The following is a 453920-nucleotide window of genomic DNA, read 5'->3' as shown; positions in this document are numbered from 1 at the left end:
CCATTCGGTAAAAGTACATCAGCACCCTGAGTGCAAAAATGCTTGAAAAGTCTTAAGTATCCTTGGAGATGGGTGTTTTATTATTTTTAAAAACAAAACACTTTCATGTGGCTGTGAAAACACTGCTATTATGGTTACATACATTTTCTAAAAAGCTTTGAAAAGGTTGCCGCCAGCCTTATTCTGCCACTGTGTGGGCCAGCAGTTTCCAGCCCAGCACATGTTGCCAAGAAAGAAAGAAAAAAGATGAAATATTGGAAAAGGACAAAACAAGAAAATTACCTAAAGGAGCAAAATTTTTACAGAATACACAAGTAAATACTGTAGATGTGACCAATTAAAACGCAGAACTCAAGAACTGCTGGTTCACCATTTCTTGCACTTCAGCAATTTCTCTTAAGAAGTCTTTATTCATCCTAAGTGAAGAACTGCAGTCAAAGCAGGGTAAATATTTTGTCTGGGAAATTTGGCTAGATATGAATGGAGAAGCCATTAACATCCTACATTCTGGCACTTTCTAGAAGATCTAATTAGACACGTCAATGTGCTGGCTTAATCAGGATCGACTCCCTGCTGGTGTCGCTCTCTAGAACCTCCGTGTGGTGTTTTGACTTTCTAGAGAAAACAATTCCAGTTTGGTTGTGTGTGGTGAGGTGAGGATGCTGGAACCCAAAGTCACACCAATGATTAATTTCCTGCCACGGTCATTTATGTAGAGTATAAATTTTAGGGTAAATGTCCTTATGCTCCTGGTTGACGTATGTTTTTGTTACACAGAAATGATCACTTGGAGTAAGAGAGGCAATACAGAGGCAGCATCAATGGGAGACAATTGTAGAGGCAAGACTCAGTCCAGGCCTGGACCTAAGCAAAAGCTGTTAGACTCAGCTTCCTTTTATGTAGAAGGGGACAGTTGAGCTGGACTAGAAAAGATCAAGATTTTTCATCTGGGCTTCATATTCTAGAGAAGTCGAATTAATTCTTAACCAAATCTAGATAGCTACCATAGAGCAACGAATCTCACTGTCGTAACTTGTCCGAGAGCTTGCCCCTCAAACTGCGCTCTATTGAAAAGAAAGACAAGGCTTTCCACCTACTGCTTCTTGCCTGTCATCCTAGGGAGAGCCTACGTGGTGGACTTTTACCCAGGGAGCCAAACTCATGGGGTCTCACGCCAGCTGTCTTGCCATCTTGATAGCTCCTGTTCCATTTGGAGCAACCAAAGGATTGTATTAAGCCATATTGTTTTGAAAAGTATCTTAATTGATGAGCAATACTTTTTTTCTGTAAATATGGGAATGTTTTTCATTCTGACCTGTTCTTGCAGTGACTACTGGAGAAATAATTTTATCAATATAAAAACATTCAAGCTATGCAATACTCTTATTGTCTGTTGACATTTTTATTCTTCTGAATGTTTGGTTTCTGCTTCATTTCTTATTTTGCTTGCTTGCTTTCCTCTCCACACCCTCCCTCCCCAAATATCAATCAACTATTGAAAGAGAATCTTTTTTCTTCCCATCTCACGTTCTCTTTGGTTAGAAGCATGGGCCTACCATCCCCAGTCCCTATCTCTCCTTTGATCTTGTAAGGCCAATTCCACATCAGCATTAGATCCCATGGTCATCAGAGCAGTAGCTTAATCAAGGAACCAGCTTATCCTACAACATGTAGGGCTACAGGGTAGTTCAGCAGAGTCTTGTTGCTCTGCCATTCTCAGAGTACAACCTTTGTTCATATGGCAGCTGGGCCATGTTCATATGCCAACTAAGAATTGAAAGAAGGAGAGGGTAAAAGCAAGACTTTTACCCAAGGGATATCACCTGGATGTTCACCATCCCATTGATTAGAATTTCATCACAGGGCCATACCTGCTGGGAGGGTAATTTTTACTCAAAACAACCATGTGCCTAGCTACAATTTGAGAAATGAGAAAAGAATGAACTTGAGGGAACAACCAGTGGACTCTGTTGTAGCTCAGTCCTTTGCTCTTCTTCCCCCCACAAGGAACCTGTCCATCTTTTCCCCCAAAGGAACAGCAAACTATACAAGAAGCTAAGTAAAATCATTTAGGGGGGGTTATTTTGAGGGGTGGTTCAGATGACTTAAAAAATAGAATATAAGCTGGTCTAGCATGCTCAAGGCCCTGAGTTCCATCCCTAGTGCCACAATAAATAAATAAATACAGACTAGTTCTCCATCCCATCCTCACTCTATAAACAGCACTGAGTAGGAGAAGAACAACCACTGAAAACTCACTTGTGAGGTGGGAAAGTGGGAAGTTTGAGCCAGGGAATTCCTGCTACAGGCTACCCAGGGTGGATAAGGAGACTTCAGAGCAGGAGTCTGCCCCCTGAGTAGACACCTGACCTCAACCTGTCCTGGAGCTGCCTGGCTCACACATACAGCCAAGAAGGTCTTGCTGGCCCAGCCGTCTCCCTCTCTTCAAGGCCACTGCTAATAGCTACATTTTAGAGGACAAACACAGTTGGCATTTTCAACACTTCGGGACTTTAATTAGCTGAGTGCAGCCTACAAACCTCAGTTCCTAGGGCAGAATGGGGCTCACTCCCTGCCCTCCTTTGGTGTCTGCAGTCTGTCTGGCTCTAACCCAGGCTCACCTCACTCTCATAGGACCTTGTGAAAGGCAACCTGGAACCATCTTCACACCTTTTCCTCTCCCACCATTGCCTGTGGCTGAGGCCTCAGCATGTGGTCCCTTTTTCAAGATCCCGTGGATGACAGTCTCGTCAAATGTTTTGTCATTATCTGAGACAATATGTGCCTTCGCCATCTTCCGACCTACCAGTTCATCACATTTAGGTGTCATCTGCAGCATCCCAATTTTCAGGTATCAAATTCTACATCCAAAACCTAAAATAAAAGCCAAGGTTATAAGGCTCAAGCCTAGCTACTTGGGAGGCAGAGATCAGGAATCTTGCTTCAAGACCAGGCTAGGCTCTTATGCCTACATACACTTCAATCGATGGCTGGGTGTGGTAGTGTGTGCATTTTTACCCCAGCTATTGGGAAAGCACAATGGCTAGGCTGAGTAGTGCATGCCTGACATCCCAGGAACAAAAGGAAACACAAATGGGATCATAGTTCTGTCCCAGGTATAAAGGGATATCCTACCCCCACAAAAAACATTCAGCAAGCACAAAACACTGAGTTCAAATCCCAGTACTCCAAAAAAATATTGAATAACTAAAGGTATCTGATTTATTTTTTGTTCATGTAAATATTGACAGTCCCAAGCTAGTACAGTGGCTCCTCAATCATTAGGAAATCATGCTCCTCCTATTTGGTCACTTTGTTTCCCTCAATATATTATTTTATGCCTTCCTCTTGGTCCAATATTGTTCTGCCTCTGCTCATCACATCCGCATTTGGGTCAGAAAAAAAGAGGAAAGGCATTTTTCCTTTATGATACTTCCTTTTTCCTTGAAGGTAACTCCTTAAGGTTTTGTATTACTCTGGTTTACATGCATTTCACCACAATTTTTTAGTCATGTGGGTGCTGACTAACTACAAGAGAGGGTAAAACTTGTCTGTGTTCTAGATAATACCTTATATACCCCAAACCCAGGAATTTCAATGAAGAAGCAAGATGATGATTTGGACACATCACAGCCTCCTCTGCATTTTCCTTGTCTTCAAATCTACTGAAGGTCTAACCTATGAGGAATTACCCACTGAAGACAGTACACACAGAATCAAATACAAATCTCTCATTGAAGCAAAACTGGCCCTCCCTACTCTCCCCTTGAAGTTCAGCATTTCAGCCAGAGTCAACACCATCATGGGCACACATCGTTTAGGTAGGAATGGACTGATGACACAGACAAACCTCTTCAGGAAACTTTACCATCCTACCCAGGGGCCCCTCACATGTGCACCACCCGCAACTTATGCAAGCCAGTCTTCATCTCTGTGTACTCTGGACACTTGGGGTATTTGTCCCTGAACTGCTGGATTCCTGTTGTGATCGGGAAAGTGTCCAGGATTTCCCCCAAGCTGCCCTTAGGCTTCCAGCAGGACTGTCCAAACCAGAGGAAGAGTGAAGAAGAGGAGGCAGTGACTGAAAGTCATGGGGATACAGTAGCAGGAGGAAGGAGGTAAATGCTGTAGCCCAAACCTATCTTCCAGGAGAAGGAAAAGTGATGGTTGATGGCTGACAGGCACATACAGGCAGAAGCCAGGACTAGGAAGTTTTCCAGTTGGCAGTTGTGTAGATATGGGTGCCACCATATGTAGGAAAGTTGGTGAGCTTAGTCTTTGCCCCTGAAGTACATTAGGGACGTACTTAACCAGTCTCAGGAGGCTCATGCAGCTATGGCTGAAGATGAGCTATTGTTGCAGACACTAACAAGATAGCTCCAGTAGTGACTGTCATGTTCGTCCTATTTACATCTTAATTTATTAGAAATATTTCTGTAATCAGATCCACCCATTAAAACAGCCTCTCTGGAGTGAGTACATGATTATCATAGTCTGCTTTCCCTGCTATAACGTAACACCAGAGCCTGGGTGACTCGTAGAATGACATTTCTTTCTCACTGTTCTGGAGAGCCTTTCAAGGTCAAGATGCTGGCTGATTTGGTTGCTGGCTGGCAGGCTGCTGCCTTCACACTGTGTCCTCAAATGGAAAAGTAAGCAAGTCCCAGTCTCTTTTTCTCCTTGCTTAGTGGCCTTATGACCTTGTCCAAGCCTATTTATCTCCCAGCTCCAAATATCAGCCCCATGGAAGTTATGGCTGCAACCTATGAATGTGGAGGACATGATTCTATCCATTGCAGCAAATTCTCAATTGTATTCAGAGGTCCTAGCTGCCCCTGAACTTTCTCTTCCTTCTCAGCATGCCCGAACTCCCAGAAGCCTCCCTTTCCCCAAGAGCCCCTGGAAACACAAAGAAGAGAGCCTGGCTCTCTAGAGCGAAGCAAGGTGGGGCCTAGAGAGAGGCCAAACCTCAGGCCTCATGTCCTGTGCAGATGGGTGGTCTTGGCACAGGTACTGTATGTGGTTTTCTTAGGTAGGGTTCAAAAGTGTAAATGGGGAGCATGCCCTCCTCAAACCTACCACACCCCTGTCTGGTCTGAAGTCTGCTCCCCTCACTCAGGTAGATCTCCATCTTTGTCCTTCTCTACATGACACTGAATTGAGCCCCTAGCACTGTGCAAGCTGACAGTGTGGACCATTCTTCCTCACATAAGACATGTTCTGTTGTGTTCTGGAATCCACACAGAGCTTGGCAGTGCTTGTAACTTTTTGGTCTAAGCTGAGACCTCTTTGCCCTAGCTGGAACTCTTTCCATCTCTTGGATGGGAAACTCTGGGGTAAGAATCTGCACTTCTGTTGACTTTCAGAACTGCTTGGTTACCCCCCAAAAGCAAGTCCATGAACTGACTGAATACACATTTGATAAGCATAAGCCTTGTGTGCTAGAGGCCTTCACTTGCCTCTTTTCATTTAATGCCAGACACAGATAACTATGAATAACAGGAGGAGCTGTCTCTTCTGTAGCCTCTCCTATGTCCACAAACAAAATGCATGTGTGCATGCAGGCATGGGGACACTTCTAGAATGACGTGACCAGGAACAGTGCCAAAAATCCCACCCACACATTCTCCAAAGGCTCTATGCCACTGCCCCTAGGCACAGAGCCTTGTGTGAACCATTGACATTACTGGACCCACTCTATCAATGGCCCTTCAGCGGCCACCTCCCTGGAACTAACTATTGCAGTATACTCCTTAGCCTCTCTGAGTTCTGGCCAGACTGGGCTGGGTAAGGATAGGGAAGGGCAGATGCTTTCCACTGGCAGAGCCTAGCTTACATGCATACACCTAGCTGCAAGAGAGGCTGGAAATGGCACTTTCTTGTACCTGTAACATGATATGCGGGAGGTTATCCTCCCTCTGTGGTGGAGGTGTCTCCAAATGTAGATGAGTGAACAAAATCAAATGTCTCTCTAGAATCTACTTCTTTGCCATCCAATGTTTTTCAGGTTTCTAAAGTTTAATGGTGTTCTTGCCTGACATAGCACAACATGAAGTCTCCTTACCCACAAGGGGTCAATTGCACAAATCCCACCCTCTGTTCTATTTGATCAGCCTCCTATCTAATTTCTGTGTATGGCATGTATTAAGTCGTGTGTGACAACTATCAACATAGCTGATAAAACTGAATGGTGAAGGGGGGGAGGTGCAAGAGATAAAATACTTTAAAATACTCAAGACATACCCAAGACATAGCCCTGCTCACAGCAGAGCTGCTGCAAGTCTCGGGCCCTGCTGTGACATGACTTTGACCTAGGCCCCTGGAGCTCCAGAGAGAAACTGAACTCTCTCCAATTTCCCTGAGACCAGAGAGGCCCACCTGGCAAACTCAGAAGGGGTGTAAATGAGAACAACCTTGATAATAATCCATGCCAGTAAGTCAAGTTTCTAAACAAAAGACACACTATTTATAAGCCACCAGAAAAACTCGATAACCTGAAATGGAAGTAACTGAGAGGAACCTAGAGGAACGCATTCTAAAACAAATGCTAAAGTGCATCAAAAATAGCTTTCCCCAACTGCAAAAAACTTGTAGGATTTCTATTATTTGCCTTGTTAGAAGAGTACAGTGACCAAAGAGCTAACCTTTTCCTTCTAGATACCCAGCCTCCAATCTCCTCTATTACTATTCTTTTCCTACTTATACGCACACTGGACTCAGGTAGGCCCTCCCAGGAAAACACTTTTAGCCTGTTTTCAAACCTTTCTCCTTTACTTCAGGAAAGAGGTCTATCTTCCTTTTCCTTCATGCTATTAAGAACTAAAAAGAAGTTTAGAACAGAATTCTTCATAGGCCAAAAAGTAGAACCAATCCACATACCCATTACCCAGTGACTGGATAAGCAAAATGTGATATATCTACACAATGGCACATTACTTGGCCATTAAAAAAACACAAAATAATGGAGTACTAATATTGTGTTAAATTTTCGATATGAAATGTCCCCAAAGGCTCATGTGTTGAAGGCTTGTTTGTACAACAGCACTCAGATATGCAGGTCCTTGGTTAAAGTTACCTAACCTCTCTAAGCCTGCTTACCTTCTGGAAGCTTTTCTGAACTTCAGTTGCTTGTCTATGTATGGGAGATAAGGAGTATCATGAAGATTGATTTATGTGGAAAATCAAAGTGCTGTGTTAATCTATTATTGTTTTAGATGGATAAAAGGTAAACTGCTGATCTAGATCAAAAGCAGGTGATACAAAGATGATGGATAGGTGGTAGATAATAGATCAGAGATGGATTGGTGGATGGATGGATGGATAAAGATAAAGTGATATAGAGATAGGGAAAGGAAGCTGGGAGAATGTCAGCGTGGCTACTGTGGTTCAGAGTGGCTTTATCCAGAAGGGTTATAGATGGGTGTTCCTTTCCTCTTCTTGTTTACAATTGTAGTGTAAATTTTTATAATGCTTATTATTTGTATACATTTCAAGGTTGAAATAGTGCTACTAATGCATGTATTAGTAATAAGATCTTAATATTAATGAAAAAGTAATATTAGTGAAAAACATTTACCCTACCAGCAAAATCAAATGTAAGAGCTACTGATGCAGGGAACTGGACTCTTGACTCCTTTTGTTTCTCATAGTCTTCTTTATTTTTTGATGGCTTCAAATGACCTAGTATATTGTGTTTCAGTCTCTAAAGTTCCAAAATAGAGAGCACTCCCTCCATTCCAACTTAGTGCTGCTTTGTGGAGTGTTTTGATTGGAGCATCTCAGGTTAAATACTCACCCATTGGAACAATCACTGTAGCCCAGTGATGAATAGCAAACCACTTGATGACTGGACTCAAGCAGCTACAAAGCTGGTTGCTGATGGCTCATGCCTGTATTTTTATCTGTTGAGGAAACTGAGCTGAAAAGGATAAAAGTTCCAGGCAACCTGGGCATAAAAGTCTGGGAGATCCTATCTCAAAAACAACTAGCAAAAAACAAGGCTGAAGGACCTGTTCTAAGAGGTAGAGTACCTACCTGACTGCCAAATACAAGGCTCCAAGCTTAAACTCACAAGTACTACCAAGAAGGAGGGGGACAGTGAAAATCAGCATGTCAAGGAAAGAGAGGGATATTTGGAGAGAGCTATACTCTAGACTAAGGCACTGATGTTTTGGTCAGTTCTGTAATGAGCCTGTCAGACCAGAACACTTGGCATGCTGCCCTGAAGAGTGTCCAGAAGCTTCATCCAGATATGCAAGAATTACCCAGCTCCAGCTCTGTGTTATTTGAATTAAAACTATATTACTTCAAAGTCAGATCTTCAAGAGTAGTAAAATCATTCAAGAACTGGAAATGTTGCTCAGTAGTAGAGCATTGCCTAGCTACTCAAGGCTCTGGCGAAGCTAATCATCTTCCTTTTTCTTTTCTCTTTCTTTCTTCCTTTCTTTCTTCCTTTCTTTTTTCTCTGTCTTTCTTTCTTTCTTTCTTTCTTTCTTTCTTTCTTTCTTTCTTTCTTTCTTTCTTTCTTTCTTTCTTTCTTTCTTACTTTTTCTTTCATTCTTTCGTCAATCATGGGGCTTGAACTCAGTGCCCAGGCCCTTTACCACTTTACCACTTTGAGTTACAGCACTACTTTTGGTTTTCTGGTGGTTAATTGGAGATAAGAGAGTCATGGACTTTCATGCCCAAGTTGCAATCCTCAGATCTCAACCTCCTAAGTATCTAGGATTACAGGCATGAACCACCCCTGTGGTTCCTATGTTATTTACCATCCTGTCCTCATAGCAAGAAGTGTTTTAAGGGCTGTGGATAAAAGGATAGAATAAGATTTCTAGAGCTTTCCACACCACAATTCAGAGCATCATAAACACAATTAAAACAGTAATCAAGAAACGGATAAAAGTATTTTCAATAAATATAACATTAAAATGAGATGCCATTTTTAACTAAATCTAGGTGAAATTGAAGCATATGTAATGATCATTTTTATGGAAAAGATATTTGAATAGCGAAAGGAAGTCAACAATATTAGATCAATATTGTGTTTTAAAGAGTAAGGAAGCTTTTGTTTTGAGACAGGGTCTTACCTTATAGCCTAGGCTGGTCTTGAATTTATGATTCACAATCCTTCTGCCTTAGCTTCCTGAATGCTAGGATTATAGGTATTCACTCCAATGCCCAACCTTTAAGATTTCTGAAAACTTTTTATAGGAAATTTGTTTTTTGTCTTTTTTGTTGTTGTTGTTAGTCATGGGTCCTGAACTCTAGGCCTGAGCACTGTCCCTTAGCTCTTCAGCTCTAGGCTAGTGCTCTACCATTTGAGCCACAGCACCATTTCTGGCTTTTTCTGCTTATGTGGTGCTGAGGAATCGAACCCAGGGCCTCATGTATGCCAGGCAAGCACTTTACCACTGAGCCACCTTCCCAGCCCTTGTTTTGTTTTTTTAAATTTTGTTGATTTCTGCATTTTAAAAATAATAAGCAAGACTTACATACATAATCCAAAGAAAAATACAAGCAGAGCTTGATGGCATGTGCCTGCAACTCCAGCAACTCAGAAGGCTGAGACAGGATGATGTCTTAAAACCAGAAGTTTGAGGCAAGCCTAGGTATCATAGTTTCAAAAACAATCCAACAACAATAAAAAAAATATAGTAGGCCAGGAGCTGGTGGCTCATACCTGTAATCCTACCTACTCAGGAGGCTGAGATCTGAAGATCACGGTTCCAAGCCAGCCCTGGGAGAAAAGTCCTCAAGAGACTCTTATCTCCAATTAACCACTCCAAAACAGGAAGTGTAGTTGTGTCTTAAAGTGGTAGAACTTGAGCAAAAGAGCTCAGGGACTGTACCCAGGCCCTGAGTTCAAGCTCTGCTACCACCACCAACAACAAAAAAAAAATACAGTAGGTGCAACCTTTTGCTAAATTCCCTTTAAGGGTCAATGTTGGACCAGGAAATGGATTCATCCAACTTGGGGGAATAGGGCCAAGGGAAGAGGGGGAGAAAAATGGTGGAAAGAAGGCTGGGAGAGAATGCAGTCAAGAATTAATTGTATATACAACAAAATTAAGAAAAGTAAGTGAGGGTTGGTCAAAGGTGGGGAGAGAATGTTGAAGAGGTGACACTGATCAAGTTGCACTATATTCATAAACTGTTTTATTATATGGCACCTCCTTTGTGCAACTGCTTAAAGGTAGTAAAAAATTTAAAAGAATTTAACGTTGGTAAGGGAGCAGCAAAACAGGAGTATTGGAGTATAAATGAGTACAACCTTCTAGAAGATTGAATTCAAATTCTCTAGCCCAACTTGTAGTTATCAATTCTCATGGCTAAAATAAAATATGCATAGGAAAAACTACTTGTCACTGATTCTAATGATGAAAATTAAAAGTGACTAGGAAACAAAACAGGATTTGGAACTGTGATTTATATACAACAGCACTCATTGCTGAGGTTTCTCAAATATGGAAAACTTAGAAACAAATGTATAATATTAAGGATGAAGGTCAACACATTGTGATGTGATCATGGCACAAGATTACTGCAATCATGAAAATACTACTTACAAAGATTGTCCAAATAAAATAAAACAGGATTATAATACAGTTTTCAGGGCAAAAGACTAGATTAAAATAACTAAGCAACCGAGGACCAAGGGGCGCTTGTGTATATGTCTAAACACAAAAACAGGCTCTGAAGATTTATGAGCATCTCTAGGAGCAGCTTAGGTCTTTCCATAATTGCTATGTTTTGTGTTTTATGATTCTTTGTTGTTGTTGTTGTTTTATGGTTTTTTTATCATGTGAAAGAAAAAAATTCTTCTTCAAAAGGTCTCCATGACTTTTGTGTAATCGGTTAGGTATAACCTCTATTGCAAATGCATTTGGCTTTGTCCCAGCAATTCAACATTCAGGAACAGATTCTCCATCTGTAGACTGAGCATCCAACATCGTAATGAGGCATGGTAATGGTAGGAGAGAGGGAACAAGCTGGATGCCTATCATACACGTCTAGTTAAATAATGTTTGCTGCTGTGTTTCTAGTGATTGAGTCCAGCATCTTGAGCATGCTGAGAAGTCACCCTATACGAAGCTACAGCCCAGCCCTAGTTAGAGAAATTATGACATTCCTTCCCTGGAATATGCTACAGTCACAAACAAGAATGAGGAAACCTTTTGCTCCTTCATTATTTTTCTTCTGAATCATTATTTTCTTATAATATATATTCTTCTATAATATACAATCTATTATTCTGTATTGTTCTTATTTACTAGTAATAGTCCACATCCTATATTATTAGTATTGCTTACTACTCTAGAATGCTCTCCAAGAGCAAATGGAAACAACAAGATACAAGAAAACCTATCAAGGAAGGTTTTGAGAGTGCATGAAAATGGGGATAAGAAATATCATCTCTGTAAGTACATGTGTCTAACTTCTGACCACTTGTGACTGTAGGCACAAATAACTCTGTAAGTTTCCACAAGACCCTGGGAGCTCTGATTGCCTGAGAGAGAGGAGAGACTGAGGTAGGAAGGGGACATTTTATTCTATACTTCAGGAACCTTTGAAATCAGTTGGAGGTTGATGACCCCTGTATTCAGTACCATCTAATGCCTGCAGTGATCATGGACTGGATACCTGCTAGCTCCTGAGCACCATTGTTGAGAGCCTGGACTATGGATTCAACTGGTCTTGATTTAAACTGCAGAAAACTATTGGGTGACTTTGTCAACATTAAAGAAGCAATGCTTTGTAAAATGGAGGTGATGGTAACCCCTACTGTGAAAGGTTGCTAGAAGGAATCCATGAAATGACACCTGTAAAATGCTTCCGTTTCTACTAATGTTGCCGTTTCTAATAATACTGGCATTCTTAATAGAATTATTTTTCCTTGACTGTCCTAGAAATAACTGCTCCATGGGTACATCTTGTAAGTTCCAGACCATCTTAGGCTACAGAGGAAGACGATTCAGAAAAAGAGCAGCAGGAGGAGGAGAAAGGTAGAGAAGAGGAGGGGGAGAGGAGAAGGAAAGGAGAAGAGACAGAGGAAGACCGGAAGAAGAGGTAAAGGGAGAAGAGAAGAAGGGAAGGAGGAGGGAGAAAGGAAGAGGAGAGGAAGAAAGGGAGAAGAAGAAAGAAGAGGAAGAGAAGGAGGGGAGGGAGAAGAGGATGAAGTGAAAAGGAGGAGGAGGAGAGGGAAGAGGAGGAAAAGAAGAGGAAGAAGAAGAGCAGTGTTACCCACTTAGTAGAGCAGCCAAGCAGATGAAATGCAGTAATATATTTGCAATGCCTGAAATAGTGTCTGATCCTCAGAAGACTAACGATTTTATCATTAACAAAAACATCCTTTGAAAAGCCATGTCTTTTTCCCTCCAATTTCTGGCCTCAAGGTTTCCCTTAATATTGAGAACTGTATTACATTGTTCCTAGAATTTCTGTGTAGATGTTCATCAAGCCTGCTTATCCTTGTTATTTTGTGCTGCTCTTGCTTCAGGGCTTGAAGTAACTGTGTCTTCAAACGTTTTAAACCTGCTTGCCTCAAGCTTTCAGGTTATGCTATATTGTTCTTGGGCTCCAAAACTCAATTTGTGGCAGCTGCTAACTGTGTATGGCTTATTTGCTCCTGTGGGATTGTAAATGTATCGCACACTCACTTTGGAGGATTTCTTTGAGCACTCCTGACCCCTGGCTGGAGGTTTTCCTGTATTGTGGTCTCAAGAGTCCTCAGATCTCCTAAGTTTTATCTGCTCTGAAGAAGTTTTTACATTCATTTCTCCACTTAGAATCCCCATACCTCACAGGTGATACAAACTCAGCCCCCACATCTGCATGTGGCCAAGAAGACAGAGAAGGAATGTTTCTCATCCTAGTTTCTTTTCAACCGTCAACTTGTTCCCATCTCCCTGGGGAAGCACAGAGCTGGTGGCTGGACTGTCATTTTAGGAGGGAATGAAATCTCTAACCCCAACCCCAATCATATGAAATATTAAAATTCATACACTGACTAGCTTATAAGCCATAGAAAGCTATTCCTCATAGCTCTGGAAATTGAAGTTCTATGATCAATGTGCCAGCATATTCTCTGTCTAGTGAGGACTCACTCTTCTTGTTTCTTTTTTAAAAATGATATTTTTATTAACTTTAAGTAGTTATACAAAGGAGTTTACCATTCAACAAAGCATGAATGACTACATGAGTACAACGTGTCTTAATATCAACCCTGTTAACGTTCTCACCCATCCCTCCCAACCCACCCCTTCCCTCACTTTTCTTTTCTTTTCCTTTTCTTTTCTTTTTTGTTGATTGTGGGGCTTGAACTCTGGGCCTGGGCACTGTCCTTGAGCTCTTTAGCTCAAGGGGAGCACTCTACCACTTGAGCCACAATGCCACTTCTAGTTTTCTCATGTTAATTGGAGATAAGAGACTCATGGACTGACTTTGGAGACTGCATGGGCTGACTTTGAACCATGATCCTCAGATCTCAGCCTCTTGAGTAGCTAGGATTACAGGTGTGAGTCACCAGTGTATGGTCCCTCACTTTTCTTAAAGGACTCACTTTCTAGTTCACTGGCTATCTTTTCACTGATTTCTACCTAGTGAAAGGGAAGAACTTTGGTCTCCTCAGCCCTTATAGGGCACTAACCCTGTTCATGAGGACTCCACCCTCATGACCTAATGACCTCCCAAAGCAGTACCTCCTAATTCCATGGTGGTGAGGGTGGTTGGGCCTCCATGTATGAATTCTGAGGGAGCACAACATCCAGACCACAGCTCTGTCTTTATGCACACATGATGGAAACAGGCCAGCACTCATAAAGTCTTAACTGTACTGGTACTGAAAGAGAGAAATGGACCGAGATGTTTCCATCCTATCAGTGCTCATTAGCCACCTGTGGCTAGTGCCCACCATCGTGGGCCACACAAGTGATAGGACATTCCCATCATTGCAAAGTTCTTCCTGTTGGACAGTGTTGCCTTAGAAGCTGATCTTCAAGCAAGCATCTGTCTTGCTCTTTGTTGTGACCCCAACCCTAATCACACAACTTGTGCTCAGTAAACGGTTATGGAATGAACAAACTGATGAGCAATTTTCCATTGACAGAGGTTCAGAGAAGTAAACTTACTTAAGTATCACTGGATTTAAATAGCAGCATCAGACTAGGCACTCTGGTAGTGGGCAGCATCCTAGATAGCAGATAACACCTCTGGCCCTATCTTCTACAACTTGAGAGATGATTAAGGCAATGAAAAATGGAACTGTGGGACCCTTGTTTTACCTCTCTCAGGTAGGCCCACCTGCAGGAGGAAAGGCTGCTGCAGGGATTTGAGGTACTGGTGGTTGCTGTAAGGTGACCTAGAGAAATGGGAGAAAATACTGAGTGGCAGGCCCCAGCCCATGGTTTGGAAGCATCTGTCCCAGGGGCAGGCTGAGGGCTCACTGTGGAGGAAGTTGTATCCTGGAAAGAACAACAGGACACGACGGATGGTCACCTCTTTTTCACTATGTTCTGGGCTCTCCACTGCCTCCTTCCCATGATCCTTCTCTGATATCTAAAATCTGAGTCTCCTTGAAACTGGGCAGGGCCACCCCCACAAAGCTTCATTCCACACATACCCACTTCTCACCCTGCCTCCTTGAAACCTTCACTCCAAATCAAACTGGTTTTCTCCTTAACAAGAACATAGGGGCAGCAGCCCTACCTTCTTCTTGGTTGGACTCAGCATCTGAATCTCCCTCTTTTTTTTTTTTTTTTTGTCAGTCATGGGGCTTGAATTCTGTGCCTAGGCGCTGTAGCCCCTGAGCTCTTGAGCTCACGGCCATCACTCTACCACTTGGGCCACAGTGCCACTTCCGGCCTTTTCTGTTTATGTGGTACTGGGGAATCAAATCCTGGGCCTCATGAGTACAAGGCAAGCCACATTCCCAGCCCTGATTCTTCCTCTTAACCTGGACTTTCAGGGGCTTCATTCACATTCACTCTGAAGCCAACTATCCTTTAAAATATTCTGGACCCAAGGCTTGGCACAGTGATTCACACCTACAAGCTTAGCTACACAAGAAGTATAAAAAGGGGACTGGGAAGGTGGCTCAGTGGTAGAGTGCTTGCCTTGCATGCCCGAGGCCCTGAGTTTGATTCCTCAGAACCACATAAGCAAAAAAAGCTGGAGGTGGTGCTGTGGCTCCAGTGGTAGAGCACTAACCTTGAGCTGAATTGTTGAGGGACAGCACCCAGGCCCAGAGTTCAAACCCCATGACCAACAAAAAGAAAGAAAAGAAAGAATAAAAAGAAGGATCATGGTCCAGACTGGTCTAAGCATGAACATGGGAATTTATTTGAAAAACAACTTTAGCAAAAAGGGCCACGGACATAGGTCAAGTAGCATTGGGCCTGCATTGAAAAATGCAAGGCCCTGAGTTCAAGCCACTGTGCTCCACCCAAAAAATACACTAGACTCCTTTCTCACACCACTTCCCCACCCCTACTCTTCCTTCTGATAGAGAATCCCTAGGGCTCTGACATTCTTTCCCCACCCTCTGGACTCCCCACAGGCAATTGGTGCAGCAGTTAAGTCCTGGCACAAAGGCATCAGCCTATAGGATTGCTAACAGCTTAGGAGGGCTTGACTTGCTAAGTTCATCAGTTTGCCTATTGCAGGAATTTGAATAGAAATACTCAGAGAAGGAGTTCAGAGTGGAGATAAAATTGAAAAGCCATTTTATGATAACATCAGGATAGGTGGAGGTCCTGATGGCTTGGCTAGTCAGGAAGCAGTCATGTAAACTATTGCCAAAGGAATTGACCATTTCTTTGGTGAGGGCTGTTTATTGAAGCTCCTACCATTAGTTACAGTGACTACTGCACTCATTAAATTATAGGCATGCTTGTGATCTCTTTCTGGAGGATCTGAAGAGATTTTTCTCTTTGAGATAAGTAGTAGGTATTCATCTTCTGGCTCCCATTCCAGCCCCTACAGAGCCTGAATCATAAAGTGCGCTCATTAAATATGTGTTGAATGAATTATACGTGAATGAAACATTCTGCTTGATGTTTCTATACTACCAGCAAACACTTACTAGAAACCAAACAAAGCCTAGACATTTCTCGAGCTGGGATTGGAACTCAGAATCTTCTCATTGCAAGTCAAAGGGTTTGGATTTTTTTTTTTTTTTTTTTTTTTTTTTTTTTTTTTTGCATATCACCATTATGGATGAATGTGAATTGACTGTAATGTGTGGCGGTTCAGCAGACAGGCCATCTGTGTGTGGCTTTCTAGGACAATGATTCTGGAAAGTCTTTTCTGGGAAAGGCCCCAAGAATGTGCACGCAGCAGAGGAAAAAGACTTCTTTAAACGTGGATTGCTGCCGTGGCTCCTATCATGAAGCTGTAAACAACACAAGTCAGAGGCTTCCTTGGGGACAGAAGAACATCTGTCTCTTCAAAACTTTCAACATTCCTATTAAACAATTTCTTGGGGATTAACAAAGGGGAGATTGAGCACAGGGAAATTCTTAAGATCGCTCAATTCGACTCAAAAAGTCAGTATAAGTTCAAAGCTGGGAAAACTGATTTTTATGACAGCTCATGTGAATATCTGAATTAGCTGCAAACTTGAGACATCTGTGTGTGCCAGGTACCAAAGGGGGCTTTCCATACATTAGCCTTTCCTACTACATACAATATGGTGGAGAGTGAGGGTGTGGATTTGTTGTTTAATAGGCACAGAGTAGTTCAGCGTCCTCTTCAAGGTCACAGGGCTGCTCAACAGTTGATTCTGAATTCAAACTCAGCTTTTCTTTTTTCTTTTCTTTCTTTCTTTCTTTCTTTTTTTTTTTTTTTTTTTTTTTTTTGGTCATGGGGCTTGAGCTCTGGGCTTGGACGCTGTCCCTGCTCTCTTCAGCTCAAGGCTGGTGCTCTACCAGAGCCACAGTGCCACTTCTGGTTTTCTAGTGGTTTATTGGAGATAAGAGTCTCACTGACTTTCCTGCCCAGGCTGGCTTTGAACTGCGATCCTCAGATCCCAGCCTCCTGAGTAGCTAGGATTACAGGCGTGAGCCACCGGCCAAACTCAGGTTTTCATCCTGGAAGCCCAGGCCCTCCACATTGAAATGTGGCCAATGGAATTCTTTTACTTGAGAATTGGTTTAAAATAAAGGGACTTCATTAGTTCACAGAATTCAGGAAGAACAGAGTAACAGTCCCCTGGAGGAACAGAGAAAGCGCTGGGCTTCAAGAGTAATGGCAACCAGATGCCTGAATTCTACCACTCCTCATCTTTCTGTTCCTCCCAGGATCACTTTCATCCTTTATCCCATCCAACCTACTTCAATTACCTGGCAGAAAACATGGCTGCCAGGATCCCCATATCTCGTATTCCCTTGCTCCTGGCAGGAGAGAGGAGCTACTTCTATTTGGAACTTCCAAGATGGGAATCGAATGAGTCAAATACTTCCTCTGTGCAATCCACACTAGCTTTGGAATTGGGCCATTGAGAACAAGACAAACCCTCATTTGGAGGAAGAGAAAGTATCTTCAAAAGAAACAAAAATGGCCCAAGGAAATATAAAAACTTAGTTTGAAGCAGAGAACACTCGGTAAGGGGAATATTCCAGTTATCTTTCAACATCTGAAGGGCCCTTAAGAGAAGGATCGAGAACATGCTCTAGGTTACTAAGGCACCCATAGATAGAAGTTTCCAGAAGAGCTGGGTGTGGTGGTACATGCCTGTAATCCCAACATTTGAGATACTGAAGCAAGAGGGTCATAAGTTCAAGACTAACCTGGACTACATCGTAAACCTCTATCTTAAAAACAACAACAACAACAAAATAGTTTCTAGCTGCATCATTCGGGGACTTCCCATGTGTGAGGTGTACACCGTTTATTCCCATTTGTGATGTCTTCTGAGAGTCACAATGAATCTGTTAGATACATGCCTCTGCTGCGATTTTACACATAAGAAAACAGACCAAGACAAATTGTCCAAGTGGCAGTCATTGTTTTTAATCTCTGCTCTTCTCATCACAGCACGCATACTCTCCCCCCCCCATAAACCATTTTTGTTCAAAGAGTTGGGGTTTTCCAGGAGTGGCGAGCAGGTTGCCTATGCCTAGAGGTGCCAATGAAGAAGCTTAATGACTATCTTCCCAGCACCTGGTAATAATATACTTTAAAATTGAAGATAGATACAGTTAGACTAGAAATCCCCTAACATCCAAACTAGCTCCATTGAATCAATTATTTGAGTTTTTTTCCCCATAAATCCTTTTTTAAAACTCTGCTCTGGTTATACTCTATATCCCTCACCCTCCATCTATCCTTTTGCCTCTTGCTCTGGGCCTCCTAATTCAGACCCTATGCAGTGTATAAGCGTCTAGCTGGTTCTGTCTAGTAGGGAGCCACAGGAAATCAGAGGAAAGGATCATTGGATTTTGACTGCCTGTTTCTTCAACCGAAGGTTCGGTTAACTCCTTCCTTGTCTCTCTTCTCTTCATCTTAAGGATGGTTGCTGCCAGATCAGAGATCCTACAGCATCCCCTGCATTCCCATGCCATTGTGTTTAAATTTGTTGCCAACCATCCTCAAAATGTAAGTTGTACTGGGCTCAGGTGGCTTAAGCCTGTAATCAATCCTAGCTACTCAGAAGACTAAGATCTGAAGACCACAGTTCAAAGTCAGCCTGTGCAGGAAAGTCTATGAGACTCTTATCTCTTAATTAACCATCAAAAAGCTGGAAGTAGAACTGTGGCTCAAGTGGTAGAACACTAGCCTTGAATCTCAGGGACAGTGCCTAGACACTGTTCAAGTCCCAGGACTGGTACCAGAAAAGAAAGTGATTTGAATGTGCTTCTTGTTCCCAATTGAGGCCCTGAATGAGAGAATGTTTTACAGATTTTATTTATTTATTTATTTACTTATTTATGTCATGGGCTTGAACTCAGGGCCTGGGCACTGACCCTTAGCTCTTCAGCTCAAGGCTAGCGCTCTACCACTTGAGCCACAGCGCCACTTCTGGTTTTTTGGTGGTTTATTGGAGATAAGAGTCTCACAGACTTTCCTGCCTGAGCTGGATTTGAGCTGTGATCCTCAGGTCTCAGCCTCCTGAATAGCTAGGGTTACAGGCATGAGCCACCGCTGCCTGGCATTTTACAGATTTTAAATGTTGTACCTTTAATAATATTTTCCTACATGTTCAATATGGGTCTTTCCAGGATGGTCTATAAAATGAATAAAGTCATCTATACTTCATGTGTAGAAAGCACAAACATTTTGGGACTCTTCATTTCACCAGTTTCTTGTGCACAACTTACAGCTATTTTTACACTGTTTGTATCACAATGCATATTCAATTTCATTAATACAATTGTGTCATGACCATTTCCTTATATCATTAAAAAGTCTTGATAGTCATATATTCCGGTGTTTATCATAATATAACATGATTGTTTTCCCCTTGGCAGTGTAGATTCCTTATGGATCATCAGAACTAGAGCTTGAACTCAAAGTCTCACACCCTTGCCTTGTTTTATCTACTCATAGCTTGCACTCTACCACTTGAGCCATGCCTCTCATTCCAGCTTTTTGCTGTTTCATTGGAGATGTGAGAGTCTTAGAATTGTTTCCTTGGGATGGATTTGTGCTTTGATCCTCAGATCTCAGCCTCCTGAGCAGTTAGGATTGCAGATGTGAGCTTTTAATAATTTGCTGTTGGGGCTGGGAAGGTGGCTCAGTGGTAGAGCACTTGCCTTGCATGCCTGAGGCCCTGGGTTCAATTCCTCATAAGCAAAAAGAAAAAAGCCAGAAGTGGCACTGTGGCTCAAGTGGTAGAGCTCTATCCTTGAGCTGAAGAGCGGAGGGACAGCGCCCAGGCCCAGAGTTCAGACCCCACGACCGGACCAAAAAAAAATAATAATAATTATTTGCTGTCATAAATATTATTGCTCTTGGCTAGGGAACTGGTTCAAATGACAAAGTGTTTGCCTAACAAGAGTAAGGTCCTATGTTCAAAAATAAGTCCTATGTGAAAACATGAAAACAAACAAACAAATATCATTGTTATGATGATCGTTACTTCTAAATCTCAGTCCAAAATTCTTCAGAATTTTGATGCTCAAATTTTTCATGCCCAATTTGTTGTAAACACTAGAGGGCTCCAGAGAGTCCTTGGAAACAAAGGTTTATTTCTGTGCCCTGGTGAAGAATGAAAAGAACCTGCCAGGACTGGCAGAAATATTGAAAGCATTTGAGGGTTTCCCTCCACTGCAGAGAACGCTATGCCTGATCTCATAATAAAACAATGTGTACATTCTCTTCCCAGGCTTGGTTCCATCTTGGGTTGGGAGCAGAGTGCGGCTTGTTACTCTGAAGACCAGTGTGGTCATGGATCTTTTGATCTGTGGCTAACCACTGGGGTGACCACCAAGACCACGCTCAGTTAATGAAGAAAGTCAATGTGAGGAGGCTCTGAAAGAAGGCCCCACCCCAGCCCCGAGGAACCACAGTCCCTGAGTGTGTTGCCAGAGCCGCAGGCTGGACCTGATTGTAGAACTCGTTGTACAAGTTCTCAGCAGCTGCTTGAGAGACTGTAGTGGGTAATTGTCCTCAGCCAAAGCTCAGGGTCACCAGCAAATGAGTGGGTGGCAAATATGTGAGTGGGGGAGGGAGAGGAGAGGGAGGAAGAAGAGGAGGAGGCAAAGATCTGTACTTCTGAGCCTGAAATCCTTCTCTGAGTCCCCTTTCCAGAAAGTTCTGCCCAAGAGAAAGCCTGTCATAGTCCATGATTACATGTAGCCAACAGCAGCTGGGCTAGTACAGCTGAGGAGAGGGGGAAAGCTCTCAGCAAAAACCTGCAATATGAGATGCTAGCATGTCAACTCTGCGTCTCCATGGATGAAGAGGGCACCACCATCCCCACCCCACAGGCGCTAAGCATTTTGTCCCTTTCTCCTGGGGCACACTTACGGAGATTTTAATCCATGATCGATGGGCCACATTGCTTTAACCTGTAGTGCACATCAAGGTCAGATTGTATGTCAGGGCAAAACCATTCACCTCAAGACTAGAGTACAAATGAGAGGAGAAAGGGGCTGGAGTCTCTCTATTCCCTTTCAAGGTCGTGTCTCCGGTTACTAGAAAATCTCCCATGAGACCCTACCTCTTTAAATGTCCACCCCTTTCCAATACTGCTAGAGGCTGAGGACTAACCCTTTAACAGACAAAGCCTGAAAGGGACATTTAAGATTCAAGGCAAGTACAGTGGTACAGGTCTGAAGTCCCAGCTTTTCTAGAGGCTGGGCATGAGGTTTGAATTCAAGAGTTCAAGACTAGCCTCAGCAACATAGTAAGACCCTGCTTTAAAAAAGAAAGGAAGGAAAGAAGGGAGAAGGAAGGAAGGAAGGAAGGAAGGAAGGAAGGAAGGAAGGAAGGAAGGAAGGAAGGAAGGAAGGAAGGAAAGAAGGAAGGAAAAGATAAAGACTGGTCCAGCCTTTGAACTATAAGACTATATAGCAGGTCTATACATTCAAATGTTAAAAGCAACCAGTTTGGGGCTAGGGCGTAGCTCAAGAGGGAGAACACTTCTGTGACGAACATGAAACCCTGAGTTCAATCCCTATTACCATCACACACAAAAAAAGAAAGAAAAGAAAAGAAAAAGTAACCCAGATGAGAGTAAGACAAGACTTTCCCTTTATACCCACAGCTCTCAATCTTAATTGTGTGTGAAGTCATTAGGGTTTTGTTTTTTAATTAATCCCAAATCCAAGGCAGTCACATCGGCATCTCTGGGGATGGGATCCAGACTTCAGTGTCTTTTGGAGCTTTCCAGGTGATCCCAGCATGTAGTTAAGGTCAAGAACCACTGGCTTTAATGGGCTAATGAAAAAAGAATGCATTGACATTGACATTGACATTAATGCATTGACAACCATATAAATGTATAGCTTAAAGTCTGCACTTAGGCATTTTACTTCGTTAAGTCTTGCTTTATACTACATGCTGGCCTCCATTTGCAAAGTCAGTTTCAGATCTACACATCACTTACAATTTCTGAGCTTAAATTTAATGAGAAAAGCCATTTCTTGTGTCACCCGTGTTCTGTTGAGTTATTTATTACTGGCTGGCAAAACCAAGGCTACCTTTTTTTTTTTTTTCACTGAGCAGGCAGAATGACCTGGAAGAATGGGAGGAAAGGTCAGAGTTCACTGAAGCAAATATTGAAAGATAGTAGATGGAGATTCAGGAGGATCAGACACAGACTTGGGTGGGAAATTTTGCATTGTAAGTGCAGAGGCTCATTGGGGCCAGAAGGGTCAGTAACTTACCTGAGTGGCTCTCACATTTGAAGAGTCTCTTTGACATGACTTTGATTTGCATCCTAGGCAGGAAAGCCAAGAGTCATCGAATTCCAGAGCCACAAAATTCAACCTTCTATTGTCTGCATCCTCATCTCTCTTCAACCTCAGCCTCCTTCCTCTATGGATTTTAGGGACTAGTGTTAGGGACTCAAAAAAAAAAAAAAAAAAAGCAGGATTACATAGGGCATTCACAACCTAGCTCCATCACCTACTGGCTGTGTGATGGTCATAAGAATTTTAATTTCTCAGCATTTCGTCTTATGCCCATGAACTGAGTACAGGGGCTGCTGCTGTGTAAATGTGACCTTACTTGTGGATTAAGATGGCCCCACCATTTCCCCTCAGATGAAGGACTTTGCCTCTTTCTCCTGGGTCCGTCTTTCTGGGAGTGGCCTCTCCTGGCAACCATATTTGCTTAGCTCATTTGTCCTAGTCAAGAGATAAGGTCAGGGAGAGAGAGGGGGTCAGGGAGACATCTGGAATGAGGAAAGAGGGGGGCCCTCCTCTGAGCACTCACTCTCTTTCTTTCTTTCTTTTTCCTTTTGTCTGTTGGGTGAGGAGTTGATGGCCAAAGACATCTGGAACATTGCTTCTTTTTTTAGGCCATACTACAATGGACAAGACCCTGAATTCCCCATATAGGATCCACCAGGGCTGGTCCTCAAATTCATTTTCTTAAGAATGGATTGCATTCTCTCTCCTGGACCCCAAAGGAAGTCAAGGGGAAAGAAGACAAAGGGGTGGAGGTGGGGGCAGAGGAAGGACATTCTGAAAGTGATTCACAATAGACTCAACTCAGAGAGGAGAAGGGAGCTGCTTTCCTAACCCTGCCACAATTCAGCACGGAGTATGGGAGAGCCTAAGAATTTTCAATCGATCTTGCTCTCCCATGTCCTTGTGAAGATATTTGGTAAGTTAGTTAAGAGGACAGCAGGTGCCTCATTTAATACCTTGTTACTTACTTTTTACCTTAAAAAAATGTCAAGCCTATAGTACTTGGTCCTGCAGGTATTATAAGCAGGAATGGAGAAAAAAAATATGATCATTTAGGTGTGTGCAGCAATAAAAGTATGAATTCCTACAAAGTAGGTGCTCGGTAAGGATTGTTCTTTCCTTCTGGCTCTTCAGTATTATTTCTTAAAACATGGCACTGAAAAACAAAGAAGGAAAGAAGCTAGCTAAATGTTCAGCTGCAAAAGAGACCGTTTCTCTTCTTTGCTTTCCAGAGTGTAGCTGGGTCCTGTACTGACACACCCGGGGCTAGCCTGTCCTTCCTACTCAGATGCTGGTTCCTCAGCCAACTGTGACCAAACAAATGACTCCTGTGCCAAGCAGGAAAGGCCACGTTTCCTTCTGAAGCGCCTCCTGGGGAAGTAGCCTTGGGGCTTAGCAAGATCTTGGGGAAGGTACACAGTCTCCACTTTGGGGATCCAGAGAGCTGTGTACAGAAGCACAAATGGTACATGGCAACTGGTGATGGTCCATCAAGGACCACAGAAGTGGAGGTGGAGGAGTGGGGGTAGCCAGCCTATCAAGCCCAGAGGTCCAGCCTTTGGAGAAACCAGACTTCTCTGATAATTTGGAACCAGCAGAACTGGTTTCCTGTGCTCTGAAGTAATGCAGATTTGCTGCTATATCTCAATTGACTTTGTACTTTGAAAATCTGATTTCTGTATTTTAACCAGTAAGTAGGAGTATGCTAAGCAATGAGAAACCAGGGCTGGGTAAAGGAAGGCAGAGCAGGCAAGGAGCAGGCAAAGAGCTCCAAGGGTGGAGGAAGTGGTGGGGTCAAAGGGAAATGAAGTTTACAGCCCAAAGAGTGAGGAAGAGCTGGAAAGAAAGGACAGAAGGCAGTTGGATATATAGACTTGGTCTTGATGTGTTCTGCTGTTGCGTCAAGGAGAAAACGTTGGATTGAGGAGAAAATGCTCCTTAGATTCTGTAATAAGACTTGTTTTTTTTTTCTGTTATAAAGGGGAAGTTTTTAGGAAAATTTTTAAATTGCTATTTTTAAAGGTTAACTAATTATTTAATCCATTTATATATTGGAACTCTTGCTGATCAAGTTTTTATCTATGTACTTATCTATAACAGCTGTGTATTTTTAAACCACCTGAAACAGTTTTTACTTCAAAACAAAGCAAACAAAAATTTTTTTATAAATCATAGGAGTCTATTCAATAAGTTTATGTCCTATTTATCCCTAAGATACAAACACCGCCCCCCACCAAAAATCACAATTAAATGAAATGTCCCAGAAAATTCAAGTTCTCCAATAAAACAATATTATAAATACTTTCAACTTATTGAAATGCTGATGAGGCCTGCAACTTTCAGAAACAAGATACACTCAGAGCTGGGGTAGGCACAGGTGGCTCATGCCTGTAATCCTAGCTACAGGAGGTTGAGATCTGAAACCAGCCTAGGCAGGAAAGTCTGTGAGACATTTATCTCCAATTAACCAGCAAAAAGCCAAGGTGTGGTTTAAAATGGTAGAGTGCCAACACTAGATGTAAAATGCTAAAGGATAGTGCCAAAGCCTTGGGTTCAAGTCCCAGTGTACAATAACAAAAGCAAGCAAACAAATAAACAAAAACACCAAAAAATCCATTTAGTTCTGAGTCTGGTCCTCTAGAGTAACAATTGCCTTAAAGATCTGGAACCAATTGCACCGAGACAAAGCACAGACATGTTTTGATTTGTTCTATGCCAAATTTTATCGGAAGGACCTGGGGATTAGCCATGCAGTCAATTCACCTCCACACCCATCCGCACCAACACATCCTTTATTTTTACCTGTCTTGCCCCTTATGTTAAACCCAAGTTGGCTCATTTTGATGATGAAACACTGGTCTTTTATACTTGATGTTGGTATAAAAGCAACATTGTTTATTTGCCAAATCCCCAAGAGGCTAAGAACTAATTAATCTATTAAGACTTTTCTTGGAAAACAATCAAAAATGTTCATATGGGAAACCTGGACAGATCTCATCAAGGTGTTTTGCAACTGAGCTGGCCAGATTGCCCCAAATGATCCAGATGGCTCTGCTTAGTGCATGCCACCATTCATGCAAGCTGGGGATAACACTCTAGAAATAACACTCTAGAAATGCAGAGGGGGGGGGGAGGTTTTGTTTGGGGACCTTACACTGGATGATGGCCTGCAGTGTTCACCAGGTCAGTGCCAATTATTCTCTGCAGTGGGACAACCATGCTAATGCCTCCAAGCAGTGACTACAGGCAGGTGCAGCTGAACTTGAATAGCATGCCCTTGTAATCTTCCCAATGGATCTGAAGACTAAGGCTCAGCTCTGCTGAAGCTTCCTTTCTTCCTATCTTTCGTTCATTCTTTCCTCTTCTTTTCTTTCTCTCTTTTTTTTTTGGCGCCAATATTAGGACTTGAACACAGGGCCTAGATTTTGTCCTTAGCTTTTTAGCTTAAGGCTGGTGTTCTACCATTTGAGCCACACCTCCACTTCTGACTTTCATTAATAAGGAATAAGAGTCTCTTGGACTTTTATTCCTCTGGCTGGCTTTGAATCTTAATCCTCAGATCTCAGCCTCCTTGAATAGCTAGGATTTTAAGTGTGAGCCATTGGTTCCCACAGGCATGACCAGTTCATCAAGATGAATATGATGATTATTATTCTACTGGAAAAAGATGGAAAAGGAGAAACCAATGTATGCTGGCTCCCTGCAGATGAAAAGAATGCCATGAGCATTCCCTCCACAACGCCAAGGGGTGGTGGCTTCATGGAAGAATGGGAATGTCTCCTGAGGGCCTTCATGACACCATGGCGTGGGTCTGTTTAGATCTCCAAGCACAAATGCTGAACTGCCCAGAGATTTCCAAACTAGCTTTTGGCAGCTGTACTCACAGGATGGTCACCACGTGTAACATGCAGCCGGGGAGGAGAGCCAGCAGGAAGAGAGCAAGGCTTACTCCAGAGGTCTCCCCAGCAGAATTTCCTGTGGTGCTGATGAGGTAGATAGATAGATAGATACTGAGTTAGATACTGTCCTGCAGTATCTAACATGGCACTGCCCGACACACGTGGCTACTGAACACTGCTGAGGAACCAAGAATAGAAAATTTTAAATTAAATAATGGCAGCACACCAGTCACCCCAGCACTTGGGAGGCCGAGTCAGGAGGATTGGGAGTTGGAGGCCAACTTAGACAACACAATGAGATGCTTTCTCCAAGAAAATAATAAATAAGTAAATGAATGAATAAAGGAAAGATAGGAAGAAGGAAGATGAAAGAGAGAAAAGGAAGGAAAAACAAAGCAAGTAAGCGAGAAAGAAAGAGAGAGAGAACTAGGTGCTGATGCCTCACACTTGTATTCCTAGATACTTAGGAGGCTGAGATTTGAGGATCATGGCTCAAAGCCAGCCTAGACAGAAAAGTCTCTCAATTAGGCACCAAATAATCCAGAAATGGAGGTGTGGCTCAAGTGGTAGAGTGCTAGCCTTGAGGGGAAAAAAAAATCTCAAGGAAAGTCCCTGGCCCTGAGTTCAAGTCCCAGGACTAGCACCAAAAAAGGAAGAAGAGGAAGAAAGAAATAAAGAAATGAAAGAGAGAGAAAGGGAGGGAGGGAGGGAGAGGGAGGGAGGGAAAGGAAAGAAGGAAAGAAAGAAAAAGAGAGAAATAGAAAAAAGAGAAGGAGGGAGGAAGGGAGGGAGAGAGGAAGAGAGAAAGAGAGGGAGGGAGGGAAAGGAAAGAAGGAAAGAGAGAAAGAGAAAAAGAGAAAAAGAGAAAGAAGAAAGAGGGAGGGAGGGAAAGGAAAGAAGGAAAGAGAAAGAAAGAGAAAAAGAGAGAAAGAAGAAAGAGGGAGGGAGGGAAAGGAAAGAAGGAAAGAGAAAGAAAGAGAAAAGAGAAAGAAAAAAAGAAAGAGAAAGGGGGGAGGGAGGGAGGAAGGGGAGGAAAAAGAAAGAAGAGAGGGAAAGGAAGGGAAAGGAGAAAGAAAGAAAAACAGATAGCTAGTGACTATTACATTAGACAGCACAGCATCTGGCTGTGATGCTGAGAAGGACAGGCCTCCTGGCCTCTTCCTAGGCTCCTTCTTTTGCATCCTGGCCATTGGGACTTCTCCTTGTGCATCTTTCTGGCAGCCCCATTGCCCAGGCCTCTCCTCAGCTAACCCTGGCCAGACTTCAGCAAGAAGAGACACTCCACTCTCTGCTTTGAAAGTCTGTACGCATATGACTTTCTCTGAGCAGGATGAGCTTGCCAAGGATTGCTGAAACTCAGTGTGATATTCCAAACTGCTAATTTGTAAAAATAATTTGGGAAAGTGCTACTTAAAACACTAACGGGAGTGAAAGCAATATTGCTGAAATTTGTGGGAGGCCAAAGTCCAGGCCGCTTGAGGTTATGTTTGCTAATTGTCTCAGTGGTTGCTTATTAAATGGCTATGGGATATTTATTTCTCTTCATCAGAATACTTGGCCCAAGAAGGCAGTCTTATTTGCTGAGATTTTCTATTACCATTCAAGCTGAAGATTCAGCCTGGACCCAGGCATGGTGGTTCAGTTCTGTAATCCCAGCACTCAGGGAAGTTGAATCAGAAGGACTACGAATTCAAGTTCAGCCCGCGCTACCTAGGAAGACCTGTCTCAAAAAATCAAATTAGCTTGATTTCTTGTCAGCTGGAAATTTGGAATCATAAAATTTGCTTCCCCCCACCCCCACCAAACAAATTGTCCGTACACGGGCCCCAGGAAAAGATTCAAGGGAGCACTATGGCACTGCTCTGCTCAGTTACCTCTAGTTGATTGGGTCAGGGCTGGGCTTTGATTCTGAACACCCATCTTTATAGACTGCCCAATGACCTAGCACATATACACTTGCACATCCCTCATCCCAACTGTGTTTTTCCTCTTTGGAGGAAAAACTATGCTTTTATTGTAGACTATTGTGTTCGAGCTACCCTGTAGGTTATGTTTTTAAAAATGTTTGTACTATAGTTTTTTGTTTTACCTAAAGAATACTGTTTTCATAAATAAATTATATATACATAAATGTCTGAAAAGATGCACAGTTGACCTCTATACCCCCAGGTTTTGAATGTAAGGATTTAATAAACTGCAGATCAGAATATATTCTGAAAGGAGCTATGGGTGGAGTTCAGTGGTGGAATGTATACTTAATAAGAGCAAGGCTCTGGGATCCATCCCAGCAACAACAACAAAAGAAAAACAATTATTTTTTGATGTTGTTGGGTTTTGTTTCTTTTTGATCGTGGAGCTTGAACTCAAGACCTGGGCACTGACTCTGAGCTCAACACTTACATTCTACTACTTTGAGCCATAGCTCCACTTCTGGTTTTCTGGTTTAATTGGAGATAGGAGTCTCACAGACTTTCCTGCCTGGGCTGGCTTTGAACTGCAATCCTCAGATGTCAGCCTCCTGAGTAGCTCAGTTCTTTTAAAAATTATTGTGTTGTTGAGCATGTAGACTTCATACATAGGTATGTTTTTATGTCTACATAGATAAAGATATAACAACTATTTTCATGGCATTTACATTGCATTAGTTATTGTCTGCAATCTAGAGATGATTTTATGGTATACAGAGGATAAGTGTTAGTTATATGTGAATACTATACCATTAAATTTTTTAGATGTTCTTTTATATTCCATTATTAATATTATATTCATTTATAGTCTACCAATAATAATCATATTCTTTTATTATTAACATTGTGAATCCCTTATTAGGTACATGGTTTGCAAACATTTCTCCAGTTCTCTGGGTTGCTTATGTGGTAGCATCCTTTGATGTACAGAAATTTTTGTCATTAAAATTATAAAATAGTGAAGTCCATTTTCTTTGCCTGCTTTTGGTGTCGTATCTAAGAAATCACTACCAAACCTAATGCCATGAACATTTCTTCTAAGAGTATGGGCCATTTTGAATTAATTTTTGCATACTGTGTAAGATAGCAATCTAGCTTCATTCTTTCGTAGATGGATATCCAGTTTTCCCAGCACTGTTTGTCACAAAGACTGTCCTTTTTCACACTGAATGATCTTGGTACCCTGGTTGGAGCAGAGTTTCTGTTATGGCTCTGATGGGCTTTGGGTGGTCAGACATTTTTGTAGGAGAGTATACCCCCAAAGCAGCCTGTGTCTCTCTCCCAGACCCAGAAGGGTTGCTATAGGCCAGGCCTCAGGAGACCCTCCCTCAGGAGACAGCGCCTCCCAAGTAGGAGATGCCTTAGGCAGCACCCAAGGGAAGCGGTGCTAGCCAGGCTGCTCCCTCTGGATGCCGGCCCAACCAGCTGACACAGCCTGGCTCCAGAACTTCCCTGACCGGTTTGCAGGCTTTCTGTTCCCTACCAGGGAGCTGGTTCCCTGGTATCAGCTTGCTTGGGTTCTCTCTCTCTCTCTCTCTCTCTCTCTCTCTCTCTCTCTCTCTCCCTCCCTCCCCCTTCCTCCTCCTTCATTCCCTCTCTCTTATTTTCCTTCCCCTAGCTGCATTTCTTCTTCATTTCCCTCTCTCCAGTGCTTCCTCTCTCTCTCTTTCTCTTCTCCCCCCCCCAGCTCCCCATTCTTCTTGCCAACCCCACTAAGACCACAGGCTCTTAGTATCTGACCTCACAACTCTCCTGCCCAGGCTTGGGCCCTTCCGGCCCCTTGGCCCCCTGCCAGGCCAGTCAGCCTCTGATCTAGAAGGTCTCTGGGTTTTTAGTGGATATAAAATTATCGATAATAACATGACCAGTTGTGCTAACAATAACAATTCACATTTATTGGGTACTTATTCCACATAGTTTACATGCTTCACATTGTTTACCACCCCCATCCCCACCCACCCACAGCTGACCCGTGAGGTCAACACTATTACTATCATGCCCTGGTAACAGACTAGAAACTAAGGTGTGACGGCTCAAATTCTGTGCCCAAGGCCACACAGCCAGTGAGTGGCACCGTCAGATTCAAATGCTACCTGCTAATAATGCGTCTGGACCTGCCAGTCTGATATCTACTCTCAATTTTTTTTGGGGGGGGGTCTGTGTGTGATTACAGTCATTAAACTAACAGCTCTATGTGCCTTTGTGTGTGTGTCTGTGCATGTATGTGTGTGTAGATGTGTGCATATGTGTATATGTAGGTGGGGGGGTAGGGTATGTGGAATAGGGACTTATACCAGGGAGAAGTGACAAGAAATGACAAGTTCAAGAGGTGATAAGCATGGGTAGTTCTATAAAGTTTCCAAGATAGTTTCCAGCCCAGCACTTTCTAGTGCCTACAAGACATTGGCAACCTCTATTCGGCTAGGGGGGAGGTAAGATAGCAGGGCAGAGGCAGGCAGCCAGCAACCAAGGCTACTTGTAATGGAAGTTCTCTAGAACTTCTCAACACCCCCACTACTCATCAAGCTAAGCTGGAGCCTCTGCCTGTGGTCTCCCAACCCCTTTGGCTGGACTCACTGATACTGTTCTCCTAGCAGGTTCAAGCCTGCCCCATTCTGAAGGAATTCCCTCAACCAGAGCTGCGCTTGAGAGCCAATAAAGTGGTAAACAAGATGTGCCCCTGCCTTTAAGGGGCTGGGAAGGAAGGGGACTGGCGTTAGACAAGAGGCGAACAGGACACTGGCTTCCTATTACCAGCACATCACAGGGTGACCTCTTCTTCCCTCCATTTTCTCCCCTTCCATCTCTACACTAGCTCAAGCCTCATCCTTTGTGATTGCTGAACACTGTCACCTCTTAGCATAGAGAGGCTGCCAGTGTATAGCAGAGGGAATGCATGTATTCGTGGTACTGTGTGGAGAAAGTCAGAAAGGCCCTTACAGAGAAGGCCCACCCGGGTTCTGCAGGGTGAATATGAGTTTAACACTGGGAAGATGCGAAGATGTATTCAAGGAGACAGAGTATTTGAAGAGCAATATTTTAGGGTGACTAAAGACTAGTAACTTAGGACGGGGCTGCAGCAGCATGGCCAGCCTGAGAAGGCCTTTTCCCTGCAAGCGATGGACTGCAACAAGACAGACCCACCAAAAGGGAGAGAGAGAGTTCTGGCTTAAACTGTGTTCAGTCTCTCCAGAAAAGCCAGGCCAACTTAAAAAAAAAAAAATCTCTATGTGGCATTTGTCCAGACAGACAATAGAGACAGCCCAGGGCCCCTTTCCAGACTCCTGCAACACTGTTGTCTTTCCTGGTGTCCTCTGTCACCAGTCCCACTGGATCATCATAAATAGAACAACCTGGTCCGTTTCCCTCCAGAGGGGTTGCTCTAGGTGCTAGATAGGAGAGAATTCAGGGGGTGGGGGCGGGGGGCAACAGAAGCAGTAGTCCAGGGGCTCAAGTAATGGCTATGGAAAAGCTGGGGATGGGGGAACCGATGTTGGAGAATGAGGGAGAAGAGGAAGTAGACGTTTGTAGCATCAACTTTTGCTCAAGAAAGGCTCAACCCAACTCCCCACATCAGGAACATCAGCTGCCCACCTCTCAGTTCTCTGGCTTACAAGGAGAGCACGTTAATCTGATGGGTCCCATTCCAGCACAAGGGTGAGGCCACGTTTTCTTATGAGTAGGGTCACTGAGCGTAAAAACAAAACCAAACACAAAACAGTGGCACACAAGAATGTGGTTGTTGGGTCCTTACACCCACACCTGAGTACATTTGCCTTTGCCACTCCAGGGGTAGCTACTGTCCTGGGGAGGAGAACAAGGATCCCGGCAAAGGCAGGCACTGAGAGGAAAAGAAAGGGCACTGGGCAGGCCTCGACAAACACTGTGGTGGGTCCATTCCTTGGGAATCCCAAGGGTAGAGCAGGGAGTGGCCACGCAGGGGTGTGCTGAAGATGCTCCTCATTTAGTATCATCTAAAACCACTTGCCTTTATTTCTAATGGCTTTTTCAAAGGGAAAGTGCCAAATTGGAGGCTGGGCGGGTTTCAGAGCAGGGATGGAAAAGAGGGTGGTGTCTTACAGGCCAGAAACTGGCCCTGGGGAGCAAAGAAGGCCCCCCCTCCCCACCTCCCGGTGAGTCACTGCAGGTGGAGCCGGGTGTGGCCAAGGGAAGAGCCAGGTTTCAGTCTGGAGAGGGAGGGGATGAGGGAGGGGATGAGAGAGGACCAGCGAAGGGGTTGTGGGATCTGGGGTTTTCCATCCCAGTCACGCTGCTGCTTGGCAGCTGTGTGACCCCGGCCTGTCTAACTGCTGCCCTGAGCCCCTGTTTCCTCAGCAGACACTGGAGACCTGAGCACCTCACAGATAGATAGGGGTGTTGAAAAGAATGATTACATGTAGTCATGTCTGTGGCTAGCAGTTAATGTCTCTGCACAGGATTACAGGGGAGCCCTCCTTTTCTTTTTTTAATGATTCTCTTGGGAATGAAAAAAAAAAGCAGGGTGCCTTTGTTAAGCATTTGTCTGTCCCCGTCACTGTCTCTGGCCAATTTTTCCCTCCAGCTTCACAAAACGTCATGGGTTCTATTCTCCACCACCATCCCCTTGGCTCTCCCCTCTCCCCTGGCCTCTTCCTCCCCCCCCCCCAATAGGTATCAGCTGCATCAGTATTAAAATCAAAATTCTGTCTCCCAAACCTTTTTCATGAGCACTAAACCCCAGCTCTCCTTGCTCCTTTTTCTGGGATTTTGCAGCTTATGATGCTCTGTTTGGTGATGAACTGAGGTTGATAGTGCTCCCATTTTATGTATGAGAGGAGGGAGTGTCAGCAGAAGCCTTAACTTCTTTCTTTCAGCGAGACTTTGGCTTTATGATACAAAACTCTTTTTTTTTTTTTTTTTGGCTACGGAGCTTGAACTCAGGGCCTGGGCACTGTCCCTGAGCTTTTTTTTTTTTTTGCTCAAGGGTACTGCTCTACCACTTTCAGCCACAGTACAACTTCTGGTTTTCTGGTGGTTAATCAGAGATGAGAGTCTCATGCATGGCCTTTCCTGCCCAGGCTGGCTTGGAACCACAATCCTTAGATCTCAGTCTCCTGAGTAGCTAGATTACAGATGTGAGCCACTGGTGCCTTTTAAATGAGTGATAGGGATTTGCTCTTGTTTCTGTTTTCTCTTAAGCTCATATAGTCCTTTCAATGTTCCTCTACTGTAATCAAATGAAGGCTGAGTACAGCATCTCTAGCTAGTCTAATTCAGAGGTCCCTTCATAGGTGAATTCTGTTTTCATGCTTCACTAACATGCATCTGACTCTACCTATGTCCTTATTTTTCTTCATCCCCACTCTTGTCTTGAACCAGGACTTTTAGTGTACAATGGAGACAGAGTAAGAGGATTGCTTTTGTGCCAGTGATTTCTATTCTTTGGCTATGTTACTTGGCTCAGTTGAGTCTGGGAACTCTAACTTTGGAAGGTTGCTTCCATGGTGAGCTCTGACTTGTGACAGAATTTCTAAGTCACTGTCTATAACTACCAGCAGCCTACTTGCTGAAGACTTTCCTGGAAAGAACAGTCATCTTGGTTTTGACCAAGTTGGCAGCATTAGTATATAAGATCTAATGGCAAGTAGGATCAGAGCTATCATATCTTGTAATTTGCCACATATAGAAAGATTAATGTCAGCTAGTGGTCTGGGACACAGCAAAGAGGTCTCTACATGAAGCTAAATCCACACATTGGGAATGGAAAAAGGACAAGGGAGATGAATTTAGCAATAGGTGATGGGATTCCATATTCTTGCCTTGTCCAATATGGCAGCCATCAGATTCACATGACTATGGAAATTTAAATAACTTATAATTAAGTATTTAATTCCTTGACCATACTAGCTACCTTTTACGTGCATTAAAAAATGGTGGCTAGTAGTCAAATGGCTGCCATATTGAATAGAATAGGTATGGAATGCTTCTGCTATGGTAGAAAGTTCTACTGGATTTCATTTTGTTTCATTGGATTTCTATTGGAATAGAAAAGATGGAAAAGTGAGAGTACAGGACAGGAAATTCATTAGGGAAGCCCAGTCAGAGGGCAGTTAGCATGGATAACCCAAGGCACAGTTACATTAGCTGAAGGAAGTACCAGCTTCATCTAGACCTCTAGGCCTTTGAGTCAGGGTGCAGTGGTTCTATAAATTAACCCAAAAAGAAACAAAAACAGAGATTAACCTGGCAGAAACCAGAGCTACCTGCTGTGTGGTCTTTAATTAATGATAGTGGAAAGGTTAAGCTGGCATTTATTAAACAATTTCAACAAGGCTTTGCACCACACCATAAGTTCTGAACACATGTTATGGAAAGAACAAAATAACAAGGGAATAAGTGGAAATATACACCGAAGTGTAATCTTGTTCTGGAGGTGGGAAATAGAGCCCAATGGAATGTGAGCACAACTGTTTTGTTTCAGAAACAAGCCAGCAGAGAAGGACAGGGATAAATGGCACATTTCTATAAAGGAGCTCCTTAGAGACAGGCCCAAGGTCTATTTAATTAACATGTAAAACTACTGGGAAGAAAGAAACTACATAGGCACTCTCCAAGATTTATTAATGGCACACAATGCTTGACTGGTGATGGGAAAGATAATGGAAAGTTCTCATGAGCAGAGAAAGTAGCAGCTGAATATTGAGGAAGTGGGTCAAGATACTGCTCATGACTTAGGAGAGAGGACCTAGGAGTTAGGATTGACTGTTTCCTGAAGGGTCAACCAAGATGGTTCCAGACAGAACGGGAGGAAAAATCCTGGTGAGTTCTGGAGTTCCAGAGTTCTGGAGGCTGCAAACCTAAGATCAAGGTGCCAGCAGGTTAAGTGGCAATGTCTGTCTCCTGGTTCCTAGACAGCACTATCTCATTGTATTTTTACATGGCCAAAGGGGCAAGGAAATCTCTGGAGTCTCTTTTATAGACACTGATATCTTGGGCTGCAAACATAGCTCAATTAGTAGAGTACCTGTGTAGTAAGCTTGAGGCCCCAATTTCAAACCCTAGTATGGACAAATACAACAACCAAACTAACCAAGAACTGATCTCACTCATGAGGGCAGAGCTCTTCTGACCTAATCACCTGCTAAAGACTCTACCTCCTAATTCTTTTCTTTGTGCATATGTGTGCCAATCCTGGGGCTTGAACTCAGGATGTGGGCACTGACCCTGAGCTGCTTTTGCTCCATGTATGTGCTCTGTCACTTGAGTCACAGCTCCACTTCTGGCTTTTCGGTATTTTACTACTCAGCTGTCTGACTAGTCTATCTCCTAATTCTTGAGGGTTAAGATTTCAACATACATTTTTGGAGGGACACAAACATTCAGATCACAACACTGGAGGTTCCAAATAATAGTTTAAGATCTCTTAAAAAGTGATATATTGGTAAACAGGGCATATGTCTAGCTCTAGTCAATTCACTTTTGAAAGGGCTGATTTTTATATAGACGTTAGTTAACACAGTTAGGGCTTTAAGGTTTGAAAAGCATTCTAATGAGAATGGGGTGACATCTGTTTAGTGATAGTGCCTGACACATATGAGGAAAGGTAAAACTAAAGCAATCAGGAGTACCATTCGTGCGACATGGTACTGCCCACAGGATGTAAAAGCATGAGCCACTGAGTGATGGGAATCCAGGCTCCATTTCAGTTGTCACTTTCCCATATCTAAACAGTAATAAGAAAACCTACCCCCAGAGGCACGATGAAGATGAAATGAGATCAACAAACACTCCAGAAACACTGACTCTTACCAGTGGCAAGCTGGTAAGGAGGAGATGGCCATGTATAATCTCAGACTTGTATGATGGTTACCAGGAGAGGTGTGGCACCATGAAGATTTCAAAGGAGATTGTGGAAATGGAAAGGCTTTGGAACTTGTAACACTCTAAACTACTATATACTGCTCTTGCAACCATTTCTTAATGCTGCTAAAATGAACTGTCACAAATTCAGTATTATAGCTTTAAAACAATGTACATGTTTCAAAAAGTATAGGAAATGCAACAAGGTTTTTAATTCTTTGTTGGTGTTTTTGTTTTCCTTTCTTGTCTTGTTCATTCTTTTATTTGTCTTTGGGAGGGCAAGGGAGGCATAGAAATGGAGGGGCAATGAGTGAGTAAGTGCAGCAGTGGTACTCACTAGACACTATGTGGGAAATGAACTATATAACTTATGGGTGGAAATGGGAGGGAAAAACTGAAAGAGAGAGAAGGAAGGGGTGACATTGTTCAAAAAATGTACTTTTTACCTGACTTACATAACTGTAATGCCTCTGCACATCACTTTTATAATAAGTGTATTGTCTTACTATATATATGACATATGTATAATAAATATAAATGTGTTATCTTATAATTCTGAAAGTCCTGAGATAATCAAGGCTGAATTCTCCTAGGATCTCTTAAATATTTCATCCTATACCTTTTCCAGCTTCTAGAGGCTGCTTACACCCCTTGGCTGTTGGATCCATCACTATGGCACTTGGTGCCTTTGTCACATTGTTTTTTCTGACCCTGACCTTCTTGCCTTCCTCTAATAAGGTTTCTGTGATCACATGAATTACTACCAGGTTAATATCACCTCAGCCTCATTCATACTACAAAGTCCCTCTAGAAAATATGGTGATATAGTTACAGGTTCCATTTATTATGTGGACATCATTGAGTGACTGTTGTTTAGTCTGCTGAAGTACCCTTGGGCTAGATGGCAGGAAATAGGCTATCCTTAAAAACCAGTAAGCAGTTGGGTTTATCTTTGAATGCCAACTTGCTGGTGGCATCTGTTACATCTAGTAACAAGGGGTAGGGAACAGAGCATCTGAGGGTTGACTGCAGATGGCCCCTTGGAGTACATGGGAGATTCCATCATAAAAGGGAACACCAGGCAAGAAAGGAGGGTATGGGCTGCTGTCATCAGCATCTCTGAGTCCCTCTAAATTCCAACTGCATTTCTCCTTTGCTCTGTCTCTTTTGCTGAAGCCATAGCCTTCCCCAGGCTCTCAGAAACCTTCATTCACTAGCTTGGCAATCATGCCACATGCTTTAGAATCTGCGCTGGAGCTGGATAAAGAAGTCTTTGTTAGGCACAGACTATCAGTTAGTCTCCGAAATTTTCTAAGCCTCAGTTTCCTCTTCTGTCCAGTGGAGACAAGAATGTCTACTGAACCAGGCTGTAAGAAGGCTTAAGCAAGAAGCACAAGATTAAAAGCCAGATACACAGTAGTGTTATTCTTCCCAAGAGGCCTGACCTCCTCTCAGCTCTGTCTTCCACATTCCTCACTTCGCAACACCCGACAATCCACTTGTCTCTGAAGCAGACCTTGAACCTGTGGGAGCGTTGCTTGTAAATTGTGCCTGCTGTCTCCCACATTCAGACTTGTGCTATCCCTATTCACTCCCAGATCCCTAGTTCCACCTTGCTTCAGGGCAAAGTACCATCTCAGGGATGCCTAAGAAGCAGAACTCTCCCTCAATCCTGGACAAGAGAGAGGTTCCCCCGAGGTAAGCAGGCTCTTCAGTTCACTGGAAAACCACTTCCCTCCGCTCGTTATCCGGAGTACATCTGTTGGACTGGAAAGCTCAAGCCGCGTCCAGCGCCGAGCTCTTCCACCGATGAGATTTAATTAAGTGGCAGGGTCCTTCTGGGTCCTTGTACCTCGTCCACCTCTTTGCTCTTCCAAAAGCAGCCACTTGCACGTTCATCTCTGGCCTCCGGGAGCGAACCCTCCGAGAGGGGCGGGCGGTCAGCGCGGCTTTCCTAACGACGCGAGGGGGGCCCTGGACATCTCCAGGGCTGGGGGCGCCGGAAACACGTGTGTGCTCACCTACGTGTACACACGTGAGCACACCTACAGCAGCAGGGGGCTCTGGGGCCGGCAGGGGGCAGCACACACCCGATTTGCAACTGCCCGGCGCAGCCCCGAGGGAGGAGGGCGTGCTGCAGTCCCGGCGGCGGCGGCGGCGGCGGCGGCGGCGGCGGGCTGGAGGTGCAGCCCTCCCAGGTGGGAGGCGGGGGCTGCGGGCGGGCGCAGGAGAAAGGCGCCCGGCGAGCGGGGCGCGCGGCGTGGGGGGAGCCTCCACCGGCCGGGGCGCGGCACGGCGAGACGCGGCGGCGGCGAGCGAGTTGGGAGCGAGCGCGCCGGGAACACGCAGGCGCTCTGCTCCGGCTGGTCCTCGGCCGGCGCGCGGCGCGGGAGCAGCCCGCAGCCCCCGCCCCCTGCGCCCCCCCTCCCACTGCGCCCTCCTGCCCCCCCCCACCTCCCCACCCCCCCGGCGGCAGCAGCCGTTCCGCTGCCCGGGCCAGACCGCCTACCCCCGCGCACGCGGCGGCGGCGGCGGCGGCGGCGGGACGGCCCCCCGGGCTGTCCGAGCGCGCCCTCCTGCCCGCGGCCAGTCGTAGTCGGCGCTGGCCGGGCCGACGCACCCCGCGGGCGGCCGGAGCGCGGCCTCGGCCTCGGCTTGGGCGGGAGCGAGCCCCGGGCCGCGGCCCGCGGGAGGTGACGCGGGCGGCGGCGGGCACTCACGGCGTCGCGGGGCGCTCCCGGGCGGCGCAGCGGCGGCGGCGGCGCAGGGGGCGGAGGCAGGGGGCGCCCCCAGCCAGGATGCTGCGGTTCCTGCGCCGGACCTTTGGCCGCCGCTCTATGCAGCGCTACGCGCGGGGCGCGGCGGGGCGCGGGGCCGCCGGGCTGGGGGACGAGCGTGACGGGGGGCTCCGGGGGGGCCCGGCTGTCGCCGTCGCCTCCTCGGCCCTGCCCGCTGCGCCCGGGGGCAGCGTGTTCCCGGCCGGTGGCGGGCCCCTGCTCACCGGCGGCGCGGCCGTGCACATCTCCGCCGCCGGCGCGGCCAAGGCCACCCTCTACTGCCGCGTCTTCCTGCTCGACGGGACCGAAGTGAGCGTGGACCTGCCGGTGAGTGCCGGGGAGGGTCCGGGCCACTGACACCCGACGGCCCGCGGGGCAGCCCCCCCCCCCGCCCCCAGGGCTTCCCTCCGGGACGCTCCCCCAGCTCCTTTCCGGGGATCCCCTCCCCCCATCGCCGCCTGCCAGTCGTCCTTAGCCTGGCGCCCTCGGGACCGCGGATTCGGGGCTCCTCCAGGGCCTGGTCTTTGGCCCCGCTTGCCCCCACCCCCCTGGCTTGGCACGCTGCGCCGCAGGCTGCGTCTTCTTCAGCGCCCACCTAGTCTCTGCGGCCTCGCCCCCTGCCCGGCGCGCAGCGTCCCCGCCCCTTGGCTCGGGGTGGCTGCCGTTCCCGCCAGGATTGCCCCCCACAGACAGGGGCCTTCCCGAGGCTGGGGTTGTCATTTCAAAGCCATGCGGGGCTGCCACGGGGCGTCCCGCACCCGCCCGCAGGCCTCTGAGAGAACGTGGAAAGAAGCTTCGCCTGCTACCCAGCAGGTGCCCCCGAGATAGTGGGAGGGGACTGTGGGGACGGGGGGGGGGGATACAGTTTCTCCTCGCCGAGGATTCCCTCCTGGTGGTCCCCGTTCCTATTCTAGAGTGTCCCCCTTCCCGGACGTCGCTAGGAATGGAGCTACTTGAGACCTAACTCTGGTTAACTTTGCTCTGATCGAGACCTTGGGGTGCTTGGGAGTTGGCCTGGGGCTCCCGCGGGCCTGGCTCACTCGACTCCTCCCCACTCCCAGCAGCGTGCGTGGGGCCGGCCGGGCACCAGAGGACGGCAGTGCCCGGGCCTGCGTCCCCGACAGCCGCCCACAGGTGGTTGCACCCGGGCCGGTCTCTCCAGCAGAGAGCTAGGCCGGCGCTGCTATCCCCGGCAGGGCGTCCAGCCACCACCGTCTTTCTGGCCCAAGGGGCCAGTCCGATCCAATCAAGCCCACACTTCAGCCCGGCGCCTACGGTCACCCGGGCGCTGCGGCAGACGGTGCCTTCGGGACTCTCTGGGCAGGACTGAGGACACCGCAGTAACTGAGCTTTCCATGAGTTAACAGATCATCCCGAGGGGTTCAAGGGAAGGAATAACATACCCCGACTTGCAAAGAAAGCATGGAGGCCTTTCCTGGGCGGCAGGAATTCTTTGTGGAGTTCAGGAGAGCGCTGGGTATCAGATGAGAAAATGAGAGCTGGCCTGGCCTGGGGCTGAATGCTGCCCTGTGTAGGTTTAATTTTGAGACCGTTTCGATTTATGGCGTTTTTTATTTATTTTTGTACTTTCCTGTGCGCCCCATGGATATAATTTCGTTATGCAAACACTCTTTTCAGGGCCTTTCTATTCATGGGAAAGGAGCCAACATCTCCATGCTTGGAGATGTGGTCTTTAAAATAGCATTAAACTGATAACTGCTTCTCGAGTACCGACACTATCAAGCTTCTCCTCCCCCGCGGACCCCCCTCCCCCTCCCCCTTCCCCTCCCCCTCCCCACCAAGCTGGTAGAGGAGGCTGCAGAGAAGGAGAGGAGAGAAGAGGTGAGCAGGCTGTCTCCAGAGTGGGCAGCTTGGGTTTGGAGAGAATGTGGCGTAGTTTGAATCTGGGAAAGGAAAGCTATCCTTGGGAAGTTTGACAGTGCTCCTTGCCAGTGGTTTTGTGGTCTGTTCCCCAGGGGATAATTCGTTGATAAAATGTATTGCTACTGTCAGGTTTGTGAGACAAGCTTAAGTGATGTTTCGGAGATGAAAAATGCAAACGGAGTAAAAGTGCATGCGTGGTAAATAGACCCAAACAGGTAGGCAGAGGAACAGACTGAGATGGGAATGCTGGTTTACTGCAGCTGGTAGAGCCCTGGCAGGGAGCAACGGGGTGGGGGTGGGGGTAGGGGGAGAGGATTTGCATCCTCAAAAGCTACAGAGGAATTCATCCATCCCAGGATTTCTTGTGATAGCAGATTTTTGGATGCCTTTAAGATGTGATTTAGTGAACCCCAGAGTTTTATTTATATACACAGGCATATGTCTGTGCACCTTGTCCAAAGGCAAATAGAAAGCAAATGCTGGCTTTTGTCATGTGAGCTCTCTGGGAGGAAAGATGAAGAAAAATTACCAGTGAGCACGGCTCATCGATTTAAAGATTTATTAGATATTAGAACTGCATTGCTCAGTCTCCTCCACTAATCTTGCCAGATCAGAGTGTTAGTTCCTGTAATTAATTCTCCCAGTTACGAGTGTGACCGCCAGGCAGCCTACCCTGGGGAATCTGTAGCGTTTGTGCAGTTCCTCTGACGCACTCTCCTGTGTCCCTTCTTATGCTGTCTCTTCAGGCATATAGTCTCACTTGTCTGTAGTTTTTGACTCCCCCCCCCTTCCTGGGGTCTGACATTGCCTAGATGCTTGTCACACAGATAGGTTTTACCTTTGACCTCCATACTCCTAAGCTTCTTTTACTGTCATGTCCATGTCCATAGGCATCCATGGGCCTGGCCATGCTGACTGTGGCTCTTTTGTAATTTAAAATACAGAACAAAAAAACCCTCTGTGGCATTAGTCTCAAGAATACATTTACTCAACATACAAAAGTGGTAATGTGTTGTCATAAACCTTTTTATTAGCCTAGGTCAGGACACTTGGGTTCTGAAATTGCCTGGTACACAATAACACCCTCAGTGTGACTGCTCTGTGGCACCTCCGTTGAGTTAGTCATCATTCATTGGGTGTCTTTAATGTGTCAGACTCTGCTGGGGACACCAGGCTGAGTGAGACATGGCCTGGAGGCTTCTAAGGAGGCACAGGTGGATACATGGTTTTTTCTTCTTCTGAGAGGTGCTAAGTGATAAGATGGATAGACCTGGTTGACTAGACCTGGTGCCAAGGATGGATGGTATGGGGTAAATAGGCCCTCCTGGAGTTTTTGACCCTTGAAATGATTTCAATTCCAGTGTCCCTTGGCAAAGCCATGGTCCAGTTATTATGTGTAACAAGGAAGAAGCCGTTGTTCTCCAGCAAGCCTGCGCTGACAGGCTTGGAGCCCTAGCACTCCCGGGTGTCCTTAACCTTTGCAGTGGGCAGTCACTGTTTTCTCAGTTTGATAAAGTGTGAATAAAAAGGTCTTTCCTAAAAGTGCATCTGTGGCATGCAGTTCAAAATGGGCTTGCTGTGGACTCAGCTCCCAGGTGCGTCCTTGGCTTACCTTGCAGAGAAGGGGGTGGGGGTGGGGAGTACCACCCTGAGCCATTGCTCCTCAGAAAACTTGGTTCTGCCTTGGTGAGCCTCTTCTTCCTGTTAGCCCAGCCCAGCCATGCCCAGACTCAGGTGTGGTCCCTGTAGCCTCACCATGCCTAGCCCTCAGGGGTGGACCTGTGAGGGCAGGGCCTATGGAGAGAGCCAAGCACTTTCCTTCTATGAATGCGGCTGAAGACCCATTGGTGTGCTTTGGCAGCAGCACCCACTGTTGACTTGTATTAGCGCTCTGTTGACTAAATCCCTGGCATCGCTTGTGCTTGGGCGGCTGCAGCTCTGCCCCACCTCCATTGCCTGCGTGTGCATGCAACCCTCTAGTAGCAACTTGGGGGAAGCTGTTTGGATATGTGTCTTGCCGATTAGCATTTCTTGCCATGCCTTGCAGGGGACACCTGGTTGGCCAGCATAGCATCCAGTGTGATTGTTCTCACTGTGTCTGCCGCTCAGAATTTACTTACGATGCCCAGAGTCCCAACCTGCCTCTGCCACCTTGGGCAGCTTCAGCTCTCTGAGCATTGATTTCCCAGGCTCTCACACAGGAGGATTAAATGATGAAAAGGATATAAAAAGCCTTAAAAAATTAAAAAAGAAACAACAAACAAAAACAGCAAGATGCAGGAGAGTTGCGAAGAGGTTGTAATTTTGTAAATGTGTGGTTCTTACTCTTTGGACTGTGGAAAGGATTTGGGGAAAAAAATCTTCTAAGACTGAATATTATTAAAAGCAAAAAGTTGTGGCCAAGTGGAGTAGCCATTGCTTGGCTCTTCTTTAGTGGAAATTGAAAGTCAGATGCAGTAGGGATGCTTTAAAAAAAAAATCTCACTTTGGATTAGAAAAGAATCTCCTGTTGGGGTTGTCAAATGAAGGGCAGGTTGATAGTAGCTACTCAGCCATTGTACGTATGGGACGCTGAGACCTGGGGCTTGGTGACTTCCTTTAGTCACTCTAGTGAAAGAGTTACAGTGGGTTACTTTAGTAACCCATTTAATAGCCTTGCAAAGGTCAGCTCTCCCTCGGAAGGGTGAGGCATGTTCCTGTTGGAAGTAGGCTAGATCTTCCCAGTCAGTGGGAAACTATTGCAATATGACATTCTCACCTTAGTGTATATAGGCAGGGGCTTCCTGTGTTGTCCAGGCTAATCTACCTCAGTCACCCTAGTGCCATGACCACAGCTGTGTGCCACTGCATCCATGCAGCTCATGTGTAACTTTTGCCCTTCCAATTAAGTTTTCCATGTTCTTACCCTGCCCCCGCCCCCCTCGTCCACCCAATTCCTGATCCAGTAGTTGAGGAATCTGGGCTTCTCACAAGTTCCTCACTGAAGATGATTCTGGTACCAAGGGTTCCTTCACCCTGTACACTCTGGTTCTAGAACACTGAGGCCCAAACCAAGGGTGGCTGCACTACTGTCCGTTGAAAATTGCTGTTGAGTCTTTGAGCCCAGGATGGACTTGGTTTTGCCACAGTAGAGTAGAGGTTAGGTCAGAGATTCTGGTTGCCACAGGTACCTTGTTTATTCACAGCACCCCTCTGGGATCAGTATTGGCTAATGGTGGCCCCGTCCAGTCATGAATGTACTGTAGGGAGCCTTGGCTGTCCATAAGGATCATGAATTTGTATTATTTCTGCAAATACCTTTCTGTGTTTTAAAGGGAAAGTTGGAGTGGATGATGAATGAACACCCTTCTCTCAAGGAGTATACTAGAGCTCTAATTCTGGTTCATCCTTGCTGGACCACCAGTGTTAGTACAGGGAGAGGAGGTTAGTCTGCATGTGGGGGTGGGGTCTGGCCGGCCTGTCCAGGGCCAACATGACCCTACAGTGGTACAAGGCTCTGAACAAATATTAACCTGCTAAGCATTTCCACGTGCATAATAATCTCATTGAATTCTGTGCCTGCTTTTGAAATAGTAGAAGGCTATTGTGTATGGGGGTGGGGCCTTCTGTTAAATTCTTGCATGAAGATTTAGAAAATATTCACCCTAGTAACCACAGACAACCTTCACCAATACTTCTTTCTCCAGAGGTGGATTCCATCCATTCCCACTGCTGGGCCCTTTTGCCTGCTAGCTGTCAGCTCTCTGCTCTGCCAGACCCTGACTGTGCCTGCGGCCAGTGTCAGCTCCTGATGAATCTGTGTGCGCAGCCCATCCCCACCTTTATCTCACATTTAGGCTGGGTTCATGGCAGAAGGATTAGCTTGTCCAGAGAGACAAGGGACATTAAAACAGTATCTGAAATGCCATTAGTGGTTATAACTACTGGTAAAATTGTGTCCATCTATGCTTTCCTCCTGCTTTAGATACAAACATGTAATTCAAATGATGATTGTATATGGGTTGCTCAAAGTCTCTCCCTGTCATTTCAACACGGTTGAACAGGGACTGTAGATCGTTGATGTGTCTTTAGGGTGAGGCTTGTGACCCTCATCTTTGGCACGCCTGGGAGGTCCTGGTCATCTGAGCTGACTGCCTCTTCCTGCTCCTGCTGGGTGAGAAGCAGGCTCTGATCCCTTGAGACCTCAAGTCAGCTCCTCTTTCTGGGTGAACTGTGGGGTAGGTCGGAGGTGGTTTGATTATCCAGATTGACTGGTGTTGTTTCAAAGGATGCATAAGAGGGCAGCTGTTAGATTTTGCCAGAAGGTATCTGGACAGCAGGTGCAAACATGGTGAGTGGGAGTCAGACAACCCACTCACTTCTTGGGCTCTGGGCTCCTGTGGAGGGGGGATTGTGGGTTCCAGCTGTGTCCTAGGGAGTTAGGGGTGTTGAGGAAGCAAATGAACGAGGAGGCTTTGAAGTGCAGTGAGCTATACTGGTCACTCTTACCGAGCATCTGCAGCAAGCCGGGCCTGGTACTGTGCTGAAGGCTTCCAGGATTATCTTGTTGAATGCTCACAAAGTCTGTGCTGGGCTTACTGTTGTCATCCCTGATTTGTAAAGGAGAGAATCATGCTTAGACAGATCAAGAAACTCGCCAAAGCCTGTGGGGGCAGCTAGTGAAGCTGAATCCCGCTTCAGGCATCGTCTGGCTAGAGGAGATGTGTGGGCCAAGAAGTAGATAACAGCTGGATGGGGACCCCTGAAGCTCAGAGTGATTTCAACCATTGCGGGGTCATCTGGGGTTTCCAGAGCCTGGATTTGCATCTTGATCAGACTGGTTGAATGCAGTTAACTCAAAAATGCGTTCTGGTTCAGTGGCCATAATTCTTCAACACCCAAGTTCTCAGGAATAGGCTGTTTTTGAAAAGTACTTAAGAGAACAACACTCAAATTATCATCAAGAAAAGCATTTTTTTCTGTATCCCTGCCAGATTCTATAGCAACTAGTGGTTTCACTTCGTTGCTTTCAGAATTGGAATACATGTTTTATAAGTATGGTGTATATTTTTTGTGTGTGTGTGTGTGTGTACACTCTGGAGATCAAACCAAGGGCTTCATGCTAGGAAAGTGCTCTACCAATTGAACTTAACTCTGGTTCTACCCTTTTCTTTTTAAACTGCTCCCCGCTCCCCAACACACACACCTTACAAACTTCCTCACACACTTCTCACCCATTTGGAACCATCTTTGCGCTTATTCTGGGAGACTTAAATCCAACCTGTCAACCTACTTTCTGTCTGTCTGTCTGTCTATCTCTCCTACGTCTCTGCCTGTGGCTTAGGAGTTGGAAGTGGGCAGTCATAGCATGTGGTCTCGCACCTACAACTGTTGGGCAACCCTTGACAGGCTTCCAGAATTCCTGTTGTTTCTTTTAACAGACAGTGCAGAGCAGGAGTTGTCATCTCCTTGCAGGGGTCTCAAAGCCATGGCTGAAGTCCACACCTGATGAAGTGCAATAGAACAGATCCAGTCCAGGTGTCCTTGTTCATTTACAGCACTCCCCCACAGCCTAGGCTGAGCACACACAATTTCTCCTGTGTGGTCCTGGGATCTCCCTGCAGCTATCATAATTTTCTGCAGTGCCGTGGCTTTCCCCCATCTCTCCTGCACCATTTTGCCTTTCATTATTGGGCATTTAAGTTCTGTTTCTCCAGTTCTTTTATTTATTTATTTATGTCAGTTTCTGCAGGTTCTTTTCTCCAAGGTCATACCTCCAAAAGTTGTATGCCCGGCTTTTCTTTCTTGCAGCTGAGAACTGGAGAGGTCCTCAGGTTTCTGTCCTACCATGGAATCATCTCGTTCCAGGATGGGGTTAGCTGTGAGAACAGCTGGTGGGCAGGTGCTGGAGCGTGGGCAGGTGCCTGGTGGGTGGGCCTCTCTTGGCTCCAGATGCAGATGTGTTTCTTATCTGATCTGAATGTCATTCTTCATACCCTGACATTCAGTGACAGTGAAGTGACATCAACTATATTTACTTTGTGCAAAAACCAACCTTTACCACCATCCATCTCCAGAACTGTTCTCAAGCTGTCCCTATTAAACACTAACTCTGCATCTTCCCTCTCCTGGGTTCCTGTAACTTACGATTCTACTTTTTGTCCCCATGAAATGACTTTTCTAGGTTCTCATGTAAGTACAGTCCTAGAGTATGTGTTCTTTCTGTCTGGCTTCTATCATTTAGTATATTGTATGTATGTGTTATAATGTGCCAGAACTTCATTCTTATTTGTATATATTTTTTATTGTAAAAATACTATACAGAGGGGTTACAGTTATATGAATAAGGTAATGAGTCCATTTCCTATTCAGCATTGTTACCTCCTCCTTTGTTTTTCCCCTGCCATCCCTTTCCTCCACACCTCTCCAACTTCTTCCTTTGTACCCTGCCCCCCATGTTGTAAAGTTCACTTTCAACATAGTCTTGTATATCTCATTGTTACAATGAATCAACCTGTATCCTTATTTCAGCATTTTGTTATTTCCTTTCTCCTCCCCAAATTAGAAAAGTATATATACAAGATGCAGGGCACCAGAAGCAAATACAGTGAAAACAGGGGTGATACCATGGAGGAAGAACCTACAAAAGAAACAAAAACATCTCATGGTACATTATAAGTACATTAAAAATAATAGCAAGAAAGATAAAACCACTTGTGTCTCTATCTTGGGGTTCATTTTGCTTGACATCATCTTATATGGTCATATATGTACAAAGCTTCTGAGCTTTTCTGCTTATCCTAGACATATACTAGTTATTGCAAATAAGGGAAACAGTGGGATCTATGTGTCTTTGGACCTGGCTTACTTCACTTAATATAATTTTTTTCCAATTCTTTCCATTTCTTAATAAATGGATCAGTGTCATTCTTTCTGATGGAGACATAGAATTCCATTGTATAAATATACCACATTTTCTTGATCCATTTATCTACTGAGGGGCAGCTGGGTTGGTTCCATATCTTAGCTATGGTTAATAATGCTGCAATAAACATAGTTGTGCTGGTAGCTTTAGTATAGTCTTGTTTGTGATCATTTGGGTAAATGCCCAAAAGTGGGATTGCTGGGTCATAGGGGAGCTCTATGTGACTTCATTCTTCTTTAAGGCTAATGTCCCATTGCCTGTGTATATCACATTGTTTGTTCATTCATCTGAATTAGGGAGTGGATGAGGTCTAGACCTTGTTAACCGAGTCCTGTCCATTTCTTAGTGGAGATGTGGACATTCCTGGCCCCTACCTCCTTCTGTTATTCTTGGGATTCTGACACCTTTCCCCAGGGACTTAGTTGGTACTGAGCATCCTCTGGGGCTGTCTGGTCTCAATTTGGAAGCATGTGAGGGGCAAGTTTTCTTTTCCCCCTTACATTTCTGTCCAAGTTTCTCAGTGTAACCAAGTTCTCTATACATAAAAAGTATATATATTAAAAAAGTATAATAATGATAAGCCAGAAACCCATGGCTCATGCCTATAATGTCAGGGGACTGAGATCTGAAGGACTGAGGTTTGAGGTCAACTTAGGCCAAACCTGTCTCCACAATAACCAATAAAACACAGGGCCTGGAGGCCTGGCTCCAGTCATAGAGTGCCAGCTTAGCAAGCACAAATCCCTGAGTTCAAATCTCAGTATGATAAATAATATAAATATTGATGATGAAATAAAAATACAAAAGGCTTTCCAACATGAATAGTTAAAAGAAGACAACGCAGTGAGCTTCCAAAGCCTCCAGATGGTTCTCCACAATCACCTTCCCTCCCCTCCTGTCTGAAGCTCATCTTCATCCTTCATGGTTTTTCCTCAATGACATTGTTAATTTTGCACATTTTAAAGTATTTTTTTATTCAGCATTGTGATTGTGAGGTTCACCCTTGTTAATAAAGTAACTATAGTGTGCACCGCTCTGTAGGTAATCAGATGCAGTGAGGTCCTAGAATTCATCTGGTTGTTCCTAGACATTTGGGCTATTTCCCAGTGTGGGCCTATTTGGAAAAAAAAAGTGTTGTTTTGAATTTTCTGCAGTTGATTGCTTGGTGAACAAGTGCAGACAAGGGTGTACCCAGGAGGAGGGGTGGGCAGGGGCCTCTTACCATCATATAGCAAGATAGTTTTTCAGAGACCCTGCAGCATGGGAGAGACTCAGTCCATTCCACAACACTTGGTAGCATGTCACTTCTTTGCTTTATTTTAGCAGTCTAGCAGGAGTGGCACTTGTCTTTGCCTCATTATTGATAGGGTTGAGCATTTCACAGGCCTGCCGGTGTATTTCTGCCTGGAACGCTTGCTTCTGTGAAGTTTGCCTTGATTGTACACACATACACACACACATACACACACGCATGTACATGTGTGCGTATGTATGCATAGATATGTACTTCTCTTCCTCTTCCTGATGGCCTCAGTGGAGTAAATAAGAGACCACTTGAAGCCCTCAGGCTTCCTGGCCAGCATGTCCTCATTACGTAGGCACTTACTTACACTATGAGGGTGAGCAGCTGCTGGTGGCTTTGTCTGAGAAATAGTAGATAGTCTATACTCTTCATTTTGTCCTGCCCACTTAAAAAAAAAATATCTCCATTGAGAAAACTTCTAAACATACTTAGAAGTAGAGAGAGCTGTACAGTGAACCATAAGTACTCATTGTCAGTCTGCATTATTTACCAGGCTGTTGCTACTCATTCAGACCCTCACCTTTGGCCCCTCTGCAATTGCATTAAAATAAATTCCACACATGTAATTTCAAACATGTACTGCAAGTTTGTGTCTCTATACAAAAGTAAAAGCTGGTGGCTCACCTCTGTAATTTTAGCTATTCAGAAGGTTGATATCTGAGGATCATGGTTCAAAGCCAGCCCAGGCAGGGAAGTCCATGAGACCCCTCTCTCCAACAAACTACTTAGAAAAAAGCTAGAAGTGGTACTGTGGCTCAAGTGGTAGAGCACTATCCTTAAGCACAGAGAACTCAGAGACAGAGGCCAGGCCCTGTGTTCAAGCCCCAGGACTGGCAAAATAAAATAAAATAATAAAAAAATAAAAAGATAAAGGCTGCATTTTATGTATTTATTTTTAATTATATACATATCTATTCTTTTTTTGATAATAACACTTGAACTCCGTCACATGCTTGTTAGGTAGATGCTCTACTACTTGAGCCACATCTCTACCCCCTTTTTGCTTTAGTTCTTATTCCAGTATAGTCTCATATTTTTGCTTGGGGCTAGCCTGGACCATGATCCTTCTATCTACACCTCTCATAGCTGGGACTACTGGTGTGTGGCACTGGTTATTGATTAAGATGGGCTCTTGTAAAAACTTTTTGTCTCAGCTCATCTTGAATTGTCTTCCTGCTGATCTTTACCTCATGAGCTCAAATTGTAGGCATGAGTCTCCATGCCAGGACTAGGGTTGTATTTTTTTTTTAAATCCACAATACTATTAAAACATCTAAAAAAATAATACAACCATTTTTTCTGGTACCAAATATTTAGTCAGTGTCCAGATTTTTATCTCTGGTTTTCAGCAAGGTCGGTACCTAACATTGTGTTGATAGTCTAAGTAAAGCTCAATCTGCAGCCCTTCTTCAATCTTGGCTTGTTTGTTTATTGCAATTTACCTGCTGAAGAATTATAGCCATTTGGTCCTGCATAGTTTCCTGCTTTTTGTTGTCCTAAGGAAGGACACATAGATCATTTTTCCTTTCCATTTTTTTTTAGGGGGGAGGCGTGTAAGTTCCTTGTTCTCAGGCAGATTCCGTGGAGATAAACACACCTGGTCTAAAAAATGGCAGTAAGTACTTTAAAGAAGCTCAGAAGGAGACGTAAACTGGAGGCAGGGAAAAGGGGAGATGACTCCAGGATGAATAACCTGGAACATATAAGAGAGAAGCTGTAGGCTCTGAGGGTCAGTTGAAGAACAGCCTTCTGGAAGGAAGAAAGCACATAGAAAGGCACTGTGGCTTGAAATACCCCCACTCAAGATTCCTGCTCCTTGCTCAGCACCTGCAAGTAAGCTTGACCAGTCTCTATCTTTTCCCACTGATATTACTTCTTCGAAGAGGTCCAAATTGTATATCTTTGGGAAGTTTTCAGTAGACTTGTTCCTTCTGTATCTACCTTCTGTTTCTCGAGCTCCTTGACACTAGTTTTGACCTTGGGTTTCTTCTTTGTCTAGCCTAGTTCTGTTTGGGTACTGTTTGTACTTGCAGGAGACCCTTAGTACAATGAGAGTGTTTCCATCTCTTCTGGTTGGAGACACCAATGAGACTTTAGGGAACACCAAGTAGGTGTTCCCTATAAAAGGAAACAGGTCAACTGTGGGACTGCAGGAATGACTGAGTGTGATCCCCAGTGGAACCTCCATAAAGACCACCCTTTCCTGGCTGCATTGGAATGCTCATCAGTCCCTGCGGACATGAGTGATAATGAGGTTGTAGTGAGTGCAGCTTTCTGCACGGAGCCAGGCCTGGCTCCTAGGTTCCTCCCCCAGCACTTGGTGGGGGTTCTTCTGCCTGGGAACTGGATGTGGTATTCATCCTGGAATGCCTGATAAGCCACAAAGGCTCAGGAAGGTTAGTGATTAACACCCAGTGCACTCTCAACTGCTTGTCCACTGACTCCAGTCCTTTTATTGGTCCTGCTGGCTTGGGCCTGAGAGGAAGGCCCAACCACTTGCTCAGTCAGTTGCAATCTATGTACAGTGGCCTTAGCACCACTTTGATGACAGCAAGAGTGGTTGGGCAAAGTCCAGGGAGGGGCACTGACTGGCTGGGAACTGGTCCAGGCCGACACTGGAGCCACCCGTGGTAGATCCGGTGGGATGTTCAAGGGTGACGGCTGCAGAAGAAGATGCATATTGTGGTGGGGCACAGGGAGTCCGTGGTGTTTGTTTAGGACACCTCTGTATTCTAGAGCTTATGGTTTGATTTTGCAGTGCGTTGGCAGTGAAATGCTTTATGAAAGCCTGGGCCCTCTGGAGAAGGGAGAGACTACCATCTCTCCTTATTTACTTTAGAGCAAAATGAATGCATAGTCTCTTCATGAAAAAGACTGCTGGAGAAAATGGGAAAGATTCTGTGTTGTCTTTTAAAAGAAGAAGGATTGCCTGCTCTAGAGGTGCAGTCGCGTGTCACTTGGCTTTAACTCACCTTAGGGATTGAGCCCTTCGCTTTCCAGAGAGCGCGTTGGTTCTGTTTACAGAGCAGACCTGCTTTAGTCCAGCAATTTCACATTAGTGGTATATGCAGAAAAGAAAACCATAGAATATCCAGTTTACCAGGGATAGGAGATGCTAAAAACAAAAATGTGGGCCCTGAAAGGAGTCATTTAGGTGGGGCATGGACAATATTTTAATAAAGAAAAGAAAGGGGGGCAGGGAACAACCAAACATGGGTTGGAGGCATGACTCAGTTGGTAGCCAGTGAGCAAAAGCATCAGATACCAAGTTCAAGTCCTGACCTTGGACCTCCCCTCCCCCAAAAAATAAAAGAATAGGTGGGGCATAGAATTGGACTTGATAAGCACTGCATATCTGCAGAGGACAATGAAGCCCTTGACCTTGGTAGCCCAGGTAAGCCTGGCACATGCTCATCCCTGACCTGATCTGCAGGACTCCAGTTCTTTGTTCAGACGTTGCAGTGCTCAGCCATGAATCTTGTCCCTTTTCGGTGGCTTCAGGCTTCTGATAGTCTTGGTCTTCAGGTTGACTCTGGGTCATTTGCCAGCTTTATTCAAAGCATCAGTGTTTTATTCCCTGGCTTTGCTGGAGCTGACTAAGGAGTTATAAGTAGTCATTTTTCAAGGTTTATTGTGGTCTAGAGTATTGTAGGGGACTTTTCAAAGTCCGGCTTCTGAGGCACACCCCACACTACTATCCTCAGGGTTACTAGGTGTGGGAGGTTGGACCTTGTCACATCAAATGATTTCCAAATGATTCTTGGGCACAACCATGTTTGAGAACTAGTGTTTTGACAGAGTCACATCCCTTACAATCATCCTTTTATCTTTCTTGTACCTCGGAGAGAGAGTAGTGGATATTCTGATATTATTCAGTGGTTTTATTCCCAGTGTCCTACAGCTAGTACCTGGCAGAGTGAGACTTGAAGCCACTTCTTAGGTTTCAGTTCTGTTTCTCCACAGTTCGTTCTTCTCTGGGACTGTCACTCAAGCATCTTCAGGCAGGTCCCTCATTCTTACCCAGTACCTTGGCTTGTGTTGTTTTCTTCATTTTTGATTGATTCTTTTTATGCTTCAGGGCTGGTCTCATATACCACTATATTTATTCACTTTATTCCAAACCACCCATCCCACCTGATTCCAAGTTCCCTGGGAACTCCAAGGGCACTTTGCCTCAGTGGGACCTGGTGCTTTTCTACTACTTCTAGGTTTCCTCCTCCTCCTCCTCCTCCTCCTCCTCCTCCTCCTCCTCCTCCTCCTCCTCCTCCTCCTCCTCCTCCTCCTCCTTCTTGTCGGGTGTGGGGTTTGAACTCTGGGCTTGGGTGCTGTCCCTGAGCTCTTCAGCTCAAGGTAAGCGCTCTACCATTTGAGCCACAGTACCATTTCCGGTTTTCTGGTGATTCATTGGAGATAAGTGTCTAATGGACTCTCCTGCCCAGGCTGGCTTTGAACCGTGATCCTCAGATCTCAGCCTCCTGAGTAACTAGGATTACAGGTGTGAGCCACCAGCACCTGGCTCTTCTTTTCTTTTTTCTTTTCCTTTCCCCCTCTTTCCTTTTGTGCTGGTACTGGGGCTTGAATTCAGGCCTTTTTTTATGCTACACTTTTTTTTTACGAGCCACACTTCTACTGCAGGCTTTTTGCTGGTGAGTTGGAGATGAGAGTCTCATGGGCTTTTCTGTCCAGCTGGTTTCAAACTGTGATGCTCAGATCTCAATTCCTGAGTAGCTAGGATTACAGGTGTGAGCCATCAGTGCCTGGCTCTAAGGTTATTTCAAATAATATACAACACTGTTGACTTTTCTTGGGAAATAATTTTTTATATAGGTGGTCAAATATGATGTGAAGTTTACCATTAATAACATTTATTTGTATTCACCTTGCTGCACACCCATTACCACTGTCTAGCTTCAGAGCATTTTTAGCACCTGAAACAGGAACCTTGCTTCCATTAACCTTGCTTCCCCACCTCTTCCCTGCTCTTGGCACAGCTAATCTCTGTCCACCTTTCCACACAGTAGAATCATGTAGCACATGACATTTTCTAGGTGGCTGTTTTCCCTTCACATAATGCTTTCAAGGAGTGCTGACCACTTACATTGTTCAAAGCCCCTTGTGTGGCTGGGTTTGCTTCTCACAGCCCTGTAAGGCAGATAGCTCCTAGCAGCATCTTTGTTATACAGATGAGTAGACTGAAGTCCAGAGAGACTGAGCACCCACAGATCACACAGAGCACATAAATGTCTTGGCCCCTACACAGCATAAGAACATTATATGCTACATACAGCTTCAGGCCCAGAAATCACCCAGAGGTATCCCTTGGGGTACTGCAGGACAGAATTCCTATGAAGTTCTTGGCTGAATTGAATGGGTTCAGTTCTGTGGTAAGTTTCCCACTAATGTTAAACACCCAGCATAGAGCTGTGCACCCAATGTCAGGAACCATTTGACCTTCCAGGATCCCCACATGCAGTCTGGGAGCTCACTCTGAGTTTGCATAAAGCCTTTTCAAGGTAGCCTTTGCTGTGATGTATGGAAACAGATACAAAACAGGTAACTTGTCTTATCTGAAGTTTGTCTTGGAACTACCATTGTGTGGACCCAGGAAGCCTGACTTCAACCTTCATGTGCTTCATCATTTTTCTTTATTTTTTAATTATTATCTAGGTATAGATGAGAGGATGGCAGTTTGAGGTTAGCCAGGACAAAAGTGAATGAGACTCTAGTTCAAAAACAAGCCAGGTATGGCGTACAGACCTGTGGTCACAGGTCCAGAGGAGGTGGAGGTAAAATGATCATGGTCTGAAGCCAGCCCCAGGCAAGACTGCAAGAACCAACCTGAAAAATAAACTAAAAGCAAAAGAACCACAGGTGTGGCTCAAGTGGTAGCACATTTGCTTAGCAAGCTGAAGACTCAGTTATAGCTTTGGTGGTGATGACAAAAGAGTAGCTATAAATATTTAATTTTCTGTTTTTTGGAATATAACATACCTTTCCAGAGGCAATGAAGAGAAAGCATCCTGGCTACTAGACTAGGAAGAAAAAAAGAGAAAAAATAATGGGGAAATACAGGTTTTATTTAAGAAAGAAAGAAAGAAACGAATGAACGAAAGAAAGAAAGGTTATCCTGTCGAGTTAGTTCTGGGCTTTTAAGTCTATAGGAAAAAGTATTTTTCCACAATTAAAAAAATGAGATCATACTATGTAAACCTTTAAATAAGAAACTTGTGGTAAATATCTTCATAAGATACTGCTTCATATGTGTATGTACGTTGTATGTACACATGTATGTATGTATGGGGGAGTTGAACTTGGGGTTCTGAGCTTACTAGATTAGCACTCTGCTGCCTGAGCCACTCCACCAGCCTTGAGTTTTGCTGGTTATTTTGGAGATAGAATCTTGCAAACTTACACCTGGGCTAGCCTCAAACTCCAGTCCTCTATTTCTCAGCCTCTTTAATAGCTAGGACTACAGGAATGAGCCACTAGTATCAGCTCATCTCTTACAGTTGAAGAAAAGCTTATGGAGACCTGATCCTTATGGAAAGAATTTTTAACAGCCAACGAGGTAGCCATACCATAGTTTATAAGGACCCCAAATGACCTTGGTAGAAAAAGTGCTTTGGGGGCCTTTATGACTTAAATACGACAGAACTTGGCCCACTGGTTATAAAGACCTATTAGATCTTTCTGTCCTTTTTTGTTTTTGCTGCCAATCCTGGGGCTTGAACTCAGGGCCTGGGTGCTGTGCTGTCCTTGAGTTTCTTTGGCTCAAGGCTACCACTTGAGTCACTGTGTCATTTCTGGCCTTTTCTGAATAGTTTATTGGAGATAAGAGTCTCACAGACTTTCCTGCCCAGGTTGGCTTCAAACCATGATCCCCATATCTCAGCCTTCTGAGTAGGTAGGAGTACAGGCATGAGCCACCAGCACCTGGCTTCCTATTGAATCTTCTTGTGTGTTCCCATTCATCTCAATAGCCCTCTGAGGTCAGGTCAGCAGAGCGGCTACTGTTATTTCCATTTGGCTGAGGAGATCACTGCCTTGAGTGAATTATGTTATCTGTCTCCTTCAAATTCACACATTGAAGTCCTAGAAATGTGACTGTATTTGGGGATAGGGTCCTTCAAAAGGTGACTAAGGCTAGGCACCGGTATGACTCAGCCTGTAGTCCTAGTTACTTGAGAGTCTGAGTTGGGAGGCTAGAGTTTGAGGCCAGCTGGAACAGAACAGTTTGAGAAACCCCCTTTCAATCAATAGCTAAGCACTGTTGCTCGAGCCTGCTGTCCTAGCTATAATAAATAGGATGCCTAAAATAGGTGGATGGTGGTCCTGGCATGCACTTTTGAGATAGGAATTGAGACCTCCCTCTCCACTCCTCCTCCCCGCCCTTTTTTTGTCAGTCATGGGGCTTGAACTCAGAGCCTGGGTTCTGTCCCTGAGCTCTTTCTCTCAAGGCTAATGCTCTACCACTTTGAGCCATAGTGCCACTTCTAGTTTTTGAGTGGTTAATTAGAGATAAGAGTCTCATGAGGACTTTTCTGCCCTGGCTGGCTTCAAACCATGATCCCTGGGTCTCAGCCTCTTGAATAGCTAGGATTACAAGTGTGAGCCACCAGCACCTGGCTTGAGACCCTATTTCTTTTTTAAGGGGCTAGAAGTGTGGCTCAGTGGTAAAGCACCTACCTAGCAATCACGATGCTCTGAGTTCAACCCCAGTACTGCCACAAACAAAAAAGGTGATTAAATTAAAATGAAGCCATAGAGAAAGTCTTTGATCTCATCTGAGTGGTATCCTTCTAAGGAGAGCTTATGACACACAAACACAAAGACTAACCATGTGAGCACACAGAGTAATGGCAACCTAGAAGACAGGGAGAGGCTGCAGAAGAAACCATTGCTGCCCATACCTTGACTGTAGATTGCCAGCCTCCAGAATTGGAGGAAAATAATTTTCTGTCCTTTAAGACATTCAGCTTTGTGATATTTTATTATGGAAACCCTGGCCAATGAATGCAATAGCTAAGGCCAGATTCTGTTTGTGTTTTGACTCGTGTTCTTTGCTGCTTCCCTATGCTTCTTAGGTCACCATAGTTCGAGGCAGGGTGATGTAAACACTGTCCTTCTGGACAAATGTTGCTGGCTGGGTTTGTTGACGTGGAGGAGGTGGAGTTTGGGGATGGCTTAGAGGAGGTGTTCTAGGCTGGCTTGGATCCCAAGCAGTGGAGAACTGGCAGTCCAGGTGGAAGAGCAAGTAAACAGACTCCTTGAGGAGGGCCCTTGGAGAATACTTTGTTTGGGAAACAGAATGGGAAGTTGGGATGCTGAGGTGATGGAAAGGAAGGCTAAGGCCATTCCTTGTGGTTTGGAGCAGTGGCTTGCAGAGTGCTTGAAGATGAGCAGTCAGGGGCTACTAGCTATGGTAGCTCTCAGTCTGGTGCTCGTCCTGGACTGGTGCATGTGCAGCAGAGTTTGAAGATTCCAAATGCAGTGGATTTGGAGGCTGGATTTAGGAGTGGGATTGATGGTAAAGGATGGTTCTGGCCCCACGTTTTGTATTTAGCAGGTTGGTGAGATTGAGAACCCATGGGTGGAACAGCCCTAAGGAGGAATCCTACCACTGTGTTCCCTGAGTCTGTGTGTAAAGGTAATAGATGTGACATACTTTTATATTTTCTATCTTTCTAAGATAATCTCCCCTTCCACCACCCGGGTTTATTTCTGGTTAGTTTAGATGAGGCTGGAATGTGAGGCCAGCAGGTCAGACATATGGAGAGGGGTCTGTTCCTGGCAGGGACAGTGTAGGAAAGGCAAACAGAACGTAGTTGTGGCTGACTTTGAATGCTCTCTCCCTGCCAGGCTGAGTGAACTCTGAGCTTGCCAAGTCTTTACAGGTAGGTGAGGGTGCTACTGTTGCTAGCTAGTGCAGGCCAGGGCAGTGGCTTGCTCTCTGCTCTGTGGTTGCCTTCCACCTGGGAGGAGTCACTATTTGCAAGAAGAGAGAATAACAAAGAGTCAGACGTTTAATGAGAGTCTGCTGTGTACACAGAACCAAGCCAGGTGCCAGGCAGCTTCAAGGCTGAGTCAAAGATTCCTCTCTTCTCCCATGTCACTGCCAGCATGATGAGATGTGGCCTTGGTACATGCGGAACATTGGAAGTGTTGCCTGCCTTTGCCCAGTTGTCTTGCTCAAAGTGGGGAAAGAACCAGGGTATGACTCAAGAAAACAGATAACAGTGGTTCGCTTTGTTTCTCTGAGGATGCTAGAACCTGCTCTCCTCAGAGCTCTGCGGGGTAGTTGTTTCCACAGTTGTTTAGGCACAGAAACTGGTGTCTTCCCCTGAGGAAGAAAGCAGAACATGAGCAGTTCATTTGCAGATTGTGTCCCTGAAGCCCAGGGATTATTTTTTATCTGAACTGCTTATCCCAAGGATTTACAGGTTATCACAGAGATGGATGGGAAGGATGATATAGACGTGTGCATATCAGATTGGCTCAAATGGAATTGTGTGTTTATTTGTTTATTAGACACACCGTCTTGCTATGTTGCCCCAGTTGGCCAGTCCTCTCGGGGCTTCAGAGATCTTCCTGCCTCGGTCTCCCCAGCCAGCACCCCATGTGCCACCATGCCATCGAACCGAATTTTGAAAGCTCATTTTTGTATTCATACTCTATATGCTGAGTGAAATTAACCTCAATGGGAAAGGGTAGCCTCTGCTTCCATTTATACACAGTTCTGGAGCGGCAGAACTAATCTGAGGAGGAAGCAAATCAGAATCGCTATTGCCTCTGGGTAGGAAGGGGCTGTGGGTTACACAGATGTTTCCATTTGTCAAGCTGGAACAGCTCAGATTTGTGCATTTCAATATCAGTACCCTTTCTACCCTCCTCTGAAAAGAGGTATAAAAAATACGAATGGAGGGTTAGGGGAATGGAGAGAATAGAGAACAGATGATACAGAATGTTGATCATTGCCAAAGCTGAGTGACAGGTGTTGACTATTCTTTTTTGATTTCATTTATTTGAGCAATAAGCAGGGCATTTAGTCCTATTTATTGATTCTTCCTTTCTGGTATCTACCTGCTGTCCCTGGGGAGAGTCAGGGTCTCAGACACTGGGCTTGGGCCCAGCCTAAGGTTTGCCTCCTGGTGTCCATGACCTTTGGCTTCCTCTTCCTGGCACCTGCCACCCCCATCCTATGCTGTTCCTTTCATCTGGGAGCAAACCCTCCTGCTGACTTTGACCTCCCCAGCCCCACCCACCACCTAGCCTCTTCTTATCTCTGACTCCTCCCTCCCTGTGTGGTTCCAGGTCTTCCTCTGTTGTGGTAGCAGAACGCACAAAAGGTGAATTCCCTGGCTCTCATTTCCCTTCCATTTAGAATTGTAAAGTGCCACCTGTGTGCCTTTGTTCATGATTACTGGCTCTGCTGGGAGTGGAAGGGGTACCTTCCTGACGCTCACATGATACCTGCTGTGTGACTCCACTGGTCGACATTACAAACAGGGCAGAACAAGCTTGGGAAGAAAGGGAAAGCTGGGAAACAGCAGAAGGGGCTTTAGGAGCCGGGAAGTTTTGTTGGTGGTGGTTGCCAGGCTTTGGGGAACTCTTGAGTAGTTTATGGCTGGCCTGTGCATGTATGCTATGCTTCAATTTAATAATAATAATAATAATAATAGGAAGTAGTAGTAGTAGTAGTAGTAGTAGTAGTAGTAATAGTAGTTCTGGGGTATTGGGATCCTGTATTAAGGCTTTCAAAATGAATCAGTTCTACATCACCTGAGGAAAATAAAATTTAGCTTATGACCAATCCATGGCAGTAACTGCATTTGTTCACAACTGCATTGTGGTTCACAACTAAGTTCCTATTTGTGCATTCTGTTTTAAAGGAGCCTTTCCTTAATAGTTCCTGGTTAATGCTTATGCCCTGTGTGGCATTCATTAATTGCTTTGCCCAATGCACATAAATGCAAAAACACATTGGGAAGTGTCTTCCTTTCTTGATGGGTAAGGAAAGGCTAACCAGCCACGATTCTAATCAGTAGCCACTTGCTACAGGAAAATGATCTAGATAGTGACATTCTTAGAAATCAAAACCAAACTAAAGGGAAGGCTACGTGCCTCATACCTTGCTTTTTTCCATCTGATGTGTGTGTGTGTGTGTGTGTGTGTGTGTGTGTGTGTGTGTGTGTGTTACATCTACATGTTTAAACACTCTGGGGATGCTGAGCAAACTGTACCACTGAGCTGCAGCCCCAGCTCCTCTCTGCCTTCTTGCAGGGAGGCAGTGACTTTTTTTTTTGAGACTACTGACTCACCACTACCCCCCATAAACAAAAGGGGAAAAAAATCAAAGGCAACCTATAAAGAGACAACTTTATTTGAGTACCCCTTCATCAGATGAATGGATAATGGTGCCTCAGTTGTAGTTTTATGACCCTAATAGCCCAGCTCAACCACAGGCAGGATTAAATGGAGAAAAAGTTTATGGGCTTTTCCACTCATTAACCTTTTTTGAGAATCTTGATGAACATGCAGAGCCAAGTAAATCACCCTAAAATTCTGTGTCACAGCAGTTTGGGTGATTGTTGGAAGGCAAAAATCCTCTCTGGGTTCACTGGCCACCCTGATGCCAGCCATGGTGGGACTCAAGTATCCCAGGGGTCTAGACTGTATTGTGGCCCAGGGAACTTTCCAGGCTCCCCTTTAGTACTGGGAACACCTTGTAAGTGGCCAAGGGATGTTGTGGGAAATCCTAGGATGAGAAGTAAAGTCCTGGGAATACACCTCAGGTCTCCAGATGGCCAGCTGCAACCGTGCTCAAGGGATCCTTGTGCTCACACTCTCATTGTGCCCTCTTGTCACTCCGCAGCTGTTTTCGTCTCTGCTTTCAGTCCGGAGTCTTGAAGGGGCTGAGTCAGGGTCCTAGCTAGCTGCAGGTGCACCTGCTCCCTTATACATGAAGGCTGTTTCTCCCTCTTGTTATTTCTCCCTCTTGGCCAGAGCTGCCCTCACAAAGTGCCACAGACTGGCGCTGTAAACAACAGCAGTCTGTTCTCAGTGCTGAGGCCAGAGGGCTAAGATCAAGGTGCCAGCTGGGTTGGTTTCCTTTGAGGCCTCTTTCTCCTTGGCTTATGGATGGCCACCTTGCTGCCCTTTACCCTCCGTCTTCACATACGTGGTCTGATCCTGGTCAGACTGGATTAAGCCTCATCCTAACAGCCTTACTTTGCTGTTATTACCTCTTTAAAAGACCTCCTTTGGAAGTGGTGCTGTGGCTCAAGTGGTGGAGTGCTAGCCTTGAACTGAAGAGCTGAGGGACAGCGCCCAGGCCCAGAGTTCAAGCCTCACCACTGACAAGAAAAAGAAAAAGAAAAGACTAAAAGACCTCCCTTGACACTCCTCGGGGAGGAACATGGAGGTGCAATGCTGCTGTGCCTCTGATCATATAAAAATAATGTTTATTTGAATGAACTCCCTGAAATGGAAACAAGAGTTTTCTTTTTCTTTTTTGTTTTGTTTGTTTGTTCTTCTGTCTTTGAAAGGAAAGGGAGGGACATAGGGTGAACAAATGCAGCAGTGGTATTCAGTAGAAATTATATTGAAAATAAACTATACAACTTGTGGGTGGGGATGGGAGGGGAAAAACAGAGAGCACAAAGGAAGGGGTAGCATTATCCAAAAAGAAATTTACCCATTATCTGATATACAAAATGGTAAACCCTCTGTACATCACTTTTATAATAACAATTAAAAAATAATAAAAGACCTCCTTCCAAATATGGTCATATTTTGAGATATTGGGCCAATATTAGGACTTCAGCATAAGAATTTGGAGGGGTCAGGATGAAGCACCCTGTCCTGACACAATGCTGTCCTGATACCTAGTCCCATCAAAGCCCATCTCTCCCTTCGGCCAAGAGACAGCTACCTAGAGTGAGGCCTTCTCCATCACTGGGTGTGTCATGGGAGCAAACCCTGAGTCACACCTTGTTAAACTCATCATCTCACTTGGTATAATCTTTAAAAATATTCCTGACTGGGAGCTGGTGGCTCATGTCAGTAACCCTAGTTACTCAGGAGACTGAGATCTGAAAATCATGGTTTGAAGCCAGCCCTGGGCAAGAAAAGTCTTTACAACTCTTATCTCTAATTAACAGCAAAAAGCTGAAGGTGAAGCTGTGGCTCAAGTGGTAGAGTGCCAGCCTTGAGTGAAAAAGCTGAGGGACAGAATGTAGGCCTTAAGTTCAAGCCCCAATACTAGCATAAAACAAAACTCTACTTGAGCTGAGTAATAAGCGAGGATTCAAACCCTGTCAGGAAACCCATGCCCTGCACCTACAGATCCCAGACTCTTCTACCAGAGCGAAAGGGTTGTACAGGTTCCATGGGGACAGTCCCTACAGCACTGGAAGTATAGGTAGGCTTTGGCGCCAAGGCGGGCCATTAACATACCTCACTTTTCAAATTTAGTCTCCATTCCTGAGCTGCAGCATGGGTGAAAGCAATCATCCACCCAAATTTAGTTCTTTCTGTTCACGTCTCTTGGCTGGGTTTCCTGGGAATTTGTTTCCTATTTATTGGTGTAGAGTTATTTGCTTTCAGAATTGCATGGGGGTGGGGTGGGGATGTGCAGTCTGGCAGCAGAAAGTCATTTGGCAATTTATTTCCAGGGCTGCCCTTCTTCCAGTAGCTTGTTTCAGACTCAACCTCTGGCACAAAGACATCCATCATTTTAATTGCATGTTACTGTTTAGTCAGGCACAAATTTGTTTCTTTCTCTTTTTTCTTTTTCCTGTGGTGGGAGATTATTTTGTGTCCCCACCCCCACTCCCTGCCTTGGTTCACCACAAAAAAAGGAAAAAAAAGAAGCCCAAAATCCTTTTTTACCAACCAAGCACTTTTTATAGGCAAGGAGTTTTTAGCACGGAGATGTCTGGCTTTTTTGGTGTTGCCTATCTGGTTCTTAACCTTTCAGGTGCAGAAAGGCGAAGCATGACTTTTCCTTTCCTGTTCAGGTAGCAACCACAGGCAATCAGCTTGAGATAGTCCTAGGAAAGAAAAATGCTTTGGTCTCAGGATCAGAAGGCTCACAGTCTATTCCTGGCCTTGCAGTGGCTACCTTGCACTGTGATCTGCCTTGTACCTTGTTTTTCCCATCTGTAAAATGAAGGACTTGACTCTGCAGATTTCCAGAATGTTCCTGTGTTTTTATCTAGTATCTTGGATAATATTGGCCAGGCCTGGTGACTGTGGTTTATCCAAGGATGTCCACTGAGGAGTTTACCCTGTTCCACATCATGATGTCTGATTGTTGAGGATTGTGATGCTTTAGTTCAAGGCCAGAGAAATCAATCCTATATTCCTTAAAAGACCTTTGAAGGATAAAGATGTTTCCATGAAATTAGATTAGATGTAACGTTAACTTTGGTGTGCCCCAAGCTAAAAGTTTAGCTTTTATTGTGTATACTTTGATTCTTTCTGTTAGTGTTATTTGTGTCCATTGAATTAAATACTATGTACAGGGTACAGCCTGTAAGATGCACCAGGATTGGGGGTAGAGGGCAGTGGATGAAATATAACCTGACATCATAGAGGGGCTGGGTACTGCATTTCATCTTCACGACGTATAGGAAAATCAATTGCCATAGCTTGGAGTCCTTTTTCACCAGTCTGTATCCTGAGGCGTGTTCACTCTCACTATGGGCATAGGTGGGGCTCCTCATCCCAGTCAGTGTCCCTGCACTCCCAGGGAGGAGGCAGGCCACTGAGGGCTGACACCTCCAGTCCCCATTCTTTGCATGTTTCAAGGTTTTGTTTACATTTTTATTATGGGAAATTTCAAATAAAGTTGAGAGACTAGTATGATGATGAAACTCTCAAGGGTACAATATCCATTTTTATTTTCTGGGATATTTTACTTTTTTTTTTTTTTTTTTTGCTACTTGGGGGAGGGAACTTAAAACCAGGGCCTTGTGCATGGTAGGCAAGTATTCTACAACTGAGCTACCTCCCTAGACCAGTACTTTAGTATTTTTAAACAATCGGAGACAAGGAATTTAACTGGTTCACAGAGCTACACACACGCACACGCGCACACACACACACACACACACATACACACACACACACACACACACACACACTGTATTATATGGAGCTACAATGTCATCCTGCTAAAAAAAAAAAATGCAGTGATTCCTTAAGGTTATTTATTCCTATGTCCTTGACTGGTTTTGAGTTCATTGCCAATATCTTTTACTAGTTTGTTTGAATTAGGAGCAACTGAAGAATGCATATTGCATTTGACAGTTATGTTTAATCTACTTCCCTCCCCTGATACATACACCAGGGATTGAACAATCCACAACCTCACATAGTTACATGTGTTGACAGGTATTCTACCAAAGGCCCATCCTCAGCCCCACAGATACTTTCATCAGTCTGGACAGCTTTTCTTCACCCACTTTTTCTGCAATTTACTGAGCTCTTATTTGTAGTTGGAGCATGGTGCGGGCAGCCTTTGTTTTGTGCCTTTCTCCAAAGAATAGCCTTCAAAAAATAATTGTTAGTACACACACACACATACACACACACACACACACACACATGCACACACACACACACACACACACACACACGGAAATAGGCAGGCTCCACTGATAATGTATGGAAGGGAGGGCTAATGAGGGGACATATAAGAGGATAAATCCAGTCAATCGTTTGTTTGCAGTGTGAAAATAGACCAGTGAAATCTGTTGAAGATATTTTGGGAAGCAAGGAGAGGGTTAAGACAAGAATAGACCTGATGTGATTATTATATTATATTCATGTGTAAAAAGTTTACAGTGGAACCCCCTTTTATAACTAATATATTCTAAAACAGTTGTTTATCTTTTTTTTTTAATTCTCCTTTCTTGTTTCTAAGCAGGTGATACCTAAATTAGCATTATAGTATGGAGACTTCCTAAGAAACATGTTTCAAAGTTTTGAAAGACTGTATGCATATTAAATCTTTATGTATACACATATGTGATGCACATTTGCAGTGTCTGTGTGTATGCAAGATTTCACATGAGTTATATGTTATTCTGTAATAAACTTACCTAGTGTTTAGTGGCTGGGGAACAGCCACCATTTATTTTGGTTCCAGGATTGTGTTGGTCAAGAATTTGGGCAGGGCTCAGCTAGAAAAGGAAGGTCATTCAGGGGTACTGGGCTATAGGGTCCAACATGTGTACACATGTGTCTGGCACTTTAGCAGGAATGGTTGCAAGGCTGGCCTAGCTGGACAGTTACTTAGAACATCTGTTTATAGTTTGGCAAACATGTCAGCCTTGGGTATTTGTCACACTGGCTGGTTCTTTCCCCATAGCTAGCATTCCAAGAGAACCATCACCATCCCTTGAATATCACAAAACATGTCCAATACCATATTTGTTTTGGTTGAAACCATACCAAGTCCTTCCAGATTCAAGGGAAAAGGACAAAGGTAAAATAGGAGCCTACTCAGTAAGGTATGCTTGTGAATACCATGAAAAAAAAAAAAAACAAAAAAAAGTTACATGAAAACCAACATAACACCTTAGTATTTGCCACCTGCTGATTTTTAAGTCATCATGTACTTGCTCCTCTTTTGAGGTAAGGTGGAAGCCACTGGTGTGGAAGCGTCTACTTTAAAGGCCACTCAGGGTATCACATGTCTCACTCCCTGTGTTCCTGTTCACTAGGAGCTGAGAGGACTTATTTGGACAGGAACGTGGTGACAGGTCTCAGCACACCTGATAGTAAAGACAACTGGAGCTGACTCCAGTCCAGAACCTCAACAGTTCTAAGGGACTTCTGTATTAGGAATAGTGCTGGATACTTCATACATGTCGCTGTCAGTGGGGACAATATATAAAGTAAGGTACTGGATGGTTGTGTCACCAAAAATTTGACAGTCCTCACTCAGATCAGGAAGACAGTATTTGAAGTGTTGGCTGAAGCCAGTTTTTAGGGCAGCCAAAATCAAGTAGCCTTTTGTGGCCTTGACTTCCTTCAGCATCTTGAGGAATCCCTGAGACTGACTCATGAATAATGGGAATCAGCATATTTACACAGAGGTATAGGTAGACAGAGCTTGAGGGCACTAGCACATGTAGGTTTTTCTGGTTGATTGAAAGGTTCAAAGTGCACAGGATGTAGCTCAGTGGCAGAGCACAGGCCTAGATTCAGTGAATCTTTGGGTCCCATCCCAAGCATTGAAAACATAAAATAGGAGGAGACTAGGAAGAGAATTAATGAAGTAGAGTAGGAGGAAGAAGAAGAACAAATAGGAGGGGAAGGAGGTTATTTGTAGGACTGTGGTCATGTGCTCCTTATAGCAGGCTGTGAGGAAGGTAGAAGAAATGAGAGCCTTGAATCTCTGCTGAGGTCTGAATAGAGCTAGACCCAACAATAGTTTATCAGCCTAGATCAGAAGCTGGAGGACTAATCAATAGTTAATCAACAATGCAGCACAAAGTCTTAGTGTTTTCCATTGATCTATGCATTAGTTAAGTTAGTGTGACTGTGGGTATAGCAGTTACATCTTGATACCCATCTCACATTGAGGAGTCCTGGCCTGTGGAGGGCATTATTTGTCCATGGAACTTACCAGCACTGACTCCCATACCAAGATGTCAGTCACCTTTTAAAAATGGTCCTTACTTCCCTGTTGATCAAAATGAAGAGCAATTGTTTATGTTATTTCCTCTGATTTCTAGGAGGTTGTTAGCCAGGCAAGCCAGGAAATTAATAACACGTGCTCTGTTTTACCAGAATTGAATTTCCGGGAGCTACCCAGACTGTTGCTGTCTCCTCACTATAGTGTCTTGGCTTTGGTGTCAGTTTGTGAGCAAATAATCTACTTTGCACATGGCTTTGATTTGCCTGCCCTCCAGACAAAGCAGGAATTGCCTTCCCACCATGATCTCTATTGGATGGAACCTGGGTCTTGTAAGCCAGCTGCAGACAAACCTAGGCATACAACGCTTGTGTATTTGTGCTTGTATTGGGCTTTACAAATATTTCTTGTTTGCAGGGTACAGTGTAGGTGTAGCTAAAGAATGGAAGAGATGATCAGGGAAGCCAGTGGAAGTGGGGAAAAACTGTGTCCTAAAACTCAGGGTGCAAGCTTGGGGCCCCTTACTAGTTCTGTCACTTAGAAGCAGTAAGAACTTACAAAATTTCTTGTGGGCTCCGTCTCCCTTTGCCTTTGCAAGATGGGCATATAGAACCTTTGTAACCATCAAAGCACTCTTCAGCCTGCAGGTGGAGTTTATCAGCTTGGTGGCTGCAAGTCTAGCAGGCTGTGGACACTTCTGTCCAGTCTTTGCATTACTACACTCCAGTTTTGAGTCACCAAATTTTGCTGATGGCTGAGATGGTATTGGTCTCATGATAAAATGTCAAAGTGACTTATTTGGTAATTTGTTTGTATTTACTATATTCTGGAGTAAACTGTTTACATTTGTTCATGACAATTTAACCATATTGGTGACAGTCCTCCATTCGATATCATGACATTGCTATAACAAAATACCTGAAGCAATAAACTTAGAACAGGTTTGTTTTAGCTCCGTAGCAAAATCATGGCCTGTTGCCTTGGGCATGTGGCAAGGATGGCATATCATTGTGGGATTGTCTAGCAATGTGGCTTCATGAGCCAGGAAAGAAACCAGCAGGAGGTGGCCTGGGTCCCCCAAGGACATGCACCTAATGACCCAAAGACTTCCCATTGGGCCCCACCTCCTAAATGACCATATCACCTCCCCATAGTGCCATCCTGTGGAGCAAATATTTAGTGCTTGGCTCTTCAAGTGTTACTCAATGAAACCATAAGCAGGGATTGACTCCTAGGCCACCTGAGAGAGGGAGGAGGCAATGTCTGCCACACAAAGCTTGTTTCCTACTGAGGCTCATAGAAACCTGGCAAGTTCTAGGAGGAGAGGGACAGAACTGGTAACTAAGCATGAAATTGGCGCTTCTTAGAAACAGCTGGAACAAACCTGAAGGCAGGTGCCTTCTGGGAACCCTGGTGTAGGAAGCCAACTTAGCTCCCACGTGGAGTTCTGAGACAGGTTTAAACTTTAAGGAAGGAGTTCATCTTTAGGGATCTCGATGAGTCTACAAAGGTCCCCAAACCTCAAGTTTTCTTTTAATGGGATTATTAGACCTCACGAACTTGATTTTTATTAAGTGTCTGACAAATGGCAAATAGTGTTATTTCTATGGGACGTCTGAAGTTTGGGGTGAAAGTGTTCATTCCTTTGCTGGTATATCATCCACAGTTTATGGTGCCCACTTATTTGGATTCTTGCTTTTTGTTGGCAGTACTGGGGTTTGAATCCAGGGCCTCACATGTGCTAAGCAGGTACTCTACAACTTGAACCAGGCCTTTAGCTCTTTTGCTTTGGCTGTTTTTCAGGTACAATCTTGCTCTTTGTCTCTACTGGCCTGAACCAAGATCTGCTTATTTATTTACACTTCCTGTGTAGTTGAGAAGACAAGCATGAGGCACCGAACCCAGCTTTTTACTAGTTGAGGTAGTCTCCATAACTATTTTGTCCAGGCTGACACCAAACCTCAGTCCTCCTGATCTCAGCCTCCTAAGTATCTAGGATTATAGGTATGAATCACTGCACCTGACTTGCTTTTTAATTATTTCAAAAAATGAATATAATAATCTGCAAGTTTAACAGAGCAAATGAAAGTATTCCAGTTTTTCAGATGAAGAAACCTAGACTCTCAGGTACCAAGCTCATCATGGTCATGTTGCTAGAAAGTGGGAGAACTGGGTTTCTAGTCGAGCATTTCTGCCTGTGAGGGTCCTAGGGTACAGCCCCATGTGTAATTCATAACGCAGCTGCCCTTCTTGAGGCACCTCAGAGGCCGAGGTAACACCACCAACAGCACCATGCCCTACTCAGGACTATCTGTGACTATCCCCAAGACAGGACTCCTAACAGGAGAGATCATAGGCCACTTTCAGGACGATGAAATTTTAGTGTATTGTCTGTCTGTCTGTCTGTCTGTCTGTCTGTCTGTCTGTCTGTCTGTCTGTCTGTCTGTCTCTGTCTCTCTCTCTTTCTCTTTCTCCTCTCCTTTCCTTAGTTTTAGGGTTTGAACTTCAGGCCTTTGCTTGCTAGCCAGGTTCTCTATTGCTTGGGCCATGCCTCCAACCCAGGAACATGAAATGTTCCTAACCTTAAGGTTAGAAACTATTGCCATTCAGGCTAGGGATGTACCTTGAGTTGCTCCAAGTACATGCTTAAGGTGATTTGATGAACAACACTGCTAAAATTTCTTTGGTTATGTTCTTTTAAACTCTTGAGTAAGAATTCAGACCTTATTAACTTTTTATGTGAAAAAGGCATGACCTTACCTAGTGTCTCTGAGACAGTTGTAAGGGATGAATGGGTGGCCTTCCATTTTCATTAGCCATTGGATAGGTCAACATGGGGTGTGGTTTCTATGACTCCAGCATTCTAGAGTGCATCTGGAGCAGACATGGGTGTCTAGAAGAGATAGATACTAGTATCAGAGTTCTGCACCCAGGTCTTGACCAGCTACAGAGAATTCACATCAGAATTGAAACAGAAAGATTAGCTTTCTCAACCATGGATGGTTTGAAGACCTTTTTGGGAACTGATGATTCTTCATAATCGATACCAGTGTCTGTGTTTGTTTCAGCCTCCAAAAGTCAGGTGGCAGAGGAGCAAATAATGGACAGGGTAGGATACTGTCAACAAGAAGTCGACTAATGAAGATTGTTACTTAGAATTGGCCCTGGAGATTGGCTTGCTGCAGGTATAGAATGGGATAGAATGGTCCAGGAGAAGGCATCCCTGGCAAAGGAAGGATGTAAACCAAGCTGGAGAGATGGGCCCTGCTATGTAAGGTGGGGTGAACCACCATGTTTCACAGCTTGACTGAAGCCTAGGGTATACAAGGACTCAGAGGAAAGGTAAAACTCATAGGTTGGCAACAGTGATTGTGCAGAGTCCCAGGTACCAGGCTAAGGTTCATTCCCTACTGGATACTGGAGCAGAGAAATGACTGAAATGAGTGCTGTGTTGTGTAAGGAATATCCTTTGGAAACACAGGGGAGATGGGTGATAGTTGGTGGACACCAGAGGTAGTAGTACCGCTTGGGGCTGTTCCTGTGGTACAGGCAGGTGATGCTGTGTTCTGAGCCATGCTGGAACTGGAAAGAGAGGCATTCCTGGAGGTAGGCACAATAGGACAAGCCATCTGATGTGGTGGGCAGGTAGATGGGGGAGAGCTGTGTGTACCTGCAAAAGAGGCTCAGGCAGTCACATTCACTGCCCAGATGCTATGTTTTTCCAATTTAGATTGCAGCTAGAATCTGAAACACCCCAAGCATACACAGATTACTTCTCCCATTCAAATCTACTTGGGTTGCCTGCATTTTATGCTTTTGAGACTAAATGAGATTTGGAAGGGTAGGCTTCTATTTTCTTTGTTCTCCCAGGACTAGACTTGGATGTTAGTGTTATAGCCAGGCCAGGGTGTAATAGTAAGTATAGCCAGGCCAGGGTGTAATAGTAAGATGGTGCCAGCAGCATCTTATCAAAGGTCATGTATTCACTTATTGGGGAAGGGACAGCTATGATATCAGCTGTCCAGTAGTTTCCCTTACCAGGAACATGGCTGGGAACCGGTAAGCCAGCAAAACAGCCGCCCCTGACTGAGCAGCAGAAGAGGGCAGTGTCCATGCCTTTGTACAGTGGCTGCCTCCGCCCCAATGTCCATTGGTCACTGTGGGCTCTTATTTCACACATGGTTCTAATGAGCATGGTATTTTCAGGTTATAGTCAGATCAGGAGTCGCTGCAGAGAAACATTTGGACTCAAAACCACAGGTTGCTGGTCCTTGGGGAAAGGGATGGCTTCAGATAAGAGGCAGAAAAAGTAGGAAACATGGGTGTGAGAATTCAGGGGTACAGCTTACTAGAGCCTGCCATGTTTATGGGAAATAAAAACACCATCATTGGATTCCATAAAGGCAACCCTGGCTGAGAGGGCCTTATCTGCAGTTGAGGCTGCAACAGAAAGCAGGGGCAAATTCTGTTGAGACCTGTGAATTTGAGTCTCAAACTGAGATGAATGATTTGGGTCCCTCAGGAAGTACTTGCTCACTAAGAATTTAGTTTAGCAAGAGGAGAATTGCTACCTCCCTTCTAAACTTTCTAACCACTCCCCTCCCGACCCCATATTCCCCAGTACCTGTAGTAGTGTTTGTTAACTGATAGTTGGCAAATGTTTGTTAAATGAGTGAATGAATGAATCTATCACAGAGGAGGGGACTGAGATAATGCTAATGCCAGAAGGAATGGCTTTCCAGCCTTTGTCACATTAACTTATCTCCTACTGTAACCACTGAATAGCACTTCACATAATAATAACAAAATTGTGTTTAGGTAAATGGCCTTGGAAGTTCAGTATTGTTCTCTAGGCGCTTGTTCATGGAATACTTAATGTGAAAATATTTTAATGAGCATGTTTTCATGTTTAGGCCTGCGGCTTGTGAAGTAGCATTAGTCAGTTGTGGGTGCTTTAGCATGGCCCATTTGGAGCATCACTTTGTCTTGGCCCCAGACCCCATCACCTATCCCCTCCTGCTGTCCATTCATGCAACCAAGTCCTTTATAGAGTGCCCACTGTGTGCCAAACAGGGGCTGTGCTTTGGGGAGAAAGGGACAGAGATGTAGGCATTCAGGTAAGCCTTGCTGACCCTGCCCTCAAGGAATACTCAATCCAGAGTAAGGCTCTGGGTCACTGATGTGGCAGTACAAGGTGATCCTGTCAAAGCACAGCGGATGGAATGTTGTCACATGCCTGGAAGAGGGAAGGTTTGGGTTAAGCTTCTAAGCATTGCTCCAGAAGTGAGATGTCTGGATCCAAAGTGAGGGTGAACTGAGTTATCTGAGTCTCTATAGGTTTGAGAGTGGGTACTGCAGGCTGGGAGGAAGGAGGGATACAGGAGCAGCAGCCTCGATCCTCCCATCTTCATCCTGCTCAGTAGCCTACTGAGGCCTCTGGGTTTTTGAGCTCTTACAATTTTAGCAGATTCCTTTGGGAGCTGGCAAGGGCCCATGGGAATGTGCTTTTCCAACAGAGGGGTCACTTGGGATGTGAGTATGATGTGCTTAGAAATGTATGGAAAACTACCAGCAGGAGTAGGAATGCTATTTCCTGTCTGCCAGACCCTGTATCTCCCAAGTCCAGTGTGTGTGAGGGTCTGGCAATGCCAGAAGAACTCCTTTCCTCAGCCTTCATTGGGAGCTCTGCTGACTTTACAAGCCATGTTAGGAAGACAAAAAGGTGCCAGTTGGGATGGCTAGACATGCTTGTGCTGACCACTGCCTTTGTATAGAAGTAGAACTGTGATTTTAATTTAAAATTTTTATTTTATTTTATTTAGCATTGTATAAGTAATGAAATCATACCCAGATGGTAAGTCCTGAACTCAAATAGAAATTCAATGGGGAACAGATTGGCTTTGGGGCCAGATGAGTTTTGTGGCTCTGTTTATGCAGGGCACCGCACCAGCAGCTGGCCATGGGACAAGCCTGGGCTGGTGGTAAGGGATTTGGGGAAATTATGAATTGCTTAAGGTCACACAGTTGGTGGCTTATTTGGGCCCAGGGTACAGGTGTTTTGCTCTTCCCAGCCTGGTTCTTTCTGCTTTCCTGCTGCTAAAGCTTTATTTAACTAGTTCTGTCCCATCAGGGAAGCCATTAATAAAGCACTCGTGCCACAATAATAGGTGTTGCTTAGGGTAGAGAGGAAGAGGAAAGATATCCAGAAGATCCCTTGTTAGGGGCAAGAAGGAAGTGTGCCAGAATACTGTTATTACTGTTGTTTTTAAAAATGTATTTGTTGTTTGACAACTGCCAAAAAATCAGTGTTAAAGAAAAGTTGGACTAGCCGGGCACTGGTGGCTCACGCCTCTAATCCTAGCTACTCAGGAGGCTGAGATCTGAGGATCGCGGTTCAAAGCCAGCCAGGGCAGGAGAGACCGTGAGACTCCTATCTCCAATAAACCACAAGAAAACCGGAAGTGGCGCTGTAGCTCAAGTGGTAGAGCGCTCGCCTTGGGCTGAAGAGCTGAGGGACAGCGCCCAGGCCCAGAGTTCAAGCCCCATGACCGACCAAAAAAAAAAAGAAAAGAAAAGTTGGACTGAGCACCAGTAGCTCACACCTTTATTCCTAGCTACTCAGGAGGCTGCTCCCTTTTTATTTTCCTTTGTTTTTCAGAAGATCTTTTGCTTTTGCCTATCCAGCCTGGAGTTGTGATCCTTCAATCTCTGTCTCTAGAGTAGCTGGGATCACAGACACAAACTATCACTCTTGGTCCTTTTTCAAATCTGATTTAATTTAATGATGCCCAGCCCCTTTCCTCACCTTTCCCCACACCTACTTTAACTCTACTCTTCCCTTTATTCTGTTTGTTGAAGTAAGAAACTAGATTCTTTGCCCCAGGGAGTTTGTAGAATTTCTCCCTGAAAGGACATTGTGGAGCAAGTGTGACTTGGGTGCTGGGAGTTCTGCATCAGGGGACACACAAAAGCTAGCTGCCTTTCACATTTTCTGGGTTGTGAGTATTCTTTGGTTCTGAGCTTGGAGTAACAAAATGTTGACATTGCATTTGTCTTATCCAGTGATTTGTTGGCATATTTTAGTATTCCTTACTTGTTCCAATTATTTGTTAGACTATTTCAATAAAGAAGAATGCCACCCATCCACGTGTGTGTATGCATGTGTGTGTGTGGTGTGTGTGCATGTGAATGTGTGAGTGTGTGCCAGTCCTAAGACTTAAACTCAGGGCCTGGGTACTGTCCCTGAGCTTTTTTGCTCAAGGCTAGTGCTCTACCACTTAAGCCGTAGCTCTGTTTCTGGCTTTTTTGATAGTTAATTGGAGATAAGAGTTTCATGTACTTTCCTGCTTAGGCTGGCTTGGAACAGTGATCCTCAGATCTCAGCCTTCTAAGATGTAAGGATTATAGTCATGAGCCACTGGCTCATCTACTATTTTTTAATAGCTTCGCTGAAAATCATATCATCATTTACTTCACCTGTCTGGAGTGTACTGAATTCAGTGGCTTTTAGTGCATTAGCAGAGTTGTACATCTGTCACCACAAGCAATTATAGGACATTTTATTGGCAAAAACCCCACTCTCACTGTAACCATCTTCCCCCAGCTCCCAGCGCAGAGCAGCCACTAATCTAATTTCTGTATGTTTGGATTTTCCAACTCTGGGCATTTCTCACAGTGGGATCATACAATGTGTGGCCATTTGTAGCTGGCTTCTTTCACCGAAGCATAGCATTTTCCAGGTCCGTCTATGTGATACCTAAGTGCTTCATTTCTTTTTTTTTTTTCTGGACAAATAATACTCTGTTAAGTGCATATATTGTGTGTAGTTTATTCTTCAGTTGACAGACATTCTGGTTGTCTCAGCTTTTTGGAGATCATGAATAATGGCTGTTAAGAATATCCATACAGATGTTCTTTCATGAACTTAACATTTTTAAAATTTCTCTTGGATATATACCTAGGAATGGTACTGTTTATAATCACTTGAAAAACTGCTGGGGTGCTTCCTCACATACTGTGGTTGCACACTTTTTTACTGCCATAAGCACTATATGAAGATTCCAGTTTCTCTAGCAAGTGTCTATATATATATATATATTATATACATATATAAATATATATATAAATATAATAAATATATATAATATATAAATATATAATATATAAATATATATATAATAAATATATATATAAATATATATATATATATATATATTAGTCTTCCCTTTTTATCCCATCAGGTATAAAGTAGTCTCTGATTGTGGTTTTTATTTGTATTTCCCTAGTAACTAAAGATGTGGAGCATCTTTTCCTGTGTCTTGGCTGTTTGCATATCTTTGGAGAACTACCTACCCATATCCTATGGCTGTTTGTGGGTGTGGGTGTAGGTGCACATGTGTGTGTATGCACATGCGTGTATGGGCACACACATGTGCGCACACACATGTGCGCACGCACATGCACATCAATTCTTGAATTCAAGACTTGGGCACTGTCCTTTGAGCCATACCTCCATTTCCCACTTTTTGGCAGTCACTTGGAAATAAAAGTTTCACAGACTTTCCTGTCCAGGCTGGCTTCCAACCACCATGCCTCCTAAGTAGCTAGGATTATAAATGTGAACCACTGATGCCTGATTCCCTATGGCCATTCTTAATTGGGTATTTGTTAAGTATTGAAATACAGTTATTTCTATTCTAGATAATGTTGCCAATCAGATATACTTTAACCTCTATATCCGCGTAGTCAAATGACTGTGGATCCAAACTATTAGAAATATTTGTATCTCCATTGAACATACACACACTTTTTTTTGTCATTGCTCTCCAAACAGTATAACAACTATATACCTAGTATTTATATTGTATTATGTTGTATTAGGTGTTAAGTAACGTAGGGATAATTTAAAGCATATGGGAGGATCTGCCTGTGCAAATATGCTCTTTATAGAAGGGACTTTTTTGTTGTTCTTGGTCATGAGGCTTGAACTCTGGGCCCAGGCATTGTACCTCAGCTCTTCAGCTCAAGGCTAGCACTTTACTGCTTGAGCCACAGCACCACTTCCAGTTTTCTGAGTGGTTTATTGGAGATAAGAGTCTCTAGGACCTTCTTACCTGGGCTGGTTTTGAAGTGTGATCCTCAGATCTCAGCCTCCTGAGTAGCTAGGATTACAGGCGTGAGCACCCGGCTAGAAGGGACTTTTGAGCATCCAAGTATTTGGATATTCTTAGATTGTCCTGTAAAAACAATCTCCCTCAGATATGGAGAGAACAACTGTATATGCTTGACAATAATTTTCTGCTAATCTGGGTTGTCTACACATTTTTGACACTTTTTATCCCATGAAGTGTGAAAGTTTTACCCCTGATGACTGTTTTTTGCTTGTACTTTGGTGCATATTGATAGGGTAAATTAGACTTTGCCAGAGAACCACGCAGACATCCAGGTACAGAGAACAAAGAAAAATTTATTGCCGGGAAAGGGGCCGGCAAGACCCCTTCTCACAAGGGAGAAGTGAGAAGCATTGGCTATTGTCTGAGGTGACCTATAGAACCTAGGAGGTTTAGGAGGGACTAGAAGGGGCTAGGAGGCGGAGACCCTGATGTGGATGTGTGGGCCAGGGGCTTCATCATGGCAGACTAGGATTTATGGCTGCTGTCCAAATAGTAGATAAGGGCCCTGCAACTGCCCAGACCTGAAGGTCACTCTAAGGGGCCCCTGTTGCCTTATATGGTGGTAGCTGCCCCAGAGAAGAGCCATCCCAAGGTAGAGGGGGCAGAGACTGATTATTTATTGCCTTTACTAAGAGGGCCTAGTGTTCCCTAGGAAGGGAACATGCTAAGCTGTGGAGAGGGGCAGGAGTATACCAAACTATGGGAAGGGAACTCATTTCACTAACACATATCTTACAGGTCATGAAGCATTGTGCCTATGTTGAGCATATTTTCTTGTGTTTATTGGCTGTTTCTGTATCTTTGGAGCACTATGTATACATGTTCTATGATCATTTTAAAATTAGGTATTTATTGTTGAATTAGAATAATCTGGTTTTAGTAGTTTGTTTGAGACAGCATCTCACTCCATAGCCCAGACTGGCCTTGAACTGACAATCCTGCTACCACCTCCAGAGATCTGGGATTATAGGCATATACCATTATGCCTGGTAGGGCCTGTTTCGTTCTGAGAGTTTTATATTCTCAGAATGTGGGAATTTTTAACTCTCACAGTTAGGCCTGTGATCCATTTTTAGTTAACCTCTGTATATGCTGCTGCTACATTTTTGGTTCCCCATGCTTCAATTAAAGGTCATGTCAGTGCTGGGTGCTTTCACATACCAGGTTTTATAATAAAGACTTGTTCTCTAGTCAGTGAATGAAGTTATTGTTTATTTTCTTTGATACTCAGATTTTAGCATATTTGCAATGATATGCTTACTTTTTCTCTGAGTCTTATGCCTGTGTTCTGCTTGAGTGAGTACTAATAAGCCTTTTGTGTGTCAGAGACTTTAGTCTTCCTGGAGAGGCTCTCATTTGAGATCTTCTTAATCTTCCCAAGGAACAGGAGGAGGCCAGGAAGAGAAGCAGTAGGAGAAATACCTGTTCCAGATCACACCTGCTAAAAGCGGCAGGTGCAGCCTCTATGTCTGGACTCTTCTTTTGTGCTCACATCTCATTTAGTCAGAACCTTGCAGTGTACTTGGAATTTGGAGTTGACTTCCAGCTCTCTGAACTACGATCTATAGTGGGCTTTTGTTTTCCACTTGCTCTGTGGGGCCACAGGCCAGAAAGAGCCAATTCATCAGGAGTAGCAGATTGCCTGAGGCCTCCTCACTGGGAGGTGGTGGGGATTCTGCTGTGCTGGAGCAGAGCCCTGCATACCTCTCCTCAGAATTGCCTGACGTAGGCTTTGTCCCCAAAAGCTTTTTTTTCTGGTAGGGAGAGGAGAGACTAGCAAGGCTTAACAGTGCTTATCTGGGTATTTAACATCATACTGTTATACTGCATTTGAATTTCTCTTATTAGGTGTTTGTGTTTCATCTAAATAAGGCCAGTTAATTTTTTTTCAATTGTGCACATGTATGCAATTTATAGAGAGAAGTGGTGTTTAAAAAAATGTTTTAGTTACTAATCCTGCCGTCATATTCTAAAATTGTCATCTCTCCATTTGTCTTGCAGAAACATGCCAAAGGCCAGGATTTGTTTGATCAGATCGTGTACCACTTGGACCTCGTGGAAACAGATTACTTTGGCCTCCAGTTCCTCGACTCTGCCCAGGTCGCGGTATGTTTTGCTTCGATTCATTTCAGGACAGATTGGCTTTTCACGTTAATTGCAGATCCACAGTTGCTGGAAATTGGTGGAGAAAAATAGGAATGAAACTGTGATATTGTTCTAGTAATGAGCATTGGCAGGTGGTGATGGTGCTCCGGTGAAACGCATCTGTGGTGCTTGTTGTATCTCCCCATCCTTAAAGTGGCCAAAAACCAGGGGAATTGGTGCATAGTGTATAGCAGGAAACATTTCTAAGCATAGGGTTGCATTATGGGCACATTTCTAGAGTAGGTAGGAAGAGGAAGACATATCATTATAGAAATTCTCCATGGTGCTGCTTTTAGTTTTAATCAGCAGAAGAGACTGTGTTACCATCTTCTTGTGGAGTTTGGCTGGGTAGGGAGCAAGTGATGTGAATGCAATTGAGTCCCAAGCAGGTGGCAGGGATGGGGAGCAATCAGAATAGGCCGTAGCATTGCATAAGAACCAGCTTGCAGGCTCTCATCAGCCTGGATGTCCCTTGTTTTCCAAGAGGCAAAGCTACTCCTGATGGAGATTCAGGGATGAGTGTCCCCCACAAAGATTAGAACTCCTGTTTTGAAAGCAGGAATGACTTCATAGTTTCCCTTCCCAACAAGATATCCCAAAGTGATTTATTCAACAGTCTTAAAGTTAGCTCATTGAATGCCTATTGTAATCTGTACCCTCTTCTATGCCTTGTAGATAAAGAAGTGAATGTAGATGATATGAGTACCATGACAGGTGGCAGTTAGAGTTGAGAATAATTAAAGGCCAGGCACTGGTGGCTGATGCCTATCATCCTAGTTACCCAGAAGGCTGAGATATGAGGGTTGTGTAGTTCAAAGCTAGCCTGAGTGGACAAATCCTAAGACTCTTATCTCTACTTAACCTGTAAAAAGCTGGAACTGGAGATTAACTCAAGTGATAGAGCAACAGCCCTTAGTGAATGAGAGTGGTAGGTCCTGAATTCAAGCTCTTGTAGTAGCACCAAAAATAAATAAAATAGTAATAATAGTTAAGCAGAGGAAGGTAAGAAAAGACAAAAGACAGAAAAGGATGCTTCTTTAGACAGTGTCTTGAAAGTTGGGGTCCTGGAGTTTGAGCTAGAGACTTGAGCTCTTTATGCCTGAAAGATGCTTACCAGATACTTCCTGGGGACTCCAAGTGACAGCTGTAAGATAAAACTGCTCAAAATTGGTTTCTGGGAATTGAGTCTGCTGGAGAATGTCAGTGGGAGGATGGACCCTGAGGTGACAGAACTTAATCTGGATGTAAATGCTCCTGGCTACAATCCTCCTAAGGGAACCCTCCATAGGTGTATGCATCCTCTCAACACCAGCCACTTCCTCTGTACCCTCAGGACTTCCTCTCTGTGCTCAGCAGATTCCTTCTCTCCCCTTGCCCCCCATAAACACAGTTACTGCGTCCTTGATTGGCCGGTCCTGATTTCTTTTCTGTTTGTTAGTTGGAGATGCTCTGTAGCCTACTAGGCCCTGGGGAGGCACATCCCTGCTGCCTTCGTACCCAGTCCTGCTTCCTGGAAGTTGAGCTGCTTCTCCTGCTCTTCCTCTCAGCAACCTCAGGATTCAAGTGCCTAACCTTTCTGATTATTTATTCCAGACTCTTTCCTTTCAGCTTCATTTGAACAAACCTCAAGCAGATTCCCTTTGGTCCTGTTACCCCTCACCATCCTAGAATCTGTCATTCCCTGTTACAGGACAACGTTCCTTGATTTCATTCTTCGGGCCCCTCTCTTGGCCTCAGTCCTTACAGGCCCCTCCCATCTTACCTCCTCTCCCAGTGTCTTCCTTGCCTTCCTCCCCACCCACTCCAAGCCTCAGCCACCTAACATGTATCCCACCCAGCTTTTGGTTCTACTGCCCTGTTCTCTGGCTTCCTCTAAGATGCAGGCTCATGGATTTCCTCTCTGGCTTTTCCCAGGCTTTTGGAGAAAGGCACAGAGCAGATCACAATTTCAGCCAACTGGAAACCCCCAAACTGCACCTTGAAGCCTTTTGGTCTCTAATTAATGCCTTGATACCAATGGTTTTCTTTCTGATTCATGACCAAGACCTCTAGGCTAGTCTTTACAAAGGCTGTCTAGTAGCTGGCTTCATCTACTGAAAAGGCTGAAGTCACTAAGCAAGAACACCTTGAACTGTCTTGCTCTGCACTTCCAGGTTCCCTTTCTTCTCCCTGTCTGTCCTGTCTCTGTCTTAAGAGAGAGGACTCTGCCTACTTTTATGTTTCCTTTCTACACCTGTACCCACCTGTTCTCCACTTCCTCCTCTCTGTCCTCAATGTCTTATGGCTGTGTCTCTGATATTCTTCAGCCCTCTGCCTTCCCGAAACTCCCTCCATTCTGCCTTCTGTGTTCTGTCAACTCTGTGGTGGGTTTTGTGTTAAGATATCTACGACCCAGAGTCATCCCTGGACCCTATTCCTGACTCTGCCTCTGACCAATCTTATGAACCACCTTTTTCCCTTGCCCTCTGTTGCCTTGTGTATAAATTAGAGTTCTTAAGCCTGAACTCCAAGTCTTCTTCCAATTCTGGCCCATAACTGAGTTTGAAGAAGCTGTGCCTATACCCAAGTCTCCTACAGTTAGAAAGAATGTCTCCGCCATTTCTGCCATTAGAACCAAGTGCCTGTTGTTTTGCTGGCATGTCCTCCTCCTCAGGTGACTCTCAGTCACTCAGCCTCCCTCATATCCATGGATATGAGTCCGTTACAAAAATCTTGGTCGTGAGCCTCTTCTGATTTGGCCAGCAGGCCTTCCTACCTGCCAGTGCCCTGCTATGGTACAGCAGAAGGGATGTTCACAGCAGGACCCAGGCATCCTTCCCAGGGCAGACACCTGCAAGTACCAGACTCAGTGGGTCCTCAAGACTTTCCAGCACCTCCCTCTAGGGGATGAACTATTTTTCCTCCCTGTACAGACCTATTTGGGGGTCCTAGCCTGCCCTTAAGTTAGAAGATGTGCAGCAGTGGCAGCACACCCAGAACCCATCCTTCCTCCCAGTGTTTGATTTCTTAGCTACATCTTACTGATGCTTACTCTTATCTATGCTGTTGTGTGTGCTGATCCTCCCTTTGAAAGGCCCTTTTTACTCTGCTTATGTATCTGTCCATACTTCCAAGATAATCTCGCACCCTCTCCGCACCCCCCCCCCCAGCAATTACAAAGCATGCCCTGAGTTCCCAAAGCATTTTTTCTCTAGGCAGACTTCAGACCCTATTTTCCTTTTTTTGGCAGTTTGTTCACATGGCATCAAGTTCCTTGTTGGCCTATATAAAACAGAACTTAATCCTAGATCCTATACTACAGCCTAAGACTTTAGACTTCCTCCTTTTCATAACTCTTGGGGGCAAGGCACACAAGCTGGCACATTTTTATTTAGCCTCACAAGGAACCTTAGGAGATACAATTATCAGATCTTTCCATCTGTTAGATCTTGGCAAGTCTCTTAGTGAGTAGCACAGGTTAGACTCCTACTGAGGCAATTCCGGGTATACGTGCTTGTCCTACTACACTGGGTCCTTGAGTTCAAGGTTCCTAAGTGAAAAGTAGAGTAGTAACATCTATTTTACTGGGAAATTGAAGAGAGTTAGTGGAATTGGAAAGGTTTTATAGTCTGGAACATGAACTGTGAGTCTTTGTCTTAATCAATTTTGTGGCAATAACCAAGTACCTTACTTTATATAGCTTTATATAGGTTTATATAGCTCATAGTTTTAGAAGATACAGGTCCAATATCCTGTGGCCCCATTTGGTCAGCTTTTGAACTGCATGGTAACATGACGGAAAGAAAAGGAAAAAGTTGCATGCAGAAGGGGCCACATATGGGGATGGCCTAGCTTTAGAATAGCCTACTCACTTGAGATGGAACCCAATCTCTATAGACCTGACCATTCCCCCAAGACAGGCATGATGAGGGTGGAGCCTCCATAACCTAATTTCCTTCCACTAACCTTGGTGTAAGCTTCCAGCTTTACTCCCCTTTAGGGACAAACCATAACCAGACAATAGTCTCCTCTCCTTAGCTGGGCAAACTGAGGGAAAAACAAAATCATTAAGGTAAGCCCTCTGAGAAGGGGAGGAAAACTTTAGCAGATTTAAACTCAAGTCCTTTGGGAGTATCTGCTGAGGTGGCTGCTGATTTCATTGATTTGGGCAGTATCTGCAAAGTGATTGGGTATCAGAGGAAGGATTTGTAAGGAGATTGGGGTCAACTGGAAACCCAGAGTAGTTCACTTGGCCATTGGCTTATGGCTCCATAATTGAGGTTCCTCCAAATATCCATACCAGCTCTGATGTGAGAATCAGAGGACTGGCAGTGCAGAGCTCTTGGCATGACTCTCTGTATGCCTAGCTTATAGCTCCAGCTCCCTGAGAATAGCCAGGCCTGGTTTCCATAGTGTCTTGCCCAGCCCTGAAGCAACTGTCAAAGCCTGTTGGCATCACCTATTTTTAGCAGTTGGAGCTGGGACCTCCTGTTTCCCTTTCCCGTATCCAAGAGAAAGGCCCTGGGACCCACTCTGCAGATTTCACTTTGGTAGAGCTCAGAGCACAGGTTGGAAGCCTGATCTTAACACATTCAAGCTTCTGAGAGCAAAGGGCTTTGGCCTCTCAACTTTCCTACTGCCTAGTCCTGATAGCTGCTGTTTACTAAATTCTGCTGTAAGCCCGGCGTTAAGCTTAAGGGTTTTGTATAGCTCTTGTTAACGTTTGTCCTTGATCTATAAAGCTGGCTATAAAACAGATCCATTTTATAGGTGACTGAGCCTGAGGCTCAGAGACATTAGGAACCTCCTAAAGGTTAAAGTAAGGACAGAGCCTGGCTTTACAACTTGGTCTCATTCCAGAGCCCAGCTTTTTCTACTGGACTTCACAGGTTCTGTTCCACACATGGTGTATGCATGCACACACACGCACACAGACATGGGAGGGAGAGAGGAGACACAGAGAGAGAGAGACAGACAGACAGAGAGAGAGAGAGAGAGAGAGAGAGAGAGAGAGAGAGAGAGAGAGAGAGAGAGAGAGAGAGAGAGAGAGAGAGAGAATATATTTGTCTACTTTGATACCCAATGCTGAGTTCTTTGGTTGCAGACCTGAGCTGGACACCATCAGAGTTGGGGGTGGGGGAATGACAGACAAGTAGTCGTATGGAGAACAGTGTGGTCAGTCTTCTCACAGGGTGTCCAGGCCCCTGTGAGCCAGAGGAAGGAGTGTATGAGTATCTTGGATAAAATGAACAAGGCACAAGAGGAAGGGTGAATGCTGATGTGATCCGCAGAGGGAGAGGAGCACTTGCCATGTGGAGGATGGGCAAGGACTGGGGAGGACAACAGTCCCACGACCAGGAGCCATCCCCTTCTCTCTGGGGCAGGTATTTTGAAGTGTGGATTTGGTCACCTTCCCAAGCTCCTTCCCAGCCCCAGTAGGGAGCTTTTGTATGGAAGTATATTTTGCAGCAAAGAATCTAGAAGAGACAATTTTTGTCTTTTGTCTCAAGATTTGTCATGTGCTTTGCAGCATAGAATCTGACAGTATGAGACTCAGAATGCATAGTGAGGTTAACACCCAGATGTGGTGGCTAGAGGCAGGGCTCTGTGGATGCTGAAGAGCCTCTATGCTCCTTGGGTTCATACTACTGATAACTTGGAAGGTCACATTTACTACCTGAGCAGTGCCTGGCTATTTCACATGCAGTTGTAAGAAGAAAAGGGATATAGGGGATGTAGTTCAGGTAGAGTGCTTATCTAGCATATGCAAGGCCCTGGGTTCAATCCTTGGTGCCGTGGGGTAAAATAACCTCTCAATACAGGTAGAGGGGGAATAGAATGTAAATGCTAGATTTGGTATTTGTGTTTCAGCTGAAGAGAATCAGACAAAGCCTCTTCTGTTTATCCATCTGTTGAGTGGTTCTGTAGTTTCTCTGGATTTCAGTTGAACCTTCAGACAATGTATTAGGAGACTCAGGAATAGGGGCTGTGCTCATGGCTAGACACTGATGAGTAGCAGAACTGGGACTTGAACTCTGATCCTCTACTTCCTTCAGTAGTAGAACAGAGGGTTAACACTTGGGCTCAGGAAGTAGCCCAGGTCTCCCGCAGCACATCTTTGAATGCTGGCAGTAGAAGGCCAATGAATGTTTTCCTGCTCATGTGCTAAATGGAAAGCTAATAAAGGGGGTTCTGTAGTTGATTTAGACAAATCCACAAGGATACCTCAGATAGTTGCTATGAGGAGGAACCTTTCCAGCCAGTGGAGATGGTGTTTCAAACCTATTTAAGGTGTAGAAACCTTGACCAACAGATCCTGATGGAGTTTGAATACTGCTGACCCTCTTTTTAGAAATTTATATTTAAGTGCTGGGAAGGTGGCTCAGTGGTAGAGCGCTTGCCTTGCATGCATGAGGCCCTGGGTTCGATTCCTCAGCACCACATAAGCAGAAAAAGCCAAAGTGGTGCTGTGGCTCAAGTGGTAGAGCACTAGCCTTGAGTTGAAGAGCTGAGGGACAGTGCCCAGGCCCAGAGTTCAGGCCCCATGACCAAACAAATATATATAATTTTAAGTAGCTATACAAAGGGGTTACCATTCAGTAACAGGCCAGTTTGTAAGTATAGTGCATCTTGATTGATTTTACCCCTTTCATCATTCTCCCCCATCCCTCCAAACCCTTCCTGCTCCTCAGAATATTCCTTCCTTTCCTTTTCCCTTCATCTAGTGATTGTAATTATCTCTTCAGTTTCCTACCAGCTCTAATGGAAATGAAAATCTATAGGTATTAGAAACCCCATTATGAATTCCCTCACTCAGGCTTAATGGCAAGGGCTCCAGGTAGGTTCAGACAAATGATTTTAGACCCTTTTTAACCTCTGGCGTTTCCAGGGCATTGTGGTCCAGTGCTTCCATGTGAGTTTTAGACCATTAAATCCTATAGCCAGCCTATGAATGTCATTTTCAAAACTAACGTACTGTCAGGACAGATGGGTTTTTCCAGGGCCTTCTCATACATCTTGATTTATGGCAAGGGTTTTGCCAGGTGGACCTGGATAACAAATTCAGATCAGAAATTACCTTGCCTAACACCCACTAGAGTACGAGTGAAATGTCTTGCCATTTGAACTTAGAAATGCATCTGTCTGTCTGCAGTGACTGGTTTAATGGTCTGTTGAGAGGACTACAGCCATTCACCTTAGCCTTTACTGACAGGCAGCCTGACTATATTTAGCTAGGGACACCGGTGAACATCCCTGACAGGTCCTGCTGCTGCTGAAGGCAGTGTTCAAAGCTGCTCAGGGAATACAACTTACTAAATGTCACATTGGGCTTTTATTGCCTCCAGTACTCAAGTCACAAGGGGGGTCTTGTGGGATAAAATATGAGTTATCAGACCCCCAGTAAGCTCCTGCAGCTGTTGAGAAAGTCCAGGGCATTTTGAGTTGGTTGGATATATGATACAGTTTTATTATCTTTCATGTTAGGATTGTGACTGGATTTCTTATGGTCTTTGCTGTAGCCAATAGAAACAGATCTGAAAACCCCCAAGAGTCAAGGGACTTTCAAAATAATGAAGCTATTTCTCATTCCCTGCTCAGATTAGCAAGTCCAACTTTTCATAGGCCTTCATCCTGGCAAGTCCTGCTTCAGGCAGAAAAGATGGAGCCCAGCCTGGCAGCATGAGGAAGCTCCATTAGTCGTGTAGCCCCAGGCCAAATCAAGTCTGCTGCCCTGCCTGTAGGAGCATCTGGTCAGAGCATCTGGCAACATATGCCTGTGTGAACCCTAGCCACAGACATTTGACCATTTCACCTCTTGCTGTGGCCCATAAACCCTGAAATTGCATGAAGTTTTATAGAACTCAGTAGTCCCATTTTCAGAGGGGTTATGGATGACTGGTGATTTTCAGGGCTTCTTCCTGGGTAGAAAAGGATGTTAAAGACCTCTATATTAAATATGAAGCCAGTCACACCGGAAGCACTGATTCTTCCAGACTCTTTAATGGATTTTGATGCACAGCCAGGGTGGAAAACCTAGGCCAAGGAAGCTACACAAGTTGAACTTGGTTGGAGATGAGAATGTGACACAGTACAGAGTGAGGAAAGGTGGACTTAAACTCAAATCTCTTCAGAATAATGGTAAGGACTTGAGAAAAGAGATAAGCTTCTTTAAGCTCCTTAGACTAGGAGGCTGGTTGCAGAGAGAACTTTCTATGCATGGGTGAATTTAAGGACAGACTTAGTCATAGCCATTAGCATGGTATTTGACATGGGAGTAAATATGCTAACACCCAGTCTGTAAAGCTCTCCCAGGCCTACGTTACAGGATTTGCAGCTTGGTTGAGGGCAATAGTGATATTTAATTCTTAGGGTACAAACTCAGTCAAAGCCTACATGACAGCAAATGATGAATAAATATGAAAGTGACAGCCCAACTCATTCACCCTCACAAATAATAACTTCCTTAAAATAAACATGTTATCAGAATAGCTGGGCTTAGTGATGTATAACCTGTAATCCCAGAACTTGGGAGGCTGACACTGGAGGATCTCAAGTTCAAGACCAGCTGGGGCTAAATAATGAGACCTTGTTTAAAACAAAAGAAAAAGTTATACATAAAAGCAAAAACAAAAAGGAAATGACCTTCTTTAGCTGATAGTAAGCATAGCCTTACCATCCAGAAATAACCCTTACAAATCTTTCTGAACATATCTTGATAGAAAACAATAATTTTCCATTAATGGGATCCTGCCTGCTTTTTCTCCTCCTCTGATATTGGACTATGGCTCTTTCTTGTCACATCAATAAGTATGGGCCTACATCTGTTTAAAATAGTATTTCATTATATGGATGAGCCATTTTAAAATCTCTTTGTTGATGGGCATTCAGGTCATCTTCAATCAAAGCTATTAACAATGAGATAAAGCACCCTGCACATGTGCCTTTGAGATAGGCACCCTGCAGTGGTGATCTGCTGCTTTTATTACACTGGCCTAGCCTGGAGTGGAGGTGACAAAAGCCCAGGGTCCCATCCTACTGCCACAAGCTTATTGTATTATAATTCATCTGTTATTTGCTTTTGTTTCCTCATCTCCCCCCACTCTCCCACATAATCATCATGGGCTCTGTGGTTAGGTGTGGAGTACACTGTGCTCATTTGGCCCCACCCTTTCTCATTATTAGTGTGTGCAGAGTTTAGATTGCTTCTGAAAAATCCCTGGCAATCAGCAGAACAGCCTCTGGTTGGGAACAGCTGGTGAGAAACCCACTCAGGCTGTGCCATTCCAACTGTTTTTCTAACGGTGAAGTTCCAGCATGCATTGGGGTTTATTTATTGTGATGGGCAATGTCTCTAACTTGCCTCCCTTAAAAAAAAATCATACTTAACATTTATTTATCTCCTAATCTAATAAAGGCCTGCTGAGGACCACATTGTGTGCCTGTCACAGGACACACAGTAAAGAGAAGGCACAGACTCTGGCCACACAGGGGCTCATAGTACACCCAGTCCCTGACTTGCGATGGTCTCATTTTATGATGGTTTATAAATGATAGATGTTCAGTAGAAACTGTACTTTGAATTTTCAGTTTTGATCTTTTTGGGCTAGTGATACTCGATAACAATCTAGAGATTCTTCAGCTCCTGGGCTATGGCAGCTAGCCTTAGTTCCCACCTAGGTCACTACGCAGTCACAAGGATAAATAGCCAGCACTCTACCATGTGCTTATGGCTAAGCAAGGATGGGCAAGGTTAGGTGTGTTACATGTGTTTTCAACGTATGATTGATGAAAAAAATTTTTTTTCTCCTCCATCTCTCCCAGCTCCACCCACCCCCTCAATTTTTCTAGTTTCATTTTTACATATGTAAACTTATGATAGGTTTATCTGGACTTAGCCCTGTGGTAACTCCAGGAACATCTGTATGATGTTCCTAAATGTTGCTTTCTGTAGAAGTCAGGCTGTCAAGCCTCCTCAGAACTTTGGCATTCTAAAGAAACTTTTATTTAAGGGAAATGATTTTATAATCTCCTTAGTTGAAATGCCTACATTGACCACAGCAAAATCATGTCGGGCAGATCCTTGCCTGCTTTCCATCCAAATGTGGGTCATTTTCTTGGCAGAAGAATAAAGGGACCATGAATTTGCTTTATAATTTCAGAGTTAGTGTGTCAGAATGACAAAATTTGATGTAAGATGAGGGAGTCTGGACATTCTAGCTTATACTTTTTGCTAGATTAATGGAGACTTGGAATTAATTGGGGAAGGTCAGCTGTCATGTGAGGAGCTCAGGGGTTGGCAGTGGCTCTCTTGACTTGAAGGGACTTCACAGCCTTGGTAAGGGATTTTAAGTGCTTTGGGGACCCCATCTCAGAAATGTGCTTATATACATAGATGAGGATTTTTAATATGGGAACAAGCAGTTTGAAGATCCCCAGTGAAGAACTCATGACCTGATCCAGTCCCTGGATTTAGCAGGTAGAATTACCGAGGCTTGTGACAGAAGATAACCATAGGCTCTTACTATCCTGATACTCCTAAAGAAGCATTTTTCTTTCTTTCAGCACTGGCTGGATCATTCCAAACCTATAAAGAAGCAGATGAAAAGTAAGTAAAGAGAGTCTAGTCTACTCATTTATTTCTTTTATCTAAGTAAACTCCTTTGCCAAGGTTTTAGAGTTTTATGTTTTCACTAGAACTTGAAAGTATTTTTTAAAATAGACTCAACCTTAAGTGGTTGATTTTTAATTTCTTAATGCTGGCCAAAAGTTAGTGTTTTAATTTTTACTGTTTTTAGAAGATATTAAAAATCCAACTATGCTCTCATTTGAAATTCAACACATCTGGGCTGGGAAGGTGGCTAAGTGGTAGAGCGCTTGCCTTGCATGCATGAGGCCCTGGGTTCGATTCCTCAGCACCACATAAACAGAAGAAAAAAAACCGGAAGTGGCGCTGTGGCTCAAGTGGAAGAGTGCTAGCCTTGAGCTGAAGAGCTGAAGGACAGCACCCAGGCCCAGAGTTCAGGCCCCACGACCGGACCGCCCCCCCCCCAAAAGAAGTTCAACACATCTGCCAATAAGATTTACATATACTCTTTGCTTCCAAATAATTTACAAAGTAGACTCAGACAGTAAGAAAGGAATGGGGTTCTTCAATGGTCTGGTCCTATTCACTCCTTTAAACAAGTGTGTAATCCCATTTTTCTAATGCTGTTTATGCTTGGGTTATAAATAATACATTCTCTTAGAAGTATATTAAGGCTAGATGCTGGTGGCTCATGCCTAATACATACATACATACACACATATTCATTTCTAACTACTCAGGAGGCTGAGATCTGAGGATCATAGTTCAAGCCCAACCTAGACAAGAAAGTTTGTGCAACTTTTATCTCCAACTAATAAGCAAAAAGCTGGGAATAGAGGTGTGATTCAAGTATGGTGGAGCACCAGCCTTATGAGAAAAAGCTAAGCAAGAGAGAGAGCCCCCTCAAAAAAAATACTAGCTCAATACCAGTACACACACATACCCTTATCTGTCTCTGTCTCTCTCTTTCTTTTTCTTCCTCCTGCTCTCTCTCTCTCTCTCTCTCTCTCTCTCTCTCTCTCTCTCTCTCTCTCTCTCTCTCTCTCTCTCTCTCTCTCTCTCTCTGACATACATCACACACACACACACACACACACACACACACAAGTATATTAAGGAATTGTAGCTTTAGGCAGCAAATCACTTTGCTATTTATGTACACTTTCCTTTAGCCCATCTCATACTTCATAAAATGTAGGTATCAATTTAGAGTATCTTGGAATCAGAGGGGAAAGTATACGGTAAATGCCAGCTCTTAGTTAATCATCTGTCAGAATTAAGTTCCCAGGTAAGCCATCTTAGTCAACAACAACAACAACAACAAAAAGCACATTTTCATTTCTAAGCTAGCATGAAGAGACTGTACTAACTTTGCAAGTTATGTCTTGCAAATGGATCAGTGGCTATGCTATAGATTTAATGTGTTTTTCCTTTTGTCCATTCTGTGATCTTCAAACTGGGGGAAAAAATCTTCAACTTTCCTTCTCTTTATGTTTAGTTGGACCTGCATATGCTTTGCACTTTCGAGTTAAATATTATTCTTCAGAACCGAACAACCTTCGAGAAGAGTTTACAAGGTAGGACATAACACACACACACACACATACACACACACACACACACACACACACTTCCTCAAAGCACTTGGCTTATATAAGATATATGAGTTTTCTACATCATGGATTTTTGCTACTCTTTCTCACATGGTCTATGTTTCAGAGGAAGGATAACTATCATTCTTTCTGTGTTTCTTACTCTCTTGTAAATCCAAATCTTTGCTTGGTTTTTCTTAGGAAATAGAATTTAGATTTATTTTCTTGTTCGGTTTCTATTTTCTTGGAAGTTGGGTAAATTGGTTGGTTGTTCTGTGTTCTGTGTTCTATTTTGTCTCAGTTGTAATAATGAAAAACAGAGATCTTGGTGCAGAATTGCTATCTTACTTTTATAAGAGGTGGTAGAACATCCCCCTAATTGTTGTAGTAGAAGGTATCCCCTTTATAGACAAACCACACTAGTTACAACAAAGTTATTAAAATACTGTTATTTTGCTTTCCAGCCCCACTGCAGTTCTTTTTTTTTCTTTTTGCACCAATACTGGGGCTTGAACTTGGGGACTAGCACTCTATTACATCAGTCACAGCTCCACTTCTGTATTTGTTTGTTGCTTAATTGGAGATAAGAATCACACACTTTTCTGCCCAGGCTGGCTTCAAACTGTGATCCTCAGATCTCAGCTTCCTTAGTAGGATTACAGATGTGAGCTGCAAGTGCCTAACCCCCACTGAATAATTTTATGTTGTTCTGTATTTTTTGTCTCTTGGATTTCAGAAATAATGTACAAGAAAAAGAGAACTTTAAATAGCATTTCTTCTGTCCACATCAGCGTTGTGTGACATTTGATTTGTACACACAGGTCAGTGTCCTACGTTTCAGAAGTGGAGTTCAATTATTCCAGTGTTCCTCTTCAGGAACATGCTGCTTCTAGCTGTCACCAAAGCCAATGGTTTTTAAGATGGATTATGTGAATCAGAAACACCTGGGAAGCTTTTGAACAAGTCAAATTCCTGGGGGCCACTCTTGCATGTGGGATTAGCTCTAGGCATGGAGTAAAGTGTGGGCAGTTTGGTTCGTACAAAGCACTGTAAGTGGTGCCCACATCCTCCTGCTAATAAAACTTGAAGTGAAGGCATTTGTTTGTTTATTTATAAGTAAACCCTGCTTGTGCCATTTGCTGCCTTTTTCTGTTTGTTTTTTTAATAACTCCTATAGCCTATAACAATCCCTTTTCAGGATTTTCTTGTGTGTGTGTGTGTGTGTATGTGTGTGTGTGTGTGTGTGTGTGTGTGTGCTTTGTGTGTACACAGGTACATTTATATTATTGGATACTTCTTTTACAAAAAGGAAAATAAAGAAAAGGAAAAAGGACAAGAGTCTACAGTTAGACTGTACCAGGAAGAAAAGCTTCAAGCTGTTGCTGGCAGACTCCAGTCAGCTATAAACTTTTTGATAGGATTCTGAAATCTGCCAGGGAGAATTGGCTGAGGGCAAATGTAGTGGTTCTACCCTGCACATTTTCTCGGATACATTGCATGCTTCTGTGCTAAGATCTGTGTATCTGATCTGTCTGGCTTGCTTCTCAAACACTAGAGGGGTCATAGAGGCTGTCATTGGACCACTCGGTGTTCCTTATTCCATCCTACAAGTATCTCGGGAACTCCCTAGGTATACTTACCTGCCTAGCAAGGCCTAAGAGGAGGTACTTCACTCATGTTCTCATTTGCTTTGGACTCCCTTTTGACAATGCAGAATTCTAGACTGTGTGCAGAGTGGTCCTTTTTTGGGAAGTTTGGGATTGGAGGTGGTTGGGAAAAGGGTTTAACCCTCTGTTGACTTTTGTATATGTTTGTCAGGTACCTGTTTGTTTTACAACTCAGGCATGACATTCTTTCTGGAAAGTAAGTATGTTTTTGTTCTAACTCTTAACCCAACATAGATCATAGTTTACATCAAAACAATTCACTGTTTTAACTCTTTTACCCTTGTTCCCTTTTCAAAATTCAAAAAAAAAGTGCACCAGGCATTGTAAAGTGAGTCTTTATACTTGTATCACTGTCATTATCATTCTATTTTAAATGATTATTATATGGCTTGAAGCATTTCCAAGAGCATTTAATATCTTAAGTGATGTGTATTGGGGAATAATTCTCTCCCTGATCACATCACTGCCCCATTCATAATGGCTTTTGTTGTATTTGCAAGCAAGATGCATTATTAGTATGTATACACGTACAAGTATTTGGACAGTCCAAAAGTCTCATTCATCACCATCTATATTGGAGGAATGTAAAGGGGCTATGTTCTGACTCTGCTAGAAAGAGGTTTAGCTATCATCTCATTTCCTTTCCCTTCTGAAAAATGGTTTTTTAGACTTCTGTCTACAAACAGTGATTATTGAGCACGAGAAGCAGTATCACCAAAGTGGTTGATTTTTTTTGCATGCAACATTAATTTATTTTAAAGATAGAGATTTCAGCAGTCTTTGTAGCTTTTACGATTGCATCATTTTCCAGCATAGGTATTAAGTATTTTGTTACGTGGAGAAGAAAGGCTATATCAAGTCTAAGAAGTAATACCTGATGCTATTGTCAAGAATGCATTCTGATTTTGAATGTAATCTGAAGAAAACTTAAAATGTAATTTCCGAATTTGCAAACTCTCAATAGAGTTATGTGCAACAATAATTTCAGTAGAATAATGCTCTCTAGAATGAGTGGATTGTACAGTGTATACATTTGCCCTATTCAGCCATGCAATACAGACCTTTGGTTGGTGTGTGTATTATGAGTGTGTGTATTTTTATCTTTCCATAATGTGCTCCTCATATGAAAGGCCTTGTAACTGTAGAAATTGTCTTCAGATTGGAAAAAATACTAATGGCAATACTTTGCATTTGTACAGCACTTTGCAGTTTATGTCCACTTCCTCATGATTTGCTATACTTCAAAGCAGAATGGCATAGTAGGCCCAGCACTGCCTGTTATCAGCTAGATGACCTTGGGCAAGACCCCTGAATACTCTCTGCCTCATTTGTGAAGTGGGAGATTGGGGGACATTGGCCACACCCTCCTGAGGGGTCTACAGACTCCAGGCACTGACCAAATTGGATAATACATCCTAAAGGCTTTGGAACTCTGAAGTGCTATACCAGTGCATGTCATTATTATTTTTCTGCCTTTGGAACTTTAAGTATGAATGAGATCACTAGATTTGTAGTAGTACTCCCCTGTGCTATGCCTCAGTTACACTTACTACAATGCTGAGTGCATCCAGCTGCCCTGGTGGTGTTAGACCTTGTGTCTATGTGTTTATTTTTAACACGATGACCTTGTTTCAAGAAAGATTTTAGGCAGCTTGAAAAGATGCATGTACTGTCTCAAGATAAAATAAATTTTTTACAAGTTTTAAAACAAGGCAAAGGGATGCCTTTTCATTCTGTTTTGGAAATTTCTCTTCTTGCCAAATTCAGTTAAAAAAACAGCCACATGGTTGACAGAAAGTGTATTTATATTGAATCATTTTGCTATATAATGAAAACTGACTTTGGAAATTTATAGTGTAAGTCAGTTTGCATGCATCCTTTAATGTAGGCCATTAAATGTGTAGATCAAAAATTTGAACCACTAAAAACCAAGTCATTGTTTAGCTATCCCTATCTTTTAAAGAATGATTTTTATGGACACTTTGAAATCTCAGGAATATGTGGCCTCAGATTGAGAAGTACTTTCTTTTCTTCTTTATTTTTTCAAGATTGAAGTGCCCCTATGAAACAGCTGTGGAACTAGCTGCTCTCTGTCTGCAAGGTACATTCTCATGCTCAGCAGTAATTTGTGTTTTAAAGACATTGTTTTAATTTCAACAAGTGTGTATGTGCTGAGGTTCAAGCTCCATGCTCTCTTTGGGCACAGGATAGAAATAAATAGAATAATGGTTTCTATGCCCAGCAGCTTGTGATCGAGTGAAGAAAAGCAGATTCAGATGCAGTTCCTCCAGCAGTGAAGACAAAGGTGCCTTGGAAGAGGCAGGTCTGGGTTGGAGGGAGGAAGGCAGGCTGCAGAGAAGAAACTTAATCAAGGAACCGAGGCACAAAACAAATATGCAGAGCAGGGATGGAGGGTAGTTCAATGGTAGAGAGAATTTTCTTAGTCTGCATAAGGTTTTGGGTTCAATACCTAATATCTCAAAACAACAGCAAAACCACACATAGTTCAGAGAAGTAGCAACAGTTGAATGGCAAGTGTCACAGAGTAAAGTTTGGGAAACTAGATAGGTGAATGGCTTCAGGCCCTATTGGAAGGTATGAACTTCTTGTAGTCATCAACAGTGCCTTTGTTGGCTCTTGAAGACGCAGAATGCATATTTGGAAAAGCCAACCTGACAGTAAAGGGAAAAGAGGCTGGCACACGTGTAGCAAGTGTAGGAATTGGTGAAGGGTGCTGCTGTAATAGAGGTAATAGGAAACAGCAGGGCAAATGATCATGCACATGCCAAATCAGTGCAGGGAGCAGAACTTGAGTGTTGAGGTTTGGGTGTGAGAGACAAGTCAGAGATGACTCAGGCTGCTTGTGAGGGTGGATGATGACAAGGGAGAGAGATTAAGAGAGTTGGGCTCTGGTGCAGAATCACCGTGTGGTCCTCTGAGCTGAGAGGTGTCAAATGGCAGCCACTTCTCTGGTGTGTATGAGAATGGTTCATCCCAAAGTCAGGTTACAAGCAGTGCTGTTGGGGTCACCAGGCTATGGGTGGGAACTGAGTGGCAAGAGGTTTGCCTGCAGGATTGTCCATGGTGCCTGTTCATCCATAGAGACTCCAGTAGGATCATCACTTAAAATGCATAAGGATCTTTGATTGGAGTCTCCTGCATTAATTAAGAGAATTCTAATGTGTAGCTGCATATACAAGAGATTTCATTAGCATGCAGATAGACATATGTTGTAGATTCACTTAGCTTCTATTGGTTTATGAATTAGGATGTAATCATTTACAAGTTGCACTTGTAAATATCATGAGATTTAGCTTCTCACGTTTGTATTTCACCAACTTTTAAAATGATGAGCTGGGGTGTTTTTTGTTTTGTTTTTTTTAATGACAAAATTGGTACACACTAACATAGGAGGATCATGACATTAAAATGGGGCAAATCAAAGGAAAGGAGTGATCACTGTCCTGCAAGCAGTTTCTATTTATGAGTTTTCAATGGATTTTTTGAGAACTGTAGATCTGATTAGAGTTACATACAATTTTTTTTGTTGTTGTTGGTCATGAAGCTTGAACTCTGGGCCTGAGCGCTGTCCCTCAGCTCTTCAGCTCAAGGCTAGCACTCTACTACTTGAGCTACAGCGCCATTTCTGGTTTTCTTGTTTATTAGATATAACAGTTTCACGGACTTTCTTGCCCGGGCTGGCTTTGAACCGTGATCCTCAGATCTCAGCCTCCTGAATAGCTAGGATTACAAGTGTGAACCACCAGTGCCGGGCTACATAAAATTTTTTGAATACTTTTTTTTATCTTGGCGCTTTTAGTAAATGTACACTCATAAAGATGGCTTTGTATGCGTGTGCCTACATTCAGGCCTGAACTCAGGGTTTAAGGCACCATCCCTTAGCTTGTTTGCTCAAGTCTCTCACTCTATCACTTGAGTCACAGCTCTACTTCTGACTTTTTTGTGGTTAATCAGAGATAAAAGTTTTATGGGCTTTTCCTGCCCAGGCTGGCTTCTAACTACAATCCTCAGATCTCAGCTTCCTGAGTAGCTAGAATTACTGGCATGAGCCACCAGCACCCAGCCTTAAATGGCTTTGTGGGGGGGGGTGAGGGGGAGGATGCTGGTACAGGGGCTTGAGCTTGAGGCCTGATGCTGTTCCTGAGTTTTTTTGCTCAAGGCTAGTGCTCTACCACTTGAGCCAAAGCTCTACTTTTGGTCTTTTGGTGGTTAACTGGATATAAGAGCCATGACTTTTTCTGCCTAAGCTGACTTTGAACTGTAATCCTCAGATTCCAGCCTCCTGAGTAGCTAGGATTACAGGTATGAGCCACCAGTGCCCGGCATCAAAGATGGCCTTTAACAGCTACATGATACTCCTGTTTCTGAATACTTTATTCCTCATTGAGTATCCTTTATGCCCTGTTATCTACCACTTGGGCTTGCTGTATTATAGATGATCAATAAATGCAATGAAGGAATGTGGCTGGAGATACACTAAGGGACCTTGGCTAAATACAGTGCTTAGTGCTTCCTACCCATATATGGCAGGCCATACTCATCTGTGGCAGACCTTGTGGTAAACACCTGCACCTGCAGAGCTGAGGACAAGGCAGCAGCCTTTCCTGTGACCAGGTACAGATTTTCTCAGTGTAGCTGGAGGCCTTCATCCACCCTGGAGCTCCAGAGATGCTGGAGTCCTTGCCACTATTACGCTTAGCAGCCTTCAGGAGATGTCAGGGTTTTCAGTATAATAAAAGCACCCATGTCAGGCCTGGGGCCATTAGTCACTGGAAAGGTTTTCTCCTAAGGCCATTGGAACAATATTGCAAGCTTGTTATGCTGAATGATTAGAGGGTGACACGCACACATCACTACACTCCTGCTCCCTGCGTGATGGAGGGCCAAACCACACTTATAACATCCAGCTCTAGTTGAACTGTGTGTCTTGCCAAGATTAGAGCAGCTGAGAACAAGGTCAGCTGTCTGTTGGCCTTTCTTGGATAAATTAGTCATTTGAGTTAGAACTCTATCATTAGTGTAATTTAATATGTAATCAATATGTCAGGTACAAATAAAAAGACTTTGAAGACTTAAGCATAGACAGGAAGAAACCTTGTCACATTGTCCCTCCATGTTTCCTCCCACCCATCTCCTGGGTCAGTGCTCCAGCCTGCTCTCTGCCTCAGCCCAGCTGACCTGCTTGCTCTGGGCACTGAAAATCACTGGAGCAGCTCTGTGGTGTGAATAAAATGAAGAGTTGTGCTTTTTCCCCATGCTTGGGCTTTGAAGATATGTCTTGCTGTGGATATCCTTGAGTTAATGGTGCTTCCTGAGTTGTGATACAGTGGCCCAGCATGGAGGCTGTGCTCTTTGGGAAATACTTTTGTGGTACATTTGAAAATTCATTCAAGCAAAAGGGGGAAAGGAAAAAGGGAGGAGGAAGAATGAAAGTGAGTTGTCATATGTCATGTGGTCTCATTTCATCCTCATACCAAGATAGGGAGCAGAAAGATCCAGAGTGGTTAAGGTACTTGCCTACAGTCACACAGATAGCATATAGTATAGGTGGGATTCAAGCTGGCCTGTGTCTGAGCTGTTCACAACATCCCTCCACAGCCTCCCAGGAGCTGGAGGTTTGCTTCAGAGCGGGTGGGCTAGTCAAGTGTAAGGTCCTTCCCACAGATTCTTGGAAGGCAGAGTAGTGTCTCTGGATCACTGGGGCTTGTTTCAGTACAGTACAGGTGAAATTGATTCTGGCCCTTTACCCAATGTGAATACAACTGTCCTTGCTTTGCTTGATGATGAAAGTGGTCTGGTTAATCCTGCTCATCCAGATATACCACTGAACACAAGAATCTGAGACCTCCCTTAGTCTCACTTAGTGGGTATAGGGGTTCATATTATGAACCCTCTAGCCTTTTCTAGTTCCAAACTGACCCACTTGGTAGCCTCTAGTCTGGAGAAACCAGACCTAGTTTTTCTGGACAGACACTTTTTTTCCCGAGTGTCTTCATTTTTTCCTTTACTAGGCCAATGTAAGCCTTGACATAGACTCTAAGTGTGCAGATGAGGGTCCACAGCCAAGTGGGGAGGTACTCACAGTGCCCCATCATTACACAAGCGGCTCACTGTCTCCCTGGATTAGATTTTACTGTTGCAATCAAATGCATAGACAAGGACTTTTTTCCCCCTTTGAGACAATGTCTCACTATGTAGCCTAGGCCTCCAGAATGCTGGTGTTACATGCATGTATTTCCATGCCTATTACAAAGACATTTTATCCACTTTGGCAAGCTAACTGGAGCCCTTTTTTTCCTTGAACAATGGGCTGTGAGATGGGGACTCTCAGAAGACGTGTGCTGGCTGGGTTTACCTTAATGGAGGAATATAGTCAGCTGCCACTCTCTGCCGGCAGGCAGGCAGGCAGACATGGTCTGGTGTGGACTCGATGTGTGAAGCAATGATTCTCCAAAAGATGCTTCCCAGGTTGTCCACATCAGCATTGCTGGAGGATTTTGTTAGAAATGCATAGTCTGGCCTCATTCTATATCTGAATCAGAAACTCTGTGTAGAGTCCAGGTCGTGGTGGGAAGGAGGGGGTGTCCATGCTGCAGATCTTTACAAGGACTACACCTTGTAAACCAGTTGTTAGAGGAAATTGGAAAATTTGTTTTCATTCTGGGGTGTTCAGAAGTGGAGTGTGGAGAACAGATTTTTTTTCACTCATACCCTGCAGGGCTGGGGCCACCTGTGTCCTCAGGTAATCCATTCTGTGGGCAACTTAGCAAGACTAGGCAGCACATTTCAGGCTTTGTGCTGGGCTGGTCCTTATCACTGCTTTCCTTCTGCACAGCTGTGTCCCTCCCAGGCTCTGCCTGACATTCCGCAGTCTCTCCTGCAGCCTGCTCACCCCGCCTCTCTCCTCTTCTCTCCCTCCCTCCCTCCTCCCATCCTGCATGTACCAAATTCTTGGTCCAGCCTCCCCAGTACTGCAGACCCTGAAGCATTGCTGACCCAGACTTTAATGAGGCCCGTATAGTGGGTGTTTCTGGGCAGATCCTCATTCCCTGCAATTGCCTTTTATTTCAAATCCCCACTTCTCAGGGGAATGTAATCAGGGCCTCCCTGGCTGGGAGGAGAAACAGCAGGGAGGAAGAACAGTAGTAGCTAAGATGATGGTGTGCCACCTGACAGGAAGGGCATTAGAATGGTGGTTGGGGATTCTGAGCAAATAGATGGCTACCAGTGAGAGTACAGTCTTCCTGAAAGGAGAGTGGTAGAGTACTCAAGGGGTACCTGTGTTTTATAATCATGCAAAATGCCTTTGGACTCAGTGACAGCAATAACCATAAGTGTTCTGTGTCTCCTGTTTTTCTCCCTTTTATGAACTGCAGCGGAGCTTGGGGAGTGCGAGCTTCCAGAACACACACCAGAGCTTGTGTCTGAGTTTCGGTTCATTCCAAATCAGACAGAAGCGATGGAATTTGATATCTTCCAAAGATGGAAAGAGTGCAGGTACCTTGATGCAACTGTCTCACCTTCTGACATATTTATTTTGTCCTATGTGTTTGTTGAGCTCCTGTCTACCATAGAACTCTCAGCTGATGACTAAAACAGTTTCTCTAATAGTAACTTGTCTTGTTTGCCTCTCTTCTGTTTACCCACACCTAACTTCACAGGACAGGTCACTGTCAAAATTCAGGGACAGCAGGGAATAATACATCAAATTGCTTTCAAGCTTTGTGTATAAGGAATATATGAAGCATCAGTAGCTTTCAGAGTTAGATTCCACTCTTATCCACAAGTCGTCTCTCTTATCTAAAATCTGAAAAAGGCTGAAATCATAAACACTGCTGGTCCCAAACATTTTGGAAAAGGGGGACCCCCGTTGTGTAGAAACATAAGTTGAGGCCATATACTATATGGCATTATATTCCAGGAAATGTGGGCATCACACCAAAAAACAAACAAACAAACAAAAACCCAGCCATGTTATTTATCTCTACGGGTACCTCCTATGGCCACCATCCCTGACGCAACACTTTTGCCCCAGGGTCGACTGCCTCTCTCTTAGTTTCCTAGGGGTCACCTTTTCTCTTTCCTCTCCCCAAATACCATCTACTCCTCGCCCAGACCCAGAAATTGGTGTGGCCTTTGACTATCCCTCAGTTTTTTTGAAGAAGGACCAATGATTTTTTTTTAAATGGAGTTCAGTTTAAAATGGAGACAGAACATGAGTTACTGTCTAATATTGAAACAAGAAACAAGTGTGTGGAGACAGAGTTGTTCCAACAACTTCACAAACACACAAGCTTCTTCCTTCCCACAGGGCAAAGTCTGTTGGGTCTTTCCAGCCTTTTCCTTCGTATTTTTGTATACTTGTCTATACATAAAAGCACCAGCTTATTTTCTTAAATGATTCTACTATAGACACTGTTATGGGATTGTCCCATTCAATTACCAGTGTGTTCCTGGAAATCTTTTCCTGGTACTTCTCTTTGTTGTAATTGCTGCATGACCTTCCCTAGTGTGTATGGTCTGCCCCTCAAACTCCTGTGGTGTATTCATCCCAGTTTACCTGTGTTTCCATTGGTCTTTCTAAGGGGAAAGAGCCCTGCCCAGGCGGAACTCTCCTATCTGAATAAAGCGAAGTGGCTGGAAATGTATGGGGTAGACATGCACGTTGTCAGGGTAAGAACTGTGTACATTTGAGTGATTTCCTTTTGCTGTTACTGAACAATATGTAGTGGGCCAACAAAGTAACTTGTGGTGAGGAAATTGTTTTTGCATTCTGCTCTGTGACGACCTGTTGGAACCCTCTACCGATTGTCACTTCGTTTGTTTGTAGGGAAGAGATGGCTGTGAATATTCTCTTGGACTGACCCCGACAGGCATATTAATCTTTGAAGGAGCTAACAAAATAGGCTTATTCTTTTGGTAATTTAGTTTTGTCTAATATTAAAAATGTCTTTTCCTATTTTGTGGTGGAAATCTATGTGATGGATGATTACTGAGGGGTATTGGCGACACCCAGATTCATCTTAAAAATCTCACCATCCTTTTGTTTGTGGGTGTTTGGCAATTGCCCTTACACTTCTGGATAATCACATTTAAATGAATGAGTGATTCTTTTTTTTTTCTTAGCCAATCTAAGCTTTAAAAAAAAATGTAGAAAGGAAACTGCTGTTTGATGTGTGGTTTTACTGCAGATTATGCTTTTTAAAGTGCTTTCTCTCTGACCAGGCCTAAGATTACCAAAATGGATTTTAAAAAGAGCAAACTAACACTCGTGGTGGTGGAGGACGATGATCAGGTAGGTCTTGCTACCATTTCTCTTCTTTTCTGTGAATAACCCTACATCCATGTGACATATTTCCACTTTGCTTCCTTCCAGGGTCGTGAGCAGGAGCACACCTTTGTGTTCCGGTTGGACAGCGCCCGTACCTGCAAGCACCTGTGGAAGTGTGCAGTAGAGCATCATGCTTTCTTCCGCCTGCGCACACCCGGGAATGGCAAGTCCAACAGATCTGACTTCATCCGGCTGGGCTCCCGCTTCCGGTTTAGGTGGGTGGCTACTTGTTTTTTGAATGGAGGGATGGGTTTGAATCTCAAGATTTGAGTCTCCTCCTCACTCACACACATACACACACCCCTCAACTTCTTTCTTTAGAGTCTGACTTAGAGGAGACACAAGTTTTTATGGCCTTCATATCCTCTTTGACAAAATGGAACTAATACACATTAAGGGTCTCTTATCTGAACTGCTTGGGACCCAAAGAAGTGTTAACAGATTTCAGAGTCCTTTGGATTTTGGAATACTTGATATTTGATACTGCAAATTTCTAATGATTGGGCTCCAAAAGTCTTGGGTTGGGAAACAGACTTTGTAATTTTGAATTAAGGATGCCCAGCCTATAACAGCACAATTGTTACTAGCTGACATGTAGCTAGAGTTATGCTATCTAATACATGCGTATTTATTGAGTTTTAAGATGTAGTCCCTTGGTCTCTCTTTGGCCACATTTCAAGTATTCAGTAGCCAGCCACATGAGGCTAGTGGCTACCTACTAAGCAGGTAAGACATAGGACATAGCATTAGAGTAGCACATACAACCAGTAAGGAATAGTACAGGGGTGGAGATTCAATCCCAGACTGTCTGACTCTTGTATTTCTTTTTCTGTTGTTGTTGTATTATTGAGACAGGCTCTCACTATGTATCCTAGACTGGCCTTAAACTCTCCATCTTCCTTTTTTCCTACTTCCCAAGTGCTGGTATGATAAGCATGTGCCACAATACCCAGCTTTGGTTCTTATATATCTAACTACTACCTATATCTCCTTTTCTATCCCAATGTCAGGAAATTTGGTAATGATTAAGAATGACAGCAGGTGTGTATGTGTTCTGTCTATCTGTCCCAGGGTAGTCTCAGTAAATATTTCAACCTGAAAGTAACCCTAAAGAAATAATAAGCTTATTCTGATACAGTTTTGTTTGTGAATCTAAGACCCAGGTCTCTTAGGTACAGGCAAATTCCTTGGGTATTTGTTAAAACTCAGATGTGTGGCTTCATCCAATGCTCTGGTCATCAATGTCTGTGAGTGTACACATGCATGTGTAAACTGTGACAATATGCATTTTATATGCACATATACAGGTCTGAGAATCTTGATTACAAGATACAGAACTTCACTTGGTTTCATAACCTCTACCCACACATGGCATGTCCCTGAACTCTTTTTAAAATGCCAAGAGACGGGCTCATTTCAGATTTCATCTACTGTGCTAGGAAATGGCTGTGCACTCTGCTTAAAGAAATATTTTGTTTGAATATATTTTTAAATGTACCAAGGACGGGGGAAAAAGTACCAAGTCTTTTCTAAGGAAGAATTAAAATCACAGGGCTGGGGATGGAAATGTTAGTGCCACAGAGGTTTAAGAAGCTATTCATGATCGGCTGATGTCCCTGCCAGCTAGAAAAGAGGAGAAGACAGTAGGGGTGATTGCAAAAGCAGGCTTTGCTTTCCAGGGGCAAAATGTCCTTGGTTTTGGCTTTGACCTAGTCTCTGCTGCTCTTTAAGGAGAAGTGTAAAAGGAAGGGGGTGTAGAGATAAGATTGCCTCTTAGACGCAGGGGAAGGTAGAAAATGGCTCCTTTCCTTCTGATAAAGTAAGCATGCCTGGATTGGCACAGTGATGAATAGATCAGCAAAGAACAGTATCCCTACCCAGGTATGGTGACTCATACTTGTAAGCCCTAAGTTTGAAGCTCACCTGGGTAAAGTTAGCATAACAGTATCTCAAAAATCAAACAAGACCAAAAGAAAAATACAAATAGAATGGCTGAGAAAAGTGTTAGAATATTTGCCTACCATGTGCAAGGTCCTGGGCTTAATCCCCAGTACTGCAAAAATAAATAAGTAAAAAAGAGCAGTGTCCAACCTGTCGTCAGAGCTGGATGTCAGTCACAGTGGCTGAGTCCCAGAGTCCCAGCAAGCCTGGGTGAAGTAAATAATGTTTCTCTTGGCATAGCAAAGTAATCCAGGGTTTAGTTAAGGGGCCATTGGTAACAGCCTCAAAGATGGGTTAAGTGTCTCTACGCACTGTGCTCCATGAAAGGATATTTGTGTGCTAATCCATGTTCTAGTTAAGTGTTCCAAGTACTTGGACCTGCTTGGATTTGTGAGGCTGAGTGGCTGGTACTTAAATTGCAGGTTTTACTCTTCAGTGGAAATCCTTATCCCTGTTTGGCAAAGATTTTATTTCCAAACAGAAACCTTAAACTTAATGTCCAAGCTAAGTTGAAATGTACACAGCCTTTGAAAATAAAAATTCCCAATAGGTATGATGTGCTGAGATTCTGATATTGGTAACATGCAATTAAATATTTCCTTCCCAGCGGGCGGACAGAATATCAAGCTACACATGGCGCCAGACTGCGAAGGACCAGCACCTTTGAGAGGAAGCCTAGCAAACGTTACCCATCCCGGAGACATTCCACGTTCAAAGGTTGTGTGTTGATCAAGCAGCGTGTGAAGGAGCTTGTGCAGTTCACTAATTTGTCATCCAGAGGCAATCTTGTGATGGGGCTTAGGCCTCTTCTCCTATCCCCCAGTTGTTAATCTTCTTTTGGATGTTTTGTCTGCTTTTCCCCTCATCCACCACTCTTTTCCTATGCCTCTTTGCTTTTTGTGAACCTGGGGAACCTCAGCAATACTATAAATGAACACCTTCTTCTGTAACCCTTTCCACCATTTTGGTAGGGACATTCTCTCATGCTTATCTAGAATTCTGACCACATAAGAGTAGAGCCAGGCTCATGCCTGTAATCCTACTCAGGAGGCTGAGCCTGCGCAGACAATTCCAAGCCAATTAAATGTGCATGAACATGAAGAGATTTGGCTCAGGTCTCCCCAGTCAGCCCAGACATACCCATCCTTGAATGTAGCCTTGTGGAGGACTAATACCCTTCCCACTACTTGGATTCTCCTGAAATGTATCTGTCCCTCACTGCAGTGACTCATATCTAAGTGAGGCCTGGAACTAGGGCATGCTCAGTGAAGGAGCAAATCAAACTCAGCTCATTTCTGTGTAAACCCAGCCTTCACATCCCATCCCATTGCTCTTTTTTCTCCACATTGAATGGCTCCTCCATTCAGCACATCCAGGTTAGCACTAAACTGTTGCCCTTTTATAGCACTGCTCTGCACATAGTCCTCCACAGCCCTCCTGTCCTTTCCTTGTGACCATTCTATATGTTTTTTCTTGCATAGCTCAGGACTTAATGGGTCTCTGTGGAACCTAGTTCCTCTATTTGTGCCTTCCTAGAGTCTTTAACCTTTGTCCCCTCATTCCCTTCCTTTATAAACTAGCAGCACAGTAGTGTGGCATCCAGAAAGTCTTAGTCATTCTTAACTGCTTTAGTGGAAGAAAAATACCCAGAGCCCAGAAAACATGGCCCCACTGTCAAAAAAGGCTAGAGGATAGGAGCAAGTCCACAAAAGGGGGATGGACGATGAGCCATTACAGCGATTATAGAGCGCACTGGCAAGAACAAGAGCTTTCTCTAGTCTGAGGACTATTAACCTCCCATAAGCAAGATCGTGCTTCTGTGTATGTAGTCCAGTAGATTGTAGACATCCAGATACAGTTATGTATAGGGAATAATATTTCAAACATAAAAGGCATCCTGTCCCTACCAGGAGGAAGGAGCTGTCCCACAGGGGATGGGCAACCTATAGCCTGACTCCACCAGATGGCTTGAGTGTTTCTAGACTTCTGGTCAGAACCAGGAGTTATAGAAACTCCCTCTTGCTCCTTCCTGTTCTCTAGCCCCTTTTTCTCCTCCCTCATTGTATATTAACTTTTTTTTCTACCTAGAGGTCTACCATCTTTTAATGAAGCTTTTAAAGATTTTTCCTACCTTACCCTTTTTAAACAAAATAAAGGTTGGAGATGTACTGTATAGACAACTTGCATTGCAGATCCAAGGCTGTGGACTCTATCCCCAGCACTACTGAAAAAAAGGAGAAGAAAATTAAATTTGAAAATGGAGGTAGATGAGCCTGGTGCTGTTGTTTCATGCCTATAATCCTAGCTACTCAGGAAATGGAGAGCTGAGGATCAAGGTTTAGAGACAGACAAATCTGAGAGACTCCTATCTCTAATTAACCAGCAAAAAGCTGGAAGTGGAGCTGTGGCTCCAATGGTGGAGTGCCAGCCTTGAGCAGAAGAACTAAGCAAGACTGAGTGGCCTTGAGTTGAAACCCCAGTACTGGCACCATCACTGCACCCCCACACACTCCCTACCCTACCCCTGCAAAAAAAAAAATAGAGGTAGATGAAGAAGCACCATCTCTTCCTCTGCCCTCTTAAAAATGTCTGGCCCAAATTCTTCAGCATAGACTGCTGGTATTTCATCCTTTATCACCTTAAACTATTTTTACTTCTCCTTACTTCTCATCTTCATCTCAAGACCATGAGATCCTGGAGAACAGTGGCTCTCTCTCTTGTGGTTACATCCCAGCATGTCTGCATTCCAGCCTGCCCCACCTGGGCAGAGCATTGGAGGGATCAACAGTGAGGGATGAACAGAAGAAGGCATGGTTCACAGCCTTAGGAAAGCAGCGGCCACTGTGCAGATCTGCCTGGGCTGAGGGGGAAGATTATTCCGTGATCAGAGAAGTCCCTTCTCAATCTGCATGGTGAAAATTATCAAGTTTCCTAGGTAGCGACTTTCTGTTTTTTCCTTTACAGCAAGCAACCCAGTGATAGCTGCTCAGCTCTGGTAAGTACTTCTCCCACCTCCCAGACACTGGAGTATAGCTCTCCTCTCATTATTGTTTATTTGCTATGTTGATTTTTTCCTTAATACAATTAAGTCAGAGTGACTCACCTGAGAAATTTGTTTTTCCTTTTTCTGCTGCCTGACTACACTATCCTCCTTTCAATACCTTTCAATAAGTACACAACAGAATGTTCCAAGGCAGCTTGTTTTGCTGGGAGACACAGTTGCTCTGGTTGAGTAGTATAGTGCTTTGTTGTAAGGCAACAGGAGGATGTTAGATGCTAGGCAGTGTGCCTAGCATGCCTGTACTACTGGCATGGCAGGCAGTAGTGCGAAGAGAGGCAGGCTCTTGAGCAAGGGGTCCTGAGCACTTGCTGGTTTTCCCATTCACCCATAGAGCCGCTAGAATTCCTGTAGGAAAAGAACTTACCTCAAGACAGAAAAATCTCCTGCCCAGGACTCAGCAAATGCTCTCTAAAGGGTCAGAGAAGAAATATTTTGGGCTCTGGGCTGTGACGTCTCTTTTGTGACTATTCATTCAGCAGCTGTGGACAATATGTAAATGAAGGCGCATAGCTGTGTTCTAATAAAATCTTCATCACAAATACAAGGAGCCACATTTGGCCCATGGTTTTGCCTGTGCATTGATATCATCTGTGAGCTCTGAAACAGCCCCCGATCCCCCTAACTCCCTGCTGGCCAAGCCAGGCCCTGGGTAAAGAGAATCACCTGTACTCAGGTGTGGGCCCAGGCACCATTCTTCAGAGCTCCCTAGGTGAGTCTAGTTGCGAGCCACTTATCTGCCTGGTGTCTCTCCTCTCTCTCCCACTGAAACAGCTGTGCTTCCTAGTTGAGTTTGGGTGGCCGGGTGGATAACTGTCCTGTGAGAGGACTAGACTCCAATTGTTGGGCCCTTGGTCTGAACTCCAGGCCCAGCCCTCAAAGCTGCCAAGGAGGGTAGCCATTGAGATGGGCCCAGCTAGGCTGTGCTACTCACTCAGCCAGGACAGCTGGCCAACAGGGCACATGGTAGGGCGGGCTGCCACTGCTCTGGCTAATGACCAGAGCCCTGGCAGAGGCCTCAGAGCCCTCTCTGCTGGCATCAGTTTTTGCTAACCCACCCTGAAGCCTTAGGCCTTCCCATTTCTTGGCCTCCTTTTTTCTCATTTGCAAATGAGGAGGTTGGAATAGATGACTGTTTTCCCAATATTTTTTAAACCTCAGAGTTTCACACCTATACACACCTCTGACACACACACACACACACACACACACACACACACACACAGCCTGACAAAAGCTCAACAGACAAAAGCCAAGCTACTCTGGAGGAAGCCACAAGGGTCATGGGCTCCTCTGGTTCCACCACCTCCTCCAGGCAGCTCTGAAGTACCTTCACAAACCCCAGGTGTGGAGAGCAGAATCAGTCCCTCCAGCCATACAGCTGCGAATTCAGCCTTTGCCTCTGGCTCTGAGCTGTGCCAGCAGTGCTACTGTGCCTCTCCTCTGGATTCAACTCTGCATGTGGACTCTCCAACCTCCTAGCCCCCACCTGGTTGTTGTAGGTCTGTGGCTATGCCCTGTGTCTAGGATCCTTAAGCTACAGCCTTTCTTCACCTGTCAGGTGTCTTGCTTTTAATTCTCAGGACTGTAAGCTATAACATTTCTTACTTTTGCTCTCTAAGATGATTGTTTTGTTTGTTTTTTCCTGATAAAATGACTTTTTCCTTTAGCATCTAGTGGAGATTATATATTGGGAATGAAAACAAACTTTAAAACAAAAAAACTCCCACCGGAAAAAAAAAAAAGCCCCAGTAAATATACCCTTTAGGAACAAATGAGCTAATAACTGCTGCTTGCAGCTGTTGAATTGCTCTTTGTAACCTGTGGGATCCCAGGGTGAGGAGAATTGCTGTGGGAGCCATGGATGAAATTGTGCCCTGGGCCACAGAGATGCCACTAGAAAAACAGCACCTTGCAGAACACTTAACCTACCTGCTGAAATTCAGCCTAGGCAGCCTGGCCTTGAGCCTAGCTCCACTTACTAGCCGCCTCTGAAAACTGGAAGGTAGAGCCAGTTAGACCCTAGGTCAGACTCATACAAGGATGGCTCCCTCTCATTGTTGCAGAAGCAATAAACCTTGATTCTAAGCAAACCACCCTAGCAACAGCGACTGACTGATAATTTGGCCAGTTTGTGGGTTTTTCTGGCAGATACTGAGTGTGCATTTTAAACATTGCATTTTATACCAACCACCTCTCTAATTTACTTATTTTTTGGCCAGAGTAGTTCTATTAAAGCTTCTATCAAAACAGCATCATACATTAGGAGCGCTGAAAATTCCTTTTAGCTCTCTGAGACCCTAGCATAGTATAGTGGAAAGATGACAGATAGGCTTTGAGATTGTGCAGGTATTGAATTAGCCCTGTTTCTGCCATTGACTGGCAGGCAGCTTTTCTAGTTCCTTATTAGGCACTGGCCCTTGAACTCTAAAGTGAGGTGATAGGAAACCTTGCTGTCTTGAGATGAGAAGTAAATAGTATCAGATGTGAAGTTCCCAGGACAGATGCCTGGGTGGAATGCCCAGGCACAGTGGTGGTCAGGTGAACAGCAGCATTAAGAACAACGGATCACAGGGGCTCCCACTGCAGACTCAGGGGTAGATGTCGAATAGTAGCCTGTCTATCACTAGTACTCCCTGGTGTGCTCATTGTGGAACTACCCACAATGCCATGCAGTGCCCACAGTGGGAGTTGAAATAACTGTGTTTGCACAATGGAAAGGAACCTTTCTGCCACCAAAATATGGCATCACCTCTGCATTGTTCACTAGTACCTGTGAGTGTAAATTTGTAGGTTTTTAAGTGAAGACTGCAAGTTACTGTTGTAGTTTCTCTAGCTATATGTTCACATAGGTATCCAGTAGCCAAAAAAGAAATAGTGTATTCCTAGTGAAATAAGTGGTACATAGGATTTGTTTTTGATTGCTTCAAAAAATCCATAGCAATGCCACTTAACCTGTACAATTGTAACTGTTCTTTTTCTGTTTTCTTTTTAGCGCTAAAACAAATCCTGAGGTTCACAATTATCAGGTGAGACACTGATTTTCTTTTTAAATTATCTTAAGTAGTTGTACAAGGTCAGCATGAGTACAATGCATCTTGATCAACATCACTCTTCCAACATATATATTTATTTATATTTATTAAATATATTTTAAATATTATTAAATATGTTTATATATTTGTTTGGTTCGTATGTTAGAGCTTGAACTCATGGCCTGGGCACTGTCCCTTAGTTTTTTCTACTCAAGGCTGGTACTCTACCACTTGAGACACAGCCCCACTTCTGGCTTTTTTGCTAGTTAATTGGGAATGAGAGTCTCATGGACTTTTCTTACCGGAGCTGACTTTGAACTGTGATCCTCAGATCTCAGCCTCCTGAGTAACTAGGGTTACAGGCATGCATCACTAGTCATACTAGTTTTAAAGGTTTTTTTAAAGCTTCTAAATTTTCACAATAAGCAGTCATTATGCTTAACATCAGATTTCCAAAAAACAGCAATGCATGTTTTTTGAGACTTTTGCTTCCTCTGATTTCTGCTGCTTCTTAGTCATCCAAACTTCCTGTTTCTCCTAACCTTGTCAACTGGCAAGTGACATGTGTCTTAAGTTTCTAGGTGGTCAAACACAGCCCTTAGCAGTATTCAAGTGAGACAGCTTTTTGTCAAAGTGTGTTGCAGGCCTAGGGAACACAAGTGCCTTGAGATGTGCCTCTAAGTCTTTGGAAACCATATCCTTCATTCCCCTCCTTAGACTTTACAGTGCCCATTGGGAGCTAAAAGTACTGAGAAACCTTGCAAGAAAACGGTTTTTAATCCAGTGTTTCCCAAACTAGATAACCTTACTCCCCTTTTCACAGTGAACTTACATAATACGGATGGGTCAGTGATGGCTGGGTTGCACTGCATAGAGCACTGTTAGACTCCTTGTCTAGGGAAGGTATGATTCCATGGATGGTATGCTGCTCTTTCACAGGCTGGCCAGCCAGCCAGAGTCTACCTGCCCACCCACCTACACACTCACTAGTGCCAAAGCCTTGGGTAGCCCAGCCTCTGCAAGCCAGCACCTACCTCTCAGTCCATCCATAGCCTTCTACGACCTACCTCTGATTTTTCCACTTATTTCCTACCATTCTTCATCCCATACCCATTGTTCTGCTCACAGAACAATTGCATAATTCCTGCCCTCGAATTTCTTCTCACTGTTTCTTTGTTCATGCTCATATGTGTAGATCCTCTGACTACTAAAATACTCTCCAAAGACCAACTCAGAAGCTCCCCCTTCCTCATGATTATCTCTGAAAGCCCTCAGCTTCAGTGGCTCTCAACTCTACTGAACAATAAAAACACACAGCTAGCATTAAAAAAAAAAAAGCAGCTAGTACTTGGGTCTCATCCTAGAAGCTTAGACAGACACTTGAAGGATAGGAACTGGGCATCAGTAGAGCTTTAGGGGATGGTTCTAACAAGCTAGGCAGGCAGGAGCTCTGGATGGATGATATGCACCTTGCTTTCCAAGGTGGTACTTTGTTTCTGCTATGTGGCTCAAACTTCCAACTTGGGGGTCATGTATTAGTCTTTTTTTTTCTGTCGCTTGTAACAAGATATCTGATGCTGATTACTTTATAAAGGAAAAGAAGTACATTTAGCTCATGGATTCGGAGGTTCAAGAGCATGGCTTCCGCTCCCCTGAGGGTCATTCAGTGGATGGCATCACAATGGTAGGAACGTGAGTGGAGGACAAGATCACATGATGAGCCAGGGCAAGAGAAGGGTTGGGCTTGCTCTTTTCTAACAACTCATTCTTTACTCACAAGGGTCCTACAAGAAATAGCTTCATCATTTGCAGTGGCAAAGCCCTCAGAGACCTAATCTAGACTTCCTGCTAGATCCTGCCCCACTTCACACAGCCTCTCTCTGGGACCAGTCCTCCAGTCCTTGGAGAACAGATGATATTCAGACTGTCACAGGCCAAGTCTCTTGTCCTGGGCAGGTATAGGTGTTTCAAGGCTGCTGCTCTCCCAGGTGTCTGCTCTGCTGTCTGTGAATGTCACAAGTAACAAAGCTCTTTCTTAAGCGATATCACTTTGAAGCCTTATTCTAATTGTTCCCTTTCCTGGTCTTTGCTTAATGTAGATACTAATTGTTTAGATGGCACAGGGTCTCAATGTGTATTATCCCTTTGAGGTTTCCAAAGAATTTGGTGGCGATTGGCTTACACACATGAAGTCATATTCCCAAGTGTGCAAAATCTGGAAATAACTTCCAAGTTATAGGAACAAGTAAAAAAATCCATATCCCTTTCTCCTTTCCTTCATTGGCTTCTTGTAGCTTCTTATTCACAGACTATTTAGGTTAAGGAATTTTTGAGTATAACCGGAATGCAATAGGGAAAGGGGAAATTGTTGACAAGTGATCAGTACTAGGAGGAAAGGAAAAAGACTGAGAGTAAATAAAGCAAAGTGCCTGTGTCTTCTTCCGCCTCCTCCCTGGGTGTGTCTACCCCAGCCTTTTCTACTTGCAGTGAACACCCAGTGTTTGTTGAAATCGGATCTTCAGAAACTTTTTTAGCCATTGTTTTCCCCACATGGTTGGCAGCCTCTGGCCCTTTGCACCTGGTCAGTTCCAGCAGTCCTGTGTTGTTTTAGCAAAGTTTAGGGGGTAAATTGACCGGGAAGAGGATGTCCTGAGAAGTGGCCTGATGGCATCAGAATTCTGTGGAGGGCTTTCAGGAGGATGGTGTTACAGCATTTTAGCTTGTTCCCAGCAGAGCAAGGTCAGCCAACTGCAAAGGATGGATGGCTGTGTTCTCGATGAGGACACTATTGGCATTTGAAGAGGGACACTCCTTCATTGTGTAGGACTGTCCCCAGAATTGTAGGACATTTAGCTTCCCTTTTCTCTGTCACTGTGACAACCAAAAAGGCACACAAGCATTTTCAGTTGTCTCCAGACAGACATGACTGCCCCAGTTAAAACAACCACCTGGGTTGAAATAAAAATCCTCCTTGACAGCTCAGAATGTGAATAAATTGCTGGAAGAGACTGAGGAAGGTTCTGGAGTTTCCTTTTCTTAAGACTGTGATTGAGGTTCTCAGATCTCTCTGAGCTGATTGTATTTAAAGACAGAAAAGACTGGAGAATCCCATTGCAGGTTAGTCATCTCTTGTTGACGTCTAAAGGTGTTGAATCTCATTTGGGGCTTGGCTGTGTAGCCTAATCATCTGGAGCCATTTGGCTTTAGACAGATCCTCTGCACTTGGTGGGTTTCTATGCCCCTTGAGAGAGCAAGATATGAGGAGGTTTTCTCAAGGAGACTCTGAAGTCATGGTCAGCACTCAGATTCTCCTGCTAAGATGTTTTTCTCCAGATTTATTTTCCCTGCAGCATGTCTTGGGGGCTGTAGCCTCAGCCTGCTGACAGCCCTCTTTGAAGGAGGAATACAGAATAGACTATGAGGGCATCTCAGGTCCATGAAAATTAGATGAACAGAACTGCTGGGAATTTTCTGACACAGAGAGAAAACTACTGCACATTAACCAAAGCAGCAGGAGAAAGAGAAAGAAAGGAAAAAATAATTATGAGATTAATGGTCCCGAGACTGTAGTGGCTTTAATGTCGAGAGGGCCTCATTTACCTCATAGCAAGTTCAGCCTTGAGAAGACTCTTGACTTTTCCAATGTCTAGGACTGCTGCCCTCTGCAGGCTACAAGTGAGTAAGCAGCCTGCTACCTAGCCCGGCCCATCTGGTCTTCACCCTTGCTCACTGGTCAGGAGCTGTTTTCTTATCTTGCAGTGAATAGGTCCCTCCCTTCTTCCCTCTCTCCCTCCCTTCTTTCTTCCCTTCCTCCCTTCCTACCTCCCTTCCTCCCTTCCCCAGCTTCCTACCACAGGATAAAAAGCACTCTGGGTGGCTTTTTGTTGGTTTTACATTGCATTTTGGAAAATTATTTGCATTGTTTATACCAGAGCAAAAGAAACAAGATTTACACACAGCTCTGCTACTTTACTTAGCATCTCTGTCTAATCCTATGTGTGAACATAACTATTCTGCATAGCTGTCATCATCTCAGCAATGACAAAAAAAAAATTGTTCTTGAAGACAAAAATCCACTCGTCCTCTGGCATCTGTTTCTTGGGCGAGATGAGTATTGCCTTTCCTAGGCACACTGGATGACCCTTGCTTCCGGAGTCAGCCTCCCAGACGCTTCTCAGGGCCCATCAATGGAAATAATGCTTTCAGAGACAGGCGTTGGCTTCCAGCCCCACCAGTCATTGTCAGTAAGGAATATGATCACCTTGGGAAAGGTCCATGCCCAGCCCAGCTAGGGCTCAGTTACCAATTTTCTATTCATAGCCCCTTTGCCCCTGAGGTAGGTGCCGCTGGAAGAGAAAGTAAATGAGACCATTGAAATCTGAAGGCCACTGAGTAACCAAGCTTGGTGTTTTATTTCTAGCCTCCGTACCATCCTAATGTCCACTCCAGCCAACCCCGGTGGCACCCCCACTCTCCAAATGTCAGGTAAGTGCTTTGAAAACTTCTCCTTTCTCAGGAAGTTCCCATTCCACTTGAGTATGCCTTGGAAGTCTGTTTCAAAGACAAGCCTAAGAGTAGCATGGCTGTGATCAAAATGAATCATTTGAAAAGCAAAGGAAGCCACAATCCAGTCTTGGTGAAATAAAAGTGAATTGGTTTTCTTAACATCATCCTAACCTCAAATATTTGGGGGTTGGCTTTATATCAGAGATGTCACTTGAATTTTCTAAGTAACATTTTTCTGTTCTGAAAATTTATTTACTTTGAACATGATTAAAGCTTGAGGCTTATTGTTATGGGGTTTTGTTTCTTAAAGGATCTCCCCCCCCCCAGGGATGGGGCAGCATTTACTTTGGTTGGCAATAGGTCTTTATTCCTAAATCTGGGGTCAGAAAACTGGTGGTCCCTTTCACAACCACTCAGAGTAGTTTCCCTCTGAGGTGTGACTAGCATTGTTGTCTGAAAACAGCTACAGATAATACATCTGTACAAGGACATGACTGTGTTCCAGTGAAACTTAGAAAAATGGTAATACCTGAAGCCAGGTGCCAGTAACTCAGAACTATAATCTTAACTACTCAGGAAGCTGAGATTCAGAGGACAGTGGTTTAAGGCCAACCCAGGCAGAAAAGTCCATGAGATTCTCATTTACAAAATAATTAGAAAAAAAGCCAGTTTAGAGACTTGTCTAAGTGGTAGAGGACCAGCTAAGCAAGTAAGGTGAATGACTGCATGAGGTACAGGGGTTTGAATTCAAACCAAGTAAATAAAGGTGGGATTTGATGCCAGGCTTCTCACTGATTGTCACTGGCTGTCATGGTCCTCCCAGATGAGCTAGCACCAGCTATGCTGTGTTTATAGTTGGCTAGAAAGTTCCTTAAATGCCATTTTTGTGAGAGCAATCCTACCTTTACAGTTTGCATGTTTAGATCAGTCTTAACTGGTATTTATATGCAAAGCTATTTCAGAAACATAGCTGATAACTCAGTGTGCATAAAGGTGAGGTTTCTACCCTGGTTCCCTGAGGAAGAACAGAGAACCAAGTGGTAGAAATAAGTAAGTCTACCAACAACAAATTAAGTGGTAGTTTATTTGGGACTTTGTAGTGTTATTTTGTTACTATAAACACTTTGATGTTTGTGTCACTCTTTAAAGCAAATCAGACTATTGGAGTGATCATTGTAAATCTTTCCATATTTCAGTGGTGTTTCTTTTCCAGACATGAGAAACACAGGAGGTTTATAGGAATGTTATTTTATTACTTCTTTTGCCAAGCATCATACGTAGTATTGCCTATTTTATCAGAGTAATTTCCTTCTGAGCATGACCTAGGCCTGCTTTTCACAGGGATTCATTCAACAGTCCCCTCAGTGCCCTACCAAGTAGTATTAATGGGTCCCCAGGGACCCATTGGAAAGGTCACTTCTCAACTCCACCCTAGACCTGCTGCATCAGAATCCCTGAGGCAGGGGATAGCATCGTGCAAATTAGCAAGCTCTTCAGCGATACCCCATGAGAAGAGAGTTTATTGATGCAATACTTCTGACAAATGCTATATAAGATCTGCTCACTGTGCACACCAGCTTGGTAAAGGAACTTCTCCCCTTCACCCGGTTTTCCCAGACTGACTTGACCACACGATGCCCTTTCAGAATGACTCAGCCTTTCCTTGACTTGGAATGTGATAGATGATCCTCATTGACATTGTTAAGATATGAAAGTAGTGAACCATTCATGTCCATGTGTAAGCCATCCCCGCTCATTGTTTCCCGACCCATTTCCTGTGTGTGTGTGTGTGTGTGTGTGTGTGTGTGTGTGTGTGTGTGTGTGTGTGTGTGTGTGTGTGTGTGTGTGTGTGTGTGTGTGTGTGTGTGTGTGTTGTCTTGCTCTCATTCTCACTTGTCTTCCATTTTCCCACTAATCATTCACTCTGCAAACACAACAGGCCACCTTTTCAGGATGACAGGTTGCACTGGAAATCATCGCCCAGTGGAGATGACAGCCATTTTGACTATGTCCACGACCAGAACCAGAAGAACTTGGGAGGGGTGCATGGTGTGACATATCGGGACAAACTCATGACTGCACTTTGAGAGACAGAAGCATCTTCCTTCCAGTCATCACCATAGATTCACTGCATTCCTTGAGAAGTGTCTTGGCCACCTGGGGATATCCTAAAGGAGTGGTTCCGAGGGGTGTTTGCAGTGTCTGTGTAAATATTTGAAGATAACCATGATAGTCATGCTCTACCATTGACTGCATTCTCAATAAAATGAAGGGAGTTAAAGGCTCAGGAATCATTTTAATATTCTGATCTTAAAATTGGAGTAAAAGTCTGTGCTTCTCATCTCACTGCATACCTGATATTATTTTGTTATTAAATAATGAGACCAAATAAAGCCAAAAAAGCTTGGGGAAATTGGTTGGCATCCACTGCTGTGGTAGGGTTGAGATTGCTCACATCCATCCTCTACCACTGTATGACCTTGGGTGGGTCATGCTATGACCTTTGTTGGCCTCATTTCCCCACCTGAAAATAATGGGTTAGACTAAGAGATCCCCAAGGTTCTTTCGGACTTAAGATTTTGTGATCTGTTGAAATTTAATCACTTATTTCAACTGAGGACTAACTTTCCAACTAAACTTCGCATAAGGAAAACTGCGATAATCCCCTTCTGCAGTAGAAACTCAATAAAGTACATTAACTTATTCAATGATATATGAAAACAGGGAGACCCGGAATTTTCTGTCTCAAAGCCATTCAGCCACTTTGAATTTCAGCCTTGATACTAATCATAAATCACATAAATCGCATCTTTTTTGATAGAATTTGCTGCTCAAGTATATGAATAATTTTTCATGTCTTAGTGATGGTGCTGCTCACTTGCATGATTTCAGAAAACATCATCATGAATACACGCTATTGGAGTGAAGGGTTGGTTTTTTACTCTTGACTTCATTCCTTCAAAGGAGTGATGCACTTGGGGCTCAGATGAAAGCCTGTGAGGTATAGGGGTTGTGCCAAAGCACTATGTATCATAGGATGGGCCATGACCTCGACTTTTTGTAGAACCAGAAAATAATGTGTTGTCTTTTAGAATGAAATGTGTACAAAAATATTTATTTCCCCCATTTCAAGTCATGAGGCAAGCTTTTTTTCCCTCTCAATAGATAGATCTGAGATATATTTTGACTAGCGTTTTTGTATAATTGGTTAATTATTGTGCCACTTTATATATATATATATATATATATATATATATATATATATATATATAAAATTGCAATTTGGCCCCTTTTTTTGCCCTTAAAAATGTATTGAAGCCAGGCATTGGTGGCTTACCTGTAGTCCTAGTTATTCAGGAGGCTGAGATTTGAGAAACACAGTTTGAAGCCAGGCCAGGCAGCAAAGTCTAAGACTTTTATCTTTAATTCACCACCAAAAAGCCAGAAGTGCAGCTATCTATGGCTCAAGTGGTAGAGTGCTAGCTTTGAACACAAAAAAACACAGGGACAATGACTGGGCCCGGAGTTAAAGCCTTCAGATCAGCACACATACCCCAAAAAATGTTTTGACATCCTTTGAAGCATTTCCATGCTCAAATCTGATCTCTTTTGATTACCTCAAAAGTGTATTCAGGAGGAGGGAGTCAGCTGTATGTGTTGCATGGTGAAATCAGCCTCCCATCAACTCTTCCCGAGACATTTGTTTACAGGTGTGTTTCATTTTAGCAGATGTGTTTACCCTCAGTATGTGCTACATCCATACAAATGTGTTCTGAATCTTTTCATCTCTCTGATAACATTTTTACCAATGTGTTTCCAAGGAATAAAGATTATTCTTGCTTTTATTTGACTCCATCTTCATTTCATCAATTCTTTTACGCACAAATATCATCTTTGCACAATCTGTTAATGGGAAATTGGCATCTCTGAAGGTGAGCATTCAGTTAACAACAAGCAGCAGGAGCAGCCTAGAATGAGACCACTCTTGATGAGAGTGGCTCTTCTTGTAGACAGAGTGGCTGAGACACTGCTTCACCCGGGGAAGCAGGTGAAAGTTGTAGTACCCCATCACAGATGCTGAGAGGAATGAAGTGGTAGTAGGGGGCCTATTCCCCAATAACAGTTCTACACTGAGGGTGGTGTTTACCTCAGCTACTTTTCCCTACCTGGCTGAAGACATCCAAACTTCTGTGTGCAGTCTTCTGGAGTCTGTAGACCTTGCCCCATCCCCTCTAATAAATAAATGCTTTTCTGCTGAAAGTCACTTGAGTCGATTCAGTCATCTGTAAGCAAGAAGACTGCAATGTGTGCGCTTATGACTTAATGAGGTGTGTTCTTTGCACTCCTCAATCGTTCTTTCTCCTCGGCATTTGACAGCTGCCTTCTTCTTACTAGCCTCCTCTCTTCTGTCATCCTGTCTTGGTGTCTTCCCAGGGTCTTTCCTCTGCTTACTGCTCTTCTTGCTGGTCTACTTGGATCTTCTCATCCTGTCGTGACATAGGTGCTCTTGATTTGGAAGCCATCATCTTTAATACATACTGTTCCTGTGAGATTTTAGACCGATGTGTCAAACTAGACATCTCATTTTCATGTTAAACTCCACATATTTAAACATCCTCTTTTACTAGGCTTCTAACCCTCAACTTTTTTTCTGTTTTTCTCATAGTAAAAACGTATATACCATCCCCAGCTCCCTCTTGCCACCATCTCCAGGTGGTCCATGCTGCCTCCTTGTATTTAGCCTTCCTTTCGCTTTTTCCCAATACTGATCTTGCAGATGCCTCTTTCTTCTTGCTCAGAAGGCCCACACTGAACTCCTTGACTCCTGACAAACTTTCCCTCACAGCCACCAGCATAATCTTTGTAATACCCCACTGACCACCACTCTGATGCTGGCCCTCTGCCAGGGTTCTTCATCACCTGTATGATGAAGTCCAAGGCCCTCTCCATGGGTCTCCCCCTTGCTTCATTTGTCCCATTCTTCAGCATTCCCACTCCCTAGTTCTCACTCTCCTGTTTAGAAGCCTAGAGTACTAAACTGCTTGCAGTTCCCAGCATACGCCGCACCCTGCTGTTACTCACATCTGTGCCTTTGCAAGTGCTACTCCTTCCACCTAGAGTTCTGCCACTCCTACCCTTTTCCCCCAACTCCTGTTCATCCGTCAGCCTCCGCTCAGACGTCATCTTCTCCAGGGACTCTCTTGACAGCCCCCACCTCTGCAAATTGGGTTAATTTCTATGTTCTGTGTTCCACTACCACCTCCCTCTTCCACCCCCAAATACAGGAACATTGTACTCACAGCTTTGTGTTTAAACAGCCTCTTTTGTTCATCTCCTCCTGGAGCCTGTATGCTCCTCAAGTATGAGCTGTGTGTCTGACTTGCCTTTGTTCTCAGTGCCTGACAGATAGAAGGTACTCAATGAATGTCTGGCCAGTGAATGGATTCGTTCTAAATGGAATGTCTAACCAAGCAACAGGCTGTGATATGTCATCTCCGGGGTGGTCTGAAGGCATCTGATCAACCTTCCCTAGCCTGGGCCCATTGCATTTTGTGTAGGACATGGACCCACGTTATTTGTAACTATTACTCAGTGTCAACTGTGTTCTCATTTGAGGCATTGCAAGAACATTGAGCAGGGCAGGAGGCTGATGTTGGAAACCCTGGCAGGTTGCCGCTGGTGCACAGTGATATACAGGGGTTAATAACCAAGGGCTGTGCATCAGACTCTACATGTATAACTTCACTTGATCTATTGACTACTCACCAAGGTGTGTGCTATTGTATTGTCACAGGTAGGAGCTTAAACCCAGGTGCCAGCCAAGCACTGTGCACATGTCATGTCATAACTCAGAACCTTGGCTCCATCGCCTAGATTATCAGCCTCTGAGCTCAGTGCCTTACCACCAATCATTCAACCATCACGATTCTCTTTGATCCATACCTCATCAACAACATCAGATGATAGTGCAGTTTACTACACTGATGATTGAGTCACCAGGGAGCTACTGCTCAACATCAGCTATCTAGTACCCCTATCCACTACCACCATTAGGAGAGGTCTGGTAACTGTCCATATTCACACACCACACACACACACACACATCAGTGGTCCAGTAACCCTCTTTACCATGATCCACAAGTCTAATAATCCAGCCACATAGTTTTGTTTTCAACAGAGTAGAGATTAGGTGTAGCTCTTAGTGAACCACACCTTATTTGAGATGTTCCACTTCTTTCTGTCCAAGAACTCAAAAGATAACTTCTTTTGGAAGTTATCTTTAGCTGCCAGCAAAATCAAGCTCAGTATTCAACAACTAATGGAATTAATGTTTTACATTTTTTAAACGTATGCCCTTACCTGATCTTCTATCATCCATTCACATTTCTGTGACTTCTCAGGACATCTGACATGTAACTGACAGTGTCATTGGATTGATGTAATTCATGTGGGCCAGAAATCTTGAAAGCCTGCCAGGTAATTATCTTGACCTTCAAAACCTTCTGGCCTTGTTTCAGTGCTTGGTCAACCATTTCCATTGAAAATGGTCCTTCTTAACAGCAAAGATGGAATAAGGACAGTATGAGAATTCTTTTTTTTTTCTTCCCTGTTAAAACCATCCACCATCTTTCCAGGTCAGTGACTCTAGCCTCCTGGGTCTTTCTCTGAACACAACTAATGACAGAGCCTTCAGTTGCCCTTGACTCTGTGGCTTTTAACTAGTCTTTTCAAATCCAAGCTCATCAAAGAACTCCCTGGGCAGCCATATCGATCCCTTCGGATCAATAGTTCTCAAACTAAGCTCTAAGTCAATCCTTTGACTGACCAAGTCTTCCAAATGTTCCAGGTAGGTGCCCTAAATTGGCATAGGATGCTTTACTTCTGCCATCTCCCACCAGGAGGCCTTGAGCAAATAGAGAGGTGAGGCCTAAGGACAAAGATAGAGAAAAGGCAGACTGCTATTAAAGGAAAGTCCCCAAAGGGAAAACTGGCACATTTTGAGAAGCCCCAGGGGTATCTAAAAGGCAAACAAAGCTGAAGTTGGCATTTAGCTGAGCCTCTGCAAAAGAAATCAATAAGTCTACAAGTAGGCCCGTTTCCCCCAAAATTACCGAGCCAAACAATGGCTTAGACAGCTTGATTTAAAATGTCGATTGCTGGACTCTCTTGAAGTGGTTGGGGTGAGACCCGAGAACTCTTAACAATTACTCCAAGGGAACCCAAGATGGGCAAGGGCCTGACCTCCCGTCGGAAAAGCACAGCTGCTTGCCTTCCTTGTTTCTACAGCTCATTTTTAACTCTTACTGAAGGCATACCTATTTTTCAGTAGGTATAATGTTAAAAATCAAATGGGTGGATAGATGATGAATTGTCCCATCTGTCTGTACAAATTAGGCTTGTCCTTCTTTGGTGAAGAGAAGAATCTTTTAGGGGCTTAATGGCCCCTCATATGGAGTTAATTTCAATACTGTCACCCTCCCCTCAGTCTATCAAATGTTCCTCACCCCTGAGAGAATTGCAGCTGGTGGACAAGGATAGGGTATGTGCACATACCTGTCTAAGGACCTGTGCCAAGACTAGGGCTCATTGTGGGGAAACAGGAGTTTGCAGAAACAAGGTGGCAGGTCACTGCCAATTAGTAAGCCAAGTGAGGGAAGGAAGGACTAATGGCCCTACATGCTGGTTGTGTTCAGGGTAAGAACCTCAGGGTTCAGTGAGTAGATATGATGTTTCAGCTTCAGCTTTGCTACTTACTAGCCATTGTAGTCTTTGGCTGATTTTTCCTTGTTTCACTCATTTCCTCATCTCCAAAGAGAATGTTGCTATATTTTATTGTTAGGAGAATGAAATGCCTTATTTCTGTAAAGTACTGTACAGTTTTTGATTGCTAGTTGATAGCAGGTTTTAGTGGGTTTGGGGATGCAAGACTTTAGGAGTCCATAGGAACAAAACAGGCAAGGAGGGTCATCTAGTTTAAGGGCTGTCTGTGTCTCACAGGCGGGTGAATAGAGAGGTGTAGGCTAAGTTTAACAGTAGAGATGAGTATCTATTTCCAAAGGATAGAAAGATCCGGTGCATGAGGAGGGCAGGGGTGCAGTACAGAAAGATACTTTCTGAAACTGATGGGCTAAGAGCAGAAACACCCTGTGGCTCTTTTGAGAGGGAACAAAAGGAGAACTAGAAATGATATTTCTGTCTGATAATCCTCTGAAATAACTGTCTGGGCACAAAGTAGACAATGGTTTCCCACCTTTAAATGGCAAAGTTGACATCAGGTGAAGAATCCATTCTGCTGGTCCAGTGGGAACTCCAAGAGTTTGGAGGATTGAAACAGAGCATCTGCTCAGCTCCTAATTTATCTAAGTTGGGAATTCATCTCACACAAAGCAGAGGAAACTTTGACTTGTTAAGAGACTGAGCAGAAAGTAATAAAGGGAACCATTGTACTAGGATGTAGTTGTGCTTTCTAAACAAAACAAAACAAAACAAAACACAAGAACAGGCAATACAGGCAGTGATAAAAATACAAACAAATTATTTTTCTACCATTCCCTGCTTCTCAGAGGTAAACATTGTTAGCATTTTTTCTTGTCAGTCTCAAGCTAGTTTACATATAAACAAGCATATATATATATATATATATATCTCCACTGATCAATATTGATAGACACAGTTGCACCAACTCCCTAATAGTACATTACATGCCATTCATGTGCATTCTGTTTGTGTGCGCTTGAAAGAATGAATTTAGAGAATAACATCTGAGCAGTAGAATCAGGTGTACAAAGGCATGTGTGTATCTACTTTGGATATTGCCTTACAGAATTTCTCTCCAAAGATATCCTGTGTGTCTACATCCTACATGCACACCAGCATGATACTGATGCTGTGATGAACCCACAGGAAGCCAGCTCATGTCCTTGGCCAACTTTTTCAAAATTTTCTTACTCTGATGGCAAAGCCAGATTTTCTGTTTTTGTTACACTTCTCAATGACAAGGTTGCACACCTTTTCTCCTGCTTGAGTGCCGTTTGTTACTTGTTTTCAGTGAACCATTGGGCCCTCTTTTCCTGAGTCACACCTGTTTATAAAGATTGGGTTGCCAAGATACCATTAATCATGTCACCTTAGTATCTATGATAATGAAGAAAGAGAAAGCTAAAGGAGTTGATTGTTCCTGGACACTTTTTGAAAGCTGATTTATTCAAGTTCAGATAACAAACAGCATGATAATACCCTGGAGAGCCCAAGAGAACCTAGGCAACATAAAAACATCCAAAGCAAAGGGATTGATTTCTGATACCTCTTCCTGTTTGAGAATGTATTGAGAGCTTTCTACTTGGTCAACTTAAATAACCAACTCAGACATCCTAAATTCTCTTGTGCATTTGATCAAGGAAGGTAAAATTTAGCTACCAGTACCTTTCTAATATATTTGGTTTAAAATCCTAAATGCATCCCAAGACCAGCCAGTGGTTTTATTAGAGGAATGGCTGCAGAATTTAACATACCAAAATGGTTGTAGTCTAGGCAATCCAATAAAGAGGGTGAGAATAATTAGAGGACCATCCCTGCAGGCTCATGTTATAAGAAACCCATAGAAACCTACCTAATCATTCCCCACTGAATGGTGAATGGTTTAAACGACCTCTTTCTTCAGCAAAGACCTCAGAAGCCAGAGGCGTTGCTAGGCTAACCACCTAACCAGCCTTATTCCCAGGCTAAATAAGGGGCATTGTACCTGTATTAAAGGCAATTAAGCCAATAAATCCTGAAAAATCACCCGATGTATGTCTGGCCTCAGAGAAAAAGGATGTTTATAACAGGCTTCTGAAATGCCTACAAAAGTTGGGGAACTGAGAAGACCTTTGAAGAGATTTTTAAAGCACTAATGAATTCCAAAATGGATGAATCCTTACTTTTGACACTTCAGAAGCATGTACCCTGTCTTGAGCTCAGACTCCAGTTCACAAAGGTATTTTGTGTAATTAAAATGTCTAAAACCTACCCTCTACAGGGTAAGTTTTGAATTTTCACTCAGCTAACTTGGACTTGAACGTTTTCATTTCACTTCGTGAAGTGGGTGGTATTAGGAAGTGGAGGAAAAAAACCTCACTCCCCCCCTTCATGCCTGAGTCTTCCTCTGGCGCACAGACTGGTAAACTGGCCATTTCGATGGTATTTTACCTTCTAGCAGCCAGGTTTTATGACAAGGATTATTTTGTCTTGCAGTCCCTTGAGGTTCCTGTATAATACAGTTTGGAGACATGCTTAAAGCAGCCATTAAGGACAGGCATGTGCATGACACTCTTTCTCTAGAAGAAAACAATACTCATTTAAAGCAAAGTGCAGGCACTGGAATGCAGATTTAAGAAGCACAGAAACCTGCTATAAACCAAGAGGAAAAGCATTGTGAGACTTAGCAGAAGTGAGTGTTGCAAAGGAAAACAATATATTTGTATCTGTTTTTTTTTCAAGGCAAGAAAATATTGATTAAAACTCCTAGACAAGAGCCCTTGAGCAAAAATGAACTATAGACATAGTGATTCTCTAGACTCAAATCCTGAATTTATCAGAAATTACCAACATCCTTGGTCTTACCATAATCATTCAGAGCCTTCCCTGCCTTTTATATGAATGCACATGTATGCACGCACACACACACACACACACACACACACACACACACACACACACACACACACACACACACACACACACAGAGGCAATGAGAAAGCCATTGAAAAATGTAGAAAAGATCATACCAAGATAAAATTTTCTGGCAGAGAATTTTCAGGACTTGCTTAGCTATTTATTGCCATTCATTAAAATAATGTAATAACAGTAATTCCAAAGGAAATTTGTAGATTCAACTCAAAGATAAAGGCACTTACTCTACTCTGACACATAAACAGGAGAGCCAAGTGCCGTTGAACTTTTAACAGCTCTTCTTATGATATGCAATAGTTTACATGCAGTTTGCAGGGATTAAATTTGTCACTAGGGACTAATGGGAATATATAACTGAAGTAAAGCTTTTACAGGTAGATCTTTGATAATTACCATGGGAAGTATAAATTTTAATTATTAAAACTAACTCATTGGCCGGGACTGGTGGCTCATCTCTGTAATCCTAGTTACTCAGGAAGCTGAGATCTGAAAAAAAAAAAAATCACAGTTTGAAGCCAGCTCTGACAGGAAGTCTGGGGCACTCTTAGCTACAATTAACCATTTGAGTAAAAAAATTAATCACTTGAGTAAAAATATTAAGGGAACCTGGGCGCCGGTGGCTCATGCCTATAATCCTAGCTGCTCAGGAGGCTGAGATCTGAGGATCTGGTTCAAAGCCAGCCCAGACAGGAAAATCCATGAGACTCTTATCTCTAATAAACAACTAGAAAACCAGAAGTGGTGCTGTGGCTCAAGAAGTAGAGCTCTCGCCTTGAGTTGAAGAGCTGAGGGACAGAGCCCAAGCCTAGAGTTCAAGACCCACAACCGACCAAACACACACACACACACATATAAAGGGATAGTGCCCAGGACAGGACACACACACACACACACACACACACACACACACACACACACACACACACACAAGGTATCTAAACCACATCAAAAAATGTAGCTGGGAGGGGGTTTCTGGAAATGGAACACAGGGTCTTGAGCGTGGTGAGCACAAAGAAAAAGATAATTTTGATCTTTTTAGAAGAGAAAGATGAGGCCGAGTCATCTTTCTCTGTAGTCATTTTTCTAAATGAAACTAAATTATTACAAGAACTCATCTCTAATTAACAGAATTAACATTTGTAATGTGTCACATTTCTAAGATGTTAATACAATTTTCTTCATTATGGGAAAAGTAGTTTTTCAAATATATATTCTACTTAACTGCTAAACAGCACACTTGTTCTCTGTTCAGTAAGAACTTTTAACAATATGTTGGCCTGTTTAGTATCTACTAGATCATGACAGATATTGTGGAAGCTAGAATGAGCAAATGTATTTCCTGTCATCTTTCAGTCAGATCAGAGATCGAGTTCATGTAAAAAAAGGAAAAAAAAAAAGCTTAATGTCTCAAAGTGCTGTGTCTTAGATCACAACAAGTGAACTGTGTCTCCTGTGGCTACAGCCAAACAACACAAAGCCAAAGCTACGTACTAGACAGCACTCTTCTGTCATTATCAGACTTGTCCTGACATCCAGATGACAAGCAATTGCCACTCATTTCTAAAGAAAGCTGGGTGTGTTGGCTATGCTTGAAATCCTAGCTACTTGGGAGTTGAATGATGGATGGATTTTGGTTCAAGGTCAGCTTGGGCAAAAATTTAGCAAGACTCCCATCTCAACCAATAAAAGCTGCATGTGTTTTTGTGTGCCTGTCACTCCAACTACATGGTAAGCATAAGTAGAATCATGGTCCAGGTCAGCCTTGGGGAATAAATTTGGGTTTCTATCCCAAAAAAATGCAAAAAAAAAAAAAAAAGACTAGTTAGAGTACCTGCCTAGCAAGTACAAGTCCCTGAATTTAAAACCCAGTACCACTGAAAAAGAGAAAGAATGAATAGGGCTCTACAGTCAAGTTGCCTAAGTTCAAACCTAGCTCTGCCATTTACTAGCCATGTGACTTTGTGCTCTTGTATCCTTACCTATAAATAAGGATAGTAAGTCTTTTTTTTCATGGTTGTGGGAGATTACATAAATTAATGGCACAGGGCTGAGTACTCAAAATGTTAGTTTTTTTTTCCTCTCCATGAGTATTTAAAGAGCATGATTAATGCAGTAGTGTTTGGTCAGCCTGATGCCATCTGTTATAAGAACACAGTTCTTGGGTGGGTTCTTTCATGGAGATTCCCAATTGGAGAACTACAGATCTGGACCAGGGGACTGAATATGGACTAGAGATAGTGTTTCCCAACTTTTTTTTAGGTCTTGGACACATATGGGAAGTGACATGTTTGTAGTGCACACTGGGGTGAGTAGATGAGGCTGCTTGCAGCTGCAGACTTCCTGAGTCTAGCTACTTCCTCCAAGGATTGGGAGGTTAAAAGTTGGCTATATTTGCAGCCTGTCTGAGGCCTGTCTCTCCTGGGATATTTGTCAGACTCTCTCTGGTGTTTTAGCTGCAATGGGGCATGTGGAATTGTCCTCACATGGGCTAAAAGTAAAGCAAGAGCCAGTTAGTTCCAACCAGGCTTCTCTGAAAAAGGTTTGGAGGGCTGGGTGCTGCTGGGTGGGTTGCACAGACCCTGATTATGTCTTCAAGACCCCCTTACCACAGAGATGAGTCACACCAGGAGTAGGTGAAAGAGGAGCTCCAAGTATAGGCAGCGTGGTCCATGTGCTGTGAGTAATCCAGGCAAGAAGCCAGGGACTTTGAATAAAAGACATTTACCAGGTTTACCCAAGGAAAGAAGATGCTACAAACTTTTAGGGACATCTTAGCCACCCAGACATTGGCATTCTGTTAAAAAGCAGAGCATCTTTTGACTGCTTGGCCTACCTGCCTGCAGATTTAGTTGTTTAGAAGGCAGAAGACATAGGGCAGGGATTGGTCAGTTCTGATCAGCAAGGAAGACTTAGGTTAAAATATGCATCCACTGACAACAGTCATATACTCTCCCTGGTAGGAAATCAGATTTCAAAATGTCAAAGACTGGATCCACCTAAATGGGAGTAGTCATCACATAGACCAAAATATAACAGATAACCTGAAACACCAAGGTTTGCAGGGGCCTTTCAGAACAATTAAAAATTTAAGACAGAATTAGACGAGAAGGAAGATGGAACACATGACCAAAAATAAAAACACAGCTTTTCTGAAAGGAACTTTAAAGTTTTATACATGCACACTTGGTTAGAGCAAAAAAGATGAGCAGTGCAATGTCAGCCATTGTTGAAGCTGGCACATGAGATCAACAGGGCAGAAAATGAGCCCAACCTCAACCTCTGTTATTTTCCTTTTTCAATAAGGAATATACCAGAAGGAAAAGAGAACAGAGAAAGAAATTGAGTCCAAGCAGGACATACCTGCTTGCTTTGTGATCAGTTCTTTAGGCTCAGAAAAATTCTCCCCACCCTCCCTACCCAGTTCCAGGAATTTTCACTTATCATTGCTGAGTTAGCACTGGGCACCCTTAAAAACCCACAGTCTTGGGGAAATGCCAGAAGAGTAAAAAGGAAAGTTTCATATGGTTTCTTGGAAAATGAATTCCAAAAACTGGACTGGTAAGCTTGATGGTGACACTGGCTGAGGACAGAGTCTTCAAGGACCTAGTGAAAAAGGAGTGTAAATGAAGGAACAGCACATCCACTTAGGCTGGATCGAGCTCATCTTTAGAAAGTTGAAAGTATCTAACAAGGTAAATGGGGTGTGTCAGGAGCCACACTTAATGTTGAAACACTTGACAGTTCTTAAATTTCAAAGCTAAAGATGACTGCATGTACATATTCAGAATTGTTCTAGAGGCATTATGAATTCAAGAAGTCAAGAAAACAAAATAGAAATAAATACTGGAAAGGAAGAACAAAACTCAATGATTGAGCTAGGGACGTAGCTCAGTGGCAGAGCACTTACCTAACACACTCAGGGTTCTGGGTTAAACCCAATGCTGAAAAAAATTATATAATTATCTTAAAATTCAGGTGAATTCCTACTACTAAGAGAGCTCAGTAAAGTAACTACAAACAGAAATATCCTAAATTCAAGGCAGTTTGTATATCTAATCATTAAAAATTAGGAGTACAATAGTGAATCTCATTTTGAAGTGTGACAAAACTATAAAGTACCTAGGAACTAGGTTAGTAAGATACCTTCCATGCCTTCATCAAAAAATTAAAAATGCTTACTGTATGACATTTTCTAAAAATCTGAATAAAGGGAGAGAAATATATTTTTATGAAAGAGATAGTCTTTCAAATCCATAATATTTAATGTTCCAAATCATAACTCCAGTGGGATTGTTTTGGTAGTAGACTCGAATTCTAAAGTATCCTGGAAGATGCAGTACATGATTACAGCCAACCGGAGGAGAAAATATGATGTGGGAAAGAGAATAGCATTTGTGTGATCACATATTTCTCAAAACACAAAAATAATTAAGGTATGCAATTCTGGTTTAACAAAAGATAAAACAGATTATTATGAATGTAAAGCCAGAAATTGGTTGATACCATGCATCAGTAATCATGAACAATGAATCAGGAAAACTGAAGGCATTTCTTTTTTTTTTTTTTTTTTTTTGTCGGTCGTGGGTCTTGAACTCTGGGCCTGGGCGCTGTCCCTCAGCTCTTCAGCTCAAGGCGAGCGCTCTACCACTTGAGCTACAGCGCCACTTCCGGTTTTCTGGTGATTTATTGGAGATAGGAGTCTCACGGTCTTTCCTGCCCGGGCTGGCTTTGAACCACGATCCTCAGATCTCAGCCTCCTGAGTAGCTAGGATTACAGGCGTGAGCCACCAGCGCCCAGCTCTGAAGGCATTTCTTACAGAGGGAACTTAACATAAGGAATTGGTTATACCAAGGGTAAGAGAAACTAACAAGCTAAATTAGACAGTGAAGCAATCCAGAAATGAAAAACCAGAATCTTCTTATAACTTTCAGGCTAGAGAAACAAAAGGACAAAGGGAGATGACAATGAGATGCTGATGGCTTATATCTGTAGACCTAGATACTCAGGGAAAAAGTTCATGAGACTCCAAAACTTAACAAAACTCCAACTTAACCAAATGTATGTCTCTAATCTTTACAGAAGACTGTGATCAGGAAGATTATGAATCTAGTACAACCCAACCTTCCCACACACATAAAAAAAAAAAATCCATGAGACTATCTCAGATAAAGAAGCTGGCCAAGGAGGCATTTTCTTGTTGTCCTAGCTACCATGGGAAGCCTAAGATAGGAGGATCCTTGTACAGGTTGGACCCTCTCTCCAAATGAACAGTTCAGGAAAGGGCTGGAAGCCTGGCTCACCAGTAGAGCATCTGTCTAGCAAGAGCAAGGTTATAAGTTCAAACTCCAGTACCAGCCCCCCCCCAAAAGGAGGAGGGGTGGATAGAGAGATTAGCAATGTTTTAGTACCCAGGAAGCTGGGGACACAGGAAACCAATGAAGTGGGAGCAAGAGCCACAGAGAACTCAAGGCTGTTTCTGGAAGCATCCCAGAGACGCAAGGAGATGGAGGAGAAATGTCCCTGTTCTCCTACTCAGGCAACCCCATTAGGCTAATCCTATGCAGAAACTGGAAGGGCAGGAAGTCCAGTCAGACTTGTTGAGAGTATGGTCAGTCAGGAGCAGCTGAGAAAGGGGCACTCTGCAATGTGCCCCGCACAGCGAAGTTGGCATTTCCAGTTTACGAAACAAGAATAAATTGTTCGTTGGGGTCTGTTGAAACCACTGGAGCTTCATTTCAGAAAAAAAAAAGTTAGAACATTTCCTCACAATCGATGCATAAATCCCCAGTGAGCTCGAAGTTCCAAATATAAAAAAAAAAAATGAAGTGCTGATACAGGAAGCTTGGTCTTGTGTCCTTAGTGAACTCTGCTATATCCTTCAACATCTAGGGTTAGCACTGCCTGAGCATGTCAACTTGTATCATTACACCCTGGAGCTGCTTCTTCTCCAACTCTTCAGGCTATACTGAGTGTCCCTCCCATGCTCACCTTAGGTAACGCAGCACTGAACTCCTTAAGGGCAAAGTCAAGGTCAAGTATAGTGGTACTTACCCTCCTGACTAGCACTGAGATGTTTATCCAGTGCCCTAAGATTTCATCCTGCTGTTAGTCTGGCCTGTATTAGTTGAGTGCCTGCTATGTGCTCAGCATATTTCTTAGCAGGGAACCAAATGCACGTGGAAGTCTCTGTTCCTACAGTGCTTCCTGCATGGCTGGGAAGCCAAGATGTGTGGTTGGGCATACAAGGATGTCACAGCCCGGAGGTTCTAAGGAGGACTTGGATTTTCCTGACGAATGCATTTTGCTGCCTTAAATAGAAGCCAGGACAGATGGAAAGATGTAGCAGATGGACAGCACTTAGGGTGGCGGGTAGGGAGGAGGGAGTCCTGGACTGTGTCCCAGGCTCAGCTAGTTTCTGACAGCATGACCTGTTCACCTCACTTCCAATAGTGGGACTATGTGCAAGATGAGAAGGGCAGACATTCTCAGCTCTGGCCACAGGTTGGCTTTAGAGATGGATGACAATATTATTGGTGCAGAGTAGGGCCTGCATGGATACTTCCCAAAATCTCCCCTAGAGTTTTAAAAATCAGCTCTATTTTGACCTATTTCCTGTGCCATACAATTCACCAAATTGCACAACTTGATGTTTTCTAGTATTTTCACAACCATGGCTACAGTCTGATTGTGGAACATTTTCATTCCTCCTCAAAGAAGCTTAGTACTAGTATTAGCAGTCAGTCATTCACTCACTCATTTCCTCACATCCTCTCCAGTCCTTCATAACCACTAATCAATTCTGTCTCAAACGTTTCACGTACAAGGAATCATATAACACATGAACTTTGGTGTCTGGCTTCTTCCAGGGAATACTCATGATCTCAGAGTTCATGCAGGGTATATCATGGATGGATAGCTCTTTTTCATAGCTACATAATTTTTCATGGTATGGATGTCCCACATTTTATGTATTTGTCAGTTGATGGACTTTTCGATTGGTTCTACCTTTGGCTGATCATGAATAATTCTGCTATGCATATCCATGTACAGATTTTTGTATGAATGTACTTCCACTTAGTTCTCTTGAGTAATACTTATTTCTAAGAGCAAAATTGTGTTAGGTCCTACGTGATTCTATTTTTAAGTTTGAGAGAAACTTCAGGCTGTTTTCCAAACTGGCTAAGCCATTTTTTTCCATTCCTCCAGCAGTGTCCATGGGTTTGCCTAGTGATTTTGATATTCATCCATAGTTTAAAACTACTGAGTCAGAGGATATCTGAAGGGCTTGATTTCTAAATCTCTGCAACTTATTATCCAGGAGTAGATCCTCAAGGCTGCTCTCCCAATCCCAGGTTGCTGGAAAGGTAGCTGGACTCTACAGCACATGATTGGCTCCTCAGAGCACTCTGGTCACTTGGCCTGGTTTTTGAGAGACAGCCTGGGTTCTAGTTTGGCTCCCTCCTCCATCCTTGTCCAGCACTGATGGTTGATGCTGAAGGCTGCTGGACCAAGCCAAATCCCACGTTTATGGGGAGCCATGCATTTGACAGGCTGAGATCCTAGGTCAATGAGATTGGAGGCTCTGGCTTGGAATGTGTGTGGAATGAGGCAGGAAGGAAGGAGCCCCCACCCATGGGCATTCTGGACAGCTCACCCACCTCTAATTCAGTCAATGAAGGCTCTAGGACACAGGTCCGGTGGGAGCATGGCTTCTTCAGAGCTGAAGGCAGAAAGGGAGCTGGTCTTTCCCTGAGAAAAGGGAAAGGGGGACTTGGAGATCTGATTCAAGTCTCTCTTTGTATTCATTGCCTAACAGGGGACATTACTCATCCTCCCTGATCCCCAGTGTCACACAAGGCATCAGCAGCAGCCGGGCTAGAAAGTGGTGACAGCTAAACATTAAAGGGCCACCCACCACGCTGGGCACATGGCAGCCTCTTCATTCATGTCAGGTTCTTTCTTATTTTTTACTCATGAGAGAAGACTAAAGCCTGCACAGTCCTCCTTTAACACCCACTCTGAAACAAGTATTTGCGTCTTCTTTCCAGAATACCAGACACCTCCAGAGCATGAATCTCCAAAGACAGTGAGCACAGATCTGTCATGGTCTCCAATGTCCCTGAGGCCCGGGGGTGGAGCTGGAGGGGGATGCTGTGTGCACTCAGCTCTTCTGTGGTGGGCTGCGCCTTCTCTGAGGTCAGCAGGACGGATGCTGTTGACAGCGCAGCTCATAAGAGTGGCAGTTCCTGGTATTCTGCAGGGAACTCTCTGTGAGGCCATGATCACAACCCCACAAAACTCCATGGTAGGACCTTCAGGATGTAGGAGCAAGTAAAGACTTCCAGATCATTCCACTGTCCACTTAGGAACTTTTACTCATTCAGAGACATTTAATCCAGCAGATTCCTGAGTCCAGCCCCAGGCATCTTCTCTGACCTTCATCGATTTCTCTTTTCACCCTCCCCCTTGGAGTAGTAGATGAAAATCACACACACATGGGATGGGGAAGGGGGAGGGGGATGAGCGGTGTGAACTCAGGGCCTGGGCAATGTTTCTTCACTTTTTTTTGCTTGAGGCTGGCGCTTCTTGAGCCAAATCTCCACTTTTGGCTTTTTAGTGGTTAAATGGAGATAAGTGTCTCATGGACTTAACTGCCCAGGCTGGCTTCCAACCAACATCCTCATATATTGAGTAGCTACGATCATAGGTATAAGCCACTAGCACCCAACCCACACACATATATTTTCACTGTGTGCTATTCACTCTTTGCCTTTCCTTAAAATACAAAAAAAAACACACTCTTAACTTACAAAGACAAGTATGTGATACATACCTCTGTACTCTCCCACGTCCATGGCAGGTATTACTAATCAAACAGCACTGTCTCCCTGAGCTGGGTGCGGTGCTCCTCCATCTTGTGCTCCAGTCAGGGAGTAAGGATCGATTAGTGCTGGCATCAGTGACGGTGTCTATTTGTTATCCTTCAGAAACTCCTACTTAAAGCTTCCAACTCCACTTGTCGTCCTAAATGGATGCCAGATCTTTGTTCCAAGATGTCTTTCTTTGGCTGTTCATCCCATTTGAAGTTCAAGCATGTCAAAGAAGGCCTCATTCTCCACAGCCTTTCTCCGGTTAATGACATACCATTTGCCTGGTCCTCCAGTCCAAGAAACATAGTTTCCTGCTCCCTTCCTGTCTCCATGTTCTTTCCTTCTCCAATCCAGCCAGTCACCTACCTGTCACTCTCTTCTTTTCAGTGCCCCTCTGGTCTGTCTCTCCAGCCTAGGCAGTCCCACTGCCCATGCAGGTCTTTAGCAGGCAGGAGACGGTGAGCCTTAAGCTCACAGCCTCTTCAGTCCTCCAAGCAGAGGACATCTTCTTTCTTCTGAGCTGCCCACCTTCGTACCTCTGTACAGCAAATAATGCTAACACAAGTCCCCAGAGCTGTTGTCCAGTGCCAACTCCAAACCCACTAGTCCATTTCCCCTTGCTTCCCTCCCACATTTTTCCCTTTTATCCCTCCCTCTTCCTCCCATTCTTCCTCCTTTCTCTCTTCTGCCTGTCTTCCCTCCCTCCCTCCCTCCCTCTCTCCCTCCCTCCCTCCCTCCCTCCCTCCCTCCCTTCCTTTCTTCCTTCCTTCCTTCCTTCCTTCCTTCCTTCCTTCCTTCCTTCCTTCCTTCCTTCCTTCCTTCCTTCCCAGTTAAAGAACACAGATCTCTTCATTACAAAATCAGATCCCTTTGGTATTATAGCTGGCACTGTTGGGAGAAAGGATGATTCTCAGATCTGAAATACGCCTGCCAATCACCTCGCTGATGGCATGCTGCAGAGGAGGGGGACAGAGCAACTGTCCAAGGTCCTGCTGCAAGGGTCAGGGACAGGGCTCAACCTAGAGCCCAGCATTCACTTCCAACTCAATGCACTTTCTGCTACCCCTGTGGGGAGGAAGGATACCTGGGTTATTTCAAGGTGGAGAGGTGAAGGTAGAGCAAATCTCTGTCACAAGCCAAAGTCATGCCTTCTTCCTTTTTTTTTTTGAGGGGAGAGGTCCTAGGGTTTGAATTTTTTGGTTGAAGAAAACATTTTAACATACTGTATCAATGTAATCACTTTTTATATAGACATTGTCATGAAATACAATTTCAAATTGTTTCTTATGAAGAAGGGATGACATTCAGGTGCTGGTGGCTCACACCTGCAATTCTAGCTACTTAGACAACTGAGAACTGGAGGAATACAGTTTGAAACCTGCCCAGGCAGAAAAGTCCTTGAAATGCTTTCCCCAACTGATGAGTAAAAAGCAAGAGCCATAAGAATGGTTCAAATGGTAGTGACAGCCACGAGCAAAGAAGTTAAGTGAGCACAAGTTCCTGAGTTTAAGCCCCGGTCATATGAGATGAAAGCAAAAGATAGTTTCAGCCCTCAAAAGTCGTGAAAAAGATCCTGCCACAACCTTTGTTCTGGTTTTCAAGTATTCAATCTGAGGGACACCTCTGAGTCTGTGATTGGACCACAACCCAGAATAAATCAGTCTTCCTCCCCAGACTGGAGTCTCAGCCCAGCTAAAACCACTACATTGCAACAGTCATGGAACTGTGCTAGGACATGCAGTAAGGAACTTCTAGTTTGTAGCCTAGTCTTACCAGATAATATCTGAAAGATTATCACTTACTGTTGTTTCTATTTCTCCCTCCCATTTAGAGAATGCCTCCTTAAAAAATAAATCTTTCTATTCCATTTCAAAGTTAAGATTTTTTAGGGTACAAGCTGTCAGGTTTCTGAGATAGATAGATAGATAGATAGATAGATAGATAGATAGATAGATAGATAGATAGATAGATAGATAGATAGATAGATAGATAGATAGATAGAGACATAGATATATTTCTCCTTTATTGTTTTCCTTCAGATATCAAGTGGCAAAATCCATTTTAAGAGAGATTTATTTGTTGAATCTGTTTCTCTTGGTTTTTGATCCATACCTAGAAAGTGTCTTTGAACATCCATAGAGGACTTTTACTAAATCCTACTTTTCCTCAGCTGCAGTGTTGTAAGTCTATGATCCCAACACTTGTGAGATTGAGGCAGGAGGATCGCGGGTTCAAGACCAGCCTTGGTTACACAGTGAGACCCTGACTCAAATATCAATCTATCAGTTAATCATTGACAACAACAAAAACCCTCCTTTTCTAACACCTGCTCTTGTCATCCCACAGCTACCCGCTCCCCTCCCCTTTGCTCAGTCCCTCGGACCGGCTGCCCTTTGGCATCGAGGAGAACGGGGGTACACCATTCCCTCCAAAAGCTTCTGGAAGACATCACCACCAGCACCAGCATCATTCCAACTATGGCCTCTCACTGACCCTGGAGAACAAAGAGGGGCCATTAAGGTCCCCAAACTCCAGCAGCAAGTCCCTTACCAGTGAGTGGGGGCAAGGGGCAGGGGGTTCAGAGCTGGGGGTTCAGGAGAGAAGAGTAGGGCTGGAGCTGAGTCCCCAAAGCCCAGGGCAGGTCCTGGCCCATACCCATGCAGCATGAGGGCTGGTAGCGGTATGCCAGTGGCCAGGTTTGGACAAATCAGACTAAAGGCTGAGCAACTTAGGGAAGGCAATCTAGAGAGAATGAGGGCTCCAGCTCGATCACAGGGTGCAGATCTGTGCAAAGGAGGAAGGTCAGAGGGAGGTGGTGGCTGGCTTTCCACTGTTCTGATTTTAGGAAAAGCCATTCTGACACCCCTCGTCTGAGAGCAAGGTGGGGTCAGGTGGATCCACAGGGTCTACCTGTAATGCCAGCTCTAAAAGGGAAAATCACAGAAATAGAGGCAGCAGTGAGAAACACGGTTCGCAGCAGTAGGAAGTGAGTTAACATCTGTTAGACTTCATAAAAACTGGGCTTGGGCTGTGATCAGTGGCTAATGCCTGTAATCCTAGCTACTCAGGAGGCAGAGGTTGGGAGGATTGCAGTTCTAGGCAAAAAGCCCATGGGACTCCATCTCTATGAATAACTGGGTACTGTTGTGTGCTGCTGTCATCCCAGCTACACGGGAAGGGCAAATGGGATTTATGCACTTCACAGAACTCTGCACCCTCATGTCTGCCCACACTGCCCTTGTCTGAGGAAGATCCCAGGCTCATCCTTTTGTACCTGGGTAACTGCCACAGCCTCCTAATGCAGCTCTCCCACTGCCAAGTCAGCATTTAACAGAGAACATGACCGAATGCCTCGAGACCTTGCCCTCCTCTTCCCCTATCATGGCATAAAGGCCTCACTTTTGAACATGGCCACAGGCAGACCTGCATAGCCTGGTCTCTCCCAGCATCCCCACCTCCTCTCCCCAGCACACTCCAGCTACACAGAACTACTCTCTCCTTTCTCCAAAGCCTGTGCAGTATGAGCCCTATCCATCACATACCTGCTGTTCCCTCTTCTGGATCGCTTTTCTATGCCCTAGTGAACTCTTACACATCCCTCAGGAGCCAGCATAAATGTTATCAGTAAAATATTCTCTGTCATCCATCCACTCTTGCCAGCTTTTGAGTGCCTTGTCTCTTGCTCCTATAGAAACTAATTAAACCCTTTATTACTTTTATTTCGAGTGCTCTATATGTTCTAGTCTCAGAATTGTGTCTCATTTGCCTCTTTATTTCAGCTCCCTAGGTCGCAATTGATAACAATACTTAGCACAAGTTTTACTAGGTAATGAATATTTAAATTCAATGAATAGTTAATAGAGGGGAAGGAACGATGACACACAAATTCAAAGTAGTATGAAAGGCAAAATGAATTGGTTTTATATATGCAATATAGTATGTATATGTGTGTGCAAGCGCATACATGCATGTGAACACATGTGCACCAGTCCTGAAACTTGAACTTAAGGCCTGTGCACTGTCCCTGAACTTTTGCACTCAAGGCTAATATCCTACCACTTGAGCCACAGCTCCACTTCCAGCTTTTTAGTAGTTAATTGGAAAAAGGGCACATTTATATGTCTATCAGCCTGAACACTAATCTTTCCAGTTCATGTGGTGATTTTCCATTTTTAAAGCATCTGTGCATGCATCAATCTCACTTAATACTCACAGCAGCCCTGCAAGATAAGACATTCTGTTTTCATTTTTCAGAGGCTCAGAGAGGTAAAACAACTTACCCAGTCCCACCTAGCATCTCTGTGGAAGAGTAAGAGTGGGTTTCAGAAACTCCTCCCATTAGGCTGGGAGGAGGAGGAGGAGGAGGAGGAGGAGGAGGAGGAGGAGGAGGAGGAGGAGGAGGAGGAGGAGGAGGAGGAGGAGGAGGAGAAGGAAGAGGCAGTGGCAGAAAGGGTGGGCATCTGGCTGTGGCAAGTGTTCCCAGCCCCCACTATGTCTACCTGTCATGTCACCCTGTCCTGATTCATTCTCTCTGGCTGTTTTGCAGAACTGAGTCCAGGAGCACCTGCCCTGTTCAGCGAAGCTGCTGCCCATCTGAAGAAGCTGGAACTGGAGACAGTGAAGGCTGCTGGGCCATGGCCTGCTCTGCATATCAACATCAATAAGGTGTGGCCAGGCCTCTGCCTGGAGTGTGGGCAGGGTGCTCATGTCCAACCTATGACTCCCGCTTCCTAGATTATGTGCCTGGGCGGGAAGGGATTTCTGCTCTGTCTTGCTTGAACATTCGCTGCTCAGGTGCTATTAGAGCAGAAGCACTCACCTTCCTGTTGGGTTAATTGCAATGTTAAGCATTACCTAATGCTTAACATTACCTACCCCAGCATTTGCTTGCTTTTTCTTAGTCTCTTGGTTTTCGACTTTTCTTCCACATGGCCCATGATAACTGATTTTAAAGCCTTTTACCCAGCGTTTGACACTGTCCTAAGCTGTTTTGCAAGGAAATATAGCATATTGTGGCACAGAGAGCTCCCAGGCCAGTAGTGATGCGTGGTTGCCATGACTACTAGTGGGAAGCTAAGGGGAGCTGCTTGCACAGAGGAAGGCAAACCTAACAGGCCTGTGGGTTATATAGCAGGTCCTGGAGTTCAAACTAAAACTTCCCTCCTTTCTCCCTCACCCATAGGAGTGCATAAGGGGTTGAACTTGCAGGTCAGTGGTAGAGCACCTGCTTGGGCCCTGGGTTGAATCCTCAGCATCACAACAAACAGTAAAAATCAGCAAGTAAGGTAGAGTGATATGATTATCCACCACACATGAGCAAAGCATATTACTTCATGCTGGTTCTGTCATTAATAATCATATCTTTGCCCCAGAGCTCTCTTGTTGCCATGACACCACGATTGGGGACCATTGGCTTGGATGGCTTTTAAAGGTGTTGTTTCCACCTGCTCCCCCCCTTTCCCCTCCCAGCCTTAGGGACCAAGCATATTCAGATTCTCTAAGGTTTTGATATTCTCCTGCTCTTAATTTATTAATGAAAAGCCCTTTTCACTACCCAGTTCTAAAGTGGTACCCAAATTCATCACAGGAATTTAAATTGTATTGGATTTCAAGTGTGTAAAAATTCATCGCAGTGGTCATTTCTTTACCCCCAAATGATATTCTCAGATGGCCTCATTTTAAATATAATGCTAACACCCAATTCTCATTCATTTGTATGGGTTTTGTTGTTCTTGTTGTTGTTTGAATTTTAGATATTTTGAGACCAGGTCTTACTACCTATATAAGGCTGGATTGGATATATATGAATACATGGTTCTATGTACTCCAAAAATGGCCTCAAAAGGGTGATTCTCTGCTTCCAAGTACTGGGAGCACAGTGTACATCACCATCTCTGGCTCATACCTGCATGATTTGAAACCTGCATTCCCATAATGAGTAATGAACTTTCTTTTGACAGTTCAAATTGAATATAAAAGATAGAAGATGGCCTGTTAAAAAAAACAGAAAGCACAATATTCTTGGGCCTTCTTTGGAGCTGAAATTGGGGTCTTGTAATCTCCCACAGAAATATGCTTCTTTTTTTGCCAGTCCTGGGGCTTGAACTCTGGCCTGGGCACTGTCCCTGAACTTCATTTTGCTCAAGGCAGGCATTACCACTTGAGCCACAGCGCCACTTTTGACTTTTTTGATTAGTTTATTGGAGACAAGAGCCTCATGGAGTTTCCTGCCTGGGCTGGCTTCAAACCATGATCCTCAGATATCAGCCTCCTGAGTAGCTAGGATTACAGTATGAGCTACTGGTGCCCAGCTCAGAGATGCATTTTTAAAGGAAAAAAAAAACCACATCACACACTGAAATAAAAGTCCATTCTCAATATTCAAACAAACAAAAAAATGCACAATACACATATTTTAAACATTTTAAATTGGCCGTTTCCTGAGTCTATGTGGAGCAGATTTCTTGTCCAGATGAATAGTAACAGATCAGCTTGAACTTTATGTCCAAAAAAGCTGTTTAGAATTACTCAGATTCAAGGAGGAAATCAGTGCTGAGTTGCCATTCTTTTCTTATTTTAGCAGCATTTTTTTATTTTTTGGTCCGGTCGTGAGGCCTGAACTCTGGGCCTGGGCACTGTCCCTCAGCTCTTCAGCTCAAGGCTAGCGCTCTACAACTTGCGCCACAACACCACTTCCGGCTTTTTTCTTTTTGCTTATGTGTTGGTGAGGAATCGAACCCAGGACCTCAGGCATGCAAGGCAAGCGCTCTACCACTGAGCCACCTTCCCAGCCCCAGCAGCATTTTTTTTTGAAGTAGGTTTTCAGTCATTACTGTCAGTATAACCACATTCCCTTAAGCAACTGTCAAAACCCTCAAAGGAACTTTATAACTAATTTAATTCCTGTATCCCAGCATGACTTTCCCCCAAATGAAGCTCTAATTAAAAATGAACTCTTCATATATCAGTGAAAACATCCATCTCCATCTCAGTGTGAAACAAATATCTTAATATAACTGCATTTATTTACAAACACAAAACCAATTCTCCAAAGCCTATACTGTAAACCTCACCTTTCAGAATAAGTAAGTTATAAATAAGTTACCTATTTGCCTAAAGACCCCTAGGGTAATGAATTCAGTCAAATGAGCCAGTTTTCCAAGTCCTGCTCCATTGTTTAGGGTCAGTGTTCTTCTCCTATGGTAACCATTTTTCTTTATTTCTTCCTTCCCTCTTTCCCTCTTTCCCTCTTTCCCTCTTTCCCTCTTTCCCTTCCTCCCTCCCTTCCTTCCTTCTTTTTTTTTCAATTTTCTCCATCTCTACATATCTTTCTACCCACTTTCTACCCACTCCTCACCCCTCCCCTTCTTTTTCTCTCCCCTCCCCTCCTCTCTTCTCTCTTTCTTTCATCTTTGGGATTGAACTTAGTTAAGCAGGCACCACTTGATGTACACCTTCAGCCCTTTTTGCTTCATTATTTTAGGTATGATTTCACACTTTTTACTTGGTTAGCCTTGGACTGTAATTTTTCCTACTACACATCCTGCCTAGCTGGGCTTACAAGAATATGCCACCACACCTGGCTCTGTAATTTTTTTTTCTTTTTTCTTTTTTGGTACTGGGGCTCGAACCCAGGACGTTGTACTTGCTAGGCAAGTGCTTTGCCACTGAGCTACATCCCAGCCCATCTGTAATTTTTTTAATCAAAGCATCTAGCCTGAAAGTGTCATTCATATCTTCTTTTTCCCTCATTTGAACATCCTAAAAAGTATATAATCAGTCAGGTGCCAGTGGCTCATACTTGTAAACATAGCTACTCAGGAAACTGAGATCTGAAGATCACAGTTTGAAGCTAACCCAAGTAGAAACGTCTGTGAGCCTATTATCTCCAATTAACCACCAAAAAGCTGGAACTGGAGGTGTGGATCAAGTAGTGGAGTGCCAACACTGAGAGAAAAAGCAAAGTAAGAGTGCAAGGCCTTCTATGAAAGCCTGAGTGCTGGCACATATACAAAGAAATCTAATAAAGGGGAAAAACTGACATAGACAGGTTAAGGGAAACTGGCATGGTAAAGTTAATGTTAATAGGTTGAATGAGCTCTGGTTGAAGGCTCTGGCTTTAGAGTCAAGCAAAGTCACCATTCCTGGGTGAGCATCTCATGACTTTATACTGCTCTGCTTCCTTTTTCTCACGTACAAAATGAGGTTAATACTCTTCTGATTTTTCTTCAGATCACATAAGACTTTTACCTTTTACTAAAACAGATATGATCATAGTACCTACCTCCAAACAAGATGGAAAATGAGACCACTCAGTGAGGTGTATCTATGAAATATATAGTCAGAGCTGGGTGTCATGCCACACACCTTGTAATCCCAGACCCTGAAGGAGAGGGAAAAGGCAAGAGGATCTCAAGTTTGAGGCCAGTTCAGAGAAAGTTAGCAAGACCCTTTCTCAAAATAAAAAAATAGATGAAAGTGCTCAACCGTTAGCTTGCTTGTCTAGCAAGCACAGAACCTTGGGTTCAACCCCCAGTACTGAAATATATAGGATAAAATAATAATAATACCCTCTTAGTAATATTAGTTATTGGCATTACTTTTATCATCATCATCATCTATTTTTTGATGAGGCTAAAAACTGATGCTCAAATCCAGAGCTTCTACCCTGGCCTGCCTTAGTATTAAATGAAATGGTTGAACTGGGCTTGGGAAACTGTATTCTGTGCCTCCTTATCTTTATTAAATGATGCTCCGTGCTTCCTCTATGGTTTTCATAAGATTCCCACAATGGGTACCAAGTTGCTCAGTGGGACTGCTGCTATCATGAATAATGTCAATTTCTGAACTTGAAGAACTTCAGTACGATTTATTCTTGCTCTGGTTCCTTGTGGTTGACATGCCACATTTGGTTTTGATGGCACTGAGGTTTGAATTCAGGGCTTTGTGCTTGTTAGGCAAATACTCTACCATTTGGGTGATATCTCCAGCCTATTTTGTATTGGTCATTTTCCAGATAGGGTCTTGCTCAATGTCTAGCCAGCCTGAGCTGTGATCCTCCTATTTGGGTTTCTGTGTGTTGCTGGGGTGACAGGTATGTGTCGCCATGCCCAACCATTGGTTGAGATGTTGTTTTCTTTTCTTTTTTGCTGAGGCTGGCCTTAAGCCATATCCACCAATTGCTACCTCTCAAGTAGCTAGGATTATAGGCTTGAGCCTCTGTGCCTAGCCTTAAATGACTTCTAGGATCATATGCTCTTATGACTTTCCATCTCTTCTGAAAATAAATGCCTAACATAATTGTCTTCAGTAGGTATTGATTGGAAGCCTGTTTGGCTTTAAACATTGTGTTGCACTGGGATACATAATAACCTCAATAGGTATGATGAGCAATAAGAAGTTATTTCCCAGAAGTGGTGTGTGTACCATTAAAGATTATTTTAGGCTGCATGCATGGATGAGTACTTTTTATTTTAATAGTTATGTAAATATCACCATGTCTATTATAATAAATATAATAGTTATAGAGCCTCTGATTTCAAAGGTATTATTGCTTTGAACATGATCAGATATGACTATGTAGTCTTAGGGTAATCCTCTTTCACCGAGTCACATGAATTAGGTCCACATTTGACACATGGGGAGTTGACACCAATAGCAAAGGTAATCCAAATTCCAGAACTCCAAGGCGTCCTACACTAATGTAACATAGGGACTGCAGGGGTGTCGTGTGCCTGAGGGGTGGATGAGTGCTTAGCGTGTAACCAGGAGCTGGGTTTACATCAAGATGAAAAAGGAAAGCTGGGCACTGGTGGCTCATGCCTGTAATCCTAGCTACTCAGGAGGCTGAGATCTGAAGATTGTGGTTTGAAGCCAACATGGACAGGAAAGTCTGTGGGACTCTTATCTCCAATTAATTACTAGAAAGCTGGAAGTGGCACTGTGGCTCAAAGTGGTAGAGCACTAGCCTTGAGCAAAAAGAGCTCAGAGACAGCACCCAAGTCCTGAGTTCAAGCCACACAACTGACCCAAAAAAAAGACAGTATCAATACAAATTCCTTGTTGAGAACCATAGTTACCAGCAAGATTAATTATAAAAAATATCAACAAGTGCTTTTCACTTTTCCCTTGACCCTACAAATCATACCATTGTGTCTTTCTATGTCAGAAGTAGTAGCTATGGGAAATATAACACCTTACTGGGCATAGGGAAGTTGAGTCCTGGTGCGTGACTCTGAACCTTCATTCACACTCCTGACAGGTCCCCTCACTACCTCACAAGAGAATGGGAATCCTTTTTACAGTAAAAGGACACAAACACAGTTGCTGGGGATGAGGGAGAGCATAAGCTGGCTGCAGAAGCCAGTCCCTTCCTGCTAGTGCCTCTCCTGGCAGAGCAGAATGAATAGGATTGTTCTCTGGTCCAGTTCCTCAGGCAGAAGGAAGAAGAAATGATCATTGAATAACTGCCCTTACCTAGATATCTAGTTTTGTGTCATTTGAAGTGTAATTGTTGGGAATTTTTAATGTGCATCTTCTACCCCTTTTTATAAACTGTCCCTCCATATTCTTCTTTGTTTCAGGCTGAAGAGAAGAAAGTTTCTGAGAAGACTCTGCAGACCCCATTGCTGCCTTCCCCCGTGGCTGAGCATGTTAAGTGCAACATCTTGAAGGCACAGTTGGAGAATGCTTCCAGGGTGAATGCTCAGGTATGTGGCCATGCATTTCTTTGCTTTCATGTCACAGGATTTCCTTGATGGAACAGAGAGGACTGCTACATGTTGTCAGCAATCTGAATAATTCAGATTATTCTATGAGAAACAGCAGAAAAACCTTACAAAAATAGAAAAAAAAATCTGGACCACTGGTGGCTCACTCCTACAATCCTAGCTACAAATGAGACTCAGATCTAGGGTGGGAAAGTCCATGAGACTCATCTCCAACTAACAACCAAAAAGCCAAAAGTAGAGCTGTGGCTCAAGTGGTAGATCACTGGCCTTGAGTTCAAGCCCCAGGACTGGCTCAAAAACAAAAACCAGCTAGAAACAGGAAGCAGTAAGGTCTATAATAAAATCTTTTTTTAAATTTTATTTTATTTGTGAACATACTGTACAGAGTGGTTACAATTACATGGGCAAGATAATGCATACATTTCTTACCAAGGTATAATAAAATCTTGAAAATCAGATGGTCAGAGTTTGAGTTTACCTACCATTTCTCAAACGTGCCATCTTAAACTTGCTTGTCAATCTTCCTGAGCCTCTATTTCCCCTTATGTAAATTTAGAGATTACAGTATCTACCCTTAGGTGATTGTGAAGATTAAATGAGACAACCCGTGAAGAGAGTAACTGGCACAGTACCTGTGCTCGATGTGGAGATATTGTCAATCACAAATGAAATGGTAGGAGTTCTGCTTGTCTGCATGTAAAAATGGTTGCTACTGTGACTTGAACTTAGGGCCTCACACTCACAGCTCTACTGCTTGAGTTATGCCTCCAACCTGGCTTTTTACTAGTTAATTAGGGATTTAGAGTCCCTCAGACTTTTCTGCTCAAGCCAACCTTGAGCCACAGCCCTCTGGGTCTCAGCCTCTTGAGTAGTTAAAGGTGAGCCCCTGAACCCTAGCACAGAAGCTCTTTGTATAGCATGGGCAGGCTGACTCTCGTCTCACACTCAGTTATATCAGAGGGACAATCACAAATCCTCCTTGTCCTAATTCTACCACTATCATTGTTTTAAAATATGTCATTTTATATGCTCACAGAAAAAATTAAAGTGACATACACATCACAGTTTACCAGGCTGCTATTACATATGTTAGAATGTTCTTATGTGTATCACTTGTGGTGGACCCTTGGCTTCTGCACCAGTGAAGAAGCACAGAGTATCAGAAATGCTGCCTTTTGAAAAAGGTGAGAGACACACACAAAGAAAAGAAAATGTCCTGGCCAAGCAATCAAACACAGAATGGCCTAAAGGCAGGAAAGGAAGAGAGAGAGAGAGAGAGAGAGAGAAGTGAAGGTCAGTGCAGTATTATTGGGAGCACTGTCACCAGTCATTCTGAGAAATGCCACCCACCAGACTCCCTAAAATGGTCCAAATGCACACTAGTACCTTAAGACTCTGAGAAGTCCTACATCAAAAGAAAATTCATTTTGCTTTCCTTCATACCTAATGGCTAAAGAACACTTTGTGAAATAGCTTCCACTGTCATCTGCCAAACTTGTGTTCCTGGGAACACAAGAACCTGCTTTGGAGATCCCTGGGTTAGCATGCTTTGAAGGGCTGTGTGGAAAGGCATGGGTGCATAGCCAGACATACCACCCAGGGCATCATGTCAATTCCTGTGGGCATCAGTGCAAGACAAGGATATAAGGAAAGGAAGCAGAAGCCCAACAGGCCAACTGTGTTATGTGTCCTTGAAAGCATCACCCCACACGTACTCAGGCCAGAGGCCAACCTCTACAGGTTGTGATGAGTGGCAAGAACCAGGGGCTGCTTTATCTTTCATCCATCAGCAGTGTGGGGCACTCTACTGGCCTGGCTGGCTAAGGAGGTATCTCTTCTTCCTCTTCCATTCTTTGGGACTCACCAAAAGGAGGGAGACCAGGCTTCTATCCAAATCCAAAGAAGAAATTCCTCTTTGGCTTGCTATGCTGATATGAAAGATAGATTGCAAATGCCTCTCTGTAGACTGTAAGTGCTATGTGAGTATTGAGCTCATTATGATTCATATCTCAACCCTGAGCCTTGGCTTTTCCCACACCATCCTTTCTCATTCAGAGAGCAGACTCGATAAATGTATGAATACAAGAATTGAATGCATCTAAATGATTGTATCTTAATCCTCATAGTGAGGATGACTCAAGAGAAGTGTTTTTTGTTCTCTTATATAAACACTAGCACAAGTTGGCTCCTTGATTAATTACCTTTTGGGTCCAGCTTTACGCATCTATAACCCTTTGAATGTAAGAAATATGAAAAAAAGAAATTTAGAAAATACTCATTTTGACTAACCTGACTATTTTCTTTAACAGATTGGAAAAGAGGAACCAACGTTTGTAAATATCAGTAAGAAATCCAGTCTTCAGGATGCTAACGTGAGGTCTGTTACTTTTGGTTTGAATGGGCATGGGATACTCTGTGTTGTCAATAATATCCTGGGAACACTGTTCACAGGACAGCTGGTGGACAAAATCAGAGAAGAAAAATTAAACTGAGAGCTACACACACACACACACACACACACACACACACACACACACACACCAAAAAAAACTTTAAAACTTCCTTTAAGCCATGTTCCCTATGAAGTCTTATAAAAAGCTTTGCCCTTAGAGTGGTGACAGGCCGCTTTAACACAGTGCGGGAGGCTTTTCCTTCTTGTTTCTTTAAAGTCCCAGGCTATAGCTTCCATCTCATCAAAACTGGAAGAAACCCTCTTTCCCCAGAAGGCACAGACTGAGGAAGCAGGAGTCTCTTCAGTTGAGTAACAGCAGCTTCATTGCCCCCACGGTAGTCTACCACCACTTTCAGAGGCTCTGTGTTAGTTACTTTTGTCATCATTCTAGTAAACTACCTGATGGAAACAACTTAGAGAAGTAAATATCCATTTGGCTCATGAATTCAGATTTCAACCCATAGTCCTTGGATCATATTGAGTTTGGACACACGATGAAGCACAGCATCAGGGCCTGAGAGAGAGCATGTGGAAGAATCTCTTCATCTCATGGTAGACAGGAAGCAGAGAGCAAGGATAGCTCTAAAGACCAGCTGTCACCTTCAAAGACACACCCCTTCAAGACTTACCTCCTCCATCTTGGTCTCACTTCCTAAACTTGGTAGAATCTCCCAAAATGGCATTATAGCTGGGACGGACCTAGCCAGTAACACATGAGCCTTTGAGGGGAAGCAGAGGAGAATAATCATGACCAAACTGTAACAGGCTCTCTCTGATAGTTTCCTCAAATGGGTCCAGAGACCACTACACAAATCTCTCATTCAAAACATTTTTTTCTTTTTGTTTGGCAATACTGAGGATTAAACCCAGTACTTTCTGTGTGCTAGACAACTGCTCTAACATGAATCACATCCCCAGCCTTAAGTTCTACTTGACTTTACAGATTGTGTGTGTTTGTGTGTATGTGTGTGTTTGTGTAGTGGAGTGTACTGATTTCTGTGGGGACAGAAATCAGTATATTAAGTGATAGAGAATTCCCTAGGGAATTCTTAGACTTGATGCCCAAAATAAAGGTTAACATTTTCTGTATTCTCTTAAAATTCCAGATCTACATTGTTGGTTATAAATTTGTCTTCTTCCAGGGACACATACCCTCTCTTGAAATTTTCAGAGACTTACTTTGAGTTAGGGTGCTCATTGGTAGAACATTTGCCTAAGCATGTCTAAGACCCTGGATTGTATCTCCAGCATGCAAACGAACATACAACATATTAAATCATCTCTTCCTCCCTTCCCTTGTTTTCTGATCTTAGTATATGGTATCATTACCTTCTTACCCAATCTTGAAATCAGAAAGTCCTTGATTCCTCCAGCCTCATCCCCTCATCTAACAAGTCTGTTCGTCAATTTGACTTTCGTGCTATCCCCCCATTCCCACCTTCCCTGAGTTAGTATTGTAACAGTTAGCCATGCTCTCATCATTCTCTGAAAACCTTTCTAATATACCAAGTCTCACGGCACTACTACCCTGCCTTAATCTTTTAGAGATAGCCATTGCTTTCCTTTGGGTGCAAACTCCTCAGCCAGAGGCTCCTCATGACCTGGCCCTGCTTTCCCTCTAGCCTCATCCCTTGCTTTCTACTGGGATCTACTTCTCAGCAGTCTGGTGCCCCGCGTTCAGCCAGGCTTCTACTCTGTCTCCCACCTTGGTAGTTCCCTCCATTAAGCTGAGTGAAGCTTTTTACAGGTAAACAGCCATTGCACGTAGGCAAGATGATATGTCTCCTAGGAGACAGTCCTTCAAGGAACAATATTCAGTATTCTAAGGTCTCAGCCTGAGTAAAGCGTGAAGGTAGCAGAGGTTGATTCCCACTCCTTATTTGCTCTTCCTATATTCAACAATAATTTATTTGGTACTAATCACATACTTATCACATAATTACATACTGAATAGAAGAGAAAATGGAGCCCCAGAGGTGTTAATTGATTTGTAAGGGCCTCAACTTATTTTGATTCCCTTTTGGAGCTAGAAGGTAATTACTAACTTTTAAAAGAATGCAATCAGTCATGATCACTACAAAAATATGTTAAAGTTTTTCCTTAAAATCATTATTCTGAGTAAGGCCCATCTACTCTCTGGCATAAATGACTGATGAAATATAAGGATAAAGAACTTAACTTTTAACAAGCACATGTTAAATGTACATAAAATGGAAATGTTTCAGAGTAAATTCTAAAGATCTTTTGACTGTTTTTGGCATAAAATAGATTGGGTTATTTATTTTATATTTTTACAGGCTCTGAAGCTTAAATTTAGGGCCTTACATTCTCACTTAGCTTTATTGTACAAGGCTGGTATTCTACCATGTGAGCAACATCTCCACTTCTGACTTGTTCTAGTTAATTTGGAGATAATAATCTCTCAAATTTGTCTGCCCGATCTGGCTTGCAAGTGTGATAGGTGTGAGCCACTGGCTAGATTTATCTTCCCTCCTTCTTTCCTTTCTTCTTTCCTTCCTTCCTTCTTTCCTTCCTTCCTTCCTTCTTTCCTTCCTTCCTTCCTTCCATCCTTCCATCCCTTTCTCCCTTCCTTTCTTTCCTTTCCTTTCCTTTCCTTTCCTTCCCTTCTTTTTTTCTCTTCTCTTCTCTTCTCTTCTCTTTGTATGTATGCCAGTACTGGGGCTTGACCTCAAGGTCTGGGTGCTATCCTTTAGCTTTTTCTGCTCAAGGCTTGCACTCCACCACTTGGACCATAGCTTCATTTCTGGCTTTTTGGTGGTTACTTGGAGATGAGAATCTCAAGCTGGCTCAGCCCAAGCTGCCTCCAAACTATGATTCTCATATCTCAGCCACCAGCACTATTGAGCCAGCAGCACTTATGCCAGTTCTTTATTTTTTTTAAATAAGTAGTCTATGCTAGATTTAGAATAGTATAGCTAGGGATTATTGGTTAGTAAAACTGAGTTGCCCATAAGTTCCTCTTCATTTATTTTACTGCCAAAACTGGTTATGAACCAAACCCTTGTCTGAGAATGGTTGGGCTGGTGGTTGGGACCAGGCAGTTTTGTTTGACAACCCAGTGATATTTCATTTCCAACTTGCTATATTTTCTTCCCTATGATTTTTTTAGGGATTTTTGAGGGGAGGTATAAATAATTACAGAAGATGGAGGGAGCCGGGCACCGCTGGCTCACACCTGTAATCCTAGCTACTCAGGAGGCTGCTATCTGAGGATCGCTGTTCAATGCCAGCCCGGGCAGAAAAGTCCATGAGACTCTTATTTCTAACTAACCCCAGAAAACTGGAAGTGGCACTGTGGCTCAAGTGATAGAACACTAGCCTTGAGCTGAAGAGCTGAGGGACAGCGCACAGGCCCAGAGCTCAAGCCCCACAACCGACCAAAGAAAAACAAACAAACAAACAAACAAACAAAAGAAGATGGAAGGAAATAGATTTCTTGACTATCAATGTTATTAAGGTGTAACTTAGCTAAAGAAGTCTGCATGGTCAAAATAAGATCATAAACTTTTTCTGTTGATGTTGCTCTCATTCCCACCCCCCCTTCTTACACCCCCCCACCCTTACCCCTCCCTCCCTGCCCTGGCATGTCTCTAGAAGTCCTATCCCAATACGCGTGGAAACCGCCCAACCAGCTGTGGAAAAACCAGAAATCAAGCCTCCCCGCGTGAGGAAGTTAACGAGACAATATAGTTTGTGAGTTCTGTACTTCAAGTTTTCCCATTGTAACAGCTGTTATGATGCTAAGTGATTGGATATAAATGCTTCTGAGCCCTTCAGTTAAGTTCTCAGAGGGCATCTCCCAAATTCCAGTTGAAGTCATAATGGGACCAGACCTTTCTCTTTGAAAAAAATTACATAATTGGCTTATTAGTGATTTCAGTGTGACAAACAGCTCTCCAAAAGTCACATTTTTCACCTTGTAGTCATTGGGATTGGGAGTCTGGGTAACTTAGCTGGTTTTCAGTGTCCTGATCCCTCATAGGACTGTATTCAAGGAATCATTGAGGGCTCTGGTCTCAATTGAAGGATGATCTATGTGGTTGCTGTTAGGACCTAATTTTTTTCTTTAATATATTTTTTATTATCCTTAAGTAGTCATAAAAAGGAGTTGGAGTTATCCCTAGTTTTTAGTCACTTACAGTTTCTCTGTCAGAAAGAACACATGAGAAGAGTCAGAGAGAATGCCCACGTGACAAATGGCATAGTCTTTTGTCACTTTATCACAGAAATGGCATCCTGTAGTCAGAACATTAGTCTGTTCATTAGGAGCAAGTCACTAGGTCTAGCTCACACTTAAAGGGAGGCGGTGCATGGAAGCATGGCTACTAGGAGAGGGATCACTGGAAGCCTTAGAGAAGCTACTTCTCACACACAATAAGTAAAGGGAAGCATGGTTGGTAACTAAGGTATCTGTGATATCCATGAAAGGAGCCACATCCCACCATCAGGGCCCATCCATTCTATTTTCCTTAGCTTAACAGAAGTCTCCTAGCTATGGTGTTCACTAGACTGTTCCAGGCATTGTCAAGGGATAGCAAAATGACTTTGACAGTTCCCATCCAGGGAGTCACAATGTATTGGAGGTGAAGTCATTATAACCCAAAGGAGATAGGAACGTGCTATAGTAAGGGGTGGTGGTGGTGTTAGTCCTGGTTAGCTCAGGCACTGTGCCTAAATGTGTAGTTGGTCAGAGAACTGCAGGGAGCTGTTAATCAACAATGGAAAGCATAGGGATTGTGGAGTTGGGAAGCCTCCTGTTAGAGCCTAGATGCGTTTACTGCTATACATGCTTGAGAAATTTACATTTTGGGCTGCTCTTTCTATTTCTGTAAAGTGGGTCAGCTACCCCTGAGGATTCTTATGAAGGTTAACATATAGCAATGTGAATAAAGCCCCTAGCATGGGGCCTGGCCACAAGATGTACTCCCCTAGGACCTGCAAGCTTCTAAGAAAAGGTAGAGCATATAGAAATTCCCCAAGGAACAAAGTATAAGAAGGGGAGTGTAATATCCAATGCAGTCCTCAAATAGCCACCTCAGATCTGCCATTTGTACCTTGCAAAGGAGAAAGAGTCATACAGTTACCAGCAGCTGGGGGCAGACACATCTCACCTTGTTAGCCTTATTAGAAACTTCTGTTGTATTGCAAGTCTGTTTCCTAGGAAAGTCAAAATGAATAGGGCTCAAGTAATTAACAGTCCTCATTCTCTCTGGAGGACAAATTAAACCACAAAACTCTTCTTCCCCCAAGGACAAAGGCTGGCAGGATTTGCCTTTCCCTTTACATTTGGAAACTCAAAATGTTATTATCACCCATTTGGGATATGTAATTATGTCTGAAATAATGACCAACTGATCAGTGGTCTGGAAGGAAAGAAAATTTTACTTATTCACCAAACTGACTCTTTTAATTAAACCCTTTTCAAACAACTAACCTAAATGTGTATTTCTTAACATGGCCCAAAATGTTCTGCTTTGAAAATCAAAGAATGGCAGCATTTCCTTATTCGTAAAATATAGCAAAATTAACGGATGGAATTTTCCCAGTGTTAATTTTTGTCCCAGGAATAGTTCTTGAATCATTGACACTGATTACTGTTCACTGTTTATCTCTTATACTTATAAATATTGATGAAGTTCATTAAAAACTTAGTCAAGAACATGGATGGAAAACTCAGCTTTCTGATTCTCTGGAACTGTTCATTGCATCATTATTTTTGAGATAGAGATGTGTGTATATGTCATTGTATTCCTAGTTCCTATGCCTATGTTCTGTGTAGTTAGATTTTAGTTGCTCTATGAAAAGCAGGTACATTGAAAAAGTTTATCAACCTAATTCTTTTAAGGATGTAAAGAAAGATGTTCATCATGTTCTTTCCTGGAAATCTGACAGGGAGGGGAAAAGCAGTGATGACTTTGTGTAGAGGAGGGAGGGGAAGCAAAAGAAAGCTACACAGTTTGAGGCAAGTAAAATATCTTTTTTATATTGATAGCTAGTGTATTTAGAAAATGGTGCGCAAGGGGGGCTGGGAAGGTGGCTCAGTGGTAGAGTGCTTGCCTTGCCTGCATGAGGCCTTGGGTTCAATTCCTCACACCACATAAGAAGAAAAAGCCAGAAGTGGCGCTGTGGCGCAAGTGGTAGAGCGCTAGTCTTGAGCTGAAGAGCTCAGGGACAGTGGTGCCCAGGCCCAGAGTTCAGGCCCCATGACTGACTGACAGAGAGAGAGAGAGAGAGAGAGAGAGAGAGAGAGAGAGAGAGAGAGAGAGAGGAAGAAAATGGTGAGCAAGCCAGATATAGTGGTACCTGCCTATAGTCCTAGCCGCTTAAGAGGCTGAGGTAGAAAGATCACTTGAGTTTGAGGCCAGTCTGTGCAACATAATCAAATTTTATCACCCAGAGAAAAAAATGGATGAACAGCTGTATTATTTTCCAAAAATATAACTTTATTGTATATTTAAACACAGGATCTCAAAAACTTCAACAGGCAAGGTCTAGAGGCATGGTTCAAGTGGTAGAATGTTTACAAACATTAGGTCCTGAGTTAAAACAATAATAATAAGCAACACAGAAAAGTTCAGCAAGAAAAGTAACCAATTCCTCAGAATCATACCATCAGTAATAACCAGTTGGTCCATGCGCTGGTGGTTCACGCCTGTAATCCTAGCTACTTAGGAGGCTGAGATCTGAGGATCACAGTTCAAAGCCAGCCTCAGCAGAAAAGTCTTTGAGACTCTTATCTCCAATTCACCACAGAAAAAGTCAGAAGTAGCGCTGTGGTGCAAGTGGTAGAGTGATAACCCTGAGCAAAAGAGCTCAGGGACAGTATCCAGGCCCAAAGTCTGAGCCCCAGGACCAGCAAATGAACAAACAGTTGGGGCTGTGAGTATAACTCAGTAGTAAAGTCTGGGAAGCATTCACAAGGCCCTGTGCAAGAACTCCACTGAACTCTTGGGTGGAACAGACAGACAAAGATTCATTCTCCAAGTATTAATGTGTAACACAAAGTATCAGCAACCAGGGAAGTTAATTTGGACAGTTATAACCTTAATGTCCAGGGGTTTTACTGGGTACTGGTCACAAAGACATGGAACCCATACAACTAGCTTAAACTACTCAGTCTCTAGCACTGCCTTCCAGAGCTCAGACTTATGGAGTATGACCTCAAAAGTCAGGCATATAAGATCAAATGTTTCACTGTAAATCACAGTGATAGCATAAAATGCATGGCATGGTTAAGATCTAAGGTGTCCATATATTCTCTTCCTTAGGCAAGATGCTCCGAAGGCCCAAATGTTATCTCCCACAATCTCAGTAATGCTTGTGGTTTTCTTTCCAGTGTGCTGGCTTTGAGCACCCACCATCAGCTGAATGATTCCTTTATTATGCAGGCAACATCTAGTTGGCCTTGGGAGACTTGTCTGAATTTCTGGAAGCTTGGGAATATACTGTCCAAGCTAAGGATGAATAATGTCACCAGGCTAGCACTTATTCCAGAATGACCAGGTCCAAAGAGGTTTCTGGCCATGGCACACTCACCCTGTGAGAGCTCAAACCTTTTGTCCTAAACCCAAACCCTGGAGACTATCCCATAATGCCAGGCCACAATTCTCCCTCATGGTGACTTCCTAGCTAGTGTCATTTTCTTCCCGAATCATCTTCTTTCGGTAGAGAAGTTCTCAGAACAGAGCTCAGAAGCAAATTTGCCCAGCTCCTTTCTTGTAACCAGTTTGTTAGAGCAGTCAGTGGCTCAGAGCAGCCCCTGTATTTGCTGGCCTGAGGCAAGCCACTCAGAATACTGTCCCATGATTTGATGATCCCTCAAAACTTTGGACAAAGAACTGTCATATAACTCAGCAACTTCACTCCTAAGTGAAATGCCAGCCCAAAGGAATTGAGAACAGGGAGTCAAACAGATGTTTGTACATCCATGTTTAGAGTAGCATTGTTGCAAGAGCCAAAAAGTAGAAACAACTGAGTTCTGGCTACACGATGGATAAGAATATGTAGCATATCTATACAGTAGAGTATTTTTCACCATAAGAAGGAATTAAATTGTAATATAAACCACATATTAGACCTTGAAAACATCTTGGTGAGCAAAATAAGCCAGACCCCCCAAAGGATATATATTGTATTATTCCATTTATATTACCAGAGGCCATGGGGAGGTGATCATGGGGTATCATTGTTCAATAGCTACACAGTTTGTATTGGTAGATGAAGAGGCTTGGGGAATAGTGGGTATGTTTGTACAACTTTGTGAATGTATTTAATACTACTGAATTTCTCACTTATAAATGGTCAAAGTAGTTAAAATAGAAAAATACATATTTCGCTACAATTCAACACACACACACACACACACACACACACACACACACACACACACACACACACACACACACACACAGATTGAGAGAGAGGCAAGTAATCAAAACTCCAGCCCAAATGTGCTTTGGTAAAAGTCATTGTATTTGATCATGTAAGCTAGATATTTGGGGACATTTATTCGGGGGAGCCTCAGCCCTTACCCATGGCCTCCTATCCCTCCCCAGCCTCCCTGAGCGCCCCACAGCCTGTGTATTATTGTAATGAGCAGAGCTTCATGTGCTTTTAGTAACCGCAGTGATGAAGACGACCTCCCTCCAGACCTGGCTGAGGCTGTAGGAGCCACGACCACAAATACCACAACTGCCACCACGCAAATCTCAGTGCCGCTGGCATCCCCCAAGGTCCAGAAAGTCACCTCACCTCAGAAGTCAGAAGGCAAGAACCCACTGTCCCCAGGGGCCAAGGTATGGGAAAGAGCCAATGCTGAGCATTCAGTGTCCTTGAATGGCTGTGGATGTGTACATTTAAGTTATATGTAGTCAATTGTGAGCCCTCATTTAAAAATAAATAGATATTCTGGGTTTGGTGACTCTAGCCTGTAACCTTAAACTACTTAGGAAGATTGGGGATCATGGTTTGAGGCCAGCCTAGGCATGAAAGTTTGCAAGATCCTTGTTGTAACATGGATTGTGGGAAGTGTAAAATAATAGAATTGTGGTCCAGGCTGGCCTGGGCAAAAAGAGAAATCCTATCTCAAAAATAAGCAAAGAGAGCAAAAAAGGCTGGAGGCATGATTTTTAGAGTCCTGCCTCGCAAAAAGAACACTCTGAGTTCAAATGATAGGCCCTCCCCCCCCCACAAAGAAAACAAACAGAACATGTTTTCATATATTCAACTCTAAAATATAAGCCAATTATTTCTAAGAGACATGGTATGCTTTAAAAAAAAAAAGTTCATTGTTCTGTCGGAGCAGTTTAAAGAATTCTTGAAGGCAATATTCATTTAGAATGGTATCCTTCATAAACTATCCCTGCCTGTATAGTGGACAATTTGAAGAAATAGGAACATAGGAATGAGCCCATCACATACCTTATATAGGATAAACTATGCTGATGGTCTGAAAATAGGAAATTTTTATTCTATTTGTGCAGTTTGAAGTTTCAAGACAGACATTACCAGAGATGTGAAAGGCAGTGACAAAGGTCAAACACAAAACATTTCTGAGTGACTCTAGCTCTAGTCATTTTTTGGCAATCGGTCCAAATATGGTCAAGGCTATTGCTGCCCATGTGGATGCTGTCATGGTAGCTCTGGCCCATGCAACCACATGAAGAAAGATGTGGGACAAGAAGTCCAAAGCCAAGGCCTTTACTGTACCAGCCTTGCAAGCACCTCCATTCACACAATTGTCACAGCCCAAAAGGCACCGTTACTTGTATACCCCTGACTTCTCCAAGCCTTAGCTTTCTTTTCCTAAAAATGGTATCTGTTACCTTGCCCCGCTCAGTGGCTGAGATCCAACAAATGTTCCAATGATTAGGCAAATGAGGTGCCCGAGGTTTCTGCAGCTTCCATGCTCACAGTTCTTGGGAACATCAAAGAGCAATGGTGCAGACCACAGCCTAAGTGACCAAGGCCAGTGTTTCCCAATCCCTTACCCAGGTACCTAGAACAGAACAATATGGCTGGATACCTTAGCTAGTCGCTGTCCTAGACCGAGGCCCTGCTGTTCTGTAGTTCATCTCCTGGCACCTTTAATTTAATTCTCCTGAATTGTAGTCTCCTGATCTTCAGCATGGTGTGGACATGGGCTCCTGTCATGTTTCCCACAGCTGGTTAAATCCAGGCTGAAGCAGGGCCAAACAGAAGGGAGTGGTAGTAGTACACAACATCTCCTCAAAGGCTATAGGGCTCCCTCTCCTGGCCATCTCTCTCTTTAAGCCCTTGCTTGTGTAAAGTTGACAAGCTACGATTTTATTCCTTCCTCCAAGGACTTCCACCCATGCAGCTATGGTATAAAAGACACAATGTTCTCTAAACCCAAGAAGCACCAACTTCGGAGATGCCTCTCAACCACCATGAGCAACTTCCCAATGATTGTATAAATCAGTTTTTGTTTCTGGGATCAGCTGATCCACCTAACACAGTCTTTATTCTCTCTTCATTTTTTATGTATTTGTTTACTTGTTTATTTATCTATTTTTTTCTGGTACTAGGATTTGAACTCAGGACTTTGTGCTCAAAGGGTTTGCTTGCTCGTGGCTGATGCTTTACTACTTGAGTCATGCCTCCGGCCCAACATTTTACTGGTTAATTGGAGATGGAGTCTCGAAGATTTTTCTGTCCAGCCTGGTTTCAAACCACAATCCTCAGATCTCCAGTCTCTTGAGTAGCTAGGATTACAGGAGTGAGCCATTGGTGCCTGGCCTCTTCTCGCTTCATATATTCAAAAAACTCTTTGGAATGTTTCCCTAAAAGACCAGTCATAGAACACTCAAGGCACTTAAGAAAAGTTGTCTGCAGCATTGAAGAGGACAGTGTTGCCCTCCCCCCCCCCGCCTCACTTCTACCCGTGAAGATTTCTGAGTGAACCTGGACATTTTGAACCTTACTGAGCAAAGGAAGTATGAACGATAGAGGAGAAATGGGAAGGCTCCATCTTCTCTGGTGATCTCCAGCCAGTCCAGAGCTATCACTAACCAGGGATCTTTCTGTCTGCTTTCTCAGAGCCCCTGTGACCGAGCAGGCGCCTTCACTTTGGAGCCTGGTGACCTTCTGATGGATTTCACAGAAGCGACACCTCTGGTAAACTTCCTAATTTACTTAAATCCGAGAATCTGCAGGCCATAGAAATGGCTTAGTGGTGGGTCGATGGTGAGGCAGCCACTGCTCCAGAGGGAGTGTCCTCTTGTCCCCAAGGTTCAGGGATCTTCTCTCATGGAGGGTGTGGCACTGTGGCTCTCCCCCACCTTGCAGTGCTAGTGAGGGAGGGCCGCTCCCTCCTCTCGCCCCCATCTGAGGTTGGATGCAGGGATTCTGCCTGTGCCTGTCTGCCGCTCCTCCAATGTTGCAGGGCTCCTTGTGCTTGGGTGTCAGCTGCCTTGGCTGCCTGTGCTGTACCGTGCATGACCACACATCTTTGCTGTTGCTTCTAACAATCAGTGTGGTCTGAAACATTGTCTGGAGCCAGGTCCTGGCTTTCCTGGGCCTTGTACCTTCGACTGTTGTCCATTCTCACATGGGTCTGCCTGGGGGATAGTGGCCCTTGTGGGTTTTCTGCACAAGAGAAATTCTATTTGGAGGTCACATCACTGAATCAGGAGTCGTCAGACAGACAAGTCTGTCAGTCTCTGCTTCGCTTGTTACGATCCTCATCACTGGAGTGTTACCACTCCATCTTCTGTAAAACACAGATGTCATTTGATGAGTGTTTAGAGGGGGAAAGACAGAGAGACAGAGACAGAGGAAAGATAGAGAGACAGAGACAGAGAAAGAATAGAAAACACCACAAAATAGGCTGGAGGTGTAGCTCAGTGGCAGAGCACTTCCCTAACATTCATGTACAAGGTTTTTGATTCTATCCCCATCAGTGAAGATCAAAAACAAAAATCAAGCACCATCACATATGTAAGGTGTTCCTGTTATTAGACAATCCAGGTAAATTTGGATGTACCTTTAGCTGGTCTAAGCCTAATACCTGAGTATACTTGAACATGATCTACTTGGGGCTAGACATAAATCAACACTGAAGCTTTGAATCAAAATGTGAGCCATGTAAGAGAGTCCAGGAGAAAGATGACTCAGGTCTGGGCTGGGAAATAACACTTGTCATCAGGCTGACAGGCACCAGTGTCATTTGTAACTGTGCCACATCTGTACATCTGTGTCCTGGACGGGATGAGACAAGGGCTGCAGAAGGACTTTACCCACTGCAGAGTTCTAGAACTAGGGGGAAGCAAGAGTGGCCCTCTGCCTGACTTGTGCCTAGGAGTTCCTCAGTCACTGTGTCTAGCCTTTTGGTGGCCATAATACCATGGGACCATCTCATCCTGTCCCTCCCCTACAGATAAGGAAATCAAGACCAAGACAGGGCTGAAATATACTCTAGATCAAACAAACAGTCTGCATCAAGGCTAGAACTAGATCCCAGACCCTGGACTACGGTCCCAGCAGTATTGCCAGTGGCAGGTAGCCTAAACCAGGCCATGTTTCTGTTTCCCCTTTAGCTAGACTCTGTCCCATAAAGTTTCTCAGACCCTCTGGCCTTACCCTTACCCTCTACAGTCCAGGCTTGGGGATAGCTCACTCTGGGATTATATCTAAGCCACCTGTCCAGGTTTGGTCCCCAGAATTTCTGAGTGGGAAATACGGGAAGCCCAGTGTGGTGGTTCAAGAACTCGGCTAAGATAAGGTATGGTTGCTTGACTGCCAGCTCTGTGTCTTCAGCCCCTGGCTGCATTCTGGGAATTCTTGGCTACATTCCCTTCAGAAAAAGAAGTAACATCTGTGATACTCATCACAGAAGCAATGTCCTGTCTTCTTTGGGAATGCTTTTTCTGGACAGTCACCTTCCAAACTCATAACCTGTGTCTAACTACTTCCTGTAGACTCCCCCCCTCCATAATCCTCAGGCTAACCCTAGAAGGACAAGGGACTAGAGAAAGAAAAAAAAAGGCCCACATGCTCTTGCCTTCATTCTGGAATGTTCCTCCAAGGTGCCATGAAAACCCTTATAACTCTCTACCTTCATGGTCTAGTCTGTGGAATGGTTTTCAGAGGCACAGTCCAAAGCGCCAACGGTAATAAAAGGTTTCACCCTGACCTGGCATTTCACACACACACACACACACACACACACACACACACACACACACACACACACACACACACACACACACACACACACACACACACACACACACACACACACACACACACACACACACACACACACACACACACACACACACACACACACACACACACACCCCAAAAAAAAAACCCTACAGGAAGAATAAATACCCTCTGTTACTGTCTTCCTCATTTTCTCGTATCTTGCCCAGCTCCATGGACTGTCTCAAAGAATCACTTACCAATCTCACTGTCGCAGCGTTCCCCCTTCCTTCTCTCCTCTGTTCTAACCTCTGATCTTGTATTACATAAGTCAGTTTAGCACCTGAAGCCTTATAGTCTTACAGCTAGTTTGAGACCTACCCAATGCTAGATCCTGCATCTCCAGTTCACAACACATGTGAATTTGTGCCTGGTCAAACTGGTAGGACCTGCAAACAGGAAGTGAGAATGCAAGTGAAGTCAAGACAGCATCTCTCCATGCAGAATTCTCTTGGGGTGTGTATGAATTCACCCCAAGAGGAGTGCGGGTATCCACTGAAAGGGGGATGGTGGCAAGAAAAGTACTCTGGGAATAGAGTCCTGTCCCCTCTCCCTATTTTCTGCCCAGCTGCCTCCTCCAGGTAACAGAGATCATCAACACTAATGTCTTCTGTGTTCTTGGCTCTTTCCCTTTGGGGCCCATTCCCTTCTGAGCTTGGTGATTTGTAAACCAGTCACCTGACTGCAAAGCAGAGCCTATAAGAACCCCTGGTCCCCTCCTAGCACATTGTGTGTTAGTGAAGAGTGTGGGGAGAGTGTTGACCTAGGGCCAGGAGGACCCACCGTCTGGGCTATGTGTCACAGGTGGGTCCCCATCAGGCTCAACATCTTAGTGTCTGTTCCAAACCTCATTCTTCCAGGAAGGCTAAAACTTAATCTCAAATCCAATTGAGTGTTCTTTTTGTCTCTCTGGAGCTTCATCTGTGCTCCACAGGAAGGATAAGGGATGAGAGAGAGGTAAAGGAGGACTGGAATGTGACAGCAAGTCTATTTAGTCTATTTTGTCATCATTTACTGAGTTAGCTGAGACACTGTTTGGCAGCTCTTTGGGGTGCATAGAAATCATTGTCCTGTACCCTCATCCTCACCAGAACGAGCTGTTGTATCTCTGTTGGACACATGACACTCTTCAGGGCCAGGATGTGGACACCAATATCTGAAAGTATGGAGTCTTCTCTCATGGTGTCTTCCAACCGAGCAGTTTCTGTTTCTGAACCCAGATAACAACCTGCTGGACACCAATCTGCCCTAAGGCCATTTTGTTCTGGGACCTGCTGTTTTACCTGCTCTAACTGAACTGAGAGCTGCTTTTCAGTCCTTGTTGGCAATCTCAGCCTATGGGTGAGGGGGAACAGGGGCACTTAGCTGCTTGGCCCAGGATTCACTAATGTCTGCCCTTACTCTCTTTGCCTGACATCTCTCTCCAGTTCTCAAACTAGCCATCTCGTTGATGTATGTACACATCATCATTTATGTATGCTAAGAATGTACATTGCCCCTCAAAGTCAGATTTTAAAACTCAAAAGCCAATTATCTGTAGAAAAATGTGGCAACCTGAACGTGGAAAAGCCCAAGATAGAAAAGAAATACGGGGGGGGGGGGGGGGCGGAAGATGGTATTTTAAAACAGCATCTTCCTTCTTAAATTTCTTGTCTTATCTTCTCCTCATTTACTGAATTAAGCATGTGGATTTTTTAAATATTTATTTATTTAGTTATTTAGTTATTTAGTTATTTTGTCAGCCGTGGGGCCTGAACTCTGGGTCTGGGCGCTGTCCCTCAGCTCTTCAGCTCAAGGCTAGCACTCTGCCACTTGCCACAGCACCAATTCCGGCTTTTTCTGCTTATATGGTGCTGAGGAATTGAACCCAGGGCCTCATTCATGTAAGGCAAGCACTCTACCACTGAGCCAAAAGCATGTGGATTTATTAAGAGTCCAGGTATTTTTTTCTGTTTAAATCCACTCAATGCTTACTTAGAAAGGTCAGAAACACTTGTGTAATTGTGAGCATTTACCAAACAACTGCAATGCTGGGCAAACCATAAATCATTCACTATAATCCACAGCACACAACCTCTAGTCAAAATGGTCGTGTTTCCCCATCATTTTTGTCAGCTTCTATTTCCTTTGGAGAACAAACATTGGGTGTCTGCTGGTATAAGCAGAAACAAAGGCCCAGTGGTGGAGGTGGGAAGTCTCTGATATAGTTGGTTCTGTCTAGAGCATCAGTGAACACATTCAGTAGTGGGAACTAGCTATCCATCCACTAGGACAGGTGGGAACTAACCTTACACAGGCTTCTACACCATTCTAGGCAGGTGGAATTTCTCCAGAGGACTAAAGAGAACATTGAAAGAGGTTGAAGGAGGCTGGCAAACCTTAACCACATGTGACTAATACAAATTCATTTAGCTCTAAAGAAAGGATTTAGAAACAAGCAATGAAAAGCTCTAGAAATGGGATTGAGCCTTTTTTTCATCTCCCCAATGTGAATAATAAAATAAGGCTGTTGTGAAGGGCACTGTGAGAAAATGACTGTAAAAGCCCTTTGGAAATTATCCAGCATTGCACGATTGTCAGGAGGACAGAGTAAGATCCATTTGGAGAAGGAAAAGAGGCCAGCAATTTTCTTGATCACTTTTTCAATAAAACTTACCCAGAGGCTATATTTTATTCCTCACAACTGAATAATACTAAATATTTAAGAAAAAAATCTTGAATTAAATCAGAGATGCATGCATTGGTTCACTGAAGGAAATGATTCCTCCTTGAAACCTAAACTAACCCTGCTCTAATATCAGGCATTCTCTATTGGCCATCTTCATCCCTAACTGTAATAAGCTATTAGATCTCTGCTGGTTTTGTCTACTCTTCAGGGACAGAGAGGGAAAGCCAGTATCCCAGGGCTTAATGTCTTCCAGCTAAGCAACAAGGTGCTACACTGCCAGTGTAAGATACCAAGGTTTATGAGCATAGAGGATGGGTCAGGATTGTGACAAATGAAATCCTGAACTCTGTGTCTTCTGGGCATATAGTACTTTCTTGGTATCCCTTTCTGGGTATCCACTCCCTTGCACACCACCATGGGTGTCCTTCTTTAACAGAGAGAGGGCCCAGGCATGGAAGGCAGATGCTCTCAAGTGTGTGGCCAGTCTGCATATTGCTCCCATGGCTGATATTGCTAATTCATGGCACTCCCTCTAGCTTGGCCGGGGCAATGCTTTTGAACCCTGACAGTATGCTAGGGGACTGACTCCAGTCCTAGACAGCTAGAACAGGAGACAGTCCTCTCCCTGCCAGCCATGGGAAGGGGGTTTGTTATGTCATTCTCCTCACATAGTGAAGAAGAGAGACGAGGGCCAGACAGGAGGAGAGGTGAGGAGAGAGGAGGGTGGTGGGTGGGACCAGCTGCCAGCCAGCCAGAGGCTGGAAGAAGGCTTCTAGCCCAGCTAGCTGGAGTTGCCAGATCCGTCTTGCACTGTGCTATCTTTCTCTCCTCTCCCTTCCCTTATCTCCTCTCTCTCCGCCCCCTGTCTCACCTCCTCCTCCTCCCCTTCTCTTCTCTCCTCTCCTCGTGAGCAGGCAGAGCCCGCCAGCAACCCCCACTGTGCCCACCCTCGCTGCTCTCCTCCACTCTCTCTCCCCATGAAGGAAGAGACCACTGGAGTTTGCATGTATCCTCCAATCAAAACGAGGCTGGTAGGTACCCTGGCAGGGAGGGGCCTGCCAGGACAGGTGAGGTGGAAGGAGCTCCAGGTGAGGCAGAGGCTGGATGGGCACACAGGAGCGCCAGACCTCCAAAGAGCCTACTGTCAGGTACTCTCTCTCCGGGATGGATGAGAAGCTTGAGTTTCAACTGGCCCTGGTCAAACAGACTCATAGCTGTGATCCCAACCCCTTCAGCTATAGCTCTCATGAACCAAGAAGTTTGTTTGCTTAGAATTTTAATGAGGACAAATTTCCCAAAGAGAAATTCACATTCTGGTAGATAGATCCTTAAGTGTTATTTCTATTGATAATTTAAAAAATTCACTTTTTCTTTCCTCTGCTACTTATTAATAATAGAAGAATCACCCTTAATCCTAATCTAGCATTATACTTTCCATTTTTTTCATTTCCTTCTATTTATCCACTTCCATTCATAGGTTTGCATAGTAAATTAAAGTAGCTATATCATTTTATGTTTTTCTCTTTTCACTCGGTGTCTTGTTTCTGTCTTGTTCTTGTTGCCACCTTCAACATGAAAACCTATACTCCATTCAGTGAATGGTCCAGCATTACTTAACCAGTCCCTCGCTGAGGGCATGGGCTTCATACTTTGTCACTGTTCAAGGGAACACATGTAGCTTTTTACATTGGAGATTTTATGGGCCCTGTGGGGTAATGTCATGTGACTGGTTTTTGCCCAATGGAGTGATTAGATTGACTGACAGAGCTATCTGAAAATAGTGAATGTGATCTGCCACAGGGTCAACGACAGAGTGGAATCTTGGGGATCTAGATGTTTTATTTTCAGCTGGTATAAATGATTCTTTGTGGTTGCTAATGTTCCCATCTCTTAATAGTCCATAAGAAAGCACTTCCCTGTACCTCCTAATGTCCCAGGGTGGTGTACCTGCAAGTTGCTTTTTGTTATGACATTGTTTTTAGAACACCGTGTTTATCCCATTAGGCAGGATTAGAAGCAAGTATTGCAAAGCTTCACCCTGAAATCTTTTATGATTTGGAGCCCATTCTGGGAATCTTGAGATATTTAAAGAGAACAAAAAAGATGTGGAGGAATAGGAGCAAGGTTGGACTGGACATCTCCGTACACATTGCAACAACATTGTCCCTACATTGGTTGAGACCTCCTCTACCCATTCAGAAAAACCACAGCCAACATGGATCTAGTCTACTGTGCATCTGTTCATCCTTCCCTTACTCCCACCCATTAGAGTGGGGGAAAGTGCCAAGGTGCTGTCCCCGTGTCCACAGGCATGACCCCACGAGACATGAGGCTCCTGTCACTAAGCAGAGGTAGCCTGGGTGTTTTGGCTGTACCCCTGACTTCAGGTGATCCAGTCCATATCCACCATAGACAGTCTTTCCAGGCTCTGCTGGTGCCAGAATCACCAAGTCCTTCCCTGACCTGCTGGTGTACCAGCTTGAAGGAAGAAACCCTCCCGTTCCACAAGGCCTCCAGGAAGCCAAAGGCAAAATAACCAAAGTAAAAGAAATGGAAGCCTCCTTCAGACCAGCTCCATGCAGTAGTTGTCCCCAACACTGGGTACTTACTTTGAGCACTACGCCTTCTGTTTTCAGAGTCCTGAAAACAGGACTCTGGCATGCTTTCCTGGGTTCCCTTGAAGTTTCCCTCTATTGCCCAAAGTGCACAGGGGGTCCAGCAATGAGTCATTAGAGAGAGATAGACTACTTTCTGGCTTAATTATCCTAGGCCCCTGGTACCTGCCTGCTGTGATATGGTGTCCTGCATGGACCTCCAAAGAACCTCCTGCCATACCCCACAACTGTGGAGACACCTTCAGCGGTCACCCTTGGCACCTCAAGCTTGCATCATTATCGGTTTGAATCAGGCCCGGACCTGGCATGCCTGGTTGACCCAGACCAACCCCAGTGAAAGGAGCTCAAGGTGAAGCAAGCATGAGGTGCTGGACAAATGAGACTGCAGCCTCACAGTTGAACACCAGACACAGATAGAACTGTGTCCCAACTCCTGAAGAATAGAGGGCCCATTCAGCTCCCCCTGTGTTCAGTCATAAGGGTATGCTGCCAGAGGTGATAAAACTTTATTTCCTAAGTGGATGCTAATCCTCTTGTCTTTCTCTTTTTTGAAGATAAAAACATTCCCAGCTGACCCACTGAGCCCGTTTCCTGATCCTTTTACTACGGGGCCACCGTTTACCGTAAGTAGACCCAGAAAGCAGAACTGCCTGCATTTTGAATGTTCCCACATGGTGTTTTAACAGAGAGCTGCTTTTGCTCTCTGATGAACTACATGAGCTTGAGAAGAGCTGGGATTCCGGGTCTGCCTATTCAATTTGGCTACTTTATTTTATTGATGTGCGATTCCTATGAAATTTACCATCTTAAACTGACAGCTTTTTATTAATTTATTATTATTTTTAACTTTTTCATTTTTGTAGATCATGAGCCTTGAACTCAGTGCCTGGGCACTGTTACTGAGCTTCCTCACTCAAAGCTAATGTTCTACCAGTTTAAGCCACAGCACCACTTCGGGTTTTCTGGTGGTTAATTGTACTCATTACCTTGCTCATGTAACTGGAACCCCTCTGTACAGTATTTTTACAATAAAAAAGTGTATTTTTTAAAAAAAGAGTCTCACGGACTTTCCTACCCAGACTGGCTTTGAACTGTGATCCTCAGATCTTAGCCTCCTAAGTAGCTAGGATTACAGGCATGAACCACTGACACCTGGCTTAAACTGACAATTCAGTAGAATTTAGGACATTTACAATGTTGCGTAGTGACTACTTCTAATTCCAACACATCTTACCATCCCAGAGAAAACCCCACACTGGTTAAGCAATCACTTTCCAATTTCCCATTGCCTTAGCTCTGACACCTCTAACCTATACTTAGTCTCTGTGGATTTACCACGTGTACACATTCCTACCCATGGAATCATGCTGCACGGCATGTTCAGTGTTCACTATTTTTACTTACTGTCATGTTTTGGAGGTTCATCTGTGTTGAATGTGTGAACACTTCCTTTCTTCTTATGGTGGAATAATATCCCATTGTATAGATGTAATGCAAGTTTTTCCGCACATTTATTGGTAGGGATTTGTGGGGTGTTTTTTTCACCCTTTTGGCTATCATAAATCATGTTGTTATGAACACGTATGCCCAAGCACTTGTCTGAACACTTATCTTCAGTTTGAGTGGGTTGGATCTACCATCTTGATGATGGTGTGAACTTCTGTAAGTCACGTGACCAATCTGAGCCCCAACCTCCACTTACTTAAAGTGGGGTAATAGTAGGAATATCCTCCTTGCATTCAATAAGGCAAGGATCACAAATAACTAGGAGCTGGAAAGGGCTTCCTAACCATAGACTGTCCCCCAAACGGCAGTGCTAATGGATGTCTATGGAGCCACAGAAGCAGGTGGTACAAAGAACGCTAGAACAGGTAGTCCTGGCAACGGCCTCCTGTTACCACCTCTCACCACTGCTGTCATTGCTGGGCGGTTTGTTTTAACTCTGCAAAACATTTTTAAATATTTAAATGTTGTAGTTTCCCATAGAATCTACAGATGGAGAACGATTCAGCAATCCTCATTCTTCTTTCCAGCTACTCAATTCATTCTTACTGAAATTTTCTATGGAAGTTCATTCTATAGTGAGCACAAGTAGGAGAGCGGGGTCCTTTCCTCCTCTCTTCCTCCCAGGAATCAAAATGTGTGATTCTACAACCTGTATGACCCCTAGGGCCCCCTCCCAGTGGTTTCTGTCTTATCTAGAGGCTCTGTGAGGTGGCCTAGGGTGAGCCCTAAAGCCCAATTTGTGACTCCAATCTCTACCTGAGGTGGCTTCTGCCACATGAGCAGGGAAGAGAGGGAGCAGTGGCTGATGGTTCTGGAAAATGAATGGAGGTTGGAAGATGTCCAGCAGTTCGGGCAGAGAGAAAAACAGGTTCCTAGAACAATCCATTTCTAGAGCTTGTAGTTCCTGCCCTTTAATGAGAGGGCAGAGCCACAGAGCCGTGCCAGAGTTCCGTGCCATTGCCCAGGCCCTCATTCAGCCCCCTGCAGTTTTGCTGGACAAGACACCCCAGCTGGAAACTCCACTCCACTTCCCTACATTGGCCATAGTGGGGCGCCATGGCATCCTGCCCAGCCTTGGCAGTGCTGTGAGACGCTCAGGGAAGCCCTTCTTGAATGCTGGGGGCCCAGATGGTACAGGAAGCCAATGTCAGACATCATGCTGAGACTTTTAAGAACTGGGCAAGAGTGGCTCCAAGGCAGCTGGAGCCGACAGAGGGAGAGGCCATCACACATTGAAGGGATTGTAAAGAAGGCCAAGAGACCAGAATTCACAGAGCAAGGGCCTAGAGTGTGAGGGGAGGAAGGGACATAGGCTGTGTAGGCCACATGGGGATTTTCACCCTTATCCCAAAAGCAATAGAAAGCCTTCAAAGAACTGGATCCCTGTGGTCACAGTAGGGGAAACATTTAAGTCCAGATATAGAGTGGGTTTAGAACAATAGTCTAGAAATCTGGAACAGTGGCTGAAGGGAAAGGAATGCACTGATTTGCCCCAGAGCAGTTTTGATGGCTGGTAAGATTCAAGACTTGCATGAGTTAGCTTTCTTCTTTCTATGACAGTATACCTGAGAGAAACAACATGTAGATGACAGTATTCCTGAGAGAAACAACATGTAGGGGAAAAGGTTTATTTTTACTTAGAATTTCAGAAGTTTGAATCCACAATTGGCTTGTTCCATTGTTTTTAAATCTGAGATAAGACAGAAACATGGTGGAAGGTGCAAGGTGGAGGAAAGCTACTCATTTCATGGTGAAGCAGAGAAGCAGGGGAGGTCAGAGACCAGATACACACTCTTCAAAGACACGCCACCAATAACCAGCTTCCTCCAACTAGGCCCCGCCTCCTAATAGCCCATTCACCTATAAACTCACCCATGAATTAATCCATTGATGAAGTTAACATCTTATGGTCCAATCATTTTTCTTCCACCAGCTGGGGACCAATCTTTCAGCCGCTTCCTATCCAAACCATAACAGAAAGTAAACCTGAAAGAAGCCTGGCTTGAGAGAGACAATGAATTTGTCTTTTGCCGTGATAGTTTTGCCTTTAAAACATCCATCTGAAGTAAGGAATGGACAGTTGTATGCCCTACTCAGTAAACTTAGGAGAAGGGAGTAGACAAGAGAGCAAGGGGCATAAGCGGGGAGAGACTGACTACATATTTGCTGAAAGTAGCATATTGGTAGCAGAAGCCAAACTTGCAAGCCTCAGCCTTCCAGTTTTCTCACCCCTACATATTATGTTCTCTTCTTCTCACTGAGGTCAAGACACTTGAATTTCCTGTGGGTATGGCTTCTCTACAGGCCTCCAGGCCTATCCTGGCTATAGTTATGGAGGGAGTTTAGCAGCTCTGGGGAACTCTGTACAGAGTCTGTCATTTGATCCAGCATGTGTCTTGAGCATGGCTTCAACCACTAGGTTTGGTTCTGAGTCTAAGTTCTTACTTCATACTCAAGACTGTTACCTGGACCTCTGCTGGTACTCAGTATGTTGGCCCCTACCAACCAAACAGCCTTCCTTCAGTCTTAGATTTTCAGGCTCCTGGCCTAACCCCATTCTGTTTAGCCCCAAATAGTCTCACAGTCTGATCACAGCCAGGACCCCTGTCTGGCTCTGGCCAGATTCTGGTCCCATGCTCTTTTTTTCTAATTGTGTCTGTCCTTCCGTTTCATTCATTCATTTATCTCCTCATGGAACCAAATACCAAAAAGATAAGTACTTAGGGTTGAGATTTAGTAAGTAATTTTTACTGCTTCTTCAAGGTCATTCTTTAAAAAAAAATATATTTTTTTCAGGTCTTAGGGCTTGAACTCAGGGCCTGGGCACTGCCCCAGAGCTTCTTTTTTGCTCAAAAGCTAGCACTCCACCACTTAAGCCACATCACCACTTCTAGCTTTTTGTTTATGTGATACTGAGGAATCGAACCCAGTGATTCACGCATGTGAGGCAATCACTGTACCACTAAACCACATTCCCAGTCCTCCAGGTCATTCTTAAGTAAAGCTGGCTTCCCACCATTCAATTAGTGAGGAATGCAAGGACCGCCACAATGTTTGTACTTAGGCCCCAGCACTTTTACCCAGCACTGGCTTTCATCATCAATGCCAGTGTCCCAACAATGATATCAGAAGCCTGCCATCCCCATTTACTATTTACTAATGCAGAGAGTGGTGTTACCCCAGCTGCTTTATCAGCCAGGATAGGCTAACCCTTTTTGTGCTTTGAAACAACATCCTGAATTTCCTCCTCACAACACATACTACATCATGGTAGATCAAAGACTGTTCTTCTTGGAGCTCAGGGTAATGAATCAGTTGCCTAACAAGTAGTACAACACTAGTTACAGTGACAGAATCAACAAAAAGAAAAAGAAAAAAAAGAGAAAAATGAGAGATGACAAATCACACACTGGTCCTTAATCTTTTAATGGAATGAAACTCAGTACCAACTCACTTTTTATTGGACAAAGCAAGGCACGTGGTCATGTCTAATTTCAATGGAGCAATGAAATGTACTGCTACCATGTGCCTGGAAAGTCGTGAGCCAGTGGAGTCTGCTGGCCAGCTCAAAAGACTGCTGCCATGAAAGACAAATGTGTAATTTTTTGTATGTATGGCATACTGACATGAATTCACATAAAGAATCAAGTTACAAAAATCTACAGATGTCTTTTTCAAAAGGGTACAAAAACAAAAACACCCCATGTAGGAAATATGAGGAAATTTACTAATGACAATAGTAAAGAATTTCTTCATGTATTTGCTTTTATATATTGTCTAACTTTTCTGGCCTTTAACTCATGATCCTTCTACCTCAGTCTCCCTAGTGCTGGAATAATATATACATAAGCCACCATGCCTGGATACTACCCTCTAAGATTTCTATAAAAGAAGTAATAAGCATATTTTGCTTACAATGAAAATGACAGAAATTCCACTCTCCATGCTACTCTGTGTGCTCTAGAATGAAATTTTGGTGCATGAGAATCATCTGGAGAGAAGGAGAGGGTTTTATTACAATATGTGTTTGGGATTGATCCACACACTTCCCAATTCCAAAGTCTTGGATGAGACCTGAACATTAGATCTTTTACCAAGTTTCAAGATAATACAGATGTTTCTTGAGGCCATATTTTAGATCACCTAAATATGGAACTATACTGGTGAAAACCAATTATGGAGTCAGAAATACTGTTCTTTATACTTTCTTAGCCTCTCTGAGCCCCACGTTTCTTTCTCATAAAATCAGTTCTAAGATGTATGTTTGTTCATCTTTTTAACATCTCTGAAATCAGGATGTCTTCTACATTATACAACATGATCAAACCTGAAAGCCACGTTTTCCTTTCTCTGTGGCACGTGTAAAATGATGCATCTTACAACTGATGGTGCCAAAGATGTGCTGAAATATGAGCTCTACTTTAAGAGGTTGTCAAGTTGTAATGTATGGGAAGTGCTTAGCATAGTGTCTGGCACATAGTAAAATCACTTAAAATGACAATTGATTTTAGCTATTATTAAAAAATAACGGGAACTGTACAGTCAGGCTTAGAGAGTAGCTGACAGTGTGAAAATGGAACTGAAATTGAGATTGATCTGCTCTTTTCTGTTTCTTTTCCAGGCAGACTTTAGAGACAGTAAATTACAATGCTGTCCTGGCCAGTCTTCCCCACTGATTCCAGCAGCGACCCTGAGGCCTTTGACAGAGACCGTGTCCACAGTGCAGACCATCTATACCACCCGGAAGCCTGTCTCTCTGGCAGCCAGGTAAGTTAGATTGGCAGAAGACAGCAGCTAACCCTGGAGCCTGGGATCCAGGCACAGACTTGAGGTTAATTGTATTGTGACATCTTCACCCTGCCATTCACTCTCTCATTCATTTATCCTGCAAGTATTTAATGAAATATATGGAAGGAGAAGGCTGCATTCTAGGTGCTGGGGATGATAGTGAACAGAATAGATAAAGGCCTATAATTATGACGTTTATCATCTCATGTGCTAAACTGCATGGGAGAGATGGAGGCAGGACAACAAATAAATGTAGACATCTGTGTGCATATAATACTGACAAGTGCTAAAGAGGGAAATAAAAACAAGAAAGGCAAATAGAAAGGCTGGGATGGCCTCACTGAGGTGGAATGTAAGCAGAGACCTGAAGGTAGAACAGGATCTAGCTATCTAAGAAAGAGTACATTTAAAGCAGGGAACCGCCATGGTTAAGGTTCCAGAGGTGGATCTCGCCCGACATGATTAAGGAAGATTAAAGAGCCATTGTGAGCCCAGCACTATGGTATACCCTTGGAATTCCAGCTACTCAGGAGGTAGAGGAAGGAGGATTCTGAGATAAGCAGAAATTTTTAAATAAATAAAAACAAAAGGTCTTGAGGTGTAAGTCAAATGGCAGAGTGCTTGCCTAGCGTGTATGAGGCCCAGGATTTAAACCCCAGTACCACAAAGAAAGGTGGGTATGGATGCAATGTGGCTAGGCCAGGTCAGATTCTTCTGCTGCTTGATGAAACCATTGACTCAAGAGACTGCCGTTGACTCAATGGCAGTGGGATGGAGAAGTGGAATCTTGACTGTGTAAATCAGTCTCTTATTCTACAGAGATGAGAGGTTATAGATCTAGGAAAAGAATAGGAAGAGAGAGGGGCTAATACAGAGGAGGAACATTGGTGTCCTTTCTAGTTATAGACTGAGGTCTTCCAGGAACTCAGGTACTATCTCTTCTCGCTCCTTTTATTGTCTGGTATTTCCCATCATGGGAGCTAGTAGGCGTCTCTGGCCTTAAGAGAAGAAAGGGTAGAGAAAAGGAAAGCAAATCTAGATCATGTATTAAAGAAAACAGATACAATGTGATGCCAAGCCTTTTTATCCCATGCCAGTCACCCAGCTAAGTCTGTAGGCCCTAGTGAAAAGCCAGCATTTCCAAGCAAAAGTGTCCCTCAAGTCTCTGAAGAGTCACCTAGGCAACCATTATCATCATAGCCCACACAGCAGAGGTGTTATCTATACAACAGAGTCAGGGAGAAATTAGTAGTGGACTGCTCAGCTCTGTAACCTCCAAAATTACTGACGTTTAAGTCCACTAGCAATACATAAAGTAAGAGGTTTATTTAGACTTTTCTTCCTAACAGCTAAGGAGGCTTGGGATGTCATAGGTTGGGGACTAATTGTGTGTGTGTGTGTGTGTGTGTGTGTGTGTGTGTGTGTGTGTGTGTGTGTGACAGCAGAAATGTATTCCTACCCTGAGTGAAAGTATTCAACTTAGTCTGTGCCTTTATAGATATATATATATATATCTTAGGCCCTGGAAGGCATATACCTGTAGTCCCAGTTACTTGGAAGTCTGAGATAGGAGGATCATTTGAGCCAACAACAACTTTGAGACCAGCCTCTGTAAGATCCCATCACAAAGAACAAAACGAAACATAGAGGGGAGAGAGGAGATCATTTCATTGATGAGGCAGATGAATGAAAATACATGTCTTCTTAGTAGTAGCTTGCTTGCATTGCAGGCAGAAGCCCCTCGGTTTCAGCCCTGGCACCACCAAACAAAACAAAACAAAACATCTTTATGTAATTGACTGAAGGCCAAGAAATGGGAAACAGCCCCTTAAACAGCCATTTTTGCCTCAGTCAATAGTTCTTTTTAAATTTTTATTCCTTTTAATTGAAAGAAGGTCTTGCTATGTAGCCTAGGCTGGCCTTGAATTCAGGATCCTTCTGCCTAAGGCTTCTAAGAACTGGGATTACAGGTGTCTACCACCACAGCCTGCTTGCTTGCTTGCTTGCTTGCTTGCTTGCTTGCTTGCTTGCTTGCTTGCTTGCTTCCTTCCTTCCTTCCTTCCTTCCTTCCTTCCTTCCTTCCTTTCACTGGGGATTGAACTCTGGACCTCTCTTGTGCTAGGTAAGTGCTCCACCATTGAGTTATATCCCTAGGCCAAATTTATTGCATTTTAGTCATTAAACATAATGCATGGAAGACATTACCTCAGACATTAATCAATTAAGACTCTGTGACAAATGCATGTGGAGTGAATTGAAAGAATTATTTAAGGAAATCTAGACATCTCATTCATTGTAGAGACTTTTACTGAGTGGCTGCTCAATCTTGTGCTAGGATCTGGAATTTTAAAGATGAATGATATGAAATGAGTCCCCCGAGGGATCCCCAAGCTAGTGCGGAAACCACTAGTAGTCAGTAGCCACTTGTGGGAAAGTCCACAACTAGCCAAATAATTTCACACCACTATAAGCTAGTCAGTGTCCTTGGGAGTCCGAAAATGCAAGTCACGAACTAAGCTCCAGAAACAACCCTGGAGAAGAGAGTGACATTTAAGTTCTACGGGTGTCCACAAGTTTTGAGGGTTTGTCTCACTGTTTTGTTAATTGCTCTTTTTCAGTGCTGAGACACTCCGACAGGAACTGGAGAGAGAGAAAATGATGAAAAGACTGCTGATGACTGAACTGTGACACTCCTCTTGTCGCCTGGAAGATGGCACCGTGCCTTCTGTCCATTTCCTTTCTCGGGGCCCTGTGTGCTCACTGGAGCACAGCACACAGTGTGTGCTCTGTTCGCCCAGGTCTCCATGGCTAGCAGAAGCCCAGTGGGGGCAAAACTTTTGTTGGAAAAGTTATTTTATGTCTCCTGAGCATTAGATGTTTGCTACTGCTCAATATAATGGAGACAGGATTTGGTAAGTCTAGGAGTAGCCAGAGGGGAAAGCAGAAATTCCTACTCAGAAGTATCTGGGAGCATCTGTCAATAACCACAGGGGTTAACAGATGGAATCTTTGGCTAACAATCTCAACCATGTGATTTTGTCTGATTGACACTTGCACCAAGCTTTGTTTGTTAAAAGGATCATTTGTACTGAGAGAATAATTCTTTACTGATGGCTTTTCTCATTTACACTGATAAATACCCAGATCTTATAAAGCCTTTTCTTTTCATTCAGACTTGAGTAGATGAACTAAAGAAAGGAAGTTCCATATTACCACAACAGGAAAGTCCTTCCACTTAATCTGAAAAAAGAATGTATGAACTTGTTAAAGAAATAGAATTTACCATTGGACCCCAAGTCAGAAATTCTAGCTTACTTTATTTAAAATTTTCTTACAAGATTAGGAGGATTTGATATCAAGAAGATTCCTTTGGATTTTCCAGAAAGGAAAATTGATCAATTCCTGTCCTATTGCTAGAAACCTGACCAGAAGAAAATTTACTCCTTTTTTTTATATAGTTTCAAGAGATGTGTTTTTAAATTTTTATTATGCATTTGAACAACTTTGCAGGAATAAAGGAACCCCCAGCCACAAACTTAACTCTCTAAATTACTCCCCTAGCTTTCTCAGTGAATATGCACACGTTTTTACATAGCTTTGATCAGTGCATACATTCTCTTTGTTCTTCCCTACCTAACACTTAGCTCCTTAACAGATCCTACTCTTACCAACTTAAATGTCTTTATACCCATGGAATATGACTAATCTCACTTTTCCTCATTACTAGATATTTGAGTTATATCCATTTTTTTTCACTCTTATAAATAGTGCTGCTATGAATGTCTTTGTAAAAAAAAAAAGATAATCTGCTCCTTCCTTTGGATTATTCTCTTTGGGAATATATTCAAAGAAGGATTATAAGGTCAAAGAGCATGAAATATTTTATAGCTCTTGTTTTATATTGCCAGAATGCTTTCTAGAAAGAACCAATCTCTGGGTTGGAAGGACCTTAAAGGTCATCTAGTTTAGCCCCTTACCACCCTGAATGCTTGAATCCCCACTACAATTTATGATGCCACCAGCAATGTATAAGCATTTGTATTTACCAATAGCTCTGCCAGTGTTGGGTTTTGCCATTTTAATTTATTTTTTGCTAGTTTAATATATATGTATAGTTCTTGAGACTTTTTTTATTTCATTAATTGCTAGCAAGGCTAAGCACTTTTCCATGTGATGATTTACTAGTTGTATTTCCTTGTGTGTAAACCATCCATTCATTTCTTATGATGGCTTGTTAAGTGGAATTGATCTCATACATTTGTACCAGAACTGTATTTTTATGTTGTTTTATATAGTTTGCTCTCCTGTCCCTTTCCTTACAAATGAATGGTGCCAATAATTTGATACTAATGACTATAAAAAAAGCAATGCTTCATTTACTAGCTTTGCTGTAAGTGAGGTGTATAGCAAATATTCAGATAACCAAGGAGTAACCCTTTAAGTGCTGACTCTTTAAAATTTTAATATTTTTTGAGGGAAATCTTTCTAAGGTGTATTACACAATTGCCTGCCTTAGTAACTAGTATACTGGAGAGTATTTAACCTTTTCTTGGTGAACCATGGTCATCATTATAGACACGAGCCCTTTTTGTACCTTGGTATGGTTCAGTGATGTCACCAGGCACTATCAAGAAGTGTGGGGCTTAGCTTGGCCTTTGATAGGCTATGATGCTCTTTCCACTCATGGCTTTTTTACTGCTGTCGGCTCTATCAGTGGAACTATTTGAGGCAATTGTACTTTGGGGAGGTCTTTACCCCCCTTCCCTGGCACACTCCCAGCTGTACTTGTAAAATGGCTTCAGCTAGCCTTTCTTTCATGTTTCCAATACAAAATGTGTTCCTGTAGAACATGAGGCTGTCACCTCCTAGCAATCCATCAGCCTCTTCCCCTTCCACACTGCTTTGTGAGGTGTGTACTTCCCATCTCCTGCTCTATAGTGGAAACCTCCAAGAGACACTGAAGTCTCCTGGGGAGCCAGGAAACACATATTTTGTATTTCATCGTCATCAGGTTTGCTTTTGCTTCTGAGGAGGGATGCATGAACTTCTTGGCTGCTGTTTTCCCAGGATCTCTGAGTCTCCTGCTTTGTCCTCACTTCCCCCTGGGTTCACAGGTGTTTCAGAAGTGTGATGTCACTGGAAGTCTGAGCACAAATAAGTTGGCTGTTACTGTATATGAAAACCCAGTACCTTTGGCAGCTCACCTCTGACCAGTAAAATCTCGAGGATTCCATTGTTGAAGCTATTTGTCCTGGTTATTTGCTTACTTCAAATGAATGATGGGTGCCTAGCATTGTTGCCTGGGTAGGAAACTCTGTACTGGGTCAATACACAGCGACTAAAAGGAATTGTACAATTGCTTCACCAGTTTCATGTGCTTGAAACCAAAACAACAGTAACATAATGTCACAACAACACACATTTTAGGTTCAGGAGAAAACCTCCTGAACTCAGATAATCATTCTGAAGCTGAGTCCAACTTGTGGCTACCAATTCCTGGTGGGGGTGATGGGTTACTGCAAGAGTCTGGGTGTCCTCTACCTCAGGGCTTACAGATTGTGAACTGCATAGAAGATCCTCAGGCTTGAAATGTTTGAAAAGGAAGTCCTTGAGCATTCAGAAGATCCCACCAGGATGCATTGAGAATTTTATATTCCCCAAATAGTACAGGGATATTTTGATGTCATTGTTATTTTCTTTCACCATCTCAAAGATCACAGCTTTTTAAAATAATCAAATAAAATTCACCATTTTGATCATCTTACTGAGTACAATTCAGTGTTTTTTCATGGGCTCACAATGCTGTGCAAACACCACCACTGTCTAATTCCTCCACCACCAGCCTCCAGTTGTGGGCCACCACTAATCAACTTTCTGTCTGTGGATTTCTTTCTATGGATTTGTTTTTGTAGACATTTCATGTTACCAGAATCATATAATATGTGGTCCTTTATGATTATCTTCTTTTGCTAAACGTGTTTCCAAGGTTCATCCATGCTATGACATGTATCAGGACTTCATTTCTTTTTTATGATTAAATAGTATACCATTATATGGATATACCATGCTTTGTTTGTCCCTTCATCAAGTGATAGCTCTTAGCTTCCTCCTATTTTTTGGTTATTATGAATAGTGTTATCATAATCATTTATATGCAAGTTTTATGGGAACATAGATTTTTTTAGTTTTCTTAGATTGCCAGATTATATGACCACTCCTATTTAATGAGCCACCAAGATCATAGCTTTTATTTCTTATAAAATCCAAGGTGAAAAATGACCTACATCAGGTAGTCAGAGGCAGGACACATCTGTTATTGGTCAGACACTGAGATGCAGCCTGATTTGGGTTAGTTTTTTTTTTTTTTTTTTTTTTTTTTTTTGGTCGTGGGGCTTGAACTCTGGGCCTGGGCGCTGTCCCTCAGCTCTTCAGCTCAAAGCGAGCGCTCTACCACTTGAGCTACAGCGCCACTTCCGGTTTTCTGGTGATTTTATTGGAGATAGGAGTCTCATGGTCTCTCCTGCCCAGGCTGGCTTTGAACCGCGATCCTCAGATCTCAGCCTCCTGAGTAGCTAGGATTACAGGCGTGAGCCACCAGCGCCCGGCTGATTTGGGTTAGTTTTTACAGCAGAAAAAAAAACATTTTTGCCATTATTGAAATGTTATTTGTATTGTTTTCTTTGTTATGCAGTTTTATTTTATTGTAAAGGTGATGTACAGAGAGGTTACAGTTATATAAGTCAGATAAAGAGTACAATTCTTTTTGAACAGTGTTAACTTCCCTCACTCGCTCCTAGTTTTCCTTCCTGCCCCTACCCACAAGTTGTATGATTCATTTTCAATGTAGTGTCCAGTGAGTATCACTACGGCATTTTTTTACCCTTTGTCCCACCATTTCTTTGTCCCCCTTACCCTCCCAAAGGCAGGTAAATGAACTAACAAGACAGAGGGAAAAGAAAACCGCAACAAAGGCAAAAAAAAAAACCTACTCTTATTTCCATTTCTTTTAAAAAGAGAAATGACTGTTGGCTTAGGCATGTGATCCTAACTACTCAGGGAGGCTGAGATCTGAGGATCACAGTTCAAAACTAGCCTGGGCAGCAAAGTTCATGAGACTCTTATCTCCAATTAACCACTAAAAAACTAGAAATAGAGCTGTGGCTCAAAGTGATGGAGCACTAGCCTTGAGCAAAAGAGCTCAGGGACAGTACCCAGGCCCTGAGTTCAAATTCCACAATCGACACAGAGACAGAGACAGAAAGAGAGGAAGAGAGATGCTGAGAAGACAAAGACAAAATAAAAGTACCTACTTTCTTTTAAAGTTTAAAATAAACTCTGGCTCATTTCTAAGTTCTTGCTAGGATAGCTGGCTCTTTTGTACAGGAAAAACAATAGTTCCTTGCCATGGAAGAGATTCATATTGGTGGGGAACAGAGGATCTCTACAGACCTAGGATACAGCTAGATGAGGAATGTGTGTTGTACTCATGGCAGGTTTCCATGAATAGCACCTTGATTCAGCTGTCAAGGATTACTTCTGCACTCTTAATTGGGCAATCTTCCATCAACTGTCCAATAGCAGAGCCCTGGCCTTTGAGCTTCTCAATGAAACTCCCTTTCCAACACTGGTCCACCTCTCACCCAGCCAACTGGGCCACGAAAGGTTGAGGTTCACTGTTTCCTTTTGCATATTAATGATTTATAATTCTATGCATTCATTTATGCTGTTGATTGCATTGGATTCTATTGCTCTTTACCTCAACTGTCTTAATCTTCATGGAGATTATTCATGGGTGATTACTGATCACCACTCAAGCCACACACTCAATCCTTTGGGCTTGTTATTTTAAGAGTAGAGTCCCACTTTTTGCCCAGGCAGGTCTGGACTCTGATCTTCCAATTATTTATTTATATACTATGATTTGAACTCAGGACCTCACACTTGCTAGGCAGGAATTCTATAGCTGAACGACTCCCCTAGCAATCCTGTTTGTTTCCCACATAGCTGGGATGACAGGATGGTGATGATGACAGCTGGGATGGAGCTTTAGCTTTTTATTGCTTGAGATGGAGTATGTTCAAACCTTTTACCCTGGCTGGCCTTGAACTGGGATCTTCCTAATCTCTCAAGTAGCTAGGATTATAGGCATAATCAGCCACTCTCTCTGGCTGTATTTTAAAAAAAAATTAACAGGAAAATCAGATTCAAGTGTTGGCTCTACAGTATCAGCATAAAAAGAATTGTGTCCTCATCCCTTAGTTTATCTGTTACCACTCCATCAGAAGAGAACCCAGTGTCCAGTTGTGCCTGGTGTCAATAATTGGATGGCTCAGTAAATAAAGTGAATCTTAAGTGGCAAGACTGAATTTGCAAGCGTGGAGAAGTCAGCGTGGTCATCAACATGGGAAGGCCGGTCAAGGCCTGCGCTTGCTTGTTGCTGGGGAAACAAAGTGAGGTAGTTGCCCAGTTTCAAGGGTAGAGATTGCGCTTAGGCAAAAGCGGCCTTTACTGGTCCACACACTCCAAGAACAGAATCCTAATTTTCTCTTTCGCTCCGACCACCTCAATTTACCTATCTATAAAGCGGGAGATTGTGATGACAAGTCTCTTTTCTTTGTGGTGGTCCCAAGAATTAATAGGCTTAGTTATTAGTGCTTTATTTCAACCAAAAAGTCCAGGTTCAAGGTGAGGGACACAACAATTCTGGCCAGGTGTGTCCAGAGTAAATTACGGAGGGGCCTTTCTGAAATTGGGTGTCGTACAAGCCAGACAGCAGTGGCTCACATCTGTAAACCCCAGCTAAGCTACGCAGGAGGCTGAGGATCTGAGGATCTCGGTTCAAAGTCAGGCTGGGAAAAGGAAGTTTGTGAGACTTTTATCTGTAATTAATGAACCAAAGCTGGAAGTAGAGGTGTGGCTCAAGTGGTAGAGCACCAGTCATGACCAGAAAACAACAACAACCACAAACAAACTTCAGGGACAGCGCCCAGGTCCTGAGTTCAAGCCCCACTTGGCAGTGTTTGGAGTGGGTGCCTTTGATTCGCCGGCCCCTTGTAGGTAATGGGGACGAGAAGGGCCCAACCTGAGTAGAGAGAGAGAAGGGGCTGGGACGGAGGGTCGGGACGCGGTGCGGGACGCGGTGCAGGAAGCGGCTGGGAAGGAGCGAGGCTGAGAGGACCCGGGCTGCTGCCGGGCTGCAGGGAGGCTGCGCAGACCGCGGCGAGGCGGCGGCGGCGGCGGCGCTCCGCGGCTGCGCGGGCGCGTGCAGGCGGCGGCGGCGGCGGCGGCGGCGGCTCGGTCCCGGCCCGCGCCCGCGCCCGCGCCCGCGGCGCCCCCCGCTGCGGCCCTGAGCGGCGGCCTGGCTGCGGGATCCGTGCGCAGCCCGCGATGGCGCAGCCGACCCGGCGATGCCCGGGCGCCTGGGCACTGCTGCTGTCGCTGCTGTTGGCCGGCTCAGCCTCCTGCATCGCCAGCCCGGCGGATGACGGCGCGGGCCCGGGGGGTCGGGGTCCCCGGGGCCGGGTGCGGGGGGACCCGGGCGCCGACGAAGCGGTGCCGCGCCACGACTCCTCCTACGGCACCTTCGCGGGGGAGTTCTACGACCTGCGCTACCTGTCGGAGGAGGGTGAGGCTGCGGGATGGGAGATCCGGGGTGCGGAGGCCGGGGTGGGGTTGGTGAAGGGTGCACTGCCAGGGCCGGGCTGGGGAGCGCACTGCTCCCGTCCTCGCCGCGGGGAGGCGGGGGCTTGGAGCAGCTGTCGGTCATTGCCGCCCGCTTCCCACGTGGGGGTGGGGGGTAGGGGGTAGAGGATAGGGGGTAGGGGTGGAGGTAGGGAGTGGGGGGGGAGGGTAGGGGGGGACTGACTCCGGGGGAAAGCCAGCGGCCACCCAGATCTCTGTGGACGAGGGGTGGTGTTGGAGCTGGACCCCCCCCCATTTCTCAGCGTTTGGCTTCCACCGTCCCTGCCAGGGTGGGGGGACGGGGTGGCACCATCTGTCCGGGATGGGGGGGGGGCGTGCGTGAGTTCAGGGAAGCCGGCACCCAGAAGAAACCTCAACTTAGACCAGCGATGTTGCCCAGTTTCCTCGCCGTCTGGAGTGACCTAATTTGCAGTAACCGGCGTCCCATCCCGATGGTGCTGACAGCGCCGGCACCAGAGCTGGGTCACATCTCCCTTCCTCCATCACTTCTGTTCACCGTGCTTTTAGGGTCCCCTAGTGTGAGCCACCATTGTTGGGACCATCTGGGCCCAGCGACTGGAGGCTTGTCAGCCACCAGCTTCCCCGCCGAGCTGCTTCAATGAGCACAGAAGGCAAACGGATGATTCCGTGCAGGAAGATGGGAACGGGTCTCCTCTGTCTGAAACTTGGAGAAGTCGTGGGTTTCCTTCACTTCTGTTAAGCAGGATGAGCCAAGAATCTAACTGGACTTTGAAATGTGGTTCTCGGTTCATGGATGTATCTGTTAGAATTAGGTTTAGGCATACGCAACCGATGAATGTTAATAGTTCAGGAAGATAGGACTTTCTCATTTCTTAAAAAATAGGTATCTAGCAGTAGACGATCTAGAATTGATATAAGCTTCATGGTCTTTCAGGGACTCTTGAGTTCCACTCTTCTGCTCCATTCTTAGCATGTAACTTCATGGTCCCAGAGTTCGCTCATTCAAGACCATGGAAATGAAGAAGTGGGAAGAAGATGGTCACTGGCTGCCTTTTAAAGAGATGACTCTGTTAGAAGTTCCATCTAACAGTTCTTACTTGGTCCTGTGGTCACACACACAAAGTGAAAAGGAGTTTACAAAGGATTGCCTTTTAGCCAAGACGTGATAGACTCAATTGAAAACTGAAAGTATTAGAGTAAAGAAGGAATGAGTGAAAGAGTGTGGGAAATTTATTTGGGGGATAGAAGTTTAACACCAAACCCCAGTGAAATGGACACTCCATCATATAGGAGCTTATGAGGGGTTTTGTGTTGTTTTTCTTTGCATTTCATCAGGTTAGAGTCTGGTTGATCTGGGGTGGGTGAGACACTGTCTCACAGTGTCATTCAAGGACCTAGTTTCCTCTCATTTTTTCCACCATCTCCTAAGACTTGATTCTCACCTGTGTGGTGTAAGATGAAGATGGTTGGTTTGCATATTGCTGTTCAAGACTAGGGGAAGAAAAAAAAAAGAAGCTCAGGGTAAGTATTAGCTTTTAGGCTGGTTGTGCAAATCACTGCTTTTCATCTTCTTTGGCATATGAACCAGCTGCAAAGGAATGTAGGAAATACTATCTTCTAGCCAGACAACTCTGGGAGAAAGGAATAAATAGAGGGAGGAGGGCAGACTCCATCCACCCTAAAAAGTAATAAGTATTCCAACATCTATCTGTTTCTGAAAGTAGCTAATATATATTTATTCTGCACACATCCAGCCTCATATGCCAGATGACTTGCATGTGGCATACAAGAGTATCTTCTCTGATTGGGCACGGGTACTTAAATGAAAAACAAGCCAGGTTCTATGTCAGTCTGTGCATCCAGAGTAAATGAACTGCCAGTTGTATAGTTTTATGAACTCTGACATCAGGTGGAGAATAGCCACCAAGAACAACTTCATTTAATCATCTGGGCTGTATGAAAGCCTTTGGTGAGATGGAAGAGGAAGAACTTTAGGGGAGATGACCTCATTGTGGGTGTCAGGGCCTGCCATGTGTGTATGCAACCTGGTTTGTCTGCTTGCTTTTCCTACTTGTTCTGTACATACACCTGGCTTCCCCTTTCTAAATCCAACCTATAATCCTGTTGGTGGTGTGCCCAAACATCTATCATGGATACAGCAAGCATCAGCACCCTTGGCTGGAAGACTTCCTTTCACCACTGTCTCTCACCCTTCCCTTCCCTGCCCTCCACTCTACATTCTTCTCTCCTCTCTGACAGTTTCACTTCCTTTCTGATCCTGTTACCATCTGGTAGGTGCTGGTTGGGATGCCTGAGGTTGGGTGGCCTTTAGGGGCAGCACCCCTGCTTGTCTACCCTATCCCTGAGCTTCTGTCATGAGTCCTGAATAAAGACTTTCCCAAGATCTCTTAAAGTCACCACTGTCAGTCTCTTAAAAGGGGATGAAAAAGAACTTCTGGAGAGGAAGAAAATGAACTAGGTGTGAAAGGTGTTCAGAAGCCAAAAGAAAAGTTGTCAGCATCTGGGCACTGGTGGCTCACACCTGTATTCCTAGCTACTCAGGAGGCTGAGATCTGAGGATCACTGTTTGAAGCCATTGCTGGCAGGAAAATCTGTGAGACTCTTATTAAACTACTCAGAAAAGGTTGGAAGTGGCACTGTGACTCAAGTGGTAGAGCATTAGCCTTCAGCACAAAGAGGCTCAGGGACAGCGCCCAAGCTGTGAGTTCAAGCCCCTAAGGTCAGCAAAAGAAAAGAAAAGAAAAGGAATGTGTCTGGAAACAGTACCCTATACTACAGTGAAGCCCAGTAGCATGAAGACTCAAAGTCGTGGATGGACTTGCGGGATGACAGGCAATGGTAGTCTTCCTAGGATGGATTCAATGGACACAAGGTGATTGGTGTTGGAGCAAGTGGGCAGGTGTAGAGGTGGAAATTGTACCTTTAAACTAGTCTATCAGTGAAGATGAGTGTGTCCCCTTCTAGTGATTGTCTCCTTGCTTACTCAAGGTAGATTTCCAGTAGCCAACAAACTTTAGTTTCCCTTGACAAGCTGTCCTAGTAGTATGAAACAAGAAAAAGAGGATGTGCATAGTAGAGGTGGGGGTCCGAATTTCAAGCCTTCAAATTTTGGGGCTAAGCATTGGCTGGTTTGGTGTCTCTCAGCCCCACATGTACATTATTAGAGCTGCTTTCACTAAGCTTGTCTTCAGGATTCTTGGGTTCTCCACTGTCTTAGCCTATATTACTCATCCCTGAAGTTCCAGCTCAAATGCCACTTGGTTTAGGAGGCCTTCTCTGGTTTTTCTCCTCCTCCTTTCATGGGTCTCCAGGAAAAGATATTCTTCCATAGCACATTGCTTAACCCCACCATGCTTGCTTTGTTCTCTGTGGTCAAGGGTTTGGATCTCAAATGCTCTTAGTGCTCAAATGTTATACTCATTTGGCTTTCTGTGAGGACCTCACATGATCAGATTATCAGATTATCTTAGATTCTCTAGGAAAAACAAACAGGTGTTGGCTTAGGGTTGGGTCCCAAACAAAACCTCCTGATCACTGCCCTGTTGCTAAGATGGCCAGGTTTGAAGATCTTGAGTTTGAGTTCAGTTAGCCACATGGATGATGGTGACTAGCTTACCCTTGGGGACATAACTGTCCTGGAAGAAGAGCCATTTATGATTGTTTATCTTTAAAGCATAGTGATCTGATCTTTTGTAAAATATGGTTCTGTCAGTGAGTTTCTCACCATTGAGTTCAGACTAGATCAGAGTTTTTCCTATCTGGAGAAAAAGCAGGGTAAGAGGCAGAGAGGACAAAAACATAGGGAGAGGGTAAAGGTCCTTCTTCTGCCTGTGTCCTTCCTGTGTCTACCATGTGCTATGTGTGATGCATCATTCATTGTCCTCTAACTTGGGAAGTTCTTCAAGGCAATAAGGTGCATCTAAGGCTATCTCTATACCCTGCATGGCTCTAGTCTGCTAGTAATAGTCATTAGAGCTAATGTTTAATAAGTGCTTGCTCTAAAGTTCTAAGTCTTTATCCACATTAACTTTAATCCTGGACCTTGTGTATTAGATACTGCTTTTATACTTACTTATAGAGTTAAGGGAACCAATTCACAGAAAATTTATCATAGCTAAAGTCACATAGCTAGAAAATAGCACCCGGGCATCAGTGGCTCATGACTGTAATCCTAACTATTCAGGAGGCTGAGATCTGAGGATCACAGTTCAAAGCCAGCCTAGGCAGGAAAGTCCATGAGACTTTCAACCAGAAAACTGGAAGTGGCACAGTGGCTCAAGTGATAGAGCATTCAACTTGAGCTGAAGAGCTCAGCGACAGCACCCAGGTGCAGAGTTCAAGCCCCATGACTGCCCAAAAAAAGAAAATAGCAGCAGACTGTAGGGATTTGTTGGTTGACTCTAAGGAAAGTCTTTATTGAAATTTAATTGGACAGGAGGAAATGGGGTTGGATAGGTGGAACTGGATTTTATTTTGTTGGGTTTTTTTTTGGAGGGGGGAGAATAAACTGGGGAAGAGGGTTTTAGACTTGGTATAACAGGAAGTATAGAAACTACAGGTTCCTAAGCAGTGGAATCACAAGAAAGCCACATTCATTCACATCTTGTGGGACTTCACACTTCAGTGTCCCTTGCCATTTTCCTTTCACTGGAACATCTGACAAGTAGAAACAGTGATTTGTGCTGAAGTAGTCATTTTCAGAGCTGAGAGTGAATGGTATGGCCAGGCAATTTGTGGCTAAAACTTCAAGGAATCAGGTACTAAATTAATACCTGAAGGCTGTGATCCAAGCAGTTAATTAGAAGCAATAAATAGCAAACCAGAGGCTATTAACCACTCGGTAGAGTATGGCAAACCAGGCTCTGGGGATTGCAGAAACGTATTAGATAATGGATATAAATTAGAGAAGGATATAAACCACAGAACCTCAAAAATCTATCAAGGGCTGGATGAGGAGCTCAGTGGAGCACTTGCCTACCCCTGGATTTGATCCCTAATATAACCCCCCCCCCACACACACACCACTTTATAAAATTCTTTAAAAACCAATGAAGAAAATATTAGTAATGTATTAGGAATAGCTGAGAGGAGAAAAAAATAGGGATAAGTGGATTGTTCTAATTACGTTCCCTAACAGAACAGTTATAGGGCTGGAAATGTGGCTTGAGTGATAAGAGCACTCATTTGGCAAGTATCAGACTCTGAAAACTTCAGAATTACCTCAAAATAGCAGGGCTGGGAAGGTGGCTCAGTGGTAGAGTGCTTGCCTTGCATGCATGAGGCCCTGGATTCGATTCCTCAGCACCACAGAAGCAGAAAAAGCCAGAAGTGGCTCTGTGGCTCAAGTGGTAGAGTGCTAGCCTTGAGCTGAAGAGCTCAGGGACAGCACCCAGGCCCAGAGTTCAGGGCCCACAACCGACAAAAAAGAAAAGAAAAGGAAAGAAACAAATAGCATTAAATTAGAAGTGGAAAGAAAGGAAGAAGCCAAATTTTCTTTAAATGAAAAATGTGGCCATTGCCAAAGCTAAGGGGAAGCAGAAAACTGGCCTTGTCAGGATGGTTCGACCAGGTATCTCAAGACTGAGGAAGACAAATAAGTGTTGACAGCATTCAGAATACAGAGGGTGCCGGGCGTGGTGGCGCGGGCCTGTAATCCCAGCTACTCGGAAGGCTGAGCCTGGAGGATCGCTTAAGTCCAGGAGTTCTGGCCTGCAGTGCGCTATGCACTTAGTGTCCGCACTAAGTTCGGCATCAATATGGTGACCTCCCGGGAGCGGGGGAACACCAGGTTGCCTAAGGAGGGATGAACTGGCCCAGGTCAGAAACGAAGCAGGTCAAAACTCCCGTGCTGATCAGCAGAATACAGAGGGTAAGGTAAGGGACAGGATAAATCTTTAAGCAATGAAACGACAGGGTCGGATACCAATTGTAGAAAGATGGCTTATGGGATAGGGGTGTAGTTTAGTGGTAGTGCATTTGTGATGCCCTGGGCCCCATCCTATCATGGAAAAAAAAATAATAAAAGTATATGGTGGACGTTGAGGAACCAGATGAATGAATGATAGCCAAAAGGCAGGCTCAGGTGTGTAAGGTAAGAATAACTGGAAGCGATATTTGAATAAACGTACTATGTGACAGAGGGGAGGGGAAAAGTCTGGGACTGAGGCTTCCAAATTGGGAGACTGAGGGGCTGGGAAGGTGGCTCAGTGGTAGAGCGCTTGCCTTGAATGCATGAGGCCCTCGGTTCCATTCTTCAGCACCACAGAAGCAGAAAAAGCCAGAAGTGGGGCTGAGGCTCAAGTGGTATAGTGCTAGTCTACAGCTGAAGAGCTGAGAAACAGCACCCAGGCCCAGAGTTCAGGCTCCACGACCAACAACAACAACACAAAAAAGAAACCAAATTGGGAGACTGAGTGTAAGATAGCAGGCATACAAGGAGGAACATTGGGAGGATGGAGGAACCTGGCGTTGACACCTAGAATGATTGTGCTTGTGGAATGAATACTCAGGAAGACCCCACTCTAGGGATAGTTGGGCTTAAGCTGTTGGGCTGTTGGGCTTAAGCACTGACATAAGAAAAGAGGAAGAGTGAAAATCAGGAAGTCAGAGAAAGAAGAGTTTATAGAAAGTAGTAGGAAGCAGATACTAAAATAATACAGGCATAGAAGAATTAATTAAGCAGAAATTGAATGAATCATCAGTGAAGTCTTCCAAAAGTGATTGTAAGTAGTAAGATAGATAAGTTTGTTAGTTATGGTCCTGCAGAGAAATAAAGCCAAGAAGATATATAAATTGACAATGGATGGATGGATGGATGGATGGATGGATGGATAATGGCATAGGATGGGAAGAGATTTATCTTAAGTGTTGGCTCACATAACTGTGGAGGCTGGCAAAGTCCAAAATATGCAGAATGGGCCAGTATTCTGGAGAGCCAGTGGTGTACCAGTGTTAATAGATCAACGTCAAAGGTAGCAACATCTACATTGCTCAGAGGAGGTCACTTATTTTGTTCTATAATTTACTAGATGAAGCCCATCCACATTATGGGGGGGAAAATCTGATTTCCTCACAGTAAATATTAGTCCTCCCCCCCAAAATAAAAACCATCCCTCAAAAAAAAAAAAAACCATCCCTCATAGAAACATGTGGTATGATGTTTGACTACATATCTAGGGACTTGGTAAGACTGGTCAAGGAAAAAAAAGAAGGAAAGAAGACAAACAAAATTAGGAATAAAAATGGAGACTGTAGCAGAGATTTGAAAGCCAGATAAGTGTTAATGAAATGATGAAATGGGGAAAGGCTTTAGAAAGTTATTTATTTCAAACAAGATATACAAATAGTCAAGAAGCACATGGAAAGGTGATCATCACTGGATCTTAAAATAAATCCAAATCACAATGAGGTTCCATTTCACTCCTAGTAGGATGGTCTTAATTTTACAAATAAATAAATAGGAAAATTGCAAGTGTGGGCACGATGTGAAAGAAGCCAGATACATAAGATCACATATTGTATGATTCTACTGATAAGAAATGTACAATTCATAAAAACAGAAAGTAAATTAGTGACTGTCAGAGGCTGAAAGAAAAAGGAGTCAGGAGTGACTTCTCACTTGTATATGTTTCTTTCCTTAGAACCAAGAAATTTGGAGAATTATAGTAGTGACGGTTACATGCACATAAATGAATAAATAACAAAATAAAGTGTCTTTGAAGGCTTAAGTGAATTATAGGGAAACTGAGGTGACAATAGCATCAAACAAAAGCTAGCTGAAGACAAAGTAAAAGGGACAAATAATGTCATATACTGATAAAAGAAACAACGAATCAGGACCATATTCCTGTAACAATGTAGCTTCCAGGATAGGGGGGTCTACTCTGTGGTAGAGCACTTGCCCAGTATGTTGGAAACCCTGGTTTCTTCCCCAGCGATGCAAAATCATTGTACATTGATGTAGTTTCTAAAGCAATAACTGATATAAATTTATAGAGAAATAGACTGACATTTCTAATTAGAAATACCATTACTGGCATTGAGACTTTAAATATTTTTAACTAACAGGTATAGATTATTTGAATTATAAATGCAATGTTTAATCAAATGCACACATATAATCCACAAATATAATTTAAAAAAGTATATGCTATTTGAGCACACAAAAGATCCGTGATAACATGCTGTATACAGATCATAAGGAAGTCAGTGAATTAAAAAAATATACATCAGACAGATGTCTTCTAAGGGTGCTGGAGATATAGATCAATGACAGTGTCTGCTAGCATGTGCAGGGCCCTGGATAAAAAAGTATAGAGGGGGAAGAACCATCTATAATATAATATTAACCTGTGTGCTGAAGAGGAAATCATAAGGGAAAACTAAGATACATTTCCAATGATCGTGAAAGTATTATATGTCAAAATGTTAGCCCTGATTCTGAAATGGAGCTGAATTAGGAAGAATTTTAGTTTTGAATCCTGTACACTTCAGGAAGTAAGATTGAAAACTAGCAAGCTAAGCATTCTACTCTAAATGGAATAAGGATGACACAATACAGATTTGAGGATAAATAGTAAAATAGTGAAATACACATATATATACATGAGCCCAAAAGCTCACCCTTTGAAAGTCTTATAAGATAGCGAAAACTTTTGGTACATTTACAGATAGATAGAGATAGATAAATAGAGAGAAAGAGACAGACAACAATATGAATCTATGGGACTACTTAAGAGACGGAGGAGAAGGGAAAAGAGAAATAGAGAGTGAATAATTTTGAAATACATATTAAAAGAGGATAAATATGGTTGGAGTAGCTTATCTGTGATTATAAAGCCTGTTGATATTGTTTGGAAGGGAAAAAAGAGAATGACAGAGAGGGTGAGATTGTTTGGGACATGTCTGTGGAAATGGAACCATTAAATCCCTTTTGTGTAATTAATGTAAGCCAATAAAAGGCTAAAAAAATGATTTGAGTCAAAGAAAGAATACAAACAAACACACGGGGAAAAACACAAGTGGTGGCAAACTGGGGGGAAAAATATCAACATCTGAAAGCAGCAGTTATTCAAAATCTGCACAGACTTCAATGATAAAGTCCAAAAGCCGAGTAATGAAGGGAGTGAAGAAAATAGCCACATCACAGGAGAAATCCAAATGGTTAACACAGATTGGAAAGTGAGTTCAACCCAACAGTCCTTAGGGAAATCCAGATGAAAATCGTGAGAATGGCAGGCAACACAAAGACAGCCAAGGAAATGGAGAGACTGGGCTGGTCTTGCACCACTGACAGAACTGCAGGTGGTGCTTGTCATCCTGAATACTGAATGCATCAAACCTGGTACAGTTAAAGAAGTGATCCTGCAAGTCCTCTCCTGGGCTTCTTAAAAACGAAAGTCTCTAAGCCAGCACTCTAAGCCAGCTACTCAGGAGGCTGGAATCTGAGGATCACAGTTTGAAGCCAGACTAGGCAGAAAAGCCTATGAGACTCTCATGTCCAATTAATCACAGAAAAAGCTGGAAATGGCTGAAGTGGTAGAACACTTGAGCAAAAGGCGCTCAGGGACAGTGCCCAGGCCCAGAATTCAAGCCCCAGACTGGCAGAAAAAAAAAAAAAGCCAGAGCCTCTGGCGCATGCCTACATGAACACAGGTAATGACATTCATCTCTTCAACCTCTGTCCATGCCTGGAAGGAGACAAGAAAATGTGGTGATATGTACATTTCATCTCTTAGCACAAACTCAGATGACCCCTAAGGGATCACAAAGTTATTGCTATTATTTGGAAACTTTTTTAACCATTAATTTTGTATTTATAGTTAAGTATTTATGAAAAGAAGATGCCATTTAACAAAGTAGTTTATGAATACAATGCATCTTGATCCTTTCAACTCATCCCTCCTAACCTACCCCTTCCCTCACTCACTCTTCTTACTTGTACAATTAATTTATGCTAATCATTTTTTAATGTTACTGTTATTATAAAGCTGATGACAGAGGGATTGCAGTTACATAAATCAGGTAAAGAATACATTTTTTTGGATAATGTCATCCCTTCCCTCACGCTCTCTGTTTTTCCCTCCCATCCCCACCCACAAGTTGTCTAGTGAGTACTACTGCTGCATTTGCTCACCTTTTGTCCCTCCATTTCTGTACCCCCAAATCAGTTAAATGAACAAAACAAGACAAAAAGAAAACAAAAAACAGCAACGAAGAGAAAAACCTCTTTTCTCCATTTCCTGGAGTTTATTTCCATAAATTTTATTTTATATGATCAGAGGCATATAGGCATTATGCCTTTGTGTTTCTCTCCTGATACTTGGAAACATTTACGGACTTAGAGTTACCCTCCCAGCAACCTGGTGGGGCAGGGGGGAATGGAGTTAATTCTCAATTTTTCGACTGCTTGCAAAACAAGGTAAGTTATTTCGTGGTACAGTGTATGCCAAGTGCCTAACACTGGGGAAAAAATATCGTGAATTTGACCCAGTTACTTAGCAGCAGTGAAAAGTTAGGGCTGTATGCATCATGTGCTCGAGCTCTGAGCAGAAGAAATAGATTATCCCCAGCACAGGCATGTGCCAGAAAAGCAGAGCCTGGAGGCTTTCTAAAAACTATAGCAGACGTAATGGAATAAAACCCTCTCATTGCAAAGAGCACCACAAATCACAAAGACACGACTTTAAATAATAAGGAAAAGTAACTTTTGAACAATTTATTTATGTTACCTATTTATGTTACCTATGAATGATGATATCTCATAATTTGATAGTCATTTACCCTGTGTCCACTGCCTGACTCACTGGGCAAGATAACACAGGGTGAACTGAATCACATTGGTTCCTGTGTCTGTAGAGCCAACAGCCTAGATGAGCAAGATTTCCATTAGAATCAGATGCAACCTTATCCTTCAATGCAGCTTTATAGTAAGCAGTCTGCTAAGGAAGATACACAACTGTCAGAAACTGTGTGTTTAAAAGACTTAGTGTCATATGAAAACATTACATGCAGTGTCAAGCAAAACGACTGTTCAGAAAAATGGAATGGAATAGATGCTGTTGTGTTAATATGTAGAAAAATTATCTCCTACCAAGTATGTAAGTGTATCAGTGCCAGTGTCTTTTCTTTTAAAGCATGTATATTTTATTAAAATGTGACTTTCAAACTCTCAGGGAACAATGGTAAGCAGTGGTTATATAGAATTGTGTTCTGCTCAGGGTTTCATTTCCTAAAAATGAGAAGAAGATTTTAAAAAGCAACTCATTCCCAGATCCCACATAAAGATAGGTTTAGAGCTGGGAAGGTGGCTCAGTGGTAGAGTGCTTGCCTCGCATGCATGAAGCCCTGAGTTCAATTCCTCAGTACCACATAAGCAGAAAAAGCCAGAAGTGGCGCTGTGGCTCAAGTGGTAGAGCACTAACCCTGAGCTGAAGAGTTGAAGGACAGCGCCTAGGCCCAGAGTTTAGGCCCCATGACCAACAAAAAAATTAAAATAAAGATAGGTTCAAAGGTATGTGTCCAGTGTCCTGTCCTCAGGAATGCAATATTTGGGCTTAATCAAAGCCTTTTGTGGAGTCCCTAAACATAGGTATGTGGGGTAGAAAATTTATTTAAAATTTAAAATTTAAAAAATTAAAAAAAATCCCTTTGGAAAGTGGTCACTGGATTTTCTAACCATTATCTCTTCTCACTACCAGGTTACCCTTTCCCTACCGCCCCTCCTGTGGATCCGTTTGCCAAGATCAAAGTGGAAGACTGTGGAAAAACCAAGGGCTGCTTTAGGTGAGTAGAAGTGTAAGGACACCTTTAAGGAAAAGAAAAAGTTTCCTTTACTTCTGAAGGCAGTACTTACATTGTATGCAGGACATTCTAACCCCAGACCTGTTTCCCTGTCAACTTCTGCAGGGTAATGGAGCTTTCTAATGGTCATGTTCAGTCATAAAAGCTTCAGCAGGCACTCAACACTGGACAGTCTCAGGTTCTACATTTCAGTTTGTACTGCCCTTGATCCAGATGTTTATTCCTTACCAACTAGATGTATGAAGAAATTCATGTGACAGAAAATAGATCTGTGCTTATTCAGCTGGGGCTGTGGGAAGACCTGGCATAGGCATGTCAAATACCCAATTCCTTGTAGATTCTATATGATACTAAGTCCTCATTAAACACTGATGATTATACTTTCTTAGCTCAGGAGTGCTCAGTCCATACATAATTATTTATAGTATTCCATAAGGACATAATGGGCTGGGTAGAAAACAGTATGATTGGAACTTCCCTTGAGCAAGGTTGTGATGGCCCTGAACTGAAGTTTCTGGTTTGCTGGTATTCAGAGCTCAAGGTCTAATGGGAAAACCTTCAATATTGGTCCTTGAGCTTTCTTTGGAATAAAAGCATTTTGAAGGCTACTATTATTATGTTTTTCTTGGTGACAGTCCTAGGGCTTCAACTCAGGACCTGGGTACTATCTCTAAGCTTTTTCACACAAGGCTGGAATTCTACTATTTGAGCCACAGTTCTATTTGGGGCTTTTGTGGTTAATTGGAGATAAGAGTCTTACAGACTTTTCTGTCTGGACTGGCTTCAAACTACTCAGGAGGCTAAGATCTGAGGATCATAGCTCCAAGCCAGCCTAGGTAGCAAAATCCATGAGACTCTTATCTCCAAATAACCACCTACAAGTAGGCCTGTGGCTCAAATGGTAGAGTGCTAGCCTTGAGCAGAAAAAACTAAGGGATAGTGCCTTGGCCCTCAGTTCAAAAAAAGGATATACATACAAGTCCTTTGTAAGAAAGTTGAAATTTGTGTTTTCACCTCAAAGATGCCCTTTAAAATACAGAATGTGTGCATGATCTGGATGTTCAGATGACCACATTATACTGCTACATGTCTGACTTTTTAATTGAGTTAGCACCAGTTAGCCCACAGAACAAAGGCAAATTTTTACAAATAACTGATGCACTGATGCTTAATGTGTACCAGATAAGCTATTCATATGACAGTTTTGCAGCAGCGCCATCTGATGAGCAGTTGAACTGCTAGATGCTGGTCAGCAGTATGAACACGCTTGAATCAAAACACCTGCCTGGTACAATCAGCCATACCATATGTACAATAGCAGAAATTTACTTTCAGGAAGATTGCATCAGCCATTACATGAATGCCATGAATTTCAGAGTTCCTAGGTTTTTGTTTTGATTTATACTTAATTTATAAGTCTGCATTCTTTCAACTGAGAATTTGTAAGTAAAAAACCTAGTGTATATTTAACTGACAAAAATGATTTAAAACATTAAACTGTAGAATCTTTTTTCTCCAAAGAGATCCAGAAATAATTTGATAGTAGGTAAGATTTATAAAGCTCTAATGCACAGAACATTGGTGGGGAGTTTAGAGACCTTGGTTCAAATCCTGTTACTAACATTGATTTTCCTCTCTGGACCTTAGTTTATACATGGATAAAGTGAAGAATATCTCTAAGGTCCCTCCTAGCCAAGTGAAGCTGTGTTTTTGAGATCCCAGGAAGCAAAGATCTAATTTACTTAACATCCTGTCTGAGATATGGTAGATTTTCTCCTTTTGTAGTTGGAGAAGAAGCAATCATCTCTTTGGATTTGTCCTCCAGATACGGCAAGCCAGGCTGTAATGCTGAGACCTGTGACTATTTCCTTAGTTACCGGATAATAGGAGCTGATGTGGAATTTGAACTAAGTGCAGACACGGATGGTTGGGTAGCAGTTGGGTTCTCTTCAGACAAAAAAATGGTAAGACACAAATTATGATAGAATTTGCTTTCTTTTTTAATTTGTTATGTTGTTTATGATTTTAGGAACAAATAAGTTGATCAATGCAGTGCAACTATTATGCTAGCTACAGCTCTCTAATTGTAAATTAAAAATAAAATTCAAATGCCTTAAGTATTGAGTTGACATATATCTTTTGTTTATTTTGAAATAGTTTCTAAATCTTAAAAAAAAAAGTCAATTAATTAGGAGTAGGAGGCGTGGCTTAGCTGGTAGAGTGCTAGCCAATGAGCAAAATTAGGTATTGAGTCCAAGTTCCAGTCTCAGACCTATAAGCAAAAGCAAAAGAAAAATCACTTTTATTATTTTTAGTGATCTTTCATAATGTTGATCCTTTTGAAGATTACAAGGTAGTTTTTAAAATTATAAATGATCTTTCAGTAGGGTCTGTCTGCTTGCTTTCTCTTGGATAGGCTAATTCATGTGGTCTTGACACTAATCGATATCAGGGAAAACTTGATCCCCATTATTCTGATGCTAACATTGCTCACTTGATTAAGACTTTTCAGTGTCTTTTAAAGTAATTCTGGTGAGATTTCAAAGTACATAGGAGATGGGTCATCCCATCTCCTTTCTGAGTGGAAAGTTTGCAAGAGACAGACCTTTGACTTTGCTTAATCATTTTTCCTGTAGGGGGGTGATGATGTCATGGCATGTGTCCATGATGACAACGGCAGGGTCCGAATACAGCACTTCTACAATGTAGGTCAGTGGGCAAAGGAGATTCAGAGGAATCCTGCCCGAGATGAAGAAGGCGTATTTGAGAACAACCGAGTAACCTGCAGATTTAAACGCCCCGTGAACGTTCCCAGAGATGAGACAATCGTCGACCTGCATTTGAGTTGGTATTATCTGTTTGCTTGGGGCCCAGCCATTCAGGGTAAGCTTCTAGTTCAGCATTTTCTGTAAACACCCCTCACCATTGTACTTGTAGTCATCATTCATTGAAGTCACCCTGTGTATATAAGAGAGCACTGTAAACATTATTTTTTTTTAAAAGAGAGACATGACCCTTTCCATAAGCATGGAGAAGCAAATGAACACAGGCTAAGCTAGAGCACTGGGAAATAGCATAGGACCAAGAGTGATGTGTTTGATGAAACACATCCTATATTGTTGGATGGACTGTTTAATAATCACAGTTCCATTTACTCCTCACACATTTTGCAGAAGTCTAGAATTATCCTCATCTTAGATTAAGAAACTTTCTTACAACTAATTAGTTGAAGAAGTAAAATTCAGTGTAGGCCTGCTGGACTCAAAAGTCTGTGAACATTCTTAACTCCAGGAAAGGGTGCTGGAGATTGCTCTAGAGCTTGACAGCAGGTATTGCATTAATGCTCATCTGATGGTTATTCTTGTGGTCATGAATCAACCAAATGATGTTAGAATTTAGCCCACTAGTCCTTCAGTGTTAAAGTGAGTATGAATTCCCTGGCAGTATTATTGCAGTTTTCTCTATGTGTGGGTGGACCTAAGATTCTGCATTTCTAACTAGTTCCCTAGTGACACTGGTCCACGAATAACTTCAGCTTGGGTACAAAGGCTTTTCTGTAAAAACTCAAGGACATCATAAGGCCTTTTTAGAGAACTTTAAAAATGAAGTCACAAAGCTGGCACAGTTGCCTCATGCCTGTAATCCTAGCTACTCAGGAGGCTGAGATCTGAGGATCAGCATGGGGAGACAATCCAGGTAAGAAAGGCCATAAGACTCTCACCTCCAATTAAGCCCCCAAAAAGCCAGAAGTGGAACTGTGATTCAAGTGGTAGAGCACTAGCCTTGAGCACAAAAGCTCAGTGCCCAGGCCTTGAATTCAAGCCCCAGGTGTGGGGAACAGGGAAGAAGAATGAAGTCACATTATATCTTGAGTACTCCTTCTGGTTGATTCATTTAGTAGCATGAACCAAGATGGAAGTAAATTTAGTCAATAGTGTGGAGAATACATTCTAGCTACTGGGTAACTTTTTTTTTCTATTTTCCCTCCCTCCCTCCTTCCCTCCCTCTCTCCCTTCTTTCCTTCCTTAGTTCCTTCCATCCTTTTGTTCTTTCATCTCCTTCCCCTTTTACTCCTTTCTCTTCCTCTCCCTTTCTTCCTCACCTCGCTTTTTGGTCCCCACTTCTTCCGTTCCTCCTTTCTCCTCTTTCCCTCTCCACTCCCCTTCTCCCTTCACTCCACTCCTTTCTTTTTCCTCTGGTCAAGTATCTCACTGGCTCAATATCTCCCTGCCTCACTCCCCTGAGTAGCTGTGTACCATCACTCCCCATTCACCTTTTCTTTACTGTGTTCTCTTGTTATCTGATCTCATTTTCCTCCTCTGCTCCTGCTGGTCAATGTAGAAAAGGTATAATCTACCTTTTTTTTTTTTTTTTTTTTTTTTTTTTTTTTGCCTGTTGTTAGTTGGGGAAATAGTTGGATGCCTCCAGGTTTGTGACACTTTTTTTTTTTTCTGTTTCTGGCTTCCTAGATTAGCCACAGTGGATCTGCAATGATATTTTTAAGTACTTTTAAAACCCTGGGAAATAAATTGTATCTCAGCTCAGAGATATGAACTCATTTTAAAAATGAGATTTGGAGGCTTAAAGTTTGAATTTGAGTATTGGTTCTGCCTCTTGGCAGCTGCATAATATTTATCCAGTTACCTAAAATCTGAGCTTCATTTCTTTATATCTAAAGTGGGAATAATAATACCTTTTTTATAGGATTATTGAAGTATCAAATGAAAGTGAGTATTTGAAAATGCTTTAACAAATTGAAAAGTTTTTATGTAATAGTCCCTCCTTATCTATGGTGATGTGCTCCAAGCCCCCTAGTGGGCATGAAACCCTAGTGTATCATAGTTTCCCCTACACGCAGTTTATAAACTAAGCACAGTATGATAGTAACAACAACAACAATAATAAAATAGGACAATTATGACAACACAATGTAATAAATTAGGTATGTGTGACTGATGTAGGATGGATGAATTCTTCTTCTCTAGAGTAGTATAGAAATAAAGTAACCATGGGAACTAGACTAAGGAAAGTTTATTACAAAAGTAGGCCACTCAGGAGAGCAAGCAGAAGACAGGAAACCGATTGTCCATTTAGGCTGTTGGTGTAGGGGAGTGTCTCCTCTCTTCCCTCTTCCCTGGGTTTGAGTCAGGGACTCACATTTTGGCAGGCTTACAGACAAAGATTTATTGGTCCATTTGAATTAGGGGCAAGTACTTTTTTTTTTTTGGCAGGCTCCACAGAAGAAACACTAGGTGGGAATCATTTTTTGGTGGTAAGATTCCAGAAAGACTGGTTGCGACAGTAATCAGGAAGACTGATCGGGCCCCGAGGGGAATGTTGCAGCATGAATGTTGTCCAAAGACTGCAGTTTTTCCATCATGATCGTTTACTCTCTGAATCCATTCTTGTACTCTAGTTTCAGACCCTGGTTAGCTGTGGTAACTAAAATTACAAAGAGGGACACACACACACACACACACACACACACACACACACACACACTAAAATTACAAAGAGGGACATACACACACACACACACACACACACACACACACACACACACACACACACACACACACACACACACACACACACACACACACACACACACACACACACACACACACACACACACACACACACACACACACACACACAGGGCATCCTGGCCTAAATATAAACATGTCTGGCTTTGGCTGATAAGCTGTCTCAAGTCTTTCATTCTTTTCACCTTCTCCATGCAAAACAGGCACATTCTTCCCAAGTAGAGGCCTGTGCCTTTCTTGTTTCCTGAGCATCCTCCTAAAGTATCGGTGTCAGTTAAATTCTTGTTTTCCTGTATACCTCTTAGAAGAGATTAACTTGGAGCTAAGGCTTGCAAGGGGTACTGACTTGATTTTCCCCAAGGAAAATACTGGCTCAATCCAGAAGCCCAGGTACGTAGCCAATGAGGCCAGGGTAGGTAGAGGCATACATGATTGACACTGTGGAGAGAACTCCCATGCCAAGCAGAAGAGTTTGTGCTAGCAAGAGCCAGCCGTAGAGAGGAGGCTTAGCATGACAAATCTGGCAAAGCTTCCCTAGATACAGAACCTTAAAAACCTTCGCTCTGCCCTAGTCATAAGGAAGCCTTTGCACTGAATTCTTAGGTCTCAGTTTCCTAAACCAATTTTCATATGTGTTTTCAGCTCAGATACTTCTAATCAATGTCAGCTTATTATATATCTGTTTGATTATTGTCTGTGTGTATGTGTGTACCAGCCCTGGGGCTAAAACTCAAGGCCTGGGCATTGTCCCTTAGTTTTTTTTGTTTTTTGTTTTTTTTTTTAAGGTTAGAACTCTACCACTTGGGTCACAGTAGCTCTCCTTCCAGCTTTTTGGTGGTTAATTGGAAATGAGTCTTACAGAGCTGGGCACCGGTGGCTCACGCCTGTAATCCTAGCTACTCAAGAGGCTGAGATCTGAGGATCATGGTTCAAAGCCAACCCAGGCAGGAAAGTCCATGAAACTCTTATTTCCGATAAAGCACCAGAAAACCGGAAGTGGTGCTATAGCTCAAGTGGTAGAGCACTCACCTTGAGCTGAAGAGCTGAGGGACAGTGCTCAGGCCCAGAGTTCAAGCCCCACGACTGACAAAAAAAAAGAGAGAGAGAGAGAGAAAGTGAGAGAGAGAGAGTCTTACAGACTTTCCTACCTATGGTGGCTTTGAACCTTAATCCTCAGATCTCAGCTGCTTGAGTAGCTAGGATTACAGGCTTGAGCCACATGTACCTCACTGTTTGTTGTCTTTTAAAGAAGAGTTGGTGTCTTGCGATGTTTTTCAGTCTGTTCTCAAATTCCTGGACTCAACCAGTTCCCTTCCTAAGCAGGAATATGAAAATTGGAGTGCCATGAAGAGAACATTAGCTTTGTCCACACTGGAGGGGTGTGTGTGGGGGGGAGGTAATTGCAGACGAATGGATACATGTAGAGAATTGCTGTTTTTTCCCACTGTATGTACAATTGAAGATAATTCTGCCACTAACTCTAATTAATACCTGATTCCGGAACTGATTCCTGATTTTGCTGTACACTAAAAAAAGACTTCTCTCCAGATTTTCTGTTGTTTGCCTGTGCCATTTCACATCTATACTTTTAATAATGGTTCTTCCCCTTCTGTCTCTCTCCTAAAGGCTCCATCACCCGACATGATATAGACTCTCCACCGACTTCAGAGCGCGTGGTCAGTATTTACAAATATGAAGATATTTTTATGCCATCAGCTGCCTATCAGACCTTCTCATCACCATTTTGTTTGCTTCTCATTGTCGCCCTGACCTTCTACTTATTAATGGGAACCCCTTAGCCACAGCTGCGAGGCTAACTCACTAAATGGACTGGAAAGCCTTTACTATCTCTCTTTTTTCCCCCGAAGAATATCCAGGACAATTTTAGCTTCTGTTATATAAAGACAACTCATGATTTCAGCTTTTTTTTTTTTTGGAAGAAAGAATAAGCTTTTTTTCTAGTCAAAGATGATTGTTTCATAGTGATCCTCTTTTTAGGGGGACATACTTAAAACTTTTGTAAGCACTTTCAACTGCGTTTTCTTATATGAGCTTCACAATATCTCTATGTTGGCTTTAATGAAATTATAATTACCATCTTAGTAAGTGGGTCTTGAGACCCAGGAAGGCTGTCTTTTGATGAGATGTGTGTCAAGTAGCCTTTGATATACTAATCAGAAGATAAAGAACAAATGCAGAAACCATGTCTAAACAGTCTTTACTGAGTTCAGTAACATAAGAGCTGCTTTGTGTAGTGCTAGGGAGAACTTCACTGAATTTCACCATTCCACAGTCAGCCTCTTAAATGTATGCAGGGCATCAGTGCTTTTGGATAGTTACACCATTGGTGTTGAATGTGAGGGAGATTACAATCATATGAAATGGGTACCTATTCATCTGAAGTTCCTTCTCAGCTAGTGAGTAGCTTTGAAAAAAAAATTTTATATGGCTGTTTGCAAAGGCTGGAAACATAACTATGACTGTCCCTAAAGATACAAATTTATTTTACTGGTAAGAAAAAAAGGAGCTGAATACTGACAGCTCACACAAATAATTTTAGCTATTCAGGAGGCTGAGGTCTAAAGATTTAGTTTATCCAATAACTTATCTGCAGATAGTCAATTCTGTTGTCAAGTTGGCATACATTAAGTATGATTAAATATATGTTACAACAGACAAATCACCTTAAAAGACTTAAGGAGTTTCAATCACACATTAACATTTAGAGGTGATCATAGAGATTCGAGCAAAAATATCTTTTATTCTGAGGGTTTTTTTTTTTTACTTAGAAAATGGGAAAATGGGCCATAAAATACTCACATAGAGTACTCATTCAAAATGTTCTGACTTGTAAATTGGATAGTCAGCATCATTCATAATAATTCCTGCATTTAGTATATTTTCTTTTTCAAAGGAACCCAGATCCTTCTTTATTCCAGTTGTCTGAGCCAACAGTATTGTCAAGGGGAGGAGTCTATGTGTATAGTCAAGCTTGAGATAAGTCCCTTGTGATATTCTAGATTTTTCAGACTTGCTTCCATTGCTTTAAGACTGACTCCAAGTTTGTGATTAAACAACCTTGCGACAGATTTTTAGAGCCATCTTCAAGATTCATGTCTTTGAGAAATCTACCGGGGGAGAGAGCTTTCATTTCTTCTAGACTTGAGCCAAAATAAGGAAAACATAGATGCTTTGTGATGTTGCCAGTTACTAATGCTTCTAGGGATGTAGGAGAAAGACTCCTCATTGCTGAGAGATTAAATAACATCAAATGGACCGTGGAACTGGTCCACTTCCAAAGTCCAAGTTCAAATTCATGGCTCCACCCAACTACCATTGCCTCTTTAGCTGAGCCTGGCCTGTATATTTCTGTTTCAACTACGGTGGTTGGTTTGGGAGTCAAGATATGAATATGCAGACACCCACATTGTAAATAAGAAAGCAAATATTTTTGTATTTTACTCTATTATGCGTGTAATAGTTAAACTATAAATAAGTTAAAACAAAAGATATCCTTCTGTTAGTAGGGCAGAAGCAGGGCAGAAGTTTCCTGTTACTAAATGGAGTATCCTCCCCCATCTCCATTTCAAGGCAAGATATTTTTTTTTGCGGGGGGGGGGGGGGTCCAGTCGTGGGGTCTGAACTCTGGGCCTGGGCACTGTCCCTCAGCTCTTCAGCTCAAGGCTAGCGCTCTACCACTTGAGCCACAGTGCTACTTCTGGCTTTTTTCTTTTTGCTTATGTGGTGCTGAGGAATGGGACCAAGGGCCTCAGGCATGCAAGGCAAGCACTCTACCACTGAGCCACCTTCCCAGCCCTCAAGGCGAGATATTGATTTCACTACTTGCCTCTGCTTTGATGACTAGAGTTACTTATTGATGCCTACCTAGTATGTTCAGTGATTTCTCATTGCCCTTAAGAAAAAATGCAAACTATTTGGTAAGTTCTAGGATCTTCTGCTGCTGCTCTGCCCATTGTTGTGCCCCATACTTGTTCCCTCTCACTTGTCATCTGTTCTTTGTGCACAGACTTTATCTCCATTTTGTGCTTTGTGAAAAGGCTACTCATCGTTGAGGTCACAGCTCAATTGTTTCTTCTTCTCATTCCCTGGACTCAATACTCCTATACCATACAGGGCATTTTCATAATGCTGGTCTTACTTAATTATAATTGCCTGTTAACTCCCTAATGCAGGAACCATTTCTTTATACTAATCATTGTAGAACACACTACTCCATAGGAGGGACTCAGCAAACATAAATACACATATGCAATTTTATTGGATGGTAAGTTTGGTTCAGAAGCATGTATTTCATATACCTAACTAGACTAGCCAATCTTCCTTATGTTCTTCACCTGTGATCAAATTGTAAACTAATTTTTGTTTCTGGGCTTTTGAGATAGGCTCTTGCCCTGTACCTCAGGTCTGGGAGTCAAAATCTTCTTTCCTCTGCTTCCTGAGGGCTGGGAATATAGATGTTCACTACCAAGCTGGGCGCTATATTCTTTTTACTAAATACTGAACTTTGTCTTTTGAAACGTAAGTCAAAGAATCTTTTCTAAAACTATTATTTTGCTTGGCAGTGGACATTAGTTGACATTTTAAGACAATAATCATTGTTTAGAACTAACAATTCACACACTAAGGATACAATTGGCATTTGTACATCCTTTCAGAAAACTATCAATGATAGATATGCTGAAGTTAAACCTCTCTAGACTTCAATGCTATTCATTCTTACCTAATGTAAGAGAACTTGTACTTTAATCCCTATATTTCCTATATTTCTATATTTTCTAATACAGTATATGTCATAGGGGAGCTGCCCAACCAGTGATTTTTGTAAAATGTCTGTGTGGAATAATAATCATGCTAGCTAAGTATATTTAGTGCTTTCAAGCACTTCATGTGGATTAACTCATTTAATCCTCACAACCATAGGAAGATTCTATTGTTAATCCAGTTTTTACAGATAAAAAAACCTGAGGCTAGTCATTTGGCATAAATTGCCACTGCTGGAAAGCTCTTTAGAGACTATTTCATCCAATGCACTTAGTTTTCAAGGGCACAGTAGTGGCCTAGGAAGGTGATATGATTTCCTACACATCTGTGCACTTTCCTGTGGATTCTTTGAAACATTCATTGAATAGAACCTGCTATAGTAAATTTCTCCCCTTTAGTAATTTACGGTGAATAGGAGGATTTCTTACTTGAGGAAAAAGAGAGCCCACTTTACTTTGTATTAACTTTGTTTTGGGCTTAAAAGCATTTTGATTACTTTATCATTTTTTAGTGTTTTAAATAAAGTTTTGGGGTTAAAAATAATACAGACTGGGAAGGATTTCAAGAATGAGGTAGTTGAGATGGAGCATGCCTGTAATCCCAATGATTTGGGAGGAAGAGGCAGGAAAATCATGAATTTGAAACCAGCTCAAGCAAAGTTGGTGAGACCCTGTCTCAAAAACAAAATACAAATGAAAGGGATAAGGGCACAGCTCAAGTAGTAAACAAGGTCAAGGCTCTGGGTTCAATTCCTATTAGGAAAGATAAAAGAAACAAAAAGAGAAAGAAAAAGTGAAACATGTATTAGAATTAGGTTATTTAAAAAATCATTTACTTAAAATCTGGATCTATCCTCTGACTTGGGACCAAATTCCCTTTTATTGTTCCATTCTGATCTGAAAGATAAATTTATAAATATGAGTGTAGACAAAATGCAGGAGTTTTATTTGGTTATTTTGGGTTTCTTTGTCCTTCAAGAAATTAAAGTGTCAGATGTGGTGATACAAGCCTGCACCTCAGCTACTTGGAAGGCAAAGTAGGAAGATCACAGTCCAAGGCCAGCTGGGGCAAAAACATGAGACCCCCATCCGGAAAACACTAAAAGCAGACAGGGCTGCGCTTCAAGTGGTAGACTGCTTCCTTAGCATGACCTAGGCCCTAAGTTCAAACCCCAGTATGGCAAGAAATCAGAAACTTTGAACAACATGGGAAGGACTTCCTTCCCAGGTGTATTCACTACTATTGCTTTTTTAAAATTATTATTAATTTTAGGTAGTTGTACAAAGGAGTTGTCATTCAACAATGCAATTTATGAATATAATGGATCTTGATCATTGTTATTCCTTTCAACATTCTCACCCCATCACTCTACTACTTCTGTAAGTTTTACTGCCTGTGTTCAGGATTTTGTCTTAAGAGATATTGCTTTGATATTATGCCTCATTCTTTGTTCTAGCCTAAGGGTCAGTAAATTTTCTCTGTAAAGGGCCAGATTGTAGATAGTTTTGACTTTGTGATCTGCATGGGCTGAAGTTGTTTCACATTGCCACAGACATACAAAATGAATTTGCATGGTTATGCTCCAACAAAAATTTATCAACACTGAAATGTGAATTTCATGTTATTTTCATATGCTACCGGTATTCCTTTGATGGTTGAAAGCTATTTAAAATTTCAAGACCTATTCTTAGCTTGTAGGCTGAACAAAAACAGGAAGCAAGCCAAGTTTGGCTTACATAGACTGTGGATTTCCAACAATTGCTATTGGGCAGGAACATACTAGTCTGTCATTAGCAGTTGTAAATTGTACTGCCAGTAATAAATATCAAAGTTCATGAATAATTTGTTTCTTTAAATTATAGTTGGCTTATTGTTATAAACAAATGGTGTAATGATATTCTTAGGCATTATTTTCCAAAGTTGATATGAAGGAGGCAGCAATAGAGTACAAAGCTGGGTACATTCCACTTTTATTTTGCCTAAGGTACAGTTTTTATAGGCAGTTTTTACTGTTGAGTGGCTGAGGACTTCTGTGTCTTATAGTAATTTGGTTTCCTGTAGAAATTTTTGTATGTTTTATCGAAATGTGCTACACCCACAGGAGAGTTTTACACATGTGTCATGCATCTTAGGTAAAACTGTTGGAAAAACTAATGCATTAGGTGAAGTGCTGAGATATGTGCACTTTGTTGATGTGAAATATCCTTGGTCTCTAAACACAATAGTTTTGTTTAGTGAACAGTTCAGCTGTTTCAGTGTGTTCGTATATATTTGTACATACATGAAGGGAGGTGGGTGTGTTATACACAAATGCATACACATACACTAATAAGCATACACTAAGTCTCTGTTAAGTTTGTTTAAGTTGCTGACCTTTTCCTCTTTTTCTTTTATTTGGGGGGGAGGGTGCCGGTATGGGGCTTGAACTGAGAGTCTTAGTGTTGAGTCACTTTGTTTTTTTTGCTCAACGTTGGTGCTCTACTGGAGTTACAGCCCCATTTCTGGCTTTTTGAATGGTTAACTAGAGTTACAACCCCACTTCTGGCTTTTTGATGGTTAAATGGGAGATAAGAGTCTCACAGAATTTCCTCCCCAGGTTGGAAGTATTGCCTGGCACCGGGCAACTCTTGGGTTTTAAAGTATTTAAAAGATCAGAAACAGAAGCCAGACACTGGTGGCTCACACCTGTAATCCTAGCTACTCATGAGACTAGGATCTGAAGATCGTGGTTCAAAGCTAGCCTGGGGAAAAAAAAAAAACTTCTTGAGACTTTTTATCTTCCATTAGCCACCAAAAAGCCTGAAGTAGAGGTGTGGCTCAAGTGGTAGAGTGCTAGCCTTGAGCACAAAAGTTCAAGGACAGTACCTGCGTTCAGAGTTCAAGCACCAAGACCAGCATAAACAGTCAATCCCAAGAGTTAAAACATTGTGTGTACTACGGGCATTCTTACTGTTGAGTTTATAGTCACTTAGTTTGTAGAAAAGATTTCTGGATCTTAAGCCTTGCCTCCTCTATTCAACATTACATAGGTTGTCAAGAATGCATAAAGTGTCATCATTGAATTTGATTTTTCTAGGCCATGAGTTAAAAAACAAGACTAGTGTTCACTGAGTAACTGGCATGTTGATGCCACCTGTTTAGGATTCCTTATTCGTTATCCGATTTGGAAATTATCTAGCTTTAAGTTGGACTTCTCTGCATATTTAATAGCTAACTTACCTCTCAATTTCTTTTCATGAAAATAGTGGCTAAATTAGTTCAATATTTAATATCTGGGGATAGAACATTTATGTGAATCAAGCTCTTTGGCATTGTTTTTCACTTATAAAACCTTGCTGCTTTGTTAATGTTTGCAATTTTCTCCTCAATCTTGGCTATCAGGTTGAGTAGCCTAATCGTTTGATTCTTCTGGAGAGTAATGAATTCTTGAAGGATATGGGGTACTCAAGTGTGTGTGGCATTCACCCAGGTCACTAGAGTCCTTACTGCTGGTCACCTGGAAAAGTGGACTCAGCTTCTCCACATGCCTTATCCCTCTGACATGCTGATATGCTGGAATAATCTGGCTCCAGGAGTATTAATATACTTTTATGAGACTGTGTACAAAATGCTATTTTGTAAAAACTATGCCTTTAAATAGACAATGATGGGTAATAATTGTTTTATAATAAATTGTGTATTTAATGCTTAATTGTGATTGATTTTGAGATTATATATAAAATGTATATTTATAAACCCGTCCTGTGAATTTCTACTCTAAGATGTGTGGTATATCACTAATCAAGACATGAATTTCTATTTATGTAAGTAATTGTAGCAATATTCCTAAATGCTACCTAAATAATTGCTCTGTCCATTTGCCATCATGAATACTTTTATCTTTTGGAGGATTAAGTGATAGTCATCAGAATATATTAACTAGATTTGAACTTTAAAATATAAATTCTTAGTTTGAAATTCTTCCTGTTGATGCAATTAAAATTACTTTATAATTCCTTATTGCTCTGCTCTGGTGCATCTTTGTGTTTTTTTGTTGTTGTTTTTCCTTTGATTTAAATCATTTCATGGTAAAATCTTCCTCAATTCTCCCAGAATCTATAGACCTTCAAGAAGATAACAAGCTGTCTGATGAAGAGGAAAATCATGTTGTTGTATTCAGGTCAAAATACCTGCAGAGAAGCAATATGCAAAATCAAATTGTGTTTATAGCTTCAATTTAATACCTTAGGACATAGTAAATGGAGGTCTGTAATCTCATTTCAAGTATATCAGTTGGCTAATTGCATGTAGCTACCTCTATGAGTATCAGTTAAAAGCCTTATTGGTAGCAAAATCATCTTAAGAATAGATGTTAGTTCAGAATCTAGTGAATCATCAAAGAGGTATGGGAAATGTAAAATGTGGTAAAATGTTTCTATTGGGACCAGGTTGTGATTATAGAGTGGTGGGTTATAAAATAGAAAAAAAAGAAAGAAACAGGTACTATTACAGTCTACATTATAGGCCCCAACCCTCACCAAAAATACCTCAAACATTTTGTCCTTGTTTATAATTACAGTAGTTGTCTCTGAAGGTATGTATTTATTGCCAGTCCTGGGGCTTTGACTTTGGGCCTGGGCACTGTCCCTGAGCTTCTTTTTTGCTCAAGACTAGCACTCTACCACTTGGGCCACAGCTCCACCTCTGGCTTTTTGTGTTTATATGGTACTGAGGAATCGAACCCAGGGCTTCATGCATACAAAGCAAGCATTCTACCACTAAGCCACATTCCCAGACCTGAAGGTATTTATTTGTAGTATCTTCAGAGGTAGCCAAGTTATCAGGCCAAATCCTGGCTCCTGTTGCTCTTGGAGACTTTTTTGGGCTAAGTGCAAGTACAAGGTCTAAGGGACAAGTTTGAACAGGAGGACTGGTCGGGGGGGGGGGGGCGGGGAAGCTGAGTAATAAGAAAGTCACCTGAATCCAGAAACTTCATTTAATAATTATTTATTGAGGACTTATGTACCAATCCTTGTACTAGACACTACACATAAAGAATGCTAGGAAAGACAACTCTTGATTTCTGCTTCAAAGGGGTTTGAAGCCTAGCTGGGGCAGCAGACATATACATCACAGCGGTATCTTGTGCTAAGATGTAATGGTAAGGAAAGACTAATGCTCAGTGCAAAACTAGGGGTCCTCTCTTAGCCAGGGTTAAAGAAGAAAGCAGAAGATGACATTGAAGTTGAGTCCTGAGGAAGAATGTTATGGATGAAATGTTTGGTTCTTTCATGTTGTTGTATTCAGGTCAAAATCCCTGCAGAGAAGCAATGTGCAATGTGGTGAAGTTCTCTTGTGATGGCATCTGGAGATGGGGGCCACTAGAAGTAATTAGGTCATGAGAGTGACCACTCCTTTCTCATCTCTATCATGTGAAGACACAGAAGAAAGTCTGCCAGCTTTAACAGGAAGAGGACCCTTTCCAGAGCTCAACCATGCTGGCACCCTAGTATCAGACTTCCTAGCCTCTACAACTATCAGCACAAACCAGTGTCTGGGGAAGGATGTCACTCATTCATCTTTTAACTCAGCATACACTCACAAAGATCCTACTCTCTTGCTATGAATGTCTTCTGCTGTGCCAGATACTGGGGACACAAAACTAAAATAATTCCTAGTCTTCATTCTCTAGAACTCTGTGAGGAGATTTAGTACATCATGGACTTGGACCACAGTATCATCCACTCACCACACTGTGAGCAGAGCCCTTCAGGAACCCAGTCTATGACAGACCAGGCAAACACTATTCTATGTAGTTTGTAATGCTTCAGCTTTCATTTCTGTTAACAGTTCCATTTCTGACTAGACATTTTATCTGACACCTGTCAGATCTATTACTCTGGCTCCAAGAAGATTGGAGAATGTTCAATAATTTTGCTTTTCATGGAGACTTGGAAATGAAGTATCATAACTGAGCACTTTTGATTTTTGGACCCGAGGCCCCAACAACTTACCTAACATTTATAGTCTTTGCACATCCTCTTCATTTGCATCCATGGATGTATGCTTTTATTATGTAATCTGAGAACTCTCTTGTTCTAACCAGCAGAGACATCTTTGATTGGAGAAAGATTAAAGGAGAGGATTTGCTCTTTCCTTGGACATTTGTATGGATTTTAAGCCCCAGTTCTTAAAGGAAAGGATGCTAGACTTAGAAGGAACTGTTTATGAGAGAAGGCATAATACACTGGCTATAAGCAACCTGGTTTGAGCTTGATTGATAAAGAGCACCCATCAATGAGTCAGGGAGAAAGATATTTTTCTGAATTCTGAATAGAACTCAACTCCATTGGCACCCTAAGGATTGATTAGAAATGTAGACAAAGTGACTCAGTGACTGGCCATCTGTGGTGGTCACTAGACTTAGACTCACTGAGCTCTTGTAGGCAGCAGGTAGCATAAATGGTTGGTGGTTGACTCATGTCTCCTAGTACAAGTGAGGCACTCCCATTGGGACCTTCTGGCACTACAAATGACTGAGGACTTTTTGAGGCCTTGTTATATAAATAGTAGCTGAATCAGTAAAAATCAACACTGAAAGCAAATGTGGCCACAATTTGCCAGCAAATCTTAGAAGTCCTAGTGAAACAAGAAGCAGAGCAAGATGTAGGGAAAACATTTACCATGTCAAACTCCAGACCATCTTGAAACAGTGACTTGAATCTCTTTGTCTCCAAGACTTAGTAAACAACAGTTTCTTCATCTGAAAACTATACTGTTTACTTCAGAAGATAAACAAAAATTATACGACAACTTGTAGTATTCACATACACACACATTGAGTACTCAGTAAAGACTTCCACAATTTTAAAAAATAAAATTACTATTGGGAGTATTTATGAGTACCAACATTTTTTTCCCCATCGGAAGAGAAGCAGCAGCATTACCTAGAGCTTTTTTTTTTTTTTTTTTTTTTTTTTTTAATTAAGAACTTCTTTTTACAATCACTTGGAGCCAAGGACTTGGATTATTATCATTTTCATGTGACAGGGGGCATTGCTGTCTTATTTATCTGCCCATGACCACACCAGGCCTAAAATAAAATAGCAATGTTAAGACTCTGATTTAGGGCTTTGGGAAGAGTTCTGATTTCAACTAATAGTGACAAATTCTTACAAATAGTGATAGCAGCTGTACCTTACAGTTCTCTGAAGGGCTCTAAAAAGATACCCAAGAATCCTCTGGCCATATCAGTTAGAATTAAAGATGAGTTCAGGGTTTGAACGCTGCCTCTGCCCCTTGGTGACTGTGTGAACATGACCTGGTGTTTAACCTCAACAGTTTTTGTTTGTAAAGCGAAGCTAACACCTTTGTAAGGTTGTTCTTAGGAGTTGGATACTTAGAACAGAGACTGTTTACTCTGAACCACCCAGTTATCACAACTTAAAATCCTGCCAATATGACAAAATAAAGTAAAAAAAAATAAAATTAGCTAGTTGCTTGTAGTTCATGCCTGTCATTGCAGCCATTTGAGAGGTAAAGATTGGGAAGATTGAAGTTTTATGTCAGCCTACGGGGGAAATGCAAGAACCCCCAACACAACCGAAAAAGCTGGGCTTAGCGATCTGCACTCAGCTACAGCCAAAGGAGTAAATAGGGGATCACGATCCATGCTGGCCTAGAAATAAATGAGATTCTATTTCAAAAATAATCCAAGCAAAAAGAGCCAGGGATATGGCTCAGGTGGTAGAGAGCCAATCTAGGAAGCACCAAACTAGAGTCTGGTTCAGACTCTAGTTCTTCCAAAAAAGAAAATGGAATAAAAATGTCCTGCCAAATGCACTAGGACAAACACTTGGACGTGTTTATTGAATCAGTCAACCAGAATCTGGGCATCAGACTTTTGAAAGTACTCTCCCACGTCACTTCCAATTTGCAGCCTTGGTTTTCGCATGACTGAAAAGTAGTGTCTCTTGAAAGTAGATTCTCTTTTGGGATCCTGCCCGACGGGAGAAGTTGGTCTTAAAATGAGAGGACTTAACTAATTAATTTACTTCGGACTCTCGAAAACTTGGGACTTGCGGCGACCAATGGGCGAAGGGAGTCCGGGGGAGGACGGAGCGTGCACTCAGCCTCCTGGGAATTGTAGTTTCTCCGCGGCGTCTTTCGAGCGCTCGGAGGCCAGCCGCAAACTACAAAGTCCATCAGGCAGCGCGGCTCCGCCCGCCTTTCGTCCGCGCGCCTCGAGAGCTCGCCGTACCTCCTCCTCTTGGGGGCGGCGGCGGCCGAGGCGGGAGAGGCGCGATGGCCGACCGTGGCGTCCCCGCTGAAGTGTCCGGCCCTCGGGGTTCTCCGCGGCAGGAAGCCCGGCACCCGCGTGCAGCCGGGCCGGGCAGCGGTGAGACCCCACGCACGGCGGCGCTGGCGCTGCGTTTTGACAAGCCCATCAAGCAGGCCTTCTACAACACGGGGGCCGTGCTGTTCGTGTGCCTGTGCTGCGGCGCGGCGGTGCTCGTGTACTTCATCCTCGAGGCCTTCTTGCGGCCCCTGCTCTGGGCGGTGCTGTGCGGCACCTTCCTGCACCCCTTCAAAAGCTCGCTGACGCGCCTGGGCCGCCACTGGCTGCAGCGCCTGCACCGCGCGCACACGCCCATCGTGCTGGCCGCGCTGCTGCTGCCGCTCTGCTTCGCCGACTACGGCGTGGAGGCCCTGGGCGAGCAGGTGCTGCGCCGCCGCCGCCTGCTGCTGCTGCTGGGCGCGGGCGGCCCGCTGCTCTACGGCCTCTACTGCCTCGGCAGCTACCTGGGCGTGCAGGTGCTGCTGGCGCACGCGGGCGCGCTCATCTGCCGGGGGCTGGACTATTTCAGCAGCCTGTGGGTAAGTGAGCGAGTGAGCGAATGAACGAGAGGCGATCCAGACTCCCCGATGGGTACGCCCTGCCCCTCCCCGGCACCCCAAGACCTCTGGGGCAAGTCCGCATCTGGACTGCTGTGAGAGCCCACGTTCTTCTGCCTTCCTGAGAGAGGCAGTGTGATTTGAAGCAGCCCTGCTTGTCCTTAGGGTGGACCTGTTCCCTGGTTGAGAAGTGGGATTCCATTCTGTCAGGGAGAGAGGTCTTAGGTTTACACCTCTGGTTGGGAAGTTAAAGGGGTGCCCCGGCTACCCACATCTGGGCGGCGGAGTTGGAAGGAATCCTAGTGATTCCAGACCTACTTTGCCAAACTACAGATAAGAGAGGTGACTCCTCACCCGAGGGCAAAGGTTATTTAGGGACAAAAAGAGACTGATTACCTTAGATTTTTTGTTTTTTCCTTTGCTGTTCAGGTCTTTTTTTAGTTTGTGCAGAGCACTGGGTGCTGAGCGGGCCTTTCCCTCAGCACACCCCATTCTTTACCATTCCCTAGGACCTTCCTTCTCTTCCCTCCCCGCCCCATGGATTACCAAGGTAGATTGGGTGAAAAAGAGGTAAATCTCTGTGTGATGTTGGGGTTCCTCTTGTTTCTTCTCATAAACTTAGGGAGCTTTAGTTTTGAAAGGAATTTCAAAGATAACTGAGTAACACATTACCTGGCTCACTCTCTATCTAGTTTATCCACATATTTACAGTGGATGGCTAAAAGCAAGTGGATATTTAATGCTTAAGAATGTTAAGAATGTTGATTAAGAAACAGTACTACGAGGACTGGGGATGTAGCTCAGTGACAAAATGTGCCTAGCATTCATGAAGCCCTAGGTTCAGTGCCCAACACCACACACCAAAAAGTGCTGTCTAAAATTAATTTATTAACCTCTTTTGTCAGTGAGATGTTCAATATATCTCAACATCTACTAAAGGTTGTTGGTAGATTGATAATTGATTCCAGAACTCCTGTGGTCTCTTGCTCAATCAATAACCACCTTTCAGTTCAAGTTAAAAGTTGATTGTTTTTGTTAGGTAATGAGCTTTGTGAGATACTTAAAAAGGGGCTGAAAGTTGGGTGCTGGTGGCTCACACCTGTAAATTCTAGCTACTCAGGAGGCTGAGATTTGAGGATCATGGTTTGAAGCCAGCTGGGTCAGGAAAGTCCATGAGACTTAAAAAAAATCTTTATTTTCTTGTTAAGATGCTGTACAGAGGGGTTACAGTTACATGAATAAGGTAATGAGTACATTTCTTGTCGAGCATTCTTACCCCCTCCTTTTTCTTTCTTTTTTTTCTTTTTTTTTGGGGGGGGGGAGGTCTGGTCGTGGGGCCTGGGCCTGGGCGCTGTCCCTCAGCTCTTCAGCTCAAGGCTAGAGCTCTACCACTTGAGCCACAATGCCACTTCCGACTTTTTTCTTTTTTCTTATGTGGTGCTGAGGAATTGGACCCAGGGCCTCATGCATGCAAGGCAAGCACTCTACCACTGAGCCACCTTCCCCCCTCCTTTGTTTTTCTACTATCCCTTCCCTCTTCCACCTCCCTCCACTCCCCCCCAATGTTGTAAAGTTGATTTCCAACATAGTGTCTTGTGTCATTGTTGCAGTCATCCTGTGTCCTTTTTTAAGCATTTTGTTATTCCCGTTCCCCTCGCCAAATTGGATAAATGTATATACAAGATTCAGGGTACCAAGATCAAATACAGTGACAATAGGGATATACCATAGGAGGAAGAACATACATAAGAAACAAACAAAAATCACATAATACATTAATGATAACAACAACAAAGAAAAACCTCATGTCCCTATCTTGGGGTTCATTTCGCTTAGCATCATCTTATATGGTCATACGTACATAGATTTTGAGCTTTTCTGCTCATCTGATAAGATTATCCGAGACATATACTAATTATTGCAAATAAGTGAAACCACGGGACCTATATTCCTTTGAGTCTGGCTTACTTAATATAATTTTTTCCAAGTCTGAAGAAGAAGTAAAAATGGCTAATAGACACATGAAGAAATGCTCAGCTTCTCTAGCCATAAAAGAAATGCAAATCAAAACAACATTGAGATTCTACCTCAACCCAGTTAGAATGGCTATATTCGAGAAATTTAATTACAGCAGATGCTGGAGTGGATGTGGCCAAAAGGAACTACTGCACTGTTGGTGGGAGTGTAAACTTGTTCAACCACTCTGGAAAAGTATGGAGTTTCTTCCAAAGGCTACACTTAGAGCTCCTCTATGACCCAGCAATCCCATTTCTGGGCATTTACCCAAATGATCACACTAAAGCTACCAGCACAACTATGTTTAAAGCAGCCTTATTCACTTTAGCTAAGATATGGAACCAACCTGATGCCCCTCAGTAGATGAATGGATCAAGAAAATGTGACATATATTTCTATCAGTCTGTCTATCTATTGTCTATCTATCTATCATGGAATTCTATTCCTCCATCAGAAAGAATGACACCTCTCCATTTGTTTAGGAAATGGAAAGACTTCCATGAGGCTCTTATCGCCAATAAATCACAGAGAAAGCTGGAAATGGAGCTGTGGCTCAAATGGTAGTGCTAGCCTTGAGCAAAAGACACTCAGGGGTAGCTGCAAGCCCTGAGTTCAAGCCCCAGGACTAGCAAAAAAAAAAAAAAAGTGGGGGCCAAGAAGAGAGATGCAATATCTGTCTTCAAAGTCTGTATAACCATAAGTGACTTGTTTTGGGTGCTGTGTGCTAAGCCTGTGCTTCAATGTGGATTTATGCCCCCAACCTGAGACATGAGCATATTCTAGTGGAGCTGATGGTCACGTAGGTAATGTTCATTACTCACCAGTTAGCCCTCTGGGCTCTGTGAATGTGACTGCCCTAGAGTCCCATGGCTGTGGTTCACTCTTTTTTTAAAAAAAATCTGTGAAGAGATCAAGCCTAAGGGCTTCCTGGCTGTTGGGCAAGTGCTCTAGACCCACTGAGCCTACAGTTCATTTTAATGGAGCCTACTTCACCTACTTCAGTGCTCTTTTACTTCATTACACAACTTTTCTTTTTTTTTTTTTAGTTAAATGGAGTGAATGCCTCTAGGTAGAAGGCAGATCACCACACACTGTTAAGAAATGTGGCTTGAGCAAGACTCCCATGGCTGACGCCTATAATCCTAACTACTCAGAGGGCTGAGATCTGAGGGTCTCTGGTAGAAACCAGCCTGGGCAGGAAACTGTGAGACACCTCCAGATAACCACCAAAAAGTAGGAAAGAGGAGCTGCGGTTCAAGTAGTACGAGTGTCACCCTTGAGAGAAAAAGCTAAAGGACTATGCACAGGCCTAGGGTTCAAGCCCCACTACAAATAAAAAAGCATAGACAAAAGAAAACAGTATGGCTTTACAATAAAATAAAATGGCATATCCTTCAGAAATTCAGTCTAGTCAATGTCAAAGACAGATTTGCAGATTCTGCTAAGATTCTGACAGTTGATACTACTCATACTGTAGGAAATTTAAAATGAAAGACCTACCATTAATGAATAGCATGTTTAGCTGCAGTAAGAGGTTGAGTGCATAGTTAAATTGGCCATGCTTAGGGGAGATGAGGGATTTCTGCTTGTCCCTCACAGATACTCAGTAGAAAGTAAGTGAATATGTGGGAAAAAGTATCTGTAGCTTAGTGTATGTAGTGCTGAATATCTTTTTATTGAAGATAAACTTTCAGATTTACATTTATGTGCTTAGATTGTGGATGATGAGTGGAAGAGTCAAAATTGATTAGATTGGGGGTTGGATTGAGAAAATCAAGCCAATTAATGAAATTTATTTTTGGTACTGGTGAGAATTGAACCTAAGGCCTTATGCATGCTAACTACTCTACCTCTGAGCTGCATCCCCCAGTGAATAATTTTAGAAGGGCTTGTAACTTTGCCCTTTGCCCACAGTGATGGGGACAAAGGAGAAGAGAAGGGAATTAAAATACAACAAACTATTATAAAAAGAGACAGTATGAATTAGAAGCGAATAGGATAGCCCTAGAAGGACTGAATTTTGAAAGTGTAGTTTGAGAAGCAAGTGTTGAGTTTTGCTGGCGCAGTTGAGTGGGTATGGTGTGCTTAGGAAACTTGGGAGTTTTCAGCCAGACTTGCTGATGAAGACCTGACTTCACTGGGTCTTTTATCTCATCGTCTACAGCATTTAGCTTGTGAACCCACGCAGGGCTCCCTGGCCACAAAACAATGGTCTTTTAAAATTTATTTTTGTTTGTAGAGACGGGATCTCAAGCCTCAACTGCGTGATTCTCCTATATTACCACCTGAGCGCTGAGATTATAAGTATGTGCCTCTATGGTGTGTTAAACTTTCTAGATAACTTGTAAATGTGATCCTGCTGCCGAAGTGCCTTGTAGAGGAGAAATGAAGAGGGAAAAGTTACATTTAATTAAACGAGCAGTTTGGTGAAGGGACAGTTCATTTAAAACCTAAGTTTTGAACATGTGCTAGGCACTGGACAAGGTACCAACACAGATGCACTTTTATTTTCACAGCAGTCTTTTGGAGTAGGAAGAAGGGATTTCCTATCTGAGAAAACTAATTTAGTGACCTGCTCATGCTGTTGCTAAGTAGTATTCACTATCAGCAGGTAAAGTTCTGCTTTCAGGAGAGCTCTGTGGTAACTTTTGATGAATTTAAAATATCTCTCCAACACATGTGTGCCAAAGAGTTTAGTGTAATTTTTTAAAAATTAAAATTGTATATATTGATTTTAGTAATCAGAAGAAAATGTAAAAGAATGTTACGATTAGATGAACCACTGTGTTCCCCCTGGATTTTACTTACCTAGAAACCTTAGTCATTTTGGTCTCTCCTTTATATATGCAGAGCCCCATTCAGTTTTACTATACCTGAGTTTTCCTTTGTTACCTCTTACCTCTCAGATTTGGTCTTCTTTATCTCTTTGGATTACTTCAGCTTGACTTCACTATTCTACTTCTAAATGAAAGTCTAATCCTTTGTGGTCTAATTCTATTCCAACAGTTTCAAATGAATGAGAATATTTTCTTGTCTTAGTAATTAGTGAAGTCTGTTGCCTAAACCTGAGTTACGAAGTTGTACAAGACTTCTGAAAAGCTGACATCCTCTTCTACCATTTCTTTCTGATTCCCCCACCCCTTAGTTCAGATGTGTTAGAAAAATTGAAAACCACTTACAGTTTTTGTAGTAGCGATGGATTTGTTTTCTCCTTGGTCTCTGATCCGTTGCTGCTACCCTTATAAAGAAACTTGAGGTAGAAAGAATAGTGGCTGAAAGATCAAAGATCTTAAGTTAGAAACTTGGTCGTGATCTGGAACAGATGGGAGCCCTACGCTACCACTCCACCCAGCTGTATAAAGTGAGGGTTGATTTGGGTGATTTTCTTGCTTACAGATCGTGAGAAGCCATTAAGAAATTCATGCTGGGCCGCCTTTGGCCTACTTCATTCCACTTTTAAACCCTTGGGTTTGTTGCTTATTACCTGGAGGCAGTGAAGAGGAGGTTTCCTGAGATTAGTTCTTCCACTTAAAAATTCTTGACTAACTTGCCATGTGATAAAAACTGTTTCCAAATTAAAATAAAGCTCTTTTAAAGGATAACCAAATACTTGAAATGATTGCTATGTCTAGCAATGATTTGTTCTTCATAACTTGGGAGTAAGTCTGTATTATTCTCTGAAAGAAAAAAAAAAGTATTCTGCAAAAATACACAACCAAAGCAAGTAAGCCTTTTCTACTTGATGTCTAGATGACAGTCTAAAAGGAAGTGGCCTCTGCTAACATTTTATGTATGTAGTAATATCAGACCAGAAAAGTATATCAGGTGGTTTAACATATTGAATGAAAGGAAAATGTGATCATCCATTTGCCATATGTGGAGTGCTTAATAAATTATGCCAAATTTCAGTAGTCTTGTGTAGTGTCTAGCTTATTGTATTCTAAAATGACTGGAGAGGGCTGGGAAGGTGGCTCAGTGGTAGAGCGCTTGCCTTGCATGCATGAGGCCCTGGGTTCGATTCCTCAGCACAACATAAGCAAAAAAGGAAAAAAAAATAAAATGACTGGAGAGTATCCATTTTGGAAAGAACACATTGTATTTTAAGTACTTGAATTAGGGAAAGTATGCTCTCTGAGCTAACAGTAGCTCCGTGATTTATGCCTGGAAAAAGGTTGACTCATGAGAAGTTTTGCTAGGATTGATTGATTTACCTCAGGATTCTTTTTTGGGGAAGGCTTAAGAATAAAATGAGTTTGCTGGGCATGGTGGTACTTGCCTGTAGTCATAGTACTCTGGAGGCAGAAGCTAGAGCATTGCAAGTTTGAGACTAGCCTTGCCTACATAGGTGAATTTAAGACCCTGCCTCAAAACAGATCTCTTAAGTGGTCTGAGAGTAGAAATTGCCCATGGGGTTAGGGGTGTAGATCAGTGATTGAGCCCTTGACTACTAGGTGTGAGGTCTTGGGTGCTAGAGAGCACCAAACAAACAAAAAAAATGCCCATAAAGCAAAATGGCAGGGCTGGGAAGATGGCTCAGTGGTAGAGCGCTTGCCTTGCATGCCTGAGGCCCTGGGTTCGATTCCTCAGCACCACATAAGCAAAAAAAGAAAAAAGCCGGAAGTGCGCTGTGGCTCAAGTGGTAAAGCGCTAGCCTTGAGCTGAAGAGCTGAGGGACAGCGCCCAGGCCCAGAGTTCAGGCCCCATGACCGGAACCAAAAAAAAAAAAAAACAAAAAATGAAACAAAATGGCGTATTGAATGTGAATGCACAAATACTTTCACTTAAGTTATCTTAAAAAGTAGTGCTTTAAAAGCTGACACAAGGGGCTGGGAAGGTGGCTAGGTGGTAGAGAGCTTGCCTTGCATGCCTGAGGCCCTGGGTTCGATTCCTCAGCACCACATAAGCAAAAAGAAAAAAAAGCCACAAGTGGCGCGGTGGCTCAAGTGGTAGAGCGCTAGCCTTGAGTTGAAGAGCTGAGGGACAGCGCCCAGGCCCAGAGTTCAGGCCCCATGACTGGACCTCCCCCCACCCCAAAAAAAAGCTGACACAAGTAAAACATGCGTGTTACATAAAACAGTGAAACATTGAAACTTACATGGTGAATGTCCCTTATCACTGGCTATTCTTATTGCACAGATGTTACTGTAGTTGATGGTTTGGTGTATGGCTTTTTGAAGTTATTTCTAATCCTATGTGAACCTTTAAAATAAATTTTTTTTTTGTTTTTTTTTTTAAAAACTAAAATGGATACTGGTACTCAGTAGACACTATGTTGAAAATGAACTATACATCTTACGGGAGGGGAAAACTAGGGGAGAGGGAAGGAAGGGGTGACCTTGTCCCAAAAGAAATTTACTTGTTATATGACTTAAGAAACACCCCTCTGGGGCTGGGAAGTTGGCTCAGTGGTAGAGTGCTTGCCTTGTATGCACGAGGCCCTGGGTTCAATTTCTCAGCATCACATAAACAGAAAAAAGCTGGAAGTGGCACTGTGGCTCAAGTGGTAGAGCGCTAGCCTTGAGTTGAAGAGCTGAGGGATAGCGCCCAGGCCCAGAGTTCAGGCCCCATGACTGACAAGACAAAACAAAACAAAAAAATCCCACCCCTCTGTATATCATCTTAATAGTAACAATTAAAAACATTTAAATGAGATACTATTTACCACGTATGTATAGTTAGAACATATAACTCTGCACGTTGCTCTTTCATTTATCCTTGCATTGTGTACCTCTTGTTGGAACTAGAGATTATGCTTTTTATTAATTTTATTCATAGATGATACTGTATTTTAGAACAATCTTTTCTATTGCTATTTCTCCTTTATATTTATTTAAAAATTTTGCATGTTCATATATTGTGTTTTACTTAGAACAATTACCTCTTGCTCTCCTTTTCCTCCCTTCTTTTTTTCCTCTCTCTCTTCTTCCTTCTCCCCTCCCTCTCTCCCTTCCTCTTAGGGCCTTGTGCTTCCTAAGTTGGCACTCTACTACTTGACCCATACATCCAACTTTGTTTTTTGCTGGTTATTTTAGAGGTAGGTCTTGAGAACTTTATGCTGTCCTGGTTAGATATGAATCGCGATCCTTCTACTCTCAGCCTCCCTAGTAGCTAGGATTACAGGTGTGAATCACAGGTGCCTGGCTTTGCTTCTGATATTGCTATAGTATAAATACTAGGCGCCCTCCCCCCCAATAAAATAAGATGACGGATATTTTCTTAGCTTTGAATTTGTATTAGAATACTATAATAAACAGTTTTAGCCTCTGGTAATTGTGTAATCATATTTACTGTAGACTATACACTACTTTTACAAATGGCTATGTCAACTAAATGAATATATTTCTGTGACTCTTCTCTGAGGAAACACTTCAAAATATTTTTTTTAAAGAATTCACACCTGTTATCCTAGCTACTTAGAAAGCTGAGATCTGAGGATCATTGTTCAAAGCTACCCTGGTCAGGAAAGTCCGTGAGACTTGTATATTCAGTTAATCACAAAAAGCCGGAAGTGAAGCTGTGGCTCAAGTGGTAGATTTCTAGTCTTTAGCAAAAAAATCTCAGGACAGTATTCAGGCTGAGTTCCAGCACACACTTCCAGCCCCAGGACTGGTGTGTACGTGTACACACACACACACACTTCCAGCCCCAGGACTGGTACACACACTCTCTCTCTCTCTCTCTCTCTCTCTCTCTCTCTCTCTCTCTCTCTCTCTCTCTCTCTCTCTCTCTCTCTCTCTCTCTCTCCCTCTCCCTCTCCCTCTCCCTCTCCCTCTCCCTCTCCCTCTCCCTCTCCCTCTCCCTCTCCCTCTCTCTCTCTCTCTCTCTCTCTCTCTCTCTCTCTCTCTCTCTCTCTCTCTCTCTCTCTCTCTCTCTCTCTCTCCTCTCCACACACACCATAATACTGAAAGAGGATCCCTTCTTCCCCACCCCCTATTTCTGAAAGAGGATCCCTACACACACACACACCAGTCCATAATACTGAAAGAGGATCCACACACACAGATCCCTTCCTCCCCACCCCCTGTTTTTGGTACACACACACACACACCAGTCCATAATACTGAAAGAGGATCCCTTCCTCCCCACCCCCTATTTGTAGGCCTACCATTTGAGCTACATCTCTAGCCACTAAGACTTAGCATTTCTCTTTATTAAAGTCTAATCTTATTTGAATTAGCCTATTGGTCCAGTTGTAAGGTATATTTTTGAATCATTGTAGGTCATCTCCCTTTTTATTGACCACTCCCTGTTTTGTGTAATCTGTGAATTTGGTTAGTATGCTTTCTAGTCTTCTAAATAACTGATTAATGTGTAAGAGCTGGTCACCTGTATGTCACATACTGATCCTTTTACTGAGCGTCACTTTTGATTTTCACAGTTTAGAGTTGCAATTGCCCAAATTTTTCCCTATAAAAATTGAAGCAGCCTTTGCTTTTATTTTTTCTAGCACTACACTTTCTATCCTTATGGTTCAGAAAGCAGACTTTGGAGCCAGATTTTTAGATTCTGATTCAGGCCCTGTCACTTACCAGCTGTGTAATGGTAGTCAAGTCATTTCTTTGAAATCTCAGTTCTTTAATCTGTGGAATGTACATATTTCCTGGGGATAGGAGGATTAAATTAGTTCCGTGGCACATAGTATTATTGTACTTACTGCTTGTTTTGAGCTTAACAATCAAATACTGAGTTCTTTGAATTTCTGAGGGTAATTTGCCTGATCTTACACTTCTAGGATATTAATTCAGGACCTTGAGCTTAAACTCCATGTTCTTTATATAGATTTGAGCTGAAGTGTGCTTTAGTGTTCTATCCTCAAGTGGTAGAACACCTCCTTAGCAAGTGCAAATTTCTGAATTTAAACCTTAGTACCAAAAAAAAGCTCTTTAATATTTCACCTGGTAGAGTTAATTTTTAATGTTTCACCTGATAGAACTGATGGAAGAAAAGTATTGTAGTCTTCTTTTCATTATAAAAGAGCTAGTACTTGAGAAAGGCAATTAGGAAGAAAACAGAAAAGTGAAAGGATCAATTTGTGGTTGAGCACATGGTTTTTGTCAGCTTGAGGCCTAGGGTTCAAGTACTGAGAGTGGGAGAAGAAAATACCCAGCCTCTAATACAACTGCTACTTTTTCATTTCCCTTCCTCCACCATTTGGTAGATGTGGTTATGTCATTTGTGGCTTTGTTGAATGTATATTTCATTTTTGGGGTTATATCATATTAGGAATTTTAAAACTATATACCCTTCGTTTAAAAAACAGTTTCAATGGTTGTATAACATCGATAGTTAATTATTTTCCAGATCCCCATCTTTTAGGAAATTACCTCTCCACTATACTTGATCACACTCTGATTAGCCCCTTTTTAGTAAAAGCTTTTCCAAAGGCCATTGTTTTTGTAAGGATAAAGTCCAAAGCTGAATTCTTAGGACAGAAACTATGAACATTTCTAACACCTATGAGTTATTTTATTGAAGATGTGACTAAAACTCCCATCTTTGTAGTAATGCCAACAGTTTTTCCCCACCACCATGCTCAGAAGTAAGTCCTAATTTTTTTGGTTTTAATTTGCTTTTCCCCCAAGGCTCATGTCAACCTTGAATTTTATATTCTCAGACTTACTTTAATAAGTTCTTGGTGCTCAAGTTATTCTTTTGTAAATGTTCTATTAAAACAAAGTTTATGTGGTATGTAGGCTACACTTGGTGATATTTCTTTTCTTTGGCGTTTTTAATTTTTTTGTTTTTATTAAGTAGTTGTGTGAATTGGTTACAATTCCCTAAGTCAGTTTATGAATACAATGCTTCTTGGTCAATGTGGTTGATGCTTAAGTGCTGGTAGGTATTTAGTTCTAGGGAGAATAGAAGAGGAGATTGGCTGGTAAAATTTTCATGCATCAATTCTTCAACTGGTACCTGAACCTCAACATAGATTCTAACTACCTGTTACCTGGCAGTGTCACTTCAGGTAGCTGCCTTTCTACTTTTAAGAAATGATGCGTTCATAGTAACAAACAGGCTAAAATGGCAATTTAATCTATTTGGAAAGCTTGCTTTCCTCCTCTCCCCCTTTAGTCATTAATTGGCAGAGAAAATTTTAGGAATTCCACAAGATGGAACTCATGCCTAGCTTATATATTGAATATTTTAACTTTTTAAGTGTTTCTGGGTATTTTTGTTAAACATTTAAATATTTAAGTGTTACTGTATGAGATCAAGTGCCTGTTCATTTCAGAATAAACAGGGGAGAAAGAATCAAGTATGTTCCTTTAATACCACCGACTACCTTCATCTTTCCAGTGTTATGTCTAGAGCGCTCAGGGGATGTAGATGCTTGCAAATGTTGTATAATTGAATGTTCACCTTCATGTTTGCATATATATTTATATGTATTATAACTATGTCCGTGTTTCATTTATTTAAGATCTGGACTTTGGTAGTTGGCTATGTGTTGACCGTTTCATTCAAGTGGAATGCCAGCACTGAACGCTATCTGAGAGCAGTTTCAATTCCTGTCTGGATTATCTTGCTTTTTCATTTAGGTGGGTTCTTCTTCCTCCTTATTTTTTTAAGTCCAGTTTAATATTAGCAGATGCTGATTATATAAGGAATAGTTCTTTGTAGTGTTACATTTAAAATTAAAATGTAAAGTGAGTTCTCTGTAATGTTACATGTAAAATGTTATGTGTAAAATTTTTTAAAAAGGGAGATGTTATGTGTTACTCTTAATTTTTAATGAAAAATCATATGTTTTAAAATGTTGATCTTTTGGGAAGACTGAATGTCTTCTGGCTCTGACAGACTCCCAATTCATGCTCAAGTCTTTGCTCAATTAAAGTGTACTTTTTAAAAATTTCAAGCCTTGAATTACATTACATATCCTATTTCAGCAAAGCCCTTTAAAAGTAAGTAGTAAGAAGTAGAGCACACTTAACTGTCACAGTCATTTTTCGTATGTCAATGTTATAGAATATACAGATAAGTAGTCAAGGATTAGAGGTGCTTCTGTGTATTAATTAGTCGGGACCAGAGATGTTTACCTTGAGTAAGAGCCAGGGACTAGGACAGGAGTGAGAGAGGACATGGAAATGATGATATAAAATCTGAAGGCCTGTATCTCATATTTAAAGGACTGTGTCCTGTGAAAGAGTGCTTTAAGCAGATCTCTGTAACCGTGAGCAGTAGCTGTCAGATCTGAATAGCGTTACAAAAGACAAATCCCTAGTCAGCAGGAGTAGTAAGTAGTTGATGTCTAAGTTGCTGAGCGAGTTCCCTCTTACACGAAACCCTTCATTGTTAGCTCTGTGGCTACTGCGATGTTGTAGAATGATGTTTCAGCATGATACATGATGTATGGTTGTTCTCAATATTTCAATGGCTGAGCTGATGAAAATACTAAGTTCTAATTTTAAAAGAAAATTTAGGGCTGGGAAGGTGGCTCAGTGGTAGAGCACTTGCCTTGCATGCATGAGGCCCTGGGTTCGATTCCTCAGCACCACATAAAGAAAAAAGCCAGAAGTGGCACTGTGGCTCAAGTCAAGTGGTAGAGCACTAGCCTTGAGCTGAAGAGCTGAGGGACAGTGCCCAGGCCCAGAGTTCAGGCCCCACGACTGGACCAAAAAAAAAAAAAAAAAGAAAATTTAGTTATCCAGTAGGTAGTCTAAGATCTTTTTTAGAACAAAACCATTACAAATAAAAAGTTGATTGAAGTGGTTTTTTGATTAGACTTTGATTTGAACAAAATATTATTGGAATACTAATTTACCTGCAAGACCTACTAATGAATGATATGACTTGTTTTACGTTTGAGGAAGGCAGAAAAGGGAAGCAGGCAGGTATGTCTGTCTATTAGGTAGTAGATGGAACTCAAGGACATATAAGTGGTTAGATGTAGGGACCTCACACTTGGAGACTTGTTCACATTTTTTTCTTGACTTTCTGAGGAGGATACATTGAAGCCTTTGCGCTGTGCTCTTGAGGGCTCTTTGATCCTTTTTTTTTGAAAGAGTTCATGCCTAGTGATAGTTTCAAAAAGTCAGATCAGACTTCATGACTTGAAGATCTATGCCTGATTCTGTTCATTTGGGCTCACATGTGGGGTTTGAATTTGGGGTGGTCTTAAACTGAATGTGCTTTAGGAGGGACTAAATCTAACTGGTGACACAAGCCCCTGAAGCATGGGCTGGTACATACTTAAGACCAGAGAGCATGGATAACCTAGAAGAATTCCTGGATTGAGATTTGTCTAATTAATGGCCTTTCAAAATATGTTCATAGTGAAATAACTTAATAAGTATATGCAACAAATTGTTCTGTAAGTCTTCAAAACTGGTTATTTAAAGAAAGTTCTAGGTGTTTATTTCACTAAAAATATTCTTAATAATTTTCAGCATCATTGGCTGGCTCATGGAGAATTCCAGTATTCCTGGTTATTGTTTTCCTGATGTCTGTGGGCACCCTCTATGAAAAACAGAATGGGAAAGAGTCTGCTGGTAAGAAATACAATATTCTGTAAATATTGTCATTAAGAGTATTTTAAAGAATAGTTTTTTGAATGATGCCACGATCAAATCTCTTTGAGTCTATATAACAGTCTGTAGTAGTTTCTAAATAGAAAATAAGATTATTTAAAATATCTTAGGTTTAGAAAAAAAAGACAAGAAAAGACAAGAAGAAAAAAATACAATAAAATATCTTTGGTTTTTAGACCATTTTTTAAGCAATATTTTTGATATTTATTAGTTGAGGTATGGTTCATGTGAAATTAACCATCACTCACTTAGAAATGACATTTAGTATATTTATAGTATTGTGCAGCCATTAGCTTCATCTAGTTCTGAGACATTTTCATTATCCCAAAAGGAAAGTGTACATGTACCAATAGTTTATTACTTTGTGGCCAAATATGCTACCATATGTATAAGTTGAGTTTTAGGAGTCCTTTAAGTTTTGTTACATATGTGAATACTTAGCAGATATATAGTTTGTAAGTATCTTCTCCCACTATGTAGTTTATCTTTTCTTGATGGCCTTGTTTGATGTACAGAAAGCTTTAGTTTTTTTGTTTTTTTTTTTTTTTTTGGGGGGGGGGGCCCTGAACTCTGGGCCCGGGCACTTTCCCTCAGCTCTTCAGCTCAAGGCTAGCCACAGTGCCACTTACGGCTTTTTTCTTTTTGCTTATATGGTGCTGAGGAATGGAACCCAGGGCCTCATGCATACAAGGCAAATGCTCTACCACTGAGCCACCTTCCCAGCCCAAGCTTTAGTTTTGAAGTCTAATTTTCCTATTTTTCTTTCATTACTTATGCTCTTGGTATCATAGCTAACAAACTATTACCAAATCCTATGCAATGAATATTTACTCCTGTACTTTCCTCTGAGAACTTTTTTTTTGTTTCTTTTTTTTGTTTTATTTGCCAGTCCTGGGGCTTGAACTCTAGGCCTGGGCACTTTCCCTGGCCAGCAGCCTTTTGTGTAAGTCTGGCACTCTACCACTTGAGCCACAGTGCCACTTTGGCTCTATCTGTGATTAATTGGAGATAAGAGTCTCACAGACTTTCCTGCCCCAGAAAGGCTTCAAACCTCAGATTTCATCTCTCCTTAGTAGCTAGGATTACAGGCGTGAGCGAGCCACTGGCACTTGGCTTAAACTTTGTTTTTTATCTATTTCATTTAGGTCATTGACTCATTTGAGTTAATTTTTATATATGGTGGAGGTAAGGGATCAACTTTTTTTTTGGCAAGTGAAAATATAGTTCTAGCATAGGGTTTTTTTTTTTCCCCCTTGGTACTCTTTTTTTAAAAAAAAAATCAGTCAAGCATAGAATAGATTTGTTTCTGGACATTCCATTCCATTTTTTTCCATTTCTAGTATTCCCACTCCCATTTCATTCCATTTTCATTCTATTTATTTGTGTGTTTGTCCTTATGCCAGTACCACAGTGTTCTGATGACTATAATTTGTAGTAGGTTTTGAAGTTGAGTTGTGTTTTCTACCTTTGTTCTTTTTCAAGATTGTCTTGTTTATTTGAGATCCCTGAATTTCCATGTCTATTTTAGCATCATCTTCAATACTTTTGCAAAAATGTCTGTCTTTGTGTGTGTGTATATGTGCCAGTCCCAGAAAATGAATTTAGGGCCTTGTACTCTAGCTTGGCTTTTTTTTGGTCATGGCTGGTGCTCTGCCACTGTGCCACACCTCCAGCCTGGCATTTTTGCTGGTTAGTTGGCGATAGAGTATTGAGGGATCTTCTGCCCAGCCAGTCTTCAAATCTTGATCTTCTAGGTTTCAGCCTTCTGAGTAGCTAGGATTATAGGCCTGGCCCACCAACACCTGACCTGTAATGGTTTTTGATAAGGACTGGGTTAAATCTACGACCACTTGGGGGATTACTGCTATCTTTACACTATCACAACAAAAAACCCTTCCAGATAAAGGACATAAGATGTACATAAGAACAACTTTAGTTGTTCTCTAATTTCTTCCACAGTGTTCCACAGTTTTTAGTGTACGAATGTTATACTTGGTTTAATTTATTCATTTTTTTTTTTGGGGGGGGGTCGGGTCATGGGGCCTGCATTCTGGGCCTGGGCACTGTCCCTCAGCTCTTCAGCTCAAGGCTAGTGCTCTACCACTTGAGCCACAGTGCCACTTCCAGCTTTTTTCTTTTTGCTTATGTGGTGCTGAGGAATCGAACCCAGGGCCTCAGGCATGCAAGGCAAGCGCTCTACCACTGAGCCACCTTCCCAGCCCCTAATTTATTCTTTAGTTTCTAAAAAAATTATAAATGAAATGTTTTCTTAATTTTTTTCTTGGATGGTTCATTGCCAGTGCACAGTTTGAAATAAAACTGGTATTTATGATCTTGTATCTAACTTTGTAGAATTTGTTAGTTTCAGGTTTTTTTTTGTTTTGTTTTTTGCTTATGGTAGGTTGTAGGGCTTGAACTCTGGGCTTGGGTGCTGTCTCTGCGTTCTTCAGCTCAAGGCGAATGCTCTACTGCTTGAGCCACAGTGCCATTTGCATTTTTCTATGGTTTATTGGAGATAAGAGTCTCACGGATTTCCTGCCTGGGCTGGCTTTGAACTGCGATCTTCAGATCTCAGCCTCCTGAGTAGCTAGGGGATGACAGGCGTGAGCCACCTGCGCCCAGCTTTTAGTTTCAGTTTTTTAGTTAAATTTTTAGGATCTGCTAAGGAATGGTTCATATGTCTTAAGTCTTTTTTTTTTTTTTTTCTTTTCTTTCTGTACATGGCTTGAATTCAGGGCCTGGGTGCTCTCCCTGAGCTCTTTTGTTAAAGGCTAGCGCCCTACCACTTTTAGCCCCAACTCCACTCAGTTTTCTGGTGGTTAATTGGAAATAAGGGTTTGGTGGACTTTTCTGCCCAGGCTGAATTAAAACTATGATCCTCAAATCGCAGCCTCCTGAGTAGCTAGGATTACAAGTCACAAGCATATGGCTTTTTTTTTTTAAGCACAAAAAAGTGGGTCATAGGGAACATTCTCTTTTGGAATATGCATTTTAAACAATTATGTTATGAGCACATTTCTGTGTTAACATTCTTCTACAGCATTATTTTTAGCATCTTCATTTTATTCTAGTTACAAGGCTATTTATAGCACTCTTGATAAGTTTGTATAGCTATCTTATAAACTGTTTTTTAAAAAGTGAATTGTTGTGCTGGGAAGGTGGCTTAGTGGTAGAGTGCTTGCCTTGCATGCCTGAGGCCCAGTACCACATAAGCAGAAAAAAAAGCTGGAAGTGGCGCCTTGGCTCAGGTGGTAGAGCGCTAGCCTTGAGCTGAAGAGCTTAGGCACAGTGCCCAGGCCCAGAGTTCAGGCCCCACGACCAGCAAAAAAAAAAAAAAGTGATAGACAACTGGAAGTTTTGGGAAATTTTAGAAACTAGTTTTCCTGTTTTGGAAACTAGTGAGAAGAGGAAGAAAAACAAGGTAAAACTAACCAAAGAGAAGTTTTACCTTGTTTTTCTTCCTGTTCTCACGTTGTAGGTGATTCAGATCGCTCTGCTTATTACCCTCACTGTAGTTTGGCTTTCCCTTTGGGCTGCTTTTGTCCTGAGTTATGTACTATCAGCTACATGTATCTGTTCAATCAACTGAAGCTGGAAAATACTTCGAAAAAAATTATATCTGATTTCATTAGAAATCAAAAGGTGAGTTTGTTCCCTAGGTTTAGAAAACTCTTCTGGATCATTATTGAGTTAGTTTTAGCATCTTCTAAATCCAGGGAACTTGGTTACTTTCTCTTTGATCTGGGGAGCTCTTATAAGCATATCTGGAAAGTCCAATATCAAGTGTAAGGGGGAAAAAAACCATTTAAATGCTTTAATGCCTACCATTTGCTAAGAACTTTTTTAAAAAATTTAAGTAATTATACGACAATTCAAAAATGGGTTTTTAAGTATGATACATTTTGATCAATATCATCCCTTCTATTCTCCTCAATTTTTCCAACACTGCTCATACCTTGAAGTTACCTTGCTTCATTTTCACATTTGTTCATTTAACATAATAACTATATTCTCCTACTCTTTCTCTCTGTATTCATTTATTCCTTCTTCTCTTGACCCCTCCCTACCCCCCAAAAAAACCAAACAAACAAGCAGACAGGTTTCAGATTTCTGGTTAGGAACTTTTATATGCTTGGTAATGGGGCATGCCTGTAGTCCCAGCAGTTGGGAGACTGAGACAGGAGTGTTTTGAGTTGAGGACAGCCTAGGTTAGACAGGGAGATTATCTGAAAAATCAATACTGCCAACAAGTGCTATCTTTTGAAATCTTAAAAAAAAACAACCCTAACTACACACACACTCACACAAATAAATCAAAAGTAGCTTTGTAAAATAGATGACAGATCTGTTTGCAGATGTAGGCATTTAGTTCAGATGACTTGTCTACACTTACACAGGTGGAGCTAAGATTTAAACTAAGGTCTTTGACCTTTAGCTCAGTGTTCTTTCCATTTGAATAGTCATGAATGATCTTCTTGACATTGGTAATTATAAGGGGACCTGAAATTCCTTTGCAGGGAAGACTTGGGATCACATGTAATATGAATAAATACATTTGATCCAGTTAAGTTCAAATAGGAAAAGTAGAGAAGTGGACTAAACTTACTACTTACCTCTTACTCCATATTTATGGTGCTATCAGGTAAGTAGTCCTAGAAGAACTCCTGGTCCATATCTAGGGCCTCCTGAGTAACACTTGAAGCAGTTGAAAGAAGATGTATTTTCCACATTAGTAGTAGAAACAGGTTTCTTCAAAGGAAACCTTGCAAGCTGGGTATGCTTTAGTTGATAGGTATTCAGTGCCTCCATCTAGCAGGCATTTTTGCCAACTGCCACTATTACTGGGAAAATGAAGTAGACTAGGAAGTAGCCTTTTATTTAGAATGTTTCCAGAATATATCTTCTCATGATTATTAAAAAGTTAGTCTGCTTGTTGTTATATTTGTTGTATTACCAGATTTTAATCTGAACGTGTATTCTCTTTCTCTGTGCTAGTCTGCATTTCTGTCCTGGTCAGTGGCCTTCTTCCTTGAACCTGTGACTCAATTCATACTACCTCTGTCCCTGGGGAAATTCATACTTGAAGTTTTAGATGCTCTTTCCTTTTTTTTTTTTTTTTTTCTTCTGTGCTTGAGTCTCAAGATAGAGTCCCTTGTTTTTAACTTTTTTTTTTTTTTTAAACTGAATACCATGACCTTGTCTAGAGGTTAGCCTTGGCATTCTTCTGTTTAGATCCTTAGGGTTTTGAAATGCTGAAGGACACCACTGTGGGAGAACTCATTAAAATGCCTGTTTGATAAGAGCCTTTGCACAAGTACTCTTCATTGATTTTCTCTGTGTGCTATGCCTTTCATATTTTTGTGAAATTCAAGATAGTCTAAAAATTGCTGAATCTTTTGTATATTACCTAGAAGAGCTTGCATGGTTTTATTGATGTTAGCAAAAATTGTTGAATATTTACTGTATATTCTCTGTTAGTTCTTATTAGAGTTAGTTCTTAAGCCATTGCCTTGAAGATTCAATATATTGATTTTAGTTTACTCTATACAGAGGGGAGATGGAAAAATATCTACTAAGGGCAATAAGACTTAAGCAAATAGATATATTGTTAAGTAAAAGGGATAGGTTGTACAGAGAAATACCTTGGTCCTGGTGGCTTATGCTTACAGTTTATACTATTAAAACCAATAGTTTTGGCTATGATTTATTGAGTGCTTTTGCATACTATACATCACCATGGGAATTTTATATGTACTGTTCACTTGGGTCATGAAATAAGAATTTACAACAGCCCCATTTTGCCCATAGGGAAAAAAAGATGTAGGCATTAATAACTTGTCCGTGGTCATCTACATAGTAAGGATTGGGCCTGGGATTTGAACTTGGGTAGTCTTGTTTTCTCACATATACTGCATCTCTGAATTGTCCTTCCTCTGAGCACAGGAACTCCTGAGACTTTCCATTCTCTGGTCTCTGTTTTCCATGTACTCATCCACCCTTCTAATTATACCCTGTGCCTTGGAGTACTTTGTAAGAGGACACTGCTCTTTCTCTTCCTCTGCCTGTCTTGGAACATGTTTGCATCCCTGTCTTCTAAGGAACCAGCCTCTCTCGGTCCTTCTCCAGAGCAGATTTGTTCAATTTTTTTATTTATCTGGTTAGTGTTTGTGCAATTGGATTTAGAGGGTGGCATAATTGAATATTCTTGGAAATAGCTCCTTTGGAAACCTTCTCTGATCTCCCAGCATGGATTAGGTTTCCATCCTGAAACCCCACACACTTCCTATGCTACTTAACATTATATATAATATACTGGATTCTAACAAGATTTTATCGTTAGGCTGACCTTGAGGCTGGTGTCTTGGTTTCTTATCTCAGCTTAATGGCCCAGTCACCTCTTCAGTGAGTGAATGCTTGGGGGTGGGGTGGGGTGGGTGGTGGTGGGGGGGGGCAGGTGGTGGTGGTGGTGGTGGTGGTGGTGGTGGTGGTGGTGGTGGTGGTGGTGGTGGTAACATTCAGCAATGTAAGTTAAAGTGAAGCTGAATGAAAGTACATATTTGAGGAGATCTAAGATGATTTTGTAAAAGAAAGGTTGGACAAATGGGATTGCATAAGGTTGCAGAGCTTCTGCAGGGCAAATGACATAGCTAGCAAGATCAATAGAAAGCCCACGGATTGGGAGAAGATCTTTACTAGCCATACAACGGACAAGGGTCTCATATCTAAAATATACTTGGAACTCAAAAAATTAAACCACCCAACAACAAATCCTCAAAGAAACAACTGCCCAATAAATAAGTGGGCGAAAGACTTAAAGAGAAGCTTCTCTGAAGAAGAAAGAAGGATGGCCAATAGACACATGAAGAAATATTCAACATCCTAGCCATAAAAGAAATGCAAATCAAAACAACATTGAGATATCACCTCACTCCAGTTAGAACAGCAAAAATCAAGAACTCTAACAACAACAGATGCTGGAGGGGATGTGGACAGAAAGGAACCTTACTTCATTGTTGGTGGGAATGTAAACTTGTTCAACCACTTTGGAAAGCAGTATGGAGGTTCCTCAAAAGACTTCACATAGATCTCCCCTATGATCCAGCAATCCCACTTTTGGGCATTTACCCAAATGTTTACAAACAAGACCACACTAAAGCTACCAGCACAACTATGTTTATTGCAGCATTATTTACCATAGCTAAGATATGGAACCAACCCAGATGCCCCTCAGTAGATGAATGGATCAAGAAAATGTGGTATATATACACAATGGAATTCTATGCCTCCATCAGAAAGAATGACATTTCCCCATTTGTTAGGAAATGGAAAGGTTTGGAAAAAATTATATTAAGTGAAGTAAGCCAGGCCCAAAGAAACATAGGTCCCATGGTTTCCCTTATGTGCAATATCTAGTATAGGTATGAGTCAAGCGGAAAAGGTCAGATAATGTGATGTTAGGAAAATGAACCCTTAAATATGTATTTTAATGTTTTCGTTTCTTTCATGCATGTGTTTCTAACGCATTTATAAGATTATTTCTTTGTTGCTTTGTATGTCCCTCCCCCACAGTGTAACCCCTGCTTTCACTATATTTGATGTCAGTATAACATGTGGAGGAGATGGGGACAAACAAGTCGTTTAAGGATTCAGGTGGACCTGTTGCAACAATGAGAAGTACAAAATGTCATGTCAAAACCAGCTTTACAATGTCGGTGTGGGGGGGGGAGGGGGGCATGATTGGGTGGGGGGGAGGGGGGAGGATGGGAAGGGAGGTGAAGGGTAAACAAAGGAGGAGGCTGCAATGCTTGGTAAGAAATGTATGCATTATCCTGCCCATGTAATTGTAACCCCTGTGTACAGTATGTTCTCAAATAAAATAAAATAAAATAAAATTTTTTAAAAAAAAAAAGAAGAGGGAGCAGAAAACGAAAAGTTAGGAAAATAAAACAACAAAAGAGTGGGAAAAAAAAAAGATGATTTTGTAATTTTGGAGCTACATAAAAGACACCAAGAAACTTACTTCAATGTGCCTCAATATGAGCCACCCTCTTATTCAAGGACAAGCTTTGTGTATTTTGTTAGAATGATATCCATTATCTTTGAAGCTGTCAACAGCATTTTACAATCTTAAGTGGTCTAGATTGATGTTACCTGCTGTATTATGCTGCTTTTCCAGTGTATTCGTATTTGTAGACTTTAAAAAGTACATAATGAACATTAGTGAGACTGCTGTGGAAATTCTTAGCTCACCGCTGGCATTGATGAACTGTTTTGTTTAGTATGGTAAAGCTTTCTTCCAGATAAAACCTGTCTTTGGCCCTGGAGGAAGTGGGGGAGTGAGCCTCCACTTAATTGAATTGCTTGTGTACAGTGTATTTAGCAATTTAGAACCTTTGACTCGTTGCCCATTTTGTAGAAATCAGAACAATACTACTTTTTAGCATTTTGACTGGAAGGCTCCTCTCCTCCCCCCAATCTTTTCTATTTCTATCTTACTGTCTTGAGACATTAAGTGTTACAAATTTTGTTATTGAGTGGATCCTAAGACATCTCCTTTGGGCCTGCTTCTAAGAAACGAATCCTGTCCTGTCTCTGGTGCCCTTAGTCTCTTTGTGAAACTTATGTCTAGAATTCTTAACAGACTTTTAGCATCATTATCTGATTCCTCATTTATTGTTTTAATTGTAATCTGGAAACCTACACACCTGTACCTTTGATTCTCTAGTTAGTCACTGAGAGTGGTCTACTTTGACTTCTCCCCGCCTGTTGAGTCTAGTCACTTCTACTTTTCCTTTTGCCACTGTGAACTGTGCTGTTACTACATCTTGCCTATAATACCATAGTAGCTTATCTCCCTGAGGTCTCTTTAGGTCTTCTGTTTTTCTTCAAACAAGCAAGAATGATCTTTACATTTCAAACCTTTACATTGGGGAAAACTGGGCAAAGGGTAACCAGAGATTCTTCTTCTTTTTTTTGGGAGGGTGGGTGGAGGGGGGTTGGTTGTGGGGCTTGAACTCAGGTCCTAGGCACTGTCCCTGAGCTTTTTTGCTCAAGCCTAGACTACTACTTTGAGCCAAGGTGCCAGTTTTTCCAGTTTTCTGGTGATGAATTGGAAATAAGAGTCTTATAGACTTTCCTGCCCCAGCTGGCTTTGAACCATGAATTTTGGAAAGACTAGTCATCTAAGTTTAGCTCGTATATAGGTAGAATCAGTGCAACCAGAAGAAAAGCTCTTGGACACTAAAGGACTATTTGGTTATTTCCACCAGCCATGAATCAGACATCACAAACTTCTGTTGAGTTGCCACAGTAAAACTGTATGTCTCCATGGCTGCTTGACATGAGAACTGTGCCCCTTCCCAATGATACTGTGATATTGTTGTCTTGCACATAGATGTTCTTGCTTGGTAAAAATTGCATTACATGTGATTTGCTTTGCTGCAAAAGAGTAAGAAATACAGTCCATCCTTTCCAGCCTCTGTTGTGTAAGAAACTATACTAGAACATAATGTTGTGTGAGCTAGTCTGCATCATATGCTGTGGTAGCTTAAAAAGTGACCATTTCAAATAGACCTTACTTGCTAGTAACTGTTTTATTTGAATCTAGTGCAGATGATTCATCTTGGCACTACCTATTAGAAACTTAACATGGAAATGTATAATGATGTTTTTTCCAAGTAGTAGATTATTTACTTTGTGGATCTATATGGTTTTGCACAATATCCGTGCATTTACATATTTATTGAATGTTATTATGAGAACATCAAATATGGATTCTCTGATACTGTACTAGAAAATAGTAATACAAAGTAGAGTAAGACAGTTTAATCCAAAGAGCTCTCAAACTTGCTTCGGGTATGCTTTTCAGCAGAAGTGTGCATTACAGTCAACTGCAGCACAGTGGCTCATGCCTCTAATCATAGTAACTCGGGGGAATGGAGTGTGGTGGGGGTGGGGGGTAGAAATTGGCAGAATTTTGATTTGAGGCCAGACTGTGTAAAAGTTAGTGATACCTATCTCAGTAAGGCAGGCATAGTAATCTATAATTCTAGCTAGGTAGGAAATACAGGTTGGAAGATTGCAATCTGAGACCAGCTCAGGCAAAACTGTGAGAGACCCTATCTGAAAAACAGCCAAAATAAAAGACTGGAGGTGTGATTCAAATTCCAGTACTGGTGGGATGGCATGGTAGGGAGGAGGTTTTCTTGTGAAGTTAAAAATTATAAGCCTAGTACTTCAGATATACATATTCAACATCTGTTATCCACACAGAAAGTTCTAAGACTTGAATGTTGCTGTTTTTTGAGCATTCCTCTACATGGAAAAATAAGAATGGTCCAGTGGATCAGAAATAACTATTTTGTTTCATTTCTGGTGAAAATTTTGCATTATTGTTAAATTATGCATTTCTTGTTTTGTTCATTTGCTTTAAAACTTTTTTTTTTTTTTTTTTTTTTTTTTTTACAGGGGCAGAATTACCAGGGCAAGTTATCTCCATGGCAGCTTCTACTCTGGCAAATCTGGCCATCTCTATCACAGGGTATGAGTCAAGCAGTGAAGACCAGCCCTCCACTCTGCCTGCAGGTGACTGAAAGCATTCAAGGGTTTTCTGAAAAATGTGATATACTAGCATCACACAATGCTACTTAGGCTTTCTGAGTACTATTCCTGAGTACTATTTTTATACCTTTTCACTCTTACCTTATTACTTTTCATGAACTTAATTATTTACACACTTGGGGTTCCTAGCTTGGCTTTCTCCCTACTTTTTTGTTTTTTGGGGTCCGGTCGTGGGGCCTGAACTCTTGGCCTGGGTGCTGTCGGCCCTCAGCTCTTCAGCTCAAGGCTAGCACTCTACCACTTGAGCCACAGCACCACTTCCGGCTTTTTTTTTCTGCTTATGTGGTGCTGAGGAATCGAACCCAGGGCCTTAAGCATGCAAGGCAAGCGCTCTACCAGAGCCAACTTCCCAGCCCCTTTCTCCCTATTTTTAAAAAAAGGCTTTTCTCAGCCAGGTACCGGTGACTCAGGCCTGTAATTCTAGCAACTCAGGAGACTGAGATCATGGTTTGAAGCCGGCCAGGATAGAACAGTCCCTTGTGAGACTCTTACCTCCAATTAACCACTCAAAAACTAGAAGTGGCACTGTGGCTCAAGTGGTGGAGTCCTAGCCTTGAACACAAAGAGGCTCAGAGTCAGTGCTCAGGCCCTGAGTTCAAGCCCCACAACTGACAAAAACAAACAAACAAACAAGGCTTTTCTCTTATTTTTATTCTTAACATTCATTCCCTCCCCCGTCCCCCAGTGTCCTATTTACCTTTGAAACAGTTCTTCCCCACTTTCTGACTCCCTTATTTTCTATTTCATTTTCTACAACTGCAAGTTCTCTTTGTTTTATTTTGATCTTTATTCTGTTGCGTTCTTTTCTTTCTTTTACCCATTTCACTTGCTTGTACTCTCTCCCCTTCTTCCTTATATGAACCTCTCAGGAGGAAGAGGGAAATATGGCTTTTATTTTCTTTGTCCTAGTTAACCATTTCTTTGTCATTCTAAAGGTTAGATTTTCATGCCTCATGCTGTCCTCTTTAAAACATGTCCTCTTTAAAACATGTTTTTTTGGCTTCTGGCATTGCAGCCTCCTGAAAGATATAGCTGGTAGATTTATACCAGATTTGGAAGCAGCATACTACTCTCATAGAGTTCAGGAATGTGGAAGACCATCCTGTCTATGTTGACATGTCTGATAGTGGCAGAGATATTTGGAATTAGGGGAAGTTTGTAGTGCACTCTTGAAGAACGAAATCAGACCTGTCTTAAAGGAAGCAATCAGCTAAGAGAAAGGCATTCAGTGTTAGAAGACATATTTTCTACGTTGAATTATGTTTCCAAAGTGAACAGAGGATAGTATTTTTTTTTTTTTTTTGTCAGTCATGGGGCTTGAACTCTGGGCTTGGGCGCTGTCCTTGTGCTCTTCAGCTCAAGGCGAGTGTACTCTACCACTTGAGCCACAGCACCACTTCGGGTTTTCTAGTGGTTTATAGGAGATAAGAGTCTCACGGACTTTTCTGCCTGGGCTGGCTTTGAACTGCAATGCTCAGATCTCAGCCTCCTGAGTATAGCTAGAATTACAGGCGTGAGCCACTGGTGCCTGGCGAGGATGGTATTTTTTTTTTTTTTTATTATGGAACTATCATTTTTCCAGATAACAGACACACTCACCAACCTGTAACTTTCATATTGAAAAGATACTTAGCAAAGCCACGCAGAAGTATAATATACCTGGCTTGTCTGTCAGGGTACCAAGTGCAGTCCTAGTGAGGAGGGCTGACTGACTTATATCATAGTGCATGTTATCTTGACTATAAAATTTAAAGCTAAACATTTAACGTGAAAAGAAACACTAAGGAAATTATGATGCCAATACTTAGTGTGCTAATTGTATATCAGGGACAATTCTATGTATTAGCAATTCAATGGGGAGAATAAAGGAGACCAGATCTTAGTCATTCAGCTCACTTGAGCTGAGAATGTGGAAAATGATAATATATGAAAAATTTTTAACTATTTGGACAAATAGGGGGTTGAGATTATGGGTATTGTTTCTTTTCTCTTTTCTAGACTTTCTGAAATATATTCCTTTTCTGTTCTCCATTTTCCTAACATGATATACTTTCATAATTAACGATTTTTAAGTGAAAGGCAAAAATCCCAAGTTTTATAATTTTGATAATTCTGTCATCATGATGTGTATTGAATAATATTGCCTTGAGAGCTATATGACATTTGATGTATATGATGTGTCTCATCAAAACAAGAAAGCAGAATATACCCCATAGTGAAATCTAAAATTGTGTTAAAAGAAAAAGATGGCTGGGATTGTAGCTCAGAGTTAGAGCTCTTGCCTGATATTCATGAGGCCCCTGGTCCCATCCTTAATACTACAAATGTAGTAAACAGGGAGAAATTCTTAGAGAGGTTGTAGTATATATATATTTGTGCTTTATTTGGTCATATACTTTCAATGAATAAGTACAATTTTCAGCTACTTTGTTATATACTTTTCTCTTGCTTATTGTCTTTGAGTTATATATATATGCTTATATATATACATATATATATATATATATATTTTTTTTAACCTGGAACAGTATAAAGTAAAAAGTAAAATATTCCAAGTGGGTGCCAGTGGCTCATGCCAGTTATCCTAGCCACTCAGGAGGCTGAGATCTGAGGATTGTGGTTCAAAGCCTGCCCCAGCAGTAAAGTCAATGAGCCTCTTTTAACCATTGAAAAGCCCAAAGTGGAGGTGTGGTTGAAGTGGTAGAGCCCTAGCCTTGATCACAAAAGCTCAGGGACATTTCCTATGCCCTGAGTTCAAGCCGTAGGACCAACACACACACACATTAAGATATTCTTTGTTTCCCAAATCTACTTCCCAACAAATTTCCTTTCCCTAAATTCCAACTGTGTCAGCAGCATAATTCTCCACCAGTTTTTCAGTGCACATGCAAATCTTTTTGACTACTTTAATATAATCATACTGAATAGTATTGAAATGTATTTTGAAGGCTTGCAATAAGCTTGTCTAACAAATTACTTTTTGTTGTTTCCCAATGTGGATGAAATAGCACATTATTTTTTTCCCCATTCTCTTTTCAGAATCAATGGACAAGGAAGGCGAACCTCCTCCAACATTGTCTGCTGCTCCTCCTCCTTCTTCTTCTTCTTCTTCCCCTTCTTCCCCTTCTTGTCCTTCCTCCCCTTCACCCACTCTGGGCAGACAAAGGCCTGAGATTGGAACATTTCTCAGAAAGAAGAAAACTAGTGACATTTACTTTGTGTCTCTTGGCTGGGCCATCATAGTTGTCCAGCTCTGGCTGAACTTGTGGATTGTGCAGTTGCTGCCAGTGCCCATTGCAGGTCATTGTCTGGTTAAGTATGATCTTGCTTGTCTCTGATAACCTTTTTCTTTTTTATTGTTGGATTTTGATGTTTGAGATAATTTCACTATTATTTAAAATAAAACAGTTATATGTTTGTACATAAGTCATGAGCAAACATTCTGGAATTTTATTACTTTGATACTTCTTTAATATTTCACTTTTAAATTCAAAATACATTCATTAGCCTCATATTTTATGTGCTACTTAAGGCAGTTAAATCCATGTAGAACACTGGCCATTCAGCTGCTCATAATTCTGTGGAAGAGAATGTTAATGATATAATCTGTGGATTTGTGGTTGAAATTTGAGCATTGCATTTTAGTTTTTAGAGTGTAGCTTTTTTTTTTTTGTCATGGGGCTTGAACGCTGAGCCTCGACCCTGTCCCTGAGCTCTTCAGCTCACTCATCTTCATGAGTGCTCTACCATTTGGGCCCTAGCACCACTTCCAGTTTTCTGGTAGTTAATTGGAGGATAAAAGCCTCATGGATGTTCCTACTGATGCTGGCTTTGAACCGTAATCCTCAGATCTCAGCCTCTTGAGTGACTAGGATTACAGGCGTGAGCCACCAGTGCCCAGCTTCATGCTTTTTTTTTTTATTGCTATCATAAAGGTGATGGACAGAGGGTTTGCAGTTATATGTCAAATAAAGCATTTCTTTTTGAACAGTGTCAACCCTTTCCTCATTCTCTCCCAGTTTTGCCCTCCCTTTTCCACCCACAACTTGTATAGTTCATTTTCTTTCTTTTTTTTTTTTTGGTTCCAGTTGTGGGGCCTGAACTCTGGGCCTGGGTGCTGTCCCTCAGCTCTTCAGCTAAAGGCTAGCTCTCTACCACTTGAGCCACAGCGCCACTTCCGGCTTTTTTCTTTTTGCTTATGTGGTGCTGAGGAATCGAACCCAGGGCCTCATGCATGCAAGGCAAGCGCTCTACCACTGAGCCACCTTCCCAGCCCCCATTTTCAACATAGCATCTAGTGAGTACCGCTGTTGCATTAATTTATCCTTTGTCCTACCATTTGTGTAATACCCTCTTACCTTCCTGTTTTATTTTATTTTCCTTTTGTCTGTTCATTTATAGTATGCATTTAATCTAAAGAAAATATAGGCTTATGTATATGTCTACAGATGGACTTATAAAAATTATGTGTGTGCATGTGTGTTTTGAATATATATATATATATACACACACATATGCACACATATGTAGCTGTATTAAAAAGAAATCTTACGCTTTTTTTTCACCTCATTAAATCAGGTACTTTAATACTGTACTGTGGTCATTTGAGGTTTACCTAAATTGGGCTTATTTTTGTGAAAGCTGTTTTTCTGAAGACTGACAAGAGTAAGGAAAAAGTTTTCTCTGACTCAGGTATATCTGAGAACTTTTTTGATACATCTCTGATTATTTACTTTTTTCTTACTATATAGTCTAAGTCCTCAATGGAGGCTGTGAATTCTACTATCTAGGTTTCTCCTGCATTTCACTAGTCTTCTTCTTCCAGATCAAGATTCTTCATTGATTAAAACATGATTTTTGGGAGCCTGTACAATGGCCCTAAAGTCTAAACTTACTTGCCTATTTACCTTCTAGTTAGTTTTCACCCTGCATTGTTCTCATTAAATTGGCTAGGTAATTAAATAGCTAACCATTATTTTAAACATTTGTTTTGACCAGAGCAGTATATAGTGCCTGTATTTAGGGAATTGGCAATGTCAATAGTTTAAGTTTGCTTCTACTTCTTATGTCCTTATATTTGGAACATGACAATAACAAGATGCAATTGTAATTAAGAAAGTCATAATGAACATACTATTGCCATGCATTCTGTTAAGAAATTTGTAGATATGCTTACTGAAACATAATTTAAATTGCTCTTCTAGATGTCTTTTTTTTTTTCCCCAAGATGATTTCTTTATGTTGGCAAACCATGTATGGGTACAGATTGGATCCCCTTTTCCTTAAAGTTTGTTGGCAGAGGTTAGGTGTTCCTGTTAAGTTTCATATCTGAACATTCTGATCATCGGAAGAAGTTATGAACATAGATTCAATAAGGTGGCCCAGGGAAGATTTTCTACAGTCTCTAATATAATAGTCCATAGTGATTTAAAAATGCTAATGAAGAAATTGTTGAACTGGTATGTACCAAGCTCATGGCTTAAAATATTAAACTGAACCTTCTGGAATTAAGAATGAACTTAAGAAAGTGAATCCTTGGCATTAGGGAAATGATACTAGAGAGGAACAGTTATCCAGGTTCAAACTTGAAGTGAAATCTCAGGGATCAGGAACACTTCTTCTGGCCTCTCAACCTTCTTAGTTGTCCTGAACTCCAGTCTTCTCTAGTTACCTAACAGAGCTTATTGAATATTTGCCATTACAGTGCTGGATATCCTAATAGCACCACAAACTCATCTCCTTGTGCAAAACCTCAGGGCCACTTGCAGCAGCAGCCCTGCATGTACTTGGTACCTTTCAGTGTAGAGCCCTGTCTGTTTAAAGCATCAAGTAAGGAAAGAAGTCACAGTGGGAAACTGTACCCTGCAGTGGAATAGAGTTCTAATTCCATGGATGTGGTATACTTTATATAGTCACTGAATACCAGGACATTTAAGAACAAAATTTGGGAAGAGTGCTGTAATAACCACAGAGATTGAGAAATGTCAAGAGTTAGTTTTCTTTACTTGTTTTAACAAGGGGAGGTGTGTTAGCCATTTACTATCTGCCATTTTTGTGATAAGAGCTTACATTGATGTGGGCTATAGAATAATCCCTGATTCTCTCAGGGGTTCAGGCTTCACAGATTTCACAGAACATGGTGTATGGGTAGAGAGAGTTTTAGTTACTTTGCCAATCCTTGAACTCCCCCACCCTCCTTTTTGAATGTTTATCTTTATTTTAATACTATTTTACTGTTTCATAAACCTTTTCATGTTCTAACTTTCTAATCTATAATTTGTCTACATATGCTTTTTTTTTTTGTCCTTACAGTCTGGATAATCAAAAAGCTTGTCATTCACTTTGGAGTTGTGGACTTCCTGGAGAAACGGTGCCAGGTATGGTGGCAGGTTGTTGAAGGCTTCCTGAAGGAGCGACAGGAGGCTTTAGCCCCATGGCCAATTATTGGGCTTGGAAAATTCCTGTTAAAAGTTGATAGCAAGGTATGTTAAGAACTGGGGCTGTTTTAATGGAGTTTTTATATTTCATGGTTTGAAATAATTCCATTTAATGAAATAGCATGTTTATTTTGTAAATACTGATGAAACATTTAATATGATATAATCTTATAGCTTTGAATGGGTCATAATAAGGATGGAATGGTTAATAAGTTAGAATAGGTATTGCGTGCTTTTTCCTCTTAAGAATGGGAGAAAATGATTTTACAGAAGGCTGACTTCAACTCCTTGGCTTAGGACCACATTAAAATCCAGAGAAGTTAAGTGATTTGCTTGAAAATTAGGTAATTTGCTAGGGGCTTAGTCTGGTGAATACTTTTGGAGTGATTCCTGTTTGTCAGATAGTATGTTGCGTTCCAGACAAAATCAGATGCGTCTTGGAAAACCAAGTAAAGCTTATTAGAGGAAAGAGGCAGCAATTTAGGAAAACTCAAAGGCTTAGTTTGTAAAGAGTATGCATTCATCAGGCTCTGGTGGCTCACACCTGTATCCTAGCTACTCAGGAGGCTGAGGTCTGAGGATCATGGTTTGAAGTCAGCCTGTAAGATTCTTATCTCCAATTAACCATTCAAAAACTGGAAGTAGTGTTATGGCTCAAGTGGTAGAGTACTAGCCTTGATCGCAAAGAGGCTCAGGAACGGTGCATAGGCCCTGAGTTCAAGCCCCTCAATCAACAGAAAAAAAAAAGTATGGATTCTAAATCCAAACTCTGGTTTCAGATCTCACTTGTGTTACTACCCTGGTGACCTTGGACATGTTTCTTAACTTTTCTGTGCCTTGGTTTCCTAATCAATAAAATAAGTATAATAGTACCCACCTTGTAGAATGGTTGGGAGAATTAAGTGATCTAATACATATATAAGATCCCTCTATCTGTGGCTGGTGGGTTCAGTAAGCTATTTTAGGTGGTAGATATTGTTATAATTTGCATTGGAAAAGAATGTATGGGATGCATTTATTTGAGCTAGAATTGCCTTATGTTGGTGATGGTGGAAAGGGAAGCCTTGTTGAGGGAATAATGTCAGCCAATTTTTAAGCATAAATTGGAATTTATTAGAGACATGTCAGGTAAAAGCTGGGCGAGGGAGCAGTGCAAAAGATGAAACACTGAGCTTGCAAGCATTCAGGTTATTTTCCACATTTTTAATTGTTGGATTGTCAACAGAATTTGTGGTTATCATTTCAGTCATTGTTTATCTTAAACAATCATTGTTTATTTACATTCTCTTGATTAAAACTTTGGTAATGCATTTCCTTTTCCCCTGTTTTTCCTGACAATTTCCTCCTCATCCTCTCAGTGACTGTCTTTTCTTTTCATACTATTATTGCATTCTCTAATGATATGCCACTGTTCTTATCTTCTCTTTCGTACCTTATCCCCTGTCCTCAAGCTCTGGCACTGGCTAAATAAGAAGGTAAATGAACACATGGATGTCGATTTTCACTATTGAATTCTGTAACCCTGTCTTCCCTCTAGTATCTTCTTTCTCACTTATGTTTCTGTCCATATGTCAAACTAAGCTTTTATTTTAAAAATTCTAATTATAAGCTATGGAAGGTCATGAGGCATGAGTACTGTCACAGTGAAATTTGCTAAACAAAGGTTTTTAGGTACCTCGTTTCCAAGGTTGGTAAGAAATTCTCTATTGTAGTCCATATGTCCACTGTAAATAATTTCCATATCTTTTTTCTATAATGTGGCTACTCTGATTTATTTTTATCTATTTTTCTTTTTAAAACAATATCTTGTATATATTTTGAACATGCCATCCTCCTGCCTCAGCCTCCCAAGTGCTGAGATTAAAGGCACGTACTATGATGCCTTGTTTGTTTTCCTTTGTTGTATGAAAAGACATCAGGCAATAGTTACTGGAAAGCAAAGAAAACTCTGTTGCTTTTTCTTCTACAAATAATGCAAATTAAAAAAAAACCCTCACAAGTCTGAAGTATTTCTATTATCTGTTCTCTTTTTTTAAAAAAAATGTTGTTTCCATAATTTTATTTTTAACTTAAGATAGCTTGTAGTTAGGGCCTGTAATGGCTAATTTTGTGTTTCCAGAGACTTGAGGTTTTATCTGTGTTAGCTCCTTTTCATGGTTGGCATGGAATAGTAGCTACATTTCAAAAAACTTCAGTAATAGTAATCCAAATATATTAGGAATGCTTTGAACAGATAGCAAGTGGAAACAGTACTTACATGTATTCTATTTAAACATATGACTCAAAAGTCTTTAGTGAAAACACATCATACTATAAGGGTATTTCTTGAAAATAGATTACATTTATTCTTAATTAATTTTTGTATTATTGGATATCAAACTTAAGGTTTCTTTCATGGTAGGCAAGAATGCTACCACTGACTTACACTCCCAGACCCAAATCAGACTTTGGAATATGGAGATTATAGTTCCTTTTTCTTTTTCTCCCCCTTATTCCTCTCTCCCCCTCCAGTTGAAATGGAGGTATGGAGAAATTTGATGACACCTGAAGTTTTAAATTTAAATGGAAAATCAGCAGTGTGCAAAGTATACTCATTCTCTACTGCTCCTATATCACCCATACATGGTTGAATACAACTCTATTCCCTATAAATAAATACGTTTAGTTCTTTGGAAATGATATGCAAAGTCACATTTTACTACCAAAGTAGATGATTTTGTATGTTTTTGTAATTTGTTTATATGGAACTGAAATTATCCTCAAGATAAAGAATAGCTAGGTTAATTAGATACAATTTGATCCACCCTCAGTGAACTAAATGACTTAATCTAACTTACAAACTTCTGGTCAATAGCTGAATTATTTAGTTCAAAAAGATTCCTAAGAAACCAACTATTTATGTATGTATGTATGTATGTATTTATTTAACTGGTCCTGAGGCTTGTACCCTAGCCTTGGTGCTGCTCTGAACTTCTGTGCTCAAGGCTAGGTCTTGAACCACAGTCCAGTTGCAGCTTTTTTGGTACATAAATTGGAGATAAGAGTCTGAAGGACTTTACTTTCCAGTTCTCGGCCTCCATTGTAGCTAGGATTACATGCATAAGCTACCATGCATATATGGCAACAATTATATTTATTTTTGTGATTACAGAAGCATACATAAAACATTCCTGTGGAATTGAAGTACAACTCCTTGACATCCTGAGTGAATGTTTCAGGAAAGCAAAATAAGTTCAGGCTTATTTCATAGGACGATTCTAGATTACAAAACATGTAGGGGCTGGGAAGGTGGCTCAGTGGTAGAGCGCTTGCCTTGCATCCATGAGGCTCTGAGTTCCATTCCTCAGCACCACATAAGCAAAAAGAAAAAAAGCTGGAAGTGGCACTGTGGCTCAAGTGGTAGAGCTCTAGCCTTGAGCTGAAGAGCTGAGGGACAGCACCCAGGCCCAGAGTTCAGGTCCCACGACCGGACCCCCCCCTCAAAAAAAAAAAAAAGCAAAAAAAAAAATCTAAGATCAGAAAATTGCAACATTGGGTAATTTTGGTATATAAAATGCCTAAGTAGAATGAATGGGAAATCAATTAAAAAGAAGTGGGACATTGGTGGCTCATACCTAGCTACTCTGGAGGCTGAGATCTGAGGATTGTGATTCAAAGCCAGCCCAGGCAAGAAGGCCCATGAGACTCATCTGTAGTTACCAAAAAGGCAGATGTAGGTCTGTAGCTCAGGTCACTGTGGCTCAAGACACTAGTCTTGATCAGAAAAGCTCAGGGAAAATGTCCAGGTTCTGTTTTCAAGCCTCAGGACTGGCACCAAAAAAAGAAGTTAGATACTCCTGGCTTACACCTGTTATCCTAACTATTCAAGAGGCTGAGATTTCAGGTTCTAGACCCAAAGCCAGCCTGGGCAGATAAATCTTCAAGACACTTATCTTCATTTGACCAGCAAAAGGAAGTAAAGACATGAGTGGTAGAGTGCCAGCTGTGAGTGAAAAAGCCAAGCTAGCATGCACATCCTGAATTCAAGCTCTAGTGGCAAAAAATAAAGAAAATAAAAGAGAAAGTTTAAGTGTTCCCTTATTTCCTTGAGCTTAATTATTTATTGTAGTATATATTTACAGTAAGGCTCAATTACAGTTTGGTTAAAAATGAAGGAAAACAAAAAAGTTCAGAAAAAATAGAAGAGAAACAGCAATGGAATGATACTTTTTTTTTCAGATATTGCTATTTTTTAAGTTGTTCAAAGGAATTTTATTGTGATATTTCTATCCATGAAAATAATGTGCTTTAGCCGGGCACCGGTGGCTCACGCCTGTAATCCTCGCTTACTCAGGAGGCTGAGATCTGAGGATCAAGGTTCAAAGCCAGCCCGGGCAGGAAAGCCCATGAGACTCTTATCTTCAATAAACCACTAGAAAACCGGAAGTGGTGCTGTGGCTCAGGGGGTAGAGCGCTTGCCTTGAGCTGAAGAGTGCAGGGACTGTGCCCAAGCCCCACAACCGACCAAAAAAAAAAAAAAAAGAAGATAATGTGCTTTGACCAATTGACACCTCCAATGCTTTTTCTTGTTTCCACACCTCAGAATAATACTTTTCCTAATACCTTGATGAATAAATTTTAGTTTTAAATAAACAAGTTTTAGTTCTAAGTAAATACTTTGTACTTTATTCCTGACAAAGTTGGAATTGAGAAAATCATATTCTCTTAACCAAAGTTAGATTTTGTAATGTCAATATAAATGTTTATGAGTGTTCCCCCCCCCCCACACACACACATATTTGTCCATCATAGGGCTTGACCTCAGGGCCCGGGCACTATCTCTGAGCTCTTTTGCTCAAGGCTAATGCTCTACCACTTTGCGTCATAGCACCACTTCTGGTTTTTGAGTGATTTATTGGAGATAAGAATCTCATGGACTTTCCTGCCTAGCTGGTTTCAAACCAAGATCCTAAGATCTTCTGAGTAGATATGATTACAGGCATGAGCCACCAGTGCCTGGCGTGTTCCTTGTTTTATATGTTAATCCAACCTAGATATAAAGTTAGATTTTTAATTTCTAAAAAGTATCTTTTTCACTTAAAAACACATTTCACAATATGACTTTCCTAAAAAAATCAGCTTCTATGTTATTTTCAAGTTATTGTTATTTGTGGATACAAATCTAGTTGTATGTCAGAAATTTCCTTATGCTACCTGTTCTAGTTTGTATTAATTGAGTACATACTGCATGCTAGAAGTGCTAGGTTTTCCAGCTACAAAAAGGAAACCTCTTCCTCTGGACGCTTTCTTAGGCACTAAGTGTTTAGCTGGTTTCTGATTGTGAAACTTCTCATCTAGCTGATTTTGTAACTTAACCTTCAGAATCAGGCACCTGACCTTCCATATCTTTGAAACCTGTTAACCGTTTTTTTCCGCTTGTTTGTTTAAAATACTGCATTGTCTTTGATGCTTTTGGTGTTCAATGCTTTGATAGCATGCACTGAAACATACATAACTTTTCTTTTAGAAGCTCTGATTGTGAAAACTACTCATTAACTTTCTGTCTTTTGAGTTCAGTATAACATTATCTCAGTGACTGTGCTTCTTGAAAGACAAAGATAAGGGGAACAACAAACTTATAAGCATCTAGTAGAAAAATGGTGTAGATCTTAAGATGGCTTTTTAACATTGTTTGCTTTTAGTATTTAACTCACTGGAAAGTATAATTCAAATTTAACTTAATTTAGCATTGCTATGGCTTATGTTGGTATTGAGGGATGCAGTGTTGTATCTTAACATCTAAAATTGCATGTAGATATGAAATTAAATGATAGTTTGCATAACAGGAGCTGTATAAATCAATCATCATTGTTATATATATTATATATTCTGAAAACCAAAGTTATTTAAAATGTAGAATTACTTACGAAAGATGAAGGGAAGTTATAGTCAAAACAATATTAAATAGCATTTAGAAAGCTTAATTTGAATAAGGAGCAACCACTACATTGATCATTAATGTACATTTGATTAATTATGATTATGCCATAAATTGTTTTCAACATAATAGAAACTTGAAGTGGAATTTTACAAACTTTTAAAATTTAAAATTGTTTTAAATTTAATTTTTTTAATTTTTAAATTTAAAATACTTATAAATTTAAAAAGGATTAAGGAATGCCAGTTTGATAAAACTAAATAATTAGCTGTGCATTCTCCTTCCAACCCCTCATGTCCCAAAGAACAATTATCAGGAATTTGTTATACACCATTGCCTTCACATTAGATTTTTATTATTATATTTATAACCCTAATGAAGTCAAAAGGAAACATCTTGAGTGTAATTGCTATTTTAATTTGCTTCTAATGTATCTATGTAGTTTAGGACACACCTCTGAATTATAAGGAGCATGCTTTTTCTAAAGTCATCTATATTTGCTAACTGACAGTATACCTTCACAAGATTTAGGTTAGCTAATTATCATTATTTAGAATACTTACTAGGTTATGAATTATAGTTTGCATTGTATATGTATCATAGCATGAAAATTCAAACATGGGTATAGATTATATTCTAATTGACTAGCTTGTGTTAGATAATAATGAATTACACATAATAGCAATATTTAATATTGTTTGATAATATTCTAAACTTGCTTATAGCCTTTATTGCTTTAATCAGTATGCTATAGTTTGCTTTGCAGTGCTGAATATTCTAATTAGTCTTAATGATATTTGAATAGGTATTTTCTTTTTTAAGTTGTTTTTAAAGACAAGTAATTCTGTTTTTCATTTCTGTACAGATGATCATCTGGTTGGAGAAGATGTTAGATAAAATAATTAGCATTTTTATCATATTTTTGCTAGTAATAGGAACACTTCTTTTAGCCCTTCTCCTGACTGCAAAGGTAAATTGCTATAGTTATTGTTTCCATTAATAAACTTGTAGTTGTTAGAATTGTGGTATGGATAAAAAGTTAGTGGCATGAAAAATGTTTAGCTTATAAATACATATAACCATTGACATGTATTTATGATTTGTACATTATTAATTGTGTAACATATGTACCTAATTTTCTTTTTAAATCTCTTTATACTCATTTCTATTTTGTTATCAAAGTTCTTGGGGCAAACAGATTTTTAAAAATGAGATACTTAGAAACAAGTGACTTTTTAGAAGTAGGATTATGAATGGGCTGGGAAGGTGGCTCAGTGGTACAGTGCTTGCCTTGCATGCCTGAGGCCCTGGGTTCGATTCCTCAGCACCACATAAGCAAAAAAAAAAAAAAAAAGTAGGATTATGAACTGGTTTTTCAAATCTTAATGTATATGGGGAGTATCCTGTTTATTAGATGAGAACTTTTGCCTGCCTCTATGCTTCCCTCTCTCCCTCTGTCCTTCTTTCCCTTTCTTTTATCTCCTCCTCCACTCCCCTCTCCCCCAATTTGCCTTGGCTGACCTGAACTCTTGGACTCACACTATCTTCCTGCCATAATAGGTAGCCTCTACTTCTCTCGGATGTGAGAATTTCCCCATTAGTGCCTTCTTTTCCTGTCTTCTTCCCTTCCTGTCTTCCTGTGATATTCTGCTCATGTGCTGAAGGATCTTTATTTATTGTTTTTCAAGTCCTTCCAGTTTACCCTTCCTAACTTTATTTCCATCTAATTAAAAAAAATTTCCAAAAGCACAGCTAAGGTTTTATCTCTGCATTAATAGTGAAAGTAACTTTTACAAATATTAGGCTTTTTGTTTTTTTTCCCTTACTCTATGGTGCATTTTCATCTTTTATCTGAACTTTAAACTCAGATTTTAGTGTATTATTTTCAAGGGATTATGAAGGGATTACATGAAACCATAGATATCACAGTTTTTCTTATGTCTTACAGAAATGTTAGTAACTTATTGATAGATAATTTAATCTGTAGCAGTTTGTAAGCCATTGCATTGTTTGTCTGATATCTCCACTTAGAAGTCCTCCTTTTCATCTATTTCAGTCTCATTTTGTCCTCAAATTTATTTTAGTATTTGTTCTTAATAGCCTGCCCTTCTCATATTTTAGTATTTGTTCCTAAGAGCCTGTTCTTCTAGTACTCCAATTCAGTCTTATTCAGTTCCATTGTATTCCTTGGCTGTCAGTCATGAATAGTGACTTATGTTACTGTACAGACTTAGAGACCTTTCTTTGTATTTGTCATCTTTTGTCCAAAACTGCTATTATGCAGTTTTCCATTCTAATTCTTAGAGAAACCTTTTATTAGTAAAATATCTTCTTTTCTCCTTTTGCCTGCTCTTTTGTTCTGTTTACTTCTCTTTGTCTTTTTATCCACCCATAGAGTCTTTTTATGTACCCATCTCAATTATGTTCAGCTTTCAGGTCTTTGTGTTGTTCAACCTCTGCTTCACTGAACTTTTGTTACTCTGAACTTTGATAATGGCTATTATGAACAATTTTTTCTTGTTTAGGATTTATACATACTCATCTTTTGAGGGAACCTTACTGATGACCTAGTTTATTCTCGTCAGTAAATATGACACTATCCACTTGAATGTCTATTGGGTATCTCAGATGTAAAAACTGAATTATAGACCCTTTTTCTCAGCCATCTGTTCTCCATAGTCTTCTCATTTTAGTAAGTGGAAACTCTACTCTTTTATTTGTTTAGGTGAAAAGCCTCAAGACCTCCCTTGACTATTCTTTTTGTGTTTTATCTACCTCTTGTTTGTCAGAAAACCCTTTTAAGGCTCAACCTTGCTAAAGTGGGATGTCACATAATTCTTTTCCATGAAAAACAAGAGTAAAACAGTATGAAATGCTTAACAATATCATTTAAAAGAACTGAAAAATGATAAATTCACAGAAATTTGTTTTTTTTTTGTTGTTGTTTTGTTCTGATTTTTGCCAGTCCTGGGGCTTGACTGCCCGGCTTTTTCTGTTCTTGTGGTACTGAGGAATTGAACCTAGGGCTTCATGCATACTAAGCAAGCACTCTACCACTAAGCTACATTCCCATCTTGAAACCAAGAATTTTATATTTCAATGCAACTATTCTTTAAAAATAAAATCAGTTGGATACTTGTGTCTCCCACCTGTAATCCTCGCTCTTCAGTAGGCTGAGGATCATAGTTCAAAGTGAACCTGGGTAGAAAAGTCTGTGAGACCCTTCCCTTCAATTAATTTCCAACAAGCCAGAAGAGGAGCTGTGGCTAACGTGGTAGGGTGCTATCCTTGAGCACAAAAAGTTAATGTCTAGTCCTGGAGGTCAAGCCCCAGGACCAGCCCAAAAAAATGAAATTAAATTAAAAAAGTAAAACTAAAGGCAAGCTGGGCACTGGTAGTCCACACCTGCAATCCTAGCTACTCAGGAGGTTGAGATCTGAGGAATGTGGTTCTAAGGCAGCCTGGATGCCAAAGACTATGAGATTGATCTCCAGTGAACCTCTAAAAAGCTGGAAGTGGAGCTGTGGTTCAAGCTTTAGAGTTCTAGCCTTGAACAAAAAAAAGAATTCAAGGATAGCACCTATGCCCTGAGTTTAAGCCTTTGGACTGGCACAAAAACATGACCAAAAATGTCCCTAAAAATAAAGGCAAAGGAAAGGGGCTGGAAATGTCCCTCTGTTGTAAAGGGAGTGCCTAGCACACAAGTGGCTCTGGGTTTAATCCGCAGCAAAACTGAAATTAAAAAAGAAAAGCAAAGCAAAAACATTTTTAGATAGACTAAAGCCTTATTTGATAGTGCCATCTACACTGTAAGGAATACTAAAAGAAATTTTTCCTACTTGTGAACACCTGTAATCATAGCTCTTGAGAAGGCTGAGGCAGAAGGATTGCAAATTCAAGTCCTCACTTATATTGAGATTATGTTTCAGGGCTTTTTTTGGGGGGGAGGGTGGGGTCCAGTTGTGGGGCCTGAACTCTGGGCCTGGGTGCTGTCCCTCAGCTCTTCAGCTCAAGGCTAGCGCTCTACCACTTGAGCCATAGTGCCACTTCCGACTTTTTTTCTTTTTGCTTATGTGGTGCTGAGGAATTGAACCCAGGGCCTCATGCATGCAAGGCAAGCGCTCTACCACTAAGCCACCTTCCCAGCCCCAATGTTTCAGGGCATTTTGTTTTTACAAAAATGCCTTTTAACTGGAGACAAATAACTTGGTAAATATGTGAGTAAATACAGGTGAGATTTACCTCTCTTCATTTAATTTGTTGAAGTAACTGAGAATTTAAAGAAGAATTTAAATCTGTTGTAGACTTCATAATATGTATGTGGGTTATTTATGTATTGCATTTATGTGTAGTACACCATAGCACAAACAAGAAGGCTGGAAAACAAATCTATACTGGTGTTACTACAGTTTTTTTTTTTTAGATGCACTATGAACTGGAAGATTGTGGTAAATTAAAGATGTTTAGGTAAGTTAGATGGCAGCCATTAAAGAGCATGAAATTTAGCGGATCTAAAATGATAAACTAAAAAATATTTGCTGGACACAGAAGAGTACAGAGCAAATGAACACTAGAAATGGGACAGACAGAAAGCAAAAAACAAAATGACAGACCTAGACCCAGTCACATCAATAGATTTATACATGTGAAACAACTAGACATTCTAATCCAAATGCAGAAATTGTCAGGCTGATATAAAAAGCAAGTTGTAAACTAAATTGTATCTGTAAGAGAAATACCTAAAATTCAAAGTAGCCAAAAAAGCAAAAGTAATGACAACAGTGACTCCTGCCCCCTAAATTACAAACTTGATAGTGAGAAAATAAAGGTAAATCTTGCAAACCAAAAACAAAAGTTGGACAGTCTATTAAACAAGTATTATTAGAGAAAAATAAGCACTTTACGCAATGAATTAGTACTGTAGTAAGATAAGATTTATAAAAGTATAGACTTTTATATTTCAAGTGTCCTGAGTTCAGAAAAGACAAATTTATGATTATAGTTCGAGTCAATATTTCTTGTTGTAACTGAGAAAAGAAGATAGAACACAGTAAATCAGTAAGACTATTTAGGTGTCTCTTTAATATACTGTCACTAACTTTATATAATTGATTTTTTTTTTTTTTTTTGGTCAGTCGTGGGGCTTGAACTCTGGGCTTGGGCGCTGTCCCTGTGCTCTTCAGCTCAAGGCAAGCACTCTACCACTTGAGCCACAGTGCCACTTCAGTTTTCCAGTGGTTTATTGGAGTTAAGAGTCTCACATAGTTTCCTGCCCAGGCTGGCTTTGAACCAAGATGCTCAGATCTCAGCCTCTTTAGTAGCTAGGATTACAGGCATGAGCCACTGGCGCCCGGCTTATATAATTGATTATTAAGAACTACATTTTTTCTGGGTGCTGGTGGCTCATGCCTGTAATCCTAGCCATTCAGGAGGCTGAGATACAAAAGATTGAAGTTATTACCAGCCCCTGAAGAAAAACCTGTGAGACTCCATTTTTAAAATAAGCAGCATAAAGCTATGCTGGAAGCATGGCTCAAGTGGTAGAATACCAGCTGAGCAAGCAAGAGGCCTTGAGTTCAAGCCTTAATACCACCCCAAACAATATACAAGGGGGGGGGGTGGATAGAGGAGAGAGAGAATGAATTCTTAGCTGGGGACCAGTGCCTCATGCCTCTAATTCTAGCTTTTTCGAAGCTGAGGTTGAGAGGATAATGGTTTGAGATCAGCCCAGTTACAAAAGTCCCTAAAACCTTCTCAATGGAGAGCTAGGTGCATTGTTGTGCAGTTATTATTCTAGCTCCAATGAGAAGCCTGATGGGCTGACTGTGTCCAGGTATGCACGCCCAGGCAGGCGGTGAGACCTTATCTAGAAAATTACCAGTGCAGCAAGGAGCTAGTGGCATCGTTTAGTGGTGAACATGGAGCATTCGTTATGATAAACAGTATGCTCAATTCATTTTGAAGTATTAAAACCATAGAACAGATTCTCTGACGACAGAATTAAATTAGAAATTAGTAAAAAACAAAAAGCAAAGAAGCTAAAATATCCCCAGATATTTAGAAATGAAGCAACATGATAATCTGCCAATTCATGTAGATCATAGGACAGTATGTATAGCAGACTTTTCAGCGCATGTTTCTAAGTCAAGTAAAGCTAAGATGCATACGTGTTTGATTCTAAATGCATTGTTTAAATAATAGAGTTAAAGGAAATTTTAAAAATTGTCATTAATTGAGTTTTTTCCCCCTTTATCCCTAATACAGGTACATCAAGAGAGTGTACATATGATTGAAGTCACAAGTAATTTGATTAATGAAACAGTAGCAAATCACCCTGAGTGGGCAAAGTAAGAATATTGTTCTGAAAAAGAATAGAGATGGATGGCCTAGTTTCTGTATCTGTTTGTATGAGATGAACTTTAGTGATAAAGCTACATTGGAATATGAAAGATGGGGTTTGCCAAAGTTATGACAATAATGTAAATTTTATTTTGTAGAAGAGTGGCATATAATAATACCCGGGAGGCAGAGGGGTGCATTTAACTCTGAGGAAATTTTGGATACTGTCATGGGGCCTGATCTCTGGGCCTGTCCCTTAGCTGTTCAGCTCAAGGCTAGCACTCTACCACTTGAGCCACAGCGCCACTTCCAGCTTTTTTTAAAAAATTTTTTCTGCTTATGTGGTGCTGAGGAATCGAACCCAGGGCCTCATGCATGCAAGGCAAGTGCTCTACCACTGAGCCACCTTCCCAGCCCACTCTTTGGAAATTTTGAATGGAAAACTTGTACCTCGTGTTCAAGTGCCAGTTTGTAGTTTATAGCAGGTTTGTAATTTGACCTTCCTTATGTTGTTTGATTCTCATGGTTACCCAGGTGGATTGAAGACATTGTCTCCACTTCATGGGGTGAGGAAACAGGATCATACATGTTTATAGTTGAGATGATAATCTCCTAGTGACCGAGTCAGCACTCAGCCCTGTGATTTCATCCTCATGAGGGGAACTTTATAATTTGTGTCTTCTTGACTTTCTGTTTAATTCTTCACATTTTCATTTAATATTATTTGAGCAATAGTGGGTTATTTGTGGCCCAGGGCCAAGTGCAGCTACCTCTTTTTAATCAAGTTTTATTGAAGTACAGTTATGCCCATTCATTTACTTACTATCTAAAGTAAGGCAGACAGGATTAAGTAGTTATGAATAATGTTCTACAAAGCCTAACGGAATCTGAGGCAGAAGGATCACAGGTTTGAGGTTAGCCTGGGCTGTGTAGTAAGACTATCTCAAAAAACAAAAATACCTCACAGCAACAACAAAAAGATTAAAAACATTACTGATTTGACATTCCACTTTTTAATTTATTGAAAATATATTTTCCCATTTACAGATCATTACTTCCCTAGGTATTGTGATTTTTATGGTTATCAGTGGCAGTTTGCTTTTTTTTCCTAACATTTTACACACCTCCCATCCCCTCCTCTTCCAGCCCTCCCCCCCACCCCCACCACTGTGAAGCTCCTAAGAGTTTAGATTGTTGCATATTTGACTTGTTTCTGACTAGTTGGCTCTTTCCCATATATCAGCTTTGTGACTGGTGTCATATTGCCACATTTGGGTTTTATAAATGAATACTTATTCCTGGCCTTTTAGTATGACTCATGAACAGTTTAAAGTAAAATTATTAAATTTATGAATGTCAGTATTTAATGTATTGCATTATAATGAGCAATGTGGAGAATATAGAAAATATTTTCTCTTTTGAGAAAGCTTTGGCCTTGTGGGAAGGATTCTTGTTAAGATGTCTTACACAGCCTGCTTAGTTACAGGACTGCAGGAAGCCTCACTAAAAGCTGTAGAGTAAAATTCTTACATAGCTGGAATTTGCTGTAACAGTTTATCACATCTTCAAAAAGATTTTTCAGTGGATAAAAACTGAAAATGAAGTATTTCACCCTTTTAATCTTCTGGTTTCTTCCATAGTTCTTTGATCAATGAATCTTGAACTTTAGCAAGTATCAGAATCCTGCAGGAATTAGGGTGTGGGTGCTGGGCCTATATCTGAAGTTAAGCCTAGTAGAGTTTCTTTGAGGCAAAGGCAGTGAACACCCAGGTATATTTATCTCTGAGTACATTTTCCTTCCTTCCTTCCTTCCTTCCTTCCTTCCTTCTTTCCCTCCTTCTCTCCTCTACTTCCTCTCTTCCTCGCTCTCCCTCTCCCTCTCTCTCTTCCCATCATTTCTTCCCTCCCTCCCACCTTCCCTCTCTCCCTCGCTTTTCCTTCCTTCCTTCCTTCCTTCCTTCCTTCCTTCCTTCCTTCCTTCCTTCCTTCCTTCCTTCCTTCCTTCCTAACTTCATCCTCCCCCTCTCTTTCTTTTTCTTTCTGGCTGGTCCTGGGGCCTGAAATTAGGGCTTAGGTGCTGCCCCTTGGCTTCTTTTGCTCCAGGCTAATTCTCTATTACTTGAGCCACAGCTCTACTTCCAGCTTTTTGATGGTTAATTGGAGATAAAAGTCTCATGGACTTTTCTACCTGGGCTGCTTTTGAACCACAGTCCTCAGATGTCAGTCTCCTGAGTAGTGGGTTTATAGGCATGAGCCATGGACACCTAGCTCTACTAAGCAATTCTGGCTACTGGTCAGTGTATTGACTTTGGAGATCTTATCCAAGATACTAAATGCCCTAGACCAGTTCTGGTAGTGGTAAATTAGGCAGATGACCCAGAACAGGCAGGGAATGAAAAGGAAAGTTGAGCGGACTGAGAGATGCTAACTCTGAAATTCCGAGAGTTAGAATTGGTCCAGTTAGGTCGGGCATCAGAAACTCCTTCCTGTTCTGGGTGCCAGTACTCAGGATGTTACGTTAATCTGAGGTTGCAGTTCAAAGCCAGCTTGTTCAGGAAAGACTGTGAAACTCATATCCAATTAAACACACACACACACACACACACACACACACACACACACACACACACACACACACACACACACACACACACACACACACACACACACACACACACACACACACACACACACACACACACACACACACACACACACACACACACACACACACACACACACACACACACACACACACACACACACACACACCCAGCTTGTTCAGGAAAGACTGTGAAACTCATATCCAATTAAACACACGCACGCGCACACACACACACACACCCACACACCCCGGAGGGACAGCACCCAGGTCCTGAGTTCAAGCCCCGCAAATAAAATAAAGGAAAGAAATTCTTGTCTGTGAAGGGTATGTTTGTTACTGTGAATTAGTGTATGATCCGCTATGGTATTGTTTACTTAAGTACATCATGTTAAGAGTACTGTTGGAAGGGTACCCTAACAATAGTCTTTTTCTTTTTTATTTTAAATCAGTTGGCTTCCTGAGGCTCAGGTGGTCCAAAGAGCTCTGAATTCTGCAGCTAACAATGTGTATCAGTATGGAAGAGAATGGATAACCCACAAGGTAAGAGAAGGATCTTTCCAGTGGCTTTCTTGTTGCAGTCTTTATAGGTAGTGACTTCCTGCCTTGGAGAAAGCAAAAATGGAGATTTCATTTGAAATGATTTCCATATTTGAGATAGGCATAAGTCTACAGGTAGACAAGCAACATACACTAAAACCTTTAGGATAATCATATTAATTAGTTCTGGTTACCCAAACAGTCTTAAGACATTGCACACTTAATTTTTTTTCCTAAGATATATCTGATTCATTATTTTGCTGATTCCTTATATGACAGAGTTGTCACTAAACTTGGGGGATAAATAACTCCGTGGATCAAAAGGTATTAAATTGCTTTTCAGGAGGATGATAATCTGAGGATCATGATTTGAGCCAGCCTGGGCAAGAAAGTCTTATCTACTCTTAAATACCAAAACGCTGACACACACATACAGACACACACACACACACACACACACAGACACCCCTGAGGATCATGATTTGATTTGAGCCAGCCTGGGCAAGAAAGTCTTATCTACTCTTAAATACCAAACACTGACACACACACACACACACACACACACACACACACACACACACGCGCGCGCGCGCGAGCGCACGCACGAATGTGAGCGCACACACGAATGCGAGCGAGCACACACACACACACACACACACACACACACACACACACACACACACACAGAGCATTAAGTCCTCCTACCCGCTGTTGCTCCTGCTATGGCAGTTTTTAGTTACATTGAAACTTTGGAAGAAACCTGCAGTAGACTGAACTATTTTGCCACTTTAGAGATGAGGACAAAGACTCAGCAAGGCTCAGTAGCTCCTTGGTGATGTTGAAGTATAGTGGTTTTAAACTGATGACTAAATCCAGATTCCTCTTCTTTTTGAATAGTTCCTGGTAGTGCATCTGTGGAACTGGAATGAGGGCTTTCAGGGAACACTTCAGATAAACTTGGAAGAAATAGCAGATAAAGAAGAGTATGGGAAGTGGCACTGTGGCTCAATGTGGTAGAGTTCTGGCCTTGAGCAAAAGAGTTCAGAGGCAGTGCTCAGGCCCTGAGTTTAAGCCCCATGACTGACCAAAAAAAAAAAAAAGAAAAGAAAAGAAGAGTGTATTTTAAGGTTATTTATGTGTCAGAGGGGAGAGAGCTTTATGAAGGGCTCCTGAGTGATAAAGGAAAAGACACAATGCAGTTTATATTAGCCTCTGCAAGATCTACTTGGAATCCTTTCCTAGTATTAATCATGGGAGTAAAGGTAATTTGCAATATTAATATCCCAAAGCAATTAGGATCATGTGGTGATTGATAAAACTTGTTTCAGTGAAGTTGTTGCCCAGAAAATTAGATGTTTGTTGTTGAAAATTCAAAACCAAAATCTCTCCCTGCCTTAATTACAGAAGGTATGCTATATACCCATATGTATGCTTATCTGCCAACCTAAAGATGGAACTGTAGTCAAGTTAAAAGTTAAAGAGCTTCGGGGCTGGGAAGGTGGCTCAGTGGTAGAGCGCTTGCCTTGCATGCATGAGGCTCTGTGTTCGATTCCTCAGCACCACATAAGCAAAAAGAAAAAAGCCGGAAGTGGCACTGTGGCTCAAGTGGTAGAGCGCTAGCCTTGAGCTGAAGAGTTGAGGGACAGCGCCCAGGCCCAGAGTTCAGGCCCCAGAGTTCAGGCCCCATGACCGGACTCCCTCACCTCCCCCCCAAAAAAAAAAGTTAAGAGCTTCTCTTGAGTCTCTCCCAGATACCAAATAGCATATGTCAGATCTTTTAATAAAGAAATTTATTGAACAATGAGATATCCCTCTGTTAATATTTTGTTTTGCTGACGGTGCAGCATTTTATTCTGATTTATATATTTGAAAGAAATTTCTGTTTGGGATATTGTTAAGTTTGGAGAATAAGTATAACGAAAGTGAATTTGGGGTAGCTGGAACAATGTGTCTTAGACTTTTAAAGAAGTAAATTTCAAATTAGAGAAAAGAAGTAAGTTTGAAATTTTTTGTTCATGATTCTAAAAGTAAAAATGGCTGAAGGGGAATAGGCATTGATAACAAAAATCACAAAAATACATGTAGTCCTGATTTAAAAGACAGAGGGATAATAGCTGAAAACCATTGAAGGTACATTTAACTGGCTGAACTTCTTAAAAAATGACCCATTTTGAAACTGGAGATACAGTTTTCGACATCTTATCTAGCTAACCTATTATAGCTTCACTTTAGAGAGGGCTGAAGCTAGAGGGGAAGATGTCTTTAGGGAATAAAGTATTCATTAATATATAATCTTTAATAAATAGTTTTTAATGTATGTGTTTGGGTGTGTGTGTGAGCCTAAGGATTGAACCCAGAAAACTTGCATATGTTAGGCAAGTTCTCAATCAAAGTAATTTCAATAAAATAAGTAGGATAAGATTTTATAATAAGTATGAGTTATGTTGTCTCGGTTTAGTTACATCCCACAAGCCCAGAAGTCAATCACTTCAGCCACAGTTATCTGGAGTCCTATTATCTTTCTGTAAACAACCTAAGGGAAAGATTTGTGTTTATAGCTAAGGTCCTAAATTTCTTCTAAAGTTCTCATAAAAAATAAAAAAGGCACATGTAATATGAAACTTGTATAATGGATAGGCACCCAAAGGCAAAACTTCTTCGTGGGTAGATAAAGTCAAATAGGTCAATAAGCATGGCTTCATTTGCACCATGTCTGTCTGATAACCTGAATTAGCTCTCTTAGAGACCTGAGAATAGAAGAAAGAAAAAGCCAGAAGATGAGAGAGAGAGAGAGAGAGAGAGAGAGAGAGGGAAAAAAATTTACTGGGAACCTAGGGGAATAGTAACAAAGTAACATAATATGGCTAGAAATAAAGTCTAGAACATTTTAGTTTGATTGGAGCAAATAAATAGAAAAATAGCATGTATTAGCAAATTGTTGCCTAAAATACTAAATATTAAAATATTTGTATTTTTTTCCAGCTGCATAAAATTTTAGGAGATAAGATGAATAATACTGCTGTAATTGAGAAGCAAGTACTAGAACTCTGGGATAGACTATATCATTCCTGGTTTGTAAAGGTAAGTTATTTTACCTAAGGATTTTTGTTGTAAACTAATAGTCTTTTTAATTCATATAATAATTGACTGAATAGGATTGTGTTAGTACTGGAATTTTATTTATTGAAAAATTTAAAAAGCAAGATCCTACGTGTTATGTTACTAAAAGTGAACTTGTTTCATTTATTGGTCTCCATAGCAAGACCTGTTAATCTCTCTGGTGTATCAGTATTCCATCAAACTCTGCACATATCATATACATGTTGTTCCACTAGAGAGGTCCTGTGCAGTAGAAATGTAGTGCATGGTACATTGTCTTTTTTCCCAGTGCTGGAGATTGGACCCAGGGTTTGTGTATGTTAAGCTTGAGCTCTACAACTGCGCTACATACACCATTCAGCCCCTGCAGGATACATATATGTTGTTTCTACTAGCTATATTAAATAACTAAAACAGATGTGATTAATTTTAATAAAATTTATTTATTGATAGATTTTATATCCTTCTACAAAATCTTCCAAATTTAATGTGCATTTAACACCAGTGGCACACATCTCAGGTTTTGTGCTAGTAGTCCCATGATGCTAGTTGCTATTGTTTTGGATAATACAGTTCCACACATTAAGACTTTTTAAGGAGATACTGAAAAGTGTTAGAAAACGCTTAAGATAACTTTGTATGCCATTTATGCTTATGTACTCTTTATTTCAAAATTTGTGATAGGGCATAACACAATCTTTTACTAAGTATAAAAATGATGATTTTGAAAGCATACAGTTCTGCTGAGCCGTGCTCTATCATATGTTTTGTGGGCCATCAAGAGCTATGCTGTGTATGAGTGTGGTAGAAGTGGTGATCTTTTCTCTAGGGTTGATAGAGGCGAGGAGAAGTAGATAAAAATCTCATTTGGCATGGAAGATCATAGGGCTGACTTTCTCTTCCATGAATTTCATTGTTCCATAAATAGTGATGTGATTCAGATTGTGTAGTTTGGCTGTGGGATGAGTTGAGTGAATAATGTTGGTTTTTGTGAATTTCAAAGAAGGTGAAATAAAACAGCTAAGGGTGTGTTAGATAGAGTACTCATGTATCGATTCTATCTGCTGAGAAACTAGGTAATTCATAAGGTTATATTTATTTTCTTTTACTAATTTTGGGTTGTGTATGTGAGAGTATGAGTATGTAAGTGGTGATACTGGGCCTTATCCTTGGCCTTGCATGCAGTCTCAGCTTTTTGACTCATAGTTGGCACTATACCATTTGAGCCACACTTCCAATTAGGGCTTCTTAATACACAGCTACTCTTATCCCTCATCCCTTTTTTTTTTTGTTGTTGTTGTTGAACTCTGGGCCTGGGAGCTGTCCCTCATGCTCTACCACTTGAGCCACAGCGCCACTTCAGGTTTTCTTGTAGTTTATTGGAGATAAGAATTTCACAGACATCTCCTGCATGGGCTGGCTTTGAACCACAATTCTCAGATCTTAGCCTCTTGCTTAGCTAGAATTATAGGCATGAGCCACTGGTGCTAGGCTCCCTCATCTCTTTTGAGCCTCTTTTGATGATGTAGGGAGGATCAGTCTTAAGCCCAGATCTGCAGGTGGTTAAGTATAGTGTAGAGTCTGCTTTTTGTCTTTTTGCAAAAGTGAGGGGATTAACATCACTGTTTGAAAAAGTGGGAGAACAGAAGCATATACAAAATGTTAAGAACTTACCAGCTAAGCTTTAACCTCACCACTGTGTTTATTTGTACATCTTTCAAATTGGGTTATTTCTACACCCCCGCCTATGATCTCTCTTCTGGATAGGTGAATTACCTTTCCTTTTTTATTGTTGGTTCTTCACCATCTTGTGTAGGGGATTAGTAAAGAAGATGAGAGAAGAGGGAAGAAACCATAAACGGGATACCAAGAAAAAGGTAGAATAGCTAAAAAAAAAAAAAAAAAGACAAGGTGATAGCTCATGCTGTGTTAGCATATTGTTGTATATATTAAGAAAAAGTATGTTCAAACACATATTTATGACAAGGTGATAGCTCATGCTGTGTTAGCATATTGTTGTATATATTAAGAAAAAGTATGTTCAAACGCATATTTATGAGAGAAGCACTTGAGTCCATCTTAGAGATGGTACCTAGAATGTAAGTAAAAAATTTGTATTTCAGTTCTTGTGGTGAAGCCTTAATTGATTTCTTAATACGGAGTTTTTCTCCCTTGAGTACTTGCCTAAGTGTGGAAGTGGACCTAAAACCAAATGAGATATTTATATTTGTATTTTTTAGGTTAAGATGGAAATTTCATGTCTGAACTGTTTTATTCCATAGAATGTAACACATTCTGGAAGGCATAAAGGGCACAAGATGCATATAAGTCGTCAGAACAGCTGGCTGGGAGACATTCTGGACTGGCAGGATATTGCCTCTTTTGTTCACGAGAACATTGAGACATTTCTTTCGGTAAGATGTATTTATAGCTAAGTTGGACTTAGAAATAAAAAAAGAAACTCGTTGCAGGTTGTCTTTACACACGTTGAAGACTTTCAGTTACTCTGTGTTTAAATACTTTGACATTTGTAGATTTTGAGAACTCTAGATGCACTTTAGAAAGGTGTCTAAAAGCAAGTCTTCAGGTGTGGCTCTCCTGGTACTTGCTCAGTTAAAGGATATGCTGAATTTTGAATCATCTAAGCAATGCTGTGGGCTGTCAGATTCTTGATGTCTCCCACCTCAGGCTCACCAGAATGTTCTTAGTCAAATCATTAGTGAATAACCCACTTTTCTAGCAACCCCCTTGACTTGGAAATACAGTTCTAGGTATATTAGAGAGACTGAATATGTGAAAGTTTAGATTTATAGCTTCCTACTTACTTTCCCACCATTCACTTACCACCTCTAGTCTTACAGCATTGCTGAGTGTTATTACCATTCGTCTAAGAGCCGACTTGGGCATATATATTGGTGGGTGATAGAGATAAGAAGAATTTTCTTGTGAATAAACATGTGACTTTCACCCAGTTAACAAAAGTTGAGGTTTGCAATGCTACCTTCTTAAGACATTTAAGTTTTATCAAATAACTCATAGCTGAAAGTCAACTGTTTAGAATTTTTTTTTTACTTAAAAAAAAACAATGTTGTAATTTGTGCTTCCCTGTATCATTCTCTAGGAATAAACTATCAGTTCCAGTTCTCCAGTGTTTCTCTGGATTTCTAATACTTTAGATATTATTATGTTCACATTCTCTTTCTTGTTTTGCCATTTTAGATATTATCTTTTGGCTTCCAAATATGGAAGATGAAGGTAAAGATGTGACATTCTTTCAAGTCCTTCAATGCTTTCTCCTTTGGGACTTTTTTTTTTTGCGGTGCTGGGGATCATATCCCTTGGGACTTTTTTTTTTGGTGTGTGTGTGTGTGGTGTTAGGGGTCAATCCCTTGGGGCTTTCTTAAAAATTTCTTCAGCCCTACCACCCTGCACTCACATTCTTCCTTTCTTCCCACTTACCTGGCACAACTGACAATTTGGAATTAGATTTAGAAGTTCACGCCCTTCAGTTTTTTTATTTTGTTAATATTTAATTTCATTTCATTTAATTGATTTTCATTTAAATTTTCTTGGCAGGACTGGGGATTGATCTTGGGAACTCACACAGTGCTCTACCACTTGAGTCACACCTCTAACCCTTTATTTTAATTTGGTTTTTAGTAGGTTCTCTTTCTTTTGCCCAGCTTACTTGGGTTCTGATTCTTTTATCTCTACCTCCTTATTGGCTGAAAATTACCCCAATACCCAGTCTTGATTTTCTTTTTCAGTTTAGAGACAGAGACTCTCTATGTTGCCCAGACTGGCTACAAGCTTCTGGCCTCAAGTGATCCTCCTGTATTAGCCTCCCAAGTAGCTGGGACTGTAGGTTCACAACATTATTTAGGGATAATGTACCCAGCTATTTTATGTTTTTGATAATCCTTTACCTCTGATTTCTCTAATCCAAAAGTTTTTAGTTACAGTTACAAATACTTTAAGAAAGTATTTGTAAAAAATACTTTCTTAAAATGAAAAATGATTTATTGAGGAAAATGGCCTTCTTGCAAATCTGTATACATCTTCAAAATAGTGATGTTTTGTTGTATTTACAGGTCACATTCTTTAAGGTTACCTTTTTTAAAAATAAAAACTTAGAAAGCTGTGAAGGTCACATTAACTGATATATTTCCAAAATGAATGATTTCAAAATTTTCTTGTTGACAGCAAATCACTTCAGTGGTTTTCCTTGAAGTGACACATTATGCATTTTTGAGAAAAATTCTACCTTCTGTGAGGTTTCCCAGGTGTTCTTTTATGTGGGAATGGTGGTCAATGGAAAAATTTGCTTGCTCAACTTCTAGCTCATTCAGACTTGTGCCCTTCCTTCTAGGGCTGTCAACTCTTGGGTATGCAGCAGGAGTGCTTATTGTTTACCTCCCATTTTTTCACATAGAATATTAAAAAGATGGCAGTGGGGGGTTGGCAAACTATAGCTTAAGTGATAGAGCATATACCTAGCAAGCCATGAAGCCCTGAGTTCTGAGTTCAAATCCCCATATGCCAAGAAATAAAATTAAGATCAATGTGGTGGCTCACACTTGTAATCCTAGCTAATTGAGAAGCTGATACTGAGAAGGTCTCAGTTTGAGGCCAGCCCAGGCTCCTTTCTCCCATCTAAAAGTGAACAGAAAAGTTCCTGAGATCCCATTTCAAATAATACAAGTTGAGCATGGTGACTTGAGCCTGTCATTCTAGTTGCATGGAAAGCTGAATTAAGTACATTGCCCGGCCTAGCCTAGACATTAATGTGAGATGCTAGTTACTAGGGTCTAAAATGTGCTGCTCGAGGTTGATAGTAAATACTATGAAAAATTTTACTGATGCATGAAGAACTTCTTAAATGAAGCTGATGCTGAATATATGGTAGTGAAGAATACATAAATGAAGCTGATGCTGAATATATGGTAGTGAAGAATACAGTAGGGACTGAAACATGTACCACCTCCCTGATTCATGCCAGGACCCAGTAGCTTTACCTGGTGTTGATTGTCTCTACACACTATCAGTGCAGATGCCAGTATGAGCAAGAGCAAATGTTTGAGTACTCCTCAAAGATATTTTGACCCCCCCAGACCCTCGAAAGTATCTTGGGTCTCCTGTTGACCTGAAGCCATACTTTGAAAATCACGTATCTGACTGTCTAACATTGGGCCTATCCTGGCATGGATTCTGTAATTTTTGAAACATAAATCTTTTAAATTTTTTATTGTTATTATAAAGGGGATGTATAGAGGGGTACAGTTATATCAGTCAGGTAAAGAAGACATTTCTTTTTGGACAATATCACCCATTTCCTTGCTCTCTCCCAGTTTTTCCTTTTCATCCCCATCCATAAGATGTACAGTTCATTTTCAACATTGTGTTCAGCGAGTACCATTGTTGTATTTATTTACCCTTTGTCCCTCCATTTCTATGCCTCCCCTTACTCTTCCAAAGACATATAAATGAACAAACAGCAAAAAGGATAGAAAACAAACACAGCAAAAAGGAAAAAAAGTCTTGTTTTCATTTCAATAAATATTATTTTGTATGATCAGATGCACATAGATATTACGCCTTTCTTTGAAACATTTTTTTTTTTACTTCCTCCTTTTTTGCCTCTGATACAGCCTCAACTTTCTGTTATTTCATTTATTTTGTAGTGCTTAGACTGAACCCAGGGTCTTGCCTGTGCTAGTAACATAAGATCTCTACCACTAAACTATATCCACAGACAGCCCCCCCCCCATTTTTGGAGGCAAGGGGGCCACCAGATGTCATCCAGACTGTCTTTGAATTCCTGTCTCAGCCTTTCAAGTGTTAGGATTACAAGTGTTCACCTCCATGTTTGGTCCTTTAACTGTTTTTTTGAAACCTTGATTGAACTGATTACATCTTCTACCAAATTTGTTATATCCAATGGCTCTTTCTTACATTCAGAATCTTTTTTTTTAATCTTTGAGGATATTACTAATAAAATGTTTTAAATGTCTTCTGCTTCTGTTTGCTCTGAATTCTTCGAAGTTTGCTTTAATCTTTCTTTCATCTTTGAGGCTGTCTTCAAATGTTTGGTGACCCTTGGCAGTCAGTCTGTTTCTTTTTAAGAGTGAAACACTTAACAGCCAGCTGGAGCTTCAGCTTTTAAATGCTAATACATATGCAAGGTAGTATATGTTTGATAATATATGAATGTTTGTTTTCCCCTAACTAAAGGAATGTTCAATAATAAAAATTACTAAACACTCTTGTTTTGAACCTTTAAAAGTGAATTTTAAAGGTTCTGATGTTGACCATGAAATGACATTGAATCAGATAAAGATAGATGCAGAAAATGTATTTAAATTTTATAAATTTTTATGGTAAGAGTTAAAGTATAGACAGTTTTAGAAACTAAAACAATTGAACCATACAGTCACACAAAAATAAGAAAACAGATGTCAGTACTAGGGCTTAAACTCAGGGCTTTGCCCTCTGACTTGACTTTTTCCACTTAGGGTTGGTGCTTTACTTCCATTTCTTTTTTTTTTTTTTTTTTTTGGGTCCGGTCATGGGGCCTGAACTCTGGGCCTGGGCGCTGTCCCTCAGTTCTTCTGCTCAAGGCTAGCGCTCTACCACTTGAGCCACAGCGCCACTCCTGGCTTTCTTCTTTTTGCTTATGTGGTGCTGGGGAATTGAACCCAGGGCCTCTGGCATGCAAGGCATGTGCTCTACCACAGAGCCACCTTCCCAGCCCTCCATTTCTATTTTTTACTGGTTAATTTTATTGTTTATACCTACTTTCTTCACTAGATTTTTAAGTACTTGGGGCAGAAAGAATGTCATTTATCACTACCTTAGAATTTAGGATGGTAGTGTGGTTTCAATTAAACTAAGAGAGGCACATTACAGTTTGAATAGTAATTATTTTTGTATTCAGCAGCACAGCGGTGCATTTGAAATGGTGTTTGGAGATCACCCAGCTCAACTTCCTTATTGTATAGCTAGATAAGGAAGAAAAGAACCAAAGGACAGTGGAGGTCACATAGCCCACAGCTCCAAATTCCTTCCAGACTCAATAAGGCAGACAGATAGCTGAGCCACCAGAAGTCATTTTCTCTTAGTTTAATGACTGAATCTCTGCAGGGTTCTGTTCTTCTGTTTTCCTAACGTGTTTCCTTTTGGATCTTTGGTTCTATAGAACCAAAGGCTGAAGGGTCTAGAAAAGAACCTGGGAAGCCAGAGTAGTAATCTAAAGTTTACTTGGCATAGTAGACTCCTTGGTTATGTTTTGCAACTACACTGCTTGAAGGCTTAGATGAATCTCCAGGCTTCTCTTTCATGTCCAGTCTATTCTTGACATTGTTAGAGTTGTTACTAATGTTGATTAAATATACACCAAACCTGACTCGTGTTTTCTGTATTTTTTAAATTTAATTTTCTGAGTTTCAGAGCCTTCTTACTCTTACTGTCTTTACTATTTTCCTTCTTTCTAAGCCTGGCATATAAACTAAAAATACTGTAAGGATTTAGTTAATATTCCAGAAATCTCCGTTTTTCCATTTTCTTTAGCTGAGCCTTCATTTTGTTTCAAGGATAAAAGGTTGTTGAATTGGAAACTACCAACATATAATTAATTTATTCTTAAGAATTTTAACACAGTATTTCATGTCATTATGACTTAGAAACTATTTTAAAAATTTTTGATAAAAATTCAAGAATGGCTTAAGCCCCCAAAAGAATGCTTGTCAAAAAAAAAATCACAAGTAAAGGCATTGTTTCTTGGAACCAGCTGCATTATTCATTCATTCTTTATTTCACAAAGTCAAACAGTCAATTGTTGCATATTTTTGTAGGCATATTGAAACATTTTCAGGACTATATGTAAGGAGCTCTTGTAACTGAAACCAGCCTGCTGCTGAAGTTCTATTATGAAGACGCAGCTGAGGTTTGCAAGAAATGGCTGGGACAACAAAATATGCCTTTATAATGATATATTTGAGGTAGGAAGGGTATGGACAGGCCTTTCAAAGAATAGATGATTAAATGAATATATGACAAAAAACAGAACTGTTTCAGAAAGGGCAGCAAAATAAAAATCAGACATTAAAGAGTTCTGGTTCCGTTTCTGTTGCTACTTTTTAGCTTGTCCTTGGGCAAACATTTTAAAACATGAGCTTTAGCTTATATAGCTACAAAATAGAGGTGATATCTACATTGCTTCCAACACAGTACTTTTATGAAGTTTGTGGAAGTATTTTAAAAATAGTCATGGAAGATGTTTTCCTTATCATTTTGCTTCCATATCTTCTTATTAACAGGAATTACAATCTCAGGCAGAGTAGAAAGACATCAGACATATTCCATGACTATGGAGGAATTTAAGTTGATAAAAGGATAGGAAATAAAAACACTCAGGAGCACTATACTGTCCATTTTTAGTCATATTTAAGGTGTATATAACCATGTTGGTATCTGGTTCTGGTGGATTCACTGGTGATAGATAAATCAACTGAAGTCAGTAGGTTATAATCGACTAATCATTGTCTATCTCAGGAAAGAGACTAGTCTATTAGGAAAGACAATAGTCTATCTTATTTTCATTGTGATTTTATTTGTCACAGAAGTAATGCTTTTTATATTTATAGCTGGTTCTAAGCTGGAGATGGCTAAGGTAGAGGATAGGCAGCAGCCAACACAATAAATGCTTGAACTTCACTTAGGATCCTACAAAATACGTATCACCACAGAGTGTATTTATTGACATGTTTTCCTGTAGGCACTTTTACATACGTTCTATTTTTAGTAATAAGCATGAACTATATAAAAATTTTTATCTTGTTGAAGTTAGCATTACATAATAAAACATTTCTTTTTTTATAATAGATATTTCTGAAATCTGCCTAGTACTGTGAAGAAATACACCATATTACTACTACTACTACTGCTAATACTATTTCTTTTGGCTCTTGAACACAGTTGTTTTCTCACTCTCCCAATCCCCTCCCCCCATTATTTAAAATAGTCCTCAGTTCTCATCTTTTCCAGTTATGGTAGTAAGGCTTTATTGAAAGCACACTAGATGGCTATAGCAGTTCCTTTCACAAGAATTACTTCTGACATCAGCTTTTTTTCCTTGTCAGATCTTGGAGTCCTTGTGGATTGTTATGAGCCGGAATGTGAGCCTGCTATTTACTACAGTTACCACGCTGCTGACTATCCTCTTCTATAGTGGCACTGCCCTTCTTAATTTTGTACTCTCCCTGGTATGTATATCTAGATAAGCACACTTCAAGTACATCTCCCTCATTAAAGCATTTTCCTGGTTCTATTTGTATTTGCAGATGGCTGTCTTCCTGTAGTTTCCCAAATGTGATTTTTTAGGAAACGCTGTCCTTTGTTTTGCAGATAATTTTCCTGACCACACTGTTTTATCTATTAAGTTCCAGTGATGAGTACTACAAGCCAGTGAAGTGGGTGATAAGCCTGACACCACTATCTCAGCCAGGTCCTTCCTCTAATATTATTGGCCAGTCTGTGGAAGAAGCCATCAGGTAGGGATAAGATTCTTTTTTCTTTTTTTTTTCTTTTTTTTTTTTTTTTGCCATTTTTGGAACTTGAACTCAGGGCTTATGTACTGTCCCTGAGCTTTTGTGCTCAAGGCTAATGCTCTATCACTTAAGCCACATCTATACTTCTAGTTTTTTGGTGGTTAATTGGAGAAAAGAATCTCAAGAGTTTTTTTGCCTGGGCTTGCTTTGAACCTCAATCCTCAGAGCTCAGCCTCCTGAGTAGCTATGGCTATGAGCCACCTGCACTTGGTAAAATTTATATTATCCTTATTCTTCTCACCATCTATATTCATGAAAAGTATGTTTTCTGTCTTGAGCTTAAACTCCTGGTAACATATTTAGTGCTAAATTAGTTAAGGATTCTGGTATTCTTAGGATTTTTATTTCCTTTTGAGAGGTGCAATGCACATGTTTTTGCTTTTTGTTTCTTTTGAGACATTGTCTCACTATGTATCCCAGGCTGGCCTGGAACTCTTTGTAGTCTAGGTTGTCCTCAAACTCACAGCTACTCCCTCTGTCTCCTGATTGCACCTAAGCTAGTGCATATGTTAATAAGGAAAAATATTCAGACAGGTTGTTACATTATGCTTTGGCCTGGAATTTACAACTGTGTGATGCGCCTCTTAACAGCTTTCTGTCAGCAGGAAGGTTTGCATTTGTTATCGTGTTACTTGTTCTGTAGAAGCTCCCTCTCCTTCCACTTCAGCCTCATCTTCTCAGGAATCCTAGCTCAGATCCAGGAGGAGAATATTTTACCCCTAAGCAGCTAGTCTGTGCCCTCTGAAGGAATAGTTTGGATAGGGGAAATGCAGTTTTTTGTTAACTCCCAGTCATGGGCTCTGCATGCGTTATAGACTGGCAGAAACTTCCACCATTCCTTTGGAGTCTGTATTAGACACTTCTGAGTGAGATTCTTTATAACCTTAATACCCTATAGCCTTTATAACAGTCCTTCCTGGCCCCCATTTCTTTCTTCATGTCTGGTTGGGAGATACCATTTGCAGTCCTGACTTTTCAGCTCCTTAAAGCCTGATGCTCATTGCTTATTAACATGACTCTTTATAAAACCTTCTGTATGTACTACTCAAACCTCATTTCAGCCATTAGAATTCCTCTTCCTAATAAGTTGTTAGCCACATGATCTTAATACCTTAAAAGTTTGTCAAATAGTAAATCTTTGACTGGTGTTTCTGTTTCCACATACTTTTTAAAATATACCACTGTTTGAAACTTGGCATTACTGACAAATCTTGATTTGACCTGATCATCCTGTCTGACTGTTTTTGACTTGCCTTTTTTTTCACTGTGTTCATGTATCAGCTGGGGAGAGTAGCACTTTGATCTCTGGAAACCCTTCATTACATTCCTGTATAATTGAAACGTATACCATCTCTAGGGAATTTAGGTTTTCTTCCTTTTTTTCTTTTAGCAAATTGTGGGTAAAATCTTCATAGGTACTTGACTTCTTTGATTGGATTGGAAGTCAAGTGGGACTTTAAAAGGAAAATTCACTTACTGCCTGTTTGATACCCCCTGAGAGCCACATGAAGCCACCCATATAGTGATTGTACCCAGGCTGGGGATGGGGGGAGGGTGGAAAAAAGAGATACCAAGCTGAAAATATATTATCTTAAATAATAGCCCTCAAAATAACTCTGTCTTCAAGGAAGTATTAATTTTAGCATCCCTCCTATGACCTATGATCTTTGGTTATAATCCTTATTGGGAAAATTGCAAAAACTCCAGTAATAAGATTATCATTTGCTTATCTAACTGATGTAATTCTGACTTTAAAAAAGCATACAAGGCCTAGCGCTGATGGCTCACATCTGTAATTCTAGTTACTCAGGAGGCTGAGATTTGAGGATCATGGTTCAAAGCCAGCCCAGGCAGGAAAGTCCGTGTGACTCTTATCTCTAATAAAGCACTCAGAAAACCGCAAGTGGTGCTGTGGCTCAAGTGGTAGAGTGCTAGCTTTGGGCTGAAGAGCTGGGGGAAAGCGTCCAGGCCCAGAGTTCAAGCCCCACAACCCCTGAAAAAAAAAAGCAAGCATACAAATACTCTCCCCTAAATGAAAAATAATTTTTTTCTAATGGTATTGGGATCTCAACTCAGGGCCTTATGATTGCTAGACTGTCATTTTACTACCTGAGCCATACCTCACCCATGCTTTTTTTTTTTTTTTTTTTTTTTTGCTAGTTTTGTCGACTTTTCCGCCTGGGCTGGTTTTGAACTTCAACCTTCTATAATTCAGCCTTTTGTGTAGCTAGGATTATAGTGGTGCCAGTGGAAAAATCATTTACCTCTTCCCAGTGGGATAAAACTATTGAAACAGTTAGAGGATTGGATTAATCCTCTAATCAGTGTGTACAGAAAAATACCTACCTTGTTCTTAAAGAACTTTTAAAGAAATTTGATACTTTATTTTCCTTAAAGTACCTTTCATTAGCACTGATTCTTATTCTCACATGTTTTGAAATCAGAGTTCTTAATATTGCTTAGAGTAAATGGTTTGCTGACTGCTTATAAAATGTCTTATCATTGAGTTGCTTATTTGTATCACGCATGTCATCTTTTTTCTCTTTTTTTTTTTTTTGTAATACTAGCTATGGTTGAACTCGGCATCACACTTGCTAAGCAGCCATTCTTTCTGCTGAGACATACCTCTTACCCTGAGTTCTACTCTATTATTATTATTATTATTAATTATTACTTTTTTGCTCTTTCTTTTTTTGCTAATCTTGGGCTTGAGCTCAGGGCCTAGGCACTGACCCTGAGCTGTTTTTGAGTTATAGTGCCACATCCAACTTTTTCTGAATAGTTTATTGGAGATAAGAATCTCATAAACTTTCCTCCCCAGGAATCCTCAGATTTCAGTCTCCTGAGTAGCTAAGATTCAGGCACGAGCCACTAGTGCCTGACTTAAATTTTTCATTTTGAAGGATTATGTTCCAAAAGGAATATGTTTCTTCATGGAGAAAAATCATTATTAATTATTATTGTTTTAATTGTACTCTGGTTTGAAATCAGAGTTTGCCCTTGGTAAGCGGATGATCTATCACTTGAACCACTCTTTAGTTCCTTTTTGCATTGGTTATTTTCAAAATATGGTCTTGCTTTATGTCTAGACTAGCGTGGGCTGCTATCCTTCTATTTTTACTTCCATTTGTTGCTGGGATGATAGGTGAATGACATTGCATCCAGCCATTGAGTGAGATGGAGTCTCATGAACTTTTGTGATTGGGATGTCCTAGAACCACAGTCCACTGATTTTTGCCTCCCAAGTAGCTAAGGATAACAGGCTTGAGCCACCATATCTGCCTGAGAAAGATTTTTTAAGGGAAAAAATATTTATATAGATAATTATAAAAATATTGTAATGTCCATAAAGTATAGTTTGGTCTGTAAATTATCATCAATAAAACAGTAGTCATTCATCATCATCATCAGTAAAGTAAAAATCATTATGTCCATTTTGTTTAGTCTATTAATCATCACAAGTGGAGTGAAATTGGGCGAATTGCATGACTGGATAGAGAAGTGTCTGTTGTGTTCCCAGAGCTTTGCCATCTGAAATATGTGTTTCTCCTTTATGATCATGTGTCATCAAAGTTTTGAACCTTAATGATTACTTTAATTCTGAATCTGTTTTAAATTGAATGCATTTGTGAGTTGGTTATCGTTTCATGAGATTTTGAGTTAGTAGCATGCATCCTGTATCCCCAAACCATTTTCCTCCCTTCAGCAGCATGTTGTCTCCTGAATGTATACATCACACCCTTTCCCCGGTGCTCTCATTCTGCTTGCTCTGGTGGAGATATTGCACATTACTAAGTTGCATGTTGTCACGGCCTCAATGCAATTTAGTGTGTGTGATATTTTCACATGAGTGCATGCACAAGGGTATGGCTCTTGCTTGCTGGGATTATAGCTTTTCAGTGCTGGTGGGTGGAAACCCTTTGGACAAAGCATTAGATAGGAGACTCTGTGTATGTACCACTTTAATCTGAACATGTTTCCCCCCTCTGCACACTTAATTGTGAAGAATTAAAAGTTTTGATTATTAAAATAAAAAGTTAACGTGATCCTTTAGTAAATCAAAGTTTTCTGTTTGACTTTAAGCATATTAAGTTTTCTTGGAAAGAAATTCTCATGGATTTAAGGGTCCAAACTATTTAAATGAAAATATATAAGGAAGAGTTTAAAACTATATTTTCATTTATTTGCAATATTAACTTTGAAATAGAGACAGAATCTCATGCATATTTGAAAATAATCACTTAGCTGAAGTTCTTAAATAATAATTAAGACATTAAGTATATGCCCTTTAGTTCTTTGATTAAAGATTGGTATCATGTACCTGAAGCTGTATTTTATTAAGTTTCCAAAGAAATGGCCTTAAAACAATACGGTTTCTATGTAGATTCTCATTGTGATGCTTTAAAAATTGCTGCATTCATTTTAATAGGCTAGTAGTAGAAGCTTGTTTTGAGATACAAATGTTTACTAATTATCTATGTAATTGAAACAACCCTTGTTGTTTTTTAGCATTAATCATCCAATGTCAGGAGGCATTGTCAAGGACATAAATTGTGTATTAATGATATGAATATATGGAATTAATTGTATACAACCAGCATATCCAGATGATCTCCAGTGTTGTGTGCATCTGTAACAATGCATAGCTGTTTTCAGTGGCGGTAGAAGGTTTTTATGCAAGCACCTCTTCCCTGTACCCCTCCCACAGCTTCCGGGTACCTCCTACAGCAAGCCTATTCTCCCTCATGCTGGAGGTCTACTGTTGACCAGATTTCTATACATTGTACTATGGAGCTACGTCTCTAGGAGAAGGAGAGAAAAAAGTTTAATTCAAAGAGAGGTTAGGTATACAGGCAAAGGTCAAAAACTCTTGCTACTTGTTTAGGTAAACCATTATAATAAAGACAGTTTTGCTATATCTTAAAAAAATTTGCATCCCTTAATTAAAAAAAAAGTTGTTGAAAGTGTGCTAATGATCATCTGAGCTGCTGGAAAAATGAGTCTGGTAGATTTGTGTCATGAAGACATAGTCCTTCGATTATTAAAAAGAACACTTTTTTTTCTTCATATTATCTGTGAAGCACGTTATAGGAAATTGGAATAAACAGTATGCCTGTGATCAAGGGAGCTAGAGGTACTTTGTCCAACTGTAATTTTATATGCTCTGTGTTTAGAAGCTCAGTGTCACTATCCAATAGCTCACCTTCTACTTGAGGGAAACTATAGTGCAGTAGGAAAAGAATACTTAAAACAGGTGTAAGCTCTTGTTTCCTGGGGATTTGATGGTCTGGTGGTATTCCTATTAGACTTTTAGAAAGAAACACAATGAAACTAGTGTGCAGACATATTTTAGAGAAGGTAAAATATGATTTGGACTCCTTTTTTTCTTGGGCATGTGCTTTCTACTTGGTCATAATCTGTATATTCTTAGTACGTGGAGATTCTTGACTCTTATCATTCTTTACACCTTTGCTCAGTTGCTTTAAGTCTCATTCCATAAAAAGCAGGTCATAGGCTGAGCACTGGGCTCATTCTTGTAATCCTAGCTACTCAGGAGGCTGAGATCTGAGGATCACAGTTCAAAGCCAGCCTGGGCAGGAAAGTCCATGAGACTCTTTCTACAATTAACCACCAGAAAACCAGAAGTGGCGCTGTAGCTCACAGTGGTAGAGCACTAGCCATGAGCTAAAGAGCTGAGGGGCAGTGCTCAGGCCCAGAGTTTAAGCCCCATGATCCCAACAACAACAACAACAACAACAAACAGGTCATAGCTGGGCGCCGGTGGCTCATGCCTGTAATCCTCATTACTAAGGCAGCTGAGATCTGAGGATCATTGAAGCCAGCCCAGGTAGGAAAATGTCTGTGAGACTCATCTTCAGTGAATCACCAGAAACTAGAATTGGTATCATGACTCAGAGTGGTAGAGCGCTAGCCTTGAGTGAAAAAGCCCAGGGAGAGCAGAGCATCCAGGCCCTGAGTTCAAGCCCATAAATAACTAAAATAAAAAGCAGGTCATCTCATCAGTGGGAGTGAATGAGGCATGGACATGCATACCTTTAAAGCTACATAGCAGAAATAGTAAGATTTGTTAGAAAAAGCATAGAACTTTTTTTCTACTGAAAGGTTTTCTTAGGGTGGGGCAGTCACTTAATTGGAGCACTATGTTTCCTTCCAATAAAGAAGCGCCCTACTCACTAATGGTCTACATGTGGTGTAAGCCAGGGGCACATGTGTAAGTTGTAATAATGGCAAGTCTGCAAGTGAGGAAATACTGAAAAGGTGCCTGCAGTTCAGTTTCTTCATCCACTGAAATAAGTCCTGCTGAGCTACTGAAAGGGGAAGAATCACTAAAAAGAAGGTTCATCGGCAAATCATATTTCTGTTGGAGGAAAGAGTTGAGGGTAAAGATAGCATATTACATAAACAGTGGTGAAACTGATTTAGGTTTTCTGTCAGCTTCTATAATAGGTGCTTGGTAAATAGATTGATTACAGCTGGACAGACCATGGATTGATACAGCATAAGTTATACACTTGTATCCTTAGAACATGCTACAAGTCTCAGGCTATTTTGAATTTTTTAGAGACTTGAAGTGTATCATAATACTTACATTTTCCTGGATAGCAAGGCAGGGAGGTGCTCACTGAATTTCAATATTTAAAAGTTTTGGTTAATTGATACTGGCGAATGAATGAAATGACATTTCCTTTTTATGATTGAACGGAGTATTCTTGCATTGATTGAACTAGTGATTTCTAGTAACCCATTGAAATATTGGATATATGCTAAAGTTTTATTTCATTATGAAAGTAAAGTTTTACATGGAGACTCTTGGTTTTCTTCGCTTTTCTTTTGTGCGCGTGCGCGCGCGCACGCGCGTGTGTGTGTATGTGTGTTGTTTGAGATTGAAACACCTGCTAGGCAACACTTTTCCAATGAGTTACATTCCCAGATCTTAAAAATCTTTCTTTGCACTTTTTGTTTGAAATGCATGATTTATTATATAATTAATGTGTTTTGTTTTACTTCTGATTTTGTATTGTGTTTTTCCGGAGTGTTTGCTTATTCACTGGTGAGTACCACATTGCTTTAAATACAGATTGGTTTTGCTTTGTAATGCTGGAGATTGAACTCAGGGCCTCTGATGTTAGGCAAGCCCTCTGCTGCTGAGCTACATCCCATCTTATACTCTGGATTTTAGTCTCAGATGCTGATAGATGACTGATTATGTGCTCAGTTTTAGACTGTTGCTTGTTTGATATATACTTTGTAGTTTGAAGTAAATTACTGTATGCCATTTGAATATACAAAGTATATAACCCAGTGGTTGGCACACAACAGGCTGTATTTGTTTCCTCTTGTTGTAAAAAGTTGCTATAAACTTGTAACTTCAGCAACATGTTTCTTTTTTTTTTTTTGGTCGGTCATGGGGCTACAACTGTGTTATGAGTCCCTCAGCTCTTCAGCTCAAGGCTAGCGCTCTACCACTTGAGCCACAGTGCCACTTCCCTTTTCTGATGGTTTATTGGAGATAAGAGTTTCACAGCTTTACCTGCCCAGGCTGGCTTTGAACTGAGATGCTCAGATCTTAGCCTCCTTAGTAGCTAGGATTACAGGTGTGAGCCACCAGCACCCGGCTACATGTTTCATTTTCTAGTCAGGGAGGTTAGAAGTCCTCCAAAAAAGATATCATCTGGGCTATGTTCTTCCTGGAGGATGTGAAGGACACTTCTTTTTGTCTTTTCAGTTTCTACTGACTCCCACTTTTTTAAAAGAAAATTCACTACTTTATTCATATTATTCAGTAGTTTTTAGTGTAGTGTGCATCCAGCACCACTAATTCTAGGAACTCCATCTCTCGTGATGTTTATATTTTAAACACACAGACACACAAATATGCATGTGTGTATTTTATGTTGTGTGTATTTTATGTAGTGTGTATTTTATGTATACAGTGTGATGTTTTGATATATTGTATACATTGTAAAATTATTTAAATGACCTAAGTAATACATTCATTTTCGCATGTACTATTTTTGTTGTAATAACATTTAAGATCTAGGGGCTGGGAAGGTGGCTCAGTGATAGAGCGCTTGCCTTGCATGCATGAGGCCCTGGGTTCGATTCCTCAGCACCACATAAGCAAAAAGAAAAAAGCTGGAAGTGGCGCTGTGGCTCAAGTGGTAGAGCGCTAGCCTTGAACTGAAGAGCTGAGGGACAGCACCCAGGCCCAGAGTTCAGGCCCCACAACTGGACGCAAAAAAAACAAAAAACAAACAAACAAAAAAAAACATTTAAGATCTACTTAGTGGGGCTGGGAAGGTGGCTCAGTGGTAGAGTGCTTGCCTTGCATGCATGAGGCCCTGGGTTCGATTCCTCAGCACCACATAAGCAAAAAAAAAAAAAAAAAAAAAAAAGATCTGCTTAGTTGGTTTCTCTAGCTATAGACACCAATGTTGCACAGTCGACCTCCCGAACATACTCATTTTGTAACTAAAAAGTTATATCCTTTGACAGTCTCCTCAATCTCCTATTTTCTGGTAATCACCAGTCTATTCTATGTTACTTTAAGTTCAGTTCTTAGATTTCACCTGTGATTCAGAACTGCTATTCTGAGCCTGTCTTATTTCACTTAGTGTAATGTCTTTCAGGTTTGGCTGTTGTTGCAAATGCAGACTTCCATTTTTTTAGAATAGTTTTCCTTTGTATGTATATACAACCACATTTTCTTTATCAAATTATCTATCAACTTAGGCTGATTTCATATCTGTCCTATTGCCAGTTAGTGCTGCAATAAATATGGAATACATGAGTATTCTGTATTTGGCATACTGTTTTAAGTTCCTTTGGATATATGTAGAAGTGGGATTGCTAGATCATGTAGTAATTGTGTTTGCAGATATTTACTAAAGAAGAATAGAGGCATCCATTTGAATGCTTGTAGCAGCAGTACTTATAACGGCAGTAAAACTGGAAATAGTCCAAATACCCATCAGCTGATGAGTCAGTAAATGAATTGTAGTGTACTCATGTAATGGAGCACTACTCTGAGTCAAAAGGAACAATGTAGTCATACAGTATGTACACCGGTGTGGGTGAAACATTGTACCGCAAGAAGACTGAGCACCTAAAGTTACAAAATATCAGTGGGATTTATGTAACATTACTGAACTGTACACTAGAATGATTACATGCTAAATGTTCCTGATATTTTTTCTTGATTTTTAAAAAAGCTGATAGATGATATTCTAGAAAAGGAAAATTTAAATGAAACACCCAGAGGTTGTGAAGTCAAACACCCACAGGTTGTCGGTTTTCAAAGAGAACTTAAAAGAATGTACAGAAACTTTTAGGGTGATGGAAATGTTCTAAATGTAGTGATAATTATGTCATAGGTTAAATTTATTAATTCACACTCTTAATTTTGGTGAGTTTTATTTATATAAAGCTGATATATAAAACCAAGAGAAAAATGTGAGGAACTTGATGCTAAAAAAAAAAAAAAAAAAATCTAGCCAGGCTGGGTGTCTGTGGCTTACACCTTTAATCCTAGCCACTCAGGAGGCTGAGATCTTGAGGATTGTGGTTCAAAGCCGGTCCAGGCAGGAAAGTCTGTGAATCTATCTCCAATGAACCACCAGAAAACCAGAAGTGAAGCTGTGGCTCAAAGTGGTGTAGCACTAGCCTTGTGCAGAAAAGTGCAGGGACAGTGCCCAAGCCCCGAGTTCAAATACCACAAATGACCAAAGGTGGGGAGATCTACCTGGGCATGGTGACTCAAGTCGATAATCCTAGCTATTTGGGAGGTGGAGATTGGGGAATTGTGGCTAGAGGCCAGTTTAGGCTTAAAAACTTGTGAGGCTCCATTTCAGCCAATGGTTGGGTGTGGTGGTATGTGACGGTTATCCAAGCTGTGAGGACAGTAGTTTTGTGTGGTGGCACCTACCTAACATCTCTAGGGGCAGTGGGAAGCAGGAGTAAGGGATCATAGGCCATGTTGGCCTGGACATAAATGAAACAGACTTCTTAAAAATAACCAATGCATAAAGGGTCTGAGTTTAATCCTTGATACAGCAAAAGAGAGAGAGAGGGAGGGAGGGAGGGAGGGAGGGAGGGAGGGAGGGAGGGAGGCAAGAAGGCAAAGATTACTCTAGTAGATTCACAGAGAGAGAATTTTTTCTCTGCCCTTGTATAAATCTTGGATGCCAGTTCATAACTCATTAGAGAGGAATACATTATCTTTCCAACCCTAATTAGGTTGCATAAACATACCTACTGTCTACACACAATACACAGTGCATTTAATGTCCACAAAATTAATTGAAATTTGTCTTAATGAGACATTATAACCCTATTCCCAGAGGCAGAAAAAAGACTGGGCTGTTTCTTGCCATACAGTTGCATATTTGATAGCACTTTATTTTTGCTATAAGAATTTCTAAGTAAGGATAGTACAAGTGCCACATCTGTATCTTTGCATTATAGCCTCTCCCTAATTCTAGACAGATTCCCTGGCAACACTTCTCTCAAGTAGTTGACATTAATTCCCTGTTTCTCAGCAATTTCTCCTTTGGACTCTGTTTTCTTGATTTTCCTCCTTCCACAGACATGATTTCATTCCATCTGAGGCTGATCTATCTTTGTTCTTAGTCCCTTATCAGACACAGCCTATTGTCCCTCAAGTATATCTTACCTTTTCTACACTTAATCCATTCTGATACATTTCACATCTTTTGTTTTGAGTTTTCTGTTAAGGCTTGTCTCTGGTTTCAGCTTTTTCTGGGATGTTTTCATCATTCCTGTTGACAGATTTCTCCAGACTAAACCTACATCCCTGTTCATTCCTCTTCCATTTGAGCCTTTCTCCCCTTCTCAGTCTTTGAATTTGTTCTGTCATTGTTTTCTTATCAGAGTTAATGCTTGAAGTTCTGTCATTCCCGCCTGCTCCCCCCACCCCTCGGTTTAATTGCTTGGAGGACCTTTTTTGTTTTTTTTGTTTTGTTTTTTTTCCCGATCACGGGGCCTGAACTCTGGGCCTAGGCACTGTCCCTCAGCTCTTCAGCTCAAGGCTAATGCTCTACCACTTGAGCCACAGCACTACTTCCCTTTTTTGTTTTCTGTGATAGCTCCTTCTGTCTTTTTATACTACTTCAGTCTTGTTGGAAGGCATCTCATGGCATATAAAACATTCTTGAGTGAAAAAGCTGTTGGTCAGGATGATCATTCAGGGAGGCCTTGGACTCTGAATGCATGCCTCAGGGTCTGACAGCAGTGCTTGACGGCTCTTAGAGCATACTTCTAGAGATTTTGTTTGCCTCCTTGTATGTGTTAGATGTCACCTTTGCTGCCACATTCTCTGCTTTTTCAACTTCAGCTTTGCCTTGCCCTGCAGTTAAAATATTTTGTTATAGTACTTTGGAGTTACTTAAGCTTTGTCCCTTACGTCAACTTACTTACATCATGCTAATTAATTTCTATACTGAAGAGCAAAAATAAAGTGCCTGTTACAGAACTTATGTGCCGAATTCCTGTATTGAAAACTGAATATGTCTGTTTTTGAGTTAAGAAAATATGCTATTGTTCTTATCTTTTAAATCATGAATTACCCCTAGTGACCTGTGCTGTTAGTATCTATTGTGGGAGAAGTTACTTTGTAGACTTAATTGCAGAGTTAAATAAATGTGTAAATTTTGTTATTCAGAGAGATTGATGAAATATAAGTTACTTACTTGCCCTGCTCTCCCCCTCTTTCCTTTCTCCCTCCTTTCTGAGGGTTGAACCTAGGACTGCTTCCACACTAAGCTACACCACTGTCTCCCTTGTTCCTTCTGAATTGAATTCTTTATTAGAATTGAATTCACTTTGAACATCCTGTTTATACTCATGAAATATGGTCATAATGTGAAATATCTGCCTCAGAAGGGGGTAGGGTATTTAAGGTATTTCAGTTGTCTTTTCATCAGTGAAAAATTTATTAAAGACAGCTTAGTGAACATTTCATGAATTTAAAATAAGCTCTTTTTTTTCCTTTAATAAAATTGAAATAATGTTCTCAGATCCATAAAAGAATTAAAGCTATTGCCAGGTTTGGAATGAAGAGGCCAGAATTAGAAGTATTGATATTTCTGAATCATAATATAATGCCAAATTTATTTACATTTTCTTTTGTCTTTGGCCTTCTAGAGGGGTGTTTGATGCTTCCCTCAAAATGGCGGGCTTCTATGGATTATACACCTGGCTGACTCATACTATATTTGGCATCAACATTGTCTTCATTCCATCAGGTAACAATGGTAACTTCATTGTCCTTTATTTAAATTAGGCCATTTTATGTTAGGAAATGCCAGCTTCCTCAAATATAGGACAGCAAATCCTAGTCTAGATATTTAGTCTAGATTAGGAGTAGAAATAGTTTTTACTATATTCTTGGTAGCTGGAACCACACCTAGTACAAGAAAGCACTGCTAATGTATTTGTTAAATGAATGCTCTAGAATTTGGCACATAATTGGCCCTGGGTAAATGAATTGGAAGAGAACAGTGTGTTGCCAAAATACCTTTTATCACATAAGAGATAATATCCCAGGGGTAATATGTTGTTTGTGAAAGCAGTAAGCTGAACATATATACCCAAACCTGCTATGATCTGTTTTCATAATGATATCCCCATTCCATAAGACCAGTTGGTAAATAAATATCTTGCTTTTTTTTTTTAATGTTGTCCACCTTTTCTTCCTTTTGTTCTGTTGCTTGTTTTTCTAAATATCTCTCCTTCCATTTACCTCTACCATCACTCATCTACTTTTATCTTTTCCTCCCTATTTCCTTTTTATTTTTGATGGCTCTCTGGTTTGAACTAAGGGTCTCCCAGTGCTTACTCATAGTGTCGCTTCCACATGAGCCATGACCCCAGCCTTTGATTACTTTTGAGATGGGTTCTCACATTTTTGTCTAGGCTGACTTGTCTTTGCCTCCTGATTAGATGAAGTGACAGGCATGCAGCCCACCATGCTTGGCTTGCTCTTTTTTTTTTTTTTTTTTTTGAGATGGAGTCTTAATATATGCCTGAGTTGGTCTTGAGTCCTAATCCTCCTGATCTCTGCTTCCTTAATAGAGGGGATTACAGGCTTGAGCCACTGTGCCTGGCTTCTTCTTCTTTATGTTCCCAAGTGCATTCATATTCTTTCCCACTTTAGTTGTTCATTCCCCTAACCTCTGACATGAAAGCCTCTGGAAAATATGTGGAGGTTATTTTGTTTTTGGAAAGCATCTTTAATTATGATAGTAAAACCACTGTTTTGTCTTTCTTTTGTAATGATTGTAATGGTGATGTACAGAGGGATTACAGTGTCACCCTCTCCCTTGCTCTTTCTCAGTTTTTCCCTCCTGTCCCACGCACAAGTTGTATAGTTCATTTTCAACATAGTGTCTAGTGAGTATCACTATTCCATTTGTTCACCCTTTATTCTACCATTTCTATGCCACCTCTTTCCCTTCCAAAGACAGATAAATTTACAAAAAGAAGAGAAAACAAAAACAGCAACAAAGAAAAAAACCTTCTTGTTTCCATTTCTTGGAATTCACTCCAATATATATTATTTTATTATATGATCAGATGCACCTAGCTATTGTACCTCTTTGATCCTCTACTAAGAATATCTGTAGCGGTTATTTTAGAACTTCCTGTGAACTGGCAACAGGATGGTATAGTTCTTGTTGTATAGATGAGAATCCAAACATTTCCAAGGTCATACACATGGTTAATATTTGGACCAGACCTAAGTTCATGCCTGCTTGACTTTCAATCTGGAGGGAAACTAGATAGATCAAGGGGAGGGGGGCGGGAGGAGAAAACACTTGGGTGTTCATTGCTGAAAGATTTTTTTTTTGTTTTTGTTTGTTTATTTTTGTCATTTACTAGAAACAAACTATAAATTCATCTCTGAGGTTTAGAAACTAATTTTTGGTTTGGCCTTGGAATCAGTACAGTTTTAGACATGCTGTATTACTATAAGACTATTATTAACTAATCATTGATTCAGAAAAATAGCTGCAGGACACTAAGATATTATTACATAAGAACAGATTCATAAAATAGATATACATGTGAGAAGGATTTCTGATAAAAAGTTGTAAAGTTTTAGACCTTCATTTGACCAGAACCCTGCTAGAAAGGGTATATCATTCTTTTGAAAATAGAGTCTGTGAATATTTAATTGTTTGGGAGGATATTTTTTAAGAGGGAGCAGATAGTGCTTAGATTTTGCTATTGTCTTCCTGTTTTGACGACAATGTGAAGTTGCCTTTTCTTGTAATTCTTTTAGCTTTGGCTGCAATTCTTGGAGCTGTGCCGTTTCTGGGAACGTACTGGGCGGCGATTCCTGCAGTTTTAGACTTGTGGCTCACCCAGGGTTTAGGCTGCAAGGCCATCTTGCTGTTGGTTTTTCATCTCTTGCCAACATACTTTGTAGATACTGCAATCTATTCTGATATATCAGGGTAAGTTTCTGAAGTTACGGGTGACTCATCCACACATTTGTATTGCTTGTTAAAGGTTCCTTCCTTCCTTCCTTCCTTCCTTCCTTCCTTCCTTCCTTCCTTCCTTCCTTCCTTCCTTCCTTCCTTTCCTTCTTTCCTTCCTTCCTTCCTTTCTCCCTCCCTCCCTCCCTCCCTCCCTCTCTCTCTCTCTCTCTCTCTCCTTCCCACCTTTTTTTTTTGTGGGCAGTGGGATGAGTAGAGTTGGGGGAAAGAACTGGTGGTAGGATTTTCCAGTAAAGTAGCTTCTTTAATTCTTTCTCAGATAATGAAATTTTAAACTAAAACAATGTACAAAGTGTATTTTATTATTGTATATTATTTATGATATATCAAACCCTGAGTCAAAACAAAATTTTGATAATTTTTCTTTTTTTTTTTGTGGCATTTAACCTAGGAAAGAAATACCATATACATAAAATACTTGTAATTACAGTAAAGAGTTAGTAGTTATTTCTTGCCTTTGAAGAAAAAAGATTGAGAATATAGGTCTGAGAAGTTTCATGTAAAACCAAATCTCACTAAATTAATGCATGACAAGCAGAGCTCCTTTCTAAAATAACACAGTTAAAATTTTAGTGAGAATTAAAATTGGACCATAAAATAATTTTTGTATATTTTGATCACTTTTAGGAACTAGTAAATCAGGTCAGTTCTGAATTAGTTATATATCCAGATTCACATTGCTTATTAGAGTTAATTTGTAACAAAGTGCTGCATTTTGATCTGCTACTTAAATTTAGAATATGACCTATTGAAACTGTGAAAATAGTTAATAAACTCAGCTTTTACTTTTTAAATATTTCAGTTTTTATTTTTCCTCTCCATTTTTCCTTCTCTTCCCTTTTTCTTTTTTCCTTTACCCATTTTCTTTTCCCTTTGCTCTTTCCCTGCTTTTCCTTTTGAGACAGAGTCCTGTATAGCCCAGCATTAAACCCTCCGTTCTCCTGTGTCAGCCTCTTAAGTGTGCATCACCATGTCAGCCTCATTCTTTAAGTAAAATTAAAGGTAGAGTAGGCTGGGATGCTTGCCTAGTATGTAGGAAGCCCTGGGTTTGATTCCTCAGTACCACATGAACAGAAAAAGCCAGAAGTAGTACAGTGGCTCACATGGTAGAGTGTTAGCCTTGAGCACAGGTACAGTGCTCAGGTACAGTACCCAGGTCCTGAGTTTAAGCCCCAAGACTGGCAAACCAAAAACAAAAACTAGAGTGGACGAGGTTAAAATTTTTAGAGTAGTACTCTTGATAATTTAAATTATTGTAAAGCTATTAGTGTACCTAGTTTTCTGTCTTGTGGATTATATAGAAAATAACTGATTTTAGAGCAACTAAGCCCCAAAGTTGCAGAGCAAAAAGAAATAAGCAGCTCCCTGAGCTAGTCATATGGAAAATTATATGCTAAAACTTGAGAGAGAACCTTAGAATTTAATGGGGAAAACTAGGGTTAGGTATGGTGGTATGCACCTATAATTCAAGACAGGAAGGTATTACATTCAAAGCTAGCCTGGGCTACATAGTGACCTAGTGTCAAAGGAGAGAAGGAAGGAAGAAGAGAGAAAAGTAGGCACCAGTGTGATTTACTGATGTTTAATAGTTTAAAATTTAATAGGAGAAATGCATATATACTTTATACTTAGTATCTTTTGCATAAACTTTGCTAAGGTTTATAGCTAGAATTAATAAAATATTCAATGAGTCATTATGAAAAGTTTAGGCACTGGTGGCTCATGCCTGTAATCTTAACTACTCAGGAGGCTGAGATCTGAGGATAGAAGTTTAAAGCCAGCTGGGGCAGGAAAGTTCATGAGATTCTTCTCTCCTATTAACCACTAGAAAACTGGAAGTGGAGCTGTGTCTCAAAATGGTAGAGTGTCTCAAAATGGTAGAGTGTTAGCCTTGAGCAAAAGAGCTCAGGGACTGGATTCAAGCCCAAGCCCTGGATTCAAGCCCCATGACTGACAAAAAAAAAAAAAAAAAAAAGAAAAAGAAAAGTTTAGTTTCAACTTTTTGTTTTTTATTTTATTTTCAATATATTAAAACATTTTTATACTAAATTTTTATTTAAAAGCTCCCATACTTTTTTTTTTTTTTTAAAGCTTTAAGCATTTTTGATAATTTTCCTGAAGTATACTATTTAGGGAAAATGTTTACAAACCAAATATAGAATGCTGACTTAAATCCTTTTTTGGAATGAGAAAACAAATTATGAACAGAATATATTTGTTTTCTGAAGACCGGCTCAACTCAGTGTTACTCATTAAACTATAATACAGTATCACACATCCTTCCTGAGTATTTGGTTATTTGTTCTTCATTAAGTTGTTCCAGTCATCTGTGTCATTTAAAAACTAGTAACAAACAGAACATGGCTTATTTCCTAGTCCTTCTTACGTCAGTGGGGTTTGTGTCTTACCAGTATGTCCTTCTTCATAATGTATTTTATCTCATTCTGGTTATGTAAGTGGTACTGTGATAAGCTACAGGGCAATTATGACTCTTTTATGAAATAAAAACCTCAGGCTTTATTGACAACTGTCTCCCTCTTGAGATTTTTTTTATCATTGCCTGTGTTAAAAACTATAATTTTAGAAGGTTGCCAGAAGTCTAAACAATGAATAACAAGAATGTTGCTGTGGTTATTATCTTGTTTTAAAAAAACATAATTAACTGAATTACATGCTAAATTGTGTCCACTTAATTATCTTTGATGGAAATAAACTCAACAGGTAACTTATGTAACCAGTCTTTAGCAGCATTAATTTTCCTCAGGAAACTATTTGCAGTAGGTATTAGAGCCCACTTTATTCTTTTAGTTGCTAGACTTATGAGGAGAGATGGATATTACACATTGGTACATAGGCAAGAAAATCATTCTATCTCAAAATTATTAGAATATTTTGTCATCTGTACTGAGGTAATCTAAAGAAAGATAAAGGCTTGGAAGGTGGCTCAGTGGTAGAGTGCTTGCCTTGCATTCATGAAGCCCTGGGTTCGATTCCTTAGCACTACATAAGCAGAAAAAGCTGGAAGTGGCGCTGTGGCTCAAGTGGTAGAGTTCTAGCCTTGAGCTGAAGAGCTGAGGGACAGTGTCCATGCCATGCCCAGAGTTCAGGCACCACTATCAACCCCCCCCCAAAAAAAAAGACAATAATGGGACTGGGGTGGGTGGGGGAGGGAGGGGTTGGGGATCACGGTATATTAGGTATATTAGAAAGTTATTTCAGATCTTCTCTAGTGACTATATTTAAAAGTGTCCTTTTTATTCCAGAGGTGGCCATCCTTACCTGACAGGCTTGGCAGTGGCTGGAGGAGCATACTACCTAGGCCTGGAGGGAGCCATCATTGGGCCTATACTTCTCTGCATACTAGTAGTTGCTTCCAATATCTACAGTGCCATGCTAGTTAGTCCTACAAATTCAATGCCCACACCAAACCAGACTCCGTGGTCTGCTCAGACTCAGCGGTGAGTTCAAACAGAATGATTATAAACTATATGTAATACCCTGTTGGTTAAAGCAAATATCTTCATCTAGATTTGTCATGATAGTGATATTTGATTATTAATGCATTATAGAAGATACTGAATAAATAGAAATTGTTTACAGACTCTTACCAGGAAAAATTTAAAATTGTATCGAGTCTAACTGTTAATGTCTTGAAAGACCACAAATAAATAAGGGCTGCAGGTTTAGCTCAGTGATAGAGTACATACCTAATAAGCATAGGCCCCTGAATCCAAACTCTAATTACTACCATTAGACTAAAAATAAATGAATTTAAAAGTGGTTTTAGTATCACATGATATTTGGCCCCTGGACCACCTGCCCCCTGGTCTTATAGAGACCTTCTAGATCAGTCCTCAGAGGATCCCTAGGACAGGCTGCTTCTGCATTGATACCCTTAAATCAGCAGGAAGTAGCAAAATGTATTGTCACCCATGTTCCTTACCAGCAGTTAGAGTTACCTCTTCAGAGTGGGTATTATGTTACACCATGACCATCTCTAGCAACAGTGATGCGGGGTTAGTAGAAAGGTAAACAGGGAATTGTGACTTAGACAACTTGCAGGCAGCAGGTTAAACTAATAAACTAAAACCTGCCTGACAATGACATGGGAACAGGCAGCTGCAAAAGGGACAAGGACATGTGGAACAAGGACAAAAGAATGGAAAAAGTGAAAACAGGTGGTCAGGGAATTTATGGCCCATGGCAGAATAAACAAACCTTCCTGTCAAGAACAAAATGGGGGCAGGTGGCCACAACCTTGTAGGAACAGAAAGGAGGCCACCAATCAGAAAACCATCTAATCCTCACTATTAAACCTGGGCCAAACTCTGAAACAAAAGAAATGGTGGGAGATAGCCAAGAAGGCAGATGAGCCATGTGCTCTCTCTTCTAATAACCACTCTTAACACCTTTAAAACATAAAAATCAGAGAGGTTAGAAAACACCAGGTTCCTTCCTTTCCAGTGAAATTGAAGTCATTGACAAGTTCTCACCAGATATTTAATGAAACTACTTTATGTTTTTGCCTAAAATTCATTAAAAACATGACTGCTTATCTTATTTTAGATATACAGTTTGTAAAGAGAGACATCTTTTAACTTAGAACAAGTCAAATAGTTTCTGGGAACAGATGAAGAACATAGGTAATTTTGAGAAAGGCTGCCATTTGGAGGGTGTAGTACTAGGATATTCTTTCTTGCCTTTGAAGTATTTCACCACATAAGTCCTTGAACTTAATGTATATACAGCCCAGGCTAGCTCTGAATGCTAGGATTATAGGCGTATGTTACTATGCCTACTTGGTCTTTCCCTCTTTGATAAAGGTAGGTAGTTGAGTCCCTAATTAGCTAAAGGGTAGTTATTTCAAAGCAATAGAGAAAGTGTAGTAACGATGTCTTTTTTCCATGGCTTACCAAATAAGAAGACAAAATTGGTTAATATTTTGTTATTTTAGGGAGAATAAACTTTGAATGATTCTAAGTTAGAAATTTTTGTCAGAAACCAGTGGCTCAAGCCAGGTGCTGGTGGCTCAAGCCTGTTATCCTAGCTACTCAGGAAGCTGACATCTGAGGACCATAGTTTAAAGCTAGCCCCAGCAGGAAAATCCGCGAAACTCTACCCTTCTCCCCTCCCCCGTGAGACTCTTACCTCCAATGAAAACCGGAAGTGGCGCTGTGGCTCAAGTGGTAGAGCACTAGCCTCCCAGGTTCAGAGTTCAAGATGCATGCCTGACCCTCCTCCCCCGACCCCCCCCCCCCCTCAAAAAAAAGAAACCAGTGGCTCATCTGTATAATCTGAGCGATTTGGGAGGTGAAGATTTGGTTTAATTTTTTTTTGGGGGGGGGGTCCGGTTGTGGGGCCTGAACTCTGGGCCTGGGCGCTATCCCTCAGCTCTTCAGCTCAAGGCTAGCGCTCTACCACTTGAGCCATAGCGCCACTTCTGTCTTTTTTTTCTTTTTGCTTATGTGGTGCTGAGGAATTGAACCCAGCGCCTCAGGCATGCAAGGCAAGCGTTCTACCACTGAGCCAACTTCCCAGCCCCACAGGTGAAGATTTGGAAGATTATGTTCAAGGCCAATCAGGGCAAAAGAAGTTAGCAAGACCCCATCTTAACAGAAAAAGCTGGCTTGATAAGAACACACTTGCCATCTCAGCTGAGTGCAAGTGTAAATAGGAGGATTATATCTGGCCAGCTGCAGCAAAAAGCCAGAATCTCTCTCAAAAATAACTGGAAGAAGAAGGTTTGAAGGCATATAATCAGGTGGTGTGGGGGTCGGGAAAAGATAATATGAGAAACAATGTAGCTTTCCCTTTTTGGGGGCCTTGTGGTTGAAAAATACAAAGTTTCTACATTGTGGAAATTTTCTGTGAGAAATAAGTTTTTTCCCTTTCCCTTTTCTAAGAGAAAACTCATCTGACAAATATTTTGGCACTCACCTTCATATCTTGATACAGTGTGGATTGCCTGCGTATCATCATGAGTAGAAGTCATCTTTTGAGTTCCTACTTGAAAAATGAGCCAGCTTTCACTGCTTTTTTTTTTTTTTTCATTCTGTGGAATGTGGAATACTGTGGATCAGTACTGAGTTAGATGATGTTTATATTTGAGTCCTCTTGTGTGCTGCCATCTTTTATTTTTTGTTGGGGGGGCAATACTGGATTTTGAACTTAGGGTCATGAACTTGCTGAGCAGGCATTCTGTCACTTGAACACTCTATCACTTAGGTACTACTTAGTTGGGTCCTTTGATTAGGATCTGAAAAGGCTTCAGTCAAGATGTTAGTCTCTCGTTGTTGATAAAAATTAATTTTAGACCTGAGGCTCACATCTCCTAGCATATGCCTCCCTTCATAGCAGTTCATGATTTTTTTTTCTCTTCAAAGTGAAAATGTATTTTTCTAATTTCTGTATCTGATTTCTACTTTTTTTTTTAAATAAAGAACTTGGCCTACCTTGCACAATCTCTCCTTTTTTGCCTCACTACTGATTCATCAGGAGTGTTGATTATACCTACAAAATCTTTTCTCCTATGCCATTTAACAACATCATAAAATCATGAGTAGTGGCTCAAGTTGTAGAGTGAGTGCTTGCCAATGACCTGTCTTGGACAACAAAAATAATAATCATGAACTAGCATAATTATGAAATCAGATGGTGAAGAATTTTAGTTCTTGGCTCCTGTTAAGAGTAAGATATGGGGCTGGGAAGGTGGCTCAGTGGAAGAGCGCTTGCCTTGCATGCTTGAGGCCTTGGGTTCGATTCCTCAGCACCACATAAGCAGAAAATAAAAAGCTGGAAGTGGCGCTGTGGCTCAAGTGGTAGAGCGCTAGCCTTGAGGTGAAAGCTGAGGGACAGCGCCCAGGCCCAGAGTTCAGACCCCATGACCAGACCCCCTCCCCCCAAGGGAAAAAAAAGAGTAAGATATGCAGAAGTTGTAGGTGGGTTGTGTGTAACTCTGATAGAATCTGTCAGGACCATTGCTTCGTGTAGTTCTGATGTCAGTGATGTTTGGTCCTCTTTGAGGCTGGTAGGGTGCTCACAGAAAAGACTTAATCTCCAGACTAGAGCTTGAAAACCTGGGTGCTGTTATCAGGGACCCAGGAGGGAGAGGGATGGGGCTGATTGTATACAACATATATAAATGTTCCCTTACTCTTCCTGTATCAGCCTGTCTCCACGCGCCCTCCCCTCCCCCAATCTCCTGTTGCTGTTCCCTAGTCCAGAGAGTTTTGCTTTCACCTTCTCTAGAGAGAAGACTAGTTTTCTGCCACAGTGGGGAGAAGGGACACTGCTTATCTGGCAGAAGTGATGAGGCAGGGGAAAGGTGATATGTTATGCTTTGCAAGCAGACTGTAAAAAGCAGTCCTCTGTTTAGTCCACTTTCAGACTTACTTCCTGTCACTAGTTCCCAAACTTCTTAGAAATTTTGCTGACTAGATCAGACTGTGTTTAGGCTTTTCTCACCATTTGGTTTAGGATTGAGTTTTTATAGATAGGCAAAATCATAGCATTTGTCTCTCCACATTCTCTGTGTAAAAGTTCGTTGCTCTTGCCTGTTGTTTAGGTCCACACCCTCCTAGCTTTGTACGTACGCTTTTTAAAAATACTTTTACTGGCATTCTAATGGTGTTTTCAAAGGGCCTAAAGGAAATGTGTGTTCGGTGCATCACTCTTTAATGGAAGATTTAGATGAACTCTAAGTTAAATAAACACAACCCTTTTAACCTTTATTGGGAGTAACTGTATGCTAAGTCTTATGATAAAACTTTACATGTGTTGTTTTACTTAATCTATCCAATGTTTTTGCAGGAGGGTGGGAACTGTTGTTTCCCCTGGTGTTTACATGAGAAAACGGAGGCCTAGCCATCTTGCCCATAATCACATAACTGAAAAGCTCACAGGCTCATGTGTTTCATCTAATGTTCTTTCTCTGTTTTTGTCTTTGAACTCTCCACCCAGAGAAAATCATCTTCTTCAGCATTCCTCCTGCTTACTGTGCCAGTCTGGCTGTCCTTGTTACTTCCCAATTCCTGTTCACCATCTTTATTCAGTGCCGCCAGTTTGACCTCCCTGCTGTCCTTGCCTGTTTACTGCCAGTGCCACCCTGGGTCTGAGCCAGCCAAGGCTCTGGCACTTCTCATGGGACTGTTGTAGTCACCCGAGTCTTCTGGCTGTCCCTCAACCCCTTCTCCCTCTGTTGTCCGGTCCATTCTCTACCCTGAGGCTCATGTGGGCTTCTCAGAATTCAAGCTTATCTGATTGTGACACTCTCCTAGCAAAAATAGCCCCATTGATTTTTGGAGAAAGGTAACATCCTTGATGAGACTATAGGAGCCACCAAGTATGAACTGGCCTATGCTGCCACATCCTTCCTGTAGCATGTCTTGCTTTTCTGTCTGAGCTGCAGCCATGCTAGCTGATTATCAGGGCCACCAGACTCATTCTCCTCTGGGCTTCTATACATACTTCTTTCTCTCTCTGGAAACCCCTATGCTTCCTTCTTAATTAACTCCTAATCATTCTTCAAATCTCAGCTCAGATGTCAGTTCACCAGAGAAGCTTGCCCTATCCCCCGCCCCCAAGATTTGGTTTCATTCCTCATGCTACTTTAATGCTGTCATAGATTGCATCTTGTACTTTTCCTTTGTAGTCCAGTTTTCATTTATACACTTGATCATCTGTCTTTCCTTTCCTACTTAAATGTAGTTTTAGTTACATGTGTATTTAAAACATCTGTCAACACAGTTTTGTCCTTGTACCTACTTGAAGGAATGAATGGGCTATGAGGGAGTAGTACTGGGGCATGAGCTTCAAAACTGCTTGGTGCTAGGAACTCTTACGTTGTTGTCCCGTGACAGTAGGGAGTGCATATTTGTGTTGTGTTAGGCAGACATGTCTTAATTACAGAAGCAATTGCTGGCCGTAGGCTGAAAAAAACATGCGTATTAGACTATTTCCTTGTCCTCCTTTTGTCTTCAGCCAGACAGGCAACTTTATTCACTATAGGAGAGACTGGGGTAGAGGGCCCTTTCTCTGCATCTGACCGTTGAGAGAGATGATCCAGTATTTGGACAGTGGTGAATGTTGTAGATAAAGCACAGCACTGGGGTTGAAACTGTCTTAGCCTTGAATCAGTAATGGTAACTCTCACCTTTTCTGTTCTTTGTTATACTTGGGCTCTTTGTGGGGAAGGGCAGAAACATTCTTGCAATTATCCATCTTAGAGATTTTTTTTGGGGGGGGTCAGGATAAGAAGACATGATATGAGAATATTTACTTTTCTCCTACTGAAAACTCTTTAAAAAGCTGAGGGCAACCTGAAAGCAGCAAGAGTCTATCCCATACCCTCTTCCAGGAGGGCTCCTCTCCTAAGTAATGCTTCCCTTTGTTCTCTGTCACACTTGATAGCACTGAAGGTGACAACTAGAATGGGATCCTGGAGGAACTCATCTTTTCTTTCTGAGTTATTAGTAACTCATTGCTGGTTTTTAGAAGGGTTATCTTAATCTAACTGAATACATTTCACAATTAAATGCTGGAGTTTAATCAAAATGTTCTTTGTAAAATAAATAACTTATTAATGAAGCCATGGCATATCATGTCCTTTGAGGGTGTATGGTATAAGGTAAGAGAGAGAGAGATTTGGGAAGAGTGTGTATTGATTCACTGTCTGTAGTACTAAAATTTCTGTTAAACACTTCCAGACCCTGGCCCTCTTTATCCTCTGTACCCATGCTGGGATTTCTTCAGCAGCTTCTTCTCTTCTTGGCTCCTCCCCTATTTAGTCTTGCTTCCCCCAATCTATTCTCCACAGCGCAGCCTCTCTGGTTGTCCTGGAGCATAAATATTATGTTCTCCTGCTGCTTAAAATTCCCACAGTGACTTCGCATGACCTTCAAGATAAAGTTGGAAACTTTGCTTTAGCCCATTCCATGCCTTCTTTCTGTCTATTTCTCCAGATTCATGTCTTTGTACTGCCTGCCTGGCATTTTATTTCTGCCAGGAATTGGTTTTGGTTGATTTAAAGCAGAACATGGTTTAATTCCCTGAAGACAATGTGACTGTTGCACAAGTTGTCCACTCTGTAGTTATCACCCCCTTTCTAATTTAAACTAGTTTTGTGGAATATAATGAAAATATTCTTCTGAGAAACATTGCTGAAGCTTTCTGGAGTAGCTGGAAGCCCTTTCTGAGTATCCACATAGAGTGTTACACTCTCCAGTTCAAACTAATATATATATATATATATATATATATAAAATCAGTGCATGTTTAGTTTCCTTTTGTTCCCACTAATGGAGAAGCTCCCAGGAATTAGGAACTTTGTTTCACTTGTTTTGTATTGCTGTGTCATCCCTCAATGGTGTTTGGTGTACAGAAAATCTGATGGGTATATAGCTTAGTAAAACCAAAAGTGGGTCAGGTGAAAAAAAAATAAGATTTTGCAAAATATACCCTTGAGGCTAATAAAAGGTTCGAGTCTTAGAACTTCATTCTAGACTTGTTGGAAAGAAGAGACGTACCTAGCCAGTCATAGCAAGTGCTCTCTCAGCAGAGTTTATACCTGTGTGCAGTGCAAGGCTAAGAAATGCATGCTCAGCCGTGCATAACTAACTAGGTGAGTTAAATTAGTCTGCTATTTCCTTTGTATCTCTCTGAAGCTGGGACTCCACGAATCATAAATTGTTAAATTAGAAAATACTTAAACATCCACATAAAGGAAGGAGATGGGAATAAAATGAATTTGGAAAAGTCTTGTTGTAACTTTGGAGGAATCAGATCCTGTGACATTTTCAAGGAACAAAGGTTAGAAGATCCCTGTTGATCTTTGAGGATACAAGAAATATGAACAATGATCTTCTTTTCAGACCCCCCTCCCCAATACATATGGTCCTATTCCATACTTCTTGTTCTCCTGTAGCTCTTAGTACCATAATAATAATCTTTATGGTTTGGGAACAAATATTGTAATTAAATGGACTCTGTAGGACATTAAATATTTTGGAACCAGTGATAATCTATTTGTTTCTTCCAAATCCAGAGTGTTTTATGAGCCTTGCTGACCAGTTAGAGCTGTGCTTCTTGAATAGGCCCGAAATAAATCATTTCTGTACTTCTAGATCATGAAATTTGTTTTCAGAAGGTTTCAACTCCTCCCTACCCCTATATGCACATTGACATATCACCACCACCACCATCACCACCATGGTACCCAGGCAACTAGAAATAGCATGAGAAGGAAAATTCTTAGTAACTGGTTTTTTTTAAAGTGTGTTTCACTTTATTTTCTTTCTCCTAAAAATTTCCAGGCTTTCTTAGCCTAGAGCAATATTGAACTGTAGATTTGAATTTCAGAGTTATAGCTAAGCTTACTTGTCAACAGAAAGCAGTCACTAAGTTCACTACAGTCAACCACAGTGTTAATCTTATTTCATGCATCTTTGCTCTGGGGCAGAATATTCATTCATAATTTAGAGGAGATGAGTATAGACTGAAGCTTGTAAGTACCTTAGAAATTTAAAAAGATGTAAAAGGATAAGTTAGGAAATATACTTTGTAGATTGGACAATTTGGGGTTATGGATTATATTAATATTTCAAGAACTTTCAGAATTGAGTGCGACCTGAAATTCATATTGTTGGAGAGAGGTTGTGGCCAGATTGTAAACAGATGTAAAAATGGAAACTTGGATGAGCCTGTGAAAAATACATAAATGCATATCTGGGGAAATGGTTTTGGCAGTGATAGAAGTGCTGATTTTTCCCCCTCCCTCCCCTCCCTCCCCTCATCCCCCCCAGATACTTGGCCATGTCTAGGTACATCAAAACTCTGGTGCATAAAGGCCTCGTAGGCTGCAGAATATCTCCAAGTATACTAAAATGTCAATTATGCTATTATTGAGAAATGGTTGGTAGCTAGACATACATACACATATATACCACACATGCAACACACACACACATCTTTATTTTGGATTTTTTTTTCCCACAGAACATAAAGATAATTAAGAAAACAACATTCATTCCAATTCTTAAACCAGTCAGCATATTTTTAAACCAGGTGAGTTTAGTAATGTCCTACCTTTGAAAGGGCTTACACTTTTTCAGTTTTATTCCATAGATAATAACTTTAATTCTTAGAGTTGTTCCTTGGGAGAGTAGAGCTGTGCTAGTCATGTGCAGAGACACAAGGGGCTTAGGATACCATCTCCAAAGGAGCTTTTGAGACAATTGAGCATCTATGAAGGAAATCTGTTACATTTTATCTGTATTCTACTGCAAAGATGATGCACAGAGAGATTATAGTTACATAAGTCAGGTAATGAGTACATTTCTTTTTGGACAATGTACTTGTGTTCCTTTTGACCTTGAGTACTTTCTACATTGTGCTAAAAGGTTAGACTTTTAACCAATGTCCTATCTAACCTTTTGCTGTGTGTAAGCGTGTACCTAATCCAGACTCTGCCATCTTGTTTTTTGCCACTATAAAGTGTTTTCTGAAGTTTCAGAACTCTTACCTTATATATTATGCTTTAAGTCTATTTCTCATGAAAAAAATAAGCAATTTGTTTACCATTACCATTATTTGTTACTGATATGAAAACAAAATGTACTGTATTTAGCTATGAGAAAAAAAAAAGGTACAACATACTGTGGTAATGTGACCACAAACTAATGTAATTTGAAGACTTGAAGATTATTTTGAAAAAAGTGTTTCAGAGTGTTTTAGATAATTTGTGCATTCTTTTATTTTTGTTTTATTGTTTTGTGTTGGTCATGGGGCCTGAACTCTGGTCCTGGGCTCTGTCCCTCAGTTCTTCAAGGCTAGTGCTCTACCACTTTTTCTGCTTTTGTAGTGCTGAGGAATCAAACCCAGGGCCTCATGTATGCAAGGCAAGCACTCTACCACTGAGCCACCTTCCCAGGCCCAATTTAACTTTTACTTACGGAATGGTAATAAACTGTCCTTCATTTTATCATTTGAAATATGATTGGCTGTAAATAACCAAAAAACAAACTCCAAACCTACTATCTGGAACTCCAAACAATCGTGGAGTAAAGTCAAGAAGTTTATTTCTCATGTGGATAAAATAAGTCAAGGGGTGTGTATTTCAAGGCTAGTATGACTGTTCCTCCAAGACCTGGGCCCACCCTTTCTCCAGCCTGATGTACTCCAGCCCTGATGCACTGCTCTTTTCCTTAAGATGAATGTTGGAACTTAATGTTCATTGATAAATTCTGGGTTGTCTACTTGACTACCAATTCAGTTTTAAGCTGGCTATGACATTGCAGTTCAGGAATGTAAAATTATGTTTTGGAGACAGGTTAGTTACCTCTGGCCTGAGCTAGGCACCTTGTAGTGTGCAGCAGACTGCCCCATCAGTCAAGATACTACCTGCCAATTAGAAATTTGTCTCACATGGGGCAGAAACAGGACAAGTCATTTGGCAAAAGACCTACCTACTTCATTTCTGCTGCCCTGGCCCCCATTCTTCAGTTTAGACTCTGCTGGTTAACATTTCTGATTTGTTAATAAGACTTATGGACTCACTTTTATCCAAGTGGTTTTCTCTGTCATATAACCATAACTACTTTCTAGCCAGTAATAAGGCAGAAGAGACAAGGAGTATTGCCCTTCTCTTTAAGGAGCTGCCCTGAAGTTGCACAATGCTTCTACTTAAATCTCCTTAGCCAGCACTTAGTTATATGCTCAAGTATAGTTTCAAAGTAGCTGGCATTGTAGTCTTGCATGGGAGATAATGGACTCAGCAAAAAGCTGGGATTCTTGCTACTAAAGAATGAGAGGCAACTAGCAGACTTGGGTAAGAAAATAGTGACTGTATAATCTCTTCAAGCTCTCAAAGATAGTAAAAAATTGTATGTTAATAGTACATTCTTGCCCTTTCCGTTCTCCCTCTTTCCTGACTCCCTCTGTGCTTTATTGCCCCTTCTCTTCCCCTGCTCCCAATACAAAACTAATCACATGTCTTTTGTTCTTTTAGGACTTTCCGTGATATCTCTGAAGATCTGAAATCTTCAGCAGATTGATGGGCTTCACTGTATTTGTTCCCTGGGAAGTTCCACCTCGACAGTGAGTTGCCCTCCGAGGAGGCCTCTTGTCAGCTGGGCCTGACTGTACCCAGGAAAGAAGCAGAAGCTTCCTGGCCTTCAGGCAGAGCACCTGAACAAGAGACAACTTGCTTTGGGCTGCTTTGCATTTTAAAACACAACTTCAGAGTTCAGAAATGTGGTTTTGCACACTTAAGCAAGCTAGGATGACTTGAAAATTTTAAGTTTATACACTGGTACCATGGCTTGAAATTTTTTTTGCTTTATCTCTATTACGATGATATGTATTTATAAAGTTATTTCAAGAACTCTAAATTATCTGCTGTTAAAAGTATATTTAGTATAATTTTCTCCTGTTTAAGAGGTCTGTTCTTAAACTTTTCTATGACAGTCACTCTTCAATGAAGAGGGCTTTCGGTTTTGACTATGTAGTTGTTTAATAATGACACAGATAATGTGTCTTCCCATCTTTGAGGAAGAACACATCTTAGGTGGACAGATGGGATGGCTTATTTGTGTATCAGCTGTGTGCTGCAACCAGAGGAAACAAAGAGATCAGAGCACTCCCTCTCCTTCCTTCCTTCCTTCCTTCCTTCCTTCCTTCCTTCCTTCCTTCCTTCCTTCCTTCCTTCCTTCCTTCCCTTCCTTTCTTCCTTTCTTTCTTCTTTCCTCATGTCACTCATTATAATATTGCCAAAAGTCTAAACATGACTAACCATGCTGAATTAAAATATTTATTAAGCTGCTAGGAAAAATAACAATATGATATTCATGCAGTAATTAAGTTTCCTCTGACATCACAATAACCAGCACTTTGTATAGCCCCTTGGCACATATTATTTCACAGTGTATTCCTATCAGCTTTCAGACCACATTTTATAATTTTACAACAGTTTCACATAGCTGGGAAAATAAGGTTCAGAAAAATGAGCAATGCAAAGTTGGACTTACTAAGCTCTTGTCTCAGATCTTTCTAACATCATAGTTTACCAACATGAAGCATTTCTTTTAATGTTTTTGGCAGTTTCTCCAGTACTATGATCTAGAATATTTGTTGCTATCCATTTGTTATGAATAAAGACTCGTTCTGCAGCTAATGCTAGGGCTGGAACTAGAGTCTTGTCTCCTTGTGCTGAGGCCTCTCCATTTTTAAAATACATTCTTTTCCTGTGCTCCCCAGGGAATATGGAGTACAAGGGATTTGTGTCCAAGAATTGCTTTCCAGAAAACGTTTAAAAGTCTATTTTTCCCCCTAACACATCTCACTAGGAAATTAATGATAATCAAACTTGAACTACTTAAGAAAAACTCCATGAGTCTTACTTAAGAAAAGGCTGCATGATTCCTTTGGGCCGTTATTATATAGTGTACTACATGAAGTTTTCTTACTTGTGTTCAGAATTTACAACCTGCTCTTTTCAAGTATGAGGTACAACCATTCAGTAACTCTACTCTTGATCTGTTTGTTCATTAACACATTTCTTGTGAGTTTGCTAAACTGTGGGCAGGGCACCATGCCAGGAAGTATTTAGGAGATCATTCTCAAGGACCTCGGTCATCTCATATATTAGCCACATCATGTGCAATGCTAAATTTAAAAAAGATTTCTATTAAAAGAGTTAAGAAATCAAGATAGTTTTTTTTTTTTTTAAAAACTCTACACTGCTAAGTTTACAGCTGTTGCCAGCACACATACTCATAAGAGGAAAATACTATGAGTTAGTCTGCATATACAAATTACTTTCCACTCAAGTGCTTTTTAAAGTAATAACTGCAAAAAATTAAATTTTGAGCTAATGGGTGACTGTGGGTGGGAAAATTATTTGTATTAATACCAAATTTTTTGAGCGGAACTCTGCTGTAAGAGAGTACTTTAGAGCTGCTTAAATTAGCAGCAGTGATGTCATCCTACCCTGAAATACTAGAAGCAGAGGTGCCTCAGTCCTGATCAGGAAACTTGAACTGTTTTACTGCTGCTGTGAAGCCTAAAGACTAGGAAGTCTACCATCCTGGAAGTTGAGAATGGGGGGCTGGCCAGCATGTGTCCTCAGGTACAGCATTATTCGTTTCATAGTGTTTTCGTTCGGCAAAGATAGAGATTTGGCATGTATAAAAAAGCAGGCTCATAAGCTCAAGTTTCAAAGATAATTTTCCCTGAAGAGATTCCATCAGAATTTGAATCAGAAAGAGGAAGTTTCCTTAGAAACAGATAATGAGTTTATGAAATAAGAGTAGCTTTAATAAAAACGGAGTACAGAAATATGTCACAAAATACTGGTATTTTACAGATTCATTAAAGAGTAGTTTCAAGACCACATTCAGTATTCAGTTGTAAACAAAGGGAGTGGTGTTAGGGAAAGATAAAAGCATAGCACACTTCAGGATTCTCTCTTGTCTAAAAGAAAACAAGATGTTTGACCTTCAGGTTCCCTGTTGTGTAAGTCTTGTTTGAATTCTATCTGCTGTTCCTGAAGGTGACGGCTTTAAGGCTGCCTTCAATGCCAATCTCAGATATTGTTAAAATTGTAAGGTTTCCTGGCCCTTCTGTCCACCAGAGGTTGTTAGCTGCCCTCTCCTCTTGGCTGCTGAGCCTAGTGGAGCTAGTTCTTGGTTCTGGGGAGATGCCTATGACATGTTACATGGAGACCTGGTATTTTAACAAACTCTGCAGCTCTGGAAGTGGTGAAGGGCTTGCAGATGACATCTTGGGCCAGGACTAAAGGTGCCCTTATCATGAACCCATATCAGGTCGTCCTTGTCCTTGTAGTTCCCACTTTGGTTATGTGTGTTCTGGTAGAATCAGTGCTGGAATGAAATACAAATCCAGGCTCAAAATTCAATGAGAACAAATTAATTTAGGTGCGCTATCTAGACCATGAGACCTTAGAATTTATGGGAAACAAAACATCGGAACCTGATCTTACGGCCTCCATTGAAGGTCTTTAAAGGCCCTCCCAATAGTTCTGTGGAAGGACTCTGAGTACCTTTTTTGCAGTGGGATCACTCTGGCAATGTGCTTCCAAGTGCTAGCTCCTGCCAAGAACACATGTTTTTTATTTATTTTCGTAATGTCTTGTCTACATATTTTTCCCTGAAAGCATTTTTATTTCATTAACTTATGGAGAGACTGCAAAAAAAAAAAGAGACATAACTGAAAACTCTGTATAGTTTTCTGAAAGTTTGAAAGTAATCAAGAGAATTTTAAATTGGGATGTTCTTTCTACAAGAGTCATAGAAGTTCTGTGTTAGAATGGGCCTTACGTAATTAGGTGATCATATCATTTTCTAGAGAAGAAAACAAACTGGTAGGTTCAAGTAGTGTGTCAAATACTTAGGGCTAGTTAACCCACAGAACTAAACGTGGATTCATTTTCTCTAAGCCTATATTCTAACTTCTTTCCCTTTTCCTTACAGTTGAGCAGCTTTTGACAAGATTTATTTCTTAGGGCAGTAGTTCCAAGAGTCATTAATAGATGTTGTAAGAGAAACAAAATGTGTATGAGAAGAAACTCCGTGGTCAATTAAAGTTGAGGAATGCTGAGTTTACTTCCTTTCTCCATACTTACAAGAGAGTTTATTTATTTATTTTTTTTGCCATGCTATGATAAGTTGTGAGTTTATAAGAGAGACAAGGACTTTTTGACCTTAGAGTGTACTCTATTCCTTTTTCCAAACATCTCATGGGACGGTGATCCTTTGGGAAATAATAGGTTAATAAGTTTGCATAGTGGAGGTACCAGACGGTGAGTTAATTACTGTGATACTGAGTTATCTGTAATAAATCCCAACAGATTAGTAAGATACTAGACAGAAAGCTTGCTGTCCCAGCTATACTTAGTGTATAAAGGTTCTTTTCCACCAATGGTGTGTAAAATCAGTATTTGTGGTTAACTTTGCAGGTTCTTCAAGGATGAAGTAATATGCAAATACAGTGATGATATATTGATATTACATTTAATAATGCTTTTGTATGGCACTTTATAGTTTTCAGACACCTTTGGGAATAGCCCTGTGAGGTAGGCAGTATTAGTCATTGCACAGCACTGAAAATTCTTTGATTTTGTTCTTTTTGCCCCCCTTTTATTTCATTTTGTTCCCTCCTTTCCCCTTGTATTTTTTTTTCTTCCTCTCTATTGGCCCCCATCTCATTCTTCTCTTTTCTTTACTCTCATGATTTCTTCCCCTAAGTTCATACCACAAAAGGATGGAGCCAGAATTCAGTTACAGAACTTCTGACTCCAAGTCCAAAGTTCTTTATACGTGGTCTTCTCTTCCACTTTTGTATATTACAAGGAAAGGTGTGGAAAGTAAATCTTCAATGTTGTTTTGGTTTATTGTGAAATGGGATTTTGTATTGTAGTGACCCACAATTGTAACTTTTATTGTAGCTGTCTCAGAGGAAACCCTTCCCTGCCCTTTGCAGTACCACTAATGCAGGTGACTGGAGTGCATTTCAAATACAACTTGATGGTGAAACACAGATTGGATATAGAGTTGTAATTATTGAACTTGTTGAAAATGTATCTTCTCTGCATTCTCTGGCAAAGGAAGGATGGCTTGAAAGTGAAAAAGAACATTTGGATATGGCAATAAATAGTCTTTATTCTACACAAATGCTGTTTCTTAGCTTTAACTTGATTTGACAACCTTCTGATGTAACTTCTTTGTAAAATGCAAAATATTTATATTTTGAAATAAAATTGCTAGCATTGAATGTATCAAGTGGTGAACTCAGCCTCTTGTTTCTTGAGAAGTTTTTTTGTGTGGAGGAGGAGGGTTACTAGAATTTGGGCTCAGAAACTTACACTTGTTGACTTCTATCTTCTTTGTTGTAGGCTTTTTTTTTTTTTTTTTAGATAGGATCTTGTTTTTTGCCCAGAGGCCAGCCTTAGGACTACAGTGTTTCTACCTCTACCTCTTGTTTAACTGGAATTACAGGCTTGCACCTCCACACCTAGTTTGTTTGTTATGTGAGGTCTCACTTTTTGTCTGGTCCAGCTTTGAATAACAACCATCCTGATCTGGGAGTACATAAATGAGCCGCGCAAAGTCTGTACAAGAAATCCAGTCTTCAGCCATACATCCATCTGTCTCTCAGGTCTGATATACTTACTGCAGGAGGTCTGATATATGTGCAGGAGGGTATATCTAGGGAGGGGATGCTGGGTACCAGAGGCTCTATGATGGAGGCTGGAGCAATGGGGAAGGAGACCTTGTGGTCCATTGGAAGCATAAAGTGAGTGGCTGAGGAGTAAAAATTGGAAGAGTACAATTCAAAAAGGTCATGTCCAATGAAGGAAACAAGCCTCAGCCTGGCCATCTTGTGTGCCAGTGTATCTCTGAACTGATTAGCGAAAGCACTGGAAAGCACATTTCAAGGGCACCTGGGAGAGAGCTCTCAAAATCGTGATCCTGTAAGACGTGAGGATGGACTAAGCAGCTACCCTGATAGATTCTCCTTGGCAGGGAGTACTTCACAAAATATTTCTGCAAGAATCTAGACCTCCTTCACAGGGCGCAAGTCCTGACAGCCTCCTTGTGGCTTTGCTTTGGAACCTGAGGGTAAGGAGCCCTGGCATTCTCTCCCATCACAGACTATGAGTTCAGGCCACTCCAGTCAGAAATATACACTGATCTTCTCATTCCGTGAACTCTTACTAAAAAACTTCCCTGTGCCCCACACTAGAAAGTAACTTTAGAAGTAGTTTTAAAAGGTCATGGTTTTGGGCAGTTGGCAAAGTGTTTTCATCTTTAATTTCCTTTTGGAGAAAAATGGGAAAACAGTCTGAAATACACACTGCTTTTTTGCTGAGTGTCTAGATATTTAGTACATGATGATCAAATGTTCCCTTTTCAGTTCAAGTCAGACCCAGGAAAAGGACTACAGGTTGAATTCCCAGCCCAGACTAGAGGTCCCACCCCCACAGACTTGACTCAGGTTCTGCTCTACCAGTTTCAACCCTAGCACCACTTCTGGAAAAATCTTTGCAGGAACTTGGAATTGACAAGTCACCTTTCTTCCGGGCCCCCTCCCCCCCTCCCCTTCCAGAGGACTGGAATCCTTGCTGGAGACCATTGTCTTCTTGTTAGAGGGCAGGTGACCCTGATAGACCCTCAATTGTTTCTCCCCAAAGGCCAGGTGAGGTGCTTCCAACCTAGGACAGAGAGGGGTGAGGTGTGCCAACGAGTTTGGCCTGGGGAGGGGAGGGAGGCGTGGCTTCGGGGAGTGGACCCCAAGCAGGAGCTGGCAGGGCGGGGCCCACGGCGGTGCCACGGGGGGCGGGGCCGGCCGGGGGCGGGGCCTTCCCTCCGCGGGGCGGGGCCTCGGCTGCGCGGTGCCGAGCGGCCTCGGCAGACCCGCGGGCTGGTTGGCGGGCACGCGGTGGTGGTGCGGAGCGCTGGCGGAGCTGCGGGCGGAGGACCATGGCCGCCTGTCCCTGCCCGGCTAGCGGTGGCGGTGCGGGAGGACTCCACAACTCTCGCGTTTCAGGCTTCTCCTTCGACTCGGGACTCGAGATCAAAACGCGCTCGGTAGAGCAGACGCTGCTCCCGCTGGTGTCTCAGGTAAAAAGGGGCGCCCCGCGCGGTCCCTCCGCCGCCTCCCGCGCGGCCCGCGATGGCGGCGACCCCGGCGGGCCCGGCGGGGCGGGGGAGGGTGGGACCGGCCGGGGTGGCGGGAGGCTGGACCCCCGCACCCGGGGGGAGGGGGAGCCCAGCAGGTGTCCCGCCCCGGCTGGGCCGGGCTCCCCCCCACCCCCGGCCCCGGCGGCGGGCAGGGAGGACCCCCGGGGTGCCCGCGGCCTGGGGCTCTGCTCGCTGCCCCCCAGCCAGCCCCCTGCAGCGCCTGCTTGCATCCCGGGCCGACCCCGACGCCGGGCTCTGCTGGGACCGTCCTGCTGGCCTCCTGGTGCGGCTTTTGTCCCCTGCTCTTGACCCTGTGCGGACTCCACCCGACCACCCTGCCCGGTGCCAGTCCCGGCCCCCTGCCCGTCCTCCTCCCAGCCGGCCCGGGAAGGACCGCCCCAGGACTAAGTTGCATGCACACTTTATTTATTTTATTTTTGCCAAGTCCTAGTCGGGATTTGTGCCTTAATGGTAGTTGTCGGTCACGGAAGAAGTCTGGAATCAGTCTACTGATGTGCTTGGGTTGGGAAGCAAAAAAGTTATTGTTGCTGTGAGCTGCGGAAACATAACCCGAGGGCCAGAATTCCTCACCTCCCTCCATCTGTGGTGGTGTGCCAGACTCTGCCAGGAGTGAAGAAGCCGTGCCTCTGGCAGAGCCTGCGTGCGTGACTCAGACTTACGTTTTAACATCTTGGTGACTCATGCCAGGATTATCAAGATTTTAGAGGGAGAAGGAATCTTAAATTTAAAAAATTCTTTCTTACTGACACCTAGCTACCCATGCCTCCCTACAAGGTCCTGAGGCTTGAACTCCGCGCTGGGCGCTGTCCCTGAACTTTTTGCTCAAGGCTAGTGCTCTACCACTTGAGCCACAGCTCCATTTCTGGCTTTTGTGTGTGTGTGTGTGTGCTTGACTGGAGATAAGAATCCTCATGGGCTTTCCTATTTGGGCTGGCTTTGAACCAAGATCCTCAGATCTCAGCTTTCTGAGTAGCTAGGATTACATGAGCAACCAGTTGCCTGGTTGATCCATAAACTTTTAAATGCTTCTTTAAAAAAAAAGTGTAATTAAAAAAATTCATGTTCAGTTTAGCCAGCCTTGAAATTATTTGAAAACAGTACCACATATACCCCTAGATTCCTGCTATTCTGATTACATTGCCAGTTCTTGTGTGTTTCACATGAGCTGTGAAGAATGCGGAACACTCTCCCATGCTCTTCTCCTAACTCTTCCCCTCTTTGTCTAATGACCAGCGGGATGCAGTGCTGAGATCCTTTACTCTGCTCTGCCTTTCTTCCTCCAGAGGAGCACTTAATGGTAACAGTACAAACCCAAACGAGAAATACAGCACATTTATGCCAGAGTGATTGACTTCAGATTGATAGTGTTTTATCCATTTATTTAATAAGATCATGTGCTAGGCCACACTCTAAGTACTTGTAAACAGTAACCCCCAATAACAATCCTGTGAGGTAGAGACATGTTTATTCTCATGATATAAATAAGGAAACTGAGGGCTAGTGAGATCAAGTAACTCATCATTAGTTGTGCACCTCTAAAGTGCCAAGCTGGGATTTGAATCCATATAACCTGGCTCCAGAATCTGTGTTTTTAGCTACTACAGTAGACTGTGTCTCCTCTAGAGAAAGGCAGTGATGAAGTCAGCTCCTAGAAGGTATTGAAAAGCTCCACAATGGAGAAGTAAGTAGGTAGGCTCTAATTTGGACAAGTTGTAACATTTCATAGTATTTCTGCTACAAATGTATCTCTACTACCCAGGATTATGTTAGAATTTTGGAGTGAAAAGGTAAGGTGATTACATCTCTCCCCTGCTTTCTGTCTTTCTTATGAATGCCTTGTTCAGTGTCACAGTTTAGGTCTGCTACAATTGTATCTACATTCCCTGCATTGTATCTCTGTCATAATTCCATACTGATAAGGAATACAACAGAGTTAAGTTTTGTTTAAGGTCAAAAAATGCATAAAGTATGATTAAAATACTGTTAACAGGCCAGGCGCCGGTGGCTCATGCCTGTAATCCTAGCTACTCAGGAGGCTGAGATCTGAGGATAGCAGTTCAAAGCCAGCCTGGGCAGGAAAGTCCGTGAAACTCTTATCTCCAATAAACCGCCAGAAAACTGGAAGTGGCACTGTAGCTCAAGTGGTAGAGCACTATCCTTGAGCTGAAGAGCTGAGGGACAGGGCTCAGGCCCAGAGTTCAAGCTCCACAACCGACCAAAAAAAAAAAAATACTGTTAACAGGGCAGACAAATATGGAGTATAATTTAGAATGACTGTACAGTATACAGTGTTAGTGAACAAAGAGTTAAGTTTTGGCTCTCTAGAAAAGGTATGTCCAGATGTCTCTAAGCATGCTGCATTACTATTCAGCAATTTTTTTTAGTTTCATCCACAAGGATATTTTAAGTACTTCAAGGAAGGATTTATTGTGTGTTTGCTAGTTGCTATTTTTTAAGGCATATATTCTAGATGGTAAATGGGCTATGGATAGTAAAGCACTTGTCAGCTATTAAATGAATACTATCAGTAGTGTCTGGTTTGAGAGCTCGGAAAGTAATGGATGAACTAAGAATTATATCATGGGGGATCTTGAGGTAAACAGTAAGAGGGATATTATGCAGATTAAAGTAGATAGCTCTTATTTTGCTGTCAACTCACTTCTGATTTGTCACGTGAAAAGTTCTGAGTCTATGGCCTGAGTCCATCAGAGCTCTGAGAGTTGTAAATTTTATCTTAGGATATGTAAGATGGTTTCAGTGTTTAAAAGGAGTATAATTTACCAACTTGATAAACTAGAAAATGTGTATGTTTTTAACAATGGATATGGAAAAAAACATTCAATTGCATTCAGCTTATTCTAATAGTGACAAAAGGCACTCAGTTAACTAGTAACAGGAACATTCTTTCTTGTTAGGGAATTAGCTCATTGGAACAGTGCTTGACTAGCATGTGTGAAACCTTGGGTTAAAAAGTAAATAAAGGGGCTGAGAATGTGGCTTAGTGGTAGAGTGCTTGCTTAGCATGTATGAAGCCTCAGGTTTGATTTCTCAGTACCACATAAATCGAAAAAGCTGGAAGTGGTCTTGTGGCTCAAGTGGTAGAGAGCTAACCTTGAGCAAAAGAAGCTCAGAGATATTGACCAGGCCCTGAATTCAAGTCCCAGGACTGGCAAATAAATAAATAAATAAATAAATAAATAAGAATCTCTAGCACTGGAAAAACAATTTGTAGGAAAAGTCTTTATTCTGATAAGGTATCTGCATGAAACTAAAGGCAGAAATCAGAAAGATTCCTGCTATCCCATGTTCTAGTTGACTGTGCTAAAAAGAAATCCCAGCCAATGTAATAAGATGAGAAGAAATAAGAAGACAAGGTACAGAGACAGGAAAAGAAAAACCAAAAGTCTCATTGTGATAAAAGAAATTTTTTTGCTATAGAGTAATGCAGTAATGCATTTTACTCTGTCCATTAATAACTCATTTTAAAACATTTCTAGTATTATAATTGAATTTAATATGAGATCAATTTTCATTTTTCAAAATGAGGTATAACTAAGACAGTTAATATAGAATCATGACCAAAATATGTACACAAAAGCTGGGTTTCAGTGTGCTTACACATGACTCAGGTTTTGGTGTACAATTCTTTGGCTAAAAGGAAGAACCTTTGGTTTACTTCACTACTAGGAATGTCTCTTAATGCTGGGATGGCCTCTTCTTGGTATTTCTTCTGCTGTTGGTTCTTAGCATAGTTATCTGTGATTGTATGAGTGGAGTTGAGTGGAGAGGTGCTCATCATGTTAGTTCCAAATAAGAGTAGATAACCAATCACTATAGTTATCAGGAGGTAGACAAGTAATGCCTCTGCCCCATTTTGAAACCCAATTGGGAACTCGGGAAAAGAACAAAGCCACAGATCGCTCTTTCTGGCAATGGCGACGGTGAATTTCCCACCATTTTCCCGGTGGTTTTAGACAGGTTCGAGGCGCGGGATAGCGAAGAGACCCTCGATCTTGGCCCTCTCCAAGTAAGCCCACTCAGCCCCTGGCCCACTCTGCCGCCTCCGCGCTGAGTCTTCTGCACAAGCGCCGACCAGACATCCGCAATAGGGTCAGAGAAAAAAAAAATATCGAGGAGAAGGCGCCCCTCACCCCGGGCACAAGCGCACGAAGACCCTCCGTGATAAAAATTTTTTATGTAGAAAAAGAGTCTGAGAATAAAAATTTAAAACTAGAAATGTTTAGCAACCTCAGAAAAAATAAGTGCATTTTTCTAAATTAATTATAAAAAAACGGAACTTAGTCATAACAAAACAACAAAAGATGAGGTTCCTACAAATGTGTGTGTGTGTATGAGAGATACCAAACTTTATGGAAAGTTTTTTTCTTGAAAGCCAAAATAGATCTAAACAAATGAGAGATTGGTCACTATGTTCATGCCTAGATTGATATAATATTGTAAGCATATTTCAATTTTTTCTGTTGATCTAAAGCTTGATATCATCCCAATGAAAATTTCAGCAGGAGTTTTAGGTAGAATTTGATTAAAGTACTTCTAAAATTTTATTTGAAAGAACAAAGGGTGAAGAATAGCCAGAGGGAAATAAGGTGGGTAGACTTGCTCTGCCAGATTTCAAGACTTACTGTAAAGCTCTAATGTGGAAATAAGAGCAAGGGGAGCAAAATAGACTAGCAAAACACAATGGAAAGACCTGGAACAGATCCATTCATACATGGAAACTTGGACAAATGACAGTTGACATTACTGGTCAGTGGGGAAAGGAAGAACTTTTTTTACAAAACAAGGCAAGGACAATTTGATATCTAAACATAAATACATGAAATTGGACCTCTGTCCTAAATTATTCTAAAAAACATTCTAAAAAAAAAAAAAAACAGAACAAATACGCCAGGTGCCGGTGGCTCATGCCTGTAATCCTAGCTACTCAGGAGGCTGAGATCTGAGGATCACAGTTCAAAGTCGGCCAGGGCAGGAAAAGTCCATGAGACTTATCTCCAATTAACCACCAGAAAACCAGAAGTGGCCTTGAGGCTCAAGTGGTAGAGCACTTGCCTTGAGCTGAAGAGCTGAGGGACAGCGCCCAGGCCCCCAGAATTCAAGCCCCATGACTGATCAAACAAACAAACAAACAAACAAACAAAAACCACCCAAAACAGAACAAATAAATATAAAGAAAAACAGTTCTTTTTTCAGACCCACTGTGCTGGCAAGATGGGCAAGTATCATGGTCTTCATACTGCCTTCTAAGAAGCTCCATAGTCACAGACTGGAAGTGACATGATAATATAAAAAAGACCATTTGGGCACCGCCCTGAAGGCCAACCCATTTGGAAGCACTGCCCATGGGAAAGGAATTACAGTATGCTGGAAAAAGTAAGGGTTGAAGGCCAATAGCCAAATTGTGCAGCTGATCAAGAATGGCAAGAAAATAATAGATTTTATGTACTCAGTGATGACTGCTTGAACTTTATTGAAGAAAATGATGAAGTTCTACTTGCTGGATTTGGCCAAAAATGCCATGCTGTTGGTGATATTCCTGGAGTCTGCGTTAAGGCCATTGAAGTGGCCAATGTGTCTCTTTTAGCCTTTTACAAAGGCAAAAAAGAAAGATGAAGATCATAAATTTGTATGATGAAAACACAGTGGTAATAAATTTTCATATTCAAAAAAAGAAACAAAGAATAGAAGAAATAAAACACCATACAAACAAACACACACATACACACACACGCACATACACACATGCACAAATTAATTCCAGATGGGTTAAATATATAAATATGAACTGAAAACCTGTATGGGAAAAATGGGCAATATTTTCATGACTTTTTTGTGGAAAGGGATTTATTATTATACCAAAGTATGAATTCTAAGCAAAGAATGTTATATCTGATCCATTAGCATGAAGAACCTATCCAAACATAGTAGTCAATGCCAGTAATCTCAGCATTTGGGACGCAAGAGGAACACAAGTTCAAGGCCAGCCTGGGCTATATGTATAGCAAGATCCTATCTCAGAAAATGAAACAAACCATCTTAGCCTAGTGCCAGCAGCTCATGCATGTAACCCTATCTCCTTGGGAAGCTGAGACTGGGAGGATGGTGTTTTGAGGCCAGGCCATGAATATACTGGAGAATCCTCAGCCAATAGCTGGGCATGTGCCTCTCACCCAGCTACATGAGAGACTGAGATGGAGAGGATAGTGACTCTGTTAGCTCAGGTGACAATGTGCTCAACACACAATCTCAAAACATGAAACTGGACATGATGGCAGATATTTGTCATCACAGCTTCTTTCAGAAGTCTGAAATAGGCAGATGGAGACTTAGGCATGGGCCTGGACATGAAGGGAGACTCTTATCTCAAAAACAGGCAGGGCAAAAAAGTATTAGACATGTGACTTAGTGCCACACAGAGCACCTGCTCCACAAGTAAAGGCCACAATTCAAACCCCAATGCCATTAAAAAAATTTTTAAAGGCGTAGGAAGCCATAAAGTGGGAGAATATGGTTGTCTTTAATAATCAAGAAATGATTGATAGTACCCAGAATAAATAAAATGCTTAAATGAACCAAAATTTAAAGAGAGTAACCATTAAAAGCCAATAAGAGTAGTAATCATCTTACAGAAAAAGAAGCAAACAGCCAAAAAGGAAAAGATGTTTGGCTTCATTAGAAACCCAATCTAAAACCACAGTGAAATGTGAGAAGTGTGGTATGGTGGGAAAGTTGCTCAGCCATATTGGGAAACAGTTTGGTTGTAGTCTAATTTAAAAATGGTGGCTTGGGTTGTAGCTCTGTGGTAGAACTGCAGACTAAGAAAGTCCATTTCTGTCAAGATTTGATCTCTAGCACTGCAAGAAAGAAAAGAAAAAAGGAAAGAAAGAAAGAAAGAAAGAAAGAAAAGAAAGAAAGAAAGAAAGAAAGAAAGAAAGAAAGGAAGGAAGGAAGGAAGGAAGGAAAGAAGGAAGGAAGGAAGGAAGGAAGGAAGGAAGGAAGGAAGGAAGGAAGGAAGGAAGGAAGGAAGGAAGGAAGGAACTTAAATAAAGTACAAAGTAGGGCTGGACATGGTAATCCTAGCACATGGGAGGCTAAATCAGGAAAATTGTGAGTTTGAGGCTAGCCTGGACCCAGTGAGACTCTGTCTAAAAAAAATGTAATAGTGTAACAAAAGCAAAGTTGAAGGTGGGTATTACCCATGGATCAGTAATTCTTCAAGTTCTATACCACAGAGAAGCCTTGCAACACATATTAGAGGAATGGAATAGGAATGTAGGTAGCACTTTATTTCTACTAGTTCCAAACTGGAAACCCACCAAAATGATCTTTTTAAGCAGGATATTTAAACAAATTTGAGTGTTCATTCATTGAGATAATATATGTTAGTAACATGAACATGAATGAGCCACAGCTATAATTATCAATATGGAAGAATTTCAAAACATATTAAGTGAAAAACATACTAAGTTTGAAGACAGGTCCAATTAAGCTGTACATGATTTAGGATTACACCATAAGTGCAGCAGAGCTATAAAGGAGCACGAAGCATAAGCACAAAATCACTACTGTGATATATTATGGGGGAGAGAAGTAGGTGCTCCTCATGGAGCATCCAGCAAGATTTGTGGGCTGTCAGGTATTGATTTGTTCTCCTGAGCTTGGTGGTGGGGCTTATATATTCCTGTTGTTTCTTTAAAAGTTCTCTTTCTTTGTCTCTGTCTCTTTCTCTATCTTTCTCTGTGATCTCATATGTTGCCTATTTTACAGTTTCATTTTTTGAAAATCCTTGGGCTAAGAACCAAGTATATTTCCTGTAGAACAACTTTCCACCTCCTTTAATAATCTTTAGTCTTCCTGTCAAAACTCCCACTCAGGTCCTACAATGTTTTTAATCTAAGGAAGGGAAGAAGGTTATCTGCCCCTGGAGCTCCGCCCTTGTGTGGAATGTTTTTCTATTGCCTAGGAGTCTTTCCCTGTCTGGTAGGTTTCCTTCATTCACCATTGCCTGACTTCTTACATTCCTTACTTCATTTTCCTATTTCTCTTTGTTTCAGTAAGTTGTAGATAACGAGATTAAAGGCCTTCTCTACTCTTGGCTGATTTGTATATTAATACAAGTATGTTTTAATTGCAGAGATAAAATTCAATGATTAAAACAGGTGTACATGAGTGAAATTATCCACCTTCTGATCTTCTGAAAGCAAACTCTTATGATTAGGGTGCTGACTTCCATTTTGTTTTCTATAGCTCATTAGCTGATTTCACATCTTCATAATTCTGAGAAATTGCTGATGAATTAAAGATGAACAACTCTGTTTCAAGCAGGCTTATAGATTATTCTTCATGTCCTAGGCAACTAGGCTTTGTACTTATCTTCCTTCTGGCTTTCTTTACTTTCTTCCCTGCCTTTCCACGATGTAGATGAATACACTAAAAAAAATCCGTTTTTGTCAAGGATTTGCTGTCAGTCATTCTACAAAATAAGAGTACCACAAGCGCAAGGAGAGAACAAAGCTCCTAGAAACCTCCTGTATCCTCAAAAATCATGGAGTGCAGATTATATAAGAGACACTGTTCTAAGCCCAGCATTTTGTATTTGTTCATTTGCTTGTTGCGAACAATAACTTGATGTGATGGGGATTATTATGGTCCCCATGTGCACAGATGAGAATTGGCACAGGAAGGCTGACAAACAGCTCCATGCCCTATATCACAGATGGATTTCCATACTCAGGTCTGTGCTTCTAACTGCTGTGACAGTCTGTGGTGTGTTTGTACTTTATGACACCCTTTGTTGGATGGTAACAGCAAGCCCTAGTTGTTATCATTTTATTTCATACCAGTTCTTAAGTACATCAGATCATCCTGCTTTCCCAAGGAATTCCTGCTCTGTTCACTTTTCTGGCTCATCTGAGCTGCTCTAGAATATTCTCTAGAACTGTCTGCCAGAGCAACTCTTAAGTTGTGATTTTTCCATTTAATATGTGTCCTATTCTCTTTTTTTCAGAAAATAGTAGTTGAAACCTTATTTGGTTTATTGCAGTGTACCAAGCACTTGCACATGCTGTGTTTTCTTTAATCCTTGCATTTGATTCTAGAAGATAAAAGTGGCATCATAGTCATTAAGATTGTAGGCTGCCTCCTGGTAGTATGACCTTGGGCAAATACTTTTTTTCCATTTCTCTTCTCTTCTTTCCCTCCCTGCCTGCCTGCCTCCCTCCCTCCCTCCCTCGCTCCCTCCCTTCCTTCCTTCCTTCCTTCCTTCCTTCCTCCCTCCCTCCCTCTCTCCTTCCCTCCCTCCCTTCTCTTTCTCTCTCTCTCTCTTTATGTCAGTAATGACAAATTTGTTGGGCAAATGCTCTACTGCTTGAACCATGCTCCCATTCTCTTTCACTTTAGTATTTTTTAGATAAGAGTCTTGCAGCTCTTGCTCAGACTGGCCTTATAGTACAATCTTCTTGCCTACCCCTTCTGCACAGCTGGGATTACAGATGTGTGCCACCATGACTAGTTTGTTCTTTGAGATAGGTTCTTGATAACTTTTCCCCCTGGATTGGTATCAGACATGATCCTCCTACTTCTGCCTCCCAAATAGCTGTGGATAATACTGGCATGAGCCACTGCATTCATCCCCAAATTCTTATCTTCTTCCAACTTTGTTGTTGTTGTTGTTGGTTGTGGGTCTTGAACTCTGGGTCTGGGTGCTGTCCCTGAATTCTACAGCTCAAAGAGAGTGATCTACCACTTGAGCCACAGCGCCACTTCTGGTTTTCTGGTGGTTAATTGGAGATAAGAGTTTCATGGACTTTCCTGCCTGGACTAGCTTTGAACTGTGATCCTCAGATCTCAGCCTCCTGAGTAGCTAGGGTTACAGGCATGAGCCACAGGTGTCCACCGAGATCTGTTCTTTATGAATGAATATTTTAACCATTGTGTAAGTGAAGGATTTAATGAACATCACTGCCTTACTCTGTGCTATCTATTATGACAAAAATACCGTGGTAGAACAGTTGCCTAGCCCATGGTAGTTCAATCCTCACCACCACAAACAAACAGAAATGTATTACTCATAGATAGTTCTGGAGGCTGGGAGATCTAAGATCAAGGTGCCAATGCATTCAAGTGCCTGTGAGGCTTGTTTTCCAGATCTGAGGTAGATGTCTTCTTTTTTTTTTTTTTTTTTTTTTTTGGTCGGTCGTGGGGCTTGAACTGGTCGTGTGCCTGAGCGCTGTCCCTCAGCTCTTCAGCTCAAGGCTAGTGCTTTACCACTTGAGCCACAGCGCCACTTCCAGTTTTCTGAGTGGTTTATTGGAGCTAAGAGTCTCACGGACTTTCCTGCCTGGGCTGGTTTTGAACTGCGGTCCTTAGATCTCAGCCTCCTGAGTAGCTAGGATTACAGGTGTGAGCCACCAGCACCTGGCTGGATGTCTTCTTACTGTCCTCTTGTGTTGGAAAAGGGATAAGGATCTGTTTGGGAACTTTTAAAATAAGCACACTAATCCTGTTCAAGAAGGCTCCACACTTACAACCTAATCACTGCCCAAATACCCCGATCTCGAATGCCATCACATTGGGGGGTAGGACTTCAATATATGAATTTGCAGTGTGTGGACAAATATATGAATTTCAATCTAGGAACACACCTCCTGACCTTAGCCTCCTAAGTAACTAGGATTACAAGCATGAGCCACCATGCCCAGCTTCATTCAAGTTCTTTTAATTAGGAATTTAGGAACGTTTCTGGAACATTCTAGTCCTTTGGCTGGTAGGAGTTCTCATTATCTTACTAGATATTGGTCAGAGTCTTAGTTACTCATCACACAAGCCTTTCCAGGGGCTGGTCATATGTCTTTATGATATTGCGGCTGGCTTCCTCTACAGAGAATAATATTAGAGAATAAAAGATAAGTTACTACAGTGACTTCCCGACTTCTCCTTCAGTACAGCACAGTCACTTTTGCTTCATCTAGTTGGAAGTGAGTGACTCCAATGAGACTGACACTCTGCTTCTTGAAGGGAAGAATAGCAAAATCTACCATATTCCATCCAGTCTTTGGTTACAAATGGTTTACCTCCTTCCTAATGGCCTCTCCTAAAGCCTTGACATTAGCTCCAAATTCAGGATGCTGGCCTCAATCTAGTGTAGATGATCTTTTTTTCCATGTAGTTGTTTCCTAAGTGTAACTCTTCCTTAGCTGTAAGATAACACTTCCATTAAAAGAAAAGTGGAGAGGATAGGAAATACAGAATAAATTGCTATATACTTACGTTAAAAACATAGGAAAATATGGGTCACTGATTTATACTCATTTGCAATCTACCAGAGCACAGGTTGGCAGTTTCTTGATTAAAAATTATCATGGGAATAATTTTCAGGCCCCCTTAGGAATAGTCTTGAGTTGTCCTTTTTTTTTTTTATTTTTTTTTATTAAATGGAGCCCTTGTTTGTAGCTGTGTAGTAAAAACCTCCCTTTCATTTTGTTTCATCTATTGCTTCCAATCCAAATTGGTGAGTTTTCTGCCAACATAATTGTCTTCATTTTGTTGATTTCCTTTGAGTTGTATCAAACTCAGTGTACTAGGCAAAAGCCATTCATACAGGTCTTCATGCTTTTCCCTAACTTGGGCTTCTGCTGGGACTGCAGAAGGACCTCGCTAGGCTTCTTAAGGAAACTTGTTCAACTGGAGCTCTACCTTCCATCTTTCTGAGATCCTCACATAAGATTTTATGGTCACCCCCTTAGCTTCAACTTCAGATCATGATTTCTTGATAGTGCCCTGGATTTCATCTTTGCCTGGGAGCCACTCTTTCTTTTTGTCAGGTGTGCCATCTGGTTTGTTTTTATTTAAGTGTTTTGTCCCCCTAACTTCTCTCTATTCTGACATTCTTCTGTAAGCAGCAGGAACAAACCAGGTGGAACCTTGAACTCTCCTTAGCTGGATCACCCACTTCATTAGATATACTTTCTCTCTCCTTCTCATAGTACTAAATGATATTCTATAGCTAGAAAATAAGGACTTCTTTTGTTTTTAAGATCTTAGACTGGGGGGCTGGGAAGGTGGTTCAGTGGTAGAATGCTTGCCTTGCATGCATGAGGCCCTGGGTTCGATTCATCAGCACCACATAAGCAAAAAGAAAAAAGCCGGAAGTGGCGCTGTGGCTCAAGTGGTAGAGTGCTAGCCTTGAGCTGAAGAGCTGAGGGACAGCACCCAGGCCCAGAGTTCAGGCCCCACGACTGGACCCCCCCCCACAAAAAAAAAAAAGATCTTAGACTGGGATTCAAACTCAGCACTTGCCACTTTAGCTCATTGGCTAGCACTCTACCAATGAAGCCCTGCCTCCAGCCTTAGGACCATTTTTTCCCTCCAGTTTCTGGTGATATTTTTCTCACATTCTTTTAAGCTTTTTAACCCATATTTTATCCTGTGTTTGGAATATTGGTGTTTTTCCACAATCCATAAAAATCTTATTCCCATGGTAATATTAACTAGCAGCTTTGGCTTTTGGGAGGTAATTAGATCACAAATACTAATGTTAAAAGAGGCTGAGAATTCTGTTTGTTCCTTTCTGCCAAATGGAGATCCAGAATTTACCTGACTCTGAGTTTAATCCAGTCTAGATCTGATACTTCCTCGCCTCCAAAACTGTAAGCAATATGTTTCTCTTGCTTTTACACGGTTTCAGGTATTCTGTTGTGGCTTTAAAACTGACAAGACAGCTTCCCCCAAGTCATCAAGTTTCTCCAACACTCCCATTGCTTTTACTTACTCCTCAAAGACCACGCACCTTTCAAAGTCTGGTTTCAAGCCACTTTTCCTATTTTAGGTTTTGTTACAGAATCACTGCAGATCCAGGTGTCGAAGTCTGTATTAGTTACCTATTAATATAGAAACAGTTACCCCAAATTCAGTGTCCTCAATCAGCAAATGTTATTTTATAGTTTTCTGGGACAAGGATTCTGGAGTGGTTTGCCTGGAAATTGTGGATTCAGATCTGTCATGAAGTAGTACATAGAATTCACTGGGGTTAGAGACTTTGATCCTAAGTTCAGCCATCTGCTGCTGGCAAGAAACTTCCTCTCTTGATTATCTGTTATCCACAGGATTCACTTTCTTACCTCGTGTTGCTTGAGTGCCCTGTATGACATGGTAGCTGGTTTTTTGCCACTGTGATTGATCCCAGAGAGAGGGAAAATGTGAAGGACGTCATGATGTGTTCTAAGACCTATCCTAGGAAGTACTTCAGGACTTTTACTTCACTCTGTATACTGGAACTGAGCCCAGCCCACAGAAGGAATATGAATATATTTTTAAATTACTACAGAAATTATGTTAGACCCTGCTTGAAAACTTTTTGGGGACTTTCTGTAATTGGAATAAAAACAAATGTTTTTTTTTTTGAGCACTGTCTCACTAGGTGACCCAGGCTGGCCTTGAACTCATAATTCTGCTACTCAGCCTCCTGAGTATTGGGATTGCAGGTTTGCACCACCATACCTGTCTACAACATTCTTCGATAAATATTTTTATATGTTAACACAGTTTGTGTACTAGTTTTCTATGATTAGTTTTTCATTTATATTTGCTTCAATGAGCTAAATTTGTCATCTTTTATGTTTTATTTGAGTGCCTAAAACCAAGTGCTCAAATAACTCTTGGTACTCCACTTACTCTGAGGTTGGCACAGTAAAGCTTGGGGATGTAGAAAACATAGTTTACACTGGTAATTCTCAAGCATGCTGTTAATCCAGGAAACATATATGACCCAAGTACTACTTTGTACAACCCACATGCCATGGGAGGCAATGGAATAAAGCTGCCCTCACAGCAGCTCAAGTAAAAGCATTGGAAAATAGAGTTCAAGTACTTTGGTTTTCCTTGAGTTCTATGAGTGTAATGATCTGCCTTCTTACTTTTCTCACATCTTTAAGATTTGTTGGAAGATATGGAGCATCTCTGCAACTCCATGTCTCAGATGACTGCCCTGAGGTGAAGTTGGAATTGTAATTAAAAGTATTGTCCTGAAGAATGAAACAAGATACTTAGCTAGTTTTTCTGAGATGACACATACAAAATTCTTGATTTATCATTTTTGAGATAGTCCAATGTACTTGGCTTAATTTTCTTTGTGGTATAACTTTTTTTTTCTTTTTAAAAGGATATTGAGGTAAAAATTTAAGTAAGTTGCTTTTATCTTTTATTTTTAGATTACCACACTTATTAATCATAAAGATAATACCAAAAAGTCTGATAAAACTCTGCAAGCAATTCAGCGTGTAGGACAAGCTGTCAACTTGGCTGTTGGAAGATTTGTTAAAGTAGGAGAAGCTATAGCCAATGAAAACAGGGATTTGAAAGAAGAAATAAATATTGCCTGTATTGAAGCTAAACAAGCAGGTATGTGGATATGTATTTTGAAGAGATTATTCCAATTTTATTGCTTTGGATACAATAATGAATTATTTTTGCTGTTATTTTGAGTAAAAGATCTGTACTATATGTTAGCCTTTGACACTGGATGCCTAGAACATTAAAGGCCTTGATTGAGCCTTCCCTTGGCTCAAGTACCAAATCTGAAACAGAGGACTCTTTCACTGGTCTGAGTAATAGTGTAGTGACATCAGCCATTGAGATGGTAGACACTGAGAGGTGTGAGGCCTGGCCTCTGCCCTTGAGAAGTATGCTAGCCTACTTCCTACCTTGGAGGAAGTAGAAATAAAATTTGGTATGCACTTGTACTTTTTAGCAGACAAATCACCATGACTTCAAGTTTATGATGCTACAGTTCTGTATGGCTTGTGTCACATAGGCATTTCAGAACCTGTGTGTTTTGAAGGCAACAAATAGTTCAGCTTTGTTGAAGCATCATTTATTTATTTAATTTTTCAAGATGAATTACTGAGTCCTCATCATATATCAGCCATTCTTGGCTGTAGGGATATAACCTTGTATAAATCACTCAAACGGCTGCCTTCATGGAGCTTGTATTCTAATGACAGTGACAGACCACAAATAAATGAATAAAATATATAATGTCAGGTGGTGATCATGATCACGAAGAATAAAATAATGTAAGGAAAGGCTTAGGAGATGAGTGGAGGTGCTTTCTCAACTTGGACTCTATGACATTTTGGGGGGAATAATTCTTTGCTGTGAAGGGTTGCATTGCACATTGTATTGATCAACAGCATCCCTAGCTTCTACCTGATAAATGCCAGTGGATCCTCTTTCCCACATGTGACAAACCATAATATCTTCAGACATATTTAATGTCCCTAGATAAATCAAAATGGCTCCCAATTGAGAACAATTGCCCTGGAAGGACTTAGTTCTAATGAGAAAAGAATATTGGAACACAGACTGCAAACAAATGAGGGGCCTACCTATGTGGTCAAGGGCCATTCCTGGCAAGAGAAGTGAAAATAGGTATCTGTGTTTCAGGCAATGAATGACAGGAACTTTGGATGTGTTCTAAGTGTAAAAGGAGGAATCTAGTGAGAGATTTTGTGCAGGTCAGTGACATAATCTCATTTATATTTTAAAAGATAACTGGTGGTTCCTTTTAAACTAGTCGTAGATTTTAGGAGATGTGCAGATGGGGTCAGAGAAGCCAGATAGGAGCCTGTTACAGTGGTCCACGTGGTAGACAGTAGTGACCTAGGAGAGGTGATACCACTTGAGGTGCTACAAGGCAGTTGCATTTGGATACATTGTCAAGGTGGATCTGAGAGGATTGTTGATGATTTGGATGGAATATGTGACCAAAAGAGGAATCATGGATAATTCCAAGGTTTGAGGTCCAGATAGTTGAGTAAACAATGGTGCCATTTTCTGACATGAGCAGGTATCTTGGGAGGGTCTTCAGGGAGAAAAAAAATGGGTGGAATGTGGCTGAGTAAATATGGTAGCACTATCCAGATCATAGAGTTCCATATGTTACATGAATGACTTAACATATCAATCCATCAGTTATACACTGTTTTGTATTAGAAAAATCTTTTTAATAGTACAGAAGAGAAATGAATGAATGAATGAAAGCAGGTTGAGAGAGGGTTAAGAATGAAGGCAGGGAGATTAACATGAAGCTTTTGCAATAAAAACTGCTAGACCAAGACAGTAAAATAGGGTTATAAGGAGCAGGAAGAATGCACAACATACTCATTAGGTGGTTGAAAAGATAGAACACGATTGTTAATTAAAAATAAGAGGAGGACATGGGGTTGGCCCTTGGGATTTTAGCCATTTGCTGGATTAGAGAGTAGGTTTTATGTGGGAACTAGGGGAGATAGCTTTATTATATTTATAATTTATGTTTTTCTTACTTTTAAACAGGATATGGAATTATTTGTAATAAAAAGACATGCTCAATGAACCCATTAAAATAAGAGATGAAAGTAAATGTACTAGATGCTTGGGCAAACATGATTATCTTAATTAGGCATGAAATTTATCTTTGTACTTCCTGGAAGGCAAGACAAAAATGTGAGAAACAAAGGGTTATATAATTCTCATTGTTTGCTGAAAGGAAACAGACCAGCTAGTAGGAGGAGAGAGTCTTTTTTCCTGGCCCCAAACTATTACGTGGGCACTTATAAAACAGGCATTCTAAAAGGCAATGGAGGGCTGGGAAGGTGGCTCAGTGGTAGAGAGCTTGCCTTGCATGCATGAGGCCCTGGGTTTGATTCCTCAGTGCCACATAAGCAGAAAAACCCAGAAGGGGCACTGTGGCTCAAAGTGGTAGAATGCTGAAGAGCTGAAGAGCAATGGACAATGTCAAAAATACAGAAATATTTTTGTGTTATGAATATGAAATGTAGAAGGTGAGGATTGGAAGCAGAAGTAGAGGATTCCAGAAGATGAGGACTGAATGCAGAAGTAGAGGATTCCAAATGAAGGGCAGCACAGGTTCTACTCGCTCTGTTGGCTTTGTAGTACATCACTGTGCTCAGCCCAGGGGTAGGAGGAACATGAGTACACTGGCCAGCAGAGAGCTGGGCCCAGCGTAGATGGGGTCTTCTGGAAGCCACTGGGTGTCATTGGTCCACATGTCATCTCTTCTCTTTTAGAATGCCTTTCTCTTCATGAGATCTGCCTCCTAAAGTTACTCAAAGAAGAAAAGGACAACAGTGGCTTCTGGCACAGATCTCTAATAGGGATGCACCCCCTCCAGTTCTTCCTTAAATATGTTGACTTAAATCCCTTAAGTTAAGACTTAAATTCCTTAAGTTGACTTAAATCCCTCCTAAAATATTCCTGGCCAGGCAACCCTTACTAAACATTTTTTCCCTCTGGGCAGTTTACATTCATTTGAGAATACAAAGTAGTGTTAAAGAGCTAGAGCTTACCCCAAATGGGTAGCTCACACCTGTTATCCTATCTATTCTAGAGGCTGAAATCTGAGAATCATGATTTGAGCCAACTAGGGCAGATAAATCTAAGACACTCTTATTTCCAATTAACCTTAAAACAAACAAACAAACAAATAAACAGAAGTGGAGCTATGGATCTAGTGGTAGAGTACCAGTCTTGAATGAAGAAGCTAAGGGATAATACTCAGGACCTTAGTTCAAACCCCAGTGCCAGCAAACAAACAAACAAAACAGAATGAGAGCTTTTGGACCAGATTACTTGGATTTCAATACCACTTTCTTCATGTTATTAATATTAGAGAGACTCTGGGAAAACTATTACACTTTTCAAAATTTGTATTCTTACCTATAAAGTGGGGAATTAGTGTTTGTAGAAATACCTTGAGGGGCTGGGAAGGTGGCTCAGTGGTAGAGCGCTTGCCTTGCATACATGAGGCCCTGGGTTCGATTCCTCAGCACCATATAAGCAGAAAAAAAAAGCCGGAAGTGGTGCTATGGCTCAAGTGGTGGTGCGCTAGCCTTGACCTGAAGAGCTGAGGGACAGCACCCAGGCCCAAAGTTCAGGCCCCATGACTGGACCCCACCCCCAAAACAAAAGAAATACCTTGAATAATGCACATATTCATTTGTCACATAAAACAAATATTATGGTCTTTATAATTATTTTTATTTTTATTTATTTATTTACTTACTCATTTTTGTCAGTCCTAGAGCTTGAACTCTGGGTCTGGGCGCTGTCTCTTAGCTCTTCAGCTCAAGGCTAGCACTCTACCACTTGAGCCACAGCACCACTTCTGGTTTTCTGAATGGTTTATTGGACGTAAGAGTCTCATGGACTTTCCTGCATGTGCTGGCTTTGAACTGTGATCCTCAGATCTCAGCCTCCTGAGTAGCTAGGATTACAGGCATGAGCCACCAGTGCTTGGCTTTATAATTAATTTTTATTCCTTTCTTGCATGAATCCTTGCATTGTTTTTACTTTTTGATTTTACTAGCAGAAAATGTTTATATTTTATATTTTTAAAAAGCTTAATAAATATTTGTGTTTGAGTGTCTTTGAATTTTTATTTTAGGAAAGAATACTAATTAGTTGTTTATGATAAATTAGAAGTGGCAACCATAAAGTTATGACAACTTTTCACTTGCTTAGAGAACTAGTTTCTTAACAAACTGTTCCCTGAACAACATTATAATATTAAGAAAGCATTTGACCATTGTTGGCAGAGCTGGCCCAATGTCACCATCCACATACTTAAGAGTAAAATATCTGGTTCATTTAGAAAAATGAAAATTAAACAATGCCATATATGTAGGCCCCTATGTAATATCTTTGGTGATTGAGAACTATAAGAAAAAGTTAAACACATCCCAGGGAAACAGAGGGAATATTTATTCTTTCAGCTATTGCTACACATACTTTTCTTCCTGCCCCTTTCTGTGTATATTAAGTTTTAGTTCTAATTACTTGAGTTTTGTATGTTTTGGCATAAAAACTGTAATATAGAACTTTGTATTGCTGCATAACAGTCTGACCCTAGTTTAGTAACATAAGGTCCCAGAGGTCTATTTGCAGTTTCTGAGTGTCAGGAATTGGTGAGATTTCCTTGGGTAGTTCTGGGTCACAGCATCTTCTGACTGTGCTAGTATGCCAGTTGGGACTCAGTTATCTGAAGGCTTCAGGGGACTGTGGGAACTCTTTCAAAACTCCTTCCCATAGTGCGGGCAAGGCTTTACTTCCTTGATGGCTGTTCCTCAACATATCAGCCTGTCTGTAGTAAGGGCTTCCTGTGACCGGGCAGTTGACTTCTTTCAGAAATAGAGAGAAAACAAGGTGGCTGCCTCAGGATTTTATAACCTAATCTTGGAAATGACATACCAGCCCTACTATTACGTAGGAGGGAACAGCTCAGGATGTGAATATACCAGTAGGTGGAGCTCTTTTGGAAGGATCATGGAGACAATCACACACTTTCATCTTGGTAAAGTTTAGCTATTGCTAGTATACACACAATGTCCAAATCTGCACCACTGGTCCATATTTAGTGGCTTATGTGTTCTGGATCCCTGTGCTATTTAAAATTCCTGTAGTCTGACATTAAGTACATCATTTCCTCCCTGTGCCCTTAAGATTTGGTTAAAATGACTTAGGTTTACAATGGTGAAGATGTTTTTTAGTCTTCTTATCACTGGTTACATACTCAGTTTTTAAAAATGTTTTCTTTGCACAGTTTCTCCCAAATAATATTCCTTATATTCTAATGGCTACCATCCTCAAAGTCCTTAGTACGTCACATCCATGACTGAAATAGAAACCTGGCTTTAAGCCCATCCTTTCCAGTTAGTCCATTCTACATACTTCCACCAAACTATCTTTCTAAATACTACCTCTAGTTGTTTCAGATCCTGTATCTGCCCATTAAAACATGAATACTTTTACTTGAGATCCTTGCCCTAATGGCTAAGACATTATGTATATAATAAACCTGGGTTTTTTTTGTGATAAAATCAATCATTATTTACAGTTTTATTTAGGAATTAAACGTTCTATTGAATACTAAAATATTATTATTTATTTTGTGTTAACTGGAACAGTAAGCAGTATTGGGGAAGCTTCTAGCCTGGTTTTATCTTTTAGGAAAGCATACATTTGTTTTACTTTTTGATGAATAATTGCTGCTGTAGAAATCAAAAGGTTTCCAACAGAGAAGGAGAGTTTACCAGGGTTGGAAGTTCATTTTGTAGAGTGCTGTGTGCTGGGTCTGAGGGATGATCAGCCCCAGATTTGAATGCTCAGGGGTTCGTTTTGTTTTATTTACTTCCCCCATCCTAAGTCCAGGATTTTGCTCATTGTCTTTGCCTCCTTCCATCCCTGACTCCTCATTGAAAATACCCCTGGGCCCAAAGCCTCATCTTTGTGTTCTCTTTGGATATCTCTATACCCAAGCTCCTTTAGGTTGTAGCAATTGATAATGACCTCTTCCTAACTCCCTCAGCCCAGCCCAGCCCAAGCCTTAGCTCCTTGCTACTGCTTCCTGTGATTTTTTGGTGGTCTTTGACTCCTAGGATGTTTCTTACTGTATTGCAGAGCAGGAGAGTTTTAGATTGTGTGTTGGTTGGCCATGCCACTGGAAATGAAAACTATATTTTTCAAACTGGGTGGAAGCAACCGTTTGTCATAATTCTGAAGTGTGTGCTCTTATTATTTGCAAATGTCATATGAATCTTCAAGGAGAAAGAAATTCGACTTCAGATCTGAGTTGTTCTTGATCATGTATGTTATAGTCAAGATCAGAGAAAAGTCTTCTTTTTAAGTGGATTTCCCCCCCAACCCCATTTTAACTTTTCCCTTTCTTGTTAGGAGAAACAATTGCGGCACTTACTGATGTATCCAACATGAATTCAGAATCTGATGGCCAGGTCACGATTTTTACAGACAAAACAGGAGTCATAAAGGCTGCAAGACTACTTCTTTCTTCAGTGACAAAGGTGTTGTTGTTGGCAGACCGAGTAGTCATTAAACAAATAATAACATCACGCAGTAAGGTACTTTCTTTGTTGATGTTGCTTGCTATATTTTGTCTTCCAGAGTTGTTTAAAGTGCTTTGTATATTGATTCCAGATAATTTGGCAGTGTGTGTCTGGTATAATTGTTTATAATAATTGTCGTCGATAGTGTTCCATCTATACTTGTTATTCTTAATTTATGTGTATATAAGGTCTAAACTTTCGAAAGCAAATAATATTTCTCAGAAAAGTATTATCTACTTGCTCATATTTATTGACAAAAGCTTTATTTTTATTAATGTGTACAATTTGGGAAGAACTGGCACCATTTTAATGTGTGTAGTAGAATCTAGTAGATAAAAGTGCTGAGTTCTTTGTACTTTCTTTTCTAAGTCAGAGAACAACAATGTATATGCTTAAGACTAAAATAAATTATCTGACATTATAATATGAACAACTACAAAATTTCTATATGTAGAATGTCCTAAATATTTCTGCATTATTGCAGAAGTCTAAGATGCATTATAGTCTTCCAGGTGATGATCCTGATCCATGATCATCTAGGAGTGGATATTCTTTCTTTCTTGCTTTCTGTTTTGTGTCAATACTGTGGTTAAACTAAGGGCCTCATGCTCACATTTTTTCATTCAAGGCTGGCAATCTACCACTTGAGCCATACTTCCATTTCTGGCTTTTAGCTGGTTAATTGGAGATGAGAGTCTCACCGACTTTCCTGCCTGGGCTGGCTTTGAACTTCACTCCTCAGATCTTAGCCTCCTAAATAGCTAGGATTACAGGCATGAGCCACTAGCACCTGCCTGTACATTTCCCTAAATGGTTCCTCTGGCTAGAGGTGGACAGTCAGCCAATGAAGGAATAGGATCCAGGACAGAACTACCTGGTGAATATTGGCTGAATCAAAAAGATATAAGTTTAAAGAGAAACAGTAATTGGAGCAATGGATCAGGTAATGCCAGAGGAAAGAAACAAACTTCCTCTTTTTTCAAAGTGATGACTCAGCTCAGTAAGGCACTCTGCCTTATCTGTGTTAATTGCCTGTGCTTCCCGAGCTGCCAGGGCAGGTTAATGTGCCAAATATCCATCATTTCCTCATTAAACACAGGATATCTGTGTTTTTTTTTAAACTTTCTGTTTGACTTAATACATACAGTACTGTATTAATTTTAGAGAAAAGTATTTGAAAATATGTTTCATGCCTATTTATTTTTTTATGTCAAGTAAATACAAAATTACTCTTGTACAGATTCATACCCTATCCAACTCCTACTGTCTGGAGCTTCTTAGTAATTAGTTTACTGAACATAGGCAGTCCCTGACTGATCCAAAATGTTTTCCTGTTTTTAAATTGTAAACTTCCATTTTCACTCCTCATTCTTTGGGTGACCTTCCTCCCATTTTCCTCAGAAGATTCCGATTCTTTCCTTTGATCCTGGGTCTTTGAAGTGTGTGTGTGTGTGTGTGTGTGTGTGTGTGTGTGTGTGTGTGTGTGTGTGTGTGTGTGTGTGTGTGTGTGTGTGTGTGTGTGTGTGTGTGTGTGTGTGTGTGTGTGTGTGTGTGTGTGTGTGTGTGTGTGTGTGTGTGTGTGTGTGTTTGAAGTGCGTGCGTGCGTGCGTGCGTGCGTGTGCGTGCGTGCGTGTGCGTGTGTGTGTGTGTGTGTGTGTGTGTGTGTGTGTGTGTGTGTGTGTGTCCTCTCCGGGCCTTCTTAGTCCTTCTTAGTCTGTGAAGATTTAATTGCTACATTATCCAGTCTTCTGTTTCTGTAACAAAATGCCTAAGGCTAGGTACTTTATAAAGGAGAAACTTCTTTAGTTTACTTTTAGAGGCTGACTTTCCAAGATTAGGCACCCTCATCTGCTCAGCCTCTAGCAGGAGCTTTACAGTAAATGACGTCACCATGATAAGAGTAGGTGGGAGAAAGATCACATGATAAGACAGAAAACCATGCTGGGCGGGCACTGGTGACTCATGCCTATAATCCTAGCTACTCAGCAGGCTGAGATCTGAGGATCCGTGGTTCAAAGCCAGCCCTGTCAGTTAAGTCCATGAAACTTATCTTCAATAAACCACCAGAAAACCAGAAGTGGCACCATAGCTCAAATGGTAGAGTGCTACCCTTGAGCTGAAGAGCTGAGGGACAGCGCTCAGGCCCAGAGTTCAAGCCCCATGACCCACCAAAAAAACAAAACAGCCAGAGAATGTAGAAGGGCCAGTATGGTCTTTAATAACAGTCCACTGTCAAGGGGTTGCATGAGGACTACATTAATTCTTCTCAAGGCAATACCTCCAGTAACTTAACTACCTTTTAGCAGGCCCCCCCACTCCTCACATCATGTGGGACCACGCTTCCAGGACAAGAATCTGTGGGGATGCACGCAGATCATACCCAACCATAGCATGGCCTACACATTCTCTCCTTCTTTAGACTTGACTGCAAAAATGATCCTAATTTTGAATCATTTTGATCATTTATTGAATCATTTTGAAATTTTTTTCTTTTAATTTTCAAGTAAGCTTAACCTTCCTAACCCTAAATCAAATCAATCCTTTAATATTTTAAGTCTTTGAACCAGATTCTGCTTCTCTGGCCCTCTCCTACGTCTTTTCTGTCTCCTCTTCAGCTTTCCTTCAGCTTTTAGAATTCCCCTTCTCATTCGTTCCACTCAGGCTTGAAAGTCTCAGTCTCTCTCCTGTCTGCCACCTAATAAGAAGATATTCTGTGTTTTGCAGGTTCTCGCAACGATGGAAAGACTAGAAAAAGTAAATAGCTTTCAAGAGTTTGTCCAAATTTTCAGCCAGTTTGGCAATGAGATGGTGGAGTTTGCACATCTAACTGGAGATAGACAGAATGTATGTATCTTTCACATTGTAAAATCTTTACATAAATTCATACTCTAGTTTGGATGAAGGTGCTATTATTTTTCCAATCACTTGGTTTAGATATTTTGCTTATAACCTTGGTCTTACAAGCCAGCGTACAGACTCATAGGTCTTTTTTTTTTTTTTTTTTTTGGTCCATATGTAACACTTAAATATGTTTCCAGTGGGAATACTTGTCTGGAAAGCCCAATTCAAGTCCTTTCTCTTTTATAAACCTTTCCATTTGACTCTACCAGGGTTCAGCTAAATGAACTAAATTAACATAGCATTCTTAGAATATAGGTATCTTAGAATTTAGGTATCATTGTGGGCTGGGAAGGTGGCTCAGTGGTAGAGCGCTTGCCTTGCATGCATGAGGCCCTTGGTTCGATTCCTCAGCACCACATAAGCAAAAAGACTTTAGGTATCATTACGTAAATTGAAACAGTGACAGTGTCTAAAACTATCCCATGTTCTTTTTTTATCTTCATTTAAGAGTGTTTCTAGCCGGGCGCTGGTGGCTCACGCCTGTAATCCTAGCTACTCAGGAGGCTGAGATCTGAGGATCGCGGTTCAAAGCCAGCCCGGGCAGGAGAGACCGCGAGACTCCTATCTCCAATAAACCACCAGAAAAACCGGAAGTGGCACTGTAGCTCAAGTGGTAGAGCACTCGCCTTGAGCTGAAGAGCTGAGGGACAGCGCCCAGGCCCAGAGTTCAAGCCCCACGGCTGACAAAAAAAAAAAAAAAAGAGTGTTTCTAAATTTTGGGGTATTGTTAATGAATTAATTTGATTTTTCAAACAATTGGGTTGCTTATGTGATCATAGACTACTCAGTCATTTTATTTTATTTAAAGGATTTGAAAGATGAAAAGAGAAAAGCAAGAATGGCAGCAGCTAGGGCAGTTCTTGAAAAGGGTACAATGATGCTTCTAACTGCTTCAAAGGTAAGAAGGGTTCTGTTTTACTGTGTTGTAAATTGATGATTAGCAGACCTGATCAAAAGCATTTAGTTTATGCACTTTACATTTTTAAAGAGATTAAAGTAGTAACTAAGAACCTAGGCCTAAAGAGTCAAACCTCAGTTATTTGCAAGAATGCTTAACTTTCTTCCCTAGTTTTACACAATAATGAGTCTATGAGGAACTTTGATTTAGCATCTAGGCAGACAGGGTAAAGCAGGTGCTGTGAGGACATATCTATCAGTCTTAGTCACTCCCTGTAGGCTTTGCTAATTCCCCCAAGGAGCTAGTGTACTTTTGCTAGAAAGAGCTGTATAAGTTAGGATTAGCTAAATTAACTGTGGGGTGTGAATCAGAATCAGCCCTTCGGTCAATAAATTCTAACCTCTAGTTTCGTTTTCTATTTTTACAAAATTATTAATCAAGAGCTTATATTTTCAAACAGCTGTTGATTAGCAAATTTATACAATTCAAGAATGAATTAGTAAATGTGTCACTAGCCGTTTGTTTAGAACATTTACCTGAGCTCATTTACTTCTCTGCTAGAATCAATGCATCCATAAAAGCAGAGACTTCACAGAAAGCCGTGTTTCTATGTAGTCCATTGGATAGTTTTGAGTGGTTTTTATTTTAACTCAAAGGTGCAGCAGTCATAATTATATATCATCTTGTGCATTTTTTCCTTCTTCTTTTAAACTTCATACATGTATGAGGCATGATCAGGCACTAGTGGCTCCCCTTTGTAATTCTAGCTGTTCAGAAGGCTGCAATTTTAAGGATGGCAGTTCAGGGCCAGCCTGAACCAAAAAAAAAAAAAAAAAAAAAAAATCCACTAGCCTTCATTTCCAAACAGCACAAAGAGCTGGGCTGGAGGCATGACTCAAGTAACAGAGTTCTAGCCAAACAAGCATGAGGCCCTGAGTTCAATCCACAGTTCCTAAATAAATAAATAATTAATTTTAGCCATGCTGAATAGCCATGTTTACGTAAACGTAATATTATACTATACAGATACGATTTTGCTCTGCGTTTTTTCACTTAACCTTGCTATCACTTTTTACTCATCCTGCTTCCGCTTTAGTGAGGAGAGGCAGCTGGGGGAGCCAGGGATCCAGGAGATTTGGGTAAAGAACCATTTTTATTAGCATGACATGTTCTCTGTAAGATTTTATGTAATACTATATGGGTCAAATACTAAAATTCAAAAAAAAAAAACCCCTCAATTGTTTTGAAGACGTGTCTCAGGCATCCCAACTGTGAATCAGCCCATAAAAACAAAGAAGGAGTGTTTGACCGAATGAAAGTGGCATTGGATAAGGTCATTGAGATTGTGACTGACAGTAAGCCAAGTGGAGAGATGGATATATCATCAATCAGTATATTTACTGGCATTAGAGAGTTCAAGGTAAGGATTGAATATATTTTGATGCTTTTCTTGCCATTTTAAGGGAGTGTTATTATATGGAGTGTCCATATTTTTGTATAATGATGAAGAATGCTGCTTCACAAAAGCCGATAAATCTCTTAAAAGCAATGCCTCACTATAAATAAACATAATGTTCAGTAATGTTGACTTAGTGTTATATTCATAAAGAATACTAGTCTTTGCTTATAGTAGCTACTCTGGCTCTTTTGACTCTAAGGTTTGTTGGTAGCCTCCTGTATAGAAGGATGTTTCCTACTCATGTTATTGAATAGTGCCATACAAGCAGTAAGTCATTTCTGTTAGAATTCCTGCTCTGGCTTGTAGTAGAGGGGTGATAGTTGGAGACTGTAGCAATCATAATAGCATAAACAACAATTACAACTTAAAAATAAAAAGGCTAGTGCCCTACCACTTTGATCTACATCTCCACTTCTGGGTGTTTTTGGTGCTTTATTGAAGATAAAAGTCTCACAGACTTTCCTGCCTGACCTGGCTTCAAACCATGATCCGCAGAGTTCAGCCTCATGATTGTCTAGGATTAGAGGTATGAGCCACCAGCTCAATGTTAGCCACACTAACATTTTTGAGTCCTCACTCTGTGCCCTCCCTGATCTGAGTACTTTGAACATGTGAGCTCATATAACCCTCATAAGAACTACGGTGCTGTTGAGGTGACTGAGAGACAGAGATGAAAGTAGTTTTCTGGCTAAGAAATGGTTGGGGTTTGACTCCAGTCAGAAATTTGAGGGAAGATCCTAGGAAATCATCTATTATAATACCATCATTTAGTAGATGGGAAAGCCAAGGCCCTGGAGAGTTATCTGATACGCTAAGCAATACCCAACTCTAGCAAGCAGGGCTGAGACAAGATGGTTTTCTTTCTATCCTCCTGACTGCACATTGACTTCTAATTGTATATGAAGAAGGTTAAAGGTGGAACTGGGTAAATAATGGAAACAATATTTTTAGGTCTATGCCCTTAATGAATTTATTATCTTGTTTAAATCCTAACTGTCCTTTTAGGTGAACATAATTATTTGCATTTTGTAAGGACAAAAGACAATGGGTTGTAAACTCTTCTTTGGGCTTTTGGTTCTTGTCCATTTATTCCGATTATTACCTTTCAGCTATGCCTCTGAATAAATGGGCAAAACTTTGAAAGCATAAGTGAATAGTTCTTAAAAAGACCCACAATGTTCTTCTTGGTTGCTGTTTGAAAATATTCATCTGTTCTCTCTAAAAGGAAAATAAAAAAAACAAGCAAAAAAGCCTAAAAAGAATAAGTGGTGATGTGAGTACCACATAACTAACTTTTTTATAGTTCCATTATGTAAGTTCTTGAATTTTCAGATTCCCATTGTGCGTTCCATAGCTATTATCCACATTTATTCTTAGCTCAAAAAACATTCTGAGTACTTAGAATGGAGAGATGATTGGACGCAACCTAGGCCAAGAGAAGTGGTGGCAGACTTCTCTAGATGGCCTTTGCAAACTTTGGTGTTTTCATGGTTCATGTTTAAACAGGTCAGACGTAAACTTGAAAAATTTGTGACAGTACTTTAACATGCAAACAAAATGTAAGCTATCCTTGTCAGACCATACATTGTGAGCTTTTTGCCTCTTGGTCCAACTTCCCTGGGTCACATATTTCATGGACTAGAGGTTAAAGTTGAAACAGTGAAGCACGGGCTGGGAAGGTGGCTCAGAGGTAGAGCGCTTGCCTTGCATGCCTGAGGCCCTGGGTTCCATTCCTCAGCACCACATAAGCAAAAAGAAAAAAGCTGGAAGTGGTGCTGTGGCTCAAGTGGTAGAGCGCTAGCCTTGAGCTGAAGAGCTGAGGGACAGCACCCAGGCCCAGAGTTCAGGCCCATGACCGGACCCAAAAACAACAACAAACAACAACAACAACAAAAAACAGTGAAGCAGATCTTTGAAAGCTGAGAGAGAAAGAGTACATTAGTGGTCATGTTTATTACATTTTTGTGGAACTCTAAACATTGGCTGAAGCAAAAGGTTGCATTGGAGCTCATGAGGTAAGACAGACTGACCTAGATATTGTGTGTTTGTGTGTGCACATGCATGAATGATTTTGTGCTAGAAGTTAAGGCTTTATTCTGTAGATGGGGAAGACTTAAGTATAGATTATGGGGCAGAATCAAAGTTATGTAGGTCTTCTGGCAGAGGATGTTTAGACCAATGAGATGCTGTTGGGAACATAAAAAAAATGTAAGGAGATTAATCAGGTGACTTGAACAGTTTTTGTTGAAATAGTTGAGTCAAAGTAGATGCATTTCCTAGTCCGTTTTACCTACCACACCTTCCACCCTCACTCCCACCAGCTTTCAGCACACATTGTATTTGGGTATAACATACCTTTCAGGACTTTGCCTAGCTATTTTCTCAGGTCCAGATCATCTGCCTGGAGGCTGGTTTGATTTTCCTTCCAGTTCTGTGTGGTGGTTCTCTCTCTGTCTTGGTATTCACTGATCTCCTGGAAAATGTCATTATATTAACAACTGTGGACTGAAACTTTGTATTGCCGTTGATGACTCTTGAGCATTGTTCCCCTAGGTTACTGCAGAAGGCAGTTATCATTGAAGGCTCTATTTTCTATCAACCTGGGAAATAAATTGCTATGGTTTCCTGGGGTTTGTTAGCCTGTTTTGGTTAGGTAAGAGTACTCATGTGGATGTATGTCCTTTTCGTTCTCAGATGAATATTGATGCTCTTCGGGAGAATCCTTATTTTCATTCCCAAGAAAATCTTTCTGGGACCTTGGAAATCATTTTGGAACGTACAGAGGACTTCACTGATTCTGCCTATACCAGCCATGAGCACAGGGAACGCATCTTGGAATTGTCAACTCAGGCGAGAACAGAACTGCAGCAATTCATTTCTGTGTGGATCCCAGCTGTAAGAAATGTTTTTGTCAAAGTAAATCTTGACACAGCTCACCAGGAGTATGAATTTGGCCAGCATGGGACAAGAATACATCATCCCTTTTCTTCCTTTCAATTGACCAAAATATCTTCACTGTACCTGACATTTCTAGCACTATTGATTCTTCTTATGGTCCGGCTGGATTATATGTTACGATATCACTCTTTTGTCCCCATTCTTACTCCAAACTCACTTCTGAAAGATTCCTCTCTAAAATGCTTCTTCAGAGTAAAGAGCAGAGAAGTAGATCTGTACTTAGAAGCTCTCGTGATCTGAATCTTACTACCGGAGCCATTCAGATGTGAATAGTTTTTAACTCTGAGGACAGCTAATTTAGTGCTTTAAAACATTTATTCAGGTCTAGATGTAACAAAGACAAGGGTAGATCTAGCAGGCAGGTGAAAGATACTTGTCCTTTACACAGATTCCCAGTCTAAACTGATGAAGTCACTTCTTGGGCCTAAAATAGGGTTCATCTGGGAAACTCTTTGGGCAGGACTGGTAAATGATGATGGGAAGCATGTTCTGGGATCTCACAGCAGTAGATACATAAACAGGAGACAGCCTGAAACATGTCTCTGGCACCTTTTACTGCTTTGACCTAGGCTATGCCAGAAAAGTATTTCACATGGCTTACAGTGCACAGCAGGAGTAGAAAAAAAATCTGAACGTGTTTGTGGTTGAAATTTTGAAGAGGGAAGCAGCAGTTTACTTCCTGGCAACTAACCTGATATCAATGAAGAGTAGATATGAATCATAGATGTCTCAGATATTGTAATGACATTAGAACAGGGCAAGTGCTCATACTGATGGGGAATCTTGCCCTAGGGTAGAGTGGTATAAAAGAATTGTGCATAATTTGCATTATCTGTGTGATAGTATGTCTGAAGAATAAATTGACTCAGTGTTAAATTTTAAGCTAACATTGAGTATTGAGTTCCTTATGATGGAGTGCTGTGTTGGGAGTCTGATTCTATCAGTACTTCAACTTGCAACACCATCCTTCACAAGCACTCAAATCTCGAGTTCTGTTTGCCAAATGGACTTTTCATCCACTTTTCCCCCAACAGTTGTTACTGAGCATCTTTTATATGCCAGGCCCTAGAAATACAAAGCTGAATCAGATAAAAAGTCATTCCCTTGAATTATTTTACAATGTAGAAAAGTCTAGGTAGAGGTGAGACATGGGGGTGGGAGAGAGAGAGGGAAAGAGAGAGGGAGAGAGAGAAGGAGAGAGAGAGGGGGAAGGAAGGAAAAGACAGGAAGAAAGGAAAGAAAAAAGGGAAGGAAGGAAAAAGAAAGAAAAAGGAAGGAAAGATGGAAGGAAGGAAAGAAGGAAAGGAGATAAGGTGTAGGCCATGTGCTGAGAGAGTTTCAAAGTGGGGACACATTTAGAGCGAGGAATCAAGTACACTTCGTAAAGATTCTGGCATTTCACTTTGATTTACTCACACAGAGAATTGAATACCTGCTACCTGCTGCATTCTATGCTATGCACTATATGGATTCAAGTGGAGCAAATCAGATGTGACCCCAATGTTCATGGGCCACCCATATGTCTAACAGGGAAGGCAGCTTGAAACAGACAAAAAGTAAAAATTCAAAAAGAATATGCAATAGCAAACTTGGATGGTTACTTAGAGAAAAAAAATTGAGTGATTAAGAGAGGATTTAACTTAGATTAAGTGATCTGAGCCTTTGTGAGAAACAGACATTTATGTAATGTCCTAACGACAAATGGAATTTTGTGTTTTAACTGTGTTAATAGTGAAGGGATGAACAGTCCAGACAGAAAATAAAAGAGATAAATTTCAGACATGATTAACTTAATTAAAAAAATAGGTTTAAAAAATTCATCTGTTTAGTTGAGACTTATCCCAATGGACAGTTTGTAGCCATACATTATTGGATGCAGCTCATACAATCATTGTGGTTTATTTTATTCATAAGACTATGCCTTAGATCTGTGGAAAGCAACTACAAGACAGTTTATATAATACAAAGACCTATGAATGCTTTTGTATCTTAGGCATTGGCATATCCCATAGTTCTCTATTATTTCTGAGTGTGGTGGGGATGAATACATTCTGAACTCATCCATATTTCCATATTTCCATCATTGGTTGAGAACCAGGCAGATGTATCTACCCTGTGTGTGATCCTGACATAAAACTGCTTAAAGAAATTAGATTCCAAAGATCTCAGATGTAGATCTTTGAAGTTGTCATCAATGTATCTGTAATTCAAATGGAGATAGAAGAAGCCCAAATAAAATAATTCTGGGCTGAATTAAGTAACAATTATTTTAAAGACAGACTTAAGGAGAAATCTTGAACTTCAGCTTTAGAGGAACTATGAACAGAGAAAGAAGCACAATGTGAAATTCCTTACATAAAAATGTATTGATTAAAATTAAATCAACTTTTTACAGTTTGGAAGGTGCAATGATTTACCAGAATCCTATTTTCCACTCTTTACTTTAAAAAGCAGTTGTGTTACTAAAGGTTATTATAATTTATAGTTTATGTAAAATTAGAATAACATTTAAGAGATAAGTTAACCCTAAATATATACCATTTAAAATTTTTTAGCAAAGCAAGAAAACAAAAAGCATTGCTGAAGAACTGGAACTCAGTATTTTGAAAATAAGTCACAGTCTCAATGAACTTAAGAAAGAAGTAAGTATGTTGTGAAATCTAGCCTCATACAATTCATTTCTAATTTTCATGTTATGTGAAATGTGTGAAGTAGATGGGTGTTAGCATGTCCCTGTGCCTAGAAAATGGTTTAAAAGATTCCTTCTGGCACTATTAGTTTGAAGCTAAGTATTTTAGTTGCTGAATCCTTAAGCTTATACTTTCTTTCTCTTTCATTCTTTATATATCTCTCTCTCTCAGTTTTATTATAACAGCTAATATCCGGAATCAATTTAAGTTTAATCAAGAGGAATATTGATAAATGGCTTTGGAATAACTACCAAATACTATTTAGCAGTAAAAAGGGACACTATTAATATATTTGACAATATGGATGAATCACTGAAAACATTAAGCTGAAAGAAAAGCCAGGCACAAAAATATGTCTGTCTGTCTGTCTGTCTGTCTGTCTGTCTGTCTGTCTGTCTACCTACCTATTTATATTACATCCTAAATGAAAAATTCTGGGCAAGTCAAAACAAATTCAGTGCCACAAATCATATCTGTGGTTTCCAGGGGGCAGAAATGAGTGGATTTTTACTTCAGAGAGGGTATGGAGGTTTGGGGAAATAATAGAAAAGTTCAAAATATTGATTGTAAGCTAGACACCAGAGATACATACCTTTAATTCTAGCCAGTTATTTGGAAGTCTGAGATTGGAAAGATTGTGGTTCAAGGCCAACCCATACAGACAAATTTGAGAGACCCTTCCTTAATCCATAGCCAAGTGCAGTGGTTTATGCCTATCATCTCAAGATATGTGGAAGGGTCATATTAGGAGGATCAGCACAATCTGTGAGACTCTCCCTCCACAGAGGGAAGCAGGGCATGCTGTGTGAAACTATGGGGAGCCTAAAGTAGGCAGATTATCCTTGAGGTGTGTGCCAAATAAAAAGTGAGACCCTATCCAAAATTAACTAGCGAAAACTAAGGCAGGAGCTATTGCTTAGTGGTAGCTCCAGCCTAGCAAGTACAAGGCCATGCAGAGAATTGAAAGTCATATAGGGGTTTATTTATATATAATCAGTGGACTCTTCTCGTAAGTAGTGTTTTGGAACACATCTTGCCCATATATATATATATATATATATATATATATATATATATATATATATATATATATATATATAGTGTCCTGTTTGCTGTCTGTAACATAGTTAGCTGGTTGTAGTGGAGCCCGTGTAGCTTGCAAAGCCTGAAATATTTGCCTTCTTGGCTCTTTAGAGGAAATGCTCACCAATCCCTTTTTTCAGTCATAAAACACAATCTCAGTACAGAAATCAGAGTGTTCACTCCAAATGTACTCATCAGTATATCTTACCTCATTCAGTTGTAGGACTTGACTATTTCCTTCTCTCCAGCCCCACCTAGAACTTTTAGGGTGATGTCTTCTCTTTCTTTTTAACCCTTCATCTTCCATGATATAGCTGCTATTATTTATTTTTGCCAGGTTGTAACACAGGAAGAAGATAGAAAATTGGAGGGGGGTGGGGGGTGCTCTTGGTGACTGGTGCCCTTGTAAAATGGCTTTGGGCTCAATAGTCATTTAAGGCTTTCTCTCTCACAGATGCTTTAGTGTGTTTGTCAGAGGTTCCCATGTGTCTTTTGGCCCCAATAATAACATTGTCATGTCATATTGCTCCCTCCACCTTGGGGGGCGGGGGAAGTTCCTGATGAGCTCCCATTGGCTCTCTAGACAGATCCTTACAATAACCTCTCTTCTCTTATGTCTCTAATTTAATGATTCTTTGATATTAGTGAAGTGTGTCATGACCCAACAGAATGAAAGGTCTTGGATATTTCTTTTATATATTACATACTTGGTAATCTGTTTTACATCTTAACTTGGAGCTGACACCTCTGTTGAAACCTCAATTTTTAAACATCCTGTTAGATATCAAATACGGCTTTCTCTGCTCTGAAAACAAGGCTACCCATTTTATTTCATCCTATTCAGTTTTTACTAACCAGGTGGAAATCCTATAGATCCAGTGACTTCCATGAGCTTCATTTTCTTAGCTCCTATATGGGTATAGCCACGTCATCCTTGAAGAGTTTTTATAAGGATTAAGTGAGATGATCTTTGTAAAGCTGCTGTCAGGACTTGTACAAAGCAGGAGCATCATGTTTGTTCTCTGCTTCTCTCACAATTATTAACAAGCTGTCCCAGAACCATTTGAAGAGTTACATGACCTTGGCAATGCACTCAGTCCCTATAGACCTGTATCGTAGGCACAAATAAAGAGGTGACTGATGGTAGGTACTCTCTAAGGCCCTGCTGGTTAAACAAAATCTTTTTCAATTCTTATATGGCATTTAGTTTCTAAAGGAAAGTGAGTTTCAGTGCCTTTGTTTCTGTCCGTAATTATTACCGCTTGTTTGCATGAATGCAGACAACCTTATTGTTAATTTTGTAGAAAGTCCTATAATTTGAATTGACATTTGATTGCTTCCAGGAAAAAAGAAATTGCTTCATTCAAATAGGCTTAATTCACATTTTTTTCTTAAAACATTTTTGTTTTTAAAGCGATCTTTTTTCTGGGTAACTGTCACATCATTAGATAAAATAAATACAACAAAAGATTTAGAGATGAATAACCGCCAAAGATATCGAATGAGAGTGAATGTTTAAGATCTATTCCTCTCAACATGAAATAAAACCTTGGAAACCCTTTTAACTGTTGTTTCTGCTGAGACCTAATTTGTTTTAGAGAGTAGAGTTCTGGATAGCAACTGTAGGTAGACAGATTGTAATTCCCTGAAGCCAGGGATTGTAACCAACCTGTTTTGTATATCTAGATTCTAGTACAGTATCTGCCATGATGTAGATATTTAGTATCCTCTTATTGAATATTCAATTAACCAAGTCTCATAGTGATACCTCTTCAAACTTATACTAAAGACATCTTTTGCTTTTGTATATGTGCCAGTACTGGGGCTTGAACTCCGGCTCGGTTATATGTGCCAGTACTGGAGCTTGAACTCAGGTTCTGTTGTTATATGTGCCAGTACTGGGGCTTGAACTCAGGCTCTGATCTATGTGCCAGTACTGGGGCTTGAACTCTGACTCTGGGTACTGTCCCTCAACTTTTTTGTGCAAAGCTAGTGCTCTTCCAATTTTTGGAAGCACTTCCAGGCTTTTGGCAGTGAATTAGAGATAGAGTTACATGGATTTTTCTGCCCAGGCTGGCTTTGACTCATGATCCTCAGTCTCTTGAGTAGTTAGGATTATAGGTGGGAGCCACTGATATCTCGCTTAAAACCTCTTAATGATCAGAAATGTCAATATCACTTTCCTTTTAGTGATCTGAATATTGTACTCTTAATATTGTTCCATTCCCCACCAAATTTACTAGTAGCAGAAACATTCTTAACTAAGAGAGAAGCTATGTGGGAAAGAGGTTGATGACTAGGTCATCTATAAACAGCAGTACTGCTGGTTCCAGGGGATTCAGAGATGAATAGACATGGCCCTGCCCTTGGGAGGACTGATAAGGTTGTCAGTACTACACAGTTTTAACCAGGGGAGAGGTTATAGCTGATCAAGTGGGGCTGCTTTGGCGACTTCCATTCTATAGTTCTTAATACAGCTTTTCATGTGCTTGACCACAAAATCTTATTTTTTTTTTGGTCTTCCATCACCCTTCACCCCCAATCTGCAGCTTCATAGTACAGCCATGCAGCTGGCAACGGATCTATTAAAATACCATGCTGATCATGTGGTCTTAAAAGAATTAAAACTTACTGGAGTAGAAGGAAAGTTAGAGGCTTTGGCTGAATATGCGAGTAAACTCTCTGAACAGAAAGAACAGCTCATTGAGGTGAGTAATATGTTTGCTTGCTAAAGAAATTGTAGTTCATAATAAAGTATCATGAGGGACTGTTAGGACAAGGCAGTTTTTGGTTAATTTATCTGAACATTTTTCTCTCTCTCCTTTGCTATTTTAAAGAGATAGTATAGGGGAAAAACAAAGGAGGAGGTAACAATGCTCGATAGGAATGTACTCATTACCTTACTCACATAACTGTAACCCCTCTGTACACTATATTTACAATAAAAAAAACTTATTTAAAAAAGTGTATGATTTTAACCATAGTCTGGACTCTAAACACAACAATAACACAGTGTTAGAACCCACAAATGCATTTCTTAATCTTTATCCTCATTGAAAGATTAGACTTTGGGGGTAAAACAGTGGAGATACATTGTATCAGTTTGTTTCTGCCTGAATCTGTTCAGACAGAAAAGGTACTCACATTATAATGATCTGAAGAGGGTGTAGTAAGTGAATGGGTCACAACTACCTAAAGAGAATGTGGGAAAACATTGAGTAGTATGCAGTAATTGGGGCTAATGATAACATAGCTGTGTCCAAATTAACAGAGGAGATAAGACCTGGAAATCTGTTTGAGAATTCCCTTAAGAGGCTGTGGATCTGGGCCTGGGCAGCGTAAGGTGACCCTGCAGGGAAGGAACAAGGAATAAAGGCCCCTTCCCTCCTCACTTCTCTCCTCTGAGGTCACACTTCAGCAGTTTGGCCTCACGTCTTTGTGATGTCTAAAACAGGTCAGTCTCCCAGGTCAGAAAGTGTTTTTGAGGGGGTTGGGAAGGTGGCTCAGTGGTAGAGTATTTGCCTTGCATGCATGAGGCCCTGGGTTCGATTCCTCAGCACCACATAAGAAAAAAGCCGGAAGTGGCGCTGTGGCTCAAGTGGTAGAGTGCTAGCCTTGAGCTGAAGAGCTGAGGGACAGCGCCCAGGCCCAGAGTTCAGGCCCCACGACCGGACCCCCCCCCCCCAAAAAAAAAAAAACCCAACAACGAAAGGGGCTGGGAAGGTGGCTCAGTGGTAGAGTGCTTGCCTTGCATGCATGAGGCCCTGGGTTTGATTCCTCAGCACCACATAAGCAAAAAGATAAAAGCCGGAAGTGGCGCTCTGGCTCAAGTGGTAGAGTGCTAGCCTTGAGCTGAAGAGCTGAGGGACAGTGCCCAGGCCCAGAGTTCAGGCCCCACGACCGGACCCCCCCCCCAAAAAAAAAAAAGTGTTTTTGAGAAGGGAGGAAAGGGATAAGGAAGAAAGGAAAGAAGGAAGGAGGAAAGGAAGGAAGGAAAGAAGGGAGGGAGGAAGGTAGACATCTAGCCCACCATTCCTTCTTTGCTCTAATCTGTTTTGTATTACCTGTGTTCCAGCTATCACTTTCTTTGTAAATTCACTTTGCTTGTTGGTGTTCTGAGTTTGCTGCCTAATGAAAATCCTGGATATATTCTAGTTTTGAGAAACTAACCATAAGCCATGTATACTTGTGTATGTATAAGATATCCCTAGCCAACACATGTACAAGCTCACACATAGTCTTTAGATCATTAGGACTAGCTTGTTGTCCTTTACTTGTTACATAGCAGCCTAGAAAGTCTGAAAAACATTCTTTTTAAAAATCATTTTTAAAAATTTTATTCATTTATTTAGTCAGTTGTGGGGGCTGAACTCTGGGTCTGGGCGCTGTCCCTCACCTCTTCAGCTCAAGGCTAGCACCCTATCACTTGAGCCATAGCACTACTTCCAGCTTTTCTCTGCTTATGTGGTACTGAGGAATCGAACTCAGGGCCTTATGCATGCGAGGCAAGCACTCTACCACTGAGCCAACTTCCCAGCCCCTGAAGAACATTCCTTAAGTGACTGTAGGCATGGTTCTGTTGAAAGATTTGATCTTGTTACAGCATAAGCCAAATATTATGACTGTAGGGAAACTTGCTAATTTTAGGAATCCTGTAGAAATTCTCTTTTAATAGTAAAACAAGATTTTAAAATGTTTTCATATTCAGCTTCAGGGTTTTCAATAATTTCCTGTGATGGAGGCTTTTTTTCTTATTATCCTACTCTTTCTAGCCCATTGTTAACTCTTAAGACTAGAAGTGTGTTTAACTGATCATGATGGGAAGTATTACTTGTTGATAAAAAGGTTGTGTAAGTTACAGTAACTCAGAGTTTAGTTGTAAGATATTGGTGGCTTTTCTGAGCCAGATTTCTTCATACAGACTTCATGCATACCACTCAGTCCTTTCAAAAATTCCTTTGGTCTTGAATTGGTTGCTCATGCCTGTAATTCTAGCTACTCAGGAGGCTGAGATCTGAAGATCGTGGTTTGAAGCCAGCCTGGACAGGAAACTCCATGAGATTCTTATCTCCAATAAACTACTCAAAAAACCTGGAAGTGGAGCTGTGGCTCAAGTGTAGAGCACTTACCTTGAGCAAAAGAAGCTCAATGCCGGGTGGCTCACACCTGTAATCCTAGCTACTCAGGAGGCTGAGATCTGAGGATCGCGGTTCAAAGCCAACCCAGGCAGGAGAGACCGTGAGACTCCTATCTCTAATAAACCACTAGAAAACTGGAAGTGGCACTATAGCTCAAGTGGTAGAGCGCTCGTCTTGAGCTGAAGAGCTGAGGGACAACGCCCAGGCCCAGAGTTCAAGCCCCACAACTGACAAAAAAAAAAAAAAGAAGCTCAGGGACAGTGCCCAGGCCCAGAGTTCAAGCCTCAGGACCAGGAAAAAAAAATTGCTGCTGGTGCTAACTAACTTTCTGTAACCACCTTGCTGTGATCCAATAGGAAATAAAAGCAAAATCCTATACTTTTATTTCTGCTTTTTATCATAAAAATATTTTATGGCCAGTGCAGTATACTAATCATGTAGTATACAAATCCAATCAATTTTACTACATTTTATTTGTAGAATGTAAATTTATTTTAAGTTATAAGGTGATCCTATGTACTCTGAAAGACGAGAGTGTACAAATTAAACTATATATATGCTTTTTTTTGTAGACCTGCCGATTGTTAAGACATGTATCTGGGACAGAACCTCTTGAAATAACATGTATACATGCGGAAGAGACATTTCAAGTGACTGGCCAACAGGTATGATGATGGCAGGTTATTCCTCTATATTATTTCTTATTTGACAGTCATCATAGATGGTGAGGGAGGAAGTTAGGGTTCTGCATAACAAAGTCAAATCTCCTGAGAAGAAAGATAATAGTATTTTTGTTAGTAATATGCTGGCACATGACTGACATTCCCTGGCATTATCTAGTTTTCTGCCAGACTAGAGATTGGTCCATCTAGAACACTTTAGGTTTATATCTATTCAAAACAAAGCTCTTTAAAATGAAATTGTAGTGTGTTTGAAAATAAAGTATCATTATGTAACAAGCCATAAAAATATTCACATATTTCTGACCTAATAATTCCTAAGGACAGAGGAATATTAAAAAATAAAATAATGTCGTGACATTTTCTTAAATTAGGCAAATTATGATAACTAGAATTATAGGTGTTGATAATGTTGTTAAAATGTTAAGTAAAACAAGCAGCATACAGATTTGTGTATATACTAGAATTGCTACTTTACAAGGTGATTATATGGGAATATGCAGAAATAAAAATTCTGTTTCCTTAGTTGATAAAGATTTTTTTCCCCTGAATTTTCTGTAATATTACTTTGTCTCTGTAATTTTCACAAGCCTTTTAAAACTGATGTCCTGTTTAATACTAGCCTTGACAAATATAATTTAAGGGAAAAAGTGAAGAACATATTGTCCTTTCTTTTTTAGATCTTAAGCTCTGAAGTGCATCTCTCCAATGTTCTTGTTGTATTTATTATGGCCAACCAAAAGGACTTGTTTTTAAGTTTCAATTTTATTCTTATGATAGAGGTTGCACCTTTGGATCTCTGGTGTATAGTTGACCTCAGAGAAAGGAAACTAGACACAATGGAAGCAGGAGCTGTGTTAGAGAACTTGTATAGTGATAATCTGCAGAGGATCTCTGCTTACTAGGAGCAGCCAAGGCTTCAGCATTGGTCTGTCCACTTGTCTCGGTTACACGCTTACTTCAGAAACACTGTATTTGAGTCTTATGCCATATGCCAAGAGCTTTCCCTAGATTCCCTCCTAACTTAAAATTCTGTGAATACTGCCATCCTTCTTACCCTTATTTGTATGCACATCATTTCTTCCTTTCAAAATTATCTTCCATTCAAATTATATATTGTTTATTTGTGTATGTATATATATGTAAGTATTCTTTCTTTCTTTATTGAACTCATGGCCTAGGCAATATCACCCACTTTTTGTGCTTGAGGCTAGCATTCTACCACTGGATTATAATTATTGTTGTTGTTGTTGTTATTTTACCACTTTTCTCTTTTTTTTTTTTTTTTTTTCCGGTTGTGGGGCTTGAATTCTGGGCCTCGGCTGTCCCTCAGCTTTTCAGCTCAAGGCTAGCACTCTACCACTTGAGCCACAGTGCCACTTCTGGTTTTTGGAGTGGGTTATTGGATATAAGAGTCTCACAGACTTTCCTGCCTGGGATGGCTTTGAATCATGATCCTCAGATCTCAGCCTCCTGAGGCATGAGCCACCAGCACCTAGCTCACCATTTCCATCTTTTAAGGTGGTTAATTTGAGATAAGATGCCCCATTGACTTCCCTGCGCAGGCAGGCTTCAAATCTCACCCTCCTGAGTAGTTAGGATTACAGGTGTGAGTAACCAGCACTCAGCATAATTATATATTTTAAGTTGTTGGTCTCCCTTTATTATAAAGTGAGCCTCATGAAAACAGTCATTTATCTGTCTCATTCACAGCTGTTTCCCCAGCCCCAGGAACATGGGTGAATGACTATATATTTACCACTTGCAAGCATGCATATTTATGTGAGTGTGAGTACTCCTATATAATAGAGACATTCCATCACCCATTAGTAATGCTGTTACATCTATATTGCCCTGTCATTAATTTCCCTCATAGCATTACCATCTTTTACATTTACTTTACTTGTATACTTTTTATTGTTCTAAACTCCTACTAGAATGTTAGTGGGATTCTCTCTCTCTCTCTCTCATTACCACCTAAAATGATTTTGTGAACATTTATCGACACATGCTTGATATAATTAATACCCCTGTCTATAAACCTCACAACCAGACAAAGTCAGAGTCTGTCATGAATGGGGGTGAAAGCAGTGGGAGGGAGAGGAGCTGATACTCACATACCAAGATGAGGTCCTGATTTTTAACTGGTATATCTTTGTGCTAAAACCTGAAGCCTGTAAATCTCAGTGACTTAATATATAATTTCATTTATATTAAGTCCTAGTTGGTGACAATGGATTGCTCATTTATTTGAAATCTGGTGTCATGACTTCCTTCATCTTGGTGATCCAGGCTCCTCCCATCTTGTGGCTTGCCAGTCCCCTAGAACTTCAGAATCCCTGTTGAATCCTATGCATGGAATTGGGGAGAACACTGAGGAGGAGCATGAGGGAGGTGGGCATGGAAGTGATGGCCCACAGTCAAATGGACAGAACTCAGTCACACAGCCATACCCCACTTCTCAGGAGGCTGGGAAATACAATCTTGCTGTGTGTCCAGGAAGACTAAACAAATTTTGATGAAAACATAGCAGTCTCTTGCCACAATTCTTTCAGTTTATTCAGTGTATCTATTTAGCCTATCTGGTGATATTTACAAGTGTCAGGATGATTACTTCACGTGTGCTATGTGAGAGGCAATGTGACATGGTAAAGAGCATAGACTCTCAGCTGGGTAGATCTGAGTTTAGATGCCAGCTTTGCATATACTAGTTATCCAAGTATCTTGGGCAAGCTCCTTAGCATCTCTGAGATTCAGTTTCGGCGTGCAAAATGAGAATAGTACTTATTTGAGAAGCTAGCATTTTTTGCATTTCTCTCTTCTTGTTCTTGTTCTTGTTCTTCTTGCTCTTGTTCTTGTTCTTCTCTCTCTCTCTCTCTCTCTCTCTCTCTCTCTCTCTCTCTCTCTCTCTCTCTCTGTCTCTCTGTCTCTCTGTCTCTCTGTCTCTCCGTCTCTCCCTGTCTCTTTCTGTCTCTGTCTCCTCTGTCCTGGGCCTGAACTGAGGGCCTGGGTGCTGTCTCTGAGCTTTTTCACCCAAGGCTAGCACTCTACCACCACTTCCGATTTTCTGGTTGTTAATTAGAGATAAGTGTCTCATGAACTTTCCTGCCCAGGCTGGCTTTGAACCATGATCTTCATTTCTTAGCCTCCTGAGTAGCTAAGCTTATAGGCGTGAGCCACTGGCACCCAGCTTTATTGCTGTTTTTGAGAATTATTTTCTATCAAGCATTTGACATGGTATCTCAAGCATGTATCTACCATGTTCTTATAGTTATGAAACATTATTACTATTTCTACTGCTATCTGCCATTCATTACTACTTCCACTACTACCCTTACTACAACCTCTTCTACTGCTATGTACAATACATTATTTATAGGCTGAGGATGAATTATGCTGTGGAAATAACTAGTGAAACTGTGTTTTCCTTGAATAAAGTGCTTGAATGAAGATTTATATAACACACACCTGTTATAGGTCAGATTATAAGGAATATAGATTTTGTTCTGTGTCTCCATGTTACCCAACATGGGACTTCAGTGTGGAAATCACTTCATGATTGTTTTTTTTTAATTGAATGGAACACTGCAGACTTAAGTTTTGTCTATGCTGTGATTCTGAGGGCTGTGTGTTTTATGTTTCTATGTGTATTTTAGATAATTTCTGCTGCTGAGACATTGACATTGCATCCGTCTAGCAAAATTGCTAAGGAGAACCTAGATGTATTTTGTGAAGCTTGGGAATCTCAAATTAGTGACATGTCAACACTGCTGAGAGAAATCAATGATGTGTTTGAAGGAAGACGAGGTGAGAAGCTGTCTACCCATATTTATATATTAGTATTATTTTAATGTAACTATGAAGATTGTAATGTTAAGCCTTAGGTATAATGAATTAACTTGTTATATAACCTACTTGAGTTGTGTTTAGACTAAAGTAGCTGCTACAGAAAAATGAGAAAAAATGGTATTTTAGCATTTATGTAAGATTTGTTATATGATTTCTCTAAATTTACATTTTAGTTTTTTGGTTGAAATTAAACCATTTCATTTCTCCTATACTTTAAGAAAAATGTTATTACATAACATTTCTTTTTTTTTTTTTTTTTTGGGTCCGGTCGTGGGGCCTGAACTCTGGGCCTGGCGCTGTCCCTTAGCTCTTCAGCTCAAGGCTAGTGCTCTACCACTTGAGCCACAGCGCCACTTCCGGCTTTTTTCTTTTTGCTTATGTGGTGCTGAGGAATCGAACCCAGGGCCTCAGGCATGCAAGGCAAGCGCTCTACCACTGAGCCACCTTCCCAGCCCCAACATAACATTTCTATAATACAGAAATTCTCTGATTTAATTGTCCTAAATTTATTCTGAAATGAATGTAGTTATTTGATTTCTGAATTGCTTTCCTTCCACTTGGATGGAATCTCTTTCCTTGATGACTACATAAACTTAGACTATTGCCTGTGGTGGGTAAGTCCATTGGCATTTCTACAACATGTAGCCCCGTACAATGGATACAAATGCCTCATTTTTACTTTTTATTTATTTATCCATTGTGGGTCTTGAACTCTGGGCCTGGACGCTGTCCCTCAGCTCTTCAGCTCAAGGCAGCAACTCTACCACTTGAGCCACATTGCCACTTCTGGCTTTTTCTGTTTATGAGGTACTGAGGAATCGAACCCAGGGCCTCATACATACAAGGCAAGCACTCTACCACTGAGCCACCTTCCTAGCCCCTACTTTTTATTTTATTATGAAGGAGTTTTGTTTATTTCCATGTGTCCTGTTATTTGTTTATATAATTTTATATGCTTGTATCAAAATATGATTAAAAAAATAAATTGCCATTTAAAATCATACCACCAAGACATGTATTTGTTATTTTATTGAATATATTTAAATACTTCATATTTTTATAATACCTTCATAAGATACATGTTGATTTGCTGAAAACGTAGGGAGTACAAGACTTTGTAGCTATAACATAATCTGTAAAGTATAATAAATGTTTGCTATGCAAAATCTTTTTTTTTTTTTTTTTTTTGGGTCCGGTTGTGGGGCCTGAACTCTGGGCCTGGGCGCTGTCCCCCAGTTCTTAAGCTCAAGGCTAGCGCTCTACCACTTGAGCCACAGTACCACTTCCGGCCTTTTTCTTTTTGCTTATGTGGTGCTGGGGAATCGAACCGAGGGCCTCATGCATTGCAAGGCAAGCGTTCTACCACTGAGCCACCTTCCCAGCCCTGCTATGCAAAATCTTTACACTTAAAAACTGTGAGCCACGCACTTGTGGCTCATGCCTGTAATCATGGCTACTCAGGAGGCTGAGATCTGACAATTGTGGTTTGAAGCCAATCTGGGCAGAAAAGTATGTAAGACTGTTATCTTCAATAAACTACTCAGAATATGCCCGAGGTGGCGCTGTGACTCAAGTGGTAGAGCATTAGCCTTGAGCTAATAGTGCCCAGCATAGCCTTGGATAGTGCTCAGGCCCTGAGTTCTCACCCCCAGGACCAGTGAAAAAACAAACAACAACAATTATGTAGTAGCTACTCTAAGTGGCAGTATGTCATTTTATTACTTTCATGGGGTATTTACAGTGACATGGATTTTGATATGAGGCAGGTTTCACATATTAAAAGCTACAGTTATATATAGTTGATCCACATTTAAGGAGGAACGGTCACTTTGCTGACGCAATCTGTTCATTAGGAAAGGAAGAGAAGTGACTTGAGAAGCCAGAGCACCTGCCAGGTCCAGCTGTTCTCTTATTCATGTTGGGCCAGCCCTCCTTGCCCTAGGCCTCAGTGTCTATGGCTCCAGTCATGAAGGCCTCAGGCTGGGTGCTCTCCAAGGCTGTGCTTAGTCCTTTGTGAGCACTATCTGAAGTTGGGCTATTTTGGAGCACTGAGCATGAAGGTACATCTTTGCATCTATCCTCCAAGCCTCTCTGTAAAAGAGGAAATTTTCTTCTGAAACTTTTGTCATATCACTTCCAATACTGGGTAAGTTTTTGCTTTTGCTCATTAAAAATGGGACGTAGTTGAATTCCGATCACTTGCACTCTTTTTGTGTCCCTGGGCCAGCTAGATCTAAATTCCTCTGTTCTAGTCCCATGACCAAATGCCTAAGGTGCTTTTCTCTTTGTGTCTGGGATCCTCACTGTTTCTAAGCCAGGTCATTCGACTACCATTTTAGTCTTCTGATTCCTAAGAACAAAAGATTTATAATAGGTTCCTCCTCCTCCCTCCCAGTTTGTTAATCCTGAGTCAAGTTCTGAGTAGCAATTAGAATAGTAAATAGAAACTGATAACTTGAGGGATTGTCTTCTTATAAATATTAATTTCTTTCTGCCAAAAATCAAATAAACTCAAGTTGTATTTCTCCTTGAGGGATTGCTTCCTTTTTTTGTGATCTGAGTTATAATCTCACTCTGGAGGACAGAACTAGATAGAAGTTGAAAACCAGCTTCTGAACTGCCTGGGTTCCCACACTGCCTGTGCTACTCATTAACTTAATCACTTTGCTTCAATTTTTTGCATATGGAAAATGGGATAATTGGGACATAAGTACCTCATGTAGTAGGTTAAAGATTAAGAAGTGCATTTGTAGCATGTTCTCAACACATGCTACTTCTTTTCTTATTGTGACTGCCAGTACATTGCAGTATAGACAATTTATGAAAAACAGTCTGTCCAGCTTTCCCCCTTACTCCCAATCTCTCCCATTTTCTGACACCCAGCTCTCTCTGTGTCCTTTCCCTCTGTTGAGGCTTTCGGAGTAGCCTGTCTGGCCCCACCGTTGGTCTCTCACCCTGTGCCCTGTGGAAAAGAGTCTACATTCACTTTCTGTGCACATAAAGCTTTGCCCTTCTCTAAAAGTCTCTCTCAGTTCACATCTACTACAACATTTGTTCCTTTTTTTTCTTCTTTTTCTCGGATTCATCTTTTTTCTTTTTTTTTTTTTTTTTTTTGTCGGTCGTGGGGCTTGAACTCTGGGCCTGGGCGCTGTCCCTCAGCTCTTCAGCTCAAGGCAAGCCCTGTACCACTTGAGCTACAGCGCCACTTCCGGTTTTCTGGTGGTTTATTGGAGATAGGAGTCTCACGGTCTCTCCTGCCCGGGCTGGCTTTGAACTGCGATCCTCAGATCTCAGCCTCCTGAGTAGCTAGGATTACAGGCGTGAGCCACCAGCGCCCGGCAGGGATTCATCTTTTTTCCTACCACAAAATCAACAAGGGAGATTCAGTGAAAAATAAAAACCTCAGACTACTAGTATCTGTATGGGTAAAATTATCAGTGTGATCAGTCAGAAAAGTATACAGCCATACAAATAACAGTGGCTGCCATCTATTGGGAGTTTACTGTGTTTACTTTGATAAGTACTAGCTGTGCATTTTATTACATTTAAGCCTCTTAGTAACCCTGCCAGACAGGTAATATTTCCATATTTTATTTATAACTAAACTGATGTTTAAAGAACTTAAGATGCCAGGGTCCCACAGTGAGTGAGTAACAGAACTGGGGTCTTATTGATTCTGAGTGATGCCAAAGATGAAATTTTTATCAACCACTGAAATGTACTCAAGCAGTTAAACTCCAGTCCATCCCTAAAGCAGTCTAAGGAGAATGAACTAATTCCATGAAAAATGCTTACCACTACAGCTCTGAGTCTTGCCCGCCTCCCTCCCACTCCATTCTAGAAATGACAAGGAGATCCTAATCTAGGAAGTTCAGGAAGTATGGAGCAAGAACAAGTGATTGAGGGCCAAGAAACTGTCCTCTTGTTTGGGTCTATGGCTCATTAGCTGAGGATGGGGCTGGCTAAATTATAGAAGAGATAATTGGGTGTAAAAGTTTAGTAATAATGGGGGCCTATGCATATTACCTGGGCTTTGAGCAGTTTCTTTGTGTACACAGGATAATTTGTCATAATGCTTACAATGTAGTAAAATGGTATCATTTATTTTTATTATTTGTATTTTTATCATTGTGTGACCTTGAAAATCCTGGAAAGTCTATACTTTTTGTTTCCGTATTTAAAGCAAGAGAATTAGATTGGAACAGAGAAGGTTGTGTATGGTATGAGTGATAACATTCCTCATCCTGGCTCCAAGACAGAAGTTGATGATTGATCCTAGTATTTTTCACACACTGAGCTCACAAATGGCCTTCCGGCCCTCAGCAGAATATTCTGCCACCCACAGCGGAAAGGCCAGAATTGAAACAGGAGAATCCTGTACTTGCTTTTCATTTACACAGCTCTTTGGTTTGTTCCCTTTTGTTGTTGTTGTTTTGTTTCATTAGTTGTGGGGCTTGAACTCAGGACCTGGGTGCTGTCCCTGAATTCTTTTTGCAAGGCTAGCATTCTACCACTTTGAGCCATAGCTCTACTTCCTGGTATCTGGTTGGTTAATTGGAAATAAAGAGTCTCCTGGACTTTTTCCTGCCCAGGCTGGTTTTGAATCCCCATCCTCAGATCTCAGGCTCCTGGGTAGTGAGGGTTACAGGCATGAGCCCCCAGTGCCAATCTTGTTACTTTTAAGTTGGATGGGAATAGACAGCAAAACAAGCAAATTCTTAAAAGAGGACTACAGGAAATGGAACTACCAGTGACAAATACTGCTAGGTGGATAGTAACGGTGGCAAACTAGATTATGTAAAAGCTCTTTATTTCTCTCTACATTCTAGTTTCTTCAGCTTCACTGTATCTTAGAAATGTGTTCGTGTCACCCTTCTTGGAGAGTAAATGTGAGCATTTCAGGGTTACTGGCTCTATGTAGGATCCCTAGGTTAGATAATGCAAGGTTACTTGCTGGTATTTAAGTAGTGTGCCTCTCTAAAGAGCATATGAAGACAACTTTTTACAGATATTATGGACAGGATTCAGACTCTGAATTAGACCATTGGTAAATTTTGACATTGAAGTAACCCAAGTAAGTCAGGCTCTTTTTGTATGAGAAGACTGGAGATGGGGAATGAAAATGCCTTTAAACTCCTTTTTCAAAATCTTACAATTTTGTTATCACAATTAAATCCCCTACCACTTCTGATATGACAAATGATTTTAATCATTAACTACTTCTAAAGGTTGATACTTAGCAATAATTCATCTTATAGATTAGTAATGTCCAACAGAAGTAGATTACAGAGTCAATATATGATGTAAAATTTTCTAGTAGAAATAAGAAAAATCAAAAATTAATAGTGATACTTGTTTTAATAATGTTTTTATTTAATCCCTGTTAATTGTTTTGTTTCATCTTACTAGTCTTGGGGGCTGTCCTCTTCCCTAATGAGAATACTTATGAGGTTAGTTGTAAATGATTTGGTACTTGGAGAAAAGAAGCTCCAACATTGGTACTGATAAAAGAGGAATCTAGTTTCAATAGGAACATAAAGAACATTAAATGAAGTTAATTTTGAAGACATTTTGATTTTCTACCATTAGACTGGCAGAGACTGCCATCATAGGTGTACTGGAAATGCAGGTATTTACAGTCTTCATGTTTGCCAAGGAAGATAGGATTTTATTTTTGAATCACATGTATTTAAGAGACTAAATTATTAGAACTAAGGCATTAACATTCCTGTTTATAATATTTTAACAGGCAAATGTGAATAATAGAAATACATTAATAAAAAGTGTTGTTATATATGTTATTTGTAGGAGAGAAGTATGGCTACCTTTCACTACCAAAGCCAATGGTAAGTAGAATTACATACATTTCAGAACGTTTTTATTTAGAATTTTAACTTTTTAGCATTTAAAATTTAAATGGTAGCTTACTGCTACCATTCTGTCCCTACATAGAAAAAAAAAACGTTAAATGCATACTGTTCAGAGCTGTTACTCTGGGTAGCAAGCTACCTGTGGTTCATATCGTGAATATTTGTTGGAAATGGAGATTTGAGAGAATCAGTAACAGAAATAATGATGACTAAGTCATAGTCTGATGCTACATATGGTTTTATTCTTCATATCTTGGGTCTGTTTAGCAAGATTATGTTGGAATCATTTTCTGTAGACTAAGAATTGTTATATGCTTTCTACCTAGAGGAAAGCATGCTATATACATGGGGTGGAGGGAAGACAAAGATAAATTAGCTCAACTTTGGTCCTAGGATCCTTTTTAGGAAGTAAAATCCTATCTCTGACTGATAACCATGTGCTATCAATCTTGTTACCCAGATGACACTTTGGTGATCCTAGCAATTCATTTGTAGACATCATTCTATGTGACTTATAGTTACTAATAACATGCAATAAAAATAGAAAGCAGCAGCTGAGTGCCAGTGTCTCATGACTGTAATCTTAGCTACTGAGGAAGCTGTGATCTGAGGATCATTGTTCAAAGTTAGCCCAGGAAGGAAAGTCCTTGAGACTCATCTCCAATTTTTCACCAAACACAAATGAAGTTTCTGGCTTTTTGCTTAGAGCTAGTGCCTAAACAAAAAAGCTCAGGGACAGTAACCAGGCCCTGAGTTCAAGCCTCTGTATCAACAGCACACACACACACACACATGCACACACACATACATACACACACACACACACACACACACACAGAAATTATAGCTAAAATAAAAAGAATCCATTATCAAAAAGGACTAGTCTTCTAAAACTAATAAGTCTTTTTTTTTTTTTTTTGGTCAGTCATGGGGTTTGAACTCTGGGCCTGGGCGCTGTCCCTCAGCTCTTTAGCTCAAGGCTAGCACTCTGCCACTTGAGCCACCATGCCACTTCTGGTTTTCTGCTGGTTCATTGAAGACTTTCCTCCCTGGGCTGGCTTTGAACTCAGATCCTCAAGTAGCTAGGATTACAGGCATGAGCCACCAGCACTCGGTCCTAATAAGTCTTATATCAGAAGCTGAGGAAAAACAATGGACTGTGTAGAAGTAGCTTCTGGGAAAGAAGAAATTATGATGGCTAATGAGATAACAAAAGACTTATAAATTATATTCCATAAAACTATAACCAGTTCTCAATTGTCAAAGGAAGAGCACTTTGATGACTCATTTTTAAGATATCAAACATTTTATATGACAGGCAAAAACCAATTTGTTCGTCATTTAATCATTGACTATTTCTACAACTTGCTAGGCACTAGAATAGAAATGTTGCAAAAGATACCAGAGGATGAATTCTACAGGTGGGGATTAGAGAAAATATTTTACTTACTATGGTACTTATGTTGTCTTGAACTGTCTGACATTCATTTGATATTTAGAAAATAATTTGATAATTTGTTGAGTCAATGAAAATTTGTTGGTCGCTGACAGCCTAGTCTGGACTATCTAACAGTTGAAATACAATCCAAGGCATATACATAGTTCAAATTTTTATAGAAGCTGCATTAAAAAATATTTCATAATATACTGTATTTCCAGAATATTCCAAATAGTATCACTTCAGTGTCACCAACATAAAAATATGGAAAACTTTTCTACTTTTTTTTGTCTTCTTAAGTCTTCAAAATCCAGTGTGTATTTTACAGAGATACCATATATTTTTTTAAGTAGAGAGGTGTTACAGTTACATAAGATATTGAGTACTTTTCTTATCTAACGTGTTATCCCCTCCCTCATTTTTCTCCTTTTTCACTTCCCCCTATACTCCCACCAAGTTGTACAGATCATTTCCAACATAGTGTCTTGTGAGTATCACTGTTGCATTGGTTTCCCCTTTGTCCTTTGTCTCACCATTTTTTTGTTTCCTTTCCCTTCCCTAATTCACATGCACATATATAATACCCAGAGTACCAAAATCAAATACACTGACAATGGGATAAACCATAGTAGGGGAAACACAAAAGAAAAAAAGAAATCAGGGGGTAATAATGCTCAATAGGAAATGTACTCATTACCTTACTCGTGTAACTGTAACCCTTCTGTGCAGTATCTTTACAATAAAAAATATATATTAAAACAACAACAAAGAAACAACAACAACAAAGAAAAATCTCTTGTGTTCATGTCTTGGAATGCATTTCACTTAGCATCATCCTGTATGGTCATATGTACATAGCTATTGAGCTATTCTGCTATTACAAATAAGGGAAACCATGAGACCTGTTTCTTTTGTTCTGACTTACTTCACTTAATATGACTTTTTCCAAGTCCTTTCATTTCCTTCCAAATGGGGCAGTGTCATTCTTTCTGATGGAAGTATAGGAGACACACATTTTATGACTGGCAATGTTTCAAGTGTTCACTTGTGATTAATAGCAACTATATTGAACAGTGCAAGTATAAACTCCTATAAAAAGAAAATGAATACAGAGAAGGGAGAACTGTTGACATTTAGCAGTGATGAAAAACAGATGGTGAATATCAGAGAACTGGCCCAAAGAGACACAAAGTAAAACTCCTGGGCCAGGGACAGTGACTCATACCTATAATCCTGTCTACATGGGAGGTAGAGATAGGAAGGTGGTGGGTCTGAGACTAATTTTGGGCAAAAGCACAAGACCCTATCTGAAAAATAGCTAAGGCAAAAAGGGCTGGAGACTTGGCTCAAGTTGTGGAGTACTTGCTAGGCTCTGGGTTCAAATTCCAGCCTGGCTTAGATAAAAAAGGAACAATGATGATGGGGGAAGGAAGGAGGAGGAAGGGGAGAGAAAAATGGAGGAAGAAGAGGAGAAAGAGGAACAACTACATCTGAGGACAAAGAAATGATAGCAGGAATGGGTAAATGTCTAGGCAATGAATATATGATAAAGCCAATGCTCGTATTTTCAAAAAGGCATATTATTAACTAGTGCATTTTTTTGAAGAGAGAATGTTATTTAATACTGACATGTCATTAGAAATTTTAATATAGCCAGTGAAAAGGAAGTCATAACACTACAAAGTAATTTTGTGGGGTTTTTTTTTTAAAACTACTTCTATGCCTTAAGCTATTCTCAGAACAGTTTGAAAAGTATAGATATAAATTTATCTATTTTTCTTTAAATCAAGTCAAAGAGATGACATTATAGTAAGATTTTACTGTTCATAAGCAGATAAGGACAGGTTGGCTTTTTTTAATTGACATTTTTATTAGCATATGTTTGTATATAAGGGTGTTTCACTGTGACATTTACATATATACATACAAACTCACCAGTCAAACTCACTCCATAGGTCTTTCTGACTCTCCCCAGGTGCTTCATGAAACAATGTCAGCAGGTTTCATTATTCTCTTATACATGTTTATAAAGTACTTCTGTTCATTGTCATTCACCGTAACCTCAGCACTGGTGGGCTGAGGCAGAAAGAAGGATCATGAGTACAAGGTCAGCATGAGCTACATGGAGACTGTCTCCAAGAACAGAGAGAGACAGAGAGACAGAGACAGAGACAAAGACAGAGAAAGAAACAAAGAATTTGAAGAAAAAAAAGAAAGCTGGAGCTATAGCTTAGTGGTAGAGCTGTTGTCCAGCATATGGAGACCCCGGATTTGATCCCTATCACAGAGAAAATGAAATCAAAACAAGCAAAAACACCACATAGTTGAATGGAATAAAAATGTTGTTGCACTGAGTAATGATGGAGCTCCTTAGCAATAAAGAATCCAAAATCAAGAATCATTTCATTAGTTGACGACAGCATAGCTAATATTTTAGAAATATTTTAGGAAGGGCTGGGAAGGTGGCTCAGTGGTAGAGCGCTTGCCTTGCATGCATGAGGCCCTGGGTTCGATTCCTCAGCACCACATAAGCAAAAAGAAAAAAGCCGGAAGTGGCGCTGTGGCTCAAGTGGTAGAGAGCTAGCCTTGAGCTGAAGAGCTGAGACAGTGCCCAGGCCCAGAGTTCAGGCCCCACGACCGGACCAAAAAAAAAAAAGAAAAGAAAAAAGAAAAAGAAAAAAAAAGAAATTTTTTAGGAAGTAGATTTGGAGTATAAGTCTGAGTGTATTTCAAAATAGTGTCCACTAGGTGGCAAGCTTGATCACATTATTAAATTGGTTTAACTTTTTAGGCAACACTTTAATATAATAATATAATTAAAACAACTAATTTAGTCGGGTGCCAGTATCTTATGCCTGTAGTACTAGTTACTCAGCAGGCTGAGATCTGAGGTTCATGTTTGAAGCCAGGCAGGAAAGTCTGTGAGACTCTTAACCTCCAGTTAATGAGAGAAAAAGCTGGAAGTGGTGCTGTGGCTCAAGTGGAAGAGCACTAACTTTGATTAAGAGGCAAAGCTCAGGGACAGTGCCCAAGCCCAGGCAAAAAAAAAAAAAAAAAAGCAACAAATTCGTGTGAATAAAATTTTATTACGAGTACTTAGAATACTGTTGTGTTTCCTTACAATTAAATTATCTTATTCTTTTTTAATTGTTATAGAAGAATAGTGCGAACCTGAAGTCATTAAAGCAAGACAAGCCTGACTCTGAGGTAAGACCTTTCCTTTTGTAACTGTGTTACATCTAATCTTTCTTTTATATAAGAAATGACAATGTTGTTGTAATTAAAATGTGTATTTGTAGGAGCAAGCCAAGATAGCAAAGCTTGGACTTAAGCTGGGTTTGCTCAGCTCCGATGCCGACTGTGAAATTGAGAAGTGGGAGGATCAAGACAATGAGATAGTTCGGTATGGACGAAACATGTCCAGGATGGCCTATTCTCTGTATTTATTTACTAGGTAATGTGCTTACATTTTGGTCTTTTTGAATCAGTATGAGAATATTCAGCATAAAGAGAAGGTGCTATGATAGGTTAAGGTCAATAGTTTTAGTATATGGCAAAAAGAGTAGAAGTAGTTAAAGCAGTTTGTTTTAATGTAACAAGAAGACCAATTTCCCTAACTTTAATATTCTCTTGTTTATATTAAAAGACACTTGATTAAGTACTTCATTGAAGTCAGTGATAATCACATTGTTCAGTCTTCGTTAGACTTTAAGTATTTTCTAGATATTCCCAATCATAGAGTGTGTGTGTGTGTGTGTGTGTGTGTGTGTGTGTGTGTGTGTGTGTGTGTGTGTGTGTGTGTGTGTGTGTGTGTGTGTGTGTGTGTGTGTGTGTGTGTGTGTGTGTGTGTGTGTGTGTGTGTGTGTGTGTGTGTGTGTGTTGGTTGCACTGTCCCTGAGCTTTTTTTTTTTTTGGGTCCGGTCGTGGGGCCTGAACTCTGGGCCTGGGCGCTGTCCCTCAGCTCTTCAGCTCAAGGCTAGTGCTCTACCACTTGAGCCACAGCACCACTTCCGGCTTTTTTCTTTTTGCTTATGTGGTGCTGAGGAATCGAACCCAGGGCCTCAGGCATGCAAGGCAAGCACTCTATCACTGAGCTACCTTCCCAGCCCCTCCCTGAGCTTTTTTGATTAAGGCTAATGCTCTATCACTTGAGCCACAGCTCTATTTCTGTTTTTGTTTTTGTTTTTGTTTTTGGTGATTATTTTGAGAAAAGAGACTAGCATACTTTCCTACTTAGGCTGGCTTTGAACTGTGATCCTCAGATCTTAGTCTTCTGAGTAGGATTAAAGGTGTGAACCAGGAACACCTGGATCATTTTGGTTTTGAGAAGATTAATAAACTAATACTGAAGAGTGTTTGTATCTACAGAAAAGCAGGTTTTTACAAAATGTTCTTTGGAATGAAGAAATCTTACTTCATAGGGACAGACTATAAAACACGTGAGAACCTCTCAGAGGCAGCTCTACTTCCAAAATACGCGAGGGAAGAGAAGTGACTATAGTATACAGTTTGTTTTTGCAAAGACATCAGAAAGAGACGATCACGATAGAATGTGTGAGGCAGGATAGAAGGGAGCGATGCTAGTTTGTAGTGATTCCATGGTGTGAAGGAAAGATGAGGAAGAAGCATTCTATAGCTAAGAGGCTTTTTTGGTGTCTTCTGCCTTTTTTAAGAGGGTAAGGAAGAAGTGATGAGTTGATAATTTTGACATTGTTTTATCATCTGTTAGTACCTTATCACATTTTTGTTGTTGTTGTTCATGGGGCTTGAACTCTACGCTTGGGCTCTGTCCCTTCGCTCTTCAGCTCAAGGTGATGCTCTACCGCTTGAGGCACAGGGCCACTTCTGGTTTTCTAATGGTTTATTGGAGATAATAGTTTCACGGACTTTCCTGCCCCAGCTGGCTTTGAACAGTGATCCTCAGATCTCAGCCTCCTGAGTAGCTAGAATTACAGGCGTGAGCCACGGGCGCCAGGCTTCATTAGACTCTTATCTCTGATTATCTATCAAAAGTTGGAAGTAAAGCTGTGGCTCAAGTAGTAGAGCATTAGTCTTGAGCTAAAAAATCTCAGGGACAGTGCCTAGGCCCATAGTTCAAGCCCCAGGACTTGCACAATACTACTGTATTACTACTTCTACTAATCATAGGGTTATCAAGATCAGCCTGCTGTTGCTGGGCTTACAGGTAAATGCCACCATGCCCAGCATAACTACCTCTGATTAGTTCTTATTTTAGAATAATTCAAGATAGTATATTTTGTTTCAAATTCAGAATACTGAATTTTGATAAAGACTTAGAAGACTAAAGGGCTGCCCCATGGAGGAGGGGTAGGGATTGCTAAAGCTCTGTGGAGCCAGAGCATGGTTATTGGACAGGAATAATGAAACAGGAAAGGAAAATGGATTTTCTGTAACACATAAATGCCTTGTTTCATTTATATGTCTTTTAATGATGTAATTACCTCTTTGTGGTCAAGTCTCAAGTTGTTTTTTTTCTGACCCACACTGTTTTTGTCTTCCCCAATAGTCTTTTACATTTTCTTTTAAGACCTGTAGTTTACCCACCAGCCTCATCTAGGTACTTCATTCCAAGACTAGTTATTCCTGGCAACTTTATAACCTTTCCTCAGGCAATTGCTTAAGGTCATTGTAAAAATGTAATATGTAATCATGTAAAATGTGGTTTTAAACAATTACTAATGTTTAAACTCTTCTAGTGCATTGTGGTTAAAAAAAATCAAACCTATCAGTGTCATATAGTCTTCAATATGATTTTTGTTTCCTGAGATCATTTGATCCTCTTGATAGTTTATCAAAGAACAGGAATGATTGCTTCATGTCTCATAGCTATTAAGGTACTAGCTGCTACTTGAGTACATATCTTCTGGCTTAGGTCCGCTCTATTGCTCTTGTTAATGAATTCTCCTATTTTCTTTGTTGTAATTTACTTTGCATTTTTTAGAGTTCTTAATTCATCTTGGTAGTTTTTAATCTAGTATCTCCCAATCTCCTAATTTGACTGATATGAAAAGATTTATTATTAGTTATATTAATATTGAAACTTAAGTAGTATGTCTTTATAAAGCTGAACTGCTTAGTTCCTGCCAGAGTTGAAATTAGAATTAAAGGTGAGAATATCCTGACTTTTGGTCTGATCTGTTTGCAGGACAAATAGAACTTTACTATAACTTGTCAGTTTAAAATTTCTTTTCATTATAAATGAACATAAGCTTTTTTGTGGCGTCACAGTACCAGGGCTTGAATTCAGGACCTCACTCCATTTGTTCATTAATACTTTATCATTTGAGTCCATGTCCAGTCCCACAGTTTGCTGGTTAATTGAAGAGTTTCTTAGACTTTTCTGCCCAGGCTGGCTTTATACCCTGATCCTCTTAAGTCTTACCTTCTGAATAGCTAAGATTATAGGCATGAGCCACTAGTGCCTGGCTTAAACTTTAAGCTTGGAAAATAATAGTTAGCTACTATAACTGATATAAGAATATATCACAATAATATTAGTCTTATTCATATTACTCATCATAATTTTGGCTCTGTTAATAAACAAAATGCTCTAGTTATTTTGTTAAGCAATGAATTTCCAGGTAATAACTTTTTTAACATTCTTAATAATTCATTTTATTTTAGAGGGGAGGGGCCACTGAAAACTTCCCGTGATTTAGTTCATCACCTAGAGGTATGTTTTTGTTTTCATTGTATGCCAGTACTTTGTGAACTGTAAGGGAATTATAAATGCCTCTTTTTGAGGCATTTCAGACTGAACCCAGGGCTTCATACACTGAACTTTATCTCCTACGCTTTTTCATTTTTGTTTATACTTACTTTTTTTGTGCTGTTTTTGGGACTTAAACTCAGGGCCTGGGCGCTGTCCCTAAGCTTTTGTGCTCAAGGCTAGTGTTTTACCTCTTTGAGCCACATCTGGGTTTTGGGAACTCAATTGGAGATGAGTCTCATGGACTTTCTTTCCTGGGCTAGATTCCAACTACTGTCCTCAGATCTTAGCCTCCTGAGTAGCTAGGATCACAGGTATGAGCCACCAGTGCCCAGCTTCATTTTAATTTTGACAGATTTTGCTAAATTGCCTAGGCTGGGCTAGAACTGGTTATCTTTCTACCTGAGACTCCCAAGTAGCTGGGATTGTAAGCATGCATCATCATACCTATTCTTGTTATTCTAAGTGATTTATTCTATCATACATGTATGCTCGCTGTGTACACACTGGAGTGTAATACAGAGTGCAGAAAATTAAAATTTAAAGGGCTTGCACTAATATTTTGGTTATCTTGCCAGAAAGAAATTTAAATATTATCGGAGTAATGCAGAATAGGCTAATAGACACAATAGTACGTTTTATGTTTTTACAAGTAGGTGAAACAGATATAAATCCCTTACATCTTCTAGAGTTCTAGTAAGACTTTCTGACCTCTTCACTGAATTGAATGGTATCAATTAAATGAGATGATACATAAGCTTCTGTCGCATGCTAATGGATGATATTCAGTTATTCCTTCTTTCCATCCACATTCATGATGACTCAGAACATGGAGGGAAAGACAGATATATTATATATATATATATATATATTTATATATATATATATTTTTTTTGTTCTGTAGGTTTAGTGGAACTCCATGTAGCCTATCTCTAGAAGATGAGTTCACATTCTAGATAGAGACTTTAGATTGGCAAATGGGTCACAAAACTCCTTCCCTATTTTGTCCTGTGTTAGTCTGTTTTCCTGCATTTGAAATTTAGGAGTTTGTATCTCTTGATCACTGTTATTTAGTCCTCTTTGGCATTCCTGTATGCTTCTGTAAGAACTGGTTCAGGACAAGGATTTCAACTGAAAGGAATAGCTGTCAAAATAGGATTACGGAGAGTGTTTTCGCAAGCTTTTCTATAAATGAGCTAATTCACTTAAATTCACCTATTCCACTCACTTTATTCCATGTGAGCTTATTCATCAAACTTACACTGTTCCTGGGCTTTGAACTCAGGGTTCTGTGCTTGCCAGGCAGTTGCTCTACTACTTGATCTCTATAACAGCCCTTTTTTTTTGTTTTTCAAATATTTACTTATTTCACATTTATTTTTTCAAAATATTTATTTTTCTCAGAGTTATGCCTGGCCTGCCAGGACTGTGATCCCTTGATTTATGTTTCCTGTGTAGATGGGATAAGGGGATGTCAGTTTTATTCCACTATGTGCAGCCAGAATTTTTTTTAAAATTGTTTCAGATGAGGTCACACAAACTTTTTGCCTGAACTGCTATTGAACTATGATCCTTCCATTGTCTTAAATAGCTAGGAATTTAGACACAGCTCCACCCCCCCATACTGATTTTGCATGTACATTTAAATACAATGTCCTGAATATTCGTATCTGTTTAGTTTTCACTATTTAAGTGCATGGTGAATGGTGAAAATCAATATGAAAACAAGGAGAAATAATCTAATCCTCTCAAACTGCTTATGGAATGTGTATTCTTAGATGGGATTAGTTAGCAATGTTCTAACCTTTTGGACCTCATGTTCCAAGTTTCAGTCTTCCTTTTATAATTGGGAATTTTGGGTCTGGGAATGTGGCTCAGTGGTAGAGTGCTTGTCTAGCATGCATGAAGCCCTGAGTTTGACTTCTCAGTACCACATAAACATAAAAAGCCAGAAGTGGTGCTGTGGCACTAGTTTGAGCTGAAGAGCTCAGGAACAGCACCCAGGCCAAGTTAAAGCCCCATGACTGGCAAAATAAAATAAACATAATTGGGAATTTTATGAGATCCTTGGAGAAACCTACAAACAATGAGTGGCTGAGTATCACAGGTCTGTATGACTCTTCAAAATAATTGGAGGTTTCCGATATAGAGGAGCCTTCCTAGCCTGGAAAATACCTCTGAATCCAGTTAATCTCTTGTGTTTACTTGCACAAGATACAACAAATCTTTAGGAGTTCTACAGGATTTTAGTGTTCCATTATATGTTTTAAAGTATATAAAATTAACAAGTATATTCCTTGCTAATTATCCACTAAACATCAGTCTAAAATAGTGATATTCTCCTTTGCCAGGATTTTGCCACTGAGGGACTGAAGGTTACTGCAAGTGCACAAGCGTTTTCAAAACAGGTAATTTTGTTTACTTCCGTGGTCTTGTGGTGATACCTTGTATACCCACCTTGGGACTATATTATTAAGAGTTAAAAGACTTCAGATTTAAAAGATGGAATGTTAATGAAGTAGTTACAACTTCCTAAATTGCATTTCAGCTGAAAGATGATGACAAGCTTATGCTTCTCCTGGAAATAAACAAGCTAATTCCTCTGTGCCACCAGCTTCAGACAATGACTAAGACATCTGTGCAGAATAAAGTGTTTTTAAAGGTAAAAGATGGGGTGGATTATTTAGGTAAACATTTATAATACTAGTACACTCACTTTTTTTTTTAAGTGTTAATACTCACGGCAGGATAATACATGTCCATTTTCATGACGACTGAATTATCCATGATTATCTTCTTTTTGGGGGGGGAGGGGGGTCCGGTTGTGGGGCCTGAACTCTGGGCCTGGGCACTGTCCCTCAGCTCTTCAGCTCAAGGCTAGAGCTCTACCACTTGAGCCACAGTGCCACTTCCGGCTTTTTTCTTTTTTCTTATGTGGTGCTGAGGAATTGGACCCAGGGCCTCATGCATGCAAGGTAAGCGCTCTACCACTGAGCCACCTTCCCAGCCCTCCATTTCTATTTTTTACTGGTTAATTTTAGTGTTTATACCTACTTTCTTCACTAGATTTTTAAGTACTTGGGGCAGAAAGAATGTCATTTATCACTACCTTAGAATTTAGGATGGTAGTGTGGTTTCAATTAAACTAAGAGAGGCACATTACAGTTTGAATAGTAATTATTTTTTTTTTTAGATATTGCTTTTTTTTTTGGGGGGGGGGTCCGGTCGTGGGGCCTGAACTCTGGGCCTGGGCGCTGTCCCTCAGCTCTTCAGCTCAAGGCTAGCGCTCTACCACTTGAGCCACAGCACCACTTCCAGTTTTTTCTTTTTCCTTATGTGGTGCTGAGGAATGGAACCCGGGGCCTCAGGCATGGAAGGCAAGTGCTCTACCGCTAAGCCACCTTCCCAGCCCTGATTATCTTCTGGTATAACTGACCTCAGGAAGCAGCAGGTTCAGCAAATAAATGAGCCTGATCATAGGTTAATCCATAGTGCCATAGAGCCACGTTTAAGTCCTCACTTGTGAGTGGCACATACCCCTCTAGAGTCTAGTTTCCTACAATTTAACTGAGGAAATGTGGGCATATGCCAACGAGGCAGAGTGCTAAAATTGCACAGAGGGAGACTCAATGCCAGTATTTAATGTTTGAAAATCTCCTAGCTAGTTGTAGTAGTTGCTTTTCCTCTTATTTTTCCTGGGGTTCCATAAAAAAGGCACGAGACTTGGATGGCCAGTCCTGTGTTGTGAGGTTTGCAATCAGCTTATGTCTTCTAATGTATGCCTTTCAAGACTTCTTAGAGTTCCACAATGGGGAAATTTTATCATGTTAAAACTAACTGATAGAAGGGGAAACAAAGGAGGAGGCTACAATGCTTGATAAGAAATGTACTCATTATCTTGCCCATGTAATTATAACCCCTCTGTACAGTATTTTCACAATAAAAAATAAATTAAAAAAAAACTGATAGGGCTGGGAAGGTGGCTCAGTGGTAGAGTGCTTACCTTGCATGCATGAGGCCCTGGGTTCGATTCCTCAGCACCACATAAGCAAAAGGAAAAAAGCCAGAAGTGGTGCTGTGGCTCAAGTGGTAGAGCACTAGCCTTGAGCTGAAGAGCTGAGGGACAGCGCCCAGGCCCAGAGTTCAAGCCCCACAACCGGACCCTCCCCCCAAAAAAAGACAAAAAACAAAAACTGATAATATTTCATGAAGGAATCGGTTTTAGAATGTGATTCTCATGTTTTCTGTCACTGTAGGTTGATAAATGTATTACGAAGACAAGATTTATGATGGCTCTCTTGGTCCAACTTCTCTCACTTTGCTATAAGCTGCTAAAGAAGGTGAGGTCATTTTCTATTTTCAACTGGCTTTTTAAAATATTAAAACTTTGGGCTGAAGGCATGGCTTAGTTAGTACAGTGCCTGACTACAAAAGGCAATACTGCTATCAGAAAAAGAAAAGAAAAATAATTAAAAAAATATACTATGTGAAGTAAGCCAGGCCCAAAGAAACATACCCATGGTATCCCTTATTTGCAATAACTAGTACATGTCTAGGACAAGCAAAAAAAGTCAACAGCTATTTACATATGACCTTATAAGATAATGTTAAGCGAAATGAACCCCAAGACAGGGACACAAGTGGTTTTTTCTTTCTTGTTATTGTTTTTAAGGTACTTATAATGCATTATGTGTTTCTTTTGTATGTTCTTCCCCCATGGTATAACCCCTATTTTCACTGTTTCTTATTCTGATGTCCTGCATCTTGTATATACATTTTATAATTTGGAGAGGGGAAGGGAAATAACAAAATGCTTAAATAAGGATACAGGTTGACCCGTTGTAACAATGAGATGTACAAGACACTGTTGAAAACGAACTTTACAATTTGGGGAGGGGGAGGAGTAAGGGAGGTGGGAAGAGCAAGGATGGTAGGGGAAAACAAAGGAGGAGATAACAATGCTCGATAGGAAATGTACTCATTACCTTACTCATGTAACTGTAACCCCTCTGCACAGTATTTTTACAATAAAAATATGGAAAAAATTTAAAACTTTGGGCTGAAGGTATGTCTCAATTAGTACAGTACCTGACTACAAAAGGCAATACTGCTATCAGCAAAAGAAAAATAATTAAGGAAAATAATAGTTGAGCAAAGGTGGCATATGCTGGTAATTCTCACTACTTGGGAGGCTGAGATCTAAGGACTGCAGTTCAAAGCCAGACCAGGCAGAAGTTCATGATTCTTATCTCCAGCAAAAAGCCAGAACTGGAGGTGTGGCTCAAATGGTAGAATGCCAGTTCTGAATGGAAAAGCCAGCAAGAGTTCAAGGTCTTGAGTTCAAGCTCCAGAATTGGCACAAAAAAGAAATGGATAGTATTTAATCTCTCCCCTCCTTTTTTTCCTTTAAAGTAAAACACTAATTATCTCAATTCTTTCCAGTTTCAGATTGAAAATAACAATTGGGTCTCGGTGACCAATAAAGATGCCATGGACAGTAAAACTTGAGAAACTTTTGGTCCAGATTCCTGGGATTCTATGTGGCAAAGATGAAATGGCTAAAAAAGGAGATATTTCTTTATACTATCAGAAATTCATCCTTCCTATAAAGAAAATACTGGAATCTTTTATTTTTTTGGTCTTCAGATTGTGACGCTTTCTGACAACTAATTAGTGCCAAGGTGTTTGCTAGAATTCTAACTGCAATGCAATTTTAAAATGGGGCTTTGCACTAGTAATGTTCTTTAAAAGCTAAACCAAATATTCCAACTGTCTTAATGACATCTGAATCCAAAGAAGCTATTTTGAATATATGCTGAACTTTGACATTTATGCTTTGTTTTCTTTATTTAAGCTTATCATCTAGAACACTAATTACATCAGAAAACGTACAATGGTCTGGGGGAACCCAGGGTTTTTTCATCCCTCAGAGGATGCCCTGTCACAGACCATCCATGGTAATAGCAAGGCTGTTTTCTAACATGTGTCACATAAAAGGATCATCTGTGCATCCCTCCTCTACTCTCAATAACAAGATAATGGATCTCCACAGAATCTTCGGCAAACTTCTGGAAGTAACTGTCTTTGGGTTCTAGTATAGCTGGCCAATCTGCCCTAATATTGGCTGCCCTAATAGGGCTTCCTATTGGCTTAAAAAGGTTGTGAACAATCCTCAGAATGGCAGATTAAAAAGGAAGAATTTTGGAACTGAGGCACTGTTTATTCTGTATACTCATACACTGTATTTTATATATATGGCATTGCAATGTGCATAACAAATAAACATCTTTGGTATTTTTAATTTTAGCATTTAAAGTTGTTCTCTTTGTGGAATAGTGTTTTGACTGAAGGATCTGGCTCTGAGGTTTTCTCATGATTTAGTATGGCTATCTTTGTTGTGGAGTAGTGTCATATTAGTGTCAGTATCCCAATATTTTGAAAACAGTTGCTAAGTAGGTAAGATGTTCTGATGACCTTTATATGGGTAAGCCAACATAAAATGTTCACACAAAATCCTGAAGAAACGATTACTGATTAGTCAAGAACTAAAGTATAATTAGCCAATATTTCACTGAAGAAAATTTTTGCTGTAGCCCTTAGGTGTACTCAGCTTGATAGCCTTTAAAAAGTACTTCTAATTCCAGAGACCCATGGCTCATCCCTGTAATCTAAACTACTCAGAAAGCTGAGACCTAGAGGATCATGGTTTGAAACCACCCTGGGCAAGAAAAGTCTCTCCATATCCATTCAATTAATGAACAAAATGCCAGACTGAGATGTGGCTCAAGTTGCAGAAGTGTCATCCATGAGTAGGAAAGAAAGAAAATGGAGCTATGGGCAGCTCTGAGACCAGGCCTCAGTACTGGCATAAGAACACAAAACAAACCCAAAAACCTCTTTAATTAAGTCATTAAGAATATATTTTTATTTTGTGAAACTGAAGTATTCTTATAAATTATCGCTATAGTAGTGGAAGTATATTTAAAATACATATGTTAGTTTTAATAGCTTTAGTATCATCACTGTATTAAGTCTTTTTTTTTCTCCTTTTAAAAATTTTTGCTGGTATCAAGGCTTGAAGTCAGGGCCTTGTTTTGGAGATGGGAGTCTCACTGACAGACTAGCTTTGACTCCTGATTGTTTAAGTCTCAGCATCTGAGTAGCTAGTGGCTCACCAGTGTGAGCCACTGGTGCCTGGCTTGTATGAAGTCTCTAAGAAACACTGTGCTGCTCTTAGTGAGAACCTACAGCTGTGTGATTTTATTTCTAGTATAGCACTATCATTGTAGAGATCCACAGTTATCTTCTACATCATGTCCTAAAAATTTAGTTTTAGTGGTACACAATTATAAAGTTGTCGGGAACTACAAATAATTCTTATTTACAAAATACTCTTTTCATACACCTAAAAAGAATAGTGTCTTATAAATGCAAATGGGGGTAGGAAGTGATAATATGACTTCAACAACATGAGGAAAAAGAACCAAAGAAATTTATATATCAAGTGATTTCTTTTGCACCAAACTATTTTCAGTTAAAAACAGGGATAACTAAATCTATGTGTGGGTTGCAACCCTTAAGAAAACATAAGAGTAAAGTCCTCTTATTTGAAATTCAGTGTAAACGGAGTATCTAATGTTAGGCCAAAAATTCAGTTTTTCCTAAATTTAATGATGTGAACGCCTTTGTTCAATTCCAGCCCCTCTGAATAAAATGTTCCCAGTTAAGTCTTTATTAGATATATCTAAAGATAACTGAAACTAAAATGTGTGAGACTAGTGTTTGCAATGTATTTGCAAGAACCTGTTCAATAGTGCATTCTAACAGTTCTACTTGCTAGCAAAGTCCTTTGTACTTTTCAAAGCCTTTTCTTGTCTCTCTAAGTCAGAGGAAGGCCATTTCACTGGAGTAAGGAGAGTACATTTGCTTAAGTAAGTACATCTGCTTCTTCCTTCCAACCTAAAAGAAGAGGGAAAAGTGGTGAGACAAGAGTTTTCAGTAGTGTCACATAAGCAGATGAAGTAAGAAAAGCCAAAACATCAAACTGATGGAAAACTGACCCTAACACAGTAAGTGGCCAGGCACCAATGGCTTATGCCTATAGTTCTAGCTACTCAGGAGGCTGAGATCTGAGGATTGCAATTCAAGGTCAGCCCAGCCAGGAAAGTCTCATCCAATTAAGCACCAGAACGGTAGGAAGTAGAGCTGTGGCTCTGGGGTAAAGTGCTAGCCTTGAGCAAAACTTCAGGGACAGCATCCAGACCCTGAGCTTACACCCCAGGATGGACACATGGACAAAAGGATGGATGGACACACACACACACACACACACACACACACACACACACACCACACACACACACACACACACACACACACACCCCACCATCAACAACAAAAATAGTGGACAAAAGGATGGATGGACACACACACACACACACACACACACACACACACACACACACACACACACACACACACACACACACACACACACACACACACACACACACACACACACACACACACACACACACACACACACACCATCAACAACAAAAATAGTATTTCAAAATGTAGTATTTACTTCCAGAGTATAAATATGATGGGTAAATTATTCTTTCTTGGCTACTTAAACTTTTCTGTCAAAGAGTTTAGTTTGGTTTTAATTTTTAAAAAAGTCCTTGTTTACCAGTTACTAGAACCAAGAAAACAGAGAGTAGATAAGGATGGCAGATTTGGGAGCTTGGAGACCAAAGGGATGCAAGGCTTGTTACGTGTAATCAAAGGAGGAAGACAAAGTTAACTGAAGGATTAGCCCTTCCTCGATAAAGGCTGGAGCATGTCTCACAGTTACTGCTTCTCCTTCAGTGCACTGATAAGGTTGGCCAGGTAAGGTTATGAATCTTCCATCACTTCTACTCCATTTCAGTCCTCAAGATGTAGCTGTTGTGGCATCCATTCGTTTTCCCACAATTTCATCATACTGTTTTTGTGTCAATAAACCTTCTGTTATGCTTTTACTTTCTTCAAATTTGGGCAATACAACTGCAATGTAGCCTTCAGTGGAAGGCTAGAAAGAAAACAGAATATTTAGTACTATCAAATGATTTTTTAAAAGTATTTTTTAAAAAGTAGGGATCATGTTCTTCTTTTTACCTTTTCTTGAAGAATAGATGGCTTATGGAGAATGTTTTCATTTACTTCCATCAAACGTCCTCTAATACAGCTGTTTAAAACAATTTCTTTTGAGAAAAGAATAACAATGTTTCCCAGGAAGTTTTCCTGGAAAAAACCATAGTGAACATAGATATCTGAAGTTAAGACACAATTACTCACCTAGATATGGTATATTCTTCTCCATCTGAGCAGTAAATTTTACACAGAGGTGCAAGTTCTGTTAAAAACTGTGCTCCCTAGGCAATGAAAAGAGAGATGTTAATTAAACAATGTATGTTCCTACTTCCTTTGACAGGCACTCCTAAGACTTAAAAGAGGATGTATTTCTGGAACTCCTGGTTTTTGTTTTTGTTAGTTTTTGTCAGTTGTGGGGCTTGAACTCTGAGCCTGGGTGCTGTCCCTCAGCTCTTCAGCTCAAGGCTAGCAATCTACCACTTGAGCCACAATGCCACTTCCAGTTTTCGTGGTTTATTAGAGATAAGAGTCTCACGGAATTTCCTGCCTGGGCTGGCTTTGAACTGTGATCCTCAGATCTCAGCCTCCTGAGTAGCTAGGATTATGGGTGTGAGCCACCAGCTCACTAACTTGAGTTAGTGGTTTAGTAAATCCAGAACAAATGAGCGACAAAGTCGACTTTCAAAGGCTTACCTTCTACCTCCTCTATTCTGGGGATAACAGGAATGGCAGTACAGAGCCTAATATAATAGACATTATACCTAATGAAAGACTTTCTTTTTCTTGTGAGGATTTCTGTTAAATATACTTAAATCAGCACCTTAAACTTCCAGAGAAGGTATGCTGACCATACATTTACTGGACCCCAAGGCTGACTAGTTCTACCATATCACCACAGAATTACAGGAACATACCCGCTTGAATTTCCCAGAAACCTTGTTCTGAAGTCTGCTACAGTTGTTACTGATCTGATAGGAAATACTTTGTATTGTTTTTCCACTTTGAAGAACTGGATGAGAAGCAGCCAATGTGATGACACATATTCTACAAGGAGAAAACATTGATTCTGTATTACTGTTTGTAATAACTCTTTCTCCTATTAGAATTCCTATTGGGACTGAACTGGTACTTGTTTTGTCAAGCTATCATCTCTTTTTGTTTGGCTAATATTGGAGCCTAATAGTAATATAAGGAATGTAATCTTAGAAGAGGAGAAAGATTGGAGTTTATTTCAAGAAAAGGGAAGAATAACAAGTTTTTTTTTGGGGGGGGGTTCAGTTGTGGGACCTGAACTCTGGGCCTGGGCACTGTCCCTCAGCTCTTCAGCTTAAGGCTAGTGCTCTATCACTTGAGCCACAGCGCCACTTCCGGCTTTTTTCTTTTTGCTTATGTGGTACTGAGGAATCAAACCCAGGGCCTCATGCATGCAAGGCAAGAGCTCTACCACTGAGCCACCTTCCCAGCCCAACAGAAGTCTTTAGGTAGCACTGAAGTGGAAGAGAGTGAAGTAAGGCATGTCTATATATAGGAAACTATGACCCTTTCCCTGGGTGAGCTCTGGCAGTTCAGTTGTTAGGCACAGGTTAACTACATTAGGTAGCAGGTTAACTGAGGATATGGTCCTCTACTTAGATTTTTTTTTTTTTTGAGTGACTAGGCCCTGGAAGACTCAGTTCTGCCAAAAACTATTATAATAATAACACTATTTAGCACAGTGAAGATCATATGCATATATGTATGTATATATGTATGTATATGCACTCTTATATACAGGGCCAGAAAAATGTTCTACCATTGGAGCCACATCCCCCACATGTTTTGCTTTGTTTTTCTGCCTGTCCTGGACTTGAACTCAGGGTCTCGGCTCTGTCCTTGATCTTCTTTTGCTCAAGGCTCATGCTGTACCACTTAAGTCACAGAAGTCACTTCTGGATTATTCTGAGTAGATTATTGGAGATTAGAGTCTCATGGAGTTTTCTACTTGCCTGGATCAGCTTCTGAAATGTGATCCTCAGATTTCAGGCTCCTGAGTAGCCAGCTTATTCCCCCCAGCCCCCAGTACACACAAGGTCTTATGCTTTGGGCTGGGCTGGCCTCAGACCATGTAGTTCCTACCTCAGTCTCCCAAGTAGCTGGGATAACAGACCTGTGTCAGCATGCCCAACCAGCAGTGGCAAATATAATGTTTTATCTAATAAGTTTTTGTTCAACTTAGAACTCAGGGTGTAAGAAGAAAGAAGTTTTTGGTAATTAAAAATATTTGGTTACCTACCGGTTAGAGTGCTGTAGGATACAGTGGTCTTCACAGGGTTTTCCTTTGACATCTTTACGAAGAATAAATAGATTATTGGCTGAGGAAACAGTATTTATTACTATTTGGTACTTTCTGGGGCTCATGGGGATAATTATGAAGATGAGATTCAGGCTCATCATTGGTGTCCCTTTTTTTACAAATATGTAAAGGCTTCTGATAAAACATTTCAATGGAACTGACCCAGACAGATTAAGTCAATGGTAAGGTGATCAAGCACTTGCTCCAACGTGCTTTATTTTCACTTTAAGACCACATTCTTTAAAATATAGTGGCATACTTTTGATAGGTGGCTTCCAGGACTGTCCTGATGTTAGCACGGTAAAAGTACCACGTTCCAGAAAACCCGTCCTGCGTGAACCAGGGCAGATGGTTATCCTAAATCAGGCCCACAGCAAATATAGTTGTATGTGTGTGTGCGTGCGTGCATGCGTGTGGGTTCCACTGAACAAATGGGAGGAAGTGGAGGTTAGAGTCCCTAAAGATGTCCTTGTCACTAGTATTTACTGAGTACACGAAACAATACATGCACAAGGCAGACAGACAACAGCCTGTGGATTTTTCCTTAAGCAGAACTCCATGCCGTCTACCCTGCTGCCTCTTCCGGCTCCGATCACTTTTAGTAATTGGCCATTCTTCAGCCCGGAGCCCTCGAACCCCTCCAGGCCCTCAAGGTCCTTTGTCATCTGGCCCCAGCTATCCTACCTCGGGGCTTCGATTTAGCCTACTCGTTTTCCCGCATGCAACCCGCACCGTGCTGTCTATCCGCAGAATGTGCCCTGCTGCAGATCTGCCTTTCCACTCCACAAATGTCATTCCCACCCCTCCACATCCGGGTTCTTCTGAGGTGGAGCCGGGGGAGGTAAGCGGCGGAAAGTGCGCTCCGTGGCTGGCGTACGGTCAAACGCGGCAGGGATGGCCGATACGGCACACTCACCGGCTTTGTACCAGCGAGTGAAGTAACGATCCACCAGCGACGGTATCTCAGGCTCAGCAGTCACCGGCTCGGTAGCCATGGCGACCGCCCTGGGGATCCAAGCACTTCCGTCCGCAGGCCCAGACCAGACTATGTCCTTCCGGCGCGCTCGGTAGGGTGATGCGCATGCGCGCGCTGCCCCTGGCTCCGCCCACCCCTGCCTAATTACAGTGCGGGCGGTCTGAAGTCAAATTGGGTCTCCGGAAGGACGGAGAGACAGAGCAGGGCAATTAACTCAGCCCTCCCCTCTACCGAGCTTTTGCTGCTGAGACTGCCAACAAGGCCATAACCGAGTGACGCAGGGGCCGCCCCTTCCTCTCCCCGCCCCCGCCAGGGCACGCCCCTTACGCTGCATGACGTCACGCCCGCGCCGCCCGGCCCGTGCGTCGCCGCCGCGCCGTCTGCTTGCAGAGCTGCGCTCCAGCCTCGGGCCTTCTCGTCTCTACCCCTGAGGCCCCGGCGCAGGTACCGAGAGACTTGGGTGCCATCGGGGCTGGGGTCTGGAGGCCCGTGGAGCGAAGCGGGAGCCGCGAGGGCGTACGCGTCGCGATTCGGGGAGCCTCACCTCAGAGTGCCGCGCAGGTGAGCACGCGAGGGCCGCCGGACGCCGGCCCTGCTCGGCCCGCCGCGGGTGGCGGGGTCCGAGGCGGGGTGGGGACCTCCTCTTCCTTGGAGCCTTCGCCTCTTCGGTCACCGGTCGCTGCGTGGTCCGTGCTGCTCCCGGGAAATCGCTTGCAGTAGGTGCGATAACCGCGGAGAGAGAATCCGCCTCCGGGGGAAGAGGTGGTGGTTTAGGTGCTCTCGTGCATCCGGGGAAGTTTTCCCGGAGACGGTGATGTCTCCTGTGTTTCACCCCGTGTGTGGTGTTAACGTCGCTTTCTCTCCTGGCTGTGATTAGATGGACAGAAGTCATAGACTGGATCCCAGGGTAAGTAAGGTGTATTCGGTGGAAGGACTCAGCTTTACACTGACCCTAACCCAGGTCACCTTGAATTTTTCCACATGAGAGAGTGAGCGCGAAAAAGGAGGCAAAAAGGGTTTTTAGCTTGGAACAGAGGGTAATGATGCCAAGTCTTAAAAAAAAAAATAGGGTACACTGCCATTTTTGTAGAAGAGCAGCAAGTTTTTCGTTTTTCAAGTTGCATTTGATGTGCATTTGATGTGCCTGTGAAACGTGTTCGTGAGGTTAACTCGGCAGGTTGACAGTGTGGATTTAGCGTCCAGTTGGATTGGGGTAGCGCTAGTCCTACAGGCTGGAAGTCAGGCTAGGTATTAGTGGTCTGCCTGGTACTTGTAGTCAGGTATGATGAATAGTCCAGAGATAAATAGATGCCTTCATCTACCCAGAACGAAAATGCTGAAGCTGTTAGAAAATCAAAATTGAGTCAGGGTTGACCAGTGGTGGTGTGGAGGGAATTTTAGCACATTAACAAAGGAGGGGGTAACAATGCTCTACAAGAAATGTACTCATTGCCTTACTCATGTAATTGTAACGTCCCAAATTCTGGAAGTGTTTGGAGAACACTTTTTCCTAGGCTTTGGATGGATTGGAGACATATTTTTCATTGAGAAGTTAAGGAGTAAGGATGATGGGTGTGAAAAATAAGTTTGTTTTTATGCTGAAAGAATTGGGGTATGGGGCTGGGAAGGTGGCTCAGTGGTAGAGCGCTTGCTTGCATGCTCAAGGCCCTGGGTTTGATTCCTCAGCACCACATAAGCAAAAAGAAAAAAGTCGGAAGTGGCGCTGTGGCTCAAGTGGTAGAGCGCTAGCCTTGACCTGAAGACCTGAGGGACAGTGCCCAGGCCCAGAGTTCAGCCCCACATCCGGACCCCCCCCCAAAAAAAAAAAAAGAATTGGGGTAGGAGGGAGATTAACCAGTTTACCTTGGTTGTTCTTGCACTTACCAGGTAGGCTCTGTCCTGCATGAGCTACCACATGAGTGCACACACTGCTTCCTGCTTTTTATTGTTTTTATTTCCGTTTTTATGAATGCATTTGTTAATATGTTTATTAGTACATACTATTAAAGTTATCTTATTGCAGATTACTGTCTGCTGTCAGTATATCTGCAGTAGACCCTTCCTTGACAGCTGCAGATCTATGGTTCCAAGGAGCATACTGTTGAGGAAAACTGCAAATGCTTAGGATGTAAAGTTCTGCTGCAAATACTGATTCATTTTTCCCAAAATGCCCTTCAACTTTCTCTAAAAGCATGCTACCTTTGAACAAATCTAATAAAATTTTCACTGTATTACTTAAGATCAGCACATTAGCTTTGACAGTGGAGCTGTGACTCAAGTTTAGAGCACCAGCCTGAGTGTAAAAGCTAAGCAAGAACTCAGTTCCCTAAGCTGAAGCCCCAGCACCAGCACAAAGCAAACAAATAGTAACAACAACAACAAAAAGCACAATAGCTTTTACTTTAGTTTTAGAGTACCATTTGTTTTGGAGGAGGCAGATTCACAAAATTAAGAGTAGGATACTTAGCAATCTCACACAGCTATTTAAACAAAACTATGATAGTACTAGACTAAAAGCTCCAAATGAACTGAGCTATATGATGAATGTGTGAGAATGTAAAATTTTTGTTTTTGAAATTTCTTTGGATTGCCTGTTATGTTATATGCTTAGTTATTTATTTGTGCCAGGAATGGGGCTTAAACTCAAGGCCTAGGTGCTGTCCTTCGCATTTTTGCTCAAAGTGGTGCTTCACCACTTAAGCCCCAGCTTCACTTCTGGCTTCGCTTTCTGTTCTGGTGACTTCGAACTACTGTCCTTACGTCTCAGTCACCTGAGCCATCAGAACCTGGTTTCTTTTTAAATTGTTTAGACTGTACTTGGTATAGTCTGTGAATGAAATGGAATTACTATATGTAGATTTATTTGTTCTTTTTTTTGTTTGTTTGTTTGTACGAGACTTGAAACTTGGTGAGTGCTGGCTAGATGGGCACTTTACAACTCGTCATGCCCCCATCTCTTTTTGCTTTCATTCTTTCTTGTGTGGTGTCTATTTATGCCTGAGCTATTCTAGCCCCTGCTAGGGTGACTGGCACATGCCACTTCACCCAACTTTTTATTGGTTGAGATGAGTTCTTGCAAACTTTTGGCCCAGGCTTACTTCAAATTGTATATCCTCTGATATTAGAGTCTGAGTAGCTGGATTATAGACGTTAGCCACCATACCTGGCAAGTGCATGGGTTTTTATATAATTCTGTCTACTCTTTTCCTTATGATTTTTATAAATCTTATGTGTTAGAGATACTGTAATATGAAAATAAAATGTTTTCCCATTTATTGTGCTCTTTCCAACTTTACTGAGGAATAACTAATGTTAAGTCATTGTGAAGGAAAAACTCATAGTTTGTAGTCTACAGCTAAATGGTGCAATGCTGCCACACATCTATACATGGGTGTGTGTTCAAATCATAGGGCTCCTTTTTCCCCCTTGGTTATTCTATCCACTTCTCTACCACTCAGTTGTTACAGCTGATATGAGTGTGGCCATGTCTCCAGTAAGCTATTTCTTTCTCTTCTAGATTGATTTGTCATTACTGTTTTGTCAAGGGAGATTTGTATTTTTTCCCCTCAGATATTGCTTCATCATGCGGAATCTAAAGTTATTTCAGACCCTGGAGTTCAGGGACATTCAGGCACCTGGGAAACCTCAGTGCTTCTCTCTTCGAACTGAGCAGGGGACTGTGATCATTGGCTCAGAACATGGACTAACAGAAGTAGATCCTGTCACAAGAGAAGTAAGTTACTGATGGACATGCGTGAACTTGACATGGCCCTTTGACTTATTTTCTTCCTTCTCCAAAGTTGTCTTCTTTTATGGCTTAATGAACTTGTGCCTTACTGAATAGAATATCTCTTTGTTTTATATGATGACGTACTAGGTAAAGCTTATATAGTATCATACTTTAAACTCTGCTACTATTTTAAGCTAAGGTGACAAAGTTCTGACCTTATATTTTGTATGAGTACCCTATGTGTTAACCCTTTCTTCCATGTTAGTACTATTTATAATGGTTGTTCTCAGCTAAGAAGCACATAAAAATTGCCATTGGAGTTTATTTTATTTTATGGTACTTGAACCCAGGGCTTCATGTGTGCTAAGCATCTTAGAGTTCTACTGCTGAGCTCTGCCTTCAGCCCCTTCCCATAGAGTTTTGTGAAAATAAATCAATCTTTAGTGCTGGATCTGACCATATATATTTCTAAAGGTTATATGGGTCAATTTTGTTATTTCCCCTCGATTATATTTTACTGCTAATGTATTTTAGGTTATTTCATTTTACTGTCTTTCCTCGTATTAAAGAAGTCTTAGAAAACTAGTGTCATGGGGAAGGTTGTAATTCAGTATGTGTCAGAACATGAGTTTGATTCATAGCATCGCAAAACAAAGCAGAATAAAAGTCACAGTCATCAGCTCCATTTTATTATTGAACCTTTTTCAAGAGACCATACTTGTTTTGACTTTATTTAGCAAAAGGGTCACCTTACTTACCTATTTTTATTGTTTAAAAGGATATACTTGTACTGCTTTTCAAATCAAACTTTCAATTTTCATCCAGATAAAAACATTTTGAATTTTATAAAAGAAGTCTTATAAGTGATTTCATTTCTGGAAATACATTTGTTCTTGAAAGTGAATTAGGTCCATTCCTTATGTGTTTGCTTTTTTGAAAGGTGAAAAATGAAATTCCTTTGGTGGCAGAAGGCTTTCTTCCAGAGGACGGAAGTGGCTGCATTGTTGGTATTCAGGACTTGCTGGATCAGGAGTCTGTATGTGTGGCTACAGCCTCTGGAGACGTCCTACTCTGTAATCTCAAAACACACCAAGTAAGTAAAACTACGGGAAGGAGAGGAGGCTATCTCAGGTATTCTCAGACTCTTATCTCCAGATAATCACCAAAAAAGCCAAAAGTGGAGCTGTGGCTCAAGTGGTAGAGCTCTAGCATTGAGCAGAAAGCTCAGGGACAGTGCCCAAGCTGTAAGTTCAAGCCCCAGGACCAGGAACACACATTAAATAAATAAATAATGAAAAAAAGGAAGGAAAAGGTTGACCATCCAGAAGGAGGTGTGTATGTGTGTGTCAGAGAGAGTTATTAAAGTACATTATATATGTATGAAAATAATGTAATGAAACTAACTAAAAACTGTTGAGAGAGATGGTGCTTGGAATAAAATGGATGGTTTGAGTTTGATCAAAATACATCATATATATATATATATACATATATATATATATTCATGTACATATCAGAATGAAACCCCTTTTATATAATTAATAAAATAAGTAAAAAGGGAGTAAACCCTAAAATGGTGCTAGACAAAGATTACCTACCTTTGATTCTGAAATTAATTTATAGAAGAAAAATACATTTGAACAAAACAAAGTACAAAAGAACATATTTAGAATAAGTCCTATAAAATAAACTTGATAACCTCGTAAAACCAAAACAAATGCCCTAAAAGTCTGACCATTCTTGTGTAGTATATATTACCTCTACAGAATTCTTTTTTTTTTTTTTTGGTCCATTTGTGGGGCCTGAACTCTGGGCCTGGGCGCTGTCCCTCAGCCCTTCAGCTCAAGGCTAGCACTCTACCACTTGAGCCACAGTGCCACTTCTGGCTTTTTTTTTTCTGCTTATGTGGTGCTGAGGAATTGAACCCAGGGCCTCATGCATACAAGGCAAGCGCTATACCACTGGGCCACCTTCCCAACCCACCTCTACAGAATTCTATCCTGAGATATAGTTCCAGTCAATTTAGGAAGTCTTTGAGATTCTTATTTGGCTCATGTTTTTTGTTAGAAATGCTGATTGAATAATTTTAGTCTCTGAAAATAAAAGCACTGAAGTAAGACTTGTCATTACATGCATATTTTGAGACCAACTATGGAGATTTTAATAATTAGCTACTTTTTTCTACACTAACGTAAGTATGAATTTCTAGATTTCCATCTTCACCTTTTTTTTTTTTTTTTTTTTTTAAATTTTGCCAGTCGTGGGACTTGGCGCCTAGGCACTATCCCTGAGCTCTTTCAGCTCAAGGTGAAGCACTCTACCACTTCAGCCACAGTGCCACTTCTGGTTTTCTGGTGGCTTATTGGAGGTAAAGAGTCTCACAGAGTTTCCTGCCCAGGCTGGCTTTGAACTGTGATCCTCAGATCTCAGCCTCGTGAGTAGCTAGTATTACAGGCATGAGCCACCGGCACCGGCTCTCCATCTTCATCTTTTTAAATGTAATAATTTAAATTAGAGTTGGTTGGTCCTTTTAAAATCTTTTTTTTTTTTTTTTTGAGTCCGGTTGTGGGGCCTGAACTCTGGGCCTGGGCACTGTCCCTCAGCTCTTCAGCTCAAGGCTAGCGCTCTACCACTTGAGCCACAGTGCAAGTCCTGGCTTTTTTCTTTTTGCTTATGTGGTGCTGAGGAATGGAACCCAGGGCCTCAGGCATGCAAGGCAAGCGCTCTACCACTGAGCAACCTTCCCAGCCCCATAAAATCTTTTAAAATTACTCCATTAGTTGTGAACTCTTTAACATTGACTATGTCACAGGAATTTTATTACTAAAAGTGGGATGGTAATTGCAGCTAGTATTATCATGGGTTTACAGTGTGCCAGGAACATTTTCAAAGATTTTCCGTGCAAATTTTCGTTTATTTTTTAATATGACCTTAGGAGTTAGATTGTTTTTCCCATTCTTCAGAAGTAGAGACAGAGGCCTGAAGGGTTGAAATAACTAGGCCAAAGTCATACAGTTAGATAGAGTTTAAACCTTCTCATTCTAAATATGGTACATTCACTGCTAACCATTCCATTTGATACATTAACAAACCTTATTTTCCATCACAGTGAAAAACATTACAAGCTATCACATAACAATTTAATTAGTATTGTCCACATTTAAAGGTAGGTATTTACTTTTAAAGCATTATATCCGATTACTGAGTTCTTTCATTTATTTTCACTTATGGTGCTGATCCTTCTTTCTGCCTTCTCAGTTGTGTGCAAGACAGTCCATGTGTCTTTTTGTTCTGTAGAAGACATTTCAGTTAACGTTTCCTGTTAACTGCATCCCCGTTGTTCCTCATACCTGAGCCTCTTAGTGTAGCCTTGTTATGCTCTAATACATCAGCACTGTTTTTCTTCCTAAACTTGCTTTCTCCTGACTTAGTTGAAACATCTTTACACAAACTTACCTGAACCTTTCCCTTCCTTGTTTTTTGGTTGTCATTTTTGTTTTTGTTTTTTTGGTCGGTCGTGGGGCTCAAACTCTGGGCCTGGGCGCTGTCCTTTGCTCTTCAGCTCAAGGCTAGCACTCTACCGCTTGAGCCACAGCGCCACTTCCGGTTTTCTAGTGGTTTATTGGAGAGAAGAGTCTCACGGCCTTTCCTGTCTGGGCTGTCTTTGAACCGTGATCCTCAGATCTCAGCCTCCTGAGTAGCTAGATTACAGGCATGAGCCACCAATGCCCGGCATTTGGTTGTCATTTTTAAAATGAGTTTTTGCACCCTACCTGGGCATGTGCCTGAGCCATGATCTTTTACTTTTTGGCTTTCTTACTTTCTTGGTCATTAGGATCACAGACTAGATTCTTGCCCATGTTGGCCTGGTATACAAATCCTCTCAATCTGAGCCTCCCAGTTAGTTTGGTATGACAGGCCCATATCACTACTCCCAGGTATGGATTCATAAGGGTCTTGTGAGCTTTTCTGGTCCAGTTGGTCTTGAACCATGACCCTCTAGATCTTACCTTCCCAAGGGGCATGCAATGAATGAACCACTGGTGCCAAGCTGTTCCTGAAGACATGTCTTTTGGAATAATTCACCTTTGTGTGTTTATATCTGATTGTTTTGATTGAGGCCATAATCTTACTAAGTTAATCTTATCAAGACACTTATGTTCTAAAGTTCCTTTTTCAATTTTCTTGGTCACAGCTGGAATGTGTTGGGAGTGTGGCCAGTGGTATTTCTGTTATGAGCTGGAGTCCTGACCAAGAGCTGGTGCTTCTTGCCACAGGTAAACTAAACTTACGAAACTTCAAGTGTATTATCTTACAGAGTGCTCAGATTTCAAAAACTTCTTTGAACAATTGTAATATAGAGTGACTATGTTTCCTGTAAGTTACCTTTTACCTGTATATATTGTCATAGAAAGTTGTTAGTTCATGCCTATAAATGTAGTTATTCAGGAGGCTGATATGAAGCTGATAAGCCGGCCTAGACAGAAAAGTCAGCAAGTCTCCATCTCTAACCAGCAAAATACCAGACTTAAGGTGTGGCTGAAGTGGTGGAGCACCAGGTAGGAACAAGAGTGTGAGGCCCTGAGTTCAAGCCCTAATGCCTGCACAGAAAAAAAAAAAGTTTTATATAACTTTTTTAGTATATGGAAATGGGAAAGAAGTTATAAAACAAGGGATGGTTGCTAAGTCCACAGTTGCAGTTAAAACTGTCACAGTAGTTAGTTTACTCTACAAGCAAGAATTGGTATCAGTAGGTTCTAATACCTGTCTTGTGTTTCATTTTATCTCTCTCTCTTTGAGTCTCTTTATTCTCAGTGAGTTCAAAAAGCTAGTACCATTGCTGTTGTTTATGTTTGAAGAATTGTCTGGGAAACTAGGAATGTTGGTGTTAGTGGAGGAAAGTTATATGGATTTTTACACTTAGATTTATACACATGGCTGAAAATAAGCACCTGGTGACTGCTTACACATTTCACAGCTTTCTTCTTTTGGTGTGGGAAGAAGTTCTGGTGTTTGAACTTGGAGCTTCACACTTGCTGGGAGGGTGCACTTTGTCTCCTGAACCATACCCCTATTTAAAAAACAATTAAAGCCTTTTATATGCATTCTGTTTGTCCTATTCTGTCTGTAACAGCCTCATGCTGGATCTGTTGCTACATATAGGTTGACAAGCTTGTTATAGGAGAACAAAATCATCCTTGTTTGTTCTCCTCCAAGGTCAACAGACCCTGATTATGATGACAAGAGACTTTGACCCAATCATGGAGCAGCAAATCCACCAAGATGATTTTGGCGAAAGTAAGTATAATTATGAAACATTTAGTGACCTGAATTTCTTTCTCAGCCTGGATCATTTTCTTTTACACCAGTTGTCACAGGTATAGAGAACTGTGAAAAAGGCTATGCCTTGTTCCTACCAACTAGATCTGAGTCTGCTTTTCATAGGAACAATCAAATTGCTTTCTTTTATTAGTGACTCGTGAATCCAGGGCTTGTGTTCTCACTATGGTACTTGATGACTTGAACCACATCTCCTGTCCTCACCTTGTTTTCTTGCTTAGATCTAGCCAGGGTTACTCAGACATTGAGAGTGTGAGAGTGTTGAAGGGTAAGAGAGGAGATACCAACCATAAGAAGCTCTTATTGGCTGGGAAGGTGGCTCAGTGGTAGAGCACTTGCCTTGCATGCTTGAGGCCCTGGGTTCGATTCCTCAGCACCACATAAGCAAAAAGAAAAAAGCTGGAAGTGGAGCTGTGGCTCAAGTGGTAGAGCGCTAGCCTTGAGCTGAAGAGCTGAGGGACAGTGCCCAGGCCCAGGGTTCAGTCCCCACGACCGGACCCCCCCCCCAAAAAAGAAGCTCTTACTGGTAGAAAAGCACTACTAGGTAGTTGGTCTAATTGAAGAGAGGAATTGGGGAGAAGCTATTTCTGTTAAGTTCTAATAACCTCATGCCTACTCAACAAACTAACTCTGAGAAGTCATTTAGAACGCTGTTACTTACTTAGTCATTCAGAAATTACTTTTGAGTAGGTAGTATGAATCCAGTAGTATGTTCGGCATAATTTAAGGAAATTAGACACAGCCCTGCTTCATTAGAATCAGAATCAGAAGGGAAGTATTGAGTCCTGCATCTGGATGATGCTTTTAGGACTCTAATCGTTATGCTACCTCTTGTAGGTAGACATGAAGATCTAACCTCAAGAAACATAGGGGCTGCATTGTATCAGCAACTCTGACTTTATATTTATGTAAGAGAAGCATTGTTTACAAAGTACCCAGAATGCAAAGCAGAATTCCTGTGCTAGGATTTTGAGCTCTGCACCAAGAGAATCAGTCTCCAGGTCTACATGATGAGACAGATTTGATCATCTATGGTCCCTCCAACCAGTAGCAGAAAGACTAGATATATTTGGCTAATTTAAAGCTGAAAAACAGAATTTATTCTAGTTCTTGTCTTGAGTGTGTTGTCATTTGTGCATATACTGTAGAACTTCTTCATGTTTCATTCTTGTTGTAACATGGGTACCATTTCTGACATATTAAGGGAGCTTAGAATGCATATGATGGCAATAAAATGCTTTCCAGAATAAGGAGATATCATACTCCTCCAACTCATAGCTATCAGTAATCTAGAATGTAGATTTTTACAATATTGACTTGTTGAGAGGTCTTAGAGAACCCAAATAGTTGTCAGTGATGACGTTGTGAGGAATGAAACTGCTTTTATGTGATTTCCTGTGGCTTGTAATTTGTCTTACATGCTCTCCATAAATTGTTTTTTAGGCAAATTTATTACTGTTGGATGGGGCAAAAAGGAGACCCAGTTCCATGGTTCAGAAGGCAGGCAAGCAGCTTTTCAGATGCAAATGGTAAGGTTGTTTTGACAGGTAAAGAACCTTGATGGCATAAGATGTACAAGTTGTTATGTCGAAAAACAAACTTTACAACTTTGGTTGGGGGGATGGGTATGAAGGAATGAGAAGGGGAAACAAAGGAGGAGGCTACAATGCTTGATAAGAAATGTCTCATTATCTTACCCATGTAATTGTAACCCCTCTGTATATTATTTTCACAATTAAAAAAAAAAGAAAAGAATCTTGATGGCAACAAATAGAGGTTCTACTAGAATCATAGGTAACCATTTAAAAGCTAATAATGGATAGATCTTTTCTGCTTTAATGAAACAGAAGCTGTTCATAGTCCTCGAGGAAAGGAAACACCCCATGAAGATTCAGGGTTTTTTTTGTTTTTTGTTTTTTATTTTTTTTTCTGGTCCTGAGGCTTGAACTCAGAGCTTAGGCACTGTCCCTGAGCTTCTTTTGATCAAGGCTAGCACTCTACCACTTGAGCCACAGTGCCACTTCTGGCTTTTTCTGAATAGTATATTATAAGTCCCACGGACTTTCCTGCCAGGCTGGATTCAAACCGTGATCCTCAGATCTCAGCCTCCTGAGTAGTTAGGAGTACAGATGTGAGCCATTAGAGGTGCAAGATTCAGTTTTTATTGCTAAATTGCTTTGATTTTGTGTGTGTGTGTGTGTGTGTGTGTGTGTGTGTGTGTGTGTGTGTGTGTGTGTGTGTGTGTGCAGAGAATAATTATAACCAGTATTTATCACTCAAGCAAATATTATGGATAGAAAGGAAGTACCGCATATATAGTCCTTCTAATGTCTTCTCTTTTCTGAAAATGGTTGATGTCCTGCATTCACTGCTTATTATTCATATGCCTGTTTTCAAATTGTTACTCCACATACAGATTTTTCAGTATTTTTTCTGGGTTTTCCTTTTGGATAAAATTCTTTATTTTCCTTCTTTCTGTTTTAGAAAGTTCTACAGATCACATATTAATATTTTTTTAAAAAATTTTTCAGATCTGAGGACCAAATTCTGGGCCTTGCAATTGCAGACAAGTGCTCTTCTACTAAGCTAAATCTCCAACCCCATATTAATGTCTTAATGATCTAAGACAATGCTTTGCAATGTTATAACCTAGAAGACAGGGATATATGAGCACAATCTCATGCTTGGGGTGTCCAGGGAAGTAGCTCTGTGTCTCCTATCGAGTTAAAATGTTAAACTCTTGCATTTTAATTTATATTAATATGAATTTTTTAAAGATATCGATTTAAAAAATGAATAAAATTAGTGCCCCAGTTCAAAGAAGTACAGATTATATTATCATCTTGACATTTATTAGCCAGGTAACATTGGGAAGTTTTCTAACACTTCTCAGCATCATTATTTCTGTCTGTGAAGTGGACAGGATGATGTTTCCCTTATCAGAGTTGAGATTCAAAAGCAATGGTATGTGAAATGAAAGAGCTACTAGAGCAACAGCACAGAGGATACAATCAGATGGTAGTGGTTGTTCTTACAACATAAGCAATTATAAAGTCTGGTTGTATTTCTAAATAAAATGTGCATATTGGATCTACTTCAGCATTTTGAAAACTGTTGGTCCACTAGACTCATTAACAGACTTCCCGGGGCCAGGGAAATGGAGTAGATACTCCCCTTACAAGCTTGCCATAATTTGATAGTTGTTCCAATTAGGAAAACTGGTTTTTATGTTGCTCTCGATTTTTTTTTTTGTTTTAATCATGATTTTATACAGAGTAACCACAAAAGTGAGGGGTGGTAGGAAAGGTATTTGACCAAGTAAATCATTTTTTGCACATTAGTATTTTTTTTACTTAATGAGCAAGTAAAATTAGACTTCATAATATCTAGATTATATCCTAATAAGGTATTAAAAAGGGAATCTATAGTAGTATTCAGAACAAGACAAATTTCTCAACTCTGATAAGCTCTAGGGTAGGGTAGACATTTTACTCCTGTACCCCCTAGATTAAGAAGTATCTAATATTGTCCAAATTAGGTTTTATTAATGACAAAATGATTCAAGTAATGGGGAGAAATGCAAATCACATTCTAATAGGTAATGTACTATTCATTAGACTGCCCTAGCTCTTGTGAATATTTTCTAAAGGATCTAGGGCTTTGTCTTGGTTTGAAAATTTAGTTGCCCTTTATAAAGCAAAAATATATGGGTTAGTAAGAAGCAGCATATTCATGGGAATGTCCTGGTTTTTTTTTATTGGGTCCGGTCGTGGGGCCTGAACTCTGGGCCTGGGCGCTGTCCCTCAGCTCTTCAGCTCAAGGCTAGCACTCTACCACTTGAGCCACAGTGCCACTTCCGGCTCTTTTTTTTCTTTTTGCTTATGTGGTACTGAGGAATCGAACCCAGGGCCTCAGGCATGCAAGGCAAGCGCTCTACCACTGAGCCACCTTCCCAGTCCTGTCCTGGTTTTCTTAATGGATATTAGCTTCTTTTTTTATAATCTTTTATTGTGAAAATACTGTACAGAGGGGTTACAATTACATGGTCAAAATAATGAGTACATTTCTTATCAAGCATTGTAGCCTCCTCCTTTGTTCCCCTTCCCATCCCTTCCCATTCCCCCCCCCCCCCCCATGTCCTGGTTTTTAAGTTATATTGTTCTCTTAGGTTAATGCCTGCCTGGCTATTGTTCAGGTGCTTAGTAACACCGATTCAGGAGGTTGCAATGTGTATTGTTTTCCTATTCTCTTAGATAATTGATTTTTCATTCATTAAAAAAATGCTGTAGCTAGGTGCTGGTAGATCACATCTGTAATCCTAACTACTCAGGAGGCTGAGATCTGAGGATTGAGGTTCAAAGCCAGTCCCCATGAGACTCTTAACTCCAATTAACCACTCAAAAGCTGAAGTGGAGCCATGGTTCAAAGTGGCAGAGTGTTAGCTTTGAGCAGTATTGTTCAGGGGTAGCACCCAGGTTCTGAATTCAAGCCCTACAATTGACAAAAAAAAAAAAGCTGTAATGCCCATAGACTATTTTTACTACCCAAGACTTTTAGTTTTAATTTCTTTGTTCTTGATTTCTGGGTGTAAGAGCCCTTCTAGAAGTATTCCTTAAGATCCTTTGGAGCTGGTTTTCTAGATCACTTCATGTATAAGATAAATACTTAATGGCTGAAGCTTGTTTGATTCTGGACTGTTTCAAGACCTTCAGTAATGCTGATATTTATTCCTCTCTTTAGCATGAGTCTGCTTTACCCTGGGATGATCACAGACCACACATTACCTGGCGTGGAGATGGACAGTTTTTTGCTGTGAGTGTTGTTTGCCCAGAAACAGGTATGGAAATAACTTGTTAGGGCAAAACATGTTTTACCTCATTGAGGTTTAGGAAAATTTTCTTCTGTTTGCTTTTAGTTGTTTATTACGTTAAAAAAAAAAAAAGGAAAAGATGTGCTACTTTAGATATTAAGAATTAAGAATTTGGAGACTTTTGACACTTCTTATACAGCTTCCTACAGCCTGTCAGCTAGTGGCTACAGACTTACAAAGAAACTGGAAAGCTGTGACCTGCTGACCTTTATCATATGTGTTTAGTTTGTTTATTTGGCTCCATCTCTTGTGCAGGAGCTCGGAAGGTCAGAGTGTGGAACCGAGAGTTTGCTTTGCAGTCAACCAGCGAACCTGTGGCGGGACTGGGACCTGTGCTGGCTTGGAAGTAAGTGGGAGAAGAAATCCTTAGACACCTTGTCAGCTTCTTTGAGCCAGGATAGGGGTGGTAGTGCCTATTTCATGTAGGTTTTTAATGCAACATAATCTGTGTCTCTTCATTTGTCTGTGAGCCTGTATCAGTCTTCTTACTTCCTCCTGCCTTCCCCTGCAAGATATATTCATTTTGAATAGTATATTCTGGGCCCCTTTACAGATCTCCTCATGCCACAATCCCACACATTTTGCATCCCTTATTCTTAAAAGGTTGTTGTTATAGATAGCACCTGTTTGAAGCCCCTGTAGAAAACAGAAAATGCTGCTTTGAAGAGAAGTCCTTTCTGCAAGACTCTGTGGGGTACATGGTACCTTCTCAGAGAACTAGGAAAAGACTCCTTTGAAAATTTCTACAGCAGGTCATCTACTTTCCAGAGAGCCTGAGGTCTTGGTCTGAGCTCCCTCCTTCTTCTCATGTCCTTCGACCAGTGCCCTTGTGCAGGTTATAATTTGCTTGTCATGTTGGCTGCATATAGGTTATAGGTAGAAAAAAATGCTTTTTATTTAAGTAACATCTATAACATGCAAAACCAGAAAGAGTCTTGATTTGAGACATCTTGTTTTCCCATAGTATGTGAGGGGTATTAGGTGATAGAGCAAGAGAAAAACATACCTAATAAAATGTTGGAAACCAAGATGAATGAGAATACAGGATGGAGATGATTTCAATTCATAGGGAAGGTTAGAAAAATACCTTTCTTAGCATGGACTACTTGCTGAAGTAATTTAATTGAAGAAGAATATAACTATTAGGATGTATTGGAATGGCTTGTAAAATTTAAAAAAAAATTTTTTTTTTTGATTGGTCCTGGGTCTTGAACTCTGGGCCTGGGTGCTGTCCCTGAGATCTTCACCTCAAGGCTAGCACTCTACCACTAAAACCAGAGTGCTACTTCTGGTTTTCTGAATGGTTTATTGGAGAAAAGAGTTGAACCATGATCCTCAGATCTCAGCCTCCTGTGTGGCTAGAATTACAGGTGTGAGCTACCGGTGGCCGTCTAAAATTTGTTATTTTTAAAAAATGATTCAAATACAGTTCAATTCTGTGAGACTGTGAGCATATTGGGCCCACATTCTTTTTTCTGGGCCAGTGCTTCTAAGGGTGAAATACCTTCGATGAAAATTTCACTTCATATTTCTTCTGAAAAATAATCACTGAATTTCTTTTTATTCTTAAGTCAGCTAGTTGAGCTTTTGGATATTATAATGGTGTATTTGTTTTAAGACCCTCAGGGAGTTTGATTGCATCTACACAAGATAAACCCAACCAGCAGGACGTGGTGTTTTTTGAAAAAAATGGCCTTCTTCATGGACAATTTACACTTCCTTTCCTCAAAGATGAGGTTAAGGTAGGTATCTGAGTTATTTGCCATCAAATATGAAGGATTCTTCCCAGTGAAAGAGGAGATTGATACCTGATATGGATTGTAAATTGAAGCTCCAGAGAAAGCCATAAAAATGGTGGCTTCTGTAATTGGTATTTTTTTATGTAAAAAGAGTTGTCTGTCTTTCCTTCCTTCCTTCCTTCCTTCCTTCCTTCCTTCCTTCCTTCCTTCCTTCCTTCCTTCTTTCTTTCTTTCTTTTTTCTATCTTTCTCTCTTTCTCTTTCTCTCTTTCTCTTTCTCTCTTTCTCTTTCTCTCTTTCTCTTTCTCTCTTTCTCTCTTTCTCTCTTTCTCTCCTTCCTTCCTTCCTTCCTTCCTTCCTTCCTTCCTTCCTTCCTTTCTTTCTTTCTTTCTTCCTTTCTTTCTTTCGGGTTCCGGTCATGGGGCCTGAACTCGGCCTGGGCACTGTCCCTCAGCTCTTCAGCTCAAGGCTAGCACTCTACCACTTGAGCCACAGAACCACTTCTAGCTTTTTTTTTTTTCCTGCTTATGTGGTGTTGAGGAATCGAACCCAGGGCCTCATGTATGCAAGGCAAGCACTCTACCACTGAGCCACCTTCCCAGCCCAAATAGTTGTTTTTCTAAAACAGTTTTTTGCCAAAAAAACACTCCCTATATAAAATATAGAAAGGAAATAAAAATGCTAGGTTATTTTGTGTGTATGTGTTTATGTAGGTACTGGAGCTTAAAATTGGGACCCAGACCGCTCCTTTGTTTTTGTTCTTCCTCAAAGCCAGCACTGTGTAATTTGAGCTATACCTCCACTTCCCAATATTTTGCTGGTTATTTGGACAGAGAAAAGTCTCAAATTTGTCTTTCTGGGCTGACTTTCAGCTTTGATTGTCACCTTTCAGCTTCCTGAGTAGCAAGGATTACAGATAGGAACCACCACTACCTGGATGAAATGTTAGTTTTTATTATTTGACAAAGCCATAATTTTTTTCAGTAGTTTTTTTTTCCAGTTGTTTGAGTAGGTATTTAACTCATGACCCCAGCCCTTTTAAAAAATGTTTTTCAATTTTTTTGTTGTTGTTGTTGATCATGGAGCTTGAACTCAGGGCCTGGGTGCCATCCCTGAGCTATTTTGCACAAGGCTAGTGCTTTGGCCACTTTGAGCCACAGTGCCACTTCCAGTTTTCTGGTGGTTAATTATAGATAAAAGTCTTGCAGACTTTTCTGCCCGAGATGGCTCTAAACCATGATCCTCACATCTCAGTCTCCTGAGTGAGGATTACAGGTGTGAGCCATAGGTGCCTGGCTATTAATTTCTTCTAATCTTTAAACATAATTCATTTATTTTTAAGTCCAATTATGTTGGACAGATTTGTTTAACGACTGTAGGTTAATAATTTACAGGTAGGGATCAGCTCAAGGAGGGTGAGATTATTTGGTTTCTGAGAGTAGGAAATTGGGTTGTTTAGATTTTAAAATAAATGTATTGCTAAAGGTTGCTGATCTTTTTTTTCCTTACTAGGTTAATGAATTGTTGTGGAATGCAGATTCCTCTGTGCTTGCTGTTTGGCTAGAAGACCTTCAGAGGGAAGACAGTTCCACTCTGAAATCCTATGGTGAGACACCTTGACCTATGCCTTGTAAATTACAGTCTTTTAGTGGAATCAGAGTTGTGAAAGTAGATAGAAGCAGATGGTGTGAAGTTTTTTTGATTATTTTTGTATTGCAGTTGTATATTATGTATTAATCCGCATCTTAGCTTGAGTGTTTCAGCACAATCATGAACCATGTAATGATATTTTAGTAAAAAATAGACTATTAGCCGGTGGTCCTGTAAGATTATATTAGCTAATGACATTGAGTTTAATGCTCAACCAGTGACAATATCCTCTAATAACTCATTTCTCTTAATATGTCCTTGTTATTCAGTGACACATGGCTGTACTTAGAGTCTGATTGCCAAATTATCTTCTTCCCAACTTCTTGTGAGGGAAACTCAACTAAATGCTACTTTTTCTAGTAGCTGTCTTTCATGATCATAAAATTTAAAGGTCCAGGTAAAAGTAAATTTGTGTATTTCTGACTTCGTTGATGCTTGACATATTGTCTTTGCAGATAACTACTTTTTACTAATTATTATTATTTTAGTGAAGAGGATAAATAGAGTTACTTCAAAAAGATAAAATTGCCCCTGTTCTCTAAAAGTATGAAGTCTGCTATTCTCTTCCCTGAAAGTTTTCCTTCCATTTTTCCTGCAGTTCAGCTCTGGACTGTTGGAAACTATCACTGGTATCTCAAACAAAGCCTACCCTTCAGCACCAGTGGGAAAAGCAAGATTGTGTCCTTGATGTGGGACCTGGTAACTCCATACCGGCTACATGTTCTATGTCAGGGCTGGCATTACCTCTGCTATGACTGGCACTGGACAACTGATCGGAGCTCAGGAGATAATTCGAGTGACTTGGCAAATGTGGCTGTCATTGATGGAAGTAAGCAGCTGGGCAATGTGTTTATGCACCTACAGGAGACCAAGACTAGGGCCTGCAGATATGGTAGCTTGACTAGAGCAGTAGGGTTGTTTGGTTTGTTTTTTACACTTCTCTCTCTCTCTCTCTCTCTCTCTCTCTCTCTCTCTCTCTCTCTATATATATATATATATATATATATATTATATATATACATTTATGGATGGGATTACCATTAAATGGAGTATATATTATCCTGGAAAATCAGTCTCTTCCTTGTTCTATTTCCTTTCTCGAGAAAATAACAGTAGAGCCATATGGGAGTGGGGTATGCTAGCCTTTTCTTTTTGCCCTAATATGACTTATATTGACCCTTGCATTGCTGTACTTGTGTTGCTTCATTTCCTGGTAGAAACACTTGGATGTTTTTTGTATGTTTAGTTCAAGTCCTATAAATGAGGATTGGGTTCATGTTTTATAACTACGTGGAAAGGTTTGGGAAGGACTGACTTGACTAGTGAACTGGTCACCTTAATAGTTGACGTATTGCTGACAACATAAGCTCTTGATTATAAGATTTTTCATGTGAGTTGATGTATCAAGTCATATAATGGTTATTATAATGATTTTATTAATTACATGTTTTGTATAGAGAACTTAGTTTTACCTTATTTCAAAATCCATACCTAGAAAAGTGCTTTATGTTTTTTGAAGTATTGATAACCCTGGTTTGGACTGGTTTGGTTACAGGCTCAGGTTTAAAGTTAGAATTCAAACCTCTTGGCATATTTCTATAGACTCTGGCACCTCAAACTTAAAAGTCTAGTCTCGGTCTAGAGGCAACAATAGCTGATGTAAGTGGCATCTGCCACAAAATTTTCCTATTTCCAAAATGTTTTTAAACTTATCCATGAGGAAAATTATTTTCAAAAATTGTTACATGCTCTCCTCAGTGATGCTGAATCTGTCCATATGTCTAATATTTCTTTTTCTTTCTCTTGTAGACAGAGTATTGGTGACAGTCTTCCGGCAAACTGTGATTCCACCTCCCATGAGCACCTACAGACTGCTGCTCCCACACCCAGTTAATCAGGTCACATTCTCTGCAAACCCTGAGAAGAGTAACAACATTGCTGTCCTAGATGCCAGTAACCAGATTTCTGTTTATAAGTGTGGTATGTTAACAAGATGTTTTGAATTAAGCCCCTCCTACTCAAAAGCAAATTGTAATGTGGTGCTTAGCTACAGTGTTTCTAAGACTTTTAAAGTGTCTAATTGAATTCATTAGGATTAGAATACTTAATATGCATGCATTTGCACCCCTGGCTTATAAGAGTACTTCCTTTTACCTTATAGAACTTGAAGAGTCAGTTAATAGCATTCAAGCCTCTAATGTGGCATCTTATTGACTCTTTAAAGGTTTTACTATTCTCACTGCCTATGTATATAGTTTCAATTGATCTCACCTCTCCCAGGAATTACATCAGAAATGGCTTTTCCTGCTTTATAGTTGAGGGTACATTGGGTCATAGATCTTTTAATTTTCATGACCAAGAACCAGAAAAGATCTCAGCACAGGTATAACCTACTACAGTGATCCTATCATAATTTCCTGTTGCTTTCTTGACCTATTGGCAAACTGGAAATTTGTTTTTATTTGATAGTTTTGTGGTCATGTCAAAGAGTAAGCTGGCATATGGCAGTGGGAGACTTGTTTCAAATACCTTTTAAATTCCCCAGTGAGAAAAGTCTAGAAAGCTGTAGTGACAATTCCCATATGAGAATTACCCACTTCACACTGGCTTTTTTATTTAAAAAAAAAAATGCTGTGAAATTCTATTACAGTTCATGAACTTTTTTTTTTTTTTTTGGTCAGTCTTGGGGTTTGAACTCTGGGTCTGGGCACTGTCCCTCAGCTCTTCAGCTCAAGGCTAGCACTCTGCCACTTGAACCACAGTGCCACTCTGTCTCACAGATGTTCTTGCCTGGGCTGGCTTTAAACCGTGATCCTCAGATCTCAGCCTCCTGAATAGTTAGGATTACAGGCCCAGCCATGAACTTTTTAAAATAGCTTTAAAAAAAAATAATATGTTCATTATCAGGGCAATATACCCTATCAGATGGCGAGTGTTATAGAAAAAATTAAGCAATATAGGGGTATGGAGAAAGTACAGGAGTATGGGCTTAGGGCAAGATAGCTTTGTATTTTGGATGATGGGGAAGGACTCTGTACAGGTAAGCTTTAGCAGAGACCTGAGAATCAGAGTGGAAGCCAGGCAAACATGTAAGGCAAACAGTGAAAAAGCAACGGCAAAGATGTTCGTTGTGTAAATAACGGAAGCCAGGGTGGCTGCAAATGAGGGGAGAGTGGCGAGTGGGATCATAGACATGATGATGGAGCAACTCCTGTAGAACCTTGAGGCTTGTACTCAGCGTACACTAAGAGCACTAGAAGGCTTGAGGTGAGGAGTACAGTGTCCTGATTAAGCTTTTTTTTTCTTACTAAGGATACTAAGAATGGATATTACCTTACAAGCAAGTGCTGAGCAGTTCAGAGAGTGAGGTTACTGTGAGATGGTTGAGGACAAGGGAGAGAATAGTGCTAGGGGGAGAAGCAGTCCCTCTTTTTCCTCTTACTGCAGTGATGCCTGAATTGGTGCAGGCTGTGGCTGACAAGTTATTAAAGAAGGTTTTGGGTAAGCTAAAAGTTAGGCAGAAGTTTAAGAAAGGAATTGAGAGGTGATTATTTTCTTGATTGCTTTATTTATCTTGTAGAATTCATTAATTGCCCTTAGTGTTAGGAGAAATATTTATAGCTTGTAATGATAGTATTTGTGTTTTTTATTTTCTAGGTGATAGTCCAAGTGTGGATCCCACAGTGAAGCTGGGAGCTGTGGGTGGAAATGGATTTAAAGTTCCCCTTAGAACACCTCATCTGGAAAAGAGATACATGTAGGTTCTTAATTATCTTAGGTCTGTAGAAACAGAATCAGTAGGCATTTCATCCTGAATTCAGTTAGCAGTTAACTCCTTGCATGTCTCTTGAGTGGAACAGGAAATAGATAACAACAGCCAGACCTGTTTTTACAGCCTGCTTGGGGAAGCCAGCCACTTAATTTATCTGAATGTCATATATTCCAGTGGGTGTCAAGGAACTTGGAGTTGTAAGACAGCTGAGGCTTCCCAGAATAGCCCTGCGTTCTCCAGGGAAATTCACATGGGAAAGATGAAGGTAAAGATGGTAAGACAGAGTTGAATTCTCTTACATAACAGTTTAAACAGGTTTTGACATATGGGCAACCAAATTTGGCTTGTGTGTTTGCCTCATCCTAGATTTTAGAACTGGCTGTTGTATTTTGAGTTTCTCAGGTTGAAATTAGAATGCTTTTCACATTGAAACAGCATTGCAATTAGGTATAATTGGGAATCTCAGGTCCACTATAGGCATTTGCAAAATGATCTAGAAATCAAATTCTAATGCTACTTCTGTGAGAAATTGTTTTTACAGATAGTACCTATTGGTTATTTCCTTACAGATAAGAAAGTGAAAGTAAAGGATAGGTAACTAGCCCAGGGTCATGAAGCTGGTCACTAAAAATCCAGGATTTAATTCTATAAGTCTATGTCTTAATTACTGACCTATTATATTAATTAATTGTAAAATCAGTAGAAATGATTGGGTATAGCAAAGAACAAAATTTAATACATAATATGTCTTAAATATGTCATATACAAAAATGTTTTTATATGTATGATTTTGGGATTGTATAATGTTTTTAAACAACACTGACATACATATTTCATTTATAGTGTGTTAATCAGCTTTCTATGACAATATATCTGTGAAAATGAATTTTAAAAAGAGATGTACTGGGCTGGGAAGGTGGCTCAGTGGTAGAGCGCTTGCCTTGCATGCCTGAGGCCCTGGGTTCGATTCCTCAGCACCACATAAGCAAAAAGAAAAAAAAAGCCGGAAGTGGCGCTGTGGCTCAAGTGGTAAAGTGCTAGCCTTGAGCTGAAGAGCTGAGGGACAGCGCCCAGGCCAGAGTTCAGGCCCCACGACCGGACCCCCCAAAAAAAAAATTAAAAAAAAAAAAAAAAAGATGTACTTTGACAGATTAGAAGGTTTTAGTCTGTGACTAATTACCTGTGGAGACATAATAGTACATCGTGGTGATAGTATACTATGGAGGAGACTCAATTATCTCATGACCAGATGTGAAAAAGAACAAAGAAACCAGACTCATAGTCCCTTTAAAGGGTTGAAAACCTTGCACTAGGGGCTGGGAAGGTGGCTCAGTGGTAGAGCGCTTGCCTTGCATGCTTGAGTTCGATTGCATGCCCTGGGTTCGATTCCCCAGCACCACATAAGCAAAAGGAAAAAAGCCGGAAGTGGCGCTGTGGCTCAGGTGGTAGAGTGCTAGCCTTGAGCTGAAGAGCTGAGGGACAGCGCCCAGGCCCAGAGTTCAGGCCCAGTACCGGACCCAAAAAAAAAAAAAAAAAGAAAACCTTGCACTAGGCTCTGTTTCTTTTTCCCTACTTCCCTCCCTCCCTCTCCCCCTCTCTCTTTTCCTTCCTTCCTTCCCATTCCTCCCTCCTTCCCTCTCTCCCTCCCTTCCTTCCCTCCCCTTCCTCTTTCCTCTTTTCCTCCTCCTCCTTCCTTCCTTTTTTCTTTCTTTCTTTCTTTTCCTTCCTTCCTTCCTTCCTTCTTTCCTTCCTAACTATGCCAGTCCTAGGGTTTAAACTGTGGGCCTAGGCACTGTCCCTGAGCTTTTTTCCTCAAGGCCAGTACACTACCACTTGAGCCATAGCCCTACTTTTGGCTTTTTGCTGATTAATAATTAGAGTCTCGTGGACTTTGATGCCCCAGCTGGCTTTAAACAACTCCTTCCTCAGATCTCAGCCTCCTGAGTAGGTAGGATTACAAGCATGAGCCACTAGCTCCTGGCTCTTTTTGTAGAGTTGAAAGTAGTACTGGAATTTGTACTCAGGATCTCATGCTTGCTAGACAAGTGTTCTACCTCTTGAGGCAGTACTCCCTGCTCTTTGTTTTGTACGTTGGCCATTTTTTGTACTTTTTTTGACTTTAGTTTTTGTACTTCAGCCATTTTTTCAGGTAGAGTCTTGCATCTTTTGACAGGGATGACTGAGTAATGTCACCACATCAAGATTTGTATTGATGAAATTTTACTAGCTTTTGCCTAGACTGGTCTCAGACTGCAATCCTGATGTTTGCTTTCTAAATAGCTTAAGATGGTGTTTGTGACCTACTGTGCCCAGCTAGGCAGGCTCTCCTAAAGATTCCACTCTTTCTAATAGTGTAAAGCTTTTGTGGGAACGTTCCAGATCTAAACTTTAGCACACAGATTGACACTGTTAAAGATATGAAGCAAATTACATAGAGTAAAACAATTTATAATATAGTTTTTGTTTTTTTTTAAGAATGAATAGACGTCGGTGGCTCATGCCTATAATCCTAGTTACTCAGGAGACTGAGATCTTAGGATCGCGGTTCAAAGCCAGCCTGGGCAGGAAAGTCTGTGAGACTCTTATCTCCAATAAAGCACTAGGAAACTGGAAGTGGTGCTGTGGCTCAAGCCGTAGAGTGCTCGCCTTGAGCTGAAGAGCGCAGGAACAATGCCCAGGCCCAGAGTTCAAGCCCCAAGACTGACCCCCCCCCCAAAAAAAAATGGATAGAATGATAAAGCCAAGTCATTCAGATTAGTTTGGGATAGACAGAGAACTGGGAAAGTGTCAGTGAGAACCAGAGATGGCAATGATCATGAGTTCCGGATGAGCAGACTTGAGTTAGTGGGAGCTGAGGATCTAAAAGGCAGGAAGTCACCTTTATAGGTACCTACATGAAGTGACAAAAACTGCCCCAATCAGGTGAATAAATTCTCTAAAGGAATGGATTAAGGCATAAAAGCCATCTCTGAAATTAGTCACAGCCCCCAGGATAGGGTTTGTTCTACTGAAGGTCAAATTTATCTGCTGATATTTGGTCTGAGTGCTGGTATTTGGTATCAGTAGAAAGATATTGGGCTTCATTAGTATAGGTAGTAGAACAGATAATTTTATTGGATAGTCAGTTTCTTGGAATGTTCTCTTCAAATCTAAAAATGTCATAATTTGAAAAACAATTTAAATACAAAAATGTTCGTAAGCCAAACTTTTATGTTTTTTAGTATTTGTTAATAGCTCAGGTTTGTTTCTCTGTGTAATTAGGAGTTGACTGTATTTGTGATAGACCATTTTTTATTCAAGAAAGATATTAAAGCTTCAGTGATTTTTGTTTGTAAATCAGATATTCTTGAATATTTCAAACAGAATTCAGCTTGAGAATAATGAAGATCAAGAAGTAAACCCACTGAAACTCAGCCTTCTTACCTGGATTGAAGAAGATACATTTCTGGGTGTTAGCCACAGTCAGTCTAGCCAACAGTCTGTCCTTCACCACTTGACTATAGCTCCTTCCGAGGAGGATAAGGAGCAAGGACAACTCAATGTCAGGTATTACCTTTATTCCTATATTATGAACAATGGAGTTATGCTTTTGTATTTTAGTAGCAAAGGGTGCTTTTAGACTACTAGTCAATGAAATTGAGAACTAGTGTCCTTGTTGGACATTTAGCAAGAAGGCTGTCTTTTGAATTGGGGCTAAATAACAAAGCAAATTCTATCAGTAATGATAATATGAAAAAGTAGGGCAGGTACCAGTAGATGAAGTAAAACATTTTAGGCTATATATTAAACAATTTATTATCCATCCACATTTCTGTAATTATTAGATCTTATGGTTGATTTTTAGTACCTGTCAAGAATTATGAGAATGGCTGATTCTCATGAATTTGTAAATATATGTGCATGTTTATAGTACTGTCTATATATGTGTTGTATTGAAATAATGTATTACGAAAGGGACATGGCTTTTTTTTTGTACAAAATCAGTGAGAATTCTTCACCTTTAAAAATAATTGTCTCTTTAACCATCCTCCCCGTACACACACTTTTTTTTTTTACTTTTTTCAGTTCATCTGTGATTGTGGATGGGGTCATAATCAGTCTGTGTTGCAGTTCCAAGACCAAGTCTTTAGCATTACAGCTGGCTGATGGCCAAGTATTTAAATATCTTTGGGGTAAGTATCACAATTGGGAGAATTTGTTTATGGCATGTATCAATGTTTACTTCTTGAGAAGATACCCTTATGAGTTATTTTGTCAATTTTTTTTGTCAGTTTGTCAGTTTTTGTTGTTGTTATTAATTGCTTTTTTTTTTTTAATGATGGTGAGGATTAAAATTTAGGCTTCGCACAAGAAACCGTCATAAAAAAGGCAAACTCTTCACTATTGCTATTGAACTGTAGCCTAAGCCCAGTTAGATCTTTTCAACTATCCTAGAAAACTAAGCTGTAGTATAGAATTGACAGGTATATTCTACTCTTGTTTTCTCTTTCAGTGAATAATTTATCCTCCTAATGATTTTCCAGAAGTACATTTGGAAAGTAATCCAAATTTCATGTTGTGTTTTATTGAGCATTGGTACTGATTTTTCTTTTTTACAAAAGTCTTGATCAGCTATTTGTAAACTAAATCTGGCATTCTTGCAGAGTCACCTTCTTTGGCTGTTGAACCATGGAAGAACTCTGGAGGACTTCCTGTTCGATTTCCTTATCCATGTACACAAACTGAATTGGCCATGATTGGAGGAGAGGTAAATAAACACAGTGGGAAAAATTTACCACCTAAAATACCCAGCAAACAAAATATTGGATGGAAAACATGGGCTTTATAGTTGGACCTGCGTCTCCTGTAAATCCCTCTGCAGCAATGGGAAGTTAACTCATTTTTCTGAGCCACACTTTATAAAATGAGAAAATTAGTCCTTTTAAAATTCAGGGAAGCCAGGCACCAGTGGCTCATGCCTATAATCCTTGCTACTCAGGAGGCTGAGATCTGAGGATCGTGGTTCAAAGTCAGCCCAGGCAGCAAAGTCTGTGAGACTTTTATCTCCAGTTAACCACTAGAAAAGTGGAAGTGGCACTGTGGCTCAAGTGGTAGAGGCACTTGCCTTGAGCTGAAGAGATGAGGGACAGTGCCCAGGCCTAGAGTTCAAGGCCCAGAGTTCAAGCCCCACGACCAACCAAAAAAAAAAAAAAATTCAGGGAAGAATTTAAATATACATAGGGCAAGTTTTGTTCCTAGTTTACGGAGTATTCAAAGTTGCTTAAATATCTTTGAGAGAAAGAGAAATTTAATAAGTTATATTGTAATGAATTGTCATTAAATATTAGAATATCTATAATTGGGTGAGTTGTAGGATGTAGTGGTTACAAACAAAATCTAATTGATTTCTGATTTTCTGTCACTATATATTCAGTTATTCCCACTGATGGGAGAGTAAAGGAAATAAGCAGAGGGGTAATTAGGATAGTAGCTATGATAATGAGAGATCCAGGAAAACTGTTGAGCTATGAGGCGATAATGTGTATACTGAGCTATGAAAAAGGAAGCTCTCCCTAGAAAGAAAAGTGTTCCTGAGAGAAGGAACAAGAAACTTCCTGAACTTGGAAAGAACTCATCTTATTGAAAAAACTGAAAGCAGAAAGTGTGGCTAGAGCTCAATGACAGACCAGAGGAGTTTGAATTTTCTTCCTTTTTTTTTTGGTGGTGGTACTGAATTAACTCAGTGAAATTAGTGTGGATATCTTACTTACTAGGCAACTGTTCTACCAGTGAGCCACCTGTCTACATGGTTTTTGGCAGGTTATTTTTGAAATAGGGTTTTGCCCCAGTCTGCCTATTTTAGACTTCTTATTGTTCCTGGAATAACAGGCATGTACCATCTACCAGTTTCTTTTGTTGAGTTGTAGAGTCTCAGTCTTTTCTGACTAGACTGACCTAGATCCAAGATCCTCTTAATTTCATCCTCTCACGTTGTTTAGGATGATATGCATTTGGCACTATACCTGTGTCTAGCTATAGATTGAGAAGGGGTTTCTCAAAACTGCCTGGATGGCCTCTATGATTATTCCAATTTCAGTCTCCCAAGTAGCGAGGGTTAAAAGCATGAGCCACAGATTCCTGGCGAGTTTGAGTTTTTTATTTAATGAGTATTGGGAAGCCATTGATGATTTTTAATTATCTTTTCTGTCTGACTAGAGGCATAGGTTATAGAGGGATAAGAATAGAATAGGGAAACAACATAGAGACTGTTGGGCTGGACATAGTGAGATGGGAAAGGAGATGTCTACGATAAGCAGAGGAGATAGAAACCACAGAGCTTGCCATTGAATAGGAGGGTATCATATTTCACTTTGCTTTGAACCTGTCACACACTGGAAATCTTAAATCCAGTCTTGATTATAAAGACTTACATGTAAAATCATTGGGCAATAGGACTATAATGAAATTACTTCTACTTTTAACTGGTTGGAAACAGAGTTGCTTATAATTTCAACTTTATTTCTTTGCAGGAATGTGTCCTTGGTCTGACTGACAAGTGTCGTTTTTTCATCAATGACATTGAGGTATCAAGGCTTGGCTTTATATTGGGTCCTTTTCATAGCATTGTCTCCTTGTAAAACACCTAACGTTTACTTGGATGGACTCTCTTTCCTTGTTCCAGGTTGCATCAAATATCACATCATTTGCAGTGTATGATGAATTTTTATTGTTGACAACCCATTCCCATACCTGCCAGTGTTTTCCCCTGAGGGATGCTTCATTTAAAAGTGAGTTTTCAGTGTACAAAATGAAGATAGTTTCTGTTCCAAAATCTTTTGTCTTGACTTAAATTCTTTACCTGCTTTGGCATTTTGGCATGGAGTCATAGAGAAACCTTTAGAGTTTCATTACATATCCTCTATCTTCAACATGATATCTTAAGTCAAAAATCATTCTGTACCAGTTTACAAAACTGTATGTTTTCTTTATTCTTTTTTTTTGGGGGGGGGGGGTCAGTCATGGGGCTTGAACTCTGGGCTTGGGCTCTGTTCTTATGCTCTTCATTCAAGGCGAGCCCTCTACCACTTGAGCCACAGCACCACTTCCAGTTTTCTGGTGGTTTATTGGAGATAAAAGTCTCACTGACTTTTGTGCCTGGACTGGCTGTGAATCGCGATCCTCAGATCTCAGCCTTCTGAGTAGCTAGGATTATAGGCATGAGCCACCGATGCCTGGCTATGTTTTCTTTATTCTAAAATGTCCATTTAATTTCACTACTGCTAACTTGGACACTGGTACTGTTTCGTCCATTGATAAGATTATTGTATAAAAAAGCTAGAGACTAACATCTCTCCATGTATTTTCTATATTTCTTGAGAAGTTGACATATGTGAATGTGCATGTAAGTGAGGGCAAGTTCCAGGAATGAGATTGTTTATCAGACGTCTAATAAGCTTGGGGTTGAGAAGCGCAAAGGAACTTGATTTGTTTGTTTTATATATTGTGTGTAGTTTGTGTGCAGTTAATGGAGAAGTCATGTCATAATTCTTTAGGCTTAGCCAGTGATATTTTTAGCGTTGCAGGGAGGTTTGTGCAGCAGTCATGTAGCTAATGGGGAAATTCTGCGGAAGGTGGAGAGGGGCTCACGGATTGTCACAGTTGTGCCCCAGGACACAAAACTTATATTACAGGTAAGCTGATATTTAAGCTTTCTGATTGTCATTCAGTTTATACTAAACAGAATTTTTACAGGTTATATTTTAGGCTTTATTTTTTTATTTTTCAATCATTTATTATAAACCGTGGTTGCTGTATCTCTTCTTAGCTTTAGATAAAGAAATGTTGGCACAATCTCTCACCCAAACACGTAAAGGGAAGCTTTTCTCAAGTGAGAGTGGCTCAAATCAAAGAATGCTTGCCTCGTACGTGCAAGGTTGTGAGTTCCAATTGCAGTACTTACCCCACACACGTACAATAAAGAGAGGCTATTCTTGAAAGTCAAGATAAATGCTGAGCACAACTAGATTCTTCTATCAGCTTGCTCATTTTATAGCATTATGTTAGTTTTTTTTTAAGAAGAGTTAGATAAAATTATATATTCTAGCAGCTTAAATCTTTTTCTACACAACAGTGTTACTGTTTTCTGAGATTATGACTCAAGTGGTAGAATGCCTGTGTTCAAATCCCAGTACTAAAAAAGAGTTACCTTTTTTATTTGTTTTATTTTAAGATGCCAAGGGGGAACTTGGAAGTTGTTCATCATCGAGCCCTCGTTTTAGCTCAGATTCGGAAGTGGCTGGACAAGTAAGTGCTGTGTACGTGACTAGTTTGTTTGCTGTGATTGATAGTAAAGACAGTGAATATGTCAAGAAAATCCTTCATTCTAGGTGTCTTCAGTTACATTTTAAAACCAGAAATAGAATTATAATGGTTAAATAGATAATTAAAATGAAATTGAAAAAAGTCCAAGGCTTTTAAAATTCACAGAGGGACCTTTGGTACCCAGGAAAGCCTCCACTATCATGAAAAAAGTGATCAAATCTCTGAGAAATCTATTTGGACTAAAGTTTTTATTGTAAAGGTCTATACTATGGTTTTTAAAAAAAAAAACAAAAACGAAACAGTAGATATCAATTCTCTGATGGCTTTCTGTTGGGTAGCTGTAGGGAGGCTTAGTCTTCCAACTGCCATGGTGAGACCAAATCACATCTTTAAGATGCTAAATAATGTGGCACCTGTTTTTTTTCATTCCATTATTTCAGTAGTAATCCAGCAGTAATTGTTTGGCATTTGAACTGTAATCTGATTATAACTGGCTTATATCATGACTATAAGCTGGGCCAGGAGCTTTGTTTTTATGCAATATCTTTGTCCATCTCTGTATCCTCCAGACTTATGTTTAAAGAAGCATTTGAATGCATGAGAAAACTGAGAATTAATCTCAATCTGATTCATGATCATAATCCAAAGGTAACTGTCTACTAGACCTGCCATTTTTTCTGACTTACTTTTCACTTAAGGTAGTCTGAATTAAAACTGGTTGTTTTTTTTTTTCCTTTTGGTAGGTGTTCCTTGAAAATGTGGAAACCTTCATAAGACAGATAGATTCTGTAAATCATATCAATTTGTTTTTCACAGAACTAAAGTAAGTATTTTGATAATTCTCAAGTATCATTTTCATAATTGTCACTCTTGTTAAGGAAATCAAACCTAATAATAAAGACAACTGCTCGTTTTTAACCATCACCATAGTTGTCAGATCCTAGGTTTTTTGCCATTTTCTTTTTAAAACTGCCTATCTATGACTAAAACTTACCATTCAGAGTTTATATTTGATTTGATTTTTAGGTATATATGTAAAACCTTTTTTTGTAAGAGTCAAGTCAAATGGAGTCTTAGTTTGCAATGGCTTATCGTCTGTGCTGGCCTCAAACTAATAAATGTGTGGCAACAAGTTCAACTACTACCTTTTTAATAAAACATTATAGAAATGGAAAAGTTGAGAGAATTTTCCTATACTGCCACCTACATTCTCAAGTGTATGTTTTCCTATGTGTACTTTATCACTATGTATAGTCTATCCATTCTTCATTTATCTTGTTTTAGAAAAAATATCAAGGTAACTTGTAGACAGCATTCCATGTCTCAGTATGTTACCTTCTGTAGCATTAACTAGAGTATATTCTTTATGTACTGCTACTTTGGCTTTTTAATCAAATTTGTCTGTAGTGAAATGCACAGTGTATCATCCACTGGGTGAGAGCAAATGTATGCTTCATGTAACCCTGAAACCCTCTCAAGCTAAAGAGCATTCCATTCTTAGAGAATTCCCACACATTCTCAAGCAGTTCCTTTTCTCCCATCCCTAAAACAATTACTGTTAGGGGTTGGTCACCATGGGTCAGTTTTCTATGTTTAAAAACTTGATTTTGAGGTTGTGTGGGTTTTCTTTTTTTCATGTATCACTAGTTTATTTTGTTTTACTACTCAGTGGTATACCCTTATGTAAATATGTGACCATCTATTTATATATTCCTCTGATTTTGGACACCTTGATTTGTTCCTGTTTGAGGGTAATAGGAATACAACATCTACCAACATTATGATACAGGTCTTTCATGGAATGTTTCATTTCTCAATATTTTAAATTTTTTCAAGGCCTTTTTAATTATCTCATAAGTTTGCTGGTTGTATGTAAGTAGTTTGATCATGAAGCCACCTGTCAATTGCTGACCTGTGTATACACACTTGTTCTTAGAGAAGAAGATGTCACAAAGACCATGTACCCTCCACCAGTTACCAGCAATCTTCATCTGTCCAGAGATCCTGATGGGAAAAAACTTGACCTTATCTGTGATGCCATGAGGGCAGCCATGGAAAACATCAATCCCCACAAGTATGGAGCTGTTACTGTTGTCATCTTTGGGACAGCAGGAGTACATGGTTGTTCTTGTCCAGTTTATTCATCCTTCTCATTGTGGTGTTCTTCACCTGTTACCTCAGGTACTGCCTGTCAATACTCACATCCCATGTGAAGAAGACGACCCCAGAGCTGGAACTTGTGCTGCAGAAAGTGCACAAGCTTCAAGGTAGAGATCCTCTCTATAGTCAGCTGTTTAATTGGTCCTGAAGGTCATTGCTCTTTCCAGATGATCGTTACCATGTCATTGTAACTACAGAGTTAACATGTGACTCTTTGGTCACCAGTTTGAGATCTTGTCATGCTTTTGAGTGCTGCCCTCCAAAGCATGTATGAATGAGTCAAAAGTCCTATTTGGTCCAGTTTTCTCAGGAAAATGTATTACTCTGTCTTTTTGGTTATGTTGCTAGATTGATGGATTTTTTTTTCCCCCAAATGGTTCTGTTTTCTTGGACATCAACAGAAAATGCACCAGGAGTTCCTGATGCTGTAAGTGCAGAAGAGGCCTTGAAATATCTGCTGCTTCTGGTAGACGTTAATGAATTATATGATCATTCTCTTGGGACCTATGACTTTGATTTAGTTCTCATGGTAGCTGAGAAGTCACAGAAGGTATGTAGAGTTATTATGTTTGCACTGTTTGGAGTCTTTTTTTATATAATCATAGTGTGTGAACCCCCATTTTTGAGAGTGCAGTATTTTGTCTGGTGTCATTGTGAATATGGATTGGAAGTAGATCTGTGAGTCTCCAGAGCCTACATTCCTAGGCTTCATTCTGTATTAGTTCTGTGCTTATCAGAATGTTGATTGCCAGGTTGAGCAGGTAAAATAAAATTGTCTTGTTTCTAAGTTTGTAGGCATTCATATTACCTGTTCTCTTATAAGAGAAATTGATCAAGTAATCCATGTTCTTCTTAGTTCTGTATCACAAAGTCCTTTTTTCCAGCGGCCATTTTTGTCCCCTTGGTGTATATGCTACAATCAAAATATTTGATCAACACAGATCTGTGTTTATTTTACTTTGTTTCCAGTCTCATTCTGTTCCCCGATTAGTTCTTTTTTCATTGTTGCTAAAACTGATCTTTTCCATAAGGAAAATTAATTCTTCACTCCCATGCTTAAAATTCTTCACGAGCTCATTGTTGCCCATGGGATAAAGTTCAGAGTCATAACATTACTTACAAACTTTATATGATTTGGCTTCTACATCTTTCAATTCTCATCATTTAGCACATGTTTTTCTCTCTGCTCATGGAGGGCGGGCAGTATTTTTGTTTCTCTTTCATCACTCCTTACCACCACCAACCTCCATATGCCTTTGTAGATAATGTGATATCCGCCTCTTATGGACCCACAGGGCTTCCTCTGCCCCCACCATTACCATTTGCCTGGCTAATTTTCACTCATTCAGATTGAAGGATGCCAAGATGGCATCTTCCCAGTGGCATCTTCCTAGTGAACTACTCTTGCCTTCTTCAGGGCCTGGAGATACTCTCATGGCTTCTGTTGCTGTGAGGGCTGCCTGCCCTCACATATTAGACTCTGCCTCCATCTACAATTAAGTTTTCTGAGGTGAAAGGTTGTGTTGCATTCCTTGTACTTATTTGGATGTTTAACAGGTTTTCTTGATTGAATATTCTGAGCATTTAATTATTTACTATTTTGGGGTTTTCCATACATGTGAAATTGCATTAAGAATAGGGAGTGGGATTGTAGATTTAGCGCAGTGAAAGAACACTTGCCTAGCACATGCAAGGTTTGGTCCTCAGCTCTGAGGGGAAGAAAGCTGAAAAGAAGAGGAAGCATCTCTTTTTAGGAAGTAAAAAATAAAACAGAGCCTGGTTGCCAGTGACTCATGCCTGTAATCCTAGCTGCTGAGGAGACTGAGATCTGAGGATAGCAGTTCAAAGCCAGCCCAGACAGAAAAGTCCATGAGATTCTTATCTCCAGTTTCCTGGCTCCAAGTGGTAAAGCACTATTCTTGAGCAAAAGAGCTCAGGGACAGTGCTTAGGACCTGAGTTCAAGCCCCACAACCACCACCACCAACAACAAAGTAAAACATTTTACAGGATGTAGCACAGAGCTGGTGATGGTAGTGCCAATAAATACTAGGCTGACAGGGCCTCTGAGTTTTGTGTCCAACTAAGCATATTGATATCTTTGTTTTAACTCATGTTATTTGTAAGTGGAGGTTGAGGAATGTCATAAAAACAGCACAAAGAGCATTGTATTGTTGTGTTAGGAAAAACTTGGGTTCATTGGATCTCTACCTTTTAAATTACTGCACTCTTTCATTAGAAAGAGTGCAGTAATTTATGTCTATGAAAGCTATTATAAAACTTCAAGATTAAATTCAAGTCACTATTTTATTCTAGCTACAAACATCCATGGAAGCATTTTTACCAAAACTTGTTTGATTTTGTATAATACATGACATATAAGCAATATATAATAAGAATTTAAAATTACATTGTTCTGGATTTATTGCTATAATCATGTACACCTTTTATGTACACTGTTTTTATGTACACAGTTTGTGTACACAGTTTGATGTACACACACATACATATATATTTGCTTGTAAGTATCACAAGTAATAAAGATTTCCATTCTTCTTTTTTCTAGGATCCCAAAGAGTATCTTCCATTTCTTAATACACTTAAGAAAATGGAAACTAATTACCAGCGGTTCACTATAGACAAATACTTGAAACGATATGAGAGAGCCATTGGCCACCTCAGCAAATGTGGTAAGTGTGAGGTTAGTGTGTATATTACTGCTTCAGACCTTTGAGCCAGGCAATAAAAGTTTATTTTTGACAGAGTAAGTTCACTTTAAGTGTGTTCACTTTACTTTGTCATATGCTAAAGTGACTTTAGTGCCTCTGGGATAAGTCTAGTTGATAGTCACCTAACATGTAAGTGCAACTTCAGTTTGTCTGGAGTAGGTGACCAGGCCTCACACAGGCTCTGAAAGATACGGTTTGAATTGGTAATGATGGAGTAGAACTGGAGCACTGGGATGGTATTCATGGTCTCTTTCACCCCATGTTCCTCCTATCCTATGCTGGAGCAGTTGCAATTCTTAATGAGGGCTGGTACAGACTTACTTGAATTTGATTCATCTGGACGGAGGGAGAACTGAAGCAAGTGTTTGATCAGATCCCCAGGGAATTCCCATGAAGGAGCCTGAGAAAACATGGAGTAGAAGTATTAGCAATAATGCACTGTCCCAGACTGTGTTTTTCCTGCCTCAGACTCTGCAGCAATTCTTGCTAAAAATTCAGATTCTTGCAGTCCTTTTGACAGACATTAGGGAAAAAGATCGCATGGTAATTTTGTTTGGGACCACTGCTATAAATGAAGTCCATTATGCTTTTAAAGTATTAAGCATATGTTTGCACGCATCTTCTTTCTGCAGGACCAGAGTACTTCTCAGAATGCCTAAATTTAATAAAAGATAAAAACTTGTATAAAGAAGCTCTGAAGTTATATCCACCAAACTCACAGCAGTACAAGGTGTGTGATGTATGAAGTGAAGCTGTCCTGATTTGATTTGCCTTTTACAGATGAGGACAACTTGCTTCTGAATGGCCCAAAAGGAAGAGATGGTATCTCATCTGCTTCTTGATAGGGATGATTTCCATAGAGTCCCCTGACATTTCACATGGCCTCTTCATGGCCCTCAGAGGCCATTTTTTTTTTCCCTTAATTGTTCTCTTCCATTATGTGAAGTCCATTCTCTTCTTCTATAAGGACAAAAAAACTGATGATGGCTCTTGTTTGGATTTATTTATTTATTTATATTTAATATTTGTTTGCCAATCCTGGGGCTTGAACTCTGGGCCTGGGCACTGTCCTGAGTTCCTTTTGTTCAAGGCTAAAGCACTCTACCACTTGAACCACAGTGCCACTTCTGGCTTTTTCTGTGATTAATTGGAGATAAAAGTCTTAACAGACTTTCCTGCTGGGCTGGCTTTGAACCATGATCCTCAGATCTCATTCTTCTGAGGAGCTAGAATTGTAGGCATGAGCCTGGCTGGATTTATTTTTGGCATTGTTATATTATTTCCACTGTCTAAGATAGTGCCTATGGCCGGGCGCCAGTGGCTCACGCCTGAAGCCTAGCTACTGAGGAGGCTGAGATCTGAGGATCACAGTTCAAAGCCAGCCCAGGCAGGAAAGTCCATGAGACTCTTATCTCCAATAAACCACTAGAAAACCAGAAGTGGCGCTGTGGCTGAAGTGGTAGAGCGCTTGCCTTGAGCTAAGAGCGCAGGGACAGCGCCCAGGCCTAGAGTTCAAGCCCACGACCGACAAAAAAAAAAGATAGTGTCTATGTAGGAACTTATTAATCGTTTGTTGAATGACTAAATAATATATCCCAGTAAGCTTTTAAATGTCAAAATAATTGACTGGGTTGATCAACCATAGAATTTTTATAAGTAATTCAAGAAATTCTCAAGTATAGTAACTAAAGTAGCTTAGAGCTTTAAAGAAATAACTGCCCTGTTTTCTCATTCATCTTGACTCTCTTTTCATCCCAGGCTATCAGCATTGCGTATGGGGAGCACTTGATACAGGAGAACCTGCATGAACCAGCAGGGCTTGTGTTTGCCCGCTGTGGTGCCCATGAGGAGGCTCTCTCTGCCTTTCTGACTTGTGGCAGTTGGCAGCAAGCGCTCTGCATGGCAGTTCAGCTTCACTTTTCTAAAGACCAGTTGGCTGGTCTCGGGAGAACTCTGGCAGGTAAGCCAGACCATTTTTTTGTCTGCTTCCCCAAGAGGTTTTTCTCTGCTTACTGGCTTGGTTATTTCATTTGTTTGGTAATTGCACAAATCAGTTTAGAGCATCATACTTTAAAAGTCTTACACTGGTAAAAGTTACAAACAAAAGCATATAAGGGCTGGGAAGATGGCTTAGTGGTAGAGTGCTTGCCTAGCATGCATGAAACCCTGGGTTCGATTACTCAGTACCACATAAACAGAAAATGCCAGGAGTGGAGCTGTATCTCAAGTGGTAGAGTGCTAGCCTTGAGCAAACCCTGAATTCAAGTCCCAGAGCTGGCAAAAAAATAAATAAATTAAAAAGCATATTAAACACTGTAAAATTTGAGTATTACAAGAATACCTAAATGCAGTAGCATAATAAAGAAAGCAGTTTATTTCTGTCATATCAGGACTGATGGATTCTGATGAGTTCTTCCATTGTGTGGTTCTGTAGTCCTTTGGGCAGCTGGTTGGAACTTATGGATAGCTGGAAAGCATTTACCTTTAAGTTGGCAGTATAGTAATACTACCATATCTGCTCTTACCTTGTTTCTGGCAACTTGTGTCTAAGAGTAGAAGAAGTTAATGGTCAATTTGGAGATGGAGCCATTGTATATAGACAGTAAGTGGATTGTTAGAAACCATAATAACAGTTGCCAGAAATGGAGTGGAAGGAAAAGCTCAATGTAAAAGCAATCTGAAAACACAGATAATTTAGCAATTCAGGTTCAAGGGCCCTGAGCCAGAGGTGAGGCTATTCTCAAGAGTCTTGACATTTTAGCTTGGAGGAAAGGAGGTAAAAGACTCCTGTGAATAGATGCAAGTAAAGCTCAGCTGTGCTTGAAGTAAAAAAGGAATGATTGATAAACTTTTCCCATCTTCTTGTCCTAGTCATTTTTCTGTTGATAATGATATAATACCAGACAGATAAGTTACAAAGAAAAGATGCTTATTTTGGCTCACAGTTCTGGCCCATAGTTGAATGCCATCGTCTGGTGATGGCCTTGTTGGCAGAGTCCTGAGGTGGTACAGGGCATCTGTCACATGTTAGAGATGGGGTTTGCATGTGCTACTGTGTTTTGGTCTCCTTTTTATAAAGCACTGGTATTAACTGGATGTGATGGCCTATGCCATCTGGCATCCCAGCCCTTGGGAGCCTGAGGCAGGAGTAACAAGAGTTCAAATACGTCTGTGGCTATGTAGTCTCAAAACACAATATTAAATCATGGGAGCCCCACTAAGCACCCTGGTTGAATTAAATTTCTACCCTCTTAACAGCTTACAGTGGGGATTAAAACCCCAACAAGAGTTTCAGAAAAGGGAAAAACCATTCTAATTGTAACATTCTTTTTTAAAGTCTTATAAATATTGTCATGGTCTCCAAAGAAAAGCAATCCTGAGGAATTTCTAGATTGTAGCTTGCTAATATCTCATGTACTCTTTACAACTCCTCACTTGCTGTTTACCATGTCTTGTGATAGTGGATATCTTATGCTGTAGTAAGCACACCTAGTTGTCTCAGATTATTCACTTAAAGCATGTAGGGAGGGTAGAGATCAAAGATTTTTGAGCACTGTTATGCAATATAGTTATTTTGTGTGTGCGTTTAACTTAGGCACTTTACACAAGCCAACAAAAGAAAGAAAAGATAACTATTTGGATGGTGGTGGTGAATCTGACTACTTTTACTCAGTAATAAATAGTGTGACCTAAAGGGAGTGTGAGCTGGGAGACAGGACTGTGCTTGCCACTTGTTAACACTGGGTTTTTTTTTGGGTTTTTTTGGTTTTTTTTTTTTTTTTTGGGTCCGGTCGTGGGGCCTGAACTCTGGGCCTGGGCACTGTCCCTCAGCTCTTCAGCTCAAGGCTAGCACTCTACCACTTGAACCACAGCGCCACTTCCAGCTATTTTTTTTATGTGGTGCTGAGGAATCGAACCCAGGGCCTCGAGCATGCAAGGCAAGTGCTCTACCACTGAGCCACCTTTCCAGCCCCTTAACACTGGGTTTTATGGACCACTTTATCTCAGCTGGCTGAGAGTGACTTAGTTGCTAAGAATGGTATGACTTGAAACACAAGCCAACCACTTCCACCCAGTGCACAGCCAAAGAATCACTGGTAGGTGGTCTCTTCCTATTAGAGGAAATCAATGGATTAGTGCCCATATTCTTGCCTTTGAAAGCTTTTTTAAAAGCTAATTTTGACCATTCATGATTTTCAAATCCTGTGCTATATTCTGTCATTTTAAAGTTCCCTCATGGAAACTGACATGTCACATACATAGTATGATATACACTAAAGATAGAAAACCTACTTAATGTCATTGCCAAATGTTCAATTACAGGGAAGCTAGTGGAGCAGAGGAAGCTCAGAGAAGCAGCCGTAGTTCTGGAACAGTATGCCCAGGTGAGCTCTCCTCACCCCCTCTTGTACCTCAAATCTGGAACTTTGTGAGTGCTGATAGGATGCCACAGGCAAAAAATTATACTTCTAATCTCATATAATAGGGTGCAGTCAAAATGCAGGTGCATTACAATTTTACATAAAATTAACTTCAACCTATGTGATGATTCATATGCAACATAATTTCTTGTTGAGACTTAAGTTCTTTTTTTAAAAATTTTATTGTAAAGGTGATTTACAGAGGGGTTACAGTTACATAAGTCAGGTAATGAGTACATTTCCTTTTGAACAGTGTCATCTACTCTGTTGTTCTCTCCGTTTTTTCCCTCCTGTCTCCCCTCACCTCCAAGTTGTATAACTCATTTCCAACATAATGTCTAGTGAATATCAACAGAACTACAAGCACTGAAAATTGATCAACAATCTAAAGGCTAGAATTAAAGATGTTTCAGGAGAACACATAGAGTTAAATCTCCTTGAATTTAGTAAGAGTTAATATCAAAAGCACAAGTAACCAAAATACAATCCAAATTTTGAACTTCACAAAAATAAGCATTTTGTTTATCAAGAAGATAAAAAGCTTGGCAATCTTATGCCTACAATCTTAGTTATTTTGGCAGTCAGAATTTGGAGAAACTTGTATGAAATTTGCCCAGTAAAGACATGAAAATGGGATCCCGTGCTGGGAAATATGGCTTAGTGGTAGAGTGTGTGCCTTACATGTTTGATTCCTCAGTACCACATAGACAGAAAAGGGCAGAAGTGGAGCTGTGGCTCAAGTGGTAGAGTAATATCTTTGAGCAAAAGAAGCCCAGGGATAGTGCCTGGGCCAGGAGTTCAAGCCCCAGGACTGGCAAAAAAGATGGAATCCTATCTTAACCAACAGCTGGATGCATTGGCACACCTATCTTCTAGCTATGTTGTAGTCTGAGAGTTAGAGGATAATGATTCCAGTACAGTCAAGGCTTAAATGCAGTACTCCATCTCAATAAGCCAATTCTATGACATATACATATCATCCTAGCTCCATGGGAAGCATATATAGGTTAGATCTAGGTCAGCCTAAGTATGCACAGAAGACCCTATCCAAAAAGACACTAAAAGGACTGAGTGGCCAAGTAGAATGCCTTCCTAGCAACTGTTCAATTTCTTAGTACCACCAAAACAATGTAAAGAACTAATAGAATAGAAAAAAAAAAATTGCAAATCTGATATATCTGGTAAGAGTTTAAAATCCAGAATATTTGAAGAATTGTTTTAACTCTACAAAAATTAAGGCCATTTAAAAATGAACATAGATCTTCTCCAAAGAAGAAACATAAAAATGAAACTTGGGGAAAAATTGCAAATAAAGAAAACTTATAGTACTATTGTAGTCTGTTAACATTTTTCAGCATGGTCTTGTGCACAGTTAGGGAGTCCACCTAATCTTACTGATTCAGGCTTGGTGGTGACACTGGGGAAACAAGCATTTCTTATGTGACTGGTGAAATTGCTTTCCAGTGCTGTAAAAGGATCATACCTTCTGTTTTGTCATCATTTCCAGAAGATACCCTCCTTTGTTTTACCTCAGTGTTTATGGAGATTGATACTGTGAATGTATTGAGCCTGGCATGATGCTGAGAACTGTGGCTGTAAGGGATAAGGCTAGCTGGGGAGGTGGAGGCAGCTCTGTTACAGTTGCTTATGGTGATGTGAGATGCTTGCCTCATTCACCTGTTGTCTTCCTTGTTGTTTCCTGTCAGGATTATGAAGAAGCTGTGCTCTTGCTTTTAGAAGGAGTTGCCTGGGAAGAAGCCTTGAGACTGGTAAGAAATGTTTAAAAATTCTCTATTGGGTGCTAAGCAGAGAATGAGACCAAAGAGAACGTTATCAGTTGGAATTACGTGATATATCTGTGTAATTAAAGAGAAATGGCTGAGACTCCTAGTCTAAGGATAAGCAGTGTTTTTTTAAAGCATTTAAAAAATTTAACCTTAAAATTTTTGGGGGCTGGGAAGGTGGCCCAGTGGTAGAGCGCTTGCCTTGCATGCATGAGGCCCTGGGTTCGATTCCTTAGCACCACATAAACAGAAGGGGAAGAAAAAGCCGGAAGTAGTACTGTGGCTCAAGTTGTAGAACGCCAGCCTTGAGCTGAAGAGCTGAGGGACAGCGCCCAGGCCCAGAGGTCAGGCCCCACAACTGGCAAAAAAAAAAAAAAAAAAAGTTTCTATTTAAAAATGTTTGGAATTATTTTTCTGATTGTGATGTACTCTTTTCTCTTAGTGTTGTTTGCCTTTTTTTTTTTTTTTAATGCTGAAATGAGTGAAAATTACTTGGCTACCCAATAGGAGGCTTGGCTCCTCAGGAGAGTATCTTGAACATTGCTGAAAGGGACCTATGATTTTCCTAGTATCTTAACTCTTAGTAACTAAGAGTTTTTTCCTACCTGTAACTGTTGTATTTTTTCCTTTTTAGGTATACAAGTATAATAGACTGGATATTATAGAAACCAACATAAAGCCTTCCATCTTAGAAGGTGAGGCTTACATTTTAGTAATATGCCTCTTTTAGAAGATCAGAGAAGGGGAGAAGAAAGATATGAGAGCACTCTGTATTATTGCACTTTTAATAGGTAGACTCAACCAGAACTTCAAGATATATGCTGAGCCTTTAAATTGTGACATATAAGAGATCTCAATGTTAGAAACCTCCATTAAGAATCAATCTTGGTTGGGCTGGGAAGGTGGCTCAGTGGTAGAGTGCTTGCCTTGCATGCATGAGGCCCTGGGTTCGATTCCTCAGCACCACATAAACACAAAAGGCTGGAAGTGGCACTGTGGCTCAGTAGAATGCTAATCTTGAGCTGAAGAGCCCAGGCAGGGATAGCACCCAGGCCTAGAGTTCAAGGCCCATGACCGACCAAAAACAAGAATCTTGTTTGGAAATGGAGCTGTGGCTCAAAGTTATAGAGTACTACATTAGCTGAAAAAGCTCAAGCATTTAGGTTCTGAGTTCAAGTCCCGTGACTAACAGAAAAAAGCATCTTGATAAATAGGTTTGGTTTTAGGGCAAGCCTGTCTGCTTGGGTCTCTCCAATATCCTCAACCAGATCAAACCAAATTCTAGCCCCTCTGGACTCTGTGTCAGTTGACTGCTGGCACTGAGGTGGGTTGTACAGTGTGGACGAAAAAGAAATATTTGTGTTAATATTTGAGAATAGCTGGTAAATTTGAATACAAGCAACATAGTATTACATCAATTATATTTCCTCCATCTAATGATTGTTTTATGGCTATGTGAGACAATATTCTTTCATTATTGTTTTAGAGATAAGTGCTAGAGTATTTAAGAATGAAAGATTACATTTACAACTTAATTTCAAAAGATTCCATAAAAGTAACAATGTGTGTGTGTGCTTGTGTGTGTGTGTGCACTTGCACGCACGTGCATGTGCAGGTATATACGTTACACATATGCACAGAGTTACAGCAAATAAAAAATGGCAGAATATTAAGGATAAATAAATCTTAAGTGAAGGGTACTGGTGTTCGTTGAACTGTGACAACTCCTATGTAGGCTTGAAAATCTTTGCAAGTAAGGTTTATTGCTTGTTACCTGTTTCCATTGCCCGTTTCCCTGGCATACTTTTTGAACTGTTTGCTTCAGTTATCACTAACTAGGTATGGAAAGTGTTCTTTTTGGCCTAGTAATTATCTTTTAGCTAATTCTTGGATTTTCACCATTAATGAGAACCTAAAAAAAATGGTATTAATTCATCTACATACACCTAACACCGATAAATAAAATGTCCCTAGATATAATACCATTTTGAGGTTTTCATATATTCTCCTTTTTCTCTCAGTTATTTTCAGAAATCATTAAAAGACATGTATTCTAAACTTGTGAGCATTTCAATGAAAGGTTTAGGAAGAAATGTTTAGTAACTTTTTTTTGATAACAGCTTTCTGTTACACTCTTATTTGCACACTTATTTGCACTCTTTTTTGCCTATCTTTTCTTGAGTTAGCTACCAAGTCTTCATTCAGGTGATTTTGCATATTCAGTGATAGAAAGTATTTTGGGGTAATGTTGATGACCCAATGGATTCACTATTTTGAGTTTATTAAAGGGAGGAAAAAAATCTTGTTTGGAAGGCTTACTTACCTTTTTCTTTTTGTTGAATTTTAATCCCTTTTCAGTCTCTCCCTAATTTTTTTTCTTTTTGCTTAAATATTACACTCAAATTATTTTCCATTCTGCATCCCTAGCCCAGAAAAATTACATGTTGTTTCTGGACTCTCAGACATCTGCATTTACTCGTCATAAAAAACGCTTACTAGTAGTTCGAGAGCTCAAAGAGCAGGCTCAGCAGGGGAATGTGGGTGAGTACCTTTGTGAAGCCTAGAGATACTTGTAGTAGTGATATTTGCTGCTGTAACAATACCTGAGAGTCGTAATTTATAAAGAAAAAGTTTGACATATGGTTCTGGACATATAAAAGCATGTGCTTTTAGTGAGTGCTTCATGACAGAAAGGCAGATGGATAAATGTAGACATACATGTATAAAAGAATAAGGAGAGGGACCAGGCTTGTTTACAACAATTCCAGTAAGTGCAGCAAGCAGTCTAATTCTGCAGGAGTCAGAATCAATCCTATGAGAAACATCACTCACTCCTCTTGACCTCAGCACCATTAAAGGTCCTAGGTCTCAACACTGGCTCTGAGGATGAAATGTCAATATATCTTATTGAGTGGGACTGTCTGTTCAAATCAGCGCAGTGTTCCTCCTTGCAGTTTTATTTCTGTACCATGACAAAGTTTGAGATCCCTTAGGGACTGTATATGTCTTGTTTGTATGTTGGAGAAGAGCTTTGAGTCTGCACCAAGTATAAAATCAAGGTGCTCTTCCAGATGTACCTACCTGCTCCCCATTAAACCTGAGCACCAACTACTTCTGGGTTTCACAAAATGAATTTCCTCATTCCTCCCTTCCCCCCTCCAATAAAACAGACAAAGAAGAAGGTTGGTTATCTATTGACTTAGCATATTAATAACTGGATTTATTCTGATTTTGAGATCAACTTTGTAACTTTCATTGATCCTTCAATATGTGTGACTGACTATACTAGCAGTCGATCCACTTTAGCAGGGAATGTCTTCATCCACATCTGGTTCTTTTCTAGATGATGATGTGCATCATGGTCAAGAGTCAGACCTCTTCTCAGAAACCAGCAGTGTTGTGAGTGGCAGTGAGATGAGTGGCAAATACTCCCATAGTAACTCCAGGATATCAGCGTATGTATCCATCCAGTCAGTACATTGAACTTCCTCTGGGCAAAAGAAGATTGTGGAAGCACATAGGTTGCATTTGTACTAGGACAATGCAGTGGGCAGGAAAGACATTCTTCTAGGCCTGAAGGAGGTAGTGCAAGGACTGTCCCAGAATACCAGAATACCTTTCCTTTAAATTTAGTTAGTGTGTTCTTATGGAATTCAAGTTGTTTTTCATTGTTCCAAGATAGTATCAGTTCTAACTTCATTTTACTCTATTTCAATCAAAACCTCAACATTTAGTCTTTAGAGTTTTCTTCTTGCTTATAAGACTTACACTGTCTCCCATGTTACATTTTATATGTATGTAAAGACACTTCTTTATAATTCCCCCTAAATATAAATGCAATCTGTGTACTTTGATTTCCCAGCAAGTGTTGACCAACAAGTACATTTTGGTCTGTTTATTCCACAGAGAGCCTCCTTTTAAATAAACTTCTGTATAATTTCTGATAGGCGATCATCTAAGAATCGCCGTAAAGCAGAACGAAAAAAGCACAGCCTCAAAGAAGGGAGTCCCCTGGAGGATCTGGCCCTTTTGGAGGCACTGAATGAAGTGGTACAAAGCATTGAAAAATTGAAAGGTGTGTTCTTGGTGGTGGTGCTGGTGGTGATGATATTGATGAGATTTTGAAGGGCATTGGGAAGGAGGTAGTTTGGTTTTGTTTCGTTGAGACGGGATCTAGTATATATATAGCCTAAGCTAGATTTGAACTATTTTTTAAAATATTATTATCTTTAAGTAGTTGTACAAAGGAGTAACCTTTCATTAAATCAGTTTATGAATACAACGAGTCTTTATTTCTTTTTTTTTTTTTTTTTTGTCAGTGTGGGGCCTCAACTCTGGGCCTGGGTGCCATCCCTCAGCCTACAATGAGTCCTGATCAAACTTTTTAGAAAAATGGTGTCACTTGCGGGGCTGGGAAGTTGGCTCAGTGGTAGAGTGCTTGCCTTGCATGCCTGAGGCCCTGGGTTTGATTCCTCAGCACATCATAAGCAAAAAGAAAAAAGCCGGAAGTGGCGCTGTGGCTCAAGTGGTAGAGCGCTAGCCTTGAGCTGAAGAGCTAAGGGACAGCACCAGGCCCAGAGTTCAGGCCCCACAACTGGACCCCCCCCCAAAAAAAAAAAAATGGTGTCACTTGGTATATGCATGCTAGGTGTATACTTAACTGATTGAGCCATATTCCCTAGCCCTGGTCTAGAACTATTGATCCTCTATACCACCAACCTAGTTCAGCTAATGATGATACAAAAAGTAGTAATGACTAGGCATAGTTCAGTAGATAATTAAGGTATAATTTTCCCAATTTGAGGGAAGGTGAACATTTTTTACCAGAAATGGTCATTTTAGTGTTCACTCATAAACCCAGCCCTTCTCAGCTGGTAACCTAGAAGCCTTCCAATTTAGCATCCACCTAACTGAATTGAAAGGTTAGCACTTAAGGCCAGGGTAAAGGATTGTGTGACACTGCTTCCTGCTTGTTCATAGTGAGTTTGTGTTTTCTTTTGTAATTCATATGTTGAGATACTGTAGCATTAGGAAAGAACAAAATGAAAGACAGCAACTATAGTGTGATGTTAAAAATTTTTTTGCTTGCAAATGAAACTATGGTATTACTCTAACAACAGAGTTGGGTATACAACGTACACTCTCAAATTTCTTTCCAGATGAAGTACACAGTATTTTAAAGGTACTCTTTCTCTTTGAGTTTGATGAGCAAGGAAAGGAATTACAGACAGCCTTTGAGGGTACTCTGCAGTTGATGGAAAGATCACTCCCAGAAATTTGGACTCTTGCCTACCAGCAGATGTCAGCTATGCCTGTAAGTTTTTTTTCAAAGGCAGTGTGTGGTTGGTTTTTCATCATTTTCACAGGTTATTGTAGTCATGTAATCACTAAAAAGTCAAAGCAAAAAACTTTCCTACTCTTAAAACATCATATGCTATAATTGAGTAGGTTTGTGTTTAGACTGTAAGATTTCCTATTTGCCTTTTTCATATTTATTAGTATACCTTGGCAGGAGTATTTCTTCTTTCCAGATAAAGGAAAGCTGTCATGGAAATATGGGGGAGTCTTAGAGTATGGAAGATGAAGTGGAAGGGGAAAAGCTAGCATCAGAGTTGACTTCTCATCTCCTAGTTGGGAAGTTGTGGGGGGTACTAAACAGTTTTGTGTCCAACCAAGAATTCTCATGTTTTACCAGCATTTTATTGTGTCTACCTCTGTTTATTCTTTCCTCCCTCAAGTCTGTTGTGGAGAATTTTGATGTGGATTCAGAATGGCTGGTTATTAGTTAGGGTCCAGTAAGGAAAATGAAAACCATACCTCCTACTTTCTCAGAGTTAAATATATGGTTTGATTAAAAAAGCATTGGTGGGCAGAAAAAGTAAAAGGGAAACACAGGAGGGAGGCTTGGTGTTATATTGTGAGTAACTGAAGGAAGCAGCTCATGGAACAAAGGGAAGAGTTGGGAGATTTTGCAATTCAGAGTGGTGTTCTTGGATCTCTGAGAATACAAAGCTGGCCAGCCAGTCCTGATACTTCTGGGGGCATGCTGGAGCTAGTTCTAAGTGAACAGAGATAAATGAAAACTGAAGTGAGCAATTGCTATTAGAGTAAAGGAAAGCCAATCCCTTCTTCCTTCAACCTTGTATTTTCCCCTGGGCATCCTGGTGGAGTGTTACAGGGAGCCAGCTGATAAAGAGGAGTGGTCAGGCCTCAGAGGCTCTCAGCTCCAAGCTGTGTATGCAGGGCATGCTGATTAGAGATAAGACGCTGTAATCATCTCACTGGTTAGAAACACACTGGCTTAATGAGTTGATTTCATCTATTAGAAGTGGGGATACTTCCCCTGGATATGTTTTTAAGGTTAGACAGGAGTGTGGATATGGAAACACTTTATTAACCATAGAAGTAAAAGCAACTAAAAATTAGGACCCCCACAAATGCTTGGATTTGTTATATTTCCTAGAAGGAAAAATGATCATCATCTTTAAAGCTGTGATGATTTAGATGAACAGTTTTGAATGTCTGATCCCTTTGTCTGCTCAGACAACATTTGATTCTAAGGCATCAGCTACATAAATCTTGCAGGGAAAATGATAAGGAATTTTTAAAATTTTTTAGTGCTTGTCCTGGGGCTTGAATGCAGGGCTTGGGCACTGTCCCTGAGATTCTCTCTCTCAAGGCTAGCATTCTACCACTTGAGCCACAGCTCCACTTTTGGCTTTTTTTTATAGTTTTTAGTGCATAGAAGGGTCTCACACTTTCCTGCCCAGGCTGGCTTTGAGCAGTGATCCTCAGATCTCAGACTCCTGAGTAGCTAGGATTACAGGAATGAGCCACCAGTACTTGGCTGCCCCGTTTTGCTTCATGATGTATGGGAATGGATTTTCAGGATACCATGAGTCACTTGAAATGCTGTTGAGCTCATGGCATTACTCCTGAGAATATGCTGCTAAGTAATGCATGTAGAGATGAATGAGGACAAATCAGCGGGCTGGTGTCTACCATCTATCTGCCTGGAGGCTTGCTGCAGGCATGGATTTCTGTGAAGTCTTGTGCAGAGTTTGTGTTACGCATATAAGATGCTTACCTTTTAATACCAAAAAAATGTTTCCCCAAGTTTTTGAGTATAGTAGATAACTCATGTTCTATAGTCTCTCGTATTTTTCCCCTCATTAGGATATGATTTGCTTTTTTCTAAAAGGTAAATTATATGCTATTGTAGAGTGCTACTTTACCTTGCCTCCATCATTACCTTGTTCTTCTGAGAGAAAAGTGACTTAGGAGATTTGAGTTGAAAGTGGAGCCAAGTAAGCTCACATATGAAATGACAATTACCACGTTGATACCATACTAAAGAAAATACCAGGCTGCTTACTGCTGGTAGAAGTTTGGCTTTTGGTTTTTAAATCATCAGAAGTGTTAAGATAATCTTTGGTGATCTAGTCTATTTTCTGTTTAGGTTCTAGGTCCAAATTCTACTGCAAACAGCATCATGGCCTCTTATCAACAGCAGAAGACTTCAGTTCCTGTTCTTGGTTAGTATTCCTTTTCTATCGGGGTATTAGGTAGCTGTTGAGATCAGCTGTACAAGGAGATACTGGATATTGACTATGATTCCTCCTCAACTTTGAGATTACATCCTTAATAGATCAATTTAAATCTCTGCTAGTAGTGTCTTGGTGGGGGCAGGGATCCAATATAACATTAAATATATAATTTAATAACTTTTTTAGTGACATTGACATACACTTGTCATATACATCATAGTTGCAGTTTGAGTTCAAACTGTCTCTATGTACATACACATTTGAAAATATGTTCTGAACCATCAATTTTTGGTTTTATAGATGCACATTACATCTTAGAGACATTTTCATGATTTTTCTAAGAACTAGAAGAACTGGGCCGTTTTATTACCAGTATGATTGATAATACAATTTTTAAAAAAGTCCAAAAAAGTTAATATTTTATCTTTATTTTCTGTTATACCTCAAATATTTTGCTCGCTGGGAAGAGATGGTTCTCACATAAATACTTATTACTAGACATTGCAAGCCCATAAAGCTTTATTTTAAAAATTGGCTAGAAAATTGTAACAGATAGATTTGTCATTTGCATATTTGCTTTTCAGGTGGATTACTCAAACATCCCAGTCTTTCTTGGTTTTAAAAAATCGTGGTGTGTTCTAAAATAATTGGCCTTCTTTTTTTTCCCGGTTGTTGGGCTTGAACTCTGGCCCTGGGTGCTGTCCCTCAGCTCTTCAGCTCAAGGCAAGCGCTGTACCGCTTGAGCCACAGTGCCACTTCCAGTTTTCTAGTGGTTTTATTCAAGATAAGAGTCTCAAGGACTTTCCTGCCCAGACTGGCTTTGAACCTTCATGCTCAGATCTCAGCCTCCTGAGTAGCTAGGATTACAGGCGTGAGCCACTGACGCCTGGCTAATTGGCCTTCTTTTAATGCTCTTATTTTCATCTTTCAACACTTTTTTCATCTGGCAACACTTTTAATTTTTTTTATTTAAATGCTGTGCTATGGTAGCATTTTAGATGACATTTGGAGTAGCCCCTGGGGATTAAAATTGTCTACTAGCATGTGTTGCCTGCCTTCACCTCAACTAAACTGCATCTGTACAGTAACTACTAGTGTCTTAGTTTCCTTCTCTTCTGGAGTATGGCAACCTGCTTTTTGGTGAGAATTCAACACATACACTTATTTCTGAGATGCTAAAAATTAACTGTGGACCTAAGGCCATTTGGCAATTATTTATTTTGTCCTATCCTTTGCTGCTGGCCTGATGATAGTCTTGAGGACAGGCTCAGTCACACAATCCCTGGGTGTTCTAGTCAGCTTCCCCACTTCAAAGAGTACCTCTGCTTCCTACTGAGCCAAAAATACTAAGATACTGACAGCTTCTCTTCTGAGTGTTGGTTATCAGTGTACTGTGGTTGCAAGGTTGTGTAAGAAAAGGGAGGTTCTTACAACAATAGTAGTTGGTAAGCTACTCACAAAATCAGTCCCCCTCAAGTCTTCCTTAGCTGCCTTGGATAGTGTCATTTGTTCTCCCCTTACCCCAGAGCAGTATTAGCAACTTTTGATGAATCATTTTCTTCAATTGCTTCATTAAGTGGATTAGATTAAGTGATATTAGAAAAGGGCTTGCATCATAGCTTGAGTTGGATTTGTTTTATTACATTTTTTTAAATAAGTGGTTCAAGTGAGAACAATTTGACTATAAAAAGGACTGAGGTCTTTGGAAAAATTGAAGTTTTTAAAAGTATTTTTGTAAACTGACTTTTTGTACCATGAAATTCAAACATGGAAATGTGAAAGCGCTCACATCCTGCTGTCACACAGTTTGTCAGAATCCATTCCTTCTGGAAAGCCAGCACTTGGTATTTATTCTTAGTTAAGTCTAGACTTGTTTCATTTTCAAAATAAGATAGGATATTTTTATAACATTTCTTAAAATAGACTCAAACTTTATTCACTGTGAAATTATGGATCTGTTGGCAAGTTACCTGTGAATCAGTATTAATATTGTTACATAACTGAAAGCTCTGGTGGGCTTTTGCCTGTCAGGTGGAGTTCACTGATAGTTAAGTATTATGTGTAAGTACAGAACTCCACAGTAGTGGAGAGTATGAATTATAAAATATGTCAACCTACCAAAATTTCACAGTTTTTAGTCATAGGATATGTTTATGTAAATTGAGAAAACCATTTTTTTTTAATTTTTATTTATTTTTTATTGTGAAAATACTGTACAGAGGGGTTACAATTACCTGGGCAAGATAATGAGTACATTTGTTATCAAGCATTGTAGCCTCCTCCTTTGTTTCCCCTTCCCATCCCTTCCCAACCTCCCAATCATGATTATTTTAACATCTTGAGCATTTTTTTTTTCTGTCAGTCATGAGACTTGAACTCTGGGCCTGGGCACTGTCCCTGAGCTCTTCAGCTCAAGGTGAGTGCTCTACCACTTGAGCCACAGTGCCACCTATGGTTTTCTGGTGGTTTATTGGAGATAAGAGTCTCACTGACTTTCCTGCCCGGGGTAGCTTTGAACCGCAATCCTCAGATCTGAGCCTCCTGAATAACTAGGATAACAGGCATGAGCCACTGGTGCCCAGCAAGCATTTTCTTATATTGTTAAATATTCCTTGAAAACGCATGTTAATATCTGGTATGTACAGGTGTTCTGCTGGAATTTAATCACAAATTTGAAGAAAGGATATTATCCTTGTGTGCATTATTTTCCACAGCTCTTGTTTCCTGTCTGGTTCCTAATTAGATAAGAAGCTCCACAAATCTCCCTGCAAGAGTGTTTGAAAGTTTTAGTTTGCAATTCCCCCAAAAAAACAAGCTCACTTTTTAAAATAGGGCTTTTGTTTTTGGCATTAGAGTTGGAACTCAATGCCTCACACTTGCTAGTGAACCACCCTTCACCACCCACACTTCCAGCTTTTTTGAGATGGGTCCATCCAGGCTACACCACTGTTTCTGCATCCTGGAAAACTGGGATGACATGCATGTGCCCACCTTTTTACTGAGTAATTTGGGATCTTTCTAACTGTCTGCCCAAATTGGCCTTGAATCACAGTCCTTCAATCTTTACCTCATGAGTAGCTAGGAAGCAAGGGTATGTTTATTTATTTATTATCATCAAGTACTTAACTCTGTCCATGGACTTTTCCTGCTATGTACATTCCACTTTGTTTACTATTATTAACTGGAAACAGGTGTTACATGTGATAAACCTCACAGATCTTAGGTTTATAATTTAATTTTTAATAAATCTGTACTACAGCTGTGTAATCACCTCCTCTCATAAAATGCAGAAGCTTCTACTTTGAATCACTTGCCTAAAGTTAAGTATGGATTTTTTCCTCAGGTCAGGGCCACTAGGCTATGTTTGGCTCTGTTTACTCTGACTGGAGATTCAAGAACAGGCATAGTAACTCTGGCCATGATGTTTGTCTTGGAGCTGTAAAACCTAATCACCTAATTTGACATAGAATTACTACCTCAGCCCCCCCTCCCCCCAGCCATAGTAGGTTTGACTATAACTCTTTTCTTCCTTTACAGATGCTGAGATTTTTATACCACCAAAGATTGACAGAAGAAATCAATGGAAACTGAGCCTACTAGAGTGATCTACCCCAGTTAGGAAGGCACCAACAGAGACAAGTTCCCACTTATTCCATGTCCCTCCAGCCAGCTCTTCCTTGCTCCTCTAGACGCCCAGCATTGAGACATGGGAAGTACAGTGGTAGAAAGTACAGTGCTGAAAGTTGCTATCTGCACCAGACCTCAGCATAGAGCAGTTCTCTTTTTGTAATTTGAGTGTACATAGTAATCACTAGCAAAACTTTTAGTAAAAGTTTCAGCCAGTATGTCATATTTTTTTAAGAATTGCTGTTCTTGTATTTAGTGCTGTTTAAGAGCATGATTATTTATGGTAATCATGAGATAGGTCTCATTCCCAGTTACAGATCTGATTTGTACTGCAGCCTTGGCAAATCATGTAATGACTAGTACCTCAGTTCTTGTTAATGGGGAATGGTATTTCATGGCGTCTACCTCAAAAATACGAAGACAAGTAAAATAATGTTTTGGATTTTTTGTTTGTTTGGTTTTTGTTTTTGAGATAGGATCTCACTGTGTAGGCCAGGCTAGCCTCAAATTCATGATCCTCCTGCCTCAGCCTCCCAAGTGCAGGGATTGATTATATAAGGCCCAGTGTAACATAATGTTTCTGAGTAGTTTTAAGTTGCTAAAATAGAGCATTTGTATGTAAATAGCTAACAAAATTTAGCAAGACATAATCATTTAACTGATTTTGTTCACTTTAAAGTAGAATAAAAAGATGTTTCATGTTACTAGGTCATGTGCTTCCCATTTACTTGGGTTGAGCTTCCCTTCCTATAGTTAAACCATTATTATAGAGACTATTTATTGCTAGAGATTCAGCAGTCTTAGAACAGGTTAGAATTTCAGAGCTTGGTAAGCAGTGAGGGGTATATGGTGTGCATGGTTGGAATGCTTTGTTCTACAAATTCTGCTTTAAACAAAATGTTTTCATCTGTGTCTAGGCCATCTAATTTACTTTTCTTTCTGACCCCTGTTTTCTTTCTGACCTCTGTTTCATTCAGTTTCCAAAAGAACTTTGTTATTTTCTTTGGAAAAATTGAGAATGTTTTCTCCTTTTTGGCAAGTCTAGAAAAAGCTCAGTTTATTTTGACAAGAATTCTGTGGCTGATCCTTGGGTAAGGTTAAATTTCTCCCAGACTTTTAATATCAGAACCTTAATTGCTGTTTGCTAAGGAAATGGTGCTTTTGATCCTCAGAGTGTACAGTATATACTATAGAGTAGTGTTACCTGAAATAAAATTAACTATTACTATAATTAATTTTTTAATTCTTTTTGCTGGTTGTTTTTGTTAGTTGATTGATTTGGTTTGGAATAGTAGTACTTTGGTTTGAACACAGAGCTTTACCACTTGTCATATCCGCAGCTCTTTTTTTAGTTATTTTTCCAATGGGGTCTTAGATTTTTTTTCCTGGGGCCAGCTTCAGACTGTGTTCTTCCTGCATATGCCTCTTTAGTTTAGCAGGGATGACCATATGTACCACCATGCCTGGCCTACTTTTCCCCAGGCTAGCTTCAAACCACAATTCTCTCAATGTCTGCAGCCTGAGTAGCTAGAATTTCAGGAGGAAGCCCCTGTACCTGGCTAGTAAAAAGTTAGGTATAGAGTATAGGGCTATTCACTATGTGTAATTTGAAAGTTTTCACACAACAGTAATAGAAAAACAAGTGTATTGTACCTTGGGAGAAGTCTACTTTTGGATTCATGCCCATAATAGATTTGCAGTAATTAGATGCTCAACTTCTGAAAGGCTATAAAGACTTGGCAAGGATAAGTGAATATAATAACTTCAGAGCATTTTTTTCATTTGCTGTAGTGTATTTTAATAGGAAAGGAACTCAGGCTGAAGGACTGGATGTAGAAGTAAATGTGTCTTAATAATGGTGTGGATTTTCATGGATTCTCAGTTTCCTTAAAGTAGTGAGTTATAGCAGTAAGAATTAATTTGTTTGCATCATGCAGACGACTGTCAATTACTGTCTTATGGAGCAGGAATGAACTTCGTTCACTTCAAAAAGAAGTTTACCTATATGAAAGGGGAAATCTGTATAAATTCTCATTCTCTGAGGAGGAGCTACCTCTGTAAGTACCTTGCTTATGACATGATACACTTTGTCTTCCATTCACCATGATGGCTTAAGAAGAATTGCTATTGTGATATAAGTGACTGGGAGTTAGGAAAAGGCACAGTTAGAAGTCAGACCTCTTCATTAACAATGTCCAGGCTGTCAGAATGGCTGGTGAGGTAGGAAGTGTGACCTGCAGCTTTGTGTGTTGAACTTTCTTCCCGTTAGTGTTTGTGGAAAGGAAGCTTATCCCTGCAGCACTTAGCCTAGTCTGCATTTCCTTTCCAAGCTGTTGTAATAAAGTAGTTCCTAAAGGGGAATGCATACAATAAAGGATGGTAATTTTAGGGGAGGTCTCTCCTCAAATTAAGTGTGGTTCATCCTCCCCACCACCACCTCTCCACTTTTAGCAAATGCTAATTTAAAGAGGTTGCATAAGTTAGGAAATAGACACACTGAGGAGGGAACATGAGGGGTGTTTAATGCTATAGGAAAGTATGTATCAGATCAGCTCCCTGTGTGTGGAATAGGTGCTCTCCAGGGTGGCAAGCACACTGCCACAGTGGCTCTACCTATTCAGTTCAGAAGCACCTTCTGTAAAGGAAGAAAGGCCCATGTTCCTCATATTCGAAGCGGTGGACCCACAGTGGTTGGAAACCCTGAAGTGAGGCCAGGATAGAGCCCCCAGTCCACACTGCAGTGTCTCTCTCCGGCAACACATTTACCTGTGGGTTGTCATTGGGGCACATGCTGCTCAGCTCCTTCTGCAGGCGGTTAGGGAAACCACTGAGCATAGTGCTACCCCCGCAGAGCAGGATGTTCCCCATGAGGTCTCGTTTGAGGGCGATGTCACACTTGTTCAGGCAGGACACAGTCTGGGTGTGGAGCCCCAGTTGCATAGACTTGATCAGAGATGGCTTGAAGAACATTTCTGAGCAAAGGAACCTCTCTTGGCCCAGGTGGATCTCTTTCCCATCAGGTAGAGTATACTGAATTTCATGATCAGTGCGTGCTACCTTCTTCTCTTCAATAGGGTCTAGGGCCACAAAGCAGCATTTCTTCTTGATGTCCTCCACAATGCTCATCTGTTCCTCAGTAAATTGTTTTCCTGTGTCATTCATCAGGTTCTTGAGGTAGGCTGTCAAGTCATAGCCTGCATAATCCAGCCTTCCAGTGATGCTGGGCAAAGGGTAGCCCTCATAGATTGGGACTACATAGGAGACTCCATGGCCGACCTCTACCACCAGGCCTGAGGTTCTCCCATAGGAGTACATGGACAGGCGGGACTGGTAGGCGATATGCATTGCAGGTGTGTTGAAAGTTTCAAACAGCATCTCAGCGTACTTCTCTCGGTTGGTGTGGGGACTCAGGGGAGGATCTGAAACCAAGACTGCGTGCTCTTCTGAGGCGATCTTCATTTCTTGTTGGAAGAGATATTCCCAGATGTCCTGCACTGTATCCCAGTCCACAATGATGCCATGTCTCAGAGGATTAATCAGCTTGAGACGAACTTCTGGATTGCGGAGTTCCTGCCCCACAAACGTCTCCTTGCGATTATCCCCAGTCTTGGCAGTCTCCATGTAGGGCTTGCCCACTGTTGTTGAGATCTTGTGAGTGGGCTTGGGTAGGCCAGCAAAGCCACATTTACAGTAGCCAGTGCCAAGGTCCACTACCACTGCTTTGGTCACCTCTATTTTGCCCCTGTCCTTAGATGTTGATTGCATAGCTTCCTGTGACTCAGAACTGCTTCGGCGAACCCACACTGCCCGCTTCGCAGGGCCTTCTTTCACAGATGCAGTCTGGAGGAGCTGCGTCTGTAAAGAGGCCTGTTCACCCACCTTCTTGGCAGGTCCATCCCCTATGCTTACTGTCTGTGGAGCCCATATACTTTCAAGAGCCATACTGCTCCCAGAAAGTTCCTCAGTCCCACTGGCTTCAAGGCCTTGAAAGGCCTATATCAGAAGAGAGTAAGAGAATTTTCCCAACAATGACATCACTGATTGTGACAGAAGCCAGTAACCTGGGCCTTTCTAGGTACTGAGAATCGTTGGACATTACTTTTTGTAGTAGGTCTTTTTTGTTGTTGTTGGTAATAAAAGTGATGCACTCGGATTAATACTTATCGAATGTCATGATGTGCAAGGTAGGTTAGACTATAGCAATAAGAAAGAAACTACCAAAATCAGCCTTGGCCGGCTAGGTGACTGAAGCCTGTAATCCTAGCTACTTGGGAGGCAGTGATAGATTGGTTCATGACCCTCCTTAAGAAAAAGCTTCCTGGTATAGCTGGGATGCCACATGAGCTATGGAAGAGAAATAATATTTGGACATACATTTGTGCTTTTCATCAGTTACAGTGTAGGCAGTGAAGTTAGACCCTTGAGTCCTACTAATAAGAACATTGGCTCCTCCAAGAATATTCAGCCAGAGTGGGCACCCCTCCTATCTTGGTGGTTTCCTCTTTGGTATACGTGAACTCTCACCTTGGTGAGACCTAATATGCAGAGGGGGCCTGGTGAGCCCACTGTCAGGACAACCACTGTGGGTTGAGGTCAAACACATCAGTGCCAAGACCTGCCTCATTCCAGAATTCTGCCTTTAGTCGTGCCAGCACCTTATACTTCACCCCAGCCCTGTTCTCTTCATTAGAGGCTTTTGCTACAATGACAACTTCCTCCTTTAAGGAGGGCAGTGCTCCTGGCCTTGTGGAATATAAGAGAAGAAGGCGGCCAAAGGTTCATGAGCTTCGTAACTGCTGGAAACAGCCACAATGGGAGGAAAGTATGCTTAGGTCCCTCAACCTCTAAGGAAGTTTTTGGTGTGCTGGAGTTGGATGAGTAATCACTGTTAAGGGCCGTTTCCTCTTGGACAAGTCATTTGGATTCTGATCCTTGGCCCTGCCTACTTCCAGGATTCTGGAAAATACTTTAGGTGGCTGGTAGGGCACCTAATTTATTATAGCAGCTCAGACATGAGCAGCAGGGGGGTGCGGTCCGTGAACAAGGCAGGAGGTTGGAGGTAAAACCTCCAAGTCCCCGAGTGCTTGGATTTCTAAGCCGTCTGGCAGGTCCTAGAACAAGTCAATTAAGGGGTATGGGGGGGGGGGGAAACTGAGCCACCCCTCTCTGGATGGGCCAGCCCCGTAACGTCAGCGTCACAATTCTAAGTGGTTGCCAAGGCGCAGCCGGAGGTGGACCCCCCCTTCTCCCCACGGAGCTTCCGGAGGCAGACCTGAGACAGGTGAGAGAGGAAGGCAGATGGCGACCCGAAATAGCCCCAGCCCCGTCCCCCTGGGCGCGGCGCAGGGCGACCCTGGAGAGGCGGGCGCGGGGCCCGGGCCCGAGACCGGCGCCCGGGACGCGATTTCCACCTCTCCGCTGAAGGGGAAGCCCAAGAAAGTCCGGAAGATCAAGGCGCTCATCATTGACCTGGGCTCCCAGTACTGCAAGTGCGGCTACGCGGGCGAGCCGAGGCCCACCTACTTCATCTCCTCCACCGTGGGCAAGCGCAGCCCGGAGCTGGCGGCCGACGCGGGCGACACCCGCAAGGAGACCTACGTGGGCCACGAGCTGCTCAACATGGAGGCGTCGCTGAAGCTGGTGAACCCGCTGAAGCACGGCGTGGTGGTGGACTGGGACTGCGTGCAGAACATCTGGGAGTACATCTTCCACACGGCCATGAAGATCCTGCCCGAGGAGCACGCCGTGCTGGTGTCCGACCCCCCGCTCAGCCCCGCGGGCAACCGCGAGAAGTACGCCGAGCTCATGTTCGAGACCTTCCGCGTGCCCGCCATGCACGTGACCTCGCAGGCGCTGCTGTCCATCTACTCGTACGGCAAGACGTCGGGGCTGGTGGTGGAGAGCGGCCACGGCGTCTCGCACGTGGTGCCCATCTCCGAGGGCGACGTGCTGCCGGGCCTGGCGGGCCGCGCCACCTACGCGGGCGGCGACCTCACCAACTACCTGCTGCAGCTGCTCAACGAGGCCGGCCAGAAGTTCACGGACGACCACCTGCACATCATCGAGCACATCAAGAAGAAGTGCTGCTACGCCGCGCTGCTGCCCGAGGAGGAGCAGGGCCTGGGCCTGGAGGAGCTGCGCGTGGACTACGAGCTCCCGGACGGCAAGGTCATCACCATCGGCCAGGAGCGCTTCCGCTGCTCGGAGATGCTCTTCAAGCCCTCCCTGGCGGGCTGCAACCAGCCCAGCCTCCCCGAGCTCACGGCCGCCTGCCTGGCCCGCTGCCAGGACACCGGCTTCAAGGAGGAGATGGCCGCCAGCGTGCTGCTGTGCGGCGGCTGCACCATGCTGGACGGCTTCCCCGAGCGCTTCCAGAGGGAGCTGAGCCGCCTCTGCCCCGAGGACAGCCCCACCGTGGTGGCGGCTCCCGAGAGGAAGACCTCCGTGTGGACCGGCGGCTCCATCCTGGCCTCGCTGCAGGCCTTCCAGCAGCTCTGGGTCAGCAAGGAAGAGTTCGAGGAGCGGGGCAGCGCGGCCATCTACAGCAAGTGCTGAGGGGGGCGGGCCCCACTGGCAGGGTCCTGGGGCTGCGGCCGAGGGCCATCTAAAACATTTAACAGAATTTCACATTAAAGTTTCATATGCAGCAGTGCTGGGCTTCTTGATTGCCGGAACCGGCTTAGACGTGTCGGCACTTGTGGCTCCCTCCTGACAGGAGGATGGGGGTGGGGGGTGGGGGGGCCACCAGGGGAAGGGAACATCCCCACCCCCTCCACCCCTTGCCCAGTGCACTGGGCCATCGTCCCCCTGCCCGCCTCATGAGAGTGACATGAAAGCACAGCCAAGGGAGAATTACTCCAATTAAGGGATCACTCTGCCTGGTTCATTGGTGGATTGGAGGACAGGCAGTCTTCAGCTTGAGTGGGGGCCCATGGAGGAGGGGGGGGTATGCATGGGGCTGGGGTTATTTTTGACTTGGGAAAGAATCGGGTCAAGTCATTTCTTAAGGCCTTGCTCATTAAGCCCTCTCCTGTTGCCCAGAACGAGGCATCCTGCATGGAGTTCAAGGGCCTGCGGCCCACCAGGTCTTGGTGCCAGGCACAGATTCCTGACCCTTTCCTATAGATGGAGATTGCAGTAATTCTTTGGTGAGGTCTATATTCTGCTAGTTGTCAAATTCCCTGCCACACACATTTTTGCTTGATTAGCCTTAGTTTCAGTTGCTTGCAACCCCAAAACATTTGACTGCTACTAACCATAGAACCTCTCTTCTCTACAGAGAGGGAACATGTTAATGGAGGGGAAAGTGATTTACAGTGATAAGCAAGTATTGTGAGAACTCTCTTCTGTGTGCTGGTCTTGGAGATTTCCTGCAACTATGTGTGTATATAAGTTCATTCTTCCCTATTTTCTCCTTCCTCCCCAGCAACTTCTGCTCGGTCTACTGGCAGATTCTGTCCCCTCACCAGGCTCTTGGACATCTCTGAAACCATGTCTGTGTGGCAGGAGCTGTTAAAGTACTACACAAACCTCAACATGAATTTATTTAAGTCAGTCACAAGAGACAACTTTGGTGAAATGAGTTAGTGACATGCAGATTAAGATGACTAAATGGCTGTGTGTTTATCTCTTCTGAGATTCCACTGAAGTAATGGTAGAGAATAGAATGTGTAATCCCACTGTAAGTGAGGAAGATATCAGGGATAACTAAGGAAGTTAGAGATTTACTGCCTGATTCTGGGGAAAGAGTAACTCCAGGAAATGAGCAAGGCAAGAAGACTGCAGCCTAGACTGTGCAGGGTGCTTCCTGTGGCGAAGGTGACTTCCTGTTCTACAGAGTGAGCACGAATTTGAGGTAGGTACCAAGTGAAAAGGGTCATGGGAGTGAAATGTCTGGGTGGAAGACAGCCCTGTGTGGGAACACAGGCACTCCCCCATTCCTACGGTATCAGCATCTATAAAGATGTTTCTCAAGGGAAAAGTTGAATTCTGCCCCTAAAGGTGATGTTAGTACAAGAAAGAGAAGAAGAAGGCAGTATGTGAGGTACAGAGTGTGATCCTGTCTGCACCCCATGCCCCTCTTCCAATCTGTAAGTCATACTCAAATCTAGCTAACATTCCTAGGGTAGAATAGTGATGCCTTCATTTTCCTCTTCTTTCTAACAATTCAGTTTCCACATGAGCAGCTGATGTGGCCCAGAGCCAACTTTCCAACTCTTAAGACCAGGGCATATGGTTCTGACGAAGCCAATCAAAACCAGCTATCTCCCTGTCCATAATGTCTGGCTCCAGAGTGAACGTGTGACTCAGTCCAGCTGCGTGGACTTTTGCTTGGGAGGCTGGTTGTGAGATAGGGCTGTGTTCTCAAACTGCTGGTTCAATGTTGGTTCCTGGGAAGGAAGCCAGCTTCCTATATAGGACTATATAGAAGCTACCCTATATAGGACTCTGGAGCTCTGGGAAATCCCAGCAAAACAGGACTGGTCCTCTGGTAAAAGGGAATCTCTGAGTTAAACCAGAGTGCTCTGCTGCCACATCATTAAGGTCCCTGAGCCGATGCATCTAACTTCTTTCATGACAGCCAGAGTTGCATCTGTCTGTCCCTTGCAGAAGAAGTGTTCTAGCTGCTTCCATTTTCCTAAAGAACAAGAACATTCCTCTAGAGCACGTTGTATAGAGGATTGGTTAGGGTAGAAGCAGCCTCTTATAGTTAAAATATTAAGACCGACACTTTGTCTTTTTTTCCTAACAAAAAAAGCTATGACGTATAATTTTTATCAAGGTATTAGAGAATCTCACATAACACACTAACACATTCAGGGACTTTTATGCTAGTTCACAGTTTAGTGATGATTCAAAACTGCCCTTTTTCCTACCATTTTGCAAACTGCCTATCTCTTTTCCAAGAAAAAAACATTAAAATTACTTTCGAAGCCAGACACTGGTGGCTCATGCCTATAATCTCAGGAGGCTGAGATCCAAGGATCACAGTTCAAAGCCAGCCCAGATAGAAAGTCCCCATGAGACTCTCCTCCAATTAACTGAAAAACTGGAGGTGGTGCTGTGGCTCAAAGGTGGTAGAGTGCTAGCTTCAGAGACAGCACCCAGGCCCTGAGTTCAAGCCCCACTACGTTTGCTGCCGTGCAGAGGGCGTGACTAGGGAAGCTTTCCCAGTGGCCCAGGTTTCTCATCCTTATGGAGAGGGACCTGTGCACCAGGAGCAGAAAGGAGCAGGCCCAGCTGAGGGTCTGCCCACCTCGGCTCTCGGACTGTCTTTTTCTCCCTTCCTGGAATGGAACCAAGGCAAGCAATAAAGGGAATTAAATAGCACATGGAGATCTGGTATCTGAGCTGCGTCTTGGATTTAAAACCACCATTACAGGCCTATTATGCCCTTGTAGAAAAACTTATCAGCATGAGGAAGTTTTCTTACAAGCAAGTAGCTGATGGTCAGCCTCATAACAGAAGCCTTATCCAGATGTGAGCTCATGTTATGGGGAAGTGGCAGCCGATGAGCAAGCTGGTACAATACTTCAGATTCTTCACTTTGCCAAGGTCTGGATGCATCTCTGGACTTCTCTTTGGGGCATTCAGAACTTATCCTACTTAACAAAAGAAGAAAACAGGAAGAAAAGGCCAAAAAATGTAGATAAGTTAATTTGCCTTAGTTTGAATAAAATTAATTTTGCGTGTTTGTGCTTACTATAGGACCACAAAATGTCATGTAGTTTAAATATATGATATTTGACTAGAAGATGACTATACACAAGATAGTTATACAAATTTTGGATTACCGCAGACATAAAGGACATTCACAAGAGGTCTACAATCTAGCTTTAAACCTGTCCAAAGCCATTTGTTCCTCTTTCCTGGAATGTCAAATTGGCAAAGATGCTTTTATTTATTTTAGTTCAAAACTTAAAATAGAGCTGGACATCAGTGGCTCATGCCTGTAATCCTAGCTATTCAGGAGGCTGAGATCTGAGAATCAAGGTTCGAAGCCAGCCCAGGCAGAAAAGTCCCTGCGAGACTCTTTTCTCCAATTAACCACTCAAAAACCAGAAGTGGGGCTGTGACTCAAAGTGGTAGATCACTAGCCTTGAGTAAAAGAGCTCAGGGACAGCAGCCATGTGCTGAGTTCAAGTCTCACATCCACCACCAACAATAATAGCCCTTAAAAGTAACTAGTATATCCAAGACTGCATCTTATAGTCACTCAAAAGCAGTCTCAGTTGGAAAAGCCATAATTAAGGTTAGGTAATGTACAACTTAATGTTGTATGTAACAACGAGAACAGGAGATGTTGTGAAGTCAGAACAGTAATAACCACACACCTTTGTTTTTGTTCTAGTTGACACATGGTTTCCCTAAGATCCTAGGCTAGCCTCAAACAGTCATTCGGCCTCAGCCACCCAAGTGCTTGGATTAGAAGTGTGCAACACAATGCCTGGCCTTACGCATTGGTATTTGTTTCCTCGACCAAAATGTTTTCCACCCTCTGTCCCTTAACCACACAAGCAATATTGACCAAAACCTACAGGTATTTATACTAGTGGCTTGTAAAAAGCCATTGTTGTTTACCTTCTTTAGCTATGTTTTTATTTGTTAGTGGCATAATCGGTGCCAAATAAGTACAGCAAGAAATAAAGCAATCTGGTTAAATGGCCATAAATGAAATGCACAGGTTAGCAAGAAATACCTGTCAATACAATGATGATATGTTTTATTAACCATTTTTGGCAGTACTGACTGATCCCTAAGCCTGGCATGTTAGGACAGCATTCAGTCACTTGAGCGATATTCTCTGTCCCTCAGGGCCTCTTGTTTGATAGGCAGGTGCTCCACTAAGAAGCCACATCTTCAGCCCTCCCTCCACCTTTTTTTGCATTAGTTGTTTTGGAATAAAATCTTTTTGTCTTGGCCCACACCTGTACTGTGATCTGCTTATTTTACACTTTCTATTACATTAGCTGCAATGATAAGGGCATACCCATCACGCCCATCTTCTACCGAGATAGGAGTCCTGAGCTTTTCTGCCCGAGCTGACCTGAAACTGCTATCTTCCCAGTTAGTTAGGAATATAGGCATGAGCCACTGGCACCCAATCTGTACTTTTGTCTTTGAGACAAAGTCTCCTACCTTTAACCTGGGCTGGTCATGAACTTGATATTCTCCTGATTATGCTTCCCAAGTAGCTGTATACTGGTACATCTTTAGGGAATTTTTCCAAGAATAAAATCAGATTTTCACAAAAAAATACTTTTGAATAACGGACAACAAATATCATGTAATATCATAGTTATCCTGAGATTCCAAAGGTAACAATGCCAATATTTTAGCAAAGGAATGCTATGAACAATGTTGACCTAAATCTCAAATCTGGAGGTCCCTCTGGGAAGGATAATGACGGCTAAAGAATCCTTGACTTCAGCCCAGTACAATGAACTCCATTATTGGGGAGGTTTATTGACTTTTGTATAGTCATGATTAATTAAATCATTGGTCATTGATGATTAGTTCCATCTCCAGCCCTACTCCCCTCCTTGGAGGTCTGAGAGTGGAGGAGAAAAGTAGAATTTTCCAACTTCTAATCATGCCTTGCTCTATCTGCCACACAGTCCCCATCCTGAAGCTATCTAGATAGTCCCTCCCATACACACATCATTCATTCATTTCATTAGTTATGCAAAAGTTGTTATTTGTTTTTGTGGGTTGTGGGGCTTGAACTCTGGGCCTGGGCACTGTACCTCAGCACTTCAGCTCAAGGTGAGTGCTCTTCTATTTGAGCCATAGCACTACTTCTGGTTTTCTGGTGGTTTATCGGAGATAGGAGACTCATGGACTTTCCTGCCTGGTCTGGCTTTGAACCGTGATCCTCAGATCTCAACCTCCTGAGTAGCTAGAATTACAGGCATGAGCTACCTGTGCCCAGCTATATAAGTTGTTCTTATTGCTCCAGAGATTCCAAGGGTTTTAGGAACTTGGGACAAACCCCAAATGTTTGTCTGTCTGTTTATTGGCAGTACTGAAATCAGGTACTCTCCTTTGCTAGGCAAAGGTGCTTTACTGCACAAGCCATGCTCCCAGTCCTTTTTTGCACCACTTATTTTTGAAGTAGAGTCTCCATGAACCCTTCCCATTTAGGCTTTCTTCCTGTAGCTAGGATGACAAGCTTGTAGCACTACACCTAGCTGCTTCCATTGAGATGGCATCTCAAGGACTTCCTGCCTAGGCCGGCAGATTCCTGGATCTCAGCCCCTCACTATGATGGCAGATATGTTAGACTGCACTCAGCTTGTAGCTGTGAAAGGGTTTCTCAAACTTCTTCCCTAGATATTCTCAATTTTTTTTTTTGCCAATCCTGGGGCTTGAACTCAGAGCCCGAGCATTGTCCCTGAGCCTCTCTGTGCTCAAGGCTAGCACTCTACCCCTTGAGCCACAGAGCCACTTCTGGCTTTTTCTGTTTATGTGGTACTAGGAATTGAACCCAGGGTTTCATGCATGCTAGACAAGCACTCTACCACTCAGCCACATTCCCAGACCAGGTATTCTCAAATCTTTATCCCTGCATGAGCCACTTGTCCCCAGCTCCAAATAGTTATTTATTTTTACTATATCACATTGCATAACTGGGAAATTGAAGCAGGGAGTCTTTGACATAATCTCAGCATATCTAGATCTCAAAATGTGACCCTATTTTGGACCCTATTAGATGTTTCTTTAAAATATTGATTATAAAATCACTAGGGTGGATCCTAATGACTTAGCATATGATAGCGGTATCCTATTTAAAAAGACAAATTTGGACACAGAGGGAAGAGGATGTATAGATACAAGGCTCAGACAGTCACAAGTAAGCCATGAACTGCCTGAGCTGCCAGAATCTGAAATAGGCAAAGAAAGATCCTTCTACAGTTTTCAAAGGGAACAGCGAGGGCCTGTCAACACCTTGATCTGAGACCCAGAAGTGTGAAATAATATATATCTAAAGTTCCAAACAAGTAACAGTAAGAATAATCTGGTCAATTTTTTTTAAAAAAGCAACTGAAGAGATTACTGAATTAAGCTCAGTTAGTGAGAGATTATTAAACACATATACACACATAAATTTTTAGATGAGAAGATAGTAATCTAGGCTTGGGCAATGACTTTTCCAAGTTCACAGAGCTGGCAAATGGAGGAGCTGAGACCATAATTAAGATTTATGGTAATGATCTTGTTTATTTATGGTGTCTGGCCTTCTCCACAACGTTGAGCCTTTCATTCAGCTACTTGCAATTCAGAACATCCAAGCCTTTGTGTTGAGTGCTGTGTAATCCTTTAAGAATTACTTATAGGTAACAGATTTGTCTGTTGGTATCAGTGTCCTGGCAAGAGCGCACTCTTTGTAGGAAAATTGAGATTATACTCCATGTACAAAGAGTAGGTATGACTCACCTGCACAAATAGTCAAACCAGGATATCTCACAATGCTGAGGGGAAGGTTCCACATATCAAAACCACCTTTTTAGAAAACAATTATATTTGAGCTGATCCCTTTGCCAGAGTAGCAAGCAATCTCTCTTTGGGCCTCAGCTTTTCCTTCAGTGGTATCCAAAGGCCCCAAGGAGGTCTAATGGCAGCCAATCAGTGAATGATGAAAGTGCATAATTAGACACAGAGCAAGTTAAAAAAATACATATGAAGCAAGAGAAAGGTTGTGTCAGAGACTGGTACTTGTTTAGCAGAACTTTCCCCATCTTCATAGTAGTGGATTTATAGCTGGACAGATGGCTGCTCACTTGGCTGTGTTTACCAGCATCCCTTGCAGCTATGTATAGATACAGGATAAGTTCAGGTGAAGAATGATATGTGTGTGGAAAGTGCTATGTGCAGCTTCTGGATCATCTTAAAGATAAGAAGAGATCCTTTCCCGAAAAACTCCCTCTTTCCTTGAGCTGGAACATGAATGTGCCTGCAATCAGCCTTGACCTTACAGACAAGGATACTGGCCTTGGTGATAGGAATAAGAATAGAAGGAGTCTGGGTTCCTTAATAACTGTGGAGAAAAACAGCAACCTAGGCTTCAGGACCATTAATAACAGAGAAACAAACCATCTTTAAACTATTTGGGGGAGATCTTTGAGATATAGAAGTGTGTCTTTTGCTCTGACTTATCATGTGAGAGTACAATAGGAAATGGATGGTATTTTTAGCACAGCATCAAAGAACCCGAGCAAGTGTGGGTAGAAGTCCCTTATGTTTTTCCCCTTCCCCTCTACAAATTATGCCAACATCAAATACAGTGAAAGCAGGAGTTATACTGTGGGAGAGGGACATACAAAGCAACAAAGAAATAATCTTATAACTGTGTTAGAAACAATCGCATGAAAGAAAAAAAAAACATTTGAATACATATCTTAGGGTTCATTTTCCTAACATCACCTTATCTGACCTTTTCTGCTTGACTCAAAAATAAGGATACAGGTGGACCCGTTGCAACAATGAGAAGTACAAGTTGTCATGTCGAAAACGAACTTTACAACTTTGGGGGGGGGGGCGGGGGGAGGGTGGGAAGGGATGGGAAGGGGAAACAAAGGAGGAGGCTACAATGCTTGATAAGAAATGTACTCATTATCTTGCCCATGTAATTGTAACCCCTCTGTACAGTATTTTCACAATAAAAAATAAATAAAAACTTAAAAGAAAACTTTGAAAAAAAATTTACCTTATGTTTGGTAAATTACTAGACTGGGGGCTAAGTGTCTTTGTAAAACTCTTCTCTGTCCTTTGTTCTCCTCTGACAAGAGAAGACAAGGAAAGAAGCAAACAAATTGGCTTTTTAAAATATAACCCTTTTATTTTATTTGTTTATTTTTTTGGGGTCTGGTTGTGGGGCCTGAACTCTGGGCCTGGGCGCTGTCCCTCAGCTCTTCAGCTCAAGGCTAGCGCTCTACCATTAGAGCCACAGCGCCACTTCCAGCTTTTTTCTTTTTGCTTATGTGGTACTGAGGAATCAAACCCAGGGCCTCTTGCATGCAAGATAAGCGCTCTACCACTGAGCCACCTTCCCAGCCCCAACCCTTTTAAAAATATAAACCCTCATAATAAAACAGGGCTTTCCAATAACAAGAAGTAGAATTGCTGGTGGACTTTTGCTTCTTCTGGTACCATTCATTAGTGAGAAATCTACAGAAATGGCTGAAAGAAATGCAATAGAAGATTAAAAAAACTCTTCTATTACCAATTTAGCTACATAATATATTATTCTTTTATACCCTGAAAAAAACACAGGGCTTTCTCCTATTTTTAAGGTTTGGAAACCTGAGAGTTAGAATAAAGGAGACTGATCCCACATCACACAGCTAGTAAATAGCAGGCTCATGATCTGAACTTGGGTCTCTGTGAGTCTAGACCCTCACTCTGGCTCTGCAGCCCATGCCATGAAAACAATACCATGGTGCTTTTAAATCTCATGAGTTTTTTAAGCTCCCAAATAAAAGAAAATAGGCTGTTTCATACAAGCAGAGGCTGGCAGAGAGTTGTTGCTTTAAACTCTACCCAGTTTATAAATGACCGGTGATTTGACAGTTAACTTATGTTCCTGTTTAGGACTCAGGCCCTGTTTTTCTACAGAGTTAATATGATTCATAATGACACATGTCCAGGCTAGTTCCCAGACAATTGTATTAAGTCACAGACTGAAGCCTGAGCATAGGGAATGAGGAAAACAAGTCACAGTAGAGATCATAATCCTCCAATGACCTTGGAGGTCTTGTGCCTATTCTGCTCCATGCTGCCACACTGTCACACTTGCAGTTGTTTGGCACAAGGTATCAAATTGCCATCTCAGCATTTCAACCAAGTCCTCCAGCTTCACAGTCTAGCTCATTTCACGGGAGAATCAATAAGAAAGCAATCTTGTTGAACTGATTTATACTCATATGATTCTTATCCAAGAAATTCTATGCCATTCGCTTATCATATCAGTTATATTGTAGCTCTAGCTTCCGTATATGAGAGAAAACATGTGTCATTTATCTCTTACCTTACTTAGCATGATTTGTTCTAGGTCTATCCATTTCCTCACAAATGACATAATCTTATTCTTCCTAATGGATGAGTAAAATTCCATTGTGTATACATACCACTTTGTATTAATCCACTCATCTGTTGTAGGGCATCTGGGCTGTTTCCATAACTTGGTAGTGCAGCCATGAACATGGATACAGTTACATGTGGCTACTGGCTACTTCACTGTGGCTCTAGCAGGAGAGTGAGTGAGTCACTCCATACTGTTCCTTAACAGTGATTATAGTGCTTGGGAATTGCTGTGGAGGATAATCTCATTGCCTAACCATAAGGATGACTACCTCAGAGGAAACTGCCACAATGAAGCAGTTTATGGCTAGTAATGACTTTAGGACCATAATTACAAAGGGCCTGGGGTTAAGATGTGGTGGAAAGGATTAACCCAAAGAATAAAGATTAATACATATGAAGCTAAGGTCTGGTACTTTAAAAAGCATGCCTTTATAAGAAGAGAGCTATTGATATGTGCTTTGCTGATCTCGACTTCTTTCCAACCAAGCCTGGCTTCTCTCTTCTGAGCTCCATATCCACACATGTCTCTACTAGATGGCTTCATTTTGAGATCAATACTCACCTGAAATGGGAGTCACCTACCTCTCTATTCATCCACCTTCACTTACCCTTCCATTCATCCATCCATCCAACCAACCAATTAAACATCCACAAATATGTATGACTACCATATGCTAGGAACAGGGTGTGTAGTACTGAATACAGATAATGTTTCTCTCTATGAGCTTACAATTGAATGGGAAATACAGAGAAGTAACAGGCTAGTGGAGTAAGTACAAACACAGAGCACAATGGGAATACATTGAAGGAGCATCAGACTGCTATCTGGACCCCAGAAGGTGCCAGAGGAGACTCCTGAAGGAGGAGAGAGGCAAAGCCTAATTGGGTGCCATAGGCCATGGCTGTTTCCAGTCTGGAAACAACTCACTGCTGAATTCAGCATTTAGGGATATTAAAGTTTGTTTGCTAGCCTTCTTTACCACTCTTCTGGGATCTTTTTATAGAGGATACATTGCTCACTAGTGCTTTTATGAGGAAGTGGATTCCCTTGGGTAAATGTGAAGTTGGGGTTGTGTCCTTTCTCTGGGTTGAGGCAAAGTTGGAATCTAGACTTAAGGACAAAAAAATCCTGAAGATATAAATCCCTGGGAATTAGCAACAATCCCTGGGAGAACACTGGACTTTTTAGAAGCTAAATGAGAGGTGGGGCAGAGCTGAGATGACCAAGAGGGTACATGGCAGCCTAATGAATTCCTGGGTTGTAGGCAGGATAAAAATTTATGGCTTGATAAAATTGGAAAATAGATCTAGAGAAGGATGGCAGGATCTAGAAGGTCTAAGAAGGATTACAGGATCTGCTAGACTAGGAACTGATTTCTCTTTATGGGCCTTCTCTCACCCTCAGGGGTATGATGGGGGTTTAGAACTTTGGTACACACTGAAGTGAGGCAATTGCACACTTCAAATTCTGCTGGGATCAATTTCAGCAATTTTTGTGGTCACAAGTTCCACTGATTGTTTTTGTGTAGTGCATGGGGGCTCCTTTGGTTGCTCTTCTAGCATGTACAGAGGAACCGAAACAGAACCAACACTTGGAAGAATGGACACATCATTCTGGCAAGGGAGCCCAAAGGTCAGACCTTGGCAGAGACTGACCTTTTCCTTACCCTCTTCCTCCTTCTCTGATATCAATGGTATTGACACAAGGGCCACCTGGGGTGCAAACTCTCAGGAAAGATTAGCACACTATCTATGCCTCCATCAGAAAGAATGGCATTGCCCCATTCATAAGGAAATGGAATTATATTAAGCATAGTAAGCTAGACACAAAGAAACAAAGGTGGTATGGTTTCTCTCACTTGTAGTAATTAAACTGTGCCTATAAATCTACAAGTAAACCCAATGGATAGTAAAAGATAAAAAATTAGACTTGGAAATTACAAATTAAACAGGACTCTAAACATTCACACAATGAGACCAAAGGAAGATATTCTTTTTTTTTTTTTTTTTGCCAGTCATGGGACCTGAGCTCTGGGCCTCAGCTGTCCCTCAGCTCTTCAGCTCAAGGCTAGCACTCTACCACTTGAGCCACAGCGCCACTTCTGGCTTTTTCTGCTTATGTGGTGCTGAGGAATTGAACCCAGGGCCTCATGCATGCAAGGCAAGCACTCTACCACTGAGCCACCTTCCCAGCCTCAAAGGAGGATATTCTTAGGAAAGGATCACAAGGGCTCAATAGCTATATGCATATGATCATATAAAATGATGCTTACCGAAATGAACTCCAAGAAATGGAAACAAGAGATTTTTTTATTGTGCTATTTGTGATTCTTTTTTTTCCTTTTTGTTGCTGTTTTTGAGTTCTACAGAAACAGTGGGACAAAGGTGAACTAGTTCAGCAGCGATACTCACTACACACTATGTTGGAAATGAACTATGCAACTTAGGGGAGAGGTGTGTTGAGAGGGAAAAAACTGGTAGAAAATGAGGGAGAGGGTGACACTGTTCAAAAAGAAATGCACTCATTACCTGACGTATGTAACTGTAATCCCTCTGTACATCACCTTCACAATTAAAATATTTTTAAAAAGGCTAGCACATTATAAAGGGGAATAAGGGAGAGGACAGAAATGGGTCCTGGTGATTTTATCTGAGGCTCACAGACTCTAGTCCTGAGGCACAGGACTCTAGGATAGAACTCTAATCACAAGGATTCACTGGTCATGCACTAGACATAGAAAATTTAGGATACCTAAGGAGAAGGGTCCTTCACTTCTTGTTCATCATTCATGGTCCCATCAGTGATATCTTTAGGCCAAGCCTTTGTGCTCCTTGTGTAAGGGCTGGTAGGGAGAGCAATGTCTTGAGCCTTGACAACCTCAAATCAGAGACCCGACCAAGTCTTGTCACAGGGGCAAAGTCTATAAAATGGGGTGCACAAGCTCTTGGTGTTCTGGGAATCTGAGCCCTTTATCAGAAGAAGGTAGGGACAACCAGAAAACCTACCTTGAAATCCTCAAAGTAGGAGTGATAGAAAGTATTTTGTCTACTCTAAAGTTTTGCAGGGTAGAACACAGAAATTTATTCATTCAAGATAGAAAGTTCGACTGACCAGGAATAACTACAAGTTTCCTTAGAGGAGAATGAGATTTTGGTCCCAGCCACTCAGTTTAATTTCACGATCAGTGCAAAGGCCAGAAGTAGTGGCTCATGCCTATGATCCCAGCTACTAGGAGTAGTAGGGGAGGGGGTGGGGCAGAGATTGGAAGGGCTGCAGTTCACAGTAGCTTTGGGGGGTTGGAAACAACAGTGAGATTCTATCTCAACTAATAAAGTTTAGTATGGGGAAATGTGCCTGTGATTCCAGGTACACCGAAGGTATAGATAGGAGAGTCAAGGTCTGAGATGAGCCCTGGGCCTAAAAATAAACAGTAAAAAAAAGGATGAGGGTGTGGCTCAAGTGGTAGAGTTCTTGCCTAGCAAAGTAGAGGCTCTGAGTCCAAAGCTTAGTTTGATCTAGTCAATGTTGGGCTTTCCGGGAGCTAATCTTGACCTCATCTTCCCATGAAGGTCAAAGTATCCAATATCTGCAAACATTAGTTCTTAGAGCAAGCCCTTCTTAGAGACAGCTCTCAGAAAAGCCTATAGGAAGCTTTCTCTGCCCATCCATCTAAACAGAGATGGCAAGCTCCACCATGAGGATCAGCCATTTGAAGAATATGGAGTGAGATATATCAGAACCACTGTTGGTTTGGGAGGCAGAATTTCCAGGTCTTCTTCTTTTTTGTTCTTTGTACAAGCTGTTTGATTTCTTCAAAGTTCAGGTTTCTCCTCTGGGGTAATTCGTGGGCTCCATACCTCACAGGGTTGTTGCGGGGGAGGGTGACATGAGATAATGTCTGTGGTAGATGTTGCTGTTGTGGGTCATGGAGAATTTCGTCTTGCAAGGAGATCTTGGTGCTTTCTGACCTAGTCTTCCAAGATTCTCCCATAAAGTGTTATCCCATGGAATCTGTAACATATCAAAAGTGATATGTATAACTCACTTAGGTTCTTGTTTTCTAACTAGAGAGGTTGATTGAAAAAGCATTCAAGGTGGCAAGGGACAAGTTTTTTTTTTTTAATCAATCGTGGGGCTTGAACTCAGCTCTTCAGCTCAAGGCTAGCTCTCTACCACTTGAGCTACAGCACCTCTTCCGGTTTTCTGGTGGTTTATTGGACATAAGAGTTTCATGGACTTTCCTGCCCGGGCTGGCATTGAACCATGATCCTTGGATCTCAGCCTCCTGAGTAGCTAGGATTACAGGCATGAGCCACCGGCACCCGGCTAGGGACAAGCTTTTCTGATACACAGGCTACTAATACTTCTCCTTTTTCTGTATCAATTTCCTTAGGCTGGCTATGTAATTTCAAGGCCCAGTGTATTCTGGAGATGATCTTGAAGGGGCAAGTCAGAAGCACTGATTTACTGCTGTGTTATTAGTTGTTAGTGGTGTTTGGTAAAGTCCTTCCCCTGAAGGTTGGTTCAACAGTGTTCTTTCTCTGAAGAATGATATCTGAAGGGTTAAAGTCTTGAGGCAGTGACCACTTGTTGCTTGTTTAAGATCAGCAAATTCTGTCTAGCAGAGCAACACGTGGTGGTAATCCAAACACCTGGTTGGTTGTGTGCCTTTAAAAGCCCTGCAAATGTTTAGCTCGGGGGCTCTCTTCCTAGGTTCCGCTGTGTCAGATGAGGCCTGAGCTGCAGCCCATCTAAATAAAATCTTAAACCAGCTGTAAAGTCTGACTCTTGGTGGGTGGTCTTCTTGGTGGGGGTCCTGCGACCTGGGCATAACAATGTCATCTGAAGTTGATGTCTTAAAAAAAGAGAAATTTGTGTTCAAATTATTAGAAACAGCAAAGGACTTGTTCTTTTCTCAGCCCTGATGCCTGGAAGTGTGGGTTTTGAAATTTAAGAGGAGAAAGTTAAGAAGAAAAGATCATGCCTGCAACTCCCCTCCTCCTTATCCAATTCTGTGATGGCTTTAGTGTTGTCGCTTGCTACTGAGCACAGCTGTGTAGCCCTCCAACCCTTCTGAAGACATGGAGGTCAACCTTCACAGTAGCTCCTTAAGAGCATTCAAGGCCCATTGCTGGGTCTTCTCATAGCTGGGTTTTCTCAGTCTTTCCCTGTCTGCACAGGGAGTTCCTGCTGGCTTCTCTCCTGTTCTATACTAGCCATATCCATCATCTTGGGTAGCCATCTTAACTATCTTCGATAGTCCCACTGCTCTTTCTCTTAGTCTCTGTCTTCTCTTTCCCAAATCCAAATGCAGCTAATGAACATCCTACCATTTCCTCAGATTCAGACCTTGCCTCCACCTTTAAGGGGGACCTCAGGCCTAGTCCAAGTTTCAGAGGGGAGTGCAGTAGCACACCAAAGAAAGACAGCGTCTTTTTCACAGAGTTTTCCACATAGTAATACAATGAGGGAAAAGAATTTGAGAGTGAATTCAGGGGCTTAACAGTCCAAATAGAGATTCAAAGCCAAGGAATTCCCCAAGCCTAGAACGTTCTAAATTAGCAGAGACTCTGTGGATCTGAATTTCAAATCACAAGAAAAATTTCAGAATGAGAATGTAGCATAGAGGACAAGAGGGCCTTGGGAGAAACAGAAGACAGCTGTTTCAAGGAGAGTAGGATTAGGGATCTTCAAGGCCAGTCATTCTCCAGGCCAGGACTTCCCTGATACTCCAATAAACCCCAATATATAAAACCTTCTAGATTTTGTCAGATGGAAGAAACATCAACAAAAGTCACTTGTGGGAAAAGGGCGAGATACTTGTATCAATGGCTTTGTTCCAGGACACACAGTTAAAGACAAGAAGGCACTGGGGGAAAAATGAAGTCAGGATAGGTTGGGAGGAATGGGGGAAAATGGGGAAAGGGGTGATATTGATCAAGATGCATTGTACTCATAAACTGACATGTTGAATTGCAACCTCTTTGTATAACTACTTAAAGATAATAAAAATATAAGGTTTAGCAAAGATCTGAAAAAACAAGAAAACCGATGGTTAGCATTCCACATTCCGCCGAAAGCAGGGGAATCTTTGGGTGAAATAAGCTAGTCATTATTCTAAGCACTTGTAATGAATCGATCAGGAGGACAAAGCTCCTGGGTCTTGTGACACTCCTATCATAGTCCCTCAGACATCTCTTTCATCCTAACTCACAAAGCTACCAAACTGTCTTCAGGTTTCAAAAGCGTATGCTTTTGCATCCCTCAACAGGTTGGTCTTATTGCTCATGCCAGAAAGGAGCCACATATCTTCTGTTAGGGATTGTTTTTTTAATCATTCAATCACCAAAACCTGTTGGTTGTATTCCCCCTTTTTCTCCCATTCTGGAAGGCAAAGGCTTCATCGACCATGCCAGGGAGGGATTGTAACCCTTGCTTTCCCTACCAAACTCTTATTGCATAGCAGTGTTAGGTTACTTATCTAGCTTCTCAGAACACAGGAACTCTTTCCTCCTCACTATTGGCCCAGTGCATCACACCTAATTACTCACCAATAACCATTTGGGGCAACTAACAATTGTGCAAAGTGGGGTCAGGCAGAATCTCCAGTGAGAGGCTCTATCCAATATCCTGTGGGGGTGGGCCTGGGTCCTGGGGGAGGGACTATATCCAGGGAATCACCAGAGCAATCTGTCAGTCAGCGGCCAGGAGTAAGGTATCTCCTGAGAAGGCAGGAATTGACCCTCGTCCTGTTTGGCAGACCCCAGGGTGCCATCACTAGAGGTGAGTACTTCGTGATGATGTTGTTGGGCCCAAAAAAGAAACTTTTTTTTTGGTTTTCTTTTATTGGTTTTCTTCTACTCTGTTGGTCCTGTGGTCGGAACTCTAAGTATGATGGTCTTCACTAGAAGTGGGAGGAAATAATGCAATTGTGTTTTTAAAAACAACTTTTCTTCCTCTTGTGTTTTATATAGCAATTTTTACAAAAAAAATGCTTTCCAAATATCCGACAGGTAGGTATTCCGGTAGTAGAGGAAAGCTGGACGGAGTCTTCTAACTGCCCCAAATCCACTTATTTCTAACACTTGGCTTTTCCCCTCCGACTTTGCTGTATGCATCCTAATATTACATAATATGTACACAATGAAAAGGCAAAGGTAGTTTCTGGGAATGTAGCTCAGTAGAAGAGTTCTTGCCCGGCATGGGCAACACCTGAGTTTGATTCTCAGCACCAAGGAGAATTAAAAAAAACAAAGCTTAGAAGCAAAAGTTGACCAAAAGTGATGTGTGATAAAGTGTGATAAAGATAGAAAAACATTTAATATTTTTGTCGGTCATGGGGCTTGAACTCTGGGCCTGGGCGCTGTCCCTCAGCTCTTCAGCTCAAGGCGAGTGCTCTACCACTTAGGCTACAGTGCCACTTCTGGTTTTCTGGTGGTTTATTGGAGATAGGAGTCTCACGGTCTCTCCTGCCCGGGCTGGCTTTGAACCGCGATCCTCAGATCTCAGCCTCCTGAGTAGCTAGGATTACAGGCGTGAGCCACCAGCACCCAGCTAACATTTAATTTTTTAAAATAAGTTTTTTATTGTGAAAATACTGTACAGAGGGGTTACAACCACATGAGTACATTTAATGATTTAATGTCTTTATCATGACCACCTCCTACATTATTTTATACTCTCCCTAAACATAATTTTCAGTGTCTACAATGTTAACCATTCATTTTTCCTTTGGTATTTAGGCTGTTTCAAAGTCTTTTTCTATTGTGGCATGTTGCTTAAAGTCTTTGTGCATGTTGTAACTGCTTCTGAACAGTATTATTCCAAATAATTTGTCCTAAATGTGAGGCCTGGGATTCTACCATTGGGCCACTTCTTTCTCCGTAGTCTTTTCAGGTGAGATAATCTACTTACCAGGTGAATTGTTTTAGATCTGATGCCTCTCCTTTGCTTCAGGTGTCCATATTTAAGGATTTCTTCGGACACTATAACATCTTGCTTTTTAACATAATCTGACAAGATGTCTTTTTCATTGGGGATGTGTAGACCTGTTACATTGTTATTATAGATGTAGTTTTACACACACACACACACACACACACACACACACACACACACACACACACACACACACCCATTTACTGGTTGTGGGGCTTGTACTCAGGGAATGGGTGCTGTCCTTGAGCCTTTTCACTCAAGCTAGTGACTCTACCACTTTGAGCCACAGCTCCACTTCTGGTTTTCTGGTGGTTAATTGAAGATTAGCCTTTTCCTCCAGGATAGCTTTGAACCAAGATCCTCAGATCTTAGCATCCTGAGTAGCTAGGATGACAGGCATGAGCTACTGGTGCCCAGCATTCAAACCTTTGAAATGATCATCTTCAAATAATAATGTATAAGCAAAACTTTATAATAGGATTATTTCCCTTCCTCTTCCTTTGTATTATTATTATTATTATTTTGTCGATCATGGGGCCTGAACTCTGGGCCTGGATGCTATCCCCTCAGCTCTTCAGGTCAAGGCTGGTGCTCTACCACTTGAGCCATGTGCCACTTCTGGCTTTTTCTGCTTATGTGGTGCTGATTGAACCCAGGGCCTCATGCATGCAAGGCAAGCACTTTATCACTGAGCCACCTTCCCAGCCCCTTTTTGTATTATTATCTAAGGGGTTGTATTTTTCAAAATCTTTTAAAATGTCTTAAGTGGGCTGGGAAGATGGCTCAGTGGTATAGTGTTTGCCTCACATGCACGAGGCCCTGGATTTGATTCCTTAGTACCATATAAGCAGAAAAAAAGCCGGAGTGGCACTGTGGCTCAAGTGGTAGGGCTCTAGCCGCTAGCCTTGAGCTGGAGAGCTGAGGGACAGCGCCCAGGCCCAGGGTTCAGTGCCCATCACTGACAAAAAAAATGTCTTAAGTAATATATGATTACATTTTTTAGTTGGTCATAAAATATTTAATATAATCTAAAGTTCCCTCAATCATCTCCTTCCTTGGAGATAAACAATGTTCTATCAGTTTGGTTTACATCCTTGCACATGATTTTATATTATGCTGCTTTTATTCAACAATACTTCTCATCAGGCTACCAAAGAGTAGGTGTATGTTGCCTCTTACTTTTGAGCTGTATGGTATTCCATTCAATGGACTTCCAAGTATTTTTTTATTTTTTTATTATCTTTAAGTAGTTGTAAAAAGAGGTTCCCATTCTACAAAACAGTATATGAATACAAAGTGTCTGACAACATTGCCGCCCATCGCTCCTAACCCACCCCTTCTTAGATGAACATTTGTTTCTTCTTACTCAGTTACCCTTCCAAGTAAGGCATCTTTCGGTGTGAATTACGGTAGATATTTGCAGTGCTTTTCTAGAGAGTGTTCTCAGGAACAGACTCCTGTTCTCATGGCTCCCTTCAGGAAGACTTACAGGGAACAGGGAAGATAGAACGTAAACCTAGAATGTTCTAAGGTTCTAGTTCAATTGAGACTTAGTGAGTAGTGGCAGAGAAGGTAGTTGATGTAAGAGGAATGTAAGAGGATGTAAAGCTTTGGAAAGATACTGAAGACTCTTGTATTCATCTTTGGAATGTAGAGACTTTGGGGGAAGAATGAGAGTTAGTTATAATTTTCATGTTAATTCCAAGAGAAACTCACTTCATCAAGAAAGAAACAGGAATAGTGTAACTCCTTTTAATGGTCTGTCATAAGAAGGATTAAATAACTTGCTTAAAGTCATATGATTAGAAAGGGCGTGTGTTTTGTTACTTCTCTGTGGAATGAAGGAAAATCCAGTGGGATTATGAAAATAATTAGCTTTACAGACCATCTGGTTAACACCTTCACTGTTCTATTTTTTTTTTTTTGCCAGTCCTGGGGCTTGAACTCAGGGCCTGGACACTGTCCCTGAGCTTCTTTTGCTCACTACTGTCTGGCTTTTTCTGTTTATGTGGTACTGAGGAATTGAAGCCAGGGCTTCATGCATGCTAGGCAAGCACTCTACCACTAAGCCACAGCTTTTTTCTGTTTATGTGGTACTGAGGAATTGAACCCAGGGCTTCATGTATGCTAAGCAAGCACTCTACCACTAAGCCACATTCCTAGCCTCACCTTCACTGTTCTCATGAAAGCAAGACTTAGAGAAGGAGAGAAACTCACTCAGGGTTCTGTCTCCAGTTCACAGGAAAGCTGGACTCCCAGCATTAAGGGCTAGAAAAGCAGAAACAGGAAGGAAACAGTGTGGTCTGGCTGAGGGAAGAGGTTGTGGAGGCCAAGAGCCAGAGAATCAGACCACGTGACACCTCCTCCGCCTCCCGCAGCCCACTTTCTTCCTTTCCCCAGATTCCTGTGGACTTCTTTCTTCAGCAGCATCAAAGAAGTCAAAAAAGGAAAACTAAACAATTCAAATTACAGGATAGAGAAAAAGGCCCATTTCCATATAAATGTTACCATTCTGTAGCCAAACAAAGACAGTGGAAATAACCATGGTGCTTCTGTCTGGATCAGCTATGTGCATGAGGGACATGCTTATAAATAGTCTCTAAGCCAACAAGCGAGAAGCCTCAGTCATTCCCCCTGGGAGGGCAGATGATGGGGGGATGGGCACATTACCCATGTGCATCTATTCAAAAAGGGACCTGGGCTCCCAGATCCCAAAGGATCAGGGAGAGGGGAGGTGGGTCATTAAAACAAAAAGGCATTCATCCTGGCACTGGTGACTCCTGCTTGAAATCCTAGCTAGTGAGGAGGCTGAGATCTAAGGATGTAAGATCTAAGGATCTAAGCCTGGTTCAAATCTAGCCCATGCAGAAAAGTCTGTGAGACTTTTATCTCCAATTAACCAGCAAAAACCCAGAAAGGGAGGTGTGGCTTAGCTGGTAGAGTGCCAGCTTTGAGTAAAGAAGCCAACCAAGAGGGTAAGACCCAGTACTGGCACAAAACAAAAGCTGAGAAATCAGGTGGGATTTGAACTGTCCCTCCAGACTCTTACCCACTTCTATAGTGGAAGTCTTCATAGTGGCCAGCCTGAGTGTCCCGTCTTGTGAGGAATCAAACTTACATCTAAGAGATTCCCCACTGAAACAATATTTTACAACTTCCCTGCATTGACATTACTTGACATGGCTCTTAAAAAAGCAAATTCTTGAACTACCCCATTCAAATTCAAGGATGAAATAAGCATTTTGGGGGAACTTGCACATTCAAAGTTCCTTCAGATGACTCCTGTGTCTGTCTGCCAATATTGGGCCTGAACTCTGCAGTGGTAATAGAACTGTCTTACTGAATAAATGAGATTGACTTCTATCAACTTGCTGTTTTGA

The 453920-nt window shown here is 41.3% G+C and overlaps 8 protein-coding genes and 1 pseudogene across 19 annotated transcripts; 6 read left to right on the top strand and 3 right to left on the bottom strand.

Moving 5' to 3' along the window:
* The first annotated feature begins 38531 nt into the window (after positions 1-38531).
* Epb41l4b (erythrocyte membrane protein band 4.1 like 4B) lies at positions 38532-176912 on the top strand. 5 transcript variants are annotated; one of them, XM_070011307.1, is made up of 26 exons: positions 38532-39161; positions 77747-77851; positions 88433-88475; positions 89953-90031; positions 91865-91909; positions 93762-93814; positions 99111-99231; positions 100320-100407; positions 100565-100653; positions 100960-101029; positions 101111-101280; positions 103614-103723; positions 105971-106001; positions 109060-109093; positions 113520-113584; positions 135494-135699; positions 137694-137812; positions 143731-143856; positions 146187-146254; positions 149945-150043; positions 154977-155145; positions 157409-157486; positions 163157-163273; positions 165412-165480; positions 170985-171130; positions 173770-176912. In XM_070011307.1, exons 1-26 carry the CDS (start codon positions 38856-38858, stop codon positions 173837-173839), a joined length of 2676 nt encoding a protein of 891 aa, XP_069867408.1. In that variant the 5' UTR covers positions 38532-38855; the 3' UTR covers positions 173840-176912. The 5 variants fall into 5 exon arrangements, with proteins under 5 accessions (XP_069867408.1, XP_069867403.1, XP_069867422.1 ...); XM_070011302.1 differs by having other exon boundaries at positions 154968-155145; XM_070011321.1 differs by lacking the exon at positions 163157-163273.
* Positions 176913-180523: 3611 nt separating this feature from the next.
* Frrs1l (ferric chelate reductase 1 like) lies at positions 180524-206962 on the top strand. Its single transcript, XM_070011297.1, has 5 exons — positions 180524-180776; positions 192535-192619; positions 194463-194601; positions 195274-195520; positions 199810-206962. Exons 1-5 carry the CDS (start codon positions 180539-180541, stop codon positions 199980-199982), a joined length of 882 nt encoding a protein of 293 aa, XP_069867398.1. The 5' UTR covers positions 180524-180538; the 3' UTR covers positions 199983-206962.
* A 4267-nt stretch (positions 206963-211229) lies between these two features.
* Positions 211230-303863, top strand: Tmem245 (transmembrane protein 245). 4 transcript variants are annotated; one of them, XR_011369584.1, is made up of 19 exons: positions 211230-211821; positions 223277-223394; positions 225243-225344; positions 235851-235967; positions 239043-239303; positions 242316-242485; positions 249223-249327; positions 254622-254704; positions 257751-257841; positions 260821-260919; positions 263220-263351; positions 264157-264192; positions 270075-270197; positions 270340-270485; positions 282726-282826; positions 284866-285040; positions 288346-288540; positions 299085-301202; positions 303540-303863. XR_011369584.1 is itself a non-coding variant. In XM_070011230.1 (18 exons), the coding sequence occupies exons 1-18, from the start codon at positions 211249-211251 to the stop codon at positions 299128-299130; spliced, it is 2673 nt and encodes an 890-aa protein (XP_069867331.1). In that variant the 5' UTR covers positions 211230-211248; the 3' UTR covers positions 299131-303863. The 4 variants fall into 4 exon arrangements, 3 of the variants coding, with proteins under 3 accessions (XP_069867331.1, XP_069867345.1, XP_069867355.1); XM_070011230.1 differs by having other exon boundaries at positions 299085-303863; XM_070011244.1 differs by lacking the exon at positions 264157-264192 and adding an exon at positions 243892-243915 and having other exon boundaries at positions 299085-303863.
* Positions 303864-305509: 1646 nt separating this feature from the next.
* Ctnnal1 (catenin alpha like 1) lies at positions 305510-368714 on the top strand. The gene is made up of 19 exons (XM_070011261.1): positions 305510-305715; positions 320025-320214; positions 326545-326729; positions 329439-329558; positions 330424-330513; positions 331763-331933; positions 334667-334867; positions 337486-337572; positions 341253-341411; positions 344414-344506; positions 348178-348328; positions 354179-354216; positions 358835-358885; positions 358978-359132; positions 362324-362372; positions 364760-364816; positions 364957-365070; positions 366665-366748; positions 367851-368714. Exons 1-19 carry the CDS (start codon positions 305575-305577, stop codon positions 367914-367916), a joined length of 2202 nt encoding a protein of 733 aa, XP_069867362.1. The 5' UTR covers positions 305510-305574; the 3' UTR covers positions 367917-368714.
* Positions 309422-309768, bottom strand: LOC138816900 (phosphatidylinositol N-acetylglucosaminyltransferase subunit P-like; annotated as a pseudogene).
* A 69-nt stretch (positions 368715-368783) lies between the features above and the next one.
* On the bottom strand, positions 368784-374937 carry Abitram (actin binding transcription modulator). Of its 3 annotated transcripts, XR_011369593.1 has the most exons (7): positions 374792-374930; positions 373816-373867; positions 372458-372587; positions 371748-371824; positions 371568-371637; positions 370996-371481; positions 368784-370367 (listed from the first exon to the last, which is right to left on the bottom strand). XR_011369593.1 is itself a non-coding variant. In XM_070011295.1 (6 exons), the coding sequence occupies exons 1-6, from the start codon at positions 374868-374870 to the stop codon at positions 371344-371346; spliced, it is 546 nt and encodes a 181-aa protein (XP_069867396.1). In that variant the 5' UTR covers positions 374871-374927; the 3' UTR covers positions 368784-371343. The 3 variants fall into 3 exon arrangements, 2 of the variants coding, with proteins under 2 accessions (XP_069867396.1, XP_069867395.1); XM_070011295.1 differs by having other exon boundaries at positions 368784-371481; positions 374792-374927; XM_070011294.1 differs by lacking the exon at positions 371748-371824 and having other exon boundaries at positions 368784-371481; positions 371568-371693; positions 374792-374937.
* Positions 374938-375263: 326 nt separating this feature from the next.
* On the top strand, positions 375264-426960 carry Elp1 (elongator acetyltransferase complex subunit 1). 3 transcript variants are annotated; one of them, XM_070011216.1, is made up of 37 exons: positions 375264-375412; positions 378422-378584; positions 379522-379674; positions 382777-382858; positions 383799-383879; positions 385365-385450; positions 388662-388758; positions 389047-389137; positions 390410-390533; positions 392042-392135; positions 392778-393008; positions 393989-394159; positions 395837-395936; positions 399315-399497; positions 400017-400123; positions 400595-400698; positions 402461-402514; positions 402613-402718; positions 403506-403621; positions 404161-404234; positions 404822-404900; positions 404996-405075; positions 406189-406326; positions 406434-406519; positions 406814-406962; positions 408977-409100; positions 409772-409869; positions 410898-411099; positions 413463-413524; positions 415267-415329; positions 415979-416039; positions 417772-417885; positions 418688-418799; positions 419292-419419; positions 420504-420658; positions 422804-422879; positions 426429-426960. In XM_070011216.1, the coding sequence occupies exons 2-37, from the start codon at positions 378435-378437 to the stop codon at positions 426494-426496; spliced, it is 3999 nt and encodes a 1332-aa protein (XP_069867317.1). In that variant the 5' UTR covers positions 375264-375412; positions 378422-378434; the 3' UTR covers positions 426497-426960. The 3 variants fall into 3 exon arrangements, with proteins under 3 accessions (XP_069867317.1, XP_069867307.1, XP_069867301.1); XM_070011200.1 differs by lacking the exon at positions 375264-375412 and adding an exon at positions 375668-375758; XM_070011206.1 differs by lacking the exon at positions 417772-417885 and having other exon boundaries at positions 375335-375412.
* Positions 426961-429023: 2063 nt separating this feature from the next.
* On the bottom strand, positions 429024-430523 carry Actl7a (actin like 7A). Its single transcript, XM_070011273.1, has one exon. The coding sequence runs from the start codon at positions 430458-430460 to the stop codon at positions 429141-429143; it is 1320 nt and encodes a 439-aa protein (XP_069867374.1). The 5' UTR covers positions 430461-430523; the 3' UTR covers positions 429024-429140.
* On the top strand, positions 430488-433159 carry Actl7b (actin like 7B). The gene has a single exon (XM_070011283.1). It carries the CDS (start codon positions 431817-431819, stop codon positions 433071-433073), a length of 1257 nt encoding a protein of 418 aa, XP_069867384.1. The 5' UTR covers positions 430488-431816; the 3' UTR covers positions 433074-433159.
* Positions 433160-453920: the final 20761 nt, after the last annotated feature.

The sequence above is a fragment of the Dipodomys merriami genome, unplaced genomic scaffold (genome assembly GCF_024711535.1).
Source record: "Dipodomys merriami isolate MVZ:Mamm:240054 unplaced genomic scaffold, mDipMer1.0.p SCAF_11, whole genome shotgun sequence".
Taxonomy (NCBI): domain Eukaryota; kingdom Metazoa; phylum Chordata; class Mammalia; order Rodentia; family Heteromyidae; genus Dipodomys; species Dipodomys merriami.
This window is presented reverse-complemented; position numbering and strand designations above follow the sequence as displayed.

Bases quoted from the DNA above. Each gene is read 5' to 3' on its own strand.
- Epb41l4b (XM_070011302.1), top strand. From the start codon at position 38,856: ATGCTGCGGTTCCTGCGCCGGACCTTTGGCCGCCGCTCTATGCAGCGC. The intron at 165,481-170,984 runs GTAAGTAGACCC...TTTCTTTTCCAG, and splicing joins CTACGGGGCCACCGTTTACC to GCAGACTTTAGAGACAGTAA. The intron at 171,131-173,769 runs GTAAGTTAGATT...GCTCTTTTTCAG, and splicing joins CCTGTCTCTCTGGCAGCCAG to TGCTGAGACACTCCGACAGG.
- Frrs1l (XM_070011297.1), top strand. From the start codon at position 180,539: ATGGCGCAGCCGACCCGGCGATGCCCGGGCGCCTGGGCACTGCTGCTG. The intron at 180,777-192,534 runs GTGAGGCTGCGG...TCTCACTACCAG, and splicing joins GCGCTACCTGTCGGAGGAGG to GTTACCCTTTCCCTACCGCC. The intron at 195,521-199,809 runs GTAAGCTTCTAG...TCTCTCCTAAAG, and splicing joins TTGGGGCCCAGCCATTCAGG to GCTCCATCACCCGACATGAT.
- Tmem245 (XM_070011230.1), top strand. From the start codon at position 211,249: ATGGCCGACCGTGGCGTCCCCGCTGAAGTGTCCGGCCCTCGGGGTTCT. The intron at 211,822-223,276 runs GTAAGTGAGCGA...CATTTATTTAAG, and splicing joins ACTATTTCAGCAGCCTGTGG to ATCTGGACTTTGGTAGTTGG. The intron at 239,304-242,315 runs GTCATTGTCTGG...TTGTCCTTACAG, and splicing joins GCTGCCAGTGCCCATTGCAG to TCTGGATAATCAAAAAGCTT.
- Ctnnal1 (XM_070011261.1), top strand. From the start codon at position 305,575: ATGGCCGCCTGTCCCTGCCCGGCTAGCGGTGGCGGTGCGGGAGGACTC. The intron at 341,412-344,413 runs GTGAGTAATATG...TTTTTTTTGTAG, and splicing joins AGAAAGAACAGCTCATTGAG to ACCTGCCGATTGTTAAGACA. The intron at 344,507-348,177 runs GTATGATGATGG...TGTGTATTTTAG, and splicing joins TTCAAGTGACTGGCCAACAG to ATAATTTCTGCTGCTGAGAC.
- Abitram (XM_070011295.1), bottom strand. From the start codon at position 374,870: ATGGCTACCGAGCCGGTGACTGCTGAGCCTGAGATACCGTCGCTGGTG. The intron at 372,588-373,815 runs GTAGGTAACCAA...TTCTCCTTGTAG, and splicing joins ATCCTACAGCACTCTAACCG to AATATGTGTCATCACATTGG. The intron at 371,638-371,747 runs GTGAGTAATTGT...TGTTTTAAACAG, and splicing joins GAAGAATATACCATATCTAG to CTGTATTAGAGGACGTTTGA.
- Elp1 (XM_070011216.1), top strand. From the start codon at position 378,435: ATGCGGAATCTAAAGTTATTTCAGACCCTGGAGTTCAGGGACATTCAG. The intron at 399,498-400,016 runs GTATTACCTTTA...TACTTTTTTCAG, and splicing joins CAAGGACAACTCAATGTCAG to TTCATCTGTGATTGTGGATG. The intron at 422,880-426,428 runs GTTAGTATTCCT...CTTCCTTTACAG, and splicing joins GACTTCAGTTCCTGTTCTTG to ATGCTGAGATTTTTATACCA.
- Actl7a (XM_070011273.1), bottom strand. From the start codon at position 430,460: ATGGCTCTTGAAAGTATATGGGCTCCACAGACAGTAAGCATAGGGGAT.
- Actl7b (XM_070011283.1), top strand. From the start codon at position 431,817: ATGGCGACCCGAAATAGCCCCAGCCCCGTCCCCCTGGGCGCGGCGCAG.